This window comes from Carcharhinus amblyrhynchos, chromosome 1 (genome assembly GCF_965287045.1).
Source record: "Carcharhinus amblyrhynchos chromosome 1, sCarAmb.v2.hapA, whole genome shotgun sequence".
In the NCBI taxonomy this organism is placed as follows: domain Eukaryota; kingdom Metazoa; phylum Chordata; class Chondrichthyes; order Carcharhiniformes; family Carcharhinidae; genus Carcharhinus; species Carcharhinus amblyrhynchos.
This window is the reverse complement of record NC_137324.1, coordinates 99,825,408-100,402,123: the sequence shown is the minus strand read 5'-3', so window position 1 is coordinate 100,402,123 and position 576,716 is coordinate 99,825,408. Positions and strand designations below refer to the sequence as shown.

The 576,716-nt window shown below is 41.5% G+C and overlaps 1 protein-coding gene across 5 annotated transcripts; it reads left to right on the top strand.

Moving 5' to 3' along the window:
• Positions 1-149,614: 149,614 nt before the first annotated feature.
• On the top strand, positions 149,615-558,390 carry slit2 (slit homolog 2 (Drosophila)). 5 transcript variants are annotated; one of them, XM_080189565.1, is made up of 40 exons: positions 149,615-150,717; positions 152,515-152,586; positions 153,788-153,859; positions 171,243-171,314; positions 396,309-396,380; positions 408,914-408,985; positions 411,451-411,522; positions 412,954-413,117; positions 415,636-415,780; positions 431,654-431,725; positions 435,439-435,510; positions 442,016-442,087; positions 453,687-453,830; positions 456,800-456,963; positions 457,303-457,326; positions 462,120-462,137; positions 463,492-463,642; positions 466,511-466,585; positions 471,657-471,800; positions 475,945-476,088; positions 478,994-479,160; positions 485,308-485,440; positions 488,493-488,561; positions 490,519-490,590; positions 490,790-490,861; positions 493,067-493,138; positions 495,796-495,959; positions 496,274-496,306; positions 497,121-497,245; positions 502,255-502,352; positions 509,799-509,938; positions 516,934-516,960; positions 524,958-525,051; positions 527,820-527,957; positions 531,617-531,857; positions 532,494-532,624; positions 541,060-541,214; positions 542,013-542,301; positions 549,986-550,197; positions 556,613-558,390. In XM_080189565.1, exons 1-40 carry the CDS (start codon positions 150,533-150,535, stop codon positions 556,852-556,854), a joined length of 4,680 nt encoding a protein of 1,559 aa, XP_080045691.1. In that variant the 5' UTR covers positions 149,615-150,532; the 3' UTR covers positions 556,855-558,390. The 5 variants fall into 5 exon arrangements, with proteins under 5 accessions (XP_080045691.1, XP_080045696.1, XP_080045697.1 ...); XM_080189570.1 differs by lacking the exon at positions 496,274-496,306; XM_080189571.1 differs by lacking the exons at positions 496,274-496,306; positions 516,934-516,960.
• Positions 558,391-576,716: the final 18,326 nt, after the last annotated feature.

The window sequence follows — 576,716 nt, the reverse complement described above, 5'->3', positions numbered from 1 at the left end:
ATTGCAGAGATTCTGAGGACTTTTAAAAATGGCAAATGAAACCCTGATCAGGAGGTTCCTCTCCAGCTTCTGACAGAATCAATTTTTGCCGAAAGGAAAAATGATGGGGTATGACTCATGCAAGCAGGAAACCCAAACTCAGGAGAGCCATTTGAACTCAATGCTGATTTCAAATAGATCCCATTTTCACTCTTACAAAGGCCTTAACTCACTGTGTGGTGGTTGCAAAATTATGGAAAAGCAATTCTCACGAAGCACAGATAAGGCATGTAGAACTGTCAAGCTGTGAAGTTAATTAAATTCCCAACCACTGAAAAAAAATTTAAAACTGCCTGCCTGAATCAGTGAAAGTTGAAAAATACTCAGGACCATAAGACACCATAAGACATAGGAGCACAATTAGGCCACTCGGCCCATTGAGCCTGCTTCACCTATTTAAGCTGTAAAGTTAGTTAAATCCTCAGCCCATTAAAAATGTAAAACAAAAACTTGCCTGTATCAGTGAAAGTTGAAAAAAAAATGTTTTATCAATTACAATAGCTGTTTATTGAAATTATCCCAAGGGTTATCATGTCATTACTTTGCTTTCAACAATCTACAGTTATCAAAGTGAGGTTCACATTTTTATTGATAGCTCAAAGAAGTTTTGATAGATAAGCTGTTTTATGAACATACATATAAACATACAAAATAAGAGCAAAATACTCCCTTTGAACCTGCCTTACCATTCAATAAGATCATGGCTGTTTGTACTTCAATAATCTGGTAACCTTGGATTCCCTTGTCCAGCAAGAATCTTATCTATCTCTGCCTTAAAAACATTCAATGACCCCCACCCACCTCCACTGCCTTCTGAGGCAGACAATCCCAGAGTCAGATAGCCCTCTGTGAGAAAAGAATTTTCCTCATCATTGTCCTAAAACAGTGACCCCAAATTTTAAAACAGTGCCCCCTAGCTCTGGACTCATCCACAAGAGAAAACATCTTTTCCACATCCAACTTGTCAATAGCATTCAGAATCTTATGTACTTCAATCGAGTAATTCCTCATTCTTCTTAGCTCCAGTGGAAACAAGTCCAGTCTGTCCAACCTTTCCTCATGAGACAATCCACTCAATCCAGCTAAGAATCTAGTCAATCTCTTTTGAACTATCTCCAAAGCATTTGTATCCTTCCTTAAATAAGGAGGACAAAAAATGCACACAATATTCAAGATGTGGTCTCACCGATCCCCTGTTAATTGATACATAATATCTTTACTTTTATGTTAATTTCCTCACTTAATGAAGGATAACAGATTGGAAGAGGTTGGAGAGGCATTGAACCATTATTTCTCTTCGGTGTTCACACAGGACGATATGAATGTAGCTGAGGAGGTCACTGGGGTGAAGGGGTGTAAAATAGAAAGTATTGTAGTTGATACAGAGGATGTGTTGGATATTCTAGAAGGGTTGAAAATAGATAAGTCCCCTGGTCCTGACGGGATTTACCCTAGGATTCTATGGGAGGCAAGAGAGGTGATTGCAGAGCCACTGGCTCTGATCTTCAGGTCGTCGTTGGTCTCTGGTATAGTACCGGATGATTGGAGGACAGCGAATGTTGTCCCATTGTTTAAGAAGGGGAGCAGAGACTTCCCTGGGAATTATAGACCAGTGAGTCTTACTTCTGTAGTGGGCAAGGTTTTAGAAAGAATTATTAGGGATAGGATTTATAGTTATTTGGAGAGTAATGAATTGATTAGAGATAGTCAGCATGGTTTTGTAGCGGGAAGGTCGTGCCTTACTAACCTTATTGAGTTCTTTGAGAAGGTGACCAAAGAGGTGGATAGGGGTAAGGCAGTAGATGTGGTATATATGGATTTTAGTAAGGCGTTTGATAAGGTTCACCATGGTATGCTTCTGCAGAAAATGCAGATGTATGGGATTGGTGGTAATTTAGGTACTTGGATCAGGAATTGGTTAGCAGATAGGAGACAGAGGGTGGTGGTTGATGGTAATTATTCATCATGGAGTTCGGTTACGAGTGGTGTGCCTCAGGGATCTGTTTTGGGGCCACTGCTGTTCGTAATCTTTATTAATGATCTGGATGAGGGTATAGTTGGGTGGATTAGTAAGTTTGCTGATGACACCAAAGTCGGAGGTGTGGTAGATTGTGAGGAAGGGTGTCGAAGTTTGCAGGGTGACTTGGACAGGTTGCAGAGCTGGGCCGCGAGGTGGCGGATGGAGTTTAATGCGGAGAAGTGTGAGGTAATCCATTTCGGTAGGAATAACAGATGTGTTGAGTATAGGGCTAACGGGAGGACTTTGAATAGAGTGGAGGAGCAGAGGGATCTAGGTGTATGTGTACATAGATCCCTGAAAGTTGGGAATCAAGTAGATAAGGTTGTTAAGAAGGCATACGGTGTCTTGGCGTTTATTGGTAGGGGGATTGAATTTAGGAGTCGCAGCGTCATGTTGCAACTGTACACAACTCTGGTGCGGCCGCACTTGGAGTACTGTGTGCAGTTTTGGTCCCCACATTACAGGAAGGATGTGGAGGCTTTGGAGAGGGTGCAGAGGAGGTTTACCAGGATGTTGCCTGGTATGCAGGGGAGGTCCTATGAGGAGAGACTGAGGGATTTGGGGTTGTTTTCACTGGAAAGAAGGCGGCTAAGAGGGGATCTTATAGAAACATATAAGATGATTAGAGGTTTAGATAGGGTGGATGGTGATAGCCTGTTTCCTCGGATGGAGAAATCTAGCACGAGGGGGCATGGCTTTAAATTAAGGGGGGGTAGTTATAGGACGGATGTCAGGGGCAGGTTCTTTACCCAGAGGGTGGTGAGGGACTGGAATGCCCTGCCTGCTGCAGTTGTAAATGCGCCTAGTTTGGGGGCGTTTAAGAGATTGGTGGATAGGTTTATGGACGAAAAAGGAGTGGTTTAGATTAGTGGGTCAATGTTTTTTTTTAAAAATAAGACTGGTCGGCGCAACATTGTGGGCCGAAGGGCCTGTTCCGCGCTGTAATGTTCTATGTTCTATGTTCTAACATTCCATTCACCTTCTTAACTACTTGCTGCAGCTGCATACTAACATTTTGTCACTCATGCAGTAAAACACCTAGATCCCTCTGCACCTTGGAATTCTGCCATGTTTCTCCTTTTAAATATCTGTTTTTTATTCTTCTTGTCAAAGTAAACAACTTTACATCTGCCCACATTATACTCCATTTGACATATTGTTACCCACTCACTCAAACAATTTATATCCGTTTGCAACCTTCTTACGACATCTGCATGTCAGCAAAATACCTAATTTTTCGTCAAATATAAATTTATCAACTATGCTTTTGTTCCCCTCATTTAAGTCATTGATATAAATTATAAAAGGCTGAGGCCCCAACTCAGATCTCTGCGGGACTCCACTCATCATATTAGGCAGACAAAGACCCATTTACGCATACTCTGTTGTCAGCCAACCAATTTTCTATATCTGCTAATATGTTGTAGCCTAAGCCATGAGCTTTTATTTTCCATAATACTATTCATTGTGGCACCTTATCAAATGCATTCTGGAAATTCAAGTACAATGCATGTGTAGGCTTGCCTTTATCTACAGAGCATGTCACTTGTTGATGTGGGCTTACAAATACAAGTCTATTTTGTGGCATGGTGGCATAGTGGCTAGCACTGCTGCCTTATTGCACCAGGGACCCAGACTCAATTTCTGGCTTTGGTCACTGTCTGTGCAGAGTCTGCATGTCCTCTGTGCATCTGTGTGGGTTTCCTCCCACAGTTTGAAAAACATGCTGTTTAGATGCATTGGCCATGCTAAATTCTCCATCAGTGTACCCAAACAGCCATCAGAGTGTGGCTACCAGAGAATTTTCACAGTAACTTAATTGTAGTGCTAATGTAAGCCTGCTTGTGATGAATAAATAAACATAAAAACTTCTAAAAACTTATTTGTTTTGATAAAGGATTAAATACTTGTGGGGCAGCTAAAGGTTTGATTGGGCTTTCATAAGTTAGAATGATTTTTTATTACAGTGAAAGCTGTTATCTCGAGTAGGCTCCTGAAATCTGCCCATGGTGGATATTGGGTGAGCTGATCTGACAGGTGTAAGGATTAAACCTGTTGAGTAAAGAGCATGGGTTTTGTTAAGTTGATATGTTGGCATGGAAATTATAAGGGGCCATAGGGACTGGCTGGGAATTATGAATTGGCAAGGATAGGGCATGGGGAATGATTGGGATTGTGAGTGGATGTAAGAGCTAGAGGGCCCAAAAGTTACCAAAATAACCGAGACCAAATCACCGAGAATCAAGACTTCTAAAGACCAGCTTCAGCACTGGGAAGCCCCAGTGGCCACCTTGAATTTGTTCTGGAGAAGAAACAGACCTACGTCCATCCCACACCTATCCTGTCAGAGTGAAATTCATCAACCTGAGATATTGTAACAAATAATTGTGCTCACCATTCTTCCAGTTAACCCAGGGCTTCCCAAACTGGGGTCCACGGAACCCGGGGGATCATGGCAAGATACGCACATTTGAAAATTAGGAAAATGCAACAGAACTGCTTGTTCAATTAAAGACTGGCTTCTCCAGAATTGGATGATTGGATGAGCATGGACAGCAGAGTGATGGGAAGAGAGAGTCTCAGAGCAGGTGCTGGAGCATGGGTGGGTGTCCAGGTTAAGCATTGGAGTGGAGGGATGACTAGCAAAAGCTTCAGAGTGGGGGGACGGAGGTGCCTAGCATTGCCCTCAGATGGAGGATAGTGCAGCATGGGCCTCAGAACGAGTGGGGCCTGTGGATCTCAGAACAAAAGCAAGAGGGAGTGAATGTGTGTGAGCGTGAGTGAGTGTGTGTGAGAGAGGGAGTGAGTGTGTGTGAAAGAGGAGTAGAGCATGTGAGAGGGGATGAGTGTGTGGGAATTGGGAAGAGTGGCTGTGAGAGTGTGGGTTGAATATGTGAGAGAAGTGAGTGTGTGGGGAGGTGGGAGGGTGGAGTGTTGTGAGAGAGGAAGTAAGTGTGTGTGAGAGAAGGAGATGTGTGTGGCCTATATGAGTATCAACTTTCCAGCATCACTCCTCCCATTAAAAAAGTCAAAAGGCAAGGTTTAATTATTTTTTAAGAAGAGAATGCTTTTGAATCACCCACTCCTAATGTGAGCACTACCTTTAGGTGTTTGTATTAAGGACTATGGGAAGGTAACTTGGTGAGGACTTAATGTGAGGTGATAATGAAGCTGGTGATTGTATTTGTGATTGCATACCACTTCCCAATTCCTAATAAATGAATAGATAAGAGTTGGAAAATTCTTAGAATTATAGAATCTGACAGTGCAGAAAGGGTTTTGTTCAGCCCATCGAGTCTGCACCAACTCCCTGAAAGAGCATTCCACACAGGATCTCCCCTCTTCCCTACCCCAGATACTCACACATTTACCACGGCCAATCCACCTAACCCGCACATCTTTGGACTGTGGGAGGAAATCTGAGCACCTGGAGGAAACCCATGTAGACACAGGGAGAATGTGTAAATACTACACAGACAGTCACACAAGGCTGGAATTGTACCAGGGCCCCTGGCACTGTGAGGCAGCAATGGTAACCACTGTGCCACTGTGACTTATTTACTTTTGATTTCTGCATTTGCACCTATACTATGGCAAAAAAGGGGTGCCGACATGGTGAAACTACTTGGGTTTCCCTGATGCATTTGGGAGGCCACAAAGGGGTTCCACAGCTGGAAAAGTTTGGGAAACCCTGAGTTAACAAATTCCAACATCTCAACCAACCTTCACATGCCATCTCTCTCATGCCATCCCTATCTTGCTTTTGTCATCCCCTCCTTCCCATCAATCCCATGTCATCCTTCACCATAACGATCTTTCCAGCCAGGATTGTTTTTGGGCTCCTCCTACCTTTCAATATTTCTTTTCTCCACCAAACCCCTCGCCCACTGTCACCAACCATTGACAGCTGCATCAGTCACGGTTTCCAGTTCTCCATGTGCCCCATATGCCTCTGAGTGTGTCAGGCACCATCCATCAAATAATCCCACCAGCAGACGCACCTCTTAAAATGACCAGTCAATACAGTTTGGACAGACAAAAACTGAGTATTGTTACGAATAAAAATATTTAGTTAAGTTCCTAATTCACATCTCCTCGATATACTTGTATTGTGAAGTCATTTTCCTGCACAGGTTCAGTGGATAGGGTGAAGTTACCCTTTGAGTTCTCTAAAAAATTGAAAAGGCCAGTTGAATGTTTTCCTTGGGGTAGGGGGAGTGGGTCACCTAACATTTCCTATCAAAGGTTAAAGTTTAATGTCTATAAATGCCCAGTTACCTCCTCATGTTGAAAATACGTGTCTGTTCCAGAAAGTCCTACCATGATTAGCGGATCGTAAAAGGAGACGATTCATTAATTTACTGTAGGATCGAGCTGAAGCTGGATGCAGCGTGGCAGGCACAAATGTTCAGGAAACTCAATTTCCCAATGTTTTCCTGTAGTTTTCAGCACCATTCCTCATCATCTGGATTCAATGAAAAGCCAGCTTTAAGTACAGTGACAGACGTTCCCGAGTTAACAAACACAGCACGACAGCACAGTTAACATTTCGCTGGTACATTTATCACAATTTTAAGACAATGTGATAAGCCGTTCCATTCATGTTTTGTGTTCATGAAAATTCCTGAGCTTTTTCTATACATCACATAGCTTTGAAACAATTCTTTGAAGCTCTCATCCCACTATAGCTAAAATCATTTAGTATTTGGAAGTTTATTGTTACCTGGCAACTATTACCAGCTCGTCATATGTAACAAGGCCCTCCCACAAATATAAGAATTAGGATTTTCTCCCATGTAAAAACTTAAGACTGCCAATTAAAGTAGATTACTGCTTGTTTGTGTTTTCAGGATGTAATTGTTGTTAATTTATAAAATTGATGCAGATGCGGAGAATTGTTGTTTGTTAAATAGGCTTAAATTTGTATTGCACAAATCTGGCTTTACTGATGTGTTTGCACATTTACTCCTCAATAAACTGGAATATCTTTAATTGGATATTGTTGTAAGCTTTTCAAAGCAAACATTTTGCCCACTGTCTATGCACACTTACTGCAATGATGCTGAATGTGTCAGAAAACATTCTGTTGCCAAAACATTGTGAGACTAATTCTTCCATTTCTGGACTTGTTTCCAGTAACACAATTAATGAAGTAAATAATTAAAAGTTGTTCCCAATCCAAAATCAACTCAAGGTTCTACTGGATAATAATGCCTTTGGCCTGCTTTCAGGATAGAAATGGGTACCACACGCAGAACACAATACCCAAATGACTTTCCCAAAATTGATCTTTAGGATTTGTTAATAATATTTAAACAAGTGGCCTGATTATGAAATGGGAGAACAGAAGGTAAGGGAACAATCGCCCAAACCAGCCCTAGCCTTCGGCAGTGTGATGGGTTGAGAAGCAGCCTCCTGGCTCCACATCAAATACTAAAAACTAACTTGGACTTTTCATGCTCCTATTGCCCGGAAACCTGAACAGAGCAGTCCCTATTTTGCACCACTCAGATCAGCCAAGTTTCCCTGAGGTGCTCTCAAAAGTTTGCTTGCTTTTTAGCATATGCAAGGGGCCTGACACTGAATTTAGTTCACCACTCCAGATGTCTGAATAATGGTGACATCTTTTATAGACATGTTCAAGATCGTGTCTCAGCACTTCTTACAAGCTGCCCCCAGCATACCCTCGAATTCTATCTTTAACTCTCATTCTATGCTTTTAAAACTCTACTCTTCTAAACTACACTATATTTTGTAATATCCTTCCCCTCTATATATTCTATGAATGGTATGTTTTGTCTGTATAGCATGCAAGCTACGTTTCACTGTAACCCAATACATTTGCATGGCAGTTACATGGGTAAGATTGGTATAGAAGGATATAGGCCAAATGTGGCCAACTGGGACTAGCTTAATGGTAAAAACTGGATGGCATGGACAAGTTGGGCTAAAGGACCAGTTTCCATGCTATAAACCTCTATGACTCTATGACATGTGACAATAATAAATCAAATCAAATCAACTGTCATTGAGGCCCCTAAAATCGAAGCAACTAGATGCAATTTGTACTTCTTTATCTCCTTACATTAGTCAAGTTAACAGCAGAATAAAAACGGACTATGGAGGAATCTAATTGGTACCAACTAAGTTCTTAGCACCTCTTAATCATTGTGCCGAAAGCAGTCATAGCCTTTGAGAGGAGGCAATGGCCTAGTGCTATTATCACTAGAGTATTACTGCAGAAACTCAGCTAATGTTCTGGGGACCCGGGTTCAAAACCTGCCATGGCAAATGGTGGAATTTAAATTCAGTAAAAATATCTGGAATTAAGAATCGACTGATGACCATAAAACCATTAGAAAAAAACCATCTGATTCACTAATGTTCCTTAGGGAAAGAAATCTGCTGTCCTTACCTGGTCTGGCCTACACGTGATTCCAGACCACAGCAATGTGGTTGACTCTCAACAAGGGCAATAGGGGATGGGCAATAAATGCTGACCAGCCAGCGACACCCATGTCCCACAAACAAATAAAAAAAAGACAACAGTGGAGAGAAGAGGATTTCATTGTTACAAACGGAAAGAAAATGCAATGTCCTGACTGCATGGTCTTAGCACTTGTGGGTGAACTGCTGGTTCACCAGTGACAAATATTCAGGTCTAAAACCTGCCAGCTTTGTTCATGAGCAAAGGAGTAGCGCCAGAAGGAACAGGATCTATAGAAGAAGTTCAGTGGCATCAAAGGGAGGCATTTATTTTACAAACACAGGATTATAATTTCAAATTTGGGAGAGATTGAGGAAATTCAGGCAATAATGTTCCCATAAAATTGTGTTCAATCTGTGGAACATATTAAGCATGTACATACATTTAGGGGCAAATTTTCTTGTTCTGCCTGCCACAGGAATCATAACAAGCAAGAAGCGAGCCATGGAAAGATCCATTAACCTCGGGCAAGATTTTCTGGTTTCGGGGCGTACAAGCACAGCCGGAAGATTCTACTCAGATATTGTATGTTGGGATTTAGGGTGAAGACTCCCCGTTTATGAGTGCGGGTCAGGTGACCCCCGAGCTGTTAGCTGCACAAAGCGTGGAAAACGTTGGGCAGTTTTAGACCTGACTGAATGTGTGCACACCTTCAACAAACAGCTCCTGGTATTGAAGTATTCAAGACGCACTCTTGATTCTTTATGCCGCTTAATCCACAGAGGCATACATCATAGAATAGGCTATCGGCAAAGACGGTGGAACTAAAAACCTATGACCATCTTCAAAATAGAACAAAAAAGCTCCTGATAGCAAATAGAAAGCAGGGTTATTCCATTTTGAAATGCATCAAAGAAATCTTGACAGGAATTTGGCGGGCAGGTTCACTGATCTACTGAGAGCAAAAAAATAAAGTTACTGTGGCGGGGAGGCAAGGTTGTGGAATTACAATGGAAACTGTATCCCAGACTAAACAGCACCAGGTTTTGTTCTGCCAATTGGGCTAGAAGAATTTTACTTGCTACAGTCACAGATAATAAACTGAATAATCTTTAAAAAAGGCAATAAAAAGCAACAAATTCAGCATTTAAGATTAAATCAGCTGATGAGTTCTTGGGATTAGCACTTGGTGTACACATGAGAAGATAAACTCATAATAAAATTGGTGAAACCAGAGTATTTTTTTTCTTATTGCAAGCAGCAAAAAGGGATGCTACAAGCAGCTGCAGAGCAGTTAGGGAAGTGACATATACTAAATATGGACAATGCATAATCGGTGCACCATAATATGTATGATAGTGACCTTACTGTCATTCTACTTCTTGCAGGCCAACATTGTGGGATTGTGAGAAGTAACGTGGGGACTGATCAATTCTGAAACATCTACACCCTGGGAAGCGTGTATGGGTGATTTATTTGGGTCAGTGTAGTTGGCTTCCCTGAGGTGGGGGAGTCCGCATCTACGAAGTGGCATGTTTGTATGGCAGTAATACCTGACAAGGGGTTAGTGGATCTATTCAGCCTTTAGAATCAATGCCCTTCTAAATCAATGCTCTTGCTGTGCCTGCAGACATTTAGGGCCCGATTTTACCAGTTGGAGGCTAAGGGCCGGATCCGGGCGTAAAACGGATCTGAGCCTGAAATCCTCGTTCCAGCGCACCCAAATGCTATGTGCCGGCTCCAATCCGGACCGCACTGTGGGCGGGGCTTAGCTCTGCCGGAACGATCAGAGCTCTGAACTGCGCATGCACAGTTTGAAAAAAATCTGAAACAGCACGCCCGAGCGCAAAAGACAAAGTAAAAAGTCTCATGACACCAGGTTAAAGTCCAACAAGTTTACTATAAATAAATTTGTTGGACTTTAAACTGGTGTTGTGAGACCTCTTACTGTGTTTACCCCACTCCAATGCCGGCATCTCCACATCGTGAAAGGTGAAAACAGCGGAGTGGGGGAGTGGGGGTGGGTGCAGAGATGTGCCGCAATCGGACACCCCTGGGAGGCAGACCCCCTGCAATCAGACCCCCCCCCCGGGAAAGGGAGACAGCTCCCCCCGCGATCAGATCCCCCAGGAGGCAGCCCCACCCCCAATCAGACCCACCCTGGGAGGCAGCCACCCCCCACCCCGATCAGACCCCCTACGGGAGGCAGGCCCCACCAGCAGACACCCCCTACCCCGATCAGACCCTCCCTGGGACGCACAGTCCCCCTAGCAGAGCCCCTCCCCAATCAGACTCCCCTGGGAGGCAGCTCTCCCCCAATCAGGCAACCCCCCCACCCCCCGGTCAGAACCCCCTGGGAGGCAGCCCACCACCCCGTGATCGGACCCCCCTGGGAGGCAGGGCTCCCAAGCAGAGCACACCCCCAACCTACCTCAATCACTGCTTTCCCTCCACCATCCTTCTGACCTGCACTCATTGGAGAGCCTGCAGCACCTTCCCGGCCTTCCGCTGGAGATTCTCCCGTCCATCCTCCCACCCACCCCCATCCTCCACCCCCCCGCCCCCAACCAGACATTCATCTGAGCCCGCCCCCCCTCCTCTGGCAGATGCCAGCGGAAGGCCAGGAAGGTGCTGCAGGCTCTCCAATGAGTGCAGGTCAGAAGGATGGTGGAGGGAAAGCAGTGATTGAGGTAGGTTGGGGGTGTGCTCTGCAGCAGGAGGCCTGCATCCCAGTGGGGTCCAATCGCGGGGAGGTGGGCTGCCTCCCGGGGGGTCCAATCACTGGGGAGGGGCTGACTCCTTCGGGGGGGGGGGCTGACCAGGGTGGGGGGGTGTGCTCTGCCGAGGGGCCCTGCTTCCCGGGGGGGTCCGATCCGGGGGATGTCTACCAGGGGGCTTGCCTCCCAGGGGGGTCGGATCACCGGTGGGGGGGGGGGGGGGGGGGGGGGCAGGTCTGACGGGGTGTTTAGCAGGGGGTCTGCAAAGGATGTTCGAGGAGGATGGGCTTCGGAGGTTCCCCTGCAGAATAGGAATTTTTATTCTTCAGGCTGGTAACAGCGCGGATCTGGAACAGACTCAAAGACAGTAAAGTGGGATTTGGTGGTAGAATTGGGAGCGTGATTCATTAAATCAGGCCACCTAACTGGGGCGCGGACCGGATCCACGCCCAAATTGGGTGTAGGTAAAGGGGTGATCTGCTCGGATTCAGGTACAGATCACGTTACAGGCCCGACGCCCAAATTTACCGCGATTTCGCGCAGTTTTTGGTAAAATCGGGCTCTTAGTGTCATGCATGTTAGAACTAATGTGTGCTTTCTCGATAGATGAAGTCAGCGTCCAGTGGCACAGAAGTGATTAGATGGGCATGACCACGCACTTGCCATCACTTCCTAGAGCCAGAGGAGGTCCAACGCTCCCTTCAAGGGTTCCTGGTGAATGATGCAAAGCACAAGGTGACTAAGCCTCAGGGAATCTATAGAGACAGTAACAGGGTTGTGTGCAAAGTTTCATGTCATTTACTGCCACTTGAATATCGCCTGTGGGTCAAATCTTCTGTACAGATCCAATAGCTCAGGGAATTCTTCCAGATATTGTGGTTGGTACAAAAATTGAATTCAGTCTGGGCGAGCTCCCAATCACGCCAATTTCTTTTCTCAATAAATGGGAATGGGCGCGAAAATGAGCGGCATTCCCACTAGTTGCATCATGCCCAATTTTACGACATTTTCCCACTGCACAGTTGGCACAATGAAGTCATAAAATTCCACCCTTTGTGTCTTTATTCCAGATTTACAGCACCTACAGCATTTTTCTGTTGTATTGCAGAGTACAGAAAATTGAGCCACCACAAAGCTTCCCACTGAAATACATCCAAGTCCTGATCCCCCAATTTGCAGAGCACTGTTCAAATACAGAATGTTACACTTGGTACTCCTGTGATATGTCTTCTCCGCACACACAGAGTCCGAGCAACTGTTTGGTTTTCACAACAACAAGAGGAACCACAGCATGAAAGAAATTCTCACGAAAGGCCAAAGAAAGCTGTCAAGTATCTTTATTATTTGTACACAGAAACACAAAGCAATTTACATATGATACCATTAAGCTGCAAAAAATAACTGTAAAAACACCCTCGAGCTGGGCAGTGCTTATTGACAGTTATTCACCTGGAAAGACAGCCATAAGAAATAATAGCTAACAGAGCAGGGTGGCATGGTGGCATAGTGGTTAGTTAGCACTGCTGCCTCACAGCTCCAGGGACCTGGGTTCAATTCCCAGCTTGGGTCACTGTCCGTGAGGACCTTATACATTCTCCCTGTGGCTGCGTGGGCTTGCTCCAGTTTCCTCCCACACTCCAAAGATGTGTGGGTGAAGTTGATTGGCCATGGTAAATTGCCCCTTAATGTCTCAGGATGCATAGGTTAGAGGGATTAGTGGGGTAAATATATGGGATTACAGGGATAGAGCCTGGATGGTGCAGGCTTGATGGGCTGAATGGCCTCCTTCTGCTCTGTAAGGATTCTATGAAAGCAGGTGAAAACATGGTTATCCTTTATATTTCAGGTATTCCACCTTATAGCTTATATTTAAAGCGCATCTTTAACAGTGTAACATGTCCCAAGGTGCTTCGCATCAGTCTTGTCAAAAGAAAATTGGCTCCAAACTATATAAGGAGATATTAGATTTTCTAAAGCTTGATCAAAGTGAAAAGTTATTTAAATGGAAGGACAAATACAAGAATTTGGAAGGTACAGTGACCAATCTCTCTGAGGTCTGTTGTCTGACATCAAGCGTCTGGGGTCCCATGTGTTATAAAGATTCTTCTGTGTGATGTAATGACTGCCTCTGCCATGGTGCTATGCAAACCATTTGCAGTAATATTCAACAATGATGATGATGAAAGCTTTGCCTTTAATTCCATTATCAGGTGCTGCCATGGCCTCGAAAGAAAAGTGGAGAGTAGGAGTGGTTCAATTTCATTTTAATGTTTCACTTGCATTACACACATAAGACAACTTGTGATGATCTGTTCACTGGACTGACTGCCGGATTCTTGCTCAGCATCTCACTATTTCCAAATGTTAATGTCATCGTTGATCTTAAATGCACGGATATTCCAAATTCCAGAAAGGAAACTTGGAATGCTGCCACCACTGCATTTTACAATTAGGTATAACATGAAGAAAGATGTGAAGACCAGTGAACAACGTCCCAGAATTATTTGTCAAATTTTAAACAAAATAAATGTTTATTAAACAGTAAAACACACAAGAAAGTCAACTGATGTACTTAACTACATTAATGGCTATACACAGTATCTTTAAATTTATTCAGTTCCAAATCCTTCTATTTTCCTAATCTCAAAGCTGAACAATATCCTATAGGTTTTAAATCTATAAGCAAAATCCAATAATATTTACCACAACAGGTACCTATAACCACAAGAAAAAATGCTGGAAAATCTTAGCGGGTCTGGCAGCATCTGTCAGGAGAGAAAAGAGCTGATGTTTCAAATCTAAATGACCCTTTGCCAAGACTTTGTCAGCTTTGTCACCTGGACTCAAAACATAGGCTCTTTTCTCTCCTTACAGATACTGCCAGATCTGCTGAAATTTTCCAGCATTTACTCTTTTGGTTTCAGATTCCAGCATGCACAGTAATTTGCTTTTATATAGGTACCTATAATCTTTGGGGTTGCTCCTGATTTAGGATTGAGACAACTGGCTTCTCAAAAAGCTTTCTCCAGAGACAGCTTTTTGGGAGTGGGCACAGCCTGCTGCTGTGCTCCCTTTCATAGGGCGGACTTGTCTCTGATTTACTGTTTTTTCTTTTTATCTTTCTTTACCTGGACTAAGCACCTCAGAAGTCATTGTTAATTGTGTGAGGTCACCTTTTAGAATATAAATGTGAAATTCGTCTTTCTTTTGACCTTTTACCATCTTTACTTTAACTTACGGCACTCTACTCTCCACCGTTACCAAATTGCCTTAGGTAGACAGGTTGCTAGCCTAATCAGTATATCAAAACCCTACTTCAAATAACTCAGTCAACCTATCTTTACTACCATTTACATTTTAAAATGGTTTGTTTTCCTTTAAACATATAACCATTAGACCACATTCTTAATTATTCGATTTCTTGTTGTTTTTACTTTATCATGATTTCTGAATGCCAAGTGACTTTGATGTATTTTCTGCAGAATGTCAAGTAAAAGTGTTGAGGGAATGACTAGTCTGTCATTAACAATCTCGCTCTAGACTGCTTTAAGATTGGTGAGGGACGTTTCTCAGTGTAAAGAGACATATAAGTTTAGTATCTGCCCTCAGGATTAGATGATATTCTGTTTTCAGCTTTCCTGAATCTTAAAATAAGGATGGGAATTTATTGCTGATTATGTCACTGAAATGCTCATCAGCTATTTCATCACCTTTGTATAAGAGGCTCAGTTGCAATCATATGTTTTTGCTCAATAATGATGACTTCTGGTTATTATCTGTCCATAGCCTGCATGCACCATGCCTGAAGAAAAAGAAGTACAAGCTTCCAAGAAGGGCACCAAGAAAGCCCAGAAGAAACCACCAAGAAAGAGTGGCAAGTGGCAGGAAGTCTGGAGTCATGCTTGTGGATGGAGCAAAGATGTCCCACAAAGCAGACACCCAGTCCGCATCTAATATCCCCCAAAGAACCGGAGATTACATTGGGAGCAATGAATGTAGGAAGCCAATTGAAGAAGATGGAAGGGAAATGGTGCTTCACCTGAAAGGAGTGTTTGGGCCTTGGACAGTGAAGAGGGACAGGTGTTACACCTTCTGTGATTGCATGGGAAGGTGCCTTGGGAAGGGGATGAGCAATTGGAGGTGATGGGAGAGTGGGCCAGGGTGTCACGGAGGGAATTGTCCCTGTCGAATGCTGACAGGGGATGGTGAAGGGAAGATGTGTTTAGGGATGCCATCATGCTGGAGTTGGTGAAAATGGTGGAGGATGATCCTTTGAATGCGGAAGTTGATGGTATAAAAATTGAGGACAAGTGGGATTTTGTCATGATTTTGGAAGGGAGCTTTTGGTTGTTCAGTTTCCTTAGTTTGCACTGACACAACCCTAGCCCTCCCTGACATAGCCACTTGTCCCTTGCTGCTCAGTTTTGTCCCACTGACATTTGTTTTCCTATGAATACGTTCTGCTATCTTACCCTTGTGACATAATTAGCACACCTTCAGTCCTTAATGGCACCTTTAACATTTTTTTGAACCCAAATCCATGACATCTTTGTCAATCTCTCTTTAACTCCAACCTATCCCAGACCTCCCAGTTTGCTCCCCCAACATATAGTTCATTACATTTCTATCGCTCTTCATTTCTTTAGAAGAGTCATATAGACGCAAAACATTAAATTGGTTTCTCTCTCCACCAGTGCTGTTGCTGTCAGATCTGCTGAGTTGATTCAACATTTTCTGTTTCTTTGTCTATCCACCTCATCTGAATGATTTTAGTGCTAGTTTTAATGTGGGGACTTTCAGGGAAGTCTCAGAGCAGTTTTCTAGGGTATGACCCACCTGAAATCAAAGCTTTTGAGTCAATGTATTTAATAGACACCAAGAACTTTAATTTATTTAATCTCAGCATAACTTGAAGTCTGCCCCTGGTGGGTGCTGGATGAGTTGGCATGATAGATGTAAGGGCAAAGGATGGTGGGTGGGGGGCAGCGGTTGGTACTAAGTTGGCACTAATTTGACATTGACATTAGAAAAGGGCATGGTAGGTGGGCAGAGAAACATAGTTTGACATGAAGGGTATGCCAGGTGGAGGGACAGAGTTTGGCATGGAGCGTATGGGCAGTCGTATAGGTTTTCAAGGACAGTATGAGGGATCATGTGGCTGGATAGGGTGGCGCAGGGTTGCATGGGGGCTATGAGGGGCCATGGTAGTTAGGTCAACGGCATGAGGTGGCATGGATGGAACACAGAGAGCGTGTGGGGTTCTGAGAGGGTGTGGGGTGAGGGCTGGAGGGATAATTTTTATATTAAAAGGCTTTTTAAAAAAATCTTTGACAAAATGCTGGGCACTGAGGAAGGCCTTTCACCCAACCGGCCTAACACCCAGCAGCCTCTGCACTCAACCCGAGGTCACCTGGAATTCCATCAACCCAGAACAAAAATCTTAACTTCAGATGCGGTTCCTCATGGGAGGTGGTGGGGTGGGAGGTAGTCTCAGAGCCAGACAATGCCTTGACTTTGCCCTCCTGAGCTGGAAGCAGTAACCCAGGCTTTTGTATTTCTTTTTCAGGTTTAGTACCTATGGCACTGGGTAGTAAGTTTGAAACACAGAAAAGAATCTCGGATTAGTTGTACACAATTGCATCGCTGCAGCTTTTATCCTGATGCCTTTTGTAACTTTGGTGCGAGGTGGATTTAGAAACAGCATAAATGGCTGACAGAAGGAGGCACAATTAGGACAACCACCCCCCTGGAAATTCAAAGCCAATAATTCTGGTGAACCTGATGCCTGGCTGTTTTACATTCCTTCTCTCCAGCACAGCTTACAGCAATCTTATTAAATGCATCTGGAAATTAAGCTGCGCACCGTTACTACACAAATACTTAATGAATTCTTATCAAATTCCCCAGTGTATTATTTAAACACAGGTGTTAACCTGATTTCTTTCCAAGAAAGTTAATGCCTCTATTAAAATAATGGACACAGGAATTTGATACTAACTTGTTAATCATTCATACACTAATATTGCACAGTGTAATTTTAAAGCTCTACTTTCCTCTCAGGTAACATTTCATTAATGCAGAGTGTCCTCGGGCACCGTGTCACTGAAATAAATTTGATTCAGTCATTGGTGAATGAATATTTAACGGTTAATTTAAATAGATTTCTGCTGGCCTTTCATTGTCACAACCTTGACAGGAGAGGGATAGCTGTGAGTGTCATCAAGTGTTACAGCAATCATTCATTCCATCCCCACACCTCTGTCTCACAATAAAATGTTATTAGGAATTGCAATGTTGGAGGTAGTACATCCATATTTTTGCCCCTTTTCTGTTATTATTGTGCCACTAACATGCTGGTGAAATTAATGGACAGAAAACACTGTAAGGTCGGCTGACCTTTCCTCTCCCACCCCTCCCCCACCCAAATTGCTTTCCCGACATACTAAGAGCACAAATTCATAAAACCTGCTCTTATTTGTGATGCTTCACATGTCACATTAATGAGAATTTGACCATTTCAGCCTCTTCCATCAGAATGGATGGCAGGAGTTCTGCAGCAATGGAATTCATAGCGTTAGGTTGACAAATCATTAAGTAATGTTAATGGTTTAGAATAACAATTCTAATGCTCTGTGATAAGTGTCTTCCTTGTCCTGAACATTTAAAGGTTTGCAGTATGACTACCTTTATTATTGCAATTCAGGTACTCTGCTTGTTTGACAACCGCTGTTACTCCCTGAAAAATAAACCCAGCACTGCAATGTACTCTGACAGCTGCGGGTCACTCCGCGGGTGGGGCATCTTATTGCTCTGCAATTTCTTACTGCGAGGCAAAGGAAAAGGCGATGTAGGCTATTTCTCCTGGCAGTAAGCTCTCTCCCTGCTGATCTCAGGGAAGTGTTGTATGGATCACCAGCCAGCTTTTCATGACTGTAGGAGGCTGCATGCAGAGAAAAGACCATAAAAAGGACAGAAAAAAAATAAAATCTGGACACTCAGAAAAAGAAACATTAACTGGATTGCAAAAGATCTCATATTACTTCATCAACCATCTGAGTTACGGAACTATCCATTTCTTATGAACACTGCATATATTAGGATACATGATCAATACCACATGCATCTCTGTGAGTTGTTTTTGGAGCTGATGTATTGGTTGCAAAGACACATAATCTACTAAATGAATCAAGACAGAGGTGGCTGTTCTGCATAGTCATTGGATCAACAAGATAATACTAGGAACATATTTCGGGAAATAAAATCTGAGTATAAATCAATGAATCTGAATGAGTTCCATTGATAGGCTCTTTCATACATTTCATTCATTCTTGTTCTTGCTTCTTCCACTGACTTTTACCTCTTTTAGTTTGGCCAATGCACCGAACAAGCACACCTTTCGGACCGAGGAAACTAGAACACCCGGAGGAAAGCCATGCAGACACGGAGAGAATGTGCTAACTCTTCACAGACAATAACCCAAGCCGGGAATCAGACCCAGGTCCCTGGCACTGGGAGACAGCAGTGCTAACCACTGTGCCACCACTTCTTTGGTTTTAACCTTCTTCCTCAGCTGTCTTTTTCTTCCCCAGATTACCCCTTTATACAAAGTACCATGAGATATGTCTCACACCGAACACTCTGACCAAAAGTCCACAGCTGGTACTGTGGAATTCTGCTGTAACTTTCAGCGGATTGGCTGTAATGATTGAGGCAGGTCCTAACCTTGCCCCAATGATGATCATCAATGGAACTCAGCGTATGATTGATGAAAGCATGCCCGGTGAGGCCAAGTATCATTTGCCAACAATGGAAGAACTTGCACCCACCAGAAGTCCAGGCAGGATCAGAGCCAGTATCTCAAAAAGATCTCTGATTTTTAATCTTAGAATAGTTAACCCTGCCAAAAGGGATACAGAGGACAACATGAAATTGTTTCCAGAGTGATGGATATAATGGGATGTGCCCAATCTTACATGGGTTGCTATATCATTGCTGTTATTACGAGTGTTGAATTTTTTGCTGGTATAGGTTTCCACAGATGCTGTTGCTCTATTGTACCTAACTCACCTGGCATTAGGTAAAAATTGTCAGTAAACTGTTGAACAACAGAGGGCATCACAGATAACCCAGATCTTTTCCTTACTTGACATCTGTAAGTGCACATTGGTGGTGGTAAACTGTACAAGAGTTAGAAAAAGGAACCTGGGCTAAATTTATCCTCCTTGGCTCAAATGTTCAACACAGTGTGTAGATTCGACCAGGAATCTTCCATAGAAATAAATAACAGGGAGGGAAAGGGGAAGCTGCCCTGTCCTAGTATGTAATTCACACACGCCAACACCTCAATATCCAGAAGCCATGTTGAAAAAAATCCAGTCTATTTCAAGAAGATCAAACAGTGCATCTCTGATTACGCTGTATAGCAACTTGTCCATAATGACAATAAAATGAATCATTTTATCATTTTAACTTGTTGCATTTTTCAAATATTGATACCACATGAATTTCATTCCAGTCCATTTGAGGTATAAAAGTCAAAGTGAAGAATATTTACAAACTCCATGTAGTGAATTTCCAGCAGGCTTTATTTTTATTTATTCATTCGTAGGACACTGACATCACTGGCTGGGCCAGCATTTATTGTCCATCCCGACTTGCTTTTGGAGGGCACTGGGGAGTCAATCACATTGCTGTGGCTCTGGAGTCACATGTAGGTCAGACCAGGTAAGGATGACAGATTTCATCCCTAAAGGACATTAGTGAGCCAGATGGGTTTTTTCCAACAATTGGCAATGGTTTTATGCTCATCAGTAGATTCTTAATTCCAGACATTTTTTATTGAATTCAGATTCTACCTGCCCACCTGCTGAGGTGGGATTCGAACCCGGGTCCCCAGAACATTAGCTGAGTTTCCAGATTAATAGTCTAGCGATAATACCACTAGGCCATTGCATCCCCCTTCCAGTCTGGTTACGGCATTATAATGCAACATAAATAGACTCTGTTCAAAACCGTGTGATGTCATATAGCAATCGCCTATTGTATGAAAATAACATTAAATGCAAATTCTGAGATCAATCAATTTGCAGGAACTATTGTTGTGCCAAACCTTTGAAAGAGCTCAGTAATTGAGTTAGAATCATAGAATCCCTACAGTGCAGAAGGAGGCCATTCAGTCCATCGAGTCTGCACCAACCATAATCTCACCCAGGCCTTGTTTCCGTAACCCCACATATTTACCCCTCTAATCCCCTTGACACAAGGGGCAATTTAGTATGGCCAGTCAACCTAATCTGCACATCTTTGGAGTATGAGAGGAAACCAGAACACCCGGAGGAAGCCCATGCAGACACAGGGAGAATGTACAAACCCCACACAGTGACCAGAGACCAGAACTGAACCTGGGTTCCTGGCGCTGTGAGGCAACAATGGTAACCACTGTGCCATCGGGCTGCCAGTAGAAGGGCAACTAAAGAGTTGTGTCTTTAGTTGGTGATCTTATTGTCGCATGAGGAATAAAATATCTGCAATAAATAAGCACTGAATTTCATAAGAATTGTGAACATCTAAAGCACAACCATCTCTCAAAATGGAAAGCCCTATCAGGCATTAGCATAACAAGATAAGTAGGTTAAACAACAGTCTGAGAAGGTTATAATGCATTCAAGTTGTAGGGTTACTTAATGCAGCTGGGAAAGGTGTATCATGCTTGTGAAAACATTATGAACTGTTTATCATTATGTTAAATTGTAACATCATTTCTATTATGTATGGCATCATTCAGATGAAATGGTGCTCACTGCTACAGTTCCCTCCTTAAAACTGAAAGGGATTTGACAGGTAACTGGAATAATGACAACAATGCAGTGGACTGCTGAACTGATAAAAATGGGAAGCAATCAAACTACCAGCAAAGTCACAATAAGAAGCATAGTTTGTGGATCGCAATCAGGTACACTGCAAACCAATGAAGAATACCTTGACCAATTGATATTCAGCAGTGATACTGTTGCAGTTTAAGTAAGTTTTCTCTTCATTTCAATTTCAGCTACAAGTTAGCAGGACCAGCCTTCTGTGAATCACAGAATTGCTACAGTGCAGAAAGAGGTCATTTGCCTCATTATGTCTGCACCGGCTCTCTAAATGAGCATCATGACTTCGTGCCATTCCCCTGCCTTTTTCCCATACCACTGCACGTTGTTTCTACTCAAATACATTAATAATGACAACACAGAAGCTGGCTCAGAGACTATTCTTATCTTCTAGCTGTGGGAGGAAGCTGGCACTGGTTGGCAGTGTAGCATTTGGGGTTAATAGTTATGACAATAAGATCATGATGTTATTAATGATATAAGCATGACAATAGAGTCACATGACAAAGAGGCTCCAAGAAAGCAAGCTGCAGAATAGAAACAAAATCAGAAAATCTCAGCAGGTCTGACAGCACCATTGGCGAAAGAATAGAGTTAATGTTTCAAGCGTGGATGACCCTTTGTCAGAGTAGTCAGTGTCCTGAGGCCTTTCTAAATAGCTCTTAATAAATAGTTTCAAGAAAAACTGTATATTGACTATATTAAATCTATCTTAGAATAAGCAAAGCCTCATCAAGTTATGATAAGATAATAAGTTAAGGTAACAATAAAACCTCATCAAAATATTGTGGTAGCATAAGAGGCCATAGTTAAAGAAACAGAGGCCACTGACTGGTAACCCATGTGTGAAAATCTTAGAATAGATTGACTTGGCAACAAGAAAGATCAAAACTGAAAATACCACAGTGAAGGGACAGAGAGACAGGGACAATGTTGATAGCTACTAAACAGCCGTTACCTCATTCATATCATTGACAACACATCAAGGTTCCATAGCAAGGACAATGATGGGAATTCTGGAACAGACTGTTGCAAAGGAACTGAATGGCTTTAGATTTACAAAGGAAAACTCAGAAACATCAGGTCTGTACACTTTTACATGCAGCTGGGACCATAGTTGTTGATGTTCTGACATGACAAGACATTGAGGAGACCTCAGCATTAAACAATGAGATTATGGAGGCCTTTAATAAATACTTCAGCCTGAGGAAGAATCTATTAGTACAAAGAGGAAAATTCAACAAGGGAAACCAAAAGCTTGTTGAATCTGTTGATTCCTTTAATAATGATTTATATTGATTTGCCGTTATTTGTGGTTATAGAGCCTTAAAACACGAATTTGTTTGCAATTGCATTGTTGTTTGTGTGCACAACAACTCACTGAAGTTGGTTAGATGATTGACATGTTTTGAAACAACAGAAGCACTTGAGGTTCCCACATTATGCAGCAAGTTGCTCTTTATTGTAGACAACAGCATTCACTGAAACAGACAAAGAGGTTACAGATCTCTCACTTCCTTTTGCAGACAAGCTAGACAGTGCAGAAATAAAAGAACTGAAAAAGATGGTGGCCATTCTCCAGATAAGCTTCTAGACTTTGGTAGGCTCTTTCTTGAAAGAATTAGTAAGAATGTAATGGCAGGTGATTCATTGGAAGTTGAAGTCCTTGATCTTTGACCCTACTGCCAATGACGTTAACATTTCTGTTGTCTTTTTTAACGAGTTTCACAATTGTTGAAGAAGGTATTGCAGAGCTAAACTTGCCTATTTGTCTCACTGATCCACCAATGATATGCATCAACAATTGCTGACTGATAGCAGCAAACTATCCAGAGGGAAAGAGGTGCTTGATTTCAAGTTGGATAAAACCAATATGCGAAGTTTAAAGCTTATTAATTTGTTTGAATGTAAGCTACAACTCACATTGCATGTCATGGATCCATTCAAATCATCTTTCACTAACAAAACAAGGCAGAGACTTAAACTGCAGAGCATCTGCAGCTGAAGAGAACTTTGCAGTAATTTAATCAAATCCAGGCCTGGAGGTTTATTCAGTAAGATAAAGGCAAAATGCTATGGATGCTGAAATCTAAAACAAAAACAGAGAATGCTGGAAAAGCTCAGCATGTCTGACAGCCTTCATGGAGAGAGAATAGAGTCCATGTTTTGTGTCTGGATGACCCTTTGTAATATAGTAGTTAGCACTGCTGCCTCACAGTGACAGGGACCAGGTTTGATTTCTGATTTGGGTCACTGCCTGTGCAAAGTCTGCACGTTCTCCCCATGTCTGCATGGGTTTTCTCTGGGTGCTCCAGTTTCCTCCCACAAGTCCAAAAGACGTGTTGGTTAGGTGCACTGGCCATGCTCAATTCTCCCTCGGTGTACTCAGACAGGTGCCGGAGTATGACGACTAGGGGATTTTCACAGTAACTTCATTGCAGTGTAAATGTAAGCATACTTGTAAGACACTAATAAATAAACTAAAAAAAACCCTTTGTCAGAAATTTCTCCTCCACCCTCATCCTATGTCCTATCCAAAGAGTAGTAGGGAGGTCAGCTTCACTACCAGATTCATTGCAATCTAAGATATTGAATCCTTTTTTCATCATCGGTGTAGCAGTGAATTATACAGCTCTGAAATTCTTCATGAAAGTTTTTTTATTTTTCCATGCCAGAAATCTCGTTCTCCATCTCATCTTCCAAACCCCCCCTCCGCTCCACTGCCACATTCCTCAGATTGTCCTTTGATAATATGCACCTTTGTTCTGCCATTCACACATTGCCATCTCTTAATCTCATTCCAATCTCCCAGTCCAACTCTAGCATCTCCATATCATCTCTTAATGGACGCTCTTTGCACCTTTCTCAGCCTTTATCATCAGCATTTATATTCCCTTTTACAGCCCTCCCCAAACCTCCCCCACCCTCATTGTATAAATCTTGTCTGATTTTCTTTGTCTTCAGCTCTGATGAAGGGTCATCCTGACCCAAAATATTGATTCTATTCTCTCTCCACAGATGTTGCCAGTCTTGCTGAGTTTCTCCAGTATTTTTTGTATTTGTTGCTGGAGGTTAACTCCATTGTTGAAGATGATACAGCCCTACCTTCTCATTCTGACATCCCATTGCCTACAGCAGCACAGTCTCACACTGAAATAAGGTGGCAGTGATACCAATACCTACAGAACATGTAGATCCTATCCAAAGAGTAGTAGGGAGGTCAGCTTCACTACCAGATTCATTGCAGTCTAAGATATTGAATCCTTTTTTCATCATCGCTGTAGCAGTGAATTGTACAGCTCTGAAATTCTTCATGAAAGTTGAAAATGATTCATATTCTCAGGCCTTTCCCCAATGTGCAAAGCAGAAGCAGGAGATTACAGAGAGAATGTCAGTTTGTTCTCTTACTTTTCAAAGGGTTTGATGGTCGATGTCTTGAAGGTTTTTCTCTTGAATCAGATTTTCATTGATTGGGTTTCACAACCTTTGCAGCTAGGTCATGATAAGGGCCACAGCCTAAAAGAAAAGAAAAGCTGTTCAGGCTAGTATTCTTATTTCCCCAGTTTTTACTGGTGTTCCAATTTAAGGTATACAAGACCAGTTTGGACCAGTATTTTTATTTCCCCACTTTTACTTCAGCTCTCCCAATATGTTTGCCTTCCAAGGAGAAGATAGGGGAATGCATACTCCCAACATGATCTCCAAGAGTTTAGGACACTGTTGGAAATTGAAGCCTTTGGTGACAGTGACTTGGCGGGGTAGGGGGAAAGGGTAGGAGTTGGATAAATACTATAAACTGTACAGGAGGTTTACCGGCATTGGAAACTTAATGTAAATAGATTAGCACAAGAATGTAATAGTTTGAGATTATACTTGGGGGAGATGTAGACCTTGATGTTACCAATTATGTAAGCGTGACATCAAGAGATAGATGACCAAGAGGTCCCAAGACATGGAATAGCTTGTATCCTCTGCTTATCCCAAGGTCTTTGTAAATAGTTTTTAATAAGTAGTTTAGAAAAACCATATGCTGATTAGCTCAAGCCTATCTTAGGCAAAGCCTCATTAAAGTATGGTAACACAATAATAGTTACTGTAAGCCTCATCAAACAGGCAGCAGTTGCTATTTAATTGCTGGAAGTTGTCATTTTAAATATAATTGAAGATATTGAGGTAAAAGAAAACTATTACCGTCTCTTCTATGCCTTGGCTAATAAAGGAAAGTATCAGAAGAAAAGGAGCATAAAATATAAAAGCAGGAAGGTTATGATAAAATTATATATAAACTAGTTAGGCAACAGCTAAAGCACTGCATACCATTCTGATGACCACGTTAGAGGATAGATGTGACTGCACTATATAGAGAATGCAAAAAAGACTTACGTGAATGCTGCAAGGAAGAGAACATTTTTAGCTATAAGGAAAGATTGAATTTTGTGGAGTTGTCTCCTTCTGAAAAAAGTGGAGATTTGGCTGAGGTATACAAAATGATTAGGGGTCTGGATACAACGGATGGGAAAGATCCTTAGCAGAGAGGTCACTAGCCAGATGACACAGATTTAAAGTAATTGGCAGAAGGACTAGACAGAGGTTAAGGAGAATGTTTTACACCCAGGGTCACTGGGGTCTCTAAATCTCTGACTAAAGTGTAGAAGCAGAAACACTCATCATTGTTAAAAAATAGTTAGATACGCGCATGGAGTGTTGCAAGCTACAGGACTATAAGCTGAAAAGAGGCATTAGATTGGATTGTTCTTTTCCATCAGTATAAACATGATGAACGGAATTTTGTCTTTCTGGGCTTCAAATTTTCCATGTTTCTATGTTGTTATATTTTGACTTGTAACCTTATTTGAAAACAGTGTGAAGATTTTGTCACATCCTTTCCCTCATTTGCACCTGATCTTTTTGTTTGGTTCTTGGACTGTTTGCCACATTAACTCCTTGGCTACATTTAACAATCTTTGACAAAATATTTCCAACCATTCAATTCCCCATGGACCATAAGTCCATACCACAAATATTCGCTTAGTTTAACAGACTGAGCTCTGAGATACATGGGCTGCAAGTGAGGCGAATGGAAAGACCATCTGCTATAAGTAATCAGTTTCAACCCAGAGCTGATCCTAAAATGTTACGAAATAAAGGGCATCTGGCATTCCTGCTGAGTTATCTAAACTAGGAAAAAGAAATTCTCAGAGTTGTACTGCCAATTATTCTGTAAGTGCTGAAAATGTTTAAAAAGTCTGGTTTTACCCATTAACTTACAGGCATTGGACCTGGAACACTTAATTCTTTCAAGTATCCTGAACAAGAAAGTAAACTCCCAGGCTGAAATTCTCACAACAAAGGCTGTCACTGTTAGATTCTGTAGTACATCCGTCACATATTACATAATTTGTGCCACTTGCAGTGCTCATGTTGGTTTAATGCAGTAACGATAGCAGCTTGTATCTCCACGTATCCCTGTGAAAATACTGTGTAACTTTGTTCACACATTTCCCTCAGCTTAACACTGGCAAGATTGAAGCCATGCTGAGTGGATCCTGCCAAAATCTGCACATCCCAGACTTCGAATCCATTCCCATGTCCAGCTGCTCATGTCAAACCTGTCGATGCATGTTGTTCTGAGTTTCAAACCTCAAATTCTATCCATTACAATGACTGCCAATTTCCCTTTCTGTAACCCTTCGCTACATTTCCCATTGCACCCCCATTGAATCTCACAAGCCTTTGTCATCTGCAGGTTCAACATTTTCAGTGATCCTCATTGGGCTCTGATCTTGATGCAAGAAAATTCCAACATATTAAATATCACGTACTTGTATCCTTTAACCATACAAAAAACTTCTCGTCTATTACCCAAATTCACATTAAACCCCATTGGTTTCACTTTTCTCAACACATTGATCTAAGAATTCACCCACTCATTAGTATATCCTTTCACAGCCTCTTTCATTAAATAAAAAATTCTTTGCATATGGGTGCTGCTGGCTGGGCTTGCATTTGTTAACCATCCCTTATCACACTTTAGAAGATGGTGGAGAGCCACGTTCTTGAACCACTACAACCCATATAGTGTAGGTACACTAACACGTGTTGTTAGAAAGGGATTTTGACACATTCAAGGGACAATGATATAGTTCCAAGTCAGAAGCTTAGAAGGGAATTTGCAGGTGTATTGTCTCTGTAAGTATATTTTGCACCTACTTTCAAATCAAGTCTAATGTCCCTCTTTCTTTCCATCACTTCATCATCAAGAATAAAGGCCTTCAAATATTATACCCACTTTCCGTATTTTCTCCCTAAATAGCTTATAAAATAGTTTACCAAACTAAATTTATTTCTATCATCAAAAGCCTCCTTCAAAATCTACACCCACCTTCAGCTATTGCTTCTAACAGTGCTCCTAGTCCTTGCTTGGTTCCTGCTCTCTTCCTTTTGTTGTGAATTTTCAGATATTGTACAAAGTTAAAAGTCTCTAATGAATATTGTAAATGGTTTTCCCTCCAGGAGTACTGCCTCACTTCCTTCAAAACTGCGAACATCACCCTCCTCCACAAAAAGACCACCATGAATGTGTTCCACTCTTATCTATCTAATCATACCCACAGGATCTCCATGGGCTGATTGTCTTCCAGCCCCTACACCATTAACTCCAGAGTCAAGAATTTAAACTTGGTCCCCTTCTCTTCCCTATTAACATGCTGTCTCTTGGCAATACCACTTGCAGAATGTATGCCACCTTTCTTATTATTTCCTTTGGGTCAGTGTCCATTTATTTCTGATTATGTCTCTGTAAAATGCCTTGCAACATTTTGTTTCAACAACAAAAGCACAATCTATCTGCAAGTTATTACTGCTATTGTAGTAGAAACACAGGTTGGTATTTATTGCAATCCATGATTTTAATGTGTGGCAGCTCCATGTTTATTAGATAGTATTATGTTATGGGTGGCACAGTAATTAGCACTGCTGCCTCACAGTGCCAGGGACCCAGGTTCAATTCCAGTCTCAGGTGACTGACAGTCTGAGTGGAGTTTGCACATTCTCCCTGTGTCTGCGTGGGTTTCCACTGGGGGCTCTGGGTTAGGTTGATTGGCCATGTAAAATTGCCCCTTAGTGTCAGAGAGATCAGTAGGATAAATACGTGGGGTTATGGGGATAGGCCTGAGTGGAATTGTTGTTGGTGCAGGTTGGATAGGCCAAATGGCCTCTTTCTGCACTGTAGGCATTCTATACCATACCATTGTGCTACACAGAATCCTACAACCCGTCATACATTTAAGATGGTCTATGGACCTCCAAGATACCAAAAGAATGTTAACCAGAGGTATGAAGGAATATGGGGCAAGGGTGGATATATGGAATGAGCTTGGGGATCAGCCATAATCTCACTCAATGGCAAGAACAGGTTCGGGAAGCCAAATGGCCTGTTCGTGTTCCAATGGTCCTCTGTTCCAATGTATGAACTTTAAACATCTGTTTAACATGAGCATTTAATCAAACTTTGCTTCTTTCCAGAAGAACTGAAATCATGGACTTTGGATCAAAGAAAAACTAAGTAATTCTTCCTTTTTGTCTCTAACATGTTTCTTATCCCAGAATTTATCTTGGAATTCATTTTTCTTGTGAGCTATATTGATCCTTCAAAAAAAATGCTTTCGTGGATAAGTTGTTCATAAAGAAAAGCAGGCCACACTTTTTATTTGCTGTATAAGAGAAAATATAAAAAATTACTCAGGAGCCAGTGCAGGGTTCAATCAAAATTGGCGAAGCATGGTCACTGTGGAAAGTAAATCTGAGCTTAAATTTCCAGAAAGCTTAGGTTGAAGTGGCATTGACAAGTGGTCAGATGTCTCACAAGGCAGTTTACCAGATTATTAAACAGAGCAAAGTAAAACAGTATGATTGATGAAGTGACCACAACATGGAGCTTTTTTTTTGAAACTCAGCATTAAAAAATCCTACTGCATAAATTTGTGGTGCAACAAATGCTATGGTGTAAGGAAGGAATTTAATCCTAGAGTTCTACTGATGTTTGAAAACCACTATGCTTTCGATCTCACTGCCCAATATTCAAAAGCCATATTTCCATACTATTACCAAAGTTGTTAGTCACTCATACCTGGAAATACTCTTGTTGGCATCAGTAAAATTTAGCATCTTGCAATGTTTTGTTTTAGTTTTCTAAATTACAACAGTGACTACACTTCACATGTACCCTTATGGCTGTCAAGAATTTTCAGAGGGAGGCGATGGCCTCATGGTATTATCACTAGACTACTTAATCCAGAAATGCACCTAATATTCAGGGGACCTGAGTTTGAATCCTGCAGATAATGGAATTTGAATTCAATTTAAAAAATGGAATTAATAATCCACTGAGGACCACAAAATGATTGTCAGAAAAACCCATTTGGTTCACTAATGCCCTTTAGGGAAGGAAATCTGCTGACCTTACCTGGTCTGGCCTACTTGTGACCCCAGAGCCACAGCAATGTGGCTGACTCTCAACTGCACTTGGGCAACTAGGGATGGACGATAAAGATCCAGTGGTCTCACTAAAATTGTTATAAAAATGCTAGTCTTTCTTTATCTTTTTATGTTAGAGGCAAGTTGGTGGTGATATCATTTTTCCAAAGGTCATTGCCCAGAAATGATGGATTTTAGTAACAGTAAAAAAGCCTAAGGCTCAGTTAATGTTTATACATTTCTGTTTCCATTGACTTTGGGAGACGATGATAATAAAAGATGACTACACACACCTTAGCAGCAAGATTTCTAATGCGCTGCATCAAGGAATGGTTGGCTGTGAGCATCAATACATGATTCTTGTTCTTGATCTCATCCTGTACCTTGACAGGGCGCTTATGAATGAAAGCGCTGACATTTCCTCACGACGAGAGTAAATTAATGATCTATCCTTTAAGTTTCTGTCAAGCATAGGAAGAGACTCGGTATAAGGCTAGGCCTATTCCTTTCAACTGGGTTCGTGGCTAGCGTGAGCACAAGGATGATGGGTGAATGGAACTTGCTGTGAATTAAGATACTGGTGGCAGGTTTCTGGGTGTTCTCGGTTGTGTAGAGGGTAAAAGGAGGTAGCCAGCCAGAACAGCATTGGAGTAGTTGAGGTAACAAAAACATGGATAAGATGCCATGCAGTAAATTGCTTTATTTTACAGGCAGCAATTGAACATATAGAGCAACAGATTTTTAAACAATCAATAGAACTTGTTTTCATGTAATATTACAAAATAATCAAATATTTCCCCATACCTGTTGATCATCTTATTTTCATTTAAACAAAATAACGTCTAACTATTCTCCTGCACCCTAAAAATGATAGTCTGGGTTCAAACTTTCTGCTGTAGTTCTGAGTTCAAATGTCTGACTGACAAGGCAGTATTTTCCCATCTCACCCGTCATAGGAATCGTAGCAGGTGGGACACGGACCTTGCGAAGATCCATTGACCTCAGGCGGGATTTTCCAGCCTTGGGGAGAGCGTGGCTGGAAATTCCACCCACCGTGTTTCTAGCCACATTTTTGTTATTTTTATTCACTTACAGGATATAGGCGTTACTCACTGGGCCAACATTTACTACCCATCTCTAACTGCCCTTGAGAAGGTGATGATCATATGCTTTCTTGAACAACTGCAGTTCAAGGGATGGGCAATAGATGGGACAATAAATGCTGGCCCTAGACAGCAATGCCGATATCCCAATAAAGAAGTGGGATAAAAATAAAACAGCTGGACTATTTCCCAGGATAATAAACAAAGGTATAATTTATATATATACCATGTTACAACATTCCTTATCTAAATTGTGCTACTTGTTCTGCAACACCTTTTTCCAATATACAATCCCAAAATGTTAAAATCATACGCAAGTACATATAACTGTTAAATGGACAACATCCTGCAATAAAAACAATTAAATATTGCTGCTTGTCAAAAGTGAGAGCCAAGATCGAGACAATCATTTGTACTTAGAGAGAATGGATGAGACAATTAATTGTTGACCACTGATGAGTTATTTTGCATATACAACACAATATACTTTTCAGATTGAAGTATAGAACATAGAACATAGAACATCACAGCGCAGAACAGGCCCTTCGGCCCACGATGTTGCGCCAACCAGTTAAAAAACAATGACCCTCTAACCTAAACCAAACCCTTTCCATCCATAAACCTATCCACGGATCTCTTAAACGCCCCCAAACTAGGCGCATCCACAACTGCAGCAGGCAGGGCATTCCAATCCCTCACCACCCTCTGGGTAAAGAACCTACCCCTGACATCTGTCCTATAACTACCACCCCTTAATTTGAAGCTATGCCCCCTCGTGCTAGCTTTCTCCATCCGAGGAAAAAGGCTATCACTGTCCACCCTATCCAAACCTCTGATCATCTTATATGTTTCAATAAGGTCCCCTCGCAGCCGCCTTCTTTCTAATGAAAACAACCTCAAATCCCTCAGTCTCTCCTCATAGGACCTCCCCTCCATACCAGGCAACATCCTGGTAAACCTCCTCTGCACCCTCTCCAAAGCCTCCACATCCTTCCTATAATGTGGGGACCAGAACTGCACACAATACTCCAAGTGCGGACGCACCAGAGTTTTGTACAGTTGCAACATGACGCTGCGGCTCTTAAATTCAATCCCCCTACCAATAAACGCCAAGACACCGTATGCCTTCCTAACAACCCTATCTACTTGATTCCCAACTTTCAGGGATCTATGTACACATACACCTAGATCCCTCTGTTCATCCACACTATTCAGAGTCCTACCGTTAGCCCTATACTCTACACATCCATTATTCCTGCCAAAGTGAATTACCTCACACTTTTCCGCATTAAACTCCATCCTCCACCTCTCGGCCCAGCTCTGCAACTTGACCAAGTCTCCCTGTAGACTAAGACGCCCTTTCTCACTATCTACCATCATCTGTAAGCTACCTGTTAATTAATGAAAGTTAGTAATCAATGTCCAAATGTCATTTCAATTCAAATAAAGAGAAGTTTCAGTTTTGCAATTTGATTGATGTGGAGGTATACTTGTGATTCATAACTTTCTTTGTAAAATCTTCCCCATGCATTGTTTGACACAAGTCAAAATTTGGGTGCATTCACCCAGTTCCTAATGTAATTTCATTTGCATCAAATTGTTAATAAACTCAATTTATCCTTAAGCATTCATTTAAATATTTAGACACCTTTCTACCCCCTTTATTATGGGACACAGCTTGGGAGTGGGTGGGGAGGATATGAACTGGGTGCTGACCTAATTCTTCTTGTCACCTCACTAGAAACGAGACAGATGGAGGTCAGGTGGGGAGGGAGAATTAAAACTCAGCCTGTTAACTCTGTGGCCGGAATTTTCCAACTGCTCATGCCAGCAGAATTTTCCCATCCAGGTGCAGGGAACAGAGATTTGTATTGTCATCAAATTCTCCACCTTTGCTACAGTGGGTGGGAGCTTGCAGTGAGCAGATGGTAAGATTGTGCCTGTTTCTCTCTCTACAAATGCTGCCTGACCAGCTGAGTTTCTTCAGCATTTTATGTCTTTATCTAGATTTCAGGTTTGTTATTTTTATGAGATTACTGTCAGTTGCCTCATTATGTATGTATATTATATGCAAAAGCATGTTTTTAAAATTTTGCATTATCAATTTATAAATATTGATTTCTGCCACAAGCAGAAGTATTGAACAATGTAGGCACAATTCAGAAAAAAAATTCAACTTGAAGCTAATCTCATATTACAGAAACTTTCAGGAATTGAAAAGATTTTCCTTTCTATCCTGATGAATTGAAAATGATCAAACAAAATGTGAGCTACACTGCACCAGGGTGCTCTAAGTTTTGTAGTAAATTGCTGGTGGATTGCATCAAAAATATTCAAATACAGAACTCCTGTTGCTGCAGCAGTAGCAATGCTGTGGTCCATCAGTAGAAATTATTGCAAGCAGAGGAGGCTTTCAGGTTTAATGCACATCAAAGGATCTGATGTGCGTAAAACCTGAAAGCCTCTTCATTTCTTTTCCTTTAGGATGCCTGTTTTGAGAACTTTTAGGGCAAAAATATCTTTGAAGTCGACTGCTGGCTGCAAAGTTTGCAGCTAAATTAATATTTATCAAGGTAAACAAGGAAAAGCTGCACTTTTTAAATCAAAATCTCGAGAAAGGGAAAACATTCTAGGATTCACAAATGATTTGTGCTTTTCAGTGGAGAGATATTTGAACACTCAAATATTCCCAGCAGTTAAAATACCATGGGAGCTGAATTTTAAAGTCAGTGTCATCCTTGATAAAATTACAGTAGGCTCCTAAAGGATGCAAACAAACAGCATAGATTGCCAGCCCTTCATAGAATACATGATGCTGTAGATATCGATGGATATCACTCACAGTCTTTAACAATTGATCTCTGTAAGAGAGGCTGCAAATAATTCTCATAATTCCACACTTGCTTTCCTCTCACCAAAGCTGATGTGAGATTTTGCTTTCAGTGTTATGCAAAATAATGAATATCTCATTAACAAATGGTTTTGCATAAAAAACTCATAAGCTGCATACTGCTTATGAAAGTGCTTCTCCTGTCGACTTTTATTCATCTGAAGGTTTTGTCAAAATTTCATAGAATCATAGAATCCTGCAATGCAGAAGGAGGCCATTTGGCCCATCGAGTCTGCACTGACCAATATCCCACCTAGGCCTTATCCCCATAACCCCATGCATTTTCCCTAGCTAGTCTCCCTGATACAAAGGGGTAATTTAGCATGGCCAATCCACCTAACCCGCACACATTTGGACTTTGGTGGAACCCCACTTAGACACAAGGAGAATGTGCAAGCTCCATACAGAGGGTGATCCAAGCCGAGAATTAAACCTGGGTCCCTGGCATTGTGATGCAGCAGATACCAAACTATCTTTCACATAAAGACCTTCAGTGTCTTAAAACAACAGCTAGACTATCTGATTTGAATCCCGGGACCTGTGTCTGAGGGTCTAACAAGGAATGGTAAATTCCTTGGAAATTATGTAAATATCAAGTATAAAAAAGAGCCAGTTGCCCAGAGGGTGATGTAAGGGTGTGGCCCTTGGGCACAGCACCAATCTGAAACTCACTTTCAAGTAGTTTTTTTTAGTTCAGAGACAGGTGTTAATAAAGACATTTCAGTTCCTTGGGGAGACAAGAGAAGCTGTGAATGTTCTTCTTAGGGCAAAAAAGATCTGGAGGAGATTTAATAGTGGTTTTAAAAATTATAAAATGTTTTGATAAGAGTCAAAGGGAAAGAAATGGGGGTGATTCTCCCAGCCCAGCCAGGAGACTCAACCATTTAGTGCACTTCTTGCTGGGTGCCACTACCTCCGACAACCGGATTTCTGGCTCCACGTCAGAAATGGGCACAGAGCTGCACAAATTATTTAAACAAGTATTTAAATACAATTTAAATATCAATAGTGGGTCTGGGACTGAAATCTCCAGGCCTACTAGTCTCTACCCACCCTACCTCCCCCCCACAGAACACCCCCCACCCCACCCTCCACCCCACTCCAGTGGGGTTTATAATTGCTCCCCACTAACAGGGAGTTGCCGGCCCGACCCTGCTGGAGTGAAGGGTTGGACATCAAGGACGACCAGAGGGTCAGGGCCTGGGACATTGCCACCTGGATGTACCAGCCTGGCTCCCTGGTACTGCTCAACAGGCAAAGTGCCAAAGCCCAGAAGTCATCTTGGCACTGCCCACTGCGCATCTGACAGTGCCAAGGGGGTGGGGCCCAATTGGGCAGGGCCTAATTGAACGAGTCTTCTGGGGATGGTTGGGGGGGGGGGGGTTCCCCTGCCACTCTGTCTGCACTTGGGATCATGTGCAAAGGGAAGGAGGCCAGCGATCGGGGCTGGGCATTAGGGTGGCAGGGATGATCGGGACAATGGGGGGGACTCGTGATGCCTTGGAGGGATGGGGCTGCAAGTTGGGGTGGGAGGGTTTGTGAGATAAGGCATGCTAGAGATGTGGGGAGACTGAGGCAGATTGGGTGCGGGGTGCGGGGATTGGGGGGTGGGGGTTGAGGCTGGCCCGGACATGCATTGTGGCCCAGTCAGCGCCACGCTGCCAGCCTCCCCAGTGGGAATAGGTCCAGCCCACTGATGCTTCACAAGATTTATGCTAGTGCATTCTGCAGTGCATAGATGTGAGAGATTTATTTCGAAAGTCCTGCTGAAAAAAACCAGCGTGATTTATTCCAGTTCGTACATGAATTTGACACTTAGAAATTTTTGGCAAAATCACCCCCCCATAGAACACTAAGAAGGCGATAGTTTGGGAGAGAGACAGCTAAAATCAGGACTGCAGCAAGATGCAGCAATATTCTCCCCAGAGAAGCAGCCATTTTTCATATTTTCTGAACCGGAAGACTCTTTCCCAGGCCACCTCAAATCTGGTTGTGGTAATTATTTTGCAGGATTTAGCTCATAGAGTTATTTCACTTTGGAAATTGTTTGGGAAAAGGGGTGTCTCAGAGTTCAGATAAATGCAGGCAGTTTTGGGGACCAAGGAAAAGTCACATGTACAATTACATGTGTATAGCCATCGGTATCCTTAAGTGTCATAGAGTATTATAAGTTCTTCTTGTCATATGTGTTTTTCTTTTACTTTTTATTTTAATAAATATTCTTTATTAATTTTTCACACAGCTGGACTGCTTCCTCACTGGGTTGTACATCGTTCCTCACATAGTACAGAAAAGATGCAATACAACACTATAATTCAATGCATCCGTCAAGATGGCATTGGAGTGTGGCGACTTCTTGCAAGCTGCCTCCAGCATGCCTTCTTATGCCATCTTTTACTCTTGTTCTATGCTCTTAAAACTGGACTCTAACTCCTTTAAACTTTCTCCCTGCTAGCATCAGACTTTTGAATGGCCCTATTATATATTAAGCTAATATTTTTCTCCACCCCTATCGGTAACTGCAATACATGTGACAATAATAAATCAATCAATCAATTAAATCAATCAATCCTATTTACCTTCTGGGTTTTGGAATACCCTTGCATTTAACAGTAGCATGATAAACAATGAGGTTTCGCCTGGGAACACTGAATACTTTGGAGTTTGAGCAATGCATTTATAAGTGTCAATGAGAAGTTGTTTGTTGGGTTAAGTTTTATAATTTAATAATTTCAGCATGGAATTTTGTACAATGGGAAACGGATTAAAACTTCAGACATGACAATCAGCACATTCAATTTGCAAATATTTCTGACAAAGGAAATTAAATGTTTGCACCCGTTATTCATTTCTATGCCTTGTATCATGCAAACTCAAAGCTCTGCACAAAATATTAAATTGCAACAGAAACTTATATTCAACAATAGTAAATTGGTTGTAAAGAGCTTTGGGAAATCTGCAGGATGTGAAGGATGCTATATACAGATTCAAGTGCCCCTTAGGATTGGGGCTTGGGACACTTTGAAGTAAAGCACCCTTTGGAAGAGGTAAGCAGTCTTTGAAATTGTTATAAATAAACATGATTATGCATAAAAATTACATTACCTCATTGGAACTGTCAAACTGCCAAACAATTGTCAAGCTGTCAAGTAGCTGTCAATCTGTCAGGGGAATGTCAAAGTTGTGTGATTTGATTTATCATTGTCACATATATTGGGAGACAGTGAAAAGCATTGTTTCATGCACGCTATACAGATAAAACATACCACTCATAGAGTACATAGGGGAGAGGGAAAGGAGGGTACAGACTGCACTGTGTTACAGTCACAGCTAGGGTGTGGAGAAAGATCAGCTTAATATATGGTATATCCATTCAAAAGTCTGATGGCAGCAGGGAAGAAGCTGTTCTTGAGTCAGTTAGTATGTAACATCCTTTCCACGTCCAACTTGTGAATACCATTCAGATCCTGTATACTGCAATCAAGTCACCCCTCACTTTTCTAAACACTACTAGAAACAAGCCCAGCCTTTTCATCTATCATTATAAGGCAACCCACTTCAGCGAGGCATCAGTGTAATAAACCTCATCTGAACCATCTTCAATGCAATGACATCCTTCCTTAAACAAGGAGATCAAAGTTGCAAACAATACTTGAGGTGTGGGCTGGAATTTTCCAGCCATTCGCACCAGTGGGATACTCTTATCCTGCTGCAGTCCACAGAGAATTGGCTGAGTGCCAAATTCTCCACTTGCAGCAGTAACAGGGCATGAATGACCAAAAAATTTCAGCCATGATCCCACCAATACCCTTTAGAGATGAACCATAACATGCTTACTTTTATGTTTAATTCCTCAGAATGAAGGAGAGCATACCATTAGCTTTCTTAATTACTTGCTGTACTTGTATACGAACTTCTTGTTGCTCATGCACCTAGATCCTTCTGCACCTCAACATTCCGCAGCCATTTTCTATTTAAATAATTTTTTTTTATTCTTCCTGCCATAGTGAATAACTTCACATTTTCCAAAATTACACTCTATCTGCCAGGTTTTTGCCCACTCACTCAACTTATCTATATACCTCTGCATAGTCTTCATGCTCTCTTCACAACATACTTTCCATCTATGTCTGTGTTATTTGCACATTTAACTTCCATACCTTCACTCATCTAAGTCATTAATGTAAATTGTAAAAAGTTGAAGCCCCAGCACCAACCCCTGCTACTTGTCATATCGTGCCTATCTGAAAAAGGCCCATTTATGCATATTCTCTGTTTTCAGTCAGCCAGCCAATCTTCTATTCAGGCTAATATGTTAGCTCCTACCCCATGATCATTTGTTTTCTATAATAACCGATGATGCGGAATCTTTTCAAATGCCTTCTAGAAGCAAAGTGCAGCATATCTACAGACTCCCCTTTATGGACAGCACACATTACTGCTTCAAGGAAGAAGACAGGATGATTAGTGGGTGGGTGGGAGTGTAGGGTAATGGGTCAATCCGTGCAGGGGTAAGGTGGCAGGTGGGTGGGTGTGGAGGGGTGGTAAGATGACAAATAAGTAGGTGAGGTGGTAGCGTGGAAAGTGGCCGGGTGAGGGCGTAGGGTAGCAAGCAAGTAGGTGGGGGGGGTAAGGTGGCAGGTAAGTGGCTGAGGTGGTAGGGTGATAAGTGGGTAAGGTGGCAAGACATTGGGGATATCAGGCATGGAGGAGAAGGCAAGTGGGTAAGAGGGTATGGTGGGTCGCGATATAGTCATGTGGTCAGGACAGTGTGAGTCAAGGTGTCCAGTGGGGAAGTTGAGGGCCAGTAGCATTGTTACCTTGGAGTTAGAACTGGTTTTAATCGCTTTCACATTTCCTGCGTAGCTATTCAGATAAGTGAATCAAAATTATCCAAAGTTTCCGACTTTCAGAATTTCAGACAGCTCCACATGAAAAGGCATTGCTCATCAGAGTCCAAACTTCGCAGGCAATTCCAGCATGGTCAGTGCATTGGTTTCTGAGGGATCTGTGAACGTATTCTCTAGGGTATCTTCAGGATAGAAGCATCTAGAGATCAAAATTCAAGGGCCATTGTCTGAGGATTTGTTTAAGTTTTGCCAACAAATGTTATAAGTATGTTGGAAAAAACATTCAATATACTTGGTATTTACTTTATTGATTCAATATAACTTGCAGAAAAATAATGCATCATGGCATCTCAGTATGTGGCATGGTGTCAAGTGGTTAGCACTGCTGCCTCACAGTGCCAGGGACCTTGGTTCAATTCCTGACTTAGGTCACTATCTGTGCAGGGTCTGCATGTTCTCCCCATGTCTGCCTGGGTTTCCTCCAGACGCTCCAGTTTCCTCCCACAGTTGGAAAGATGTTATTGTTAAGTGCATTGGCCATGCTAAATTCTCCCACAGTGTACCTGAACAGGTGCTGGAGTGTGGCAACCAGGGGATTTTCACAATAACTTAATTGCACTGTTAATGTAAGCCTACTTGTGACAATAATAAATAAATTTAAAACTTTATGGGACGTAGATTTCTGCCTACTTTGTCGCTTGAACTAACTGCCACAAGTGGAGGATCAGGCGGTGGAGGGATGAATTCCATTGCATTGATGTCCATTGTACACAGTCATTTGATTTGATTTGATTTGATTTATTATTATCACATATATAAACATAGTGAAAAATATTGTTTCTTGCATGCTATACAGACAAAGCATACTGTTCATAGAGAAGGAAAGGAGAGAGTGCAGAATGTAGTGTAACAGTCATAGCCAGGGTGTAGAGAATGATCAACTTAAGACAAGGCAAGTCCATTCAAAAGTCTGATGGCATCAGGGAAGAAGCTGTCCTTGAGTCAGTTGGTACGTTACCTCAGACTTTTTTATCTTTTACCCAAAGGAAGAAGGTGGAAGAGAAAATGTCTGGGGTGTGTGGGATCCTTAATTACACTGGCTGTTTTGCTGAGGCGGCAGGAAGTGGAGACAGAGTCAATGGATGGAAGTCTGGTTGGCGTGATGGATTGGGCTATATACATGACCTTTTGTAGTTCCTTGCGGTCTTGGGCACAGCAGAAGCCAAACAACTAGAAAGAATGCTTTCTATGGTGCAGCTGTAAATGTGGGTGAGAGTCATAGCTGACATGCCAAATGTAGAGGCATTGGTGGGCTTTCTTAACTATAGTGTTGGCATGGGGGGGACCAGGACAGATTGTTGGTGATCTGAACACCTAAAAACTTGAAGCTCTCGACCCTTTCTACTTCGTCCCCACTGATGTAGGCAGGAGCATGTTCTCCTTTACGCTTCCTGAAGTTGATGATAATCTTCATCATTTTGTTGACATTCAAATGGAGATTAGTGTTGTCGTGCCAGTTCACCAGATTCTCTATCTCATTCCTGTACTCTGTCTCGTCATTGTTTGAGATCCAACCCACTGTGATGGTGTCATCAGCAAATTTAAAAATTGAATTGGAAGGGAATTTGGCCATGCAATCATGAGTGTATAAGGAGTTTAGCGGGGGTTGAGAACACAGCCTTGTGGGGCACCGGTGTTGAGGATAATTGTGGAGGAGGTGTTATTGCCTATCCTTACTGACTGTGGCCTGTGAGTTAGGAAGTTCAGGATCCAGTCGCAGAGGGAGGTGCTGAGACCCAGGCCACAGAGTTTGGAGATGTGCTTCATGGGAATATTGGTGTTGAAAGCTGAACTATAGTCAATAAATAGGAGTCCGGCAGAGGTGCCCTTGTTATCTAGGTGTTCCAGGGTTGAGTGCAGGGCCAGGGACATGGCGTCTGCTGTGGACCTGTTGCAGCAATAGGCAAACTGTGGTGGATCCAGGTAGTCTAGGAGACTGGAATTGATTTGTGTCAATGACTAGCCTTTCAAAGCACTTCATAATGATGGACGTCAGAGTCACCAGACAATAGCCATTAAGGCACGCTGCTTGATTTTTCTTAGACCTTTCATTCAAAACAGGCATAGAGTGCATTAAGCTCATCAGGGAGGGGTGCATTGGAGCTGGCAATTTTACATGCTTTCATCATGTAGCTTGTAATGTCCTGCAGACCTTGCCATAATTGGCGGGGGGCGGTGTTGCTAACCTGCGACTCTAGCTTGGTCTGGTACTGTCTTTTGGCATCTTTGATGGATCTCTTTAGATTGTATCTGGTTTTCTTGAATAGGTCAGGTTCACCTGACTTGAATGCCTCAGACCTGGACTTCAGCAAGCAGTGGAGATCCCTGTTCATCCATGGTTTCTGGTTGGGAAGCATGCAGATTTTCTTCTTTGGCACACAGTCTTTTGCACACTTACTAATGAAGTCAGTTACTGTAGTGGTGTACTCATTCAGGTTAGTTGCAGAGTTTTTAAATGCTGACCAGTCCACTGACTCCAAGCAGTCCTGTAGGAGATCCAATTCCTTAGACCAACATTGCATGACTTTCTTTGACTGATTCTCCCGTTTCAGTTTTTGCTTGTAAGTCAGGAGCAGGAGTACAGCCTCGTGGTCTGATTTGTCAAAGTGTGGGCGGGCAATAGAATGGTAGGTATGTTTGATATTTGTGTAGCAGTGGTCTAGGATGTTGGGCTCTGATGAAACAGGAGACATGTTGGTGGTAATTTGGTAGTACATTCTTGAGCTTGGCCTGATTGAAGTCCCTGGCCATGATGAACAAGACCTTGGGATGTTTCCTTTCAAATCTCTTTCAGCCAGCACGATCTTCACGCCCGCATGAGGTGAAATGTAAGCTGCCGTCAGGATAATGGAGGTGAACTCCCGCCGAAGGTAGTAGGGGGCGGCATTTTAGCATCAGGTATTCTAGGTCTCAGGAGCAGAAAGTTGCCAGTGTTGCTCTGTCTAGGCATGATGTGGAGAAGCACAGACAGTTTACAGATTACTGATTAGAATGCGAATCTTTACACCTAACCTGCTGTTCAAGTCCTAAAGTGGCTGACAATGTGAGTGGAAGGAGCACCGATCACAGTTTACAGAGATGTGTATTGTCTCCAGACAGTACAGTAAGTGAGGTTTTGCAAACCCAGGCAAGTCACGGGGGTTACAGATAGTGCGACATGAACCCAAGATCCCTGTTGAGACCGTCCTCATGTGTGCGGAACTTGGCTATCAGTCTCTGCTCAGCGACTCTGCGCTGTCGTGTGTCGTGAAGGCCGCCTTGGAGAATGCTTACCCGAAGGTCAGAGGCTGAATGCCCATGACCACTGAAGTGTTCGCCAACAGGAAGGGAACAGTCCTGCCTGGTGATTGTCGAGCGATGTTCATTCATCCGTTGTTGTAGCGTCTGCATGGTCTCCCCAATGTACCATGCTTCGGGACATCCTTTCTTGCAACATATCAGGTAGACAACGTTGGTCGAGTTGCAACAGTATTTACCATGTACCTGGTGGATGGTATTCTCACTATCAAATAAATCGGTTGGACTTAAACCTGGTGTTGTCAGATGTTTTACTGTGTTTACCCCAGTCCAACACCGGCATATCCACATCATGGCTCCTGTGCATAGCAGAATGTCTAAAATAGTTTTGTCCTTGTTGGAATTTTTACTGTTTAACTTTAGATTACAGAAATTAATGACATCCAGAACTATGTATTTCAATTAAATTAGTTAACCTATTGATTAAGGTGGCAGGCTGCACATTCTAAGTGTGATACAGCTTTCCAAATAATAGCATAAGCGAATATATACCAATTCAGTCCAATTATCATTACTGGTGATTAGAAATAAGATAATCAAATATTCCAAGCTACTTTAACCAGCAGAAAATAATGCCTAACATGAGATGTGATTCTGCAATTGGGCAGGACTTTTTGAACAATCTTGAGTGTGCTTTGAATTACATTAACAACTAATTTATGATTGTCAGTAGGTTTACAATGGAACTCATTTACACATGCTAGAAGCTGTAGGCAAAAGGAATATATCTAGAATTTGCATCTTTCTTAAATAAACAAAATCATGGGGGAATAACAGCTCCCTGGTACATCCATTACAGCAATGTCTCAGCCAATCAGAGCTGAATTTCCAAGCAATCAGCATCCCTTTTCTCATGCAGTATAAACTGTTGTTCCCTTTGAAATTTTGCATTCTTGTGTCTGTCCTGGTGAGTGCAAGATGAAATTCAACAGCATGTATCTTTTTCCAACAATCCTCAAAATCATTGACTGTCTTGCACTATGATCCAACGAGGAAATTGAAAATAAATTGTCAATAATGACAATGCCAGTTCCCAGATAAAGGTATCAGGCAAAGATTATTTTAGATACTGAAACAGAAGCATTGGAAGGAGTCCATGGAGAACAAAGAAAAAAGGCAAAAGTGTAAAAGCTTTTCCATTATTTAATGATATCTGGACACTAATTTTGATGTTGATTAGTGAAGACAACATTTTCGGATGGTGCCTTTTATACATTAAAGGACAATCCAGGTAGGAAGGCAAAAGTAATAGAATTTATGATGGTGATGTTTTCTTAATCATTTTCAGATGAGTGTCACTGAAAGAATGGGTACTTCTTCAATGTATCCTGAAACTGAATAGAATTCAGGCTGGATTGCTTTTCCATCAGAACCCTGCCAAGCTTTAGCCAGTTAGAAATTCCTGACTCCACACATGTATAATTGTCAATTTATGCCATCTCCGATTCAGGAACTTTGGACCAAATAGACCTATATGGAGCGTTCTGTGCTGTTATCCTTGGTCTATGCAGAGTCTGCTTGTCTCAGCTAAACTGGCAGTGTTAATTTCAGTGTTCCTCGACCAGGGACAGAAAGTAAAATCAACCAAATAGCCCTGCCACTGATTTATTTCTCGTGAAATTTGAAAGCAAATAATTTGGCAATGTTTTCAGGTTTATTTGAAAGGAGTTCAGTAGACAGGATAAAAAATAAAAATAGATGTTACAATTTTTTTAATTTGCAAACATTTGCTAAGTAACTAAATTAGCTGATTTGTGAATAATATTAACTCATGCATTGATATTGCTGTGAAAGGGGAACAATTGAATGGCACTGCATTTGGTTAGAAGTAAAAAACAGAAAGCCATACCACCAGAAAAAAACAAATTAAAATCATCCAATTATACTCGTTCATCTAGAGTGAGTAAAATACATAATTTTTATTACATTTCTGTCATTGTGCCATAATAAATAAATAAAGCTAATTCAGTAGTAGAATCTAACCATGAGGAAAATTACATGTCACAAATCTGACTAAATATGGCAGTTTGGCACATCTTGAGTTATGTAAATTGGTTGACTTTATGCTCAACCTCAGCATTCCAGTTCAGCATCGTCTGAAGGTTGGTGGAGTTAATTGCAGCATACTGAATGATTTGTTTCCAATCTATGACCCATTAACACTTAAGGCAACACTGTTTTGGATGTATGCCATTCCTCTAATATCTCCTTTAAAAATAACTTAATGCCGCCCTTTTATCTCCTTCCCAACAATCCAGGTGGCTGTGGGTGGGAAGATCAGAGAAAAATGTTCTCAATGTGCATTTAGTGAATTGAAAACTGAATGTATTAAATTAATATATTAAATTAAATAAACTTCTAAAGATTAGACAGCACTTCAAATGACTTAACATTTTCTTACCATGGTGGATTTTCGGGTGCATCTAAAAATGCTCTGAGATTTCAATATTCCCTGTTAGAAATTAAATAACGCAAAGTTACTTGCAAAGTTACACTCAGACACTATTCGAATCATCGAACTTGATAACTTAATAATAATTTAATATTGATATGAATTTCTAACTCTGCTGCCTTAAAATTGCTTTAAGCACCCTTGGCTTATCGAAAATTAAGAAGGTGATTATTTCCAAGGAAGCGATATATTTTTCCAGCTAAAGGAATGAATAATGAAAATTCATGGATAAAATGAGATAGTATAAATTAATTCTCGGCTTGGGTATGTACCTTCCTAAATTTGCCTGCCATGAGGTGAAATTACAGACCCACTACACACTTAGGGTAGAGGATTAGCGTGAAAATGTTCAAAATAGGAAACTCTTAAGAATAATGCCAACTAATTTGTTTATACTACTTGGTTTTTTTGGAAAGCTTTCTCCTTCCTTAGCCTTTATTTCTTTTTTCAGAACACAGATTATCTGCTGCTCCCTGATATGTTTGACATGTTGGCAGGCCGCTGTTAAACATTCAAATAAAGATTCAAAGACATTGCATCAGATGAATCTTTAATGCAAAGTGGTGTTATTAAAATTAGCTTTGAGACATGAGCGCTAAGATAATAAATGTATTTAAATTGTTGAGGTGAGAAGGCCATTAGCTGAAGACTCAAGATGCTTACTTCATGTTCTTCTGGCCCCGGATAGCAGTGCTTAGGTAGGTGACACCTCAACCAGCCATAGTTCATATGTTCATAAGACATAGGAGCAGAATTAGGCCATTCAGCCCATTGGGTTGATCATGGCTAATATGCTCCTCATCCCCATTTTCCTGCCCTCCCCCCATAACCCTTCAACCCATTACCAATTAAAAATCTGTCTAACTCCTCCTTAAATTTACTCACTGTCCCAGCATCCATCGCATTTTGGGGTAGCAAATTCCACAGATTCACAACCCTTTCGGAGAAGTAGTTTCTCCTCAACTCTGTTTTAAATTTGCTACTCCTAAGCCCCTGGCCTCTCATCCTAGAATGCCCCACAAGAGGAAGCATCCACTCCAAGTCTACTTTATCCATACCTTTTATCATCCTGTATTCATCAATTTGATCTCCCCTCATTCTTTTAAATTTCAAATAGTATTGACGTAAACCGTTCAATCTGTCTTCATATGACAAACCCCTCACCTCTGAAATCAACCTAGTGAACCTCCTCTGAACAGCCTCCAATGCCATTACTTCTTTCCTCAAACACAGGGATCAAAACTGTGCACAATACTCCAGGTGCAGCTTCGCCAATGCCTTGTATAGTTGCAACAATACTTCCTTAGCTTTATATTATGTTTATTCAGCTATAAATCCAACATTCCATTTGCTCTCTTTACTATCTGCTCTACCTGCATGCTAGTTTTGACAACCTTCAGTCCCATTAATTTCTCCACCACAATGTTCTTACTAATTCAAATTTTCTTCATTTCCTCATTGTCCCCATTTCCTTGGATCTCTAATTCTGAGAGATTTCCTGCATGTTCCTCAGTGAAGAAAGACATAAAATAATCATGGAAATGGTGACCAAATTCATACAGCACTTGCAGAGCCACAGCACTGCACGGATAAAAGCTATCCACATCTCAGTGCTGCAATGGAAGCTCAGGTTGAGGTCTTGTGACAATATTTGCTGAAATGCTGATCACATGCAGACTCTCACAGCAGCCCAGCTGCCTTTACCCCACCCAGTGAGCAGGGTTGGTGTCCTGCAGGTGACAGCAGTGATCTAATTGAAGAAGAACTCCTTGTCCTCCAACTTGATGACAGCATTCATGCTTCCACCACTGCCACTTTACCAGTGCCCTTGCTGTTGCCTCTCAGCCAACCAGCCAAGCTTCTTGTTGCTCATGTCAAAATGGTGCAGTGTGATGCCAGGTTTCCAAGGCCCAAGGAGCTCAAGATTGTCCTGAAAAGCCACCTGCAGTCCAGAAAGTTGGAAGTCAGCAACCTTCTACTATCCTGCATCCACTGGGGTAGCAGTATATAAGGGCACTAAGGCCTGCAAATTCACATGCCAGACAGGCACTAAGGGAATGTATAAGTGAATGATTCACTTTTGTTTGTATCATTAAATGTGTTGTTAGATAATGATTTTCAATGATAAAGGTCTTTGTTGGTGTCATTAACAGCAGAGTTTTGCCTAAAAGCACACTGTGAAGGGATGTTGCAGATGAATAGGAATTGGGATGTAGTGATGCAATGATGCTGAAGGGATGCCATCATAAGTTAATTGGAATTTAATTGGTGCTCAGAGGCAGCCCATCTGGAGCAAAGGCATGTTCCAAAGATTCTCCTTGCCTCTTCTTCTCTCTCCTCCTCCTTCCTCCACACAAAACACTCCCTCTCTGCAGCCTCTGCTCCATCCTCCTGTTATGTTACCTCTCACTACTGAGCCTCTCACTACTGAGCACCTCACACAACTGAGCTTCACTCACTACTGAGCTTCACTCACTACTGAGCTTCACTCACTACTGAGTTTCACTCACTACTGAGCTTCACTCACTACTGAGCTTCATTCACTGCTGATGCCTCTCATTACTTAGCGTCCCTCACTCCTGGCCACTTGCTCAATGAAACAACAAAACCGTCCACTGTTTGTTAACTACTCTATTCCCGTTGTCCCTCGCTGCCTGAGAATACATTTACATCTGGAGAAACATTATGTGAAACACTGTGAAACAGGGCTGGCCTTCAGAGGCAGCACTCGAATTGTTCTCAAAAGTCTCTCAGGTAATCTGGTGACACCAAGGATGCTAACCAAAGAACTTAGTTCTGTTCAGCTGGCAGTTGGCAGTTTTTGCAAAACTGTCATTGTGCATGAATGACAGACAACACTAATTGGCTGCCAAAGAAGCTTTGAAATATGCAATATTAGCAAAAGCTGTCTGGAAGCTGTTTTCCAGGCTCTACAGAAAATGTGTTGGTCTTGATTACTAACAGTTTTAAACATCAAGCCTATTTTCAAAAGATTGTGCATTTGCTTTATTACAGCACATAGTTTATATCATGTGGCAAATATAATGTCCTGATCACCACAAGTTTGACAAAATTGAAATCCTATTGGATAGTATTGATCTAAATCACTTTATCTGGGAGTTGGTTGGCTGGCCCTTTAGATATGCCAGTGAGAGTCCAGCTGGGACAGCTGCTTGATATCACAATCTGGTGAATTTGGACGCTTCCAATGCACACAAGTCATGCTTGGGATACTATCCTTGTCAGCATAGGACACTGACCATGTCAGAAAAACCCAGAAGTGCTACCGTAATCTTTCTGAGGGTCACTGGTTTCCATTGAGCCAATTCCAGTAGTACTATTGAGCCTAATTTCTATCTCAAACTGTCAATCAATTTTGAAATAAAACCCTGGCTATCAGGAGGGATTAGTCAGGATACTTTTAGCAACATTTCATGAGTTTGCCTAGGACGCCTCAAAATCAGCGGAAAAGATAATCAGGTAGTTAAAACTGGCTACCGATTCACTATTGTCCATGCTGTGCTATTGTCCAAAATGAGTTGCCCTGCGATGATATCCAGTGGTCGCGATCATTGATTCCTTATACTATTAAAATAATTATTAAAGTTCTACTCTGCATTACGCTTTGATCAATTAGGCTATCTTGAGTGACAACTAGCCCACTGAGAGACTTGTTTTTAAAGCACTACCACATCCTTAAATATTGATATTCTTTGAATGGTTGAAGAAATGATAACGCGGAAGAGTACTCTAGACTGTAATTGAAGCAAGCAGTCTGATTGTTCGACTCAGCCAGTTTTGTCCTCCAATGAAACTGTCTGCCTTCAATTCTAACCTGCACTCCGACACAGCCAGGATTGCTCATTCTGTTAAATGAGGAGACAGAGGGGATAAGATTCATCTTGTAATAGAACTAAGTATAAAGTTGGATGGGAACAAATCAGGATTCCAAGTGGGGATGGCATATTCATCTCGGCGGAACAAAGTGGAAAAGTTATTGCGGGACTTTCTAACATCATCTTTTTGCAGATGAAAGATTAGCAGAGTCAATGAAGCCATTGGCACTAAGAACAAAGTGCACTGGACATCAAACTGAAAACCAGACATGTGATTCTGATCTGTCTTTTTAATTACAGTGGCATGCATGATACTATTTTAACTATATGAAAACTAACAAAATGCAATTTGATCACAGCCAATTTAACAAAGATTAGAATGTGATTTCTATGCTGTCATTTAATGTGGCATGAATAATATTTGAAGGGTAATGGCCCTATAAACAGAATAATGCAACTATAATTTAGCAAGTGGCAAGAAATCAATCACTTGTTTGGTGCCCTACCAGATGTTGATCCCTAATTGAATAAAAATGTGTTACCACTGACAACGAGTGTCTTTAAATAGCCGGGAAAACTGTTCACACGTATTCTCACATTTGCAAACAAGGGGCACATGCGCAAGAAGCATACTTCAAAGTGATAATGGATCAGGAGGCACTCAAGTGACCACAGCAAATGCAAAACTCCCGGTGGGGATTAAAAAGAAAGGGTTGCGTGGAATTCAACTTCAAAGTGATGCCAAGGACAAAAAAAGGAAAATGAACTTCCATGCCAGCTATCTTAGCATCAAGTTCTCTGAAGTTAGAAGAGGGAAATTTCAGACAAGTTAAGCGACTGTGGCAGGAATAAAAGAAAAGTAAACATAAAGAGTAGCCAAAGATCACATGTGTGCAAGTACACTGCAGCAGTCTTGCAGAAGCAGATTTGTGTTGGCATATTTAGGCTGCATGGAAGCACAGATGATTATATTGGGAATTTTTAGTGAAGTATGAGAAAATTGCTATAACTACCTTGCTGACATGTTTTAAAACTGTCAGCTAAGTAAGGCTGCTTAGGATAGAGCCTAATTTGGTCACTGCTGTTATAACACTTATCAGCAATGGGTGGAACGCCTTACCTCCTGTTCTGTTTATGAGTTATGCTTCACTGTTTTATTAACAAAGTACACCCTGATACAACTAATCGAGCAATGAAAGGATAGGAGACACTGGGCTGAGTTCTGCTTTCAAACAAACTTAACGGTTTTAGTTACAACACAAAAAGATCCAGAAATCCCCAGACATTAAATATATGGCTGAATAAACAAAATCAGATTTTCCTTCCAGCATTCAATTCCAGTCACTTAGCCCATAACAACTACCTAATTAATATAATACCTGCTGCTCCCCAAGCACTGCCTGATTCAGCCTGTGACTGCCTCTTACACACTGTACAAGCATTAATTCAAATGAATTGGCTGATAAACGTAAATGGAAATTCCTACAAACAAAAATGTGCAGACCAGGTGAAACAACTGCAAAAAAACTAGCAGACCTCAAGGTTTGAATGACATAATTTTATGTTTTCATATTGTTTCAGTACCTTACTTACTTTGCTTCTTACAGGAAAAACATGCCCACAAAAATCTCATATTTCTTCTTATCCATTTACAAGGTGGCTAGACTGTAGCTCTGTTATGGATATGCTGTTATTCAGAAGTCTTATTTTTGATTTGGTATCTTTATTATCTTTATTGTTGTGGCATGATGGGATGGCTGGATGAGAGAGGAGGGTGGGCCTGGGTTGAATGCTCTTTGGAGGGTCAGTGCAGACTTGATGGGCCAAATGGCCTCCTTCTGCACTGTAGGGATTCTATGATTCGAGAAGGCAACAGAGACAAACCAGGTCATTACAGACCAGTTATTCTTATGTCAAGTGTAGGGAAAAAAATCCCACGAGACAGGACTAATGAACACCTGGAAAAACAGGGATTGATCAGGGATAGTCAGCATGGATTTGTTGGTAAGAGGTCCTGTCTAACTAATTTAATTGAGTTTTTTGAAAAGGTAACTAAATATATTGATGAGGGTAGCACACTTGATGTCGTTTACATGGACTTCAGTAAGACCATTTCCAATGTCCACGTGGAAGGCTGGTTCAAAAGGTTATATGGAATCCAAGGTAAATTGGCAAATTGGATCCAAAGTTGACTTGTCAATCGGAGGCAAAGTGTAATGGTGGAGGACTGTTTTTGTGATTGGAAGGCTATGACCAGTGGTGTACCATAGTGATTAGTGCTGGGACCTTGCTGTTTGTTATATACTATATATATTTTTAATGACTTGGATATGAATGTAGAATGTATAACTTGTAAGATTGCAAATGACACACAAATTTAAGATGTTGTTGATAGTCGGGAGGATAGTCTTAGGTTACAGAATGATATTGATCAGTTGGTAAGTTGGGCAGAGCAATGGCAGATAGAATATAATCCTAATAAGTGTGAGGTGATACATTTTGGGAGGTCTAATAAGGATAGGATATACACAATGAACAGTAGATCCATAGGGAGTATTGAGGAACAAAGGAATCTTGATGTAGAAGTCCATAAATCCCTGAAGGTGACAGCACAGGTAGATCGAGTGGTGGAGAAGGCACACAGGATACTTGGCTTCATCAGCTGGGGCATAGAATATAGGAGCAGGAAGGTCTTGGTACAACTTTATTAAAAAATTGTTAGGCCGCAGATGGAGTTTTGTGTGTAGTTCTGGTCGCCACACTATGGAAAGGACATGATTTTACTGAAGAAGGTGCAGAGGAGATTCATTGGGATGTTGCCTGGGATTGAAGGCTTCAGCTATGAGAAACTGGATAGGCTGGGTTTGTTTTCCCTGGAGTGGAGGAGGCTGAGGGAGTACCTGATAGAGGTGTACAAAATTATGAGATATAGATAGGGTCACAAGAATTTTTTTCCCATGGCAGAGGTTTCTAAGACCAGAGGGCATGGTTTTAAGGTGAACATTAAATGGTTTAGAGGGGATCAGAGGAATATTTTTTCCCTCAGAGCATGGCGGAAATATCAAATACGCTGCCTGAGAGGGTGGTGAAGGCAGGTACGCTCTCAACATTTAAGAAGCAGCTGGAAAAACATTTAAATTGCAAAGACACGGTAGCCTCTTGTCCAAGTGCTGGTACATGGGATCAATGTAGATTGGTATTTGATGGTTAGCATAGACATGATGGGTCAAAGGGCTGTTTCTTTGCTGTCTGACCCTCTGAATCTATAAAGTCCGGCTTGTTAAGGAAACTAGAGAAATAAAGAGAAGTTTCAAGAAGCCTGGAATTAACGGAAGAGAGGAAACTGAAACCCAGAACAGATGAATTTTCAGTAAAATCACAGAGAGTTGAAACGGCATTGGATCATGAGAGGCCAGAAAGACACCTTCAGTAGTTTAAATTTTGAGAGACATTACTACAATTTGAGGCATTATTTAAAATAATTGTGGAACCGGGGCATTGGAACTTGGAGTTGGTATAAAAACCTTTAAGACAAAAGAAACCTTAAGGAAGAAGTGCAAACCCTGAAAGTGAAACCTTGATGGAAGCTGCGGAGGAAAGGTATAATTTAAAAGAAGATTTGAAAGTGTGATTTTGAAAATTGAGATGCCAGGCAACTATTGCCTGTGCAGTTTTATCCGAATTCTTCCTGGCATGGCTTACAAGTTTTATAGTCAGTCCTCCATCCATTTAGCATCCAGTATTAAACCAACGTAGTTTTCTAATGAACAAATTCATTTTTTTTCCAAACCACACAGCTTCACTTATTTGAACTTGTTTAAACCTACCTCAATACAGTAAAAAATCTTCCTTTGCTCATGAAGATTCGTTATCAGCGGAATCCAGTACACTCTGCAAAACTGTTTTTCCCCAATACTTTGCCCTTTTTTTCAGTTCCAAACCCAGTATTTGTTCATAGAATCCTACAGGGGTCATCAAGTCTGCACCGACTCGCTGACAGAGTATTTTACCCAGGCACTATCCCTACCTTATCCCCACAAACCCCTACATTTACCATGGTTACTCCATCTAACCTACACATCTGGGACACTAGGAGGCAATTTACCATGAACAATCTACCTAATTTGCACATCTTTGGATTGTGGGAGAAAACCGGAGCACCTGGAGGAAACCCACACAGACACGGGGAGAACGTGCAAACTCCACACCCATGGCCAGAATCGAACCAGGGTTCCTGGCAATGTGAGGCATCAGTGCTAACCACTGTGCCACCATGCTGCCCCATTTGATGTTTCCTGATGTGAGGGTTTCCATTCTTGCTGCTTTTGCTCCTCTTTCTCAAATGCACGGAGGTTATTTGCTTTTATTCACTGTTGATATGTGGGTAATGCTGGGAAAATTACCTACCACGGTTGTTCTGAGATGATGATGGTGGGCCACCTTTTTCCACACTGTGGCATTTTGATACAACTGAGTACCTCACTGTGCCACTTCAGAGGGCACTTAAGAGTCATGCATTTTAGTGTGAATGGAACAGGAAAAGATACTAGGTTTCCTTAAAAAAATACATTAGTGAGCCAGTTGGCTGTTTATAAACATTTGACATGTCATTGTACCAGCTCCAGTAATTACATGGAACCCTTGAAATTCCTTAAGAAAAGAGCCTCCCTCCATTAACAAGATGCATCTTTAGTCACTGTTTAAAAAGATAATTTATCTTCATAAAATGTAGCTGTTTTCATAATTAAAAAATAAATAAATACCCAAACATACTCATCATAGAATTGTTTTGGTGAATTAATAATCCCCAATGCCATTATTCAGGATTCATTGCTGCCTTACATGTAAAGTTCATTATTTCTTATATGATACCTTTACAGGAGAATTAATCAGTGCACCATTATTTATTTTTCACCTTATCTGCAATGCACCTAGAGACCAGTGTGTCACTGTTCTTCTCCTGCATTATGTCGGCACCATATTTGACAGGGTCAAACATTATTTCTGATTGATGGTCTGAACCTGAAGTAATGACCTGGACAGAATGCATTGCTTACTCCATGAATCTGGATCCCATCGACCAGCATTTAATTTTATGCACAGTTGATCATGAAAGAAATACATTATCATGACATTACCATGCCTTGGGACCAGTGTAGTGCATTGTAAAACTGATTTCTGAATAATCAAGAAAAGAGATGTAAAGATATGTGCTGAGTACACTGTTGCAACGATGAGAAAACGAGGGCAGTCAGTAAAATGTGCCCCATGGGTTTGAAAAGGCACAACTCGAGTTCAAATGACTTAATTTAGTAATCCATAGAATTATATCATATTTTTGAAAATAACAATTATCTCTGACAGTCGCCGAGATACCAATGAGACACACTGTCTGGTTGAAAAGTAGCAGAAAAGACCTGTGAAATGAAGAAGGCAGCCTTGTGGCCTGCTTCCCACAAGAATCAGGGTAGTCACCATTTAGTTACTCAGTGCTGTTAACGGGCTGAAGGACCTACTGGAAATGAGTAGGAACCTCAAAAATTAATGCAAATGAGGGTTTAACTAAATCAATGGGACCCAAATTGCATTTTAGAACAACAAAGAACAAACAAAGAACAACCCAGCACGGGAAACAGGCCCTTCGGCCCAATGAGCCCACTCCGCCGCATCCTCCCACACCTACCCTGCCCTGCGTGTAACCCAGAATAAGCAGGAAAATGCTCCAGCTTCCTGGTCAGGTGAAGGTAATTTCCTGTTGAGATGATGCAAATACTCTCCAGTGGAAAATAATTTTTCTGTGGAATCAGACAGAGCAGGACGGTTCCCCCAGGGTGGTTGGTCCTTCCCCTGCCGTGAACTAACTCTCCTTTTTGCTCCCACAAGACCCACAGAAACAATGACCCCCCTCTCCATGAATTACCTGCTTGTCACAAGCTTTAATTTAGTGTCCGACAATCCAATCTTCTGCTCATGATGTTGGTTAACTGACACTTACTTATCTTTTCAGATAGGTATCTCACTGGCAGCATGTAGCTAAGTGCCCAAGAGTTAAAATTCAAGCCTGAATACTCTTTCCTCAACTTTGCCAGCCCAAAATCCACTGGAGTTAAAATCAATCCCAAATGTATTCTGTATTTTGTTGATGTGGAGTTGCTGGCGTTGGACTGGGGTAGGCATTGTAAGTCGTCTCACGGCACTAAGGTAAAGACCAACAGGTTTATTTGGTAGCACGAGCTTTTGGAGTCTTGCCCCTTCATCAGGTGAGGGGCAATGCAACCTCCTTACCTGATGGGGAAGTGCCGGAAGATTGGAAAACGGCTAATGTTACACCGCTGTTTAAGAAGGGTGGCAGGCAAAAGGCAGGGAATTATAGGCCGGTTAGTTTAACGTCTGTTGTAGGTAAAATGTTAGAATCCGTCATCAAGGAGGAAATAGCGAGGCATCTTGAGGGGAATTGCTTGATAGAGCAGACGCAGCATGGTTTCGTTAAGGGGAAGTCGTGTCTGACAAATTTATTGGAGTTCTATGAGGATGTGTCTAGGGCGGTGGATAGAGGAGAGCCGGTGGATATGGTCTTTCTTGATTTTCAGAAGGCGTTTGACAAGGTACCTTACAAGAGGTTATTGCAGAAGGTAACGGGGCATGGAGTTGGGGGTAGGGTGTTAGCGTGGATAGAGGATTGGTTGTCAAATAGGAGGCAGAGAGTGGGGGTTAATGGATGCTATTTGGATTGGCGGTTGGTGACTAGTGGAGTGCCCCAGGGGTCGGTGCTGGGACCTCAGCTATTTACCATTTATATAGATGATCTGGAGGAGGGAACCAAGCGTATGGTGTCGAAATTTGCTGATGACACCAAGATTGGTGGAACGGCAAATTGCGCGGAGGGTGTGGAGAGTCTGCAGAAGGATCTAGATAGGCTGGGAGAATGGGCCAGGAACTGGCAAATGGAATTTAATGTTGGCAAGTGCGAGGTGGTCCACTTTGGTAGGAATAATGGTAGGAAGGACTATTACTTTTCGTGGCGAAAAACTGCAGCAGGCGACGGTGCAGAGGGACCTCGGGGTCCTTGTGCATGAGTCGCAAAAACCCAGCCTGCAGGTGCAGCAGATGGTCAGGAAGGCGAATGGGATGCTGGCCTTCATAGCGAGGGGGATTGAATATAAAAGTAGGGAGGTCTTGCTGCAGCTGTGTAGGGCATTGGTGAGGCCGCAGCTGGAGTACTGTGTGCAGTTTTGGTTGCCGCACTTACGCAAGGATATTTTGGCCTTGGAGGGAGTGCAGAGGAGGTTTACTAGGCTGATACCGGAGTTGAGGGGGTTGAGCTATGAGGAGAGGCTGAATAAACTAGGCTTGTACTCGTTAGAGTTTAGAAGAATGAGGGGAGATCTCATTGAGACGTATAAGATGATGAATGGGATGGATAGGATAGAGGTGGAGAGACTCTTCCCGCTCAGAAAGGACAGTAGGACTAGGGGGCACAGCCTCAAGATAAAGGGGGGTGCGGTTTAGAACGGAGTTGAGGAGGAACTTCTTCACTCAAAGGGTGGTGAATCTCTGGAATTCTCTGCCCATTGAAGTGGTGGAGGCTGCCTCGCTAAATATTTTTAAGACGCGGGTTGATGGGTTTTTGATAGGAGAGGGGATTAAGGGTTATGGGGAGAGGGAGGGAATGTGGAACTGAGCCATGACAGATCAGCCATGATCTTATTGAATGGCGGAGCAGGCGCGAAGGGCTAGATGGCCTACTCCTGCTCCTATTTCTTATGTTCTTATGTTCTTATGAACGGGCAACACTCCGAAAGCTCGTGCTACCAAATAAACCTGTTGGATTTTAATTTGGTGCTGTGAAACTACTTATTGTATTTTATTGTATTTTGTTTCCATTGTCACAATTGTGCCTTACAAACCTATGAGCTAAATTCTAACTTATTAGGAGAAACTCAAAGTGGACATCTTTCTGTCTCTCAAAATGGAGTTGAGAGGTCAGGTAACCTTTATTCTGCCCACACACAAAAAACTGCAAGGACCCTGAGTTATTCTCCATGTCTATCTTGATGAAATCATTAAACTTAAAATGACCTTTGGGTACATAAGTTTGAGAAGTCATCAAAATGCAAACAATCCTTCCCGTAGTTATTGAATACAGTTTTCAAACTAATTAGAAGATCGGTTTTATAATACTATTTGCAGACTCTTCAATTCCAAATGTGAAATCCAGAAAATGGGTGTGAAAAACTTTATCTAATCAAGACAGTATATGAGTGATTCTCAAACTACATTATCTGGCAATAGTCCGACCATCGGAAACTATGGGCGGAATTTTACCGCCACACCTGCCCTGGAATTGGGGCGGGCGGGGCTCACAGGACAGAATTCTCTGTTGGCCTCAGGTGGGTTTTTTTTACGAGCCACGCCCAAGCGAGGACGTAAAATCCCAGTCTATTTATGCACTCAATGGAAAGAGGTGTTCTGGTCACATAACAGAAACTAGGTGGGGGTGGGGCGATTCTTCAATCATGACCCACAAATTTTCTGGACGGTCAAATCAGGAGATGCACGTGTCGGCCATTTTGTGAGATTCGCATATGCGTTCCTGACGCATGTATGCCGCCCAGAGCCAGGCAACAGGTACAGTCGGGACCATGCTAGAAATTGGAGAGAAGACAGGTAAGTGATTTTAATCTGTTTTTAATGTCAATATCAGGCCCGGCATGGAACTTGCCGGGCCCAATAGTGTTTTGCACCCCACCAGGAGTATTTCACTCCGGCGGGCATTAGAGTAGCTCCCTGTGTTCAGGGAACTAGCAGGAGACCCCACTGGAGTAAAGTGGAGGAGCAATTGGGGCCTTATGGGGGTCAGGTGGCGGGGGGGGCGGTGGTACCCCCAGCAGTGCCAGCCTGTGCCTCCAGGACTGCCCAAGGAGCAAAGTGCCTATGCCCAGGGGGCAGCTCGGCAATGCCCTGCAGGCATCAGACAGTGTCAAGCAGCCTAATGTTGGTGGAGCCTAGGGACAATCTGTGGGGGGTAGGGAGCCCTACTGCCACTCTGCATTGGGATTTGGTCTGGGCTGGAGGGAGGCCAACGAAGTGGGCGGCCTGGGGGGGTGTGTTCTATTAAGGGGGATCTGCCTCTGGGGAGGGTTGGGCACCAGGGAGGTCAGTGGGGATGAGGTCTGCTGTGGTGGGGGGTTGAGGGGGGAAATAGCCATTGTTGGAGGGGTGGCTTAGATATCAGAGGGTTCTGGGGTGGGGAGGTTGGGCCTGGCCGGGGAATTGTCAAAGAGGCCACGATTGGACTGTGGTGATGTCAGGAGGGATTAAGCAATCAAGCTGGCCAGCAAATGGGGAGACTGACACACTGGGGCCACTGCGCATACGCAGAGTGCCGGAGCTGTCAGACTCCAGCATGAATAGGCCCCATCCCCCCCCCCCCCCCCAGGGTTTTTAGTGATATTCACAACTCGGATCTCTGCCTTGCACAGAGTGCAGAGATTTGGGTCTGGAGTTGCACTGAAAAAGCATTCGTGATCTAGACCAGTTTTCTTGCCAATTCAGCACTTTTGGGAGAATCATTCTCTAGTTTCTTTTGGGCAGCACGGTGGTACAGTGGTTAGCACTGCCGCCTCACAGTGCCAGGGACCCAAGTTCAATTCCAGCCTCGGGTCACTGTCTGTGTGAAGTTTGCACATTCTCCCCGTGTCTGCGTGGGTTTCCTTCGGGTGCTCTGGTTTCCTCCCACAGTCCAAAGATGTACAGGTTAGCTTGATTGGCCATGCTAAGTTAGTCCAAGTATCTTGGGGGGAGTGGGGGTGGGTGTGGGGGGGGAGGTTTGCAGGCTAAATGTGTGAGGTTATGGGGATAGGGCCTGGGTGGGATTATGGTCGGTACGACTGGCCTCCTTCTCCACTGTAGGAATTCTATGATACGAAGATATAATAAGGTATATTCTTCTCAGAGAGAAACAGAAACTTGTAGACCAGTGAAGGAAAAAGACCCTGTTTAAGAAAAACCAGTAAGCAGAGACTCAAGGTTGACCTTGATCTCTCTACCTAAGAAACCATACCAGCACTTCACTGCTGCTCTTTGACTGAAGTGGTACAAGAGAAATCTGCTGATCTGAACATCAGACAACACCAAATCCATCTTCCTGAACCATCAGACTTTTTGACCAACAAAAAAGTTATTAGAAGCTTGCATTGTTTCAAAGCTTCACCCCACGGGAAAACAAGATACAGAAAATTCTTGAAATCCAAAGACCTAAATGTATGCTACTTCTGTAACCAAAATCTTTTCTTCAGTGTGTTTGTGTCTGTATATGTGTGATTTTGGATGTAGTGGCATATATATTTGAGTGTTAGATAATAAATATTTGTTTTTCTTTGAAAACTTGCAAGAATGGCCTCCTTCTGTACTGTAGGGATTCTATAATTCTATAAAAACCTGTCATTTGTCTGTTCATGACAGTAGCAAAAGTCAGGGATTAAAACATTATTTTAAAAAAATCACACTGCCTTTAGTTAGTTGAGAGATGGAGGAAAGGGGAATCTTCCGTATCATCTTGCCCCTGTAGATAGCACTATCATTTCATTTTACTAACAGCTGAACACAACAATATACATCATTAAATAGCCCTGTTTTAGTCAGGTTTAAATATTTCCCATAATAAAGCAATGTCAAAAGTCAGTTTTCATGACATAAATACTACATTCATGCTTGTCTTGACACAATGTCATTGATAATACACAATTTGAGCATTCCTGAAAAAAGACTCATCTTGTCGAAGCTTTCCAGCTTGCACTCATCAGGCCAATCACAAGAATACCAGGAGAAATAATAACTTCCTACCATATGAGAAGAGGGTGCTAATTGGTTGGCAAGTGGACTCTGATTGTCAGTTACCATTAACTGGTGCATTCTTCATAGTAACATCTCTACCAATCAGAGTACATGTGCCAACCAATTATCACCTCAACTTTCCCTCAACTCCTTGACGCACCCCCCCCAACCTTCCTCTCCCTGAATGCTGCCCTGATCTGATCCAACCTTACTACCCCCTACCCAGTCTGACTACCCCACAACCCTCCAACCCAATCTAACTCATTTCCAACCTGACAACACCTCCCACGCTGATCTGATTACCTCTTCACTCAACCACCCAGTTACCCACTATTGAACTCATACATCTCAGCCACCTTCCACCCTACCCATCTTCCAACCTACTCACATGCCCACCCTGCCACTTACTTCTCCTACCTACCCATCCTACTCCTTCATCACTAACATTCATATGGACATTTAAACTTACAAGACAGGAGCCAGTGCCCTAACAATGTGGTATGCCATGCTAATTCTCTTTACTGCTCCCTATATGGATTCCTGCACTGAGGGAGTTCTCCTGCATCGTGACTTGGAAGTCTGAACTTTTTTTTTTACGTATCCAGATATGTGGGTCTGAACAGCATCCAGTGAAGTCCCACATTAATGGGAATATTTGAGCCCTTGACTTTTTTACTCATTTGGACATTATGTGAGTAATTTTGTCTGACCTTCAATTCCTGACTGTATGCAGGTAAATAAGATAGACTATAATCCGCAATCGCTCATAAACAAGGTCAATTAGATAAAATTATACAGAAATTTCAGCAAAGCAATCTGCCTTTCAGCCAAGCTAGCCTACGATGATGTTTACACTCCAAAGATGCCTCTCCCATTATTCTTAATGTAACACTGTCAGCATACTCTTCAACTCATTTCTCCCTCATGTATATATCTAGCTTCCCCTTAAGTGCATCCATGCTATTTGCCTTAATATTCCTTTGGTAGCAAGTTTCACATTCTAACCACTCTCTGAGTCAAATGTTTCTCCCGAATTCCTTCTCAGATTTGTTCATGACCATCTTATATTTATGACTCTTTATTTTGGACTCTTGCACAAGTGGAAACACAGTTTGTTTAGCTATTCTACATAGTATGAGCTGTTGTTGCTCTTAAGCAAGATAAGTAGGAGATAATACGATCTGATATTGTTCATAAACAAATTATGTCATTGAAGTGCTGTATAATTGTATGTTTAAACGATAGCACCAATGAGCTGTAATACCTATCCCCTTTACCTCAGATCTTTTTCTTCCTGTCACAGCGAACTCTCTGCGGACATGTTCACTGTCCCTTCAGAATGAAGGTTCACATTTTTGTAAAGTCTTTTTCCAGCTGTGAATTGCTTTTCTTGCTGACGGTGCTGTCTGCTGCCTTTTAGGCCTGATGCCAATATGAGGGATTTGTACCATTTATGTTTTTGTTGATATAATCAGAATTCCCACAGCAGGAATAATCCTTCCATAAAGAATACTTTGTCACTAGACTTTGCTGTTCCACTAAGAACCTATCGCACAACTACCTTTTATCAAGCCCTACAGAGGCAATGTAAGTAATCATTTTGGAAAATATATTAATCCTGTACATTAAATGTAATAGTTTAGAGAGCCTTCCTGTCTGACAATTGACAAAAAGATGGGCTATGAATGATTCAGGAGGTAACACAGAGAATATTAAAGCTGTATGCACTAAATTTAGTTCACCTCTTCTCCTGCAATTGTATTACTTGTCTACAAATTGCAATGTACACTGCACTTTTATGTTAACTTAAAACAGTCAAAAGTTATTTCACTATGAGCTATTCATTATGGTTTGCCATATCATGAACCGATTGTGCCAACGTTATTCCAATGGAATCTGATATTCGTAATGTTACAAATCACAAACACAAACCCAAATATTAATTGTCTCTCTCAAATCTTTGAAAAAAGAGATGCATAGTGACTAAGCACAAGCATCAATGCGAGGGAGGGATAGCATTGAGAGGTGAAAATAATCTAATCCAACCTGATTAGATTAATTTGGTATGATCGAATTCACTCCATTTATATGGTTTCTATGATCTAAAATGGAGCGGGGGTATTGTCACACATGGGAATCAAAATTATTTCGAGCCATTCTGTAGCTAGGGGAGGATGGAGATTGCCTCCAGCCTTTCCAAAAGATTAAAGGCTGAGACTGACTAACAAAAATTAATAGTGAAGCAATTAGAATGTGTAGGTAAGTGACGGAGTGATGCAGCACCCCTTGTTTGAAGGCTAAGGTTATGGTCAAGGTCTAACTGCACCTCTCAGTGAGAGGAATAAGGCCTGAAATTAAGATAAGTCTGAAATGCAAATTCTGGTTCTTGTCTGAAGCACTTCCAGCAGTCACAGAACTCAGAAGTGCCATACTAAAACTGACGGCGAAGCTGAATTCTTCAAGCCCACCCTAACAAACTGCCTAACAAAAGAAAACCGGAAACACACTTGGCCTGAAACACACTCAGCAGCAAGCATTTTATAGCTCGCATTATGTATTATTCCAGTCAGTTGCCTGATTAATGAGCTTAGATACCCCCATTAATGGTATTTGAATAATGCCAATGCATTCCTGATTTTTTAGCCCCACCAGCCGGTCATATTATCCAGAACTGGTGTGATGATGTCCAGAGGAACATCAGGGCCAGAGCAGCATTTCAAGTCACATGAGGGCCATCAGAGTGTGGTTATGAGGGAGATGAGTGAAGCCCTGATAATGAGGGTTTCAGCGAATTGTTTTGAGACCTCTCCCAACCAACTTTACGGAGATACTATCTAATGCTTGGCCAACTCTATTAAAGAAACGCTTGCGACCTCTGAAAGCCAAGAATCAACACACTCCATCAATGAAAGAAACCACACATCCAATAGACAGGGGAGATAGCAGCACTTGTAGCATGGATGGACTCCTCCACTGTCCTTACTAGGGTATGAATACTCTCGGAAAGCTCCGCCAGATCTTTACACACCTCCATTTGGACATCCAACATTGGCTGCCTCTCAGGCAGTGCCAGAAACTTATCATCTGACTGCAGTTCAGCATCAAGTTGAGTTCCCACCCTTCTTTGTGTGTCAAAATCCCGGACTACTCCAGCCTCCTGGTCCAGTGATTGCGCAATGCTCAAGCCATTGGGTGTTATGGAGTCAGCTGATGCATATATCTCCACAGGTGCTGGTATCTGAGCTAGTGCTAGCTATGGAAAAAGAATGAGAACCCTCAGAGTTCCCCTCTTTTTCCTCAGATGTTACATCAGATCCTGGCTGATGGCCTCTGCTGGGGCTGATGCCTGACCTACTCGGATATACATGGATAGATTTAATTCAACAATGAGGAGGAAGATTGAGTAAAAATACCTGCAGCTCAAACAGGAACCTGCAACATATCATGGAGATCACAGAAATGATCACCTCCACCCATTGTAACACATAGACTCAGCCAATCCCCCCATGCCTGCCACACTCTCTCACCCCAGTGCTGAGAGAGGATGCCAGGAAATTCAACAGCCCCACCACTACCTCTAACCTTTCCTCTGATTTGACCCCATGATAACTGGTCAGAAACTGGACCTCCATCTTCCATCTTCGTAAACATTGTCAAATTCAGTACTTCCTCACCAATCATTGACTTTTGACTGACACTGTGGACCCTCTTCTCCTGTGAAGGCAATTGGAGAATTATGGGTTAATATCTAGATGGATTAACACCTCAGGTAGGTATGGAGACTCTCTGCTTCTTCTGTGTTGCAATTCGCAGCACTGCTCCCTTGTAGGTAAGCTTCCCAGCCACAGATCCTTGCCCATGAAAACCTTGAAAGATTTCAAGACTCCTTCAGTCAGCAATGTGGCCATCCAGACACCAGTCATACGCATCCATGGCAGAAACCTCCCACACTCGCCACATACACAGCCTCCACAATTGCACAGATACATTGACAGATTGAGTCCTCGCTCATCCTTGCAGAATGTAGAAGTTTGTAGCCAGGTCCTGTTTTCTTTGTCAGAAGAGGAGGTCACTTCTTGCTATCCCATGGGAGGAGACTGCCTGGAGGTGAGCACACAGGGAATCATCAATAAACTGTGGGGATGTCCATACTACATGGCTGCTAGTGGTTGGATGGTGTAGTATAAATGGTTAACAGATGGGATAGCTAATGTATGAAGTAGATGATGATGTATCACTGACATTATTCAGTCATGTGTTGGACTCCTAGACAAGTTGGAATCTTGCCTGAGGGCTATGTGTCTACTCTATAACCTGTTTAGAAGTAGTACTAATAAACAAGTATTCAGCAGATATCAGAATATGTCTACAATTTGTCTAAGAACCAAGTTCCACATCTGGAGGCCAAGACTGAAGGACCTAATATCAGAATAGATGATCTTTCTCCAGGTCATTTGTGAGAATTTGTCCTCAATGATCGGTGATTTTAAATGTTCCAGGAAGTCCAAAGCTGACAGGATCACCTTAGCCCATGTACCTGCAGCTGAATATCAATGCTTGCCCATGAATTGCTCTTGCTCTTCTCCGCAAGGCCGTGCCTTGTGCTGCACACATTTGTCGGCATTGAGGGAAAGATTATTGTCACCAAGTTCTCTATCCCCTTCCTGCATCCATCTTATCATTGTTTGAGAACCCACCCATTACAATGGTGTCATCAGCAAACTTGAAAATTGAGTTGGAGGGGAATTTGGCCACACAGTCATAGGTGTATAATGAGTATACGCGCTTCTGGTTGAGTTCAAGTCACCCACTCCCACAATGTAAAGGAATTTAAAAAATTAAGACACAAGCACCTATGGGAAGGCAAAGGAAGAGGGATAGCATTCCAAAAGCTAGTGGCATTTACTACCAAATAGACCTGTTGGACTTTAAGCTGGTGTTGTGAGACTTCTTATTGGATAAAGTGAGGCCAGGGTTCAAGGCACAGAAAAGGTTACGGAGTTGGAGAAGCTTACCAAGAATGGAGGATTAAGGCCAGGACAGGATTTGAACATGTTGGTAAGTATTTAAATTGATGTGAGGTGGATCAAGAACCATTGTAGCAACCATTCGTATTTATATAACGTATAATCACAGGAGATTGTAGAACTGCTTAAGTTAATATTAGGACAGATGGTCAAAAGATATGGTCAAAGAGGTTGGTTCTCTAGAGTGTCCTAAAGGAGGAAAGGGACTCATAGAGGCACAGAGGTTAGTGCAGCAACTCCAGTGTTTAAGCTCTTCATAATTGAAGGCATGGCCACCAATGGTGAAGCAATTAAAAACTGGGGATGCTAAAAAGGCCAAAATTAGATGAGCACAGATATCTCAGAGGGTGGTAGGGCTGGATGAGAACAAGGACAATGGAAAGACAATGAATTTATGAAAGTTAGGAGAGAGTAGCAGAGTTTTACTTTGCCCTCAATTATGGACAGTGGAAGATGGGAAACCAGCCAGAGTGTACTAGAATAACCAAGCCTTTAGACAACAAAAGCACACTTGAGGGTTTCAGCCAGAGACAGGCTAAGGTAGGACTGGAGTACAAGGAAAGAGAGATTTGTACTTATGTAATACTTTTTATGACCACAAGACATCTCCAGATGCTTCACAGCCAATGAAGTACTTTTGAAATGTAATCATTCTTGGAGTGCAGAAAACACAGACTGGCAATATTCTACAGTTAGAAATTTGCAGTCTTTACAATGAAGAGGAAATGATATTTGAAACACACCATAGAGTTAAATAGGACACTGCATTTCAAACATTCCATTCAGCTGACACGGTGCCCAGGACGATGAATGAAATCAAGGAGTAGGCAGTGGGATTTGGGGGTAAATGACATTGGCTTTACACTTCCCAATGTTTGTATGAAGAGAATTGTGACTCATTCCACAGTGGATGTTGAACAAACGGTCCAACTGCAAAGGGGCAATGGAGTGAATCAAGAGAGGTAGTTGATGAAATGGAGCCTGGTGGGAGCAGGAAGAGAAGTATTTTTAGGAAAAATTACTTCTCAGGCAGCATGGTGGCACAGTGGTTAGCACTGCTGCCTCACACACCTAGGGACCCAGGTTCGATTCCCAACTTGGGTCGCTGTCTATGTGGAGTTTGCATATTCTCCCCATGTCTGCATGGGTTTCCTTCGGGTGCTCCAGTTTCCTTCCATAGTTCAAAAACATGCACATCAGGTTGATTGGCAATGCTAAGTTGCTCCTTAGTGTTAGAGAGATGTCGGGGGATTAGTCGAGTAAATATGTGGGGTTGTGGGGATAGGGCCTGGGTAAGAATGTTGTCATTGCAAGCCCGATGGGCCAAACAGCCTCCTTCTGCACTGTAAGGATTCTATTCTAGGGCTAGGTGAGATTTTCCAATCGCACTCACCCCAAAGTCAGAAAATCCCACCTGAGGTCAACAGACCTCTGCATGGTCTGCCCCCTGCCCACTATGATTCCTGTGACGGGGGGACAGGAAAACTCCCCCCTTGGATAAGTAAAAGTTACACACTGAAAGCAGGTGACAAACTTTGCATCAGGTGTGGAAAAGTGAGCAAAAACATTATGAGCCTCATTGAAGTTGGTAGAACTTGCCCCCATCTTTGAAATTAAGCAGTGAAGAAGTGTCCAACTAAATAGTCTTGAAGATTCACTTGTTAGCCAAATGGTGATGCACATGAGTGTCAGTAGATCTGATGATTTGAAAATGTATTATTATAAGCTTATATAAGTTAACAACAAAAATCCTTATTTAATCTTATTTAGACTTGTGTCCTGAAGGAGAAATAAATATCGAAGCATGTGTGCCATGGAGCATCAAGGTGATTGGAAAATCAGTGTGAGCTGCGATATACTTCGCAGCTTGCAGCAGTCTGAGGGTTAAATTGAAATTGGGAAATATCAGACAATGAGGAATTATCATGTAACTTTCATGGGAACTGCAAGGGTCATGATCTCCCTAAAATTAAAAATAAAATCAATGTTTCCAATCCATTTACCCTCAGGATAGGAATCAAATTATCACTCCCACCCCTCAGGAAACCTGAATTACGAGTCGCCCGACCATCAAGAAATGTCTGTGCCAAATGCATTATTTTACTTCCATTTTGAAATCTTTGCAAATGATGATATTAAATTTTAAGTGTCCAGTATGTAAAGAATAATACAGAATTATGAAACAAAAATCCAATCAATGATTCAGGTGACATTATAAAAGTAACTTTATGTTCAACATTTGAACCCACAGATTGGATTACAGCCTTTTAATTCAATTGTAATATATATTACAGCTTCTAAATGGTCTGCAACTTCACTTTACCATTCTTCTCATCATTTCAGTTCTGTATTGTCACTATCTTTTTCAATTAAAGATACCCCATGAAAGCAACCTATATGTCTGATGTAAGCCCTGAACAAATATTACATTTTGTGGCATAGGACCGAAGTGTGGACTGAATTTATAAGGCAGGATTAGGTGGAATGTTGAATTTGTGATAAGGATTTGGAGATATTATCTTGGTATGTTGACACAGTGGTAAGCACTGCTATCTCTCAGTGCCAGGGACCTGGGTTTGATTTCCAGCTCCCTGGCACTGAGAGTCTGTGCGGAGTTTGTACATTCTCCCCATGCCTGCGTGAGTTTCTTCCAGGTGCTCCAGTTTCCTCCCACAGTCCGAAAGATGTGCTGTAAGGGCATTGGCCATGTTAAATTCTCCCTTGGTGTACCCAAACAGGCACCAGAGTTTGCCAACAAGGGGATTTTCACAGTAACTTCATTGCAGTGTTAATGTAAGTCTACTTGTGACAAATAATTTCTTTTTTTAAGGTGTCATGATTTTTTTCCTATAGATTCACAATGTTTTATATTTTAAACTTGTAGCTCATTGTTAACAACAGTTTTACATGTTCCTGCAATACTTAATGTATATTTCACATTCAATATGAAACTCAGAACTAGAAATTGTTAAGCATACTAGCAAATGATTAAATTAAGCACATAGACAGGTTAGTATTCCTGTTAAAATACTCAAGGAATGTTATACAAGCATGCAACAACAAATAACATAAAACTATATGTAATTATATAGCACCTTAAACATCATAAAACATTCCTAAACATTCACATGAGTAAGGTGAAGTAAAATCAGCCATCAATCCACATTAGGCATTATTACTGCAGATTGACAAAATTTTTGTCAAAGGGATTGGTTTTAAGTGATGTCTCAAAGGAAGACCAGAGGTAGAGAGTCAAAGTTGGGACCTAAGCTTGCAGCAACTCTAATTTCTAGTTTAAATGTTATTTGACTGTGTTTTGAATTCACACATGTGAAAATGAAGGACATATATTTACCAAGAAAGTACATAAAAAAAACAGCCAAAACTTTCCATTGGCTAAACACACCTTTTTTATTTATTATTCTTAAGTTTCCAGCTCAGGTACCATTTTTCTGCAGTCTAACCAGTCCAAAGGTATGCAGGTTAGGTTGATTGGCCATGCTAAATTGCCCCTTAGTATTCCAAGATCTGTGGGTTAGGCGGATTAGTGAGGTAAATATGTGGAGTTACGGGGATAGGGCAGTGGGTGGGTTTGGGTAGGATGCTCTGTTGGAGAGTCAGTGCAGACTCAATGGGCTGAATGACCTCTTTTAGACTGTAGGGATTCTATGATTCTATGTGGATCTGCTCACTGGTTTATTTTGCAGACTTCATCAGCTCCTAGTATATAGGGAGGGAGTCCCAAAAAGGCATGTGGAAAGTTAAGAAAGAAGATAAAAATAGGAATATCTTATTGGTAATAGAAGAGGAAATGCATTTATGACTTCAACATGCTGGCAATGGATGCTATAATGACTCTCAATATTAAATTTACTTATCACTTGAATAACATTACCTGTTTTTAATATACTAACGGATATGAGATTTTTATGTGGCTCAGAATCACAAGATAAGCCTGAGATAATAGCATCATATGTCAAAGGGACCGCTGGAAGCCACAAATTAAACAGCCTATGAAATTTGGCGTTTCTATTTTTCTGGGCCCAATTTAAGCAGAACTGCTTAACCCAAATTTTCACAATGACAGAAGGCTGCATTCCTCAGTCAAAATGGTGCCAAAGCCCAAATTCCAGAGGTCCTGCCCCAAACCCAGCAGCTGCCTTCAAACAGATACACTTTTTGGGATGTCCAAAACATAACTCGTGCGCTTAAGTACCCTTAATAACATTAGCCGTTAGGTGATGTAATGTGTTACTGGATTTTTAACCTAAGCGACGAGTCCAGGCAATGAGGATTTAAGTCTCACAATAGTTTTTGGTTAACAAATCTGAAAATAAATATCAGTGACCATGAAAACTGTTGTCAAAACCCATTTGGTTCATTTAACCTTCTTTAGGAAAGGAAGATTGATATTCTCATCCAATGTGACACCCACTAAAATAGCCAGTGATACCCATGTACTGAGTATAACAGTAACAATGTAATTCTCATAGGAAGATCCATTCCTACGTTGCAGTTTTTAAAAGTTTTGGGTTTTTTTCTATCAAGTTGTCCCTATTGTGTCACTGACTATCTCAGTAATCTTGTAACTTCACACTGTGAAGTTATCTAGCAGGATATGCTATCTGAATTATACAGAACCCTATTTCCAAAAATATCATATAGAACATAGAACATAGAACACTACAGCGCAGAACAGGCCCTTCGACCCGCGATGTTGCGCCGACCAGTTAAAAAACAATGACCCACTAACCTAAACCAATCCCTTTTCATCCATAAACCTATCCACGGATCTCTTAAACGCCCCCAAACTAGGCGCATTTACAACTGCAGCAGGCAGGGCATTCCAATCCCTCACCACCCTCTGGGTAAAGAACCTACCCCTGACATCCGTCCTATAACTACCTCCCCTTAATTTAAAGCCATGCCCCCTCGTGCTAGCTTTCTCCATCCGAGGAAAAAGGCTATCACTATCCACCCTATCTAAACCTCTAATCATCTTATATGTTTCAATAAGATCCCCTCTTAGCTGCCTTCTTTCTAGCGAAAACAACCCCAAATCCCTCAGTCTCTCCTCATAGGACCTCCCCTCCATACCAGGCAACATCCTGGTAAACCTCCTCTGCACCCTCTCCAAAGCCTCCACATCCTTCCTGTAATGTGGGGACCAGAACTGCACACAATACTCCAAGTGCGGCCGCACCAGAGTTGTGTACAGTTGCAACATGACGCTGCGACTCCTAAATTCAATCCCCCTACCAATAAACGCCAAGACACCATATGCCTTCTTAACAACCGTATCTACTTGATTCCCAACTTTCAGGGATCTATGTACACATACACCTAGATCCCTCTGTTCATCCACACTATTCAAAGTCCTCCCATTAGCCCTATACTCGACACATCTGTTATTCCTACCAAAGTGAATTACCTCACACTTCTCCGCATTAAACTCCATCCGCCACCTCTCGGCCCAGCTCTGCAACCTATCTAAGTCTCCCTGCAAACTATGACACTCTTCCTCACAATCTACCACACCTCCGACTTTGGTGTCATCAGCAAATTTACTAATCCACCCAACTATACCCTCATCCAGATCATTAATAAAAATTACAAACAGCAGTGGCCCCAAAACAGATCCCTGAGGCACACCACTCGTAACCGAACTCCATGACGAATATTTACCATCAACCACCACCCTCTGTCTCCTATCTGCTAGCCAATTCCTGATCCAATTTCCTAGACTACCCTCAATCCCATACATCTGCATTTTCTGCAGAAGCCTACCATGGTGAACCTTATCAAACGCCTTACTAAAATCCATATATACCACGTCAACTGCCTTACCCCCATCCACCTCTTTGGTCACTTTCTCAAAAAACTCAATAAGGTTAGTAAGGCACGACCTACCCGCTACAAAACCATGCTGACTATCTCCAATCAATTCATTACTCTCCAAATAACTATAAATCATATCCCTAATAATTTTTTCTAAAACCTTGCCCACAACAGAAGTAAGACTCACCGGTCTATAATTCCCGGGGAAGTCTCTGTTCCCCTTCTTAAACAATGGGACAACGTTTGCTATCCTCCAATCTTCTGGTACTATACCAGAGACCAACGACGACCTGAAGATCAGAGCCAGAGGCTCTGCAATCACCTCTCTTGCCTCCCAGAGAATCCTAGGGTAAATCCCATCCGGACCAGGGGACTTATCTATTTTCAAACCCTCAAGAATATCCGGCACATCCCCCTTATCAACTGCAATACTGTCTATTTTACACCCCTGTAACCCAGTGTCCTCCTCAGCTATATTCATGTCCCCCTGCGTGAAATCCGAAGAGAAATATTGGTTCAATGCCTCTCCAATCTCTTCCGGTTCCACACACAACTTCCCTCTGCTGTCTGTCACTGGCCCTAATCTTGCCCTAACCAACCTTCTGTTCTTGACATACCTATAGAACGCCTTAGGATTCTCCTTAATCCTATCAGCCAAAGTCTTCTCATGTCCTCTTTTAGCCCTTCTTAACTCACTCTTCAACTCCCTCCTAGCCAATCTAAAGCTTTCTAGTGCACTACCTGAGCCCTCAAGTCTCATCCGAACATAAGCCTCCTTTTTCTTTTTAACCAACGAATCAACTTTTTTAGTGCACCACGGTTCCCTAGCCCTACCAATTCCTCCTTGCCTGACAGGGACATACCTATCACGGACTCGCAGTAGCTGCTCCTTGAAAAAACTCCACATTTCGGACGTTCCCAGTCCCTGTAATCTCCTAGTCCAACCTATATGGTAATCATGTTCGTCTGCCTATATTCTAATACCTACATGCCCTCCCTGATTTAGACTTTTTAATTTCCAGTGTTTCCTTAGCAGAGATAACCACATTTGCTTGCTCATAGCGGGGATGAAGCAGAAATGGTTGAAAACTTCATGTTTTTAGGGGTCCAGATCATCAACATCTGGTCCTGGTCTCTCCATGCCAACGCTATAGTTAGGAAAGCCCACCAATGCCTCTATTTTCTCAAAAGGCTAAGGAAATTTGGCATGTCCATTATGGCTCTCAACAACTTTTACAGGTGTACCATTGAGAGCATCCTTTGTGTCGCAGCTTGGTATGGCTCCTGCTCTGCCCAACACTGCAAGAAACTACAAAGGATCGTGAACAAAGCTCAGTCCATCATGCAAACCAGCTTCCCATCCATTGACTCCATCAATATTTCCGGCTGCCTTGGAAAAGCAGCCAGCATAATCAAGGAGCACATCACGCCAGACATACTCCCTTCCACCTTCTTCCATCAGGAAAAAGGTACAGAAGTATGAGGACGTGTACCAACCAACTCAAGAATAGCTTCTTCCCTGCTGCCATCAGATTTTTGAATGCATCTACCTCACATTAAATTGATCTTTCTCTGCACCCTAGCCATGACTGTTACACTACATTCTGCACCCTCTCCTTTCCTTCTCTATGTGTGCTATGTTTTGTTTGTATAACATGCAGGAAACAATACTTTTCACTGTACACCAATACATGTGACAATAATAAATCAAATCAAACCAATTCCTCATCAGAGATAATCGCACTGGCTGGTTCATAGTGATCACAGCTCTAACAGCTCTTGGTACTTGCGCCTCCACTCCACACATCTATCTCTTGAATGTTGGCAACTGGACCTCCCTGCTCACATTCTTACCACTTGGCATTACCACTTAGATCAATATTTCCAATTCATTAGCTCACAAATATATCATGAAAATCCATTCATATTTTAAGACATTAACACCACTTTAATTATGCTCTCCAGGGAAACTCGATGTAACATAAATGATCCACGTTCAAAGTGCAATAAAAGGAGATGGTATTGATTATGAATAGGCATTTAATATTTCTGTGTCATGTTTTCTCACTTGCAAATGAAGAGAAAGATAACCAAGATGTGATGGTACCATGTTGAGAACCAATAATCTCATTTTGTCTTCCACAATTGTCCATCATAGTTTCCTATATTACAAGAGTGACACTTCAAAATTATTTCAATGGTGGTGAAGGAATTTGGGACGTCAGGTGGTCATAAAGGGCTCCTTCTACCAGCATATTTGCAATGATAACCCTGCTGGAAAAGTGCCGAAAGTTTGGTAACTCTGGATTTGGCTTTTGCATAGTTGGTTCTGAGTTAGAATGCTGTGGGTTCAAGTTTTCTTGAGCACAAAATTCTGAGGTGCAATACTGAGACAGCGTTGCACTGTTGAAGATGCTGTTGTTTGGATGAAATGTTGAACTGAGGTCTTGTCCACCCTCCTGAATGGATTTTGAAGAAGAGCAGGCAAGTCATTCCTGGTGTCCTGGCCAACATTTAGTCCTCAATCAATATCACACAAACAGATCATCCGGTCATTATCAGTGCTGTTTTTGGGAACTTGCAGAAATTGTCTGCAGTTCCTTCCTTACAGCAATGCAAGTGCTTTGTTGAAAAGCACTTTGAGATATCCAGTAGTTGTGAAAAGTGCTGTATAATCCATGCCTTTCTTTTTTTTTAATTTCACTTGTCTTTCTCCTGTAATAGATGTACCTTATTAAAAGTGAATGAGGAAACTGCTCTTACTTAGTTCTGACATTGATGTAAGGGTTGGAACCAGAGGAAATCATTGACCTTTTAGCTCTGAGGAAGAGTCATGCAGATTTAAAACATTAACTCCGTTCTTCTCTGCACTGACACTGCCAGATCAGCTTAGTTTTTCCGGCATTTCAGATTTCCAGCATGGGCAGTATTTTGCTTTTATGACAAATGAGTCAACAGCAGCATGAGGAAACATTTTTTTACTCAGCGAGTGATTAGGATCTGGAATGCACTACTTGAGAGTTGATGGAGGGAGATTCAATCCTAGCTTTCCAAATGGAATTGGATAAACACCCCAGACATTCTCTCTTCCATCTTCTTCTATCGAGAAAAAGATACAAAAATCTGAGGTCACGTACCAACCAACTCAAGAACAGCTTCTTCCCTGCTGCCATCAGACTTCTGATCAACTCGCACGAAACTGATCTTTCTCTACAACCCAGCTATGATTGTAACACTACATTCTGCACCCTCTTGTTTCCTTCTCTATGAACGGTATGCTTTGTCTGCACAGCACGCAAGAATCAATACTTTTCACTGTATACTAATACATGTGACAATAATAAATCAAATCAAATCAAAACCTAAAGAAAAAACATTTTGCAGCCTTACAGGGATAGATGGGGATGACACTTGGCAAATTGTTCTCGCACAGAGGTGGTATGGGTGTCACAGGCCATACAGCTTTGCTTCTGTAATAAAAATAAAAGCAAAATTCTGTGGATGCTGAAACCTGAAACAAAAGCAGAAAATGCTGGAAAATCTCAGCAGGTCTGACAGCATCTGGGGTAAGAGAATAAACCTAACATTTTGATGTTGGCTCCATTCTTTCCCCACAGATGCTGTCAGAACTGCTGAGATCTTCCAGCATTTTCAGCTTTTCTGCTGTGCGACAATTATTCCAGGATTCGATAATTCCATGATTTATTGAATGTGGAGAATTGGGGGCCAGCCAGAAAAGCATTGGAATATCCAAATCTGGAAGTAGCAATGGCATCAATGAGGGCTTCAGCAGTCGTGGGCTGAAGTGGGGTGGAGACAGCTGATATTACACAAAAGAAATGAATGGTCATTGTGATAGGTCAGTAACTCAGCTCAGGGTCAAATAGTAGGCAAGTATTATCTAACGCCTCCCCCCAGTCCACGCCCCCCTTCCCCCCATCCCCTCACCAGGAGTGGTTCACCCCAGCAGTTTTTACAACAGCCCTCCCAATAACAGAGAGCGGACAACAACGTGAGACCACTGCACATGCATCAATCTCAGCACTGACAGATTGGCGCATGCACAGTGGCCCACTCAGTGCTATGCTGCCACCCTCTCCAGCAGGAATAGACCCCACCCATTGATTTTCAATGTGAATCTTGCAAGCGCACTCTACAGTGCTCAGAGTGTTCATTTTGAAACTCCTGCTAAAAAAAAAATCAGTGGAAGTTACTCGCAAATTCAACACTTAGAATTTTTTTGGGAGAATTGCCCTCGTGGTTTCTGCCTTTGCATTCTGTGGGGCAAGTGTGGGTGGGATCAGGAGGGGCGTGAGGTCAGGAAGACCCAGAAATGACAATGGGCGCAGGCCTCCAGGAAGTGTGTTGTCACGATGTGGTATGTGTATGTGTAATATTAATCTTTATTTAATCGGCCAGTCAAATATACATTTAACTTCTTTAAAGATATTGACTTAAGGTGGCTGCCACAGATCACCTGAAATAACAAAGAACAAAGAACAAAGAACAACCCAGCACGGGAAACAGGCCCTTCGGCCCAACGAGCCCGCGCCGCCGCATCGCCCTACACCTATCCTACCCTGCATGTCTACGAATGGGACCCTACTCAGTCAGATTCAGGGAAGAAATAGTGTCAATTTGGTGGAAACCAATTAGCCTAAGAGCACATCTTTGGGGTGTGGGAGGAAACCGGAGCGCCCGGAGGAAACCCACGCAACCACAGGGAGAATGCGCAAACTCCCACAGACACAGGCCCAAATCCATGTATCTGCACAGCTAGCAGTGCTAGTCACTGAGCTGTTGTGGAGCCCGTCTATCGGTCCAGGATCAAGCACACACACCGACATGAAGTACTAGGCCACTCCTGGACTTCCAAGAGCAGCCCACGCACAACCCGCCGTGTGCATGCCCCTCGCTTGACACGAGGTGGACCTCCACCTGTGGAATAAAGACAAAACATATTAGTTATACAGCCTGCCCTTCCGGTGTCTCCCGAGGTTTACCCTATTTAATAGCCCCTACCATATCCCTCCATTCCCGTTTCACTCATGTGCCTATCTAACTGCATCTTAAACGAGTCCAACGTGCCTGCCTCCACCACCCTACTCGGTAGCGCATTCCAGACCCCCACAACTCTCTGTGTAAAGAACCTTCCTCTTACCTCCAAATTATACCTCCCCCCCCTCACCCTTAATTGATGACCTCTTGTGTTCGTACCCAGTCTAGGGAGCAGTCTCTCACTATTAACTCTATCTATTCCCTTCAGTATCTTATATACCTCTATCATGTCCCCTCTCAATCTCCTTCTTTCCAAGGAGAATAGCCCCAGTCTCTTCAGTCTCTCCTCGTAACCCAGTCCCCCCATGCCAGGCAACATCCTGGTAAACCTCCTCTGCACCCTTTCCAGAGACTCCACGTCCTTCCGGTAATAAGGTGACCAGAACTGGACGCAGTACTCCAAATGCGGTCTAACCAACGTTCTGTATAACTGAAGCATTAGACGGCAGCTTTTATACTCTAAGCCCCTTCCTATAAAGGCTAAGATCCCATAAGCCTTCCTAACAACGTTCTCCACTTGTGACACAACCTTCATGGATTTGTGGACCTGCACTCCCAGGTCTCTGTACATCTATACTCCTAATCGGCCTACCTTTTATCACATAACTCCTCTCTGCATTATTCCTTCCAAAATGCATCACCTCGCATTTGTCAGGATTAAATGCCATCTGCCACCTATCTGCCCACTGCACCAACCTATCTATATCCTGTTGTATCACCTGACAATCCAGTTCTGTACCCGCCAACCCTGCCATCTTGGTGTCATCAGCAAACTTGCTGATCACACCACCTACTCCCTCTTCTAAGTCATTTATGTAGACTACAAAGAGGAGAGGTCCCAGTACCGAGCCCTGCGGCACACCACTGGTCACTGGCCTCCAGCCCGACAAGGTACCCTCCACAACTACCCTCTGTCTCCTATTTCCCAACCAGTTTTCAATCCACCTAACTGCCTGGCCTCGTATCCCATGCGCCTTAACCTTTTCTACCAGCCTACCGTGAGGGACTTTGTCAAACGCCTTACTGAAATCCATGTAGATGACATCAACGGCTCTCCCATCGTCAACCGTTCTTGTCACCTCCTCAAAGAATTCCACCAGATTCGTAAGGCAAGACCTCCCTCTAACAAAGCCATGTTGCGTATCCCTAATCAGATCGCAACGCTCCAAATGCTCATACATCCTACCCCTAAGTATTTTTTCCATTAACTTCCCTACCACCGACGTCAAACTCACTGGCCTATAATTCCCAGGGTTATCCCTACTACCTTTTTTGAACAACGGGACCACATTTGCTACCCTCCAGTCTTCTGGGACCTCACCTGTGTCCAAAGAAGAGACAAAGATGTGCGCCAGAGGCCCAGCAATTTCATCTTTCGCCTCCCTAAGCAGCCTGGGATAAATACCATCAGGCCCCGGAGCTTTATCCGTCCTTACGCTACCTAAAAGCCCTAGCACTTCCTCTCTCGTAATAACTATATCCTGCAACTGAACCTCCGCTCCCTCCAAGAGACCGCACGATTCCGAACCCCTCTCCTTCGTGAATACCGACGCAAAGTATTCATTCAGGAGCTCCCCCATTCCCTCCGACTCAATACACAACTCTCCACTCTTGTCCCTAAGAGGACCAATTTTCCCTCTAACTACTCTCTTGCCTCTAATATAGGAATAAAATGCCTTAGGATTATCCTTAATCCTACCGGCCAAAGCCATCTCATGCCCTCTCTTCGCCCTTCTAATTCCCCTTTTTAGCTCCCTCCTACTCTCTCTATATTCCTCCAGCGCACACTCCGTACCCATTTGTTTTGACCTATCATACGCCTCCCTCTTCTTCCTAACCAAGTCTTCAATATCCCCCGTAATCCACGGCTCTCTAATCCTACCTTTCTCATCCTTTCGCTTAACCGGAACAAACCTCCCCTGCAACCATTTCATTTTGTCCCTAAAAGCCTCTCACTTGCCAACCGTGGACTTGCCAGCTAACAGTCCCTCCCAGTCAGTTTGCTGCAGCTCCCTCCTAATCCTGCCATAGCTCGCCTTTCCCCAGTTCAGCACACTCCCGCTTGGACGGCACTCGTCCCTTTCCATTTTTATCCTAAAGTAGACGGACTTGTGGTCACTGTTCGCCACATGTTCGCCTACCTCTACCTCACCCACCTGCCCTGGCTCGTTTCCCAACACTAAATCCAGTATAGCCCCTCCCCTAGTCGGGCAAGTTACATACTGTTCTAGCGACCCTTCCATAACACATTTCACAAACTCCTCTCCCTCTGTACCCCCAGCTCTAGGCCCCCTCCAATTCACTCCGGGAAAATTAAAATCACCCACTACAACCACTCTATTCTTTCTGCACCTGTCCAAAATGCCCCTGCAAATTCCCTCCTCCACTGACTTTGGGCTGTTGGGTGGCCTATAGTACACCCCTAGCAGTGTGATCTCTCCCTTTTTATTCCTCAACTCCACCCACAGCGACTCAATCCCTATCTCTTCCATATCGCCCTCCCTCTGCACTATTGTGATGTTTTCCTTGACTAACAGTGCCACCCCTCCACCTCTCTTCAACCCTCCTCTGTCACACCTAAAACACCTGTACCCAGGAACATTCAGCTGCCAGTCCTGCCCTTCCCGTAACCACGTCTCCGTTACAGCCACCACATCCAACTGCCTCACAAACATCAAGGCCCTAAGCTCATCCGTTTTCCCTGCCACACTCCTAGCATTGAAACAGACACAGTTCAACCCACAAATGTCCCTCGGAACCACCTTCTCCCTTATAATTTTCCTTTCACCCGTCTCTCTCCCAGCCACCTCCCCACCCCCCCTCCCTATTAGTTTAAATCATTCCTGAACACCCCAGCTAACCTCCCTGCTAAGACACTAGTCCCCCTCCCGTTCAAATCCTCCCCACCCCTCCTGTACAGTTGCCTTTCTCTCCTAAACACCTCCCAATGATCTACATAAGTAAACCCCTCTACCCTACACCAGTCCCTCAACCATGCATTCAACTGTATGATCTCGTCATTCTTAGCCCTGCTCATACTGGGCAGCAACCCAGACAGTGCCACCCTAGAGGTCCTGCCCTTTAGTTTGGCCCCCAACTCCCTAAATTGCCTACGGACCTCTCCCCTACTCCTCCTTCCTATATCCCCTTCCCCTACGTGTACTATGACCTCTGCCTGGGTCCCCTCCCCTTTCAAAATTCCCTCTACCCTTTCCATTATATCTTTTACCCCTGCTCCAGGGAGGCAGACCACCATCTTGGAGTCGCGCCCTTGCCCACAGAACCTCCTATCAATCCCTCGGACCCTCCCATCCCCTACCACTATCACCTTACCAGCCCCCTTCCGTCCCTCTAAATCAGTCTCCCCTTCCTTCCTATTTTTCTGTGCCCCTGCCGACGAACCTTGGGGGGCCTCCGGGGAGGCCGGGGTACCCTGACTACTCTTCTTCTTCCTCTTTCCCCTCCTAACAGTCGTCCATCCTCCCTTCTCTTCCGCCCTTGAGACCTCCTCCTGCTCATGTTTCCCAGCCATTATCTCCTCATTCTCCCTAACTAGAAACGCATCTTCCAGTCGCCCCTCGAGTTGCCTGATCCGGGCCCTCAATCGCTGCAGTTCTAAACATTTACTGCAGATGTGTACCTTGGGGACCCGTGACACCACCAGGAACTCCCACACGTGGCACCGGACGCAACTTACATTCCTCCCTATATTCCCTGCCATGTCCCAACCTCCTGTAAGTGCCCAAGGTAGGAATCTGTCACTCACCTTCTCCAAGCCTGCACTCGCCTAAGCCCAGCAAGCCAAAGCCCTTCTCACTCAGTTCCCACTCACTCCGCTGCCCGCTCCCGACGCTGCCCGCTCTATACTGCTACCCCTTTTTTATACCCCCCGCTCCCCCTTAACGACAATCCCCTGGCCTAACTTCCGGTACGGAAGTAAACTACACTCTAACAAGCCCCGAGAACCGGAAGTACAGGAAAAAAGCGGTTTTCACTTTAAATCAGCCACTCACCACAGCCACAGCCACCAGGTTCAATGCTCCAGAGAACAATGAGGTGGGTCCCCGGGTGAGTATCCGATTTATACCCCCCGCTCCCCCTTAACGACTATCCCCTGGCCTAACTTCCGGTACGGAAGTAAACTACACTCTAACAAGCCCCGAGAACCGGAAGTACAGGAAAAAAGCGGTTTTCACTTTAAATCAGCCACTCACCACAGCCACAGCCACCAGGTTCAATGCTCCAGAGAACAATGAGAAATGTCTGGTACCACAAGTTGGTCAGTTTCTGGAAGTATCCAATGTGAATTTTAATTAAGGCAGGCCAAGGCAACTTCCTTTGGAATCTCATACCTGCTGACATCAAGAATTATTTCAAAGATCAACTGCAACTTGTGTCTGGCTCTCACTATTTATATTTCTATCACAACATCTTTCAGGCAGTGACAGAAAGTCTATTTGGACAATGGCTGTATGGAAGGTATTGATGTGTCTGTCCTTCCTCTTTCATCAGAAGGAAGAATGGTACATACAGAAGGGATAGCTGAAACGTTAAATAAACCAATCACCTAGGCTTTTACCATAGCCAAGGTCTGACCAGACAAGAGTTAATCAATTACCCAAATAGTACAATACCCAACCTGCAATGGAGAAAGAGGTAATCAGGCCAGAATAACCATTTGATATCTTTTATTATAACACCCACACTGCTAAAAAAAAATAGAATTAATATCTCTCCCTTCTATCTCAAATTCAGATCATGGGTGGGATTTTATGCACCTCCACAGTGTGTTTTACAGCAGGATCATCCAGTCCCACCCCTGTCAATGGGGTTTCTCATTGTTCATACCAAACCAAAACAAAAGGTATATAATTGTGCAAAGACTTGTGGAAGGTCAGAAAATTGGACAGAACATAAGGAACAGCAAATAATGGCTAAAAGATATATAGGGAAATTAGAGTATGAGAGAAATTTAGTTAGGAATTTAAAAAATAAGTAATAGTTGTTATTTTTTTCTTTAAAAAGTAAAGTATGAACAAAATGAGCATTGATCATATAGGAAGTGTATCTAGAGAAATGATAATGGAAATCAAAGAAATGAAAGATGACTTGAACAGGTATTTTGTATCTTCACTAGGAGATACAAGTAACATCACAAAAGCATCTATAAATCTGGAAATGGAAGGGAGGGAGGAACTCAGAAAAATGACAGTCATTGGAGAAGTAATACTGAGTAAATTGTTAGAACTGTGGGCTGACAAGAGCTCAGATCCTGATGCGCTCCATCCTAGGGTCTTAAAATAAGTGGCTAGTGAAATTGTTGATATATTGGGTTGTAATTTTTCCTAGGTCCTGGGAAGAGTGAATGGGCGAGGATCTAGCAGATGGAGTATAACATTGGCAAATGTGAGGTTATCCACTTTGGAAGAAATAATAGTAAAATGGAATATTACTTAAATGGTGAAACATTACAACATGCTACTGTGCAGAGGGACCTGGGGGTCCTTGTGCACGAATCACAAAAACCCAGTCTGCAGGTGCAGCAGGTGATCAAGAAGACGAATGGAATGTTGGCCTTTATAGCGAGGGGGATAGAATATAAAACCAGGGAGGTCTTGCTGCAACTGTACAGGGTACTGGTGAGGCCGCAGCTAGAGTACTGTGTGCAATTTTCATCCCCTTATTTGCGAAAGGATATATTGGTCTTGGAGGGAGTACAGAGAAGGTTCACCAGGTTGATACCGGAGATGAGGGGGTTAGCTTATGAGGAGAGATTGAGTAGATTGGGCCAGTACTCATTGGAATTTAGAAGGCTGAGGGGGGATCTTATAGAGACATATAAGATAATGAAGGGGCTAGATCAGTTTAGAACAGAGTTGAGGAGAAACTTCTTCTCTCAGAGGGCAGTGAATCTCTGGTTTGAGGGGCCAGTTAGTTCAGTTAGCTAACCAGTTTGCATATAGATCAGATTAATACCAACAGCATACGGGTGGTTCGTTGTTCCAGCTGAAGTAGGCTTGGTGTCTCCTCTGCGCCCTACACACAGTAAAAATGGCAGCACTTTTCCATGTCTTAGCATAAAATTACTAAGTATCTGCCATCAAGCAGAGAACTCAAAAAGAAGATACAGCTGGATATAACTTGCGATTGACTGGTAGTGACTGAGCTGCAGGTTGAAATTGCTTTAATGCTTATGCAAATGAATCAGTAAGCTAAAGGGGATCTGAAATGCTTCCGAACTGCAAGGCAGGTATAAATGATTTAACAAAACCTGGAGTTTAATTGGAAAATGTTGTATGTGGGAAACAGTTCATTATAAATGAGATGAAAAAAATAACTCCTAACTTTGCCAACAGGATTTGCACATGTTCACAGAAATGTGAGGGATGACAATAGTGAAAATGTAATCAATCAACTAATGGTTTCCATTTGTTTCATCAAATATTCATTTCCTAAGGAAACATTGATCTATTTGCAAAGTTATATCCGTGGTGCAGTCATTTAAGTTACCAAATTCATTGGCAAAATGTTCAAAAACCTGTCCTGTATTTTAAATTAAATTTGGGTCGGTGATTTTGCCTAACGATTTTTGGCAGAAATCTTATACATTTGACCATGCACATTACATTCCCAAATTTAGGATATTAGAATCTCTTAAGTTATTTTACGTTAAATTGGTTACAGCAGCTTTCATAAGTCCATAGAGTGCATTATACTGCTATTAAATGTGCAGAGTGAAAATAGGATAAAAGGAAGATAGAGAATTATAAGTTAGAGAATGAATTCCTGTTTTAAACAAATGAAATCTAAGATTTAAATCAATTTGAACTTTTTATATCACCGCCTGCTTCTTCGAATCTATTTTGTAATGTGATGACTTTCCTCGTATCTTTACTAGTAAACAAATGGAGTAAAGTCCATTTGAACAGATAAATATAGATTGATGTACAATGTTAACATGCTGTAGATAGACCTGAAAAATTCTATCAGGCCTGCAAATGCTCAGGTTAGTGTCGAAGAGTGGTGCATGGGAACTGTTCAGGGAAGTGACAGGGTTGCCATTAGGAATGCTAAGGTCATTCGCAACTCCCCACATATTGAAGTAGACAACAAGACCTGGCCAACAATCAGGCTTGAGTTGATAAATGGCCTGGAATTCTCTCTCAAGACCACCTTTTCAAATAAATGCAGGCCTTGCCAGTAACCCTCACATTCTGGACTTATGTAGGGGAAATCATGCTTGACCAATCTAATGGAATTCTTTGAGGATTATAGCTAGTGGAGTTGACTAGGGAGACCTGGTGGATGTGGTTTATTTAGACTTTCAAAAGGCTTTTGACAAGATCTCAGACAGCAAATTACTATGTAAAGTTAAAACACGTAAGATTGTAGGCAATGACTTGAGCTGGATAGATAGAAAGCTGGTGAGCAGATAGGAAACAAAGAGTTGGAACTAATCGGTCTCTAGCAATTGGCAGGCAACGACTATTCAGATTTGTGCTAGGACCCCAACTGTTCACGTCATATATTAATGATTTGGACAAGGGAACTAAATATACTATCTCCAAATTTGCAGATGATATAAAGTTCGGTGGGAGAGTGAGCTGTGAGGAAAATGCTTCAATGTGATTTGGACGGGCTGAGTGAGTGGATATATGCCTGGTGGATCTAATATAATGTGACTAAATGTGAGATTATCCACTTTGGTACAAAAATAGGAAGGCAAATTTTTAGTTCAATGGGTGTAAATTGAGAGATGTGGATACTCAGTGAGACCTTGGTGGCCTCATGCATCAGCCGCTGAAAGTCATTGCAAAGGTCGAGCAGGCAGTAAAGAAGGCAAATGAAATGTTAGTCTTCATAGCGAGAGGATTTGAGTATAGGAATAGGGACGTTTTACTGCAATTATACAGAGCGTTGATGAGGCCATACCTGGAGTATGATGTGCAGTTTTGGTGTTCTTATCTGAGGAAGGGTGTTCTTGCTATAGACAGAGTGCAGCAAAGCTGATTTCTGGGATGGTAGGTCTGTCATATGAGGAGAGACTATGTCAGTTAGGATTATATTCACTGGAATTTAGAAGAGTGAGAGGAGATCTCAGAGAAACTTAAAAATTCTAACAGGATTAGACCAGGGTAGGTTCAGAAACAATGTTCCCAATGGTGGGAGTCCAGAACTAGGATTCATAGTTTGAGGATAAAGGGTAAACCTTCTAGAACTGAGGTGAGGAGAAATTTCTTCACTCAGAGAGTGCTGAATCTGTGGAATTCACTACCCCAGAAAGTAGTTGAGGCCAAAATGTTGTGTGATTTCAAAAAGGAATTAGATATAGCTTTTGGAGCTAAAGAGATCAAGAGACCAGGAAGGTAGGCGGGATCAGGGTATTGAATTTGTTGGTCAGCCATGATTGTAATGAATGGCAGAGCAGGCTCGAAGAGTGGAATGACCTACTTCTGCTTCTATTTTCTATACATATATATTTATATTCCAAGAACAAATAATAAAACAAAATCCCAATCAATACAGAATTAGGGCCAGTTTTTTGTACTGTAAGCATTATACCCATCTGAACTGTCTTATGCTACAACAAAGGAGGTTGTCATCCTGTTCATGCAAGGAGCCCAAATTCTAGGCCAGTGCTGCATCACAGAGTTTCTAAAGCCTGAAGCCTCTCACACAATGGAGTTGTTAATGAGTTTAAAGAAGGAATTATAGCTTACAAAGATAATTAGAGAAGAGGGATGCCATTAGTTCATTTGATGCTTACCACCATGGAAACCGTGGTCCTGCTATTCCAACAAAGAGTTTTTCCTGATCTAAGCTTTCATCTTGACTTTAACTTGTTTGTGCCCATTTCCTTTGTCTTCAAATAATTCTTCAGATCAACCTCTTCTATCTCACTGATAATCTTGTACATCTTCATACCTCTACAATAATTCCTCTTATTCAAGATAGAAGAATCCAAGTTTCCTAACGTTTTCTCATAATTCAGTTCTCTGGCACACAGTTCTGCTTGATAACTCTTCACAGCATTGCTGTAGAGCCGGGATGCTTTTCTTGTGCCTCAATGAGTAGAAGTGATTGCAATGCTATTACAGAACTTCAGTGATTATAATGCCTGTCTATAATGCCTGTCCTACATTGACCTGATAATACAGCTCAATATTTTGTTTACTGTGTTAAAAGCTACTCTACAATCTGTAGGGTACTCATTATACTCTACAGATTGTACTCTACAATTTAGCAGATTGAGTAACAACTGATTAGTTTACTGTTATTCAGAGGTCTGTTTCAGCCTCTAGCAAGCTCGATACCACTCATTTAGTAAATAACCTACACAACCAAAAATAGATGATTTGGTCATTCATTCTTATATGTTGGATCTTCTATGCACTACTTGGATATTGCATTTATCTACATTACAACAGCCTAGTGCTAACAGCTACCCCTAACCCCTAATCACCAACAACCACCCCATTCACGCCACCTCCATCCACTTTATCATGATCACAACATCTAACCAATTTTCATTATGTTTTGAATGCAGGTTGTTGATATGGATTAGAAACAATACTCAGGCAGGCCAGCATCAACAGAAAATCAGACTATTGTTGTACTTCTCCCCAGTCTGGTATCACTCTGCTGCTACTTCCTTTCTTTCAGCCAAATCTTTATCCATGCCCAAATTTTACTACCTTACTTACCCACTTTATTGTCTTAAGATGTTGTAACAAAACTGTTACATAAAACTTGACTAAAGTCCTCAGAAAATTCAGAAATTGTGCAGAATGAACTTTCACTTGTGGTATCATCTCCTAATTGTCCACACTCTTTCCTCTTTCCCTTAGAGTTGCCCCTTTTAAAGTTGTATAGCTGGGTCTTGTCAAACGTAATCATGTCATGGTCGCTGTCACCCAGGGATGTCACTGCTTCAATTTCCAGTGTGTTATCTGGGTCATTTATCATTGCACAGTTGGATATTAGTTACTTATTGTATTGTACCCAAAGTACGGGGTTGGAAAGCAGTCATACATTGCATTTTCCCACTTTGATTCTCAATCATCTAAATCAGAAAGCAACTTACTAAAGATTACCGACCAGCAATGAAACTGAGACTGCGACAAAGTAGTTAGACACAACTCAGAGTTAATTCAAACAGCTTCTATGAGCTATTTGGTGGGGATATTGAAAGCAGATTGAGTTTAAATAAACAAGTTTGTCCAATTTAAACAAACCAGAACATAATAAACCTCATGCCAGGTTTGATTTTTTTCAAATCTGCACTCACGTCAATACTTACATTACACTGTTTCAAAATTATAATACTTCCATTGCTTTTGTGTTTAATATAATGCTTACATGAATGGTGATACTATCTACCCAAGTATCAAAATAGATACATATCAGAATAGTAGAGTGAGATATTGACTCAGGCACTGGTAGTTTATAGAGGGAACAAGATAATAGGAGTGATTTTCATATATGATTGATAAATGAGCAGGCATTAGGCAGGGTAAACATGCCACTCATTAAAATCAACAGGGGATGAGTGTGATTTTCCCTCTCACCCATCATATAAATGTATTAGGTACATTTCCTGTGGACAATTCACTATTTAGGAGTAACACATTGCTTCAAATGGATTTGCTGCAGCAGCTTAAAGGGAAGTACATTTTTGGTGTGGCATAGATAGAATGAATGTGGAGTAAGATGCAACACGAGTTCAGCAGCAACTGCAAGTTCTTTCAAATTGAACACCCACAGGTTACAAGAAGTTTTTTTCAAAAGACACTAGACAGTTGTATCCGATAGCAACTGTGAATTCCTTGAAATAGCAATCTAAATGGCTGCTTCCAGATTTGTCCTGTGAGTGGCTGAGTAACTGCAGTAGTCAGATGATGAGGACAGAAATTATCATCAGGGTGTAAAGATATCATAAGAGCTCTATTCATGTGCATTGATAAAGTTCCTGAAGATCTGGCTACCAAGGTACATGCCTGTCTGAAAACCTGATCACAAATGAAAATAATAGAAAGTAGGTAGCATTAGCAGCTTGTTTATATCCAAATCATTAACACATAATATTTTGATTGTAAATATGGTAAGTCACTGGACTAGAAATCCAGATACCTTAGGGTGATGCTCTGAGGATCCGGGTTCAAATCTCACTACAGCAGATGGCAGAAACTGAATTCAATCAATAAAAATCTGGAACTAAAAGTCTACTGATGACCATGAAACAATTGTCAATTGTTGTAAAAACGTGTCTGGTTCACTAATGTCCTTTAAGGAAGGAAATCAGTCTTCCTTACCTGGTTTGGTCTACATGTGACTCCAGACCACAGCAATGTGGTTGACTTTTAAATGCTCTCTGAACTGGTCTAACAAGTCACTCAGTTGTCTCAAACTGCAAGAAAGTCAATAAGGCATGAAATCAGGCTGACCTTATGACACCACCACTACCATCCCTGGGTATGTCCTGTCCCACTGGCTGGACAGGCACAGCTGAGGTGGCAGTGGCACAATGTATATAATCAGGAGGCAATTACCCTGGGAGCCTTCAACATCCACTCCAGACCCCATGAAGTCTCATGGTACCAGGTCAAACATGGAAAAGGAATCTCCTGCTGATTATCATGTACCGTTCTCCCCCTCAGCTGATGAATCAGTACTCTACCATGTTGAACACCACTTAGAAGAAGCACTGAAGGGTACAAGGGTGCAGAATGTACTCTGGGCAGGGGACTTTAAAGGCCACCACCAAGGGTGGCTTGGTAATACAACTGCACACCAGGCTGGTTGGATGCAAGGGTCTATGGAAGGTGCTGAGGGAACAAACAAGAGGGAAAAACATACTTGACTTCATTCTCACTAACCTGCCTGCCATAGAGGCATCTATCCATGATAATGTCAGGAGGAGTGGCTACTGTATAGTCCTTGTAGAGACAAAGTCCCATCTTCACATTTAGGATACCATCCATTGTGTGGTGAGGCACTGCCACTAGATTTTGAACAACTCCATGAAGGAATGTGGGCCATCAGCAGCAGCAGAATTGTGTAGAACTACAATCTATAACCTCATGGTATATCCTCCACTCTATCATTACCACCAAGTCAGGGGATCGACCCTGGTTCAATGAACAGTGCTGGAAGGCATGGAAAGAGTAGCACTAGGCACACCTAAAACTAAAGTATGAACCTAGTGAACCTACAACAGAGGATTAGTTGACTACTTGCATGCCAAAAAGCATAAGCAGCAAGTGATCCACAGAGCTAAGCAATCCCACAACCAATGGATCAGATCTAAGCTCTGAATGTCCTTTCACAACCAACCATGAATGATGGGGGACAATTAAACAGTTTACTGGAGGAGGAGGCTCCATAAATATCCCCATCTTCAATGATGGAGGTGCCCAGAATATCAGTGCAAAAATAAAGGCTGAAGCATTGGCAAGAATCTTCAACCAGAAGTGCCAAGTGGATGATACATCTCATTCTTCTCTGGAGGTCCACAGCATCACAGATGTCAGTCTTCAGCCAATTTAGTTCACTCCACATCATATCAAGGAATGCTAAAGACACTGCATACTGCAAAGGCCTGACAATATTCTAGCAAAAGTACTGAAGACTTGTACTCCATAACTTGCCACACCTCAAGCCAAATTGTTCCAGTACAGCTACTACACTAGCATCAACCTGCCAGCATGAAAAAGTGTCCTGGTATGTCTCATACACATAGAGCAGGACAAATCCAACCTGGCCAATTACTGCCCTACCAATTTCCTCTTGGTCATCAGTGAAGAGATGGAAGGGAGGATCATCCTTCCAAGCAGCACTTGCTTTGCTATAACCTGCTCACTGATGTGGGGCCCCACCAGGAATGCTCAATTTCTGAGACCATTACAGCCTTGCTTTAAACATGGATAAAAGAGTCAAGCTGCAGCGTTGAGTAGAGGGTGACTGCCCTTGATATCAAGGCAGCATTTGACTCTGTGTGACATCAAGGAACTCTAACAAAACTGGAGTCGATGGGAATCGGGGGGAAACGTCTCCGCTGGTTGGAGTCGTACATGGCACAAAGGAAGATGGCTATGGTGATTGGAGGCCAATCATCTCAGCTCCAGGTCATCACTGCAGGAGTTTCTTAGGCCAGTGTCCTAGGCCCAACCATCTTCAGCAGTTTCATCAATGACTTCCTTCTGTCATAAGATCAGAAATGGGGATGTTTGCCAATGATTTCACAATGTTCAGCACCGTTCGCGACTCCTCAGATGTTGAAGCAGTCCACGTCCAACTGTTGGACAATATCCAGGCTTGGGCAGACATGTGGCAAGTAAAATTCACACCATACAAGTGCCAGACAATGAGCATCTACAGCAAGAGAGAATCTAACCATTCCCCTTTAATATACAATATCGTTGGGGTTATCATTCACCAGAAATTGAACTGGTTTAGCCATATAAATACACTGGCTAAAAAAGCAGATCAGAGGTTAGAAATCTTTGGACTCCCAAAAGCATCTACTAGGCATAATCCAGGAGTGTGATGGAATACCTTTCACTTGCCTGAATGAATGCAGCTCCAACAAGAAGCTTGACACCATCCAGGACAAAGCAGTCTGCTTGATTGACACCTCACCCCAAACATTCACTTCCTCCACCACTGATGCACAGTGACATCAGTGTATCCCATCAATAAGATGCGCTGCAGCAATTCACAAGCACAACCATCTAGAAGGCCAAGGGCAGCAGACACATATGATCACCACCACCTGAAATTTCCCCTCCAAGCCCCTCATCATCCTGACTTGGAAACATATCACTGTTCCAGTGGGCTGTGGACCACTGTGATTCAGAAGGCAGCTCAACACCACCTTTTCAAGGGCAATTAGGGATGGGCAATAAATGTTGACATTGCCAGCAGCACCCACATCCCATGGTTGAATAAACAAAATAAAAATTTCCATGGTAAAACCCAACCAGAGCATAACGTCTAACATTGATTTTTGTTAAAAGTTTGCTGCAAAATTCCAAGCAAAATTTATCTTTCTAATAGAACAAATATACATATCTTGAGATGCCTGGACAGCAGTTACATAAAGAAAAGAAAGTTTCAATGTACTATTATTAGGTAAGGTAATTAATTTCAATCATGCCATTATGTCCTGGGCAGCAGTTCTTCAAAATGTTAGGGACCTGGTTCGATTTCAGGTTTGGGTGACTGCCTGTGTGAAGTTTGCACATTTTCCCCATGCCTGCATGGGGTTCCTCTGGGTGCTGTGGTTTTCTCCCACAATCCAAAGATGTGTGGGTCAGGTGGATTCACAGGGTAAATGTGTGGAATTATTGGGATTGTTTGGACCGGGGGATGCGGGGTGGGCCTGGATGGGATGTACTTTTGGAAAGTTGGTGCAGGATCAATGGGCCGAATGGCCTCCTTCTGCACTGTAGAGATTCTATGATTTGCTTCAGAAAACAGAACCAGTATTAATATATAGCAAGTATACATTTAACTGTGTTGCTATCGAGATCATTCAATTGGTGGCTGGAAATTTTAACTGCATTGAAGAGACAGAAATGGATGTCATATCATTGTTTAGGTAACAAACTAACATCAGACTGAATGATGCTATGCTTGTGAAGGATAGCTGCAACTCTTCAAATCTATGTAGTGATGAACAAATCCAATGTCATTAAGGATCATTTTCATAGTTCAATTATTGAATTTCACGGTTGCGCATTGGTTAATCAGACAAATTAAAAATATTCTATTAAAAGAAATTATATTTGAGAGGCCAGTATTCCTTTCCCTTCTAAAATATATAGAGCTCAGAGTATTTCTGGCATCTCATGAGTGGATTTGAATATTATTATTCATCTGCTACTCAATAGTAGTTTAGTACTCTACCAGAAGGATGAGGCTTTGGAGAGGGTCCAGAAAAGATTTACCAGGATGTTGCCTGGTATAGAGACCATTAGCTATGAGGAAAAGCTGGAGAAACTTGGTTTACTCACACTGGAATGACAGACGTTGAGGGGCGACCTTATAAAAGTCGACAAGATTATGAGGGGCATGGACAGAATAGATAGTCAGAAGCTTTTTTCCAGGGTGGAAAAGTCAATTACTAGTGGGTGTCGGTTTAAGGTGCAAGGAGCAAGGTTTAGAGGAGATATACAAGGCAAGTTTTTTACACAGAGGGTGGCTGGTGCCTGGAACTTGCTGGCGGGGGAGCTTTGGAGGCAGATATGATAGAGACTTTTAAGGGGCGTCTTGACAAATACATGAATCAGATTGAAATAGAGGGATACGGTCCCCAGAAGGGACTACGAAAACATAAAGTTTTAGTTCAGGCAGACAGCATGGTGCGTGCAGGCTTGGAAGGCTGAGAGGCCTGTTCCTGTGCTGTAATTTTCTTTGTTCTTTGTTCTATTCCCATTGATTGTAAAACCTACATTATTAATTATATCACATTTAATATAGGCAAAATATTTCCACTTCTAAACAGCAAAGAATGTTAATTTCTCTAAAATTAAACTGGAGTTAATGCTAAACTTGTGAAAGGAAAGAACAAGCTTGTCTAATTGTTTTCCTTTGCTTAAAAACCTGCAGCTATTTTCACATTTATCTGGCTCTGTATAATTGGGCAATTTTGTGTGTGGCTGAGAAAGTAACATGGATCAAACATGTCCAGAAGCCAACTTCACTCTTTGCCTTGAATGATCTGAATAAGATGGAACACGGTTTTTGATGGCTGCGAGAAATTGAAATGCATCCACTTTTTGAACAGAAGTGGATATACAGGGTAGATTGTGGCATTGTGGTGAAATTACTGGATAAGTAATAGGTTCATCTCTCACCTTGGCAGCTCATAGAGTTTAAACCTGAAATTATAAAGTTAGTCTCTGTAATGGTGACCATGAAACTGTCATAGGATGTTATAAAATCTCATCTGTTTAACTAATGCCCCTTCAGGTAGGAAAATATGACATCCTTACCTGGTCCCAATCTTACCTACATGTGACTCTAGATTACAGCAACCTGATTGACTGTGAAAATGTACAAGGCACTCAGTTCAAGGGCAATTAGGGATGGGCAACAAATGCTGGCCTTGCCAGTGATGCCCACTTCCTAAAAAGACAGGATTATGCCAACAGCAAAATACTGCAGATGCAGGAAAAATGAAAGGAGAAATGTTAGAAATTCTCAGCAAACCTGGCAGCATCTGTGGAGAGACAAAAACACTGTTTCAGTTTCAAGTCAATTACCTTTTTTCCGAATTGGGAAAGGTTAAAGGTGTATCAGTTGTGAAAGAAGTACAAAGACGGGGATAGAGGAAAGATGATATGTGGAAGACAGGAGAGATTAAATGATATGAAGGATGGAAGCCAAAAGGGATAACAATGAACAAGAAAATAAACCAAAAGAAGAGTTGTAATTGGGAAGTACAGAGCCATTACCAGTGCCTGCTGTCTGGAAAATTGGAAGCAACGGTTGTGACATTAAAATTTTTGAACTCAATGTTTTGTCTCGAAGGGTATAATGTACTGATTGAAAGTTGAGGTGTTATCCTTTAGCTTCTATTAACTTTTGTCGAAACATATGAGGTAAGTCAGTGAGTGGGAGTAGGATGCAGACCAAGTACGGGTCTTCAGCAAAGTGATCACCTGATCTACGTATGGCCTCCTCAACATCGATAGGGCTGCATCGTGAGCAGAATACACAGCATACCTCATTGAAAGAAGTACAAGTTCATTGTTACATCAACTGTAAAGTGTGTTTGGATTCCTGGATGATGGGAAAAGATGAGGTGAAAAGGCAAATGTTCCACCATGCATGGGAAGTTGCAGTGAGTACGTTAGGGTCATGAGTTTGACGGCATCAAAAAGTTTTAAAACTCAATTGTTAATTACCGATTTACGTGCATCATAAAAATGCATTACAGCAGTCATGTGTGGCTCAGAATAAAGACTGGGACCTGTTAAGGAATATCACCAAGTCCAAGCACATTCCACGTTACTTAGAGCTGGAGTTAATGGTAAATCTAACTATAGAGGAAGTCACCAACACACCTGTATGAAAAGAATACAGAAATTTTCCAGTTTGCAACTGACACCCAACTACCCACCACCCCTCCCTCTCCCCACATCCCCACCCCATTTCCCTCCCCGCCCAACTTTAATAGTTGCATCCAGAAACTCAGCACTAAGGTATTCACATTTTAACCAGGTGGAATAATGGATTGAAACTGCTTGACATCCAACTTTACCTGAAATCAGGCAGTGAGTAAAGATCAAGTACTTGTTGAACTGCCTGAAATAATGCGCTTGGTACATTAAACATACTGTCACTATGGTTGAAGCCTCAGGTAAAAGCAAATGGTTAGTGCTGTTTGCCCCAGAAACTGTCATAGAGTTAACAATTTGTACAAGTCCCAAGTTACTTTCCTACACATTATTTGTTAACTACATGCCCGCAGTATTTTGTATTGTCAACCTAACACTATGCAAAATATTTATGTGTAGAATTTTTACACACAAAAAGATGTAAGGGGAATAGTCAAATGTAAAATCTGCTCCCAATGCCACATTTTTCAAGAAAACTGAAAAAGAGAACTGGAAGTAATACTCAACCATAATGACGGCTACTGGTTATCCACCCACAGAAAAGGTTTAATCAAAATCTTCATATAAATAGTAACAAAACTATATTTGTACTTCTGCTCTGCAATTTGTTCATGCATTTTCATTCTGTCAGGAAAGAGATGGCCAATCTGGCTTTGGCGGTCCTGGAAGAGGACAGGGCAGGGGTCGTAGTGACTGGAACATGGCACCTCCAGGTGGCATGCAGGAAATAACATCTACAATACCCGCTGATAAATGTGGCTTAGTTATTGGAAGAGGTATGATGATCTGACAGTGTGTAATTGCGATGAACTTCGGCAATTGCAAACTTCACGTCACACTTGTAATTACTATATAACAATAGAAAAAATACAACGTTGAATGAAAACCTGAAATGGTGTAGCAGAGGCTTTTAATGAGGATCATATTTTTAGTTGTGTAGTGTTGTTGTTTTAAAAAAAAGGCACAGGCCTCAAAGGTTTAACCAAGTGACGGGTTTTATTGAAAGTATGTTAATTCTGTTCTTACTGAAGTGATGGAGGTTGAGGGGAGACCTGATAGAAGTCTACAAGATTATGAGAGGTATGGAAAGAGTGGACAGCCAGAAGCTTTTTCCCAGGGTGGAAGAGTCAATTACTAGGGGGCATAGGTTTAAAGTGCAAGGGGCAAGGTTTAAAGGAGATGAACAAGGCAGGTTTTTTACACAGAGTGGTGGGTGCCTGGAACTCGTTGCAGGAGGAGGTAGTGTCTTTTAAGGGGCGACTTGACAAGTACATGAATGAGATGGGAATAGAGGGATGTGGTCCCTGAAAGGGTTGGGGGTTTTATTTAAGTCAGGCAGCATGGTCGGTACAGGCTTGGAGGGCCGAAGGTCCTGTTCCTGTGCTGTAATTTTCTTTGTTCTTTGTTCAGCAGAAGAGGCCATTAAGGAGAGCCTGCTTTGAGATGCTATGTCTGCCAAAAAGAACATTCCCAGTTCTATCTGGAAGATATCATTAATAGTATTTTCACCTTGAACGCATGTGGTGTAACCAATGACCCATAGTTATTAATCGTGCACAGCACTAAATGCTTTGTCACTAATCAAGTTTGAAATATTTGCATGATTTAAAGGATGGAAGTTACTCTGAATGATATTTTAATGAATTAGTTAACATTGTGGGTCAAAGTTCTCTGCTAGTTATTTCAGTAAACTCATTATGCATTTAAATAAATAAAAAGGACTAGAGAAGTGCCAAACTGGACTTCGGCTGTAATGTATTAAGCAATTTGTTAAACATGGTCCACAGGGGCATTCCCACCCTCAGAAAATATTAACTGATCAAAGTAAAATTTACATTCTGCCTGCAAGCTGGTGGTTGCAGCAAGATGAAACTTGTGGCCTATTATTGCATTTTTCTGATTAAATGTTCCTGTAGATAAGATCAGAACAGAAATTAAACATATGTTTTACTTATTAGACCTGGTTGTCCTGTACTGCTGGCAGTGTTCAATGCACCAGAATACCAGCAAGAGGACATTCAAATATTTTGCCCTAAAAACTATCACACACAGGTACAGGTGTAAAAAACATTGACCAAAATGTATATCCATCATGCCATTTTCTTCAATAGAACTTGTCTCACTCCTCTATGTTTTACTTAGATCTAATTTAGAGTCTTTCTAGTTACAGAGCATGTTACAGTCATTCCAGCACCAACCCCCCCCCCACCTCCCCCCCCCCCCCCCCCGCCCCCATCCCCATTCAGCTTAGCATTTGGACAGTTTTATTTCTGCTCATTTTAAATAAATGAATGTGGAGCTTGAGTGATTTTCTTTGATTTACCTGTAGGATCAAAATGTTATGACAGGCTACGATTAGAATAATGACGAACGCATATTGGAATGATGGACTGATTTTCTCTCAATTATCTGTACGGCCAAGGAAGGGGTGCAGAATCTTATTATCATGGACATCTTAACTTGGAATGAGAGAGCTTAAAGCACTGAATGCCTTTTTTCTAATCCATATTTCATTATGTGCTGACGCACTTTTAAAGGATCAATAGGAATCCTGACTAAGGATAGCATAAATTAATCAATTATGGGCCCTGGGATTAGTTCCTGCAAAGAGCATACCAACACCTAAATGTATTCCACAAAGGCAAGCTATGAGATAATAATAAAGTGCCTAAAGCAATACGTTCACAAACTCCTAACAAGAAAAGACGTGAAGTGTGGTTTTCCAACTTCAGATTCCTGTGGGGTGCCTTGCCTGCCAGCAGTACATATCCACTCAGGCATGCACTCGCAATCATTTCCATCTCTATTTTTAATCTGTTATAGATATAAAATAATGAGGAAAGCATGTCTAAATTCCCAATATTCACTTTTACTGGAAGAGGCTCTCTGCTCGGAGTGCACTTGTATGAAGTGAACGTTATAGTGGCTGGAAAGGAGCATCACACTTTGAGGTGTTGAAATTTTCCAGTTGTACTGTGTTAATCATTACAGCTCATAAAATTATTATTTGCCTAAATTATTTAGGCTGTATCCTGAACCAAAATGTATCTAAACGATCTATAAACAAAATACCAAACATGGGAAAATAATTGGTCACTTGAAAATGGAAAAAGGTTCTGACAGGGCCATGTAGCTCCTGACCTCAATACAGCCTTAGTTCAAATATGGAGCTGAATTCCAGAGGTGAGGTGAGAGTGACAGCCCTTGACATCAAGGCAGCATTTGACCAAGTAGGACATCGAGGAGTCTGAGCAAAACTGGAGTCAATGAGAATCGAGGGGTTGGGGCAGACTTAGTACAAGGAAGTTAGTTGTAGTGGTTGGAGGTCAATCAGCTCAATCCCAGGACATCATTGCGGGAGCTCATGGGGGTAGTGTCCTAAGCCCAACCATCTTCTGCTGCTTTATCAAAAGCCTCCCTTCCATCACAAGGTCAGAATTGGGATTGTTTTGCTGACTGTACAATGTTCATCACCATTCATGACTCCTCAGATATTGAAACAGTCTCTGCCCAAATGCAGCAAGACCTGGACCGCATTTAAGCTTGGACTGACAAGTGACCATTGACAAGAAACTGAACTGGAATAGTCATACAAATGTTGTGACTATAAGAGCAGGTCAGAGTTTAGAAATCATCTGGTCACTTACACACCTCCTGCCTCCCCACAGCCTGTCCACATCTACAAGGCACAAGCCAGGAGTGTGATGTAATACTCCCAACTTTCCTGGATAAGTGTAGTTCCAACAAAACTCAAAAAGCTCAATGTCATCCAGGACAAAGCAGCCACTTGATTGGAACCCCATATGCCACTTCCAACATCCACTCCCTCCACATCAATGCACAGTGGCAGCAATGTGTACCATCTATAAGATGCATTGCAGCAACTCACCAAAGCTTCTTCAATAGCACCTTCTAAAACCATGATCACTACCACCTGGAAGGATAAGGGTAGCAGATGTATGGAAACACCAGCACATGGAAATTCCCCTTCAAGTCATTCCCACCCTGACTTGGAAATATATCACCATTCCTTCACTGTTGCTGGATCAAAATCTGGGAACTCCCTCCCTAACAGCACTGTGGGTGTACCTACAACACATGGACTGCAGTTCAAGATATACCTTGCCAACACCTTCTCAAGGTCAATTAGGAATGAACAATAAAAATGTTGGTTTAATTATGCCCACATCCTGTGAAAGAAGATGTGAACTGAATCAAATTGGCTGAACACTGACAAGTTTCAGGCTTCAGGACTCTAAACATATCAGTGGTTAGCACTGCTGCCTCATAGCATCAGGGACTCAGGTTCAATTCTGATCTTGGGTCACTGTCTGTGCGGAGTTTGCATTTTCTCCCCATGTCTGCGTGGGTTTCCTCCGGGTGCTCCAGTTTCCTCCCACAGTCCAAAGATGTGCGGGTTAGGTTGATTGGCCATGCTAAATTGACCATACTGGCAGGGCATATAAGTGGGGTTACGGAAATAGGGTCTGGGTGTGATTGTGGTCGATTCAGACTCAGTGGGCCAAATGGCCTCCTTCTGCACCGTAGGGATTCTATGATTGTCACAGAGGATAATTGGTGGCAAACTCTGGATACTGATATAAACAAAACAAAATAAAAAAGCCACACTACACAAGGATTTTTAACAACAGCACAAGAAGCCTTCAAAGGTAGCAATCTTTAAAATTTTGGGGCCTTTCTAAAGATCATTCCATCTGCAGGTCTGCACAACATCTACTTTCTGCCAACTGATTTTCATGGGCATTTTGGGGACGTATGCCTGGAAGCCAGAAAATGGCATGGTTTTTTTTTCATAAAGGCTACTGAAGATTGAGTTAGGAGTTGCAATTGATATCCTTTTCTCCTAAAAAATAACTTTAGTGCCAATGCCTTATTTAATTTGTGGTATGTCATAACAGATGAGTTTTTTCTTCATTCTTTCATGAGATGTGTGTGCTGCTAGCAAGACCAACATTAGTTGCCCATCTAAAATTGCATTTAAGAATCAAACACATTGCTGTGGATCTGGACTCACATGTACAGATTTCTCTTCCTCATGGACATCAGTGAACCAGATGCGTTTTTGCAATAATTGATACTGATTTCACGGTCATCATTAGATGTTTAGTTCCAGATGTTTAAAATTAAATTCAAATTTCACATAGTGGGATTTGAATCCAGAACTCTAGAGCATTGTTGTGGGCCTCTGGAATATTAGTCCAGTGACAAAAATACGCCACCATAGTTAATGTGATACTAGCATTTTTCCTAAAGGATACAGAATTAGGATTTTAAACTAACAAAATTGTTTCAGGAGTTTTAAAATTAGGACTGAATATTGCTAAATGGTAGAAATTGAAAGTGCTACTTTTACTTTACTGAAGCTCTATTTAGGATGTCATAGACTTTTGCAGGTCGGATCTTCAAACTCCTATGCTAGCGTTAGGAAATAGGTATGGTTTTAAGCAAATTATATTTGTACTTATGTGTAATGGACATACCCAACTGCATTAAGATTAATTTGTATTTTTGTATTTTTGTGTTAAGAAATCACTTTAAACTTTGCCTGCATTGTAATGAAGTTTTACGACCCTAAAACTAACAGAGGGAATAAAAAAAACTGGTCTGTTGCCAGGCAACTGAGAGGCTACAGGAGAGCAGAAAGCAATTAGAATTCAGTTGGAACAAGGTAACCCAGAAGCAAACCGCTTTTCACAGAAACAACAGGAATGGGGATAAAGAGAGGCTGCAGGCCCCATACTAAAGAATAGAAAATACTAGAAACCAGGAAATGAGACAGAAGAGAGTTCTAGAAAGACAATGAAGTCAAGCAACAAGGATATGAGTCGAAAAGGCAAAACTGTAAAAAGCAGCTGGAAAGCAATGTGAGCTGATGAGAAGCCAGAGATCCAAGGAGACTCAATGTTTGGTGACTCCTTACTATAGTCTGTGAAGCAGTGGCTGTCTGTTGGCATGGCTGGGTATTTGAGAGAATGTGTGCAAGGTGAAACTTGAATGTTCCTGGTGTATGGAGGAGGGACATCACAAAGAACAGTTTGAAACCCTGAAGGGGGAAGACATCTGGGAGAAAGCTTGATTTGGGGGAAGATTCCATGGCATGTTCTTCAAGAGCAGAGATTGGAAACTCTTGTTGAAGGATAGAATTCCAGTGAGAGTGATTGGTCCTCAAGCCTCTGGGGGAACCAATCTTTAGTATATTGTAAAACATTGTTTTATGTAGCATCAGTCACTTGGTTTCAGACTGTGGTGTGTCTGACCACAGTTCACCATTGATTTACATGGACTGTACTTACTGAGAACATTAGAGTACAAGTTAAATTTTATAATGTCTGTTCTCCTTATGAATCTGTAAATATCTGCAAAGGTATAAGTGGGGGTGAAAGAATAGTGCATTATAGTTCACCCTTTCTTGCTTAATAAATGTTTTATTACTTTGTGAAATATTCATCAGCTGACTCCTCTGAATCTGTTCAGTAGCCATCATCCATGTATCTAAACAAAAATTAAAAGTTAGGATCTATCAAATCTGGTTCAACCCTGGAACCTGACTGGGCCAGTAGTAAAAAGTCTGACAACACCAGGTTTTAGTCCAACCGATTTATTTGATAGTAAACGCACAAGCTTTCGAGGTTTCCCTCTTAGTCAGGTGACGAAGAGGGAAACCTCGAAAGCTTGTGCATTTACTATCAAATAAATTGGTCGGACTAAAACCTGGTGTGGTCAGACTTTTTACTGTGTTTACCCCAGTCCAACGCCGGCACATCCACATCATGACTACAATGGGCCAGTAGTAACATATGCTGGGATTCTAACATTAGGAACATTAAGGTTCATTCCTGTAATTTTTTCCAAACTGCATGTTAGGTCCTAAACCGAGAACAGATGCTTTCTTTCAGGGAGAGAAGAAGGCTTCAAGGGTCAATATCCTTTGGCAATTCCAAAGCACTCTTTAATAGGTTGCCTGAGTGTGGCATTAAGATCAGGAAAGAAATGTGGAATGGATAAATGTCAGGCAATAATTAATATCAAACTTACATGTTTCTGTAAGTGAAAGTTGATCTTTTTGTGGACATTGGTTCTTTTACTCTTGCGTTACAGTATAATGCCTGTATTTTAAAAACTGTGATTTGGGCAGCAAAATAACAGAATTTGCTTGTTTTAAACAAATTCAAATAACTACTCCATTTTGACATGTTAACGGAGAATAGATTCAATAAACCGTTTTATTTTGGTAAATGCTATTGAAAGCAGCAAAGGTAACTGAAGGAACTCAGCTTTAGAGATGTTTACCATTTGATTAATCCAGGTGAGTTCAAATCATGCCAGGCTTTTCAACTGATTTAGGATCTGCTTTCATATCTGATTGAGATTCAGCATCTTGGCAAAAATGGTCCTGGCTGCTTTCCCTGGCAGATTGGTTGGTGTAGATCTGCATTTATTAATGAGGAATGTTTGCCCCGAAGGAAGTGACCCAACACAGCAAGTCATTAGATAAAATACACTAGATCAATGGATTTGCCTCAAGGCAGAGACAAAGATGGTGCCACTCTTATGAATTCTGAAATTCAGATGCTATTAGTAGATGAATTAATACAGCAAGAAGCTACCTGCAACCAAACAATCACTTCAATGCAAACCACAGCTCCTGAGAGTATAAATCTAGGAGCTGAAAATACATGAAAACAGATGGTAATAGGCAGGTTTTCTTATTACATTCTAATATAAGATTTGACTTGCACACAAATGTGGGGCTATAAGACTTTAAAGAGGTAGGATTGTAGCTTTGGATAAAGTTTTAGCAAAAGACAACATAAAGCAAATCTATACAAAATATAATGGAAGAGATAAATGGTTACAGACAGAAGAATTAGCTGTTGAAAGGCTTGCTTAGAGGAGAGTGTCACCCACCAATAAGCAGCACTACTAAAGTAACATAGGGAGAAGCAACAGAGCACAGAAAAGCTGGACTGAATTTTGATGTGGAAATGTGGAAACGTTCTGGGGGCGGGGACAGTGTTGAAACTGACAAAACAGATATTGCATGAGGAAGGCAATTCCAAATCGCCATCTTCAAACATGCATTTGACTCTAGTACATTCAGCTGCCTAAACAGAACTTTAAGTCAGAGGCAGCTTTGAACAAATGATAGGTTACTTTCTTCACTTTGGAGGTTTTCTGTAACAGACGAAGCATTGTATTATTCATATTGTCTTAGACTGGACCTTTAGTGAGATACACATCTCCTTAAAAGTCATTCATTGCACCCCGAACTTTCAATCTATCTTCCAGTTCACTTTAGTTAGCTCTGCTTTTATTCCTCTTGTTATTGCCTCAGGTTAAAACATGAACCTCACACTTTACCCCTTCAAACTGAACATGAAACTCTATCATTATATGATCACTAACACCTACAGGCTCCTTTACCAGAAGGTTATTGATTAAGCCTGTCACACATTACCAGATCTAGAATATACTGCTCCCTGGTTGTATCTAGAATATACTGTTCTAAGAAATGGTGCTGCATACACTCTATGAACTCATTTCCCAGGCTACCTTTGCCAATCAAATTTATCCAATCTACTAGTAGATTAAAGACCCCCATGATTATTACAGTACCTTTCTGACATGCCCTATTTATTTCTTCCTGTATACTTCAGTGCAACTTATGTTAAAGGACCTATAAAAGACTCCCACAAATGATCACTTACTTTTCCTATACCTAGCAAACCTATTCTATGTTTTGCTCTTTCAAGTAGGTATCTCTGTCCCAAAATTGGTGCCAATGTCCCAAGAATTTGATGTCCTCCCTCCTGCAAAATGTCATTGATCCTCCCCATCTTCGACTCTGGTTAGTGATTTGATATGATTTGAGTTTATTTATTATTTTCACATATACTGGGATACAGTGAAAAGTATTGTTTCTTAAGTGCTATACAGACAAAACATACCATTCATAGAGTACGTAGGAGAAAAGGAAAGGAGAAGATGCAGAATATAGTCTTACAGTTATAGCAAGGGTGTAAATAGAACATTATTGGAGAGTTTAAAATAGTTAGAGTACGGCTTTAAAAGCATAGAACAAGAGTAAAATATAAAATGAGAGTGTATGCTGGAGACAGCTTGCAAGAAGTCATCATGCTCCAGCACATCTTTTCTGAAGCCACTGTCAGGGATTACAAACTTTTAATTCCTCCCCAATACCTGAAAATAGACTGTTAGGCCTCAATACCTACTCTCTTTCATTTGCTGGTACCAACTTCTGGTGTCCCTTACCCTGGCATTAGGGAACACGCCAGGCATGACTCCAGATCACAGTTATAGAAATGCCTGTGTGTATCCATAACTATGAACTCTGCTCTACATTGTTTCCTCCAGTGCAGTTCATTGCCCATTAGTGCCGTGGTTTGAGTTGCATCTTTTCAAGATGTCTTCACTCCCAGCAATCGCCAGTGCTGAAAATCGATTTGAGAGTGATACACTCAAGACTCCTATGTGTCCTGTCTTTTTCTACATGTTTAGGTGGCCACCCATCTACTATCATTTACTTTGCCAAGGAGGTGACCACTTTTTGGCACATATGATCTAAGGAAACTCTCATCCTCTCCTGAATATTCACAATGACTCCAGCTGCGCTTTAAGTTCAGAAATCCTGGACAAAATTTTCTGATTTTCTTTTGTCAAAGTGTCAACTCAGGTGGAGAAAATGGAGGCTAGCCTGTCAATTGCATGGCATTGCTGGGTTTTCTTACCGTGTTTTTAAACTCACTGACAAAAGAAAGTGAAGAGGCAGTTCCCACGACACCATGATGACTGTGTGGGCTCAGAATGAGCTCGCTCTGCCAACAACTTAGATTTTGAAATGATTTCTTTTAAATTAAAATAGACACACCCCCTGCCCCAGAAAGCTCCCCCTCTCTGCACCACGTAACTCTCCCCTATAATGGAACAACCCAGGAACTGGTCCATAGGACTTCCCCATGTGCCAGGGGTCAAAGCCAAGGGGCAGTGCCAAGAACCAGTCCTCAGGCGTGACCTTCTAACCCAGAGACTGCACTTACAATGCACCTACAGTGTGTTTGTTTCTCAGGTGTACATCGTGGGGACCTATCATGATTCATGTCAGCATCTCCTTATGCCAACATGAATGACAATTTAACATGGGGGAACTATCAGTTGTTAAGGCCTAGTAATGATAACTAAATTCATGGAAATGGGGATCCCAAATTTTAAAGTCGGGATTCCCGTTATGTTATTGGCAGGGACTGGGGACAATCAGTCAGGAAAATTCTGCCACATAAAAGCCATGTGATTCTTTAACTCCTCTGCAATTCCCATCCCCAAAAATGGGAGCAGGTAGAACTAATAGAATCCCTACAGTGCAGAAGAAGGCTATTTTGCCCATGGAGCCTGCACTGGCAATAATCCCAAACAGGCCTTATTGCTCTAATCCTACATATTTACCTTGCCAATTCCCTCTGTCACCAAGGGGCAATTTAGCATGGCCAATCAACCTAACCCGCACATCTTTGGAGTGCGAGATGAACTCCACACACAGTCACCAAGACCAGAATTGAACCCGAGTCCCTGGTGCTGTGAGGCAGCAGTGCTAACCACTGTGCCACCGTGCTGCTACTTACTCTTAGAGGATTTAATTCTTCCCTGGGAGGCAGGTGTGGTGCCAGGAGAAACCACTTATTTGGGCAGGAATGTTTGAGATAAAGATCCCATTGCTTTCCAGACATTTCCCAATTAAGTCCAATTAAGCGGCTCAAATGGCTACTTAAGGATCTCATTCAGAATTCAACAAGCAGCAAGCAGAAACAACGTTATGGTGCAGCCCACGTGGTAAACCCAGTTGGCTGCACCTCCAGCTTGGTGGGCGGGACCCCTTCTGCTTGGTCAGTCATGGAGGCTTGAGATATTCATGGGTGAACATCCCACTTGTTCTTAAAACTAAATATCCTTCCAACCAATACCAGCCACCTGCTTATCAGGTCCTCCTTGATGAGCCCAGGGAGCCTGCTTTACCTACTTCTCCTCCAGTATTTCAGTGACAAACCTGCAGCCTGGGCCCCCTGAAGTACCAATGGCAGCTACCATCCGCAGGGCTGCTGCTGTTACTGGAAAGATGCTGCTCTCAGATTGATTGGCAGATCTTGGAGGTGGGGTATTTGTCCTGGCCATGGTGATGATCCAATGATTGGCACTAAATCAGGACAGGGGCATGGAATGATCCCAGTGGGGTTCTCTTTGGCCCTCCACTAGTGGACAGGTCCACCATTGGGGGCAGTAAATTCCATCCGGTGTTTCTGCTACTGTAAGTATGGAACTAGGCAAATCTAATGTGCAGCCTCAACTGTGGTCATCAGACAACACCCTACGCCAGCCATTCCTACACTAGCAAGTACAATCCCAGTTACACTCCATGCACAAAGATCAAGTCAGTTGCAGGAGGGAACATATGGTGAAGCATAAAGTACACATGAGAATAAGTTAGCACAGCAGTCAAAAACCTGCTGTTTGGACAAAGGTCTCAAGGCTTCTTCAACCACTGAGCAGCAATTGGACTTTGTGGAACCTGTCAAAAAATGTGCTCTGTTGTTCACCAGATGTTCATGGAATCATTTGCATTAAGGGAACCTACAACAATTAGAAGAAATACTTACCTGGACTTGGATCCCTGTTCACTTCCAGCTTGAGTCTGGGTAACAGTTGAGCTCTCAATTGAAATAGTAAGCTTCCCATTGATGGTGACCAGATATATATGTTAATTCCTCCAAGATGGGCTGTCTTCACAAGCCTGAAGTCAGGTCAATAAAAATGGTGGTGGTGAGACTGCAACATGATTTTTCCCCTGGCCAGCTTACCCATCCGTACTCATTTCACTTTGTCCCAGTGCGGAGGCAGCATGGTTTTAAAATCAGTTTTATTATGCCAATTGAAGAGCTAACTTATTGACAGAAAATAGAGGTAGGGCAGAATTTACTCCACATCCTGCTACGTGTTTTATGGTGGTGGGAGTCAGCCCACTGACTGAGTGGTAGTGGGATCTCCCAGTCCTGCCACTGTCAACAGAATTTCCCATTGAATGCACCCCTTCCCACTGTAAAAAACCTGTGGTGAGGGTGTGCCATCAGCAGGACCAGAAGATCCTGCCAGTGTGAACACCAGAATTATCTGGCCAGTTTCAACAATCCCACAGAAGCATGGAACACTACAGCATAGAAACAGGTCTTTTGGCCCTTCTTGTCTGTGCTGAACTATTTTTCTGCCTAGTCCCACTGGCCTGCGTCTGGACCATATCCCTCCACAACCCTCTCATCCATGTGCCTGTTCAAGATTTTCTTAAATGTTAAAAGTGAGCCCGGCTTTACCACTTCATCTGGCAGCTTATTTCACACTCCCACCACTCTCTGTGTGAAGAACCTCCCTCCTAATATTCCCTTTAAACTTTTACTCCTTCACCCTTAAGCCATGTCCTCTTGTTTTCTTCTCCCCTGGCCTCAGTGGAAAAAGTCTGTTTGCATTCATTCTATCTATACCCATCATAATTTTATACACCTCTACCAAATCAATCAGATTCATATTTATATTGGGGGTATTAGAAATAACGTATAAGTTTAAGATTAATTTGTGCTCTTTTATTTGTGTGCTAAGAAAGGGTTAAAACGTCAACTGGTTTCATATTAAACAATGGTGTCTGCATGTCCAAAGGTTTTAGTTTCACTCTAAACTTTGCCTGCATTAAAATTAAGTGTTTATGAAGTAAATGCAATTACAAAGGTAAAAAAAAACACTAAGCTGCTGCTTAGCAACCAGAGTCCCACACTGAAAAGTAGAAGTATTTGAGTTCAGTTAGAGCCAGGTAACTGAGAAGAAAGCAGCTCTCACTGAAACTGCCAGTACAGATCTATAGTAAAGTAAGGGAGCCAAGGCAAATCCCTAAAGCTAAGAACAGACAAGTCCTGAAACCAAGGGATGAAAAGAAAATCCCAGGAAGACTGGACAAAGAAAAGGAATCTGAACAAGGTATGGTTCATTTAAATTTTTGAAAATGGGCTGAGAGGTTCGCAGTTAAAGATGGAGCTGCAAGGTGCAGACCTGGACAAGAAGACTAGTAAGAAGCCAGCCATCCAAAGTAATCTTAAGGTTGGTGACTATTTAATACACCTGTGAAGCAGTGGTGAGCTGTTGGCATGGCTGGTACCTGAGAGTTTGTATGGAAGTTTGAATGCATGTGGTGTTCCAGAGCAGAGGAATATCGAAAGGAGGGGTGGAAATCCTGAATATGGATTCTTGGTGAAGGCATCCAAAAGAAAGTGGGAGAAAATTCCAAGTGTGTTCTTCAAGAACAGAGTTTGGAGACCCTTGTGTGAAAACTGGAGTTCCAGTGAGACCGGTTGGCTCCCAGCGTGATGAGCATCTGGGAGGGATTTGATGAGAACGCTACAAAAGTTGTTTGGGCCTCATTTGGTCATCTGTCACTTAGTCTCAGGGCCTGATTTTACCATCAAATTGTGCCCGTTTTCATGCACGAAAACTTGGTAATGTTGGGCGTGAGGTGAGTTGCACGATCTGTGCCCACCTCCATGCCCATTCCCCCTTTTAACAAGGCCCAAAAGTGGCCACGACTGGGACCATGCCCAAAACGGGTGCAATGGCCATTTTGGGCTGCATGCCCAATCTTAACCGGCACTTTCCCCTTTACCACTGCATTCACCCATCCAGAATCGGCACGAAACAGCCATGCTTCACAGAAGTTCGATTAGGGTATTCCAGTTAGTGAGGAGGTAAGTGTCGAGTGTCTGACGGCTCTCTGCTTGAGTTCAGTGTGGGGGGGAAAGGTAAGACGGCTTTCTGCTTGAGAGCGGTGAAGAAGGGGAGGGAACGGGTGGTCCATTGCCCCTCTGCCTGAGATCAGTGAGGGGCAAGGTGGGGTCTGCTGTCACACTGCCTGAGGTCAATGAGGGGTAAGAGGGAGGGGCTGCAATCTGTCTGGCTGGTGGGGTGGGGGAGGGGATGAGGGGGATAAGGGGTCAGTAATTTGGGGGGATGTGGGGCAATGTCTGTGAGGGCCAGCAGGATGCATTATACAGCCCAGGAGCGATGTGGCAGGGCAGCCACATTCTATCATTTTCTTTTTACACGTGCAGTTGAAGGTGCCGATCGGATGGTGCAGACTTGATGGGCCAAATGGCCTCCTTCCGCACTGTAGGGTTTCTACAATTTCTATGATTGTCCTGCAGTTTGGAGGATAAGTCAGTGACGGCCTCCCTTGAGAGTTATCATCCAGTGTTTGGACATCTGCAAACAGATGAGGCCTGGCTGTTATGCTCTCCTCCATGAATAAGCCTTTCTTTTTATGGCAGATCATTGTCACCCTCTTCTGCATAATTCTCTGAATTGCTCATTCATAAGCTGACAATCTTGATGCTCCCTGTTGCTGCTGTGGAGCTACTGGTGCTGGTCCATCCTCCCTCTGCACCAATCCTCCTCCTCACGGGGTCCAGAAAGACCAGATGGTTCAGCAACACCCACAGTGTTTTTGAACACTGCCCTTGCAGATCACCCAGAACCCAATGCAAACTTACTGCCCTCTTGCCCTCAGGCTGACAGTGGCATCTGCTCCACATTCCTGCCCATTGAGCCAAAAAATACTTTTATAAGGGCTGGTTTCCAGAGGCCTGGTATTGTTGCCACCAAAGTGAACTGGTTGGGGTTTTGATGGCCCATGATTCCCATGTAGCATTTGTTAAATGTAAAATGTCTGATAAAATTACATTCAGTTACAAGCAATTTTTTTTAAAATGCATTCACAGATATGAGCAGGCTGGGCCAGCATTCATTGCCCGTTACAAATTAGCCTCATTTCAGAGTCAACCACAGTGCTGTGGATCTAGAATTAAGGGTAGGTTAGACCAGGTAAGGGTGACAGATTTCCTTCCTAAAGGACATTATTGAACCACATGGTTTTTAATGACAATCAACAATGATTTCATGGTTATCAACAGACTTTTAATTCCTTTTTTTATATATTTCAAATTTCACCCTCTGCAATGGTGGGATTTGAACCTGGGTCACCAATCTTATGCTGGATCCTCACATTACTGGTTGACTGACAATACTACTACACTACCACCTCTGCTTTTAACAAGTTAAATTGACGTTCCACCAGGTCATAGCGGTAAGTTAAACTTTCATCTTACTTCTCACTCATAAAATACAAATCAGTGCCATGATGTCTGGGTTCTGGGTCAGTGGGCCCTCCCTGCCTCCCAGCCTGCTGGTTCAAGTCCTGTAAAGTTCAGCCCTTGAAATGCGTAGCATATATTGTCATGTGCATAATACAAATGCCGAACCGTCATTATTTCTGCCAGAAATCATCCCCCACAAAACAATCCATCATCCATATATAAATAAAGATTGGTTTTGCATAGAAGTAAAACATAGCAAGCTCCATTTACGTCCGCCAGTTTTGAAATGAAAGCTACAAATTACAACAGTAAAGTTGAAAGTCTGTTGAAAAGATGTGTTTGGGATAAATAGATTATTGAATGGCGTGTAACATTTGAAGTGAAGAACTGATCTGGCTCGCAGTTTTAAGACAAAAATGTCTGAAGTAATTCTTGGCTACCAGCTCTGTATAAAAATCTTGCACAAGCACCAACATTATTGTCCGCCAGGAATCAGCTGTTTGACTTAAACATCAAGGATGTCACTGGGGTTTCTCTCTACCTAGCTTTCTGCCTCTCTGACAGCTGGGTTCATCACTCTATGAGCCCAGTCTCCTGTAAAACCTTCAAATTCCCATTCCTGAGAGGATTGGCGTATGAACTGAGGTCAGAGTGTCTACTTGACAAAAAAAAACTGCTTTGTTCTTTCATACCGAGGTGGATTCAGATTTCCAACAAACGGGGAGCTACTACTCTTTGGAGCATGGACATTTACAACCAATGATTTTAATGCATTTCTTTGCGTTTCGATCTGTAAAAGGAAGTTCTTTTTGCAGATAACACTAACAAATAAACCTTCAAATTCAGACTTAAATTTCCCAGGTTATATGGAAATACATACAGCAATATTTAAGTTCACACTTTCCTTACCATTTGTTCCTTTTGTGAGAACCTTTTGTTGTTTTTCTACTCATAAGGGTAATACTGGGAAATGCAGTGCTTGAAAAATGCCAGTCTTTCATTATTCATTTCGATGGAAGTCTGGCCTGTTGTGGTATAAATCATTTCCAGTAACCAGCAAAATATCCTGGCACAAGAAAAGGCTTTAAATTATTGAATCCTGTGCTCAATGTATATTCGGAAAAAACAATGTGCAGCCTCCAAGTCAGCAACACATTCTCGTTGCTGCTGCTGGGAGGAGGTTTTGCACATTGAGCAAGGGGAGTGGGCGCTAGTAAATGACTCATTTCAACACAGATTAACGGGAATTTATGAGGATTCAAAAGGGAGTGGTGATAAAACTGCTCTGTACCAGTAGGACAAAGCATACACCAGCAAATAGGCAAAGCAAAATGCTGTGGATGCTGGAAATTGGAAATAAAAACAGAAAATGCTGGAAATACTCAGTGAACAGAGCAGCTGAGTTAATGAACTCATTTTCCACATCCCCACCAGGCATATTTTTGACAGGGAGAGCGGGGGGAGTACAAAATAGGGTATGCACCCACCTCACCACCTTCCTGTCCAGCCCCAAGTTCACTCCCATAATTTAGGGGTGGGTGCCAAAATCATTAGACTGCCTGCCATAATTAAATATTTTCTTGGGGGCTGCCCTTTGAGGCCCTTTGCAGATCAGGTAGAGGCCCTCTTTAGAAAGCATCATCCCCCAACCCACCCCCACCGCCCCACACCCCCTCCCCTGCCCTGGTTTCTACCTACCTGCCTGCTGCTTTCAACCACACTCCCATCCTCTCAAGCCTTCCCTGCCCAAGACCCTGGAATTGTCAGCTTCCAGGGATCCCTGGGCCTTCTTCTGCTCCCTGTTGTAGTCCTGATAATCTCCACTAATGTGGTATAGCACTGCCAGGACAGATGGAGCTGCTGGCCAAACAGATTGGCTGGCAGCTCCTGAAGGTGGGGCTTTCTTCCCAGTGAGGAGCTGAAATCACAAAGGCTGCCCATTTAGCTTTATGAATGCGGGATTGGCAGTGTGGATCAGGCCCAACTTCCTCTAGGCCCACCCCCCATAATGTTGTGCCCAATGTTTCAGGTCTATGACCTTTCATCAAAGACATTTTCAACATTTTCTGTTTCGACTCGTGAATAGCAGCCCATTTCAAACCACACCCAATTTATTTTCTCACCGAAGTCAGCGTGGATTGCAATTTTAATTCTGTGCATCAGAACATCACAACTGCATGGCGAAAGTTCCCAGGCAAGTTTCCAACAACTTCATCTTCCTGTTACATTCTGAAAGCACTCCTTGAAAGAGCTGGGACCTGATGGTCAAAACCACCCCTATCATCAAGTATAAATAGATGTGATTACTCTCTGGTCAAGAGTTTCCTGCTTCTCTTCTCTTAACTCCACCTGTACTGGCTAGCTTCTAGTTATCACTGCGTTATGTCTGCAATCTCACTTACTAATTATGCTAGGGTAAATGTGAGATTGAGTAACATGGTGACACTCATATTTGTTCCAACTCAGGGAATAGACACTATCCACAGACAAAGGAAGAACAAGAGTGCCAACAGACCATCATTGCATTATAGTGTCAAGCATCTTTGGCAAACTACTGGCACTGAGCTCTTGGTCAACAAGACAGATGAAATCTTTCAGCTTCTCTGTGGCCTCTTGGCCAAGTCCTGGGCTTGTAACTTCGGATTGCCAGTGGAAATGTATGGTCCGCCAAAAAGTTTCCTGAGAAGCTCTGCCGAAACTCTCAAAGGGTGCAACAGCCTCTGATCCTCAGTGCAGCCATTTCACCAGCATGATGCCAGCGAATCCTAACCATGGGCCCTTATGGCACATGGGAACATCCACTGAGGTCTATGTTCCAAAGGGCAGCTTTGTATTGGAAACTGAAGGATTTCCCTGATCTTATAACAGGTATGTATTTGTATTTCTTTTAAGTAGATAATGCTACCATTATTGGTTCACTCAACTGTAATTTTTAATTTTAATTATTGAACATGAGTATTATTTAATATGTATAAATAAACATATGTTTTATTTGTTTCAAATTTGCAAAAGTACTATTTACAATCAAAGAATGCCTAGAGTGCAGAAGGAGTTCATTCAGCCCATTAATTCCACCAATAACAATTCCACCAAGACCTTATCCCCATAATCCCATGTATTTACAATCCCTGACACTAAGGGGCAATTTAACATGGCCAATCAACCTAATCTGCACATTTTTGGACTGTGGGAGGCCACCGGAGCACCCAGGAGAAACGCACACAGATAAAGTAAAAGTTTATTTATTAGTCATAAGTGAGGCTTACATTAAGACCGCAATGAAGTTACTGTGAAATTCCCCTAGTCACCATACTCCGACACATATTCGGGTCAATGCACTCAACCAGCACATCTTTCAGACAGTAGGAGGAAACCGGAACACCCGGATAAAACTCACGCAGACACAAGGAGGACATGCAACTCCACACAGATCGTGACCCAAGCCAGGAATCAAACCCAGATCCCTGGCACTGTGAGGCAGCAGTGCTAACCACTGTGCCATCGTGAGAACATGCAAACTTCACAAAGAGAAGTCTTGAACTGAACCCAGGATTCTGGCGCTGTGAGCAGTAATGATAACCACCATGCCACCATGTTGCTAATACATCTTCCTTCAGAACATCTACCTCCTCCAGCCTATCAGCATATATCACACTCTCATCCTCAAAAACATGGCCCCCCTCCTTCGTGAACACTGAAGAAAAGTATTCATTCATTGCCTCTCCTATCTCTGACTCCATGCACAAGTTCCCACTACTATCCTTGACCTGCCCTAACTTCATCCTGGTCATTCTTTTATTTCTCACATAAGAGTAAAAAGCCTTGGGGCTTTCCTTTATCCGATCCACCAAGGACTTCTCATGCCCCCTCCTTGTTTTCCTAAGCCCTTTTTTCAGCTCATTCTTTGCTACCTTGTAACCCTCAAGCAACCCAACTGAACCTTGTTTTCTCATCCTTACATATGCTTCCTTTTTCCTCTTGACAAGACATTCAACTTCTTTTGTGAACCACTCGGCCATTTCCTCCCTGCTTGACAGGGACACACAATATTTGTTCTTTGAATAAGGTTCGCTTTTCATTTGTGCCTTTCCCTGACAGTTTCTGTTCCAATTTTATGCTCTCTAATTCTTGCCTAATCACATCATAATTACCCCTGCCCCAATTATAAACCTTGCCCTGTCGTGTGACCCTATCCCTCTCCATTGCAATAATGAAAGACACCGAATTGCAGTCACTATCCCCAAAGTGCTCTCCCGCAAACAAATCTAACACTTGGCCTGGTTCATTACCCAGTACCAAGTCCAATGTGGCCCCACCTCTTGTTGGCCTATCCACATATTGTGTCAGGAAACCCTCCCGCACACACTGTACAAAAATTGCCCCATCCGAACTATTCGACCTATAAAGGTTCCAATCAATATTTGGAAAGTTAAAGTCACCCACGACAACTATCCTGTGACCTCCACACTTATACATAATCTGCTTTGCAATTTCTTCCTCCACATCTCTATCACTATTTGGGGCCTATAGAAAACTCCTAACAATGTGACCGCACCTTTCCTATTTTTAACTTCAGTCCATATTGCCTCAGTAGGCAGATTTCCCTTGAACTGCCTTTCTGCAGCCTTCCGCACTTTTACTGAAACATCTATACCCGGAACTTCCAACAACCATTCCTGTCCATGTTCTAACCATGTCACCGTAATGGCCACAACATCATAATCCCAAGTACCAATCCATGCTCCAAGTTCACCTACCTTTTTCCAGATGCTCCTTGCATTGAAGTAGATACACTTCAATCCACCTTCCTGTCTGCCGGTACACTCCTGTGACCTTGATACCCTCCTCAGTAACGATAAAGATAATGTATGGTTTATTAACTGCTCTCAACTTGCCCAGCTATCTTCAATGATTTATATAAATATACACCTAGGTCCCTCTCTCCTTCACCCTTTTTAGAATCTTAGCCTTATTTTATGTTGTCTCCCCACGTTCTCCCAATAAAAATTGATAATTTCACACTTCTCCACATTAAATTTCATCTGCTTGTCTGCCCACACAATATTGTACAATTTATCTTTGTACTTTTGAAGTTCAACACTATATTCCTCACAGTTCACAACGCTTCCAAGTTTCAAATCATCTGCAAATTCAGAAATTGTGCCCTGTACAGTAAGGTCTAAGTCATTAATATATATCAGGAAGAGCAAGAGTCCAAAAACTGACCCCTGGGGAACTCCACAAGAAAACTTCCTCAAATCTGAAAAACATCCATTAACTACTTTCTCTCTGTCTCCTGGAATGCAGCCAATTTTGTATCCATGTTGCTACCATCCCTTTTATTCCATGAGTTAGAATTTTGTTCAGAAGTTTGCTGTGACATTGTGTCAAATTGTCTTTTGGACATCCATGTCAGCAGTATTACCCTCTTACCCTCAAAATTCCTCTCTAGTACCCCTACAACAAAATTTCGGCAAGTTAGTTAAACCTGATTTTCCCTTAACAAATTCATGCTGGCTTTTCTATATTAACCTGCATTTGTCCATGTGGCTATTAATTTTGTCCCGGTATATTATTTCTGGACATTTTCCCATAACTAAAGTTAAACTGTGAAAGGAGTTGGCAGGGGTGCGCCTTGTACAATCTTCTGGTGAGGGGGATGATGCTGGAAAAGGAAGTGCTCTGTGCTTTATAGTGAAGAACTATGGGAATTGGCTGCAGATACATTACAGGAATCGGCGAGGACAGAACATGGTAGAAGTTCGCCCAAGATCATTGCACCTGGCGTAATCAAATAAAAATTGGTGCAGCCTCCTTAGAAAGCTGGCATAGATCAGAGGCAGAGAGGAAATCCTGAGGCGGCAACTCATCCAAAACTCAACCGTCTGCAGAATCCTGTCCAATTTGCAGCAGAGATGTTTGGACACCAATCAGCCTTAGCATCACTTAAATTCCCACTGGAAACCCTGCCAAACACACCAGATAATGAACATTCTCATCTTCCTCTGGCAGGATGAACAAGAGCGAAGATGGGAAGAATAATTCATACCCTCATTCTCTTCATTGTAAATATTGTAAGTAGTATTGTACAAAACAAATGATCATGCACCGATACGCTAAAGTCTAACCCATGTATCTCTATTGGATGCTAGACCCATGAAGCATGATTAAACTACCAAATTATTATATTAAGAAAACTGCATTTTAAATGAAGTTTTGTAGTAGGTCATATTCTGCATACACTCCTCTCAAGTGCATGCTTGAAATAATTGTTATGCACTTAACAAGAGTGGATAATGCTGAGAGTGAAAAAGGCATTGAACAATCAGCGACATTTACAGAGCATTAATTTATCAGATTTGATCTGGTGTCCTTATTTTGAAATCTGCAACTGCTGAGCTGCATAAAGGTTACAAAACTCATGTGTCAGCATTTGTCACACCCAAACTCTATCAGGATAATTTTCAGCCATCCCACTGGATTTGAATGGGTGAAAAATCAACATTCCACCTGATCCCTTGGGATTTCTGCTTGGCAAGCTAAGTTAAAATTGCCCCCTGTGGGGTCAATGCCAGCATACACTTTTTGCCTTTCCCATTGCCCATAACATGAGGCCTCAATATAAATGTAAATCCATTTTTTCATTGGTTCACATATACGTCAAGTTCTCAATTCTTACAGATCTAGATGCCTTAATTTGGAATTTCTTGACCAATATAGGAAAAAAAAATTCAGAACCTCTAGGCCCACAACCTTCAAATCAAGAAAATCCACGTGTGGCAAATATAGCATGACAAACCGTAAATTGAAATGAGTTGGTAACATTTTGAGTGCTGGAACTTGGAAATGAATTTGTGATCCATGAACCATAGTTTGGACACTCCTGATTTATATAACACTTGTTCCTCTATTAGGGGAAGAATTTCTCTACGTTTGAAGTCTTTTCTTCAATTTTGCATTGATGTGAAGCGGAAACCACAAAAAACATGTGGCATGACTGCACTGTATAATATAAATGAAATTATTAATCTGATTAAAGTTGCTGATCTTATGTCTGCACGCACATTTTGCCCGCAGACGTAGTTATGTGTAAAATAATGGCCCTTAATTGCCACAGACTGTTTGCTAGTGCGCCATTCTAACTTCACAGTTAGTGTGTTGCAAACCCACTTATGCCATAAACAGATCCTTGCCATATTTCAAGTTACAATAGTCTGAGGGCCCATATCAACAGCGTTAGTTTCAGCAAAGGCATTTTCCATGAAGGTATTCTGTAATATAGTCCATATCAGATATCTGGTCCCATGAGTCATGAACTTACCCTTGCTCTAACTAAAATAAAGTTTTATACCTTCTCTTTTATCTTTCTTCATCTCCACCACACATCATTTTACTCTATTTTGAATTACGAGCATTTTAGTTTCAAAAGCAATAGGAAATGGTGAGAGTCGAGAATTTCAGTATATCTCTATAAACCTGTTTTGTTTATTTCAAGTATTTACTTCTCAATACAACATTTCTTGTGTCATGTACTCATGCACTAACTTGATAGAGAATACCCTATGGCTCATTCCGATGCTGTGTCAATGTTGCTTTTTAATTGTTGTCTTTGGCATGTTGTGTATGATTTGAGTCAACTTGCCCTTCCAATTTTCCTTCCTCCTTCAGACAGCTAACAGTTCAATGCATTAATCTCAGTGAACCATTGTAGTAATCCATTAATACTGACTGGTACACTTAATTGCCTAAAATTAGCCTCATATGTCATTTAGTAGGCCTATCACACACTACACTGCATGGAGTCAGATAGTTCAGTTGGCTGCAATGGCTGGTTAGTGATATAGAACGATGCCAAAAGTGTGGGTTCAAATCCTGTACTGACTGATGTTAATCATGGAAGCCCTGTCTTCTCAACTTTGCCCTTCACCTGAGGTGGTCTTCAGGCTAAATCACCACCAGTCATCTTTCCCCCTTCAAAGGGGAGAGCAACCTATGGTCATCTGGAACAATAGTGACTTTAACTTTTCACACTATATATTCTGATGGAAGTTCACATTCAGAATATTGACTGATTTTTCTCTTTCAGATGCTGACTGACATGCTTCACAATTCTAAGTATTTCTATTTTTTAATAGTTCACGATTCAAACTTTCACTATTTTTCTTTTTATAGAAATTAGCTGCAGCACATTGTAATTTTTACATCTTTTATTAATTGAAACTGCAGATAAAGGCAGCAAGACTGAATCAAAATAGGGAACAAACTGCCTCAAACTACAAGAGATTTAAATGTTATCCATTTTATTCCATCAGCCTATTAGAAGAAGTCCAGTGTGAACAATTCCTGTATCTATTTGACCGTTGTTATCAAAAGACATTCCGTGAAGGAACCAGTAACTGCTCATAAGATTAGGTCAAATGGTATCTTAGAGATGGATCACTAATTAACTAGGCTCTTTCAAGTTCTTTTTTTAAAATTTGGGTGCTCACAGTACCACAAGTTTCTTATTTCATGAATCACCCTCATATTCCAGGCAAGATGGGCATATCTTCCATGGCTGTTATAGCACCAGGGAAAAGGGTTATATTTTCAACTGGGTGTGCTAAAAAAAAAAGCAGATTGTAATGCTTTATTCCCAAAAGTAACTTTACCAGCAAGCTGGCATGGAAATAGCAGAAAGCATATCATGACCTTCAAATGGTCATTGCCCTCAGGTGTCATCTGCATATGATTGCAACTAGTGCAGAGGACATCACCCAATTAATTTACCACAAGTGTTTCAAGCAGATGATATACATTTTATTCAGGGAAGTCAACATTGTTATCTACTTTCTCAATGTCTAGCAACAGTAGTACGACAGAGTTGCCAAATTCCAAAAGTGTAAGGGGTAATTGATGGAATCTACATGACAAGTCAGGCTCTGATGTACAATAGCCTATGTGAGTGAGAAAAGATTCAGCTTTTTCACCATGAATGAAATCCCACAAAGTAGCATTTGCGCCAATCGCCTGTAGCAGATTTACTTGAAGATGCAACGTGAATGGAAGGAAGGTTCTTCAGAAATCAAGATGGCTAATATTTATGAGCAGAATCAATGCTCAGATGAAGAGTGCAGCTACATTGAGGCTCACCCAGCTACTAGAATCATTATTGAATCTATTGTTGGCAGTGTGAAGCAATGTTTCAGATGTTTGGACAGATCTGTGGTGCCTTTTGACAGTTCCATCCTGGACCTCCAATCAATATTGTCAGCTGCCGAACTTTGATATTAAATAAATGCTAAATATTTAATGTGACACTACTGTGCCTTTAAGGAATGCATTTTACTCCTGTTTCTCTGCTTTTTTTTGTATTGTTGCCATGATGTCTGTTGAAGGCATATAATGAGCTTTTTGGTTTATTTTTAATTTGGGCCTAATGTAATGTCCTAGAGTTTTATGAGTTACAACTCTTTTGAATTATTGGAGGCAAGGCTGATTGACAGGTAATGGTCAGGTGGTTCCTTCACAGAGAAATCCAAGGACTTTCTGTTTAGCTAGTTAGAAGCTGTTAGAACTGCAAGCAGTATTCCTGTGTCTCTCCCTGGCATTGGAAATCTAGTTCTTGATGGCTGCCTAGCTAGTAACTAGAGGCAAGGAGTCTGTCTCTTGAAGTGGTTTTCTGGCTAAAAGCTAGAGGCCAGCAATCACTCTAGGCCTGATTTTACCATCAAACTGCACCCATTTTTGGATGTGAAAACTTGGTAAAGTTGGGCATGAGGTGAGTAGCGTGATCCACAATCGCCTCTGAGCCCATTCCCCCTTTGCCAAGCACCTAAAATGGCCATGAGAGGGCATTTGCATGCATTTAAATTAAGTTAATGGGCTGGCCCATAAACTTACCGGCATTTCCCTCTTTACTATCACATTCGCCCATACAGGTTTGGTACGAAATAGACATGGTCCGCAAAAGTCCGACCTGGATGCTTCAGCTCCTGAGGAAGTAAGTTTAGAGCTTCTGACAGCTCTCTGACGCAGATTGGGGGGGGGGGGAGTGGATCAGATGGCTCTCTGGGTTGGGGGGAGAGGGAGATGTGTCAGATCGATTCCTGGTTAGGGGGAGAAAGGTGGTAGGTCAGATCACTCTCTGGTGGGGGGGAGGGAGACGAGTCAGATGGCTGTCTGGTGAGGGTGAGGGAAGCGGGTCAGATGTGTCTCTGGTGAGGGTAAGGGAGACGGTCAGATGGCTCTCTGGTGGGGGGGAGGAGGGACGTGGGTCAGGTGGCTCTCTGCTGTGGGGTGAGGGAGGCGGGTCAGATGGCTCTCTGGTGGGGGGGAGGAGGGACGTGGGTCAGATGGCTCTCTGGTGTGGGGGGGGTCTACTGCCAGTCTGTGTCTGATTGGTGGGGAGAAGGGGGCAGGGGTTGTAGGGGGGTAGTAGGGGGGTTAGTGGATAAGGGGGACAGTTATGTTGTGGGGGTAAGGTGGTGTCTGTGGGGCCAGGGGGAGGCTTTATTGGGCCTGAGAGAAATGTGGCAGAGGAGCACTTTTCTAATTTTTTTTACTGCGCATGCGCGGTTGAAATCTCGGATTGGAGCTGCAGTGTTTTGGGTGAGATAAGTTCAGCCCACAGCTTCTACAGCACAATTTGCTGCTTTTTTTTAGACAGAGTGCGTATGGGGGTGCCTGAGAAAGGTCTAAAAGTCGGATCTGAAACACTCCCAGATTTAGCACCTAGATCCAAAATGGTAAACTCAGGCTCTCTATCTGTACTTTGAGGCATGCTGGGAGCTACAGGATGGGGAAGTCAGAGTTTCAATTTTTCATCCAAGGGACTAATTCACAGAAGGTGTTGCAAAGCTGCAAGATCCAGCATCATGCGAGCATATTTATTTTTGGTGCTAATTTCGGGATGGGGTATGATTATGAAAGTTTGTTTGTTTGGAACAGTACATTAATTTTTAAGGAATACACAATATCAGGATATTTTTCTTGTTTGAAATTGGTAAAAGTTATTGCTAATTTTCTATGTGTTAATTGTGTGCTTAAATAAACTTTGTTTAATAAAAGCTCCCTAAGTGGTCATTCGAATCATACCTGGAATGAAACATCTTATTCGTATCCTTGCCAAACTTCTAAGTGCAAAATTTATGACCTAGGCTAACTCCTTGGAGTTTCTGTCCTGAATTATAACATGAAGGAAGTGACTAAATCAAAGTCATAACCAGAAGGATGGCTTAGTGGTTATGTTGTTGGACTAGTAATCCAGAGGCCAGGACTAATGACCTAGAAATGTTTGTTTTCAAATCCCATTGTAGGTGGGGAATTTTAAATTAAATTGATTGATTGCTGGACTTGTATTAAATGAGGCACTATGCGATATACATGACAAGGTCCAACATCATAGTTCATTGCATCTGCAAAAATATGGGCTGCCCAAGACACACAAAAGCAATATTCCTTTTTGCCCTATCTTATCTAAGACCAGTTCTGCATAGCATGAATTGTGCAAAGTGTCACAACCAGCATGGAGCAAGTTTTCCAGATACACAATGAAGGATTCTTTCATGTTTGCCGAAACAATATAAAACTCATATATTAATAGCAATGTTGTATCCATTGCTAGCATATTCACACCAATATCCCACTTAAAGAAGCCAAAGGTATTTGTGCTGCAGCACTATATCATGGCCATCTAGACATGCCACCATTATGGGAATCAATATTCGATACTCGACAACTCAGTTAAGTTCTATCGACACCATGCATGCCCAAATAGATGCTGCTGTCATGGAATCCATTCTAGGCCCAGCTCTCACAAACATCTTGGTTAAGATCCATAAGAAATGTATCTTTGACGAATGATGCCTAACCTCCCATCCCTTGTATATTTCTGATATGTGGAAGATATGGTTGCTTTATTTGAATCCATAATTGTATGTAATAATTTCCTTAAATGTATTAAAGGTTTCCATCCTGAGCTCAAATTCACTTTTGAAGTGGAACAGTCAAATGAGCTTCCTTTCCTTGATGTACTATTGAGAAAACTTCCAGGGGGTTCTCTACCCTAGTGTCCCTCAAGCCTACCTTCACTGGTCAATATATGCATTGGGATTCTCGCAGTTCCACACGCTATGAGATTGGTCTTATTAGCAACCTTGTAATTAGGGCCCAAGTGATGTGCTCACCATGCAAGCTCATTGCTGAAATTGAGCACATCAAAGATAAGGATAATGGTTGCCCTTGTCAGATCATTTCATGTTGCATATCACACAAGCTCATGAACAGGTCTGAGGTCATCATTTTTGACCCTGAAAAGTGCCTGGTGTACCTGAGATTACTCTGAATGGACAAAAAAACTTGAGCAACGGGTGAAGCCAACTGTTTCATGCTGCTACTATGCAGTAGTAACATGAGTGGTATTTGCCATTAACAGGATACTGATGTCAAGTCAAAAAACATCCCTCCTATCACACAATTGAGTAATGTGGTTTATGAATTTTAATACCAGTATAATGTTCAGTATATAGGTCATACGTCCCAAAGGCTGGTGGATCACATCATAAACAGCATGTCCCAGCCACTGTTCACAATGGTCAAGGTAAAGACCGTACCCAACCAGCCCTTGCTTGCAGAATTCAAAACTCAATGTCCAACATTAGGTGTGATTCTGCAACTGGACAACATTTGCTAAATAATCCTAAGTGTGCTAAGAATTACACTGACAACTATTTGAAGATTGTTTGTTGGGCTCACGGTGTAGTTCGATTGTACGTACTGAAAGCTACACATGAGACTCTCTTCTTTGCAGACAGAAAGAACAGGTACACACTTTGCATCTGTTTCAGCTAAACAAAATAGGTGACAGCCATTTGCTGATTCATTCCCCAGGGCAATGCCTTGAGCAACAATGCTTGGCAGATATCTGTACATATCTGCCAATATATCATATGAAGTCATGACTAAACAGTTTTGGCCTATATTCTCTGGGATTTAAAAGAATGAGACAAGATCAAATTGAGGAATATAAGATGCTAAAAGTTATGGATAAAATAAAAGTAGAGCAGATGCTTCCTGTTGTGGGCATGCTAGGATGAGAGGTCATAGTCTTAGGATAAGGAGTAGCAAATTTAAAACAGAGTTAAGGATAAACAACTCCCAAAGGGTTCTGAATCTGTGGAATTCACTACCCTGAAGTAAGGTGGATGCTGGGACAGTGAATAAACAAAAGGGGGAGTTAGACATATTTTTAATTGGTAATGGATTGAAGTGTTATGGGGAGAAGGCAGGAAAATGGTGATGAGGAGCATATCAGCCATAATCAAATGGTGGTGCAAACTTGATGGGCTGAGTGGCCTAATTCTGCTCCTAAGTCTTACGAACTTATGAACATCAACCAGAGCATTCCTCTTTGCAATTCCTCTACCAATCAGTGTCCACAAGCCAACCAATTATCATTCATTTCTCACACAGCATAAATTGTATTGATATTCTTGCAAAGTGTCATGATGAGTGCAAGATGAAAAGCTTCAATATGTCTCTTTCTTCAGCACTAAGTTTATTCAATAAATCTGGAATGCAAAGCTAGTATCATGCCACAAAACTACAAGGTTGTCAGAAAAATTCATCCAACTGGTATACAAATGTTCTTCAAGAAAGGAAATCTGCTCATGTCACACAGCAATGTAGTTAACCCTTAACTGTCCTCTGAAATGGCCTAGCAAGCTGTTTGGTTGTATTTAAGAAGGTGGCTCAGAACCAACTTTGCAAGGGCAATTATTGATGGGCAATAAATACTGCATTTTGCAACGACGCCCACTCATTCTGAATTAATAAAAAGGAGGGGGCAGAAAGACAGTGATCGAGTTGAATAGGCTTCTGCAATATCAACACAGCCAGAAGAATAAACTTCAGGCACTCATTCAGGATATATATATTATACAAATTGTATATGTATAACATATACAAGGTCTGCTTTTTGGAACCTGTCTGTAAACATGGTCAGAAATGGTTCAAGCAATTTCTGTGACATTCTCCTCGCCTTCTCCTCAGTAGTGCCATTATTTGCTGTGCTATATAGGTACAAACACAATCTCTGAACTAAAGTCAATTGAAGTTGAATCAATTTATTGTCCAACTTCATGTCATGTGTGAGTGATATCCCTCAGTGCTTTCCCTTGAGTTTTGTGTGCACTGTCTAACCCTAATCTATAATATAAATGACTCCCTTGTGAAAGGAGTAGTTATTCTAGCTGCTTGGTGGGTTTCAGTGGTGGTCAATTGGTATTCAGGTTGCCTTGTACTTTCTTATGGGGTTTCCTTAGATGACCTTGCAACGGATTCTGACACATCTGCTGCCCTTGTAGCTGACTGACTCCGCTCACTTTCTGACATCTCAATTGGTATTTGTACAATTTTGCTGAACGGGGCATATGTGATCTAATGCTTAGAGACAACAGCCAGAGACACACGCACGCCAGCAATGCCAATGCTGATGCAAATTCCTTCAATACATACAGTGACTGGCATGACAGCACACCTGAGGGCAGCATGTTGATAACTTAACAGACAATGTTGATGAGGATAATGTGGCTGATGTGGTGATATGAACTCCCAATAGTTGTTTGATAAACTGTCATCCAAGAGGCTTGTCAGCAAAATTGGCGCCCATGGAATAAAAGAGACAGTGAATTTCAAGGAATTTTATCCATGTTAATTAAGGGGGTGGGGGGGGGGTGCGAGGAGTTCCATAAAAACCCCAGATATTGCCTCTTTCTACCGGATGTGTTTGGGGCTCAAAAAAACTCCAGCTTCTGTCCCCTGCTAAAATGCCTCCTTCTGCACTGTTACAATTCTGTGAATATATTCCTTTTATTTATTATTAGTGCACTTACCTCATTGCTCATCTCATCATTCAACGTCATATTTACCTGTTAAGTGCCATAGTGAAATAATTACTTAATATTTCTGCCACTTTTCCATCATTAGCTGTATTATTATCCTGCTGCCTATGAATGGTCGTATTCTCAATACAGATGGTTTTTTTACTGATTGCCTGTAAAATATTTTACTATTGTGTTCTATGTTATTTGATAATTTAATTTCATAGTTCCCCTTTGCCTTCCTTTTCTCTATACTTCTGTCCTATTCACTTCATATTCTCTCTTATCAAGCACTCTGTCTATGTACTTAATATATGCCTCTGTCCTAACCCTCAGTTGTTCCCTTAGGTCCTAATTCATCCATGGAGTCTCGCTAGTGTTTAGTTTAGGATGTTTAGCCTAGTATTTAGGATGTAGAACAATGTAGTCAAAACAGTAAAATATAAATCAGAGGAAATAATCTTCAAACTGGATGGTGCTCTGATCAGACTACAACTTGAATGATGATTCCAGTTGTGGTCACTTAGCAACAAGTGAAAGTACTGCAGACGACAGTTCAGAGAAGGGCCACAAGGCTGCTGCCTACATTACAGTCTGAGTTATGAGGGAAGACTGGAGAAACTGCGAATATCCAACTCAGAAAGGAGATGTCGGGGAAGTGGTATTATGTGGGTATATAGAAATGTTAAAACATATGGAAAAAGTTAACCAGTAATATTATTTTAAATTATACTGGGGGAATATACTGGAGGTCCAAACGAGGAAATGGTAATTTTAGAACTGATATCAGGAAGGTGTCCTTCACAATAAGAGTGATCAATGTGTGGAATAGGCATCCAAACGGTGTATGAAGATAAAAATCCTGAAATAATTTAATGAGTAACATGACAATGCGGGGTGGAGGGTTAGGATTTATCCAGATAGACGGACTGAGCTGAGTTGAATAATTTTCTCACTTATACTTGTTTTGTTATTGTGGAAGGTTATCAACATTCTATGGGTGTGCATGTAGTTGAGAGATGGAATGTATATCATATGGATGATTTGTTTTCTAGTAGTGTGGGCATGATTCCCACATTTCTGATTTATTTCAGCAATACTAATACATTTGGGATATCTCACCACAGTGGGAATAGGGAATGGTTTGGGGGTGGTGTTGGTTAGCTTTGATGGCAGAATGTAATTCAAAATGATGCCAATGGTGGTAGTTCAATCCCAATACTGGCTGTGGTAGTTCATGCAGGCCTACCTTTCGCCACAATTGCAGAGTGGTGTTCCTCAAGCTATATATATTCTCCAGCAAGATTCAATTTAAGCTTTACCCATGACATTCAATTGCATAACCATCACTGAATTCCACTCACCCCTTCCCCCTACATAGCCCCACCCCTATCAACTTGTTGCTATTGACCAGAAACTGAACTGGATTAATCACTTAAATTCTGTGGCTACAAGAGCAAGTCAGAGGCTAGGAATACTGCAATGAGTAACTCTCCTCCTGACTTCCCAAAACCTATCCCCCATCTACAATGTGCAGGTCAGAAGTGTAATGGAATACTGTCCACTTGCCTGGATGAATGCAGCTAACAACACTCAAGAAGCTTGACACCATGCAGGACAAAGCAGCCCACTTGATTGGCACCCTATCCACAAACAGTCATTCCCTCCAACAAACAGTGGCAACAGTGTGTACCAGTGTGCAGGAACTCACCAAGGTTCCTTCGACAGCACCTTCAAAACACATGACTGCTTCCATCTAGAAATACAGAGACAATGGACACATGTGAACACCACCACCTGAAGCTCCCCTCCAAATCACTCCCCATCCCGACTTGGAAATATATCACAGTTCCTTCTTTGTCGCTGGGTCAAAATTTTCAAATTCCTTTTCTAACAGCACTGTAGGTGTACCTACATCACATAGACTGCAGGTATTCAAGAAGGCAGCTCACCCCACCTGCTCAAGGGCAAAAGGAATGGGCAATAAACGCTGGCCTGGTTAGCGATGCTCACATCCCAAGAATTAATTAAAAAAATACAGTTTGCCTCTGGAGAGAGATGTCTGTGGTCCTTTGTGCAGTCTGGTCAATTATCTTACCTTAATTTTCTTCACTAAATTGGATAGTAAACTAATAAAATGATGCATTGAGGAAATCTATTTTCAGCAAAATAATTGACATTAATATTTTGCTTTTCACTAAATTTTCTAGAACATAGAAACTATTGGTGCTCATAGTAGACAAACTCTCAATGCATCCAGATACTACCCATATATGTGATACAGATATTAAACTATTTATTTTAAGCAGTTTATTATCACTGGTAAAATTACAGACAGAGGAATGTACAATGAGTTCATCTCCTGACATTGCCAACAGTCACTTATAGCTTTAGTCTCTGATGAATCATTGATTGTAGTGCAATTCAAATAACTGGCTCTGTCGGGTACATTTTAACCTAAGCCACCCTTCAGAAAACTGACAGGATCAGACAAATTATTAGCTTTACATCCCATCTAATTATGCCCTCTATTGAAGTTACTGGGAATGTTTTAATGGGTGCGGTGTTAAAATGGTAGCCCACCCAATCCTGTGGGTTTCCCACCCAGTAAGTTCGGTTCACAGGAGTTGTCCTCATCCTGATCCCTTGCTGAAATTGTAACACTTGTCTGCAGAGGTGTGGGTAGGTGGATTTCATCAATTTCTCACTAAAGATCATAGCAGGACATTAGGACAACCCCTGCGGAAATTCAGGGGCAGTAGTTTTCGATTATGAATTAGACTTTGGCAGTAGCACATGATGGGTGGCATCTCATTGGTAGCCTGTTTTACACCCTGGCTGTTTTTTTGTCCTTAATGAAAGATAATTAGGTGGGGAGTTTAAAAGAATGAGCGGTAACCTTGTTCAAATGTATAGGATGTAATCTACCTAAAAGAATTATCAGGCTGCAATCTTAGATTTAACTGCCAAACCGGCAAGAAAACAGGAGAGAATAGCACCACTCAGTGCCAAAAGAGAGCCTGGTTGTGATTCTCACCAGTGGACAGGGAGGGGTAGAACCTAAGCTTGCCAGGAGGTTGGGGTGCCTGTGCAATGGTGCCCCAAGCGCTGAAACCAGCTGCAGAGCGCTTGGGACACCATTGCACAGGCACCCCAATCTCCTAGTGAAGTGGGAGATCTCTTGCCACCCCCTCCCAACCAACTCCATTCTCCCCCTCTCACCCCACAAGCACCACAGACATCCACCCCCTCCATCACCAATTCCTCCCTCACCAGCTCCTCCACCCACTTCTGCCAATCGCTGGTCTCTCCTCTTCCCTCCCCTCCCCACAATTCTGATTTATTTCAGCACTACTAATCCATTTGGGATATCACATCACTGAGTTTGGTCAGGCCCAGGAGAAGGTTCACAAGAAGGTTCTGCTCCTTCCTCTCCCCTCTCCATACCAGATGCCCATAGATCGGAAGCATGGGGTTGAAGTACAAACAGAACTGTAACCAGAGTTTTTTTATGTAACTAGCAAGGAGGTGCAGCCTAAGGCAACCTATGTACACATGATCCACAGCCTCCACAAGACTGCAAAAAGGGCAGATTTCTTGGGAGTCCGTGAACCAACGCATCCTACGATTGTATGGGGCTGCTGCATGCAACAGCCTCCACCTATGGTTCGCAATGTTAAAGACTCTTTTGCAGAGGAACCTCCATTGGGGACCACAGCTGCTGGACAGCAACAGGGTGCCCAGGCAATGGGCGAAGACAAGGAAGTGAAAAGTGTGCAGCAGCAGCCCATATAGGAAACTTCCCCATGCCGTATGGTAGGACATGGAGAGCATTTCTGTAAGGCAGCTTAGGCTGTGGGATTCTAGCTCCTGAGAGGGAATTTGGGGCTTGGAGCTAATGTGAAATTCGATCTGAGCTGGGGTGCACTCAGACATGAGTTCACCACAGATCTGTGCTGCCTCAAAAACGATGAGTGATGTTGAGTCCAAGCACAGCCATTTTGAGGTCATGGATGACATTAGTCATGACCTGGATACTCACCGCCATGTGATAGGTCAACTCATGGGATGCCATCCAACCCAAACCTCTGCCACCCAGCACATCCTGATCCTGGCCACCCCTTTATCCACCCTGTTTAACACATCCTCAAAGAATTCTAATAAATCGTTAAACACAGTTGCCCTTTCGCAAATCCATATTGACTCTGCCTGATTGTGTAATCATTTTCTAAATGTTCTGTAACCACCTCCTTCACAATGGATTCTGGCAGTTCCCAGTGACAGATTCCCTTCTCCCTAAAATGCTTTTCCAATTTCCCCCTAAGTGCACATATTATTCACTTCAACCACACTCTGTGATAGCAGATTCCACATTCGTACCACTTTTAGGTTAAAGAAGTTTTTTCTAAATTCCCTATTGGATTTCTTGTTTATTTTCTTATATTGATGCCCTCTAGTTATGCACTGCCCCGGAAGAGGAAACATTCTGCCTCTGTCTACTCTATCAGAACATATCATAATTTCAAAGATCTCAATTAGATCAGCCTGCTTTGTTTAGAAGAGAAAAGACCCAGCCGGTCAGTTCTTTTCTGAAGTGTATACCTCTGGATTTCTGCTATTATCCTTTTTTAATCTTCTCTGCGCCCTATTCAGTTCATTTTCCTTTTTACAATATGGTGACCAGAATGCACTCAGTACTCAAAGTGGTTTCAATTCAGGTTTCATATAACTTCCCTACTTTTCAATTCTATTGCTCTAGAAACAAAACCTAATGCTGGGTTTGCTTTTTTAATGGCCTTTCTAACTTGTGATGCAACTTTTAGTGATTGGTGCTTTATAACCTAAGATCGTTTTGTTCCTTTACCCCACCTGGATTTGTACCTTCCATGTAATGAATGAGCTTTCCTTTCTGACCAAAATATACTGCCACGCATTTATCTGTGTCAAATTTCTTTTGCCAATTATCTGCTTGTTCTGCCAGTTTATTAATGTCCTCTTGTAATTTCATGCAGTCCTCAATATTGACTACTCCACCAATTTGGTGTCAACATGAAGTTAGAAATCATGTTTTAGATTTTTTAGATCAAATTGTTAAAGTAAATTATGAACAGCAGATGTCCCAGTGCTAATTCTTATGAAACACCACTTCCCACCTTCTCCACTCTGAATAACTACCATTTATTCCCACTCTCTCCTTTATGCCTTTTCAGAATTGGGAAGAGTTAGAAAAGTAACGATCTTCCCTTTTGATCATTTTCCCACCCTCCCCTTTTTCACTTGCTTGAAACTCTACTCCGATTCTAATTTTTCCCTGTTTTGTTTAAAAGTCAGTGATCTGTAATATTGTTCAGAATTTTTCAATGGTGGCTGAAAATCTGCCACGAGGTTCAAAGGGAGCCAGGTCCATCCCCAAGAGCTGCCGGCCCAATCAGCAGCTCCAGTATTGTCACTGCCAATGGTGGGCATTGCTGAGGCTGCCTCACCAGGTAGAGGGCACTTCAATGTTGAGTCACACTCCATCATGCCAGTTGCCTTGAAGGAGCTGAAGTCAGGTTCACAGACTCCAGCAATCAGTAGTGGAGAACAGAAAGATGTTTGCTAGGGTAGTGGTGCTTGGGACATGGGAACTGCCATTGCTGCCAGAGACCTCTCTGCGTACTACAAAACACAGTACTGTGTTTACCCCAGTCCAACGCCGGCATCTCCACATCATTACTATAAAGCACTCATAATGGAGGAGTCCACCAGGAATCCACCAGGACTCAATTAGTGAGCAGTTTCACCACATGGCAGTAGGCCTTCCAAAGTGAGCAAAATACCCTTGAGGAGGGGAAGTGGTCCTTAATTGGGCCAATAAATGTCTCAAGGACAGCTAAGGTTCCTGTTGCTGGCATAACCTGCAAGAAGACATGAAGCTCCCTTTTTGTTGCCTTGACCCACCATATTGCCAGCTATATTAAGTGCTAGCTATCACCACTGGACCAGGAAAGTTCAGCCCATTTCTTCACAAACAGTGCCTGATCCATTGAGTATTTCCAGCATTTTCTGTTTTATTTCCAATTTCCAGCATTCACTGTATTTTGCATCTTTACTAGTTCCCTTCAAATGGCCTGATGAGTTTGAAACATCTGGGACATCCACCCTAACACCCCACTCCAAAATTTAAATAGGATTGATTCAACCGTAAGTGTGCAAAAGGGCAGGATGGGCCTTCCACTGAAACATGCATTTGCCTTTCATCTCTGTGCATTTTTCCAAAGTGATCCCATCTGCCAGCGCTTGGCCCATTGCTCTGAATGTTATGATATCCTAAGTGCTCATCCAGATACTTTTTAAAGGATGTGAGCAACTCATAAATATTGTTGGATAGGCTCTCAAAAAAACACCACCATTAACCAGACATTTGCAGTAAGTGACAAGGGATGGAAGGACAGATGGTAAATCCCAGATAGGCATCCAAAGACAAATGGATATAATAATATCAGAAGGTAGCAGAAGCCAATTGCAGCTTCCAAGAATGTAATTGCCACCATATTTGTCAGTTTCTTGCTACTAATTCCCTCAATGTTCCCAGGCTTCACTGGGAATTTATTTTGTCTCTCCCAGAAAAACAAATAATTTCTGAGGGAGAGAGGGTTGGGTCGAGGTTATGGTTAGTAAGTTTGCAGATGACACCAAAATTGGTGGTGTAGTGGACAATTAAGAAGGATATCTAATTCTGCAACAGGATCTTGAACAATTGGGCCAGTGGGCCGAGGAATGCCAGATGGAGTTAAATTCAAATAAATGCAAGGTATTGTATTTGGTAAGACAAACCAGGGCAAGACTTACACAGTTAATCATAAGCCCTGGGAAGTATTGTCAAACAGAGAGACCTGGGGGTGCAGGTACATAGTTCCTTGACAGTGAAGTCACAGGTAGGCAGGGTGGTGAAGAAGGCATTTGGCACACTTTTCTTCATTGATCAGAGCGTTGAGTTCAGAAGCCTTAGAGTCATAGAATCATACAATGCAGAAGAGACCCTTCGGCCCATCAGGTCCGTACTGGCACATTTGCAACACCCACCTAATCCCATTTGCCAGCACTTGGCCCATAGCCCTGAATGTTATGATGTCCTAAGTGCTCATCCAAATACTTTTTAAGGGATGTGAGGCAATCTGCCTCTACCACTCTCCCAGGCAGCTCATTCCAAACCATCACAACCCTCTGGGTAAAAAAGTTTTTCCTCATTTCCCACGTAAACCTCCTGCCTCTCACCTTGAATCCATGTCCCCTTGTGACTGATCCTCCAACTAGGGGAACAGCTGTTCCTTATGCACTCTATACATGTCTCTCATAATCTTGCATACCTCGACCAGTTCAACCCTCAGTCTTCTCTGCTCCAATGAAAAGAACCCAAGCCCGCACAACCTCTCATTATAACTTAAATGTTCCATTCCAGGCAGCATCCTAGTGAATCTCCTCTGCACCCCCTCCAGTGCAATCGCATCTTTCCAACAATGTGGTGAACAGAACTGCACACAGTACTCTAGCTGTGTCCTCACCAAAGTTCTATACAACTCCAACGTGACTTCCCTGCTTTTGTAATCTATGCCTCTATTGATAGGCCAAGTGTCCCATATAACTTTTTCACCACCCTACTAATATGCCATTTGACAAGGTACCTCACAAGAGGTTACTGCAGAAGGTAAGGGGGCATGGAGTTGGGGGTAGGGTGTTAGCGTGGATAGAGGATTGGTTGTCAAATAGGAGGCAGAGAGTGGGGGTTAATGGGTGCTATGCGGATTGGCGGTTGGTGACTAGTGGAGTGCCCCAGGGGTCGGTGCTGGGGCCTCAGCTATTTACTATTTATGTAGATGATCTGGAGGAGGGAACCGAGTGTATGGTGTCGAAATTTGCTGATGACACCAAGATTGGTGGAATGGCAAATTGCGCGGAGGGTGTGGAGAGTCTGCAGAAGGATCTAGATAGGCTGGGTGAATGGGCCAGGAGCTGGCAAATGGAATTTAATGTTGGCAAGTGCGAGGTGGTCCACTTTGGTAGGAATAATGGTAGGAAGGATTATTACTTTTTGTGGCGAAAAACTGCAGCAGGCGACGGTGCAGAGGGACCTCGGGGTCCTTGTGCATGAGTCGCAAAAACCCAGCCTGTAGGTGCAGCAGGTGGTCAGGAAGGCAAATGGGATGCTGGCCTTCATAGCGAGGGGGATTGAATATAAAAGTAGGGAGGTCTTGCTGCAGCTGTATAGGGCATTGGTGAGGACGCAGCTGGAGTACTGTGTGCAGTTTTGGTCGCCGCACTTACGCAAGGATATTTTGGCCTTGGAGCGAGTGCAGAGGAGGTTTACTAGGCTGATGCCAGAGTTGAGGGGGTTGAGCTATGAGGAGAGGCTGAATAAATTAGGCTTGTACTCGTTAGAGTTTAGAAGAATGAGGGGAGATCTCATTGAGACATATAAGATGATGAATGGGATGGATAGGATAGAGGTGGAGAGACTCTTCCCGCTCAGAAAGGACAGTAGGACTAGAGGGCACAGCCTCAAGATAAAGGGGGGACAGTTTAGAACAGAGTTGAGGAGGAACTTCTTCACTCAAAGGGTGGTGAATCTCTGGAATTCTCTGCCCGTTGAAGTGGTGGAGGCTGCCTCACTAAATATTTTTAAGACGCGGGTTGATGGGTTTTTGATAAGAGAGGGGATTAAGGGTTATGGGGAGAGGGCGGGAATGTGGAACTGAGCCACGACAGATCAGCCATGATCTTATTGAATGGCGGGGCAGGCTCGAAGGGCTAGATGGCCTACTCCTGCTCCTATTTCTTATGTTCTTATGTTCTTTCAGAGACCTGTGGACAAAGAAGCCAAGATCCCTTTGTCCACAGAACTTCCTAGCGTCCTACCATTCATTGAATACATTCTTGTCAAATTATTCCTTCCAAAGTTCACATTTTTCAAGGTAAATTCCATCTCCCGCTTATCTGCCCATCTGACTATTTCATCTATATCTACTTGTCATCCAAGACCCTCCGTCTCACTGTCCAATCTTTGTGTCATCCGCAAACTTACTAATCCTACCCCCCCCCAACATAGTCAACAATATCATTTATATGAATAATAGGCCCAAAAATCATCCCTCAGGTTCAACCCTGTGATTGTCATCAAACCTGCTGACAAAGAGGATGCTATTGTCATCTGGCGGGCTGACCCCTACCTTGCAGAGGCTGAGCGCCAACTCTCAGATACTTCCTCCTACCTCCCCCTGGACCATGAGCACACTACTAAACATCAAGCCATTATCTCCAACACGGTCATTGACCTCACTTCCTCTGGATGCCTTCTCCCCACAGCTTCTAATCTCATAGTCTCCCAACCCTGGACAGCCCGCCACTACCTATTTCCCAAAATCCGTAAAAAGGACTGTCCTGGTAGGCCTATTGTGTCAGCATGCTCCTGCCCCACTGAACTTATTTCCTTTATCTTGATTCCATTCTCACTCCCCGGTCCATTCCCTCCTCACCTACATCCGAGATCCCTCTGATGTCCTGCGTCATATTGACAGTTTCCAGTTCACAGGCCTGAACCACCTCCTATTCACCATGGATGTGCAATCTCTCTACGCCTCCATCCCACACCAGGACGGCCTGGAGAGCTCTTTGCTTCTTTCTTGAAAAGACGCCTGAACAATTCCCATCCACCACCACTCTCCTTTGCCTGGCTGAACTCGTTCTATCTCTCAACAACTTCTCCTTTAACTCATCCCACTTTCTTCAAATCAAAAGAGTAGCAATGGGTACCTGCATGGGTCCTATCCAGGTCCTTTCTCACAACTCCTTTACCGCTACATCGATGACTATTTTGGTGCCACTTCATGCTCTCATCCAGACCTCGAAAAGTTCATCAACTTTGCTTCCAGTTTCCACCCCTCCATCGTCTTCACCTGGTCCATCTCAGACACTTCCCTTCTCTTCCTTGATCTTTCTGTCTCCATTTCCAGCAATAGACTATCTACCAATATCCATTACAAGCCCACTGACTCCCACAGCTATCTGGGCTACAGCTCTTCACACCCCACATCTTGTAAGGAATCCATACCCTCCTCTCAGCTCTTTTGCCTCCATTGCATTGTTCTGATGATGTCACCTTCCAAAGTGGTGCTTCTAATATGTGCTCCTTTTTCCTCAGCTGTGGATTCCCATCTACAATTGTCAACAGGGCCCTCAACAACGTGTGATCCATCTCCCATGCTATTACCCTCAACCCCTCCCCATCCCCAGAACAACAGAGAATCCCCCTTGTTCTCACATTTCGACCCACCAGCCAGCATAATCCTCCACCATTTTCGCCAACTCCAGCGTGATACCACCACCAAACACATCTTCCCTTCAATCCATCTGTCAACTTTCCGCAGAGACCATTCCCTCTGGGATAACTTAGTCCACTACTCCACTACACCCAACACCTCTCTTGTCACTCATGGCACTTTCCCATGCAATCACAGAAGGTGTAACACCTATCCCTTTACCTCATCCGTGCTTACCACCCAAGGACCAAAACATTCATTCCAAATTAAGCAGTGTTTCACTTGCATCTTTTTCAATTTGGTGTATTGTATTCGCTGCTCCCAATGTGGTCTCCTCTATAACAGAGAAACTAAGCGTCGACTAGATGGTCGCTTTGCTGAGCACCTTCAGCCTATGTGCAATCAGGACTCTGACCTTCCCATTGCTTGCTGTTTTAACATACAATCCTGCTCCCATGCCCACATGTCTATCCTTGGCCTGCTGCAATGTTCCAGTGAAGGTCAACACAAACTGGAGGAACAGCATCTCAAGTTCCATCTAGGCGCTTTACAGCCTTCTGATCTCAACATCAAATTCAACAACCTCAGATGATTTGCTCCACCTCAACCCTTTTGTTTTCATCCTATTTTATTTAATTTTTTACTGTTCTCTACCTTTCGTTTCTGTATTGTTTTTCTTCATTTTTCTTCCTACCCTTTTCCCTACTTTATGCCCCTTCCCTTACCTCTTCTCCCCCTTTGCTTCTCTTTTCCTGAATCTTAACTCTGTCCCATTCATTTTCCTCTCCCCTCCTCCCCAACATCTTCATTTCAGCTGCTCTGCTGTTTGGCCATTCACATCCTTTATTCTCTCTATGGACTGCTATTAGCAGCCTTCTCTCCTGGTTTCTGTGGCTTTGACTCATCTTTCATTCCCTCACCCCACAGTATAAATATCTCCCACTTTCTATGTCTTTTAGTTTTGACAAAGGGTCGTCTGGACTTGAAACATCAGCCCTTCTCTCTCCTTACAGATACTGCCAGACCTGCTGAGATTTTCCAGCATTTTCTCTATGGTACACCACTGGACTCTGGTTTCCAGTCACTAAAGGGATGTTATGTTACAACGGTACAAGGCATTGGTAAGGCCACATTTGGAGTACTGCAAAAAGTACTGGTCACCCTGCTATAGGAAGCATGTTTTTAAACTGGAAAGGATGCAAAAATGATTTGGAAGGATGTCCAAAGATGTGTAGGGGCTAGGTGGATTGGCCATGCTAAATTGCCCTTAGAGTCAGGGGGATTAGCAGGATGACGTGGGTGAAGGGGATGGAGCCTGGTTGGGATTGTTGTTGATGCAGGCTCAAAGGGCCAAATGGATCCTTCTGCACTGTAGGGATTCTATGACTTTATGTTACCGGGACAGGAAGGTTTGAATTATAAGAGGCTAGATAAGCTGGGACTTTTTTCCATGGAGCATAGGAAGAGGAGGGGTGTCCTTATAGCAGTTTATAAAATTATGAAGGGCATAGATAAGGTCTATAGCATAGATAAGGTCTTTCCCCAGGGAAGGAGAATCCCAAATTAAAGTGCTTAGGTTTAAGGTGAGAGGAGAAAGATTTAAAAGGGACCTGAGGGACAACTTTGTCACACTAAGGGTGGTGTGTATATGGAATGAACTGCTAGAGGAGGTGGTGGAGGAAGGTACAATTACAACATTTAAAAGACATTTGGACTGATATATGGATGGGAAAAGTTTAGAGAACTATGGGCCAAATGCAGGCGAATGGGACTAGCTCAGATTAGGAAACCTGGTTGGCATGGACGAGATGGGCCAAAGGGCCTGTTTCCATGCTGTAATTTTCTATGACTCCAATGTGTTGATTGTGTCATTTTGGCATGAGATGGGCTTGGTGGTCTTTTCATTTTCTTCAAATGTTCATGTGCTTGAGAGTGCAAAAGTCAGCAAGAACTGACAGAATGAACGTTCAATCCAGTTTCTGCTACCATCCACTTAATAATCCCACTGAAACAGGTCATGTAGAAAAATATCCCACCAGTGGTCTTCAGGTTTAAAGGACCCACAGTAAAATACACAGTACTGCTATCTTGTTTATACCTGAGGCAACATTCAAAATGCAACTGCACTACCTTATAGCGAGTTCTTGTGTCAAATGTCTTTATGGTATCTAATGACAATTTGATGCATGGTTTTGCAGCATGCGGCAGGTCAGTCAAATGTTCAGTGAAATGTTTTATCAAGACGGCATTTCTCACAATGAAGTTCTATGAATGTTTTGTCTAGGTCAGTGTAAAATGATTATGACCTGTAGAGATTCCCTGGGTCCTTCAATCTTGCGGCTATGTTGGCTGATCCAGCCAGTATCCTGTCCAGGATGACTCTCCTTTGCTACTTCATTGGATCTCCAATAGTGTTTGATTTGGCAAACTCTAATTTTCACCCAAAAGGCATGAGAAGGGTTACATCCTATGCTGGATGAATATAGGCAAAAAGGAAAGAAATAATTCTTTCACAGCCAGTGGATAGAATGTTGTGCAGGAGGAAGGTTGGGTGAACCACACATAAGGCTGCAAACAACAATTTCAGGGGTTAATGGGCTGATAAGAAACCTGTCTTTAAACCATAATCACCAACAGTTAAGCACCGAATAGTGCATCAAGACCAATTCTCGAAACGTGCATTAAATAACCTCCATTAGACCATAAGGGATTGGATGCCCTCTACTGGACTACCAAGAAGTCAACACAGTAAAGTACCCAAATAACCAAAAGGAGGGGGGTGGGGGGGCGTGGTGGCAGGGTGCAGGAGGTGCACAGCATGGTGGGAACCCAGGTGTTACTATTTCCAATACAATAGCTCTGAAATGATGTGAGTGAATGAATATTTAAAGTGTTTGTCTAAAATCCCTGACCTACTATTTCAGCAAGCAAGTTCACATATCCATTTTAAACAAAATCATAGAATCATTTGAAAAGCATGCAGTGCAGAATGAGACCAGTCAACCTGTTGTGTCTGAGCCAGTACACTGCAAGAGATTCAGTTATCCCATTCCCCTATTTAAATAGCAGTGAAGTGAATTCCATGTGAATGCATTAGGCATTCATCCACTTAATGTTGTGGCATAATTCCAGGAGCAATAAATTTGCAGTGTCAAGCATACATCTTCACTGGGCGACAAGAATAAAATCACAAGATAAATCAGCTTGACCTGTTCAGTGCACTGTCTGGCTAACTGATAGAGAATCATTTTGTCTGGAGAAAAGATAAAGGCTATTCTATTTTTAAGCTACTATTCTAGCTAAATTTCTTGATCTCAAACCTAACCCTAGTCTGCCCTCATTTCCAATGATAAAACTATACCTTTTCCTATCCAATTTTGATCAGTTCTAGTGAGCTTGGGTATCAAACAGAAGAGCTCTATTCTTGTATTTCACTGCTGATTACATCATGTGCTCTTGTGTGATCTTCTCTGCTTTGGAAAACAGTAGAGTAACCCTTTCAATAGACAGCGGCTTAACTTCCAAATTCTACTCTACCTAACAAATGCGTGAACAGAAGTAATGACAGACTGCATATGTCCTGTCATTCAGGCTTATCCCTCCTTCCTTAAAAAATAGAAAAATAATGGACAATCAGCTCAACTGCATTTGAGGTCTTGGAAATTTGATACTTTGGAAGGAGTAACAAGACAAGGGAGTACTGATGAAATGACATGATAGTAGGAAGCTCAGAGGAGCGGAGTAAAGTAAAATGTAAAGTCTATTTATTACTGTCACAAGTAGGCTTACATTAACACTCCAATGAAGTGATTGTGAAATTCCCCTATCACCATACTCTGGCGCCTGTTCTGGTGCACTGAAGGAGAATTTAGCTTGACCAATGCACCTAGCAAGCACATCTTTTGGACTGCGGGAGCAAACTGGAGCATGCAGAGGAAACCCAGGCAGACACAGGGAGAACGTGCAGACTCTGCACAGTGACCCAAGCCGGGAGTCAAACCCGGGTCCCTGGTGCTGAGCGGCAGCAGTGCTAACCACTGTATACCATGCCCCCCCCCACTCCGCCGCCTCCCCTTGAAGTGCTTGTCCACAATAAGAACATAAGAACATGAGAAATAGGAGCAGGAGTAGGCCATCTAGCCCTTCGAGCCTGCCCCGCCATTCAATAAGATCATGGCTGATCTGAAGTGGATCAGTTCCACTTTCCCGCTCTCTCCCCGTAACCCTTAATTCCCTTGTCTGTCAAAAACCTATCTACCCTTGACTTAAATATATTTAGCGAGGTAGTCTCCACCACTTCAACGGGCAGAGAATTCCAGAGATTCACCACCCTCTGAGTGAAGAAGTTCCTCCTCAACTCCAATCTAAACTGACCCCCCCCTCATCTTGAGGCTGTGCCCTCTAGTCCTGCTGTCCTTTCTGAGCAGGAAGAATCTCTCTACCTCTATCCTATCCATCCCCTTCATTATCTTATACGTCTCTACAAGATCCCTCCCCTCATCCTTCTAAACTCCAACGAGTACAGACCCAGTCTATTTAGTCTCTCTTCATAGTCCAACCCCCTCATCTCCGGTATCAGCTTAGTGAACCTCCTCTGCACTCCCTCCAAGGCCAAAATATCCTTGCGCAAGTGCGGCGACCAAAACTGCACACAGTACTCCAGCTGCAGCCTCACCAGTGCCCTGTACAGTTGCAGCAAGACCTCCCTGCTTTTATATTCTATCCCCCTCACTATAAAGGCCAGCATTCCATTCGCCTTCTTGATCACCTGCTGCACTTGCAGACTGGGTTTTTGCGACTCATGCACAAGGATCCCCAGGTCCCTCTGCACCATAGCATGCTGCAGCTTTTTGCCCTTTAAATAGTGATCCCTCCTACTATTATTTCTGCCAAAGTGGATAACCTCACACTTGCTAACATTGTACTCCATCTGCCAGGTCCTCGCCTACTCGCTCAGCCTATCCAGATCCCTCTGCAGACTTTCCACACCCTCTGCACAATTTGCTTTTCCACTCATATTTGTGTCATCAGCAAATTTCGTCACCCGACACTCAGCCCCCTCCGCCAGATCATCTATATAAATGGTAAATAGCTGAGGCCCCAGCACCGATCCCTGCGGCACTCCACTAGTCACCAACCGCCAATTAAAATAGCACCCATTGATACCAACTCTCTGCCTCCTATTAGACAACCAATCCTCTATCCACACTAACACCTTACCCCCAACTCCATGCACCCTAACCTCCTGAAGCAACCTTTTGTGAGGCACCTTATCAAACGCCTTTTGAAAATCGAGAAACACCACATCCACCGGTTCCTCTCTGTCTACCGCACTAGTCACATCCTCATAGAAATCCAATAAGTTCATCAAACACAACTTCCACTTAACGAATCCGTGCTGCGTCTGCTCTATCAAACCATTCCTTTCCAGGTGCCTCACTATTTCTTCTTTGATGACGGATTCAAGCATTCACAAATCCCTGAAGGCGGCAGGACAGGTGAATAGGGTAGTTAAGAAGACATTTGGGACACTTGCCTTTATCAATCGTGACATAGGTTATAAGAGCAGGGAGGTTAAGTTGGAACTGTACAGAACTTTGGCTGGGCCAGAGCTGAAATACTTTCTACAGGAAGGACCTGACTGCACTGGAGGGGAGATTCACCAGGATGTATCCTGGGATGAAGTATTTGAACTATGAAGAGGGGCTGGATAGCTTGTGTTGTTTTCTTTAGAGCTGAGAAGTTTGAGGGAGGACCTGATTGAGGTGTATAAGATTATGAGGGGAATGGACAGGACAGATAGGAAGCAGTTGTTCCCCTTAGTTGAAGAGTCACTAACAATGGGGCATAATTTTAAGGTGAGGAGAGGAAGATGTAGAGAGGATTTGAGGAAAAACCTTTCCACTCAGACACTGGTGAGAGCCTGGAATGCACTGCCTGGGAGGGTAGCAGAGACAGGAAACTCACAAGCTTTAAAAAGCATGTGGATGAGCACTTGAAATGTCATAACATTCAAGGCTATAGGCCAAGTGCTGGAAAGTGAGATTAGTGTAGACTTGCTATAGTTCTGTTGATGCAGACTTTATGGGCTGAAGGGCCGCTTCTGTACTCTATCACTCTAAGTTGCTTAGCAGTGTGATTCCAGCAGTGGATCATGCCCAAGCTATTTGCCTCCAGCATACTAGCCAGAGAAGCACATCTAATCTACTCATGACTGGTGAGTACCTGGGTATTGGGGCCCCACAGGCAACAAGTTCCATTGCTTTCTGTCATCTGATAAAGTATGTGCCCGGATACCCCTGCTTTCCTTCTTCCCACAAAGGCCATTTTCTCATCCCATCACCCTCTCCCACTTTGTGTAAAAAGAAGATTCATTAAATGGAAAATATCTTCCCTTAGCTGTGAGACTCTATGGTACTCCCCTGGCCCAGAACCTATGTTTGCTTCAGGAAACCAGTTTTACTCAACTCATTCACATATCAGCCTCCAGAACTACACTGGCTGGCTCTCTCCTGGAAGCTGAAGAAGCTCAGATTCCCAGCATTAGTGGGAATGCTGGGAATTCCAGTGACCAGGGCTTTGTTTGCAGCAGGAGGTAGTCCTGCCCCAAACAGAGCCAATGGAAGCTTCAACGAGTATCCAGCTCCTAACAGAGTTTACAGCAATACAGGCAGAATCAGATTGTAGTTACAGTTAGAGTACACCAGAATGGCTGGAAAATCTCAAGCCAAAAGACTCTGATTACTGACTTTTACCTGGTGGTCTGTTGCTGACTTGCCACAAAGCCTATCCCTGGCATCTCTCTATGATGGAGTACACAGGCTGAACAAGTTAAAAAAACACTTTTCATGAAAGATTAGGTCAAGCAAATTTTCAACGTGTGTTTCTTATGTTCAAAAAACATTGGCAATAAAATATATCAGCAAATAGAATGCACAAAGACCTTGTATTTAAGATAAATAGCTTGACTCTTCCCTGCCTTGTCATAACAGAATAATAACAGAGTTTGTGCCATGCTATATAATGCATCATACCACAAATGTATGTTATGGCAGCTCTCCACAAGTCATACTGAGTGAGTTCTAAATCTATACCAAGTAGTCCAGAGAGGATGTTGAACGCAGTTGAAGTAATGTCCAGGCGGGCCCAAAGTAAACTGATGGTTAATAATCAATAGCAAATACTTCCAAACCCATATAACAGTGACTGACTGAACTATGCAGATTGGGATCCCTTGATACCATTGGGACCCAACTGTTATCTTAACTCTGAATTGAGCAGGGAAGCTGGTTCGGTGCCAGGTGATCTTAGGTCAGAAGAGAATATGGAGCAAAAGTGGACATTCTCACTTTCCTTTATAGGGCCAAGAGCTCCCCTCTAAGTTCCACAAGCAAAATTTAGGGCTTCCCACCGTGGACTCTTCTCCCATCGCCCTTCCCTTGAAACTGGTTTTGAAACCCTAGTTCCCATACGCAACTGATCAGTGGCAGGTAACTGAGGGATCCCCACATTGCTGGAGGGCAACAACAATTCAAAATCACTCCTGTCCCTTCTGGTGAGTAAAATCACATGACTAAATTCTGTCTCGGACACGTGGGAATCTTAGCAAAACCAAGATATTGCATCAGAAATCCATTAGCACTTAAAACTAACACGTACACCGACCACACTCCCTCCTTCACCAACCTTACTTTAATGGGATCAATAAAAATATGTCTGGCAGAGATTTTTTTGGCTACTCTTCCTCTTTCTATCTTTTAAAAAAAATCTATTGCATCTCCAAAAGCTGAAATTTCTGAGTTTGGTATTTGGCTTAGATTTGTTCACATTGAATTACTCTAGGAATATCTCCCAATAGCATCCTTACCCGTCAGAAACTTTCCTGCACCCACACCCAGCACTCCACCCCACACCCTGCTGAAGTCTGCTGAACAGATAATCAATAACTATACTAAACAAAACAATGTTCTAAGATTGAAATGACAAGTTGAAGTTGAACAAGACCTCCAAGAAGTCCATGCAACTCTGGGATGCATAGCCATCTGAAGCTGGCTAAAATAAGCTGCAGCTGAATAACTTCCTTCTGCCTTGGAGGAGGAGATACTCTTATCATTCTTTTTTTTTATATCCAATTCAATCCAATCAAAGTCCAATTCAATGTTTCCACAAGTGAGACATTCCAGATCCAAGCTGACAAGACAGGCTCACCACTTCCTGCCTTGGGCTGATCCAAGCTAACTGGAGGAGGCATTGCACCTTCTCCTCGGCTTGATCTCATTTGCATCTTAGCCAAAAGGCCTAGATGCCATTTTTAAAAAATTGCTTTGAATGAAGCCTTAATGTAACCTCATGACTTCAACCAAGTGCAGGATGCCAAAACTACACTTGATCTTAACCATCTAATGGACACATCAAAACACTGGTGCAATCACTTACTGAGTTCAACTACCAGTCAGACTAAGGCTCAAGTACATATTCTATAGTGCAGATTGAACCACTTACCTATTTGAAAATCTATATGAAAAGTGCAGATGTGTATTTCCTTTCTCATGAGCTGCCTGTAGTATGGTAAATGTCAGAGGCAGTGCAGCAAAAGCCAGTTATGGTATTGAATTATGCTGAAATTTGAAATCCTACAAAAAAGAAGAATATACTCTACAGGCATTCAAAACTGGCTTGTTTTGGTATTAGCTGCATGATGTTCAGCAAACCTGTTTGATTGAAGGATTCACCAGGTTGCACACAAGAATTGTATACAATAATATTCCTGTGCATATTGCTAGTGACTAAAATGGGAATGTTAGGTGCCAGGAAAATTGCAAAACTATTTGTTTAATGTAGGCTGTTTGCATCCACATTTGTATCCTTGCTCTATTCACAGGATAAGGAAAATAATGAAGTTAGTGCCTTTGGTAACTTAATCAACTACAAAACAACATCCGCATCTCAGTAAGCAACTAAATACTTAACAAGTACAACTCATACTATATTGATCTAACTATGTAGACTAAATAGTTACATAAAACTCCATAATGATCAATTTGAACACGTTCCATTTTGATTATTATATCTGACTGATGATTAAGTGTCAATTGCTGCATTTCTTTGCCCCAGAGAGCAGCACTAATGAAACCATGGAGGGAAACTGATTTTATGGTTTGTATTTGCAGAAAAACAACACTGTCATTCTAAAACCAACAAACAATGCAAATACATTTTTCATAAATAGTTAGCAGTATAGGAAGTGCCTGTGATTCTCGTCTATTGTTTAGTTAATTCCAAGGAACAGAAAGGCAAGGTAAGAGTTAATACATGTGCAAGTTAACACCATAAGTTGGTTCTTCCCACATTTTTACAATTGGTAAGCAACGTTTTCATTTTATAACTTTTCATAACAAGTGTTTTCTCACCACTTCTCATTGTATTTCGCATAAAAGCCCTGAAATTGATTTTTTTTAAAATCAGGAAATGGGAGTGGATCAAGGAATTTCACCTAAAAGTCATGATATCTAATTTGTGTGCTCATGATTTCCCAGCAATTGTCCTCCTCTCATGCAAGATTCTGTGTTGCAATGTTGGGGCTACCGCGTTCTCTGGTGTTATTGCATTCAGTTCAGTAAGGGATTCACAAAGCCTCTAGAGAAGCAATGTAAACGTTATTATCTCTAAAGCCGTGAATTTGCTGCAAATCTCAGTTTCCTTCATGTATGTTTGATTCAGTTACACTTCTACTAATGACAGTCCATCAAGAAGTGCAGAAATATGGTTTTCAGCAAGTGTTTGGTCATTTAGCATTTGCATGAGCTGTGAAATTCCTTCCTGACGATGAAATATTGAAAGAAAAGTAGTGCAAAATTGAACCTTATACAACTGGTTGACCATAACAACCAAGTACAAGTAGCTAGGGGTACTGGATACCAATTAGGCCACTCAGCCCCTTGAGCTTGTGTTGCATAGCAATTAGATCATGGCTGATTTACATAAATGTAAAATAATTTTGGAAAGTAAGATTTGATCAGCAACACTGACTGGTCACTATAAAGCAAGCAAATTCCACAACTGAGCTGTGGGTTGGGACTGCAAGCGAAACATGGAATTAGCTCAATATTCAATCATCTATTCCATAAACTAACCTCAACTCTGTAAATCAAAACATAAAAATGTTTTTATTCATAAATCAATATGTATCAGCTCCAAGCAGGACTTTGTTTAACACAATAATTGCATTCTTCATAAATCTGGTAACTTTATAATAAAACTGTACATTAGAAATTTAATTACTGGCATACTGTTCCATTAATGTATGGGAATGCACGGCATGAAAGCATTAAAGTGAAATGGTGATAGAAGAAAATTCAATATTAACCTTCAAAAGAGAATTAGAGGGTGTGGACGAGAGCAACTAATTGGATCACTCTTTCAAAGAGCAGGTAGAGGTTAGATGGAGAGAGTTGGCTTATTTTGGGATGTATCACTCTATAATTTTAGGACAACACTTGAACAGGTGTGATAAAATAAAAATATATGAAAGTGCTCAGATAATTTAATAAGGTTGAAAATGAGGCATGATGAATTTGTCAATGATAACTGAACGCAAAAGATTTTTTGCCCTTGAATTGTAATGTACCTTATCATCTTTGGAGTGGTGAACATATGGATTTTTGGGGGATGGGAGAGTAATTCTGTTCTAGATCAGTTTGTTTTTCTTAGTAGTGATTGCACAGCCAGTGAACAATTCCATTGATGGAATTGCATGATGTGAATTGAAGTGTTATTTCACCACATGACTTGACCTGCACTGATATTGAATTTTATTTACTGGATCTCACAGGAAAATTGGACACCTTGCATCAATTATAATCTGTTGGTGGAAGAATCCTATAATAGCTGATCTCTCCATAAAGTAATTGTGCTAGTCAGTATGACACTGAGCCATGCAGACCAGAAATGCCCTTAACCTGCTCCACAGAATATACTGTATTAACTAATCTCAGACATGGTGAATGTAGATCAACACAACTGACTTCTGCACTCAGGGATTCACTGACCATGTGCTCTGCTGCTTGTCATTATCTCGCAATTTTGAGACTGTGGATGCCAGGTAGAGACAAGCTAGAGTTTGATTGGCCTGAGGCTAGGGTGGAATAGTTTGCTGCTATCTAGTGTATAGGTCAACTTGTGAAGGTTAGCCACTTTCTCAGCATTACAGGAGGTGGCTGTGAACAATATTACAGCAAGAGTTGATGTCTCCAGGAGCTTGTGCTGCATAACAATTAGAAAATGGCTGATTTGCATATATGTAAAATCAGTTTGGAAAGTCAGATTTGATCAGTAATGCTGACTATTTATCGTCACTTTAGACAGCTCAAGAGAGTGTGCAGCTGAGATAAGTGAACTTATCAACAACTGACCATGGCAATGGACTGAAGCCTTGTACTTGGGATAAAGCTCTCCTGGAGCAGGCTAGTACTTTACCTATTTTCTTTGTGCTGATCATAAGGCTGAAGTTGTTGCATGCATTAGAGAACATTGGAGTCCATGTTAAGATGCATGTCCAGTTCTGAACTGGCCACTCATACACAGTCATCAGCGAACAGGAACTCACAAAGTGCGTTCTTGGAGATCTTACTTTTTGCCTGGAGTTGTCCATACCATAAAGCTTCCTGTCCATGCAATACTAAATATGAACCAGCATGACATCCATCGAAAACAAATGCATTACAGACAGAGAAAAAAATACAAGGGGAGAAAATTCCGAGCTGTCAACTCTGCCAAAATGCTGAGATATTCTGCCTGTGATATTCTGTTCTATTTACAGCAGAACCCATTTGGCCAAACACCTGCCAAACACACAAGAGGATGAACATAGTCACCTTCACCTCGAAGGATGAACAAGGAAGGAAGAATATAACCAGTTGAGAATTTATATTTGCACAGAATGTGATACACTGGATGTACAGACAGGATATTTAGATAAAATCACTCCTTGAAAGTTAAAAAAGTTGTCAATTCAGTAATTAATATTTACAATGCTGTTTCTTCCCTTTCCATGCCCTTGAACCAGTCATCATTCCTGTCCAAAAACTACTCCCATTTTTTAATCATCCCCCACCACATTTAAGAGATAGAACCCTCCACACCGGCCATCCCTACCATTATCACAGGCACAGCACAACTCCATCCCCAATATCTTCTTGTTTCTGCTACATTCTAATGGAGCTTCCATTGCCACTTTGTCTCTTACACATGAAGATACAGACACACATGCAAACACAGCCACACACGTCTATGTACAGGCACTCATCTACGGAGTCTATGCAGTAAGAGACACACAGTAAGAAGTCTCACAACACCAGGTTAAAGTCTAACAGGACTTTAACCTGCTGTTGTGTGATTTCTTACTGTGTTTATCCCAGTCCAACACTGGCATCTCCATGTAAGAGACACAGACAGGCATGCATGCAAGGAACACAAATGGGTGTGAATGTAAAAAAAAATGCAGACATATTCACATGCAGACATAAACACAAATTGTGCATTTATTATTAAAAATTTTCATCAAAATAATTATTTCTTAATCAATAACCTATAAATTCTTCCTTGGCATTCCTGAGTAGAAAATGTATGAAAAGAATTTTAAAATATTAGAAACCATTACTTTCTTTGAGTCATGATGTGCAAAGTTGGTGCAAACTTTAGATTGTCATACGCCTGCAGGCTTGTAATATCTTAAACTCTGATGGCTGTCCTTGAATCACATGAATTTCAAATGTAGATAATTGGAATTCCTTCATACGACAAGTGGGAAGCAGCAGAACTACCTATGCTGAGCTACTGCAAGATTTATGGACATTTTTTAGTGATTGCAAGAAAGTTTTTTTAAGTTATCGGGGTCAAAAAGGCTATTGGCACATATTAAATAACACACAATGGCTTACATTATAAAATCATCAAATCAAAAGTTAAATCAATACATGGCACTTGCAATAAAATACTGCAGTCATGTAAAAGGATAAAAATGCATCTCAACTAGATTTTTTTTGCTCACCTCAGTCAAAGCATTTTGTAGATTTATGGTACAACAGCAAAGCCAAGAATATATTTGGATATATCTGCTTGAACTGTAATATTACAATCCCACAAAATGTTGAGAACAAGCATTTAAACAAAATAGGTTTGATCAATCAATTTCCTTATACAATATAACTATTATCTTGTAATGGCACAGACCTGTGGCATTGTTAGAAAGCTTCCTTTGCATAAATTGGTTGGAAAATCTGCTAACCTGGCATGTTTTTCAAATAGTCCTTAGCTTTTCATCATATCTCAATAGATGTATGAAATTAATTCTACCACCGAACTTCTTGTTGCTGAAATTAATTTATGGTAATTCAGCAAGACTTTACAAACTATTTGTCTTCAAGAAGTATTGTATAGTTGTCATTTTAATATTGCTGGTATATACTCTGATGTCTGCTGTACACTCAAATGTGTGGCTCAAGTGAATTGCTTGGATTCCATTATACACATGTATGTACAGGCACTCATCTACAGAATCTATGCAATAAGAGACACAGACAGGCATACATGTAAGTAACACAAATGGGTGTGAATGTAAACAAAAACATGCAGACATACTCACATGCAGACATAAACATAAATTGTGCATTTATTATTAAAAATTGTCATCAAAATAATTACTTCTTAATCAATAACTTATAAATTCTTCCTTGGCATTCCTGAGTAGAAAATGTATGAAAAGAATTTTAAAATATTAGAAATCACTACTTTCTTTGGGTCATGATGTGCAAATTTGGTGCAAACTTTAGATTGTCACATGCCTGCAGGCTTGTAATATCTTAAACTCTGATGGCTGTCCTCAAATCACATGAATTTCAATAGTAGATAATTGAAATTCCTTCATACAACAAGTGGGATGCAGCAGAACTACCTATTATAAAATAGGATCTCCTTTCGCTGTGCTGCATTTATCTGTCACGCTGCCATGCTAGTGTCACCATCTCGCAGCTGGTAGAAACAGCTGGCAGCTACAAGATCAAAATTTGCCATGGTCAAACATATGAGGACACTGTTAAAAAAAGTAGGAACATTGGACAGCACTTAGTCCAACATTGAAAAAGGCTTGCTGTTGATGAGTGGCCACAGTGATTTAATGTTCGCTTCCTATATGGCAGACTTTATGTAAAGGAACTTTTCCATTATTACAATGTCACTGGCTGCTGGCATCTGGCTATCACACAATCACTGGTACTCCAGGTTACAAACTTATTGACCTACTTACAACAAGCAGCAACAAAGACCCAATTTTATATCTCTTTACATGGAGATATAAAAGACTCCATATCTTTTACTGGTATTGCTACTTTTCACACTTCTGCATACATAAAGACAGATGAGGGCAATTTGAATCATCTCTGTTCGTCCAAGCAGAAAAGCCCCACAGTCCCCCATTGTGTCATTTATTTTTCATGGTTTTTTGCTCCGTTACTCTGACCAGAAGTCTGTTTAATTTGTTAATCACTATGCAAAGGAGACTTTCTGAACGCAATATTAGTTCGAAGTTTGGTCTTCATTCGTTTGAGCCTGTGGTGTGCCCAGGATTTACTTCTGCTTCCTGTTTCTAATCATATATACCTCTTTTTGACCACCTCTGAGGTGCCTCTTTTCAAAGCTCAAAGGCCTAAGCATCTCAGTCTTCCTCCATAATTCAAACCTAACACTGGGTACAAGCTCCTGGTTGTCCTCCACACTGCCACATGTTCCAGAATATCTCCCTATGATTACCAGACGACGCACAGTAATCAGGATATGGTCTAACCACAATACTTATATAGTTTGAATATGATTTCCTCTGACTTATATTCTACTGTTTTGGAAAACTTAGTTCAACATTCTATTAACTGTTGATTTTTATTCTGCAGTAGTCAAAACTGTTGAGTGTGGAGTCTACTAAGATACTTAGGACTCTACACGTGTCTACGTTAAATTTAATCTACCATGTTTTGCTGAAACCTTTTTGTTGTTTTTAGAGCTATGTCATTTAAAGCTTGTAATTTGCATATGACGAATATGTACTGAGTTCTGAATCCAAGTAAACGAAAAACACTGAAGGTTCAAGATAATCCTGGGAAACTACGTCACCCTGACATTATTAACCTAACAACTATGTGTAAGTTTCCATTCTTCAACAAACTTTTTTGCCCATTCCTGGTCTTTCAATTAAATTCCTAGAACTTTGAGGCCAATTATTAGCTTTTTCATTTGGAACATTGTCAAAGATTTTTGGAAATCTAGCTCACATCATGTTTTTCAAATCTTTCCGCATTTCCCCTGGAGTGCCATTTCACCAGAAAGTCAAGAAGTTGAGGCCAGGCATGATTTCTCCAGCCAACCATCGGGACATTAATGGGCTGGATTTTTCGGTCGGGTCCAGACACCGGTATCAGACTCAGGACTTCTTTCTGAATCATGTTCCAACTTACCTGCTGTAACTGTCCAGGAGGCGGCCTCCCAACCGGCTACCTGCACGTACAGTCCCAGTAAGGACAGCAGATTCCGCGTGATGCAGGCTCACTGTCCCATTCGGAGGGGTGGATGCTTCTGAGGCGGGTAGGCGCGGCCGAAGGTGCCTCAATGTGTGGAGCTCAAGAAAGTTGGTCCGGCCTTTGGCTTGGAGGGGGAAGCTCTGTCCCCGGGTTTCTTAGACGGGGTTGCATCCTCGCGGCCCCACTATGAAGGAGCCTTCGGTGCCATGCACCCATCCCGGAGCAGTCTTCATCCCATAAATAACAAACAGAAAATACTGGAAATGCCAAACATCTATGGGAAGATCATTGACTTTGTTTTTCTCTCCAGCTGCTACCTGACCTGCTGAGTATTTCCAGCATTTCCCCCAATAAAAAGACAGAAAATAGCAGGTGAGGTAGCAACTGGAGAGAGAGACAAAGTCAGTGACCTTCCCATGGATGTTGGGCATTTCTAGTATTTTCTGTCTTATTTCAGATTCATAGAAAGCGCAATATTTCGCTTTGGACTCGCCTGTCTTATGTTTTACAAATCTCCTTTACACTGGACAGTCTTTGTCAAATTACTGCACAAGCGCAACCACGTTAGTGAGCTTCTGCCTTAGTGTGTTGATGTTGAATAGTGGTTTGTGGCTTCATGCTATTTTTTCCTTGTAAATGAATGCTTTTCAATACTCATCTACGTCTCTTTTAGGAGGCTGTGACCAATATGATCTTCAGCGAATGCGTTTCTCATCCTCACTTAAAACCAAACGCCAAGCTTCAAAGTGAGAAAGTTTTAGTCATTCTTAGTCAGATTAAATCAATAAAAGATTATATGAATCATTCGGACCACAAAGATACGAAACAACACTGATGCAATGAATTTGTTGGAAAGGAGGGAAGCTATTGTAGTCGGCAATGCTTTGGCAAATTAATCCACGGTATCTTAAGCATAGAAATTTAAGAAACTTCTTAGTTTCAGAGTATCACCCAATACTATCTCCATTTCCAAAGTAAATGGGTGGATGATTGTTTTAAATTTTTTTTGCTGATGTTCTTTCACAATTCTACGTTTTATACTATTGTTGACAGCCTTGTCAACGTATCGATAAAAATTGCCTTTATAAGAGGTCATTGCCAACTCCAATTCTGTTTGCAAACACGTCGAGGTTAATTATATGACAAGACATGATTCTGTCACCACCCTTGGAAAAAAACGACTCACGGGTTCTTATAGCTCCAAACAAAAGAATGCCTTCCACAATTCATTCATTTGTTTCAGGGAGTGACAACACCCCACTCAAGAATGCAACTTCACACCTAAAAAGGGATTGCTAATTTACGCGGGGGAGGATTTACCTGATGTAATCTCATGGAACTGTGCCCATGGAGTATCTATCAACCCAGGGAAAAATACTCCACAGATGGCTGCTAAAATTCAGTTATTGGAGGGGGGAGGGGGGAGGGCAGGGGGCTTCGCCTGTGAGTAGCGTTAGGAAGAGTGGAGGGGAGGGGGTGAACAGCAGAGAAGGAGACAAAACAGTTGATTAGAATTTGAGTGTTGAGCGGTGTTGGGGGCAATGACACTGGGAGCCTATTGAGGATGTGGGACTCTCCTCCGGTTCATTCATTCCATTGTTGGCCGCGCCGCGTCTCCGCCGTATGCTAATGAGCCGGCGTACGGGGTCCAATGAGAGGGGCGGGCGGGGTGAGGGGGCGGGGAAGGGGCGGGGCTTAGGGCCTGGCTACATTAGCGTGTGCCCCCAACGCGCTGGATTGTTGCAACGTGAGTGAGAGTGTGGAAGGCTGGCGGAGGGAGGAGTGCTTCCAGTGTTAAGAGCAGCAGCAGCAAGCAGCAGCAGCATGTGAGAGGGACACACAACCACACCGGGCTCCTGGCTACTTCCAATCCTCTCTTTTTTAGCACCCCCTCCTAAAAAAAAACCAAAGCAACCATCGCGACTGATGCAACTCCAGAGAGGTGCTGGAAATACAAGAATGCAAACATTTGTCTCACTGCCCACCTACCTTCTGGTCTTTGGGGCAAATCGAAGATTTTGAAAAAAAAGATCAGTCCTGGACGGACAGAGAAGGGGGAGAAAAAGAACTCCTTGTTTGATTACTTGGAATCTGGACTTAAAAGAACAAAAGGTTGTTCAGACTTTAAGCAATTACACGCCCATTTAATAGTCTTTTTTGCCCCTGGTGTGTTTGAATCGGGACGTGTCTGATCTCTTTCCCCCCACCTCCCCACATCCTCAGTGATTCTCATGACTGTCAATAATGACAGCCTGATGGATGCTTGAAAGGGAATCGATATCTGGCGTTGTATGCGGCGCTGTTCTGTTGAATCATCTGGGCTGCCGTGCTCGAACGATCCGAAGCGATCCGCTGACAAGATAATTCATTTGGTTTGGTCGCATTTTTGTTGCGAATCCGGAGCCTCTTCTGGTGGCGATAAAGAAGGCGCTGCGATACGTGTTATTGTCTGGGAGCTGGTGTGTGTGTGTGTGTGTGAATGAGTTCGCCGGGACTGGAGCGATCGCTGCTTGCTTCGAAAAATCTCTGCACACACACCCTGGCACTGGGACAGAGAAAATAAAGTTGGGAGATCCGATTTGAAAGCAGCATTTATTCACCTTTCGGTTAAAAAAGAAACGAAAGTTTACACCCCCCCCCCCCTTCCTCGCGCACACACACACACAAAAGCAGCGATGAGCGCGTTTGGATTGTGGAGGGGTTTCTGCTGCTTTCTCCTGGTAATCGGGACGAATACTTGGAGAGAAGTTGTTGGCCAAGTTTGCCCGAATCACTGTAGCTGTGCTGGGACGGCGGTGGATTGTCACGGACTGGGGCTGCGCTCAGTCCCCAAAAGCATCCCCAGGAACACCGAGAGACTGTGAGTACAAACCCATTCCTCACCTCCCGGATAGATTTAAACAGAACTGGCACACGACATTCTGCGGATTCCCCGTTTGAATGGAAAGCTCTGCAGACTCCGGTGAATTGTTTCTTGCTCATTCCCAGAGTGTGATGCAGGAACTCTGGCACATTTCACCGTGTGGGGAACTCACTACTGGGGCTCATGCCGGGATCCGCATTGCTCCTTCAAAGCCGGCAGGTTCCAAAACCTGCCTGCCGCACCTTGTCTTTTAAAACAAAACCCTGATCTTTGCGGGTATTTGAAATGCTGTCATTGCAGAGCTGACAGGTTTGAAGGGGGGGGGGGCTGCGGGAGAGCCAGCCACTTGGGAGGAGAGGGGGAGCTGGTTGTAGTAGAGAGCGGGGATGATAATGCACAGGTCTGAGCCAGTCTCAAACAGCTAGGTGAAGTGTAAGAACGGGAGTCAGATGCAATGCCAGAATCACTTTGAATGCACACACATGACTTGCTGACTGTCAGGCTCTGCAGAATAACACATTCAGCGGGGAAGCTTCTGATCATTTCGCCTTATTACGCACATTCGGCTGAAGGGTGTTCACCCTTTGCGGTATAATTTCAATTGCTAAACTCTGGGAGGACATGCATTGCTACCCAGTGGTCAACCAAAATACACTTCCTTAGGGGACCCAAGATTATTTCTTGGACATTCAAACATGTTCTAGGCTATTTTTTTAAGTGCGAGATCAGGGCAGATTTCACAACTGTTCACACAATGAAAGATCTTGTAGGGGTTCCAGAAGGAAGCTCAAGGCGCTTGTTCCTTGTTACAGCAGCTCCCCCCATTGCTGAGGGGATTTCGCTTTGAATATAAACTGGAACAGGGCAGTTTTTTTTAGCGGTTCGTTCTGTGCAAGTGCATGAAAGCTTGGAGTGGGTTTGAAAGGATTGTGCCCTCATTGAGCTTACTTGGCGAGTGTATAAGTGGTCTCAGATGCTTGATGGGATTAGATTTCAAGAGCTCACAGTGCTGTCAAAGTCTACATTTGCACGCAGCATGGAGAGGCGCACATTTTTCCATTAATACTTATTTATTTTTGAAATGTGCACGCCAGTGGAGTTTTCTGCATTCGGTGTGCCATACCCTTCACTTAAAAAAAACACAAGTAATGGTACGAAAAATTCCCAAGACAAAAGTTTTGATATTTCTTCTGGTTTCTCAGAAATGCACGAACTTCGACAAGCGGCAACATGTATGGTGGAGAACGGTAACAGTTTAGATCTTTTACCTGCTTCTTGAAGATTCAGAATCAGGTCCACAGATCCCCACCTTCCCCAGAAACTATTTTCTCCGGCCTCTGTCCCTAATCTCACCCTTTCTCCCTGGCCCCCAATTGCTGAGACAATTGTTGATCCCACTGTGAAGGAGCTTGCTTACAGCCGTGGTAAGGGCATAAACGCAGCTTTTCTTCGTATTGTTGAGAGAAGGATTAATACTTCTTCAGCCGTGTTCAATTTTCCTGTGGTCGTTAATAATTTATTGATTCATTTTTTAATGTACTCATAGAAGCAGTAGGACATGAATTACGGGGAGGGGTATTTAATTCCCACACATTCATCCCCTCCTCAACTTGGTGGGGGGGGGGCACCCTTTGCTTATAAAGATTCCAAATGGATTTAAAATTATTACTGAGTGAGATATCAGTAGCTGAGTGTAGATTTGACCACTTGGGCATGCTTCAGGAAATTATGGTGAGCCTGTCCCATTCCCTCCTTGTTGCACTGTCAAATACTTTTAACATTGTTTCCTTTCAGGGATTTGAATGGGAACAACATCACAAGAATCACCAAATCAGCTTTTTCAGGATTGAGACACATGCGAGTTCTGTAAGTCTAAATATTTTTGTCGCGCCATCTATCCATTTCTGCAGCTATTTGCTTCCAAATCTTCAGCTTGTCATTTAAAAAAAGGTGCAGTTTGATATCTCATGTTACCCTTTGTGAATGAAATGCAGGAATGAGGTGTTGTATGAATTAGCACAAGGCAGAGTTAGCAGTGACTATACATCACAGATCTAGACTATAACACTCTTAATGCTGCTTTCCCACTTGATTATTGGCATTCTATTTCCTGCAGGAAAATGTGATTCATTTTAGCAGTTGGAAACTGAGGCGCTGGGTATAACTGTAATGATGCCATGGGATACTTTATCCAGCGCCTATCCAGTGCTTCAAGCTGCTTGCTATTTTGACGTTTAATAACACAGTGTGACAGTACACTTGGCAAACTCTACTGAGCCTGTATTTAACAATTTTGTTTCACTTGCTGATTGTGAATGGATAATAGTATTCGCCAGTCTTTGAAAACTGGCACAACCAAATGTCACTCTTTGAGTAGCCACAGAGGCACAGCTAGTGTCAAGCACTTGGCATGTGAAAAATCTCAAAGATTGCAACAGGATTCTTGCAGAAAACGTAAGCACAATATTACTCATTCTTAACAAGTAATTCTATATTTGAACATTCATGTTTCTTCTTACAAATACTTTATAAAGTTCCCCAAGTGAAATATATTAAAAACATTATTAGAGAAAGCAATACTCACAATTTATATTCTTAACTGTTGGTTGATTTGTCATTCTGTAATGGTGTGGACACTTACAAGAAACGTTGCTCAGCCTGCTGCTGTTTTTTGGTTCTGACAAGGTGCTGCTCTGTTATTGATAAATTGTTTTTTCACATCTCTTTTGCTTTGCTATAGGCCTAGAAACTAAACTCTAAAGCACGTTTTCATGAATGGTGTTTTAAATATTTGAATGATGAAATGCCCTCTCTACCACACCCGCCTCCCCCATCCCTACTTCATTTCTGTGCTATACATGTAGCTGTTGGATTTCAGGTGTCAGTGTCAGGCAAAGCAAATTGGATGTGAAATCTCAAACTCCAGTATGAAATGCTTGAATAAAGATAAGCCAGCCAATGATCTGCTGTTGATGTTTGAAATTCAATCATTGGAGTTGTTAATGGTTGCCTGCTTACTCACTGCATTAAGATGCCATGGCTTCATTTTCTGTCATCTGCTTCACAGACAGCTCATGGAAAACCAAATAACCACCATTGAGAGGGGAGCCTTTCAGGATTTGAAGGAGCTGGAAAGACTGTAAGTATTGTCAGTGTCTGAACCTCACAAGACAACTTCCCAGTAAACTAAGAATTCAAATCTGGTCATTAGTGTAATCGAACCAAAAAAAAAGAACAGAGCATATTTCTCATTTTATAATCTTGTGGGATTGAGAGTTTGTTTTGCTGTAACTTGTCTCTTTGTTTTGTTCCTGGGTGCTTCCAGTATCTTGGGTGTTGCAATGTTCTATGATTTGAAGAGGATCACTCTAACAAAATGTGTCAATAAGTGCATGGTGGGACAGTGGTTAACACTGCTGCCTTACAGTGCCAGGGACCTGGGTTCAATTCCAGCCCCAGGTCGCTGTCTGTGTGGAGTTTGCACTTTCTTCCCACGTCTGCGTGGATTTCCTCTGGGTGCTCTGGTTTCCCCCGACAGTCCAAAGGTATGTAGGTTAGGCTGATTGGCCATCCTAATGTCAGGGGGATTAGCGGGGTAAATCTGTAGGGTTATGAGAATAGGGCTGGGTGGGATTGTGGTCGATACAGTCTGGATGTGCTGAATGCCCCCCTTCTGTACTTTAGGGATACTCTACTATAATTGTGACATCTTTTGTTTTAACTTCTTAATATATATTTTTCCCTGTTTCATTGTTTGGAGACACTTCAAACTTTTTTTTGTAATGAACTATTTGAGTAGCTGTTTGGTCGTGAAACTTTCAGTCACGTGGATATCACATGCAGAAAGTGCCAATTTCAGAAAATCGGCCCTCATTTATATTTAAGGAGTACTAAGCGTGGTGGCCTTCAGCTGCCCAAGCCCTATGCTCTGGAATTTCCTTCCTCAGTCTCCCTGCTTTCCTCTCCTTTTAAGATACTCCTTAAAACCTGTGACCAAGCTTCAGTTACATGCTGTAATATCCCCTAGCTTAATATCAATTTTCTTTGGTCTGCTATTCCTGTAAAGCACCTTGGAAAGTTTTACTATGTGTCATGTGCTATATATTAATGCAATTTATGAAGAGAAAAGTACAGATCTATACAATATTTCACGCTTTGAAATTTTACCTGATATGAAAGATACACGTGAAACCTTGTTGCAGCAGGGAGTTTCTCAACGGTAGAACTATAAGTGTGCGGGACTTCCGCTCAGAGATAAAATGGCTGGCTATGTACCTATCATGCGGCAGTCAGCCAATTTGCTCTGCACAGTTGAAAGGCTCAGCCAATGATTGGAGGGATGTGGGGATGCCTATCTGAGAGGCGGATTTTGAAATTGGACTGCTGCCACCTCTCCCCACTGCCATATTTGGACCCCTGGAGCTGCAAGCCATCATCTTTGACCATCCCTCACCATAAGCTTGCCTTCTGAGATCCTTAAGCTGCCCACCATCACTTTTGCTCCCCAATGCTCTGAGTCTGCCCCCTCCTCTTGTCCTATCAATTGTCATCCTTGACCATCCCTCTATAACCTTAGACCTATCCTGGGTACACTCAACTTTCCCAGCTTCACGATTGATCTACCCTCAGTCACCCTTGATCTCCTGAAGCCACTGTTGGCTTCATCTAGCACCCTCCCACTGTCCCCCATGACTATTCTTAGGGCTGCCATGCTACTGGAGCTCAATGCAAACTCAATCTCCTTTCCTCTGGTCCAACACAGTGCCCCAGACTATGAAGTAGCTGTTACACACTCCAAATCCACCAAGAAGACTACTTTGGCTTGTTGCACGCTATCTTTAAGCAGTTTTGAATGGAAAACACTTGTTCCTCTTTTGATGCCAACTTAATCACAAAGGCACAATTTAATCTGCTGACCATGAGTTTTAATAAGTATGCGTGGCATGCTAATGGATTAAAAATTGGTTTCTGCCTCTTGCTTTCAGGGACCACGATTTGTCTTTAATCTACCTGCATCTTACTTCTTGACTTTCAATGCACAATCAGGCAGTTGTCATTTCACAATTATCTGCTCTTGTCTGCCTTGTTTCCCGCTCCCAGGAACTTCACTAGATTCCACCCCTTGTTATACTCACAATTCAAAGGCTAACATTCTGAGTTACACTGTAAAATTGTATAGAGCAATGGTATAATTTCACCGCACTCCTTTCTTGAATCTATATTAAAAATCTAGACCTCTCAAGATATTGTGCAAGTTTCAGACATGATGTAAGTGTAGTGTTCTGTATTTATCTCATTTACTGAACTGGATTCGCTGCTTTAATTCACATGGGGTCCTATAGTTGGCTCTGAAATCATTTATTTATCTATTAATGAAACGGGACGGAATGACACCACTCAAGAGCAGACTGCTAGCCAGTGTAAGGGTTAAATTGGATTGATTCTATTGATATGTCTTATAGAGAGCCTTGTGCTTTCTGGACGGAGATGGCTTCACTGCTTCTATCTCTTTGCATATCTTCCTTTGTTGCTCTTTTGTGTCTCTGTTGTTTTCTGAATTTGTTTCTTATTGGGAATGGAATCTCAGGCATTTTGGGGTTGGAACTGAAAGAGGGTAAGGGCAGGATAGGCATCAGCAGGAAATTGTGGGAGGGAGTGAATGGGAAGATATGAAGTGGGTGCGATTCACAGCAACAGTTAGGGAGGGAGGCAAAAAATGAAGCTTTGTCTAACACCTTATTGTGAACCTTGGAAGCAAAGGCAAACACAGCGGACAGTATGTCCAACAAACAGCAATAGAATGATGGACCTATTGGCTCAATTTTTGTGATGACAGTTTAAGAAAATATTTTTCAGGGATTGGTGGGCACTTATCTAAACAACTGGAACAGATTGTCATGAGCTCTTGACATTATCCCAGAAGCCAATTGCACCTCAGCACTGTGCTGTAATGTCAGCCTTGACTACGTGTCCTGAATTGATACATGAACCCATAATATTGTGACCTGGAAGTGATAGTGATACCGGGTGAGTTGGGTTAAAAAGGTTTTCAGACGAGGCATGGGTGGTTCCTGTTGGCATTTGTGGTAGTGGGACTGACAGTGCTATCAAGAGCATATGTGGATTTGGCAGTGCTACTATGATTGTCTGCATAATCAAAACTATTGCTTTTGCCCAGGAGGGAGAGTTGGCAATTTGGTTATTTGTGATTTTCTGAATAATGTATGAATTATGTGACAATCATTATTTATAAATAGCAAGGGCAAATAACTCTTTTGCAACTGAAAGCAGGTTTGCAATTTTTCTCATTGATTGGTCCGCAGACACTCCAACCAGCTAGAAAGAAAGACTTACAATTCTATAGTGCCTTTTATTTGCTTCACAGTCAATTGAATATCGTGATAGATGTTGTAATGTTAGCAACATGATAGCTGGCTTGCGCACAATGAAGTTCGACAAACAACAATTAAATAATGGCCATTCAAGCTGTTTTTTATAGTGATGTTGGTTAAGGGATGAATATTGGCCAAGACAATGTTTGATGCTCACTGCAAACATATATTCTACATGTGTACATTGCTCCAGACACCCAGGAGAAGCTTTCAATGAGATTCTTGATCTCCCACCATTCATTGGGGGCCTTGAGAAATGAAATGAATGGCTTTTCCAGGTGTTATGCTGCTCTTATACTGGAGTTATGGCAGCAGATCAGGTAGAACCCCCACAGAAATTCATTCTAAAGTTTATTAATATAAATTATAGCTGTCGCCCGTGAAAGCAGATGATCCACTGTGTGTCCAGTTCACATAATGCATTTCCAAAGCTTTGCATCTGCTGATTTATATAACAGCATGTGGTTGCTAACTAACATTAACCTTGTTCAGGAACTATTCTTTTTCACGTCAAAAACACTGCTGCTCCAATACTTTACAAATGAGCTACAAAAGCAAACTTTAACAATACTATCAAAAAGTATGTTGTCTCTGCAAAAAAGGCCTGTACTTCCTGGTAGACTAGCTGTAGAGCCAAAAGATACAAAAGCCAAATTTTATTCTGCAACACAAGTATTTATGACATAAGAGGTCTAGCAGCAGAAAGAGTTAATCACTGGAATTTTCCCATCCTGTCCACCACAGAATCGGAATGGGTGAGGGGCAGACAACAGAAATGTCCATTGACCTCTGGTGGAAATTTACAGTTTTGCTCAAGTGAGGCTGTAAAATCCCACCTAATGTTTCAAATTGAATGTGCCTCTTCGTCAGAACTTATAAAGTGAATGTAGTAATCAACTGAACATTAACTCTGTTTCTGTCCTCACGTGCTGCCAGATCTGCTGAGTATTTCCAGCACTTTCTGTTTTTTTTATTTCAGATTTCCAGCATCCGCACTAATTTGTTTTTATATCAGCAATTATCACAATGCTGTGTAGGTGATTTCCTAGCTACCGTCATTGTTGTTCGGTTACTAACGAACGTAAAAGCACTGAATAATCAACACAACTGTTGCGTAAATACAGAATAAAGTCTTAAAAACAAAGAATTTGTTTTATTCCTCCCCCCAAACTAATTGCTGCTGACAAATCTGAGCACTGTAGTAATTATATTTACTCTTGTGGCCTTTGTTTATTGCTTTTCTAAGACTGCATAGAATAAAACCTGACATGCTACTTACTGTTGAAAAAATGTCACCTGAGCTTTGCTGTACAATATTGATGCAAACAAATTCAGAACAGATCAGGTTTGATGTATGCGTGTTCCTGCCAGAAAGGACGAGCCTTCATTCATATCACCTCAGGGAACTCCAGCATATTAATTGCCTCTCCTGAACCAGAACCCACCATCCAATGTGAATGCGCTGAACATTAGTCTTTGAAAATAATTGCAGTTAGTAGGGCTGGCATTTTCCAGTGGTGTTCTATGCAGCCCTCTTGCTTGCTTCAGGTTGGCTGCCTCAACTGTTGATCTATAGCTGGCAGGGCCTGACTGAATTGTAGGGGATTGAGTTGACTTTCAACTGTGCAACATGATTTAGCACAAAGCCCCCTCTACCTCTCGGCAGTCACAGCTGTCAGCCCCAGAGCAAATATTTCATATTTGTTCGGAATAAGCTGCGGAAATTCCCATTGTTAGTGGCTGTCAAGTCAACCTGATATGAAGAGGTTGTTATCTGACAAGCAATTTATCTCTAAGTGTCTGTGGAATCCACAAGAAGATTCTCTTGAAGTTTGTATTAATCTGCAATGAGTTTTCATCATATTTCCTCACCTTCACTGCAAGAAGGAAATAAATTGAATTGTGTATCTAAGCAATGTGTCTAAAAATCCCCTGAAGTTTGATTCTTGACTCTGGTGGTTGTTTTTCAGTGCTGTAACTCCTTGTTCACCTGCATAGTCTGGGTTTAACATAATAGAGATGTTCCCACGATTCCTTCACATTACAAGTTCCCTGACCTTGACCGGGACAATAAGGGGAAACAGAGTGGGGGCTAGATGCTTCCCCACAGGAGGGAAGGAATTTCAGCAGCAAATCACCTCCTATTATACCAATTGCCTCGAGTAGATTGAGGAGATTTTCTGCTTATTTTAGAAACAGACTTAGTGCCCAAACCAATAGTTTCAGCAGCATATGATATTCTGATCCTGTTTAGGAGAAAGGGAACATAAGCTGTGGGCAGTTTCTTTATGCTGTATCTCTCCTTCCTGTCATAAATGATTAGAAATCTGGCTCCATTCTCTATAGAGTTATATCAGCACCTGTCTGGCAGCATGTTACATTTCTTTATTCTCGGCTTGGAATACATTTTCATGCTGCTAAAATGAAAAGAGTTGAACATTTTAAACAAACAGGGAACAAAGACATAAGGACAATCGTTGTGAATAAACATTTTTTTCATCTTCAACATGTTTTTATCTTCTTTGTGGATTGCCATCTTTGCCCTGACTGAGAGACTTGAGCTTTTTGACTTTCTCCTGAGTAATGCCACTGGGAGCTTATTGCCACCCATGGCAGCAGGTGTTGAGCCAAAGTGCCATCCAAAATTCCTCAGTGGTGGAACAGACAAAGGAAGAATGTGTCTCGCCAGATGCATAGGCAGAAGAAGACTGCAATGGTGAAGTGGTTTCAATCGTTACAGTTTGACACATTACCAAAAACTGATCATCAACCCATCAATATTGTGGACCCAATGACAGTGTCCCAAGTTTCCCGCACATTAAACAAGGTCACGTGCAGGCATCTACCAGGGTTTGACAATGATTAGCTTTACAGATCAGAATGAAGCTGGAGCATCTGGCAAGTACATAAGGCCCTGGACTGCATTGGCTGGTAAACATGCCGAGCTGGAATTTTGTTGTTTCAGCCATTTCCATTTTTCACCACAGGGGAAGATTTCTTCTGTTTGAATAAAAATTATAACTGTTTCTTCCCCCCCACCAACTTCTGTATTACTCACCTCACTGCTCTGTATTATTAATTGAGGGCACCAAAAGGGAAAGTCATCTGAGACAACCTTGTTTATTTATAGCCAAGCCTCTTTTCTTAAATGTCAGCCTGGATGCAGTTGGTCTTTTGCATGCTGACAATATTGGCGGTGATTTAGAAAAATGTCTTTGTTTCACTTTGATTTTTCCCCCCTTACCCTCCCTTCTGAATGAAATGGCACATCCTGCAGTGCATTTCTATATTGCACTGGCAGAGCTTGGAACCCCAAACCAATGATTGTTCTTCATGTGTTGATCAGGATTGGTATACCATTCTCTCATTGCGAGCTACAGAGCCAAGCTTGTGTGTTCACTGTGCACATACATGCACTTAACAACTAACATCTCACATGTAAGGGATAGAAACCTTAAGTGGAGCAAGCTTGATGGGCCAAATGGCCTACTGTACTGCCGCTCCTTTTTTTATGTTCTTTTCTTAATAGCAGGGCTGTGAGTTTGAATCGTAGTCTCAAACATCATGAGTTTCTAACTGCCCTGGTTGGTTGAGGCATTAGGCCAGATGATGGCAGATCTGAACTCTGCCATCTTCCTGTGTCCACCAGAATTATGTTCAGTTATTATTGCTAGTTGAGAGCCTGACTGCACTCCAGTATTTGGGTAGTGCAATATAGAAAGTAACCTCCTGCCAGCTATTAGCAGTGCAAAACAAAACAATCAGTCGCACCTAAGATTGCCAGTATTCCTGAAGGTTTCACAATATGGCATGGAATTGCTGACATTGGACTGGGGTAAGCACAGTAAGAAGTCTCACAACACTAGGTTAAAGTCCAACAGATTTATTTGGTAAGTCAAGTTGTCGGAGTGTTGCACTCACCTGATGAAGGGGAAACGCTCCGAAAGCTCATGGTATCTAATAACCTGTTGGACTTTAACCTAGTGTTGTGAGACTACTTACTGTTTCACTATATGACCTTGGACCTCCATCTGCCCTACCCAGACAGTTTTTTCTTCCCATCTCTATTATTTTTCTCAATAAATTAAATAGTTCAATAAAATGAAAAAAATACACATTCGTTTTTGAAAACCCTGTGGTATTTCTCCTGGGCTTCGCACAGCAGTATCTGGAAGATTTGGGGACAAACCTGAAGGAGTGCGCCACACTTCAGGTCAGATGTAAAGACATTAGAGAGAGTGCAGAAAAGGTCACAAAAATGGTTCCAGCGATGAGGAACTTCAGTTATCTAGATGCATTGGAATAATGTGGACAATTCACCTTAGAACAGGGAAGGTTAAGAGGAGATCTGATAGGGGTATACACAATCGTGAGGAATCTGGACAGACTAGATAGGGAAAAATTGTTCCCATTGGTGGAAGGATCGAGAACAAGACAATAAGCAAAAGAAGCAATAACATCTTTTTCACACTGAGTGGTTGGGATCTGAAATGTACTGCCCAAGAGTATGGTGAAGGCAGGTTGAGTCAAGACATTTGAGAAGGAATTGGACTGTTATCTGAAAAGGAAGAATCTACAGGGTTATGTGGAGAAGGCTGGGAGTGGCACTTGGACATGATGGGCTGAATGGCCTCCCTTGCTGTAAGCATCCTGTGGTTCAGTGATGTGTTGCTCCTTTTCAATTGAAATAAGAAGCTTGGAAAGAAAACAGAGAACTGGGCACCACGAAAAGGAAAAAGGGGCGAGCGTGTAAATAAATAATATACTGTGTATGTCTTGAGAAACCAGAAATTAATTTGACCTGACATCGATTTAAAAAGCACTCAGTAGTGCTGCCTGCTAATCTGCTGCGTGTACTGCTTGTTTCTGGTTATAATGGACCTTGAATTATTTTCTTTCACTCCTTTAATGACTTTCTTTTATGTTGTTTAAAAGTGTCAGACAGTCAATGGCAGCGAAATAATCCAATTTTTTTAAACCAAGAATTCCAAACCACTGCCTGAATCCACAACAAGCACTGACGAGGAGATTAAACAAGACTTTATTCAATGGGGACAGCTAACTGAAAGTGACAAATAGAATATCTTTCGCAAAAAGAATAGAAAGTGCTCATTTGGTGATAATGTTTGTATTTGTATGCCGGTGTTTCAAATAAACAGATGAATAGCACTGCTCAGCATGAGTTTCAGCAGCAGAGCGGTGGAATGGGATGACTATTGTAGCGTACTTGGAGTTGCTTTCACTGGGATTTAGCACAGCTAATAACAATAACAGCAACAGCTTAAATTTGTCTAGCACTTTCAACATAATGAACAGAATCTTGTTGGGGGTGGGGGGGGGAGGGTGCGCGAGGAGTGATGGGGAGGTGGTTCTGCCGGTTGGACAGCTGGCAAGAGGCCTCTTTTAGGGAAGGCCCACTGAACCAAAAGCCAATCAGGCACTCGCGAGGCCAGCAGTGGGCCTTCCCCTGGAATCCCAGAGACAACATTCGGAAGCTGGCAGCTTTTGTGTTCAGCATGGCCACTGGATGAGCTGTGACTTGCTGCCAGAAGGAGAGGCAACGGAGTTTCTGGTTTGCTGGGTGATCCAGACTATAGGCGGGATGGGGATGGCAAGGAGATCAGTACAGCAGGGTTGCTAGCAATCAAAGAGCGTGTGTCTCAGAAGACTCCTCTCTTCCTAACGTCCAGTTTTTTGAACATGCACCGAGTGCCTTTGATTGAAGGATAGCTCCCAGGAGGTGGCATGCTGACTGCATGATTTTATAGGCCCTGCATGTTTCATGCCGACAGGCCTGTCACTGGATTAATACCAGCAGAAGCAATATAAAGCCCTGAAGTAGTCATTAATTGGTTACCCAAGGGCCTCAGTTGGTGTTGTGGCGGGTTGTAATTTTGATGAGAGCTGTTTAATAAGAGACGTCTGCATTATTTCTTCTTGAGGCAGGATTTCATTATGGGCTTCAAGATCCCAATTGCGGGACCACATGGGAATCCTGAGCCTGTGTCTTCTGGGAGCCAGACCAACACAGTGATACTCCTGGAAGTGAATTGACATCCACTGAACTCACTGTTCCATGACAGATAGTGGGTAGGATTTAGATGCTGCTTGCCTTATCAGAGGGCCAATACCTCTGAAGCCTCATCAGCCGCTGTGGGCACTGCTGAGGCATTGCTGACATCATGAGGGAGCCTCAACATGAGGCCAGTATATTTTTTAGAAATGAAGAGGAAAGACCTCCGGGCAGAGTGTTTGAGCTGTGGAAGCTGCCTTTCTTTCATGTGGTCTCTTTAATGGCCATTGAATCTCTGCCCCCAGTGGCTCTCTGAAACTTCTACACTTAGCTGGAGGCCATTTTATAATTCCAACATGGCCTCTGAATCACCGCTAAAACAAATCATGCAATCATTCTTCTCAGTTGCCAGCCTCCATTCAGCAGGTGACCATTTTGCAACTGCTTCTGCCACTCCCAGTGGCGAGACTATGTTAGCAAGATGCCCCGATATGGCTCTACTATTTTCCTGGTGCCCTCGCCGCTTTTCTTGCCAGCCAGAAAAATCCTGCCCATCTTTTCTGGCAGCATATGTTTAATTCAAATTCCAAAGGTCAGCTTTAGTGAGTGCTTTCTTCCACGTTGACATTTCTAAATCTGGCTCTTTCGGTCAGGCAGCTGAATTCTAGACCATGCTTTTTTGCCTTTAACCTGGGTTTTGCCATTAGGGTGCGAAATTGGCTCACAAATAACAGACTTAAGAATAAACTTTGATGGAATCCTTGATTGCAATTTAACAGAGATAAGGCCAACAGCCACAAAACACAAGGCAATAGTTAGAAGCATCATGAAAATGGGAGGTGGGGGTGGGGGTGGAGATCCAGTGGCTGTTAAAATTCCAAGGACTCGACTGAAATGTGGAAAGGTTACTTGAAGAGGGTTTGAAAACAAAAAAAACTCAGAAGTAATCTCTTCTCCATCTCTTTGTGCTGAGATAATGCTTTAAAACCCGATAAGAAGTGAAAAGTTCTGACATTGTATCCCCTCTCTGATAATGCTGAATGATGGGCAGAATTTTAGGCAATCTCAGGTTGAACATATTGTTCAATATGGGAAGCAGAGATGAAGCTCTGGAGGCATGAAGAACAGTTTGAAGAGAAATACTATGTTCAACACCACTTAATGAAGGGTGTGAACCACCACTGTTTTAGCAGAGTGATATTTAAAAAAAAGCATTTGAATCTGGGGTGGGGGCTGGGGATACATTTAGTTATGACAAAGATCACCCCCTCCTCACTTCAGAACTTTCTCTGGGTTCCTGAAATGAAGCCTTATTTTTTCCAAAAGCATTGCTGCCTGCTGCATTCAAAAAGGCGATACTGTATTCCAAAAGATTTAACCAAGAGGGAATCAACTATTTTGTGAAGCTCATTCACTATTTGTCACTCAAACCTTGCAGTAAAAATCCTCCGAGTCTTTTTATAAAGGCAGTGTGGGTGTGTTGCTGTAGAAACTCTTCAGAGGGAAGACTCTGGTGGGAGAAGAAACATTTCCTTTTATATATCTGAATCTATTAAACAAAGAAAGCACAATAGATGGTGATATTCTCCCAGGGAGAGCAATGTGATAGGCCATTCCCACCTGATACAAGCACAGAAACTACTTCTGAGATAGCAGTAGGACATTCCGTTTCCATACAGCTACAAGGATAGGCATGAGGTTGGCAATGGGCTTTCTTGGTGATGGTTAACACTTTTCTCTTTCATTACTGGCATAAAATAAATTTTGAGCTGTGCACCCTGAGGGTATTAGGCACAATGATTAGTGCTGCTGCCTCACAGCAGCAGAGACCCGGGTTCGATTCCCAGCTTGGGTCACTGTCTTGCAGAGTTTGCACATTTTCTCCATGTCTGCATGGGTTTCTTCTGGGTGCTCCAGTTTCTTTCCACAGTCCGAAAGTCGTGCTGGTTAGGTGCATTGGCCCTTAGTGTATCCGAACCGGTGCCGGAGGGTGGCGACGAGGGAATTTTCACAGTGACTTCATTGCAGTGTTAATGTAAGCCTACTTGTGACGTAAATAAACTTTTAAAAAACCTACTTTTATTATTACATAAAACGTAAAAGTGCAGTTTTGAAAATAGCTTTCCTTGAACTTTTAAAATCTGCTTTATGTTCTTAACATGAATTTTCCTTTTCTACACTGACTTGGGTTGGCATGCCAGTGACACAGCAATGAAAATAGGATTGATGTCCCTTCAGAACTGGATGAAGAAGAGCAGTTTGGAATGATTCATCTGCATTTGTTCCATCTGCCTTATCAAGTTTGGAGAAGAGCCTGGTTTCTTCATGTTGTTCTTGGAAGATGAATCAAATTGGCAATAGCTGTTTCTAGACTTTGCCTCAAAATTATTGCCACAAGATCATGGACAAAATTCTCCAGCCTCCCAGGTGCATGTTTCCCACGAGCGGGAGGTGGCGCATTGTTTGCTCATGTCAGGATTTCCCTGTCCTGTTGCTGTCAGTGGGAATTATGCAGGCAGGGTTGCACTGTCAGTAGGATCGGACAGTCCTGCTGGAAAGGCCAGGGATTTCCAACCATGTGTTTTTAAATGTCAGCTCAACGGAATAGGGACATTTCTCCTCAGTGTCCTGGCCAACATTCACACCTCAACCAACATTAAAACAGATGGGGGACTAAATTGGATAGCTACTGAAATGGACACAGGGATCATAGACTGCACTATACATTGGCTGGACACAACAGCAGGTTCCTCCAGAGTGCTACAGGCAGCAGAAGTTTTTTTTTGCATGTACGTGATCCGCTGTATCACATTTTGTGTGGCACCATGGCTGTCATTGAATGCGCGCTGCCCATGTGTGCATGGGCCACACAGTAGATTCACAGGCGATATCTCATTGAATAGAAGCTGTTACCCAGTAGCCCAGTCGCCTTTGTTTTCCTGTAGTGGCTCAAACGTTGTTGGCTCAACATGCTGCCACAGAATGAAGGCATGAGGATTGCTGCCAGAATACCAGGCATTGACCTGCATGGTGCACTGCTGTTCATCATACACCAGCTGGGTGTTGGTTCCCATATGAGACAGAGTTGATGTGTGGCATCCAAAAAGCAATGTGTGAGCTGCCAGTGTCATTCTGTGCCATGGGGGAAAGCTGCAATTCTTATGAAGCCACCCACTCACACTGCCTGCTGCTGACTGCAGACAGAATTAAACATGTTTAGCTGTCTTTGACTCGAAAGTCCCCTAGCACAACAGTAGATGGCATACTTTTGAGATGTTGCTAATACTTGTAGCTCCAGTCCAGAGGGTGTGAGGTACATGAAAGTTGTTGCTGTTCTTGCCCTGTTCTGAGTTTGCAGTTGTGGTTGTGACAGACTTCAATGAAGGTGCCACATACATTGATCATCAGGCTGGAGAATTTTTCCGTAAACATCCTGGGTAGATATGCTCTCTTATTAAGAGCCTTCCACCTGCTTCTTCTTCTCCCTCTTCCAGTAACTTGTCCTACTCCGAATTGCCTTTGCTTATTTCATAAGTAATGCTGTATTCCAAGGGAAATCCCTACTTAAGCACCTCGGCCTCATAGCGACTGTTTTTGCTTAAGGATTGGGTACAGCCTGTAGTCTTTCGCAATTTGTAACAATTATAGAAAATATCAAAATGTATGGTATCAAAACAATACCAGAAGAAATCAATCAAGAAATTAATCTTTAAGTAGTTAATAATCACTTGAAATAGTGCTGGTCCTTTATGCTATTAAACATGAGTTCCATTGTGTGAGGTTAAGATTTGGTGTTGAGCTTCAAAATGGCACTGCTGAATTTCACGCAGCAGTACATCAACAGAACTTCTAGTTTTGCCTTCTTCCAATGAACAATCATTGCATACGCCAAAGGCCACACCAACATCCAGGGCAAATGAGCCCACTTGATTGGCACCTCATCCACAAACATTCCTTCCTTTTACCAACAATGCACAGTGGCAGCCGTGTATATCATCTACAAGATGCACTGCAGGAACTCACCAGTGTTCCTTAGACAGCACATTCCAACCCCACTACCACCTAGAAGGACAATGACAGCAGATACACGTGAACACCATCACCTGCAAGTTCCCCTCCAAGCCACTCACCATTCTGATTTGGAATGATATTGCCACTTCTTCACTGTCATTGGGTCAAAATCCTGGAACTCCTTTCGTAACAGCACATTGGGTGTGCCTACATCTCCAGGACTGTAGCAGTTCAAGAAGGCAGCTCACCAGCACCTTCTCAAGGGCAATTAGGGATCAGCAATAAATGCTGGTCAAGCCACATCCTTTGAAAAAATAAAAAGAAAACATGGTCCCCATAGGTGTGTGTGTTGGCACTATGTATATAATTCTGGAGTTCGAAGGGCACTCCTAGTACCCAGAAGTGGCTGCTAAAGAACCCAATTTCTAATCATGACCTAGTCATTATCACATTGCAGTTTGTGGGACCTTGCTCTGCACAAAATAGCTGCCACATTTTGTACGTTACAATAGTGCCCACACTTCAAAAGAAATGCCGTAAAGTACTTTTGAGCATTTTGAAACCCTGAAAGGTGCTATATAAATGCAAACCTTTTTTCTTTAATATTCTATCATTGGTGGTACATGGCTGGCTTAAAATGCAAAGCTATGTTCTTCATCAAGACAGTGTGGTCGTAGTCAGCTTTGTGAATTATTTCAGGGAAAGAAAAGAAACAGAAAGAATGTTGTTAACGTTATGAGTGCCTTACACTTTATTCTCCTTGGAATCAGTTTCCTACTTACTGAGCACATCGGCATACTCAGGAACACCTGGCTTTAAGTATAATTGTCTGATGACAAGGCAAGATTGACCTTTGGTGATATCCAAGTTATTTGCATGCTGTGGCACTGTCTGTACAAACCTATATGGCACACAAGATTGTTTTCTCTTAATATTTGTCAGATTTAGCATGTTCTCCATTGGGACAGAATCATGTACGCAACCATTAACACTGAGTAAGTATGCTCATACAGTCCAAGTCCCTCTGCGCTGAGTACAACATATTTCCTATCACCACATGTTTTGTTACAGCAACTAAGGACAGTGTAACAGAGAGGACTGACTGCATCTTAAATAATTGCAACATTAATAAGATCTAAGGCAAGTTGTTGGAGCCATGTTCCACATTTGGAACAAGTGTTTCAGTGTGAAATGCATGAGTTCTAGCTTCTTGACTCATTTTGTTCTTAATGCTTAAATGTCAGAGTGAAAAGGCTTTTTTTTTCTCGTTGCTACCACAGTTTCTTCCTGCCCATGCAGAAACCACTACTATTGCGGAGTTCTCAGTGTCGCTCCTTTGCTCTGGGTTGGGTTTTGCCTGACCTTTTTATGGCTATTGATGTTGAAGTGAGGAATGGGGTTTGTTTGCATTGAGCAGGACCTTTTTACTAATTCACATGGCAAGCTGCTGTTTGTTTTTCCCACATCTGTTTTGCGCTGCTTCTTTGTGACAATGTTTGCTGGATGCTCGCCCTTCTACTTTCTCCTGAAATGAGAAGCCAGTTTGAACGGATGTTTCGAAATGTTAAAGACACACTCTGTTGCTTGCTTCCCCCCAACCCCCCCACCCCAAACTCCTCTGGCGCCACTTTTATTATTATCAGCCTACAATGCTTGGACTGTATTTCACAAAAACAGTAGCTGTCATCTGTCTGTAGTAGAAGACTGAAAGGCTCCACCGCTTTCAAACTGTGGCTTGAATGGATGCGCTTTGTTTAAAAAAAATCACAACACTGATTTAGTTTTCATAGTCTAATTTCAGATATTACCTCCCACCACTGCCCCAAATAATTTTCCCTTCATCTTTCCTGAAAATAGTGACATTAGCTCAGATACACTTCACCATCACTAAGAGTTCACAAGAATATTGCGTAACTGATTACCTAGGCTTGAACATGAAGGACAGTGAGTTTTGTCAAGCTGTTTGACTGAGGGAGGCATCATAACCAGGCCTGATCCTAACCTCAACTGGAGACCATGCAATCACACTTTTTCAATAGGGCTTATTGGATAGACGCCCTCAGAGGCACTGTAGCTGATTCTTTCCCACTGTAGTCTAGGGGGGTTCGGAGCGATTGAAAGTATTTTAAAACTTATTCGATGCACATCATGGAGCATATGTAGACATTGAGCTGCGATCAATCACTGTGATTCAGTAAAAATATGACTGCAAGTTCACACCTGAATTAATGGGTCATGATTAGAGAGGAACAAGAACAACTTTCATCCTGAAAGTGAGGTTTATTTAACTTAATGAGGGGAAGCGATGGCCTAGCGGTATTATCGTTAGACTATTCAAAACCCAAGCTAATGTTCAGGGTACACTGTTTCAAATCCTACCATGATAGATAGTGGAATTTGAATTCAGTAAAAAATGTCTGGAATTAAGAATCAAATGATGGCCATGAAATCATTGTCGATTGTTGGATAAACCTATCTGATTCACTTATGTCTTTTAGGGAAGGAAATCTGCTGTCCTTATCTGTCTGGCCTATATGTGATTTCAGAGCCATAGTGGTTGATTTTCAACTGGCCTTGAATAAGGGCAACTAGGGATGGGCAATAAATGATGGCCAGCCAGCGACATCCATGTCCCATGAATAAATTTTTTTTGAAAAGTTAAGGTGTTTTGAAACCACATTGTGGAAAATCATGTTTGCTCGTTTTTGAAATTTTGGCAGATTGTTCTATTCACTAAGAACAAACAGACAGCATTAAACCTATAGATTCTTCTAATACAATGATTTGAAAGTTAGCAATAACTGAAAGGTTGATGCAATTATTGGGCTTTCAATAAATATGTGAGAGTTATTGACCAGGTTAAAAACAGTAAAGTTCAATTCACTGGGGGACATAAGGAAAGAATTGTTCAGGTTTCACTTTCTCATTAGCCCCGCTTCTCATCGCCTCTCGCTGGGCTTTGCAGATTCCTGACTCACTCGCATGCCTACAGGGAACGTTTTAACATTCTGTAATGTCTTGGGTAAACGCTGCAGGACCACCTTGTGGAATTGACAAGCTGTTATCATATCCTGACCAAATATATAACACATTTTTCATTTGATGCATATGTAGCACCTGTGTCCATCAGAGTTTGGGCCTTTAATAAATACACAAAGCCAGCCTTTGACAGGCACCATATGAAGACGATTAAGAATAGACACAATGTTCTTATTATATGAAAATGAGACAGTGGAACTTGTGGCGTGCCTATGAGTATTCAACAAGAATGTTTAAAATGCAGTATCTTGCTCTTCAATTTGCTTGCAGTCCAGTTTGTGTGGAGCTCATTGATCTCAACGGAGCAGCAGTTAAGGTTCTATATCTGGCCTCAGCAAAGAAAATGCTAGTCAGGGCCTTCACTCCTGTTTATTGTCCTTTTGTGTCCTGCTTTCATGAGCACATGATGATTCAAGCAGTGACCTTTCCATGGTCCAACAGCCTGCTGACAACTCAGGTAAATCAACCAGCTCTTCATTCCTAGCAGTGAGCAACACTGGAAGGGAGTTACGATGGTGATGCGCTATTTCAGTTTGGTGTCCATTCCAGCACTGCTAATTCATAGAATCATTGAAACCCTACAGTGCAGAAGGAAGCCATTCAGCCCATCAAGCCTGCACCAACAACAATCCCACCCAGGCCCTATCCTTGTAACCCACTCATTTGCCCTGCTAGTCCCCCTGATACTAAGGGGCAAAATTAAGTATGGCTGATCAATCTAACTTGCACATCTTTGGACTATGGGAGGAAACCACAGCACCCGGAGGAAACCCACTCAGATACAAGGAGTATGTGCAGCCTCCACACAGACAGTGACCCAAGGCTGGAATTGAACGTGGCGCTGTGAGGCAGCAGTGCCCTTTACCGAGAGTGTGGGATTAGTAAGCTTTGTCATTATGCTCCAGGTTCAGGGATGAAGGATAGCAATTAGCTGAGATACTGGAGATTACACAGCATTTATTGAATGAACATAGTGAGAAGAGAAATTTTGAGTGTTTGAAGAGTGATTTTTTGCGGAAACAGATTTCTCACAACTATTTCTCGTTCCACTTTCTGCCTCTCTGCAGCCGCCTGAATAGAAACAATCTACAAGTCTTGCCAGAATTGCTTTTCCTGGGAACGCCGAAGCTCTACAGACTGTGAGTAATCCTTAAACCTGTCAAATTTGACAATGAGAAAGACACCTGGATGATTTCAGAGCCATGTGGCTACTCCTGAACCAATTGCACCACATCAGCACAGCTTGACTCTTGGTAACCTGCTCTACAATCTAACCTAACATTGCAAATGGCTATATAATTATAGATATTTTGTTATATGGCTGTCTGGAGAGGGAATTTATTTTTGACTAATTGTCACAATTTTTCTGAATCCCTTACAGCTATTTTTTTAAGAGAACCAGTAGGATAGAGTTGTAATTTGCTTTGTGCTTTCTTACAAATCATAAATCAAAGTTAGAGCTTAAACTCCGAGTTATCCTCAGGCACTTTGAAGCAGACAGATGCAGTCCTGGTGGTAATTTAGAAGGAAAACAGTTAATTCTAAAGCCATTGAGAAGTGAGCCATTTCAGAAAGGTACAGGATGAAGGTCATGTCTGGTATGGTTTCACATAGTTATGGTTAACTTGGAATTCTCTATGCCTAATGGAACAAATGTTCTGAAACTGCGATTTGATTCAGAACTAATCTGTGGTTCGTTTTACTTTCACTTTCTTAGCAGAAATCCTGATGTATTCGGTTTTTAGACCTTTATCATTTACTTAATGGGTGGATATTAGCAGAAAGTGTGAATTACGGCTGTTGTCATTGCAAGCTGTGGTGAAATGACAGTGGTTTATGTCTGAGGGGCCTCTTAATTTTAACTTGAGTAATTGCACTGAAAGTAACTGGAGTCCTCTGACGAAGAGGGACTGTGCGTGCAGAGTTTCACTTTATCAGGTGCTGCCACTCAAAAGTGAAACTCAAAGAACTGATCACCTTAGTGTCTATTTCTTCTTTTCTGTGGGGAGGAGCCGTCATGGTTCTTAGTGTTTCTTGAAGTAGAAATATAATAACATGCGCATTTTGTTGAAAGACTGTCATCCATCCCCTATTCTTATGAAAAATTTCAGTGAACATGATGTAGATTGTGATTCCTTCAAATACTTAGAAAATAATATAGATCAGTGTAACTATTAGATCAACACCAATGCAGCTTTTAACAGTTCGTCAATTTACTGAAAAGTCATTTGGAATGATGTTAAAGACATTTTGTTGTGGCATAAATAATTTGATTCTAATTGTAAACAGTACTGAGACTTCACTTTTTCTGCTCTGTTTTCTTCCCATTTTGACCCCATTTCTCTCCTAACGGTGTTGTCCCCTTGCCTGGGTATGAGGCCACTGGTGCTTGTCACTCTGAAACTCCTCACCTCATTCATCATGTGTGTTAGCCTGGACAGTCAAAATTGGCAGGCAGCTTAGTTGCAAGGTTGTCATTTGAGCTTGAACGTGTGCTCACCTGACCAAATGCTACTGTGAGTCGTAGTGGATGGATAGTTTCTGGATAGAAATTGAGAGTGCAAACCTTGTCTAGATTTGTGAGATAATTTATAGCTCAAGGAATAAAAGGGAGAGTCTCAAAGAAGATCCAACATTGGTTGAGTAACAGGAAACGGTGAATAATGGATACTTTTCAGGCTGAAGGAGGGTTTGTAGGGGACTTGCCCAGTGATCAGTACGGACCCTTGCTTTTCCTGATATATTTTAATGATCTCAATCTTGGTGTGCAGGGGGCAGTTACAAAGTTTGCGAATGATACAAACCTTGTAGTATTGCAAACTGAGGAGGACAGTGTTCTTCAGAAGTACAGAGACATAATAGTGAAATGGTGATGCATAGTGTGAGGTGATGCATTTTGGTAGGAAGAACATGGAAAGAGCTAAGCAAATAAGGGTTACAACTCTAAAGGAGTTACAACTGTGCAGGAGCAGAGAGACCTAAGAATATAAGTCATTAAAGGTTGCAGGACAGATGAGAGCAGTTAATAAAAGCATACAGTATCCCTGACTTTATTAATAGGGGTATAAAGTATAAGAACAAAGAGGTTACGCTGAACTTGTTTAAGACTCTATTTAGGCCTCAGCTAGAGTATTGTGTCCAGCTCTGGGCATCACACTTTAGGAAAGATATGAACATGTGGGAGAAAATACAGGAGAGGTTTACATGAATGATTCCAGGGATGAAAAACGACTGAAAATTGTGCAGAACCATCTCTGATGTATTTGCATCATTGCTTGAAACTCTTTGTCTGAACAAGATTTAATAAAACCATTTTGATTACAATTCCCAATTGCTCTTCAAATGTGACCACTGCAAATGGCAATCCTAAAATAGTGCACTGCTTGGCTGAGTGGAATAATTATACATTTTCAATTGATATTTTAAACTTTGAACTACTGAGTTCTGCAGCTGTATGTTTTATTCAGGCCAGCAACCCACTGTAAAAAATATCATTCTATCTACTTAAGCTATGGCTCTCTCTAAGGGAATTTCCATTAAGACAGCTTGCTGCTTAGTATGTTATATTTCAGTAAATGCTTGTATGAATCATTTTATTCCCAGTGGATATTAGTGTTTAGTGTACTGTTTTTTATTCTGACTGTATTTAATTTTCAAAGATATTGACAGTCTTAACTCAGAAAGAAAGAGGTCCATTCACAACCTTAGATCCTGCACAAGATGCAGCTATTTTGTGCCAAAATTGCTATTGCCGAATTATTCAATGCATCTTGTATATTTGTGCAGCATGGTAATGTACTGCTAGTGACAATGATTCTGTTAACAAGTCAGCATCTTGGATCCTGCTGTTCCTTTTTCAGTGCTGTGCTTAGAGCTTAATTGTATTGCAGCTGAATTAGTAATGAGCCTGAACACCGGGTAACCTGTAGGATTATTTGGATTCTGTGGAAGTAAAAATGATTTTTAAAAAGATGCTTGTGGTTTGTATTTGTCCAGAGCTCAATTTTCATTTTTGGCTCAGCTGATGTCAAAGGGCAATCTTCACAAGAAGAGGTCAGTTACATTTCCATACATCAGTGTGTAGTCAATTCTGTGGCTAGAAAATACGGTGTGAGCTTCTAGCTTATCAGCAGGTGGGGCCAGTAAGAAATCCACTTGGTTCAGATTGACAGAAACTGACTTAACTGTGGTTTCCTGCAACAAGAATTCACTGTGCAACATTCACTACCCGACCTGCTGGTTGGTGTTGGTGAACAGTTTTGCAGATGCCAGTCCGTGTTTGTTACCTTGTCAAAGTAGCGACTTTTCAGGCAAAAGTCTAGGTACTGAGTATTGATGAGTTATTTGACTGTGGGAGACACCATTGCCGATATTCTGTCCCGAATCAAAAGCCACACATGCACATTCTAGCTGCTGGATGACGATCAGGATCAAAAGCCATTGCCAGTTCTGTCTGCCTTAACAAAGAAAGAGCTCCAGCAGCACTACTGCTGCCAGCTTAACACAGATCAAGGATTGGGATTAGAGTCTTACCTTTTTGTGCAACCTGAGCTGAGCCATTGGAGGAGACTTCCTCTCTAGATTTGAACAAAAGAGAGAATATGCATAAAAGGGGATATTTAGTAAGGCTGCGCTCCAGAGCGAAGCCCGTATTGATGGGATTGCAGACTAGAGAAGTGTGGCTGCAATTGTTATTGTCCTATCACTTGTCCAATAAGGTTGCAATCCATTCTACAGCACTTTGCTGGGCCTGAGCAGATGGAGATTTGCTCACAGCTCATTATACACCCAACCCATTATACACCCCGCCCAATTATCAATGGAATTTACCAATCAGGAATGCGTATAGCGAGGAACCAATCTGTTAACATTAGCCCATGTGAACTTATGCTGTCAAAGATTTTGCTATTGTGAGGGAAATGGAAGATTTCAATGTGAGGAAGAGAAGAAAACTGAAATATTAGATTTCTGTTGCCCTGAGGTTATTGCTGAACAGAACGTGAAATCGAGAGTGTGCGTGTATGTGTGTGTGCGTGTGCATGTTTGTGTATGTGCATGTGTGTGCATGTGTGTGTGTGCGTGTGTGTGCGTGTGTGTGTGTATGTGTGTGTTTGTGCCTGTATGTGTGTGGGTGTGTTTGTGTGTGTATGTGTGTGTGCGTGTGCGTGTGTGTGTGTGTGCATGTGTGTGTGTGTGCATGGCGCTAATGTAAACCTTTACAAATAATGACTTTGCAGTGTTACCAAATCTGTATTTCATCTGTGGCACGCTCTACTCTTTAACTTTGTGCTAAATGGATTTTCATTCAACAGTTTAAGTGACATAGCAAATTATAATAATGCTGATAATCAGCAACTTGAATATCTACGATAGTGTGAAATGCTGCTCAAAATAAAACTCTTTCAGAATAACTGAACTGCTTTACAAGCTGCTTATACCAGTGCCAAAGGAAACTTAGATAACACAACACAAATTGTAATCTATTTTCTTTAAGGAAACACGTCTATCAAAGTCTCCAGAAATGTTTGCTCAGGTTGTACTCTGCATGCCAAGAATGATTAGCATTTTGTGGCACTCTGTTCTTGTCTCGAGTGAGTTATTTAATTTCTTTGTCAAAATATCTCTGATTTACAGATTGGGGATGATTGACAGCCTGATCCCTTTGTGCACGTGCAGTAGAAAGTGACTTGAAGTGGAGTGATATGTCTCCATATAACAGACTGTTCAATGCAATTCAAAGAAAAGTCTATAAGTTTCAGGTGGGTAGCTACCTCTGCGTCTGTTTGGCACAGATGAACAATATGAGTAACTGGACATGTGAAAAATGTGTGATTAGTTGCAGTTGGTCACTAACAGCAACCAAGGGAATTTTCGTCACTCTTACTATCTGCTGTGTGGCTTCTCTTAGAGAGCTATGCAAGCTGGAAGCATCACAGGCTTAGATCAAGGTATTTGTTCTGTAACAGTAGTATAGTCACAGCTGTGTTTGCAGGGCTAGGATGCCAGTTCAAATATCATTAGCACAATTTATACTACTCACCATTTGGCCATTTTGAAATCCCAGGTACCTGCTGAGCTATGACTAGTACTAACCTTGGTAAGTCTCCAAGGGCAGATTGTGCACTGTAATAATGGTGCAAGTGACTCCAAACAGACATGCGGAGAAAGTGTAAATTCCACACAAACGGTGACCCAAGGCCAGAATTGAACCCTAGTACTGTGAGGCAGCAGTGCTAACCACTGTGCACTCATTCATAAGTTCAAGTTGGGATGTATCTATATGTAGTATAGTCACAGCTGTGTTTGCAAGTATCTGTATGTATAGACCAATGTACAGACTTACCAGTGCACTCCTGCTGTAACTTTAAGCTGGGGCCTACGTTTCCACTAAGTTGCATGTATTTGCAGCACTGCAATAGCCTGGAAGACAGTGTGCAAGACTCATTCCATTTAAAAACTGCACAAAAGAAACTCAAATGCGCCATGCATCGAAAAAAAAATCTGGCTGCACATGAAAAGGAATTAGTAAAGGGATCAGTGACTGGGATCTGGTAAGCCTGGACCTTAATCTTTCACCAGAATTCCACTCAGTCTTCTTGGGAATCAAGCTTCCTCAAATGCCAAACAAGGCCAGTGGCATAAGAAGGGGTGGATCCAAGGATCCTACATTAAGAATTTCATGTGTTAGGCTTTCAAAGTGGTGTCGAGCTGGCAATGAGTATAGTAGTGATACTAGGTGTTCCATGCACTAAACAGCAGAAGCAAGCATAATCTTCCAAACCGAGACTGTGGCCTGGATGCCAAAGGAAAAATAAATCATTTTAACATGACCTTCAGAGCTATGATGGCTAATTGAGAAAACCCTGAAGGAGGGTCTTTGTGTCTGGGTTTAGACACGATACACAGATATTTATAATCATCCAACTGCAGAATGAATACAAAAGCCAATATTTTTAACAGTTATAACTACCATTGCAGTTGAAGGTACCTCATATATTTCTCTACTACTCATTCTGGCTCTCACCAAAAATTCCATTAACATTCTTCATTTAGGGCTCTGCATTCATATGTATCCACACGGTGCACCATTGTGCAATTGCTTTGAATACTCTGTTCGGCTGTGTGCAGTAGTCTGATGTACATTAAACCTGGTAACGAAAAACAAACTGACCCATGGTAAACATGTGTTGGTACTTGTAAAAATAATTCAACTCAGCCCTCCATTTTTAGAGGAAGAGAAGATGAAGGAACAGTGTTTCACAACACTGCTGACAACTTAGAACGCAGATGAAAATTCTGCACCATATGCCTTGTCCTCAGAGCTACTTAAAAAAGAAATGGGTAATGTAATAATAATCACCACAATGGAGAATACTCTGAAGACTTTGTGGATTAAAACATTGAATAATTGAAATAGTTTCTGAATTGTGACTTAGGAATGTAAGGAAAAAAGTAATTTGACTAAATGGATGTCTTTGTTATGTTTGTATTTGACCTGTTGGTAAGCTTGTTGATTTGTGGGCATTGGGAGTAGGTATTAATTTGCTTTATTGGTAAGTGATTTGTTCAGGCTGCAGTGGTGTTGAGTACTACCTCATTCACATTTACAATGTAGTACTGTAATGGAGTAAAAGGAAAGTAATTTTTCAGCGTGATTATTTGCCCCAGTGGTAATTTCTTTAATTTAATATTTCCAAATACTTCGAGCTGAACCACACAAGACCACAGGAGATTAAGTACTGATTTAAGTGAAATTGGAGAAGCTCTGGGGAAACATATTCATTTTCTTTTGATATTTGTTTGGAACAAGAGGTGTGTGTGTGTGTGTGTGTGTGTGTGTGTGTGTGTGTGTGTGTGTGTGTGTGTGTGTGTGTGTGTGTGTGTGTGTGTGTGTGTGTGTGTGTGTGTGTGTGTGTGTGTGTGTGTAAATCTATTTGTGTGTGTGTGAGTTTATGAGGGTTGTGGAGGAGGAAAACTACATTTTAAAGAGAAAAAGCTTCATATATTCTGTGTTTCATTTTGATTTTTTTGAAATATTTCTTGAATAATAAAAGTTGTGTTCTTTGTTTCGCTGCTGGGTCGCAGTTGCCCTGCTTAGAAAGTGGCTAATTAAAAAAAGATCAGAATTGAAGCCATTTCTTTCCTTGTTTAGTTTTGCTTCCATTTCTTTTTCACTTTGCTTTAGTAACAGCCCCTATTCATAAACATGCAACATTCTTCCACACAGCTGTTGGGCAGGTAACCTCCTTCAATGCTTTTCTCAATAGGATTAGCTTGTGTGCAATAGTATCACCCCACCACCCCTCCGTCCCCATCCTCGTTCTGAAATGCTTAGTCTCAGTATCCTCCTGTGTGGATACATTGTTCATTGACCACAGCACACCAGTGAGTGTATGAATGAGCTGTCCCACCACTTTTGTTTAACTAGCTACCTTAAGGCGCAACCCATGAGTGCAGCGAAGGTCGGCCATATTTATAGTGACTTGATTTTTCATTGACAGCAATGCTGTCCTGCCCAAAACTTGTACCTCTTGAGAAGCACATTGTTCACAGCCTGCTGGCTGCTCCTCTGAAGCAAATGGATTTTGACTGTTTAATTTGCCTTGTTGGATCACAGTTCAGTGATCGTTGTTTTCTGCTCAGCTGCGTTGCATTGCACCAAGTGTTTGACCTGATATGCTGGAAACTCTGCCTTTTGGGAATCTCGGCACTCTCATGGATGCATTCCTGTAGAACCAAGCACTTCTAGTAAGGGAGACAGGTGGGACAATTACAAACAGGCTGGGATTCAATGAAATAGACATGCCAAGTGCTTGCAAGAATGGACTTCTTCTAGAAATGTGTCAATTTATAATGCATCAGTGATGTACAAGAGTGAGACCCAAACACAGAAATGGGTTTGGCAGTTATCTGATTGGAACATACACTGATTGAATTGGAAGAAAAACAACATGCAGAGGCAACTGACCCTTTCAGCACCATCTTCCTTTCTTAATTCTAGGGCTAAGTACTGTCTGGGTAGTGGAATTCTCCGTGGCGGTTAGCAGTGCTGCTCAGGATGGATGGAGCTGGAGGTTCCCAGGCTAATGGAATAGATTTTCTTCTGCTGACTTTCTCACCCTGTGATGGAATGGTGCACTGAACCTAATATGTTCATCCCTGTACCATGCGCTGTCAGAAAAATTAGGTGCAGCTGATGAGTCCCTGCTTGGGCAGGAATCCAAAAATGACTGCGCAGTGACTGAGCAAGATCAACACTCTGCTTTTTATTGTTTTAGACTTTAAGAAGCAAAACACCATTTGTTTTTCTGTCCCACTAACGGCAGAGTTATTCCATCAGGCATGTTCATAACTAACAGAGCTGGGCCAGACCACTTCTTTCTCTGCCAGAAGGAATGAATCATTAGTCACCAGATTTCAAATTTAGATTTGGACTTCAATCTTGTAGAGTTTGTGCAAGAAGAGACTTTGAAGAGGGAGCACATTCAAAATACTATAAAGTTAGGTTAATGTAACAATTATTTATTTTGTTTGTCTTGTGCTATTCATTTCCTACATTAACAACATTGACTACAGTCTAAGACATACTTAATTGGCTGCAGTTCTCTGAGTATGCCGAGTTAGCCATGAAAAATGCTAAATAAAATGCAAGTCTTTTTCCTTTTTGGGTTTCGTAATCCTGGTTATACTGTAAACTCTGGAATTGGAAGTCTGGTTGCTTTCTTCACCCAAAGTGAACTTTTCAAAACTGATTGTTGCTCAGGCTGCAGTAGCTTCACTGTTGTTTTATTAGGGAGGGCAAAAATTAATCAGGGAGTGCAATTTTACAGAAAAATAACAAGTGCCATCTTGGGTAAGAAACGCAGTGCGATTCCACTCGGTCAGTCGGTGCGATTTCCCAATCATAATCCTCCCTCACTTAGTCATTATTTTCCAACGGGTGGTTTGTGCTATGATTGAGAGGGGCAGAGCCTAAAGGGGCAGCCCAATCTCAAAATGAGGTTAAAGCTTCACCCCCGCCTTCAATATCCAACATCGGGCTTCCCAACACTGCCATCAGCCCCCAGCCCCCGTTGGCAGTGCCAACCTGGCAGTCCCCGGCACCCTGCAGTGCCAGCCTGACAGGCACAGACAGCTTGGCTCTGCCCAGTCATGTTCCTGATCACCCAGGGGCTCCAATGGCCTCAGCCCCCAAGTGGGTCATTCCGGCTAGTCTCCATTTGTGGAGATCAATAGTGATTCCTGCCAGCTTCACATTGCACCGGTAGGGAAATGAATTCCAGGAGCTGGGTGAATTTGTGCTGTAGTTTTCTATGTTCTATGTTCTCTGAATCTGGTTTAAAACAGATTTTCATATTTAAATGAAGATTCAGATATGTTAATCTGGGTGTGAACCAGATTATGTTGCTGGCCAGGGGCAGGGAGAATCTTAAAATGAGTTCTCCCCGATGCAAATCATGTTATGGCCTCTCCATCTCTCTCCTTCCCTCTCCCCCCTCTCTCTCTCCATCCTTCTCTCACCCTGTCTTTCTCCCCCCCTTCCTCTTCTCCCCCTCTTTCTCCCTCTCTCTCCATCCCTCTTTCCCTTCCTCTCTCCTGCCTTCTCTCCCTCCCTCTGTCTCTCCCCCCTCTTACCCCCCTCCCTCCCTCCCTCTCTCTCTCTCCCTCTCTCTTTCTCCCTCTCTCTGTCTCTCTCTCTCACACATGCTTTCCCTACACTTTCCCACTCTTCCTCCCTCCTTCTCTCCCTCCCTCTCTCCCCTCCCCCCTCTTCCCCCTCTCGCTCCCTCTCTCTCTTCCTCTCTCTCTCCCACACTCCCTCTCTCCCTGCCTCCTTCTCTCTCCCTCTCTCTCTCTCCCTCTCTCTCCCTCCCTCTGTCTCACACACTTTCCATCACACTTTACCTCTCTCCCTCCCTCTCTCTCTCCCTCACTCTCTCTCTCCCTCCTGTTCCCCTTCTCCCCTTCTCTGTCTCCCCTCTCTTTCTCTCTCCCACGAGTCTCAAGCCACAATGGTATTTGCACACGCATGAGTGTGGCCGGAGTATTGCCCCAGGGTTCCTATTCCTGACTCTTACCAATGCCCCTCTATCCACAAAGACAGACATCAGGCAGAGACAGGATTTGACTTGATGGTGATGCTGTTGATGATTCAACAGTCTGCCAAAATTCATATTCCGCATGCAGATTTGAGGGATGATGATTTGGGCAAGTTGCCATAGAGTTGCCGTGGTCTGTGGAAGATTGTGCCGGCACAAGTCGCCATCTTTGGGAAGTAAAAGCTTTTAAAGAAATGCAAGCAAAAGCTTTTAAAGAAACACCAGCACAAATAATTTATTAATGTCCTTTTGTTTATGAAATTTTAATTACTTTTTCTTTTAATGCTGACATGACATGATCATGCAAGTGAAATAGATAAGTGATTTGTAAAAGGCCGAAGGCAAATGTTTCATTCTAACAGAGTGTTTTCTGAAATAGAAAATATTTCCTTTGAGTCTGGCAGTTGGCAGGATTGAGGGTTTTGCAGCCGATAACAAAAGCTGGAGCGACACGGGGAACCATCTCGAAAATCCTCCGGAATTAATTTCTCCCAGCTATGATTAAAGTGCAGGACACTAGATGTGTCAGATGCCATAGTTCTTTGCTTCATTTTCTTTCTGGCCTCTCTGGCCTCTGCTGCATTGAATCCAACAATGGCTGTGCAGGCTTCACAAGTTACTGTTGCTACGGTTACTGTCGCCTTGTCAAATCAAAACCATTACTCATCTTAGGAGCTGCCATGATAACTGTTGCTGGTTTCAACACTAGGAAGACTCCGATGATAATTTACGCAGACGCGAGGGAAGTTGCTTGGCTGTGTTCTGTGAGGTGGATTTTAATCTCTTGGCTCTGCTAGCATAAGCCAGCTGTTGAGCCCCTGTAAGTTTTCTCTGTCAACCTTGGCTCTTAATTGTCATGGAAACCTGAGAGCGCGATGACTTGGTAAACTTTGTAACACTAAACGTTTTTTTTGCAGTTCTAGTCAGGGATTATACCTCAGTGTTGATTCACCCTGACATTTTGGTTATAACATTATGACCTCTTTTAAAACTACTTGTATCTTTGAAGTAGTTGGGTTGGTAAAACCCCCGTGGTATGAATGGGAAAACGTTTTCCTCTTAGTCATCAAAGCTGCTGGCAGCTCATGGTGTCCTTCAGTGCCAGGCTGAAGAGCTTCAAAAGGGCAGACCGACTTTGTAACAGATTCTCTAAAGAAACCAATGACATTGTAAATAAGACATCAGACAATGTGAATGCATAAAGTGGCCTAATCCCTGTAGAGTAAAAGGGCTTGTACAGAGACAACCCACTATCTCAACCAATTGAGCACTTGACTCACAACCTAAAGGTCAAATTAAATTACCATTTGAGGGGTCAGCATTGACAAGTAGCTATGCCGAGGTCCACAGTTCTGCCCATTGCACCTTCCTGGAAGATGTGAGTAGTAAGAACCTGTAGGGACAAATCCTAGAACCCCCTACAGTACAGAAGGAAACCATTTGTCCCATCTAGTCTGTACCAACCACGATCCCACCCAGACCCTACTCACATAACCCTCATTTACCCTGCTAATCCCTCTGACACTAGGATGTTGGGTAGCGTTTATCCACAGCGCCTATTATTTCTTCAAAGAACTCCAACAAATTAGTTAGCATGATTTCTCTGTAACAAAGCCGTGTTGACTCTGCCTGATTAAATTACCTAAGCACCCTATTATAACATCTTTGATAATGGCTTCTAACATTTTCACTATAGCAGATTTTAAGCTAATTAAAATCCTATAGTTTCCTGCTTTCTAACACCCCTCCTTTTTTGAATAAAGGAATTACATTGGCTATTTTCCAATAAAGTGGAAACTTCCCAAAGCCGGTGAATATTAGAAAATTAAAACTAGTGCAACAACTGTCTATCTCATCACTTCTTTAAGATCCTAGGATGAAAGCCACCAGAACCTGGGGACTTGTCAAATTGCATTCCCTACAATTTGCTAAGTGCCACTTCCCTGGTGATTGTAATGCACTTGAATTCCTTCCAATCCAATTCCTGATTTACAGCCATTTCTCGGGTGTTACTTGTATCGTCTATAGTGAAGACTGATACAAAATACCAGTTGAATTCTTCTACCATCTCCTTATTTTACATTATGAACCCCCAGATTTACTTTTTCTATTAGATGAATGCACACTTTGTTACTCTTTTCTTTCTTTCTCTGTAGAAATTCCACAATCTGTCTTTATATTTCTTTGTGCAAAAATATGTTTTTCTTTACATTTCACCCACAGACGGTGGGTCCTCCTCTTGGACTACTTTCTCATTGGAACAGGTCTATTCTGAGCATTATAAAATATACTTTTACATGTTAACCACTGCTGCATCTCTATTGACCTATCCTTTTACCTAAATTGCCATTTCACTTTCAGCAGATCTGCTTTCATGCCCTCATAATTGCCTTTCTTTAAGTTTAAAATATTTGTCTTAGATCCACTCTTCTCTTCCTCACGCTGAATATAATATTCATCTGATCACTGCTACCTTGGAGTGCCTTCATAATTCGGTTATCAGTTAATCCTTTCTCCTTGCACAAAACCATACTCCAGCCCCATGAGCACAGAGGCAAATCCTATTATAGCCGGAGATTCTCGTGAGAGGGACCGTAATATGATTTGCACTGGGGAGAACTTCTTTTGATGTTCTCCCCAGTCCTATCCAGTGATGTGATTACGTTGTGTGTGAACCAGATTAACTGATTTCAATCTTCATTTAAATATGCAGGATCTGTTTTAAGCCAGGTTCACCCAACTCCTGGAATTCACCCACCACTGGTACAACTCCACAAATGGACACTAGACATGATGACCATGCCAGGGTCTGGAGCTCCAGATGGCCAGGGATAGGGGTGGGCCTTAAAGTGTTGGGGCCTGAATGGGAAGGTCCCTGGGAGGCCTCATAACGGGAACTCACTCATGTGAGGGGGAAGAGGGTGCTGATACCGGCATTCGGGAGGAATAGGGTTGGGAGGGTGGGGGGAACCTGATGCCAGACATTGAGAATGGGGCCCTGATGCCAGAGAGATCTCCCGCTGGAGATCAAACTTAAAAATTGTTTTGGGATAATTGTGCCCCTCATGTAGTCTGCTTCCTGGTTGGCTCCAGAAAGTGCTGATCTTGCAAATTATCCCAAAAACATTTGGTGAATTTGTTATCTAGGTTACCTTTGCCCTTCTGATTTTTACAGTCTATTTGCAGATTAAAGTTCCCCATGTTAATCATGATAACTTTTTGAAAAGTTCCCACTATTTCTTCTCTTTTGTGACCACTGTTAGGGGACTTGTTCCCCTAACCTCCACAGGTGATTTATTCCCTTTATCATTTCTCACATTTACCAAAACTGCTTCTGTATCCTGGTTTCTTGAACTTGGATTATCCCTCTGTTAATACACTAATGTCATCCCTCCACCTTTTCCTCACTTCCTATTGGTCACTCACCCTTCAAAATTCAGGTCCCAATCTGTACCATCCTACCACCATGTCTCTGCAATGGCCATGAGACTGCATTTATTAATCTCTATTTTCATTGGGCAGCACGGTAGCACAGTGGTCAGTACTGTTGCTTCACAGCTCCAGATACTGTCTGTGTGGAGTTTGCACATTCTCCTTGTGTCTGTGTGGGTTTCCTCCGGGTGCTCCAGTTTCCTCCCACAGTCCAAAGATATGCCCATTAGGTTGATTGGCCATGCTAAAAATTGCCCTCAGTGTCCTGAGATGTGTAGGTTAGAGGGATTAGTGGGTAAATATATAGGGATATGGGGGTGGAGTCTGGGTGGGATTGTGGTCAGTGCAGACTTGATGGGCTGAATGGCCTATTTCTGTACTGTAGGGATTCTATGATTCATCTGTTTTGTTTCGAATGCTGCATGCATTCAGATACAGAGCCTGAAATTTTGTCCCTATATTGTTTTTGTAAACTCTAGCCTTACCTGCAAGGGGAGGCGATGTCCTAGTGGCATTATTGCTAGACTATTCATCCAGAAATTTAGTTAATATTCTGGGGACCCGGTTCAAATCCCACCATGGCAGATGATGGAATTTGAATTCAATATAAAAAAATCAGGAATTAAGAATCTACTGATAACCATGAAACCATTGTTGATTGTCGGAAAAACCCAACTGCTTCAATAATGACCTTTACGGAAGGAAATCTGTCATCCTTACCTGGTCTGGCCTACATGTGAATCTAGAGCCACAGCAATGTGACTCTTAACTGCTCTTGGGCAACTAGGGATGGGCAATAAATGCTAACCAGCCAGTGACGCCCATGTCCCATGAATGAATAAAAAAATCTGTTGGTTTACTCTTAGATTTATACTCTGCGACAGCCTGTTTGTTGTTTCCCATATTAACACTGTACTACATCACCATAAAATAAGAGCAAATAGGATTCACTTGTGTGGATAAAAATGATTTCAAAACATCCAGTAATATATTGTGACAGTCAGGCAATGTGCACATTTAGCATTTGTCTCTCAGCCTAAAAGTGAGAACTTACATTTTTATTCAAATACCAATAAAATCAACATCACAACTGCCAGTAGCTGAGCAACTTTATCCAGCAACTTGGTGAGTTTTAAAGATCCATGAAAGATTCAGGTTACAATCCCCACTCACTGTTGACCGCAGCTATGGTAATTTTGAAGTGCTGCTTCTCAACTCCCACATTAGAAAGGGGAATCTCAGTCAGAGCTCCCGTTTCTGATTGTGGTGCCCCTGAGGGAAGTGGTGCAAAAAAAAAATGTGTGCGTGTATCAGGTTAAAATAGAATTGGATCCAGCTGTGATGCGCTCTCTAGTCAAATAGCCTACAACACTTTCATGGGGGTTCCCACGTCAATGATCACCATCTGGGCAAAGTACCAGTGGGTGATTGGCGCCATTAAAAGTTTGCCCTGAAAGGAGAGGAGGGGAGGAGGAGAATACCGCAGCTGTCCTCTTTTGAAGTATTATCAGTTTTTGTGGTAAAGATTTAATCACTCCAGCTAATTATCAGCAAACCACTGACTCAACATGCTCAGGAAATCTCAGTTCAATATCCACACAAAATAAAATAAAACACTGCATATATTGATAACTGCAGGAGAAGACAGGCACCCAAAGCAAGAACTGTGAACTTAGCCTTGACAAGTGTAGTATCTGTAGAAAGATTCAAAGGAAATGCTTTCTGAATGGTGTAAACAGCTAGAACGAGCTGTGCTGCTCTCTCCTTATTTGGTGTGAATAATAAAAGTCTGTATCCATGTGGTGCTCTTATGTTACGATGCAATGAAAACAGATGTGGCTGGAGTTACAGTATGTTTCACTTTCCTGAGCACTCCTTAACATACTGCCAACAAAAAAAACTTTCAGCATCAAAGCACTGAAAACTGCTCAAATTAAAATATCACCCTTCCTGTAACCATGTCACCAGCATGATGTGAATGGGATGGCAAGCATGTTAGACATTTAAAGTGGCGATAGGAAACATTGCCTCATTTAACTGAATCGCACTTTCATTAATTATAGACTACACTTGGTATATAATTACATACTGGGTGAAGTGTGTATAAACATTAGGCGTAGGGAAGAGCAGCCATGACAGGTTGATTCATTCCTTAGCACTTGGCTGCTGAAGGAGAGTGTTGCACACAGATTGAACATTTCAGGGTTTTTTTATTCATGTGTTCCATCATTCAGCACATACCAAAAAGGTTTTCTGTGAATGTTAAATATTGCATTGTATAAAGCAGCACAGACTAGTACAGACCATTGCTTTAACTATTGTCTAATTAGATTGAGATTATTAGAATGTTAGAACCATTGTCTTAGCCCCATTGAACCTATGCCCAGCCTCTCGTACACCGAGCAGACAGACCAGGATGATAAAAAGGAAAAAAATCTATTCAAAATGAAAATTTGAAACAAAAAGCAAAAAAAGACAGAAACATACAACAGGCCAATCGGCATCTGTGGCGGGAACAGATCAGCTAACATTTTGTCAGAACAGATCAAGTAAGTGTCTGTTCAGTCCTGAGAAGTGTCCTTAAGTTTAGTACTTGGTTTGTGCTGAATTATCCAAGTTCACAGTGAATGAGCTCCTATTCTCTCTGACTGTGCAGATAAATACTCTGGGTTCTAATGTTGATCAATATTCAGTGTTGTAACTGAAAAAAAAAGGTATGTAGAGCATAAATTTATAATTGACCTCCTGGCTGTTTTGAAAACTCATACAGCATCATTACTGCATGGATTATTGCAATGTAATTTTTATAGATTGCATTTATTTTATACGCTAAGCAGCCGATTTTTAGCAGTGAGATTTGTATGAAACATAATCTCTGCTGTTAAAGCAGGACTACAGTTCTTCATTAAAATTATTGCAATACATAATTGCTGTTTTTAATATGATAACAAATCCTTCGACTGGTGAACTAGCAACAAAGTGCATGTGTGTGAACATCAGGTGATGATAAGGTCAGGCTTGGCTGTCACACACAGCTGAGCAACTCTGCCAATACTCACTGTGCATACTCATAAACACCAAGATGCTACTTTGCATGAGGTATCTGATGGCTGTTAAGGTGACATATCCGTTGGTTACTAGGGCAAAGTGTCTGATGATTACTAGAAAAGGTATCAATTGGTTACTTGAGCAAGTGCCTAATGTTACCACAAGTTCTGCCCTCAACCGACCTCTTGCTGTTGTCACAGGGTTGGGGGGATGCAATCGTACATCTATGGTTCACAGAAACAACTGCCCATATAAAACAGCAGCTTGCTCCAGTCAGGTCTGATTAGACCAAGTAGAACAATGTGTTCCATTGTTACTAGAAAAAGATATCCAATCGTTATTAAGAAAATGTATCAATGGTTACGAGGATGTGGTGTTGGAAGTTTGCTGGGATGAGATGTGCCATTGTGATTAAAAGAGGTGTCTGTTTTTCCTAATTCTTTCACTGGATGTGGGCATCGATGGCTAGCCCAGCGTTTATTATACGTCACTAATTGACATTGAGAAGGTGGTGGTGAACTGTTGCAGTCCCTGTGTTTGATGGCCACCAGGACGAGGAGTCCAATGGTAAGGTGTCTTGCTACTAGGGTGAGGAGTCAGATGATTATTAGTAGAATGGTTATTTAGGCTATGCCTATGAAATCATGCTGCAACATAGATTGATATTTTCAGGAGAGCAGGGAGTTAATAGAGGCTGGAGTGGGGAGGGATTGAAAAATGCTCCACCTATGAAAGATGGCCTCATGATGGAATGGATAGTTAACCAACTTGGAAGACAAATAAAGATGATGAGCTACTTTCTACAGTGATTGCCTAATTTCCAGCTCCAAATTCCAGAAAAGCAGCATTAAGAGTTGAGCTCTTGCTGATGTTATGGTAGGAAATTGAGAGAACTGCCATAGAGTACTAATGGAGTAGAATAGCAGTTTGTTGAGGAAGATGAAGCTTTGGATGACTGAGCACAATGGTGCATAATAGTGACTTGAATTTTAGGTTTTGTCCATTTTCACGCCATTAGTTCCCAACTGCAGGTTTCGTGTAACCAGGAGCAACCCAAATGTTGTTGGTCATTTTTTTTAAGGTCAGCTGATGGGAAGATTTATGTTTACCCTGTTTGAATAGCAACCCCTATTCGTGAATCTAGTGATGTGGTGAATCTTACTGACAAGTTTTTTCCCAGGCTAGTGCTTTTTAACTTCCAGAGTAATCAGGATATTTTCTAATTCTTGTTCATATAGAAAGCAATTACAACTCATCATAGTATCATAGAATCATGGAATGGTTACAACACAGAAGAGGATCATCTGGCCCATTGTATCCATGCCTGTTCCCTGCATGAGCAACTCAGTTAGTCTTGCTTCCCTACTATTTCCCTACAGTCCTGCAATTACTTTGTATTTGGATGATTAAACAATTATCCTTTGAAAGCAAAAATTGCATCTGCTTTAGAAGACTCTCAGGCAGTGCATTCCAGATCGTTACCACTCACTGCATAAAAAGACTTTTCCTCTTGTCACCTTTGATTTAAGGTGAATAGCCAAAGAATTAATGTCTTTTGGTTCTTGACCATTCTGCTAATAGGAACAGTTTCTCCTTACCTATTCTTCCAGGCCACTCATCTTAAGCATTACAATATTCCCAGCTTTTGCAGTCTATCTACATAAATAAAGTCCCTCATTTTTGGAACCATTCTCCATAATGTTCTCATTTTAGTGAGGGGTTGGGGGAAAGAACTTGAATTGATATAGCATCTTTCGCAATACCAGGACATCCCCAGGTGCTTTACAGCAATGTCATCCCTGCTATGCTGTTGGATTGTAAGTTAAAGAGTAAGTTTCCACAAACAACACTGTGACATTGACCAGAGAATCTGTTTCTTGTGATATTGGTTGAAAGATGAATATTGGCCAGACATACCAGTTAAAACACCCCTCCCCTTTTTCAAAATAATGCCACGGGATCATTTTAAATTTTTTATTAGGGTCACGAGTAGCCTTACATTAACATTGCGATGAAAGTTACCATGAAAACTCCCTAATCGCTACATTCTGGCACCTGTTCAGGTACACTGAGGGAGAATTTAGCATAGCCAATGCACCTCACCTGCACATTTTTCATACTGTGGGAAGATACTGGAGGAAACCCAAGCAGACACAGGGAGAACATACAGACTCCGCACAGACAGTGACCCAAGCTGAGAATTGAACCTAGGTCTCTGGCGCTGTAAGGCTAAGTCCACCTGAGAGAACAGAGGGATTCTCAGTTTAACATGTATCCTAATGCCGACACCTTTAACACTCCCACTAAGCTGCATTCAGGAAACTAGACTGACTCTGTGAATGATTGGTGATTGGGTTCCAGTCAGCTATCTCCTGTAGGATGGCAATCTATCATGACTTGGTCTCATGACCTTCTCAATGTTTCTGACAGAGGAGGAAATTACAAGAAATCATTCATTGCTGCTGGTTGCTGCAGCTTTACGTATATGAGCACGTGGCAAAGGTGGGGTTTTAGACAGAAAGTGATTGGTCTGATTTTCTGATTGCAAATGAAAACTGCAGAGAGCAGTTTTTTTGTTAATGCTTAGATCAGATGTTTAGATTACCAAGTCATCTGTTTGGAAAACACTTACAGAACCTGCTACAGGTTTTGTAATGGTGTTTCCACAGAGCAAAGAGTCAGCTGTTTTTATATTGGAGGCATATTCCATGTGCAGTGACATAATGAATCGTGTAAAGAGACAGTTCTGTGTAAACAGCTGATAAAACACAATCCCTGACATTATATCACCATGACAATTCCATCATAGAAATATTAACAAATCCTCTTGGTTCTTTCGCCCTTTTAACAACCAGCTGAAGATTCCCAGAATCTGGTTGGAGTTGTCATTGAATTTCAACTTGGGTCCTGCACAGCATATGTCGGCTGAAAGTAATGTTAAATGTGGCAGTGCTGTTGCTCTGATCCTTTGTGCATTGTGTTCCATGTATATCTTCCTGTGAGATTTCAGAGTTTACAATTCAGCAGGTATTGGGCTGTATGTTCGAATGTCTGATGTATGAATATGTACAGTTGTTTCAGTAACCTTCTCTGACCTACCCACTCTCCACCTTGTTCCCTGATGTTTCTGTATTAGGAAGTGAATACAATGAAGTCATTTGGAAGCACTTGCTCTGTAAATATTGCTGAGTAAGCAGTTTCTGTTGGTTGATTTTAATTAATGTATCAATAAGTTTTCAATGTAGCTGGCATCATGTAAGTTCTACTCAATTGAGTGCAGTGTTGTGATTATTTCCCCTTGTTCGTTATATTGCAAATCCTATCACATTAGTTGATCTCTGAACTTGTAATGTCTCTTTGAAACATTAGCCTGGATTTTACTGTTGGAAGTAGCCTGGAATGTAGAAATGGAGCTGCCAAGGATAGCGGAGATTGCCTCAGCGCTCTCTTTTTTTGGAATGCCTTTAAATAACTGCTAGAAATAGTCTACATAAGAAATGCTTCTACTATTCAGTGGTTACCAGATACTACATGTCTACGAAGAAATTGTTGTGGTTCACTGATTTTATCCATTCACTCCACTGGTGACAGTAAGAATCTGTCACTAGGGGTCAGGGAGGGAAGTGAATTGGAATCTATTAGAAGAAAGAGGTACTGATGTCTGTTCTTTTTTCTGTGTGACAGAGTAGCTACTAGGAGAGTTGAAATAAGTTAAAGGCACAATGTGTCAGTTGCATCTCATGAGTAGCTGCCAGGGTCTGCACATCTAGAATCTACAGTTCACTCAGTCACATTCAATGGCAATTGGCAGAACTAAAACTGTAGACAAATAATTGGTAATTGGAAGCGGAAAAATGAAAATCATTTAATATTTAACTGAATTGCAGAGCATTTTATTCTGTAAATGGAGAATAACTATAAAACCGGTAAAGACGATACCAGACTGACAACAGGATTAAACTTGGTAGTACTAGCACTCTTGCTGGAACTTCCTCATGGGTTCTCCTGATTGGCTGTTGTAAAGTTATATTAACAAGTTATCTGCTGGAGATATAGTGGACCATCAGGAGAACTCACGAGGAAATTACCTAAGCACTGTTTTTTTAGCGGGCAATGGGACCAGTGTTGGTCGAATGAAATACGCTTAAGTAATGGAGGTTCAGGGAAGGAGGAGATAGACATGGAGAATAATAGGAGAGAAAAGTAATATTCAGGAAAAAAAATGAAGTACTTATGGATGTGAAGTTTTACACGATATCACCAACAAAAAACTTCTGTAGGAAAACATTTACATTCATATTGCGTTTTTCACATCTTCAAAGTGTTCTAAACAGCTTCATGGCCAGTGAAGTACTTTAGACACTGTTATAATGCAGGAAAACATGACACAGAATCTGCACACAATGATGCCCCACAAACATGATGAGTAACATGGGTTAATCGTTAGTTAGGACATGGGGTAGCTTTGGATAGTAAGGGACGCATAAGAAGACAGGAGACTAAGCCTGAGTGGGACAGAGACAGAGTGAGTAGCAAATGAGGTTCACGAGGGAATTCGGTGCATTGGAGAAATAAGAAAGATCCTTCAAGTAAGATTTATTGCAACTTGTAAACTATGTTAAATATTAGTCAAATATTTCAGTGCTAGTAAGGTTTATCAATAGTTGTAAGGTTTATTAACTTAAGTTTATTAACTCAAGTTTATTAACTTAACTTGAAGTTAATCTATTAAACCAAAGTGAAATAAAGTTAATATATGGCAGGACAGCTTGGTCATACGTGTCCTGTAGTATGTGGGAAGTCTTGGACACTGCCAGTTTCCTAGATGACACATGTGCAGGAAGGATTACCAGCTGCACAAAATTGTGCTTCCAGTTTCGTTAGTGATCACACCATAGGCCAGAATTCATTAGTTGGAGAAAGGCAGGCATTTCTGTGGTCCTAGATGTGATTACAGAATGGTATGTTGCCTGTCTGATGCCAGGGTCAAGGATGTCACAGAGTGGTTACAGGACATTATTTTGGGGTAAGGTGATCAGCCAGAGGTCATGGTCCACGTTGGTGTCAATGACATGGGTAAGAAAGGAGACAAGGTCCTGAAAGAAGATTTTTTGGAGCTCGGAAAGGGAGTGAAAAGCAGGGTATCTAAAGCAGTAACCTCAGGATTACTCCCAGTCCCACATGCTAATGAATATAGAAATGGGAGAAGTAAACAATTAAGCATGTGGCTGCAAGGGTGGAAAGCTAGGTTAAGAGGGAGAGATCAGATTTCCTAAGCATTGGGACCAGTTCTGGGGAAGGTGAGCCGGCTGGTCGACACCTGAACAGGACTGGGATGAATATCTTTGCTCGTGCTATTGATGAGGGTTTAAACTAGATTGGCAGGAATGGAGTGGGGAGGGGGTGTGGGGTCGAGGGGGGGTGAACCTGAGGGCAAATTCGAGAACTGGAAATAGAAAGTTGTGGGCATGATCTTACCTGCCATTCACACCATGCTCCTGCTGCAGCGGGCTTGGAGAGTTTGGCAGCCAATGAAATCTCCTCCATTCGCTGTGGCAGGATGGGGTGTGAACAGTGGTAAGATTGTGACCAGTGACTCTGAAATACAGAAGAAGCACAGGTTAAAAAGTGTTCACTGTAGGAATTTGGCAGTGTTAAAATATATATGTGTAAATATGAGGAGTATAGCAAACAAAATCAATGAGTTGAGGGCACAGATAGATACATGACAGCGAGATATCATCACTGTGATGGAAATGTGGCTTAAAGAGGATCAAAAATGGCAGCTCAACATCCCTGGATTCAGAGTTTTCAGGCAGGGTGAAGAGGAAGGTGAGTGTTTAGCATTACTGGTTAAAGAATCAATTACAACTGTAAGACGGAATGATATACTGAATGAAGCATCAAATGAAGCCACATAAGTTGAAGTTGGAAATAAAAAAGATGCAGCCACACATCTAGACATGTACTGTAGACCCTTGAATAGTGAGAAGGAGTTAACACAGCAAATATGTAAGCAAAAGCTATCAAGCAGTAATAGTTGGGAACTTCAACTTTCCTAATATAAATTGAGATATGAACAGTGTGAAGGGCACAGACGACACACGATTCTTGAACTGCATTGAAGAGAACTTTTTGAGCTAGCACATAAGCCAATGAGAGGGGGTGCAGTTCTAGGTTTAGTCTTAGAAAACAAAACTGAGTAAGTGGATGAAGTAACGGTAGGGGACTATTTTAGGGATCGTGGCCATAACACAGTTAAATTTAGCATAGTTGTGGAAAAGGACAAAGATTGAGCAGCTGAAATATTGTTCTAAGTTCTGGTCTACATTGCAGGAAGGACATAATTGCTCTGGAGAGAGTTGAGAGGAGGTTAACAAGAATGTTACCGGTGCTTGAAAATAGCAGCCAAGAGGACAGATTGGATAGGCAAGGATTGTTTTCCCTAAAACAGAAGAGGCTAAGGAGGTGACTTGACTAAGGGGTACAAAATTCTGAAGGCCTAGAAAGGATGGACAGGAAAGATGTTTCCCACTAGCTGAGGAGCCAGTTACTAGGGGGCATAGGTTTAAGGTGATTGTTGGAAGGATTAAAGAGGATGTGACAAAAAACTTTTTCACCCGGAGGGTGATGGGCATTTGGAATTCACTACCTGAATTGGTGGTTGCGGCAGGAATGCTGAACTGATTGAAAAGATACCTGGATCTCCATCTGAAGTGCTGTAAGCTGCAAGTTACAGAGAAGGTGCTAGAAAGTGGGATTAGAGTGAGCAGCTAGCTCCTCTCTTGTTTTGGCCAGTACAGACACAATGGGCTGAATGATCTCTTTCTGTGTTGTAACTTTTCTGTAGTTCGAACTCCCCTGCTCTCCTTCAGATAATGCTGGGGGAAATTCTACATCCACCAAATCTCAGGCAAAAAGTGTCTCATGTTTCCGTATGTGAGAGATGGTCGACGCTCCTTCATACCTGCTAAGATGATGTACCCACTGGAAGTTGACTGACATGCACGTCCACACTGGAAAGCCCCACTACCAGTGCACAGTGTAAATGGAGAATCATTTGCTCAGCAATGCAACAGCAAATACCTACACCAAATTGGATGCCTGATCTCAATGTAAATGAGATGTGCGACTCTCTGCACCATTGTACACTGTAACATTCGGTACTCCCTCCTCCACCTCATTCCCCTCCCCCTCCCACTTTCAGTGTAATGAATGCATCATTTCTGATGATAGCTATCTCCTCTTCTCTACATAGGAGACGTCTTAGAAGTGAACATCAGAGTAAAAAGTAGAGCTAAGCTTGTATTAGAGTATTATTCTTCTCCAGCCCCCAACAGGACAAAAGCTGGTTTGTCCTCATTGGGGCCTACTTCAAGTTTGTCATTAACTTTACTGATTGAATAATTTTTTTTCCACACAGCTCTGGTATCCGTGGCCAGACAGCAACTTTACCAGCATCCTCCTACATGTGAATGTAATATTTAACTGGCCTAGCCTGGCCATTTATGATTACCTTTCTCCTTCTCCTACTTTGGACAAATGTCCTGCTTGTAAATGAACACACAAGTTGCAAAGACAAATAGACTATGACAGAAAGTGACACCATTTTTTCCCCCTTTCTTTTTTCCTGCCCTCGGCTTTTTTTTAAATTAAAAAAAAAACAAAGAGTCCAGTCACAGAGTGCTGCTTGGTAAAGGAGAGCTTGCTTTAGGAATGCAGTGCCTTGTTTGCTGTTTTGTACCTTCCATTCTGCCTTTTATTTGTATCAGTCTATTACATCAGTGTGCACGAGTATGGGCAGTCAGTCAATGCCGGGAAGTGGTGCTGCTGTAGTGGAGATCTTGTTTTTGCTTCTAAAGGCAGTATATCCTCACAGCTTCTAAAGGTTTTAAGAATTCAAGCAACAAAAGTAGGATATGTAAGAACAAGAGATTTTAGCTTTGGCTTTTAAAGCCACATTCAAAGAAAAGTAAGAAATTATTTGTGAGAGGTTGAAGGGGGTCGGGGTGGGGGAAGGAACTGGCCACTTCTTATTTTCTGAGGATTTGAAATCACTTGCAGAGACTCCTTGAAAGAGTAACAATTACGAGGTACAAGAATTTTCTTTTCTTAGGGTCTTTAATACATCCATGAAAATTGGTTTTCGGTACTCCCTGCTGAATGTATTAACCTGCAAGCATTCAGGCGAGCCTTTTGTCCAGTTATGTTGAGGATCGGTGTGGTTAATAAGCAGTTGCATTACTAATCACCTGATCAATTGATCTGAAACTTCTTTCTCCCAAGAATTGCGTTGTGGTCAGAGAAAATGTGGATTAGCCAGTATCTTGATAAATCTAGATTAAAAATGTGACTGCAGGAAGGCAAAGGCTTAATTTAAATATTTCAGCAATGCCTGTTGGCCTCATTTTACTACTGTTACTTAGTGCCTATTTTTGGGGAATTGTTGTGTTGGTCTCACTCTGAGCCACATGCTTAAGATTCAGAAGCAGTTTAGATGATACATCATGGTTCATGCCAATATTGGACCATGCACCAGAAAATAGTCAAACTTCATTTGGTACCTCCATGTGATCAAGAACTCAATGGCATTTGGAACTGATTCTGGATTCTGATCAGTTAGCTGTGTTCTTAAGAGGTGACTGTTAAATATCATATTTGGCCTCTGTACCTTTAACAAGGAGGCCTGGTCTAATCCTGATCTCAGTTCAGAGAATCCTGATGCAAAGTGTGCATATATGGACATGGAGTCACAGTAGGATTGGGTCAGTCTGTGGTGCCCTACATTGTCAAACAGATGGTCAACATTTATCATCTCGATTCACACATAAAGAATGACCACATAGATCAGACATTCGATGGCAGCCACTGTCCATGGAACTGTGCCTGAACTTGCATCAGCAACTGTAGGAGAAACAAGGCAAAACATGGATGTGAGGGTTGCTGCATCATGTCACATTAAACTGCTCAATAGCATAAAACATTGGTGTTTTACCATGCTGAGTTATTATGCCATTTATTGATATTTTTTCCTGGGCAATTTGATTACAAATAGTGGAGGTATTGAGCAGCCTGCCCTTGGACCTATTGAAGCTCTTAAGTGGCCAATTAATGATCACTTCAGAGACTTATCCCACTCCAGCCACTTTTTTCCCATGGTGAAGGTAAACCCATACTGTGGGATAACCCAGCAGCTTTAGCGATGCAAATTGTCAGACAATGCGGGTGGGACTCCCTATATCCATCAGAGGTACCTTCCCCCACCATTCTGAGGACCACACTACCCCCTTTAGCCTCCCACTGGCCTCTCAAGCTGACCCCCCACCCCTTTCAACCTCCTCGCTGGGGCCTGTCACCCTGACCACTGCAAAATTCCTCCTATTTACCTTGGCATCCATTCCTGTGATGATCTCCACTGGGGACTACCTCTGCTTCCAGCAGTGGCCATCATGCCCGCCTAATGCTGCTGGCATTACAATATTAATGGCTAGCACTTCTCTGAGGAGTGACTTCTTATTCCTGGGTGGGGAGAGGGGGGGCACTAGATTGGGATATCCTACTCCAGTCCATTAGCCAGTGAAGCAAGGGGTGAATGCACGCAGCAACACCAGACGGTAGCTCTCCGTAGCATCCAACCCTGAGGTAATGGTTGGTATGTTAACCAGTTACACCATCAATGGTTAGTTGAGCAATTAACCTTGAAAGCCTTTATAAATAGTGATATAACACACCCGATTAGATGGCCCTGTGTTAGGGATAGAGCTCAATGCTGATGAAGGAAGTACTAAAGGCAAAGAGCCATGTCAAAGAAATACCAACATTCTGTCAAGCAAAGAAAATCCATGGAGAACCATGAAGGGAACATCTGTGAGTGACAAGAAAGTTCATTCAGCGGACTCTGAAATTGGGTGAAACCATCTTGATTAAAATCGAAAAGAAAAGAGGAATAAACAAGCTCAGGATAAAGGCCAGAAAGAAATAAATCTTTGCAGGACCACACAATGAAGCAACTTTTTCCCTTCTCCCAGAGAAAGATTAAACCTTGAAGTAACTGAATAGCAGAGAAAAGCAGGAAGAAAGGTTGATTGCTTCCCCTCCTACAGTTCAAATTGATGAAAAAAGGCTCAATTCAAGTTGTGTTTGTTCTGTGTCTTAGACCATCTGAATTTTTTCTGTGGAGTGGCAGAATACACTGCTAGGAAAGGAGCCAGGGTAAAAAGTCATTGCGGGCTAACAATTGCTTCTAATCCTCACAAAATGCTGAAGAAATTCAATTTATTCTGTATTGGTCAGAATGTAACCTAGGTCACTTGGTGATGGGAAAACTGAACTGGAAGTCGAGTTGGCTGCATCTTTGTCTTGTGCCTGGATGCTTAACCCAAGATGTAACAAAGCTTTCTGTAGAGGATGGTGGGAACTTTGCACAAAATGTTAGCATTAATTTTTTTTTCTTTGGATGCTGTTGTCTCCCAGATAGAAGCAGAGAGAATATGCAGATTTCAGGGTGAAAGCACTATAATTTCAGATTGAAATGATTATTTAATTAGCACTTAAGGATAACTGTGTGTGGAATAAGTAGGTCTTATTGTTGAGTTGGCCAGGAAGTTGAATGTCCTTCTTTACGTGACCGCCCCACTTGAAATGGAGCTTTCTTAGGTTGCATTCTGATGCATTATACAAACTTTATTTTACACAGTCTCTTGGCTTTAATTCTGCTGTTTGGAGACTGTTCAGATCTTTGGTTTATAACATGGGTACTTGTTTTTCTTTTCACTTATCAATGTTTATAATAAAACAAACTGCAATGAAGATCACTACAAAGCATGAACCTAAAATGATTTGCTATATGAATATGCCGCTCAGTCCGATATAGAGCAATGCCAACCCAAAGGGTTCCGGCTTCAGTCCTTGTCTTTGCCAAGCCAACTAATCTTTCCTTACGCTGGTATGATTTTAACCGTTAGACTACTCCTTTTGCACTCGGGATCGCCAGGTTCTCCTGATAGCTCAGTACATTTCTCCGATGCTCAGGGAGGCTTTGGCAAACTTAGCTGATTTCAATGGCAGCTGAATGGTTACAGTTGGTCTTAGTGTTCTTGGATCAGTGAGCGCAAAACACACTTAAGGCTCCTATACCTGATTGCAGTTCAATGATGTGTGCCTGATGTGCATCAGTTGTGAACATTGGGGAAGGAAGGGCAGCATCAGAATCCATCGAAATGCCATCTCCCTCTAAGCCAGCAGTCATAAGAGCTGCTAACAGTCATTGTCGTGGTTCAGCCATGAACAGCGGACACTTTGGGAAGGTTCTTGAGGCTGCTTAATATCTGTAGAACCTAGTTGAACATGACTTCTGGAGAAAAGCAAGGGAGAAAGGAGGAAAGGAAGAAACTGGCAAAGGGAAAAGAGAATTATGTTAAGTGGAAATTGGAGATGCGGGTGCAATGGCATGTGGCCCTTTAGCATCCACAGCACCAGTGACAATGGGAAACACTGTGCAAGCATACTTGTGAAAAAGACGTGGATCACAATTTTCTTTTCCGGCTCTGCATCTTCAAGTTAACAGTTGCATTGCTGACCTACACAAGATGGACTGAGCATTCAGGCTTCCAGTGAGCATTGCAATGGGAGATAATGGCAGGAATGGTTTTCAGTCACCTTGTGCGCACTGCTGCCTCTAGAGGGTCCTGGGGAAACAGTATGTTGAGGTGATTTGCGGCACTTCCAGTGGCCATATTCTACTTGTCCCCATGTTCTTGTTGACTCTTGCAGAGGTAGCTGTATTTATACTGCAACTTTGTCACTGATGTCAGGGAAGCACTCAGCAGCAGCACTGTGTTGACAAAAGAGCCATCATTTATTAGATAATGAGGCTATGTAGGTGGCTGATTCCTTTTGAAAGCAGTAAGTGTACATGGAATTGGATACATTTGGCTAGAGGATTTAAATACAGTCGATCTGATCTGTGACTGGATTCATTTCAGAAATCTACCATGGGGAGTAAAACAAAATCACAAGTTCTATGCTTGCAAATGTGCAAAATTTGATGCCAAATCTGGACCATGAGCTCAGTGCCAAATTTGCATTAATACAAAATGTGCATTACGCTTTCCACAATAGTGGCATAAATACCAAGTAAGGCTGTAATAGCAGCACTGTGGTGGAGGTGGTCTTAGGAGTCAGAGTTGTAGAAAATGATATAAGGGACTCAAGGGCAGTGGATCTCTGTATAATCTCCCAGCTGCTGACATTGGAAATACATTTCAGTAGCTTGACATGAAGCAATTAAGGGCTGGCTTATTGAATTGGCAAAGATGTGTCAAGGTACCATGCAAATGAATTGCCTGTTTGTTGAGGAAATGCCATTATACCTTGACTATAATGAAGAAATGCACGGAGACGATTAACCCGAGGAAAACCAATACTGTAGTTCCAAGGGAATTTGCATTCAGTGTGAAAATGAAAAATTCTCCTTCAGTGTCTGCTTCCAGTGGATGGTCAGGCAATCATGGGAAAGAATTGCTATTTATTCCAGCATCAAGGAAATTCATTTTTGAAATTGAATGAAAACTTTAAAATGCGGGAGGATATTTACTTGCCGCAGAGATGCTGTGATTCTTAATTCATAAAGTGGAGCTGTGGAGGAAATGTTTAGCCTTCCAAAGTAAAGGCAGTTGCTTCAATTTTGGGAGATAATTCTATTCGTTGTCTTGTGGCTGCCTGATCAGTTTTCCCTGTGTGAAATGTTGAAATGAAATCCAGAGGGCATTTCAAAATGGCAGCTTATTTGCATGGTAATTCAATCTAGCACGGTCAAGAGCCAGCAAGTAACTCAGACAGTAAGTGCTAAGCACCATGAAAGCTGTCCATTTGCAACTCAGGATTGGAAACTGAGAGACAGATTCCTATCTTTCCGGTCACCAGCTTTACTCTGGCAGCTACATATCTGAAATACTTTCTATTTATCCTTCAGAAAAGGAATAAGGATATACGTTTAACAAAATTGAACTGCAGGGATGGATGTGTGGCGGAAAAATCTGAGTTATCAAAAGTCATTTTTAAACAAAATAGTTTTTATTGTGTTAAGGCTGCAGGCGAGCAACAGATGTACAAATTAACACATTGTCAAGTGTGTCTGTGTTGCATGTGTCAAGTGATGTCATGTAGCATGATCTGCTTGCCGACAAGGCCAGGAGATGCCTGCACAAAACATTGTTGGTTGTTTTCGAAAACCTGAGACGTTGAATATGAGAAACTCTTCACATTTGTGCAATTCAAGTAATACAAAAATGCTAACCTGGAATTCTGAAATATGAACAAAATTCTGGAAATGCACAGCAAGCTTGTCAGCTGCTAGAGAAAAAGACATGTTAAGGATTAGGGTACAGACTCTTCAGCAGAGTTGACATTAAATTCACAACATTGAACTAGATACGATTTCCTCATTTTTAAGATTTGCTCCTTTTCATCTGTATTACATAATTCTGGTGCAGCACATTACGGTGCTTATGTTACTATCAATACAGCAGCAAAAAAAATCTAGACCTGATACTGATAGAGTTACATGGTGAGCCAGACATTGTTCAAATAACAAATGTTCAATTTCAATTTGGATTTTCCCCACGTGCCCGCTACAGGAATTGTTGCGGGCAGGGGCCAGACCAGAGAAAGCTACGCTGACCCTCGAGTAGGATTTTCTGGTTTCTAGACGAGCGTGGCTGGAAAATCTCACCTTTGGACTAATAGATATGTGAGATTTGAATTTGTGCTAAATGGTATTAGGAGCATGTACATAATTCATTAATTTCAAACTCCTCTATTATTTTAAGGAAGGGGTTGATTTGTTTAAAACTAACGCTGAATTGAAGTGCAGTGTTTTTGCTGAAATAGTTATTTGATACGTATGCATTAACATGCTTGCTATTACACCAGATCATTTTGGTTATGTTAAATTTATAAGTTTATTAGCCTGATATTGGTACATTAATGTTTGCATTTTCTCTTCACATATTCTACATTTACTAATTTGTTAGTAAATCTGTGTACAGTTGTGGGGGTTCTGTCCATTCCTGCCATCTTCTTGTACAGGATTGACCTGTGCTGTAGCAGCTTGTATTTTCAGTGTAAAACTGGTACATATCAACACAACAATACAAACAACTTGCATTTACTTCTGAAAGACTCTCCCTGCCAGTAGAATAAGAAAGTGAAAAATATTCGGTTAGGATTTGAAATTGCCCGGCTCAAAACAATCAATACCTTAATGCATTCATATGAAATTCCTCTATCTACCATGTTGATGAGGATGTTTATATTCTTACTAAAATAATGTCTCATTCCTGTTTGTGGGGGCAAGCTTTGTGCATATTGGCAGCCATGTTTCCGTATGTCACAGCAGTGTCAACACTTCAAAAGTACTTCATCAGCTGTGAAGCATTTTAAGACATAATAAGGTAGTGAAAGGGGCTATATAAATGCTGTTTTATTCTTCCTTTAAACTATCTCTTTCTTATAAAGATGTTATTGGATACCTCCCTAGTGTCATATTCCCTACTGGTGGAAAAGTTTTCCAAATCACTTGCTTATAACCCATTTTGAGGAAAATAATTTATGTAAGATGAATTTTAGGTGATACTTATTGTAGACATGAAAACCCTTAAACTATATTAATACACAAAATTCCTGACCCAGTTCATGCTTTGGATTGCTGAATAAAACCATGTTAAGTTTACAAAAAATCTGTCAATGTTAAATACCGATTGTTCACTGGCTGTGAGCAATTAACAGATAAACAGTTACAATTTGGACATTTGCTTTTGAAGGGGCTGCATTCTTCTAAGTTTCAATCTTCAGTCATTATTTTATCCCCTTGATTCTGTTTTAAAGGGATTTTCTCTTTATTTCAGAAACTTGCAGCCCCTTCCCCAAAAATGGCAAGCTGACTGATAATGTAGCTAATGTCAAACACACATCCCCTTTGTGAAAAGGTTGCCTCCTCCTGTGCAGGTTCTATCAATAAAAGATACCTGCATTTAGACAGCATCTTATCATGCCAAAACACCTCAGTTGAAAGTGTACTGCAATGCCAAATAATAGCATGCAACAACGTTTCATGAACAATGTTGTTAGCGTATCTTTATACCCCTACTGTAATTTTTACACTTTGGAAAATAGTGGGGAATATCCCCTTAAATGCCTGCCACAGCTTCGCTGCTTCCAGCGGCATGTCTTCCAGTGGCGGAGGCAGTTCTCTATTGGCCGGCAGCAGGATCTTTAGGTCCCGCCAATGTCAATAGTGTTTTCTGTTGTTTGTCGGTCACGCTGGCAGGGAATCCGCTACGGTGGTCGCCATCAGCAGATTGGGTAGATCCCGTCAGCGGGAAGGGCCAGAAAATTCAACCCATTGATCTGCCCCCTAGCCTAGAATCCCAGTTCACTTCTGCTAGCTCAACTTTCATGTCCGCATAGTTGCCTTTCAGTTTAAAATATAAGTTTCAAATCCACTCTCCTCCCTTTCAAATGGGATGTAAAACTCAGTCATATTGCAGTCGCTGCTACCTAGGGGTGCCATTGTTCTGAGGTCATTAATTAATCCTGTCACATTACACAATACCCAGTCTAATAAAAGCTGCTCCCTGGATGCATTGCTCAATGAAGCTATCTTGAAAGCATTCTGAGAACTCTTCATCCAGGCTGCTACTGCCAATCTGATTACTTAATTATTTACTTATTTATGGTGCTTTTTATATATTTTATTAACTTTACCACCAGTAATTAGTTAATATACTTCTATAAAGTTTTGTTGAGGGAAAACTCCTTGCCTTGCTTTGAATAGTGCCAGTGAGCTCTTCAGCAATCATCTGAAGCACTCAGGTAGTAGTTGGAGCCTTAGTTTGACATTCTAACCTAAAGGATGTAACTCTGACTCTCCAGCACACACACATGATACTACTGGGAGAATGTCCTAAGTCACGAGGTTCAAGGATGGATGAATCTCTAACTTGTGTGCCCATTAAGCCCTTTATTTGAAACTGTTTTGCACATGCAGTGCCAGGGACCCTGGTTCAATTCCTGCTTCAGGTGACTGCCTGTGTGAGTTTCCTCCGGGTGCTCTGGTTTCCTCCCACAGTCGAAAGATGTGTGGATTAGGTTGATTGGCCATGTTAAATTGACCATGGTGTCAGGAGGATTAGCAGAGTAAATAAGTGGGGTTACGGGAATCGGGCCTGGGTAGGATTGTGTTCAGTGCCGACCTGATGGGCCAAATGGCCTCCTTTTGCACTGTAGGGAGTCTATGATTCTTCATATATATCTAAACAGTAGACCAAATGCTGCCAAATGAATGTTGTTGTTAAATATTGGTTCATTTTTATTGACTAGAGTAATTTTGTGGTGGTCATTCTGCCAGGAATGTTGCCTTCTCCTCCTCAAGAAGAAACACATGTTCTTAATGCTCCTTTTCCAGTGAAAGCTGTTCCTCAGAAGTTACAAACTGCAGTGGCACAATTGAACAAAATCTCCTTGGTGAAACTGTGCCAGGGTCTTTCACTATTACAGGCAGCGTTGATGACAATTTGGCTTTGCCAATGATTAATTTCCATCAGAGGCACCCAATACAACTCACACTGAGCGAGACATTTAACAATTTCAGTGGCATGTGTGTTGGTTCATTTACATCACTGGGTTTACTCCAGTGTTAGTCTAACAACTAGAGGTTATCCTGACTATAAGTAAGTGCTTGCTTTTAGTTTTAACATAGAGACCTATAACAGTCTTGCTCCTTAGTTTGTCTGCACACACAAGAAACACTCTTAGCTTAAAGAACATGGATGAAATTGTCCTGAAAGTGACAGGGAGATTCCTGGACAATTTGGTCTATAACAATAAGCATAAGCATTGTGGTTCAGGAAGTACTAATCAGAGCTTGGCAAATGTCAGACAGTTCATGCAGATAACCAGCCATAATTTAACCGTAGGTTTTATCAGCTGGCCAAAGTAGCTAGTTCTGCCAAGAATCAGACATAATAGTCAAGAGTAGGTAAGTTTGCCAGTTTTTGCCTTTTGTGGAGAAAGGCGATTGATGTCTGTGCCATTGAAAAACCAAGAGAGTGAAGGAACACTCCGGATTCCTGGTGAGAAGCTGCATATTTTCCACCAACACTTCCTTCCCTGCCAGATTGTGGAAGGGAAATAAACACACTGTTATTCTGTTTATAAATGAATGTATTGGAGGAGTGAGCCAGAGGCACGGAGGAGAGTGCCAAGTGCCACAATCTGACGTGGAAAACATTGGCGGAGGTAGCAATTGCTAATGACTAAACAACGCATGCATTATCACTAATTGTAAATCGCTGCTTCAGCACCGAGTGCCAGCACCTGGGAGTTCGCTCGCCCAACTTGGAGCCCAGTGGCTGGATGTGTAGCGATCTGGCAGCTTTGAAGCCTGCATTAACACTTTGAGCCATGGCTGTTTAAGATAAGCTTTTTTCCAAGTGGAAACATTAACACTTCCAGTTAGCACCATATCAGATTCAGAATATAGCAGGCAACGTAGTCACGCAAATAATTTGAGGAGCAAGAAGGTGGTTTCAAAATATTTGAAAGGGTTTCTGAAATGGAATTGACAGTAGAAGATGCCAGAATGATAATTACAGTATTCTGAGAGACAGTGGCTAGCCACAGGGAGTGTTTGTCGAACCCTCTGAGGATTGACAGGTGATTGACAGGGTAAACAGTCCTACTGTGCTCTGATAATGCATGCTGTGAGCCTCAAAAGAAGCAGAATATCACACAAGCGTGAGGAAATAGCCAGAATCCAATTTTTATTAAAAGTTATTTGGATCAATGGGTGCAAACAGCAATTTAATTAGTGGATGAAAAGTGCCATAGTCTTTCAGTTCATTTGCAGATAGTGCAGTAGTTCTCTGATGGAAGCTGAAAGGGTCTGTAAAAAGAATTGTGCACTAAATGGAAATAGGATGGCAAAACAAACTGTGGGCATTCTCATTAAAAGGGACTTAAATGAGTCTCAACCGATCATTCTTACAGAAGATCATTTTTGAATGCTAATTGCAGCATGTTCCAAACTGTTCTGCAAATGCTGCTGAATGTGAAGTAATCTCTAGAATACACCTAATTATGATTTTGAACTGGTGGTTATTAGATTGTGTGAAAACTTCTACATATGCTGCCAATGTATTTTACTTTCATCCAAACAAGTGCAATATAGCGAGGCACAGTTTTTCTGCAGTTTATCCAAAGCCAATTTGTGCCCACAGTGTATAGAAAGCTCAGTGTCCTATTGTTTTATATTGCCATGTATTCTAATGACTGCAAATTGCGAAGATGTTCACTATTCTCTTCAGCTTTTATGTTTGTTTCAATGGGATTCTTCTTGTTGCAACTTAGGCAAGTTTACTTTGTACTTGCCATCACTTGTACAAGACCGGAGTGGTGGGATCTAGTGGCCCATGACCCCACTATGTCCACTATAAAAGCAATTAGAGTCTAACCAAACAGTTAGTATTTTTTCTGCAAAATGAGTTGTATTACAATAATGTGTTGTATTGACTCATCATTTAATAACTTTTTAATGCTTACAAAATGTTGAATTGCTTGTAACACACAGCAGCAGGATTGCACTATGCTATGCGATCTATAAGTTTGTTTCAAAGTGTCGTGAACAACACATTATTTCCACAAAGTTATTTTGAAATGTAGTTTTAATAATGTTAATGACTGTACAATTCTCTATGATTATAGCATTAGATGACAGATAAAGGGACTAAATTCCCCAATAGCAAACCCAGAGTGAATCAGCTTCAACCTGGAGACTTTTGGAGTATTCCCCCAGAATGCAAAAAAAAAATGCCTTCTGGAAGTTCAAAGCATTGTGGTTTCACATCCACAGAACTTGAGCTGAATAATTCATGATGCCTGTACATTTAATGTGCCTATAAGTTTTTGCATCTTTGCTGGAAAAGATCTGTTTAATTGCCCCAAATCTTCAGCAGGGTAATTGGGAATGCTGCCATAAGTTTTGGATTACAAATTCAGTGTTTTCTTTCATTATTGAAGACACATGAGGAGAAGACCAGATAAACAAATGTAACTCGAGAACAAACATTTTGTTGCATGATTTCATTTTCTATTTTGTGCTTGATTTTAAATTCTCTTATCCCATCTTGTTTTCCCATTAAATGTAACATAGTATGTAAAGAACATCCAATATCCGATTGTACATTCATTAGTTCAGATTCCCTACTTAACCAATGTCTGCAGATCTATTAAACCATTAGTTAATATCAGGAGTTCTTTTCAGCATTTGTCAGTTCAATGCTGGAAGTACAATGGTTAAATTATACAGTGCAGAGATGGTCAAATGACTTCATGGCATTTCTTTTTCTGAACACCCCTTCATTGCATCAAAATTCAGTCACACAGTTCAATGCCATGTCAAATCTTTGTTGACTGTACGGTATTGTCAATAAATTTAACGTAAACTAGACTTTTCTGGCTAAATCAACAGATTCTTGGAAAAACATCCAGAGATGCTGAATATTTACCACTTGGTTAGATCTCTATGGATCAGTCCTCCCATGAACTGCCCCTACCTTTCACAATGCTGTTAAACACTAGTTTCTGCTTTTTGTATTGCACAGCACAAGTGTTCTTCCTTTTCTGTGCCATTCTGTCGATCAGTTGAAAGACCTTTAATATAAATCAACAGGAAAGCTAACAGGAGTAAATACCGAACTACCTAATGCTGACGCGTCTCATTGGTGCTGTGGATGTATAGCACAGCCAGAGCCCTGGCCATGGGCGCCTGAGTCTCTGCTGATAGTTACATTGAAATTGAGCAAAGGGAGTCGTTAGAAGGAAAAAGGAGGTTTTATCTTTCATTAGTGCCAGTCGATTGAGAAAAGGAACTCTGATCTTTGGTCATTTATGAGAGATCACAGACAAACCAGGGTTGGCAATAAACGTGTTTTGTTGTTCTGTTTGAATGTGGCCTCTAAAGGAAGGATCAAAGGTCAGAGAAGAAGTGTCAGGAAATCTATAGGTCTGAATAATGAAAATGTCAGAGAGAAGAGGGGAGATGATGGTAAGGAGTTTTGAATAAGTCTGCCCTTTAAGTGATGACAAGTACAACTCATTACTGTTACCAAAGGACAAAGACAAAAAGGAGACAGGAGCTAAATTTGGACTGATGGCTACAGGCTGCTGTGATTTAAGATTTATTGACATGGACATTAGTTAGACTGCAGAAGTGGCTTAAGTTTTTTTTGTGCAATGAGCAATCTTCGATACTATTCTGATTCTTCAAATTTAAAATTTGGATGATTGACATACAAGTATGAAATGGTAATGTAAATTGCAAAATTTAATGCAGCATTTGAGCATGAACTGAAAGATATTGCTTCATTGGAATGCTATGCCTGATTATCAACTTTGGATGATATGATAATTTATATGAAGATTTGAGGGCATTGGCACAATGCAAGGGAAACCAGAAGTGGCATCGCTCAAGCTAACTCTTCCCAACATGATTGGTTTCAGATCTCTGCTGTTCCAAAAAAGGAAGGAAAAAAGTTATTATTGTCACAAATAGGCTTACATTAACGTTGCAATGAAGGTACTGTGAAAATCCCCGTGTCACCACACTCTGGTGCCTGTTCGGGTACACGGAGGGAGAATTTAGCGTGGCTAGTACACCTAATCAGCACATCTTTTGGACTGTGGGAGGAAACCAGAGCATCCAGAGGAAACCCATGCAGACACAGGGAAAACATGCAGACTCAGCACAGACAGTGACCCAAACTGGGAATCGAACGTGGGTCTTTGGTGCTGTGAGGCTGCAGTGCTAACCACTGTGCCACCCCAGCCAGGTATTTCCCTGGAGGTTAATAAGGGCAAATCAGTAAAGTAATTTAAGTTGCCTGCCTCTAAACCCATCTTGCCACTTGGTGTCAGAATGAGTGAACAAAGCTGTGGGAGCAGCCAGCCTGCTTGTCCTTTAAATCTAGGAAAGATGGAAGAAGCTGCAGAGGAAAGAAAATCATTTGGAAATTGGTACGAAGACCTGGGCAAGTTCAACATGCATTGATTTCAAGCTGATTAAGGTTTTGCCTCAACCAATATCTTAATATTTAAATAAAAGTGAAACAACACAGATGCTGGAGATCTGAAGTAAAAATAGAAAATGCTGGAAAAATACAGCAGGTCTGGCAGCATCTGCAGAGAGAGAGAGACATGTTTAACATTTTGAATCCAAAATGACTGTTATAAGTCATGTTGGACTTGAAACATTAACAGTGTTTCTTTCTCCACAGATGCTGCCAGATCTGCTGAGCTTTTCCAGCATTTTCTGTTTTTATTCTTGATAGTTGATTTAGTTTTGTTTCTTGTTTTTTTTAGGAAGCTAGCGAATGAACAGTTCTTGCTCTCATGTCCATTTTAAACATTAATGCTGCACTGACAAACATGGTAGGAGAACTTCACACTGCCAGTTTAGCATGGTGGTCTTTTGTTTTGCAGTAGCGGCAAAGTCCAGCCTGCTGGCCTCTGCACTGCCCTTCACACGCTCAGAATTTAACAGAGCTGTCAGTTTTGACAAATGCAGAAGACGCACTGGAAGTTCGAGGGCAGTAAGAACCCCTCGGGCAGGTAGTAAAAGAAATGGAAGCAGGGGGTGGCTGCTTCCATTCCACCCTGGAGTAAGCAAGCTATGTTCCAGAAGAAAGTTGATTGCTTCCCTCGGTAGGGTTTTCATGTAATGTCTTTCATTGAATGGAAGGCTGCCTGATGGAAGCTGATCAAGGCCTAATCCATTACTGAGCAGCAAGTGCTGAGCTCCCATGTTGACTGCACTACCACCCACTTCCGGCTCATGAACATCAGTGGCTGAATTACACTAATTCTTACCTTCCACTATAGAGGCCATCAGATCTCGTTCTGTGAAGACACCTAGCACTCTTTTTGGAGTTTGGATGACCAATTTGTTTCAAAGTCTAAAGTGAACTATTGGGTGTAATGCTAGCATTTCTTAGTATTTTTTAAGTTATGTTGTTTGCAGCTGGTTTGTTGAAGAAATGGCTTGAAAAAAAGTCTCACGTTCTGACCATTAGAGTTTGCATCCATAACGCCAACCTTGATTATCCATTAATGTTTGAGATGCAGAGAATGCAGTATTATGTTATATCATCATTTGTATCTCTGTCTAGCAAAGAACTTCAAGATTCATTTAATATGTCCACACGAGCTCATAAATAAAAAATCTTAAACAAAGCAGCAATATGCATTGCCATTCTGGCTGTGTATTTATCCTGGAACCAGGCAGACACAGATAGATAGCTGCTGTTCAGACTTTCCATCTGGTCTGAACTAGGAGCATGTTTGGGGATGGGGGAGGGGTCTCCTTGTCACTATTTTGTGCAACAGAAACTTGACATGACACAGAATCCCACAGTATGCCAGCAGGGGAAAAATCAGCTCCATGCCTTAGTTATAAATACATCTTTCCACTTGTCTATCTGTGGCTTTATAGTCAAATGACTTTGTAGCTTGAGAAAATAGCATGCAGATAAAACAAGCAAATTGAATAACTGGAGGCTGAATCAATGTGGCCTTAATTATGCAGAAACCTATTTGCTAACTCTATATTGTGCGTCCGTAAAAGAATTAACCTCTTTAACTATCAGTCTCTTTGTGCCTTTCACTTTATTAAATAAAAAAAAAGTCTGAACCACAGAGTGTTCTCATTCTGCTCTTCCCATTTGTGCGTCTGGTTTTTCTTAATTTACTGCCTGTCTAGCTGAGGGCAGTCTGGTCGTTTGTTATGCCCTAGTTATTTGAGAAAGACAATTGTATAAATATACACACAAATAAATATACACACAAATACACACTTTATCTCCTCACAATCCAATAGCACAGACCAAAGAAAGTTAAGAGATGATACTTTAAAGTCTTCTTCTTCTCTCTTTGCAAGAGAGCATGTGACTTCAATGCACTGCCCACATTGTGAATCATTGTTAACAATCCATGTAGCCTTTAAGGAACCTTGCACATTGCTCACAGCTGTGGTTTTATTTGATCAAGTCAGTTATGTTTTGAAGAAGAGGTGTTATTTTGAGGTTTGTGGACATTTACTAATCTTGACCTCTAAATAAACAGTTTTTTACCCCAGATGTGGTTTTATTTGTCAAAGAGCCCCAAGCCCAGTGCTAGCAAATAGCAGCCATTGGCTTTAGGCAATATTCGGTACATTATCATGAATTTCCTCGATGGAAAAATACAAAAACAAACACAGTTTCCTTTGACGTTGTTTTATGTTGTGCTGGGATCATTCTCTCTTGTTGCCATAACTACACTGGGATGTCACCTAAGAGATGGAGAAGACATATATATGGACAAGGCTGGACCAACTAACAGTAAACAAAAGGATGGGCAAAAAATAGACTGCACATTCTTTGTCATCTCAATGACTTTTGGTTGCTAATGGCTACCAACAGGATCATGAAAGGCTTTTCAAACTGGGATACTGTTTGTGTTGTAAAAACAAATATTAAAAACTCTTGATGTCAAGGTTAATTCTCAAGGAATGCAGCAAAACCTAGGGATCTCAATTATTTCTGAGATGAAAGAAAACTGTTTGAAATCAGTAAGATTGCGTTTCCTTAATTTTATTTTCTTTATCAGTAAAAATGAAATACTAACTGAATGATTGTGGTCTACCGAAGAGCAATAAAACTGGAGATGCACACGAGGAAAAGATGGAACTAACCATTGGCACAGTCACAATTCATTGTTAAACTGATCAGTATTTATCACACAAAGCCTGCTTTGTGTTTTATTTACAGAAAATAATGTTATTAATTGTTTAATTATACTGCAGTATGCCAAGTAACCACAAAAACGTGGTACAGTACGGAGTGCTGGCTGGGCATGCACTACATAATGCGAAAAACAATTCCAACAATGGCTATTTGGACCTGTAAATCATTGCTGGTATAACTGCATGTGTGGAATAAATTGTGTTGTGACAGCTTGCCCTCCGCTTTGTTTCTCTCAATTTAAATAATTGGCACTGAAAAGCCACATAGCTTGATTACTTGTGGTGAGGGGATGGATCCCAATGGCTGTTTGTGTCATTACCACTAAAAGAAATTCCACTGAGCTGCACCACAGAGGTTTCCAGCACAATGGAGAAGCACAACTCACAGGCTGCCCTAAGGTTTTGGTTTTTCAGTTTGCAGTATTGGATGTTTGCTTTGGAAGGTTGTGTGACTCAAATCTATATTAATGACTTGGATGAAGGGACAGAACGTATGTTGCTAAATTTGCTGATAATGCAAAGATAGGCAGGAGAATGAGTTGTGAAGAGAACATAAAGTTCAGATTCCAGGATTGCCAATCCCATTCTTGGGCTGTTTGATTTTCTGGAGTGTCTTAAAAAGGTGTGGGCTGATTCTTGTCAAAAAGCTTGCATCTGGCACTCCCAACATGACCTGCTGTATTGAGGGGATAAGCATTTCCTACTCCTTTGCAATTTTCATGGTATCAGGCCAGGTTTTTAAAGAGCCATAGTTCGTGACTCCTCAGAAGAGATGTGAACCCTAGTGTGCACGTGGGACCTTTTAAAAATTAAGTTCAAAAGTTTACCCTCATGCCCTTCCACTCACCACTTATTGTCCATCATGCCTCCTATGTCCATGCCTATTGACCCACTATGTGCTGTGTAGAACCAATGAACCCTATAGTGCATTTTGGCAAATGTAAAAAAAAGTAAAAATCAAACCCTTGAAACCCCTGTCTAAACAAATTGTGAAATTGACAGCAGAGTTCTGAGCTGTCAAACAAACAGTGTTTCTTGTGGGGAGCAGCTGGTTCAACAAACATATTTGTCTGGGCTTCACCAAGCATCATTATGTATGCTTGGCTGAGAACCCAGATAATCACTAGAGGAGTACAGCACCCACTCCCCAGAAAAAGATTGAGCCGGCCTATGGGCATGGAAGTGCCACAGCTTAACATAGGTGTATGATGTGGCATGGGTGTGAGTGAGGGACATGATGTGGCATGGATATGACACGAGTGTTGGAGGATGATGAGGTGAGATCAGTGAAGACTGGAGGGATTTTGTATTTTCATTTCAAATGGGACAAAGCTCTGGGGGGAGCCTATCCCGACCACGTGGCAATGAACATCCTTCACTCAGGCACTTTCTGGTGGGATGAGCTGAATTTTTCCCGACTCCCACTACCCACCTTGAGGACGAAAATTCAGGCCAAGAAGTCTGCAAAAGGGATATAAATAGTTTGAGGGAATGACCAAACAATTGACAATTGGAGTATAATGCAGGGAAATATGTACTTGTTCACTTTGGAAGGAAAAACAGAAAAGCAGTACTGGAGAGAGATTGCAGAATTCTGAGGTAACAGAGAAATTTACCTTGGTAAAATTAATCACCAAAAGCTAATATGCAGGTCTAGCAAGTGATTAGGAAGGCAAATGAAATGTTGTTTATTGCAAGGGGAATATAAAAGTAGGGAAGGTTTTCTGTAGTTGTACAGGACAGGGCGTTGATGTCTTGGAATACAGTGTGTAGTTCTAGTCTCTAGAAGGATCTAGATAGGCTGGGCGAATGGGCCAGGAACTGGCAAATGGAATTTAATGTTGGCAAGTGCGAGGTGGTCCACTTTGGTAGGAATAATGGTAGGAAGGACTATTACTTACGTGGCGAAAAACTGCAGCAGGCAACGGTGCAGAGGGACCTCGGGGTCCTTGTGCATGAGTCGCAAAAACCCAGCCTGCAGGTGCAGCAGGTGGTCAGGAAGGCTAATGGGATGCTGGCCTTCATAGCGAGGGGGATTGAATATAAAAGTAGGGAGGTCTTGCTGCGGCTATATAGGGCAAAGGTGAGGCCGCAGCTGGAGTACTGTGTGCAGTTTTGGGCGCCGTACTTACGCAAGGATATTTTGGCCTTGGAGGGAGTGCAGAGGAGGTTTACTAGGCTGATGCCGGAGTTGAGGGGGTTGAGCTATGAGGAGAGGCTGAATAAACTAGGCTTGTACTCGTTAGAGTTTAGAAGAATGAGGGGAGATCTCATTGAGACGTATAAGATGATGAATGGGATGGATAGGATAGAGTTGGAGAGACTCTTCCTGCTCAGAAAGGACAGTAGGACTAGGGGGCACAGCCTCAAGATAAAGGGGGGGGCGGTTTAGAACGGAGTTGAGGAGGAACTTCTTCACTCAAAGGGTGGTGAATCTCTGGAGTTCTCTGCCTGTTGAAGTGGTGGAGGCTGCCTCGCTAAATATTTTTAAGACACGGGTTGATGGGTTTTTGATAAGCGAGGGGATTAAGGGTTATGGGGAGAAGGCAGGAAAGTGGAACTGAGCCACGGCAGATCAGCCATGATCTTATTGAATGGCGGGGCAGGCTCGAAGGGCTAGATGGCCTACTCCTGCTCCTATTTCTTATGTTCTTATGTTATGTTCTTATGTTCTCTTAATTTAAGAAGGGATATAATTGCAATAGAAACAGTTAATTGAAGGTTCATGTGACTGATTTCTAGGATGAAGGAGCTATCTTATGTGGGAAGGTTGGATTAGTTGGACCTGTATCCATTGGAATTTAAAAGATTGAGAAATGGGCTTGTTGAAAGATCCTAAGGGGACCTGACAAGGTGGGTGCTAAGAGGATGTTTCCACTCATGGGATTGGAGAACTAACAGATGCAGTTTAAAAATGAGGGGTGTCCCATTAAGCATGGAGGTGAAGAGAAATATTTTCTCTCAGGTTAGTTGGTCTGTAGAATTCTCTCTCCAGAGAACAGTGACAGCAGGGGAAATTGAATATGTTTAAGGCTGCGTTACATAGATTTTTGATTGACATAGGAGTCAAAGTTTATAAGATTAGATAGGGAAGTAGGGTTGTGGTTACAATCAGATCTTACTAAACGGCAGAGCAGGTTTGTGGGTCCAAATAGCCTATTGCTGCTCCTATTTGTATGTTCACATGTTTGTATGACCACAAGGACCAGACTTGATAGCCATAATTGTTTTACCTTCTATTTTCAGATATTTGTATCATTTACATCAAAAGAATGGCAATTCCAAAACCTTCTGTCCATTGGAATTTTGTTGAATAGGCTCATTAGATCCACATAATCACAAGAAAATGCCTTAAACTCTCCACATCAGACAAGCAGAATTTTACAGTGCAAAAGGGAGTCATTTGGCCATTGCAGAGTGCAGTCTCTGAAGGAGTTAGTCACTTAGTCCTATTATTCTGCCTTTCCCCAAATCTTTGGTGCAATTCCTAGGGTAATTAAGTGTATTTATGATTTAATGCTAATCTGCTGCTCTAAAGCAACTCAGCTGCAAAACAATTAAGTTAAGGAGATTTTCGTAGAAGTATAATGCTGTGATGTGATGGACCAATAATAGAACAAATCTAAGGAAAGATGATGTTTGCAGATTAGACACAAAAACTATTATAATAATGGTGCAAAGAATGACATACTGTTGTTAACACTCCTCACAGGAGAGATCCCTGTCAGGCATGTCAGTTTAACTGAACCATAATTAATGCACTTGATAATAAAGCTCCATGTCAACTGCCCTTCAACAATTAATGTTAGCTACTTAAGATGTCTTGCAGAGGCTGACAGCTTTCTCACAGGCAGCCCTGCCTGCTAGTAAACCTTCTTTGCATACGTCGCCAATGGGAAAGCCCAATTTGCCGAGGTAACATGCTTGGATTGTACTCTTGATGATTGCAGGGCAGCTGCAGGTAATAAGCATGGGTGACTTCCTGCGGTACTGGCTGGGTGCATTGGACCTGTCACCTAGCAACAGAGCAGCGTCTAGCTTCTGCACTGCATGTGTCCTTGACCTAATGAAGTTAAATAATCCTATGACACTACAGTCAAATGTCTGCTCTGGGAGCACGACAGGAATTCCTCTTGAAGTGCCAGCTACAGAAGCAGTTAGAAAGCAGCTGGTCACCTCTTTATTATCCCTTTAGTATTTTGGTTGTTCCTAGAATCGGGGTGTCGGCATGTGCCACCATTTTGAGTGATAAGCTGTCTTTTTTGGAGTAGTTGAATAAACCTTTAACCAAAAACACCCCTGAATATGTTGTTCTCTGATTTGACTGCTGTTTCTGGCAGTCACAGTGTGTAAAATGAATAGTCTATTCTGGAGAAACACCAGCAAAAATGAACTAAACCCCAGATGGAAAACCAGGCAGCAAGCCTGAAACTGCTGCATGCTCTCAGAACTCTGTCTGATAGATGGTTATTTTACAATTCCTAGTCTGTCTTTATGTTACTGTTCCTTCTTTAATTATCTTTGGCATGCAGACACTTCGGCACAGAACTTCTCTTTACATAGAAATACCACAAATTTTAGATGGGATTGAAGTAAACATAAATTAAGAATCGGAGGATACTTAAAAGTTCAGACAGCGGTGTTAAATAAAATTGGCTTGTTTCCAAAAATTATTGATGGGAGAGGCTTTCTTTTTGTCTGGAACTCAGAAGTAGACTTTATTAAGAAAGTTTTGTCTTCATTGTCTTCACTGAATTTGGTAATCCTTGGATTTCTGAGGCCTTGGTATGGGAACATGGGACAGCATGAATCCAGACATTTGACAGAGGCTGAAGTGCAAGCAAGTCTGTGACACCTAACTTTTTTTAAGGACAGCCTTACATAATCTGTTAATGTTTGTGCCTTTAATGTGAAACCCAAGTTGTCATGGATATTAACTTAATGGGAACAGGACACATGTCCCCATTCCTTGGCTTTAAAAGGAAATGTTAATATTATGCTGGGAAGCAGTTTCAGCATGTGCTTTGTAGTTGTTCATCATCTAGAAAGGTAGTCTTCGAAATAATTTGGATCAGGTGAATCACAATATTTTTTTCACGTGGAAATTCTCTTCCTTGATGTTATTATAGAATTCCTACAGTGCAGAAAGAGGCCATTCGGCCCATCGTGTCCACACCTACAACAATCCCTCCCAGGCCCACTCCCACAACCCCAAGTATTTACCCTGACACTAAGGGGCAATTTAGCGTGGCCAATTAAATTAACCAGCACATCTTTGGAGTGTGGGAGGAAACTGGAGCACCTGGAGGAAACCCACGCAGACACAAGGAGAATGTGCAAACTTCACAAAGACAGTGACCCGAGGCCTGAATTGAACTTAGGTCCCTGGCACTGTGAGGTAGCAGTGTTCACAACTGTGCCACCATGCTGCCTTATGGTTAAATCAGTGTTGGGTAACCTGTTAGCAGCCATGAGTGCCAGTGCCAAAATGGTGACAGACTGTGAAGGCACTTGCAGCCTGCATAATAATTCAAAGCATGACCTGCAAACATTGTGCAGTGAAGTTCAGGTGGAATAGCATCTTTCTTTCACCACTGTACATTGCTTTTGTTATTCATAAACTAAAGTCAGTTTGCCGTAGTTTATTTCAGTATATGAGCTATGTTAAAATTCTCCAAGTTGGAATCATATATTTCAGTACTAAGTTTGCTGAGATGAGGTCATCATGGAGAAAAGTGAGCATCCCCCTGTTGGTAGATTCAGTGGTAGTTGGTGTGGGACATTGCAGGGACGCCCCTCAGCCTTTTCCCTGAAAATTTACAGCGAGGACACCCGCCATCGGAAGGTATAATCACATCATTGCTTTCTGACATTCACAGATTGAATGTAATGTTACATGCAATTCTACCTCTCGCCGACAGTCTTAGGCAAAAACGGAATGTTTTCCTAAATTTGAGTCAGTCTTTTGGAATGCAAAGATAATTCCTTTACATTGTAGCAATAAAAGTAATTGAAGTAACATAAACCTTTGGATCAGAAGTACGGACAAGAGTAGGCTGATAAGGTTTTTGTAAATTAAGAGCAGTCAATCTCCATTAAATTAAACCTTGGTATGTGTGGGTAGGCACATGTCATGTTATTTCCCCACACTGCATACTTTGAGGCTAAGTGGGAGAACTGTGGCATCACACAGTAGTGGTTTACTCACACCATGGTGGTAACTTGAGGTGAGCTGGATTTGAATGCCTCTTGGCCCGATTCCCTTTTTCTTCTCAGCAGCCACATATATTTTATTGAATCTTTATTGTTTTAGCAAAATTACTGTTTTGAATTAGGATGGTCTGCCTTGTACTTACTGAACAAAGTGAAGATTCCTGCTATATAAAAAACACTTCTGAACATTTCTTGACACCTTTCAAGTGGTTAGGCCAGAGACATTCCAGAGACTTTCTGGGGTCTATTGCTATGGAATTCTTTGCAAAGGAAATTCTTTGCCTAGATAGAGGAATTGTGCTGAAAGATTCTTAGCAGTGAGAAGTCAGGCCATTGTGCAGAACCTTCTCAACCTGGATTTCCAAAGAATAAAACCAAGAAATGATGCTGTATCAGAAGATAGCACATATTTAATTTCATAGAATCTCTACAGTGCAGAAGAAGCCATTCAACCCATTGAGTCTGCACCGACTCTCTGACAAAGTATTTTACCCTGGGCCTATCCCCAAACCCCACACATTTCCCATGGCCAATCTACCTAACCTGCACATCTTTGGATTTTATTGTCTTTCATTTGACAACAGATGGTGACAATATGCTCATTTTACTGCTTATTTTAGAGATTATTTAATTAAGTGAGACTCTATAGTATTTATTTAAAGAAAGCTGTTCATAACAGTGGAAATTAATTCTGATGAATTTATAACCATTAATAATTGGCAGCATTGTTGTATTTCATCCCACTTCCTTAATAAAGTTTACTGTATATATATCATATACATTGTTTGCTATATATGTAATATACGTTAATATGCCAGAACCAAAGATTATTTACAATAATCAAAACCAAGTGTCTCTAAACCCTGCATACTGCATTCAATATCAACTTGTGATATTCATTGTTGCAATTGTCTTTTTTTTCTTGAATTTGACTAGATGTCTTGGTTGTTGAAGCACTTAGTTTACAAACCATAAGCTTTGATTTGAGCTCCAGAATTGCCTTTCATTTTAATTAAGCCCTTTCTGATGGGATTGAGTGTTGCATAGAACAAAGCTGCTATGGGCCAGATTTTAATTTTTGAGATATGAGGGTTTGCAAGCTGGGCTCATCTCCTGATGTTATTTTCATGGTGGAGTGGCCAGGGATGAGGTATGGGGGCTTGGGTTAGTGCCACCACTTCTGAAACCACACCAGACATGGAAACAATAACTAGTAGATTCCAGTCCTCAATCCTGTATAAGTCTCTTATTTACCCCCCAACCCCCTCCACCACCATGTCCCCAATGTATCCTCATTCCATCCAACATGACCCCAGTTTCCTGGTACCAGCTGTTCGGCTAACTGGCTGTAACTCACTGAGTTCAATATCACCTGCAGAAGTCAGCTTGTAACATCAAAATTCCGGGGGATCTGAAATGCCCACCCTTGTAATGGAGCCAAGAAGGTTGGGAATGCTGTTTGTGGGCTCACTGCCTGCATCTTTATCCCACACCACTGAAAATTGTGGGTGACAGGAAAGGATGGGGGAATTCTGAAAGTGTGGGAGGTGAACGAAGTCGGGTCCTTCTGCTTTGACTCTTGGTTGATGGAAAGTAGCATTAACAGTAATTGCAGATTTGACAAGGAATGGTGCAGAGTATCTCAGGATGCAGCATAGGAATAAGGGGAGACCATCTTTCCCTGTGAGCCTGATCTTTCCTTCTGCGAACATGGCTGATCGCCACCTAACCCCGTATACCTGTCTTAATATGACTGGGGAAAAGCATTCCAATTTCAGATTTAAAATTAACAATTGACCTGTCATCAATTGTTGTTTATGGAAGAGAATTCCAAACTTCTACCACTCTGTGTGTAGAAATGGTTCCTAATTTTAACCTTGAAAGGTCTGACAGTAATATTTAAACAGTACTCCTTGTGCTGGTCCCCCCAACCAGTGGAAATAGTTTCTCTCTATCTGTTTCCCTTAATATCTTGAAAAGTTTGATCAAATTATTCCTCAACCCTCGAAATTCGAGGAGTACAACCCAGATTGTGTAATCTAGTTTTGCAGTTTATTTCTAGAAGCTCCAGCATCATTCTGGAAAATAACTTCTGACCTCTTCAAGATATAAGTCCAGCATTACATTTGTGGTGCTCTGTGCAAATAGACCTGTAAGTATCTCTGAATCACTGCCATTTTTAACTTCATCCCATTCAGGAAGTACTCTGTTTTATCTTATATAAATCCAAAATGGATGACCCTACATTTGCCTACATTGAAATCAGTTTGCTATAATTTTGTTCACAGATGTAGTCTACAATGCTTACATTTATTTATGTAGAAACATAGAAACTAGAAGCAAAAGTAGGCCATTCAGCCCTTTGAGCATGTCCTGCCATTCACCTTGATCATGGCTGATCACCAAATTCTATATCCTCATCCCCCACCCTTCCTCCCATAACCCTTGATCCCTTTAGCCCCAAGAGCTGTATCTAATTTCTTCATGAAATCAACTACATTCCGAGGTAGTTCTGAATCCCACACTCTGGATGAAGAAATTTCTCCTCACCTCAGTTCTAAGAAGTTTACCCTTTTTCCTCAAACTATGACCTCAGTTCTGAACTCACCCACCATTGGGAGAGTTCAATCTACTTTGGCTAACCCTGTTAAAATTTTATATGTTTCTGTGAGGCCCCTCTCGTTCTTCTAAACTCTAGTGAATATAATCCTAATCAACTTGGTCTCTCCTCATACGGCAGATCTGCCATCCCAGGAATCAACCCGATAAACCTTCGCTGTTCTCCCTCTATAGCAAGGACATCCTTCCTCAGATAAGGACACCAAAACTGCACACAGTTCTCCAGGTGTGGCCTCACCAATGCCCTACACAATTGCATCAAAACTTCCCTACCCCAATACTCAAATTCTCTTGCTATTAAGGCCAACATACCATTTGCCTTCTTTACTGCATGCTGCATCTGCGCGCGTACTTTCAGCGACTGTTGCATGAGGACTCCAAGGTCTTGTTGAGTATCCACCTCTCTCAATTTATACTCATTCAAGTAATAATCTATCTTCCTACTATTGCTACCAATGTGGATAACCTCTTATTTATCCACATTATGCTGCATCTGCTGTGCAGATACCCGGACACTTGGCCTGTCCAAATCACGCTGAAGCATCTCTGCATCCTCCTCACAGGTGACCCTGACACCCAACTTTGTATCGTCTGTAAATTTGGGGATAATACATTCAGTTCCCTCTTCCAAATCATTAATATAAAATGTGAACAGTTAGGGTCCTAGCACAGAAGCCTGTGGAACCCCATTTGTCACTTACTGCCAATCAAAGACCCATTTATGCCAACTCTTTGCTTCCTATCTGCTAACCGGCTTTCTATCCATCTCAAGACATTACCTGCAATTCCTGTGCTTTAACTTTACATAGTAGTCTGTTATGAGAGAACCTGTCAAAAGCCTTCTGAAAGTCTAGGTAAGCCACATCCACTGGTTCTCCTCAGTCAACTCCCCTAGTTACATCCTCAAAAAATTCCGATAGCTTCATCAAACATGACTTCCCTTTTGTAAATCAATGTTGAATTTGTCAGATTATACGATTTCAAATGCCGAGTTATGGACTCCTTGATAATAGACTCTAGCAACTTCCCCAGTACTATCATTAGCTCATTGGTCTATAATACCCTGTTTTCTCTCAACCTTCCTTTTTGAATAGCGGACTTAGATTAGCTACCCTCCAATCTGTAGGAACTATTCCAGAATCCAAAGAATTTTGAAAAATCACCCCCAATGAATCCACTATTTCCAGGGCCACTTCCTTAAGTAATCTGGGATGAAGATTATCAGGACCTAGGGATTTATCCACCTGCAATCCCATCAATTAGCCCCAAACCATTTCTCTACTAATGCTGATTCCCTTTAGCACCTCACAAAAACATGTTTCTCTCAGCACTTCTGGTATATTATTCATGTCTTCCTTTGTGAAGACTGAAGCAAAGTACAAATTTAATTCCTCAGCCATTTGTCTGTGTGATCCGCAAGTTATTACGGAGGACATTACGTGCATAGTGGACAATGGGGAACCTGTGGATGTGGTGTATCTGGGTTTCCAGAGGCATCTGACAAGGTGCTGCACCAAAAGCTGCTGCATAAGATAAAGGTGCACGCTGATATGGATAACATATTAGCATGGATAAAGGACTGGTTACCTATCAGAAAGCAAAGAGTGGAGGTAAATGGGTTTTTTTTCTGGTTGGTGATCAGTGACGAGTGATGCACCTCAGGGATCAGTGTTAGGACTGCAGTTGTTTACAATTTACATAGATGATTTGGGGACCAAGTATAGCATATCAAAATTCACAGATGACACTAAGATGAGTGGCAGAGCAAAGCATGCAGAGGATGCTGAAAGTCTGCAAAAGGATATAGATAGCCCAAGTGAGTGGGCGAGAGTCTGGCAGATGGAGTACAATGTTGGTAAATGTGAGGTCATCCATTTTGGTAGGAACAACAGCTAAATGAACCATGATTTAAATGGTAAAAAATTGCAGCATGCTGCTGTGCAGAGGGACCTGGGTGTCTTTGTGCATGAATCACAAAAAATTGGTTTGCAGGTGCAGTAGATAATTAAGAAGGCAAATGCAATTTTGTCCTTCATTGGATGGAGTTTAAAACCAGCAAGGTTATGTTGTAGCTTTATAAGGTGCTGGTGAGGCCATACCTGAAGTACTGTGTTCTGTTTTGGTTTCCTTACTTGAGAAAGGATATACCGGCACTGGAGGGGGTGCAGAAGAGATTCACTAGGTTGATTCCAGAGTTGAGAGTGTTGGCTTATGAGGAGAGACTGAGTAGACTGGGGCTATACTCATTGGAATTTAGAAGAATGAGGGGAAATCTTATAGAAACATATAAAATTATGAAGGAATAATAAGAAAGAAGCAGGAAAGTTGTTTCCAGTGGCAGGTGAAACTAGAACTAGGGGGCATTGCCTCAAAATAAGGGGGAGCAGGGTTAGAACTGAGTTGAGGAGGAATTTCTTCACCCAAAGGGTTGAGAATCTGTGGAATACCTTGTCCAGTGAAGCAGTCGAGGCTACCTCATTTTTAAGGCAAGGTTAGATAAATGTTTGGACAGTAAAGGAATTAAGAGTTATGTTGAGCGGGTGGGTAAGTGGAGCTGAGTCCATGAAAAACTCAGCCATGGTCTTATTGCATTATGAAGCAGGCTTGAGGGGCCAGATGGCCTAGTCTTGCTCCTAGTTCTTATGTTCTTATAATATGAATTTCTGTCCCATCAACTAAGTCATTCATAAATACCATGGCTAATTGAGGCCCCAGCACAGATACTTGTGAAATACTACTGCACATATCCTGCCAATTAGATGTCCTGCCCATTAGCCTGCTGCCTTCTCCCAGCACTCCAGCCAATTTTCTAAGTAGGTATATAAGCTGCCTTCAGTTCCATGAGCTTTCACTTTCACTATATTGTCTCTCATTAATACTTTACAAACTGCCTTCTGAAAAACCATATGAATCACATCCATAGGCGCTCCTCTGTCCACTATTTTATTCATTGTTCAAACAAATTCAGTCATGTTCATTAGGCATGACTTACCCTTTACAAATCCATGCTGGCTCTCTATATGATCAGCTGAAAATTTTCAAGGTGGTCAGTTGCTTGTTCCCCAATTATAGTCTAGTCCCTAACAAAAGATGTTGGATAACTGGTCTGCAGTTCACTGGTTTCAATTTCTGACCTTTTTAAATAGCTGAGTGACATGTGCAATTTTGTTGCCTACTTCCTTTAAAACCCTAGGATGGAAACCATTTAGTTCTAAGGATGTGACACTCTTTATTGCCTTCATTTTCTCAATTCCTGTTACTTTGCTTATGTTACTTTGGCAAGCGCCCAATTCAATTTTACTTTCCTTAGGATGTCCTTATGCTATCACCTGGTCTACTGTAAATACTAATGCAAAGTAATTATTCAATGTGCCTATCAGTTCCTTGTTATCATAGGCAATAATAGTATTATTAGTTTTCAAAGGCCCATATTGCATTTGTCCACGCTATTTTTCTTAATATAAGCATAAATCGTATTCCTATTGATTTCATTTGCTTCTTTTCTGTTCCCTTTTTTGTAGCACAGTCCAAATGTTTTGTCACTCTTTGCTTCTCTTTGTACCTTTTTCCATCACCAGGATATGTGCCTTTTTGTACTTTTGTATATTTTTCTGTATTCCCTCGTCATCCATGCTTTTTTTTGGTAAGCATAGCCCTTTGATATAAACTTGTTCTTAATCACATTTCAGCACCTCTCATTGATGTTCTGTTCTACCCAATAGCAGGTTTACTGCGGACACTTTGTGTCCAATTGTGTTAAAATCAACCTGACCTAAACCTGGAATCTTTGTAACTACATTTCTCTCCTTCAAACACTATTTGTATTCTCCTGATCTGACAGAAGTGACTTACTTTGGCATAGATCCATGGGTACTAAATACTTTGCCAAAGTGACCTTCCATATTTGCCAGTTTAAGACTGGGTCGAATTTCTGCAAGTATTCAGCATTGGGATCGTTCTGGTTTGCATATCAAAGTAGTACACCACACGGTGCATTTCCTCACCTTGCCATTCATTCGACATCTGAGTGATGAATCATCAATTGAAAATCCCAAGGAGAATATTGTGTTGCATATTTGATTCCATCATTTTTCCTGAAGCCCCACTTTTTTCCTGCCTAAAGACTTCACAGTATTTACTTGCTCTTTCTCGGCTATCTTGTTTGTCATGGTTCTCACAGTGGGGAAGAACAGATGAGACAGTTGTTGTGGGTTTTGGACATGGCAGTATCTTGGCAAGCCATGTTCATGAAGCTGCAAGATCCTTATCATGTCCGGCATTGCAGTCAGTACATGGTTTAAGACAATGGAGGGAGCTGCTTCATTACCTTCGGTAAATGTACGACGCAGTCACCAAGAGATGGCGTGTCCATGTGAGCGCAAATGTACTGTAGCTACTGACTTCTTAAGCTTTGCTGCTTATTTGTTGAAACTTAAAACATTCCGTGTTAAGGGCTTTGACTGGGATGAATCTGGGGCCGATATCCCTGGATGCCATCTGGCCCGCTGGGTCATTTGCGCCCTGTAAATCCAAGTTTGTATGAAAAGCATTTAGTGTTTGCCCTTGTTCTCACATCAGAAGAATTTTTTCTTTTGTGCAATTTATTCTTGTTTCCAAAGGCTTAAAAATGAAAGCTTTGTTTCTGAAATAATGGCTTAGTGTAGGCTTACATTGTTGATCCTCTCAGTAGATGCAATGTAATCCTCTTTGGTAATGTGAATTTTTAAACAATCTTCTCCCTTGGCATTAACCCTTGGATGCTAATACAGTGCATACAACTGGCCAAATTACAATGACCGCAAATGTGAGTTGTTGGTTGGCAGTGCATAATGGGGGCATATAGAATCTGTGTGGGTTTGCCTTCCATGAGCCTGACACATCTATATTCAGTGAACACGCTTTGTTGCTTCCTTTTCATTGAAATGCTACTCCTGGCTAAACGAATGTAAGTTGCCGAACAATACATTTTCACAGGAAAGGTTGCACAAAGTAATTCTTGGGAAGGGCGCAGTGGGATGAAAGGTTTCTAAGGCTTGTGTGATGGTCCAATTTTCTGATGTTCCTTTCATACTAGGAGAAGGAGAACTGGTGCTCAGATCTGTTTCCAGAGGCACCAGGTTTTTTATCATCTTTGTTGCAGGCTTTTATTGATTTTCTAACAAACAATTATTATGATAAATATACTATAGAACAACACAAACCCGCTGTGAAACTAGAAATGAGCCACCAATTGTGTATCAAATGTGTTTTTGTTTAGCAAAACGTGGTTGTACTGTAAAGAGCCAGATTATGAAGTCAGTTAATTGTACAATGTATGAAATTGATATTCTGCTGTTAAATCCATGTACTTCCAATTTCCCTGATAGCTCTTTGTTAATTTTCCATCATTCCAACTTCTTCTGAAGCCAGTGAATCAATGCTGGTCATGCGCTAGTATCTCGTCTAAATGAACATTATTTCAGTAGGGCCTTTGATAGTTTGTGTCAGTGGGTATTTGACTGGGGGTGGTGGTGGGGGTGTGGGGGGACAAGGAGAAACAAACCTGCTTTCACTAAACAACCACACTGGATGTGGGACTGCTGCATTATATTCAGAAACAGCAAACTTGGCAGTAAAGAGAGACTGGTTGTTATGTAGCACCTGGACATCCCAAAACATTTACAGCCAGTGAAGTGCTTTTGAAATATTGTCATTGTAATGCAGGAAACACAGCAACCAAATTACACACAAACTCTCACAAGCAGCAATGTAATAGTGGCCACAGAGCCTGCAGGCAAAAGCATCAGTTGTTGACTGCGATAAATGTTGTCCAGGATATCATGATATCTCCCCTGCTTGAAATAGTGCCCTGGGATCTTTTATATCCACCTGAGAGAGCAAACAGTATAATATCTCTTCCAAAAGGCAGCATCTTTGACAGTGCAATACTCTCTAACTACGGTACTGAGTGTTTGTCTAGATTTTTCTTACAAGTCCACGGGCAGAATTTTATGGCCTTGCTTGTCCCAAAACTGTAAAATCCCACCCGAGGTCAATGGACCTTTTCATGGTTCCCCCCTCACCCCGCTCTGATTCCCGTGGCGGGCGGGACGGTAAAATTCTGGCCCTTGAGTCAGACTTAAACTTTTGACTTAAGGGGTGAAAGTTCTACCAACTGAGCCACAGCTGATAGACGTACTCTCTTCCTCTTACTCATAAATAGTGAGACAGTTATAGCATACCTGCCTTCGTAAGTCAGAACAAATTAAGATTGAATCTAGGATTCTCCTATTCTGTATTCCTGGGCTATTTACTGGCAGAGCCACCAGGGGACTGCAGAAATAGCAGACCATGAACAGACATTGAACAGTTGACGTACTTGTAAAAGAACGGAAATGTAGACTTTGAGAATATTTGACAGTGAACAGGAGCAAAGGGTTTACTGTGTTCTTTGAAGAATGGGAGTGGGGGTGTGGGGGGTTATGTAGTAGTTGGGGGACTGGTTACTGTCTCTTTCTAATTCTGTATTGTCAAGGTTGAGAGAGCTAACAGCAGGAACTCCCGTTGATTGTTTGGGAAATAGCTGAAAGCCTTTTTAGAGTTATGTTAATAACACGCTCGGCTATTAGAAAGGGAGAAGAGGGAGTTGATAATAACATAGTTAATCCACCACAGCAGACATTCACAATTTTACTTCCTCCTCAGGTTATAAGAGAGAGAAAAATCTTTAATTGCTTAATTGAGGAAAATTGACGAAAAAAACGGCAGCTGTTCTTCCATGATTTGTCAGTACTTGGATTTGGGGAGTTTGACACTGATTAGCCGAGTAAAAAACTCCAGATATGGGAAAGGGTAGATTGTTTTGCATGTGAATTTTATGTACCTGTTTAATGAAGATGGTTCTTTAACCTGTGAAGTAGCAGTGCTTGGAATATCTAATATTCATTTCCATAATGGAGTTTAGATGTCACTGTAATCTACATGCTCAGCACCAAATACCTGTCCATTCTATGCTGTATTTAGCAGAGTGGTATTGTTGAATATCACTATTCTCAGGGGTGAGGTAAACTCTCGGGTTATATCTGCAGTCAGATACACAGTACAAAGTTAGAGTATATCTCATAACTTGAGAAGCTTGGTTTAAGCAGAGAGACAGATGTCAAGCAATTGGGTCACTCTGTTTGATCTGTGCTTTTCTCCTTCGGAAACCACTGACTCAATGTGCTAGTCAAATGTGAAAAGTGGAATGGCTTTTGCCATAGCCAAAACTGAACTGTAGGAGAAAAGGGCAAATAAAGCACTGGCTGTAAGTATGTTACAGCACAGTGGTAAGTAGCAGATCAGATGAAAACTGACTGTGCAGTGTTGAGGCATGTTGATGGATAAGCTTGGATAAAACCAGTAAAGCTGGCCCTGATTTGCTAAACAATCCAGGCACCTTCAATTTAATGCAGCTTAATAGTGCATTTAAAATCACTTAGGCAGAAACAACAGTAGCTATTAGGAAGTTTTATCTGTTTGACATGCTAATAGACCAAAACAAAATCAACTCAAGTCGTCATGTTACAGTGTTAATAAAGCCTTTTTACTGTAAAATGCTATTTTGGCTGTATTCAGCATTTGGATTTAAAGAAAGTAACATTTAGTGCAGAAACGTAATGAAACACGAGCAGAGCAGTTCTTAATTTGCAGGTTGTAACAGTCAGGAGTTATGTGGGAGAAAATTGAAAGCTAGACAAGGCATTTGTATATCAAATCAGCATCCTTTTTGTGAAAAGCTGCTTTGAATTGTTCTCATTTTTGTTCTTTTATTCTGTTGAGTGAGATGGGATGGCTTTTGACATTGCCTTCATTAGCTAGTGGCCCAGTGGAGGTAAGATTGTGAGTGTTCATTTTTGTCGATTCCTCGTCTCGATTGTCCTTCAATTTGACCTCTTTACAGCTCTGCAGGTGAGAAGTAGAGTGTGATAAAAGGAAGGTGGTCACTTGCTAGAATTACTGCTGCCTGCCTGTCTTGGTACTTTCTGATATTGTTTAGAGATGTCATGCACTTCATCATTGACACAAGAAAAATAACATGTACAGCGCAGTTCGGCAACATTATGCATGTTTTCAAAAAAATGGCACAGGTGCACGCTTAGGGTACAATGGCTGTTGTATAGGGTATAGAAAAGAGCTAAGTACTGAGCAAAAGAGGTACTCCAGCATCTAAGAACCAGAGGCCCTGACTAAACTAAAGATATCTGCAGGGTAGCTGTGTATACCTAATTACTGTTTCTTCTCATTATTTTCTAATACTCCATGTTGTTCAAAGCTCTTTTTACCCCCACCCTCAAAAGGTGAATTGCTTAAAATGCAGAATGAGAAAATAAATAATTTGTCTGGCTATTTTTGACACTGCTGTGTATTAAAGTAAGAACATTGTAGGATGTGAGAGCAAAGTGACCTTATGGCATGTTGTTGTATTGAACCATGCAGAACAGAAGAAACCCAGGTTTAAGCCAAAGATCCTTGACCTGGGTGACCTTAGCATCCCAACTCCACTTAATGAATCAAAACCAAAACGGAAGTGGCTGCAAGTTATTTGTTTAGCCGGCAGCACTGAAACATAATTCCATTAAGTGTGTACCAATGATTTCTTATAAATTTAGCAATTTTCTAGTAAGGACTGGAATCTGTAAATCTATTAACCTTCATCCAAGCTAAGCAATTGCCTCCGGGCTTTGGAATCTGCCCAGACCAGCTCTATTATTGCTATCATAAAGCAATATGGGCATCTAAATATACTTAGTATTTAGACACAGGCAGTAAAAGACTCCAAATATTAGCTGCACATGTTTGTTGTGTGTGTTGTATTCAGTGTTCCAGATCTGTTCCATTGGTTTATCCTGTGGATCTGGTATGGATGGGAATTGAGCTTGACAATTCATGTTTCTGCCCTTCTCTCTCCTTTCTCTGGAGATCAAACTAGTTGGTATGAAATATGTTATCCATATACAGGTGAGTGTGTGTGTGTAAGTAGCATTATGGTGGGGGAAACAGCTTCTCAGTAACTTTCTAACACTGGATTCAGGGACTGATTAGACCAGGTAACCTGCATTGTCTGTCAGCAGAATGGGCAAGGATGTTAGCAGCAAAATGTTTTCTTAAGTCAGGGCCTGTGCGCAGGTTCACAGAGTGCATCCATCTATAGGTCCAAGAAAAGGCTCTGAAATTTATTGGGTGGGAGAGAAAGGTGTAGCCTACACTGAGGCTATGGGAGGCACCTCAACATTACTGCATCAAAGCTTCACTCTCTTCCAGTGGTGCTAACTGAGAGCGAGTGAGTAAGTACCTTGAGACTGGGAGTGAGCCAGACGCATATGCTCTGACCTTCTTAGACGCTAATGGTCCTTTGATTAACTATTCTTTTTTGAAGATCAATTTATTGCTTTGACAGTGCTTCATTTTTGCTCAGTAAATTGCTTCTTCATAGTCAATTTTTTTTTAAATTCATGCATCTTTCCGAAAGCTGCTCACTTCAGTGAGAAAAATATTCCCCCCGTCCCAATTCAAAAAGGTTTGACAAGCCTTCCTATGCTGACCCAGCAGTTATGGCAACTCATACCCCCATGCCAAATTAGTGCCAACTCACGACAACCCATGTTAGGCTCACCTTTGCTTTTATTCCCTGCTGATTCAGCTGGTATTCTTGGACACTTCCTTGACAGCTTTGATACTGCCTTAGACAGTTCCAATGAGATTGTGTGAAAATCACATTAACTTTTAACAATCCCAAAGGGTGTCTTACCTTTCCTAAAGATGTCCTGTAACCATATCCAAAGGGGTGCCTTATCTCTACAAAAGGGTTACCTCGGCTATCCATAAGAATCCACCAAAATCAGACTAGATCTTACCTGTTCTAATTTGCACTGTCCGCGTTGCACAATCCTGGCCTACCAAAATCCCACTTCAGTGGAGGCAGCTGGTGATTAAATAGCCAGCTACCTCCATGAAACTTGCATATGCAAACCCTTGCCCCACTCCACTCCTGCCCCTACGTAGATTGGAAATGCTGGGTTCAGGTGCCGGGCTTAGAAATTTTGGCTATTTGTGGGATTTGTGCTGCGATGGCGAGGTTGTCCGCTCTGGTGAAAATCTGGGCCCAGAGCTTATGCAACACTCCCGCTGCAGGCTCACCAAGGTCCTACCTAGGTGCAATAAAACTTCTTCATGCTTATAATTCAAGTGCTTTGTAATAAAAACAAACACACCATGATGAAGAATAGACAACTTTACTGAACTCTGACTGCTTGGAGGGTTTTAAGGGGTTACCTGCATTTTGAAGAATTCCTCAAGAAATGAATCCCAGTGCTTGATTTGCATTGCTTATAGACTTGTTAACCTGCATTGCTCCTTTTGATGATTGGTGAATATGTAGCCCTCAATGCGCTTGCTCTTCTGTCCATTAAATTCTGATTTTTTAAGAGCTATGTGGTCTCATTATTTCTCCGACCAAACTGCGCAACTTTTCTATTGAATATTCTGAAGTTTATTTGTCATTTGCTCACTTGTCCTGCAAGTTTTGCAACTGCCATGGATGGATTATTAAACTTTCCGTCACTTGTACCTGTTAAGTGGCTATTGAGCTGCTTCAGGGGTGTGAATGTAGCTTGATTGCGTGCACATTGTGATTGGCAGGTTCTCTTTTGTTCTTGCTGATGAATTTGAATTTCACAAAAGCATTGGCAAGAAAGTTTTGCGTATGCATCATTTTGATTGGCGGTCGTTAAGCCCTCTAAAGAATGGAGTTATTAACTCTTTTTACCAAAATGATGGAATGTATGACCCAAGGAGAGCTCCATGCTGACCTGGGTAAGGGGAGGTGGGAGGGTTGTGCTGGCGAAGGTCGACCTTCGTCCTGTCAAGGAAATTTAACAAAAAGTTGCCATGGCTACAAAACAGAATTTGCCATTCTGTACTCATGCTGACATTTTCACTAAAGTTTTCAATGAAAGGAATTTTAGCCTCCCTTATTCTCGCCCTCTTTTCCTCTCTCCTCCCACCCCCCACCCCCTCCCCAACCCTTAGGGTGCCTGAGAAAGGCAGGTTTTATGTAATCTTAGCACAAAGTTATCTCAACTTGATGAGCACAAAGTTCAGCAAAACAATTATTTAAAAGAAACGGGGTGGGTGGTGGGGGTATGGGGGGTGGGGGTAGGAATCACAAATACCAGCATCCAAATAGTTAACGCGCTCATGTAAATTCCTTCATATACATAATGTTGCACAACATCATTTCATCCCACAGAAAATTCTTTCCTATGTGACCTGTGTGATTCAGCCAGAAGCATGCACCTCCTTGTGGATAATCGGCTCTGTGGAAGCTGGTAATTTTTGTAGCTAGTTTTTGAGCTATTGCTGTAAAATGTGCTTCACCAGGTCTGCCAGGGTTGCACGCCCAGATTGGTCTCTTTCCTTCTTTGCTTCAAACTAGCAGCCCTTGGGCACCTTGTGTGTTTGCTCCACCACCACCTCCCCCTCTACACGGGTGCATGTTCTACCAAAGCAGCACCAGTGCACAGAGGGGATAGATAATCACACGTGTTTAGCAAGTTGCACAAAAGCCTCGTCTGTTAACATCTCTTTAACCAGTCACTACAGAGATTGCTTTCTTTCAAACGCTTTCACGCACAGAGTCATCAACCAGATGCAAAGGGGACAGCAGAGTAAGTTGTTGAAATTCATGACTGCCAGTTCTCCGCCCCATGCTTTTCAACCTCCCTCCTCTCTCTCCCCCTCCACCCTGCCAAAGCAAAATGCCTGGGCTGTATACTAAAGGCCTCGGTGTTCCTTTTGTAATTGTATACTGCTAGAACAGGTTGCCTACTGGACCATGTTGACGACAAGTTTTTGTTCAGAGAAGGTTTTGCCTCTAATAGCTGACTTGTAAAAGGTGGCAGCAGAGTGAAAGGAAAATGATTCAGTTGTGGATCCCAAGTAGCTGTTATCTATCCCAATCCCAATCAAGCCTCTCAGGACAATTGCTATATAGGCAGCGCTAATTCACTCTCCTCCAACTATCTAAGGGGTCATTATTGAATGCTTTGTGACTGTTATTGACATGTCTGAACAGATGTCAATATAATCTTTGCCTGCTTTGATGTGTTCTTTGCTCAGTCTCTGGAGTGTGGAGTACTGCACCATCTGGACTGCAGTTAGTCCAGCTTGTGGTAGTAGGGCTTTCTGCTCAGAGTGCTGCAGAGTTTCGCAATGATCCTTCAACCTCAATACTTGCATTGTGCATGCTGATGACCTCTGTGCCTTTATCTCCTCTATATAACAACCGCAGAGCCAATTTATCAGAATTTCTGATGAGATCAGATTGTTATCAAAATCTCTTGTTTGTGAGTCAGGAATTTTAGTGTATATTTGTCTCTGTTCAGATCATCTTTTTTTTGATGAAATCAAGCAGACTTTAATTGCCCGGTCTGTTTGTGTTAAGCTGTGATGCTCTCTTCATTCCAGATTAAACACACAAGACTTTGAAAATAATTCCACAGTATTTTTCAGGATTTGCATTTTTCAAGGAGTGCCCAGTTTCTGGGGATGTTTCAAAGCTCCCAGGTTTTTGGATACGGGAACTCTGTCATATATGGGCATGGCTTAGTCATCATCAATCCAACTTCATTCTCTTTTAGCAGGTGATCCTGATTCTGAAGGAACAAATGGTTGGAGGTGGACAAAACATTTTGAACATCGATTAAGTGCAACCGTTAGCTACATAAATACTGGTGTTTATTGGAATTGCAAGCACAGAATTGTTTTTGCGGTGCAGAAGAAGGCAACTCATCCCATTTCAATGGCAATATTTTCATACTTTTAAATTGTATTTAGTTTTTTTGAAAGCCAGAGAAAAGAAATGCAGGGAAAGATGCTTAAAGCTACACTTTGGTAAAAGACGTGTAAAATTCCAGGAGGTCTGATGAATGCTACATTCTAAGTAGTAATCAACAGACACGCAGGTCATTCTGAGTTCCCAGTTCATTAAAATTCTGATGTGAATTTACATTCTGTTTCATACTTATTGCGGCATGGTTGTTTCTGTTTTTTAAAAAAAACCTCTATGCCCAAGGGCACTGATTTTCAAGAGATAATTTTGCAGCATAACCTTTCCTGGCAAGTCTGCAAAATCCTACTGTGCACAAACCTTGAGAATGTGCCCTGGAAAGTGAGTCCTTTCAGAAGTGAGATTCCACCCTTGCAACCCCTGTCTACAGTTCCACTGATGCTGTGGAAGGGGCATTCTGGCACATCGGCCAAGTATCTGTTTTTCAGGTGTAAGGCACAAATGTATGCATCAGCACGCCATGCTGCTTTCAAGGTCATCACTCTGAATGTACCAAACAAAACCCTGGCAATACCTACAACTAGAAAACAAAATGAAAACCCCAGCAATTGCTATCATAGTTTTCACAGGGATAAGAACCATCAGACCTAATGAAATCCTTCATGTGAAAGGGTGATCACTGTACTTCGGTATAATCAACATGGTTAGAACAAAATAAAAAGTGTAAACGTTTGACAGGAACATGCTGGCATTTCAGAACACTCATGCATTACTTCTGATCTAATTCACTTTGTTTAGAGCTCACTCTGATGGAGATCAGCTTATTCTGTGTGTTTCATGGACACCAAGAAGCAAGCAGTAATAATTGTTCTAATGAGGCTTTACTAAACAGAGAAATCAGCTTGCGCTTTAAGAGCGGCTGAGAAAGTGTTTAACTTGAGTTACTGTCTTTGTAGAAAGTGGTATATGTGGGTAGACAGTGATTACTGTTGAGCGGTGTGCCTCTGCTCAACTCCTGCGACAGGAGAGCCAAACTACCAGCACAAGATTAATGTCACAATTCCTAGGTAGAAAGCTGCTTCAGAGGAGAATGATTACAGGGTGCTGCAGATGCGCAGAAAGCATTCGGGAGAGCAGCCATCCCGACAGGGAAACAAATGGTGAACACCTGTAGGGTCAACGCAAAGGCAGCCCACAAGCTAAAAGTCATGGGTGACCCAGTTGCCGTGATGAATGCTGCACAGCAGGTTGCCCAGATTACCAGGCCTGCAAGCTTGTCAGCTACTTGTAAATTATGATTTTTTTTTATCACGGGAAGTGTCTCATTATTCATCACTTCAATCCCAAGTGGTCACTTGTTCAGTGACCTGACTGGCAGGTATGCTTTTAGCTATGCTGAAGTTAATAAAATGTTGGGAGCAAGAACCCCTAGTGGTGTTAAGTGCACTCTGGTATTTGCAGGTGGATAGTTCAAGTATTCCCATCTGCTGGAGTAGCAGAGCCGCTCTGCAATCTTCTCTCGGTTCACAATTAAAACAATCACTTTGCAGATGTAGTATACACCTTAGGGGCAAGCACACCTTGGGTCTTAAGTAACAATTAACATTTATTTGCTTTGTAGCTGATGGCTGTGGGGGACCACACAAATGCTGTATTCTTATCAAACCTAAATACATTGATTAAATTCATGTGCTCCAAAATTAAATCATTTCCTGGAGATGTCACAAAGGTTGAACAGAATTCATTTGGAAGAAAAAGCAGATTAATTTTTCCTTTTATGATTGGTATTTCCTTTCTCTTAATATGTTAATGGAACTTGGGGAATTGTGCTATCCATTCATCTAACTCTTGGAAGATGGTAATTTTAGTTAGTAGCAGGCAGAGTTTCAGTGTAGCTTATGCTGAGATGGGTGAAATATGCAGTGTTACAGGTTCCAGTGAATTTGTGTCAAAGATTTCTTGACAGATTACCTGTTGGATGGGAGCTAGGCATTTCTTAAACCAGCAAATGACTTTGGGGTATGACAGGTAACAGCCTGGGCTTCTTTTTGGCCCAAGGCACCCCTAATAGACCCAGTGAGACTGACACTGGCTGTGGACAATAATAGATTATGTCCTGAGCCTAAACAAAGCCCCATCAATGTAACAGCAAAAGTAATTGGTTTCTTTTTGAGGTAACCTTTCCATCCTTTGAGAGGATCAGACTTGATTTTTGTTGGCTATTCTTCATTGGCTTAGTTTGGGTTCATGTCTGCGCCTTTGAAATGGAAGCTTGTCACACTAACTTCCGCACTTTCAGTTTTCGTGTTCTTTTGAAACAAGAATTACACAAAGACAAGAATGTTGAGTTAATAATACCTTGTAACTGTCTGAATGTTTTTTAAAGGAACTTTGTTATTTGTACTCCACATTAAAATACATATCCTCTAGTTAGGACAATGTAAATGAAAGGAAGTCTCTAACAAGCATGGTAGATCAAAAAAAGTTGTCTCAATAGGAAAACGTATTTCTCCTCTCTAGAAAAAAGATAATCGTGACCTACTTCTACAATTTGGTTAATTGACTTTTTTTTTAAGTCTGTAAATGTTCAGTCCCCTCCTTTCAGATTATTATTTTTTTGTCTGAAGTAACCGTCAATGTTAGTCACTCTGAGTTTGGAGTGGTTGCCTCCTCTCTACCTATTATAAGGAACTCCATGTCTTGCACTGATGTGTCAGACGGCAACTGACTGGATTAGCATGGCTAAGTCTGTCTGCAGCTGGGCTCCACTAATGGCTGAGAACATTGCTGTCTTCCAAAAGAATAAAGGAAAAACTCTGGGAGTGAATGAAAACAACCTGAATGGAGTGTAACTCGCACAAACTTCGTCCCACTTTCAAAGCCTTCCTTTTTAATACTCGCTTTTCAAAACAAACCTCTGGTGTAGTTTCCCACCACTGTTGTAAACAGTGTGCTGCTGCAGAAGCTATAGTTGTGAAATTACATCATTTTAAGACCTTGTCGCTAATGGGTTACAAGAAAAATTGAGATTTTTTTTATTGTTTTAAAGTGTTGGTAATTTGGCAGTGAGGCCTCCTTCTTCTTCCCCCTCCCTCTGTTCTCACCAAACCTCAGCAATTAGGGGGGTTGTCAGAGGGGTGAGAGAGGGGGATTGTTGATGGTTGTCAGTGACAGGTGTTAAGTTTAAAGCCTTTTCCCTCTGGCAACAGAGTGTCAATTTTGGACTTACACGAGCCTGTAAACTTTATAGGTCTCTCGAAAGAAAGCGAGTGGCTGTGTTAGAGTGTTGATATATGAAGTAATTTCCAATTGGATCTCAGAGAGACTGGCAACGATAAGAAATTTCACACCCAAAATTCTAGCCAAGTGACATAATTTGTCAAAACACTATTTCTGTTCTAGTTGAAGCAAGACAGCAGGGAATTAATTTTGAGTTCCAGAGGAATGGATTGATGTGGGAGTTGAGAGAGCAAAGATTAATTGAACGTTTGGCTTCCATAAATAACTAAATATTTTACAATCGTGTAACTGTAAATTATGGATTGTTATAGATACATATATAAGTTGCAAATTCATTTTTTATATCATTTTAGAGAGACAATTATTTCAAACGTAAAATGTGCACTTCACGATAGCAATGCATAATTTAGTTATGCAATTGTATAACAAATTTTTTGCATGTTGCTATGGTATGAAACCCGCATGTAACCTCTTGCCCTGGCAATATGCATACATAAAATTAACAAAACTGGAATGTGAATTAGCCAAAGGATCCAGCATCTGATCTGTCGTTTACCAAAGTGTTGCCACGTGATTTCCGACATCTTTTTATCCAGTGTCAAAACGAAGCTGAAAAATCTTGACACCACACTTGCATTCCTGTTTTGATGATAAGTAGGTGCTGTCTGGTTAACAGTGTTTCGAATTTAGTTCACACAGTAAAACAATTTGGTTCCTACATCCACCCACCGCTGCCAAGTTAGGACCATTCATTTGCACCCAGAGAGAGCAGCTTTGGGAAAGTGTAATGGTAGAGGCTACGAAGGCTGAGTTGTCCCTGTTAAACAAATTCTTAAAGGATATTTTCCTGTACACCAGGATGGTGTCATGTTGGCTTTGTGAAATATTATGAAATGGGGGGCACAAATCAGCAACTGTTTTTATATCTCTTCCCATTTTATCTCCACTGAAGTCAAAAGGGAAGGTGTAAAAGCTGTTTAACTGAATTACATGCTCGGGTTTCCAGGAAGCCCTGGAACCATTGAGCAGTCATTCAATATGTGATGGCAGAGATTTTGACCAGTGGTTAATCAGTTGCCGCCCATTCAGTTCCAGTCCAAAAATTTTTGCACTTCGCTGTGTCAAGGCTGGCTTTTGCAAATGTTTTGCACTGCAGGGCTGTGCTGTTTTGGATTTGTTACTAATGAGGAAATGTTTTGGAGTGAATAGGTGGAATTTTAAATTGCCAATGTGCTGGAACATAGTGAAATGTGAGGATAGTGAAATGAAAGGGTTGCTGGTGTCATGGAAAGATTACGGTGAAATTTTCCCCCAAAAATTCGAAGTGTTGTAACAGCATGAAAACAGGGTCCTCCATGGCGGCACCACAATCTTACAGCACTTAAGCTTTGTGCCGGCAGGGAAGAGGTGAAGCCCAAGTGCACCAGGGAACACAGTTGCAGAGCACTTGAGCGCCATTGCACAGGGCGTCCCGATCTGACAGCGAACCACCCTCACAGACATCAGGTGCCCTCCCACTGCCCCCCTTCATTGGGGACATTGTCATGTTTGTCTTGCTGCCACACTTGCACAGTCCATCAGCACTGGGGCATCAGGACCTTCCCACTGTACCCCCCGACGGACCCCAGCATTCTTCCGCCCATTGCTCACACACTGGGCACAAATCTGAATTGTCCCCTTACACACTTACTTTCTGTCTCACCATGCTACTAGCCATCACGACAGAGCTGCTGGCCATCTGATTGGTGAACAGCTCTCCAAGGCAAGACCTCCTCTTCAGAAAGGGGCAGAAGTCGCACCTTTAAGCGATTGATGATGTTCCCAGAGTTAAATTGTTGTGGGACAGCCATCAGATTCTTGGCAGACTGTCCCTGACTTTTTAATTCGGGGCAGACGGTGGGTAGAGGGGGAATGCGGTGTCCTGTGAAATCCAGATCATAGAATGAGCTTGAATATAGCACAGAAATGGATCATTCAACCCAACTGGTGTTGATGCTCCACATAAGCCTCCTCCTATCCGACCTCACCGAACCCTATCACTGCACCCTTTTATCCCTTTCTCCCTCATGTATTTACCTGGCTTCCCTTTAAAGTACCCTTTGCTATTTGCCTCAACAGTCTGGAATAGTACCAAATTTCACATTGAGACCCCTCTGAGTAAAGAAGTTCTCCTGCATTTGCTATTGAACTCATTAGTAACTATTTTGTATTTATGTCCCCCAAGATTTGGACTTTCCTTCGTGAAACACCTTCCCCATATCTGCTCTATCATACCATTTCATAATGTTCAAGATTTCTCGACTTCAGAGAGAAAAGAATGTCCCCATTCTTCTCCTGACAGTTAAATCCTCTCAGCATTGGTATCAGTTAATGAATCTCAATGGCCAAGTGTATGCCAACTTTGTCTGATCACACAGTGGCACAGTCAACCAAAGGGAACACTTCCTTCTGGGGGGAAAAAAAAACATTACTCTGATGTATTGCAAGAATGATTTTATCAGCTCCCAGTGAGCACTAAATGCACATTTTAATCAAGTGCTCTCTACATTTATCTGGTATATGATAATGAAATATCCTTAAACAGCTGCAATGGCTCATTACATTTCTCAACATAATGTCGCTTTAGAAATAATTGGAAAATTGTAACTAATTTTGATATGGCGAGCTGGTTCTTTGGATGTAGCAGTGGTTTCTGTGGAGAAGGCTAATGAACGGAATCGCCTGTCATCAGGCGTATTTTGTAGCACACTCCTGTGACCTTCGAGCTACTAGGGCTAAAAATAAACCTGAAATTTCAGCTGGAATGCAGCACTCAGGCTGTAGTAACCATACTGAACACAGACTGATTGGTAATAGATTGTCGGGAGTTTGGGCACAAATGGTCCAAGTGAAGTGTACCTGTTTGAGACATCTTACGCTAGTCCTGTAATCAGAACGAGCTTTAGGCCTTTATTGGTTTGTTGAATCCTGTGACTTATGTGTGAATATTCATGTAATTAATTGCATAGGCACTGCTCATCTGGACTTTTTAATTTTAGCTCTGAGTAATGGATCCAGTGGATGCTGTCCCTTCCACGTTGGCCTTCTTTTCTGAAATGAAAAGCCATGAGAAACATAACACTTATTAAATCAGTTCATTTCAAGGTAGGACTGGCTCTTAACCCATTGAGCCACAGGATTTATTAATCAGTGGGATGTGTAGCACATTCAAAATATTATGCTTTGGTTCTTCCAATACCAAGATTTTGCTTGGAATAATATTCTCTGGATTAGCTAAACCAGAATGCTGACATGATGATATCCAAAGATCAAAGTTACCCGAACAGGTTAATTTTAGATTACAGGCAGTCCCACTGCGGTGAGGAGTAGAGGTTAGGGATCTCAGGGAGACTGGAATAAATGAAGTGGGGGCCTGGTTCAGGAGGCCAAGAACAAGAAATCAGGATTACCAATATCAAGACTGATTCAAAAGACTCTCTTTGTTAGTACTTTCACCCATAATGTTCTGGAGAGTTACCTTAAGGTTCTGTGCTTAATGAATAACATTGATAAGAAGGGCAGCATGGTGGCACAGTGGTTAGCACTGCTGCCTCACAGCTCCAGGGACCTGGGTTCGATTTCTGGCTTGGGTCACTATCTGTGTAGAGTTTTCACGTTCTCCTCATGTCTGCGTGGGTTTCTTACAGTCCAAAGATGTGCAGGCTAGATGCATTCGCCTTGCTAAATTGCCCCTTAGTGTCCTGGGATGGATTGATTAGAGGGATTAGTGAGGTAAATGTGAGGGGTTATGGCGATAGACCCTGGCTGGGATTGTTGTCAATGCAGACTCGAAGGGCTGAATGGCGTTCTTCTGCACTGTAAGGATTCTATGATCCTTTTCTCGCAAGGTTCTGGATGTTGGAATTGGTCTGGGCTAATTTTCAGGGTCTGATTTGGTGCTGCACAGAAATAAACCAAAACAGGAAACCTAAAAGACAGGTTGCATGAATTTAACAGTGGGCGCAACACCATTGGAGATTGACGGACTGGCTCATTGCTAAATTGATAAACTTTGTGGCAGTTTGATGACTGAGAAACAGGTGTACATTGCTTACCAGTTTCTACCCCTGTGGAACTGTGGAAATTAAGATGGGGGTGGGGCGCGGTGGTGATGTACAGGATTCCACCATATTCTAGGATTCAAATTGTGTTTTATTATATTTTCACTGTTACCCGAGGTAAACATACTCAATTAGCCTACCAATTTATAGTTATGATCATTCCTTTTCACCAGCTTGGACACTTTGAAGACATTGGTGGTGCAGAGGATGAAGCTGAGTTGTTTTCTTATTCATTCATAGGACATGGGCATTTACTGTCCATCGCTAACTGCCCTTGAGAAGGTGGTGATGAGCCACTTTACTGAATTGCTGCAGTCCACTTGCTGTGAGTTGATCCGCAATGCCATTAGGGAGAGAATTCCATGATTTTGACCCATTGGCTGCATATGAATGGTGATATATTTCCAAGTTAGGATGGTGAGTGTCTTGGAGGGAAATTTGCAGATGATGGTGTTCCCATGTATCTGCTGCCCTTGCCCTTCTAGATTGATATGGCTGTGGATTTAGAAGGTGCTGTCTAAGGACTTTGGGTGAATTGCTGATACAGTAACAAGGAATGTTCAGAATTTTGATCTTTGTATTTGAGCCAGAAGAACAGACAAGTGTGCTCAGCATGTAGCAAAGTAACTAGAACTGGCTAGACATTTTCCTCTTACTTTAGTTTGTCTCTTACGGTCGAAGTCTATGCCCTCAGCAATGGGTCATTTCATCAGTTTGGTTTGAACGTATCCTCATGATTACTGAGTGGGGCTTGATGCGCTTGATTTTTAATGTTTGATCAGTTGGGGATCACTTTTATCAATGGACTTCCTGGCTCTGATTTGTGGTAGTGCTGATCTTACATAATTTCATGACATAAACTAAACATGGCTTTTTAAACTTTAAAACACAGTCCAATTGGATCAGCTGGTAACTGGGATGCCAACTATTGTTGCTGCTGCAGTTTACACACATCTGGTTGAAAGTTGATGTGGAATCCCTATGCTAAAACATCAGAAGGAAAATACTCCTCCCTTGCCCAAGGCAAATAAACAAAAGACACAAACCTAACCGAAGGCCAGAGAAGGGTCAGCAAAAATTAGAGTCTGGGCTAGTAAAGAATTAATCATCATCCCTTCTTAAAGACCAAAAAACTCCCCCAACCCACCCAATAAAAACTGGGAGGAGGGATTTTCATTCCTCTGTTCCTGTCTCTCACTGACAGTCAATTCCTGACCCCCTGCCTAAATGGCTCAAATTCTTCATGTGGAGGTTTGGATCATTTGAGTTAACAAAATATTTATCTTGGAGGAACTTCACAGCTGATGTTGAGCTTGATTGCAACCAACATCCATAGACACGCTCTCACCAGTCCAGGTTAGTGTGTGGCCTCAAGATTAGATACTTTTGCTGATATGTCTCTGCCAACTCCAAAGCTAGACCATGGTCTTTCAGGCATGTGCAAATCATTAACATTGAAATAAAAGTAAAATATGGTGAATGCTGGAAATCTGAAAAACAGAGAAGCAGTTAATTTCGGTTAAAATTAGCTTGACAATAACGCACTGCATTGTACTCTGAGCTATTGGGTGAGGATAGCTGGGGACGATGGGGCTAATTACTGAATTGCTACCAATTGGAATGTTTCTGGCTGCATCCAAAGCAACAGCTTCTAAGCCATTTAATTTACACCAGTATTTTTACAAGCCTAGGAATATGCAAAACATAAAGGGAATGATGCTGAAGATCAGCAAGATTGTGCTGCAATGTTTACTGTATTCCTTGATTCCAAAAACAAGGGCAGAGATTTGACATTGATAATAAATTGACAGTGTTTTTGTCTGAGCAAGATTCATAGGGAAGGGTTTCCAAATGGCTTTGTGTCACAACCAAAACCATATTTCATTGTGAATTGTAGAATTGCAGATGACTTGTCTTGCACAGGACAGTTTTGTCATTTGTTATTTTGATGTGCTTTATTCCCTTTCACTTTTTTCTTTTAATTGATTGATCAACTGAATTTTCGTACTTATTACACCCAGACTCTGCAAGGTCAAAGAAAGTGTACATCTTTTTCTTCCTTTTTTTTCCTCCACTTCCCTCCTAAGTGCATTGGCTCCATTGTGGTTATGGCACCATGACTGTCAGTTACTCTATTGTCTAACCCAGCAAACATTATTGAGCATGTATCGGTAGTTTGACTACAGTTCTTATAATAGTCAAGCCCATGCCAGACCTCACCTGACATTCCCTAAACACACTTTCGAGGAAGGTTCTGTAGGAGTAACTGGCCACAAGAACCTGGCTGATTTTTTTTCTCTGTCACTCTTTCAACTAACTCAGCAAAATGGAGACTTTGACCCAAGTGACTCAGTTATCTGATGGACCACCGAGTCTGGCTTTAGAGGGCAGAGATTGCACAACTGTTGGAGAAGACCTTACATTAGCGACAGAAACTCAACAACAACAATGATTTGAAATAGAAATATTTCCGAATGTGCTTTAGAGATGTGTAATCAGATGAGTGTGGCCACTAAACTAAAGAGATTAGGAAGGGTCACTAAAATCTTGGTGAAAGAGCCAGTTTAAGCTCGAGCGTGGATGGTTACAAGGAGGGAACTAAGAAAATTTCCTCTCCTAAAATTCATCCTAAAGAAATAGAATGGGAAGTGCATAAAGGAGTTCTCTACAAGCCAGTTTTCCCTTTTTAAGACTGGATAGAATAAATAAGACTAGATAGCTTGTGTTTCAAAATGTACCACAGTATCTGTACCACAGTACTCTGACAGTATCTTTAAGCAAAGATGATATTGGGTTTGGAATCTTGATGTCAACTGATGTCAAGAATCTGGTTTTCTAGTTTCTTAGAAAGCTATTAAGAATCTTGATTACTTCATAAAAAGGACAGTTAATTTTAATTGATCATTTATAGTAGTTGTGTTGATGAAGCACTTTAGTATGCTCAACTAAGGAATATTCAGTGTCCTCAGTGGCTGAATTATTCATGATAGTATTGCACAAAACAGCACATTATGTAGATTGACGTTAACTAAATTGATCAAAAACAAAGTTGCAAATCTCCACAATCCCCCATGGCTCTGGACATTCGTGATCAATAATTCACTGGCTGTCACGTCTTTTCAAGGTTACCTGATGTACTGAATAAAGCTGATCTCACTTGGTGGGGGAAAAGATATTTGAAACAATTATCAAATACAGTGATCTGATTTTCTGAATGAATGCTACAGTATGAATTATTCAGCAAGTTGAGACAAACTGAGTAATTCTGACACATTTCATTAAATAAGTATGTTAAAAGGATCTTCATGATAACTGCTATCCAATAGGGTAGTGGCATCATATGGAAATAAGGTTATCACCACAATGAAGTTAAGTTTATGATTAAGTTTATGATTATTTTAATGCTGGAGCAGTGATCAATTATTTGGAAATTACCATTCTTTAAATAAATACAATATGTAGCATTATGAGATAATTAGGCCTATCCCAATCTGAAACATACCCATTGTATAAACTCTTTGACCTTATCTACAAAGTTTGCATGAAATCCATCACTGATTTATTACTGTGTTGACAGATTGAGATGGAAATAACAATGCTAAGACTATATCCCCCTTCACTCTTCCTTCCTTTGGAATAAAATAGCAGTTCACATCTCATATTCACTTTTTGAAAGCATTTCAGAAAGCTTAGCACCTCTCGATGATAGTAATGAAGGCATCTGTGGACTTCACAGTACTCTGATGTCCCTGTTAATGCTTCCATTTTACAGTGTATCATTGTTTACAGCACACTATAAGTGTAAGGTTGATAGTACCTTAAAAGTTGGAGCACGTTGCTTACCCTTCATTAAGGATAGTTTATTTCAACTAATCATTGCTGTTGAGTTCAGAGGTATCACATTGACACTAACAGCCATTGTGGGGAAACTGGGCACATTGTACACCTGTTCAGTGGGCAGCTTTCAGCACTTGAAGGGATGTTGAACTGTCGGGGAAAAACAAAGGACTAGCGGAATTTGTTTTAGGAAATGGTCTGAAAGAGTAAGCTCTATGTGAAATGGATCTTCATTTGAGTTTATAAATACTACATAATGGCAAATATAAATGCACTTTCTATTTCTGGCAAATTTTAGAACAGATTTGTTCGAATAGACATGGCTATATCTGTACTTAGGCTAAGGAGAAATTTTCTTTTCTAAAGCAGAACAAATATTTTTGAGAAAATGAGTGTTATTTTCTGAATATTCTCTCCTTCCTTGAAGGCAATGCTACATACTAGGGTACCGTCCCCATGGGTAAAGTAGTCCTGCCACATCCTATACAGGATTCGTATATGAGTCTTAGTGATTTATTGACCATGGGGGTCATCATAGTTGAGTCTAATTCTATACTCAGCCAGTGTCCAAGTTTCATGTTTTAACACTCGCGTTGAAATATTGTCTGAGTCCACTTCTCCACCACTCCGCCCTATTTAGCACAAAGATGCTGAAATCTTGTTGTATGGCACTGCTAATGACTAGGGTAAGATCCGGTAACTCGGCACAGATTAAGACTTGAATTTGGGACCTCCCTGGTTTGTTTAGCTTTATTTGACTGCTTTCACTGAGCAAGGACTGATTGGATTTTTTTCTGAGTTCTCAAAAATACAAATTAGAGAGGCATCACCAATCCACCACTTTGATAAAACAGCAATGATTCATGGATTCTGGTGAGTAGAAAGCTCTGAAAGAAATTAGATTTTGAGTAAAAAAATTGTAGCCAGGGACAAATACTCAATTTAAATGTAACAGTTTAAATTATTTTCATGGTCAATATAAATTTGGAAAAAATGTTTGGCTTCACATTGTCAATTTAGATTGAATTGCTGATGTGAAATACTTTTCCTTTTAGACTGTAGATCCCTTAAAGGCTTCAAAGTGAGGCTGTTTTGGCCTGAGAAGGAGCCATGTTACTGATCCTGTGAGGTTGCTTATGATATTAGAGAAAGCTGCAATTACTCATTATAAAGACAACTGCAGCCCATCTGACAAAGAGAACACTTGTAATGTAGAGCTTTCTAGCAGCACAAAATGGAATAACATTTGAAGCAGCAATGTTTAATCTGTCAGATTGTGCTTGTGATAAGTGTAGCCAGGTTGTCAAATTGTGACTTTGAATCGTTAGGTGCATTACACATTGCTGTGGACCTAGGAGGCCCTCTATGTTCGGCATAGCACTTCAGAACTAATTAGACACCACAGCAGTTACAGACTTGAATGTGTCATCTGCACAGTTTCAAATCACAGAATGTGCTCGGAGGGTATCCAATCTCTGGATGGTTTTCAGCTATGTCTGTTATGCTAGCTCTTCCTTCCTCCTGATATGCTTTTACTTAAGCATAAACAGATATGCATATGTGTGTACTCACACATGTGCATATATAAGTATAAAGGTGCCAGCCTTTGTTTAATGGCAGTATCCCTGCCTTTGAGTCATAAAGTTGAGTTGAGTTTCATTCCCAAGTCTATACACAATCTAGATTGATGCTTATTGAGAAAATATTGAATTAAAAGTGTACTTCCGTCTGCCCTCTCAAGTGGAGGTTAAAGGTCAATAATGCTGCTTTAACATTGGCAGAGGAGCTGTCCTGGCACCCTGGCGAATATTTGTATCTCAACCAACATTGCTAAAACAGATGAACTTACTACTAATCTCATTGCTGTTTGAGGGACTTTGCAGTGAGCAATTGGGTTGTTATAATTGCTCACATAACATTGACTCCCTGTTACAAAACAAAGCTAAGACATACCATATTGCAAAAGTCAGTGGCAGGCTGGAAGATAGGGAAACTTTTAAAAATCAACAAAGGGTTACTAAAAAAATAAAAAGAGCAAAGGTAGATTATGAAAGAAAACTAGCACAAAACATAAAAAGGATGGCAGAAGTTTTTATAAGTATGTAAAAGGGAAGAGAGTAGCTAAGGTGAATGTTGGACCCTTGGAGGATGAGACTGGGAAATTAATAGTGGGGAACACAGAAAAATTGGGAACACAAAATCAGTATTTTGCCTCAGTTTTCACGGTGGATGACTCTACCACCATCCGAATAGTAACAAGTAATGCAGAGGTAATGGAAAGGAAGGAATTTAGAATAATCATCATTAGGAAAAAGGTACTGAGTAAACTTATTGTGATTGAAAGCAGACAAGTCCCCAGGCCCTGTCGGCCTACATCTTAGGGTCTTAAAGGAAGTGGCAGTGGAGATAATGGATCCATTGGTTATAATATTCCAAATTCCCAGGATGTGGGAAAGGTTCCAGTGGATTGGAAAAATGCTAATGCCCTTATTCAAAAAAGGGAGGAGGCAGAAAGTAGAAAACTATAGACCAATTAGTGTGACATCTGTTGTTGGGAAATTGTTAGAATCCATTATTAAGGAAGAAATAACAGGACGTTTGGAAAATAAAAACACAACCTATCAGACTCGGCATAGTTTTGAGAAGGATAAATCATGTTTGACTAATTTGCTAGAGTTCTTCAAAGATGTAGCAAGCAAAGTGTATCATAGAATTCAATCAGTGCAAAAGGAGGCCATTCAGCCCATCAAGTCTTCACTGACTCTCTCTGACAGAGTACCCCCATCCTGTCCCCATAACCCTAGACATTTACCGTGGTTAATCCATCTAACCTACACATTTTGGGAGATTAAGGGCCAATTTATCATAACCAATCATAGCATAGCCAATAATTGGGATCCTGTAGGTGTTGTATATCTGGACTTCCAGAAGGCATATGATAAGGTGGCACATAAAAAGTTAATACCCAAGATAAGATCACTTAGGGATAATTTATTAGCTTGGATGGAGGACTGGCTAACCAACAGAAAGCAGAGGATTGGAATAAATGGACCTCTTCTGGTTGGCAAGATCTAACAAGTGGATGCCACAAGATTTAGTCCTCGGCTCCCAACCAGTTACAATCTGTATTAATGACTTGGATGCAGGAAAAAAAGGTACTATAATGGGAAGGGCGCAAGGCTGATTATAATATTTAAATCCATGGTCATATGGATTTAAATATAATTGGATCTGGGACACTATCATCCGGGCTCAGTTTCTTAATGGCTTTCTGGTGAAGGCCCTCACCAGCAAGGATCATGTATGGTCCCCATCAACAGCGACCAGATGTGATGCCTCACCAGTAGGACTGGAGGCCATTGAGGCTCTGCGAGGTGGTTGATGGGAGCGGCAATGCCCCTTGGGCAGTACTAGCCTGGCATGCTGGCACTGCCCACTGGACACCCTGGCACTGCCCATCAGGCACTGAACAGTGCCAAGGCAGTGATTGTTGTGGGGGCAGAGCCTAAGGGGAGAAGGCAGGGCCATTATGTGGCAGGGCCTAAGTGTAGGCGGATGATGAGGGGAGCTGCACACTCTGCAAGGAGGATTAGCAGGGTGAGGAAGCGGCGCGCTCCACAATGGCGATCGGCCAAGCTGGCAGTGGGGGGTTTGGGCAGCACTTGTTTGGGCCAGGAGTAGGGGATTTGCCCAGCACTTAGCTGGGCCATGTGTGGGGATTTGTGGGGCAATATGCAGGGAGATGTGTGGCTGTTCTGCCAGGAGGCCAGTCACCTCCACCCTCCAAGGGGGTGGAGGTGACAGACAGATCTCTCTGTTCTGTTGCATAGGATAGAGATCTGCGCCCTCTGTTGTGAGCAGCCGGCTTTTTGTGATCTTAGGCCCTGCCTCTCTCCTCCCCTCCCCTACTGGTGGGAAACAGATTATACATCATTTTTTGCACAAGATGGCATAAGATTACATTTTTAAACTCGTCCAAAAAAAATCTGAAAGTTTCCCATTTTTGCACTCATTCCGCACTTCGAATTTTTTTTTGAGTAAGATCGTCCCGTCATGTCTTTATAAGATCAATCTTCCTTGCAGGTTGACTCTTGCAAATAACTGCGTAAGGTCCAATTCCAGCTGTAAACATGAGGATGAGATTGAAAGCTAATGGCAGGATGATGAAGGTTAGGGTGTCACATAGGATAAAATGTAATGCTTAATGTAGAATTGCATCTTTGGTGAACATTGTTTAATTTAGCAAATAAACTGCACCTTTAAGACACCCAAGCCTCAAATTACATATCCATTCAAGGGGAAGGAAAATATCAGAATTCATTTCTTGATACGAATTCTTCTAATATGGTTTTTATTTTCATAAACTGTGAATAATGTTATGGAAGTAGAGCACCTAATGTCAAGTGCTAATCTAATTGAATTGGAATGTTTGAAGGACAATATTTAGGTGTCTATAAAAAGTTGGGATGACCGTCCATCCGAATTGAAAATGAAATGCTGTAAAATTGCAGACAGTGGAGCACTTGTGGCATTTATCTATGAGTAGATCATATTCTTTATGATATCCCCATCATCCTTCCAATTGTGTGCATGGAGAGAAAGAGACCTAAAGATGGAATAACAGATCAGTGGCAATGCAATTAGTACATTTTTCAGAATCATTTTGACTCAGAATTGTTGGGCATTTCTGTGTACATGCAAAAGCCAACAGAGAATTCAATCTGATCCTTAACACAGGGCAAGCTGGGTTGTCTCAGCAACTTGTATGCCATTCACCAAGTCCCATCTTCAGTATGTGGAGTGTGTTATTTGAAATAGATTCACTCATATTCTGTGTTGCGTGTCAGAAAATACAGGAACAAAAAGACGGATGTTATTTTAAGCTTGTGTGGTACTTTGTGTGCTCGTTGACAGTGCCTGCAGCTGATCCGTTACTCTGTGCACGGCACTGATCCTCATATATTAACTTTGATTCCTCCAGTCTTACAGGCTCAACACTCTGCTCTCACTATTGACGACCCCTGTTTGCTGTCAGTAACTGCCTTCTCACTCTTAGTCTCATTTCTGGGAATTGTAAACATTTGCCTGCTCCAGACATCAAGTCCAAGAATTCTGTAGCTGCTGGCAAAATGTCAGTGTATAATTCTTGAGGGCATGCCTCGCCTTTGCGAGAGGACTGAATGCTCACACAGCCATCCAGGGACAGTCTTGCATTGTAAAGGAACTTGCATCAAGTCAGATCACATATGCTGCAGTACGTCTACCGTACAGTACCAGATGAAAAGCGTCCATTACTTTGATCAGAACGTTACTGTCTCCTGCAGATCACTGCTCTTAGATTTGCACTAATCCAGAATGCAGTTTGAGTCCTTTTCTGTACATTAGCCATCAAAGTTGGCAAGATTTTCTCCCTTTCCTTTATCTTACAATAAGCCATTTGTCAGAGCTTCAGTACTTACACACTAATCCTATAATGGTTTCTGACATGCTCAAACTCCATTTAGATTCTGAAGCATTTATCTTGAATTGTGTGTGAGCAAATAGCTAAAGATGGCACACTGAGGGTGAAGGGTGCCAGCGATATTGCTTGGAAGCTTTGAATTTCTGTTCAGGACCACCAAAGCAATGTGGACTCGGAGATTTGCGCAGGGCAGGAATGAAGAAAAGTTAGGGATAATACAATAAGAGCAGGGATAGGAATGAAGGAAATATGACCCAGCAGAGCTCCAGCAGGGACAGGATGGATGCATTTTGACTGCACATGTGCAACATGGGAATGAGGGAAATCAGGAGCTGAAAGACAGAACTGAAATAAATTAGGAACAGTGGATTGGAAGGAATTAGAAATGGTGAGGAACATTGTGGTCAGGACAAGTCATCTCAGTATCAAAGTGAACACGATCATGACTAGTAAAATCCCGATAAAGATCAACAAAGTGAATGACACATACGGATGGATCTCCCATGCGTGCTCGCCCTCTCCGGAAAATCCCGCCTGAGGTCAACTGATCTTTGCATTGTCCGTGTCAATTCCAGTGGTGGGTGGGACGAGAAAATTCCACCCATGGATTCCAGGGCACGCTGAACATCAAAGGAAATGACCAGGACTGAAGTAAAATAAGATTGAAACTGGAAAACTGTAATAAATTGGGTGATACGGCAGAAGAGGGAGAAGGGAAAAAAAACAAGAGAAATTTTAACCTGATATGAAGAGGCCTATTTTTAAGCAGCAGTATTTTCCTGTAATTTAAGAGAGTAATGGTCTTATTGCACTTCTTAGCTGCTTTGTGAGATTCCATCTTACTGGTAAATTTATATCTTTGTAAATGAAATGAATTTAAAATCCTGCAGTTACAATTCCACAGTAATCAAGTTACTTCATAAGACTGAGCATTTTTGTTTTAAACAGATTTCTAAGTTCCAATACAATCTCAAATTGCGCCTTCACAGATGATAACATCAGTCACTGGTTAATGTCAGTGTTTTTTGTTAGCAAATTGAAGATGGCCTTGCTGTAATTTCACCACATGTTGCCTGACCTCTTTGCAAAGCTGCATTCCACAACACATGCTGGTATTAATCAGCACTCGAAATTTCCTGTCCCAGATGTGGTTAATTTTGGAACAGATTGTTACCTCACCGTTGCTTGTTGGATCTCAATTGGACATACCCGCCATGCCTACTTATTTCTTTCCTGATCCCATTGCTCAGTAACTGCTGTCAATGTTTATTTTTGTTTCAGGTGCCAGAAAAGATGCGATCAATGATTTTTGAATGCAATAGTGTTCATATATGGTGTTGCCAAGAGTTTCCCTGACCTAGCTGGCAAAGATACACAGGAAGCTAGAAGTACCAACATGATTTTTTTTTCCTATTTTATAGTTGGGAAATGTCCTCAAAAATATCTTTTTTCTTTTCTAATTGAGAGGCATTTTCTGTATGTTACCAGTCATCTTGCTTTTTTTCTTGAGAAAATGTGTTATCCTGGACCTCCCAGTTTCACATATGAAAGCACTGACTTGGCATCCTGACTTCCACCTTCTAAAGAAACAGCACAGCTAACAAGCTCTGCAGGGTGGCTAATAGCTGTTGTCAGGCAAGGGGAAAATGGTTCACTTTGAAACACCATCCCCCAGATGAAAGGCCAAAATGAACTGGTGATCAGAACCAGATATTAGAGGAGTGTCCCATGTGCCAAATGGAAGTTGTTAGGGCCTTGGAGTTTTCCTTTCATGTGTGTGAATAATTGGACCCAGTTTGCAAGAAAAACCCTTATGACTGTCTTTACCACATAGAGGATGCATTCCTGCAAGTAAAGACCACGTTTTAGGATCTACTGAGTTCTTCACACTGACAGGAAGTATCTCGGGGCCAACTAACCTTTAAAACAAAATCAGTCGCTTTCCAAGACTTCCGCTTCTGAGACAGCAGGTCACGGTTTCAAATCTTACTCCAGAACTCTTATCCATAATCAAGGTTGAAACTTCATACAGCGTGATTAGAGATGCGACCTTAATGAAATATTAAATCGATTCCTTGTCTGCCATGATATTATTCACGGAAGAGTGGAGGACTGTGCTCACATTCTGGTCCTGCTTTCGCCAACATTCCTCCCTCAACCAACAACACTAAAAACAAATTACTGGACATTCATCTCATGACAGTTTGTGGGACCTTACCAGGTGAAAATTGGCTGCTATCTTTTCCTACAAAACAACTATGTCCCCACTCTGAAAGTGACTGTGAAGTGGTTTGGGGATCCTAAGCACATGAAAGACGTATCAATACAAGTTCTTTATTTCCTTTTACCATCCTCTTGTGAAATTAAAGTAAACAGCATATGCTGTACTGAAAAGAGTAGAATTCTACTGTACTCCCTATAATATTCAATTGGAAATGTTTTGGAATGTACTTTTTATAAATCTTAAGAATATATTTTTGGAAAAATCTAAAGAAGGGGGCAAAGGAAGTTTGCCTTTATATAGTGCCATTCACAACCTCAGGGCATCCACTATAGCCCCCGGCATAACATTGTGATAGGATTCGATGAGTTACAGCAGCGCATGAATTGTTTTACAAATATGTGTCTTGACAGAGAAATTAGATCATGTTGGGTAGCAAAGTTGAAGCCTGGCTTCATCTGATGTTCACAGTTTTTTTCATTGCTATTCATGCTGTACCAGTAATGTCCTACAAGAATGGTAGCATGGGGTGGTAGTGGTGTGGTGGTATTGTTGCTGGAATAGTAATTCAGTGACCCAGGGTAAAGCTCTGTGGACCTAGTTTCCAATCCCACCATGACAAATGGTGAAATTTGAATTCAATAAAAATCTGGAATTAAATGTGTAATGATGACCATGAAATCATTGTTGAATGTTCTAAAAACTCATCTCGTTCACTAATGTCTTTCAGGGAAGGCAATCTGTCACCATTTCCTGGCCTGGCCTACATGTGACTACAGATCCACAGCAATGTGATTGACAGCTAAATTCTCTCAGGGATAGGAAATAAGTGCTGGCCCAGCCAGTGACACCCAGATCCCATGAACGATTGCATAACAAAAAATTCTCCCCTTCCTAGTTATCAAACCGGGGCTAATGTAACTTCTAATCACTGCTCCAAATCTAGCAACAGCGCAGACCAGTAAGCAAAACTTTCAAAGACCCTCCCAGACTATATGGATCATGGCACATCCAACCCTATCTTCCCCATCCCCAAAGTAACTTAAAACTTTAATTGTTAACTCTGTAGATTTTTGTTTTTAGGTGAAGAGATGAGAGAAAGAAAAGTGAGATGGCTATACTGGATTTAAAACACTAACTGTTAATTACTGTAGTTCGGCAGATATTCTGCAGTCATGTTCGTTTTCCCTGGGAGCAAATAAATTTAACAGAACCTTTCCTTAGGTAAAATAAATAAGTGGAGTAGACATGGCAGGAACAGGCTTGAAGTGGCAAGTGGCCAATCTCATTCCATACTCTCCGAATGATATTAAGATCTGCTTTGAATTGGCCTTAAGGTAACCCCAGAACTGGTTAAGACAGGTTGAGTGTTACCAACTTGACCTCAATTTACATTAAACACCCACAGGGACTTTAAATCTTGAGGATTGAGAAGCAGGCGGGCAGAGGCTATGTACTGCAAAGTATTAATGGGAAGCAAAACTCGCTACCCACAGGAAATGCTAAAGCTGATTCCAAGACCTCTTTTTCTTCAGTGGACTGTTGAAAGAAATGTCAGTTGTAACATCGTTTGATGTATTTGCTTTGTATAGCTACAGAGCTCATTTACATTACATTTAACACACTGTTCCAACTCAGGATGTTCTTTAACAAGGTTTTAGTTTACAAGCTAATAATCTGGCAGCTCAACTGCTTTTAATGAAGACCTATAGACGGTGAACAATTTCCAGCTGATGTCTCTTTATGTTCTATCATTCTCCTGTAAATTATGGTTTGAGTATTGCAGTTAGAGCTTAGTTGCTCCCTTGACACTGTGTGTAGGTATCTGTTTCCTTCAGCTAACACTATGATCATTGTCAGCAGACAGGTTCCGAGAGCTGCTGTGTGCTTGAAATGAAAGGAGCTTCTTGACAGTTTAGTTTTCTCGGGCAGCTCATTATTAGTTCCCAGATCCTTGAGGAAGCTTGCCAGTTTGATGCCTATATGAATACCTGAAGCCTATAACAACCATTTTTGTCTCTCAGGAAATGTGTGTTTTAATATATATGAGGCCTTTTTTTTCCCCCTTTGTGCTTGTGAGCATATAAAGGCTGGTGCTTATTACAAATTGTGCTGTCGATGGGATTTCAAATGTTTTATTTTGCACAAATACCCATTACAGCTATGAAAAATCCCCATCAATCCAGCTGTCCTACCAAACCCAAATTGTTGCTGAAGATGGTATTTTGATTTATGCAACAACAAGATGAAACATTGGTGGTTACAACTCTGTCACTGCAAGCAAAGAATTAAAGTCAACATATTAGAGGAGTCACTTTATGAATTTGCATTCCTAGAGGTGGAACTTCGCCGACTGAGATGCAAAATAGGAATCAAGATGTGCGCCACCCCTGCCTCCCCCTACCCCCACAACCCCTTAGTCTAGCCGATATCTCTTAAAGCTGGTTCATATTTAAGAATATTGACCTGAGCACTTTTATTTCCTCTGCTAATTTGGTACTGATAAGCCTGCTAAATCTAGCAACAAAACGGCTATAGCAAATGCAGGCTTGGGTCTGATAGTCTTATCTGCTTGCTATGGGGTTTCTCTGCATTTATGCTGGCAAGATTTTAGTAATGATCAGAAGCAGAAGGCAGCTAAAGTATGAACTCAGAATACCCTGAAAAGTAGAATAAGAAATAGTTGACAGATATCCAGTGTAACTAAGTGGCCAATGAATAAAGGGCCTGAATAAAGTTAGACATTGTGCCAATTAAAACATACTGAAGAAGCTTCTAAATATGTTCATAATTATACTGCCAGATGCATAAATAATGCAAGCCATGAGAGAATGCTTGCAATAACATTTATGGATCTTATTTATGACAATCCTGAAAGAATTCTGATTGTGCAGCGCAATATTTTCTGCGGAAATGTAAGATTGATTCATTTTTAGTTCATTTGTTATATTTTCATGTTATTGATGTTCAGTAAATCATGGCCCAATTAAGTACTCAGCAGGGGATAACTGGATAGGAGGGCGGGGGAGAAGCAGATGGAAGAAGAGGAGGTAAGGGTGGAAGGGAGGGTGACCATTGAGGAGAAGGGAGGGAAGGGGGGAGAAGAAGGGGAGAGAGGGAAAAGATAGAAGGCCAGAGTTGATGACATGAGGGAGGAGGATAATAGGATGGCAGGAGATGGAGAGAGCAATTTGGGATAGCAGGGAGTATGTGGCAGAGAAAGGTGGATGACAAATTAGGAGGAATGGATGGATTGTTGATACAGACACTAAGAAGTCTCACAACCTCGAGGTAAAGTCCAACGGGTTTATTTGGTAGCAAAAGCCACTAATTTTCAAGTGCTTGCTGCTCCTTCGTCAGGTGACTCAAGGAGCAGCAAGTACTCTGAAAACTAGTGGTTTTTGCTACCAAATAAACCTGTTGGGCTTTAACCTGGTGTTGTGAGACTTCTTACTGTGTCTACCCCAGTCCAACGCCGGCGTCTCCACATCCTGGTTTGTTGGTACCAGAGGAATAGGACGAACACCTGAAAGCACCACTGGGAGATTGTTGTGGGCTTGTGGGCTGTTGGAACATGGGATTTGAAAAAGTGTTGAAGGTGGGTGGGATGACTGAGGAATGGGCCACAGGAACATCAAAGATGGAATCAAGCGTTTGAGAGGGAGAGAGAGAGTTAAAGGATGTTCCAGGCAATGCCAAGATAGTGGGGATTTAGGCAGCTCGAGTTCAGAATGTGGGCTTGCAGTGAGGAGGAGTTGGGGGTCAGGATGTTTGAGTGATGGATACGTTCAGGTCTAGTTGGCCAGAATGGCCCAGATGTTTCATAACAGAACAGTTAAGTAATAGTGAATGCTCAAATATCATCTGGAAATGGAAAAGGATAGCTGAAAGCAAGTTAAGAAAATTATTGAGTAGAGGGAAGAGGTGGCAGTTAAAACAGGTAAAATGTATTAGGGGAGTAAGAAGGGTTTCTAGGATCTCTAAACAGCTGGGTTGAACTTTACGTGATCGCTGGATTTAGCTTCATTTCAAGCGAAGTTGAAAATTCCCAATTCATTCAAAGTTTGTTCCAGAACACTATTTTTAAAAAATTCTAGAACTGATACTCTATGGCCAGCAGCTAAAGAATTCTTGTAATAGTGCTTAATATCTTCAGAGAACAATTGTAAATTTCAAGGGTCAACAGACAGTACTGGTAATAGATTATACAATGATTGTACATCTTTCAACATTTAAAAGGCCTGTCACACTGCCATCTCCAGGCATGATTGGTATTGCATGCAAATATTGACTTGAAAATGGGTTGTGCCAGAGATGAAGCCTTATTTCAAAATGTTCTATGCATAAACTTTTGTTTCTGCAATAAAGGCAACATTGCTTATAATCAATAAAAAAAAATCCAGTGCTTTGAGCCACAATACTGTTTTCAATGGGTTCTGCAAGGTGGAAAATTGACATTGAAGAGACAAGAAATCTTGATTGTTTTTAAATTGTTCATTACTTTTTACTTGTTAATATTGCCAACAGATTCAATATATTAATCCAAGCAGCATTATTGAACCTAAAGCTGAATTTATCTGGGAATTAACTTGCTTAATCCTGCCATAGTATGGTCATGGCTGATTGAGCCCCATACATTTTATAGGTGGGTTTAGAATGTGTTAATTAAATGTCTTGGTGAAACATAAAATTAGTCAATAAAATAACATCAAATTATTGGAGTAATTTGAGACAGTGTTTCATTTGTCATGCTAAAGAGCTACGTCCTATTGAACTGACATTGTCCTCTTTATTTTGAGGATGCTGTAGTTGAGCTTGTATTTTGTTAGGTAATGCTCTCCATTTATCATTTCTGATATGAGCATTTTTATATATCCTTGTTTCTGTCATCACTACTTATCAGTTATCCAAGAGATCATATCTCAATGCAGGCACTCTCTGGTGGTGGGTCATTGCGACACCTGCCACTAAGCTGCACAGAAGAGGCAGAAGCTTTTCTTAATCTGCCTTTTTTTCTCTGTTTTAAGTATCTACTTTTAGAGGAGGTTTTAAGGAAACATTCTGCGAGTTGATGCTTTAAAAGGTTACTACTTGTAAATTCTTCATGAATTTAACCTTTTTTTAAGAATTGGAAAGACTACTAGGCCGAACAAGTCCATCCTATTAAAAAATACTGAAAGCTGAAACCTGACTAAAGTTGAGGAAGAAGTTGAGATTCTGTTTATATACATTGAACTTTGAAGAAATGTTTCCACTAAGGAGCGCTGATAGCATAATTGTTAACATCCATCAATCTACAATAGATGATGGACCCACAGCAGGCAAGTCATTTCAGGGCGTTCTTGGTAAAAGTTGGCAGGGTAGCATGCATTATTGCTACACAGTAACCAGCAGAGTTATCCTTATACTGTCTGTATCAGCTTTATGTGTTCATGGTGATACACCAATCATTGTCAAGATGTAAATTACGTTATACAGTTTGACTACACTGGAAACTCGGTTTTCAAGCAGTTTTTTTTTTCCTTTATCTCATGTTCTCTTCCAGACGGTTCCCCTCCTCTCCTTAAGTCCAAAGGCAAAGTTGCCTTCCTGTCCCTCCCCCAATGGGGGTCATTGTTCACATGTGAACCTTGGCTGTGACAGTCGAGGTATTGAAATATAGGAGGAGGGTGCAGTATTATTGATTCTCTCCACATATGTGCAATTACAAGCTGTTTAAATGGTTCTGTGGGTATAGGCACAGAATATGATCTGGAGCCTCAGGTTTGATTGTGAGCCAGTACCAGATTACCTGATCAAGCTAGGCTGGCAGTAGGCATGCTAGAATTGACCTCTCTGTTCCAAAACTAAGGAACAGAAACATCAGTCCAGGTCCTTCCTTCTGTTCATTATGGAGGCATCTGAGCTGGAAATGCTCAAATTTCCCTGGCTCTGCACTCCTGGTTCAGGAATGAAAATTCAGGGATTGATCATGGCAAGGGTGTAGAGAGAGGCTGCAATCAGCGGAGGGTAAGCAGAATCCTTTTTTTTGAGGGACCAAGTGGATTTCTTATTGTGTTCATTCTGGACTACAAGAGAGTGCTGTAAAGGTTACTTATCTTTTTAAATTGGCAAATCCTGTTTCCCTTTGGGCTTCCAAAGCCCTGTGAAACTTATACTGTTACTGTTATAGTTAAATCAGGCTTCACTTGGCACTGTGGGAATTGGATTCAAATATGTTAAAGCAGTGGCCATTCTCTCCACAGCTAGAGAAACGCTATAAAATAAAATCTGCTGCCACAAAATCGTTGATGGTTGTATTCGCAGTAGATTAAGGATGTATTGCTCATTTGTTAATTTTTAACCCCTTGGTCCTCTCCCACTCTCTCTGGGGGTTTAACATCAAGGTCACCATTTGCCAGAAAACCTGCCTGGCGCTGACAGAAGACTGCTGCTCCCTGTGAATTGTACAAGCTGAGGCCCTCATTAGAATGCAGAAATTGAAGGAAAAATGTAAAATGCTATTGCTTAATTTTCCTGTTCACCATGATACAATAAACAGATGGTGCCATTACAGTTCATGGTATACAATCATATAAAGCTTATTGAAACAAATCTACCCAATAAAGCTACTGAACTGCAACAATCTGCACCCTAAACACATTCATTACTTTGCACTTCCACTGTGTCATGGAGGCGGACAGACTGATTACAGGTGAGCTCCTGCTAATAAACAAACAATTTTTAAACAATGTTTAAACACCATTTTCCAATGCAGAAATGTCTGCTCAGCATAAATCAATGGAAGAGCAGTAAAAATATTGATTACGAGATGCACTTATTTGGTTCTTGACAAGCAAAGTGATCAAATATAAATTGGCTTTCTTGCCTGCAGTATACAGAGTTCACCTGTAATCAGTGTGTCCACTTCCATGGCACAGTGGAAGTACAATGTAATGAATGTATTCTGAGTGCAGATTGTTGCAGTTCAGTTGCTTAATTAGGTAGTTAGGTTTGTTGCAATAAGCATTATATTATTGTATACCCATGAACTGTAATGGCACCACCTGTTCATTGTATTCTGTTACTGGGGTGAGAGGAACAGTGTGTGTTGACCTGTTTCCTGCAATTCAAGGGAGGAGGAGTGATGTGGAGGATACATGAGAACATATGGGGGTAAATTTTATGATTCAACACTCCCAGTGCAGAACCTCACACATCAGGCATGCAGGAGGAAATGCTCTTCATGGAGATAAGTGCATTTGATTGATAGTTCCTCATGGGTAGAAAATCATGCAGGCCACAAAACAAGGCCGCGGCCATTTGCTCTTCTATTGCCTGGAGACCATAAACATCCAGTCCAGCTTGTGCCGAGTGTTGCCACGTAACTTTTCTGGAGGCTAGGCTAGCAATTAAACAGTGCCTTATACTTAATCTATATTGGCATATTTTCCACATGTCTACATGTATTTAGGTGTGCCTCAGTTACTGATTCTGTGCCCCTCCACACTCCCCCCACACCCACCTCATCAGTTAGGTTCAGGCCAGTGTTGTGGGTTACATGAGGGTTGTGGGTTACATGTTGCTTCTGTCCATTTTCTGGAAGAGAACAATTCTCATTAAATATTTGTTTGTTCCAGTCTTTTGTCCTCACTCCTTCTGATGAAGTAATTTATGGTCAGTGGGACCCAGCAGGAAGCCTGCTTTCCCGCAAGATAGTTCTGACATTTGAAAAAACCTTGCAGGATTAAAGGCACTCAGGCAAGAACTCACTGTAAACTTGCAGGCACAACCTGACAGGTCTAATCTGTGCACAGCGAGTGATTGAATGGCTCCGGGGCAGTGCAAGCTTGTAATACAGACAGGATCAAGCAGACTTTTAATCAGGGGCCAGGCTCAGATTTTTCAATTCGTCCACTAATGTTTTCAGTCTCTATGACCTTTCAATCCTCTTTATTCCGAATGAAACACATTCTCAATAAACTTCCATTTCACGTTTTTTTACCTCTCTTCTGAACGCGGCAACTGCTCACCATTTCTTTTTCTCTGGAACAATCCCCTCTGGCTGCCAGAGCACAGAATGGAGGAAACTGAGTGTATTAAAAAATCCCTAACGGATAACATGAAGAATGAAATCTCGGTATCAGTCTGCAACATTGTCTTTTCTCATTCTATTTTGCTTTAATTGGCTTATACCAAGTGACAGAGCTCAAGCCCAATCTGTCTTTCATTCACTGCATTTTGATCGGCGGAGGAGACCAGCTGATACCTTGAGCTGCACATAGTCATGGCAACAGGTCCGTGGCTATCAATTTAACACATATATCTTGCTCTACAATCCCATTTTCTCTGACGATGTCTCCAATCCCCGATATTCACACCTCTGCTGCTCACTGAAACTTGCTAATGCTGGGACTTTTTGTGCCCTATGAAATCATGCCACCTTCCTGAACTGCTGTTATTGAACAGAAATTGCCTTTTCTGTTTCTCCATTTCATAGAAATCATACGGTGCAGAAGGAGGCATTTGGCCCATTGAGTGTGCATTGACAACAATGGCACCTAGGCCTTATCCCTGTATATTTACCATGCTAATCTCTCAAACTTACACATCTTAGGACACTAAGGGGCAATTTAGCATGGTCAACGCACCTAACATGCACATCTATGGACTGTGGGAGGAAGTTGAAACAACTGGAGGAAACCCACAAAGATACAGGGAGAACATGCAAACTCCACACAGACAGTGACCCAAGCTGGGAATCAAACCCTGGTCCCTGAAGGTGTGAGGCAGCAGTGGTGCTTGCCACCGTGCTGCCCCTATACCGGTGAAAATTAGCAGAGAGGAAAAGTATGGGTCTCCGCAGTAGCTAGTTGTTCAACTCTCTCAGAACAGTTCCTGCCCTTTTGTTTGTATAGTTCTCTGTAGTTGCATTTTGGAGCAAAACTTTCAATCGGATGCATAGGCCAGGAAAACCATGGACAGATAACTGAGAGCAGTTGTAGCTGGCATCAGTTTGTAGAAGAACCATGTATTTATCAATATACTTTGAGGGTTAATTTTTGGCTTTGCCCCTTGAACAGTGACCTAGTGAATGGGATGAAAATTGAACAGGTTTAGCAAAAGTGATAGAGCTGACTTGACCACAAACCCTGATAGAATTCATCCAGTTTTCACTCCGGCTGCCAGCTGTTTACTGCCCAATCAGCAAAGTTGAAAGTTTTAAAGTTTTATTTATTAGTATCACAAGTAGGCTTACATTAACACTTCAATGAAGTTAGTGTGAAAATCCCCTAGTCGTCATACTCCGGCACCTGTTTGGGTACGCTGAGGGAGAATTTCGCATGGCCAATACACTTAACCAGCACATAGAGGCTTACAGTGTGGAAATAGGCCCTTCAGTCCAACTTGTCCATTCCGTCCAGTTTTTACCACTAAACTAGTTTGAATAGCCCATGCCTGGCCCATATCCCTCTAAACACACCTTACCCATGTAACTGTCTGAGTTCTTTTTAAAAGACAAAATGTACCTGCCTCTACTACTACATTTGGCAGCTTGTTCGAGATACTCACCATCCTTTGTGAAAAAATTTACCCTCTGGACCCTTATGTGTCTCTTCCCTCTCACTTTAAACCTATCCCCTCTAGTTTTAGACTCCCCTACCGATGGGAAATGATGTTGACTATCTATCCACTCTATGTTCCTCATTATTTTATAAGATCACCTCTAAGCTTCCTACGCTACAGGGAAAAAAGTTCCAGTCTGTCCAGCCTCTCAACATAACTTAAGCCATCAACTCCTGGTAGCATCCTCGTAAATCTTTTCGGCACTCTTTCTAGTTTAATAATATCTTTTCTGGAATAAGGTGACCAGAACTTTCAGACTGTGGGAGGCAACTGGAGCACCAGGGGAGAAGATGCAAACTCCACACCAGGCTGGGAATCAAACCCGGGTCCCTGGCACTGAGGCAGCAGCGCTAGCCACTGTGAAGATAACCCAGGTTGTGTTTTAGATGTTCTCATCATTTGTCTTTGCAATATAAAAATTGTGACCAAAATGAGAGGGGTGAATCAAAACAGGAAGTCTGATGTTTTTCCAACGAGTTTTTCCCAATATGCATACTTGGTCATTTGTACGTTTAACAGGTAAAATTATTAAATAATTTGACTAAATGAAGCTATGCTAATTAGCCTTCTCAAAGGCACAAAACTCAAAGAAATCTGACAAAACTTAAGAAAAATGCTAGCAACTTTAAACAAAATGATAGCAAGCCCGAATGCTTATGATCAAGGTCACTGCTTCAAAAAAACGGCATAAATTAAGATTTCTTTTATTGCATTGGATGTCAGAATCTTTATTAGCTTTTTGGGTTGATATTTCACAAATCAGTTTGTTTTTTATCAGTCAAACCTCACGGTATAACATATGACAGATGTAAAGATGTAATCACATGAGGAATATGATAGGACATGAACTCATCATGATTCAAACTGTAGCCCAGTATTACACACAGATAAAACTGCAAATTCTTTGTGCAGCCAAATGCAGCCCCCATTTGCGCCTTTCCCTCAAGGACTGGGCAAACAGCTGGTCAGGAGCTGGATGACTTTGTCCCCTAGTTCACTGCAAAAAGCACAAATATGGGTTGACAAAGATAAACAAACAATTGTCAGTTCTCTGATTTGAACTTTAGATGCAGAGATAGGAGAATCTTCCCAAACAGGTGATGGCGAATCATTGTAGAAGATGATGAAGGCGGTTCTCTTCATTGAGCACAAGGCGACACTGGCAGGAAAGGGATTACAATGATCAGTTTGCAACATTAGTGCAGTGCGAGCATGGTTAAATGCAATAGAATGCATCAGAGTGCGCTTAATTACGTATAAGAGCTGTATCTAAATAACTCCTTTTTGTGTCAGTCAGTGGCATTGAGTAAAGTCACCATGCCATACTGCAGAAGGAGATGTCATAGATATAGAAACATAAAAAATTACAGCTCAGACACAGGCCTTTTGGCCTTTCTTGTCTGTGCCGAACCATTTTTTGCCTAGTCCCACAGACCTGCACTTGGACCATATCCCTCCACACCCCTCTCATCCGTGAACCCATCCAAGTTTTTCTTAAATGTTAAAAGTGACCCCGCATTTACCACTTTATCTGGCAGCTCATTCCACACTCCCACCACTCCCTGCGTGAAGAATTCTCCCCGTCTCAATATTCCCTTTCAGCTTTTCTCCTTTCACCCTTAACCCATGCCCTCTGATTTTTTTTCTCTCTTAGCCTCAGTGGAAAAAGCCTGCTTGCATTCACTCTATCCATACCCACCAAAATCTTGTACACCTCTATCAAATCTCCCCTCATTCTTCTACGCTCCAGGGAATAAAGTCCGAACCTATTCAATCTCTCTCTGTAACTCAACTTCTCAAGTCCCGACAACATCCTTGTGAACCTTCTCTGCACTCTTTCAACTTTACTTACATCCTTCCTGTAACTAGGTGACCAAAACTGTACACAATACTCTAAATTCGGCTTACCAATGCCTTATACAACCTTACCATAACACTCCAACGTTTATACTCGATACTCTGATTTCTAAAGGCCATTGTACCAAAAGTACTCTTTACGACCCTATCCACCTGTGATGCTACTTTTAGGGAATTCTGCACCTGTATTCCCAGATCCCTCTGTTCAACTGCAGTCTTCAGAGTCCCACCGTTTATCCTGTATGTTCTACTTTGGTTTGTCCTTCCAAAGTGCAATACCTCACACTTGTCTGCATTAAGTTCCATTTGCCATTTTTCAGCCCATTTTTCTAGTTGGTCCAAATCCCTCTGCAACTTTGAAAACCTTCCTCACTGTCCACTACACCTCCAATCTTTGTATCATCAGCAAATTTGCTGATCCAATTTACCACATTATCATCCAGATCATTGATATAGATGACAAACAACAATGGACCCAACACCGATCCCTGTGGCACACCATTTGTCACAGGCCTCCATCCACAGATATCTGTGCATAGTTCCCCTGGGAGGAGGGAGGGAAGTCACAATAATGCTCTAGTGGGTGGGAACGTGGATCCCTGGGAGTCAGCTTATAGGGAACAGTCTTTAGATAATCAGCAGCAGATGTGTGGACGTCTGGTGGAGTTCCCTGATAATCCTGGACAGAACGGATTACTGCAAAGAAGTGTACTGACAACTAAACAATGAGGAACACTACAGACAGTTACCCACAGATCCGACTAAAGAACACACACGTCAACTCAACACTTTGATCAAGACCTTTGATCCGGACCTTCAGAGCACCCTCCGTGCTTTCATTCCACGTACTCCCCGCATTGGAGATCTCTACTACCTCCCAAAGATACACAAGGCAAACACACCCAGTTGTCCCATCGTATCGGGCAATGGGACCGTGTGTGAGAACCTTTTCAGCTACTTCGAGGACATCCTGAAATCTATTGTACAAAGAACTCCCAGCTTTTGTCACGACACTACGGATTTCCTACAGAAACTCAGCACACATGGAGCAGTTGAACCAGGGACACTCCTCGTCATAATGGATGTCTCTGCGATCTACACCAATATCCCCCATGACAATGACATTGCTGCAACTGCCTCAGTACTCAACGCCAACAACTGCCCGTTTCCAGATGCAATTTTACAACTCATCCGCTTCATCCTGGACCACAATGTCTTCACCTTCAACAACCAGTTTTTTATCCAGACTCACGGAACAGCCATGGGGCCCAAATTCGCCAATATGCCAACATCTTCATGCACAGACTTGAACAAGGCTTCTTCACCACATAGGACCTTCAACCAATGCTATACAGTAGATACATCAATGACATTTTCTTCCTTTGGACTCTTGGGGAACAATCACTGAAACAACTATATGATGACATCAACAAGTTCCATCCCACTGTCAGACTCACCACGGACTGTTCTCCGGGATCGGTGACATTCTTGGACACACACATCTCCATCAAGGATGATCACCTCAGCACCTCACTGTACCACAAGCCCACGATAACTTCATGATGCTCCACTCCTCTAGCGTCCACCCTAAACATATTAAAGAAGCCATCCCCTATGGACAAGCTCTCCGTGTACACAACTCGGCCAACGTTGTCTACCTGATACGCTGCAGGAAAAGATGTCCCAAAGCATGGTACATTGGGGAAATCATGCAGACGCTATGACAACAGATGAATGAACATTGCTCGAGAATCACCAGGCAAGACTGTTCCCTTCCTGTTGGCGAACACTTCAGCGGTCACAGGCATTTGGTCTCTGATCTTAGGGTAAGCGTTCTCTAAGGCAGCCTTCACGACACACGACAGCGCAGAGTCACTGAGCAGAGACTGATAGCCAAGTTCCACGCACATGAGGATGGCCTCAACCAGGATCTTGGGTTCATGTCGCACTATCTGTAACCCCCATGACTTGCCTGGGCTTGCAAAATCTCACTTACTGTCCTGTCTGGAGACAATACACCTCTTTAATCTATGCTAATGCTCTCTCCACTCACATTGTCTGCATCTTTAAGACTTGAATAGCAGGTTAGCTGTAAAGACTTGTACTCTAAACAGTATTCTGTAAACTGTGTGTGACTTTATATGTCCTTCTCTGATCAGAACTTCCCACACACCTGACGAAGGGACACCGTTTCCGAAAGCTTGTGAGATTACTATCAAATAAACTGGTTGGACTCTAACCTGGTGTGTGAGACTTCTTATTGTGTTTACCCCAGTCCAACGCCGGCATCTCTACTTCAGAAGTTTCCTGAGGCAGTGGGAATTCTTGAGGAGCCTGTTATTGTCATGAGCTCCTTAGCCGCATGAGCTCTGACCATGAAAGATCACAGTAAAAAGTCTGACAACACCAGGTTTTAGTCCAACCTATTTATTTCATAATATACTCACAAGCTTTCAGGGTTAGCCCCTTCGTCAGGTGAATGGAGAGTTCTGGCCTCAGACCCCGAAAGCTTGTGAGTATATTATGAAATAAATAGGTTGGACTAAAACCTGGTGTTGTCAGACTTTTTACTGTGTTTACGCCAGTCCAACGCCGGCATACCCACAACATGAGAGATCAGTCAGTTTCATGGGCAGACACATGCAACAACAACACTCAGACTGAACACAAGAGCAGACTCTTGGCTGGGAAAGAATGTGAGCCTCCCTCAGTGGCCTGGATCAGTCTGCTCAGAGTATTCACACTGATATCCATAGAATACATGAGGAGATGTGTATCCTTAAAAGGATTGTCACACTGTTGGCACAGCAGTGTACAAACAGCCAGCCCCATTAACACTATCCTTCTCACAAGTAAAACCTTGATGGTGCAGCGGATAGTTTTAAATTGTTCCAAAATGGAAGCTCCACGCTCAAACTCTGATTCTATTCAGTTAACCAAAATTCTCCATGCCAACCCTGAAACCCTACAACTGGCAGCAGTATCCAATCTGAGTGAGATAATCAATGATGGTTACTATCTTGGTAACCATTGCTGCAAGACATACACATAATGTGGCCATAAGGTGAAAGCTTGGACGTTATGCTCATATCAATAAGCCTGCCAGCAAACATTATCGAGGCACATATATAAAGAGTGATACCTTTGAGGAAGCCTAGAGTTACTGAACATTATCCAATTATGAGTTACTGCCTTCCAAAGAGAAGGACGAAACAACTGAACATTTGGGGAAAATGTCTCCATTTCAGGAACTCAGCATTTTGACTAACTTCAGAAAAGTATTGATCTTTCTCTCCATATAGCATCATGCCTGTTTATCCATCAGGATTTTCTAGCTGTAAGTGTAGGATAATTCAACTCAAATTAGATGTCAGATTTGGAGGCTTAAGACAAAAAATTTGTTTTAATAATAATCTTCCTAAAGTGAAGGCTGGTGGTTTGCGGTTGTGTTTGCTTTGCACACACTAGGCTGTGTTTCTTGAGGATTAGCTCTGAAGTACTTGTTGAACAGCACTTGTCATTTATACTGCTATCCTGGTATTTGCAGTGAAACTTGATAGAACAAGTCCTACAAATCTGCTAATCGGGGGAGAGATAGAGAGTCAAGTCCAGTCTGAACGCTGTTGCAAAGTGATGTCTTGGCCTCAGATGAAATCCCAATGATTTTCTGTTGAACTTTAGCCATATTGGATTAGAATTTCATGATAGCTTTGGTTGAAAACTTCCTAGAATCATAGGGCAGGATTTTCCAGTCCCACACACCAGTTGTTGATTTCAATTTACAATTTTAACACACAATGCAAAATAGTGGCACAGTGGTTAGCACTGCTGCCACTGCCTTGGGTGATTGTCTGTGTAGAATTTACGTGTTGTCCGCATGTCAGCGTGGGTTTCCTCCAGATGCTCTGGTTTCCTCCCACAGTTCAAACATATGCAGGTTAGGTTGATTGGCCATGCTAAATTGCCCCTTAGTGTCGCAAGATATATAGGTTTCAGGGATTACTGGGGTAAATGCATGTGGTTACTGGGTAAACCAGGTTAAAAGTCGGTGCAGACTTGATGGGCCAAATGGTCTCCTGCATAGTAGGTATTCTAAGTGGTGGTGAGTTGTCTTCCAGTCCATGTGGTGTAAGCACTCCAACAATGCTGTTAGTTGGCGAGAGTTCCAGGATTTTGACCGAGCAACAGGGAGGGAATAGCAATATAGTTCCACATCAGGATGGTATATCATTTGGAGGAAATAAGAACATAAGAACATATGAACATAAGAAATAGGAGCAGGAGTAGGCCATCTAGCCCTTCGAGCCTGCCCCGCCATTCAATAAGATCATGGCTGATCTGTCATGGCTCAGTTCCACATTCCCGCCCTCTCCCCATAACCCTTAATCCCCTCGCTTATCAAAAACCTATCAACCCGCGTCTTAAAAATATTTAGCGAGGCAGCCTCCACCACTTCAACGGGCAGAGAATTCCAGAGATTCACCACCCTTTGAGTGAAGAAGTTCCTCCTCAACTCCGTTCTAAACCGCCCCCCCTTTATCTTGAGGCTGTGCCCCCTAGTCCTACTGTCCTTTCTGAGCAGGAAGAGTCTCTCCACCTCTATCCTATCCATCCCATTCATCATCTTATATGTCTCAATGAGATCTCCCCTCATTCTTCTAAACTCTAACGAGTACAAGCCTAGTTTATTCAGCCTCTCCCCATAGCTCAACCCCCTCAACTCCGGTATCAGCCTAGTAAACCTCCTCTGCACTCCCTCCAAGGCCAAAATATCCTTGTGTAAGTGCGGCGACCAAAACTGCACACAGTACTCCAGCTGCGGCCTCACCAATGCCCTATACAGCCTCAGCAAGACCTCCCTACTTTTATATTCAATCCCCCTTGCTATGAAGGCCAGCATCCCATTCGCCTTCCTGACCACCTGCTGCACCTGCAGGCTGGGTTTTTGCAACTCATGCACAAGGACCCTGAGGTCCCTCTGCACCGTCGCTTGCTGCAGTTTTTCACCACGTAAGTAATAGTCCTTCCGACCAATATTCCTACCAAAGTGGACCACCTCGCACTTGCCAACATTAAATTCCATTTGCCAGTTCCTGGCCCATTCGCCCAGCCTATCTAGATCCTTCTGCAGACTCTCCACACCCTCCGCGCAATTTGCCGTTCCACCAATCTTGGTGTCATCAGCAAATTTCGACACCCTACACTCGGTTCCCTCCTCCAGATCATCTGTATAAATGGTAAATAGCTGAGGTCCCAGCACCGACCCCTGGGGCACTCCACTAGTCACCAACCGCCAATCCAAATAGCACCCATTGACCTCCACTCTCTGCCTCCTATTTGACAACCAATCCTCTATCCACGCTAACACCCTACCCCCAACTCCATGCCCCCTTACCTTCTGCAATAATCTCTTGTGAGGTCCAAGTTATATACTTGGATCCCCTGTCTTTGTGCTCTAAATGGGAAAGGGTGTGGGTTTGGAAGGTGCTGTTGAAGGAGTCTTAGTGAGTTACCAGTGCACCTTGTACCTCAGTGTTGGGCATCCTAGAGTAGTGAGTGGGCCGCATGAGTGGCCCTTCTTCATCTCATTGGGCAGCAAGATTGAAATCAGGCTTGTTCACTAATCATGACCCCATTAATAAGATTGAATGCATTTAATATGTGCCGAATATTTCATAATGAGTTATAGAATCTGCTTAATCATTTATAGATTAATAGAACTATCATCAACTTCAAATGATAAAAACAAAATAAAAATTTAAACTTGGATACAGAGGATATCCCGGCTCATACAGTCAACATTGTGAGCAATCAACATGCACCTCACCTCAGTTGCCCTTTACGTGGGTATCACTTCGGTCATACTAGTAGGAAAAAAACCTATGTGGACGGAAATCAGCAGAATGTGGCAATTCTGAACATGGACAACGGTCAGCAAAATAACTTGTGGGCCACACTCAGAATCTAGATGGGCCACATGTTGCCCACCACTGTTGTAGATGGTAAACACTTCTGCTACCGTTGCTGGAATTTTATCACCTCGCCCCAGAATCGGGTAGGCGAGGCTCACAGAACGATATTCTCCGTTGGCTTCGTCCAAGCGAGGTCATAAAATTGCGTCCTTTGTGTCAGAACAGGAACAAGTATATGTTTAAGCTGGTGAATGGGGTTCCAGTCAAGTGGGCTACTCTGTCGTGGGTGGTGTCAAGCTTATTGAATGTTGTTGGAGTTGTACTCAAGCTGAAATATTCCATCACACTTGTGCCTTGCAGTTGGTGGACAAGTTTGGGAGTTAAGGGGTGAGTTATTTCCTACAGAATTCCAGCCTCCTCCCTGCTCTTGTAGCTACAGTGTTTATCTGGCTAGTCCAGTTCAGTTTCTGATCAATTGTAACCACCACGGTGTTAATGTGGGGGATTCCACAATGGTAATGTAATTGAATATCATGGCAAGATGGTCAGGTTCTCTCCTTGTTGGAGATGCTCATTCCCTGGTATTTGTGCAGTACAATTGTTACTTGGCACCTATCAGCTCAAGGCTGCATATTGTCCAGGTCTTGTTGCATATCACAGACTTCTTCAGTACGTGAGGCATTGTGAACAGTGCTGAATATTGTGCAGTCACATCCTCTCTTTTGATCTTATGATGGAGGAAAAGTCATTGATGAAGCAGCTGAAGATGAGCCTAGGATACTAACCTGAAGAACTCCTGCAACAATACCTTGGGACTGAGATGATGGAGCTCCAACAACTACCACTGTCTTCCTTTGTGCTAGGTGTAGCTGCTACTAGTGAAGACATTTCCCCCGATTCCCATTGACTTTAGTTATACATTCTGTAAAACATTGCAAAATAGTGTTATGACTAAATTAATTCAAAAATTAACAGACATGAATTAACTGGGACAGATGTTTTCTCATATTGATTTGATTTGTGAAAGAGACATAAATAGACTGACCTAAATAGTAGTTTTCAGATTAGGAGGCGTTTGCTTCTAAATAGATAAATAAATACTTAGAAAGTATATAAAGAGTGGCATCAGTTATACCCTTTACCAGGTGGCTTTCTGGGCTGTAACGTTCCCTGTGTCCCCACTCCCATCTTGGTGTAGCAGACATATTGAATGAAAATCATTCTACCATAAAGGTGCAAACACTGGTGGAATGTGGTCACTGATTTCCTGTTCTCTCAAAACTAATGTGAAATATTTTACAGCACTATTAATGGCTGTTTGGTTTGGTGCTTCAGTTAACATAAATTTAAACAATGTCAATATCTTAGTTGACTTTTGTTTCTTTAGGAAATAGCCATTAGTGAACAGACTTTTGGAAAATCTTCCAGAAGGCCCCATCTACGTAGGCCAGATCTGACATGGTACTGATGCAGCAATGGTCAAATAGTCTGCTAAAACTCAGAGGTTTTGTTGACACATGAAAGTCTACTTGGGTAAAATACTGGGGATTCTGTTGGTCCCCAAGATGGGTGAATCTAGTGCCCTCCCTTACAGCAGATTTGGTGGCATGAGGAATGTAATCAGGTATGTGGCTGGCTGATGGGGACTTCCCCCACCCCTGTTCAAGACCCCACCCTGATTAACTCTTAGTGTGAAGGCTATTAATTGACACTTTGACACTTAAGGGCCTCATCTGCCACCACTGGTATTCATGTAGGTGGGGAGCTAGCCATGACAAGCAAATCTTGGTGAATCCCTTGTTCAAAGGCACTTAGGAGCCTGTCCTTGCTACTGAACTCCTCCCCCCGCCCTTCTTGTGATCACCTTCCTCTCCCATCACTCATCTGTGCTTGGATCCTTTCTCAATGAGACCTTGGAAGGATGTGGTACTGGCAGCAGTCACTGCTTTCCTGGTGGCACTGCTGAGTACAGAAAAGCTATCAACAATGGCAAAGGAGACTTTGGAAAGCCAGGCACTGCTAAGTGCCCAAGGAGCAGGCCTTCCCAAAAAAAAGTTGACTTGGGGTTTTCTCTGCACAAGATTCTGCTTGATATCATACTCTGATGTTGCTTCTAAGAATAAAACAAAATTGGAAAATAGGACAGTTGGGCGGCAAGGTGGCACAGTGATTAGCACTGCTGCCTCACAGCTCCAGGGATGCGGGTTCTGTTCAAGCCTCAGGTCATTGTCTGTATGGAATTTGCACATTCTCTCCAGGTGCTCATGTTTCCTCCCACCGTTCAAACATGGGTTAGGTTGATTGGCCATGTTAAATTGATGCTAGTGTCATTTGATTAGCAGGGTAAATATGTAGGGTTATGGGAATGGGACCTGGGTGGGATTATGGTTGGTGCAGACTCAATGGGCTGAATGATTTCCTTCTGCATTGTAGGGATTTTGTGATAAATGTAATACTGTGCCTAACTGTTGGAACTAACCAATACTGCTATCATAGTTGACAAGAAATGTTCTGTCTTTAAACTCTGAAAAAAAAGAAAACGCATCTAAAGATCACTTATAAAAAATACTTTTGCTCAATTTGGTTACAAATTCCTGATAAAATACATTTGTCCCAGAGTCAACACACAACCATGACCTTACCACAGGGATAGATGTAAGATGGGAAAGAATTTTTATGAAGACAAACATTGTCTGATTTTATGATTTTGAGACCCAAATTGCCATGTCAAACAGGCAGTTAGATTTCTCCCCTTCACCTTGAGGAATGTCAACACTGACACCACACAGCAGATTATGATTTCCTGTCAGCATGACCCATATGCAATAGTATCTCTGATTCCTTTAAATTTCAACACGTGCTTGTAGCCCAGTCATTTGGAGCTCACTTCCATTATTCTGCTTTGAGAAGATGACATGGCGTTCAGAGGTCAGAGGGAGATGTTGATAAGAGTGTTGCGGGAAGTTGCCTGCAGTGTAGGTTGCATTTGTACAGGGCCATTCTTCTGTCAACAGTCTTAATAAAGCTCCTCATTTATCTGTCTGCTGATGCTGGCCACAACAAGTAACAATGTGGCAGCTGGAATATCAACTGTCTGTCACACAGAATAAGCTTTAATTTATCTGTTTATTCTGTGGTCTATGCTAATTTTCTCTTTTCAATAGGAGATCTTTATGATGGTCAGCCTTTTGTTAACATATTTTGAATGAAAACTTCAGCTGTGTTAGTTCACCGCTTATTCCAAGGATGTTGAATGCAATGCCATTCTTACATTAGCAAGCTGCATAAAACATGAAGACAAATTCAGCAAGGCTGGACTGTGGAAGCGTACCTTCACAAGATAGGACTAAGGGCTGGAGAAGATGGACAATAGTGTCGTAGCCCCATTTATATCTGAAAAGTGCAGTCACTTAGTAGGGTATTCGAGGAATACTAATGATTATGAAATTGGAAAAGAAGCGAACTTCCTGAGAAGCTAACTTTCAGACCTAAAACTACTTTACAGCCAATGAGATTTTGAAGTGTGGTCACTTAGTGACTGTTGTAATGTAGGAAATGTGGCAGTCAATTTGCGCAATGCAAGATCCAACAAGTTGTGATGTGATAATGATCAGATTATCTGTTTTAGTGATGTTGGCTGAGACAAAACAGCTATTGTAAATATAAATAAAATACACTGGGGTGACCTCCACTACTCTTCGAAACATTGCCGTGTTATGTCCATATGCAAGGGATGATGAGATGTCATCATTCCAGTGGTGGCACAGTGACACAGTGGTTAGCACTGCTGCCTCACAGTTCCAGGGACCAGGGTTTGATTCCCAGCTTGGGTCATTGTCTGTGCAGAATCCGCATATTCTCCCCATCTCTGTGTGGATTTCCTCAGGGTGCGCCAGTTTCCTCCCACAGTCCAAAAGATGTGCTGGCCAGGTGCATTGGCCATGCTAAATTCTGTCTCAGTGTACCCGGACAGGCAACTAAGGGATTTTCACAGTAAGTTAGTTGCAGTGTTGATATAAGCCTACTTGTGACTGATAATAAATAAACTTTAAAAGCATAGGTCACACTATCAGAAAAAGGAAGTAAAATAGAAAAGAAAAAATTGAGTGCTGCAAGCCAATGCATTTAGTTTACTTTTAAATATTTTTAATGCTCCATGATAAGGAGAGAGGTGATATCTTTTACTGGAGTTAGTTTTACTTCACTTTGTTTATTCATTGTTGTGCAGGGAAAGACTTCTCCAGTTCAGTTACTACGCGACTTATTGGGCCAGAGTCTTTGAAGAGTGGCAGTGATAATGGGATTGACATTCTGCCCCTGTTTTCCCTGACCATAATCAGGAGCTGCACTTGCCTTGTCCAACATTCGATTTAGGCTTTTATTCCCCAAAACTATTCTTTGTTCATAAGAAATCTTCAAGAACATTACAAACATTCTAAAATTACACAAAAAGCAATAATATTCAGGTTCTTCATCAAGTAACATTCTGAGATGCTTCAATAGAGTAAAGGAAATGTTTCAGACATTTTGCAATAGTCTTACAACTGTTACAAAGTTATTTTAAAGGTTGTCTACACAGAACAAGTTGCACTCTGAGGTGCTTAAGTACAACTGAGATGCATGAAAATGTTTACTGTATGCATTCCGGACATTTTGAAAATCGTAATACAATCAAGCAGAGCCAACATGGTTTTATGAAAGGATGATCATGTTTGACAAATATATTGGGCTTCTTTGAGATTGCAATGTACAGGATAGGTAAAGGGGAACCAGCAGGCATTGTGTATTTAGATCTCCAAAAGGTATTCAATATTGTGTCATATCAAAGGCTTGAGATAGAGGTTCAGAATGTTGGGAATATCAACTGTCTGTCACACAGGTTGGAATAGATAGAGATTGATTAACACACAAGAGAGTCAAGATAAGTCATTTGGCAAATGGGTTTAATGCTGGTTCTTCAACTATCTATATTAATAACTTACATGAAGGGGCTGAATATACTGTAGTCATGCTTGCTGACAATAGAAAGACAAGTGGGAAAGCAAGTACTGAGGAGGACACAAAAGAGTCTGAAAAGGAATATAGTTAGTTAAGTGCATGAGCAAAAATCTAACATGGAGAAAAATGTGGGAAAATGTGAGGGTATCCACTTTAGTAGGGAGAATAGCAAAATATTTATTTAAATAGAGAGAGACTGAATGATTTCATTCTGCATTGTAGGGATTTTATGATAAATGTAATACTGTACCTAAGTATTGGAACTAGCCAATACTGTTATCATAGTTGACAAGAAATGTTCTGTTTTTAAACTCTGAAAAGAAAGAAAACACATTTAAAGATTACTTATAAAAAATACTTTTGCTCTGAGAGTCCTCAGATATGAAAGGAAAATGTTAGCTTGCAAATACAGTAAGTAATTTGGAAGGCAAATAGAATGTTGGTCTTTATAGCAAGGAGCAGGAGTATAAAATTGAGGAAGTCTTGCTGCAACTTTTCAGAGCGTTGATGAAATCATGTTTAAGGGCTGTGCGCAGTTTGCATCTCCTTATTTAAGATGGAAAATACATATTTTTGACGTCCATTAGTTTGATTCCAGGGATGAACAAGTTGTATGAGGAAAGGTTTGGCGTATACACATTGAAGTTTAGAAGAAAAAGAGACGTTCTTATTCTAATATAAGATTCCGAGGGGGCTTTTACAGGATAAAATGATGAAATTATGTTTTCTCTTGAGGAGGAATATAAACAAGGAGGCATAGTTTCACAACAAGGAACAACCTATTTAAGACAGAGATGAGGAGGAATTTCTTCTCTGAGTAGTGTAAATCATTGGGAGCTGTAGAGACTGAGCCATTGAATTCAGGCTGATAGACTGTTGAACAATAAAGGAGTCAATGTTTATGGGGAATAGACGGAAAAGAAAAGTTTGAGACTATGATCTTATTGAATGGTAGTGCAAGCTTACCCCCCCCTCCTTTTTTTTGTTTATTATGCCTGTGAAATATTGAGAACCACAAATCAGCTGGGACATGGTGGCTGATTATAGAGCTTGGGTGCAGTGCAGTGGGGAACTATTCTTTGTGTTATACCATTCTGAGATTTAGTGATCACACCTCAGTGATCATGCAATAAATTTAACTGGACTTGGGTTCCATAGCCATGGTTGCTCACTCAGTCATCTTTGGTCAGATGGTTCTGAATAATTTATTGATTTAAGAGGGACTGAATTGGGACGAAATCCCTCGACTAAAGTCATTAGAAGTAAACAGAGTGGATATTGATTTGGCTTCACATTTGAAACAAGTCATCACACAGTGCTGTCAGCTATTTTCCTGAGTTATAGTTACTGAAGCTGGACAGGGAAAGAGGAGTTTGGAGCAGCCTGTGCTTAGAAATGAAGATATTGAATAAAAGTCACAGCTGTAGTGAAAGCTGCGGTGCAGAACTAAATCACAAACGCCAGACTATCAGAAAGGAATTAAATTTTGAAGCTGATATTTCTTAGTGTTTGCACGTTAATGTTGCCAAAGGGGATGAGGTGATCAAGAAAATCACTATCTCTTTGCTGTTTCATGTTGAAGATTTATTTCTCTTCCACTTCCTTTAGTTTTATGTTAAGCTGCACATCAGAGTGACTTTAGGCCTTGCTGCAAGTCGTTCTGAGGTTTGTGTCTATAAGTGTCATTTTACTGCAGGCTCTTGGGTAGGTTTATGCGAGGGTTTGAAATGAAATGACTAAATTCACCTGAAGGAAGTGTTGCAGTGAAAGCAGTAGGCTTTTTATATGGAATGCTATATTTGGGAGCAGAAACAAGCAGTTCAGCCCAACCAGTCCATGCCAGTATTTATGCTTCAGTCAAACCTCCTCCCATTTTTCCTCATCTAAATCCACCATCATAAATATCTCTTCCCCTCACCCCCATTTTGCTTGTTAATTTTCTCCCAAAATACATCAATATTATTTTCTGCAAGCATACCTCTAATAACAAGATTCACATTCTCAACACACTTTGCTAAAGAAGCTACTTCTCAATTCCATACTGGATTTCTTGGTAACTGTCCTAAACTGGTGGCATCTAGTTATGCTCTTCTCCAAAAGAGAAAAGTCTTGTGGTATCCAACGTATCAAAACCTTTCATAATTTTACAGAGCTCTATTAGGTCGTTCCCCAGCCTTCGATATTCAAGAGAAAAGAGACCAAGGTTATTCATTCTTTTCCTGATGAACAGCTGGAAGTCAGCAAGAACTTGTAGAATTAAAGTGTAAAACAATGATTCTTGAATATTGCTGAAAAGAGAGACATGTTGCTGAAGGTTCTCACCTTTCAGTCATCAGGACAAATGCAAAAATGCCAAATTTCAAACAATCACAAAAAGTTATGCTACAGGAGAAAAGGCAGTGAACTGTTGGCAAGTTGTCTATGATTGAGGCATTACCATAGAGAAAGCAACTCGGGACTATAGGCTTCTGGAACTCCACGGTTATTCAAAAAAGGTGCAAGGTTTGTTTGTAGAGAGTGGGTTGCTATATGTGAATTTATGCCACTTTTAGCAAGTGTAAATGAACCATATTATGAGCTTGACTGATTTTCTTAAGTTGATTGTTAGTGTAGCTATTGGCACACTCAGGATTATTCAGCAGGGGCTGCCCAATTGCTGAATCATATCTAACCTTGTTTGAGGTTTGAAAAACCTCAAGTGGGGGCTGGTTGAATACGATCTGTATTCTGCCTATTTATGAACAACCAAAGGAACTTGCTATTTGGTTTGATCAGCCAACCGTTGGGATGTATAGCCTATGGAACTGGAATGACACCATTTGAAATTCAAACATGACATTGCTCAATTGCGTGGTAGGCAGAATGTCATTTTGCAATGACGATAGCCCTCTGTTAGTGGAAAATATCACTTGCGTTGCCACTGCATAGTAGTAGCAAGAAATGACTTACTTAACCCATTGTTCAAATTTTCTCATTTACGCTTGTTGTGATTGTTTGAAATTTGGTGCTCTTGCCTTTGTCCTGATGATTGAAATATGAGAAACTTTGGTAACATGTCTCTTTTCAGCAGAATTCAAGTTTTGGACTACCATCTAATTTAAAGTAAACGAAATGCTCCCCTGTTAGATGAAACTATTTTGAAAGCTGCTGAAAAATTAGAGATCAGAAAAAATTCCTCAATAGGCAGCTGGAAAGGAGATCAGCTAAATATCAAAAATGAAATTCACAATCAGTTGGAGATGTATGCTGTTAGTTTATAACAGTCTTGAATTAAAGGACCAGCAGCTTTTTCACAAAGGCCTGTCATAAACTGATTTATTTTTGAATAGATAGGATTTCTTTTGGAGTTTGGGGCCAGGTTTTCAAAGTAGGGTCAGGAACTTGATATTCGGGTGAATTAAGTCTCAACTGCACCACTGTCACAATGCTGTTTTTAAATTTGAATGACTCAATTGACCAAGAGTTGAGCTCGCTGCCCAATCAGAGAAGCCAGGTGCCTCCATGATGCCACTGACAATGGCAGGTGTCAGCCATATTAGGGGCTGTCATTGCCTTGCCAAAGAGAACAGGCAGCTCCTCAGCGGGCTAGCAGCATTGAAAAGTCTGTCAGGGGGTCATGAAGAAAAATGAAGATCTAATGTAATTAGGCCCCAAAAACAAACAGGAGGTAAAAACTGATGGTTGAGAAACTTTAATTGGCCCTCACAGCGAGTTCAACAGCTGTCTACTAACGTGCACTAGACTGTTTGGATCCACTGAAATAAAGTTTAAAAACTCACATCTGAATCAGACAGGCCCCTTTGCAAGCTCCTTCTTAGAATAGCTATCATAGAATCCCTACAGTACAGAAAGAGGTCATTCAGCCTATTAAGTCCGCACCGACCACAATCCCACCCAGGCCCTATCCCCATATCCCTACATATTTTACCCACTAATCCCTCTAACCTACACATCTCAGGACACTAAGAGGCATTTTTAGCATGGCCAATCAACCTAACCCACACATCTTTGGTGGACTGTGGGAGGAAACCCACGCAAACACGAGGAGAATGTGCAAACTCCACACAGACAGTGACCCAAGCCGGGAATCGAATCTAGATCCCTGGAGCTGTGTGAAGCAGCAGTGCTAACCATTTGTGCTACTGTGCTGCCCATACCATCCTTTGGGAGTTGATTGGCAGTAGGCAGGTTTTCTGTTCCCTGTCTCTGGCTAGCATTTGAAAATTGCAAAATGTCCCAGAGGTGTTGGCATCTTGACCTTTGCAGCCATAGTTTTCAAATCCTACCTGCACCATAGATCTCATGGCCTTTTGGAAAACTAGCCCTTATTGCCAATGCTTTCAACTGTGCCTTAGCTCTACAGCCCTTGTGATGTTTGTAGAAGACATTTGCATGTGGTCTTAGCTATGGCTGTGTTAGTAGAACTCTATCACAAAATTTCAGGTTAAAGTTTCACTCCAGAACTTGAGTACAAAAATTAAGGCTGGCACTCCTTTGCAGTACTAAGAGAGTGCTGCACTGTTGGAGGTGTCATCTTTTGGATGAAACATTAAATTGAATACCCACCTACCTGCTTGGCACTATTTTTAAGAAGAGCAGGGAATCATTTCCCGCCTGTCAATATTCATCCCTCAATCAACATCATAAAGCAAACAGATTTTCTGGTCACTCTCATTTTGCTGTTTGTGGGAGATGGCTTTGTGTAAATTGCCTGTCACATTTCTTACATTACAACAATGACTACAATTTAAAAGTACTTTATTGGCTTTAAAGTGCTTCAAGACATTTAGAGGCTATGAAAAGTGCCATATAAATGCGGATCTTTATTTCTTTTACTCGCATATCTGAGTATAGCGTAGACTTATTGTACCAACCCGCTGAGATATTTAATGGGAATGGACAAAATCTGCTCTGCATATGCTGACAAGTCTTTAAACACATATAAATCTTTTGGAAATTGCTCCTATTTCTTCGATAAACGTAGTTCACGGGTTCTGCAATTCAGCCGCTGAAAGATATGAGCTTACATTACTGCTGCTATGCTGTGAGCTGCAGTGTTCTTGTCTTATCTAGCTAAAGTAAACACAGAGATGAAAGTTATGGCTTTAAGTTTAGTCTGCAGCAGTGAACAAAACGGAAAGCACGTTGGGTCGTGAAAGGCTGTCACTATGGGAAAGGCTTGCTATTACTTGCTAACTTCAAAGTAAGAACGGGATGCGATGGGGAAAAAGAGTGCTCAGTGGAACACTGGATATCATAAGCTATCTTTTTATTTGATTGTCTTCTTGGATGATAGTTGCTGCTCTTTCTCCTTGCCTCTCTTAATTTAAAATGTTAGAAATAAACTAATTCCATATAATTTGTACCCTTGCTTCATGTACAAATAACATTTGGGCAATTGAATGGTCTGAAACATGGCTTTCCATCTGTGCATTACCTGATGATTTATGCGGATTAGAGCATATATAGTAATTATGGTTCACTGTTTCATGGTAATGTAGCATTTTCCTAATGCACCAATTGTCATTAGTGCCATACTTAAATTAAAGTGAAGGACGAGATTGGCTCAGTGTAGTGCTGTATAATATAGTCTTCTCTAATTTATAAATGGTTGAGATTATTGTGCAAACAGCAGTAATGATGAATAAATTTAGTCACTTCAGCAAACTATTACAAGGTCATTTTTATATTTAACTGCAATAAAAAAACTGTGTTTGTCATTTTAAATACCTCTAATCATTCCGTTTTCTTTTATCACAATCTTTTGAGGAAGTAAACTATTTGGAGAATTAAAGATACCTGCAAGGTGAAGTAGTCCATTACACAAAGCACTTAAAACAGCCTGACCCAAAATGAACAGAGTCACCAACCCAGTCATGGAAATTCTTTACAAAAATCAGATTTTTGAAATGTTCAAATCTCATGGGCATGAAGTTCATTCACACCTCAAACTAACTACCTTTTACACCTCCAAAGTTGTCTGATTTCAAGAAGAAATTAGATATAACTCCCGCGGCTAAAGAGATCAAGGGATATAGGGGACGGGGGATGGGGGTTGGGGAGGCGAACAGGATATTGAATTTGATGATCAGCCATGATCAAGAAGAAATGGTAGATCATCAGGCTCAAAGGGCCGAATGGCCTACTCCTACTTCTAGTTTCTATATTTCTAAACATGATTCTGATAACGTGCCAGAATGAAGAGGTGCTGGGCCTCAACAGTATAAATCAGGCAAACTGTGGGCATTAATCAGAAACAGCTTGCTCGTTTGGACCTAATGAATGCAGCCCTGACCTCAGGGTGTATGTGTAAGATGGGGTGATAAGTGACCAGGGGTGGCCGGGGAACAGTCATTAGCAGCTTGCAGATATTTTGTGAAGTCAAGTGGAGCATTTGTGCCCCTTGCAACTCCACGAGGTGCAAAGGATTTTTCATGTTGTTAGGCAGCCTACAAACAATCTCAGCTCATTCCTTTAAAGACTGCAGGTTACGCTACTTAAAATTCAGAAATGCCAGTTACAGCCTGGACATTGCAAGTGCCCAAGGCAAATAAATTTAGGAGGCTAGGTCTGAAATGAGCACAAGAATCTTATTACAATAAGGGGGGTTGGGAGGGGGGTCAATGGTTATTTCATGGAGCCATTAGGTGCAGGGGGCAGTCTCGCCTCAGAATCTCAAAGTTTCAGGTTCAAATCACACTCCAGCCAGGATTTGAGCACAAAAATCAAATACCCAGGGAGTACCTCACTGTCACCTTTTGTTTGAGACATTAGAGTAAGGCCCCATCTGCCAAGCTCAAGTGAATGTGCAAGATCCCAGGGGACTATTTCAAAGAAAAGCAGGAGAATTATCTCCAGTATCCTGGTCAATATTTATCCCTCGATCAACATTAGTATAAAACAGATTATCTGGTCAGTATCACATTGCTATTCAGTGGTATTGTCTCTGTGCAAATTTTACTGCTGTGTTTGCTACTTACAACAGTGACTACACTTCAAAAACGCTTCATTTGCATCTTGAGATGTCCAGTGGTCATAAAAGACTATATACAAAGGCAAAGCTTGTCTCTTCTTTAGAAAAGGCATGACCTGCTTATACAGCTTGCACTGCTGAATAGGTTACACAATGTCTCTTATCAATGCAAGATGGCCACCAATATCCATCTGCACACATGCTGGTCTGTCAGGCTGCCAGCTCAACAGACTCTGATTGCTGCTTGACCAGAAATACTCATGAAGCACTGGATTGGATCTCTTAGCTCATCGGGCATTATTGTTTATCCCAGCATCAGCAGTCCAGGCGAAAGCCTATTTCATGGATGTTGCACCTCAATTGTTTTTGGCCTCAACCCCCTTGACGCTTGAAGACTTCAAGAGTAATATTTGCATTAAGTGGTGGGAAAGACCGCACTGCTGTGGGCTTTATAAGCCGCTGAAGCAAAAACACTTCTACACTTGAAAAATTGAAATGACTTTAAACCTCCAAGATAAATAAAACAAAGTCGTTCCAATTATTATTCCATTTTCTAGGTGTTAAGGAAATATTTCTGCACCTAATTCACAGGTTGGATTTTTGTCCCTGGTTTGACAACATATAAAGTGATATATTGGTTCTGAGTAGTCTGTTATTCTAGATGGGTGTAATGTAGTTGAAATCCTCGACTTTATGATGTTCGTGTTCTGACGAACGGCGCACCATTTCTACACTTACACCCTGTTTGTGCATTACAATACCAGTTTTGACTTTATGATGCCATACCAGTGAACTGATCTTTACCAACGGTTATGTTCCGTCTTTCACAATCTCAGGAAGGACAAATTGCTTCTCAGATATGGAAGATCTCACAAATGTTAATGTGACAAAAGCCCCAGTTTAAAACTGGCTGACTAAGCAGGATCTAGTGAGCCGGATGCTTGTTTTGCAAAACGTTTGTGTTCACTTAACACTCACTTTAAACTGGTATTCTCTTCAAAACTACCAAACAATGAAAAAAGTGGATTCTTGGTATCAGGGCTACAGGTTGAATGGAAATAGAACTTTGTAATGAAAATAGGATTCAAGAATCAATCACTCATTTATAACATTGTCCCGATGGGAATATCTTGATAATTTTGATAGAAGTCTACAAGATTATGAGAGGCATGGACAGAGTGGATAGTCAGGGTGGAAAAGTCAATTACTAAGGGGCATAGGTTGAAGGTGCAGGGGGCAAGGTTTAAAGGAGATATACGAGGCAGGTTTTTTATACAGAGGGTGGCGGGTGCCTGGAACTCACTGCCAGGGGAGGTAATGGAAGCAGACACAATAGTGACTTTTAAGGGGCGTCTTGACAAGTATGTGAATAGAATGAGATGGACGGATATAGTCCCTGGAAGGGTCAGGGGTTTTAGTTCAGTCGGGCAGTGTGGTCAGTGCAGGCTTGGACGGCTGATGGGCCTGTTCCCGTGCTGTAATTTTCTTTGCTCTTTGATAAGGGGTAAAACTTTAGAACTGAGGTGAGGAGAAATGTCTTCACCTAGAGGGTTGCGAATGTGTGGAATTCACTGCACAGAAAGTAGTTGAGGCCAAAATGTTGGCTGATTCCAAGAAGAAATTCGATGCAGCTCTTGGGGCTAAAGGGATCAAGGGATATGGGAGCAGGAGGATCAGGAATTTGATGATCAGCACTGATCAAATCCCGTTACGGCCGCTCACTCTTCTGAGAGGACCATGACTTAATTTGTGATGGGGAGATCTCAGAATGTTGGTGACGTTGCAAGGTTTACGCCCAGCGAGGGCATGAATCTGATTTCCATGAAATTAAATAGATTTAAATATATCTAAATGGCATAATGCCGTATCTTGTGGATTCACCCTATGGTCCCCCTGCTGATGTGACATCATCACTTGTTTCCAAAAATGGGAAGCAGTCATGATGACTATGCTGGGGATAGGAGCTAACTGTTGTCTCCAGGTGGTGAAGGGCATGGCCTGGCATTGCCAGTTTGGTGTTGCCAAGTTGGCATTGCTGGGGTGGGGCCTCAAGGAAACCCCCATTGGGCTTCCCTAATTTTTGGGGGAGGGGATGACGATGATGGGGGGAACAGAGGTTCATTCTTGTCTTGCAATGGTGAGGGTGAAGTTAGCATTGACGGGGAGGAGCAGCTGCATGGATTGTGGGGAGGTGGGGCGAGGGGTGGGAAGTGGTGGCTCTAATGCCCTGATGCCAGGGGAGGGTGGTCTTTAAATTTAATTTGAGATTGGGTGCCCTTTTAAAAAACCTCTGTGTAGCAGGGCTCATCAGTGTCTTTAGGCTCTGGCCCTCAGGAATGATGGCCCAAAACATGCCTTTTTTTGACAGTGTCAGAAGATCTGGGGAGAAAAGCTGCCTGTCTCTCTGGGGAGAAACAAACTGGCTTTCAGACAGAACGTTGCCATTTTTTGGGAACATTTTGTCCATTGACTAATTGTGAAATTGGTGTTGTGGTGGTGGCATTGTTAATGTTTGCTGCCCATTTACTAAGCATCTTGCTTCTCCAACTGAAGCTTACTAGTTGAGGCATTTTAAGTTTGCATTCCGGTCAGGGCTTGGACTGAACTCAGACCTCACACCTAACAGTCTGATAATCTTCTGTTATACTTTTAGCATTTTCTTTTAAGGCATGCATAATGCTGATGACCTATTTGTGTGAAACTGCTTGCCTAGAAGTGGCCAAATCTGTGTAAATGTAACTACGACATTGGCATGAGAACCTTCAATGGAAATTATCTCGATCTCTCATGAACTAGCTATGTGTGGAATTGTACTTTTGGAGAACTAGATCAGTTATTTAAATTATTTTCCAGTTTTGGAGAATATATTTGATGCTGTGGCTCATTATAATTTTGAGTTGTGCGTGGAAATATTCTGCCACCCAATAGGAATCTTGGGCATTCCCACTTGCTGCACCCACTAACTGAAATACTCAGCAAGTCTACATACCTTACAATTATATTGATGATTTAGCCTTTTATAAGACCATCTTGAAGGTATTTTTAACCACAATAAATGGGCAGATTTAAGTCGCATGGGGGAATTAAATTCTTAAAAGTCAAAATCTCGATAGCAGCCCACCTCCAACCTGCCCACTTCCAATATTCCAGAGTTGGGAATGTGGGTGCTCAATCCACCTATTTAAAGGAGTTGGTTTGACACTTTAACTATTACAATAAGGCTATAAATAGAAATCAAAATGCTGGTCAAGCCTTGGGAACCTGAAAGTTATATTCTGATGAAAACTTAGTGGATTCAGAAGACGAGTGCCTTTACATCCACTTGCTGCTTGGGTGATCTCTTTGATTGGGATTCAGGGATAAGGAGAACGCCCAATGTGGTGCGCATTCAGCCTTACCTTAGCAGGCAGTTCCAAGGTGCAGTGATCACAGCTTTCCTGTTTGTTATTGAATAAAATGATGGTTCAAAATGAGTGTATGTGAGTGGTTTGATTGTAATCATACAGCAGTGTAATGTAAAGATGGGATAGAACATGAACTAGATTATAAATGCTGCTGTTTCTTCCTGAATGCTGGATGTGAACTGACATCCAATAGCACTTCAAACAGCCCTTCAGCAACTTCTCTTCAGGATGTCAAGATTCAGCCTCAGTGTAGACTTTTGCATACGTAACACGCCAAGTTTATGAGTGTTGTGTGGTTTGATTACTTGTGTTTCAACATTGACATGATTATCTGCTTCCCTGTACAAACATTTATTTTATATTTATTATAAATTTAGTCCAGTAACTGTTGTACATTTTAGAAAAATGTTACCCTAAAATTTACTTTTTTACTTAAATGTTTCCTAGGAACCTATTGTGATGAGCAAACTGAATTATTGAATTGTTCCGTCATAACACTCCCAGCTTTGAGTTAAAGGATTGTGGAATTATTGTTACACTACAGAAACATGTGCATCACGCTGCACTGTCGAAAGTCTCTCTCAGAGGGGATGTTAAACTGAGGCTCTGTCTGCTCTCTCAGATAAGCATAAAAGATCCCCTGGCATTAGTAGCGACAAGATTTGAGTATAAGAATTGGGATGTTTTGCTGCAGTTGTATAAGGTGTTGGTGAGGCCACATCTGGAGTATTGTATGCAGTTTTGGTGTCTTTATCTGAAGGAGTGCAGCGAAAGTTTTCCAGGCTGATTCCTGGGATGGCAGGACTGTCATATGAGGAGATAATATGTTGGGTTAGGATTATATTCATTGCTGTTTAGAAGAGGGGAGAGGGGATCTCATAGAAACTTATAAAATTCTAACATGGTTAGACATGGTAGATTCAGAAAGAATGCTCCCGATGGTGGGGGGAGTCCAGAACTAGGGCTTATTGTTTGAGGATAAGGAGTAAACATTTTAGGACTGAGTGGAGAGGAATTTCTTCACTCAGAGAATGGTGAAATTGTAGAATTTGTTACCATAGAATGTAGATGAGGCCCATTCATTGTATGATTTCAAGAATAAATTAGATTAGCTTTTGGGGCTAAAGAGATCAAGGAATATGGAGGGAAGACGGACAGAATATTGAATTTGACGATCAACCATGACCGTAATGAAAGGCGGAGCAAGCTCAAAGGGCCGAATGGCCTACTCCTGCTTTTAGTTTCTATGTCCTACCCAATATTTACCCCATCATTTTATTCTTTCATTGGGGCAGCATGATGGTACGGTGGTTGGCACTGCTGCCTCAGAGTGCCAGGTACCCGTGTTCCATTCCTGGCTTGGGTCTGTGCAGAGTCTGCATGTTCTCCTCATGCCTGCATGGGTTTCCTCCAGGCGCTCCAGTTTCCTCCCACATTCCTAAGGTGTGCAGGTTAGGTGCATTGGCCATGATAAATTGCCCTTTAGTGTCCCAGGATGCATAGTTAGAGGGATTAGCGGGGTGAATATGTGGGGTGATGGGGATAGTGACTACGTGGGATTGTTGTTGGTGCAGACTTGATGAGCAAAATGGCCTCCTTCTGCACTGTGGGGATGCAATGATTGTCAACATCCTAGTTTGTCAAAATTACCTCCCATTACCAAAAATATTCCCTGTCCTCTGGGAAAATAGAAGTCCCAAGGCTTCATTCTGCACCTGTTACAGTGTTGTCTTCGGTTAAAAAGAACTAAGAGGATCTTGTAAACATACACTGACAGGTAGTGGGATTAGAACTGAAATTCTTCTGATTGTTCAGCTCTTGTCTTACCCAACTTTAAGTAAGTGCAGTTTTAGAGACACCTATCTGCTCCAAATTGTCACAGAATTATTTTCGGTTTAATACCAGTATGACCGAAGCTGGGAGATAATTGAACAATAATGTTCAAAAAGGAAGAGAAGAAATTTGAAAAAATACAAATGAAAACAGTGGCTCAGCAGAATGTGTGATTGGATATCTTCTTCCATGACCCCTTTAATCATGTTTTCGTTTGATGATTTTAAGTTTCAATTGTGATTTGATTTTGTTTAAAGCAGTATCCCTTTAAGGGATTGGCTCTTTTAATTTGTTCTTCGGTTCATTTGATTTAGTTTAATGGGTTTTATACAAAACAGTGGTATCCAGCTTGCACCTAAATGGTCCTGAGGCATTTTGTCACTTCAGCCTGCTGAAACCAAAAGCTTGGTCTCAGTATGTCAGCATCTTCTGTTTGCAGATTTGGGAAGTGTTTGTATGGCCCTGTTTGTGTTCATATCAACTGTGTAACTGTTCATATCAACTGTGTAACTGTTCATATCTACTGCAGTAATCCGTTGTGTACATTGGAAAAATATGAAGGTATATGCTTAACAGAATCAAGCAAAGCAGCCCGTAAGTTACACTTGCAGACTCCTTCAGCATGAGCTATTTATGAGTATCTTTAAATCATGTTAATTGCATCATTTCAAATCTTGGTAAGTTGCCAGAACTGGACAAATATTTGAAAGCAGTTATTTCATTATTTTGTTTTTTCTTTCATGGAGAGCTTTAGATGAAGCTCAGGAAAAGTCCACTGGGCATTCACAACTGCAGGAATTCTGCTTCATATGCTAATTTTATAATAAATGGTATATAGAAACATGGAAAATAGGAACATCTGCTCAGAGCCTCCTTAGCACCTTTGCAACTGCAAACAAAATTTTCATATATGAAGTCCCTCAAAATCGAAAGAGACTTTTATCATTCTGAGGTGCTGAAACAATGATTAGCTTGTATTGGGATGTTTGAAAGAGGGGACTTGGAAAAGTGGAAATAATTGCCTTGAATGGTTTTGAAGACCCAGTTCCAGTGTGTTTAAATTCCCGGTGGAAAGTGACTTAACTCAGATCTGCCTCAAAATGGGAATTAATAGATGATTTTAGAGCCTACTTTCTCAATAAAAAGTACAGCAGCTGTCTATTTGATCATTAGCCTAGCCAATGTCTTATTGTTCAGATGCCTCTGGATTTCAGCACTTTCACTGCTTTCAGAACTTTAAATGCAAAATTGTGATGTGCGATAGCAAACTATGCAAGTTGCAGGGGGGGGTCAGTGAAATTTATGACATGTCTCACCATGGTAAATCTCTCACCATTTTAATGACTTGCGTAGGCTGAAGAATTCTGTGTTGCATAACACTCTCTTCCACAGAACATAAAGGTTCTTCAGAGTTCATGATGCTGCACCATCAACTTTAAATTAATAAATCAAAAGTAATATCAAAAATCTGTTTGAATATGCACAAGAGACTATTTCAAAAATGACCTTGCAGTCTGTAAGTTTAAATTCTGGAACAGATCGACGTGGTTTTATCTGGACTGTGATCAGAATATCGTGTATTGTTTTAGAGCTTTGAAATGTTATGAATAAATGTCACCTTGTCATTGAAAAATCCAGCAAGCTTTAATAATGTCGTAGATTTCTGTCATGCTTTTCAGTAAAACACAACTCACTTATTCCCAGTGGAGGATCTCTCTTCTGGGCACTGTCAATTTATCAAATCATATCAGACAGCTTGTACTCCTCGAGGAGTGATCTGACTTTAGAAATGTGTTGAGATTGGTTCTAATATTAATTATGATGATACTGTGCTATTTTGATATATTTTATGTGTAGGGTAGGGTAGCTTTAAGAGGTAGTGTTTTATTACAATTGTCAGTTTGTTTGAGAAACATGCAACAGATGCTAAGAATGCAGGCTAATAACTGATTTTAGCTAGGAATGTGTTACTTTGTATTGTTAAACGACCTTTGTACATTTAGATTTTCTTGGGATTTTAGACTCTGTATACAGAGTTATGTGAGTTTTGATTAGATTGATTGACGGGACAGGGTCATATGATTCATGGGAGGAGCTAAGCTTGCAGAAAAGACCAGTTTCATTTTCATTTTAAAATACAAGCAGTTGCTGGACCTGCTAGAGAAAGTAGTGTCTCTCTCTCTCTTTTTCTCTCTTATGCTCTCTCATGCCCTTGCTCACTGTCTCTCATGCTCTCTCTCGCGTGCTCGCTCTCCTGTGTGTTTGCTCACTCGCTTGCTCTCTCGCTCTCTCCATAGAGCATTTCTGAAAGCTCCAGGACTGTTAACCAAAATCACAAGCAAGTATACCTGTGTTTTGCTAACTAATTATAAAAAGTGATTTAAGCCTGTCAAGGAAATTTTGCTTCATTGGATCTTGTAATAATAAGTTCGCAGTGAAGAATTGTATCTTGTTATGTTTAAGCATTGCTCAATTGTTAAAAGTTAAACTAGTTCATCTATTATAGTTAATATGTGTTAAATAAAATTTGTCTTGATAAAAGCTCCCTGGTTTGTTATTAGAATGGTGCCTGGAGTGAAATATTTTATCCTCACACTAATGCCAAATTAGAAAAAAAATGTTGGGGCCTAGTCTATCTTAATATACCTTGGGTATCTGATCTGGTACCCTAATATAATCATGCAGTAATGCAGATTCCAAATCAATTCAGGCTCACTTTAGATTTTCTGGTTTGTTTTCACTGGTGAAAAGAAAATGTGATAAATACATGTACCTGCAAGAAGGCTTAATGGATGACTTGTTCTTACTAGCAAACCTGGTAGTTACTGCAAATGCAATTTACATACAATGATTGTACCCAAAGACCTGATGAGCACTGCACAATGAGTGCAATCCACCCTGATTAGATTCAAATGGAAACTCATGCAGTAAAATTAGAGAGCAGCAGAGCTGGGCTGAGAGATGGAGAAACACTGAACACTACGGAATATTGATTGAATGATGCTGTCATGCAATTTAAGTTGAGTATTTTATTTCATCATACAGAAAGTCTTGGCAAAGCTACATGTAGCCTCTTAAATAACAGATGATCAGTTTTCAGAGGCCTAATTTTGATTCTTTAAAAAGACTTCAGTTTTTTAAAAAATATCTGGATTGAATTGTTTGAAAAGATTATTCTGAGGGAGCTGCATCAAAATCTATTGTTATATTCAGTTGCATTGTCATTCAGTAGATTATGGACTAAATTGATTCTGGAAATGAGCCATGGTTTTAGTGTCTTAACTATGGCAGGGAGCTTTGAAAATGATTTCATTTGCCAAGGACCTATATTATGTTTTCTCTGAGTCATATCTTCTGCCAGAATTATGATAAAAGTGTTAAAAATGATGGCTGATTAAATTTACTAAATAGTAATACATACTGAATACTCAGATCTGTGCTGAGGTAGGTGAGGTGGCAATAGCGGTGGGGAGCAAGGAAGCATTGGTTATGGTCCTGCCTGTAATCACCATGAAAAGATAGCTGCTGCAAGTGTGTGTCTGGTTGAATATGGGATGAGAATTAATTTCAGGTGCTTTCCAGCCTCTCGCAGCCTCCCCTTGTTCCCTGGCCATCCATCCCACTCAGCTGGCCCAGTTAAAGTGGAAAAACCTGAGTAGCACTCACACATGATTACTGACCACTTGGAAGGAGCATTGCAGGGCAACCCATTTTTCTGGATCCACACAACCAGAGTCAGTGGCTGGAATTTTACTGTCCTGCCCACATGGGAATCAGGTCGGATGAGGAGTGGACCTTTGGAAAGGTCGGTTGACCTCGGGTGGGATGTTCCAGTTTCAGGACAAGCGAGGCCATAAAATCTCACCCATTGTCTTGAGAAGAAAGAGACTTGTGACTATTCATGGTCACTGATTGTCCAAAAGTGCTTTATAACGAATAAAGCTTTTTGAAATGTGGTTATTGGTGTAATACAAAATATGTGACAGCTAATGTGCTCACTGCAAACTCCCACAAACAACAATGTGATAATAACCGGATAATCTCCCTCTATGATATCGATTGAGGGATAACTATTGGCCAGGACATTAGGGCATATCATTCTCCAGCTTAGCTTCAAAAGGATACCATGGGATCTTTTACATCCACCAGAGAGGCCTCAGTTTAATGTCCATGTTGCACGCTCTCAGTATTGCACCAGATTGTCAGCCTTGAATGTTGTGCTCAAGTCAGTCATAGGACTTGAATCCACAGTCTTGCAATTCAGTGGCAAGGCCTCTACCAACTGAGTCCCAGTTAGCACAACAGGAAGCAGGAGGTGAAAAGATAAAGAAAAAAATAACATTTCCCCAGGTGATCTGTTGTTGAGAGCATTGCTCCAGTAGAAGGAACAAGGACAAGAAAAATTCCATTCTGAATGTCCTTGAAATTTAGAATAATGTCAAAAGTTGTCTGTTTAGTTAGTCGAGATTGTGGAAGTACCATGAGGGAGTTCCAGAGCTCTGAAGTTACAAGGTCTTGCTCTGGGCATGGAGTGTCACTGGGCAAGAGAAAGCATCAGAGAATCAGGTACTGCTCTCCAAGGGAATGTTTTTGACCCATGTCCACATCCAGTGAGACTTTTCACCAGGTGTGGAGTTTATACATTACAGGATACATGTATCAGTGATATTGATAAGAAAGGCTTGGGATCCCCCTTGACATATGTGTTTAAGGTTATGTTTCTTTCTTTCACCTTTAAATAAACTGAAGTCTAAGTAACTTAGTTCCCTTTCTTAATACGTCTGTTGATCCTTAGTTTTTTTTTTGATGATTAATTGTAGTTTATATTGTGATGAATATTATGAGGAAATCGGCACTAAAATATGCCTCAACTTACTGATATATTGTGCTAAAACCATTTGAGTTACACATTCTTGTAATAAATATATTGAAGATACTTTCAGGCTCTATTCTCTCGGGACAAAATGGGCAGATTTTTCCGATAATTTGACAGAGTGTCAGGCTTTGACTGAAAACCAATGTGTATCTCTCCAGATGCATAGCTGAGAAGTCAGACTGGGCTTTGAACCACACTGTCTAATTGGGGGTGGTGGAGGGTGGTTTACGCCATCAGTGTGATGGGGCGGGGTCTGATAGAGCCGGTGAGGCCAGCTCCAAAAGATCGAGGAGCCACCTTTCAAGGGTACCCTGATGAGAACTGAAATAAAACTCCCCACCTGCCCCACCTCTCACTGAGGACCACAAAGGGGGAGCTTGACTTGACCAACCCATTCCTCCCAATACAACTAACAGCCACTGAGGCATTACTGCTTGCACTTTTTCCTTGAAGCTCCTCCCTTCAAAGGCCTCAACACTTCCCCCACCACACACAATGGTAAGCCTGCCCGTTACATGTTTGCCCAGGCTGGCACTCCCAGGTTTGCAAATTGGCGATGTTTGAATATTCAATGAGGGGAATCATTTGATTTAATAATATACAGATTCATTAATATGTATTTAAATGAAAGGATAGGAATCTCGTTACATCACTGGTGAGGGCAGAGAAAATCGGGAAATTAGTTCTTGCTGGCAAGTGTCTCATTTCCTGAGTCTTGTGGTATTTTGCACCTGCATCATCATTCTCCCTGATGGCAAACATGGGTACCGAATCATCCCAAACTGTGTATTTAGCTTATTCATTTATTAGTGTCACAAGTAGGCTTAAATGTGAAAATCCCCTAGTCACCACACTCCAGCGCCTGTTCAGGTACACCAAGAAAGAATTTAACATGGCCAAAGCACCTAACCAGCATGACTTTTGCACTGTGGGAGGAAACTGGAGCACCCGGAGGAAATCCAAACAGGCATGGGGAGAATGTGCAAACTGCACCCAGACAGTGACCCAAGGCTGGAATTGAACCCAGGTCCTTGGCGCTGTGAGGCAGCAGTGCTAACCACTGCGCCACTATACCGCAGGAGTCTGAACTTGTTGGGAAGAACTCTGAATGTTTTCATCAAATGGTCATTAGTCTCCAAGACCAAGATTCAGAGTAAGTGCTCGACATGTGCCATTCTGCAATCTTATCCTCCTCAGACATCGTATCAATTGACCTGCAGCAATTTAGAATTATGTATCAAGTGAAATAAAGTGATCCTGCTTTGTTTTTATAACCTTAAGTAAACTCAAAGGAGTCAATTATTTTGGAGACTGGGTGTGAGCGGTTCCAGAGGAGATATTTGATATTGCGTGATTGTTGCCAATCCAGAACAAGAAACCAACCAACTCGAGGGCCAAAATAATTTTTGTCTTATTCTTCATCTCAGAGTTTGTATTTCAGGCTGCATTAGTTCTTCACTGTTGCCTCGAAAAACTGGCAAGAGCCTAATAAGTTAACAGGATAGCTTCTTTTGGTCACACAGGTGACAATATTTATTTATTTTATTGCCACAAATAAGTTGTGAGGTTACTGTGAAAATCCTCTGGTCGCCACACTCTGGCACCTGTTCAGGTATACAGAGGGAGAATTTAGCTTGGCTAATGCACTTAAAGAGCATGTCTTTCAGACTGTGGGAGGAAACCAGAGTACCCACAGGAAACCTGGGAGAATGTGCAGACTCTGCACAGATGGTAACCAGGACGGGAATTGAACCCGGGTCCCTGACACTGTGAGTCAGCATTGTTAATGACTGTGCCACTGTGCCACAATGAAGGTAACTGAATTAAACAGACTTTGATTAAATGAGGCTTATTTGAAATGTATTACCAATTTGTTCAGTTGTTGGAAGTGACTGTCCCATTTACTCAGTGTTGATTTGAGATGATGATGAAACTATATCTGACCAATAACAACAAAAAGGAAAGTTCCTTTCATTGAGCACATGGTTCTTTCTTTGCACTACACTTATTAAAATGAGTGTTAATTGCTAGCACAAATCAGAGGTATGATTATAGTTCCACTTCGTATTCATTATAATCCCTCATAACTTTGCCGAGGTAAAGATTTGTATAAAATTTAAACTATTGCTGAACATTGGTGTAACTCAGGGCTGAATTTGTCAGATGGCAGGGTCTCATTTGCTGTCATCCAAAGAGATCCCCCATAGCGGGTGTAAAGAGGCATTTGAGCCTTTGAAGGAAATGTTGGGCTCAGAAGGTCACTAGCTCTTGGCGGAGAAGGGGTCGTGCCTGCGGTCAGATTGAGACTTCTGATGCAGGCATGTCCTCCCATCTCCTATTCCCACCCAAGATCTGGGCCAGTTCTTTATCAGGCTTCCCCCAAGCCAGGTAAGGCTTGTATAGGGCATTGGTGAGGCCGCAGCTGGAGTACTGTGTGCAGTTTTGGGCGCCGCACCTGCGCAAGGATATTTTGGCCCTGGAGGGAGTGCAGAGGAGGTTTACTAGGCTGATGCCGGAGTTGAGGGGATTGAGCTATGAGGAGAGGCTGAATAAACTAGGCTTGTACTCGTTAGAGTTTAGAAGAATGAGGGGAGATCTCATTGAGACGTATAAGATGATGAATGGGATGGATAGGATAGAGGTGGAGAGACTCTTCCCGCTCAAAAAAGACAGTAGGACTAGGGGGCACAGCCTCAAGATAAAGGGGAGGCGGTTTAGAACGGAGTTGAGGAGGAACTTCTTCACTCAAAGGGTGGTGAATCTCTGGAATTCTCTGCCCGTTGAAGTGGTGGAGGCTACCTCGCTAAATATTTTTAAGAAGCGGGTTGATGGGTTTTTGATAAGCGAGGGGATTAAGGGTTATGGGGAGAAAGCGGGAAAGTGGAACTGAGCCACAACGGATCAGCCATGATCTTATTGAATGGCGGGGCAGGCTCGAAGGGCTAGATGGCCTACTCCTGCTCCTATTTCTTATGTTCTTATGTTCTTAAATCCTCCTGTCATCTTAAATTTGCGGTCCTTAAATTATTGGGACTCAATTGGAACAAGAAAGGGTTTCCGGTCCGAGGTTTTGCCCACCCCACTGTAAATTCTCAGCATGGTGGGAACAAGTGAGCCTGAAGGGACCCCCTTTCCTTCAATTTCATGTTCCCCACCCCCTCCCTCCTAAGAACTTGCCAACAGGGAGCATAACATTCTTACCTTAACATTTACAAAATTCATCTAGTAATGAACTTGTGACTTAATCCACCAGAGCCGATTACTTGGAGAATTATCAAAGAGTTAAAATATCCACATTAAATGGATACTTGCCACTCTGCCAGCTACCTGCTGTTTTTGGCAGCAGTGTCCTTAAAACAATGTGAGTAATCCAGCTTGCATTGTAAATTATTGTACCAAACAAACATTGCAGACAGTTGCTGCAGTGTTTCAGGCAGACACTAGGAGACCACCCATCAAGATGCTAAAGGATATCATAATTGTAACACAACAATTGTACCATCGTCTGAGCTGGATTCCTGCTCCAAAATATATTCTCAGAGGTATCCTTATCTCATGCGATTTGTAAAATAATATATGCACTTCGAGGGAAAACACACCACTGAAATCATTCATTGCACAGGGTTTTGGTGAGATTGCATCTACTCAGCACCAGCTGCAATTACTTCACCAAAGTCCTCCCTTCCAGGTAAATGTAGACACTTATTGAGTTTAACCCCAATGTTAGCCTGCATTTGGAAATAGAGGCTAACATTGCGAACTGTTGTTCTGGATTAAATCGGACTTCAACTCTCAGCATCTTGGAAATCTGGAATTTGCTGTCCAAGTTTACCATGCTCTTCTGTAAGCTTTACTACACTAGTGCCTCCCAGGAAATGTGGCATTGAAGCCCATTTAAGGGCATTAGTTGTAGCATGTAGTTAACCCACTAAAACACATCACAAAAGTTTAGGCTTGGGCATTGTCTTAATTACTGTCAAATATCCCCTCTGCCACTAAAAATGTAATTTTATGTTTGTGGAGTCTCAAGGACTGAGATTTTAAGTATCGTTGGTGGACGAAGGTAGAGCAGCTGATGTCATATACATTGATTTTAGTAAGGCAGTTGATAAGGTTCCCCATGGTAGCCTCATGAAGAAGATAAGGATGTGTGGGATAGAAGGAAATTTGGCCGATTGGATAAGTAACTGGCTATATCATAAAAAAGTCTGACAACACCAGGTTTTAGTCCAACCTATTTATTTGATAACATACTCACAAGCTTTCGGGGTTAGCCCCTTCGTCAGGTGAATGGAGAGTTCTGGCCTCAGACAGAGCATATAAAGCTTTATATGCTTTATATGCTCTGTCTGAGGCCAGAACTCTCCATTCACCTGACGAAGGGGCTAACCCCGAAAGCTTGTGAGTATGTTATCAAATAAATAGGTTGGACTAAAACCTGGTGTTGTCAGACTTTTCACTGTGTTTACGCCAGTCCAACGCCGGCATACCCACATTATATCATAGAAGACAGAGGATGGTGGTAGAAGGAAAATTTTCAGACTGGAGGCCAGTTACCAGCGGTGTACCACAGGGGTCAGTGCTGGGTCCTCTGCTATTTGTGATTTTTATCAATGACTTGGTGGAGTAGTGATCGGTGGAGGGCTCTTGCAGGCTGCAAAGAGACATTGATACGATGCAGAGCTGGGCCAAAAAGTGGCAGATGGAGTTTAACCCTGATAAGTGCGAGGTGATTCATTTTGGTAGAACAAATTTGAATGCAGATTACAGGGTCAACGTCAGGGTTGTAAGGAATTTGGAGGAACAGAGAAATCTTGGGATTCAGATCCACAGATCTCTGAAGGTTGCCACTCAAATGGATAGAGCTGTGAAGAAGGCTTACAGTGTGTTAGCATTTATTAACAGGGGGTTTGAGTTTACGAGCCATGGGGTTATGCCGCAACTATACCGGACTTTGGTGAGACCACATTTGGAGTATTGTGTTCAGTTCTGGTCACCTCACTATAAGAAGGATGTGGAAACATTGGAGAGGGTGCAGAGGAGATTTACCAGGATGCTGCCTGGTTTGGAGGGTAAGTCTTATGAGGAAAGATTGAAGGAGCTGAGGCTTTCCTCTTTGGAGTGGAGGAGGATGAGAGGCGACTTAATAGAGGTTTATAAGATGATGAGAGTGATTGATAGAGTGGACATGCAGAGACTATTTCCTCAGGTGGTTGTAGCTGTTATTAGGGGGCATAACTATAAGGTTCATGGTGGGAGATAAAGGAGGGATGTCTGAGGTAGATTCTTCACTCAGAGAGTGATTGGGGTGTGGAATAGACTGCCTACTGTGATAGTGGAGTTGGATATTTTAGGAACTTTCAAGCAGTTATTGGATAGGCACATGGAGCACACCAGAATTATGGGGAGTGGGATAGCTTGATCTTGGGATTGGACATAGCTCGGCACAACATTGACGGCCGAAGGGCCTGTACTGTGCTGTAATGTTCTATGTTTCTATGTTGTTTTTTACTGTTTCTTTCTGCCTCTTGCTGTCTTTCTCTTCAATCCATCCTTCTGCCCCTCTCTTTATTATGCTTTCTGCACTTGATTTTTGCGATGAATTAATTATTCTGATTGGCACTTTCAGGTTTAGACTCTGCATGCTCACTGAAAATTCATCAATCTGATTACTTAAGGAGAAACATTGTTGCTTGCCCTGTCTGGGATCCCCTAAAGCAGGCGCCACTCTGAATTCCTAATTACTCTAAGTTACTGAACAAAAGGACCTCCCCCGCCTCCTGTCCACTACCCCCAAAGTCTGTGGGCAAGTTTAAGCATAAGGAATGGCAAGTATTGTCTCATTGCTGCTGACTGCAAAACTCAGGGTTACAATCTCTATGATTTGATTAAAAAAAACTATTTAATGCTAGAAGAATTTATTTCCAAAACATTTCCCTGATTACAACTCCTTTTTATTTTGAAGGTACCTCATGCCTGGATATACTGTTGTGGACCCTTGTTGCCATGCCATAGAAATTGTATTTGTGCATTGAACTTAATATGCCTTGCTATAAACATTAATGCATCAAATGTACCAGTGGGAATCTGTCTGGGTCGCTCCCATGGCTGTAACCATGCTTTAAGTTATTTTCTTTTCCTGAACTTGGAGACACCAAAATAAAATGCAGTGTCACAATTGCTTCTTCATATCATATTAGGTAAGGGCTGAACTTCCTGATCTGTGTGTGTCAGTGCTACATCACTAGGTACTTTTACCCATCAAGCTATTGGGAGATCTTTAAAACTTTATTTTCTACTGCAAGATGGCAACTCCTGTCAAGCTTTTACGATAGTTTCTTCTAAAGTAACGGTTGACGTAATATAGTTTAATTTGGATGGTAATTCTCAAATTCTGCAGCAAAAGTTAATTTTAACATCAAATAACTTATTTAAGATTTCTAGATTCAGACTGAACAGTGAGTCAGCACACCCTGGGGCCAGGGTTTGAATCCAAGCCAAGAACCGGACATAGTGGATGTCAATCTCTCTTTCTCTCTCTCTTTCTTTATGGTTGTTTGGAATCTTAAATCTATATGTTTGGTTGTGTACATGTATATGTTAGCACCATGAAATTATTCACAATCCTGCATCAGCTAATTAGGAAATATAATCCAGACAGCAGAGCAACCAAGAAACATTCTCCTAACAAAGTAAAGAGAAACCTGGAAGAAAATTTAATTCTCATCATTTCTAGGACAACATTTGTTGGGTGCGTGGGAAGATTGCACTGTTGTCTCAGTTGAAGGCGAGTGTGATGAGGGAAGGTACCTCACAGGTGGAAAAAGTAGAAACTGTAGCAGGAAGGAATGTCTTTAAACCGCAATATCCACTGAGAGGGGTTAGAATACACATGATCCTTTTTAATTTCTGTATGCTGTAAAATACAAAATATGTGATGTGCCTGGGGCAACCATATAAAATTCTATTAGGGTTAGACAGGATAGATTCAGAAAGAATGTTCCCAATGGTGGGAGAATCCAGAATTAGGGGTCATAGTTTGAGGATAATAAAACTGAGGTGAGAAAGAATGCCTTCACCCAGAAGGTGGTGAATGTGTAGAATCCGCTACCACAGAATATAGTTGAGGCCAGAAGAAGATATTAGATATAGCTCTTGGGCTAAAGGGATCAAGGGATATGGGAGGAAGGGGGCAGTCAGGATATTGAACTTGATGATCAGCCATTATCAAAATGAGTGGTGGAGTAGGCTCAAAGGGCCGAATGGCCAATTGCTGCTTCTTGTTTCTATGTTAACCTTATAGCCTGGATTTTTAAGAAATTTCAACCAAGAACGTTTTTTTTAATAATAAGCAAGACATTTGTGTGCAGTGCACTGTTAAGCACTGATTTTTGGATGTAATTAAGTGAAACCTGTGTAAGGACCACATGCTTTCTACTGTAAGCAGTAATAATGGTTGTCCACTGTTTTGAATCTGTATTTGGGGACCAGCTAGTGTTTGGTCCCACAGGTGGTGTTATCGATACACATCTCGAACAGTAATCTGTGATATGGACTGAAAAGCTTGAAATGTCAATGTAACTGGTTAATCTTCAGCTGCACATTTCTGCTGTGAGAATGTATATCAGATACAATGGGATTGAGCCACATTGGCCACTGTTGAATTTGTTAGCTTGACCTTTGTGGGAACACAAGGGTTAAGGGAATGAACATATACTAAGGGAAACCTTGTCAATTTACTTCTATATGGAATGTCTAAAGGCTGGATATAGGCAATAAAAAGACCAAAAACCTGTAAATATAAAAGGTCAGGAAGCATGCCAATGGTACAAATACCTCTGATTATCAAGACTCTGCCAGGAAAACAATCTCATCAAGGAATCTTGAAACTTTTTCATGGGGTTATCTTTGAAAAGCAGTGACCTTGAAACAGAATGAAGATATACCTGGGTGACGCTTATCACCCTTGGGGAATGCTAAGTCTTTTTGGAGGGGTCTTGTAACTGTCAAAAGAGGCATTTTGAAACAACTCATCGGGACTCTGTCCATGAGGATGACATCACATTTGAACACTCATGGGACTGACCATGCAGGGGGGTAATCAATCACTGATTGCCATAGGTTTTGAACACACGTAATGAGGCTATACGACAGGCATGTCATCCCTTTGTCCTTCTATACAGCAGGACATTGGCCAACTTGTCCAAAGTCCTGTGTTTTCCCTGGGCATCTGATCAGTGATACAAGTAAACAGGGAATAGAAGGAAGCGGTTAGATTGAGTAAAAGGAAAGCTTGTGAGTATCATTCAGGGAACATTTAACCTTTAAGCCTCTTGGCTGAATTGAAGCAATGAGCTGAAGGGGAAGTGCCAATTTTCTGTGCTTAAGTTAAAGTCAGAAGGTCTGGGTGAAAGAGACCAGTTTTTTCCCGTGGCTTAGAGTAAAAGATTCAATCGCATCGCTGGGGATTGTGTGGAAGCTCCGCTTTAGTGGATATCATCCTGGCAATTGGATGTGTAAAACTTTAATCTCCTTGTTGAAAGAAGCTAGTTGTCCTGTAGTTTTAAAAGGTGTGAAACATGAACAGGAAGATTCAGCTTCTGTGGGCTATTTATAAAATGAGACAAAACTGAATTGAAAGAAATCAATTTGAAAGTTTTGCTTTTCATTGGGGTCTATATGATGTTACTCACTTGTCCATCAGCTGTCAGTGTGTGATTAATAATCCTTGTGAATTTGAACATGGTTCAATAAAGTTTGAGAATTTTATGATCCTATGTTTTTGACAGCACCATTATTTTGTCTATTCAAATGTGAACCCTTGTAACAGTTCAAGTGTTACAAATCAAAATATGAAATTCTCAGAACAACAAGGTAAATCTTTTTTGCTGGCTATTTTAAGCCTTAATTTGTTCTGATGCAGCTAAACTAGATCAATGTAATGTGCTATGAACAGTTTATAGACGGTAACAAAAGCATTGGCTGATAAGTGGCAAATAACATTCACGCCACATAAGTGCCAAACAATGACCATCTCCAACAAGATAGAATCTAGCCATCTCCTCTTGACATTCAATGGATCACTGAATTCCCCACTATCAATATTCTGGTGCTACCATTGAACAGAAACTGAACTGAACTAGCCATACAAATTCTGTGGTTTCCAGAGCAGATCAGAGGCTGGGAATCCTGCAGCACATAACTTGTCTCCTGACTCTCCACCATCTACAAGACACGAGTCAGGAGTGTGATGAATACTCTTCACTTACCTGGATGAGTGCAGCTCCAACAAGACTCAGGAAGCTTGACACCATCCAAGACAAAACAGCCTGCTTGACTGACACCCTATCCACCGCAATAAACATTTGCTTCCTCCACAGTGCACAGTGGCAGCAGTGTGTACCATCTATGCGACGCAGTACAACAAGCCTACTTTGACAGCACCTTCCAAATTTGTGACTTCTACCACCTAGGTCCTAGGAGGATAGAGCAGCAGACACGTGGGAACACCACCCCCTGGAAGTTCCCCTTTAAACCATTCACTATCCTGACTTGGAAATATGCCTCTGTTCCTTTACTGTTGTTTAGTCAAACCCTGGAACTTTCTAACAGCACTGTCGGTGTTTCTGCAACACATGGACAGAAGCGAGTCAAGAAAGTTCTGCTTGTCACCTTCTCAAGGGCAATCAGAGAATAGACAATATCCATGGAACATTTTGGCTGCAGATTATCAATGTGTTCAGAGAAAGAGGATGCAAAAATTGGTGGTGAGAAACATTTGCACAAAATTTAAAAGCTGCCCACAATCGAATCAGTGTAAAGTGAGACATCCAGCCTTAGGAAGTGATTCTACAATGTAAATAAGTCATTGAGAGAAATTTTGTTTTGGGCCAAAACAATAATTCTTAAGGCAAAAATCTGAAGAGCAATTTGAAAGCATTCCTAATTTGCTTTTACATGTTAATGAGCCATGAGAGCCAGTTGTCAAAGGATCCAATATCTTGACACTGTTTAGCAGCTATCATGCAAGCGGTTAGATCAGGGACCGGTGCTGCAATGACTCTCAATCCAAAATAACAAATTAACTGTGGCAGCTTATAAAATGTAATGTCCTTTGCCACACTTTTGAAACGCGTAATTGTCAGTCTAGTTAGGAACAACATGTTCGAATTGTCAAGATGACAGTCAGTTTTGGGAGTCGACCACTGTGTATGATTCATTGTATCTGAGTCATAGGCATAAAATCATAGTTCTATATTTAGAAAAATGGAGCAAAAATTATGAGTGTATGAGTACCAAAATGGGATCTTATGGCAGCATTACGTGGTGTAGTAATAACAACCATGAATGTTAGAAAAACTCAGCAGGTTTTGCAGGATCTGTGGAGAGAGAGAAACAGAGTTAACATTTTGATCTTGTATGACTTCTACAGAGTAATGTTCTCTTGTGGGATTTTATTTTAAATTGTATTTAGATGAAGTGCAGATCCCTCTGGTCTTGTTCCAGCAGTGCACTGGTATATCTGGTGATCTGCACAGGTATTAACAATGTGGTGTCACTACCTCCCTATAAACTCACTCCACTATCTCCCCATACCATCCCCCACTTCTGAGCTGATGTGAAACCTGGTTGCACATTGCGACAAGGCTGAGCATATGCTTTATCATGAGTGGAAAAGCTTATTGCTGGTATCATTCTTAGCAGAACTGATTAGAAGACTAGGAACAAGGCAGGAATTAGCCGCTAGAGGACTCAGCAGTATCTGTATGTTTGAAATCTCTTATAATTTACATGCTGACCTCCAATAACCCACTTGTACAGGCCAGAATGAATATAGTTCTGAAAGCCATGCAGAATGTAATTGTGAAATCATGTATATGAAAAATACTATGCCATGTTTGTAAAGTTCCATGTGGTCCTACCACCTTATATTGCAACCATTACAATACTTTGATTACAGCTACTCATCACTGAGACGATTCGCCAAGGGGGTGGTATGGGAAATGTATATTTAATGATGAGGCACGTCATGAACAATTAACATTTCCAAGACACTAATCTGAATTAAACTCCACACGAGTCTTATAGGTCTGCTTATCATGAGCTCATGTGATTGAGGAATTCATTCATTTTCCAAATGTCAGTCATTGAATCATAAAATTCCTACAGTACAGAAGGAGGTCATTCAGCCCATTGCGTCTGCACAGACTATCCAACAAAGCATCTTATCAGACCCACCTCCCTGACCTATTATCATAATGCTGTGCATTTACTTACCCTGCACATGTTTGGACTGTGGGAGAAAACTGGAGTACCCAGAGGAAACGCACGCATACCCAGGGAGAATGTGCAAACTCAACATAGACAGTCACCCAAGGCTGGAATTGAATCCAGGTCTCTGGTGCTGTGAGGCAGCAGTGCTAACCACTGTGGTACCCAGGTCTAGAATTTGGAGTGACAAGTTTGCATTCCAACAGGAGTTCCACATATACAGAAAAAGACTGCAACTAGATTGCATGTAGTTCAGTCAAAAACCCTTGAGAAGTACATTTTTTCCCACTTGGATGTGTGCTTTTGAAAATAGCTTTAATTACACTTGTATGCACATATACTAACATGTATATAAATATTATATAGTTATAATATATAGTTATATTTATCTGTGCTGTCCAGGTTCATGCTTCTATATATCTATCTCCCATTATCTCCTGGCGAATGGGCCAGGAAATGGCAAATGGAATTTAATGTTGGCAAGTGTGAGGTGGTCCACTTTGGTAGGAATAATGGTAGGAAGGATTATTACTTACGTAGTGAAAAACTGCAGCAGGTGACGGTGCAGAGGGACCTCGGGGTCCTTGTGCATGAGTCGCAAAAACCCAGCTTGCAGGTGCAGCAGGTGGTCAGGAAGGCGAATGGGATGCTGGCCTTCATAGCGAGGGGGATTGAATATAAAAGTAGGGAGGTCTTGCTGCAGCTGTATAGGGCATTGGTGAGGTCTCAGCTGGAGTACTGTGTGCAGTTTTGGGCGCCGCACCTGCGCAAAGATATTTTGGCCTTGGAGGGAGTGCAGAGGAGGTTTACTAGGCTGATACCGGAGTTGAGGGGGTTGAACTATGAGGAGAGGCTGAATAAACTAGGCTTGTACTCGTTAGAGTTTAGAAGAATGAGGGGAGATCTCATTGAGACGTATAAGATGATGAATGGGATGGATAGGATAGAGGTGGAGAGACTCTTCCCGCTCAGAAAGGACAGTAGGACTAGGGGGCACAGCCTCAAGATAAAGGGGGGGCGGTTTAGAACGGAGTTGAGGAGGAACTTCTTCACTCAAAGGGTGGTGAATCTCTGGAATTCTCTGCCCGTTGAAGTGGTGGAGGCTGCCTCGCTAAATATTTTTAAGACGCGGGTTGATGGGTTTTTGATAAGCGAGGGGATTAAGGGTTATGGGGAGAGGGCGGGAAAGTGGAACTGAGCCACGACAGATCAGCCATGATCTTATTAAATGACGGGGCAGGCTCGAAGGGCTAGATGGCCTACTCCTGCTCCTATTTCTTATGTTCTTATGTTCTTATGTTCATTATCTATATATTGTTTGAATAGATATTGCTATGTAGTCAGTGCTTCTCTATCAGTCTGTTCGCTTATGATCTGAAAACAAAATTCCAAATTTTTTGCAAATACTGCAAAAAAGGGAAAACAACTGCTTACGGCAATGGCACAAAAGTACCATTTCCGAAACATAACTGGCCTTGTCTTAATCTATTGGAGATCCGGGGATTGGGTAAAATAAGTGTTTCCTTCTCTGTCACCAGCAGGGGGCATGAACTGAGTTTCCCCAGACACTGTTGGCACTGCAGACAAACTATTCTGAAACTAAGAGTGAACTATTTAATTTGAAGTCTTGCCTCATTTCTGAAGTAAATCTAATTCGTGCGGAAATGCCTCCCTGGCTGAAAACGGATGCTTTTTCGTGAGTGATTCAAAGCATTTTGGTGTTTTTTTCTGACTCTGAAGAGAGAATCTATTATGGTTAAACAAAGCGCATCTGTGCCAGTCCCCAGTGACTGTCAGCATCCATCCAAATATTGCTGCCAGAGGGATTTTGTGAAAATAGCTTTCAAGACAATCTTGAAAAAGCATTGTGTACTCATTACGATGAACTCTCTCTCTTTTGTCAGTGGGGAGCTGTGTAAATAAAGCAGGCAACTCTAATATGACAGTAACTGATGGTACAATAGTAACGCAGCAAATGTTTGATTCTACATTATTCACATATCTCACACCAAAAATATTTATATATTTATGATCTGCATATGTGTATACATGCACACGTGAATACATACACACACACATGTGCACAGATACACCTTGGGAGATTATTTGCCCCATTAATGCTCATGCTTTCACTGTTGCTATTTTTAAAGGGACTTTTCCATCAATGGTCAGAAGTCGCACCTATTTCAGGTAGTTCCTCAGTGCTATGCAGCCTCGGGTGCTATACGCTAATCGGAACTCCAGATTGTAATTATGAAGCACACCTGGACAAAGCAAGAGCTACATGATTTACTGCTTGTCCTGTTTCCCCTGCAATTGAATGGGCTAAGAAGCTGCCCTCAAAGGGACCCACAGCTGGCAGTACTAAAATCGTTATGCAAGTTACAATTTTATTTGGCATGCTTCACCTTACTGCACAAGAGTATTGCCAATCACTGCTGATCAGCTCAAACATCCCTCTGTCAGGCTTGCTTGGTGAGCAAATGGCTCGGGCCCTACTTCTGAGGTTGCTAGTAAGACCAATCTTAGTGCATGGAACTGTAAGATTAAGATTATCAGCCAGGCCCACAGAGCCTTTTTCTTGAAAGATGGCTGTCCATCTGGTGCAGGCACACCCACCACGTTGTTAGGGTGGAAGTTATGCAAAAAATTATGATGTAAGTATGGAATAAAAATCAGACAAATGCAGTCCGTAAACCTCTTTTGGAAATGGAGCAGGGATTGCTCGATAAGACGAATACATATTGAAATATTTGATTCACCCACTTTCAAAGTGTAATGTTTAAACTAAATGCACTCTATAAACCCACATCCTAGTCCAGGCAATATAATATTTCAGAAGTGAATTCTAAGCTAAATTGAATTTGTTGGCTGTTTCCTTCAAGCAGAAAAATTAGTAATAACTATAAGATGACAATTTTCCATGTTGTAATGCCAATTGGAATTATATATGAATCATAGCTGGATTTAAAAAGGTGTTATACTTAATAACAAAAAAAATTGCAGCATTATTCATAAGTTGGATATATGCAACATTGAAACAAGAGCCCATGTTGGTTGATAGACAAGTACAGTAAAAGGCTTATGGTCATTCATTTCTGCCAAAGCAAAGTGCAGTTTTGGGCCAAGAATGAAAGGCAACTTCCCTTCAGAGTTTTGAGAGTATTGGTTCTGCCAGTTATAGAGTTTCTATAAGATTGCCTCACTCACTTGAGCATGTTCCAGCTGAAAGTTGTTCCTGTCTGCAGAATAGTTATCATTTGCCAGCAGGCTGTGAGACTCTCTATTGTGCATTGTTGTAAATGTAGTGGTGGCTTCCGGATTGAATTTCCTTTAAGCCCAACCAGCCCAGTTGACTTGTTGGGACTCCCTGTGGGAACTCGTCTGTACTTGTATCATCAAGGGGACAACTTATTGGTTCATTTCCTTTCTGTTCACTTCTGTCATTCCATCCAGGAGTGGGATCGTGCATGGATTGCTGCCAGGTGCATGTCTTTCCAAGGAACAGGAATTCCTCCTTTTGCTTGATATTCTTCAAAGCGAATTATCAACAGTGACTTTTTGACCCATTTTATTTCTTTGTTGAAATTTGTCCTCTTGTCGCTGGGGTTGTCAAACAAAACAGAGAGGTGCAACCAAAAGGCGGGGTTTGCTAGGTCAATTGCAGAACGTAACTTAAAATTATTGAAGAGAATGACTGACTCTTCCCATGATTAAAGTATTTTTTTGTAATGTTCAGTTGGGCATGGAACACCAATTGCTGTTGACCTTTACACAATAATTGTTATAGCCTTTCGAGCAAGTACAGGAAAACTATAATTTCAGCTGTATTTTTTATCGACTGCATCAAGTACAAACCTGTAAAGAATTTTGTTTGTCGGCACACAAACATAACTGATGATTTTTTAAAAAATCTTGGCAGGCCTGACACACTGGCATGCTCTGTTATCGAGTGATACAATGTAGGTTCGCCACTTTGACATGGTTTTTGGAGGCTCAGGAAGTTTAAAGTTTATTTATTAGTGTCACAAGTATGCTTACATTAACACTATAATGAAGTTACTGTGAAAATCCCCTACTCATCACACTCCGGTGCCTGTTCAGGTACACTGAGGGAGAATTTAGCATGGCCAATGCACCTAACTAGCACATTATCTGGACTGTGGGAGTAAACTGGAGCACCTGGAGGAAACCCATGTAGACATGGGGAGAACATGCAGACTCCACAGAGACAGTGACATAAGCTGGAAATCAAACCCGGGTCGCTGGCACTGTGAAGCAGCAGTGCTAGCCATGTGCCACTCCTCTGAGCTTTGAGCCAGAGGGTGACTCACTTCTTGGTCTCCTCAAGGACCTCCTGCCTCACACCCATTGGTTGAAGGTGACTTGAAAGTGTACTGTTGGAATTTTTATCCCAGCAAGTGAGAAATGTATATTAAATCATACTTGGAAAAGAAAATATTTGCAGGGTAATGGGAAAAAAGAAAGGAATGGCACTAATTGAATATCCCACCCAGCACAGACATGACGAGTTAAATGATTTCCTTCTGTGCTATTTAGTTCTATGATCAAGGGAGTGTCTTGAAAGAAAAAAGGAGGTGAAATTACAGAACAGTTTACTCTTGTTCATTCCAAAGCAAGTCTTTATAATGATTGCCCTTTTATTTTGGTAGATGTTCCCATGAAAATGCTTGCGACTTGGCAATTCAGAATTTCATAAAAGCAAACAAGAGTCCTACCCAAAATTAAAATTTCTTTTTAAAATTTGTGTGAAGAAGAGGTGAGAGAATAGAAGAGTCTAATGAAGTGGTGAGGCACAGGGTTGGCACTGCTTAACAAAGTACCACAGTGTTATTTCGACAAAGTATTTTTCTTTATACTTTAAAGTTGAACAGCTAATTTATGCAGGAAATGAATCTCTCCATTGCTGGGATTCAGCCCAAATAAAATTATTTCTATATTTTTTGTAACTGTTTTGAGTGTCTTTGCAGCCTTGTTGTATCTTTCCCATTTTGTGCATAGTGTATGGATTAGCTTAAAAGCAGATGAAACATTTAAAAGCATAATTGAGAATGATAATTTTGACATATGTAAAGTCTGTTAGGGTACATTTTTTAGAAATATGAGGCAGCAGGTAATACAAACAGATGAGTAAGCTTCAGGCATTGTTTTTCTACAACTACGATCCAATGAAAAGTAAAGTTGGAATAGGACTGGTTGTCTCAATGTCTTGTCTCTGAGGAGAACCTGTTGATGGCACATGACTAATTTGTCCCCTTGGAAAACAGCATATACATATCACACACAAACCTAAGAACAACAGAAGGACATTTTGCAATCTCTCTGCACTTACAGAATATTGATGTGTATAAAGAAACTATAGTTTTGGGGCAACTGTTGAGACTTGTAGCCGACAGAAGACTCCGTTTCCTTGTTCTTCACTTGCTTTAATTCACTTTCGCAGTATGAAGATTTTTCACTTTGTAATAGTTAAATTTACTGATGTGTAACATCAGAGAGTGTTTAAAGTTGCTTCAGTCCACTCGAGACTCAGAGGACAGACCAAAGCAGTCTTCTGCATGATTTTTCAAGCAACACTGCCCGACTGTAGGGGAAAAGTTCATCATGAAAACAGAAGTAAAATGATACAAAGCTGAGAGCCAGCTATTCTGGTTTTTGTTATGAAGAAAATAAGGGAGGGGGTCAGCGGCAAGGGAAATGTTTGTGAAGTGTTTCTGTGAGGATATTTCCATGCCATCATGATGGATCATATGAACTGCTGCACTGATACAGTGACTGAAGGATTTTGGCTCTTCTTCAGAGAATTTGATCTCTTTTATCTGTCTTTCAACAACTTGTGCAATATATAGTTTTCATATTTTCTATTCCATTCCATATAGTGTTTATTGCTTCAGCGTCAAGCTGCCTAGATGCTTTGCCACATTGTAAAGCAGAACCTTATAAATGGATTCTTGCCTTCCTTTCATCTGGAGGCAAGGGTTCCTCTGTAGTTAGTCATCTGTCTGCTGTAGTGACAGAAGTGACATTCAATGGTAGAAAGGCAACCTTGACTGAGCAGCACTTTGCTAAATGATTAGAAACTTTTCCTTAAATCAAAATATCCCTTGTGGCAAGACGTTGACTCTGTAGTTTTTAGAGGGGAAATAAACTGGCATCTGCTCTCGCCAAATGATTTTCCTGAGTGCAATGAAATGAAATTGGAAGATTTATTTGTGGTTTTGTGAGAACGGATTTCTATTTCTCTGGACAGGCCTGGGTTCTGTTTTAGTATTTGTTTTGGCTCAAGCCGTGTGACTGGTGCTCAGACCTCCCACCTAAACAACCGTAACATAAATGTGTTCCTCCTGCCTCAGACTCACTGCTGTTTAATTGATGAGAAAATCCCACGTGAATGATGAGAACAGACCTCCAAGCTTAATGTGTGTGTTTCCTTTAATCCAGTTTTCAAAAACCTTCCAAAAGTCAATATCAACCAGTTAACCATATGTGGCCCTGTTGCATAGTATCTTGTATTAAATTTACTCTTGGGATGTGCATGTCACTGGCAAGGCCAGCATTTATTGTCCAGTTTTAGCTGCCATGACTAAATATTTTACTGGGCACCATGTTGGTATGAGACTGGAGTCACACATAGATCAGACCAAGATGGGATTTTAGGTTTCCTTCCCTAAAGGACATCCGTGAACCTGTTGAGTGTTTTTCTGACAACTCCAACTTGGACAGTTAGAAGCTTTTTTCCCAGGATGGAAGAGTCAATTACTAGGGGCATAGGTTTAAGGTGCGAAGAGCAAGGTTTAAAGGAGATGTATGAGGCAGATTTTTTACACAGAGAGTAGTGGGTGCCTGGAACTTGTTTCAGGGGAGATAGTGGAAGCGGATACGTTAGTGATTTTAAAGGGCATCTTGACAAGTACACGAATAGGATGGGAATAGGGGGATATGATTCCCAGAAGGGTAGGGGGCTTTAGTTAAGTCAGGCAGCATAGTCGGTGCAGGCTTGGAGGGCCGAAGGACCTTTTCCTATGCTGTAATTTTCTTTGTTCTTTGTTCCATAGTCATTTTAGCTGATTTAAAAAAACGTGAACTTTTCTCAAATCACCATGATGGGATTTGAATTTACAGGTTTTGAATTAGGAACCCAGGCCTCTGAATTACTAATCCAGCAGGTAATCAGTTTACACTTCCAGACTGAAGTGCTAATTTGTGATTTAATAATCAGGATGCTGATTTCAAGAAAAGGTACCGTGTGTGCCCTTCTGTAGATGCACTGGGAACCACAATGACTTGTCTGGTGTGGAGCCAGACAGGCTTGATAGTTGTTCTGTTGGTCTTCTCTTGTGGAGCAACAGGGAACCTATAATTAAACTCAGTGACTGGGATTTTGCGACCTTGCTCAGGCGAGGGCTTGTAAAATCCCACCCAAGGCCAACAGAGAATTCTGTTCTGCCAGCCTTGCCCGCCCCGATTCTGTGCCAGTAAAATTAAAGAGGCTAATGCCTCTTAGTTAAGGAATACACAAATTAGCCAGGGGTGGCACAGTGGTTAGCATTGCTGTCTCACAGCACCAGGACCTGGTTTCAATTCCGGCCTTGGGAAACTGTCGCAAGTTTGCACGTTCTGCATGGGTTTCCTCCAGGTACTCCAAGATCCTCCCACTGTCCAAAGATGTGCAGGTTAGGTGGACTGAGCATGCTAAATTGTCCTTAGTGTCCAAAGATGTGTAGGTTGGATGAATTAGCCATGGTTAGTGCTGAATTCCACAGTTGAGGTGAGAGTGACAGCCCTTGACAGTAAGGCCACATTCGACCACGTGTGGCATCAAGAAGCCCTAGAAAAACTGGAATCAATGGATATCAGGGGGCAAACTCTCCATTGGTTGGAGTCGTACCTGGTACATAGGAAGATGGCTGCAGTTATCATCTCAGTTCCTGGACATCTGTGCAGGAGTCTCTCAGGGTGGTGACCTAGGCCCAAAAATCTTCAGCTGCTTTATCAATGATCTTCCCTCCATCATAAGGTCAGAAGTGGAGATGTTGGCCGATGATTGTACAATGTTTAGCACCATTCATGAGTCAGACACTGAACAGTCCATTTTCAAATGCAGCAAGATCTGACAATATCCAGGCTTGGGCTGACAAGTGGCAAGCAACATTTGTGCCACTCTAATGACAGGCAATGACTTTCACCAATAAGAGACACTTTAACCACTGCCCCTTGACATTCAGTCGTGTTATCATCACTGAATCCCTCACTGTCAACATCCTTGGGGTTACCATTGACCAGAAACTCAACTGGACTTGCCACATACACACTGGCTACAAGAGCAGGTTAGAGGCTAGGAATACTGCGCCGAGTAACTCACCTCCTGATTCCCCAAAGCCTATCCACCATCTACAACACACATTGGGTTGGGTAGAGTGAATATGTGGGGCTTTTGGGGGGCTGAAGACTAGTTTTTGCTTTACTGTTAAAGCATAGAGGCATGCATTCTATCCTACGCCCACCTCTGCACCCAGAATGCCTGCAATCATATTCTGGGATGATGAACCTGACTCCCAGAGAGTCCCAAAACCTTGGAATGAAAATCACAACTTCTGGGGCACTTGTATTTTTCTTTATTTTTTCATAGGATGTGGGCATGATGGTGAGGTCAGGATTTGTTGCCCATGCCATTTTGCTCTTGAGGCCATTTAGAGAGTATCATCTTCTACAGAAGTTAAAAAAACAGTAAAACAGGGAAATGGGAATATTGATCGGAACTGTCTGGAGTCACATGGAAGCCAGATCAAGTAAGGATGGCAGATTTCCCTCCCTAAAGGACGCTAGTGAGCCAGATGGGTTTTTACAACAATCAGTGATGGTTTCATGGGTCATCCTTTGATAATTTTAAAATTTCACCATCTGCTGTGGTGGGATTTGAGCAAGGATCCCCAAGGATTACTCTGGGCCTCGATTACTAGTCCAGTAACAATACTACTGCACCACCATCTCCCTTTTTGGCAAATCGGGTTTACAGATGTGGGAAATGTTCCAACTCTGTGCTCCCGACTGTGAAAATGCAGATTTGTGAGTTTGACCATGTCCGTGAGTATTGGTACAATGGGATAAATGAGTACAAGTGGGACCGTGGATATGCTTTCAGAAAGGAAGGAACATAGCTTTTATGGATATTCATCAATGTTTGTCATGTTAATCTGAAAAGGAGAAGGACCAGAGTTTAGAGGAAGCTTTGTTATTTGAGGCTTTTTTGGGTCAAGTTTTTTTTTAATCAGTTTTTATTGTTACTGAGGCCGTTTTCAGCAATATCTTAGTCGTTTATAGTCTATGTTCATCTCATAAAATAGAAGACTGGAGAAATCTGGGCTATCTGAGGAAGAAGTGTTACAAAGATAAAAGCAGTCTTATGTAATCAATCTATTCTGGAGGAGTGAATAATTCTCTGTGCTGGTGGGTTACAATGGATTCTTGGTGATGGCCAACAAACATTAGGACCAAAGAGGATGAAGGTAATGCTTGGAGATGTGTTGTAAGCAACTCAAGCAAGATGCTTGGCTGCATGCTGCTGAGAAAGTTTATCACAGCTTCCAACCTGACCCTTTTCCTCCCAGAAAAATAATTTAATGCCAATGTAAACTCTGTGGTGTTTTTGCTGGCATTATGGTCTGGGAACGAAGCTAGTGTACATTCTCTGACTGTACCAATGCCACAACTGCTGTACATTTCAGCAGTACCACAAACTGTTCCTCAGATTTTCAGTGGAATTAAAGTGCTTTTCTCTATGTCTTTACCAATGTCAGGAAACAAAGCAGTGAGTAAAGAGGTAAAACCTCAGTATTTTGTATTGATTTCCACTTTTGTACTAAAATGAGCAAAGAGAGGGCAATCAGCTCCCAAGTGTCTGCATGGATTATCCCTGTTTGAGGCTTTGAGGTAGTTTCATCTGCAGTCCCCACAAGTGTTCAAAACTCTTCACTAAGTACAGGACCATCTTTTCCCCTCTCTTGCTATAATATGTACAATATATATACATATATTAGGGGACGGTGCAGTAGAACATTGCTTGATAAACAGAACATTGCTTGATAAACACCATTTGCATGCAAAAATAGTTGAGCTAAGTGATTTTTTTATTGCCAGTATCATGACAGGAAAATCAGGCAGGGTTATTGTCTGCATTGATCTGTTACCATCTGTTATCCACCCAGTGATAGAAGTTAAAATAAGAACAATGTAAGAAAATATTTTTTGACATTATTGTATCAAAATAAATAAAACCACGCACACTTATGTGAGGAAAGGATGAATTTTGAATATGTTATTATGAACCCCGAGAAAAAGTTTGTAGCAATTGTTATTCATTTATAAGATGTGCCTCCCCATACTGTAAACCTACCTGTCATTCACCCCATAAAACAGCAAGGAAAGAGAGCTGGCTTATGAGGAGAACATGGCAAGAGTGAATTAACTCTGAATAATTAGCCAATAATCTTCATTTATAAAGTACCTTCAAGGAAGGCAAATGTTGTGTGTGTGCATTTATGCATGTAATCTCTGGTTCTGGGCTTTCCCGCCATTGGGAACATCTAGTCTGCATCTACCCTGCCTAATCGTTTTGATCACTGTAGGTTTATATGAGATTCTTCTCATTCTTCCAAACTCCAGCAAGTATAATCTAAACCCACTCAATCTCTTCCCAAATGTTCTGCCATCCCGGGAATCAGTCTGGTAAACCTTCGTTGCACTTCCTATATAACAGGAACATCCTCGCTCAGGTAAGATGACCAAAACTGCACACAATATTCCCAGTGTGGCCTCATTAATTTCCTGCATGATTACAGCAAGATATCCCTGCTCCTGTACTTATCCTCTCACTCTGAAGACCAATATGCCATTTGTCTACTTTATGCCTCTAATGCCGACTACGTCATATCCTTTTACATCTACTTGTACGATTAATTCAGGCTAATACTAAATTCTCATAGGCTGTAACTGAATTCTCATAGACTGTCACCAAATTCCCCAGGCACTGCCACCAAACTCCCCATTAACTGTCTCCAGGTCCACCCTTCATTTACTATTTACTTATGGCGGCATGGTGGCACAGTGGTTAGCACTGCAGCTTTACAGTGCCAGGGGCCCAGGTTCAGGGTCACTGTCTGTATAGAGTTTGCACGTTCTCCCCATGTTTGCATTGGTTTCCTCCAGGTGCTCCGGTTTTCTCCCGCACTCCAAAGATGGGTTGGGGGGGTTGGCCAAGCTAAATTGCCCTTAGTGTTGGGGAATTAGGAGGGTAAATACATGGGGTTATGGGAAAAGGGCCTGGGTGGGATTGTTGTCGGGGCAGGCTCGATGGACTGAATACCCTCATGCACTGCAGGGGTTCTATTATTCAAGAAGATTCCGTTAAGAAGTGTCACTCACACACACAATCAAAAAATGAGGCGAGTTTCAGTCATGGAAGTCCTATCAGATAGAATTTTCAATAGTTGTGAAATCTGCCTTATTTAAATCCAACAAAGGGAACCTTCTGGTTTAAATGTTACACATTGACAATGCATCTAATTTGCTGTCAGTTTACATGGCATAAATTGTGTAAGACATGAAGTTAATGCACTTATCCATTTTCTGCTCAGATTCAACACAGTCTGTGATGGACACTGTAGATAAATGGTTACATGTTTCTTTTGCAATTTGTGAAAGATGTCTGTGAGCTGACAAAAGGCCTGCAAAATATAGCTATTATTTTTACCTAACATATTGAACCAATCATTCAAAACACTTCCCGAGGCTAATTAGAGTGATGACATTGGTAAAAGCCAGAACAGATGTAAATAATAAATTAGAAAATGAGATTGTCCATTTGTGATCATCAGTAGTAAAGAATGAAGAAGAATGAAGTTGTTTACAAAAATCAGAAAGTTGTTTTAAAAGTATAATGACAGGTTTAAGGGTTAAAGCAACTCACATGGAGAATGGCATTCAGCGGGGAATTAGAAGATTATTGGCATTCACTGATACAAATCCATTAGCAATTCCAGTTAATTAAATAGAATAGTGGTGCAGCATATAAGTTAGAGCAGATATCAACAGGGCTCTCATGCTAATTTAAAGGCGCCTTTCTCTGGTAGTTTAAAAGATTCATTTTATCATTTTACTAAGTTGAAACATCTCACGTAGTTGAGGTCTTTTTAACTCTGGGTGATAGCTTGGAACAGGAATGTTAATTGGGCTGTTTGTTATCCACGTCTTTTTTGCTCTTCATATCTTCTACAAGTATGTGAAGAGCAAAAGGATGAGATGTGAAGGAATTGGACCTATAAAATGTGACGGTGGGAAAGTTTGCATAGAATAGGTAGAAATAGCAGAGGTGCTCAATGAATACTTTACTTCAGTATTCACGGTGGAAAATGATCTTGGTGGTTGTCATGCAGGCTTGCGGCGGACTGAAAAGCTTGAGTATGTGGACAATAAGAAAGAGAATGTGTTGGAGCTTTTGAAAAGCATCAAGTTGGATAAGTGCTGGGACCGGATGGGATGTACCCCAGGTTACTGTGGGAGGCGAGGGAAGAGATTGCAGAACCTCATGAATGCTCTTTGCGTCATTGATGGAGACGGGAGAGGTTCCGGAGGATTGAAGGATTGCGGATGTGGTTCCTATATTCAAGAAAGGGAGTAGCGATAGCCCAGGAAATTATCGACCGGTGAGTTTAACCTCAGTGGTTGGTAAGTTGATGGAGAAGATCCTGAGAGACAGGATTTATGAACATTTCGAGAAGTATAGTATGATCAAAAATAGTCAGCATGGCTTTATCAAAGGCAGATCATGCCTTACGCGCCTGGTTGAGTTTTTTGAAGATGTGACTAAACAGATTCACGAAGGTAGAGCGGTAGATGTAGTTTATATGGACTTCAGCAAGACATTTGATAAGGTCCCCCATGTAAGACTTATTGAGAAAGTGAGGGGGCATGGGATCCAAGGGGGCGTTGCTTTGGGGATCCAGATCTGGCTTTGTCAGAAGACAAAGAGTGGTTGTAGATGGGTCTTTTTCTGCATGGAGGTTGGTTACCAGCAGAGTGCCCCAGGGATCTCTTCTGGGATGCTTGCTGTTCGTGATTTTTATAAATGACCTGGACGAGGAAGTGGAGGGATGGGTTGGTAAGTTTGCCGATGACACAAATTTTGGAGGTGTTGTGGATAGTTTGGAGGGATGTCAGAAGTTGCAGCGAGACACTGATAGGATGCAAGACTGGGCATAGAAGTGGCAGTTGGACTTCAACCCCGATAAATGTGTAGTGGTTCATTTTGGCAGGTCAAATGGGATGAAGGAGTATAATGTCAAGAGTAAGAGTCTTAGCAGTGTAGAGGATCAGAATGACCTTGGGGTCCAGGTCCATAGGACTCTTAAATCGGTTTCGCAGTAGAGGATGTGGTTAAGAAGGCGTATGGTGTACTGGCCTTCATCGATCAAGGGATTGAGTTTAGGAGTCGGGAGATAATGCTGCAGCTTTATAAGATCCTGGTCAGCCCCCACTTGGAGTACTGCGTGTAGTTCTGGTTGTCTCATTACAGGAGGAATGTGGAAGCTATTGAAAGGGTGCAGAGGAGATTTACAAGGATGTTGCCAAGATTGGGTGGCATGCCTTATGAGGATAGGTTGAGGGAGCTCAGTCTTCTCATTGGAGAGACGAAGGATGAGATGAGAACTGATAGAGGTGTATAAGATGTTGAGAGGTATTGATCGGGTGGATTCTCAGAGGCTTTTTCCCAGGGCTGAAATAGCTGCCACAAGGGGACACAGGTTTAGGGTGCTTGGGAGTAGGTACAGAGAAAATGTCAGGGGTAAGTTTTTCACTCAGAGGGTGGTGGGTGCGTGGAATCGGCTGCTGGCCATGGTGGTGGAGGCGGATTCGATAGGGTCTTTTAAGAGACTCCTGGATGAGTACATGGGACTTAGTAAGATAGAGGGTTATAGATAAGCCTAGTATGTAGGGATATGTTCGGTGCAACTTGTGGGCCGAAGGGCCTGTTTGTGCTGTAGTTTTTCTATGTTCTATCTCACAACAATGGAAGCGAAAATCAGAGAACTAGTGTAATAGACAGTGGAATCAATATAGATTCATGCAGCTCAGAAGGGGGACATCTGGCCTATGTTGCTGTGTTGACTGCCTGAAAACTGTTACGTTCACCCTGCTACTGCTCTTTTCCCAGTACCAGGTTTATGTTATCAGGCAAAATCAAAATTTCCTCACTTAATCCCTTAGTAACTTGTATCATCAACTCGCTTGATAAACAATCATTACAAAAGTGTATACCTTAAGTCTAAAAAGATTTGCTAAAAATAAAATTTACATAATTTACTTAAACCTCAAAGCATGTTTCAGTAAGTTGTGCAGATCTTAATTTAGGAAGTCACGTACAAACATAACACAGAATGTGTGTTTCAAAGTTTCAATCTTCACTGTAATCCAGCAGGATCATTTCTATCATGGGCCTCTGATCTGATGTGGAGATGCCGGCGTTGGACTGTAAACCTTGTAAATCTCCTCCTCCTGTGATCTGATCCATTGTTTTACTAATCAAGTGGTGAAGGTGAAAATTACACCCATCACTTCTCAGGGTACTTCATCCAAAGAACTACTTTAAAATACAATGCTGTTGTTGTGTAGGCAAATGCAAGCATCCATTATCACACACAGTCCCACGATAGCAATGAGACAATTCACCGGTTTGATCTGCCCCACAGAAAAATGTTGATCAGATTCCTGCAGAATTTCCATCTCAATCACTGGGACAGAAAGGTATTGATTTAACATCTCATCTGAGGAATGCCAGCCCCTGTTTCTGCTGCAGTGGCAACGCGGTTCTGGAGCCAAGATTGATCTTGCAACGTTCTGTCCCAGAGGAGCAATATAACCTGACAGCTTCCACTGTAGAAGATGTGATGATGTAATTTGTAAAAACTGCCATTTGTTGTTCACCTGCTTCTCTCTTCTGAAAATACTGAGTCACACTCAGGTATGGTTCTGGCAAGTGCCCGGCTTGAATCACCATTCATGGTTTTGTATATGTGTGTTGGAATATAGTCTGAGTTATTTATCCATCAGTGAGCAAACATGACGGAGCCAATTTGCACATAGCAACCAGCCATGAACAGCAATGAGATGCATTGATAAGTTTTCTATTTTTGGTGATGTTAGTTGAGAGACAGCAAAGCCTGAATATTTCATAGCCCAGAGAGCTTGGCAACGCTTGGATGGAGTGCTCTGACTGCCATCGTGAGCTAATCCAACGTGAGGTCACATTTGAACTCTTCCCGAGCTGTATACAAACACACACCACCCGGCACATTTATCTACTTTCCTGCTTGAGGAGCATACAGATAGATAGTCAGAATATTGAGTTTGCTCTGCAGCAGATGCAAACCTTCATTAATTGACCATTAATTGGCTATTTAAGTGCTTCATTAGGCCCAAGGAGAGGCAGATCACCTGACGCTTCCCTCACTGAATTTCAGACAGGTCAGTGGTGGGCACATATACAGCAGGAAGGCCACCTGTTGCATTTTAAATGTTCCACCCCTCCACATCTAAACCCCGGGGCGGGGCAAGGCGGGGTGGGGTGGCATAAAATCTAGCCCTTCATTTTGTTACAAATGTCTTTTTTAACTGTTGTACTACTTAAATAATCTTTTAATCTTGTAATAGAAAGATTGTGCCCACTCACTGAAGCACATTAGCACTACCTGAGACACAGCTCAGGAGACAGCAACGCTGCAATCATTGTTAAGCAGAGAGTGATTGCTAAGTTCCGACCTTGCTACAGTGGCTACAATTCAAAAATACTCAACTGGCCATGAAATATTTTGTGATATTATTAGGTTGTGAAAGGTGCTATATAAAGGCAAATTCTTCCTTTGTGTTTTCGAAGCGTTTGCGTCGCTCTTCCAGTGCTGTTTTTTTAAGGCTTAGCCTGCATTCCTGTGCGTAATCCATTTTAAAGCTTGATTTCTCAAATCCAACTTCAGTGCAGCTGCTACTGTTAAGTTTCTGTTTGGTCATCACTAATAAGCTTGTAAAAGGTTCTGATGGTACAGTGTATGTCAGTTATGAAGGACATAACTCTAGTGAGGAGGTTGCTGAGACACAATCAGGTGCAAATGTTGTTTAGCACTGTATTCCCTCTGAATTAGGTTTGGTTGGAAACCTAATTCTCAGATGAGGTCATGTAATGCTGTGACAAATAGCACTGGAGAATTCAGAGTCCATATGTGATGTGAAAGGGCAGGTTAATGGAACCAGCAGCACATGTTCTGATTGAAATTAGCATCCAATATGGATGTGGTTTTGAGGATAAAAATAAATAGATGATGACTTGTGAAGTGGGGAGCACAGCATCTGAAATAATAATTGCAACTGATCATTGCAGATCCAAAAGTTTAGTTCCAAATGAGTTACCAAAGTTGGACAAAGTCAGCAACTGTTGTGTGCTTAATAAGCCACAGGATGTTAATTAGTCTACATAATCATAAACCTACTCAACACTTAGTAAAGAATGAAAGTGTGATGTACTTCAAGGTAAAGAAAATTAATCATGTTTAAACTAAAATAGGCTGGAAGGCTAATGTGTGCAGTGTATTTTTAATGGTGATATAAAGTTAATTCACATCAATAATTTTCTAGGTTTTTGAGTATGATGGGCCTGTTGGAAGTTCCTTGTAGAGGAAATTACAAATAATTTCAACCAATAGTATAAGAACATAAGAACTAGGAGCAGGAGTAGGCCATCTGGCCCTTTGAGCCTGCTCAACCATTCAATAAGATCATGGCTGATCTTCTTGTGGACTCAGCTCCATTTACCCACCACATCCACAGGTTTTCCATTGTCCACTGCACATGTAATGTTCTCAGAATTCCACCAAGTTCATCAAACATGACTGCCCTTCGTGAATCCATATCATGAACAGTAGTTATCAGTAACATGAATTCATGCTTTCCCAATTGCATAAGACATACATAGTGTTTATTTTTTAAGTTGATTTATTAGTGTCACAAGTAGGCTTACATTAACACTGCAATGAAGTTACTGTAAAAATTCCCTAGTTGCCACATTCCAGTGCCTGTTCAGGTACACAGAGGAAGAATTTAACATGGCCACTGCTCCTAACCAGCATGTCATTTGGATTATGGGAGGAAACCAGAGCACCCGGCGGAAACTCATGCAGACACGGGGAGAACAGTGACCCAAGCTGGGAATTTGAACCTGGCTCCCTGGGACTGTGAAGCAGCAGTGCTAACCACTGTGCCACTGTGCTGCCCATAGTGTCATTACTGATCGAGAAAGATTCCAGGTTCAGGCATTAGTCTTAACTGAATCAGCTGATCTGATTTGTGGGGGCTGCTCGTGTTGTTCAATACTTTAATATTTTTCCTGGTGTACGGAGGGGGAAAATCAAACCTGAGATCCTATTCCTAATCAGTATCCAATGATCACAATCCAATACTATTAACGGCTGCTGACGGTTACTGCCCAGACTCATCAATGTTGAAAGGTGAAATACACGATGATTGCTAGCTCCTGTGGAATAATATCTTTACGAGGAAGTACCATCTTCAGAAGGGCTGGTGCACAAATATGAAAGAAGAAGTAAGTGACTGAAACATTTTTAAGAAAAGCAATGTGTTCTCCAAATCTCCAGAATTGTTTGTGAAATAATAGGACACTGGTTAAGTTTGGTGCAGATCTGATCTGGGTCACGTCACTTTACAGAGACATCTGAGGGGATTATTGGCAAGTGAACTTGGTGGAGTATCCTTCCATTCAGTGGATATGTAAATGAGCTGAAGCGACATATTCAAAACTGAGAAGGTAGCACAAAGCTGTTCTCTATACGCTTGCTTGTGTTCAAAAGGTTAGGGTGGGCAGTTGGGGATAGATTTTTTTTAAAATCTAATGTACCTTTAGCCTTCAATTAGTTTGAGCTTGTTTTGTGGTTTCTTTGTTTTTTTTGTTTTCTGTGTTCCTTTAGTGTACAACTCAATACTAACTTGACAAGAATTCTTTGATTATTGTGAATGCTTTAACTTGTAGAAATAACCGATCTCAAGTGTCAGGGCATTAATCCTCCATTTGGGATACATAACATTCCCTCAGAGAACCTGGAAATTATTGCAGAGCCAATTATATTTTAGTGGTTTTCATTTAAAAGGGCTGTGACAGGCATCGTTGTTTGTGAGAAGACGGATTTGTTTTCACAGATTTTGCCCCATCAGAGGCAGACCATACAAGGGGTATATATTTACAATCTGTGATATTAAGGCTTGACTAAATTAGGATGAAATCTGATCTGCCTGTCATTACCTATCGAAAAGATGTGATTGCTTCAATTAGGGCTGAGTGACTGTGTGCCAATTATTTGGGGCTTTGTTGAAGTGCTTGTGTATTGTGTGTGTTGTCTGTGTCCCTGTTATAAAGGAGAAGTTAAACGTTCATCCTTTTGGTAGAAATCTTAATGTTAGATGATCACTTTCATTTAAACCTTCATGCATCGAGGCCTGCTCTGAAAAATGTTGATGTAATTATGCAGCCACTAATGGATTGGAGCCCAGGCCAGTTTGTGTAGTAAGTGAATGGCAAAATATCGTTTTATTGAATGTTGGCTTGAATGCATTTGCAATTCCATTAAAAGCTATTACAGTGCTGAACATTCATAAGATGTGGGGAGCTGAGAGCATCATTCTTTCACATCGAACAGTCTAACATTTAATTTATTTTAGTAAAACAGCAATCTCAATCAAAATACATTAATTTCTATGATGTCAATTACTGCTAATGCACTTTCTCCTTCTAGACAAAATGTTACCAAGGTAACAATATTCCAGACACATGCTTGTAGGGTATGGCCATATTAAGAACCTAGAACAGTTTTATTTTGAGCCTCTGCACAAGAAGCTGCGGGAAACTAGAGAGCTGCAATGCTTCCATTTCGTTCCTTAGTGTCAGTTTATCTGGCAGTGGCCATTTGTTATTTTAGAATGTGTTAATGTCAGGAATTTCTGGCTTACAAATCAAAATTTATTTGATACAAGCAGCAAGCAACTTGACAAGTATGCAATGTGTCGCCCGATATTCAAGTCCACCACCGGTTGTACACATAGCTGAATACGTCATGAAAAACATTTCCTTGTAGACCACACTGTTTTCTTTATAAATGACGTTTCTGTAAAAAACAGTGGTAGACTGTATTATTTGTTCTCATCTTTGGTTCTCCAAAAGAAACTAAATCAAGTGTATTTATGAATTTGGTAAAACAATTAATTCCATTACTTCCATTTTAAGAGTTTTTTTTGTTTGCTTTACCTTGAGACAATGCAGTGGCTCTACAACACTCATGCTATGCCCCCATTTTCATTTGGGAAACTTAGTTTCTAAATACTAGTGTAAGATCAGCTGATAGCATCTTGAGCATGACTCTTGAGAAGCTGGGCGAGGACTTTAGCACCATGTACTGAATGTGGATGGCAGATGGGAACAGACATATGGAGGGTTCACAAGTGCTTGTGACACAAGTCCTCACAAGGCGAGAGAGTAAGCCTGGAGGAAACGCTGAATATTATTGAGGTGTTTAAAAATGGAATGTTTAAGTTCACCTCCAGCTGCCAAGATGAATTTCAAGTTAGCAAGGAGGAGGAGGGAGGGGTAGACATCTTAAAATATTATGTTTCTAAGAATAAAATAACACCCTTGTAGAACAGTTAAATTACTTTATTGTTATGGAGATACTTGAAATGATAGGATGGGAAGTGATGTGTTAAGCCCACAGAGAAGGGCGCTGGAGCCTTGGACTATCTATAAGTTCCTTCAATAGTTTGGATTGTGGGAAAATAACCCACTCTCTGTTTATTTTGGTCAACTTGACCCTTTCATCTGTTTGCTTAAACTCTGGATTCATGGAGAGTGAACATATCCTTCCCTCACAATCTAAACCTCAGAACCACCAAAGGTAAAAATAACTAATGCTTTACAAATGACCCAGTGACGTATCTGAACTGGTCAGAAATATAGAACAGCAGACATTGATGGCGTGTTGTGTCCGTGCCAGCTATTTCCCAGCATAATCCAAAACTAATCCCATTATCCTGCGCTTTCTTCATTGTTCCTTCTGCTTTACATATTTATTCAATTGTTGCTGAATGGATGTAACAGTCTCTCTGCAGAAAGAAACATTTTCTGTTCTCTTTTCTCTGCATTCTGTCAGCCACAGTTTTAAATTGATAATTTCTCATCACTATCTCCCCAAGCAGGAAAAGTAGCCTTTTACTAATGGCTATCAAAACCTTAAAACAATGTAAGGTCATAAATAGAGGCAGCAATAATCCAAAGGCTAAGTGGAGCCCGCTTCATCATTTGATAAGATTGTGACCTCTTCCACTACCTCAATTTCTCTTTCTGATCCCCATCTCTATATATCTTGAATCCCTCAGTTTCAAAAAATATCTTCACAGTTTAAAAAAAGTCAATTAAATCTCCTGACAGCCTTCTGTGCCACAGTGGAAATAATGCGGTATTTCATCTTTTTTAATAATAATATTAGTCTGGTTTCCCATCCCTGGTATCAGCTCAGTGAACTCTGCTGTATGCTTGTTATATGTTTAACATCCTTTTTGGATTTGGGCACCTAAAACTGTGCCCAGCATTGAACTAGTACGATGAATCACTGCAACTCCCCAGCATGTGGCAGTAAAGAACCTTTAACTTATTCAGCCTCATTTACTGCACCTTGCTCAGAGTTACTCTGCATGGTTAGAATAATGAATTCATGTGAAATCTCCCAGGGAGATGGGGAGTGATTTTTCACATTTGGTGTGGGTAGGAAGCTGCTGATTGGTCACCCATTAATATATCCAATTCCATTGGCGTGGAAACGAAACCTGGGCCAACGTATCATGGGCAGCTGCTCTGCAGTTGCCATCTTACCCAACCACACTGAATGTAAAAATAGGCCCTCAGAATGATCAGATGTTGCCTGTAATCATTAAAGAATTATTTTTTTTTTAAAGTGAGGTAAATAAGAAGTCCTGTACACTTTGGAATGCAACTATTATTATGGTTGTGGTAATAAACAGGAATGGTTTAACAGCCAGAATGTATGTAAAAGGCTGGTACATCTCCCTATTTAATGTGCTTCCAAGTAATGGCTGACATCCAAAAAACTTTTACTTGTTATGTTATAACTAGTTGAAAGAAGGGTACTGTTTTAATGAAAATCACCCTTGATAATTTACCGAGTATTGTGTTTCTTAGTGCAGTAAATAAAGGTCCCAGATTTGATCGGTCAGGAGGTATGGTCACAAGTGGCAGTGGGGATATTAGGACTGCAATTGATGTCCCTCAGCTAGGGAAGTGAAACATCTCCTTCCCGGTAGTCAGTGTATAATTTAATGACCAACACTTAATGTTGCTGCATCAATTTTCACATCCAGGAAGCGAGGCATATCTGTTTCCACAAGAGATCATGTGCCCCTACAACTGGGGTTTGGCCTAGGCAGGCACCCTGGAGCTGAAATGTTTTTTTTCACCCAGGATGGTTGGCCTCTGTGTTCAGGGGGCCGACACATCTCTTATGGAATTGCGAAGTGGGGAAACAAACTTATTAATTATGGAAAGAACAATCGGGAGGCCTGAGGTTTGGGATTGTCTTAGAAAAAGATCAAAGGGTGACCAAATTATTGGCAAACAAGAAAAAAATAGGATTTGAGAATAAGCTAGCCAGTAAAGTGGTTTACAAGTGTTATAAAAGTAGCTAAAGTAATATTGGTCCCTTAGAGACAGGAGAAAATGACTTTTTAATAAGGAAATGGCAGAGTCATTGAAAAAATATGCTGTACCTGCCTTCACAGTAGAAGGAAGACACAAATTACATAGAGGGTAACATAGGGCTCATATGAGTGAGGAACTTAAGATGGTTAATAGCAGCAAAGAAAAAACACTTGAGAAACTTAAGGGACTAAAATCCTATAAATCCCAGGACCTGATGGTCTACATCCTTAGGTTCTAAAAGAGGTAGCTGCGGAGATAATGCATGTGCTGAATCATAGAATCATTGAATCCACAGCATGGAGACTGGTCCTTCACCTCAAATTGGTCCATGCCAATCAAAATGTCCATCTAAGCTAATCCCGTTTGCCTGCATTTAGCCCATAACCCTCTAAATCTTTCCTACCCATGCATCTGTCCAAATACCTTTAAATGTTGGCAATGTCCCTGCCTCAAACATTCCTCTGGCAGCTCATGCCACATATGGACCAGCCTCTGGGTAAAAAAAGTTGCTTCTTAGGTTTCCATTAATTCTTTCTCCTCTTAACTTAAACCTATGCCCGCTGAATGACTGAGTGCATTCACCCTATCCATGTCTCACATGAACTTATACACTTCTATAAGATCATCCCTCCATCTTCTACATGCCAAAGAAAATATTCCTAGCCTGTCCAATCTCTCCCTTTAATTCAATCCCTTGAGTCCTGGCAACATCCTTGTAAATCTCTTTTGCACTCTCTCCAGTTTAATAACATCTTTCCTATAACAAAGCGACCAACATAGGTGCAGCTTCACCAACAAGCTGCACAACTGCAACATAATTTTTCCAACTTCTACACTCAATGCTGTGACTGATGAAGGCCAGCATGCCAAAACCATCCCTAATTGCCCTTGAAAAGGCAGTCATGAGCTGCCTTCTTGATCCATTGCAGCCCATCCTATCTACCTTCTCCTCTTTAAAGGCAACCCATTGCTCTGCTAGTTTTGTCTGCCAATCTCTGATTCCAATTTACCTGGGCCAGAGCTGTTCCCATGCCACTGAAGTAGGCTCTTCCCTAGTAAAGTAATTTTACTCTAGTTTGCTCCTTCACCTTTTTCCATGGCCAGTCTATACTTTATCACGCCACTATCACCGTTTCCAAAATGATTCCCTCCTGATCAACTTGATGGGCCTCATTCCCTACTACTACTTCATAATCACTATGCTAAAAGTAGGAAATTTAGTCTCATTGACTAGGCATCCTTACTTTCATGATCTTAGGACATCTTAACATGCTTTGCAGCCAATTAATTTTAGGTACAGCAATTGTTTTATGTAGGTAAATATAGCAAGGTACTCCAAATATTGCTGAGATAAAAAAATCAGATAATCTATTTTAGCTGGTGTTGACCAAGAGATAAATGTTGGTCTTGGCAGTAGGAACATTCCCTTGCTCTCCTACAGGTAGCAAGATGGGATCTTCCATGTCCATCTGAACTGGCAGAATGGGCCTCAGTTGACATGTCGTCTGAAAGACAGCTATGCAATATTCCCTCAATGCTAGTAATGAAATGTCTGCCTAGATTATGTGCTCAAATTTGAGAAAAGGGTTTGAACTCATGAGTGATGTCATTGAACCAAACTGGGGAAAATCTTTGATAAATGTTATAAATCTTTTATAATTCCAAACTGCGGTATATATACAGAAATTGTTGAGAAAGTGGTTAAAAAGGTCTACCAGATTCTGGACTTCATAAATTAAGGCATGGAATACGAAAGCAAGGACATTAGGATGAACCTTTATTAAAATCTGGTTTGGCCTTAACTGCAGTATTGGTACTGCACCTTTGGAAGGATGGGAAAGCTTTATAGGAAGAATTTAAGAGATGCTTCCTAGGATGAGGGACTTCAGTTATGTGGACAGATTGGAAAAGCTGGGCTAGTTTTCCTTAGAGAAGAGCAGGTTGAGATGAGATTTAGGTTTTCAATGAAAAAGATTACAAGGGAGCTGAGTGTTTCCATCTTTCTGGATTTATTTTTATTGTTTGACAATCATAGAAGGTTTACAGCATACAAAGAGGCCACTTGGCCCATTGTGTCCGTGTAGGCCGGAAAACAAGCCACTCGGTCTGATCCCACTTTGCAGCATTTAGTCCGTAACCCTGCAGGCTACAGCACTTGATGTGCAGACACCTTTTAAATGAGCTGAGCCTTTCTGCCTGTTCTACACTGTTCATGCAGCAAGTTCCAGACCTCCGCAATTCTCTGGGTGAAAAATGTTTTCCTTATCTCCCCTTGCATTTTTCTACCCATCACTTTAAATCTATGTCCCCTAGTCACTGAGATCTCTACTAGGCCCTTCCCATCCACTCTATGCAGTATTTGTCCAGCACACACCAACAACAGGACCATTTTATCTCAATTATTTTCATGGGTGTGGGGTAACACGAGGAGCTTGTTTGGGAGCATCTTTTTGAGTCTAATTATTACTTTGAAAACCACAATCTTTGTATGAAAGGAATGAACAGACAGAAGTTGACAGTACTGAGTCACCCAAATGGCAAGAGCATACAATGATGCTAGCGGCCTTATATAAAGTCAGCATGTTACAGGTGCTTGAACTTGAGCCAAAGGGAATGTAGGTAGATCTGTCTGTGGATTGACTTTATTCAATAGTGATTTGGTGATATTAATGTTCGACCGATGGCTGATCTCAAATTGGATGCTTCTAGCCCTAGATATATTGGCTACAGGTGATAGAAATGTTTTCATTTAAATCTTCTTAATGGCCATTACTTTCTACAATGCACAGGCAACCTGATCCAAGTACTTATAGAAAATAGGCATGGGCTTGTCCATACTTTCTACCTGTGAATTATCCACTGTCTAGCGGATCATAAAACAAACTGTTTTATTTAGCGCTGTGCAGTGAGCTGGAACATCGTTACGGCTCATTGAACTTGGTTTATTCTTCCACTATTCTCTGTCAAACTATGAAGCCAAAGTCTGGGTGGACAAAAATAAACTTGAAAAGCCCTATTTGTTTCACACACTAACTGGGTTATTTGGCACCCCTTATCCCCTGAAAGTTGAAGATTAACCACCAGCTAGTGCGCGTCACACTTTTATGTTTTTTCCTTCACCGTTTTAACCTGAAGCTTTATTTGACCTGGGTTGCGGAGAATGTCTTTCCAGCAGAAGAAGTTTCCAAAAGTGTTGGTACTTCTGTAGACACCTGAGGCTTTATTATGTCATTTTAAAATAATACGCATGTCAGTAAACCAAGCAATTAGAGTATGCGGGACATTCCTTCTGAGCAGTGATCCAGTTACTTAGGCAGTGACAGCAGTGTCAAAATAAATGCAGGATAGACGGCTGAGGATCAGCTGGCGACTGAATAATGAGCAGAGTGGTGTCATGTTAAAAATCCAAGAGCGCCACAGGAGCAGGTGGCAAATTGCGTCTAGCAGCTTGCGTTTTAGCAGCAAAACATCAATCCTCAGTCATGTGTGTACAGTTCAGAACCCGTATGAAACAGAGGAGAGTTTGTAATTTGGCGTGCTAATGTTTATAAAGCAAGAGGAAAGGATCACGTCTTGTAAAATTTTCATTTTTCTCTGATTCACGTGTGCAACATCATGGCAGCATAGTGATTAGCACTGCTGCCTCACAGCACCAGGGACCCGGGTTTGATTCCTGGCTTGGGTCATTGTCTATGCGGAGTCTGCATGTTCTCCCCGTGTCTGCATGGGTTTCCTCCCACCGTCCGAAAGACGTGCTGGTTTGGTGCATTGGCTATGCTAAAGATGCCAGAGTGACTAGGGCATTTTCACAGTAATTTCATTGCAGTGTTAATGTAAACCTACATGTGACACTCATAAATAAACTTTAGACGTGGTACTAATCTCACCAGTTTGTGCAGAGTAGGGCACTAAGAGGCACCTATGGTCAGCATTGTTAGACACTTGTATTGACAGAAAGCATCTGCATTTGGAACCTAGGACAAAAGGAACCTTTGGGACTCAAGATGCAAAGTATAAGATTAACATGGAGGTTCATGATTCTGACCTACTCTCAGGTCTTGGTACCTGAGGAAAGAGATCACTTGCAATTGTTGAGAAAACAAGTACTTCAATTAGAAATTAAATTCAAACATTTTGGAAGGGTTCTGCAGCATCTCTGTAAATAACCAACATAAAGTTGTAATGATTGCCCTGAAAAAGTGTTGTACAGACATAAAGAGATTTGATAAAATGATACAATTTCTTTTCTACACATGGTGCCAGACCTGCTGAGTTTTTCCAGCAGTTTCTGTTTTTATTTCAATTTCCAACTTCTGCTGTATTCATAATGAGTCACAATGTTGAGGGCAGTCTGCTTCAAGATTTGTGTAGTTGTCAGAAAGTATTCCTGCATTTCACATTTGAAAAACCAATATACAAATATCTTGGGTTGCTGATCATGGGGGGAGGGGTTCCTCCAGCAGGCACACTGGAGGAGGATATGAAGGCACTCGCTTCCTGAATCCGCCTAGCTCTTCTTACCTGCTCGCAGGGCTGGTTCCCCAATGCTCAGCAAACCTGACCAATAACAGTTAAAAGCTGTAAAGCAGAATGACAATGTGGCTGGTGTTTAAAGTACCAATCTGCCTTGTTGGAGTGGATTAGCAGCCCCTTCGCCTTACCACCTCAGTTAAAACAAGAAATGGAAGGGTCAATATCAGGTTGGCATTGGGAATCTGATTTATCAAACTTTACATAAGAACATGAGAAATAGGAGCAGGAGTAGGCCATCTAGCCCTTCGAGCCTGCCCCGCCATTCAACAAGATCATGGCTGATCTGTCGTGGCTCAGTTCCACATTCCTGCCCTCTCCCCATAACCCTTAATCCCCTCGCCTATCAAAAACCTATCAACTCGCGTCTTAAAAATATTTAGCGAGGCAGCCTCCACCACTTCAACGGGCAGAGAATTCCAGAGATTCACCACCCTTTGAGTGAAGAAGTTCCTCCTCAACTCCGTTCTAAACTGCCCCCCCTTTATCCTGAGGCTGTGCCCTCTAGTCCTACTGTCCTTTCTGAGCGGGAAGAGCCTCTCCGCCTCTATCCTATCCATCCCATTCAACATCTTATACTTCTCAATGAGATCTCCCCTCATTCTTCTAAACTCTAACGAGTACAAGCCTAGTTTATTCAGCCTCTCCTCATAGTTCAACCCCCTCAACTCCGGCATCAGCCTAGTAAACCTCCTCTGCACTCCCTCCAAGGCCAAAATACCCTTGCGTAAGTGCGGCAACCAAAACTGCACACAGTACTCCAGCTGCGGCCTCACCAGTGCCCTATACAGCTATACAGCAAGACCTCCCTACTTTTATATTCAATCCCCCTCGCTATGAAGGCCAGCATCCCATTTGCCTTCCTGACCACCTGCAGGCTAGGTTTTTGCAACTCATGCACAAGGACCACGAGGTCCCTCTGCACTGTCGCATGCTGCAGTTTTTCGCCGCGTAAGTAATAGTCCTTCCTACCATTATTCCTACCAAAGTGGACAACCTCACATTTGCCAACATTAAATTCCATTTGCCAGTTCCTGGCCCATTCGCCCAGCCTATCTAGATCCTTCTGCAGACTCTCCACACCCTCCGTGCAATTTGCCGTTCCACCAATCTTGGTGTCATCAGCAAATTTCGACACCATACACTCGGTTCCCTCCTCCAGATCATCTATATAAATGGTGAATAGCTGAGGCCCCAGCACCGACCCCTGGGGCACTCCACTAGTCACCAACCGCCAATCCGAATAGCACCCATTGACCCCCACTCTCTGCCTCCTATTTGACAGCCACTCAATCAGCCACTTTAATCAGTGCCCACTCAATCATTTGACCTGAACCTGGCCATTTGCTTAGGTTGAAATTTCCCCACAAAACTCTAATGTAGTTGAAGAAAATGATACCCCCTGTCCTGCAGCCAATTCAAAGTTGCAGAGACTCCAGTAAAGTGAATGATCAGCTAATTTACAAAATAACAGCTTAATTGCTACTGCAGTTAATTCAAATGTTCTCCTGATTGATCATGTTGTTTTAAATCAAGAAAATTAGATCAACATCTGACACACTGCAGTTTCCCTAATTATCTGATATTTTTTAGATGGCAACTTCTACTGAACAGTCAGAATACACAGGGATTGTAATATCAAATCTCTGCACACATTTATTTATTCATACATCAGTAAAAACATACAGCCTTTGTTTTGTGCATTCCAGTCAAACATACTTAATATTTAATTGTCCTGAAGTTGATGACCAACACCCACCCAGATCTGGAACAGTATTGAAGGTAAAAATGACAACAAAAGCAGACGGAGAGTAAACCAAACGGACATTATGAAGAGTAATCAGATACATCTTCACAAGTGCAGCTGGGCTTTGAGAAAATACTCATAGGAACATATGGAACTTCAAAGGGGTGCGCAATGGTCAGAGTTCTGAATGAAGAGGTCTGCAGGGAGAAGGCCCAAACCACAGCCAGATGTGGCCTGCAGTGAGACTTTGAACAGAAGAAGGTGTGAAGCACTGAACAAGAAACCTCCGATGACATACTGGCACTCTTATGCCAGCATGGAGTTCAACCCTGCTGAACCCAACAGGACAAAAGGGATAATCATGCCTTTGAGTGACAATAAATCATGGCTCTTTAGAACTTCACAGATGTGCAGTAATTTAAGTCCTATGGCTTATTCAGTGGCATGTTCTTCTTGTTTCTGAATACCACCTTAGAACCATGTTCCAGTTTAAATCTGTTATTTTTCTGCCAGGGTTTTCTATGACTGAAGTCAGTCTACATGGTAGCTATGTACATTATTGCACAGCATTGTATAGAAAATATGTGTTGACTACATGATGCTTTATGGGGCATAGCTGTTTGTTTGCAATTCGGTAAATGTAGGTCATATTTTAAAGCAATCGATTCTGTGGTCTTGTTTTTGGGCCTGCAAAAGGGCAGGTCGGCAGTGTGTGTTCATTATGAGCCCATAGCATGTTGGCAAAGGCCAAAATGGTGATTGGACTGGTTTGTCTTGTGGCAGCCCCAGGCATGTTTTTGGATGCAATCCTACTTCAGAATCATTCTGCAGCCTTTTTATTAATGATATGCAAAATGCATATTGTACAACCTCTGCAGCAGAGTTATTCTGCCTCTTAGTCACATTCTCTTTGGGTTTTGTAATTTGCAACAGTTAATCCTATTACCATTCACTAGGATTTAATCTTCTCCTTAAAGTATCCCTTGGCGCTGTCGCACATTTTATGATTGTTGGCTTACTGAAATAAAACCCAACCAATAATGTAATCCCTTGAAGTATAGTGTGATATTTCTCTTTCATAAGGTATAGAGGTTCTTCCTCCTTAGTTTTTTTGCTGCTGAAAAAAGTGAGTCTGGATGGGACTTGCTTGATCTTTGCTATGCAGCTTTGTCAAAGTCAAAGGAGCAGTCAACAGCAGGAAGGTAGCTAAGTTCATTGAATGACTAGAAAATCTCATCCTTTTCTAACATTGCTGAATGGAGTGTTCTAAGTAGACTTTATGCAAATAAGTAGCATCAATACAGATAAATACTTTCACAAATTGGCCTGATGTTTGCTACTGAGGCATGTAACTGAGGTCGGAAAATTTTCAGACTCAGTAGACCTGCCTTAGAGAAAAGGTCACCGAGTGTCTGTTTTTTTGCTCCAGGTCAGAGGGTATGTTGGAAGTGAGAGTGAGAGAGAGAGAAGGGAGATCAGGAGGTTGGTTGGGGGGTAGAGTTGGGGGGAAGGAGTGGGGTGGTGTGGAATGGAACAACAGTTATGTGACAGAAAAGAGCCCAAGAAGAGCGTAGGTGGCCACGGGAAGTGTTGGGATAGGGCTGGCTAGAAGACCCACCTCAGTTACAGTTATGCCGTAAGATTTTAGCCCTCTAGCTCTCATCCTTTACACTCCTACCTAACTCGGTGGTTCCTTATACCCTCCATGCCAACTCATCCTCATAAGAACATAAGAAATAGGAGCAGGAGTAGACCATCTAGCCCTTCGAGCCTGCCCCGCCATTCAATAAGATCATGGCTGATCTGTCGTGGCTCAGTTCCACATTCCCGCCCTCTCCCCATAACCCTTAATCCCCTCGCTTATCAAAAACCCATCAACCTGCGTCTTAAAAATATTTAGCGAGGCAGCCTCCACCACTTCAACGGGCAGAGAATTCCAGAGATTCACCACCCTTTGAGTGAAGAAGTTCCTCTTCAACTCCGTTCTAAACCGCCCCCCCTTTATCCTGAGGCTGTGCCCCCTAGTCCTACTGTCCTTTCTGAACATAGAACATAGAACACTACAGCACAAACAGGCCCTTCGGCCCACGAGTTGTGCCGATCACATCAACACCTACCAACCTACAGACCTATCTATAACCCTCAATCTCATTAAACCCCATATACTCATCCAGAAGTCTTTTAAAAGACCCCAGCGAGTTCGCCTCCACCACCACTGACGGCAGCCGATTCCATTCACTCACCACCCTCTGAGTGAAAAACTTACCCCTAACATCACTTCTGAACCTCCCTCCCCGCACCTTAAATCTGTGTCCTCTCGTAGCAACCATTTCAACCTGGGGAAATAGCCTCTGAGAGTCCACCCTATCTATTCCTCTCAACATTTTGTAAACTTCTATCAGGTCGCCTCTCAACCTTCGTCTCTCCAGGGAAAAGAGTCCCAGCTCCCTCAACCTAACTTCATAAGGCATGCCTCCCAGTCCAGGCAACATCCTTGTAAATCTCCTCTGTACCCTCTCAATAGCTTCTACATCTTTCCTATAGTGAGGCGACCAGAACTGCGCACAATACTCTAAATGAGGCCTGACAAGGGTCTTATAAAGTTGCAGCATTACCTCCCGACTTCTGAGCGGGAAGAGTCTCTCCACCTCTATCCTATCCATCCCATTCATCATCTTATACATCTCAATGAGATCTCCCCTCATTCTTCTAAACTCTTAACGAGTACAAGCCTAGTTTATTCAGCCTCTCATAGCTCAATCCCCTCAACTCCGGTATCAGCCTAGTAAACCTCCTCTGCACTCATCCTCCCCTTCCACCTCGTTTACATGCCACCTTATGCCAACTTACCCAGTATCCACCCTGAGCAGTCATATGGAAATAAAACTAAAAGAACTACAAAAGGTTGTGATGTAGCCCAGTCCATCACGCAAACCAGCCTCCCATCCATTGACTCTGTCTACACTTCCCACTGCCTTGGAAAAGCAGCCAGCATAATTAAGGACCCCACGCAATCCGGATATTCTCTCTTCCACTTTCTTCCATCGAGAAAAAGATACAAAAGTCTGAGGTCACGTACCAACTGATTCAAGAACAGTTGCTTCCCTGCTGCTATCAACATTTTGATTGGACTTACCTTGCATTAAGTTGATCTTTCTCTACACCCTAGCTATGATTGTAACACTACGTTCTGCACTCTCTCGTTTCCTTCTCTATGAACAGTATGCTTTGTGTGTATAACACACAAGAAACAATACTTTTCACTGTATTAATACATGTGACAATAATAGATCAAATCAAATCAAAAAAAAATGTTGGTTTCAGGGATGGGGTCTGTATGGGGTTGTTGTCGGTGCAGAATCAGTGGGCCGAATGGCCCTCATTCTGCACTGCAGGGTTTCTATGATTCTATGAAAACTGGCACATAACAGAATAATGTGCTTCTATTGATTATTAGAAAATCAGGCACGACAGAATCCAGTGATGCATGGTTCATTGAGAAGGAAAATGCCCAGAGCATTAGAGTATCAGATCTACATTTTGATTCTGGAGCATGTAGGGGCAAGAGTTCATTATACAACACTAAATGATCAAAAAGGAAGTCTGTAAAAGATTTGAAAGGAATGATTGTTGAATTTGCTTTAATTGCCTATTATCAGTAATTGTCTGCTGGAGCAAAAGAGCTGGTAAGTGACAGCTTAGATTTGTCAAGATGGACTGCTGAAATTCCATTAGACAACTCGTCCAAGCAATACAATGTGATTTTCCTTTATCAATTTCATCTTTTTCTGCCCTCACAATGAAATAGAAGGCTTTGGTTTATGGAATCAATTTCAGGGAGCCTATCACCAATTTGATTGGTAGCTTTAGAGTGACAGCAAAAACATTATGCGTACAGCAAGGTGTGATGCAGTAAAAAACTCACCATCCAGTCAGATATATTTTCATATTTTTGATCATTTTAAATTCTTAATTTGTCATGGGATGGGAGAATAGAATTGTGCACAAATATGCAGTGGGATGGGAAAGTTAGTTCCTACAGAGCTCTGAATGATTCAAAAGGAGCAGATCTCAAGATTGTTGGGCTGAAATAGAGGTTGTCATACACTTGTATTCTTGATCACTTCAAATATTAAACCAATTTCCATTGGAAAGATGAAATGGCCTCTGCCTCAATCACTCCCAGCGACAAGCAATGTATACTCCAACATGCCTTGTCATAAAAGAAATGTTTGCAACTGCTTACCTCACTTTCTTCTCAATTTTAAACTGATGACCCTCCTCATCAATGGTTCTTCAGCCAGAGCAAATAGCAATTTCCTATTCAATCCACTAAAAAAAACTATTATTTTAAAATAAGCCACTGTTAAGTCTTCTGTTAATCTTAAATCTGTTTTTGTAGGATCAGCCAATAACTCTCTTGATCACTATCATTTTACATCGTCCTGGCAAATCCACACTTGGCCCTCTCAATGGTCTATGGTCTGAATTTTTGTACAGTGGGGAGGCTCTCTGTTTTAGTAAAACAGGCACTGGAGACCCACCTGGAATCCAGATGTCCTGGCCTCCTTAAATTTCTCCTTTCTGAAAGCTACAAAGCCAGCATGTAAAGTGTTCAGGGCAAGTCTTTAATCCATCTCCTTGCTTGCCCCAAAAATCAATTCAAATTAAATCCAATTCATGGCCCCCACAAGAGAGAGACATACAAGACCCAAGTTGACAAGAGAATCATGTGATCTTGGGCTTGTGATCTTAGCTAGAAGGCCAAGAAGTTATTTTTATGTGTACCTTTTAATACTTTTATTTCAGTAAAAAAACTCAATTCAAATTCAATCCAATTCATGGTCACCATGTGAGGAACAATCAAAATCCAAGCTGACAAGATTTGATTTTATATCATTTATTATTGTCACATCTATTAGTATGCAATAAAAGTGTTGCTTCTTTGTGTGCTATAGAAACATACTGTTCATAGAGAAGGAAATGAGAGAGTGCAGAATGTAGTGTTACACTCATAGCTAGGGTATAGAGAAAGATCAACTTAATGCAAGATAAGTCCATTCAAAAGTCTGACAGCAGCAGGGAAGAAGCTGTTCTTGAGTCGGTTGGTACACAACCTCAGACTTTTGTTTCTTTTTCCCGCTGGAAGAACGTGGAAGGGGGAATGTCTAGGGTGCATGGGGCCCTTGAGCAATGAGGCGTTGCACCCCATCTAGGCTTCATCTTAGCCAAAAGGATGAGAAGTTTTGCAGGGGGCTGGGGGGATGCAGTTGTAGAAATAGGGCCTTTGTATATCTATGGTTTATGGAGACAGCTGTACATGTCAGCTGTTTTCAGCCAGATCTAATTCCAATTTTGGCTAGTGGGCTGTCCGAAGCACAACTTGTGCATTTCAGACATATCAGGACAAAGCCTAAAGTTGCTGGAGTTTGTTGGAAGAGTAGGATAGCCTTTGGAAATGTAGTGGTGGATTCTGGGTAAGGAGAATTGGTTCGCATGGAAGATATGAGGCGCCATGGGGCATGGGTGGAGGGGCATAAAGTGAGATGAGTTGGCATGGATAGGCTTGGGATATTGAAGGCAGAGGGATGCTTTTCGTATTATTGTTTTTTGTTTGCAGCTGGGACAAAGTACCGGCGCACTAAGACCGGCCTTTCCGACAGCCTGCCCACCTTTGCAGGTTGCAGACCTGTGCAGTCTCCAAACTTTCGATTGGGGCAGCACCTGCATGATTCCCATTACCCCCAGGAAGGAAAACCAGAAATTCTAGCAGTTTTTCAGGAGTTAGGTCCACAGAATCGTGAATGCTGCTGGCCCATGAGCAAAAATTCAGACTTTTCTTTAATGGGTGCCAAAATTCCAGTTTTATTCTGATTGTGCTCTCACCAATGTTTTGTATAATTTTATCAACTTAACCCCTGCGCCATATGCTATTATTTATAAAATCCAAAAATCTATTTGTCACTTTCAAGTCTTTGACTCCCTGCAGTTTTAAGAAATTACATTGTTTGTACATTGTTATCCCTTTCACTTACTTATCACATGAACTTGTGACCTACGCAGTGTTTCTTTTTCAGTTATCAGTAAATTACATCTATTGTTCTGGATAGAGCTATTTTCCTCTATAGATCAATAATTTTCTGTACAATTTATGCTTTAGTACCAGATTTTGTTTCAGCTTCAACTTCCAGCAGTGCCCATGTCTCTCTCTCTCATTCCTATCTGTCTTTCTTTCTCTCTCCTGTTTTACTGCTACATGGGTAATGTCAGTTCCCTGTCCTTTCTGTGTGGATTTTTAGTTACAGGAGTGCAATACTGGAAATCACAAGATTGTAGCCCCGATATCCATCCATTAAATGTAATGGACTGAGAATTATGAACTATGTAGCATGTTGCGTTGCCCACATGCATGGTTCCCCAATGGGAGTACAAGCACTTGGAATTAGCCCTAAGATAACTTCTCAGATATTCCATCCTACAATGGTAGGATGGTAGTAATCAGCAGGCCATCTCCTTGTCCATATTTGACCTGATGCTTTTGAAACCTCATGGGGCACAGAGTCAATGTGGAGGATCCCAGGGCCACTCCCTCCTGATGATATACCACTGTGCTGCCACCTCTGGTTGCTCTATCTGATGCGACAGGACATACTGGCGATGGTGGTGTCTGGGACATTGTCTGTAAGGTATTATTCAGTGACTATGACTTTTGTCAAACTGTAGCTTGGCTAGTCTGTGGGACAGCTCTCCACAAGACCCCAGATGCTTGTAAAGAGGGCCTTGCAGAGCTGGATATGCCATCATCATTTCTGATGCTGTTAACTTTTCTGTAGTGTAGCAGTTTGATACAACTGAGTGACTTACCTAGGCCAGACCAAGTAAGGATGGCAGATTTCCTTCTCTCAACGCTGTTTATGATAATCAACAGTAGTTTCATGGCCACTATTACCGGGACTGGCTTCTTTTGAATTCCAGATTTATTAAATAATCAAATTGACAGCTGCTATGGTGGGATTTGAACTCATGTCCCCAAAAGCCTCTGAATCACTAAGCAAGTAATATTACCACTATGTCACCACCTCCCTTTGCTTCCCTTTATTGACGGAATGAACTGTTATCATGCCTGCTCCTTATTTGCAGCTGAATTGGCTGTGCTGAAGTCCACTACTGTGAAATATCGCAAGACAAGAACTTGCAGGTTTTAAAGGCAAACTGCTGTTACCTTATCACTGTTTAAAAATGAAGACAGAAAAGGGCACTTAGAGCTGTACAACTGAAATACTTATCAGCAAAATATACCTCAGAGCTATCTTAGACATAGGACAGGAGGCATTAAGCAGCTTATAGGCCCCCAATGGAATCTCTTGCTGTTTTTCGACAATTCTTAGTTGTGCCCTGAATAGGTAATGTTGTTGATCATTTGTTTTGCCTCCAAGTTAATCAGTGCTGGTTCAGATAAGAGCTGGGCATGATTTATCAACGTCCCACAGGAATTATCTCCTAGTCTCTAATGGGTTCGTTTGGAGATAGGATTCCAGTGGCAGTAGAGATTATGATAAGTGCATTAATTTGCCATAGACTATAACTTTTTGGTTAACAACTCATATTGCATTATTAGGCCCAATGAAAAAGAAGACATTTTTAGATGGGAATGCTAAGTTTAAGAAAAAAAAATGCATTTCTTAAATAGTCTTTCAATAAGTTGTGGTTTACATTAACCGTACCTTAACCATCTTATTTAGAAAATATATGTTAATATTATACTATGTAAGAATGCGGTGCAAAATACATTGGTATAGAGAGAATATGACATTTGGTTCTGTTTATTTTTCTCTTGACATGCTTCACCCTGCATTTCAAATGTTGCCAGTTTTGTTAAATATTGATTTTATATATGATTCATTGCCATGAGTTATGCCTTATTTAAACAAAAGTGCTTTACACCAAATTTTTTTTTTTTAACAACACAACTCTTGGAGTGCTCTAGCTTTTCTAGTGTGTCCTTGCTGCATTAGAGAGAGTCTTTGGTTAGCTTTGCTTTAAAATCTAGGGAGAGTACATAATAATCTCTTAGGGTGCAGTTTGTATTGCTTTAAGATGTTGTGTTTACCACAACATATCTTATGGGGTTCTTTTTCATTTGTTTAGATTGGTGTCTCTTGTTCAACCCTGTTGACTTGCCTCTCAGCCAAGAAGCTGGGCTATCATTTATTTTCATATATTGAGTAGTGTAAGCAGGTAGCTGGCAACACTTATTGGCTCAGGATTAATTTTCCCCAAATAAAAGAGTAAATTTATCCAGCCATTTAAATTGAAGAGTTTAATTAGAACAGTTAGGGAGCATGGTTAGTAAGTTTGCAGATGACACCACGATTAGTGACAGTGAGGAAGGTTATCTCCAATTGCAGCAGGATCTTGATCAATTGGACCAGTGGGCTGACAGATGGCAGATGGAATTTCATTTAGACAAATGCGAGGTAATGCATTTTGGTAGACTGAACCAGGGCAGGACTTTAGGGCATTGGGGAGAGTTACAGAACAAAGAGATCTAAGGGTACATGTTCATAGCTCCTTGAAAGTGGAGTCACAGGTGGACAGAGTGGTGAAGAAGACATTCGGCATGCTTGGTTTCATCGGACAGAACTTGAATACAGGAGTTGGGACATTTTGTTGAAGTTGTACAAGACATTGGTAAGGCCACATTTGGAATACTCTGTGCAATTCTGGTCACCCTATTATGGAAAGGATATTATTAGACTAGAAAGAGTGCAGAAAAGATTTACTAGGATGCCACCAGGACTTGATGGATTGGGTTATAAGAAAAGGCTGAATAGACTGGGACTTCTTTCTCTGGATTATCAGAGCTGAGGGGTGACCTTATAGAGATCTACAGATTAATGAGGGGCATAGACAAGGTAGATAGTCAATATCTTTTCCTTAAGGTAGGGGAGAGTAAAACTAAAGGGCATAGGTTTAAGGTGAGAGGGAAGAGATACAAAAGTGTCCAGAGAGGCAATTTTTTTTAGAGGGTGGTGAGTGTCTGGAACAAGCTGTCAAAGGTAGTAGTAGAGGCGGGTACAATTTTATCTTTTAGAAAGCATTTAGATAGTTACATGGGTACAATGGGTATAGAGAGATAAGGGCCTAATGTGGGCAATTGGGATTAGTTTAGGGGTTTTAAAACAAAAAGGTGGCATGGACAAGTTGGGCCAAAGGGCCTGTTTCCATGCTGTAAACCTCTATGACTCTGTGAGTTCAAAGTAAACTTTGAATGATGAAGGGTGGACTGAAAAAAAATTTCTTGATTGTTACTTTAAATTATGACAAATAGCCTGTGCATGACAGTGGAAGGGACAAGCTTGTTGGCTTGAACAATATTTGCTCATTCTAGTGACAAGTCAGTTTCCCTTGATACAATATTGTTCCAAAATGATGACCTGATTCCTGCCTTGTTCAAGTGCTGCTCTTCAGTCACGAACAGGTGCATTTATGGGGCCAAATATTCATGGAGTCAGTGCTCTGCGGATCTTTAAAATTGATGTTGGTGGATCCCAGATTTAGATGTCCTGTTCCCTTTTCCAACAGAAACAATTTTTGCCAGCGGAGGAAAGGAGGTCAGGCATGGCTCTTACACGAGGGTAACCCAAACTCGACAGGGCCTTCTAAATTCAGTCAAACAGATCCAATGGGTGGAACTGTCCCAGCCAGAAGAAAATTGCATACCAGGGGCATGAAATTGGGACCTCTGCACCCAGACGCAGATCAGAGGAGTGTTTGTGTAAGAGATGTAAATGTTCCTGAAGGATTTGTGTAGGAGATATAAATGCCCCTGAAGGATTTGTGTAGGAGATGTAAATGCCTCTGAAAGGTTGATAGGGTCTGTAGAACTATTAAGCTGTAAAGTTATTAAATGCTCATCACTTTTTGAATAGTAATAAAACAGCCCACCTATATCAGTGTTAAATGAAACAACATTGTCTAGTATTTAGAATAGTTTTTTTTGGAACTTTGCCCCATGCAGTATTATTATATCATTATACATGCTCAGCTGCTTTCATGTGTTCATAGTTTGATTGACAGCTCAAAATAATTTGTAAAGGATTAGGTGTCTATGACGTGGGGTTATGAAGTTAATTCTGTTTGTTTATATAAGGGATTAATTACTTGTTTTTTAAAATATTTCAAATGTGCTTTTGTAAATGGAAGGGATTTTTAACCATAATAAAGACAGTAATAGATGCTTACACTTTTATATTTTATTTCATCTTAATATGCCCCTGAAGTCTGTCCATTATGTATGGAGTGTGTAAGGTCGCTGGATAGGAGCATAGGTTAACAAGAGTTGGCGTTAAATTGGCATGCAGGCTATGGCCGTAAACATGAGTGGGGAACATGAGTTTGAATTAAGCTGGCACAGGAGCTGAAAGGTTCATTGGTGGTGGATGGTGGCATGGATTGGCATGAGCTGGCATGGATGGGACATGAATGGATGGCAGGTGTGAGGGCTGGATGGCCTAATATTTGACAAAACAACTGTGGTGAAGACTAAGAGAACAAGATGAGCCTTTAAAACAACCCATCTTGGCACCGACACTTCTCTGATTTGCGTCTGGGAGCAGAGGTCCCAATTTCATCCCACACCTTTCTTCCCCTCTGGAATGAGAATTGCATCTGATGGGCCTTTTTTTTCCCGAGGTAGCTGCAGCAAGCGGGAAATTTCCTCACTCATGCTGTCTACCTTTTGAATGAAAATCCTGCCCCATGATTGCCAACTTTGGTCAGATGATGGCACCTCTTGCCCATTCAAACAGCATTTTTCTCCACATCCAATTTTGTTGGAATAAGTAAAAGTAAATGAAAAAGAATCCACAATTTTTGTTATTTTTTCTATGACTTTTCTCCTGATCTGCTCACAGGAATATCCAAGGGATTAATCTTAAAATTTATGGAAAAATCAGGACATTCTGAAGGAATTGAAACCAGAGATGCACATGGGTAGCTAAAATTAGCACTCCATCAATGCAGCCCTTATAAAGGAACACTAAATGCCGTGCCACTCCCTTTAATTGTACCATGGCTGGTCATGCAGATAATGCTGTGTTCTCTGTTCACGAAGAATACCAGACAATGCACCTTTGCTGTAGCTTTCTTGGCAACCAGATAGAGGTTTATAAAAAGATTGCCTATCCATGAGATGAATAATCTACAGCTAAATAATAATTAATTCTTACACAACAAGAATAATGTTGATTTAAGTGTCAACTGTTCATATCTGCTGCATTCTTTAAAAGTTTAGCCTGAGTGAGGCGAACCAAGTTGGTCAGATAGTAATGAGTTTGGGATCATGTACTAAGGTGTTTGACAGCTTCAGATTGTTTGATTAATTTTAATTTCCGATACTAGAGTATTGAGTACAATTCAAAAATATTTCAATGTTGTAAAGAGCATTGAGATATCCAGTCATTGTAAAAAGTGTTACATAAATACACATCTTTCTATTTCCTTTTTATTAGAATTAATCAACTTGCTGGTAAATAGGAGAGGCCTGCACGATGTGTCAATACGGGATATCTTACTATGTTTTGCCACATTACATAGAAACATAGAAAATGGAAGCAGGAATAGGCCATTCAGCCCTTCGAGCCCATTCTGCCATTCATTATGATCATAGCTGATCATGAAACTCAAGGGCCGAGTTCCACCTCCCCCCATATCCTTTGATCACCTTCACTCCAAGAGTTATATCTAACTCCTTCTTGAAAACATACAGGGGGCGATTCTCTCAGCCTGTTGAACTGTTTGGGCTGGGGAACATCAGAGGAAGCCATTTCATGGGCTTCCTGCTGGGCAGTATGGCCCCTGTACATCTCCCAGCCAAAGATTTCCAGAGTAGTCTGCTCTGTTTGGAAATTGAGGCGGAGCTGATTAGCATATGGAAATTTGGATTTCCATTTCCTTAGTGGATCCAGGACTGAAGTCTGCCCCGCGCTCCCCCCCCCCCCACCCCACCCCCTCCACTACCTCCCTCTATGTGGTTCACTCCAGCAGGGTTTACAACTGCTCCCCACTAACGGGTAACAGGTAACCAACTCAGCTGGAGAGATCAGAGGAAATTGAGGCCCCCCCCTGCCAGTGGGTCGAGGTAAGGGGGTTGCCCCTTGTGCAGTGCCAGCCTGGGCAAACATTCACTGCCCACCAGGCATCGGGCAGTGCCAAGGCAGTGGGCCTTTTGGGGGCAGGGGTGATTGGTGGGGGTGGGGGTGAGGGTTTCCGGCTTCCACTCTTCATTCAGCATGATTGTGGGCAGAGGAAGGGAGGATGGTGATCAGGGCTGGCCGTGCCAGTGATATTGGGGGGCTGCGGAGGTCAGGACTTCTCGGTGGCGAGGGGTTGTGGGTGCTGGGGGGAGGGATCACGAGATTGGGGCTGGCTGGATGGGGGTGGTCAAGGAGATCGGGGGTGGCGGAGGGGGCACAGGAACACATGTGGGAGGGGGGAGACTTGGGGCTTCCACAGGAAGGTCTGGGGGCTCTGGGAGGCCAGCAGTGGGGGGCCACTACGTATGCACTGATTCTGGAGCTGACAGATCAGCACATATGCAGTGGCCCGCTCAATACTATGCTGCCAGCCTCTCCAGCGAGAATAGGCCCTGCCCACTGCTTCTCAGTGAATCCCACTAAGGCACTCTGTCCCCTAAGTCCCCAATTTGCATGAAAACGGGAGTAACTCGTGCCAATTTTCTTAGTGTGATTTTCAGATTGATTCTCTGACACTCTGTGATGCAGAGAATGAATCTGAAAATTATACTAAAAAAATTGGCACAAGTTACTCCCGTTTTCATGCAAACTGGGGACTTAGAATTTCTTTCGGAGAATCCTGGCCACACTATTTTGTCCTCAACTACTTTCTGTGGAAATGAATTCCACAGGTTCACCACACACGAATGAAAAAATTTCTCAATCCTAAAAGGTTTATTCTTTATTGTTAGACTGTGACCCCTGGTCGTAGACTCCCCACAATCACAAACATCCTTCCTGCATCTACCATGTCTAGTCCTGTTAGAATTTTATAGGTTTCTGGAAGATTTCACCGAATTTCTCTCAACTTCAGCAAATACTATCCTAATTGATTCTGTCCCTCCTCACACATCAGTCCAGCCATCCCAGGAATCAGCCTGTTATACTTTTCTATGCACTCCTTCTATAGCAAGAGAGACCAGCCACCTGAACCCCAGCCCAGGGAAGACCTCTGAGGTGAACCCCCTCCTCCCCTGGGTCCTTTGAGGGATTCCCCCCTGCGGCCTTGCAGTGACTGCATAGCCCATGGATATCATGGCTGTAAGTTAAAACTAGAACTTACCTTTTGAGTCCATGGCATCTGGTCCCTGCTTTTTCGGACCAGTAGTGATTGCTGGCCTTGTGACCTCCAGCTGTGGGGGATGTGGAGGTGGGAGAGGGCAACACGGGAGACCACAGCATTCCACTTTAGTCTCACTAAAGAGATTGAAATGGATGCTAATGGTGAGAACCTGACCTAGCCAGATAGAGCGGGCCAGGAGACTCACAACGGGTTCGATGCCCAGCGAATTCAACGTTCCCTTGGGAATCTCGGCTGGAGCTAATGGCCCTGGACAATCTCCCCCTCAGATTTCACATGAATAGCTGTTTGGTGAAATCGCTGAAGGATTAACTGCGGAATTTTACCCCAAATGAGCCAGAAGGGTGGCACCATTGGGCAAAGTAGTTGGGAGCAAAATTGACAACTAATTTGAGGTGAGCACATTTATTATCTGGTCAGCTGATCATGGGGTGCTCTTGCTATGGAGTTACTTGGAGGTAGAAGTGAAGAAGAGGTATCGCATTGTCAATTACTGGGGAAAAGGTCAAGCTATAGTTATAATTAGAACCACCCATCAATAGTAACGAATCATCAGTGTTAAATGCTTGATCGTACTTGTGCAATCATTAAATGACATTGCACTCTCAGCCTGGCAGATATGACAATGGGCACAACAGGGGTTTTATTATTTTGTAACAGAGCGCACACACAGCAATTTTCAAATTCTTGTGAGAACTATGGTATGTCTGAGTGAAGGAAATTCCCACCATTCAGTTGATAAGTTTTGCTGCCATGTGAATGCCCGGAGTACAAGAGTCTTGTAGATTGTTTTTAATTCCTTGTGAATTTTTAGTTTCTCTCTAATACTGTCTTCTGTCTTCAACTGTTATTGGGTGGCTTGGAAGCCATAATCAGTAATTGTTATAGAGTCAGCTGCAAAGGAAATGGAAACTTTTTCAATGTTGGGTTGCTTGAGGTCAAACATCTATTCAGTGTGCAATATTTGGAGGCAAGCTTGAGGAAAAAAAAAGCAAAGTACAATGAAAGCAGTCATTTATTGTCAGTGAAGATTTCTCAATTGGAATTTCCTTATGTTCCTGTCAATTCACAAAACTGTCGTGAGTTTGGAAGGTAGTCTAGCTTTGGTAATCATGATGCCAGGGTTTAGGCTCCCTTTCAAGCCTCCTGAGTGTCTGTGGGAATATACATAGCAAAGTATGACTGAAGGGGAGAACCACCAGCCTGAAACTGGCAAGTAAAAAATTGGAAGCATGTGTTAGCAATTTATACCCTCTGTAAAGGAGGTGCTTGTCAATGGAAATCCATGGAGCCAAATCTGGTTAATAACAGCTGCAGGCAACAGTTCATTTGAAAGCTAATGCAAAGTTCCAAGATTACCAGAGCCTTTGAACAAGTGAAGTTGGCCACAGGGGGAAAGCAGCAGGTCTGGAGTTTGCTTGTTAAATAAGGTTAGCCTGGGCTAAAGCGCATAAAAATATTCAAAGGCAGAGTTTTTTCCCCTTTTTTTAGATTTCCTTAGCCTTTTCTTAAAAAAAAGTGAAGGAAAATGATGGCGGCATACTGAAGCAAGGATTGCAGCCACTGGGGTTTAGCGCAAGAGGTTGTGGATTAGGCATTGCAGTAATGAGGATTCAGAAAAGGCACAGCTGTTTGGCACCTCACCGTCCAACTGTTAGGATTTCAAATAGTGCATTAAGTAGCCACAACAAAACTAGCACCACATGCAATTAAAGCGGCAAATGGAAAGGGTCTTGCTAATGGAGATAATAAACACAGAATATACGATACTGCACTAATGTAATTAGGCAGTGTGTGTAACATGAGGAGCTTTTTTTGCACTCAGCTAGCAGTTCTGTCCAAGCCCTGGGAGTCTCAAAAATCACCTACTCTTCACAGTTAGTTACACGCTGCTGTTACTTTAAGAAACTAGTCAACATGGTTATCTAAAATTACTTGCTTATTTTTTTCTTCATTACACATCAATTAATAACTGTTGTATCCCCCTGAAATGCTTTTTTAAAGTTGTGGCTGTGACAGCCTCAATTGCTTAACAAGTTTATTCACTGAGGAGCTGAGCCACACACAGCAAGAAAATCTCAGGTTTGATCCCTAATCTGTGATGTATTATCTCATTCAGAATTGGAGCAGTGGTGGGGATTACAGTTGACCTCGAGGCCCTGGGAAGGGAAATTCAGCCAAGGTTCCTGTTCCTGATCACTATCTAATTGAGGATAGATTCAGGCGTGGCTGTGATTCTCCCTGTGATTGATTAGCCTGCTTAATCTCAGCATTGAGACAGCCAAGTGTCTCTTGGACCAGGTCCTAAAGGTGTGATCCATCCCTGAGAATGAAAAGAAGAAAACCTTGATTGTAGTTTTTAATCATTGAGAAGGATGCCATGGCCAAATGAGTCAACATGTTCAGTTAATGAACACATATCTGGTTACTCAGTTAATCTTCATTGCCATTCTGTTGCTCATAATAATGTTATAGTGGATTTAGAATTGGAGTATAAGATTGAAGATCAGTTAACACCGAATAGCCCAACCATTTGCAATTCAGTTGTGTTTCCTTCTTCAAGATGAAAAGAAAAGGCTGAGTTTTCAAAATTCTACATGAGCTTGGACATGCCAAAACTATGTGAGGTGCTCCAACAACAACTTACTGGCTGGCTCCACAATAGTTCACTTACAAGGCATTTGATTGCCTCTGGGTGGTCAAATGGAGAAGTGCAGGGACTGACTGCAACTTAATCTGTTGACATTCTGTTTGATCGGGCATAGTGGGAGGGAGCTCTACATTCTCAAAAAAAAGATTACTGCCCCATGGGTGCTGTTTGTTTGGTGAGTTCAAGTAGTGTAGAGACATGTATGTTGTTAATTTTGAATATTGACACAGGAAATGGACAGCATAGGCTGTCGTGTCACTTGTTTATGAAACTATTTTACTCTCATCATTAGTGTTGTCAAAGTGAATCAAAGATTAGATTGGATATGGAATAGCAGAAGGACAGTGGAAAATAAATGTTAACATTCAGACTGTCAGGGAACAACTGCTACAAGGAGATGAAATCTTCAAATGTTGAACCCATTTAGCAGTCTATTTTAACTTTTAGCAAACTGTTCACAGAAAGGGTATTATAAAAAAGATCAGTTGGTCTGCATGTGCTTGTTGGGATTTATAATGGCTAAATGACTTTCTTTTCAATCATAGCCCTCCAATAATGGTAAATTGCCCTGTAATTTCATAGCATTTTTCTTCTGATTTTTTTCATAGCATTTTTTTGCTAATTTCTGGTAAAGATGAAAGACATGGGAAACATCATTGTGCTTGTTCGATTATTTTAAATGTGGTTCATTTTTCTTGAAATGTTGTTCAATCGTACGTGCCGATGATTTTAGACTCATTTCCTCAAGGTTTAAATAATTTGCAAAAACAAACATAATTTTTGAATAAGATTAAGGTCCAGATAACATTGAATCCTCGCTGATGGTTCAGTGGTTAACCTGCTATTAACGGTATTTCTCATCCAGACACACGCTAATTTGAGGTATAACATTTTGAAAAGCGCAGCTTTTTACCTTGGCAACCAATTAAAGCCAGATTTTTGTGAAGTCAGGAAGACTCGGCACTTTTAAAAATGATAGACAGGATCCGGATGCAGATGTCTCACCCCCATTTTCAACAGATCCAATTCTGGGTATAGCAGAATGGAGGTGGGGTGTGAATTAGCCAGAAGGGAAATCAGGACTCAGTGGGCCATTTGAACTTTGTACTGAATTCAGACAGGCCTCATTTTGGCTGACCTAAGGGTCTTGATACAAAGTGTTGGAGTCACAAACTGATGGAGTAGACTTAAATGGTTGTGAATGATATCTGTCTAACTATTTTAATCAGAAGTTTTCCAAATGTCCTGCTCTTTAAACTTTAAAAAAACTGTGAGTTTTAAAAAGCCCTATGCTGGACTAATTTGATTGACAGATTAACAAAAATAACTTCTGGTCATGTGTTTTCAGTAGCACTCTAACTGACATTACTCCAAGGGATATCATGAATACATGACTTAGTTTCAAAAGCTACAATTATGTCTGTAGGGGGTTCTGAGTTCACAGTTTAATTTATGGTTTGATTTATTGAAGTATTAGTTGTCTCTGATGTGGGGTCTGAATGGAAGTTCATTTGTTTTCATACATTAACCACTTGAAACTTAAAAGCTTTGAACAAATTTTATGAATGTAATTGTTTTTCATAACTAAGTGTATAGAAGTGAGAGCTGTATTAGATTACTGGAAATTATTTTACATCTCCACATGGCTGCTGTGGTCTGACAAATATGTATACTGAATGATTGGCTATGGAGATTGGATGAAGGGGCCATGGGGTTGTGTGAGGAGTAAAGAGGTGCAAAGGGTGAGTGCTAGATGGCCGAATCTTTTTTTAAACTGGCACCAAGTCCCAGAGAACTGAGGTGGGCTTCCAGTCCAGCCCACCTGATCACTGTCCCATTCCCATGCCTGTCAACACTCTGCTTCTGGGGTCAACAGACCTTCCTGTATCCCTGTAAACCCCCCCACCAAAATCCAGCTTCATATCTCAATAGGATTACATTTTCTAAAATTCAAACTAAATCTTTTGCCAAGACAATAAATATATTGCATATTGTGCTTTTACAATTTTTAATCACTTCACTAATTAAGGAGGGCATGGTAAGAAGTCTCACAACAACAGGTTAAAGTCCAACAAGTTTTTTTGGAACCGTGAGCTACTCCCTCATCACTCACCTGAGCCCACCCCAGTCCAACGCCAGCATCTCCACATCATAATTAAGAGGGGCTGTAATTTGTGATTTCTTTTTCTTTACTCCAGTATACTTTCTACCTCAGTTGCAAAATATTTTTCTAGCCTTCTTTAGTTTTGTACCCTAGCCACAATCATCTAACCACCCCCGGCCACATGTCGTAAATTGTTCCCGAGCCAACAGTGTTAGCATAGAACCTGTACTCGAACTCCTGTCACTGTCTCTTGGTAGCTAGCCATCTGCAGTACACAGATGATAGGGCCAAGGCTTAGTAAAAAGGTCATAGTCACAGACCAAGCAGCATGAAATTCACCAGCTATGTGGAAAAGATGGTCCTTGTCACTCACCTTCTGCAATTATTCATGTTTTTGAAATGATTCTTTTCTGTCAGAAACATATTTTAAAACAACTTTATTTCTTCTACTCCTTAGTTTCTTGTCTAATTCCTCTCTCTACACTGTATATTGTACACTGAAATGGTAGAATGGATTTATAGCTTCTGGCCTCTGCAACCAAATGATTTACTTGAGGTGATGGGCTATCCCTTCAGCTTTCTTTTCCCTTCTTGTTGGAAAGTATCCGGTTTCCACTTTACTTTCCCTTTTAAAAATTATTAACTCATTGGGGGCTGGAGTTATCCGGTCCCGCTGTCGTGAGCAGAGATTTGATTGAGCACCAAATTCACCATTCTCACTGGTCGCGGACCGTATGACATTGGAGAATTCTGGCCCATGACTAACAATTGAAAGCTTGCTATCAAGGGAAATATAGACACAAACCTGGAGTCTGCCACCATGTGGATATAAAAAGGGCCGCCAAGTGTAGAAATCAAAAATGCAAACCAGAAAATGATTGGCAATGCACAGCAGGCCCGTGAGTGTCTGAAAAGCAAAAAGACAAATAAATATTTCCAGTGCTGCTCTGATCTGAGTCTTGACTGAAACCTGATTATTTTCTTTGCCGGGATATAAACAGACCAGTTGAATTTTTCCAGTATTTTCTCATTTGTTTTCATCCTATTACTCTGAAGCAGGCTGACACTTTATGGGGAGGTTCTTCAGCTTTATCCTTGAGAATAGTCAGAAAATCATAGACTGAAATGTGCCTGAATTTCCTATAGTGTCCTCCCAGCAAACAAGATTCGCCACCAGGAATGTAGGCAGAAAATAATCCTTTTTATTGCCAGACTGCCACCATGTGTGCATGTTCTTATATTAATTCCAGCATTTTTGTCAAATATGCTACAAAGGGTACTAATTAAATCTATGGAAGTACTGTTCGGAAAGTGTTTCCACGGAAACCACTGCAAAATATACATCTCTTACAACAGCTTAGAGTTGGAGACTTTTCACCTTGAAGTGAAACAATTGTGTCTAAAAATAACACACGAAGCATCTATTGAATGGGCATCAGGCGCTTGCCTCTCTACTTCTTAACCAGGGAAGCGCTGGCTAGCTCTGGAATGGGGGAGGATTGGAAGTTCCCAGGCAGCATTATCTGCCTCAAACCAAAGCAAATATTTGTTCTTGGATAAGAATAATGCAGCCCCCAAAACTGTCAGCACGACAAAGTTTGGAATAGGAGGGGACGGACTCATCGTTTATGGAAGTCAGATGGATTTCACGCTCTTTAGTGTCTACCGTGACTATGGGCTTTTCATGGAGCACTGCCTCTAACTTTTATGTGTTGGGGGGGGGGGGGGGGAGCGGAGAAGGAAAAGTGATTAAAGTTCACGCAGTTGTGGGCAGCAGGAGGGAGCCACCACTTTATCTTCAAGAGAGCAAGAGGGAACCTTAATCAAGGACCTGTGAAGAAAAGAAATGGGATTCAAAGGATCCAGAGAGGCTGTGGCTAACAGTTATTCATTTCCTGTGCTTTAACACATTGTAATACTTTTACCCTCTTCATTACAACGTTCATTATAGAAAGGAAAGAGAAAAGCTCAGTTTAGCTGTGAAGTGAGGTCAAAGGTTGGGGGGGCCTATTTAAAGTAGAGTTGTGAACTATTTGTGATGGTGCTTGTAACACTTGAGTAGATGTAAATGACTGCAGGAAACTGTCACTGAAGATACAGTGCTGTCTTTCTCTTTCACGTTTGTGAGCCTTTTTTTTCTTGTTCTTCGAAACAAGTAACCTTGGGTGTCCACTCAAGTCCCTGTCAAATGAATCAACTGAAGTATACTCCTGGATCGTGCCGGCCTGATATATTCTGATGCACAATTGCTATTCACACATTCTTACAGCTAATAGGATTAGGGGCGTTACAAAGGGATTTGAACAAGATAATTAGTTTACTGCTTAGTTTGCAATAAAATGGGCAAAATCCCTCTGAGAAAAGGCATACAAAAGGGGTCAGAAAATGTGTGGGAAATTAAGTGAAGGCTTTCAGCTGGGGCCTTGATCAACATTGAACTTGAAGAAAGCTCTCACAGTATTAATTCTACCACTGCCTTGTTCTCCTTCATTCTCTCTGCTGTTCGCTCCCCCCCCACCCACCTCCTCTTCTCTCTCTGCTTTCTGCGAAGTCACCAGAGGTGCAAAGGAAATAGGGACTGAGACTAAAGTTAGGGAAGCTGGGGGGTGGGGAATGGGGTGTAAGGGTAGGGATGGAGGCCTGTAACACACCAAATTTTCCATTTATTTAATTGAAGAACACGTTTCTCCTGAAGTGCGCAGAAAACTTGAAAAGTGGCGTTACTGCTGGAAATGTCCTTGAATACAATACGATGCAATTCAAATGTGGCAATAATAGCCAGCACAAATCGAAAGATGTTAGAATTAACTGTGACCCATTTCTTCTCTTTGTCTATTGAATGGTGCTGCTGAATGAACTGGAAAAGAGGAGATTTCTAAAGGCTATAATATGTTGTGGGATTGTGTGTGGTATGCTTTAGTAATGCAGACAGCCAGCTGGGAGTGCTTCTTAGTTTCTGCCCGTATTTTTGTCTCTGTATCTTGCATGAGCCATCAGCCTGATCAAAGCTGCCAGAAATTGTTATTGAACAGGTCTGACTTGGGCAGCATGGTGACTGCACTCCTTCAGACTTGGCAGAAGACGCAGCAGGAACCTCTGTACTGTACTACCCAGCATCTCCATAGGAAGTGCACCCTTTTGTTTTCATGATGGTATTGAGATATTGTGGGTGGGGAAGAGGATGGTTGAGGGTGAGATCCATTTATGAACTGAGGGAGGGAAAAACATCTGGTTCAAAAAAAATCTGCTCCTGGATTGGAACGAAAGTTTGAAAATACTCAACCCTCTCAGTAGACATCTTGTTCTGTGAGAAGCTGCTGGATGTTGTCTCAACTGGGAATTCTTTTCTCGGCTTTTGACTCATTTATGCGTCATAGAATTTTATTGTTGCCTACAACAGAAAAACAGATGAATTAGCCCAACTGGTGCGTGTTCATCCTCCACACAAGGCTGTTTGCTTTACTCTTCATCTAACTTGATCTGCATAACCCTTTCTACTCCTTTCTCCCTCGTACGTCTACCTGTTTTCCCTTTAACACCAATTCATCTTAGTTACTCCTGGTAGTGGCAAGTTCCACAGTCTAACCGTTCTCTGGGTGAAGACATTTCTCCGAAGCACTCTATTAGATACCGGCTGCACGCAAGTTCATGCATTGTGAGAATAATTGGAAAATTGTATTTGGACTAAAAGGAAGAATCATCAGTGTGGGCGTCGGGTGGGATCGTGCGAAACTTGGGCAGACATGTTGGTAAAATTCCACCCTCAGAGTATTAGACTGTTATCTGAAAAGGAAGAAAATGCAGGATTACAGGGAAAAGGCAAACAAATGGTACTAGGTGAGCTGCTCATCAGTGGGGGGTGGGGTGGTTGCCAAGATCAACCAGCCAGTTGGAAGCTGGCAGCCCTTAATTGCTCAGCAGCACCAGCAGGGAGGAAGTGGCTGTTGACGGTATGGCATCCGCCCAAAGCCCAGGAACACCAAGGGACCTAGATAGCACACAAGTGATGGTCCGAGGAGGTGATGGTGTCGGGATCATGTCGGAGGGTTGTGAGGTGGGTCAGCAGCCAGGGTGGAAGAGTGGCTCCTGACAAGCCTCCTCCCTTCGTGATGCCAGATACTTCAATCAGGTACTGAGTGCCTTTGAAAGTGGGACCCACTGGTGAAAGCCATAAGCAACCAATGATTTGGGTTTCACGTTTCCCACATAGTGAATCCCCTGGTTGAATACTAGCAGCAACAGGATGAGGCTTTTAAATGGGTATGAATTGTCTCCCTCACTTTTTGAATAAAGGATTGACATTTGCAATATTCCAATCTAATGGAACTTGCCCCAAATCAAGGGAATTTTAGAAAACTAAAACCAATGCATCAGCTATCTCAATAGCTACTTTTAATACCCAAGGATAAACTCCATCAGGACCTAGGGACTTGTCATTCTGCAACTCTAACAATTTTCTTGGTCTTTGATTGTGCCTGGCAGAGTGCTACAGTGCTTTGCTGTTGCCTTCTGCAGTTTGGCTGACCAGGGAACTCCTGCTCTCTTACCACCTGTCAACAGGTATATTGGAAGGATGTAAAGGTTGATGATTAACCTATTTGGCCATGTTATAAACACTCAGTGATTCTATGAACCTGAATTTGTAGAGGAGACCCCAATATTGAAATAACAGCAAATTTATATCAGTGAGTAATTAGCCATAAGGGCCATGGGCACTTTATGATAACAAAACATCTTAAGCCACATGAGAAGGTATTGGGGCAGATGACCAAATGCTAGTCACTCAGAGAGGTAGATTTTAAAGAACAAATTAAAGAAGGAAAGTGAGAAACAGAGGAATGAGAAGCTTAGGGAAGAAATTCTGGAGCTTAGCATATCAGTAGCTATTTAATTGTTTACAGGTTGTCAGAATAACTGATAACGTCAGTATTATTGACCATATTGATAGAGCAGACGCAGCACGGTTTCGTTAAGGGGAAGTCGTGTCTGATGAACTTATTGGAGTTCTATGAGGATGTGTCTAGGGCGGTGGATGTGGTCTTTCTTGATTTTCAGAAGGCGTTTGACAAGATACTTCACAAGAGGTTATTGCAGAAGGTCAGGGGACATGGAGTTGGGGGTAGGATGTTAGCGTGGATAGAGGACTAGTTGTCAAATAGGAGGCAGAGAGTGGGGGTCAATGGGTGCTATTCGGATTGACGGTTGGTGACTAGTGGAGTGCCTCGGGGTCGGTGCTGGGGCCTCAGCTATTTACCATTTATATAGATGATCTGGAGGAGGGAACCGAGTGTATGGTGTCGAAATTTGCTGATGACACCAAGATTGGTGGAACGGCAAATTGCGCGGAGGGTGTGGAGAGTCTACAGAAGGATCTAGATAGGCTGGGCGAATGGGCCAGGAACTGGCAAATGGAATTTAATGTTGGCAAGTGCGAGGTGGTCCACTTTGGTAGGAATAATGGTAGGAAGGATTATTACTTACGTGGAGAAAAACTGCAGCAGGCGACGGTGCAGAGGGACCTCGGGGTCCTTGTGCATGAGTCGCAAAAACCCAGCTTGCAGGTGCAGCAGGTGGTCAGGAAGGCAAATGGGATGCTGGCCTTCATAGCGAGGGGGATTGAATATAAAAGTAGGGAGGTCTTGCTGCGGCTATATAGGGCATTAGTGAGGCCGCAGCTGGAGTACTGTGTGCAGTTTTGGGCGCCGTACTTACGCAAGGATATTTTGGCCTTGGAGGGGGCGCAGAGGAGGTTTACTAGGCTGATACCGGAGTTGAGGGGGTTGAGCTATGAGGAGAGGCTGAATAAACTAGGCTTGTACTCGTTAGAGTTTAGAAGAATGAGGGGAGATCTTATTGAGACGTATAAGATGTTGAATGGGATGGATAGGATAGTGGTGGAGAGACTCTTCCCGCTCAGAAAGGACAGTAGGACTAGGGGGCATAGCCTCAAGATAAAGGGGGGGCGGTTTAGAACGGAGTTGAGGAGGAACTTCTTCACTCAAAGGGTGGTGAATCTCTGGAATTCTCTGCCCGTTGAAGTGGTGGAGGCTGCCTCGCTAAATATTTTTAAGACGCGCGTTGATGGGTTTTTGATAAGAGAGGGGATTAAGGGTTATGGGGAGAGGGCGGGAATGTGGAACTGAGCCACGACAGATCAGCCATGATCTTATTGAATGGCGGGGCAGGCTCGAAGGGCCAGATGGCCTACTCCTGCTCCTATTTCTTATGTTCTTATGTTCTTATTACCTTTGAGAAGATGGAGAGTTGCCCTCTTGAACCACTATAGCTCATTTGGTGTATGTTCATTCACAGAAATGTGAGGAAGGGGGTCCCATAGAACCATAGAATCCCTACAGTGCAGAAAGAGGCCATTTGGCTCATTGAGTCTGCACTGACCACAATCCCGCCCAGGCCCTATCCCCATATCCCTACATATTTACCCGCTAATCCCTCTAACCTACGCATCTCAGGACTCTAAAGAGCAATTTTAGCACAGCCAATCAACCTAACCCGCATTTCTTTGGGAGGAAACCAGAGCACCCGGAGGGAACCCACGCAAACACGAGGAGAATGTGCAAGCTCACACAGACAGTGACCCAAGCCAGGAATCGAACCCAGGTCCCTGGAGCTCTGAAGCAGCAGCAGTGCTAACCACTGTGCCAGAAAGTGGGGACCAAGTGTAGTGTGTCAAAATTCACAATGGCCCTAGGATGAGTGACAGAGCAAAATGTGCAGAGGACGCTGAAAGTCTGCAAAGAGGTATAAATGATCTAAGCGTCTAAGTGAGTGGGCAAGGGTCTGGCAGATGGAGTGCATGGTTGTAAATGTGAGATCATCCATTTTGATGGAAATAACAGCAAAATGGACTATTATTTCAATGGTAAAAAATTACAGCATGCAGCTGTGCAGAGGGACCTGGGTGTCCTTATGCAAGAATCACAAAAAGTTTGTTTGCAGGTAAAGCAGATAATTAAGAAGGCAAATGGAATTTTGTCCTTCATTGCTAGAGGGATGGAGTTTAAAAACAGCGAGTTTATGTTGCAGCTGTATTAGGTGCTGGTGAGGCCACATCTGGAATACTATGCACAGTTTTGGTATTCTTACTTGAGAAAGGATGTACTGGCACTAGAGGGGGTACAGAGGAGATTCCCTAGTTTGATTCCAGAGTTGAGAAGGTTGGCTTATGAGGAGAGACTGAGTAGAGTGGGGTTACACTTTTTGGAATTCAGAAGAATGAGGGGATATCTTATAGAAACATATAAGATTATTAAGATAATAGACAAGATAGAAGCAGGGAAGTTGTTCCCACTGGTAAGCAAACTAGGAGGCATAGCCTCAAAATAAAAGGGAGAAAGTTTAAGGCTGAGTTAAAGAGGAATTTCTTCACTCAAAGGCTGTGAATCTGTGGAATTCTCTGCCCAGTGAAGCAGTTGAGTCTACCTCATTGAATGTTTTTAAGGCAAGGATAGATACATTTTTGAACAGTAAAAGAATTATGGGTTATGAGTAAGTGGAGCTGAGTCCACAGAAAGATCAGCCATGATCTTACTGAATGGCAGAGCAGGCTCGAAGGGCCAGATGGCCTACTCCTGCTCCTAATTCTTGTGTTCTTATCTTATGTACATATGGGAACTGCTGTGTTTTCAGATGATATAGAAAAGAAATAGGAAGAGACCAAAGGTGGATCCTTGGGGGACACCAGAGGTAACTGTGGGAGCAGGAAAAAAAATTTGGTGAGATAGTCTAGATTAGGTTCACTGTGAGCATTATAAATGACGATCATCATAGTAGGAGTCTTTGAGGCCCTGGATTACAGTGCAGATTGAGGTAAATGGACAGGCCTTGTTTCATCTGGGTTTCATGGAAGAACCAAACCTTTGAAGGCAGAACAGAAAGGAAGTATGATTATGGGATCGTTGAGGAGGTGGCAGAAATGGAAAATTACTACCACTGATAAAACAATCTAGCAACAGAGCACGTTTCCCCTCACCTTTCAAAAGATGCTGGAGTGAAGATCTAGTAGTTCAAATCTTCCTTTAGGACTTCACCCAAGTGCAGGTTGTCCATTCTGCAAAACTTGACTAAATGTCTGCTAACTGTAAAATCATGGAGTGAAGGGATAGGAAACCCGTTGATATCTTCTGTTACGCAATCGCCCAGCAAAGTCACTGGGTATCCACTGGGACTTAGGTTCATAAACATGAAGGCTATTGTAGCCACCCCTGCTCCAACCTATTCATGACGTTCTGATCATTAAAATCGTGAGCAAAAATGTTCTTCATAAATATTCAATATTCTCTGCCAGTGGGTATGGCACCTTCTTAACCCTAGCAGGCCTCATTTTAAAATGAATCCTTTCAAGTATTTTGGTGCAAACCCAGTTAATGGGTTTGCAAGTTCTACCATTTAGTTTTAATTAGTGCTGCAAATTAGGTACATATCTGATTCTTTGACATGAGCATCCAGTGCACAGAGTTCTGCATTAGGAGTGTGGAAGGTGAAACAGAGGCCATTGTTGTAGGAAGATAGGATTGATGGTGGATTCCTGACATTCTGCTGAAAATCATACATAAAGATTAACATGTCACTACTGAATGTTGTAGTTTTCAACTCGTGTCAGATTTGTTGTAATTGAAGATTGCTTTCACAAGATCAAGCCACAGTGTTAGAACATAGAATTTACATTGTTGAAATCAACTGGTACAGACCTGTGTTTATGCTCCACACAATCTCTTACTACCCTCATTCCTTTCTCCTTCAAATACTTAGCTGGCTTCCCCTCAACACTACTGGCACATTGCATCATTTGTTACCTTTGTACTGAGATTGGATTTACTATCATTAGTTACTAAGTTGTTCAGCTTTTGCAGCCAGCTCCTGAAAGTCACAGGTTTTCAGTGTTTTACGTGCTTTTCATGGTACTTAAGTGCAAGGTATTCTTCTAAGCATAACTATCAGATTTTTCCACAACATTTTCTTAATTTAGTGCTCCTTCTGATTTTTATGTGCTCAAAATAAGACAAAATTAAGAACTTTCTATTGCCTTTCCAATAAATCTCAAGCTGTAACACTGACTATTGCCATTATAATGTGCCTGTATCCAGATTAAATGTCACTCTGTCCTGACCCAACAATGGGCCAAAATTCCACAGGCCATAATCCTGCATTTGCACAGGGATCTTACTCATAGATGCCCTCCGGATATTTGGAATCAGGAGAATAATGAGTCCAGCAATTATGGACCTTACCCGAGAAATTGCAAAATGGGCAATATTAGCTAGGTTAAGGTTTGAAGGAGTGGGTTGGGGTTGACACGGGGTCAAAAGATTTTTCTTTTCTGCAATGCAACACTGTGCTTCCCTTGATTTCTTCCCAATAAAACCTTTTATCTTCAGGGTGATACTTTTACGTCCATTATAGTCTTGATTGGTTGGCAAATGCAAAACCGTTTTCTACTATGGTTCCACAATTGGAACTGAGCTGTAACTCCCAGTTTCATTCCCTTTGTTTAAAGTAGGACTTCTCGGTTTTGGTGTGGAATTCAAAGCTGAAGACCAGCAGTAAAATGGTTATGCTAACCCACTGCAATAAGCAATCTCTCCCCCCTCACTCCCCTACTCCTGACCCTCCACACCCAGGCTACTTCTCTTTTGTAACAATAGCAATTTTGCATGTGATTTTACATTAAAAAAGAACAGTTTTATACTGCAATGCGGTACCTTTAGCCCCTGAGATATGAGTCTGATATATTCCATGGCATTCCTAACACAGTAAAAAGTCTGACAACACCAGGTTTTAGTCCAACCTATTTATTTGATAATATACTCGCAAGCTTTCGGGTTAGCCCCTTCGTCAGGTGAATGGAGAGTTCTGGCCTCAGACAGAGCATATAAAGCACAGACAGTTTAGAGATTACTGATTAGTAATTAGTAATTCTAATCAGTAATCTCTAAACTGTCTGTGCTTTATATGCTCTGTCTGAGGCCAGAACTCTCCATTCACCTGACGAAGGGGCTAACCCGAAAGCTTGCGAGTATATTATCAAATAAATAGGTTGGACTAAAACCTGGTGTTGTCAGACTTTTTACTGTGTTTACGCCAGTCCAACGCCGGCATACCCACATCATTCCTAACACATGCATCCCAAATTGTTAAAGGCTGACTGCCTGGTGCCCAGCCTCAAAAGACCCCGACAGTAGTCCTTCGGTGGTTCTCAGCTACATATGGAGATACAAATGACACCGACACTGCAGCAGTGCAGTATAAACGTTTCTGATGAGTGCAGCCGGTGGCGGAACCCTGCATTACATCCTCAAAGATTCCCTCAACCCGATGGAATCATTGAATTGTAGATTTTTTTCGGATACTCCCAGCTGGGCAATGGAACTGGGGTAACAGTGCACTAACTGGGAATCGACCTCATCTGTTTACTTTCTATTGAACTCCATGTAAAAGCAGAGCCCAGCCAGTACAACTCCCCACTGTCAGTGTGAAAGTAAGGGTCGGTTTCGCTCTCCTAAAAAGTAACGCAGGGTGACTGCGAAGATTATAGCATCTTATGAAGTGAAAATGATATTTTGATGAACACATTGCAGATTCTGCCTCTTGAAATCTTTATCCTACTTTCCTTTTGCCACCTGAGTTGTTATATTGATACAAATCGCAGTGAAGAAAAATCACCAAACTGAGTGAATGCATCCAGTGACAGCCATGTTTTGAACAGGATGCATTTTATCTTCCCCTCTAGTCATTTAGTATAATTTGGAGACACTTTCTGATCAACAATATTTGCACACTGCAAGGAACAACAACAGTTCTGTAAAATAAACAAGATACATTTTCAACGCGCTGCAGGGCAAATAAAACCGCTGCTTTTTCTAATGGGTGACATGTTCTTTTCCTCAGATTTGTAAAATTTGCATCACAAATTGAAATTTATATTCTTGTGAAAACAGAGGGTAGTTCACATTAAGAATGATGTGCTCGAGAGGGCAACAAGGAGCTGTGATGTTTAGAATGTCTTTCACTATGCAGCAGTGAAAGAATAGGCAAAAAGCAATGTTGAACAAGACGGGCGCTTGATTAAACTACTTAATGACAGCAAAGTTGAAGGCTTAAAAAATAATGAAACAAAATAAAATGCCCCAAAACTTTTCAACCCCTAGTCCTTTTTAATATGTCTCTCTCTGCAACTCCATAACTCTGCTGCTGTCAGTATACAGTGCAGAAATAGTGTTAGCAAGTAGAAAGGAGCTGAATTCAGGGAAATGGATTTGGATGAGAAATAACTTATGCTGATTGTTGAGAAATTGCTGAAAGGCTATGATCTCTGGAGCACTCAGCTTATAAAAGCATCTGGCTTTCATTTCTTTAAGTGGTCATGGTGTACTTCTATCTTCCATCTCTCTTATATCACAGGGTTACATCTCACTAATAGGCGTTTATTCCCAATTTCAGAAATATTCCACCAGTGTCTGAAATATGACAAGCTGAGACTCATTCTAGCCCTTTTGGTCAGGGAGCAGAGGGACTGACATGGCCACATCGGGAAGCACTTTGTAACAGCAGAATGATTCAATAAAATGATTTCTTGTTCTTTGCAGAGTGTGACATCTGAAAAGGAACGTGTGCAGTGGTAAACTGCAACGTGGAGCTCACTTGGGATTTATCATGTTTTCACATCCCTTGGCTGTTAGGTTGTAAAGAATAACTTTAGCTTTTGAATAATTCTAGAGGCGGGGTTAGGGTACTGTGGTCTAGAACTTTGCAGCACTCTGCAGGGCGCATGCCCGACTTGAACATATGTAAAATTGCATGAGATCCCATCAAGTGGGAGTTGGAGCTGACAATTAAAGAATCAATTAAAACCATTAGAAAGCTTATTGACCACGATTTTAAGTTACCCATGAGATTTTACGTTCATTGCACAGGCAAAAGGGGCAGGCGGGTGGTATATTTTTATCAATTTTATCAACCAAGAGCAGATTAAAAGGCTCCGGGAGCACAAACTTTCTCATTTTATTTGTGATTTTGCTGCTGCCACATTTCCTAATATTGGCAAATTTCCTTTTGATTGCCTCAGGTTTTGAAGTTGATTCACCAACAAACCTGTGCCAAAAGTTCCAACAAAATGGATCAGCCTGTACAAACCATGGAGAATATTGATATTTTCAAAAGCTATTAGACTTAAAAAATCCATGGCCATTTGGCATATTGGCACTGTAATTATATGGGGAAGGGGTTGGTTTGAGCTGAGGGTAGGTGCTGTCTGAGCACCAAATTCATTATGGCCCAGCAGACAGATACTGCAGGTTTGTCATTGGAGGTGTCTTGACTGACCCAGCAGTAGATGTAGAATATGACCAAATCCCAATATCGTTAAAAATTTTTTTTTAGTAAGAATTCACCAACAAACGGGAATAACTGCACTCATTTGCAACCCCCAGTAGTGCCTCCTCAGTTCCTCCCTCTCCACCATTGCCACAAGTCTTAGCTGCACTCTTAGCCAGGCAGTGCCGAGCTGCTGCAATAGCAGGCAGACCAGATGCACCCTCGATGGTGTATGTGTCTACCATTTTGGAGCATTCAGTTCTCTGGAGTTCACTAGCTTATGGATTTGAGTCCCATTCCTGAGCGCTGAGCACATGGATTTACAGTCCCACTGCAGTCCTGAGAGAGTGCTGCACTGTGTGTGGTGCCAGTGTTCAGGAGAGATGTTAACCTCAGACCACGTCTATCCTCTCAGATGGATGTAACAGATCCAACGTTGCTGTCTATTGGAGTTTGCCGTGCACAAAGTGGCTGACCAGCACACTTAGCACATTATCTTACTTTAAAAAACAGTGAGGCACTCTGGGAGATGTTGAAAGCTGCTGGAGAAATGCTTATTCATGATTTTTTTTCTTTCTTCACTGACGTAAGTAGATGAAGAGAACTCCCCTCCTCCTGCCATACACAACTCCCCAACTCTTTCCCTCTCCCCCACTCACAGCTTTCTCACTGCTGCCACGTAGTTTATTTGGATAAGGGACAAATGCTGGGCAGGAGCTGTAAATTTTCAAGGCTTATTTCAGAGTTAATATATACAAAGACTTTGAGATCAATGAAGGATTTAGTCAGGAGCAGTTTATTACTGAAAAACCATAATATTAACACTAAATTCATTTCCATGTTGTGGGACCTGTCTGTTTTTCCACTGGAAATTTAACTGGGGTTATCAAAATCACTGGGGAATACAATTGGACCCAGCACCAGACTCTGTTCCGCCTCAGTCCGTGCTGTCAGCCCAATCAGAAGACACACATTAAACTGAACAGGCCTTAATTGGCCATCCAGCGTGAAATGGTGTTGAAAATCTGATCTCGCCCAGGGGCAAATTCTACATCCACTTGTGGACCTGCCAACTTCATGCAGATGCCAAGTGTGAAATTCAGGCCATGTTTTAATACACTTTTCTCAGGCGTTATATGTATCATTTTACCCCTTCCTCTTCTGTCCTGAAGAAGCATTGTCCCATGGGTACTTGTTCAAATTACCATGATTTATGTATGTGTCTTGGCAGGCAAATCATCTCTGTAAGGAGGAGGAGACACCAAAGCAAGCTCAACTCAATGCTTACCATATGTGTATATCTCCAGTATAGGACTGGATAACAGTGAGGCTAAGGTTCTCCAACTGATATCATACTCTCTGATCGGGCAACACAAAAACAAATTTCACTTGCTTACTAGCAGCCTGACTGAGCTTATCTAGTTCAGCATGGGATAGGAAATGATAACAGGATCTTATGATTAAAGTAGTGTCTGAATAACTTGTTGAATCGCCAGCAGGTTAGCGGAAAAAGATCAACTAAATATTTTGCCATTCTGTTTGCAGACTGGAAAATGAATGTGCTGAAATTTAGGACAGCTGCAAGTCAGGTGCTTTGACCTCCATAGACAATAGTCCAATCTGTGCTATCATCAAATTTGTGGTGGGAGTGGAGGACGTAAATATTTACCTCACTGAATCTGTAGATCAGAATGTTTTGTGATAAGCATTTGCTTGTAAATTACTCTAGTACTTTGCAACACTTTGTTTTAATTAAGCCTTCGCAAATGAAATAGATTCAGTCTCTTTCTTTGGAGCTAGCTTTCTGTGCCAAATGGATGGATTCCATAAGACAGTTTCACAGAATTCTTCAGTCACCCATAACATCACTTTCACTGTTTCTTTTTGTCCAATGAAATACGGGGTGCGTTATCACTGGTCAAACCCCTGCAATTCCTGATCTAACATCGTTGGGGGAGAAGCATCAGCACCAAGAATTGCAATCATTCAAGAAGGAGGTCCATCACCACCTACTGAAGGCAATTAGGGATGGGCAATATATAGTATCTTACCAGCACCATTCATACCCCAGGCTGTCTTTATCTTCAATTTGAACATGTCTAAATACATGGAGCAGTTAATCATTTATTACACATGATACACACTTGTTAAGTCACCTTTTCTTTTACATTATTTTTACTGAATAATCTACATAACAAATTTGCACACAGACATTCTTTTCTCCAGATTTTCTGAGTACACTGGGTCCTGTAAACTCTTGCCATAAAAATGTGTTCATGTGAGGTTGTCTCTCCCAGGTGGGGATCAAAGAAGATCCAGATATCTTGAGGAGAGAGGGAATGGGGGAAGTTGGCAGATGAAAACAGGCATGAAGTTACTGATTAAGTGTAAGATTTTGGAGAAATAATTCACAGAATAATATAACGGAAAAGAATAGTGTGATAAGCCTTGAGATTAATGAACTATGTCATTTTCTAATATCTGTCGCTTCTTGAGTGGCATTTCTGTCTTTCCTGTGTTTGACTGGTACAATAATTAAACAAATGTGGAATTACCAAGTTAAACAACAATGTCATTCAATGTCATGAGAGTTAATAAAATTGTACCTGACTGACGGAAGTACCAACTGCATGCATTGCAGAACGTAGAGCAGCAATATAAATTGACAACTTAAGAGTTGGGTAGAGGATTTGGACTGATCACATTAAACATTGTGCTACCTGCATTTATATTGTAGTAAAGCCACACAATTCATTTGACATTGATTGATAGATGAAAACCCCATACATTAAAGTGCAGTTCGAGCATGTTAGATAAGCAACCGCCTTCATGCAGACTCAGTGATGAAATCACTGCTTAGTCATTGACAGAACAGCAGGACTATTTTCCAGTCAGGAACCCAATTAGCTAATGGGCTGGCTTTGCCAAAGCTTTTTAACTCAGCCACAGCATTCACATCCTACCACCAGCTTCTCTGAACAATCAGGGAGAGCAGCCAAGATGAGACATCCTTTCTGCCAAAGGAAGGATTTCTGCTTAAAGGGACAGTGATATGGATCAAAGCAGTTCACCAGCACTTAGATCACTTAGAGAGAGAGAGAGAGAGGAGGAGCAGGAGAATGCCCACAGTTGATAGGTGTTAATGGTGTGTTTATTGTATTATCAATGTTAAGGATACTTGGGTGAATAGGGTTTGATTGCACAAATATACAGAAACAATGCTGGGACACATGGGAGGAGGCAGATCTCTGTAGCGATGCATCCTGTAAATAAAACTAGTGGTAAGTAAAAAAGGCTGGGTTCAGGTTTCCTACTTCAATATCTGAATTCAGAATGAATTAGCAATGGGCACTTTGGCAGCCAGTGTTAATGCAGTGCCCACCTGGTCCTCTGTGAAGGAGGGGCAAGAGGCTGCAGATGTCAGTAGCAACCTGCTGTGAGAACCTGAGTTCCTGAGGCATTGGTGCTCAGGCACGTCAAGAGAGCTGATTCACTGGCCGTAGACCCTGTGTTGGAGGGGGCCCGCCTCCCTCCAGCTGGAATTTGGTGCCCTTCACATCTGCCCTGTGTAGCTGAGGAGAAGACAGACGGTGTTACTGGTGTTGTTCTTCCTGCTGTTGGATGGTAACATGGCCTTTGATTATGGCCTTCAGCAACAGGCAAGGTGGAGTAGTATAATCTGCTTCCTTGTTGTACTGAAGACTGGCTGCAAGGAAGTGCAACTAAAGCTAAATTAAAATCATGAATATGTGAAATGACCTCCAGGAAATTGGTAATCACCCATCAAAAAGTGATAATACTCACAGAGAAAATTTGCTTTCAACAGCGCACCTCAGTGGCTATGGCTGGAGCTCTATAGTATCAATTCTTGCCACTGTGACTCTGGGCAATCCAGAAATGAACATTAAATCAGATGTTAATCGGTTAGTTAATTACATTAATAAATTCCCTGATAGTCTACTTACCTTTTTTCTGAACTCTCCATTCACCTGACGAAGGGGCAAACCCTGAAAGCGTGCGAGTTTACTATCAAATAAATCGGTTGGGCATTAACCTGGTGTTGTCAGGCTTCTTACTGTGTTTACCCTAGTCCAATGCCGGCATCTCCACATCATACCTTATTTCTGCTCCAGAGAAACCCATAAGGAAACATGGATCCTGAGCCAGGGTTTAAATGCCTGCATAGTTGCAAACCTACCTTCTCTTTCTCGGAAAATTCCCCCCAGTGATTATCCAATGTATGGGCAGAATATTTCCAGCCATACAGAGGAGGTTTTAGATGTGGGTGATCAAGAAGATTGTATGAAACTACTTCAGACTAGATCCTTGACAAGCTCCCGTCTCCACACTTTTTCTGGGACTGGGTACACAGTACTGATTGCAATCCAGCCCACAGTGGTGGGAATGCAATTAAGATAGTTTCAAAGCCACTCAACAGTGATTACTACAGCTACTATTCCAGCATCGCATGAGTCCCCCATTGTGGCAGCACCCCAGCAAGTGAAAGGTGGTATCTGCATAACACAAGATCGAGACATCATTATGGCTGAGAAAGACTGACATGCTTCTGGCAGAAAATGGCAAGATTGCATTCTTCCCATGCCAGAGCTTTATCACAGAATGTGGAATTACTGACGATGGATGTCTATGCTCATCCTGGACTCAATGAAGTCTCAGCCGCCTCCCTGTTCACTGATGGTACCTCGAGGATTTCCTGCTGCCTAGGCCTCAGATATGCTCCCATTGGTCACACAGTGAAAGATGGTGGCCTCCCTTGTAGTGGGTCACAGTGTCTGCAGCTTCTGCCTGCGTAGCCTGCCTGCTGTTCCTAACTGGAAGTAAACAAGGAGGTAACTTGCTGATTTGACTGCCTCCATGTAAAATTCAGCTGGAAGGAATGCTGCTGCCTTGAACAGATTGGCACCCAGGAAATGGCCCCAGTGTAAGGTTACCAACGCTCATGGCAAAATTCAGCCCTATGTGATGCACAAACACTGAAGCAAAAGAATTAATGTTCCTTTATAAATCTAATCCATAATAGTGTCTGCAAATAAAATTATATCCTGTTGCTTGTCACTATAATGACAACCTTTTATCAAGATTTTAATTTTAGGAAAGTTTATTTTTCCTTATTTTTATCCCACAGCAGCATCCAGCAAGATGTTGAGGTTTTTATTGTGGAATTGCATTGTAATATATTGTCTCAAGTGGACCTTGAAGGTTACTCTTATTTTGTTCTCTGGAGTTCAGTCTCATTTGCCAGTCAGCAAGACTATAACTGAATTTGATGACCTCGGTGGCTCAGATAAGCCTGCTTTTACTTTCAGTGCATTCACCAAGACGTTTAAATACCCACATGGAGCATGTGACCATCTTGGTGCTGATGTCCTCTCTGAAATGGACTGCGCAAGATATTACACAAAAATATCTTAACCCTGGCCTGATTCTTTTCCTTTCATTGACAGTTTATTTTCCATTAGAATGGGCTTCTTAGTGGAAGAACAATTGTTTGTCCCTTTCAGACAATATTCACACTATGATCAATTTTGCAAAGAAGTACAAGGTGATGTGTTTTGGAAGAAAGTATGAGGAGAGGCAATATAAACTAGATAGTATGATTACTGAGTGAACATGATGTGGAGATGCCAGCATTGGACTGGAGTTGGACTGAGTGAACACACAGACTTGGGGATTCACATATACAAATCTTTGAAAGTGGTAGGGTTATATCATAAGTCTGTGATTTTGAGTTTTATTACAAAAATATAGAGAATAGGAACAGGAATAAGCCATTTGGCCCTTCAAGGCTGGACTGTCATTCATTATGATCATTGCTAATCATCCATTGGAGCAACTTGTTCCCACTCCCCCCCACCCACTCCCATATCGTTTGATCCCTTTAGCCCCAAGAACTATATCTACCTTCTTCATGAAAGCATACAAATTTTTGGCTTCAATTGTTTTGTATGATAGATAATTCCACAGGCTCACCACACTCTGGGTGAAGAAATATCTCCTCATCTCAGTCCTAAATGGTTTACTTCTTATTCTTAAGCATTCTGTCTCTCTGTCTCTCCCTCCAGTTCCAAGACACTTATGATTTTTGTTACAAACTCTCTGCACCCATCCTTGATTATCAGCAAATATGAGGAACCCTCAGTGTCAGGAAGAACCCGCTCCCTCGGCGTGATGAGGTACCCGTCCCTCGGCGTGATGAGGTACCCGTCCCTCGGCGTGATGAGGTACCCGTCCCTCGGCGTGATGAGGTACCCGTCCCTCGGCGTGATGAGGTACCCGTCCCTCGGCGTGATGAGGTACCCGTCCCTCGGCGTGATGAGGTACCCGTCCCTCGGCGTGATGAGGTACCCGTCCCTCGGCGTGATGAGGTACCCGTCCCTCGGCGTGGTGAGGTACCCGTCCCTCGGCGTGATGAGGTACCCGTCCCTCGGCGTGATGAGGTACCCACTCCCTCGGCGTGATGAGGTACCCGTCCCGCGGCGTGATGAGGTACCCACTCCCTCGGCGTGATGAGGTACCCGTCCCGCGGCGTGATGAGGTACCCGTCCCTCGGCGTGATGAGGTACCCGTCCCTCGGCGTGATGAGGTACCCACTCCCTCGGCGTGATGAGGTACCCACTCCCTCGGCGTGATGAGGTACCCGTCCCTCGGCGTGATGAGGTACCCACTCCCTCAGTACTGTGAGGAACCCACCCCTTGCTGTGAAAAGGAGCTCAACCCCTCTGAAAAGGCACTGATGGGCTCCCTCCTTTCCTTTACTGTGACAACTTTTCTGCATTGAAATACTGCAGTGACTAACACAGTTGTCACTACTAAAACCTTCAGCATGAAAAATGCATGGTAATATTCTAAATGATGTTTACAGATTTGAAATGTCCTCTGGTTTGAGAGTTGGTTACCAAGCCAGCGTACAGTCAGTTTACTATCATAATGCCATAGGAAATTTCCTTCTGCCCCGTCACCAGTAAAAATCAACAATAGTACCTTGCTTTATAAATAATTTATTTCTTTGGTTTATTTAGATTCAAGTGTGTTTTATCTATTAACTTCAGGTAAAATTCTTATTTGTGTTCCCTAGTGATAGTGTTTCCTAGTGATATTATCGCTAGACTATTAATCCAGAAACTCAGCTCGTGTCCTGGGGATCTGGGTTTGAATCCTGCCTCAGCAGGTGGAGGAATTTGAATTTAATAAAAAAAATCTGGAATTGAGAATCTACTGATGACCATGAAACCATTGCCGACTGTTGGAAAAACACATCTGGTTTACAAATGTCCTTTAGGGAAGGAAATCTGCCATCCTTGCCTGGTCTGGCCTATTTGCAACTCCAGAGCCACAGCAATGTGGTTGACTCCCCACTGCTCTTGGGCAACTAGGGATGGGCATTAAATGCTGCCCAGCCAGGAATGCCCATGCCCCATAAATGAATTCTAAAAATTATTGGGTGTCCTTATACCCAATTCAAGCATTCCTATAATTGTGTTGTCCATTTGATGGTTAAGAAAGCAACCCATTAGGAATGGTGACTGCATCTGTGGCCTAGTGGGAATGTGTTATATGCTGCACATATGGGGACCACGTGTTACACTTACAGCCAAGATATATAGTTCTGTTTGGACCTGAAATAGACAGACTGATTAATATGATGCCAATCTTGCATGTGTTGCATGCTTTAAGTCTTTTCATTGGACAGAGTTGTCATACAGATCACAGCGACTTCTGTACTATAAAACAGTTTGGCATGATGTGTAAAATTGTGCTTCTTTGGAAGCCTGAGATCATAAATATGTTGTTCAGCGAAGGGCCGATACTTGAGGTCATGGGTGATTTTATTCGTTGATTTACCTAACTTTTGTTTTAAATCATTCCCTACCCAATTTGTTCCAAACATGGAACCTGGACAACACTAAATTCGGAGGGACTGTAAGTGGTGCATATGGTAGCAGGAAGCTTAAAAAGAGACAGGGATTAAACGAGTTGGCAAAACTGTGGCAAATGTGAATTCATCCACTTTGGACCTAAGAAAGATAAATCAGAGCATTTTCTGAATGGTGAGAACCTAGGGACTGTCGAGGAGCAATGAGATTGTGGAGACCAAGTACACAAAACATAAAACCCGTAGACAGGCCCAGGTTTCTGGCTGGTTGTCCCCTTTCCTAATTCAGAAGTACAAATACTGACTTCCAGTCATCATCCTTAATAATTTAAAACTGATTGGAGATCAAACTTGGAAACATCTTAGTCTGAACAGCTTCATTACTCCTTGTACAAAGGTTTATTTGTTATGGGCACAGACCATGAATTTGGGCTCACATTTTCTTTCGCTCCTCTGTTTCCATCCATTAAAATAAATACAGAAATAGAATGCCTACAGGGTAAGAGGAGGCCATTCAGCCTATCGAGTCTGCACTGACTCTTACCCAGGCTTACCCCGTAACCCCACATATTTACTCCCCTAACCTATTACCAAGGCCGATCAACCATTTTTGGAATAGTTGGAAATCAAGATAAGGGGAGCGACATCTATGTCCAAGCTCCTGATCTGTGCACCCAGCACGCATGCGTGCGCTACCAGTGCACCCAGCGTGCACTGCCTTGCACCTGGCTCGCGCTGCCTTGCACCCAACATGCAATGGAAGAACATTTACTCCTTAGTTTCTAACTGAGCAGCATATTTGTGAACTGAAATTTTGTGGATTACCCTTAGGTAGCCATTTTGACACAAATGTTCTGGAAGGTGCTGATGTTTATTTTAGGCAAGAGGCATGATTTAATTTTTAATGCAAATAGTAAGAACTGTTGATTGTCGTGTGTTGACATCCATATCTATGTTTGAAAGATTTTGTTAATTGAGCTCAGTGAGAATCTTTTAACGATCCTCACTCTTTGAAGAGCTTTACTCTAAGTCCGTTGTTGGAACAAAGAGAATCAAATGACTAAATAGTAAGATGTTCTCTTGTTCTAAATGGGGAATTATTAAATCCCTGTGTTGAGTGGATCAGTATCAGTCTTGCACACCGGCCAGCAACAGCAGAACTGTGAAGCTTAGCTTTAGTGAAAATTTACATTACTGTTACTTTCAGCACCTTGATGTTGAGTCTGGAACTCCAGCATTCCGTGGTGTAAATGAACAGATAATGATACAAATGTCACAGCTTATTCCCACTGACTCCAAGGAGAGCAGCATTGGCTGACAAGTTATTGACAACTTCATGTTGAAAGTTTTGGAATGGGGTCACCCAGGGGGAGGTCTCTGAGCAAAATTGGCAGCATTCAGTGTTTGGAAAAGCAAAGCAGTTCTCAGTTTATGACCAGTTTGAGTATTTTTGTGACGAGATAATAATATATTTGAGTTACAATGTGCTGTGATGAAAGTAAATAGCACTATTCTGCTCTCAGCTTTGTTTGTTGGAGCAGATCAAGTGCTCTGCAGTGGTGAAACTAGCATTAGTATTCATCCAGGCATCAGTAGTATAGCTTGTTGCTGAGAACACTAAACATGAAATTTTATTTTGTTATTTTTGAACAGTGTTCTTTTTGTCCTGTTTAATTTCAGAGATGAACTTACCTCCATGTCTTTATTCTGCCATAAGAATATATTTGCTCTGAAAATGAAAGCGGCCATTTGACCTTTACATTTTAAAAATTACTGGCAATATGTTTGACATGCTACATCTGTAACTGTATACTGCAATGGTGAAATCTGAATGTGTCAGTTTGGCATTGTTTGCAGTGTACTTATCTCTTGGGTCAAAAAATAGTGCATTCAAGCCCTATTCGAAGATTTAACCATGTAACCTAGTCAATAATAAGGGAAAGCTACATTATGAGATGAAACATTTGAAACATTTTGGTAAATCCTCCTACTTATTCCAATAATTCAGATAGATTAATCCTAAAGATGTCGTGGTGCTATTAGGATAACAGAAAATTGAACCTCGTTTCCTGGTCAATTTTTATATCTCAACCAATATAATTAAAGAGCAGATTAATCAATCAGTCCTCTTTACGGGATCTTACACTGGGTCATGGCTTCATGTACTACTTCAGCACGTAATCCAGGCTGATACCTCAGTGCATTACTGAGAGAATGCTGCACTGTTGGATAAAACTTTAACTCACTGGATGATCTGTCCTCCGATAGAACTGATAATACTATTCAGTAGAGTGCAGCGAGAGGTTTTCCCCTTGTCCTGCCAATCTTTATCCCTCAACCAACAGCAACACAGAAAAACAGATTATTTGATCATCATCTCATTGTTATTTGTGGGATTAAGCTTTGCATTGCATGTTTCTGAGAGTTGTGACATAAGAAACCCTGGAAATCCAGGACAATTCAAGACTGAATAAAAAAGAAGAGAAAAGCTTTTAGCAAGTCCAAAGTCCAAAGCAGTCCTAGAGGAACAAGAGAAAACTTTAGAAAGCAATTAGAAGAGCAAAAGGAGAGCATGTAAAAGGATTTACAAACAAGATTAGGCAAAATGCTAAGATATTCTATAAATAGATTAAGGGGAAGAGGTTAACCAGGGAAAGAATACGACCTATTAGAGACCAAGGAAGTGATCTGTGAATGAAGCCACAGAATATTTGAAGGATGTCAAGTTAATACTTCTCATTGGTTTTCACTCAAGAAAAAGCGAACATAGGTAAGAAATCAGGAAAAGGGACTGTGAGGAACTTGCACAGTTTGACATAGGTATTGGAGGCTCTGATGGGCTTAAAAATGGACAGGTCCCCAGGCCCAGATTAATTGCATCCCAGGCTGTTGTGGGAGGGAAGGCAGGAAATTGCAGAGGCTCTGATTCAAAATTTTAATTCCTCTCTGGCCACAGACTAGAGAGGCTAATTTGGTTCCACTTTTCAAGAAGGGCGGTAGAGATGAACCAGGAAATTCAAACCGGTGAGTCTCACGTTGGTGGTGGGGAAACAATTGGAGAACATTCTGAAGGAGAGAATTAATCTTCACTTGAAAAGGCATGCGTTAATTGGAGATAGTCAACATGGCTTAGTCAGAGGGCGGCCATGGCTAACAAATGTGATAGATGTTTTTGAAAATATGATTGAGTATGTTGATGAGGGAAGTGCAATTGATGTTGCTTATATGAATTTTAGCAACGCCTTTGACACGGTCCTACATGGGAAACTGATTGAGAAGATTGAAGGTTCAGGAAAAGCTGGCGAGATTGATCCGAAACTGGTTTAGTGATAGGATACAAATGTGATGGTAGAAGGCCGAATGACTGGTAAAAATTGGGTGGCATAGATACGTTGGGCTGAAGGGCCTGTTTCCATGCTGTGAACCTCTATGATTCTACTGCCGAAATTTTACCAGCATGCTGGCCCTGGAATTGGGACAGGCCAGGGTCGCAGAACAGCATTCTCTGTTGGCCTCGGGTGGGATCTTAAGAGCTTTGGGTGGGTGAGACGGTAAAATTCCAGCATATGACTCTGTCATTGGCTCTACTGCTGTAATATAAAGGGACCAGAAAGGTTTGGATGAATCTTAATATCAGTGCTATTGTTTGATGAGTAATTTTGGATCAATCCACTTGTTATACATTTTGCCTAATTTTCAATGCTGTCAATAGAATTGAAAATCAGGAGCAAACTATAATGAGACAGCCAATCCGATATCACCGACTAAACTCAGGTGGAGATAATTTTCCCCTCCAACTCTGAATATTGTTGTGTGAACTGTAGCAACCCACTACAAAATCAAATTTACCTTCAAACTCCCAACTACTTTTCAGCTAATTTGTACTACTCCAGTAATCAGTGGACTAAGGCAAATGTTGGCAATGTGTTGTTAGCCGTTGAAGCGTCTTTATGTTTGACTAGAGTATGGGGCAGCTGACCTGGAAATATTGCTTTGGTCGAGGAAGCTTTGTAAGTTGAGACAGAATGCAAAATGTCAGAAACTGTATGGGGAAGGGAAAAAGGGAAAAGGTCAGCAGCCATTAATAATTCACAAACAGTGAAAAGAGAAGAATTGCAGTGTTTGTCTAGGTTTCCTTTCATTAGTGTTTGTGGTGAAGTTATTTAATTTTGATTTTACTTTTGCAGATTGTTGAACAGTGTCACTTTCCAACAAAAGGCATTTGATTCGTTAAAGGAAATCGTGGACACGCTGACAATGAGTTGGATTTTTTTTTATCCCATTTGTGTGGTCTGTGCATCAGTGGTCGACCACTGGTGGCCCACTTCCCATTCGGAAGTGGTTTTTGAGATGCTGAGTGACCTTGGATACCACAAGCCATTACCACCCTTTTCCCTTTATTCATTGCTGATGTTTCTGCTGCCAAAGCACCCTGACCCATGACATTAAGCAGGTAAACAAATCCAGAATGGTGCTTCACACTTAGATGATGACTTTCTGAAAAACCCAACCCACCCTCCCCATTAAATCAACTACAAAGACAATTCATACCTACAATGTGGGTTTCTTTTCAAACTGACAAAAATGATATTTTTAGAGGCCTTGTATCATCATCATGTTTTTAGGAAAAAAAACATAGTTGGTGCATATTAGGAAAAATTGTCAAGATTAAAAGTTGAACTGTCAGCACACACTAGGAAAATTAAAAGAAAAAATGTGTATTTATACGGGGCCTATCTTGGCTTCAGGATGTCCCAAAATGTTTTGCAGCCAATCAAGTATTTTTGAAGGATAGTTACTGTTGTAATAGTGAAAACAGCCTAATTTGTGCACAACAAGCTTCCACAGACAGCAATATGATAATCTGATAATCTGTTTTGGCGATGTTCACTCAGGGCTGACTGACCAATATGTATGGTGTAAGCTCTTACAGCATCACATCTTGTAGCAGATAGAGCCTGAGGTGGAGAAAACCTTGAGAACAGAACAAACGGCCTTTTAGCGAGTGTGAAACACACGTGGTCCTTGCCTTAACCACCTTCAAAAGAGTAAAAAAAAGTTTATTTATTAGTCACAAGTAAAGCTTACATTAACATTGCAATGAAGTTACTGTGAAATTCCCCTAATTGCCACACTCCACCACTTGTTTGGGTCAAGGCACCTGACATCTTTCAGACTGTGGGAGGAAACCGGAGCACCCAGAGGAAACCCACACAGACATGGGTAGAACATGCAGACTCCACTCAGAGTGTGACCCAAACCGGGAATCGAACCTGGGTCCCTGGTGCTATGAGGCAGCAGTGCTAACCACTGTGCAAGCGTGCCATTAAAAATGGCTTTGAAATAACTTAAAAACAGACTCTGTGTTTCTTGATCACACTGCAGCACACAACACTGGCTGGCGCACTGGCCTCTTGGTCAAATTCTCTGCATGGGTTACTGAAATATTGAACTATTTATTACTCTAAATAGATGGTTCAGGGTGTTCATGGGTGATGAGAAAAGCACCTGGTGGCGACATCCAACAGGCATCCCCGGGGATCTGCTCTTGTTCCTTTTCAATCTATCAATGATCTTCCTCTAAGCTTGTCTCAGAAATTCATGTATGCTGATGATACCTGTTGTGCCTCTCAGGCTCAGATGTTTTCTGCAGAGTTGCTGGCCTCTGATTGTCTGGCAGCGTCATTAAATGGGGGCCTCCTTCTGAAGATGGAAGGAAATCCTGCATCATGCTAATGAAAGTGTTGTCAGCTGAAGAGGCAAAACCGAGCAACTGGCAAAACTGAGACAGGCTGGCTTCCAAAATTTACACTGGGGTGCAGCAAGTTCTCCCTTGGCTCATATTTCAGCCCAGGTCTCTGGAGGGAGCTCGTGAACAAACGACCTCTGAATCAGAAACAAGAGCACTACCTCATTGATATCAATGGCCCAATATGCATTGCTGGTGCACATTTCAGGGAGACTAATGCCTCAGCCAAGACTTGCCTTGTTTCAATGTCAGCCACATCCCTTCCTCTAAAGGTATGTCCGTGGTGCTGCTGAGTTCCTGTTGATGGCCAGGCATCATCCACACTGTGAAAGTGGACAGTAGCCTTCTCCACAGGTCAAGTTGATTGGACCTGCGAATGCAGGAACCCAGTCACTGTCTGTAATTGGATGGGGCTACCAGATTTCTTTTTAATCCATTCCAGGAAGATTGTGGTCAACATCCTGCCACTCACTATTCCAGGTTCCCAACTCAGAATTTTCCCTGTCTCAGCATCATAATGCTCAGAACAAAATCTGTCTAATTAGTTTGGATGCATTAGCTGAAATTTTATATCCACGTCATTGAGTAAGTTCCTCACTGCCAGCACAGACTTAGAGAATTGATGCAATTAAATATGAGAATGACGCACTGAAAAGTTTATTGCAAACTACAGAATGTAATAATTACTGGATGAAAAAGGCCAAGTTCCGCCTAATTTGCCTTTTATCACCTTGGTGGTCCAACGTTACGGAAGTTGTTGATTAATGAGATTATTTGACTAAGCTAGAAGTATTTAACTGTGACCACACTGCCACAAACTTGGCACTCAAACACTAAACCAAACTTTAGGCTTTCTTAAAGTTACAGACACAATCCCAGTTGATACTAGCCAGCTCTTGTTTATTTTTATGTTAGCCCAAGAACATCACAATTAACTACAACTTTAACAAAAGTCCATAATCATTCTTATCTTAATTGTGTAGCCTGCATGTTACATTCCAGAACAAGTTTCAAATTGCCCCATTCATCTCTTTTTATTCATTCATGAGATGCTGGCAAAACCAACATTTATTGCCCATTCCTCATTGCCTTTGAGAAGGTGATGGTGAGCTACTTACTAGAACTTCTTCCATCCATTGGGGCACATATACCCATGGTGCTGTTAAGGAGAGAGTTTAAGAATTTTTAATCCAGTTGCAGTGAATGCATGCTAGTAAATGTCCAAGTAAAGTTGTATCTTAGAGGGGAATTTGTGGTGATGCTCCTATGAGCCTGCTGACCTTGTTCATCTGGGCAGTAGCAGATACAAGTGTGGAAGCTGCTAACAAAAAAGCCTTGTTGAGTTGTGCACCTTGCAGATGGCACACACCACTACAAAGGTGCAGTAGTGGTAAAGGGAGTGAATATTTCAGGTGCTGTATCAATCAAACAGACCACTTAGGCCTTGGCAAGTGAAAAGTATTCCATCCCACTGCTAACCTGTTAACCAGGCTGAGAAGGGGACAGGGGGGATGTTAAAAATGGAGCTTCCTGTCACAAAATATCCAGACTCTGACTTGCTCTTTGATGTGGCTGATATCGTTTGTATTTCTGGTCAGTGGTGACCTTCCAGGATATTGATCATTGAGCAATTCGTAGATGGTTCTTTGAATAAACAGGACACAATTATGAATTCTGTACTAACAATATAAACTGTGACTGCTGCAATTAGTCCTGTAGCACACCGTCCTCATTAAAGCATCTTTCACTTAGTGGAGTAGATTTTGGGCCCGATTTTACGACCACGTTGCGTCCATTTTCAGGCACGAAAACATGGTAAAATCGGGCATGAGATGAGTAGTGCAATCCATGTCCACATCCACGTCAGTTCCCTTTTACCAAGGCCCAAAAATGGCCACAATTGGGACCAGGCCCAAAATGGGTGCAATAGCCATTTAAATACATTTGCATACATTTAAATTGACTTATTGGGCTGCACACACAGCTCTACCGCCACAAAAGTCATCCCCCTTTACCCGTCGCCCATCCAGAATCAGTGCAAAACAAACATGCTCCATGTAAGTCCAACTCGGGTGCTCTAGTTAGTGAGAAGGGAGATGCCTAACATCCGCTGGCTCTCTACTTGAGATCAGTGGAGGGAAAGGAGGATCCATTCCCACTCTGCCTGGAATCAGTGGGGCAGGTGGGGGGGATGGGGGGGCAGGGGGGCGGGGGGGCAGGGTGGTCAGTCTGGGTGGTGGGGTAGTTGGGGGATAAGGGGGTCAATAATGTTGTGGGGGTGGATCAATGTCTGTGGGGGGGGAGGGGGGCAGTGGGAGATGTTATCAGGCCTGGGAGGGATGTGGTGGGGAGCAGCATTCTATCTTTTTTTTCCTGTCCAGTTGGAGGTGCCGATCGGAGCTGCAGGATTTTGGGAGTGTTAAGCCCCGCCCACAGGCTTCTGCAGCATGATTCGGAATCATTCATATTTTTGCAGGATGATTGCGTATGAGAGCGCCTGAAAATGGGTCTAAAAGTCGGATCTGAAACACTCCCAGTTTCAAGTCCACCCAGCACTTAGAATCAAAATGATAGAATAGGCCCATTGTGTCTCCAACACAAGATTGTGTGCATTGGAAACACATGTCAGGAATTCAGGTGCTGTCATTGATGGGCTCCAAAGCCTGCAGCTCCCGCTAACCTTTGTACTCAAATTCAAATGTATGCTCCTACCATACATACTAGGAGCACAACGATGTAGACCTCTGTGTTGTATTCTGTGCCAAAAACAAATAAAATCATATTTGCCTATTTCTGTGATGGAAGAGATGTGTGTATTTTAGAAAATTTTGCAGATACATTATATAATTCCATGTTAAACACCTACCACTACCAATAAGGTTCACTGAAAATTTCAGCATTGTTCAGTGTGGCATATTTATCTGCTGATCTGTTTTTGTATTTACCTAAGCTGTTCTAACTGAGGAAGTACTCTGGTTAAATGCACTGGCCTTGGGCAAAAGTGTTTTGACAGAAGTTATTTTGACAAGAGAGGGAATGGAGAGCTCAGATTATTTTTGACAAGATAATTTGACAAGATGATTTTCAGAAGGCGTTTGACAAGGTACCTCACAAGAGGTTATTGCAGAAGGTAAGGGGGCATGGAGTTGGGGGTAGGGTGTTAGCGTGGATAGAGGATTGGCTGTCAAATAGGAGGCAGAGAGTGGAGGTTAATGGGTGCTATTCGGATTGGCGGTTGGTGACTAGTGGAGTGCCCCAGGGGTTGGTGCTGGGGCCTCAGCTATTTACCATTTATATAGATGATCTGGAGGAGGGAACCGAGTGTATGGTGTCGAAATTTGCTGATGACACCAAGATTGGTGGAACGGCAAATTGCACGGAGGGTGTGGAAAGTCTGCAGAAGGATCTAGATAGGCTGGGCGAATGGGCCAGGAACTGGCAAATGGAATTTAATGTTGGCAAGTGCGAGGTGGTCCACTTTGGTAGGAATAATGGTAGGAAGGACTATTACTTAAATGACGAAAAACTGCAGCAGGCGACGGTGCAGAGGGACCTCGGGGTCCATGTGCATGAGTCGCAAAAACCCAGCCTGCAGGTGCAGCAGGTGGTCAGGAAGGCTAATGGGATGCTGGCCTTCATAGCGAGGGGGATTGAATATAAAAGTAGGGAGGTCTTGCTGAAGCTGTATAGGGCACTGGTGAGGCCGCAGCTGGAGTACTGTGTGCAGTCTTGGTCGCCGCACTTATGCAAGGATATTTTGGCCTTGGAGGGAGTGCAGAGGAGGTTTACTAGGCTGATACCGGAGTTGAGGGGGTTGAGCTATGAGGAGAGGCTGAATAAACTAGGCTTGTACTCGTTAAGAGTTTAGAAGAATGAGGAGAGATCTCATTGAGACATATAAGATGATGAATGGGATGAATAGGATAGAGGTGGAGAGACTCATCCCGCTCAGAAAGGACAGTAGGACTAGGGGGCACAGCCTCAAGATAAAGGGGGGGCGGTTTAGAACGGAGTTGAGGAGGAACTTCTTCACTCAAAGGGTGGTGAATCTCTGGAATTCTCTGCCCGTTGAAGTGGTGGAGGCTGCCTCGCTAAATATTTTTAAGACGTGGGTTGATGGGTTTTTGATAAGCGAGGGGATTAAGGGTTATGGGGAGAGGGCGGGAATGTGGAACTGAGCCACAAGAGATCAGCCATGATCTTATTGAATGGCGGGGCAGGCTCGAGGGGCTAGATGGCCTACTCCTGCTCCTATTTCTTATGTTCTTATAAAATCAAATGCAAATAATATAATGTATATTTCAAAGTCATGCAAGCTTTCCCATCATGTATTTGTAAACAAACTGGAAAGATATGGCAAATATCTTTTCATAGGGCAACAGACACTGTCTGTACTTTGCATTTTAATCTTTTTTGTAAATGTTACTTTGTTAACCTGGAAAACTAAAAGCTCCAATACATTTCAGTTAAGGTGACTCAACAAAATGAAGTAAGTAGCAGCGATAGGAAAGTAAAGGACTAAAAGCACATATGAAAGCAAGAAATCATGGGCAAAGTACAGGTTAACTATTGATGAATTATCATGCGGACATGGTTTTATTGAACAAGCTGTTCTGGGAGAATTGGAATCAGGGAGAATGTTTTCCAATCTGTTTGGATGCCTTCGCCAGAATTCTACCGCCCCATCCACCACAGGAATCAGTGTGGGTCAGGGGCGGACAATGGGAAGGTCCATTGACCTTGGGTGGGATTTTCCAGTCTCGGGGCGAGTGAGGCTGTAAAATTCCATCCCCTTATTTTCAGAAATGACAATGGAAGGAAAAGTATGTATATTTAGTTCTGAAAAGAGTCGTATTGGACTCAAAACATTTAACCTTGTTTCTCTCTCTACACATGCTGCGAGGCCTACTGAATTTTTCCAGCATTTTCTGTTTTTAATTTTGCATATTTGATTTAATGTTGTGACACAGCCGTCCTGGATGCTGTCAGGATTTATCGAAATGTTTTAGGTCAGAACCACAGATAAACGTCTCCTGTTTCTAATGCTGAAATATTGGAAAGGGTGCTTTTCGCTATTGATTGACATCCAAGGTCTTGCAGCTAATGTCAGTTAAAAGATCTGCAAACTAAATATGGTCAGGGATTGTAAATCTCTGTTACTATCTAATAGCTTTTTGACTGTTTTCCGCTTGTCAATTTTAAGACAGATTATACCATCATATATTTTCCATGAGTTTTGTTTAATTAGGCAGAGCTGTGGCTGTCATAATATCTGTCTTCTTTTCAGTAAGATTGCATAAGAGGCAGCGAACCCACATTCTAGCACATCCTACCTGATCTAAAAGCAAACACTGCTCATTTTCCATTGTTTTCCCTCGACAGATTAATGGTACATTTGAAAAGTCGCTTTTACAACCTGGGACAGCAGCAGCAGCATAAAAATGAGGTTCCTTTGTGGTCATATTTCCTATTATTTTTAATTTAAAATTCTTACAGCAAATTGGCAGTGCTTTGCAAGACAATAGATATGGTTTAGTCAGTATGTGGCAATGCATGGATGAGATTATCTACAGTGTACATGGCAGGGAATGGCAGCAGTAATGAAACCCAGAGTTATAGCCAAAGACAGGTCTATCTTTAAGACTGAGAGAGACTTTGAATCAGTTGGGGAATCAATAGTTATGAGGAAAAGGTGGGAAAGTCAGAAAAACCATGGTCTCATTGAATGGCAGAGCAGACCTGATGGGCTGAATGGCCTACTTCTGTTCCTACATCTAATGATGTAGGAACAGGTCTTATAGTTATAGGTCTTATAATTCTCACTCAGGTGGAGGTGTGGTATCCATTATAGCAAAAGTGGTTTCAGATGCCTGAATCCAGGAGTCCTGCCCCTAAAGCATAGAAACATAGAAGGTAGGAGGTAAGAGGAGGCCATTCAGCCATTCGTGCCTGCTCTGCCATTCATCATGATCATGGCTGATTATCCAACTCAATAGCCTAATCCTGCTTTTTCCCCATAACCTTTGATTCTACTCAGCCCAATAGAAACATTGAAGACCAGGCCCTCATCATTTCGACAGAGGGTGGAATGGAAGCAAATCAAACCTTTTCACCTCTGTGATTCACAAATACCCAGTTGGAGAGTTTTTTTGTGCATGAGTCGCAAAAACCCAGCTTGCAGGTGCAGCAGGTGGTCAGGAAGGCTAATGGGATGCTGGCCTTCATAGCGAGGGGGATTGAATATAAAAGTAGGGAGGTCTTGCTGCGGCTGTATAGAGCATTGGTGAGGCTGCAGCTGGAGTACTGTGTGCGGTTTTGGGCGCTGTACCTACGCAAGGATATTTTGGCCTTGGAGGGAGTGCAGAGGAGGTTTACTAGGCTGATGCCGGAGTTGAGGGGGTTGAGCTATGAGGAGAGGCTGAATAAACTAGGCTTGTACTCGTTAGAGTTTAGAAGAATGAGGGGAGATCTCATTGAGACGTATAAGATGATGAATGGGATGGATAGGATAGAGGTGGAGAGACTCTTCCCGCTCAGAAAGGACAGTACGACTAGGGGGCACAGCCTCAAGATAAAGGGGGGGCGGTTTAGAACGGAGTTGAGGAGGAACTTCTTCACTCAAAGGGTGGTGAATCTCTGGAATTCTCTGCCCGTTGAAGTGGTGGAGGCTACCTCGCTAAATATTTTTAAGACGCGGGTTGATGGGTTTTTGATAAGAGAGGGGATTAAAGGTTATGGGGAGAGGGCGGGAATGTGGAACTGAGCCACGACAGATCAGCCATGATCTTATTGAATGGCGGGGCAGGCTCGAAGGGCTAGATGGCCTACTCCTGCTCCTATTTCTTATGTTCTTATGAGAGGCAAGGTGCCCAGTCGGAGAAGTAATGTTCCCTTATGGATGGGCCATCTTTGGGCGAGGTCAGGTACTCTTTGGAATTGCTGAAAATAGACAAGCTCGTGCATTAAAAAAGTTGATAAACTCATTGAAACAGTCAAGGAAGCTGTCAAAGGGAGTTATCAGGCTGCAAGGAATTGAAATCTCCTGCCCGTTAAATATTTGAAACAAAAACTCTCCAGTGTTGAAAAATTAACTAGCACTTGCTTCTTCCCTCTTCCTGTTGACATAAGTCTGAGGATTCCCATTGCAGTATTAGTTCTGCATGACTGATTTCACAACCTATCATTATCACAATGGAATACTTGTCAGTTCACAGTTTGATCGACAGCTCCATGTGCTTATAAAGTCATTAAAGTGGAACTAGTAATGCAAATGCTTATTCTTATAAGGATTACTGGAACTTAAATGTAGTAAATGTTTTTTTTTATATAGAGTGAATTCATTAATAGACATTTAAGAACTTTATTTAATCTCAGCATGGATTGTAAGGCTTGCCCATAATAGATACTACGTGCTGACATAGAGGGTGTAAGGGCAAAGAATTGTGCATGGGGGTCACGGGGTAGAATGAATTGGACTAAGTTAGCATAGAACTATAAAGGACCGTGTGGAAGGGTGTGCAACTTAAGTTAGCATAAGGGGTCGTATGTGCATACGAAGTATAGGGGCTATAAGGGGCTGGAGGTGAGTGGAAAGGCATAGATTGGCATGGAAAGTCTGATGGGGGTGGGGAGATGAAGTGGAATGCGTTGGCACACACACTCACGTGCGTGCGCGCAGGCACACACGTTCCTTTGGGCTCGGTTAAAATCAGTTTCTGCTTTTTATTCGTCTGTTTGGGCTTAATTCCATTTCATTCAGCTTCTTATATCTTTTCTCAAGGACAAGTAAGGAGGAGCAACAAATGCTGACCTTGACAGCTATGCTCACATCTCATGAAGGATTAAAAAAATTTAAATTATGCGCTTTTGCCATTGGACCCCTCAGCTGTGGACACCAAAAGCTCAATGTGTAAACAAAGCCAGCTTTAATAGAAAGGAAAGGGCAATTTTATGAAGGATATGAGACTCCCTTTCTAAAGATCTGTGTAAGTAAAAATGAGTCCAGAACAACAGACCATTGGTGTTAAACAATTATTGAACTGTGAATATTAATAAACCCATTTTTAGCTGTTCTGTTTTTCTTTTGTTTTAAAATCAAAAGAGCTTACTGACAAAAGATGAATAAAAGTATATAAGATGATAGCAATGTGACTAATCTATCAATGCGTGAGAAAAAGCTTTATGTCTGGATGGGAAATAAATGCGTGAGGAACAGCGGACCTGGAGACTGGAAGATCTGGACTACGACGAATTTCAGTGTATCTGTTCCTTCAGGCTCTTGAGCATAGTGAGGTAGATCTTCCATGTTTGCTAATTCTAATCACAAACACTAGATGTGGATGTCAGGCATTGTTCCCTGAGTAGACAAAAATAATCTAATAGGTCAAAAATAAGACAGTGCATTTGAAAATAGCTAAAGTACAGTGGAACATGCTTTCTTCTACTGTTTTCCTATGCTCCTGGCCTGGTCTCAGAATTGAACATTTGGGCCACCCAGGTCTGCAGTCATGCAGTAGAGTTCTATGTTTTATGAAGAAGTAGAAATCAGAGCAGCATCTTACTGTTTCAATAGGTCAATTAGCCTTTTGTATTTTTTTTAAAAGGCTATTTGACCTAGCCAATCTGCACTGACTCTCTGCCAGAGCATCCCACCCAGGCTCTATCCCTGTATTTACTCCACTAAGTATTTATCCCACTAACCCTCCTAACTGCATGTCTTTGGAGTGTGGGAGGAAAACAGAGCAGCGGGAGAAAATGTAATTTGTTCTTATAGATGTTGAAAAGCCAGAATTAGGCAGCCAAATAAGAATTTCACTGAACTTGCCATGAAGATTCTGGGCTTTTTCATAACCTTCAGTGATGCATTATTGGAGAACCACACAATCCAGCCTCTTAAGCCACACTGAATTCAATGCCCAGGTACTTTGTCCATTAAATTACATTTTTTTCAAAGGCCATTGGAGTGACGTACTGCTGTATGATGAACTTCAGCCCTGTAAGAATTAAAGCCTTCAATCAAGAAGGAGAATGAGGAGGAAAGTGAAAAGGAATATTTGGAGAAGAGAGAAGAAGATATTCAGATTTTTTTTGAATAAAATGCAAATTGATTAGGGAACAAATTAAATATTCCATAGGAAGTGTCCCATCATGTAGAAATAAACTCAGTGGTATGTTTCCCGCAGCCTTCTAATTCCTTTGTTAGCACTGCTATTTCTCATAGTCTACTTCATTATACACTTCTTAACTGTGAAGTAAAGAATAATTAAGCTGCCTATTCATAAGGTTCTTGGTGATATATCAAAGCTAGTTCGCTCTTCAACAGTTCTATTGCAGATTTTCTTTCAAAAAGAAATCTACCTGCAATCATTTGTGGATTTTTATGGGAAATATAGCTTCCTTAAACCCGCTAGTAGTTTCCCTATTTGTGTTGTACATTTGACAGTGAGAAAGTTGGAATTTCGCAGTAAAATCTCTTGCTGCAGCATATAGAGAATGACCTGAAGAAATGGTGGAAATAGCTAAAAATTGCAGTTTATGCTTTTCCTCCAAAATTTTCACCCTTCTTGCGCTGAAAGCTATGACAGGAGATCAGGAGAACGCCCAGGGGAATTGTAATCCACTTTATTAAGACAGTGTTGGATGGGCTATAGAAACAATGCTGTTTGTACTACATTGGGCAGTAACATTTTTGTTGCAGCCAGTTGTCAACGGCTTTTATTGCCACACTGAATATTTGTATTAATTGATATTTGAAATTAGAGTAGTCAGTGCGTGAAGAGATTAAATTAGAAAGTTGTTTCCTGAAGTATTAATTGGGTTTAGTCTATTGTTGCAAAGACAGGGAAATGATCCATTTCATGCTTACTTTCCCTTTGAAATGACATTTTGGTGCTGCAGAAACAGATCCTGAATTTAAAAAGCCGAAGAAGAAATTTAAGAATTTTTATTCCTGAGCTGGTTGTAATTCTTTATCATTGAGATCATGTGAACTGTTAAAGAGTTAATATTCCAAGTCCTTACCTTTTTTGAAAATATAAATTTGCTTATTTACTGACTGTAGTTAATGGATATTTTATAGGGTATGGCTTGTGGTTGGTTTAATAATTCAGCATTTGTCAATGTAAGGTAATACTTGAGAGTATGATAGTGACCACTAATGCTGTAAATTTAGCACTGCTTTCAGTGATACCTTGACTTGGATAGAAGTGCTAAAGTGTTAAGTACAGAGTTGATGCTTGTGCAGACCAGTTTATCTGGAAATACAAAGTTTCTGAAAGACAAAACAATGGTTTATATTTCATATGTAGACTCTGACAAAAGTTTTTACAAAATGTCTACAGCCAAATGATTTTCCTAATCCTCATGCTTATACCTCAAGATGGTTTCCATCAGCAGATCTCTACTTCCTGTGATCTCACAATGCTTTTGCATTGTTGTAAAAGGGCTGGTTTGCAAAAAGTTTGATAATTAGATTTCTATTGAGTGAATTAACATAGTTCAAATGCCCTCATACTTTTTCTCAGTTGGAAGAAATGCACCACGCTGTTCAAAAATATTCTCCAGACCATGTGCTTTCCTGTGTCATGGGGAAATGAAATGTAGTAAGAAGTCTGACAACACCAGGTTTAAGTCCGAAATGAAATGTCACAGAGGAGCATGTTAATGTGTGACCAATGTGCACTCCTTAAGATAGAAATTGATTGGCACCCAGAACCATTGCCAAAATTAAAATTGACTCTTTTCTATCACTCAGACATGATACTAAAAGACAAAAATGAATTGTGCTGTCATAAGTTTTATTAAACATCTTTGGCACCAAAATCCAATTAGAAAAAGAACATTTGAAGTAATGCGTTTTAATGTATGGCCAATGCACCAATAGTTCCTTACTTTCGGCTTCTCTCTGTAGTCCCATGTTTCAGAATGGAACTGTAACCAGACGTGTCATTTGATGCTGCTGGATCTGCTGTATTTTTGCAGCAATTTGACTGAAATTTCCACAGGCTCTCTACAGTGAAAGATTTGAAAAAACACCAAGGGAACGACACAAATTTTTGCCACACGTCATTGAGCTCTGCCTATCAGCCACCAAAGCTACAGCAACAGACCAGCAGGATGCCCTTGAGAAATTCTAGACTTCTGCATCTTACCATCAGTGATATAACTGGACTTATTGGCTGTTTTTCTTTCAGTTTAAGTAGATATGGCATACAAATTTCAGCATGACCATTAATAAGCTTTATTGAAATCCTAGTTATGGTACAGATTGAGCTCCCCCGTCCAACTCATTGATTGGAATTTAATTCTGTCCCCCTCTCCCCTACCCACCACATCTCACAGCTAGGCTATGAGGCAATGGACGGGTTTTAATCGGGTGGAGAACTGCTGGATGGAGACTCCCATCATCTTCCTGACCACCACCCACTACTCTGTGATTAAATCTGGTACATCATGCACCACCCACCCCCCCATCCCCCAGCTTTTAGCAGAGATGGGGGTGGAATGTTCATGCCATGTGAGCGATGCACCAGTTAACCCCTGCTGGGTATGCATTTGGCTTATTGGGGACGCATGCCCAACAAAGAGGCCTGCCAGAGGTATGAGCCTCTGCCTTATCTACCTTCAGTCCAGCTTCTCGTGGCAGTCCTGCAGTCTAAGCTTACTGCAGTTCTGGCAGTTGCCAGTGCTCCTGGTGGCACTGCTGTTGATGGAGAACTGCTGGGCTCTGATTGGTCATCAGCTCTTAGAGTTGGGATATCCGCCTTGAGCATGACAAGGATCCAGGCTGATTACCTGATTGGCTCTGGGTCAGGTTGGTGGGAGGTTGTGGAGGGGGTTGTGAAGAGCCACAGGGTTGACACTGGCTCTGAAGCCAGTGTACAGGCCCACTGCTGCAAACAGTAAATTCCATCCACTGTATCACTCAGATCAGGAGATTCAGCACCTGCTCAATCTAATTTGGTTGGCTTCAAATGGTATAACAGGGCGACACTACCGCAGGCCTCAGCATCCTGGGGAAAACAAAAATTAGTTTTGGATCCTACTTCTGATTGCTAACCATCTCCAGGAATGTACACATAGATACCAGACAAGGATGGGATTGAGCTTACCTATTATTGAATAGTTGCCAGAACTTATTGTTTTGGCTCATGCATTCGTAATAATCACAATGCACTGAAAATGTGCTAGCATCTATTGAGAAAATGGCGGACAATTATCTTTATATTTGGCTTTAACTATACATACCCCATTATGTGAAAGACAAATTGTGAGGGAATAACTGAAAACATATTTGATCCATTTAGAATGGTTTATTTTTTATTAATATTCTTTAGCAAGACTGAGACAAAGCAGTATTACTGTGAAGCATGTAACTGACACATTGTAAGTTTTCCAGGACTTTTTGTGAATGATCAGTCACAGAAGTGCACGTTGGAAAAAAGCAGCTCCAATCATATTGATGAGAAATCTATGAAGGAGGATTTTGAAGAATCACTGAATATAGGTTGAAAAATATTTTCAATCGGACTAAACAAAACCATTTTGTTGTAGTGTTGATTTGTGGTGCCAAGTATGAAGAGTGAGATCAACTGCAGCATCTATAGCAAGTTACACAAACAGAAAATGCTGGAAAATCTCAGCAGGTCTGATAGCACCTGGGGGGAGAGAATAGAGCCAACGTTTTGAGCCTAGATGACCCTTCATCTGCTCTGACCAAGGGTATTTTAGACTCAAAACGTTAGCTCTATTCTCTCCTCACAAATGCTATCAGAACTGCTGAGATTTTCCAGCATTTTTGTTTTTGTTTCAGATTCCAGCATCTGAAACAAGTTACTTGTCAGTTGGCTGTTGGTGTATGATGATTGAAAACAGGACTGTTTATATTGCGAATTCCATTCCACCATCCACATGTGCCGACCATTGTATATGCTGTCTTTCAGCACTGCCCAGATCTGACAGGATCTTAACAAGATGAAAAGATGGTGGGATTAAAAGCATAACATTGATTTCTAATGCTACGTTTATGTTGCTACTGATGGCAATGGAAAACTGGCAATGTAAATGGGCATAAAAAACTGGCACCAACTCTGCTCCTGACAACAACACAAACCAAGAAAAACATGTTGCTACTGGAGGTGGGTTTCTTTCTTTTGGCAACCAGTGATTTCACTGGGTAACATAACTCACATTCAAGCTGCAAAGGCATCAGAACAGTTTGGAGATTTGGGCAAACTTTCCCCAGCCATTGGCCAGCGTGCCAGAAACAGTTGCATTAAGCAACATTAGCAGCCGCACATGCACACAACTATTGTACAATGTGTGTATGATATAAACCACCACAAATTTCTAGTTTAATCTTGTAGTAATGTGAGTGGAATCTAGTAACTTGTGGGGTGTGGCTTTATAAATATAGGCACCAGTTCCGCTAGCTATGCAGTGAACACGCCGTGGTGCTGCATTTAGCTTTAGTTGTCCCTCGCACCCCCACTCCTACTCACTAACTAACTGCCTTTCTGGAAGTGTAAGTTGCAGCTAATAAGTGACTTCTTTTATAATTCAGGCCAAGTCATCCAAAGAGCTCCTTCTCATGGGGTGGTAGAGCCATGGAACTGCAGGTGACTAATACGTTACATTTGTGTCGTGATTAAATATATAGCTCATCTCAGCATATTTTTAATGTCCTAGTAATCAATGGGGAAATAATTAGGTTAACATAAGCTGATTGGAGTAAGGCAATGAGGAACCATTGTCATAAATAGGAAGTAAAGCTAATTTGTAATTTGCTATGGAGAGATGTCCTTATCCCATTTAATTTATCTTGTCTTGTCAAAGAAGTGCGAGCGTTGTGCGAAGATACTTTCACTCCAACACCTGTTTGAAATTGGAACTTTTTTTCAATTGATTGTTTAGTGTTTGGCAAAGTATCATCTTTGTCACTATTCCCATTTTGTGCATCACATGTTGGGCTTTTACTGTCCGGTTTAAGTTGCTTTTACAATTTGTCACAAAAAACTTAGCTGATTAAAGGTATTTATGAAAGCACTTCATAGAGGTGGAAAATGATGCTTGCATTGTTGTGAGTCCTGGGACATGCCTTGGACGAAAATAAAATTACCAGTAATTAAATTTATGGGCAGATTACGATCTACAGGAGATTTATCGCAGCAAAGTTCAAAGGACAGTGAAGCTGTGTTAGTAAAAATACCTTCCCATTGATAACATGATATAAGCATTGAGAGTTTCTCCTCACGGAGGGTTAAACTGACAAAACCACAGTAAGATTCATGTAGGAAGTCTATAATTTCTGAGATTGCTTTCCTATTGTGTCCATTCTAGATAGATATTAAATAGCCACAAGGGTAACTCTGCACATTTCCATTACTCCTCTTAAATGGCAGCATTTGCCCTTCACTGTTTCTCTGTCTAATAATCCACATCTTCTGCTCTGGCTCATTGTTTATGGTGTCTTCTCTAGTTTATATTCTTTTCTGACAACATGCTTTTTTTTACTGTATATTGGACACTGTGTTAGAGAGGCCTCAAAGAATTTAAAAATTCTGCACAGCAATAAAATGCAATAAACTGCAATAAACTGACAATTTCTTATAACCTGATAATTCAATGAAATGTTAATTTAAAAGGACTTGGATTGAGAACAGGTCCTTAGTATTAGGAATAAAAGGAACTGTTCTACTGGATACAAATTGGTTGAAATATAGGAGACAGAGAATTATGGCCAACAGATAATTTTCAAGCCAGAAAAAAGGTTTGTACTCGAGTTTGCCAGGGGTCGGTATTGATGTCCTGTTGTATATCAATGAGTAAAAAGTCTGAAAAAGGGGATTCCCATTGTCTCGGTGGACGCTCAACCGTGGGGTAAGCGCACATCGCCCGGTCGTTATCGGGACAACATGTTGGTCCTTCACCGAGACTGAAATGGGCTCCCCAGTCGTTGGAAGGATGAAGGCACAGTCCTGATGGTAAATATACGTAACTGTTCTTCTGTAAACTGCATCATGTATATCAATGATGCAGAGCTTGGTGTGCAGAGGACAGCTTCAAAGTTTGCGGATGACGTGAAACCTGGATGCATTGTAAAATTTGAGTAGGATACTGTGGAGCTCAAGTAGACATGTTGGTTGGAGTGAGCAGATTGGTGGCAGATGTAGTTCAATGTGGAGATGTGAGGTGATGTATTTTGGTCAGAAGAACATGGAGAGACAATATAAAATAAGGGGTACAATTATTAAGAGAGTGCAGGAGCAGGGGAATCATTGAAGGTAGTAGGACAGGCAGAGAATGCTGTTAATAAAAGATACAGTATCCTGGACTTTGTTAATAGAAGCATAGAGTACAAGAGCAAGGAGGTTATGCTGAACATAAACAAGACACCAATTACACAGTAACTGAAATAGTGTGTACAGTTCTGAGTGCCAAGCCATAAGAAGGACTTGAACACATTGGAGAGAGTGCAGAAGACACAGTGCCACAGTGGTTAGTACTGCTGCCTCACAGCGTTAGGGACCTGGGTTTGATTCCTGGCTTGGGTCACTGTCTGTGCGGAGTCTGCATGTTCTACCTGTGTTTGCGTGGGTTTCCTTCAGACGCTCCGGTTTCCTCCCACAGTACGAAAGACATGCTGGTTAGGTGCATTGGTCATGCTAAATTCCCCCTCGGTGTACCCAAACAGGTGCTGGAGCATGGCGACTAGGGGAGTTTCATAGTAACTTCATTGCACTGTTAATGTAAGCCTACTTGTGACGCAATAAGGAAACTTAAAAAAAAAGAGGTTTATAAGAATAACTCCAAGAATGGGAAGCTTTAGTTACGAGGATAGATTGAAGATAGTTCTCCTTCGAGAGAAGAAGGCTAAGAGGAGATTTGAAAGAGGTGTTCAAAATCGTGAGGGGGCTGGAGAGAGTAAATAGAAAGAAAATGCTACAGCTTGTAAAAGGGTTAAGAATGAGAGGGCACAGATTAAAGTGATTTGCCAAAGAAGCAAATGTGATGTGAGAAAAAGCTTTTTCACACAGTGACTTGTTCAGGTCTGGAATGTATGGCCTCCAAGTGTAGTGGAAGCAGGTTCAATTGAGGCATACAAGAGAACATTAGATTAAATTATTTCAATGGGCAGGGAACAAGGAAAGGCAAGGAAAAGGCACTAAGTCATAATGCTTGTTTGGAGATCTGGTGCAGAGGTGATGAGCCAAATGGCCTCCTACTGCTCTGTAGGACATCTGTGCTTCTGTCATTGTATATGTAAGTTTAGATGTGGTGTTCTTATTTGAATACAGTTTTAGTGTTTCTAATAATTGGCTGTTCCAATGCATCTACACATGATAATAAAATGCAGAAGCTCTAAAGCATGTGTATTTAGCATTCTAGGAGAGAATACCATGAATGACTACAGCAGTTGCAAAGATCCTCACTACAAACACACATTAATAAGTCAGATATTGAAGTGTTTGATTGAGGGGTTCTTTGTGTATCAGAATTTAATCTTAGTGGTGTCCTGAATTTGGGAGCTAGCTGTGAATCGCAATACGAAAGCTCGACTCTGCATGATGTTTTGCAAGTGATGTAAACTCAATTTTGAATCGAAGCAAAAGAGGACAGTTGAGAGATTGTTAAAATGTTAGAACTTAGCTATCAGGTTGTCTTTTTCTTTTTCTTTGGCATTTACTTAACTTTGATCCAGAAAGTCCTCTGAGCTCCTCAGATGTATATTCCAACTTGAATGCAGTATGCAAAGATGAAATGGTCCTGGGGCTTCATTGGAAAATGTTCTGGTATGTAATATGAATAATGTTCCAACAGTGATATCTTGCTAACCATCTAAGTATCTAATTAGATACTTCTTAAGACTTTCAGCCTTTTCCCCTTTTTTTGATGCCCATTTGATTAAATGAACTTTGTTGTTAAATTAATGAGGCAACAAAAAAAGAAAATGCTTCAAACACAATTGATCAGTGCTTGAAAGAAAGCTCTAACAAAGGGTTACATGAAGAAGTGACTATGGCTTTTTGATCTCTGCATTTTCCACACTTTCAGTTTGCATTTTGGATTTCCAGCCTTCATGGTCAGTCTTTTTGTCTAGTTTAATAATGCAGCATTTCATGACTCTAACTGAAGTGATCTTCCTCAAAGGAAAGGCAGGCCTAGCACTAGCTAATGTTTTTTTCTGGTATGAAGTAGCAATCATTTGCTTTACTGAATGTAAGTGTATCTTATTCTAACTTGTCTGAAGCTGTCATGCACTAATTGTATTTTACACTTTTGTATCACACTGAATGAAAAGGTACATTGTTGCAGTAAACAATGAAACAACAGTTATGTTTACTGGCACCAAAATGGCATTCATTCAGGATATTAGATAATAATAACTGTAGTGTTTGCATAATGAATAGAAAATTATATGCATGGAACAGAAGACAGTTCATTTTTTCATCTGACGTTCACTTGGCATCCAGTAATCTAACATTTTGAGAGTGAGCCAGAGATCAAACCCTCCTGGATTCCTCTCTGTTTGAATAAGAAAACAATAGACAGTGTCAGAATAACCAGAGACTTCCCTCTCCAAATACCCTTGAGTTAACGGTCAGGAGGTATTGTCTGAAAGGTCAATGCAATTGAAAATGCGTGGCACAGTGAACAGTACAGTGAAATTCATGCTGAGTGGAGGTGGGATTGGGCTGCTGTTATTCTGCTAGGGCTGTTATTCATGAGGATACTGGTTCTAATATCTGAATTCCAACAGGAAAGCTCCACCCTGTGATGGAGTCACACTCGCAGTACTCTGGAGAATTGCTAGCCATTCGCACCTTTTGAGGGCAAATTTGAAGTGCTGTTAGAATCCTTGGTGTCCTGTTATACAACCCATTGTGAAAAATCATATATTTAAAGATTATAAATAAAAACTACAAATAAACATGCTCTGTACTCACAAATGCATTGTTGATGTATTTTTGACTAGACAATTGAAGGTAGTCCACTCCAATCCGTTTTGGATGTTTTATTCTATTGTTATAGATGTGAGGGCGAAGTGAATTAAATTATTATTCGTGAGCTGGTCTTCTGCCCATGACAACAATTGTTTTTAATTTCTCATTTAATTTGTTTCCCCTAGTTTCTGTTCCCTTGTTGAAGTGGACTGTGGTGTGTTTGCCAGAACTCTGTTTTATGAGGTCCAATGTATAAAAATCCCCCGCAGCAAATTCTTTCAAGTGAAATAAAACTAGGGTTGGGATTCTCCTGGCCACCCTGCTGGCAAGATCATCCGGTTTCACTGAAGTTAACGGGGATTTGAATGGATCGCTGTATCCACCGTAGGAAAACCTGCCATGGCAGACAGGAGAGTCCTGACGTAGGATTTATTTACACATTCAAACCAAGAGATAGATCATGACACAAATTCATGAGCATACAAGGTAGAAAGATATAATGGGAAAGAAATTACAAATTGCAAGTTACTTAAAAACTATATGAACAAGGCATTAATTTATGCGGGTAGAACCAATAGGTCAATGCCCAGTGAAGCTTCCTTCAGGTGACTTTGTCAGGCAGAATTACTGTTTTTTGTCTTCAGAACTCAGTTGCAAGTCAATGATGTAGCAGTTTGTTGTATTCTGAGTTGGTTCATCTGCAGACAGAATACAGGATTCTTTCTGTAGATCTGATTTTGGGAGAGATGGAGGTCAGAGGCACACTGCTAACCACTTGTCTCTCCTGAGTCATTCAGTTAGTGATATATTTCAAGGAGCCCTTGTCAAAACCCATTGTACTTTCAGCAGGCAAATGTAGAACTATTAGCACAGTACTGGAGATGAGGGCCAGAATTTTACCAGCACGCCTGCCCCAATTCCGGAGGCGTGCGAGGCTTGGAGAACGGCATTCTCTGTTGGCCTTGGGTGGGATCATAGGAAACTTGGGCAGATGTGCCATTAAAATTCCACCTGAGAAGTCACAAGAGGTCTACCTTTAAGCAGGGATAGCTGGTGCAGATATATCATCTACTTGTTCTTAGTGTTGGCTTAGCTGGAATATTGATACAATGCAAAGGGCATATTGCATTCCAGGGGGATGATGAGTTAGTGTATATCCATTAGAACAGCTTAGAATCACCCAGAACTACACACTTGTGATCAGGTGTGGCCTTTTTATGAGGCCAGTAATTATCCATTCTTTTGTAAAATAATTTAAACAAGAGAAGTTACAAAATGATTTTTTAAGTTTGTTTTTCTTCAAACCTTCTCTGCATGACATGGTACTCCTATAGCAAGGTCAGGACTGGTGTAAAAAGAAGCTGGCATCATTACCCACTTGCACAATATTTTGGTTGGCAGGCGCAGGAAACATTCGGAAGTGCAAATGCCAACAATCAAGCAGGGAATTTAGCCCATTAAGGGGTCAGATGAGTGCAATTTTATGTGTCCTATCTGCTATTATGTTTGGTGGGCAGGCCGATTGGCCAGACAACTTTCATATTTTAGCTTCAACCTCCACTTAGGGCAGGATGAACTGTCAGGGCTGAAATAAAATTTAAAGGTGATGTCTGGGGACTGAAGTTTTTATTTGAATATGCTGCCTGGATACTCTTTGCATGATATTTCCACCTCAATTTAATTTTTAAAGATTAGCATTTTCCTGAAACATCTCCGCAGCAGCTGTCTCCCCCTGAGGGAGTCTATTAGAAGTGCCAGCCGGCATTCTCCCTTTTCTCAGCGCCTGGTCTCCCAGCAACATTCAGCCTTTCACAGAGCGTGTTTCATGTAGCCGCCTATTGGCCGCCCAGTGTGAAATTTTGTTGTGGGGTTGACTGTGACTGGGGACCCATTTCACAACAAATTACTGCCCCACCGAGTGTTCAAACCCAACAGGTGAAACATCCAAACCAAGTTTAGTATTTGCCTTAACCGTACTGAAACCCTGAAGTTGCCACACTCCATACATTGGCGGTCTTGCTAAGTCGAATTGTCAGCAACAGAGATCCTGTGTTTATGTCGCTGCAAACATCCATTCAATCTAGTGGCTGGAAATTTGGAAGGACTGATCAGTTGTAACCTCTGTCACATAGAACTTCATAGTGGGAGTGCTAATATATTGAAGCTTAAGAGATTTATTTAGCATTGCTACCTGAGGTTCGAAGTCTTAATGGCCAATGAAAGAGGGTGGATCCAAGGTTAATGCTGACATGCATGGAGTTAACTGACCTCTGTCAGGGCAGCACCAAGTATTCTCTGCCTAATGTGGGCAGGCAAGGAGGTCATGTCAGCCAAACATCCTGTTTCTGACTGATGTCTGGTTGCCTCTTCCAGAAGTGTTTGTTCTGTAGTTAGGTGAGACCAGGATCAGATTCAAATCTAATTGTTCCTACTGCCTGCCAGCATTCCATATCCATGCTCAAACATGATGAAGGATTACCTAGACAAAGTATTGAATGACTACCGGCAGTGACTAGATACGGTATTTATGATTCAACGTTAACATGAATAGATAGAAAATTTTCCAATGTAACCTCAGAGGATGCAGTAATGGGATATCACATTGACATAATAAGATATTCCTCAGGCATTTCTTTAAGTAGTTTTGATTGAATGCATTACTCTTGCAGGCGCATTAGAAATAAGAATAAATTAAGGTGCTTTAAAGCTTAAAATTGTGTTTTAGATTGGAAAGGGTTAACTTTTTTACCTTGAGCTTTCGTAACAATGACTCGGTTTTGTTTCATTTGAAGGTGTACGATTTGTTGTCAGGACTTCTGCAGTCATGTTGCATTTCGCAGATTACTTAAAGTGCTTTGAAAATTGAATCAGAGCAAACCAGCTCCCATCTTTTTCTGCACATTCATCACGCCAAAAATGCACAAGCAACCTGGATTTTATTATCTCACTCCATTTATTGCAGCTGTTTCATTTTCCCAAAGAAATGGGGAACACAACCATCCAAAATAAAAGGCTGATAAATTCAGACTGCTTTCTGAAACAAAGCTTGATACTACAATGTCCCTCTCACTTTTTTTTGACAGTCTGATCTATTTTTTGTGCATATTAATTTTATGCATTATAATGTGAGTCAGACTGTGTGGATGTTTGATAAAAACAAACAAGGAGGCATGCAGGTGATGATGTGGTGTGAATGAAAGTGTCGGGGAAAATGGCAAAAAAGCTTTGTATCCAGTGTAGCTTAATGCTATGTATGCAATCTTCCTTTTCTAACTGAGCATCCACTGTGTCCCATGTTAATTCTGTCCCCCTTGTTATTTTATTACAGTGATCTGAGCGAAAATCATATTCATGCTATTCCGAGGAAGGCTTTCCGAGGAGCCGTTGACATCAAGAATTTGTGAGTTGATTTGTGACTTGGGGGCCTGTCGGTACTCCTGAATGTGATTGATTGTTCCACAGTCTTGATGTACTAGGTATATCCGATAAAATTTGAAAGTATGTATTCAAGCATCTTTCATTGTTGTACTGCCTGGACATAAATGAAAGCTTTTTTCAATTGACGGGAACAGTCGTGACCACTTGTTGGCAGCAGGGCTGGCTCAGCAATTTTACTGGAGACAGCCTCCTTGTTGGCTGTCCATGTTTGCCATCACAGTAGGCAGGGCATAGATTCTGCCAATTCCATTGGGAGGCCCTGCAGCTCTGAAGCTCAGCAGCACCAAGAGAGATGACTTCACTAAGGTCGGTTGGAGCTTGAGAGGTGCCTCCATTTTAAGTATCTTTGGACAGGTATGCAAGGCCTAAATTTTCCAGCCCCACCCACCTTGGGAATCATTGGGCGGGATAGAAATGTCGACTTGCTAGCAAAAGGTCTGGCTTCAGGTGGGAATTTCCAGTCTTTCAGTGAATGGGACTGGAATAACTCACCCTTAGAAGTTACAAATTAGAGGGTCCAGAGCAAGCAAGCTTCTCCATATGGCCCACTGGGGCCTTGGGGGAAGACTTCCCCTCCTGTGGCTCCCTCTGTGAGACATAGTGGCTCCTGCTCCAAAGGCACTCCCTGCAGTTACCTCCTACATGGCAGGGCAGCTGCTGGCAAAACGCTGGTAGCCTGGGAAAATTTCCCGTAAGATGGCCTTTAATTATTTAAAATTATTGCCCATCTCAGTTAGGCCTGCCACCTGGTCTTGCCACTGAGAAACTTCCCCAGTGTCAAGATAGCATCGAGGAGCCATCCTGCTGCAGTTACCCACTAATTTCCCTGGTCTTCTCCAATCCCAACATGCCACTGCTTGTGGTCAAGAGAGAAAAGGGATTCCTCCCCTCAATCCCCAAGCTACTTCCCTTCAGATACCCATCATACAGAACTTCCTGGATTAGGGATTGGAACCATCCCCTCTGGATCAAACAATTGCAACTCCCTCTCCTCCCCTCCCTGATCCCAGGCTGAGCATTGTGTAGTAATATAAAAAAAAGCATTCAGAGAAACCAGAGGCTGGATTATGTGCTAAGGGTGGGCCTCTCCAATCCAAGTGTAAATTTTGGGGGCAGCCTGTCTCCTTTTTGCCAGCCCATCCTCAAAATTTTTCCAGGCAAAACTCTTTAATTAATATGAGACAGGACCTCATCCATCTCCAGGAGAATGACCAATTTAATAGAGCTGCTAGCCAATCAAAGGCCACCAGCTCTGCACACTGACAGTGGTGTAACAGCGAGGGAGGAGGTGGCTAGCGATAGACCCAGACATTTAGCTAAGGCTGGTGGTGCCAGCTGGGTGGTGTTGGAGGCATCTTGGATAGGGTGAATGTGCAGCGGTGTTTCTGAGACCCTCTGGTCATTAGAAGCTCAGGAAAGAGGTACTCCCACTCTTGACTAACCCCTTTCACTGATCAGCAGCCCCATAGGTTTAAACCTGATGGGCTACACATTGGGCACAGGCTTTTCCAGCCAGCCATTATATTGGAAGGTTAATGGGATTAGGCCCTTAATTGGACATTAATTGCCAATTGATGAGCCACTGGCACGTGGCCCCGTTGATGCCTCTCCAGCCAACTCTTTCATTTTGGCAGGGCAGCGTCATGTGAACCAGCAGCAAGTACACCACCAAAGATATGGTGCCCAAATTTACTGGTCCACTCACCTGTTTTCCTCCCTATAAAAATCCAGCCTCTGAACTGTTGGGTTTCCTCTCTGAAACTCTGTCTCTTGCCTAATATCCATGATGATGTTTATGTGAGGAAGTGCAATGACAATTAACACGTTATCCTTCCTCCATTCTCATGTCAGTGCTGTTGCTAAAATATAACATTGGTTATATACAACAATTTCCAGCACTCTAAAGAGCTACTTGCAATTACAAAGAACAATGTTCACTTGTCCCCCTTTTCGCCAAAACATATGTAAGGAGATACGGATTGAGACACAACAGTGAAAGCTCATAGTTCTAAACAGAGAGGAAAATTTTAAAGATTAATTTGGAAAACTTCCTTTGGCCGATAGCTTGGAGCTAGTGAAAATATATTTTGCAAGAAAGAGAATGATGATAGCGTAGCATATGCCCTCTTGCTAATTCAGATGCAGACTGTGGCAAATATTGCATTTCCCATCGCAGTGATACCTTTCAGACACTTGTTTCACTATCAGTGTATGTATCCTTTGTGCCTCGTTTTGTGTTTAATCCATGATCAAACCAATGTTTTATTGAAAGTACAGTTATTGAATATGACAAGTGTTGATGGATGTGCTACAATTCCTGATGGAATGACTTAGTTTAATTCATTCTTCCTCAAGTTTTTTGTATCTCCTTGCCATATTTCCTCTGCTGTGGAGAATGCAATGGTACTTCCTTGTTAAAGATGTATGTGGCCTAAGGCACTCGAATTCCCAGCTCATCCCCTTGTCTGAGGATCCTTGAAAGAGGATGAAAAATCCCCTTGTTGTCAATAACTTGCTTCCATGTTTGCCCTGGAGATTTTCTGATTGCGTTCAGTTTGAATCTTAGATGAATGAAGAAGAATGGAGGGTATGACATTTTTGTCACTGAAACCGTTTCCCTTTCAACTAAACAAATATGCCTCTTTCAGCACCACCTTACTGCCGAGTTCATGTTTAAAGTTTTTCGAGCCCCATGAAGGCGACTACATTGTCAGCACCTGATCTTAACCTCCCGCATTTCACATCCCATCTGGTCTGCACAATTCAACAAGAGCACATTCTTTTAATTGATGAGGCAATTGTTAAACTGACAAGTTTGCTTACCTTACAATCTGGACATCCTTTATTTTCCCATTTGGCAATTGGGTCGTATCATTTGTATTTTTACCGCCATTTGTTTTATCAGTTGTTATTGAAACTCAGTGGAGGAAATGAGGGCTTCTGTTCACAGTTAGAAATGAAGCAAGTCAGTATTAAGCTGCAGCAGGACACAAGTTTGAGCAATACTCAGAGAGCCTCTTTATTTTTAACTGCACAGGTTTAAAAGAATGCACATGAATGTCAGAAAACTCCCTCACCCTCACCTCTTGGATAGTGATACTAACATTTCCATCTCCACTTTTCCATCATTAGCCGTAAATCATTTTCATTTGAGGGTGGACGTGCTTCATTGATATCTTGGTGAGAGATACTGGAATAAGACCTGTAAAGAAATGTATAATTAAACGTTGCAGAAAAAAGATGAAGGTAACCTGCAGAAGAGGAGCTCCTTTTTAACAAACCAATTTGAGAAGTACATTGTTAGCTATCTCCCCTTCTAGCTGCCACCTTTAGTACCTGGATAGCAGTGATGATTTAAGAGGGGGGCGGGAGCTTTGCCAGCACTGATTTATACAATGACATCTCAGGAAAATGAGATATAGACCAACATGCAATTCACCCTTCTCCAAATGAACCCGCAGACCGCATTAAGCAAATTTGATGGTATTATGAGATTTTCTAATTTGTCAAGCAACAATTTCTCTTTTGTGCTGAGTCAGGAGTCTGGTTTGTGCCATTGTAGTCATATAAATTGCTTTGATAAATGAAGCTTAGGTTAAAGAATAATGTTATAGATAAATCTTATAAAAACTAAAAAAAGCTATTAGCTGAATGATTATTAAAATCACCTCTTAACAAAAATCAAGCTTTTTAAAATTAGGTAACTATCTCTAGCCTTGGCGAAAAGGCAGGGTATTAAGGGATGCCTCGGAGAATGATGGGACAGTCTAACCAAGTGTAACGCTGGTTTTTGGCCAGTGATTAGAATGTGTTTCAAGGTTATTGGGAATAAGCTAGCTGGCAGCCGAAGAGCGGAGGCGGCATAGAACCTGCCTGACAGACAGATGGTTGGAAACCATCAGGAAACTATTGGCAACTTTATCTTTGTCTCGCTCTTTCACGTTTGCTCTTCCTCTTGTCCTCTCTCCTTTACATACTGTCTCTCACTTTTGCTTTTTCAATCCCCCGACCTCTTATTTTGCTTCTTTCATTGAAGTTAATGAAAGAAAATCTGGTCATGTATGTAAGAGGAATTTCATGCTAGATAAAGGCATGGCATTTTCAGGACTTTTAAAATATAAGATGGAGTCTTCTGCATCTGACTTTTCTTTTCAAAATGGATGTTGATGGGCTGCAAAGGATGGTTGCTGAGGGTCACCTGCTTCTGGGTCAATGGATTCAAAAAAAACCTATTCCACTGTCTCAAAAGAAGAAATTCCAGATTGAGAAGTGTCAATCACCATAAACAGAGATGATCCAAATTGCATTTCTGATTTGTGTGGCTCATGCTGAAATGAAGATGGTGTTCTTCCGAACACCCAAGGTGAATGTCTGCAACAAATTGCCCAGGTTGTGGTTAATCATCTCAAGGCAACACCATATTTGGAAAAAGGGATTGTGAGAAACCACAAGATAACACTGTTAGCCTCCCTTTTTTATCTTTAAGTGCTGTCTACACAACTGCAGAACCAGTGGCAGCAGAAAGGGTCACAACATTTGTGCCTTAAAAGTTAGAGTTTGTAACATCATAAAGTTTCCAAACCTGTTCTCCTTCAAATACACCAATGCAGAAAAGCGACATAAGAACATAAGAAATGGGAGCAGGAGTAGGCCATCTAGCCCTTTGAGCCTGCCCCCCCATTCAATAAGATCATGGCTGATCTGTCGTGGCTCAGTTCCACATTCCCGCCCTCTCCCCATAACCCTTAATCCCCTCGCTTATCAAAAACCCACCAACCCGCGTCTTAAAAATATTTAGCAAGGCAGCCTCCACCACTTCAACGGGCAGAGAATTCCAGAGATTCACCACCCTTTGAGTGAAGAAGTTCCTCCTCAACTCCATTCTAAACCGCCCCCCCTTTATCTTGAGGCTGTGCCCCCTTGTCCTACTGTCCTTTCTGAGCGGGAAGAGTCTCTCCACCTCTATCCTATCCATCCCATTCATCATCTTATACGTCTCAATGAGATCTCCCCTCATTCTTCTAAACTCTAACGAGTACAAGCCTAGTTTATTCAGCCTCTCCTCATAGCTCAACCCCCTCAACTCCGGTATCAGCCTAGTAAACCTCCTCTGCACTCCCTCCAAGGGCAAAATATCCTTGTGTAAGTGCGGCAACCAAAACTGCACACAGTACTCCAGCTGCGGCCTCACCAGTGCCCTATACAGCTGCAGCAAGACCTCCCTACTTTTATATTCAATCCCCCTCGCTATGAAGGCCAGCATCCCATTAGCCTTCCTGACCACCTGCTGCACCTGCGCCTTCAAGAAACTAAATTAATGACCTCCAGAAAGTCACGTCTTGAAAAATCCTGCAACAACACTGAAATATGACTTTGGCTGTTGGATTACCAAACTACACTTCAGGAGTGAAAAGATATCTTTGTCACCAGGCCTGCACATGTGTTTTCTAAGATGAGCCAATCACATCAATTATGAATGATTCATTTATTTGTAACTTGTAAAAGTGCACTATTCCCTTTAACAGTATTTTCCCCAAGAGTGTGCTGTGTGTGATTGGATGAATGAATATTGTAGTGTTAGTTTTTTGGGATGAACATGTAAATAAATAATTGTCTTTATTTAAACCCACAAATAATTTGCTGCTGGTTACTCGAATTGCCCATCCACCTGGGGCTAAGAAATCCACACCTCTTCATTTTGAAAAAAAAACATTGATTATAGACAGTAAGGAAATGAGGGTTTCAGTTCTGTCTCATTCCCTGTCCATGCCAGGAATGAATGTCTTCCCAACAAATTTTCCTTGATTTGATTTGATTTGATTTATTATTGTCACATATATTAACATACAGTGAAAAGTCTTGTTTCTTGCGCGCTATACATACCATTCATAGAGCAGGAAACAAGAGAGTGCAGAATGTTGTGTTACAGTCTTTGGTAGGGTGCAGAGAAAGATCAACTTAATGCAAGATAAGTCCATTCAAAAGATTGATAGCAGCAGGGAAGAAACTGTTCTTGAGTCGGTTGGTATGTGACCTCAGACTTTTGTATCATTTTCCCGACGGAAGAAGGTGGACGAGAGAATGTCCGGGTGCGTGGAGTCCTTAATTATGCTGACTACTTTGCCAAGGCAGCGGGAAGTGTAGACAGAGTCAATGGATGGAAGGCTGTTTGCATGATGGATTGGGCTACATTCATGACCTTTTGTGGTTCCTTGCGGTCTGACGCAGAGCAGGAGCCATGCCAAGCTGTGATACAAACAGAAAGAATGCTTTCTATGGTGCATCTGTAAGCGTTGTGAGAGTTGTAGCTGACATGCCAAATTTCCTTAGTCTTTCGGGAAAGTGTGGTGGGCTTTCTTGAGTATTGGCATGGGGGGGATCAGGACAGGTTGTTGGTGATTGGAGACCTAAAAATTTGAAGGTCTCGACCCTTTTTATTTCATCCCCATTGATGTAGACCAGGGAATGTTCTTCTTTACTCTTCCTGAAGTCAATGACAATCTCCTTCGTTTTGTTGACATTGAGGGAGAGATTCCTGTTCACCAGATTCTCTATCTGCTTCCTGTACCCTGCCTTGTCATTGTTTGAGATCCGACCCACTACGGTGGTGTCATCAGCAAACTTGAAAATCAATTTGGAGGGGAAATTGGCCACGCAGTCATAAGTGTATAAGGAGTATGGTAGGAGGTTGAGAACACAGCCTTGTGGGGCACTGGTGTTGAGGATGATCGTGGAGGAAGTGTTGTTGCCTATCCCTTACTGATTGTGCTCTGTGAGTTAGGAAGTTCAGGATCCAGTCGCAGAGGGAGGTGCCAAGGCCCAGGCCACGGGGTTTGGAGATGAGTTTCATGGGAATAACGGTGCTGAAGGCTGAGCCAAAGTCAGTAAATAGGAGCCTGACATAGGTGTTCTTGTTATCTGGATATTCCATGGTTGAGTGTAAGGCCAGGGAGATGGCGTCTGCTTGGACCTTTTGCAGTGATAGGCAAACTGTAATGGATCCAGGTAGTCTGGGAGGCTGGAATTGATTTGTGCCATGACTAACCTTTTGAAGCACTTCATAATGGTGGATGTCAGAGCCACCGGCCAATAGTCATTAAGGCACGCTGCTTGGTTTTTCTTAGGCATTGGGATGATAGTCATCTTCTTGAAGCAGATAGAGAGCTCAGATTGTTGTAAAGAGAGGTTGAAGATATCCATGAATATCTCTGCCGGCTGATCGATGCAGGATCTGTGCGCTCGTCCGGGTACCCCATCCGGGCTTGTTGCTTTCCATAGGCTGACCTTCAAGAAAGCTGCTCTGACATCTGCAATGGTGATCCCAGATACAGGTTCTTCCAGGGTGAAGGGCATGCTCTCACTGAACTCTTGCTGAAAACGGGTGTAGAACGCATTGAACTCATCAGGGAGGAGTGCGTTGGGGCCGGCGATTTTACATGCCTTCATCTTGTAGCCTGTTGTGTCTTGCAACCTTGCCATAGTTGGCAGGGGTCAGCGTGGCTAGCCTGGGACTCTAGCTTGGTCCAGTATTGTCTTTTGGCATCTTTGATGGATCTTCTTAGATCGTATCTGGCTTTCTTGTATAGGTCAGTGTCGCCTGACTTGAACGCCTCAGACTTGGACTTCAGCAAGCAGTGGATATCCCTGTTCATCCATGATTTCTGGTTGGGGAACACATGGATTTGCTTCTTTGGCACACAGTCTTCTGCACACTTACTAATAAAGTCAGTTACTGAGTGACGTACTTGTTGAGGCTGGTCATATTACATTAAGGGTAAAAGTAAAACTCTACTCCGATCTGATTTAGAACATTGCCCTCTTTTGTAGCTTTTCACTATATGTGGAAAGGAAGAAGTACCCCAAGCAGACTCATTTGTGAAACAAAATAAATGCTGGAAGCAACTGTGGAGAGAGAAACAGTCAACGGTTCGATCCATATGATGACACTTTATCCATTTGAGCTCTAAGGAATAGCCTGACTCTGTTTCTGTCTCTACAGAAGCTGCCAGAACTGCTGAGTCTGTTCAGCATTTTCCGCTTTTATTTCAGATTTCAAGCATCCATAGTATTTTGCTTTAAAATTCATTTGTGAAACCTGGCTTACATACACCAGATGAGGATAAATAGCAGCACCTCAAAGCTAAGTCATTCAACTCTCCAAAGTAGCGAGTTACTCATCAACAAACATTGCTGAGTAGCTCAGAATGCTTACTGCAAATAAAATGCCTCCATTTAAATGACTTAAAAGCAAAATTTAGCAAAGACATCAGGAAAGATGTATTGATCTCGGAAGAGGTGCCATGCAGATTCATAGAAATAATACCAGGCCTTAAAGGTTAAAAAAAGCAGACAAGTTGCATAACCTTGGCTTGTATTCATTTATATTATGTTATGGTGCAAATTATTCGAGGTGTTTAAAACAATAAACAGATAAAAGGAGCAAGGGAGTATAACATAAAAATTAGAGGTAGGTTATTTTGGAAACCAGGATTCAATTTCACACCAAGTGCAGGAAGAGTTGGAACTCACTCATTTAAAAGCATCTGGAGGCTACATTACTGAGTTGCAGAGAGACTTGCGGGTGAGAAACTACTATAGGCAATAGCTTTAAAAATGGGAGCTACATCTATGATTCAGAATGCTCTTCAGTGAAGAGATCTGTAGGTCATAACAAAGATAATGACCAATTATGTTAATATATTTCAGTCTTCATAGAATTTGGTGATGTGATTTTCTTTCAAGGGTCAGGTAAACCAGCCACCATCTCATTACTGTCCATCATGTGCAATTGGCAAAGTTAAATTTTACCCCAAAACTTACATTTAGAAAACCCTGTCCTCATTTATATTGCAGGAGCATTTCATGCAGTATTACGACATTGAATTTATTATGATGACAATAGTTGACTTTCACTGAACCCTGTGGCATCATTTTCTGAAATTGGTAACAGAATTTGGCGGGGCTGAAATCAAGACATCAGTTGTTTGTTGAAGCAATGTCTGTTCTCAATGCAGTAACCTAGTGATTCCAAGCTAGCAAGTCATAAATTCCTATAAATGAAATGAAGTCAATTTAGAATATGAAAAGCTGATTTAAGGACTAACATGACTTTTTTTTAATGTAGCACTTTTTTTCTAAACTGTTTCAAAGACGTGGGGCAGATTTTTCTCAAAAATGACTGGTCGTAACAACGAGCAAACCTGAACAATCCGTGCCGGCCTGTTCAGCATGGACCGGACTTCAATTGTCCCAACAGGTGGGCATTGCCAGATGGACACTGCTTAAGCAGTGTCCCTGAGCAACTGGGAACTTGAGTGACCTCTGAGCCCCCCCCATGTGGCCATCACGCTTGGTCTCCGCTAGTGGAGACCAGTACTGATTTGTGCCCAAGGGTCAGAAGATCCCGGGAGCTGAGAGAAGGTGGCATCAAGCAGGCTCTGCCTATTTAAATGCTACTTTAATTATGCTGATCTGCCTAATGCCCAGAAAGGGCCTGATCTGATTTATGCCAGTAGGAAGGGACCAGGACGATTGTAAACCATTTGGCTGATGCCAGGCATAAAACCAATTTTTAGGTCTGCACACCATTTTCAGGGATCAGCGCGATCTGCACCAGATGTCGTGAGGCCAGAAAATTGCCCCAGTGATCCTCTTGTAAAGTTTATCTTTGAATAGTCTCATTAGAAACTCATAAATAGATCATTGCACAGTACCTTTGCAATTAAATGCATTGCAGGATGCAGCACTAAGCCTCACTGACCTGGCAATGTGTTGAGTTAGCTGATCCCAGATGGGATGGGAATAGGGCAATTCTGATTTATCCCAGCCCTGGATTAGATTGGGTGAAATTAGCCAAACTTGCTGTTGCTTATAGCTGTTCAGCAATCACTGTGAAAAGGTGGAAAGACTCTTCCCGCTCAAAAAAGACAGTAGGACTAGGGGGCACAGCCTCAAGATAAAAGGGGGGCGGTTTAGAACGGAGTTGAGGAGGAACTTCTTCACTCAAAGGGTGGTGAATCTCTGGAATTCTTTGCCCGTTGAAGTGGTGGAGGCTGCCTCGCTAAATATTTTTAAGACGCGGGTTGATGGGTTTTTGATAGGAGAGGGGATTAAGGGTTATGGGGAGAGGGCGGGAAAGTGGAACTGAGCAGCGACAGATCAGCCATGATCTTATTGAATGGCGGGGCAGGCTCGAAGGGCTGGATGGCCTACTCCTGCTCCTATTTCTTATGTTCTTATGTACACAGTGATGGACATAGCTGCAATGTCCTCTCATATTTAGCCTGCCGATACACCTTTGATTAATGAATGAAGAGTGGTTGTTCATGGAAGTAACAAAGAATTTATGGTGAATCTGTATAAAACACTGGTGTAGCTTCAGCTGGAATATTTAATGGTGCCGAAAATATGGTTCCAGGAATGAGGAATTTCAATCATGTAGATTGATTGGAGAAGTTGACACCATTCTCCTGGGAGAAGAGAAGGATGAGAGTAAGATACAATAGAGCTATTCAAAATCAGGAGTTGGGGGGGGTGGATCTGGACAGAGTAGGTGGAGACAAACATAGAACATAGAAAAACTACAGCACAAACAGGCCTTTCAGCCCACAAGTTGCACCAAACATATCCCTACCTACTAGGCTTACATATAACCCTCTATCTTACTAAGTCCCATGTACTCATCCAAGAGTCTCTTAAAAGGCCCTATCGATCACCACCACCGCTGGCAGCCGATTCCACCCACCCACCGCCCTGTGAGTGAAAAACTTACCCCTGACATCTCCTCTGTACTTACTCCCCAGCACCGTAAACCTGTGTCAGCTTCTAGAAATAAAGTTATGAAACTTCCACTAAACTTCCCATTGGTAGAAGGCTTGGGAATCATAGAGAGCAAACTTTAAAGTGTTTGGAAAAGAAGCAAAGCAACATTCGGGGAAACCTGTTCACACGGTGAGTAGTTAGGTCTGGAATGCAAGCCTGAGAGTGTGGTGGAGGCAGATTCAATCAAGACATTCAGCAGAGAATTGATTACTCTCTGAAAAGGGAGAATGTGCAGGACTTTGAGGCGAAGGCAGGGGAGTGGCACTAAGTGCCACTCCATAATTCCTTCAGAGAGTCAGCACAAATATGTTTGGCTGAATGGCTTCCTTAGGTACTATAACAATTGTTTGATTATACAATATTCTTGAGGAAAAAATAAACATGGATGAATTGCAAAAAATAGCCCAGAAAAGGTCAAATGTATGAAAACTTTAGAGGATTCTGCAGCTGTTCCTTGAATTTCTAGTATGCAAGGAAAAAGGGGAAGAAAAGCAAAGTGTTTTTCAGCTCAGCTAGATTGTGATGCCATTTATATATTTTTTTGAAGTCCTCACAAACCAGTTTTCATTCCCCACAATGCCCAATTTCAAGCTACCATAATTCAATTCCCTTAAGATTGACAAGTTCAATCTGTTACTGTGGATTTGAATCACCAAAGGTTGCAGTCTTTGACAATTGAAGGACAGTTTTAATTGTGGAATGAATCCTACTTCCTCCTACATATTTATTTATATTGACTCACGTATGAAGGAAGAAAGCAGTAAAGGTGAATCTTCCAAAACACTTGAAGCTCATCGACTTTGTCACTTAGCATAAAATTCATAACTTTATTTCTAGAAGCTGTTAAACTACTGCTCGTGCCTTCAATAAGTTCACACCACCACAGAACATGGAAACACTTGCTACCAAGAGGTTGATTACCTCCGTTGCTTTCATATAGATGAAGCATATTGTCCTGCTTTTCTTTTCCAAGAAAGTCTTGTTCGTTAAAAAGGGTTGCTTTTTCTTCCAACGCTGAATTTGACTATGAATTTAACTGCAGTGAAAATTGGATGTTATCTGCTTCTTTGCTTTGTTGACTTTTGATGCTGTCTGGTACTTTTAGAGACTAATACGCAAGCTGCGCTCTGAATGAGAGAAGTCTTTGGTGTTTGCTGAGGTTAGTGGAATTAGCATGCAGCCGGGTTCCTCTGATAAATGGATTCAGTTAGGTCACCGAGGGGAACAGTGTGACATTAAGTGATTTACAGTCCTTTTCCTTTAATGAAATTGTTTCAGTGAGATGATGCTGAAAGCTTTTAATGGATAGCTTTTCTTGATGTAATGAAATTGTATTCTGTCGGCATTTAATATAAGGTGCAGTTATTATTTACTGGAGCTTTCCTGAAATGCAGTTGCTTGCACCTAGTCCGAGGAAAGACAATTTCAGATGGTTAATGCAGAGAGATGAATAAATATCAAAGGCCAAAGTATTTTCAGAGCGGATGGGTTTGAGTGTGTGTGTCAATGGATATGTGTGAGTGAGAAAAAGAGAGAAAAAAGATTGATATAGCACCTGTAAGCGCATTTCATGCGACAGGCCTAGTTACAGAAAAGCCTTAAGGGAGGCTTTGTGGTAAATAACACTGCTAATATTCTGCTTCTCTAAGTTTATCCTTCTAATCTATTTAACAGGCAACTGGATTACAACCAGATCAGCTGCATTGAGGATGGAGCATTCAGGGCTCTGCGTGACCTGGAAGTGCTGTGAGTACTGCTTAAATTTGTCTCTAAAGGGCAGCCCTTTGCTCAAGGATTATATATGTATTAGTTTGAAGGTTGGACTTTCCACAGTAAAAGTATGTCCAGGGTTAGCCTGAGAGCAAGTAAACACTTCTTGCTGGATGTTAGATCATTTTTTCTTCCATACGTAAGGATTTGCAAAAGATATTTTAATTTATTTCTTCTTCAATGGACCACCTGTCTCTCAGTGAATGTGCATGTGGGATTATATTATTTTAGATTAAATGGCAGGTTAGCTACCTGATGTCTACAACTCATCAAGTAAAGTTGTTTTTAGTTAAGTCTATGAACTGACAAACTGGATTGCTCAAAAAGACTTCCATCACATCTATAGGTGTAATGGAAAGCTTAACACCGATCCTAGCAATTCTAAAATAAGTGTGACATACTGCAGCAGTGCCTGAAACCAGAGATAGTTTACAACAGACTGCCAAGGACGTACCCAGAGAAACTCGACCATAAAGATTTGACCTTTTAATGTACTAGTGAAGTCTGGTCAAACGAAAAGCAAAGCTTAGGAGAATTTGAAGCACTTAGCACATTCTTGACATGTTTGGCCTTGAGACTCTAGGTTTCACATTCTTCAGATATTTCTAGGTATGTGAGGAAGCCAAGAATATGTTCCACTTTTTGCAAATGTTTTGATCGTCAGATGTTCAAAACAAAGACTGGCTCCTCTACTCCATCAAAAGGGAGGGTTTCACGCCCTGACGAGCTGCTTAGATTTTTGGATCAACTTACTTGATTCTCAGCATAGTTTATTTGGAAAGACTGAAGGTCATTGCTTGGTTTCAGTAGCTGTTAAAGATCCAGTCGATTAATGCTAAAGCTCTTGCTATACACTAGAAAGAGCCTTTCAGGAAATTGGACGTATTAACTAACCCCAACCCATTTGGTTTTCAAGCAGCTGATTTACAGCCATGTAGTTAAAAATGTCTGCTTCTTCTGCTGGAAGAAGGGTGGTTTGCATTCACTGTGGTTGGTAAAAGTCTGGGATTGCTTTTCAACAGGCAAGTTCTACTATGGTTTATAAGCATTACTGTCATAGAAGCAACATTCAAAAGTGCTTACTAACTACATTTAGTACGATTGTATGTATTGTCTTCTTTAAACTGCAGCTGAGATATCTCTGTGAGAAACTGTTGGTTTCCGTGATAACCAGTCAATCAGTCTTCAATCTTTTATATCAGAAAAGTAACTATAAACTGACATTTCAGTGTTGTCCTTGAAGATTACAGTCCATCTAGCTAAACTAACGAGGAGCTATAAACTGCAGTACTTAAGAAATTAATCTTTCTTTTCACTTTATATGTTTTATGTCAATCATAATCTACTCTGGACTTCTAATAATTGTACGCATTCTGCAAGAGGGCTCTCTGTAAACAATTGTTAGCGGGAAGAGCACATCAGTTGACATCGCTGAGAGAGAAGGAAAAGGCAATTAAAGTGCGGTTGAATTATTTCTGACCTTTTATGCCCGTTTCCATCTGTGGGTACATCTTCCTAAAGAAGCTAGAAATAAAATTGCTTCAGCTCAAGTGTTGTTTATTGATTCGTGTTTGAAGTTCTAATTTACCATCTTAACTTGGTTTGAACAGATAATGTTCATACGGTGAGCAGATATCCGATTTATCTGATTAAAATAAACCACCAGGGTTGCTCATTCTCCATTTGGATGTCGCAATGAATAAGCCATCTGAATCCAATAATGAAGGGATGACACTTTATTAGTAACTATATTTATCAAAAGGATATACATGGTAGACTTGCGGCGGGATCTCCCTGCCCCGCTTCCAGTTGGGATCATTCTGAAAGTCAATGGACTTTAGGCCAAGCCAGGCCATTGAGTCTCCTACAGTAGGTTCCTGCCACAATGGGGCTGGAAAATTCCAGCCATTGTCAAAAATAATATTTAGGAAAAATCGCACTGGTTCTACAATTTTATCACACATAGTTTGTGTTTTTCTCTTAATATTACTATAGGCCATGGGAAAAAATGGGTGAAGCCCTCATAAAGTAACATTCAATCTTACCTGAACCGTAGTTGCACTATTCAGCCAAGTTAGCAAGCATTGATTAGAAGAAAAGAGCTGCTATCAGCATTTCAAAGTGACATATAGTGGAATACACAACAGTTGTCAGTGTCAGTGGCTCCCCTCTTCCTCATTTTCAAAGCGCACATTTCCATTCTGTTATGAAGCACACAGTTGTGAATAATGATCTTACATCAAATACTCGGACTTCTCACAGAAGTGGTCTGTTTATAGCTCTTTGAACTTGCAATGAAAAGAGAATACATTTATTCCCTCACGTCATTAGTCAGAGGCTTACAGCTACATCAACAGCGAAAAAAAACAATTAAAATGAATAACAAATGTGAGTAGTTTGATAATCTTGTAAAATTTATATCTTACCTTTTTGTTTTATAGTACCCTTAACAATAACAACATTTCCCGACTCTCAGTGGCAAGCTTCAACCACATGCCCAGGCTGAGAACCTTGTGAGTAAAAACGAAACATGATATTACTACAAAATATAATTTTTGTCGTATTCAAGTAGAAACACTATCCAAATTGGTGATAACTACATAAAGAAAAATGGTTTAATAGTGACAAGATTCCAAACCTGCATCAAAATGCATAGTGTGATAGTCTTTCCTCGTCTACATTTCTATGTAATTGCTTCTTAAAAATATCTATGATAGTAGATGTAAGGACATTGGCTGGAGGTTAATTCAAGCTTGTGGCAGGTATTTGTTTACCAGGTTTCTTTCTCATTTTATTTTTATAAACAAATTATGTTGCAGTGCTACTTTGAGAGGCATGTATACGAAAATATATTGCAAAATGTATTCCAAACTACAGGACTTAATTAAAAGTAGCTGTCTATCCAGTAATTTCCTAAATGGAAAATTAGCATGCAGGATGGCATTCTGCGTTTCAATATCCATTAGGGTATATTTTGTTAGGATTGAATGCATTGACTAAAAGGTTCTGATGAAATGACATTACACAGTCAATGCAGGATTCCAGACAGCAGCTTGATTTATAGCTTTTGTCATCCTTTATTTTACTTTGAGGAACATGAAAGCCAGTCCGAAGCAATTTGCCTAATTTAGAGAATACATTTGTCTGATATTTTATTAATGGCAAGGTGCTTTTTGCCTGTTGGATGGGAGCCATGTTCTTGTGAAGGTCCTGTCAGGGAAAACAGCTCACTTAATTCCCCTGCTCACTGCCATTTGCGTCTTTTAATTTCAGAGATTGCATTGAGCACAGCTCCCAAGGGGCCAAAATCTGTTAATCCTTTTTCTGTGATTAAACAAGAAATGAGGAAACCAGAAAAAAAATTGATATGAAAGGCGTATTTTATATTGAGTTACTTTCAGCCTTGTTCAGCGGAAAATGAATGTCATCTGCTAAAAGGATTTTGAAGGCAGTTTTTATAGAGACTAATAATGGCAAGACTTATTGGTATTTTTAATTGGGAGCCAAAGCTTCTATTAGCATTATTTTTCTTGCTGACAGTACGGTATGCTACCACTGTGGTGCAATTTGCCTTTTTTGTCATTTGGTTGGACTTCAGCTTCTGAATTCCATAATTGGGTTTCTGGCTCTTAGGTGTTTGCTGAGCTCGTAATCCAGTCAAGGGGGGATGCTTTGAATTGATTTTGTGACAACTGAGCCAACTTTTATTAATTAATTAATCTCTAGCTAAAAGGCTGCTGTCACACAAATGTTGGTTGAGAAAAAAAGGGTGGAAGGATTGGAAATGGTCCTGTCAGGGAGCCTTAAATTTACAGATGAGATTAAAGGATTGATTCCTCATTTGCTGTCCTTATTACATAAACCGTGGATCTCTGAAATCGTGTTGCTCACTCTCCTTTGTTCATCTAAATGTAATAACTTTGTTCCTCGCTTTCTTATTCCAGCCGGCTCCATTCAAACAACCTGTACTGCGACTGCCATTTAGCATGGCTTGCCGATTGGTTGCGGCAGCGTCCTCGGGTTGGGCTTTACACGCAATGCACAGGGCCTGGGCACCTGAGGGGCCATAATGTTGCAGAAGTACAAAAGAAGGAGTTTATTTGCTCTGGTAAGTGGAGAAAAAGGACGTATTGAAAAAGAAGATTGGTCAAAACGTGTGTCTGTAAATTGTGAAAAACTGGTCTGCTATTGCTTTTTTTATGTAGTCATGAGGTACACACTACCTGCAGAAATATTCAAAGGATTATGATTTTAATTATTTAACTGCTCAATAATATGCTAAGTTATTTGGATTTTTACAACAATTTAGATTTTGATATCATTAAATGTATTTATTTAAAATGGATGTGTTTGCTCTTATTGTTACTGTACTTAGAAAATGGCAAATTAATTGAATATAATATGATATATAGTTCCAGTAGGTTCACTAATACATCCATTATTATAGCATAATATCCTGCAGTGAGCTGAGATGTTGCGCAATATTTTAATAGCAGTTGTCTTCACCTGTTTGTAATTGTTTTTCTTTATACATGTTTTCTTGAAATAGTAATGCTAGAGATTTGGGTAACGATTATAGCAGTGTCTCTCAGTGTGAAGTCTTGTTGCTTTTTATTGCTTAGATCTTTGGATGTATTGTAGCTCCAGAGGTTGGGAATGTAAGAGAAAGATAGTCTCAATTATTGTTAGATCCCTTTTTTATCTTATTAAAAAAAACTAACATTCCTGATGATGGTATAACTGTTTTGAAAGTGTGTTATGTGGAGACTTTGTCATTAAGCAATTAGGCATGAAATATTGCTCCGACCTTGCTTGCAGAGTATGGCACTCACACGAGCAACTACCCTGGGTTCCACACACCTTTCCTTTTATTTTTTATTAAGGCAAAGATGCTTTTTTTATATAGCTTCTAAATTCCGCTGTCACGCTCTAGGCTTCTGAAAAAGCTGCTAATTGTAATGGGGTGTGTTAGCTTTGCCAATCACTAGTGGTTTTGTTAGAAGGACTAACACAAGGTATTAATCGTGATGTATTTTTTATCATTTTTTTCCTCCTGCTTTCCAGATGAGAATAAAGGCAAGTTTATTTCTCTTTTCATATTCTACACATTATTAGATGTTGGTCGGATTGTTATCTGATGGGAATTGTATTCTGATCTCCAAAATTCTGCCCTGATGTACAAAGCATTTCTGTCTAAACAATCTCCTTGAATGTTTTTAAGCATGCACATGTAATCTAGGTGCTAAATGATTAGGTTTATTTTTCTCATTTGTCTAAGTCTAGGATTTTTAGCTTATAACATTGCAGAGTAAAATAATAGGGGTTCAGTTTAGTGAATTAAATGCATATTATCCAATGGTCCACGTCCCATACCATGAAAGTAAAGTTAATCATCTGAATCTGAGAGTTGGATTTTTCCTTCTACTTCACTGAGAGCTGATGTTAATATTTGCAATGCATAAGAGAGTGCATTTGCTTCATAATTCCAATGCGTTTACATTTTGCATTTTTGTTACCATTTTAAAAATGTTGTATTGCATAGCAACAAATGATGTTCTTGAATTAGAGTTAAGCTACCTTGAACTAAATATTTAGCCCCTGCATTGGCACCAGATATTTGCATTGTCTTCCACCTGGTCTAGATTTCCCAGGTGTAGCCCCAGTTGTGCTCCACCTAACCAAATACACTGCTATAGACACATGCCTTGGAAGGAACTGATGTAAAAGTACTGAGGATGAACTCTTGGTTGAACAATTCTATTCAGGTGACTCTCACTGTTATACATCAGAGGTTTCTTTTGAAGTTAGCATGCATTTTCAGTTACCCATTAGTTTCATGCACAGTTCCTACTGCATTCACTGGCTATTAAGGGTGGAATTCTCAGGACTTGATATTGGGCTTTATGCTCACTGGACTTGTAAGTTTTGAGTAATGAATCCTGTTACAGTTGGCATTCATATAGAAATATAACCTGGTAAGTAATAGATGCATCCATTTAACCTGACTGTATTTATTAATCAATACGAAGTAATATACTGGCAGAGGTAAATCTGTCTCACTGATATTGTTGCATGCATTGCAATATCAGTTGTTGACCTGGGTGCTCTGGAATTCTGATTATGTTTTATCCTTCTGTCCATCAGTAATATAAATACAAGGTAAATATTGTAAACGTGGCCAACTTTATCAATGAATTTGTTTGTTGAGGTCACATCTAAAGCACCCACAGACTTTCTTTTACTTGAATTCTGACTGGACAATGGTGATAAAGTAGCATTGCCTCATACTGCTAATTTGATTTTAAAGAGTAGTCTGTCATTCAATCTCCTTTGAATGTTTTGCAGTCACTTATGGTTTAGTTCTTTGCACTTGTTGAGGCACTGAAATTATATAACTCATTTCAAACTTGTCAGATGAATTATTTAATAAAGTGACTGGAATTTTTCAGTCTGACATGCCCTGCCACCACTCAGCCAAATTTCTGTTCACTGCAGCGTGACCAGAGAATCCCAGCTTTGGATGCGGTCAGAGAATTCCGGCCAGTGTAGCGCACTTTTAAGAGGGAAGAAATTCATAATGATTCTAGTTTTCAGTGGTGTCATTGTTTTTCTCTTCACCCCTGTAGGGCACCAGAGTTTAACAACACAATCCTGCAGTGTCCATTCAAAGTCATGTCCAGCGGTCTGTACATGTAGCAACAGTATTGTGGATTGTCGTGGTAAGGGCCTCACTGAGATATCCAGCAAGCTTCCCGAAAGCATCACTGAAATGTAAGCTCCTCATTTTTTTACTCATCCGATGTGCGATCCTTGCAGTGTAATTGCCTCTGTAAATAATCTGACTGCTCAGTTAAGGGCATTAACTGCTGTCATTTGCATCGCTATGCAAAGCTGAGGAATTCAGATATATTCCCTTGCGCAGAAAAGTAGAAAAGTTAACTTGATAATTGATATTCAATTATACCCGGGAGGTATATAGTTACTCGAAAGCTGAATTGCACACGACCATGGAAATAGTTTTAACTTGTTAGCTAATAATTAATGATATATCTGTTATTTAAAAAATGTGGTATAAGCAGTTTCATTTAATAAGTTATTGGGGTAATTTTTGATCTTCACTGCCTGGGCTGTATATCTGGAAAAGTGGATTCAAATCAATGAAATAAAGAATTGGACAGGTTATGTAACTGGCAGGATACTTCTCACAACATTTCCACCAAGGCAGCGAAGACAACAAACTCCCCCATTGTAGAGTATTCAGTACCTGTCGCTCCTTTGGTTGTCCAATTATTGACGTTTTCAGTGTTATATGTTCAGTGGGAGCGACACAATAGCTGCTACTTTAAAACAGCCTGAGATTACAGAATCCATCTGTGATCTCTTAAAATGTAATCCAAAATCATTTTCAGCTAACTTTTTTCACTCAATAATTGCCAATACTTAAGTTAAAGATTTTAAAAATCACATTATATCATAATGTATGCTCCCTGACACTAGTTTAAAGTTTACTTACTAGTGTTACAACATTAACACTGCAATGAAGTTACTGTGAAAATCTTACTGCTTGGACCAAGTGTAACCCAAAAAGGTTATTGACACTGATACAAGAGCATGCTGAGAAAGCTTACGACATTGCCTGCATATTTTTAAATTCCCTACCCTGCAACAGCAACTCAGCAGCTCCCATTGATGAGGGATCACTGGCTGGAAATAGGTCTGACTCAGTCCACTGGCTGGGGACTAGACTTTTGAAAAAGAGCATCTCCGTTCCAGCGCAGCCGAGAGTTGAATTGCCCCACGATTGATGATTATGCTTTCAGCTGCCGCCTGCTTAAACTCTGGAATTACCACATCCACCCAGCAAAGCTCTTTTCCACTCTGTCTCTCTTTCCTTCTTTAAGAACTTCCTGAAAACCTACCTCTTTCACCAAAGCTTTGATTATAGAACATAGAACATTACAGTGCAGAACAGGCCCTTCGGCCACGATGTTGCGCCGACCAGTTAAAAAACAATGACCCTCTAACCTAAACCAATCCCTTTTCATCCATAAACCTATCCACGGATCTCTTAAACGCCCCCAAACTAGGCACATTTACAACTGCAGCAGGCAGGGCATTCCAATCCCTCACCACCCTCTGAGTAAAGAACCTACCCCTGACATCCGTCCTATAACTACCCCCCCTTAATTTAAAGCCATCCCCCCTCGTGCTAGCTTTCTCCATCCGAGGAAAAAGGCTATCACTATCCACCCTATCTAAACCTCTAATCATCTTATATGTTTCAATAAGATCCCCTCTTAGCCGCCTTCTTTCTCGCGAAAACAACCCCAAATCCCTCAGTCTCTCCTCATAGGACCTCCCCTCCATACCAGGCAACATCCTGGTAAACCTCCTCTGCACCCTCTCCAAAGCCTCCACATCCTTCCTGTAATGTGGGGACCAGAACTGCACACAATTCTCCAAGTGCGGGCGCACCAGAGTTGTGTACAGTTGCATCATGACGCTGCGACTCCTAAATTCAATCCCCCTACCAATAAACGCCAAGACACCGTATGCCTTCTTAACAACCTTATCTACTTGATTCCCTACTTTCAGGGATCTATGTACACATACACCTAGATCCCTCTGTTCATCCACACTATTCAGAGTCCTCCCGTTAGCCCTATACTCGACACATCTGTTATTCCTACCAAAGTGAATTACCTCACACTTCTCCGCATTAAACTCCATCCGCCACCTCTCGGCCCAGCTCTGCAACCTGTCTAAGTCACCCTGCAAACTATGACACCCTTCCTCACTATCTACCACACCTCCGACTTTGGTGTCATCAGCAAATTTACTAATCCACCCAAATATACCCTCATCCAGATCATTTATAAAAATTACAAACAGCAGTGGCCCCAAAACAGATCCCTGAAGCACACCACTCGTAACTGAACTCCATGACGAATATTTACCATCAACCACCACCCTCTGTCTCCTATCTGCTAGCCAATTCCTGATCCAATTTCCTAGATTACCCTCAATCCCATACATCCGCATTTTCTGCAGAAGCCTACCATGGTGAACCTGATCAAACGCCTTACTAAAATCCATATATACCACGTCAACTGCCTTTCCCCCATCCACCTCTTTGGTCACTTTCTCAAAAAACTCAATAAGGTTAGTAAGGCACGACCTACCCGCTACAAAACCATGCTGACTATCTCCAATCAATTCATTACTCTCCAAATAACTATAAATCCTATCCCTAATAATTTTTTCTAAAACCTTGCCCACAACAGAAGTAAGACTCACCGGTCTATAATTCCCGGGGAAGTCTCTGTTCCCCTTCTTAAACAACAGGACAACATTCGCTATCCTCCAATCTTCCGGTACTATACCTGAGACCAACGACGACCTGAAGATCAGAGCCAGAGGCTCTGCAATCACCTCTCTTGCCTCCCAGAGAATCCTAGGGTAAATCCCGTCCGGACCAGGGGACTTATCTATTTTCAAACCCTCAAGAGTATCCAGCACATCCCCCTTATCAACTGCAATACTGTGTAGTTTACACCCCTGCAACCCAGTGTTCTCCTCAGCTACATTCATGTCCCCCTGCGTGAACACCGAAGAGAAATATTGGTTCAATGCCTCACCAATCTCTTCCGGTTCCACACACAACTTCCCTCTGCTGTCTGTAACTGGCCCTAATCTTGCCCTAACCAACCTTCTGTTCTTAACATACCTATAGAACGCCTTAGGATTCTCCTTAATCCTATCAGCCAAAGTCTTCTCATGTCCTCTTTTAGCCCTTCTTAATTCACTCTTCAACTCCCTCCTAGCCAATCTAAAGCTTTTCTTTATCTGCCCTAATATCTCCTGATGTGGCTAGGTTTTCTCACTCATGCTTTCTGTCTCCTTCAGTTGCCTTGGATGCATCTCATCCTGACCTGGTGCCTTATCAACTTTAAGTACAGACAGCGTATCCAACACTTCCTCCTTTTCATTTTAAACCCTGCTGTGTCTGAATTGCATCCTCTTTTGCCACGTCCTGAATGACATCATCTTCCTTGGTAAAGACAAATGCAAATATATTCATTTAATCCCTCAGCTAAAACCTCTGCCTCTATGTATTAATCCCTTAAAAGCCTATTGGAAGACTTTGGGATTCCCTTTTATGTTAGCTGCCGGTCTCTTTTCATACTCCTTCTTTGCTTCTTCACCACCTCTCTGAACCCCTCTATGTAGCCGGGTTTCTCCATTTTATTTTCCACCTGACACCTGTCATCAGCACATTTTTACCTCTTTATCTATCTCCTTTGTCATGCTGGATTTGTTTATCCTGCATTTCCCTTTCCAAGAAATATACTTCAACTGTGCCTGAATAACACTTCTTTGAAAGTAGCCTATTATTCAGCTAGTGTTTTTCCTGTCAATCTTTGACTCTAATTAATTTGGCCCAGATCCATTCTTTTTGCCGGTTAATTATTCTTAGACAAAAATCTTACGATTTTTGTCATATTCCATTGTCAGCCTAAACTTTATTATAAATAATCATCGTCCCCTGAATGTTCTTCACTGACCTGTCATCCTGTTCTTCCACCTCATGCATGTACAGAAACCTTTTATTTGGACGTTAATATTTTCTCTCTTACTCTGACCCCACCTATTAACTGCTATTCATAATTCTAATGCTATCTATTTGTTCCAGTATTCTGATATTCTCTGATACAATCCCCTGGTTACCACATCCCTGCCAAGTTAGTTTAAACTGTCTCCAATAGTGCTAGCAAGGAACTCAGTCGTGACTCTATTTAGGTGAAACCCATTGCTCCTAGATCCTGTCCAGTTGTTCCAGCCATGCACTCATCTTTATGCTCCTATTTCTGTACTCAGTTGAATATGGCACTGAGAATAATCCAGAGGTTAGTATTTCTGAGATCCTGCCTCCCAATTTACTATCTAGCTCCCAAAAGTCTGATCATAGTACCATTTCTCTCTTTCTGCCTATATTGTTTGTACCTGTGTTGTACCATGAGTGATGGCTGTTCACCCTCCCCCCTCTCAAGGTGCTCTGCAACTGCTCCGTGACATCTTGACCTTGACACCAAGGAGTTAACGTACCATAAGAGAAAACGCTGGAAAATCTCAGCAGATCTGGCAGCATCTGTAAGGCGAGAAAAGAGCTGACATTTTGAGTCCAGATAACCCTTTGTCAAAGCTAAAAGGCAAAGAAAGTGGGAGATATTTATACTGCAGAGTGAGGGAATGAAAGATGAGTGATAGCCATAGAAACCCGGGGAAAAGGCTGCTAATAGCTGTCCACAGAGAGAATAAAGGGAGTGAACAGCCAAACAGCAGCGAAATTGTAAGCTGTGACGGATGAAGATGTTGGGGAGGAGGGAGAACAGGGGGAAAGATGGGACAGAGGTTGAATGTAGAAAAGGGGAAGTGAGGGGAGAAAAGATAAGGGAAGGATGATAAAGTAGGGGGAAAGAGGTGGGGGGGAAAAATTGAAGAAAGACAATAAAGAAATAAAAGTTAGAGAACAGTACCTATAGAAGATGAGAACAGAAAATGAGATGCTGTTCCTCCAGTTTGCATTTAGCATCTCATCTTCCGGCTAGGCACTATACAGCACGCCAGTCTCAACGTTGAATTCAACAACTTCAGATGATGATCACAACCTCAGCTTTCTTTGTTTTCATTCTATTTTGTTTAATTTTTTTACTGTTCTCTACTTTTACTTTTTATTGTCTTCCTTCATTTTTCTTCCCGCTACTTTATTTCCCTTCCCTTACCCCTCCCCCCCACCGTTTCCCCTTTTTTACATTCTAATTCTATCCCATCTCTCTTTCCCTCCCCTCCCCCCCCCAACATCTTCATCCGTCACAGCTTCCAGCTTCTCTGCTGTTTGGCTGTTCATACCCTTTACTTTATCTGTGGACAGCTATTAGCAGCCTTTTCCCCACTTTCTATGCCTTTTATCTTTGACATCTGGACTCGAAACATCAGCTCTTTTCTCTCCTTACAGATGCTGCCAGACCTGCTGAGATTTTCCAGTGTTTTCTCACCATCCTGAATTTACTTCTGTAGCAGCAGAAATGCCTATCTATTCCCTTAACTACTGAACCACTTATCACTTTTGGTCTTCCATTCTTCCTAGTAACCTCTGGTTCTGTGAGGCAGCCGTACTAACCACTGTGCCATAATGTCGCCACCTATAAATATGTTGTCCAGAAAACCCTTAAAACTCATGGATGTACCATAGTGATGCCAGCTCATGCTCAAGCTCTAAAACCTGGAACTTAAGCTGCACCAAATGCTACACAAGTGGCTAGGTGGGACATGGGAATTGTCCTGGAGTTCTTACATAGCACAATATGCGTACTCTGGAGGCCAGAACCGTCCTGCCATTTCCCTCATGGTTAACAACTTTGCTACTCCTAGTAAATCTTACTACTGTGAACAAATAGAACATAGAACATTACAGCGCAGAACAGGCCCTTCGGCCCACGATGTTGCGCCGACCAGTTACAAAACAATGACCCACTAACCTAAACCAATCCCTTTTCGTCCATAAACCTATCCACGGATCTCTTAAACGCCCCCAAACTAGGCGCATTTACAACTGCAGCAGGCAGGGCATTCCAATCCCTCACCACCCTCTGGGTAAAGAACCTACCCCTGACATCCGTCCTATAACTACCCCCCCTTAATTTAATAAATCTCGAGTAATATTTATAAACCTTAAAACTTAAAATTGAACTTACTAATACCGATAAATCCTACCACTTCTTAGTACACTTTTTTCATTGTAATATCCTTAATTTAAGAAAAGATAAGGCTAACCAGTCTGTACCATGGTTTAGATAAGCTAAATCAGAAACGCTCATCAACCAGTCACTTACCTGCTTCCCCGCACCTACCTATCACACTTTGATTTTTTCATTGCAATTGGAATATGCAAATACATTTAGCAAATCAACTAATTTTAATCCAGTGACAATAATTGTTGTCCTCTAATACTCATATCACTTTTTACCTGTGGATATGGCTAACTTTTATATTGGGAGCAGAGTTCCAGCCTCAGGTGTAAAAGTTGGTTGCTAACCAGCCCCAGATTGGCATGGTGCCCAATCATATTTCTGGCCTACCATTCTGCTCCCGGTGGACCATAAAATTCAAGCAACATTCCAGCTTCAGCAGAGGAGGGAAATCTTTCTTTAGTGCTTAAATTGCCAGAAATTCTCTTTGTATTTGGAACTTGGGGGCAGATGCCTTGAGGGCTGCATGAATAATGGTGACACAAAGACTGATATTCCCACAAGCTCAAGATTTTATGGTATGAACCAGTGTCATCTTTTTATCTATCAGGTATGTGGTGTTCTATATTTTGCACACATTGCAGTATGCGATCTTGCGATGTGATCTTGCGTCACTCTGATTTACTACGTGCGCTATTCCAATTTATAACATTCACAACCACATTAAGTTACCCTGGTGATTTATGTTTGTGAGCTGAGAAAACATGAGGATGAACAGTTAGAAGAGGTCAAGTAAGTTAACTTCAATAGTTATATAGAGACAGAAAAGAGGCTGGTAAATATATCTAGTCGCCAAGACTAGCTGAAGCTCTGAGAATTTTCCTCAAGGAATTCAAGATGAAAAATAAGATGATTCTGAAAATGCATGCATTCATTTGTTATTGATGTCCCTCTCTGATAGAGCAGAGTCTAGAACAAACAATTTGACAGAAAAATGAAAGGGATAATTCGATTTCCTTTCACTTAAGCTGAGAGAATTCCCTTCCCTGGTAATGGTAAATAATGTGCAAAGGATGACTGGTCATGGGTGAAATTCGTCTCAGATGTTCAGCTAACTGAGCTTGTTACTATTAAGAAAACAGATGGATAGTGTCTATAAATCCATACATACACTTTAAAAAGTAAAGAAGACCCCTGGATTCTCCCTGTCATTCAACTTTTCTTGCTTTGATGTCTCTTTAACCATGCATCTCCCAGTCGTAAAGCTTAATCAGGGCAAGAACATATAACTTAAAGTTGTTATTCATTTATCCATGAATGTAATTCTAATGTTAAGTAGGGCCATTAAAAAGATGGATGTAAACATTGAAATTATTTATTCTGATGCACAAAGGGTTGTCCAGCATGACTCCCAGTAGGGAGGATCTTTACATGCATCTGTAATATTCTAGTTTTGAATGGCTTCCCATGACAAAGTTTGGAATCCACATTAGTAATGTTTGAGCGATTCTCAATGGTATGTATTAAATAAATAGAGAGAGGCCTTTCAGCCAATGTAACAACTCCATCCATACTCAGCCAACAACGTCTCTTGAATGACTCTAGAGCTTTTATTTCCGCTGCCCAACCTGGAAGATCACACCGAGTGATTAAAATCTTGAGTCAAAAAGTTCTTTCTTAACATCAGGTTTGATGTTCTCTTTTACTGGTTCTCTCTTTTGTTCCTCATTTTGCAGTGATAACTTAACTTGATATGGTGCTCGGGATTAACTTTTCTACTTCACTTGGTATCCTATACCTTGATAAGGTCCCGTCTACCCTCTGATTTGCTTAATTTCAAGATGAAGAGACTACGTTTTTCTGATCCTTCCTCATAACTCAAGTCTCTGGAATTGTCTTTTATGCTTTGTCTGGGGTGTCTTGGTGACAGAATTGAAGCTGTATCCAAGGGGTAGGTTGCCCAGAGCACTATATAGCTTCGGTACAATGTCTTCGGCCTCATTAGGATATAATTTACAAATTCCTGCTCTCAGCATGGAGTGCTTATTAGAAATTTGGGTGAAGAGGTCAACTGGCTCACAGAATTTTCCATCCATTAAAACCTGCTGGTTTTTGCAGCTGAATTCGTAATGTGTTCATAATACAAAATGCTCAATGTTGGGAATGTAACTGCAAAATCTTCCCTATACTTTACTCATCATTAATATAGCTCTTTGTAAAGCTTCTTTACAATGACTGGAGAGCATCACTGTTAAGCCTCACTTTCAGATCACTTTTAGTGTCTTCCCTGGCTAGTTTAGTCCCTCATAGCAGAGAGAGGAGAATGTTGATAATGTTATACTGCCTGAACCAATGCTCAGAAGGTAAAAGTACTTTCTTGAGCAGCCTGGTGCTTACGTTGTTAAGTTTCGGGGTCAAACTAACCTGTTAGCTTGGTTTTGGTAATGAGCATTCTGGTGGTCTGAGGTTGGTCATATGACGTGCAGTAATGACAATTACAAAATGTTGTTTGCTGTTCAGATGTTTCATTTGACCTAATTGTTATTGTTCATTTGGACTGGATTTTCAGGGATTCCATGCAGAAATAAAAATGGTGACTGAATCAAGATTCTGACATTCCCGAACACACTCCTGGGATTTCTGATTTTCAGGCGTGCTCTTTAAACGTGTGGGCTGGTTTGGCATTTTGCATTCCCTACTTGGCTAGCTCTATTGCGGGATGGGTATACCCTAATCCTCTGCAATTTCATGGAGTTGAGCCAACTTTTAAAGGACTTGTGGTTCGCGACACTGCTGAGGTGTCATGAATCATAGTCAGCATAGAACTATTTGAAAGTTAAGTTCAAAGGCCCTTCTCATCTTTCCATGCCAAGGTATAACTCCCACCCATCTATTATGGCCCTTCATGCGCCCTATGCCAAGCTATGGCATGTTCATACCTATTCACAGCACATACCTATTTATACAGCACATAGAAACAATTAACCTTATAGTGACATTAGGATATGTAAAAAAAACTTCTCAGTAAAGTCATTCATTGATAACTTCTCACTTTCTTAAAAAAAACTCTCTTTTACTGTAGCCTATAAAAATGTAAATATTTTAGACCCTTTAAAATAACAATAGCAGAAACTGCAAGCATTTGAAACCTCTTCATCTTGTGTTCATAAACATTGTGCAGTTAACAAAGGAGATCAGAAAGTCAAAGCTGTCAAGGAAGCAATGTTTTCCTCTGCACAGCTGTTTCAATACTCTAATGGATGTTTGGATTCTCAGCCAAGAATGCATAATGAGGCTTGGTTGAGGGCCCAGACGTTCATTAGAGTATAAAACACCCGAGTCCCAGGGAAAACATTGCTTTATTGACAGTTCCAGCTTTCTCATCTCTTCTGTCAATTGTACAATGTTTATTTGCTCAAAATAGAGGTTTCAAATATTTGTAACGTTTACTGTCGATACTTTAAGCGGCCTGGACAATTGACACCTTTATTAGACTGTAGTAAAAAGGAGGGTTTTTTTTAAATAAAGTGGAAATAATCAATGAATGACTGTATTTTGTTAAAGCTTTTGTTTTTGCACATCTTATTGTCACAATAGGGTTTATTGGTTCTATCCAGTGCATTGTAGGTGAATGGCATGGAATTGGAACAGCGGTCATGATTGCCCATGGGGGGATATGATGTGACATGGATGGGGGAAAGGGGAGTGAATTAGGGGTGAGGGAATGTAAAATAGGTAAGGACTGGAGTGTCTTTCTGATTATATTATAACTGGGATGAAATCCTAAAGCACCAAGGTAGTTCTTTTAAACAGCCTGCTTCAGTACCCAGTAGCCTCAGTGACTGCCTCCAAATGTTGTCCCAGGTTGGATGGCCCCAATTGCATCCAGCACTTGTCCCTGTGGAACGAACATCCCATCTTTCCTAGCACTTTCCCCAGAGGTGGATGGGCTGAACCAGGAATTTCCAGCCTTCCGTTACTCACCTTGAGGATAAAATCTAATCCTATATGTCTGTACCTTTTTCCTCATCCTTGTGTACTCATTATAATTACTTTCATCTGGGTAAGACATACATTTTTATCTTTACCACCCAGGTGCCACCTGACATACTAAATTACTCACGCATTTTAGAACCTACTTGATTCATATTTCATTGAAATCAATGGAGTGAAAATCAACCACTCTCTACACAGGTGTACAGTCTTCACGTGAGATTATTGTTCATGTGGTAAAGACAAAGATTTGTCCCAATTTATCCTTGGCTCCAGCATGTTCAATTAAGTTACATCTCAAGATCTGGAAGTGCCCAGTATCAAGCATTAGTTTCCTTGTATATCCTTCTCACTTTATCACAATTACGTCGGTTGTTCCTACCGAGGAAGATTGCACCTGCGTTTCAGCAATCTGTCATATGTTCAGCACAGAAGCTGTAATAAATCCCCACTGCCATTTAATAGTCAGCCTCCAGTTTGCTCGTACATGCTTTTCCCATTTACTCCACAGAACAGCTGGCAAAATGCAAACAAGATGATAGTTTGCAGCATAAAATGTACAGACGTTGGTCATACATGCTTCTAAAGCTGATATTGTGTTTAATCTCTATGGGACTCTTACGTTTAAAGCCTGGAAAGCTAAAATGGGAGATATGGCATAATTTCTAAGATCTACCAAAATGATAGAAAAATCTTCATCAGATAGAAAAATCTGTAAGAGTTTATGGAAGATAAAATTCCTGCATTTTTCTGCATATGCATTGAATAGTGAACCTTACTGTTGAGTGTTTTACTGTACCAAACTGTTAACCACAAACTCCGCTCTTCTTTCTGCTGTTAAGTTCAATGCTGACCTCGTAAGAAAAATTTATTTTTGGAGGGGCCTGAGCTTGTCTGAAAATCCGTCTGAACGCGAGTTTCAAAGTCACACCCTGTCCTGTCAGGAGTTTTCTTCATTCAGATTGACTGAATATTTTTGTTACAAGTACATGTGTTTAGCTGATGTGCCAACATCACAGCAGAAGTGTGTAGTATTGCCTCTGATTCCTCAGGCTAAAATATCTTCATCTGGCAATGAAACTTTTCCCTCCATACATTTATTTACTTATTAAAAGCTTTGAAATGATATAGGAATTCACATTTTATCCTGCTCACAAAGAAGCTTTTATTCTAATACCAAAATTCCAGGACATCCCTGAATGATAACTCATTAACCTGAGGCCCAGTTTATGGTGCATGTTCTTCAAAAAAAAAATGTCAGCATAGATTCTGCATCAACCATCTTCCCAGCTCTCTGACATTGAAGCATTTCTAGGCTGAACCAATATTCCCATCTGCTCAACCATTGCGACTCTGCCCTGTCTCCACTTGTGCTATACCTGTGTCACTCCATTTATCCTCTTCTGTAACATTCTTTGTAGAATCTTAGACTAATAGAAGGCATTCAGTTCATTGAGCCTTTGTTGGGCCTTTAAAGAGTTATCCAGTCAATCCTACATGTCTGGCCTTCCCCCATAGCCCTGCAAATTTTTGTTTTCAAATATCTACTGAATTTCTTTTTGAAAAATATTCTTGAATCTGCTTCTACCACCTCCCATCCACTGCATTCTAGATCTTAACAGCTTGCTACATTACAAAAATTATCCCCAATTACCGTTGCAGAGAATTAAGAAGGTGGGGTTGCAGATAAAATCCTTCATCAGCAATGGAAAAAGAGCTACAGATGAAACATACTATACGGAAACATAATAATACCACCCCCCCACTCCCTTGTTCCTGCCACGCACACATGTGCATGCACATACATGCAGTTAACACATGTGCTCACCTATGCCAAACCATACACATACATAAACTTACACACACACTAAACATGAAGTAACCTGTAAAGTTATCCGCAATCAACACAGCAGGACTAGAAGAAACTGCTTGTGTTAGGGACTTTACGTTCACTAAATAAATAAATACTTGTAACGCACTTGAAAGGAAAACCGGAGTGCATGAAATAGTCATACGATAACATAAGATGATGGCCAGAAACATAATAGATTGAATTGATTTTCAATAACCCTTTCTGTCCTGTTACCTATCTTTGTCAACTTTACACTAAAAGTTTTGGCATAGCAATTTATGGAAATTGTGTCCCACTCTGATCATTTGTATCATGTATTGAACTTCTTCAGGCATATTTAATATTTTGGTATTAGTATGTTTTTAAATCAACATTGAAAGCAATGTATTTTAATATTACACAATTATGCCTTTTACGTGATATGGCATTGTTGTATTTTATGAAAAATTAAATGCCTGTAGCACATTTTAACTGAACTCAATACAAGGATGGGATAGCAAACTGAAACAAAAGAAAAACTTGTACTTGTAAAACACCTTTTATCACTCCTGGATATCCCAAAGCACTTAACAGCCAATGAAGTGCTTTTGAAGTGTGCTCATTGTTGTAATACAGGAAACACAGCAGCCAATTTGCCCACAGCAAGCTTGCACATGCAACAATGGATAATGACCAGTTAATCTGTTTTTGCAATGTTAATTGAGAGATAAATACTGATTAGAATCCATGGATAGCCAACATCCTGCCACACCCCATTGTTCAATTTAACCTCTCATCCAAAGGAGTCAATCTCCAACAGTGCACCACCCCTTTACTGAAGCATCAAACTAGATTTTTACTCAAGTTCAACAATGGGACTTGAACCTATAGCTCGCAAGTGGAATTTTCAATTCACTACACGACCTTTGGCCCTATACATGCACTCAGAGCTAAAGTAAGTTATTCCAAGTAGAAAGTCCAAGGATGATGAGCAGAATTACCTGCGCATACCTCACATCCCCAAGGAGAGAGAGCCTGGTGAGTTATCCTGCCCAGGCCAACTAATCGTTTCCGTTCCATAATCTGTCCCATACTGTCATTCAGTCTGTAAATAGCAGAATGTGTTTGGGACAGACTCAATGCATCTTAAACAATTGATTGCTGAAATAATACCCAATAAAATAGCCTGCGTTTAAAAGCAAACTTGGAAAACAAATTTGGCAGCAGAACACAATCTGCACATTTCGCTGTCAATATTTCTTTCTTGATATGTCTGACAATTAAATCAATTATGTGGCAAATTAATGAACCTGTTTACAGCAATTCAGTGGACTGTAGGAAACTAATACCACTTGGAACTGACATTTCCCAGATGTTCTACGCACAGTCACACAAATCAAGTTAAAAACTAATTCATAAAAAAGTACATGCAGGAACACATAATTATGGTATTGGCAAGTAGAAGCAAAATCTACAGAGTTTGAAAAGTCTTGGTACAGACTGATCCTTTTCATTTGCATTCATCAGTGGAATTCAGACTCTCTGCTTGACCCTCATTCAGTTTCCAAGCTCTGAAATTGTACTGAGCTATGTTTACAGCTGAAACTGTCTTCAGGTTGTTGAAACCTCATGTAAATTCCAATCACATCCTGGTACCAGTTAAAGCAGCTTTAAGCGAGACCAGCTGTGAATAGGAGCTAAGCATTTGTGTTGGAGGTTTCACACCATTGTAGAAATGTTCTTGTGTGTGTGTGTGTATATGGTACACACATTTAAAAAAATCAATTGAAGAAATAATTAAATAAAAACGTTCACCTCTCTGTGAAAACACTTAAAATGGATTTCAGCTCCACTCATGGGCAGAGAGTTCTGTATGTGTGGAAATTTGCTTTATACTGTTGTTGGGCCCAAAATTAACAGGAGTATGCAGTGTGTGTGGTGGAAACCAAAAATTATCTGAAATTTGGCCTCTGGCTTCATCGGTATATTATCAGAGTTCAGTGAGTGCAAATTGAGTGACCAGAGGTAGCTCATTGAGGTAACTCAACAACAACAAAATTGGCTTGACTCAAGAATAGACAAGGGACCAGTGAAAGAGCGCTGGCATCGAAGGTGATTTTTCAGCTAGAAGGGGGCTACAGAGTTAAGGAGGAGCAAGCCCGTGGAGGGATTTCAAAACAAGGATGAGAATTTTTGAAGTGAAATATTGCCAGACCAGGAACCAATATAGGTCAGTGAGCAAAGGAATGATAGGGAATGGGATGTGGTAAAATAATTTTGTCCCTGACAAATGAATGATAGCACCCATCGCCGTTACAGCTAAGAATTCTCAGGGTGAATAGGGCATAGTGCAGCTGATAATTACGATTGGACTGTTCCTGTTGCCCAGTTTGTAAGGCCAAAGTAAATTATTTGATGTTTAGCATGTAAAGGGTTTTATCAGGAAGGGAGAGGAAGAGCATTTCTTCCCATGCATTTTGGTTAATATTATGCAAATTCCTATCCATGTGTTGGTATTTGAGAACATGTATAATTATATTATTTGCAGATAGATAAATGTGAGGCTGGACTTAATGCAGGGGAATGGTGACTGAGCCTACTTAAACATGGGAAAAGCCTCCCTGAGGCAGCAAAACCTCCCCAGTTAGGTCACAGGTCGAAAGGGGGTGACATGGGATTCCCGGTGGGTGGTGGCAGGATATCAATTAGACTAATTAATGAGCTAGTTGACACCCATTTATCCTGAGCCCATCATAACTTAATGGTGACTTGAGGATTAAATAGGGGCTGCACAAATCTCCCATGGCTTCTGAAGCCACCCAACAAATCCTGTCAGCCTAACTGATCCCTCACTAACATGCACTCTGTACTTGATCAAAGGACCCAGCATTCGGAAAGTGGGGAACGCTGAAAGCTACCCCCTGCCCTTACCTTCTACCTCCCTCCCCTCACCTTCTACCTCCCTCCCCTCTCTTCATCCTGAGCCCTCCTTCTTATACTCACTCACCCCTGGCCTGGATCCCTCGCTAATCCTGGGCTTCTGGTGTGAGTGCGTTGTCGGCGGGTACAACCTCTACCCCTGGCACCACTGGGGGAATGAGAGCTGCTAGCCTCTGATGACTGACAGGTGAACCTGGTCCTTACACCCTCATCTTGTCCCATCTCCACCATGATCATTGCTCCTGGTGATGCTGCCAATAGTTCAAACTCCTCGTCACTGGTTGGTTTAGCAGCTCTATGAGGTGGGACCTCCTCTTGGAGAAGTGTAGAAGTCTCGCTTCATAATAATTAAATCTGAAATTTAATTTGAAAAATCTGAAAAATTAAAACAGGGTGATCCAACTACAGCTGGCATGTCCCTAACATTTAGACAGGGGTGCTGGGAGTCCATCCTCTACTTAAAATCCATCCCACACAGCAACTATTGCAGTATTATTGCAGACAGCACAATGAAACAATGAATCTGGTTTCATAAAATAACAGGCTACAGAGCCTGCCTACAACATATTTAATATGAACCATCATTATACTGCTTACAGCAGTCTCAAGTGGAATCCTTATAAGACCATAATTCTGTGTTATTCCACTCTTGAGACTGTACAGAAGGATGTTTAATGTAAAAATCACCTTGGGTATAATATGTCCACTGCCAACTTGACAATGCTAAACTAGTAGCCCCTGTAGCAGTAACACTGTCATGACATCAATTTTAATAAGTTGTTTTCTTACAAGCCATCAACGTATATCACTTAGTTATGTGAAAGTGGCAAAAAAAGGCTACCTTTCTCATCAGGAAAGAAACAACTTGGTCATCTTTTATTTTACAGCAAAGGAAATTATATTTCCTATACAGCATAGTATTTAATGTGTGCAACTCTAAGAGATAAATCTCACCTTGACAAAGAGAGAAGGTCATCAGCATTTGGCTATTCATGTTAATAGGAGCCCAAATAATGTGGTCTGAGAGTAAACATGAATGTTAACAGGAGGCTGAGTGTGGATCACCACTGCTGTGTGCTTTACTTTAGGAATGTACTTTTAATAGTAAATTATGTTTTCTCCCACCCCCAGACGTCTGGAGCAAAACTCAATCAAAACCATCCCCCCTGGAGCCTTCTCTCCCTACAAGAGGTTGCGAAGAATGTGAGTAGAAGAAAAAGTATTCCAAATCTTTAGAAGATTATTCAGTGTTTGTTCCATGAGGAAAGCTCAAGTGTTCAACAATCTTGAAGTGGTAATGGCTGACTGATCCAAACTGATTTACAGCTCAGACCTTTGAATGTGTTTTTCAATTTGTAAAGCTTTGTCTTTGCGTCCTTCATGAAAATTGATGGAAATTATTTCACCATCTTGTATCTCCCTGTCTTCCCAGTTCATGTGCTGATATGGTTCCATAGCTGCTCGTAGCATTCAGTCCCTTGCTGCAGTGCTTTTCTTCACCTGGGCCTACACAGGATGGGCATGGCTTCAAATTTCAAAACCTGGAAATGCGATTCCCAAAGCACCTCCAACTTCTGATTTTTATGGTTTAATGGAGGGGGAGGGGGTGGCAGGGGCCCAGGCAAGTCTTGCTATTGAGGTCATTTCAATATGGTGATAAAACTCGTGCCTCAAATTTTACCTTTTTATATTTAACTACAACAAGCTACATTTACCAGGGCTTGGAAAACACAAAAAGAGCTGAAACTAAAGAAGAGGCTTTTGAAATCAGCATAAGATTGCCTGTTAGCATGTCTGCCTTTGAATAATAATCTCGTGAGATATTACCACCCACAGAATAACACCACTGCTTACAGAATGGAACAACCTGTCCTCAATTATAAATGCAGCATTTTGTAGTTCAGAAACCAGAGAAAAGTTACAGCACAGAAGGAGGCCATTCAGCCCAACTTGCCCAGGCCAACCTGAGGACACTCAGGTGCCCTTTGTAATATCACTTCCCACACAGAGCACAACTGGGAAATTTAGAGATGACACACAGATTGGTCATGTAGTGGATAATGTACAGGACAGCTATAATTTCCAAAACAATATAGATGGATTGGTGGAGTGGGCCATAAAGGGGCAAATGCATTTTAACACAGAGAAGTGTGAGATAATGCATTTAGGGAGGACAGACAGTTATAGGAATGCTCAATAAATGGGAATATAATATGAAGGGTATTTGAAGTGAGAGATCGTGATGTGCAAGTACCCTGTAACCCTGTAGCTTACAGCACTTAAGGTGTAGATCTTTTTAAAAGTGTTTAGTGTCTCTGCATCCTCCACCTACTCAGGCAGCAAATTCCAGGCACCACCACCCTCTGCACAAAAAAGCTCAACCTCATGTCCCTTCTCACCTTCTGCCACTTGTATTGAACTTACGTCCTCTGGTTCTAGTCTTCTCCAACAAGGGAAACAATTTTATCCTGTCCACTCTATCTTTTCCCCTCATCATTTAGTATAACTCAATCAAGTCACCTCTCAGCCTTCTTTGTTCCAAGGAAAATAACTCCAATCTATCCAATCTCTCCTCATAGCTACACTTTTCTAGCCCTGGCAACATTCTTGTAAACATCTTCTACACTCTGCAGAGTAATCACATCCTTCCAGTAATATCGTAACCAGAACTGCACACAATATTCCAGTTGTGGCCTCGCTAGTGTTTTATACAACTCCAAAATTATATTGTTACTTTTATATTCTATACCTCTACTAATGAAGGAGAACATTCCTTGTGCCTTCTTTACCATCTTGTCCACTTGAACTGCTACCTTTAGAAACTTGTGTACTTGCACATCACGATCTCTCACTTCAAATACCCTTCATATTATATTCCCATTTATTGAGCATTCCTATAACTGTCTGTCCTCCCTAAATGCATTATCTCACACTTCTCTGTGTTAAAATGCATTTGCCCCTTTATGGCCCACTCCACCAATCCATCTGTATTATTTTGGAAATTATAGCTGTCCTGTACATTATCCACTACATGACCAATCTGTGTGTCATCTTTAAATTTCCCAGTTGTGCTCCCCCATGTTCATGTACAAGTCGTTAATATATAACACAAGCAATAATGGTCCCGGTACCAAGCCCTGTAGAAGACAACTTGAAAGAACTTTACATACGCAGGGGCATCATTGACCCTTTGTTTCCAGTTACCAAGCCTGCTTTTTATCCATTTTGCCATATTACCCTGTATCCCATGGGCTTTTGCTTTTTTGATCAATCTGCAATGTGGAACCTTGACAAATGCCTTGCTAAAATCCAAGTACACAACGTCCATTGCACTACCTTCACCAACTGTTCTCGTCACTTCCTCAAAGAATTCAATCAAATTCATGAGGCAAGACTTTCCTTTAACAAATCCATGCTGACCATCCCTGACTAGTCCATACCTTTCTACAGAAGAGTTAATCCTATCTCTCATTCTAATTACTGATGTGAGATTAATTGGCCTATACTTGTTTGGCATTTCCTTCAATCTCTTTTTAAACAATGGAACTACATTTGAGGACATAGGAGTTATTTTGAGTAGGAATTACTATGTAGGAGTAATTTACATGCTTCACCTGCTGGAAGGGGATGTCAGAAATATGTCATTTCCTGTCATTTAAAATACCGGTGGAAAATTTGTGCATGCAAATTCCATTTTTGTTTTGCAGTCTTGATAGGTAAGATGCATGATGGGAAAGGGAAAAAATGGTTTGCAGCTTATACCAGGCAGCCCACTGCCCAATGAGACAATTGGTTCCTGTAAAATGTTTTAAGATGAAACGTCATAGGGCGGAACTGATATCCTGAAAGGAACAATATTAAAAATGGGGGATTGGTTCCATCAGCAGGGCAAGGCAGCGTCTTTACTGGCAAAATGCAACCTCATTTTCTACAAGTTGATTTTGATCCTGATTCATTCAGATGTCTGCCAACAGGCCGCAGCAGCCCTTTTCTGTAGCTGGCCGAGCCAAAGGCTTCGCACTGCAGGTGTGAAAGATCCTATTGTAGAAGATGGGAGATCAGCCAGCAGAGTGAGCCAGTACTTTTATCGATATACTGCAGCCTCATTTTGCACTTTTCAATCACAGTTTTCCGGTTTCTGGCTTGGCCAGGCAGTGCAATGCCTGCAGGCCACAACCACCATCCCCCATAGCGACCTTCTGGCTCAGAGTTATAGCCTGGTGAGTGAGGGGTGCTGGGGGCCTGATGTTTCAGCAGGAGGCTTCACAACTTTCCCAAGCTCATTAAAAGCCCATCAAATTTATGAGTCGTTATTATTAAAATAGAAAAGCTGAGCTGGTGTGGCATCATAAAGTCAAACCCAATGCCATAAATTTGAAATAGGGTGTTAATTTTTTAATGTCATAACTGCCATTCACTGTAACCCAAACATCATAAATCATAGAACCATTACAGTGCAGAAAGAGGCCATTCTGCACATCAAGTTTGCATCAACGCCCCAAAAGACCTTCTCACCCCAAAGAATCCTACCTCCTATAGTGCAGGAATAGGCCATTCTGTCCATGAAGTTTGCATTAGTCCTCCAAAACAGCATCTCACCCAAGCCAAGGCACCTCTGCCAGGTGATCGTGGTTTCCCCCTGGCCAAGTATTACTAATATAATGCATTGACTATGAATCTCAGTCACCTATGCAGGTTTTATTGTGGTGGGAGATTAACACACAAGGGAAAAGAAGTCAAAACAATGAGAAGTAGATGTAAGTTATTAAAAATGCCAAAATAGAAAACAGTGTTGAACACTTGCAAGCCAATTGTGAGCATTTGAATATAATGAGCAGGTCAGTTAGCCCACGACAGCTTTTTGAGATGGCAGTCAATATTTAATTAACCTTCTAAGGCGCTGTTCTTCTTTCCAGAGACCTGAGCAACAACCACATCTCTGAAATCGCACCAGATGCTTTCCAGGGACTGAGGTCACTTAACTCCCTGTAAGTTTCTTGGAAATTTTTTGGATTGCCTGGGATTGTCTGTTTCTAGAGTAACTCATCCTCTTCAATACGTGTTGAACTCAAAGACTTGTTTGCCACTTGTGCATTTCTAAATACCTTGGTAACATAAAATTTGTGCTAATTACATATAAAAACCAGACTCTTAAATTGCATATGGGCTTAACAAGTAATTACACTAAAATGGCTGTTTTAATTTTAAATGCCATGTTTTCGTTCTCCATTTAGCCTTCCCTAAACTTTTTTGACACGCAGTTTTGATTACAGTGCATAAATAGACCTGCAAAAATCAAAGACAGAGTGGAAGTTTGGATTAGCGGATATGTGGGAGGACAGGCAGCCCCAGATTTTATTGCGCACTTTCATGTTTCAAGCGGACATGAGAGAAGCTTTGCCTGTCACATGTTTGGGTAAACCAAAAGGAATTTTCCAGCAGAGGCTCAAAACTTCCAGAAATAACTTCAGCAATGTTGTAGCTGTGCAGTCTAAATGAAGCTGGTGCCTGAGGTTTGGGCAAACTTTACACACACAAACATGAAAAGAAACTGGTGGCAGCCCACGTTAGCGTGTGTTTTATTTTTGTACCGTAGTTTTCATTTTTCTCTTTCCCTTTCTTGCTCCTCTTCTTTTTCTGGTTATGGTTCATTAACTTTTCCCCTCGACTCTGCTGATTCTGAGTCATAGAATTCCGACAGTGCAGAAGGCAGCCATTTGGCCCATTGGGGTTGCACCGACTCTCTGACACAGCATCCTACCAGGCCCTATTCCCATGACCCCAGTCTTTACAAATCTCCCAACCTACACATCTTTGGACTGCAGGAGCAAACCAGAGCACGTGGAGGAAACCCACACAGGCACGGGGGGAACGTGCAAACTCCACATCATCAGTGACCCAAGGCTGGAATCGAACCCAGGACCTTAGGGCTGTGAAGCAGCAATGCTAACCACTGTGCCACTATGTCACCCTCTCTCACTGTTGAAAATGCCAAATAGACTGTGCCCATTATGATTAGCAGATTCCTAATTTTTGTGATAAAATATGATATTCGGGTTATTTTTTATATTGATGTATACAGAGGGGTTTGCTAGCCATTGCGTTCCTGAGCTTCCTGAAGCAAAGGAAAATCAATCATCTCAGATTGGACTGGGTACATGATACTTTCAATTTTAACATTGACAGACTGATGACTTCCCTAATGTCTTACTGAGCTGTGCTGAAAGAGGTCTGTCCCATAGCCCCTTGGCAAAACATGTTGCAAGGAGACAAAGGAAAGCAGCATGCATTGGGAGGATTTAGAAGGATGTGGTAATGGAAAGGGACATAGATGCAAAAACAAGGATATATTGAAAAAGCAATAGAAGAGATCTGGAAATTAAATGGACAGAGACATATCATCTGATAGCAAATTAGCCAAGCAAGAATGAGCAGGCTGAACTGATGGTAGTGACTGATCTGCCTTCACATGTACAGTATGACTGGTTCTGTTTCGTAATGTTTGTGGTCTATTGTCCATGTGTATTGCACTGGTTAATTGCACCTGCAGAAAAATTGTCATTTAACTTTCCTGCCAAGTTTTCCTTCCTCCACTTCCCATGAGTGACTGCCTGGCCCCTTCCTTGAGTGTAAACATTTTAAATTAAAAACTTACTGTTTGAGGCGTTCCTGGCACAATCCCACACCAGGCCCGCCTGGATGCCAATCCTCAGTCTTTACTGAAGGCCAGCAAGTTTATTTCAATACCTACATTTTGAAGTTCTTTTTTAAAAAACTGTTAAACACTTAATAATTGGTCATTCATTTATCCACAGGTGAAAATTTTTGAGCTGAGAAGCCATTTACAAAAATGACTATAACTGCAGCAGGTTCCTCAGAAACAGTTCTCACGTACATGCAATTATAGAAATGCACCACAATTTATAAAACAGCTTGTTGATTAAAACCTGTTCAACTTGTAAGTGCTGCTAAAAACAGGTTTTAAAAAGAAATTAACTCCCCCTGCCCTTTGTTGTAAGTGAAATTGAGCATGCCAAAATCAAAAGCAATTAGAGACTGTAACCAGACAAAGTAATGATTATGACAGATAGGGGCTCCCTGTGTATTGCCTACAATACACAATGCTGCATTGCTTTCTTTTCACTACAGTAGCTGGAAAATTTCCAGAAAGGCAGAAAGTTTGAATGCTTCCCTGACCAGCACTGTTCTACAGATGAGTTACTAGACTGGCAGCACCAAGAATGCACATCTCCCATAGACCATGGCAAGCCTTGGTTCAATTTCTAATGGGGTTTAAATAGTGGAAGCTGAACAATAAGCAAAAATACATTGATTCAAACAACATATGGTTTTGTTTTTTTTAAGAAAGGCACAAAATGTTTAGTTACCACATTGTTACATTGCATAAAGGCTTCATTGTGAGCAATTGGAAATTACTTTTATAGACATTACTGATGAAATTACATTAATGAGGCAAGGCTGAGGCAGATATGATTTGCAAGCTGACATTTCCTTCAGCAAAAGTCTCACAGGGACTGCAGAAGGCACTTTGATGTTCTGTGAAAGTTAATGTCATTGACACACGCAAAATACAAAATGCAAACAACCCTGGAGACCTAGTGCTGCCCTTAATATTTGTTTTTGTTCATTATCCGTTTCCTGTAATCTGTAGTCATATTCCCAACCCATAGATGACAAGCTCTGCAAATTACTGTTTGTTTATCAAAATAAAGGGCCAATATTTGCTGCTGTGTTTAATGGCCCCTCATCTCTAAAGTGACAACTTGCTGCCTGATCTTAATTAATGATCTCCTTTTTTACAAATTACTGATAATATCGCAAATCTAATCTATTGTGACACTCCCAACCACTTTGGGATGCTTCTCATTAAAGGACAAGATTCTTTTCATTGATCTGTCAGTTTTCTTTTGAAAGTTTACTTGGCATGTTTCTGATTAGCTGCTATGAAATAGCATTGTCTGGATTGTACTGAGTGAGGCATTCCTTTATAAAGGACACTTCTATTTTCAGGTATCTCATTGATTGCTCACTCCTATTTTCATCAATGCTGACAGGTTCTGCGCTATGGAGCGAGTGTGGTCATTAGGATTATGTTACTTCCGCTCAAGCGTCAATGTGATGAAGTTCTAAATTGGGATGGCCAAAGTAAATTGGACAGTTGTATTGTGTGAAATTGCTGTTTAGGTTGCATAGGAGACTCATAAAACACTAGCATTCAGGCCAGAACTTTTGTTTTTGTAGATGTGTAGAAAGGAAAGCTCTGGAGGCTACGCATAAAGTTAAATCCATGTTCCGTTTAATTTGTCTCTGTTCGTGTGAGAAGATAATGGTATTTGAATTTAGGATTGTCTACTGATCAAGTAGTTAATAAAAACATCTTTCCAAACCACAAAGTTCAAGCGTCAAGCATAATATCATTACATGTAGACAATAAAGCATGATGCCATCACATGTACTCTTCAAGGCACAAATATTTAAATTGCATCTGAAAATCTAGCTGGAAATACAGAACCACAACAAAGAAGCTGTTTTAAACTTCCAAACAAAGCCACAGTTAGGGACGATAACCAGACAATGCAATCATTATTGTAAACAGGGGCTCCCTGTGCATCAGATTCAATACGAAACTTTACACTGGTTTCTTTTCAGTACAATACCTGGAACACTTACAGAAAGTCGACAAGTTTCAGTGCTACCCATTGCTATCCCACACTCCTTTGAACCCTTTTCTGCGTGACTGGTGCTTGGTTCAGTAATGGCCCACTATTACAAACTTGTGAAGAACAAACAAATAGGAAATTTGTGGACAATTGAGAATGCCTTGTCTGTCAAATCACAATGTTCAGTTTTTAAAGAGAGTCTGTCAGTTAAAACTGCAATTTGGGCTATGTGAGAGATACTTTATAGTTACAGCCTGTTTTAAAGTTTGCCGTCCAGTTCACATTTATACAAAGATCACTCTTCAAACTTGACCCATTTCTTTGATTCAGTGCAGTAACTATGACCACACCATCACTGGTTACAGTAGTTAGTAGTTATGTTACTTAAATAATAATCCAAATGTCTAGTCTAATAATCCAGAAATCATGAGCATAGATCCCACTATGACAATTTTTAAAATTTGAACTGATCAGCTTTTCTTTGTAAAAATTGGTTTTCTCTATCATGGACTCATTGAATCCCTACGATGCAGAAGAAGCCATTTGGTCCATCGAGCCAGCATCACCAACAATTCCACCCAGGTCCTTTCCCTGTAACCCTACGCATTTACCCTGCTAATCCCCCTGACACAAATGGGCAATTTAGCGTGGCCAATCAACCTAACCTGTACATCTTTAGACTATGGGAGGAAACTGGAGCATTTGGAGGAAACCCATGCAGACACGAGGAGAATGTGCAAACTCCACACAGACTGTCACCCGAGGCCAGAATTGAACCTGGGTCCCTGGTGTTGTGAGGCTGCAGTGCTAACCACAGTGCCACTGTGCCACCCTGAACCTGCTATTTTTACCCGATCTGACTCACAAGCAGGATCTTCATCAATGTTAGTTGCCCAACAGCTATTTAACCTGTAGCTAGAGACAGGACTTCTGTCTCCAACTCAGGAGGAAGTTTAGCTTCTGAGAGATGCTGGCTGATCTGGTTCACCAGCAGGTCTGAAGTCTCAGAGTGTCACAAGGAAAAGTGGTCACTGCTTGATTACACCTGGCCTCATAAGTGGAGAGAGCCCCTGGACACAGGTAAACGCTAGGGTTTTGAGACAGGGACGGTGGAGGAGGCGGGATGGTGGGTACGGTGGAAGTTGAAAGGAGTGAGTTGGTTTGGAAAGGCTAGAGGGCAGGGAACACCTGGATCTGCAGACCTTTAGTAGTGGGGGCCCGCTCCACCTTTTCCCACTGGACACCCAACCCAACTAACCTGCTGGGCATCCATTCATTCTTTACTTTCTCTTGCTGGCCTCAAAATTGTGGCCAGGCAGGAAACAACCCTCAATTTCCCACTTAAGGGCCTCAATGGTGTTAGATTCAATTTGATTTATTATTATGTATTAACATACAGTGAAGGTATTGTTCTTTTGCACACTATACAGACAAAGAATACTATACATAGAAAAGGAAAGAAGGGAATGCAGAATGTAGTGTTATAGTCATTGCTACAGAGTAGAGAAAGATCAACTTACTACGAGGTAAATCCATTCAAAAGTCTGATGGCAGCAGGGAAGAAGCCATTCTTGAATCAATTGGTACTTGTCCTCAGACTTTTGTATTTTTTTCCCAGTGAAAGAAGGTGGAAGAGAGAATGTCTGGGATGCGTGGAGTCCTAGATTATGCTGGCTGCTTTTCTGAGACAATGGCAAGTGTAGACAGTGTCAAAGGGTGGTATGCTAATTTGAGTGATGTAGTGAGCTTCATTCACAACCCTTTGTAGATTGGGCAGAGCAGAAGCCATATCAAGCTATGACACATCTAGAAAGAATGCTTTCTATGGTGCATCTTTAAAAGTTGATTAGAGTTGTGGCGGACATGCCAAATTTCCTTAGTCTTCTGAGAAAGTAGAGGCATTGGTGGGCTTTCTCAACTATAGTGTTGACATGGAGGGACCAGGGCAGGTTTTTGGTAATCTGGACACCTAGAAACTTGAAGCTCTCGAGTGGGTCGGCACAGGTCTCACCAGCCCCCTGAAAAATTTCAGACTAGTTTGGGGGCTGACAGATAGATGACAGGAAGGCAATTCAGTGAATTTTAAACAGCCCCCTGTCTTCAAAATAATCAGTAGCCACCCATGTCTATCCATGTCAGTCTCAAACTAGCCTAATATAGTTGCATCATACCAGCTACAAAGAATACAGACTGCAGTGGTTCAAGAAGGAAGTTCACCACCACTTTTCAGGGCAACTTGTGATGGATGATAAATACCAACCTTGCCTTCAGCAGTGAAGGCTACTTTGTGAGAATAGATTATTTTTAAACATACAGTAAATTAATTTAAAAGAGGGTATGATGGTTTCCTGGTTCAGGATGATATCTATCACCATCATTACCTTAAAGAGAATGAAAGGGTACTCAAGGGCGGCACGGTAGGACAGTGGTTAGCACTGCTGCTTCACAGCTCCAGGATCCTGGGTTCGATTCCCGGCTTGGGTCACTGTCTGTGTGGAGTTTGCACATTCTCCTCGTGTCTGTGTGGGTTTCCTCCAGGTACTCCAGTTTCCTCCCACAGTCCAACTACGTGCGGGTTCGGTTAATTGGTCGTGCTAAGAAATTGCCCCTTAGTGTCCAGGGATGTGTAGGTTAGAGGGATGTGGAGGTAGGGCCTGGGTGGGATTGTGTTCGGTGCAAACTCAATGGGCCGAAGGCCTCTTTCTGCACTGTAGGGTTCTATGATTCCATGTTGTAAAACTTAAGATGAGAGTGTCGAGCATTGTTTCTTTCTAGGTTTTTACTGACAGTTTTCTACTTCTTTCCCACACAGTGTGTTGTATGGAAATAAAATCACAGAGCTACCTAAAGGCCTATTTGAAGGTCTCTTCTCTCTGCAGTTACTGTAAGTATATTTAACCAGTTACTATAAAAAACAATAAAAGCAAAATACTGCAGATGCTGGAATCTGATGCAAAAACAGAAAATGCTGTAAAATCTCAGCCAGTCTGACAACATCTGTGTAGAGAGAACACAACTAATGTTTCAAGTCTTGGTGACCCTTCATCAGAGACTCAAGACATTAGCTCAGTACTGTCTCCACCGATGCTGTCAGACCTGCTGAGGTTTTCCTATAAAAACAGATTGGGGAAAAAAAGAACCTGAGGCATTTGATGATTTGTTACATTTTTACAACTCTTGAAACTATTAATGGGCTCAATTTTAACATCTCTGCCTGACAGGTTTATCTACATTAGAAAGATTCATTAGTAGGAGGTAGGATCATTGGTATTAGTAAAGTTTTATTAGTATTTGTAAGGTTTATTACCGGCAGTCAGATTTCTTAGCAGTAACAAGGTTATTAGTTAACAGTGTAATGGCAGGGCTGATCCAACATCAAGAGTGCACATCCTGTGCTGTGTTGGACCTCCAGTATACTCCCCATATTCTGGATAACCATTTGTGCAGGAAATATTGTCAATTGCAGCAGCTTAAACCCCTGAAGTTGAGCAGCATCTGATGTCACTGCGGTGTATCCATGAAGTTGAGACCTTCATAGGTTATGTATGTGGTCACCTTTCAGCTTCAGAATATGCAGGGAGAGAGGAAATGGCTCCCCAACAGACTCTCAAAAAGGAACAGGTAAAAGTACAAGAGTTCTCGGAGTGCATCCCACTTTCCAGTTTCAAATACTGATGAAGTAATAGTTCACTTGGGGAATACAGCCAAACCTCCTTCTACTAACTTTGACCTTGATATAAGGGGCACAATTTCAGAATTTGCAGATATGAACTGTGAGCAGGATTGTGTAGAACTTCAAAATGGCATGGACCCGTTGGTGGAATGGCCGGACAGGAGGCAGACAAAGTTCAATATGGAGAAATGTGAAGTGATTTGGGGCTGAGGATAGATTGGAGAAGTTAGCTCTGTTTTCCTTGGAGAAAAGAAGGCTGAGATGACATTTGAATGAGATATTCAAAATCGTGAGTGGTCTGGACAGAGTAGATGGGGAAAAATTGTTCCCACACATGAAATGATTAAAAACAGGAAGGCATAGATTTAAAATAATTTGCAAAGATGCAAAGGTGACGTGAAAAATAGGTTTTATTCAGCAAATGGTTAAGGTATGAAATGTACTGCCTGAGAGGGTGGCAGAGGCAGGCTCAATGGAAGCATTCAATAGGGAATTAGACTTTTCAGAATAGGAAGAATGTGCAGGGTTACGAGGGGAAGGTGAGAGAACAGCATTGAGTCATTATGTGAAGAGCTGGTGTTGACACAATGGGCTGAATGGCCTCCTTCTGCAATGTAAATTCTGTGATTCTGAGATTGCAATTATTAAAAACGTAATTTTTTCTTACAGTTGCTGATTATGAAACTAGGTGAAACTAGTCTTGTAGGAAATGAATTCCTGCCATCTCCAAATTCTAAATGGCTGAGTTTTACCACCAAGGCATGAAGCTGCAGTTAGGATTGTTTATGTGTTAGGTGCATCTTCACTGTGACCTGACAAAGAGATAGACAAAACCCAAAGCAAAAGCTCCAATTTTAACCCCTCTTGCTTGACAAAAATTGCATTAGCAGGTGGTGGTGTTGGTGGGAAGTAAAGTCTGGGCTGTCCGCTTATCCTACACTCCTGCCTGCTGACAGTATCATTCCTGGATTTTGAGAGGTAGCAAAACTGCTTAGCTACAGGCGAGTAAGGGCAGCAACTATGCAAAGGTCAGGGTCCTATGAAATGCTTAGAATAGTAACACTATTTAACTCAGGATTACATGAGTTATGCTGGCACCAAGCTAGAGTAGGTTTGGAAAAAGCCCAGAAATGTTTATGAAAATATTTTGCCCTTTACTTATTTCCTTCTGGGGTAAGTTGAGCAGTATTTCTCCTCCAGTTCCCCCACACAGTGGCACCTCCGCTGCAATGGGCCGCCCTTCCCTTCAACCACCCAGGATGGCATCCAGATCCCCTCTGATAAATACCAGACATTATTCCATCCTATTGCACCAAATCTTATTCCCACCTAAAACCAGGTAACTGATTCCTCTGGGCTCATGCAGGAGTCTGGCTTGAAACATTGGAATGACAATCGAAAGTTAAAATGGCATTTTGCAGCCACATGGGCCATGTACATTACATTTGCTGAGTTAAAATTGTATTCCCTTTGCTTGTTCCTTCAAGGTACAAATCTGTTGAAGTTTTCACTTTGGCCTCTCATCGATCTAATTTTTAGAAACAGTGGGTGGAATTTTATGGCCCAATGGTGGTGGGGCCAGGGAAATGTCATGAGCCATTCAAAAATCCTTGACTTCAGCAGGGTTGGAAAATCACGCCGGTTGAAGGGGCAATAAAATTTCACCCTGTAGTTCGTGTAAACGTTATGTTTAAGTGATGTTTCATTAGAAATCGAGGAATTTTGATCAGGCCTGTTAGCTGCCGAGTAAGTAAAATAAAGATCAAACACAAGGGGGAAATTCAGGCTTGGAAATTGGATTACTGGAAATGCAATCCTTAACCCAAAGGACTGGAAAGGTTTGCTCCAGATTGTTGCGAAATAATGGATGATTCATGCAGAGAATGTTGGTTCGGGGTCAGAGCACTTTTATTTCCAGTGAGTTTGTACAGTACACACAAAGCAAGCGTGAAGAATTTGTGGAATCTAGTTTCTCAATCTCCGCCGGTGATTCTTTTGTGGGAGCTGTCATACTTGTTGACCCCAGCAGCACTGGATGTCTTAGTTTTGGCTCCACAATGTGTGAAAGAACTTGATATGTTTATCACGCACTGTCAAAGCAAGCAGCAAGAATGAGATGCAACAGTGCCAGAGCCAGCTGATGAAAAAACATATGAATTTTTGCTACTTGAAAAAGTAGCAGCATTCTTATGTAATATTGTTTGAGAATCGCTGGACACTCAGCTTGCAAAGGGTGTTGAGTTCAGAAAATACTGTTCATCCGGTTGGTTAAAAAGGGATAATGTTAGCATCTTGATTTGATGGTATATAGTGTGTGAGTATGGAAAGTCATGATTGCGATGGTATTGCCTGTTCAGAGCTGTTTTTTTCCCTTTCAGTTTCATTCATATATTACCATCTCCAGCAGGGAAGTTGGATCATTTCAAGTCATGGTTGACACTATGAGTGCAGTGATTAGCCAGTAGTATGCGGGGCTTGTAACAGGGTGGGCTGATGACCATACCACACTGAGGTGGAATGCTTTTGTGTATTCTGCCGCACAATCTAGCAGCACAGCTAAGAATCTTCAACTCAATTAATACTTTACTTGGAAGTTGGCCAAGACCTCAGGCAAATGCTGCTGGACTCAATTTGCGGAGCTACATTGTATGAACTAGAACCAGCCCTTGACCCATCCAAAGTGGGGAGCATCTTGATTAAAAAGAGGACTCCGAAAAGAGGTGACCCAATCTCCTGCAGATACACTGGGTGGGATTTTTCTGGCTGCACTCACCCCAAGGTCAGAAAATCCAGCCCGTGGTCAATAGAACTTTGCAATGTCCATGTCCTGCCTGCTACGATTCCTGTGGCGGGCAGGAAGGGAAAACCCCAATGTCAGTTAAAAATGAAAGGTATTGATGACAATAAGGGAGCAGTAGTGCAGCATAAGTTGTTTCTTTTACCTTGTGAAGGAGATCTCGTAGAAATGGCTTGGCAATGGGAAGGATGTTGGAGGTAGAAAATAGTTGGGAAATGTTGAGTATGAAATGTTCTGAAAGATCTGCTTATTGAAAGTAGCTTCAGAATGAATATAGTGAACTTAATGATTAAATTTGATTGATGCATTTTGGACCCAGATTGTGGGCTAACAAAAGTGACTTGTGCTATCTAGGTTGAAGTTTTAATGTATTCAAAACCTAACCACTTTGCATTAATATGGGATGTGAAGAACAGAATTTTCATTAACAGCTCAGGAATACTTAATCTAGCTCCACAAATCCAACCCGGGTGAAAGTGCCCAGAAGTTAGGAGTTTCATTCCAGGGTGACTGGGTTCACTGGGAGTCAGGACAGGTGACCCTGGAATGAATGAGAACAAAGTAAAGCAAAGTTTATTTATTAGTCACAAGTACGTCTTATTTTAACACTGCAATGAAGTTACTGTGAAATTCCCCTAGAATACTGCCAGGTGTGGAGGCAGACTGCTCAGAAAGTCCGCTCATTGTACCAACAATTTGTGAAAGCTTTTCAAAACATTAAAAGAAAAAGCAGCCCCCCTTCTCTCACTTCTTACATCCCCTCATGTCCCACAGTCTCCTGCCCCATCCATGCCAACTAATTTTCTCTATCCACCCCCAAGGCCTCTCATTACTTCCATGCCAATATATGCTTTCCACCCAATTTATAACCAATTCTTGCCAAGCTATGCCCCCACCCATCATTCTTTGCTCTTACACCTACCATGCCAACTCTTCCAATATTCATCATGGGTAGTCCTCAGGAGCCTTGCTGAAATACAATAAAGTAGTTCCAATGTCTATTGCAGACTTGATTTAAAAAAAACACTCATTTATAAAAATCCATTCACATTCCTTCAGCTACATGATCCCTTATAATGGAAAACATTTCATTCAAGTCCTTAATCCTGTAGAAAAGCAAGCATTGAGAATCAGTCCTCTTTTAAGATTTTATAACCATTTGGAGCTGCAACTCAAACTGAAATGGAAGGCACCCCAATGTTATAATGAAAGGCTGTGAGATCAGTTATGCAGTATAAATCCGATAATGGCATCCCTCAAGCTTATCTCAACAGAGTGAATAACAAGCAGTGATTATTATTAATGCTCCTCACAGTTTTTCCAAAGATTTAAAGGGCAGGTTTTTTTTTAAATGACTTGTCAGCTTGAAAGTTGCTTTAGACACTTTAAGTAGTTTGGCTTGATAGATCTTGTGATTTTTCCCATGCATTTATCTACTTTTGTTACAAATGCTCACATCCACTTTTAACAATCCCAAAGGTTAATGTACCTCTCCCGAAGGTCATTTTACTTCTCCAAAAAGGCAGCTTTCCTCTCCTAAAAATGTCCTGGTACCATATCCAAAGGGCAACCCGACCTCTCCAAATGGGTACTCCACCTCGGCCAAATTCAGACCTGCTTCTAACATATCTAAGTCACAAAATTCAGAATGAGCGGAGACAGCTTCTGATTTTTATGTGCAGTTGCCTCTGTAAAATGCACATGCATTAAACACAACCCACTCCCATTCCTGCCTGCAGAAATGATAAATGTCATGCTTGGGGGTGAGATTTCAGACATTGATCTCTTCTGCCAATTTTACAATGACTGTGAGGCTCCCTAGCATTGCAAAAATCCAGGTTTTAATGTCTAAAAATACTATAAAACCAAGGCTTGACTTTTTTAAAGAGTTGGGGAGACTCCATGCCTTAATGGAGTCTTATCTTACATCACAAAGTCCCACACCCATTTCTGATGGATCCTATTTTTATCAGTAGTGTGAAGTGAGTGGGATATCATTCACACACATGAGAAACCCAAACCCAACAAGGCAGTTTGAACTCAGTGCAGAATTCAAATGGACCTTACTTTTGTTGCGGCAAGATCTGTTTGATTTTGTATGACTTAAAAAAAAATGTTAAGAGTAGACATGAATGTGCACGAAAGGGTGGATAAAGTGTGTGGAACTGTCAAGTTGCTAAGTTATTTAAATCACCTGCTCTATAAATTTTGAACAAGAAACTGGCATTCTATGTCTCTGAACTGAAAAACAAATGGTTCTTGCCATTTTAATAGGAGTTTATATTCACCTGAGGGCCATCATTATGATATTAATTCTGCTTGTTTGCTTCCACAACCTATTATTATCACAGTGGGGGCTATAAATTCACAGTTTAATTAATAACTCCAAGCGATTGTCAGTGATTAGATGCCTGTGGGGCTTTGAATACAAACATTGGGGGCCAGATCCTCCTACCTCACCTGCAGTAGGAATTCTCTGGTTCTCCTGCAGTGGATGGAGAGTTGGATGAGCGCCACATTTTCTGTTCTCCCTGGCAATGGCAGCAAGGCGTGAACAGCCAGAGAATTGCAGCCTTGATTTTCTAAGGGATTAAGCATTCGAAGGTATTTAAATGTGTGAATGAGCTTTTATCAATGAGTGTTTTTTAATATAATTAAATCTGTAATAGATACTGAGAACTTTGTTCCATCTCAGCATGGCTCCTAATTTCTGCTCATGGTGAATACTGGGGAAGTTGGCAAGGAGGATGTAAGGGCAAAGGGTAGGTTGATGGGGGTGTTTTGGCATAAATTGGCACTTTGTGGGCATTGGGATTATTAAAGGGCCGAGAGGTTGGGTAGAGGAATGTAGATTAGAATGAAAGATAGGCAGAAGGGCATATGTTGGCAGGAAGGGTGAAGGGGTCATGGGAAAGTGTATAAAGGGCAAATTATTGGCAAAGAGGGTATGAGGTGCCATGGGTGGGTAAAGGACCATGAATTGGTATGGATGGGGCATGGGAAATGGGTGAGAGCCAGATGACCTAACTACTTTTATTACAACTGGGACAGAGCACTGAGACAGGTTGTTTAACAGCTGGCACTGTTTTTAGGGGCAGCAGGCCTGCCTCCAGCACACAGTCGTTCTCCCTAAAATGAAAATCCAGCCATTTGGGACTGTTTCTCTATAGGCTGATGCGCCAAGCCAAGAATTTTCACAACTTTGCCTGTTCACCATATGAGTGAAATTTAGGGCCCAATGGACTGTCACACCGACAAAACACCTCTCAAACAATGCAGCACTTGAGCTGATCATTGTAATTGCCTCAGGAGTTGTGTACCAAGGATTTGTTGTGAAGAAATTTATGTGGTGTTGTTGTTATGCTAGTAGGATCTTTACCTTCGAAGACGTGCTGAACAAACCTTCCCGCCACAGAAGAATGTGTCAGCCTTGAGTTGACTGGTCTTGCAAGCAGATTCTGCTGTTTTGTTTTTGTTTCTGAGGTAGAGCCTGAGCACACTCAATATCATAAGAACATAAGAACATAAGAAATAGGAGCAGGAGTAGGCCATCTAGCCCTTCGAGCCTGCCCCGCCATTCAATAAGATCATGGCTGATCTGTCGTGGCTCAGTTCCACGTTCCCACCCTCTCCCCATAACCCTTAATCCCCTCTCTTATCAAAAACCCATCAACCCGCGTCTTAAAAATATTTAGCGAGGTAGCCTCCACCACTTCAACGGGCAGAGAATTCCAGAGATTCACCACCCTTTGAGTGAAGAAGTTCCTCCTCAACTCCGTTCTAAACCGCCCCCCCTTTATCTTGAGGCTGTGCCCCCTAGTCCTACTATCCTTTCTGAGCGGGAAGAGTCTCTCCACCTCTATCCTATCCATCCCATTCATCACCTTATACGTCTCAATGAGATCTCCCCTCATTCTTCTAAACTCTAAAAAGTACAAGCCTAGTTTATTCAGCCTCTCCTCATAGCTCAACCCCCTCAACTCCGGTATCAGCCTAGTAAACCTCCTCTGCACTCCCTCCAAGGCCAAAATATCCTTGCGTAAGTACGGCGCCCAAAACTGCACACAGTACTCCAGCTGCGGCTTCACCAATGCCCTATACAGCCACAGCAAGACCTCCCTACTTTTATATTCAATCCCCCTCGCTATGAAGGCCAGCATCCCATTCGTCTTCCTGACCACCTGCTGCACCTGCAAGCTGGGTTTTTGCGACTCATGCACAAGGACCCCGAGGTCCCTCTGCACCGTCACCTGCTGCAGTATTTCGCCACGTAATAGTCCTTCCTACCATTATTCCTACCAAAGTGGACCACCTCGCACTTGCCAACATTAAATTCCATTTGCCATTTCCTGGCCCATTCGCCCAGCCTATCTAGATCCTTCTGTAGACTCTCCACACCCTCCGCGCAATTTGCCGTTCCACCAATCTTGGTGTCATCAGCAAATTTCGACACCATACACTCGGTTCCCTTCTCCAGATCATCTATATAAATGGTAAATAGCTGAGGCCCCAGCACCGACCCCTGGGGCACTCCACTCGTCACCATCCGCCAATCCGAATAGCACCCATTGACCCCCACTCTCTGCCTCCTATTTGACAACCAATCCTCTATCCACACTAACACCCTACCCCCAACTCCATGTCCCCTGACCTTCTGCAAAAACCTCTTGTGAGGTACCTTGTCAAACGCCTTCTGAAAATCAAGAAAGACCACATCCACCGGCTCTCCTCTATCCACTGCCCTAGACACATCCTCATAGAACTCCAGTAAATTTGTCAGACACGACTTCCCTTTAACGAAACCGTGCTGCGTCTGCTCTATCAAGCAATTCCTCTCAAGGTGCCTCGCTATTTCCTCCTTGATGACGGATTCTAACATTTTACCTACAACAGACGTTAAACTAATCGGCCTATAATTCCCTGCCTTTTGCCTGGCACCCTTCTTAAACAACGGCGTAACATTAGCCGTTTTCCAATCTTCCGGCACTTCCCCGGAATCCAGCGACGTCTGGAAAATAACCACCAAGGCATCCACTATCACCTCTGCCATTTCTTTCAGAACCCTCGGATGCATTCCATCCGGTCCTGGCGACTTGTCCACAATCAGCCCCTCCAGTCTGTCGAGCACCGCCTCTCTCGTAACAGTAATGTCATTAAGACCCTCCAGTCCTACCACCTTTCCATCTCTAACACCCGGCAAATTATTCACGTCCTCCTCCGTGAAGACAGAAACAAAAACGGACATCTGTCCAAAATCATTGTCGTGGAATGTGTTGTGCGCAGTGAGACATTTGTGGTTTGGCTACTGTTTGGCACTGGCATTCCAACTACTGAAAGTTCTATCACAGGTAAGAATGTGGAATTAGATTAAGCAAAAATTTCTGGTGACAGTACATTCATCAGACATCATCTGTGATGAACTTGGGTTCGCTGAAGATTATGAGTAACAGCCCAATCCATCAGAAAGTACGACCGAAAAGAGACTTCAGGTCAGTCGTTTGAAAGTGAATTCATGTACTGAAATATTTCTAATGTGGAAATGTTGGCATTGGACTGGGGTGGTCACAGCAAGAAGTCTCACAACAGCAGGTTAAAGTCCAACAGGTTTATCTGGTATCACGAGCTTTCGGAGTGCTGTTCCTTGATCAGGAGCCACCTGATGAAACAGCAGCACTCTGAACGCTCATGATACCAAATAAACCTGTTGGACTTTAACCTGGTGTTGTGAGACTTCTTACGAAAGTTTTTCATCTGCATTCTGTGGATAGCAATCTTAGTTCTCACGCAGAATGGGGCAAAAATGAAGCAAATTAGACTCCCACCGACATGTGTTAGGAAATATCTGATTTCCAAATCTTTCTGGATACAGTATGTTTTCAAAGATGGTGGGTTGGATATTCATTCCCAGGTCCTAAACATGCTGTCTGGATGAAATGTGAGCCAGGAATCTACAGTTTGGAGACCCAAAGGGAGAGATTGGAGGAGGTGGCCAAAAAAGTGTCGCTTCAGGTGCCCTCGTCATTTATTCAGGACAGCGGCTGGGCTCCTAAGTCAGGAGGATTAATATGAAGCTGTCAGCCCTGGAAGATCAGCAGCCCCAACATCAGAAGTGGTCCCTGCTGATGAAGGTTGAGGAACAAGAGAGCACCTCAAGCTGGGGGTGCCCTCTGAAGACATTTGTAATATTTAAAAATTAACAATGACCATAGTTGCCAGATCGTCATTATGAAGGGGAGATCCCTCTACAGGATGGCTCATGGTCTCAGCTCTGCCCCTCTCTCATTCATAGTTGGGGGATGGAGGGAAGTAGGTGAATGGGTTGGATTTAACAGAGAATTCGCTGGACCACCAGCCTAGAGAACCACCTCCATCCATCGGCCAGGATTCAGCCTTACTGAGGAGGGCCCACCTACCATCTGGAAAATTCTAGACAGCATCCAGAGAGTGACTTTAATAGGCATCATTGGTTACCCACCTCTGGTGATCAGTTAGATGTCACCACTCCCTGTAGCAGCCTCATTCAAAAAACACCAGAGGTGGGAACAGCAAAATATACCCAGTCCTTTGCATAGAATCTTTTGGTGATCAATTGGAATTTTGCACTGAGATTTTGTGCGCTAGAATTCTGAAATAACTGTCAGCCTTGGAATATTATAGGAAGAAGCAATATGTGAATAAATAGAATTTATGTCATTGGTAATTTGCATGCTTTAGTCTTGTATTAACCTTTACATGTTGCATTAATTAAACTTTGATTATTGAAAATATTGTTTGGGATTAGCCTAAGAATGAATGAATGTTGAGCTTTAATTGGTTTTATCTGCGTAAGCAGCTTAGGGGCTCCTATACAACGTGAAAGAATAAAAGAGGAAGCAGAATATTGCCACGATTTATGTCAGTGTGAAAAATCAGAGGAGTTTATCTGCACCTTTTACTTTTATGCTTCAGATTCTCCCTTGAAATCTCCAATGGACTTATTTTTAAAAATAACTGTTCAAGAGTCACAGCTCTCTGTATAAGTTGTATTGTTCCTGAGTCTATAATGATATATTTGCTTTTGTACGATTTGGATCAGGAGACTGGAAAAGTGCCAGGAAGGACCATCGAAGCTAGCCCCAAAACAGCAACATAGGTTGAAACACTGGACCTGACACTTGCTTTTCCTTGATAAAGTTTGCATGGTTTTTGAAAGGTGCTTAGAGTAGGTTTTGATTGTGCTTTTCTGTGTGAGAACATGAACCATAATCTGTTGGCCAGGCATAAAGCTACAGTGTCAATGATCATAGAGAAGGAATCAATTCAGATCAAGTCTTTTGTTGCAAAGGCCCATCAGGAAGCTGATGAGGTTGGATACAATGCCAGTCTTGCATCCGATCTGACCTTACTATCTATTGAAGTCAGTGGAAACCAGCAATCCATTTGTTCTTGTCAGTTTCCTGATGTCGGATTAGTTTGAAGTTAACTCAAAGTGTTATTTATTTTAATGTGACACACTCTAGAAAGTGAACACTTGTTGAAGGTCAATTTGACTTTATTCGAAAGTGTTAGAAGGGTGATAACAAGTTGACAGACGGTTTCTTATTTCCATTGAATCAACAGGAAAGATATACTATAGGCAGCTGATTCACTATCTTGTGACTTTTGCTATTGCATGGTTGAAATCCACCCTTGAGTGATTAATGAGTTTGTTATCCGACCACCTTTTACTGATCCTAAATATCACCCATAACAGTTCATTGATGCTGACAGCTTACATGTAAAGACATTAAAAAAAATTAAGGTGGAACAAAGTCAGGGTTTAAGAATGCAAACATTAAGACATCGAAATAACAGGAAATAAAAGTTAAATTGTATCATAAAACACTTACACATGTGAAAGAATGACTTTCCCTTCCAGCTGTTTGAAATCTGTTGGAAACAGGTGTTGTGAATGTTGTTCTGATTCGAATTGTTCACATTTTATGCAGAAGGTGTTTATGTATTTTATGCAATGTTCATTTTTTTGTTTGACAGGTTGCTGAATGCCAATAAGATTAACTGCCTGCGAGTGGATGCTTTTCAGGACCTCCATAATTTAAACCTTCTCTCTCTTTATGACAACAAGCTACAGACCATTGCCAAAGGCACTTTTGCTCCTCTGCGTGCCATCCAGACTTTGTATGTATTCCGACTGAATGGGAAGCTTCTATCTTGTGGGAATGTAAAAATAATGCATGAAATAAATTACAATACTTTTACAGTTTAAAAAAAGTACATGATTTTCTCCCCTGTTTCTTGGTTTTGTCTGAGATATGCACTGTGTCCTGGTGGGAATTTTAATTGTTTGAACATTGGCATGTTTTCAATTGCCTTGGTCCTGTGAACTATTTTTCTCCTGTCTGTCTGTACTTGAAGCTGGTAAGGCATCAAGACCAGATGAGACTCATCCAAGAATACTGAGGGAAGTGAGAGTGGAAATTATGAAGGCACTGGCCATAATACTTCAGTCTTCCATAGCTTCATGGGTGATGCTAGAGGGCTGAGGAATTGCAAATGTTACACCCTTGTTCAAAAAAATGGTGAAAAGATAAGCCCAATGACTATCAAGCCAGTCAGTTTACTTTTGGAGGTGGGGAAACTTCTAGAAACAGTAACTCAGGGCAAAATTAATTGATATATGGACAAATGTAGGTTAATTAAGGATAGGCAGAGTGGATTTCTTAAGGGAAAATCATGTTTAATTCACTGGAGTTTTTTTGCAGAGGTATTAGGGAGGATTGATTGAGGCAATGCTGTTGATGTGGTGTACATGGACTTCCAAAATGCATTTGATACAGTGCTTCAAGTAGGCTTGTGAATAAAATTAGAATGAAACATGGAATAAAAAAGACAGCAGCAATATGAGTATCAAATTGGCTGAGTGACCAAGCGAAGAATAGTTGTCAATGGTTGTATTTTGATCTGGAGGATGGTTTGTAGTGAAGTTCCCCAGGTGTTGTGACCCTTGATTTTCCTGATATATTGATGATCTAGATCTTGGGGTACAGGGCTCGACTGAGGGTGATGTGAAATTGCGGGTGATATGAAACTTGTAAGATTGTGAATTGTGAGGAGGATAGTGTAGGACTTCAAAAGGATATAGACAAGGGAGTGGAATGGGCAGGCAGATACAGATGACATTCAAAGCAGCAAAATATGAAAATCATGAAGAGACAATATAACATAAAGGGTACAATTATGATGGGGATGTAGGAGCAGAGGAACCTGGGTGTATATTTGCATTAATCATTGAGGATGCCAGGACATGTTAAGAGAGCAGTTGATAAAGTATACCGTAACCTAAGCTTTATTGATAGGAGCATTGTGTACAAAATCAATTATGTTACGTTATAATTGTATCAGGCACTAGTTCAGCCTCAGCTAAAATATTGTGATTAGTAGCACCACACCTTAGGAATAATGTGAAGTCATTGGAGAGAGTGCAGAAAAGATTCATGAGAATGGTTCCAGGGATGAGGAACTTCAGTTAAGAAAGCAGACTGGCAAAGTTGGAACTGTTTCCCTTAGAGACAAGAATCCTGAGGTAATTTCTGATAGCGGTGATGACAATCATAAGGGATCTAGGCAGAGTAGACAGGAAGAAGCTGTTCTTATTCGTGAAAGGATCAAGAATGAGGGAGCACAGATTTGACATAATTTGCAAAAATCAAAAGTGATATGATGGTACTTTTTCATGCAATGAGTGGTTCAGACTTGAAATGCACCCCCAGAGAGTGTGGTGCAGGCAGGTTCAATCAAGGCATGCAAAAAGGAATTGGATTGTTATCTGGAAAGGAAAATGTGCACGGTTACAGGGAAAAAGCAGGAGAATGGCTCATTCAGTGTAGACACAATAGGCTGAATAGCCTTATATGGCTCACTGTTTCTTATTAGTATTGTTCTCGTTCAGCCCTTTGGCACACTTTATTTAAGTTGTTGTATTGTTATTGTGGTTGTTAAATCTGTTATTTCAATATTTAGAACCTCAACATTTCCCTACATTTCAGTCCAAAGATGTGCAAGTTAGTTGGATTGGCCATGCTAAATTGTCTCTTAGTATCCAAGATATGTAGGTTAGGTGGATTATATTAGCCATGATAAATGTACGGGAATTAGGAGGGCTGGGAGAGGCTGGGTAAGTTGCTTTTTTGAGACAGTCACTGGCTTAGATCATCCCTGAGTTCTCCATTTGACGTCTCTGAGAACATAGTTTAGGTGAAGCTTGTCCCATTTGTACAGCTTGCCTCTGCAATGAGATTTGACATCAAAGTCTCAGAAATGTTCATCCCTCCCTTTTACACCAACTGTTATGTCTTTATGTTTTAATCTGATCAAATTCATGCTTTAATCATTTTATTATTATATTTAACATACTGCCTGTTAAAACATCCCCTAACCTCTTTAGCTCTCTTTGCAAATCTCCATCCTGCCATTGCCTATGCCAATGGTTCCTACTTGAACTGGAACTTTTCGCTGGTCACACTGTCTTTCCAGAACCTTTTGCACCTACATTTTGATGTCCTTTCCCTAGCACAAAGGAGGCAGTCTGGATCCCTCAATGCAACTACAGAAAAGCCTATCTATTTTACTAGTCACATAAACCTCAATAGCTATTTGTTTGTGTTTTCTCCACTTCATAATTTTAAACTACCCTTCCCCAGGTAACCACTTGCTTCATAATGTTGCTTATAATTTCTATTTTCAAAAATTATTTCCATAGTTAATAATACAAGTTATACATGAATAATGCAGCTATTACATCTCTGGTAATGAAAGCAATGTACGCCTTCACAGCTCCAGTCTGCCTTAAATAATTCAGTAGGAAGCATTGCAGCTCTACCATATCTCATCCACTCAGGTAATAAGCAGTTTTGAATTTGATGCAGGGCTAGCAGTCACTGTATTGAATGCTAAGTCACACATTGTAAATTCTTAATGTATCAGGGTCCCAGTAAATGCATTACAGCTGCAACTAACAATTGGAACCATTAGCTACTCTACCTCTTCCTTTGAAGAGCTCTTTGCGCTTCTGGATATTCTTCTGACAGAATCAATACTTTTTTTGTTTAATTTTTTTTTCCTTTTTTTGTTGTTAATCTTCATAAAAGGCATTTGGCGCAGAACCCATTTATTTGTGATTGCCATCTGAAATGGCTTGCGGATTATCTCCATGCAAACCCCATTGAAACCAGCGGCGCCCGCTGCACTAGTCCTCGTCGGCTTGCAAACAAGAGGATCGGACAGATCAAGAGCAAGAAGTTCCGCTGCTCAGGTAATTGGATTATTGGAATTTTACTGTTTATTTATAAATATATATATATAGTAATATTAATTACACTCTCTTGGCTGGGAGCTACTTTCTTATGGATTCTGAAAATTCATCTGTTGTGCTGTGAATTATTAAAGCTCTTGGAAGCTTTTAACTTTTATTTCTGATTTGGTGATAACTGCAGCAGTCTTGTGCTGTTTGCTTTTGCCTTTTTTTACTGTTGACAAGTTGCAACCTGTGGATTTAAAATGAAATAAACTGTTTCTTTTTCCTTCAGCTGCTAACATTCAGGTGCATCTCTTCTGTCTTTTCTCTCTCTCTCTCTCTTTTTTATGTTTATAGCGAAAGAACAATATTTCATTCCAGGTAGGTTTGTCTTGCAGCAGAACTGACCAGCTGTGGATTTCCCTTAGGATCTAGTGGAGTGTTGCATGCAGTAGTGATCCGGATGAATCTCACAATAGACAGCAATGTAGTTCTCTTCCTCCTCTTCCAGTAGTTGAATCTGCCCCTACTAAGAGCTTTGCATGAAACCTTTTAATCCAAGTAGCTGAATCATTAAGCCCATGTTTCCTTGTGTCAGCTATGCAGTTGCCATGCATCAGAGTTCTTTTTATTGTTCTTCGGTTTAACTCTCACTTCTGGTCTAAGGTCACCATTTATTGAGGGTAATAGCACATGATTAATTCCAGTTCTAGTGGAGTTAAACATTTGTTGCTGCATTTCATACATTATTGCTTCAACAAAATTATTTTTGTTCATATTACCTGGAAAGGGAATAGAGCAAATGCCTAAAGCTAGGTGAGAAATACTGATCGCAACATCATCTGACCTTCACTGTTGCAGTTCGCTTGGTGAAGGAAGTGAGGTTTATTTCATCTGGCACTTTGGAAGCTATCACTATCACTTATACCAGAAGAAAATAATCTTGTGTGCTCTAATCATAAACTAATCCACTGAATGCTGAGATGAATAAAATTAAGGCTGTGTCCCAAAGGCAGGAAAATACTTTGGGTAGCAACAAAACCATGCGTCGTTTGTTGTTTGAGAAACTGCGTGAATTATCTGCTCCCAGATTACTTTGTTTTGTCAGAATCTTGAAGGTGCCTGCGAAGGGAACTGTTTTGGAATAGTTGCAATACCTTGCATTTGTATAGTGCTCCAAGTGTAGATAAACTGCCCAAGGCATTTCACATAGCGGTGCAGTCAACAGAGAGGCAAAGGAAATATCAGAAAGGGTGATCAAAGCTTGGCCATGGAGATAGATTTTAAGCATGATCTTGAAGGATACGAGCAGCATGGAGAGAAATAAAGGTTTGAGAAAACTTTCCTGAATATGGTGCCGGGATGGTTGAGGGAAAAAAGTTGCCAATGGTGATGTAAAAGGTGAGGTGGGAGGTGGTGGTTGAAAGCTTTTGGTCTTCGCAATGGTTATTCAATATGGAATGTTGGAACCTGGGCTGGAATTCTCCTATGTCATACACCATTGCTGCCGGCAAGAAAGAGAATTTGAAGAAAAACCAGAAAATGCTGGAAAATCTCAGCAGGTCTGACAGCATCTGTGGGGAGAGAATAGAGGCTCTATTCTCTTCCCACAGATGCTGTCAGACCTGCTGGGATTTTCCAACATTTTCTGTTTTTATTTCAGATTCCAGCATCCGCAGAGTTTTGTGAAAGAGAATTTGGTGTTTAGCCAACTCTCCATTCACAGCAGCAGGACCAGAGAATTCCAGCAGCGGATGAGGTTGGAGAATCCCAGCCCTGATCTGAGCTTCTATCCAGCCTCCTTACAAAACAGTCTATTCCCAGTTCAGTAACATCACTTATCTTCATCACTACCTCAACCCAATAGATGCTGAAACCTCCATCGATGCCTTTGACATCTCCAGACTTTAAGGGCAGGATTTTACGGTTGTGAGACCGAAAATTCCTGCCCGAGGTCAATAGACATTTCTGTTTACCACCCCTCACCTGCCCCGATTCTGTAACATGCAGGGCGGTAGAATTCTGTCAAAAAATGCTGATACCTGCTTCCCTCCTCACCCCTCACTGTTCTCACTGGTCTACATTAGCTTCTGATACCCCAACATCTCAATTTTAAAATTTTCATAGTTTCATGTGAATCCTTTTAAGGTGCCACAGCCTGACCTCTCCATTCATCTGACTCAAGTCTCTAGTGCAGCTCCTGCACCCCCTACACTCTCCCCACCACCCAGCTCATCCCTATCACTGAGGCCATTCATTCATGGGCTTTAGTCCATGGTCTGGAAATCTTTCCTTCTTTCTTTAAATCATGCTTTAAAAACCCTCTTAAAATGCATTTTTGACCATGTTTTCACTTACTTTTTTTTAAATATCTCTCTTTTTTGGCTCACCATCCCTTTTTCATTACACCTCTGAAGTGTCTTGGGACATTCTACTACATTAGCAGTGCTGTACAAGTGTGAGGGATGTTGAATTGACAGAAGCTCCGCTGTTAGACCTCTTTTCTAAGCCCTTTTAAAGTGAAGAATCACAATATATTTTTAACCCCTTTGGGGAAGGATTTTTCATCTAAGTTCAGGCTCCTTTTTATTAGAGAGTTCCTTCTTGGGTATTCATTTCATTTTAGCTGGGCAGTTTGCTGGGATTTCAAAGTTTACTTTGTGAGAGGGGTGGAAAATGCTTCAGTAGCACTTTGCCTTTTCATTTTCCAAAGGTGTATTTTCATTCTTCATCAAAATCTGTCATCCATAAGGTGTGTAGAAGAAATCCTCAGTCTGCTTCCGGACAGCTCCTTTCCACAGTTATATGGACAATTGCTACAATCAGTTTAACTATTCATATATGTGATCTTGATGTGAAATTTCTTCAGGAGGTTGACTGACAACAAAACGTCTGCTGATACATTGACAATTCTCCCATGAGCTGTTGCAACAAAAGGAATACATTTTGCATTTATATAGCACCCATAACAACCTTAGGACATCCCAAAGCACTTTTCAGGCAATTAAGTACTTTTACTAACATATAGTTACTGTTGGATTGTTGGAATTTGCACACAGTAGTTCATTCCCACAAACACCAGTGAGATAATGTCCATGTAATCTGTTTTTTTCCTAATGTTGGCTGAGGGATAATATTGACCAGGACACTGGGGTAACTCCCCTTCTCTTCCTCGTCTTCTACACCTCATCTGAGAGACGGCACTCTGACAGTGCAACACACCCTCAGTACTGCACTGGGGTGTCAGTCTCCATTAAGTGATAGCCTCAACTCAATCTTTGGACTCAGAGATGAGATTTCTACCAGCTGAGCCATGGCTAATGCTGAATATTTCATATAGACAAGCAGCAGCGTGGCAAGTGAAGGTCATACAGCATCCCCACTGGGACAGTATCCATAAAGTTTGCTGTAGTAGGCATTAGAGGGGATTCAACTCTTCACATTTTCAACCACTCTTGTGAAAGCATAGATACACTGAGCAGAAAGTGGGGTAGATTCTGAGGTCTGATACTCCAAGTGACGAGTAGCACTTGAGAGGAATGTTGTCTTGGGAAATTGCAGACTGTCTGCTTACCACTTCCTCAGAAGGTTACCTGTCAACTAGGCTTCCCGCTCAGAGTGCTGGATTGCAGAATCACCCTTCATCACGTTTTCATACCTTTGGCAACTGTGTAGCTGTGTTTTTTGTTGCTATAATTAATGAAGATTAGATTGTTCCCAAACACACTTTCATTGACTCTTTCAGCTGTTTCCTCTCCTAACCTATATGTCAGTTGATAAACTGTGATATGTATGTTTGAATGTAATGTCGTGCGAGTAGGTTCATTTGCCAGCTTGAAGCCTATATACGTGTTTCAACCAGTCCCAACAGCAACTGCTGAATAATAAATGCTCATGCAATAGCTGAGACTCAGAATAGGAACTGCTTTCATTAAATACATTATTATTGAGGTGTAAGGAATGGATTCTAAATGGACAGTATTTGTTAAATATCTGTATCCAATAAATTAAATGGAATAATTACATGCTGTAGGCACACATCATAGCCTTGGGTAAATTCAAATATTTTTCACAAATTTCCTTATAGTTCCCTTCATTATCTAAACACTTAGTTTTATTTTGAACATCATCATTGAGGCAGATTTAACGGAGCCAACAGAGTGGATAGGTGGATGGCTCTCATAACTGTGGGATAGGCCACACATCTCATTCCTGCCAGCAGGAAAACTGATGTCCATTAATTTAGTGGTGAGGAGGGGGCTGATCTTGGGAACCTGACCGCTGGCTAGTTAAGCCTATTAACGAGCCACTTAAAGACCATTATCTCTCATTCTGCCAAGACTTTGTAGTGGCTCAGTGGTTCACCTTTATTAGTATTCACCTCCTGAAGATCGCCCAGCAAACCCCCCTGTTGGATTGCCAGCAGCCCCCCAGGGAGTCCCTCTTTCAAAACCTTTATACCACAATCGAAGAACGCATCATTGGTAAAGGGAGTGTCCACTGACTCCTTGCTCATGAATCCAAACCTTTCCTGCCCCTCCCCCCACACGCTCTTTACCAGGATCTCCCTTCTGTGACCTCCAACCTGCCTCGCTCACCTGTGGTCTGGGTCCCTCAGTGATCCTAGACCTCTCTGGTGGGTACATTACTGACAGCAGCCACTCCCAGTGGTGTTGGCGGGCTATGGAAAGCTGCCTGCCTCTAATTGATTGGCAGTTCTCAGTGGCTGGACATCCATCACCAAGATCCTAACTGCCAGTGAAGGACTGACACTTAAATTTGGTCATGCCCCACCCTCCCCACAGGTTTCCCATTGGGTTTCCAACCAGTAGGTTGGAGAACCAATCCTATCAAGAAGACAAAATCAAGCCTATAGTTCAATGTGTTCAGCATATTGATTGAATAATTAAAAGGGGGTTTAGTACAATGACAATGTGTAATTCTTCCTGGGGAGTTAGGTTTGTTGTCTGCTGAATCTCCAAAGCATTGTGCGCTATTTGGGTACAATCTGATAGTCGAGATTATCCCATAAACAACTTAGTTTATTTAACCTAATTAAAAGCTAATGCTCTGCCGTCTTAGCACAAGTGGATTGGCTGCTTTCTTTGCTTTCCTGAATATAAATGCAATCGCTCTGTCTCTCTTTTCCTTCTGTGCTTCTTTACTTTTTGCAGGAATTCACCATTTTGGCTGTAAGTACAAATTTGTGTGCTACCTGATACTTAACCTCTGCCCACGTTCACTTGCCCCTCTTTCAGATCTGGTCCAACACACTCTACCCTTCTCTCCCACCCCTCCCAAACCACACCCCCACGACTATTATTTTCCTTTATCCTGATACATTTAATGCCTCACACTCAACCTGTTGGCAGCCTGTAAGAAGCCATCCAACGTTCAATCCCAAATTTCTCCTCCCCACCCTTCTCCATACCTTCGTGTGCCCCAACATATCAGGTTTTCAGTAATGCCTAGTTGGCTAGTGACGTCAGATACTGAATTTGAGCAATATCCGATTGAGAAAGAGCTATTCTTTCATGTAGGCATGTGTATTGCTTGTGTTCAGCATATCATTCACAGTAGTCGTTCTGTTGTACATTAACTGTTTGTGAAAACAATGTTACCCTTGTTTATACTAATGCTGTTGTATCCCAGCTCCCCACTACTACATTCTCTACCTCTTCCAGTAGAATGCTTTGCCTTCTTTCCTCTACTATCTTCCCTCACACCTTTACCTGGCCTAGCTGATGCGGTTCTGAAACTGAGCGGGATTTTCCGTTGTGCTTGATCTAACCATGTGGTTGCAAGGTACGAATAAAACATGGTTCTGTCAAGCACCATGGAGCGTCACGTATGCCTTCTACAGCATGCCAAGTGAGAGACAATAGAACTATCTTAGACAGAGGCAGTATATCCTTATTCTCTGATTGAAGACCAACAAAGCTCAGGATGGTAGTTCTGCAGACAGAGGCTTTCAGAGCTAGAAACCAATCTTATGACATTTGTATTGAGGCCATGGCTGATTGAATTTTCTCATAAAGAAAAGTGGATAAAAAGACAAGCAAAGATTGATGTAGGAAAAAGCAAGTGAAAGAACAAATGTAATGACTGTACCAGATGTGTTCCAATTGGCCTGGAAGTATTCAGTCTTTTTGAATTCCACTCACTATTTCAAACAAATGGCTCAGGTGGGAGCACTAAATTGAATTAGATAAAGCTTAGCAACATTATGAGCTAGCTACAGGAGTGTGAGAAGGCAGTTAGCTTTGTAGTAGAAATTGCAACAGAAGGAGCCTGCATTAAAAGGTCAGCTTGTAAATGTTACCTGTACTCTTTTGGGACTTATCTTTACTGTGATCTAGTTCAAGATCTAGGTACAGTATTATAATTTCTTGAAATTTTGCTTTCAGTATGGTCTTAAAAATCAACCTTTTTTTTCTTGCGTGTTAATTGACTCTCTTTACATAGTATTACTTTTCCTGTTAAAATACCTGTTTTTCTGTTTGCCGACTTGAGTAATCTGCATATTTTGACTCAAATAATCTGCAGGCACAGAGGATTACAGATCCAAACTCAGTGGAGACTGCTTCCTGGACCTTGCTTGCCCTGAAAAATGTCGATGCGAGGGAACCACTGTGGACTGCTCCAATCAAAGGCTTACGAAAATTCCTGATCATATCCCTCAGTACACTGCAGAGTTGTAAGTTGGCACAGCAAGCCCACTACTGCACACATACAGACTTAGTCTTTCTCATCTACACTTTGGCAGTGAAACAAAGAACTGTAGAATACATTTAGAAAATAGCTTCAGGCAGTAGGCCCACGTCTCTTGAGCTGGAAGAAAGAAGGTACACTCATGGGAGAAGGGTTGTTGGTTGCACATGAACATTAGAAAAAAGGAAAGGGGAAAAAGTCATTTGGCTGTCTGTTGGCAAGTGTTAATAACTGTGCCAGTATTGGCTCTAGCCTGCAGATCAGATAGAAATTAGACACCAGTGGCCAAATTGTTTGAAACAGCATTTGATTTTCAAATATTGCATTACAGAGTGACTTTGTTACCCGTAAATGATTGTATTCCATTGATGCCATGTGTCTGAGATGCCAACTCATTAATACTGAATAAAGTTTGTTTTGTGTCTAGGTATTTGAGAGACATTAATAATATGGAGGTCACTGTTCAGTTTGGTGCTCTCTGCTGTATTCTTCCATCTATGGGTCTCAGTGGCTAACGCACCCAGTGTAAACCCACAGGGATAATACATCCAGTGTAAACCCACAGAGATAAAGCACTCAGTGCAAATCCACAGGGATAACATAGCCAGTAAAAAACTACAGGGATAACACACTCAGTGTAAGTCCACAGGGATAACACACCTAGTATAAACCCACAGGGATAACGCACCCAGTGTAAACCCACAGGGATAAAGCACTCAGTGTAAACCCACAGGGATAAAGCACTCAGTGTAAACCCACAGGATTAAAACACTCAGTGTAAACCCACAGGGATAACACACCCAGTGTAAACCCACAGGAATGATGAACGCAGTGTAAACCCACAGCGATAATGCATCCAATATGAACCCACAGGGATAATACACCCAGTGTAAGCCCACAGGGATAACGCACCCAGTGTAAACCCACAGAGATACCACACCCAGTGTAAACCCACATGAATAACACACCCAGTGTAAACCCACAGGGATTACACATTCAATGTAAACCCACAGGATATAACACTCAGTGTAAACCCGCAGGGATAATGCACCCAGTGTAAACCTGCAGGGATAATGCACCCAGTGTAAACCGACAGGGATAACACACCCAGTGTAAATACATAGGGATAACACAGAGAGTGTAAACCCCAGGGAAAACACACTCAGTGTAAACCCACAAGGATAACACACACAGTGTAAACCCAAGGGATAACATGCTCAGTGTAAACCCAGAGGGATAACACGCTCAGTGTAAACCCAGAGGGATAACACGCTCAGTGTAAACCCAGAGGGATAACACGCTCAGTGTAAACCCAGAGGGATAACACGCTCAGTGTAAACCCAGAGGGATAACACGCTCAGTGTAAACCCACAGGGATAACACACTCAGTGTAAACCCACAGGGATAACACACTCAGTGTAACGCGCCCGTGGACCGGGCTCGTTGGGCCAAAGGGCCTGTTTTCCCGGGCTGTTTTTGTTCTTTTTTGTTCTTTAAATCCACAGGGATAACACACCCCATGTATAAGCTGGAGAGATAGGATGCAAATTTTATAACTTAAATAGGATAACACATCCAGTGTATAATTCAGAGGGGAACACCCAATTATCGAGCATAGCAAGAGCTTGTCCAATTTATAACCCAACACAATATCGTGCCCAATATATAAATCACAAGAGATGATGCACACACAAAGTCTAATTCACAGGGGAACATTGCACCCAGTTTATAACCACAAGGATGGGAGGATAAAGACCTCAAGCTCAGACTGAAAATTTTCACAGTTGTGAATCAGTTCTGCTGAACCCAAACCCAATTTCTGTGATGCAAATGTCTGTGCTGGAATTGCTAAACTGGAACACACAGCCCATATCATATATTCTAGACATAGGAGCTCTTCTGTTGCTAAAGCAGTAATTCCCTTTTGCAAAATTAAATTCAATGGCTTAATTTTAATTGTTTTGACATTATAAGCCCACAATTGTCATTTGATAAGACATTGCCAAAAATGGATCAGAGCTATGAAATAGAGGTTAGTCAATCTCAGCTAGATTATCCATTAGATTTTATAGTTGCCCTCAGTGTGATATAGGAAGTTAAATTCTCAGCCTGGGTTTCCCATCCTGATTGCGTTCCAATGAGTCCTGTTGGAAAATGCGCTTTTGTAGAAATTGAGGGAAGAATCATTGCTATTGCCACCCTGTCAAATAGTTGACCAGTACTCCCGCAAGGTGCACATTTTCAAAATGGCATGAGACTGTGGCCTGATGAACTTCAGCATAGGTCAGCACCTTTAGAAGAGGGAGCAATATTGCAGTGAAGGAGGTTTGAATTCTAGCATTTCTGTTTTGTTTAATCTTTGCTCAAGGGTAAAGGTGACTCGACCAAGACTTTCACTCCCAAGTCAAGATTCTGTAGCTACTGTCGTGTGGTCCATAGTCATAGTGGTGCATTTCATTCCCACGTACATAATAGCAGTGGGGCAAATCAATTTCATTGTCCTAAATAAAGGTTTACTCAGTTGCACATGATCCTCATGTCACTTTCGTGTTCTTGAAGGAAGGTAACATCGTTCAGTTTGAAAATGAAAGTGACACAGTATTCAGATCCTTATCTAGTTAAACACTAGTATAAAGCTTTGCGAACTCGGGAGGGAAAAAACACTCCCAACTTCAATTGAGAACATTTAGTAGTAAATTCTTCAACTTCAAATTGACAAAAGCTACCTCAAAGGAATCATCAGGTTCATGTTGGGGAAAGAAACGCACAGGTTTGATGTGTGAAAAGTTTAGGTTAAAAACATTCTTGCGATGAAATTTTGCTAATTGATTTATTTTCCACTTGAACATTTTAGGCGTCTTAACAACAATGAATTTACAGTATTGGAAGCCACTGGCATCTTCAAGAAGCTCCCACAGCTCCGCAAAATGTGAGTTGAACTTGAACCTTAGGGCAATTTTCCCAAATGCAGCTTCCACCTCTATGGGCTCTGTTTCGTGAAAGACATTATTTAAGACAGTCACACAAGTGACCTGTAATGTGTTGTTAGCATGGTTAGTGAGGCAGATTGGAGTTGGCAGGTTGCTCCTGTGTGCTAAGCTACTGCCAAAAGCAACTTTTCTTGATTCAAGCACTGGCATCTCCCACTTCATGTTCAGCCAGCTGACCTCTTGTGCTGGAACAGCAGGCAATGCCAGCTCTTGCAAGCCGGAAGCACGATCCGCAATCTCCTGTAACTTCCCTGGCAGTACTTGCTTACTGTCTCCTTTAAGTATATATAACGCAGATCTCTGATTTTTCAAATCAATGGCATATTTACTGACAGAGAACAAAGGACTATTTTACGTATTTGATTGCCAGTAATTACTCTTTAAGTACCGGTAGCCATGTTTAAGGGGTTTAACTAGAATGGCATTAGGATCTGAAAGTGTTGGTTCGTTTCCTGATCAGGTAACAATAGAACATTTGCATTTTCTTGTCATATTTGAATGCACCGGAACCAGACCAGTGGTAGTAATTAGGTAATTAACTTTGAATACTGGATTGTAATTCAGCAGGGTGTAACAGTAAATCGATACAAAGGAAGTGCCCATTTAACCACAGTTTCCAGAAATAGATTAGTATGAAGATATTGGGAGTTGACTATCATTCTGCTGCAGTCTGACCATATTGTCTGGCAGGAATCCACTTGAAAAGATACTTTTTAAGATCATGTGCTGGATGTACTGGCTCCCGGCCTTCCTTATCAGCTTGTGTGTCAGCCCTAGCTCAGTTGGTAACACTCTTGTCTCTGAATCATGATGTTTTGGGTTCAAGTCCCACACGAGGGCTTAAGTTGAGAAATGAAGGCTCACAGTACAGTACAGAGGGAGCACTGAATTCTTTTGGAGGAAACTTTGAACAGAAGCCTCACCTGCCTGTTCAGGTGAAGGTAAAAGACATTTAAGGAGATTTTCATAACTCTCAACATGGATCTATTCCATTGAGAAAGAAAGATTCTATGAGAAGGATACACCATCCATGGCTAACTAAGCAAGTTAAGAATATCAAGTTCGAGAAAATTTGAACAATGCTCTGGAGATTAGTAGTAGGCTAGAACATTTAGGAAAATGTTAGAAAATATCGAAGGATAAGTAAAAGAATCAAAGAGGGAGAAGTTGAGTATGAGAGAAAACTAGCAAGGAACATAAAAACAGACAGTAAAATATTCTACAAGAGAAAAGCATAGTTAATGTCAGCACTGGTGCCTTAGAGGATGAGACTTCGGAGTTAATGGAAAAAAAGGTGATGGCAGAAGCTCTAAACAAGTATTTTCTATCTATCTGCACAAGGAAATGAGGGGAAAAAAGCATCTCAAGAATAGTAGTGAAATAAGGGAAAAAGGGAGAGAGGAACTGAAAATAATCACTATTGTCAGAGAAAGTACTAGAAAAATTAACGGGACCAAAGACTGACAAGCACTCTGCATCCTAGGGTCTCAAATGAAGTGGCTGCAGAAATGGTTGTCATCTTCAAAAATTCCATAAATTCTGGAAACTCCCGATGGATTGAAAAATCATCAATTTATATATAACCTTTATCCAAGAAAAAAGAAAGACAGAGTGCAGTAGACCAGTTAACCTAACATCTTTCATTAGAAAAAAGCCCGAATCTAATTAAGAAGGTAGCAGCAGGGCATTTAGAAAACCATAATAAATTCAGGTAGAATCAATGTGGCACGGTGGCACAGTGGTTAGCACTGTTGCCTCACAGCACCGGGGGCCAGAGTTCGATTCCCAGCTTCAGGTTACTGTCTGTGTGGCGTTTGCATGTTCTCAATGTGCCTGCATGGGTTTCCTCCAGGCACTCCAGTTTCCTCCCACAATCCAAAGGTGTGCGGGTTAGGCTGATTGGCCATGCTAAATTGTGTCAGGAGATTAGCTGGCCCTTTAAGGTTGCTGCTCAGCCATTTGTGCTGGACCTCTAGGTACTCTGTACTGTATATTCTTGATCGCTGTGCACTCGTGCAGCTGAGAGGAAGTACTAATTGGGACTAGCTAAATTCCTGTTTCAGAGAGCTGGCACAGGTTCGACAGGCCTGTGCAGTAACTATTCTAACACATATCACTTAAACAGCATAACTAAAACAAATTATCTGGTTAGTTATTTCATTGCTCTTTGTGGCACTATGCTGTGTACAGATTGCTGCTATATTCCTACAACAGTGACTACTTGTGGTTAAGAAAAGTGCTATATAAATGCAAGTACTTTCTTTCTGAAAGTTTTAGTTAATACCTCTGTGGGATTCTACAGATAACAAGTGGGTCTTCTTTATCCATGAGCTGAAATGGATGGTTGACTGTATGGACAGCACAACCATGCCCAACTCTGCCTTCATTCAACAGCTAATTTTCATAGGTTGATAGTGCTGATGTAATACTGTCACATCCAGTCACTCAAGGGAAGCCTTTTGCAAAGCATGGCCTCGCCTCAGCGTTGCAATTGGTGTCATTCCTCCGCCAAGCCCCAAATTCGAGCCTCCCGTTGAATTCTGATCCTTAGCCCTGACCTTCCCCTCCAGTTACTGAGCTCTTTACTCTCCGAACAGCTCCATTGCCCCCTGCTTGCTCCATTCCTCCGTTGCCCCACATTTCAATCCTGAGTCCTTGTCACTCTTATTTAAATTTAAACAGCACTGATGCCTCCTTTCATCACCTATCTGGGAACAGTAAGGCGTTTTGATTTTTTTCCTTGTTTATCAGCAGTGGAGTATTTCCCAGTTTTAGCATAATCAAATTTTCTATTAACAATCCCACAGCAAACTCAAAATAAGATGAACTCAAAGGGTTAGTTTAATTGCACACAGTCAAAACACAGGAAGAAGGTCAGAATGTCACCTCTACATTCAGATATTAAAGAAAGAGACAGGAAAAATAAGGATTTATAGTGCAGAGACCACAGAGAAAATAAATGTAGGCTCATGTGTATTCCAGAGTCCAGAATCAAATTCAAATGAGGTATTCCTTCACTGAGGTCATTGGATTGAAAACCAATGCTGTATAATTCATTTTTTCAATGGTGTTGACTTCACACAATGAGATAGGCATACAGAGATGAGTTGATCTAATAGGCAATGGCACAGAACTTCCATTAGAGGCAAGGTAGATGGCACTCAGTGTCCAACTTGGGCCAGAGCTCCTTCAGTGTGGCCTGCTAGTCAGATGTTAAACAGCAGACTGAACAGTTTATCAAGGGAGTATTACTTGTTGCACATGCCAGAGGCTCATTTCACATGACTCCCACCTCTCCATCATCTTTGACAATGGATGTATATCCATCGTTTGGATTTTCACCATTAGGAGTTGAAAAGAAGGTTGAGGTGCCTATGTCTTAGTAGATAATCCATCTTCTTCTGGCTCGCCTGGACTATTAAATGCAGATGGCCTTTATATAACCCTTTTTAAAGTTGGGCTATACACAGGGACTGTTAGTGTTTCCTGAGAGATAATGAGGTGTGGATTATCCTAAAAATGCAAAGTGGCTTCTTTTGTTCAGGAGTCACAGACAGGCACAGTTTCAACCATTTTAAAGGTCTTCGTTCAGATTTTAAAAATTTATGAACAACGATGACTTATCTATATATAATTTAGAAAAATGTACAATGTGCGGTCTTACCCCCTCACACTCTCGATTGACAGGGATTGTACCCAAGTGTCCCTGACTGCAGCCTCCTGCTTTCTCACCAGGCAACCAGCCCACCAGTTTGGCTGTTTGGGAACTGGGAAAAAGAAAATAAAATGCCTGTAAGATTTCCATGTTTCCTTCCCTTCCCCCATCACACTCTCTCTTGCCTCCCAGTAAATATCGATGCCATTACTTACTTTTGCAAAAATCCAACATTAAGACCATATTCCTGGTCCATATGGCTTGGTATCACTTTCAGAAGGCACTAATTTTTCATTTATTAATCAATAAGAGCTTACATCTTGTTACAATTAAGTGGACAGGACAATCAGAAAATGTAACAGTTCAAGAAGAACTCCAACTACCACTTTCTCAAGAGCAGCTAGGGATGGGGAATAAATTTTGTCTTGCCAGTGATATCCACATCCTGAGAATGAATAATACAGAACTGTTTTCAGATGATGTGTGAAATCAAAACCTTGCCTACAGCACATTGGGTCAGTATCACACAGCATCGAGCACATTTTGGTTTGAATGCCGAAGTGTAAAAATAAAAACTTGAATTTGCTCTTTTGCTAGCAAGAATGTCATGAGGTGGAAATTCTACTTACTGTTTTTAATCTGGGCATGTCCTCATCCAAATCCAAAGAGCAGAATCATTTAAGTAGTAGGAGTGGATATGCAGCAGAGACCCTTTCCCAGTGGAGACAGAGTAATCTCAGAGCAGCAGCCTGCATCCTGAGACAACATGGATGAGGTTGCTCAGGCCAAAAGGGTAGGTCGGCTAAGCTCACTGTCCTTGCTGCAATGGTGGTCAATGCTATTGCATTCAGTCTTAACTTTGCAGCCTACGTCAGGCCTGGAATAGAACCTATCACCACCCTCAATTGATATAGGTTCCAATGGGCCCCTTAGGTTTACATCTGATTTCTAGGATTCCTGTCATTTGAGGCAGCCGGCAGAAGCACTGCCCTTAGCACAATTTTACGTTCAACTTAAAGGGAGCAAGGTGTAGATTCTGTTCCAAATGTTAATCATTTGTGTCACAAGCGTCCCAGAATTGTGTTCTGTTGGAGGGCGTAAATACCTTCCTTGCATTTATTGGGGAGAGACAATTTGCTTTGCTGTCTGATTGTATTGATAGAATTTAATTGGCCTGACCTTTAACACCTCCATCAGATTGCGAACTGAGGAAAATGCCTACTGTTCAATATTTATTTCCTATATTCATATAAGGCAGTGCTCACTTGATGAAACCTGACATCTAAGCCCAGCTCTGGTAATACTTTCAATTAAGCCTGTAAGTTTCTGAATTCCTTCCATGCTTTGTCTTTTAGAAATTTGAGCAATAATAAGATTACAGATATTGAGGAGGGCGTATTCGAGGGAGCTACTGGTGTAAATGAAGTCCTGCTGACGGGTAACCGCCTGGAAATTGTGCATCGCAAAATGTTCAAAGGCCTGGATAGTCTTAAAACACTGTAAGTGAAACAATTTTGCCGTTAGTTTTCCATTTTGCGCAACAGGACGAGTTAGCTTGCAACAACTGTCTCCCGAGTTTTTCTTAGTCTATTGATTCAATGAAAACAATCTCATTATAGATAATGTCATTATCTCCTCAGATGCTTTGCTCAGTTTTTTTCCCATGGGTTTAGATTATGCACACACAGACTGAAATGCAGCATTCAATCTGGAGAAAAGAGTTGGACATGTTTACATTTAATCAAGAAATCAGCATTTCTAATTTTTGATCAATATATTCAAAGCACACTGACCTTTTATTTTTACCTTAAGTATAATGATGTAAGTTACCCGAACACTAAATCAAATGGAGATAGGCCTTACAGACATGATGCTGCAGGTATTAAGTGCACTATTACATTTCTGTTCAGATTTTACAAGAAGAACACACAAGGTTAAAACCTGTTTTAATCACAGCAGCATGCTACTTATGACTGTAGGCTCATCTGACATTCCAATGGGAAAGTGCTTTTCTGCATTCTGCCCTATGCTTACATTACCCAGGAGAATGTGTCACCGTCAAACCATTAGGATTATAGAAACTAGATTACTTAAATGCACGGTGTGCGGTACTCTGCAAATGTAAGAGTGTTTTATGTCAAATCAGTTAATGATGGGGAGTATTTATTGGTATAATCCTGGATCACTTGGTTGCACCATTACCTCTGAATCATAAAGTTGAGCATTTAAGCTCAGCTATGCTCATATTTCAGTGCAGTTATGAGGGAAAGCTGCACTTCAAGGTATTATTAAACTTGGAACCTTGTGTGGTTGTTTAGGTTGGTGAAAAAAATCCAAATGCAAAAGATATTTAAATGCAAGTGGTGACTATACCTAATGTTCCAGCTAACATTGCTTACTTCATCAATACAGATTAATTGGCCTCCTATCCTTTTCTACTTAAGGTACCTTGCTGTGCGCAGAGATAGTTGCCTGCATAACAGCACTTCAGAAATAACCAAGATATTGTAATCCTGGGGACATGGTGAGAGACTGCATAAATGCAAGTTCTCTCTTTCTAAAGGAATAAGTCTTCGCGAATTTTTATGTTGTTTTGCAAAAAAACTGATGACATTTTTATTGCGAGAGGGGAGAGAAGAGCCATGTATAATTTTAATCCCAGTGAGATCAGATGTATTTTTGAGTGGTGCATTTTTGACAGGATTCACATAATTGAACAGAAATTAACATGGGCAGCAGGGTTCCCAACCTCCAAAGTCAAAACCGGTGGCACCTCTGCCAACCCCATCTCCAGGAATCCCAACAGAATAAAGTGCCTAATTGGTAGCAGGAACCCTGTCTATGAGGCTTGCAGTTCCTCTGGGGACATTAAATCATCATAACCACCTAGCGTGGACGTGAATATTCCATACCCGTGAGCTACCACCAATCAGTGCTAGCTCTCTAATTGGCAGTACAGCACTGGGGCCTACATCATGGATCATCAATCGAGCCCTAATAGAGAGACAAATGAAGTAGGATAGTGATCGCAGGACGGGAGACACCACAGGTGATGAAAATAGAAATTGAAAACAGTAAAAAGTCTCACAACACCAGGTTAAAGTCCAACAGGTTTATTTTGTAGTAAACATCACTAGCTTTCAGAGCACTGCTTCTTCATCAGGTAAGTGGTGAGTTCTGATCACAAACAGGGCATATAAAGGCACACACAGTTTACAGAATACTGATTAGAATGTGAGTCTTTACACCTAATCAAGTCTTAAAGGTGTAGATAATGTGAGTAGAGATAGCATTAAGCACAGGTTAAAGAGATGTGTATTGTCTCCAGACAGACAATAAGTGAGATGTTGCAAGACCAGGCAACTCATGGGGGTTACAGATAGTGTGACATGAACCCAAGATGTTCACAGTGACCGCAACACCACACAACCCTGCCACAGCAACCTGTGCAAGACATGCCGGATCATCGACATGGATGCCATCATCTCATGTGAGAACACCATCCCCCAAGTGCATACTCTTGCAGTGGCCAATGTTGTCTACCTGATACACTGCAGGAAAGGATATCCCAAAGCATGGTACACTGGGGAGACCATGCAGGCGCTACGACAACAGATGAATGAACACCACTCGACAATCACCAGGCAAGACTGTTCCCTTCCTTTGCGAACGCTTCAGTGGTCATGGGCATTCAGCCTTTGATCTTCAGGTGAACGTTCTCCAAGGCAGCCTTCACGACACACGACAGTGCAGAGTCGCTGAGCGAGACTGATAACCAAGTTCCGCACACATGAGGCTGGCCTCAACTGGGATCTTGGGTTCATGTCACATTATCTGTAACCCCCATGACTTGCCTGGGTTTGCAAAACCTCACTAACTGTCCTGTCTGGAGACCATACACATCTTTTTAACCTATGCTTAATGCTATCTCCACTCGCATTGTCTGCACCTTTAAGACTTGATTAGGTGTAAAAACTCGCATTCTAAACAGTATTCTGTAAACTGTGTGTGCCTTTATATGCCCTGTTTGTGATCAGAGCTCCCCACTGACGAAGGAGGAGTGCTGTGAAAGCTAGTGGCATTTACTACCAAATAAACCTGTTGGACTTTAACCCGGTGTTGTGAGACTTCTTACTGTGTTTACCCCAATCCAACGCCGGCATCTCCACATCATCTTCAATGGAAAAGGCAGGGGCTGACTTCCAATAAAACTATAAGCCCATAAGATATGGGAGCAGAAGAAGGCCATTCGGTTCTTCGAGCCTGCTCTACCATTCAATGAGATCATGACTGATCTGATATGATAATCCTCAACTCCACTTTCTTGCCTTATCACCATAACCCTTGATTCCCTTACTGATTAAATATCTTGTCTGTCTCAGCCTTGAACATTCTTAATGACCCAACCTCTACAACCCTCTGTGGTGAAGAATTCACTACCCTCTGAAAGAAGAAATTCCTCTTCATCTCTGTATGGGTGACCCCTAACTCTGAGAATATGACACCTGTCTTAGATTTTCCGACAAGAGCCTAAGGCAGTGAAGGATGGCTGTACACCTCCAAGTCAGTGTGGTATGTGACCTAGAGGGGAATTTGGAGGCAATGGAGTCCCCATCCACCTGATGCCCTTGGCTTTCTTGGTGGTAGATGTCATAGTTTTTGTAAACAGTTATCATCGGAGGGATGACAATCTGTATTTTCTTCATTGGAGAAGAATAGAGAAAACTGGAGGCGAAATGATCAGTTAAGAATTCTTCTGTCATCAGGACTGAACAAAGTTATGCCAAGTTATGTATTGTGATATGAAGGCATGGATAGACATGGATAGTTTGCTGAACAATTTTTGCTTCTGCTGTACCAAAGGATGAGTTTTTCAACATATCTAATCTGTAAAAATGAATACTGGATTTACAAATGTCATGGCCATTAATCTGTTATCCTTCCAGCCAGAAAGATACCTCTGGTTGAGCCCAGAGATAGCAAGCTAAAGGTCAGAGTATGTATAAAAAGCTTTGGGACCTACATGCTGATGAAGGACCAGACTTTCGCAATGAGAGCTGTTTGAATTATTATTACATCTGCAGAATAGGAAGGGATCAGCATTAAGAAACGCAGTTGCCATATTGAAGCATCACTTGTTTTGTTTAATTTAAGTATTTAAGTATAAAAGTGTGTTTCTGTCTCAAATGGGCCAAAAGTGCTTTAGGATATGAGTCAATTCCAAAGCACAAGCTTTTTTTTTAATCCACAGATAATGCCATGAAGTTACTTCGCTCTTATAATCTAGCACGCTCAGCTGCTCCTGAATGTTTCAGATATTTATAAGATCCTGTGGTCTATTCATTTCCATCGAAAGTAAAGTGCTTTCAGTCTATGTGGCAATTTATCTTAGTACAATGTCATCGGTATAATTAGAGTGATGGAGGCTCCTCCCTCTATTTCTAAGTACCCATAGACATTTTGTAACCAATTTTAAATGGTCAAATCTTAAAGCGGTGCTTTTCTTTAAACAGTATTTACTTTCTGACTATGAAAAATTACAATTTTAGACAAGAGTTTGTCTCTGTGTGTCAACTGGATGGATTATGGATGGCCCATCTCACAAAGCTACCCCTGACCATGTTTCTGTTTTCTACCCTGTAGGATGCTGAGGAGCAATAAGATTAGTTGCGTCAGCAATAACACATTCACAGGCCTCAGTTCTGTTCGTCTGCTCTCACTCTACGACAATCAGATAACTACCATTTCTCCAGGAGCTTTTGACACTCTCCATTCTCTATCCACGCTGTAAGTTGTTAAGAGATAGATGAAGAGCCTACAAATGGATAGTTCAGCAAACTGGGATTTCAATTTTAGTATTGATGGCTTGTGTTCTTTGCATGTAGGCCAAAGCATTTTAACCTGTCATCTAATTTTACACAAGAATACAAGCACTCTTTATGTTTATTCATGCCTATAGATTTTCTGGCTGAGGGTTGATTGGTTATCGAGGGCAAAGGAACTCTCAGTAGGAAATTCATTTTTTGTAAGTGACATGTAATCAGTATAATCAGTGCAGCTGTCAGCTCCAAAGGGAAACCTATTTGTTTGTGCAAGTAAGTGATGGGGGTCTGAAATTGGCCTGTTAATGAAATGGCCTTCGTAAAGTCAAGATCCAATCTGAGAGTAAGTTGCTGCAGCTTCCCCTTTTCATCTTTGGATTGAATTACCTATTTATTAGTTCAGCACAGTTTGACCATGTGCTAAAAGCTCATTGACAATTTAAATTACAGCTAAGTGAGCTGCAACCAATAATGCATTTTGTTCTGGATTGCATGGTTTCTTTCAAACCCAGAACATGTCAGAGAAGCACAATAAGTGTTTGGGACTATAAAGAACATTCATCCCAGCAAAGCTCACCTTGGCAGCTGTTGCTGTGTGATTCCACGATTGCATAATGATCAGTACAATGCTCAGCTCAAAGCTTTTCCTTCAAATGTTTTCCTTCAAAAGCCTCCAAGCTTTTCTCATGCCAAAGTGTTTTGCTTTTTGTCTTAATTAAGATGAGTGAATGAAGCAATTTTCCATATTGGGCAACTAGCACCAGCACTGAGCACCTTGATCAGGTATACAGCATGCTGCCTGCTGCTATATGATGCACCTTCACCCCAATCACAGAAAAAGATTTCCTCTCAACTCTTTCCATTTATCGCAGCAGCTTCTGAGGAGCAGTTTTGAGTTGTATGAGCCCATACCCATCAGATGTTGGGTTGATAACATTCAAACTCATTCCTGAAAACTAAAAGGTTAGGACAGTATATTTCCTAAATGGTGAAAAGTGAGAAACAATAGAATTTAAAAGAAACATGAGAGCCCACAAATATTAATAATTAAAGGAGCATTTAGATGAGCACTTGAAATGCCATAGCCTACACATCTATATACCAAGTGCTGGAAAATGGTATTATAATACGTGCTTGATGGTGGTCACAGACAAGATGGGCCAAAGGCCTCTTTCTGTGCTTTAAAGCTCTATGATTCTATAAAACATCATGGACAGGTTACAGAAAATAATTCATGAAATGTTGGTCTTTATAACTAGAGAATTGGAATACAAGGTGGTTAAAGTTATGTTGCCACTGTGCAAAGCCATGGTTAGACTGCATTGAGATACTTGAACAGTTCTGGGAACCACACTTTAGGAAGTATATATTATCCTTAATGCGAGTGCAGTGTAAATTTACCAGAATGATATCTGGATTTAAAGCATTAAATTACAAGATGAGATTGCATGACGTGGACTGTATTCTCTGAAATTTAGATGGCTAAGGGGTGATTTAATTGAAGTTTTGGGGGACAGATCAGATAGGTAAAGAGAAACTACTTCTGCCCATTGGTAAGTTCAGGACAAGAGGGCAGAGTCTAAAAATTTGATTCAGCCTTTCAGGAGTGAAATAATAACAGACAATGCTGGAAATACTCAGCAGATCTGGCAGCATTTGTAGCGAGAGAAACAGGGTTAACATTTTGAGTCCTAATGACTCTTCTTTAGAGTTCTTTGAGGAGGGAAGTTAGGAAACTCTCCTGCACGATGTGGGTGGTAAAAACTTGGAAAAAGTAGCAACTGACACTAGATAAATCATTAATGTAAAATCTGAAATTGCTAATATTTTGTTAACCAAATGTATTAAGGGATATGGGACAAAAGCAGGTAAATGGAGTTAGATCAAATGTCAGTCATGATTCCACTGAATGACAGAAACAAATGACAATTTAGCTCCTTAAACCTGTTCTGTGTCCCTATGTGCTATAAAGCCCAAGCCCATCTGAGTCTTTAATATTGGTTCTTCATCTGGGAGACATTTCTAGCACTTTTCACATTCCAGGACATCTGAACAAAACTCATCATCTGAATGCAAATCCTTCTCTTGGCTCTAAACTCCAATTTCTGTCAGACCTTTTACCTTTACAGTTTTCAAATCTTGATCCACTTTCCATTTAACTGGTTCGTTCATTCCTGGACCATAAAAATTGGAAATCCTTCCCTCAATAATTTCCCTTCCTCCTGCAATCTGCAAGCCTCTAAACTTCAGAGTAACCGTGTCACTTAATCACTGTTTCCTGAGTGGCCTTGACTTTTCGTCAACTGTTTTCATCCTCTGCAGTTTATTTTGTACTCAGTCTGTTATGCACTTTGGCCATATCCAAGGTTTGTTGTAATGCAAAATAAAAGGAAAAGTAGAGACCTCAATGGTAATGCTAGTACTTCAATTCATTGTGATCAACCCTGATGCAGACTTCAGTGTCGCCTGCATTTATTTATGCTAGACCTTATTCTATAAACCATGGGCTGTGTCAGATTACAAGATGCCAACAATATGGTCATACTGGAAAACAAGAAAAATATTGAGAATTAAATCGTTTTGGTCATTTCCAACCTGATTTCATTTATTGCTCACTACACCATTAATAGTTAACTCCATATAGGGCGGGTTAACTAAATGTCAACAGTGCTTTTGTGTCATTTGTATAGTAATTGAAATAAAATTTAGTGCACATTTGTTGCTGTAAACTAAGCAAGATTTTAGGCAAAGCTATACCAAAAGCCACACTTCTAGATAAGTATTGTTTCTTATTATGTGTTGACTTGTAATGGGTTACACTGAAACTAAGGTCATTTTCGCTGTGATTAATCCTTTCCTGGTCTCTTCAGAAATCTGCTGGCCAATCCCTTTAACTGCAATTGTCATCTGGCCTGGTTGGGTGAGTGGTTGAGAAAGAAACGCATAGTCACTGGAAACCCTCGCTGTCAGAAGCCCTATTTCTTGAAGGAAATTCCGATCCAGGATGTAGCAATCCAGGACTTCACATGTGATGATGGTGAGCCCTGCTCTTTTCCTATGACTGCATTTAGCCTAACACGAGATTTGACTATGTGTGAAGTGGGAGATGATTGGTTATATCAGTCCTGCTAGTTATGCAAGAAGTTCATCACAAGGCATACAATTCAATGTAATTTGGAACTTGGGCCTATAATAATGAGTTAATTTGAGGCAGCAGCAGTGATCTCATCTTTAATTTTTAAAATGTTGTGGTTATATTGTACGGGAAGTTTATTTACTGGGAGGCTAAACTTTCAGAATGCAACAGCTTTTTACAGAGCAGTTTCTAACCTAAGTCTATTGCACTTAACAACATATTGCATATGCCTCTAAACTGTTTTTAGAAATACAGTTACATTTTGTAGTCTGCAAAGTACAGCACTTAAATGATAAATATGAATGCTGATTCATTATGTGATAGGCAGAGTGCAACTGCTGTAATTAATCATTGACCAGAAAAAGGATTCTATCCAAATAAACACTGTATGGAAATAACACCAAAGTATTTCACTGTGAATTGGGAGTTTTGTATTTATGTGGGTAACTTGTTTATAATGCATAACGTGTGTCTCATGTGGAGCGCGATGTCCGTGAGCAATCTGCAGAGCTGTGTAACTGTTTATTCATGCCTGTGTTTCCTGTCACACACTGCTCATGCATGTCGATGTGTGTATTTAGTGTTGTGATTTCCTGGAAAGCTTATCTTGGGCATCGACCTGCATTAATTCAGTGCCATGAATAAAACATTGGATGCAGTTTGCGACTGTGCTTTGACACTGTGCCACAGCTTTCCCTCCAGGATAACATGATAATAGTATTTGCTCCAAGGGCCATGGAGAATCGATTTGTAGAAAATACATGTATGCAAAACACATCTGGAGTGTGGATGACTAATTCAAAGTGCAATTTTCCATTACTGGGCATCTGTTTTGTGGGAGTAATGCTGTGAGATGGGCAGAAACACATGGTTTCATACCGGGTGGTCAGAGACTCAAAGAATTTGGACCATCTGTTTCTCCCACTTTGACAGTAGTCACTGTTTAATTAAGAAGTACTTTAGCTGTTGTTTCTCTTCACAACGAAACCAATTGTAAATCTACCCCCTTGTGCCTGGAGGTTTGCATTGCATCAGTTGGCACAAGGCATGATGCAAGCTGAGGAGTTCACCTCAGCCAGTTTGCCCTCTTTTCCACCATTCCTTCCTTTGACAGACCAATCTTTGCTCTGTGCAGTATTCCACCCATCGAGGCCACCAGAGCTTACCCAACCAACGAGGAACCCCCATACTGGCAGGAATCTCTTCATCCATCTGACGACTATTGGCTTCAAAATCAAAAGGCCGTTGCTTAAAGCAATTGAGATGTCCAACTATATAAATTCTGTACGTGCTTACGTATCCTGAAATGTAACACTGCTTTTAACACTTTCCTATTAAGCCTTCAATTCTGTTGAAAATCCCTTTTTTAATCATATTTCTTCCCACGTCATTCTCCCCCAAGCGACTTCTACCGTGAGTTATTGAAAAGGGGCGTAACTCTACTTCTACCTGAGCCTGGTGGTTTTCCACTAATTGGTCAGGTTAACACCGCTCCCCATTTCCCCCACTCCCTCCCCACCCCTCCACCTCCAGTGTGTCACCAAGAGCACCTTCTTTCATTTCTACCCCTATGTTTCACCCTCTGCTGCCATCCCATGGTGGCATTGTTCTATTGCTGGCCTTTCCATTTCTACTTTTTCTGCTGCATCCCTACTCCTTGTAACCACCCCAAACCCTTGCCCTCAATCTCTAGCTTCCCACAGTCACTGAGTTTCAAGAATCCGCAAAATGCACAAACTCTTTCTGAGGTGACTGCTGCTGCTATAGAATGCACTGAAAATTACTCAGCGTTGTGACAGATGGTACAGCACAATTGTGTGTGTCTCATTCACTGTGTTTTGATCCTGAATTCATTGACACAATCCTATATTCATTTTGCCAACTTTCTGTTGATGTTAATAATGATATCACAAGCTAACCATTTAGGAAAAAAGAGTTGGCTCTCTTCTGAGGTTTCCTGCAGTTATTTCCCCCTCCTGAATTGTGAAAGTCTCTGAGATATTAATGGTTATTGCATCAACACTGGCATAAGAAGTCCAGAAAAAAATAAAGGAAATACGAGGTGTAAGCAATGCTCCTTTACTGTAGTGGCACTTTCATCATGTAAATAACCTGCATGTAGAAATAGTTCAGATTATAAGGAGGTTTCATGGTGCAGTGTGTAGCATACTGGTTCTGGGTTAGAAACTCCAGGCATGAACCCCACCACAGGACATGATGGCCAAGGAAGGAATGTCCGTAACAAAGCCAAAGAGGTTGATTATAAGTCTGCATAGCTTTCCAACACATGTCAATGGCAGGTGGCAAGAGTGGGGGAGGTCCATCTATCGGATGAAAAGGATGTTGGAGCCTTTACTACTGCTATACATAGTTCCAGACTGCAACATGCATGTGAAAGTTCATTTTTCCACAGCAACCCTGGCTTTCTGAGAGAACTACCACACCAGCACCAATTATATGCTAGGGATGGAAACAAATTAAAATCCAAATATTCAACTGGGGAAGATGAGTTTTTTTTAACTTAAAAAAATTACTAGGTTGTGGAACACTGCCTGAAAGAATGGTGGAATTAGATTCAGTAGTAACTTTCTAAAGAGACCTTAATGTACACTTGAAAAAGAGAAAAAAACACAGGGTAATTGAGAGAGTGCATGTGAATGGGACTAAATCTGATAGCTCTTTCAAAAAGTCAACACAGATATGATGGCCTTCTCCATTGCTGTATATCTGTCAACTTCCAAAAGGATGAAAGATGGGTAAGCAAGGGTTGACTTCTCAATTTGACATATCTAATAGGGATCGATTTTTGTAAAAGCCTCAAGTTAGAAACACAGGCCCACCCTGCTTGAATTTCCATCTTTGTGATCCTGAGAATGGCAAGATGACCTGATTGAAGAATACATTCTTGTGAGAGCTCTACTGTTTTGACCTTAAGTCTCGGCCCAAAGAATGAATTTGTAATTTATATTTCAAGATGCTAATTGGACTTGTTGTAAAGACCCAGCATTTCCTGTTTTTGCCATATTTTCTGCATATGAATTATAGAATCCTGACAGTGCAGAAGAAGGCCATTTTGCCCATCAAGCTTGCACCATCAAAAACCTCACCCATGCTCTTTCCCCATAACCACACGTATTTACCCTGCTAATCCCCCTGACGCTAAGGAGCAATTTAATATGGCCAATCAACCTAACCCACATATCTTTGGAGTGTTAGAGGAAACTGGAACTTCAGAAAGAAACCCACAGAGACATTGGGCGAACGTGCAAGCTCCACATAGTCAGTCATCTGAAGCCTGATTTGAACCCAGGTCCTGGGTGCTGTGAGGTAGCAGTGCTAACCAATGTGCCATTGTGTAGCCCTGATTGAGTAACTTCCTGGCTTTGCATTCCTGTTATGATGCCTATAGGAAACTTGAGCATGCATTGCTTTTAATTGTGGTTCAAACTTAAAGTTTTGAGCAATATCATAAGTCTCACATTCCTGTCTTGTGCCAGAGTTATCTTGCTTTGTCGAAACAAAAGTGTTTTTAAATGTTTTTGCATTCTAGTTGTCAGCTGCAACAGCAAGAGTTTCTCTTCTCAATGACAAATGTTTGAAAACACATTTTTTTCTCCCTCCGAGAACAGTGAAGTTTCTGTCAGGGAACAGTTTTCAAGCTGTCAGTCCTTATGCTCTATTTGTATTACTTCCTAATGCAGCTGAACCTGAGCCAATTCCAGTCTAATCTGCAGAGTGAATCTCATAGACCTACATTCAGTGATGGACTGTAGAAATCATTGCAGGTGCAGCTGGAATACCTGTTCCAGGAAGAAATACATTGAGCATTTGGATTGAAAGCTTGCTAATCACTTCCTGACACAAATTGTAACTCAACAGGCAATTGATTTTCAAGCATGCATCGCTGTTCATATTGGGGACTGTACTCCAAAACGTCAATGTTATTTAATCCTCCCCCCGCCCCCCCATGCTTCAGTTAATGTCAGTGAAGTTGTTGTCAAGCTGATGAAATGAAAGCTGGTGCAATACTAACTATCACTGTGCTATGAAAATCTTGGTCAGTTTTCTATTTTCTACTGCTGGCACAGTTTGTTTCAGAACATTAATTGGCATGGTTCAAATTGTTTGGAATGGAAATGTGTTTTCTCCAATTTTATGTGGTCGGGTCATCAGCAGAACCACAACTGCAGTTTCAGTCTAGTTTTGGGAGCACACTTAGCAGATCGTGACTTTGTGTGACCATATTGTTGTGAGGGTGGTTGCCCTATGCACTGATCCCTGGCACCAAACACATCTGTCTGCATTATAGCATGCCTGCAATGAATTAAGTTTCAGAATTTATTTGGATGTGCTAACCTCATTTTGTACAGTATCTGCAGGTAAATTTGCAGCAGATAATGGAACTCTATACTTGCTGAATACAGTTCCCTGTAACCATTCTTAGGTAGGCATGCCATGATCTTCAGAAATGCATGGTAGTGCACCATCTTGCAAGGCGTGCCTTGTTAGATAAGCTTGACATTTGGTAACCCTTGAATTGCTTCCTTCCATTGTCACTGAAATTTGGGCACACTGTGCTTGGGGTGCTGCTGAAGGAGCATCCAGCATTAAAATTGATTGGGCATTCCCATAGTTCATGACATCATCAGCAGAATTAGTAAAACACTAAACATCTGTCAGAACACGGTCTGGCTACCATTCTCTGCAGGTATGGATATGATTATGTATTTATTTATTCGTCACAAGTAGGCTAACATTAACACTGCAATGAAGTTACTGTGAAAATCCCCTAGTCGCCACACTCCAGCACCTGTTTGGGTAAACTGAGCAAGAATTTAGCATGGCCAATGCACCCAACCAGGACTATGAGAGGAAACCGGAGTACCTGGAGGAAACCATGCAGACACTGAGACAATGTGCAAAGTCCACTCAAACCAAACCAGGATTCGAACTTGGGTCCCTGGCGCTGTGAAGCAGCAGTGCTAACCACTGTGCCACCATTCACTGTGCCAAAGTTTGCAATGTGTAAAATATCTCTAAGAGAGTCTGTTCTGGCAACCATTGGGTGTGTGCATCTTCCAAACATGTTAGATTTCCATTGGAAAACTCAGCGGTGCCAGTGATATTCTTGTTGTAAATTAGTAATTTACAACAAAAACAGATGTAATAAGCTTACCTTAAATGTACCATGTCCTTTTAATGGTGCTGAGTGCACATGTCACTGCAAGATTAATTATTGACATTTTACGTACCAGAGCAGGGGAAAGGACAGGTTGACCATGACAGGAAATGGCCATTCCTTTGTTTCGATAAAATTGAGGATCTTACTTCAATTTCTGAGGGATTTTACTGAAGGCGCCCTTTACCTCAATGATTTTTTTTAATGTGGTTTCTCCCCACCACCAATGTATATTATTCCAGAGGGTGAACAATGAGTAATGTTGAAATGGGAGGCTCAGTATTTTCATATAAATGCATTAAGTGGTTGTGTATCATATGAATGTATTTTGCAATTTGTATTATTTAAACTTAGACAAAACTTTAATCAAGATGTTTGAGTAATGTGATACATTCATAGAGGTTCAAGCAAGGCACAACCATGAACTTAAAACTGGAGACTGGTGGACTTGCATGGGAATAAGACAGTAATCTTATCCTTGGTGCCAGGTGCTGATTATTTCATTTCACCGCAGCTTCACTATTAAAGTTTCCTTATGTCATCTGAACGATTTGACTAGATTACTACCTTGCAATTACTGCTAGCCAGTCCATATGTACTAAAAAAACATCTGAACAACTCAATTAAATTACTGATGGTGAATCACTGCCAGATATCCATTATTCCCTTTTTAAGATTTTTAATCTTGGTGCACTTTTCATTTCAGTACAACAATGCTACTGTACCCCAACATGAATTAATGTGAACAGCTTGAATCTATTACCTCAAACAAGGGCCCTTGTCTTGCTATCCTTTTGAACTGTCCTTCAAATTGAAGGAAATAACTTGTTTAGTTTGCCTCACAGTTATCTCTTCTGTCCACAATCCAGGAAATGATGACAACAGCTGTTCGCCCCTTGCTCGCTGCCCTGCTGAATGCACTTGTCTGGATTCCGTGGTCCGCTGCAGTAACAAGGGACTGAAGGCCTTACCCAAGGGCCTTCCCAAAGATGTGACAGAACTGTGAGACTCACTTTTTAACTCTTACCTTTGACAGCTTATATTCAAAGTAATTATGGAGGGAGTTTCAGTGATGAAGCATAGTCCAAAGAGTGCTAATCAAACATGGCAATCTGGAGTCAAAAGACACTTATCAGATGGCAGCTGTGAGCCCTGTGGAGGAAATTGTAATTTCTTGTAACCAGAAAAATGTGAAGATTAGCTACATAGCACTAACATGCACACATCTTCTGAAGCAACGCCCAGCTTGTATTGAATTTAATATAGTTTTATCTTTCATTTCCTTGTTTGAATTGTGCAATTATGTTGGCATTCTGCAGAGTTACAGGGTAGACATTTTACATTTCCATCTCTGTCCATGGCATAGTTTGATTAAAGTTCCAAACTTTGTGTCTTCCATTCAATGAGAATGTTAGGGGCTTTTCTGCTGCATAGTGATTATTGGAAATGTGTGTGTGCTCTGGACATCATTTTCTGATCATTTAAATTTATTGTTGAGAGATAATACGCACTGGACTCATGGATTACTGTTATGCTCTACCTTATAAGTCAAGGAAATGATGATGTTAATGAAAATTGATAGATGTAATATGGAAATTGTTTGTGGCCCTTATCTGGGAGAGTCCAGTCCAATGGGTCCACTAGCATGCTCGTTAGCTGAAAGCTGGAGTGGTTTTCATTGAGGGCGGAGTAAAGGCTTCAAGAAAATTAATTTTGATCGAAACAATTCCCACCTGCTCAATTAGATGCAAGAGAAAATTTAACTTCCATTTTCCTTTGGCCTTTCCTGGTTCTGAGTCCTCCGAGTACTTCAACATGCACTAGCAGAATGAGCGTATGTCTCTAAACAAGTACAACACAAGACACCTACCCCCATTATGGTAATGATGTGAGATGATTGGTGTCGATATTTGGAATCCTAAACCACTCTGTTTCTACTGGCTGAGCAATATCCTCAAAATGTTAGGCTCATTCTCCAGATGTTGTTCTCAGTCACTCATTGAATTTTAATTAAGGTTGTTACTTCCATACGCCATCTTTTCAGATGGTTCAATCAGTAGCTGTCAGGGAATAATTACCATTCCATGTAAGAAATTTTATACATTTCTGAACAATGTCATCCAAATAATCCAACATTTCTCTGGCCTAATAAAGAAATGATCATTGTACATTTCCACTAAGTAACTTCAAGCTGCACATCTCACACATCCCAATTCTAATACATCATTACCGCTATTTTCGACACATCATGACCACTATCTATCACAGCTTCACCGCGGCGCCTGTCGCACCTTCACCGCGGCGCCTGTCGCACCTTCACCGCGGCGCCTGTCGCACCTTCACCGCGGCGCCTGTCGCACCTTCACCGCGGCGCCTATCACATCAGCACCGTGATCCATAACACACCAGCACCGCGTTCTGTAATATACCAGTGCCGTGGTGCATAACACACCGGCACCGTGGTCCATAACACACATTTCATAACACACCAGCGCTGCGATTCATAACACACCGGCGTCACAGTCTTTAACACACCAGCACCACCGAGCTGTTTGTTCAGCTGGTAGACGCAGGTATAATGTATATATTTTTCGTCCTCCCAGCCAGTCTAATGAAGCTTTGCCCTGTCAATGCCATACTTACATTTTCCCCCAGGATGCATTTTTCCAAATGAATTCCCAGGTCTTACTAGTGTAGAAACTAGAATCACAGCTAATAATTGGTTCAGGAATTATCCTTTTCTTCAGGGAGATGAATATCGTGGCCTTATGATTACCAAACCACTGTCTATCTTGTTACAGCACACTGAATCATCAGTCATGCTGTAGTCATTGTTGTTTAAAACCACCTCCACTTACTCAGGTTTTGTTATTGATGTTTCTGTTGTTATTTCATCAATCTAACATTCATAAAGCAAAAGGCTTGAGTTGATTGCAGGGCCTTTTTAAAATAATTAATTTGGAGGGGACCACTACAATGATTAATATTTAAAGCAGTCAATTGTAGACCAGTCTTGTTCATACTCCAGACCATACATAGAGTGCCGAGGAACAGTTGTACACTGTTATTAATATTTAAAACAACGAGTTACCCTTCACAGAGGCACAGTATTAATTTTTAATTCGGCAAAGTCTATGACCAGCCTTCCATAATCAACAGTAATGAATATTTTACAGAAACAATAACAATTAACGGTTTCCCAAGGGCAACAGTGATTAGAACTTTAAAAACCAAATAAGAGTCTTCCTTTACAGTTGATAGAGGGAGGCGGGGTTGTGGGTGGAAGGAGTGAAGTGAGAAGAGAGGAAACAACAGGGCTTTCAAAATTTTGTGTTAGCTGCTTTTCAATCATAAATGATGTAATGTAAATATGTAGCTTTTTGGTATATGCCTCTAGAACATAGTTGAAGAAATCTATAGGGATTCTACATGATATATTGACTCATGGTGCTCTAATCTGAGCTCTAGTACAAGTGCTCAGTTCTTAAACATAGAGAAAGGATGAGGAATACCAGCAAATATTGGCATGAGGCCAATGTCTGGTATTCTTTACCCTCTCCTCCAGTTGAATAATTTGAGAAGATAGGCAATAATCCAAGACAAGCCATGAAAGTAAATTCATTCTTGCAGTTCTCTCCCATCAATCTATGGGCTAGAAGGCATGTTGGTCAATGTATCTGGACACCTGCTAGGAGGTTCCACTCTGGCAGCCAGTCTCAATGCAGAGGGGACAAGAAAATGGGTTTTAAATTTTGCTCCTTATCAGGACAGTAAAAGCGTGAACCCCTCCATTAGGTATACTTGCCTCCTGACATCCACCAAGCTTGCTGGCACCGAATCACCACATCTGGATTGACCTCTTTCCTCATTTCTCCTGTTGTTGGTGTATTGTTGCACTATGGGCCCTGGCACTTCAATGGGTTGGTCAACTTTGAAAGCTTTTACTTTGTTAATTGGTGCATTTTGTTTAAAAATTGGAAGATAGCGGGTTGAGCACAAACTAATTCATCACTACTGCTTGATGTTATATCTCATGCAATGTTTTGTGTTCCAGATATCTAGATGGAAATCAATTTGTGATGGTGCCAAAGGAACTCACCACCTTCAAGCATTTATTGCTTATGTAGGTACTCTCAACATTGCACTCCTAAGTACTGAAATTTAAAAACCTATAGGATTCAGGATAGGCCATTCAGCTCCTCGAACCATTCACTGAGATCATAGCTGACCTGTATCCTAATTCTATCCGCTCACCTTGGCTTTATATCCCCTTATTCACTTGGCTAGCAAAATAAATCCTTTTGCATGATGAAGTGCTTCCTAACTTCTCTGCTGAATAGCCTGGCCCTGGCCCTTGTTCTAGATTCCTCAGCAGTGACTAAAAGTTTCCTTTTATCTCTTCTATCAAGTCCCTTCAGAATTTTATCTCTGACTAATTTTAATGTTCAGTTTGACAGTCTTCATTCTACACAGGAGGTTGGTCACTAACAAGTGAATATGTAACTCCGAATCAAGTCTTGCTTTTGTGGCGGTGTATTCCAACACTGTTGTTGGATAATGGATATCAGTGCTGACTACATGCTGTACATGTTTATTGCTAAGGACATTAAAGACCATGGAAACAGATGGTACCAGGCAGTGCTGGGTATCCTGTAAGGATGGCACAGTGGTTAGCACTGCTGCCTCACAACACCAGGGACCTGGATTTGATTCTAGCCATGGGTGATGTCTGTGTTGAGCTTGCATGTTCTCCCCATCACTGCATAGGTTTCCTCTGGGTGCTCCGATTCCATTCCACAGTCTAAAGATATGCAGGTTAGGTGGACTGGCCATACTAAATTGTCCCTTGGTGTCCAAAGATGTGTAGGCTAGCTGGATTAGCCATGGTAAATGCAGAGGGTAATGGAGATAGGGGAAGGGAGTGGGCCTGGATAAGATGCCCTTTAAGAGAGTTGGTGCAGACTCAGTGGGCTGGATGGCCACTTCCTGCACAGTAGGTATTCTATGGTAAATTATGTACAAGTGTCAAACCTTGTGAATGCCTTGGTAGTTCTGGGTTCATGTATGTTGTCCCATAATTTAATTGGGTGTCTGGGGCCATGAGGGTATGTTGGGCCAGGACCTTGAGCAGTTGGAACCCTTCATAACAATGCTTGCAAAGCAGAATGGATGTTCCCAACATCATCCCTCATCTTCCTGCTGAATCACGAGCTGGGAACCCTGGGGAACAGCCCACTCATCCTTCCAGTGACCATTTTCATTTGGGAGTCAGAGCAGAAAGTGTCGATGGTATACCTGATCTGTGTAGTTCAGTAATCATTGCACTATCAGAACTCCCAGAATGAATCTGTTGTACATCGCAGACACAATGTAAATCTTGAGAAGTAAATTCAGTGAGTCAAGTGATTTTCAAGCAACGTGTCTGGGTGTGCCAGAGCAGAACTGGTGATCAACGCTGTGAAATTGAACACCATTCATGCAAAAGCTTCATTTTAAAGTTACACTGAATAATATAATATGGCAACAGTGCAGGGTGATTCTGTGACTTGCTCACTGTGCAGTCAGATCTCCCCCCAAAAAATGAGCAGAAAGGCATATTCTGGGGTGCCTGGAAGTCCTTGCTGAAAGAGGGACCAGCCATATTTTTTATAAATAAATTTTGGGCTTGTAAGGGCTCACATCTGTGTTTGTATTCTTTGGAGGTTTGCTTTTATTTTGGAGGTATTTTGCCTCCAAGCTGGCAGCAAGGTATTTGATTGCCACAACCTGAATTCTGGATCTGCAAATGGCTATGCATCACGCCAGTATCTGCCGAAGAAAGAGACACCCAAAGACAGGAGCTTTGTTTAGGTTTGATGGTTAGACAGTGAGAACACTTTCTAATTTGCACAATTGATTGCAGCGTAAAAAAAACGTGTGCAATTTGCTTGGCAAGTTTTAAATTCCAAACCCTGATTCATCGTGCTATGCCTTAGACATCTTATAGCCTCAAATCTTGTGATATTTGGAGCTACAATGGACATAGATCACATAGATACCCTTCTCTACCAACTGTTCTAATTATACTCTCTGTTTTCCAGTGATTTAAGTAACAACAGGATCAGTACATTGTACAATCAGAGCTTCAGCAACATGACAGAGCTCCTGACTTTGTAAGTATAATATCTATTTGGCATTAAACCAGGATACCTCTTGGTTGTAGAAAAACAAAACTGATTAAACTAGCCATATCCAAACTCAACTGCAGGTTTGCAAAGTAGAGGAATATTTGGCCCTGTCCCCAGCATGGGATTATTTGCTCCTGTTACAAACTGCCATATTTCATCTAACATGATGTTTTTATCTTCACAGAATTCTTAGTTATAACCGGCTCAGGTGTATCCCAGTTCGAACGTTCGACGGTTTAAAGTCCCTGCGTTTGTTGTAAGTACGAGAGTAGATCAGATGGCTCCCATTGCCAACATTTTTAAATGCTGCAGCACTGTTTACCAGCATTTATATAAGCTTAGGTGAAGCTTTGGGGTTTCCCAGCCACTTTCCTCATTCCAATCAATGCTAGAATTTTGGTCATCTTGTTATTGGATAAGTGCCTGCGTACTCCTTCCTCAAATCCGCATGCCATGACAGAATGCCTAGAAGATCTGAGTCAGAAATTTCCTTGGAGTTATTCCAACGTTGTCATCATCACTTTGTTTGTAGACATGCACTTTGTGCATAAACATTTTCTTACAATACCAGCATTTATGGCAGCAGAGCAAGAGCAACTCTGAGGGAATTGCTGACCCTGATATCTGAATCAGCCAGGTTGACATGGTCAGAACCAGCAGCTACAGGAGATCAGTGTACAAACAGACACAGCATACCATCAGTATAAAGGCAGTATTCTCCATCTCCAACTGACTTTCAAATGGACTTGTGTGTAAAATTCCATTGTAAGGCCTCCTACGTGAGTAGGCCACAGCTGATCGCAAATTATGGGGAATGTGGGGTCAGATGAGTAATTAGAAACAAACAGATCATATTGCAGAGAATAAAGTTGGGTGGGGTGCAAGCTTAACATACCACTTGACTCTGAGGATTTCCAACTTGGCGAGTTAGGTTGTCCCCAGTAAATGAATGGACAGAATTTCAGGAGATCCAGAAAAGGCCTGAGTAAAGTACATGATAAATCCGGAGGATTTGAAATAAAATCAGAAAATGCTGGAATTACACAGCTGCTTTGGCAGCATCTGGGTAGAGAGAAGCAGAGTTAACTGTTTCAACAGGTTAACATTGTTTCTCTCTCCACGGATGCTGTCAGGCCTGTTGTGTATTTCCAGCATTTTCTCTTTTTATTTCAGATTTCCAATGTCTGCAGTATTTTGCTTTTGGATCAATGGATTTGAAAGTTGAATTTTGTGACCGTGGATTTGGAAATCTCACAGTATAGAAATACCATTAGCTCATGGCTGACAACTCACAAAAACTCTGTTTACTTTTTATTTGCACTCCTGTGGGTCTGGTGACAAATCAGAACCACAAACATTTGCTCACACTGTCAGAACTTAGTGCTGCGGAGATGCCAGCGTTGGCCTGGGGTGGGCACAGTAAGAAGCCTTACAACACCAGGTTAAAGTCCAACAGGTTTATTTGGTATCATCAAGTAAACCTGTTGGACTTTAACCTGGTGTTGTAAGACTTCTTACAGAACTTAGGTCTGTAATGCAGATTTTATTTTACTCTAGTTGAGTTGAGGAGAAATGCTGATTCATGCAAAGACACTTTCATAGCAGCACTTTTTTACTCTGCAACTTGGGAAACCATTACCCAACTGCAGGCTTTCTATGTTTATACTCCAAGATCAGTTCCCCTTTCCCTGTGGACAGAATTACCAGCAACAGATGTAGTACACTGGGATGATTTTAACCCAGCATGCTTGTTGGAAACTGCTGAGATTGGGTGCTGGTTTTACAAATCATAACATTTTGAATTGACATTGAAGTCAATGGCAAGTCCTATTGGGCAGAATGGAAAGCCAGAGAATGGGATTTTCAGGCCCCATCTGCCAGCAACAGCTTCTGATCCCAACGAAGTCAAATGTGCATTTTGCAGGGCTTGCCATATCCACCTTGGAAGAATCTGCCACAATGGAGCTGGAAAATTCCAGCCTGAGTTACAGCCAATGCTGTAGTTTTCCATGCTGCAAATTAGGTTTAAATTAGCTGAATGATTCTGTGATTGATATGGAAAAGACAGATTTAGAAGTGTAACCATTGTACAAGCGATGGTCTGCCACAACCCAAACAAATAATGCCAATTGTTAAATGTTTGGCAAAACTTAAACTGGAAACACATCAGATGGGAGTCTCTGGCCATTTGCTGGTAAGGGGATCCTCCCATCCCACCGGCAGCACATCCCCGCCCACAGCTTTCCTGGCGGAATGGAATGGCTTCAGTGGGAAACCCAACTGACTGCAGTGGGACAGAGACACCCATCGCCAGTGAATGCCATACCACCTCCCACCACCGAGAGATTCATGGATGGGAGGCTGGAGAATCCGCCCACTAATTGTTGTTGAAGAAGCGGAGTAGAATTTGTGCAAGTCCTTAGCATATTGCATTCATTGTATGTCACAAACTATTTTCCAGGTCTTTGCATGGAAATGACATCTCAGCTATCCCTGAAGGAGCGTTTAACGACCTATCATCGCTGTCACATTTGTAAGTTGAAATGTCAATAGGATACAGTTATTAATTTTTTCTGGTCTGGACTTGAAGCAGACAGAATTCCCCTTCTGTTTTAATTAGAGCATCTTCAATCAAGCTACTCTGTCTATAACAAAAAGTTGACAAAACTCAAACCTGATATTAGAACACTTAGGAAGGAAAAATGATTCTGGCAGTTTTACAAGTTAATGGATTATTTCCTTCACAGAAAGTTTTAAAGTTGAGATCTACATTGCTGAACCAAATTACCCATATAACACTTTGCATGAAATGAATTGATTTCTTGGTCTATTATGGATTTGTTTTGACTGGACCATAGAGAAATGAGATGCAATGATGCAGGATCTTGAAATCATTGTTTGCTATTTCATCATTCAGGATAATATAGGCAGTGATTCTCCGACCTTGTCTGCCGCTGGGATGCAGCAGTCCTGCTGCTGTGAATGGAGATTTGGCTGAGCACCTAATTCTCTATTCTCTCTGGCAAGGGTACAACATTGGAGAATTCCAACCATAGAGGTGGAATTGGTCATTGATGATTGCATCAAGCAGGTAATAGTGAACCAGCAGCCTGCTTTATACCCAGCTTGATTTTTGATCCAATGACCCAACTTTGAGGTTGTTTCCTCTAACTGAGGAATCTAGAACAGAGGGCAGCATTTCAGTATAAGAAGCTGCCCATTTAGGACTGAGATGAAAAGAAATTTTTTCACTTAAGGGTTTATGGATCATTGGATTTTTCTATGTGCAGAAAAATATGGATTGAATACAGTGAATGTATCATTGAGTATTTTTAAGGCTGAGGCAGACAGATCTTTGGGGGCTCAGGGAATCAGAGTAAGAGGGGAGTGGATGGGAAACAAGAGTTTAAGCAGAAGATCAGTCATGATCGTATTGACCAACAGAGCAGGACCAAGGGGCCATACGGCCTAATCCTGCTCCTACTATTTATTTTCTTTCGTTCTGTAGGGAAAATAAGGTCCTTAAAACAGGATGCTGATTTGCTGTCCACAGTTTTGCACCACCTGAAAAACCGATCTCACTCCTTACGTGAAATTATTTCACACACAAAGAAAAGTTAAGGGTGTTTAAATGTGTAACAAAAATACATTGCAGAGTGTCTCTTAATATGGTAGCAGCTATAGAAGAAATGCTCTCGAGAGACCACGCAGTCATAAAATTGGGTGATTGTTGCCAGATCAGCAGTTTAACATCAGAGCCAGTCGTGCTTAATCTGTGCAATATATTGACTGGGTCACATCTTGAGTCTAAACTATAGAAATCTGGGGATCTGCAGCTTTAAAAGGAGGCAAATGTGGAAGGGCATTATGACGATAGCTGAGGAGAGTAGCTTTTACATGAAATGCTAATCTGGGCATAGCTTCAAGAAGGCAGTACTACCATTGGACAAGGAATATCAACTGACGTTATGAAAAGGAACCACTTCTTTGGGCGGCACAGTGGTTAGCATTGCTGCCTGACAGGTCCAGGGACCCAGTTTCAATTCCCAGCTTGGGTCGCTATCTGTACAGAGTCTGCGTGGGTTTCCTCCCAGTGCTCTGGTTTCCTCCCACAGTCCAAAGATGTAGGGGCTAAGCGGATTGGCTGTGCTAAATTATCCCTTAGTGTCAGGGGGTCGAGCTAGAGTAAATGCATAGGGATGTGAAGGTGGAGCTTGGGTGGGATCGTGCTCGGTGCAGACTCAATGGGCCGAATGGCCTCCTTCTGTACTGTAGGAATCTATGACCCTACGGTTCTATGATTCTTCATTGTATGAACAGTTAATACCGTTTCTTCCACGGAGGTGGTAGAAGCCAATACACTGAAACCCTTTTTGTGGCATTTGGATGTAGCAGTGGGGGAGCTGGGAGACATTGGTTTCAATGGAAGGATGAGTTACATGGGACAAGTAGCTTTATTTGTACTTATTTTTCTGATTGTTTAATGGGCTGAATGTTTCGATCAGCAGTGAAGCTATGGCACTTGTCACTGACTTCAAAGAAAGCTGACCACAAGGATTTACCATCCCGCCCATCATGGGAATCAGAACGGGTGAGGAGTGGACCACGGAAAGGTCCGTTGACCTGGGGCAGAATTTTACAGTTTAGAGACGAGCGAGGCTGTAAAATCCCACCCATAGTGATCTCCATGGTACAGGCTCTTCCTTTCAAGTCAAAGGGGTTTCCAGATATCCAGCAACTGTGATGTTATGAGGAGTTAATCACACTGCATGTTCTCACAGACGGCTAACCAGCAAGTTAACAACCAGTGAACAATGTGGAATTTATCATAATGGGGAAATCTGACAGTCAACAAATATAAAATGGGGCTGTTTAGCAGTAATTATGAGCTTACTACTCCATTAAAAACCCAGTTGCACCATATTCAACTAGGTCAACCTTTTCAGAGGTTTTTACAGAAAGACTTAGAGCATAAAGAACAAGTTCTTGTAATTTCAATGATACTTAATTGATTACCTCCTGGAGGACATCAACAGCTCACCTTGGGAAAAGAATCAAATTACATATTTAATTGCGCGGGTGCAGAATTCAGATGCTGCCGTCAGTTCTGGCATCACAATAATTGTAAACGTTGGAACAATGTTCTTGTGGGTAGAAAAGCAATTGAGCAATTTTGTTTTATCTTTCCAGAGCTCTTGGTGCAAACCCCCTGTATTGCGACTGTAACATGCAGTGGTTATCTGACTGGGTGAAGTCGGGCTATAAAGAGCCAGGCATAGCTCGCTGTGCTGGACCTGGTGAAATGACAGATAAGCTACTGCTCACCACTCCTTCTAAGAAATTTGAATGTCAAGGTAATGCCAATAATATTAGTTTTACTATGGGGTTGAGTAGACATCAGAAAATGTCTCTGTGTATTGGAGTGGAGATTAAGTCAGAATTCGCAAATGTAGATTATCTATCAGATTGACTCCTGTGTTCTGATTGACAAGTAACTATTTGGTTGTGGTTGACTGGTTATACTTATAATGCGGAGCCTTGGTTTTAACTTTCTGATTAAACTTTTATGTAATTTTTAATTGGCCTTTGACTTTCCTTGGTTGCATACAATTTAACACTTCTTAAATTTTTCACTTGTGACCTTTGACATCCTATGCCCTGCCTATAGAGATTCCAGGGCCTTGCAGTTTTCTGGTACCAGGTAAGAGAACTGAGCCGCCCCTGGTAATATTGGATGGTGTTGAACTCAGACCTTCTGCCTTTCCTTAAATGTGATCCCAAGAAAGCACGTAATCCCTCAAAACAGACTTGTTTCCTTAATAACCAATATCCATTTGGTGTGAATATACAATTTCTGCATTGTCAGTCCAACTTCTGACCTTAAATATATAATGCATGAGTTTGAGCCTAAATTGAAAGATGAGTGTGAAATAAATGTTCGTCTTCTTTGAATGTTGAATTGTCATTATTGTATTTTTAAATAGTACTGTTGATAAATTGTATATTTTACATTTAGTATATTATTCTCTCCTTACTATAAAAATCTTAATGTGGTGTGTGATGATGTACCTTTGTCAATGCTACGTTAAATGCATCTTTGGAGTTGAAACAGAAATGTTTTCTGCAGCAAACTTGCATGCCAAATAAGAAGGGTTTTGTTAAAATACCATTAAAATAAGATTAATTTTTGTTTACTTCATTTAGAACTGGAATCCTGATCATTGTGTACCATTGCTGATTACTGAAATCTGTTGATTTCCAAAGTGCAGTCAGTTATTTGCAGTTTATTTCTGCCCAGTATTAGTTATCAAACATTCAAGGATTTCAGATCATTTGAAATTATAACTGTTAGCATTTTTGTCATATTGCAATATTCTTTTTCCAAAAGTGCTGTAAAACAGACAAATGATGAGGAACAGATTGTCTCTTGAGATTTTTGTAAATGTAAAGTCCTCGCGTTTTGTTGTCACCCCCCCAGGTATTGCTTGACTTACGTGGGTATTTTACTTTTCAAGGTCCCATTGACATCAACATTCTAGCCAAGTGTAACCCTTGTCTTTCTAACCCGTGTAAAAATGATGGCACCTGCAACAATGACCCAGTGGATTTCTATAGATGCACCTGTCCTTATGGATTCAAGGTATGCTCAGAACATGCTCAGAATAATAAGAATTCAGTTCTGATATATCACAAGTAGGTCATCATGTCCATGTGTGTTAGGAAGAGTTACTGTCACTGGAGGGAAATTCTCTGGCCTCCCCGCGGTGGGAGGCTGTGCACTGGTGATGGGATCTTCTGGTCCCACCACTGTCAATGGGATTTCCTATGGATTGCATGCCATGGCAAGATGGTGCGCAGTCAGCTGGCAAAAATATCTGGAGGATTCTGGCCATTGTGTTCCATGTGTGATTTAACTTGCAAACACTTAAACTACACAAACGATAGATTCAGGCTTTGTTGACTCATGATCTTGTGTGCTGCCTATGAACTAATGGATGATGAATGACTAATATTTGTGTTTCTGACTTGTCACTCATATGCATGCATGTCCTAGAACAAGCAGTGACTTCACATACATTTGTTATTTTAGTGAGAGAAAAAAAATGATGCCATCAAATCTGAGCATACCACAGACTTTTTGATCTGTTGTATCACTTCTCTAGCCTACTTAATCTCTTGTAGGTTTCAAGAAGAAGAAATTCATTAAATTTCTCCCTGAAGATTGCAGAGCAAAAGATCCAGATATTGGTTCAACATTATACATATTACATTATTCATTTCTGGTTCTACAGATGATGTTCCCTTGGTTGCAGGAGCTGAAACAATTAAATTCCACAGAGGATTTATTCTGTGATAACCTTCAATCCCATTCTTTGCCAGATATTTATCCAGCTGTTTCTGCTTTAAACCCGAGGAACATCTACAACGCAATAGGGACAAATAATTCCTCACGATCAAAAGTCTCATTGCAAGCTTGTTAATTTTGTACTTGTCATTTGTCCTGGGAATATGTGATTTAAATTAAAGGGAATATTTGAATTCATGTTAACCATAGCTTACGAATATTAAAGACACGGATCATGTCTCTTTGTTCCTCCAGTGGGAATTAATTTCAATGTTTGGGAACTCACAGACTGCAGGCCTACAACCTGCAATCTTTTCTGGGAAAGGTTGATCACAGAATCAGCCATGTGTTTTTACAATGAAGTGGGGGATATTATTGTGGGTGAATAAACTGTATTGTTGAATCAGGATGAGGAAATTACATTGGCAAAAAGACAAAGAAAGGCAACAATGCCACAGTTTCCAAGAAAATAATAGAATCATAGAATCCCTACAGTGCAGAAGGAGGCCATTTGGCCCATCGAGTCTGCACTGACAACAATCCCATCCAGGCCTACCCCCACTTAGTTGCCCTGCTAATCCCTCTAACCTATCATATCCTGGGACACTAAGGATTAATTTAGCATGTCCAAACAACCAAAATCACACATCTTTGGACTGTGAGAAGAAACCGGAGTATCTGGAGGAAAGCCACGCAAACATGGGGAGAATGTGCAAACTCCACACAGACAGTGACCCAAGTCAGGAATTGAACCCAGATCCCTAGAGCTGTGAGGTAGTAGTGCTAACCACTGTGCCCCAATGTTATAATCTTCAGAAAGTTAGAATTCTGGGAGCATTCTGCCAGTTTGACTTTCATGAGACACCACGGTAACATCCTGCAAAATGGCATCTTCAAATTGTTGGATCTTGCTCTCTGCTGCCAGTGGATTGGAAGGTAGGTGCTTAGAAATTCCAGCAGACAGCCTGCTCACCCCACCTACCCCCTTGCTCGCAGCCTGTCCAAGAAATTACAGAGGTGAGGAAGCTGTCAGCCATCTCTCCCATTTTTCGATCTGTTGAAACTTTTAAGTGGCCAATTAATGGTTACTTAAGGCCTCATCCCAAGAGTGCTGGTGTTTTACCTACAGCAACAGAGGCTGATGCTGTGTAGGATGCCCAGCAACTTTAACCCTATGGGCTGTTGATGGATAAGTGAGGGGGGGTAGGGGTGGTCACCTTTGGGGAGCAGGGGCCCTGTGTGCATCCGCAGTATTCCATAAGACCATTGGGTGTAGGAACAGAAGTAGGCCGTTCAGCCCATCAAGTCTGCTCCACCATTCAATGAGATCATGGCTGATCTGAAATAATCTTCAACTCCACTTTCCTGCCTTATCCCCCAACCCCTGATTCCTTTACTGTCTGTATTAGCCTTGAACATACTTAATGACCCAACCTCTACAGCTCTATATGGTAAAGAATTCACAGATTCACTACCCTCACAACATATACCTGGCTGGTCTCTCACACACACACACGCACCCACACACACACACACACACATGCACGCACACACACACGCATATACAGACACCCAAACACCATTCTCTTCCCACACACCCTTTAACCTCTCTGATCTCTCAGAGACAGCTTCTCCACCTTCCTAACCTTCCTACTCAAACCCTGACCTCGGTCATGTCTGGGTTCCTCAGCATGGTGCAACTGCCCGTAACTTCATCAGAGTCTGCAGAGCTGCCTGCCATCAGATTGGCTGGCAGCTTCCTGTGCTAGGACTCCGACCCGTGAAAGATGTGGAAATCTCACCTTCAAAGAATTTATGCTGTTTCCAGTGTTAAATGGCTGTGGGGTGGCTGTCAGGATTGTAGGTGATCTCCCCACCAAGTTCCAGGTGGGTGGGAATCACAGTGTCCCACTAAATCCAGCCCTAGACCTTCACCATTTCTGCAAGCTTCCCCTTTGCTTTGCAAAGGGTCGAATTCCATCCACCCCTTTCAAGTCGATTGTTGGTTGGAAACTGAAACAAGCCATGGATCCTTGAAAGCTGAAGTTCCCACCCTGGGCTTTGGAAAGGCAGCTGGTGTAGTAGCCATGAACAATATGTTGAGTGAGGCCTATGCTTGCTCCACTAGTGGAGCCCAAGCCAAGCATGAAGGATGACTAGACACCTGAAGGAATGAAAACTTAAAACTGCTGCAGAGGGCTACAAGACCACGACAAAGGTTTAGTTAGAGGCTTGGCAATTCCCATTGACATGGGCAGCCATTGGGCTTTCTAGCATTGAAGGGCAAGGAGGTTCCAGAGATAGACCCAAAATGGTAATTGCACCCATTTGACCCACAATCTTGCACTGATCCTGTAAGTTCCAGTAGGAATACTCCAGCTCTCTGCTGTACGTGATCCTTTCTTGAACCTAAAATTTCACCCAAGGAATTTCGTGCCCATGTATCTGCGGTGTAGTGTATACACCAGGACGTAATTTTCAATCATATCATGGCTGACAGGGAAATAAACTGGCTAGTGTTGGTGCTGTATAGCAGCTTGTTGCTGGAGAAAAGCATGAGTGTGTATTGTCAAGTAGACAGCTCTGGACATCAGTTAATTACTGTTCAATGTTGTCACAGAGATGCTATCATCCCCTGATATCTCATTTGTTCTGCCAGGTCAAGTAAGCCTGCTGGATTGACCTGACAATTCTTGGCAGCGAACAGCTGTCTATTCTCTGGATTGAATATGAAATAATATACTGTTAGAGCTGCAGTTGACAGTGATTTTAAAACGTAAGAATGATGGTAATTTTAAGATGGAAGTGTGACAATTAAGAGATGGGAATGGGAAATGTGCAGTGAGACCCGGGTGTCCTCTTACACCAGTCACTGAAGGTAAGCATGCAGGGTGCAGCAAACGGAAAGAAGGCAGATGATACGTTGACCTTCATAGCGAGAGGATTTGAGTAGCGTGTCTGGGTATAGTGATACAGGGTCTTGGCGAGGCTACACCTAGAATGTTGTGTGTAGTTTTTTTTCCTTATCTGAGGAAGGATGCTCTTGCTATAGAGGGAGCATGGCGAAGCTATAACTGACTAATTCCTGGAATGGTGGGACTGATGTATGAGGAGAGATTGAGTCAGTTAGGATAATGCTCGCTGGAGTTCAGAATAACGATGGGAATGATCACATAGAAATCTATAAAATTGTAACATTAGTAGACAGAATAGATGCAGGAAGGATGGTCCTGATGATAGGAGGGGGGTGGGGTCCAGAACCAGCATTCATAGTCTTAGGATAGGGGTAAACATTTTAGGACTAAGATGAGGAGAAATTTCTTCATCCAGAGAACGGTAAGCCTGTGGCATTCACTACCACAGAAAACAGTTGAGGCTAAAAGAGTATGTATTTAGGAAGAAGTTACATATAGCACTAGGAACAAAGGGGATCAAAGGATATGGGGGGAAATCGGGATCAGGCTATTGAGTTGGATGTGTTATGGTTCAGGTCAGAAATGCCACAGTGTTTTATGAAGCCCACCTGGATCATAGGTTTTGCACCCTGAATTTGACTCAGATAAGCATGATATGTTTCACTTCAGGTATGATTCAAATGACCCACTAAGGAGCTTTTATCAAACAAAGTTTATTTAAGAATATATTTAACATGTATAATAAGAATATTAGCAATAACATCAATTACAAACAAAACAAAACAACCACAATAATGTATAACCCTTAGCAAATATAACTAAGATGTTCCAATCAAACAAAAACTGCTTTTAGACAAAATCCTTCTATAGGTTTAGCACAGCAAAGACCAATGTTCACATGATACTGGAATTGAGTCCTTTGATTGAATGCTGCAGTTTTCTTGAAACACTCAGAACAGTTCGGAGTTAAAACAAACCCAGGTCCCTGGCGCTGTGAGGCAGCAGGACTAACTGCTGTGCCACCATAGAGTTAATCATCATGGCACAAGCTATCATCTTACGAGATGACCAGCGCAGTTTTAATTTTTTTTGCAATCAAAACATATTTTGAAGATATCAATGCAGCAGATAGAACTGTGTGTTCACTTGGAAATCTGGTGGCACAACTGAAATAGATTGCAGCTCCCTGTCTGTCATACCCAATCCTTTAATGACTGTTTATGTTGAACTGTTGTTCCTGATCTGTCATATCTACTAATGTAATGACTATTTAAGTTAGAACCTTGGCTCCATTCCTGTAGTAACTATTGGACTGTTGTTCTTCAGTTTTATAGACCCGGTCTTACAAAGACAGTATAATTAACCGCTCTGTATTCTGTGACTCCACAGGGGCAAGATTGTGATGTTCCCATTCATGCCTGTGTTAATAGCCCATGCAAGAATAGTGGAACCTGTCACCTTAAAGAAGGGGAAAAGGATGGTTTCTGGTTTGTATATTTTGATTTTTTTTTAAATTTATTCAAATGCTGATGAACACGTTATAAAAATCCATCATTTAGCGATCAACAATTAACAAACTCAAACTTACCTCAACTGAGGAATCTGGTGACTCTCTGAAGGAAAGGTAAACCTTAAACATGAATAAAATATTTGTGTAGAGCTATAAAAGGGGTAGAATGTTTTTACATCTTCACAAACTTTAGTTTAATAGTAACACCAAATGTATGTATATCCATATTTCTCTTGAAATTGTTGAAGAAGCAAACTAAAAAGAAATTCTACACAGGTAGAATTTAAGTACTGAGCAACTTAAAACCATAAAAGTCAGCCTCATTTTATTAATCCGCAAAAGAGATGTGAAACCAAACCGGGGACTGATGAGGTATTACTGCGGTGAAAGAGAATATTAAGGAGTTATTTTCAGACCACATCTCTAACTTGATAATCATATTCGTGACTTCATTGTTTTTCAATGTTTCCTAAAGCTTTGGTCCAATTAGAACAATAAAATTTCAGACTTTTCGGCAAATAAAATAAATTGGATCTCAGCAGGAATTCCCTTGTCTCCCACACCCTGGTGTAGCCACTAGCTTGATTGGAGAATTTGATGCTGAATCTCCATGTGCTGCAGTGCGACTGGAGAATCCCAGCTGCAAACAAGAATGGAGAATTTGGCGCTACAAAAAATCAAATTTAGAATCATTCTTGCATTTTTGGAAGCATTTAACTGTTTGACCATTACCAGGTGGTGTGTGTACCATTGATCAGTTGAAGATTCAGACTTTTGTTGTACCAGTAGCAATTCATTTTAATTGACAATAAAAAACAGGACCAAGAGGACTTTTTGGTTCTTAACTAATTAATAATTATAGAATAGATTGCATGCACATGGGTTTATTTTCCATGGAGTTATAGCTGGACGCTGTGTGGGCTGCAAAATGCTTCAGAACTTGCTTCACTGACTTTACTTTGCTCCTGCCAGCTTCACTGCTTCATGAGGGGCAATGGTTCACTCACCAGACCTCTGCCCATAGATAGGTGGGCATGTTAAAATGATAAGAAAATGTACAAAATTCAGGCCCATGGATGCACATTTAAAATTAAACTGCCAAGCAATTGTGTAGGTAGTAAACTTGAAAAAAAAATGGAACAGTTGTGTTCAAGTTGATAAGAAAGGAGCTGCCAGCAGCACTTCTCCATTATTTTTGGAAGCCGGGAAGCCTAGCAAAAATACTGAAATAACTCTGAGGCTGGGAAATACATCACTGTTATTAAGTGGAAGTCCACCTCACTAAAAGTGAATTCCAAGTTCCCCTAAAGTGGAATATCTGCGCAATGCACGTGGTGGTCACTGCTTAGCCTCTGTGCAGCCACAATTCAGTCAAATTGTGGGCAACACAGTGGCACAGTGGTTAGCACTGCTGCCTCACAGCGCCAGGGACCTGGGTTCAATTCCCGGCTTGGGTCACTGTCTGTGTGGAGTTTGTACGTTCCCTCCATGTCTGCATGGGTTTCCTCCGAATGCTCCAGTTTCCTGCCACAATCCAAAGATGTGCATTGGCATGCTAAATTCTCCTTCAGTAAAGCCAAACAGGCACCGGAGTGTGGTGAATAGGGGATTTTCACATTCATTGCAGTGTGAATGTAAGCCTACTTGTGACTAATAAATTAACTTTAATTTGAATATTCAATGGTTTAAATCATGTGTTTACCAGATGGCTCTGCATAGGGTGTGTGCTCACTGCTGAAGAGTGCAGTGACCTGCAATATTCTTTAACAAATGTGTTCTGCTACGGTTGGTTGCGAATTAATAGAATGTTATTGCAATGAAACAGAAAATGAGAAAGTCGTTCTCAAACTGCTGCACCAGAGCAGATAAACATCCTCTCAGCTTCACTGATAAATAAAAGTCGAAACTGAGTGCGGCTGCATGCTCATAAATTATGAAGCTGGGCTCTCTATTAGCGTAGTTTAATAATTTCACATGAGAATGCCAATTAATTCATCAAGTTGTTAAGTATACGTGCAGCTTCATACTTGCATGCATCATTAAGATAATAAAGATCTTTTTTATTTGTGTGGAAAGATTAACCAGCTACAGTTTTTGCAGCTATGTAGCTATTGATTTGTGCAGAGTTATTCCATTACCCATACTGAATGTGTCAAAATATGTCATGAGATGTTCTGCTAGAAAGAGTGAAAATTTACATGAAGATGTATTTTCAATTAAAGGCTTGTCCTACTGAGGAATAGGTTTGCCTTATCTTCTGTAATGCTAAATGATGCTTGCAGGGAAGATTTACAACAATCCTATTTATTTGATTCCACCAAAACAGTAAGGTAGGTTTTTCAGTGGGTTATGTTTGAATAGTGAGCACAACTGATCAGAAGAATAGGGAGAAATCTATTCAAACACAGATGGTATGATCACCTCATTTGCATGGGTTTATACCATCTCATAAACAGAAAATCTCAGCAGGTCTCACAGCATCTGGAGGGAGAGAATAGAGCCAATGCTTCGAGTCTAGATGACTCTTCGTCAGAGCTGAGATCAAAGAGAATCAGCAGAGATTTAGACAAATAGGGTGGGGGGGAGGGTCAAATGGGACAAAGGGAATGTAAATGAGGATACAGACGGAGAACAGGGTGGTGTGTTGAAGTGGCAAGCGACAAGGAGATCTGGTCCTGCTTGCAGATAGACTGAAATCCTCCTTTCTCACCTCCATTTTTCCACTTCTCCACTCCAATTGTTCTTCTTGCCCCCTCCCCCCAACTTCACAGCCACTGCCATATTCCTCAGGTAGTCCTTTAACAGTCTGTGTCCCTGTTCTGCCATTTATGCATTCTGATCGCTTAATGGACACTTCTTGCACCTTCTCAGCCTTTTGTATCCTCGTTTACATTCCCTTTGTCCCATCTCCCCCACACCACCACCAACGACCCTCATAGTACAAATCTTTGCTGATTCTCTTTGTTCTCAGCTCTGACTAAGAGTCACCTGGACTTGAAACATTGGCTCTATTCTCTCCCCACAGATGGTTATTTTTGGAACATATTTCCCAGTAAAGGTAAGAAGCTATTCTTTCAGTTGCTTTGGACTGGACTGGAATTTCCTCTAAAATTGGGCAGAATGGGGAGGAAAATGGGAGAGGGAATCATGTCTGAGTTCTCCCCCCACCCCAACTAAATGTACTCACTCACCTTCTCCCTCCCCCCCCCCTCCCCCACACCACCATGCCCAATTGCACATTACACAATCCTTGATCATCCTGCCACATGTAAATGATGGTGAGTAGATGTTGCCTTGTTTATCCTTTCACATCTGCCACCACTTACCCAAGAGCCATGGAGGTTGTGGTAGACCCTGTAGAGATAGGGGAGGACTTGCCAAATCCTCCGTAGGAGGGTGAGGATTTACGATCTGGTGTCAAGCACCTCTCTGTTGCATCTTGCGTTGAAATCAAGTTATGAGAAGTCTTTACTGAATTGAAAGTAGAAACATAGAACGTTATATCACAGTACAGGCCCTTCGGCCCTCAGTGTTGTGCTGAGCTATGTCCAATCCCAAGGTCAAGCTATCCCCTCCCTATAATTCTGGTGTGCTCCATGTGCCTATCCAATAACCCCTTGAAAGTTCCTAAAGTGTCTGACTCCACTATCACAGTAGGCCGTCTATTCCACACCCCAACCACTCTATGAGTAAAGAATCTACCTCGGACATCCCTCCTATATCTCCCACCATGAACCTTATAGTTATGCCCCCTAATAACAGCTACAACCACCTGAGGAAATAGTCTCTGCTCATCCACTCTATCAATCCCTTTCATCATCTTATAAACCTCTATTAAGTCACCTCTCATCCTCCTCTGCTCTAAAGATCCCTCAACCTTTCCTCATAAGACCTACCCTCCAAACCAGGCAGCGTTCTGGTAAATCCCCACTGCACTCTCTTCAATGCTTCCACATCCTTCTTATAGCAAAGTGACCAGAACTGAACGCAATATTCCAAATGTGATCTTACCGACGTTCAGTATAGTTGCAGCATAACCCCACGGCTCTTAAAGTCAAACCCCCTGTTAATAAATGCCAACACACTATAAGCCTTCTTCACGGCTCTATCCACTTGTGTGGCAACCTTCAGAGATCTGTGGATATGAACCCCAAGGTCTCTCTATTCTTCCACATTCCTTAGAACCCTGCCGTTGACCCTGTAATCTGCATTCAAGTTTATCCTACCAAAATGAATCACCTCACACTTATCAGGGTTAAACTCCATCTGCCACTTTTTGACCCAGCTCTGCATCCTATCAATGTCTTTTTGTAGCCTGCAAGAGCTCTCCACCTCATCCACTACTCCACCAATCTTGGTGTCGTCAGCAAATTTACTAACCTACCCTTCAGCCCCCTCTTCCAAGTCATTGATAAAAATCACAAATAGCAGAGGACCCAGCACTGATCCCTGTGGTACACCGCTGGTAACTGGCCTCCAGTCTGAAAATTTTCCCTCCACCACCACCCTCTGTCTTCTATGATACAGCCAGTTACTTATCCAATTGGCCAAATTTCCTTCTATCCCACACTTCCTTATCTTCTGCATGAGCCTACCATGGGGAACCTTATCAAACGCCTTACTAAAATCCATGTATATGACATCAACTGCTCTACCTTCGTCCACATACTTAGTCACCTCCTCAAAGAATTCAATCAAATTTGTGAGGCAGGACTTACCCCTCGTGAAACCGTGCTGACTATTCCGGATTAAACTGAATCTTTCCAAATAGTCATAAATCCTATCTCTCAGGACCCTTTCCATTAACTTACCGACCACCGAAGTAAGACTAAGCAGCTATAATTACCAGGGTCATTCCTATTTCCTTCCTTGAAGAGAGGAACAACTTTTGCCACTCTCCAGTCCTCTGGCACTATCCCCGTGGACAGTGAGGACCCAAAGATCAAAGCTAAAGGCTCCGCAATCTCATCCCTTGCCTTCCAAAGTATCCTAGGATGGCCAGGGGGCCAGGGGACTTATCCACGTCAGGTTTTTCAAAATTGCCAGTACATCTTCCCTCAGAACATCTACCTCCTCCATCCTATCAGCTTGTATCATGCACTCCTCCTCAAAAACATGGCCCCTCTCCTTAGTTAACACTGAAGAAAGATATTCATTCAACGCCTCATCTATCTCTTTTGACTCTAGTCACAAGTTCCCACTACTATCCTTGACTGGCCCTAACCTCACACTGGTCGTTCTTTTATTCCTCACATAAGAGCCTTGGGGTTTTCTTTTATCCGACCTGCCAAGAACTTTTCATGTCCCTTCCGAGCTCTCCTAAGCTCTTTCTTTAACTCATTCCTAGCTACCTTGTAACACTCAAGCGACCCAACTGAACCTTGTTTTTTCATCCTTACATACACTTCCTTTTTCCTCTTGACAAGACATTTAACCTCCTTTGTGAACCATAGTTCCCTCACTTGGCCATTTCCTCCCTGCCTGCCAGGGACATAGCTATCAAGGACACACACCATTTGTTCCTTGAAAAAGCCCCACTTTTCATTTGTGCCCATACCTGACAGTTTCTGTTCCCATCTTATGCTCCCTAATTATTGCCTAATCGCATCATAATTACCCCTGCCCCAATTATAAACCTTGCCCTGTCGTGTGACCCTATCCCTCTCCATTGCAATAATGAAGGACATTGTGGTCATTATCTCCAAAGTGCTCTCCCACAAACAAATCTAACACTTGGCCTGGTTCATTACCTAGTACCAAGTCCAATGTGGCCCCACCTCTTGTTGGCTTATCCACTTATTGTGTCAGGAAACCCTCCCGCACACACTGTACAAAAAGTGCCCCATCCAAACTATTCGACCTATAAAGGTTCCAATCAATATTTGGAAAATTAACGTCGCCCATGATAACTACCCTGTGACCTCCACACCTATCAATAATCTGCTTTGCCATTTCCTCCTCCGCATCTCTATTACTATTTGGGGGCCTATAGAAAACTCCTAACAACGTGACCAATCCTTTCCTATTTCTAACTTCAGCCCATATTACCTCAGTAGGCAGATCGCCCTCAAAATGCCTTTCAGCAGCCATTAAACTATACTTGATTAACAAAGCTACTCCTCCAGCTCTTTTATCGCCTTCCCTACTCTTACTGAAACATCTATACCCCGGAACTGCCAACAACCATTCTTGTCCCTGTTCTAACCATTTCTCCGTAATGGCCACAATATCATAGTCCCAAGTACCAATCCACGCTCCAAGTTCACCTACCTTATTCCTGATGCTCCTTGCATTGAAGTAGATACACTTCAATCCACCATCCTGTCTGCCTGTACACTCCTGCGATCTTGGTACCTTCCTCAGTACCTCGCGATACTCAACACTGGCTTTTGGACTACACCTCATTTTCCCAAATATAAATTATCTCTGGTGATGTTGAAGTGGTAGAGCTCCCTCTTTGGCGGTGAAACTGTCTCCAAGGTGAACTCAAACTTTCAGCTTGTCTTGGCCAGGTTCCTGCTGTAAAAGCAGTTGCCCTGAAAGTGGGTGACATAAACTCACGTCTGTGGGGAAGTGATTGACCTTTACTTGGTTCTTCTCCAAAGTTGCAAGGGGCATGGATACAAGTCGATTTCTCACCATTTTGTGGCAGTGCTTTGAAATGGCAGCATACTACATCACCACACATTTTGGAACAGCTTTATATATGTAATAAAACTGATTACATTATTGGAGATACTAGTTTGGACAGATTGCTGATCCTAGCAATGCAAGGGGATGCACTAATATACATTAGGTAAGGAAATAAGATCTCTGAGGCACTGTGGATAATCCACTGTATCTGTACCTTACTCCCTCAATCAGTAACTCCTCCTCACGTATGATATTAGCAGTGTTCATTCTTTAAAATATGATAACAAAAATATCAGTGGAAAGACTTTTAAGTATTATAACAGTTTACAAATTTTTGTCAAGGCCTCCACGTCAAATAAAATCTCCAAAGCTGATTAAATGGGACCATTATGGGAAAACCACATGGAGTGCCAAAGTTTAGGTGATGATTTTCTTGTGCAGGGAGACCTGAAACAAAAAGGGACTGAGGATAGAGGGGAGAACAAAATGGGAAATTGTGAGATCTTATAATCTCAGCCTCGTGGCAGACTGGTTGACTGTTGGTTAGACACTGTTTTAAAAGGTCATGGCAAGGATTGACACAATCTTGCAGTGAAGTCACTCACCTGTGTCTGCATTAACTGGATGACCACTAATCCTGAAGATTTATTTTTGTAGTAAAGTGTGTGAACAGAAATGACTAATATGCAGGAAGCCCGTCTGTTTAATTAAAATGGTTTTGAAGTGTCTTGCACTTACTCTCCATTTAGTACTTTCTCATATTTGAATGCCAATTATCCTTTTCTGTCAGGTGCTCATGTGCTGATGGTTTCGAAGGTGAGCTCTGCGCAGTAAACATTGATGACTGTGAGGACAACGATTGTGAGAATAATTCCACCTGCATTGATGGGATAAACAATTACACTTGCCTCTGTCCACCTGAATTTACAGGTAAGGGAAAAAGGAGGTGGTGGCAATCCCATTAATCCAAAACTAAGATAGATGCATATTAAAGGGTAAGATTAGCTGCTTCCTTCAATGAGAAAAGTGCAATGAAAAACTTGCCAAAGGTTACAGTGTCTCTTTTACTTTTCCAAAACAAATTATATTAAAATGAACCAGCACTTTCCCTTTTTCAGATGTGGACTGTTTTCCTTTGTTTAAATGTGAATTGCTTACTTTTTTACATCACTTCTCATGTTTTTGCAATCTGATTTTCTCCCCGTACGTATCCTTTCCTGAAGTCAGTGACTCATGCCAGGATATGGTTCCACAAACTGTGGCAACCCTTCAGTAACTCAACCGCTGAATATTCTTCATGTGAGGCCAGTTGTAGCAGCTCTGTCTATCACCACCCCAGCTGACGTTAGCTATTTTAACCTAGACCAGATATTTAACCTAGAACATTCCAAGACTGTTTACCACACTTAAAATGCAGAATGGAACATATGTGTATGTCAGAAAACTATGCATTAGTTCATAAACTAACATGTTACATCTAAAATTATTATTTGCAATGCTAACAAGTGACTGTAAAGCATTCCTTTTCGGATAATAGGTGAAGTGTTCTGCCACTGATACTGCAAACGGTAATTTCTAGATTTTAAATTCCTAAGTGCTGAAGTATTTGACAGATGATTAAACCTGAAGGTAGTAATTTTGCATTGTTTGGAAGTTTCTTTTGAATGTACTTTGAAACCTAATGTGAGCTGTGTTCTAGTTGCTTATTCCATTTGTATTCTGCCTGCTTTGTTGTTTGAATAGGAACTTATTAAAATTGGCCTCTGTCTAACAAACATTAGTTAGGGAAAGAAATGTCATAATTTAGTCCTTGGTTTACTGGCAGAAAGTAAGTTCTTTTTTTAAAAAAATATGACTTCATAGAGCCAGAGCCATCTGGAGAGTTGAGAGGCAGATGGCTGGATGGCTTCTACCATTGAAGATGCAGAGTTTGAAATAATTCAATAGAGTAAAGGATGATGCCAACAAACTACTTTGAGATAGTTGTGCCACATGCATTAACCACAAACAAAAACAGAGGAACAAAGACTTCAGTGTCGGAACTCTACTTTATCTCTGTGTATTTTCTTTGGAATGCCATGATCCAGTTTCTTATAAGCACAAGAAACATATCACAGATTTATGGTGGATTGAAAAGGAATAGAGCTGAAGGCACGCATAATATGGAATGCTGCCTGCTTTGTTTCGTAGTTTGGCATTCCCAAATGTGTGCTTAGTGATGGAAATTTTCAGATTTGCCCTGATTTCAGGTGTTTGAAGTCAGGATTTCAGTTTTGACCTCTATACTGGAATTATCAAAATGTTTTACTTACAATGCACCAAGTAAAAAGTTTAGAAGTTTTAAAAGTTATATTTTATTAGTGTCAAAAGTAGGCTTACATTAACGCTGCAATGAAGTTACTGTGAAAATCCCCTAGTCGCCACACTCCAGTGCCTGTTCAGGTATGCTGAGGGAGAACTTAGCATGGCCAATGCACCTAACTAGCACGTCTTTCGGACTGTGGGAGGAAACTTGAGCGCTCAGAGGAAACCCACGCGGACACGGGGAGAATGTGCAGACTCCACACAGACAGTGACCCAAGCCAGGAATTGAACCCAGCTCTCTGGCACTGTGAGACAGCAGTGCTAACCACTGTGCAGTATAACAGCAAATTGGAACTGAGTAATGTGGAGATACATTGTGAAAACAACTTTTTTTTACAATAGCAGTTATGTTACTTCCAGATTTATCTTAAGTATTCATTTGTGCAGAAATATTGCAACTATTGTAAATTATGCTGAAAAGAGTCACATTGCCAAAGATTTCTGTCTTTCACTCATTAGGACAGATGCAAGAATGCCAAATCTCAAATGATCACAACTGTTTTTCCCAGAGGAGAAAAAGATGCTAATGGGTTGATAAGTCAACTCTGGGTGATGTGTTGCCATGAAGAAAACAATTGCAATCTATAGACTCCCTCAGCTTCTGAGTAATTTAAGAAAGGCATGAGGTGTGACCATATTCTTTTTGTTTGCAGAGGAAAGTCCCTGTCTATGATTTTCTTTAGCATGCATAAATGAGCCATATTACAAATGAGTTTTGTAAATTGGTTGTTTGTGTAACTATCAGCATACTGAGGGTAATTCAGCAAACGCTGTTCAAACATTGAACCATATCTAGCAGTAGATGTTTTCTTTTAGATTTTATAAGCATGGGCTTATGGTCTATATGCTGCCTTTACAAAAACAACTGAAGGAACATGCTGTTTGAAGCATTTTCCTTCAATTGTTCATAAGAGGCAGAATGCAGACTGTACTCAACTAGCCCACATTAGCAAAACCCGAAACAAACCATCATTAGATATGATTCCACAATTGGGCAGCATTTGTTGAGCAATCCTGAGTGTGTCAACAGCCACAGTAGCATCTAATTTAAGATAGTCAATCAAATGTAGTTAATTTATGTTTGATAGAAGTGACACACATTCATGTACAGGGGCCTGGTCTCTTCACTCAAAAGGAATATTTTCAAGCCTTGTGCCTTCTTTGAATTGCCCGGGAGGTTGGAAAGCCTGTCATTCTCCATTGCTTTCTCCATGGCAATGCCTCAGCCAATCAAAGTCAAAGTCTAAATTGTTGTGATCATTTGAAATTTGGCATCCTTACCTTTGTCTTAATGAGTGGAAGACAAAAATCTTTGACAGCATGTCTCTCTTCAACAGTTATTCAATTTTGTATTACCAAGTAAGTTATTATAATTCTTCCATGCAAATACATTCAATTATGATAAAACTCAAAGTTTTCATATTAATGCTATATTAAAAGGCAGAATCGACCAGTGGATCCTCCTGAGATTGCAGTTATCCGTGACACCCTTCACACTGGTCCCAGGCTGTGAGAGCAAAAATCCAGGGCACTCTTGGGACATTTCTGCCACAGGACCAGAAAAATCAGAAATAGGTCATGATGTAAAGTTACAGGATCCTCAATTTCGTCTGAGTCTTGTATAGGGCAAAACCTGTTGCAACTCCAAAGAAAAGCACTTAACTTAGAGAGAGCGTAGTCAGGAAGGAAAATTCCAGGGCCCTCTGTTTCAGTGTCTTTGACTTGAGTGAACTTGGGCTCTAGGCCAAGCAAGGGGTGACATACCACCCTACAGACAAATGTCTAGAGGCCTTTCTGGATCATGGCCAGGGCCCTCAAAAATTGAGCAATGTTTAACATTTACACAATAAGGTACTGAGGACATTTTCCTGGATGAATTGGGATTCCCCCTCCCACATGAGGCACCCAAAATGTGCACTAGTACCTAAACTATGTAAAGGAGATAATCTTCCCCAACTGCACACTTTGGAGCAGTTGATGTCAAAGGTCACCAGGAGGCGTATCCCATAAATTAGCTTCCATCTAATATGGCAAGATCACTTTGAATAAAATAGAAGAAAAAATGGCTACTCAGTATCCCATTTTCCACTTGCAGTCTCCCACACTATGCAAGAAACTCATATTATCAGACAACTGATAGCCCTTTATTGATGCGCCTTGATATTCTATCCCTGGCACTTTCAGGATGTCATGTGTAACCGTACAACAGAAAATGAAGTGGCTTAGCTGACTTCAAGTAGTCCAGTGAGGACACTTCAGTTATAGCATCTGAGGAACACAGGTATGCACCTAAAGGTGCATGTTGAAATGTTGATATAACTTTATTTTCAGTTGAGAAGGATCATGTGCATGTGATGCAGTGAAGTGTGTCAGAATATTTACGTTATTCTGTAGCTGTCAACAAGGGAAATACTTTTGCTAAACAACTCTTTGTGAAGGTCAGACCCTTTAAGGAGGCCACATTTCAAAATGTGATATACACAGCTTGTCGTTTGTTGTTGAGTTATATCAGCCATCTTCCTATTAAATGGTTGAACAGGCTCAAAGGGCTGAATGGTGTATTTCAACCGCTACTTATGTTTTTATGTTCCTCCACTTGGTGGGGCTAATGTAAAATGGACAATATTGATTCAGCTGACTGTAAAACATCTTGCCCAATTTTAAATTCAAATTTCAGTTACGCTGTCGGTCAAAGTCAGAATTTATTATTTAATGTCACTAAATGTTCTAATCCAATCTGATGCTACAAGTTCCATTACCTAACCATCTAACATTATATTATCTGTAACCCCCATGACTTGCCTGGGCTTGCAAAATCTCACTAACCGTCCCGGCTGGAGACAATACACGTCTCTTTAACCTGTGCTTAACCCTCTCTCCACTCACATTGTATGTACCTTTAAGACTTGATTACCTGCAAAGACTCGCATCCCAACCATTATTTTGTAAATTGAGTTTGTGTCTTTATATGCCCTGTTTGTGAACAGAACTTCCACTCACCTGATGAAAGACTAGCACTCTGAAAGCTAGTGGCTTGTGCTACCAAATAAATCTGTTGGACTTTAATCTGGTGTTGTGAGACTTCTTACTGTGCTTAGCCCAGTCCAACGCCGGCATCTCCATACCATAGCTAATATCTAAGGCTGATTTGCGCTGTTAGCAGCCTCAGCATCATATCTGACACTGTGCTAAACATCTGACCTCATATCCTTCCCCAAACAAATGTAGCCTACTTACATCTCTTATAATATTGTCCATTTCCTCAGTGCTTCATCTTAGCCTGCTGCTAACTTTTGTTAACTTCGGACATGACTAGTTCAGTGCTCTCCTGGCTGACTTCCACCGACCTTCCCACCCCACCCCCACAGCTACCATAAACCTGAACTCACCCAACACTCAGCTGTTTGTATTTTAGCTCACGCCAAATCCTGTTCACCCATCACTCTGTACTTGCTGACTTATATTAGCTCCTTGTCTGACAGCATTTCAACTTAAAAGTTCTTATCCTTGTGTCAAATCCCTCTATGGCCTTACCATTCACTGCCTCAGTATCCTTTCTTGTGATCTCTGCATTTTTCAACCCCAACACCTTGAACATCCTCGATTTTAATCACTCCACCATTGGTAGAAGTGCTTTTTTTCTGCAGATGTTCTAAGATGTGCAATTCCCTGCTTAACCCTCTCAAACACTGCCACTCTCTTCTCCTTTGGATTGCTCCTTAAAACCTAGCTGTTTGGCTAAGCTTTTGGTTACCTGTCTAAATATCTTTCTATGTAAGGCTTGTGATAAATATTGTCTGCTGCAACTCTCATGAAACACTTTAAGAGATTTTTTTATTACGTCAAAGCAGGTTTGTTGTTCAACCCAAAGGAGTTGCAGCTATGTTAATTGTTGATCTCTTAATAAAAATGTTGCTGTGCAGTGGGACTTCCACATTGCTGTGTAAAGGGGGAGAGTAACAAACTAATACTGATTATTGTTCGACATCCATTAACATGCGGTTCAAGAACATTGCCAGTAGTGTCAGTGTTACTGAGTCAATGGGGAGTAGCTTGAACCTGTTCTGTATGTTTCGTCAACTAATTTTTGCAACACAAGGGATTTTGTCAACAGATGAAGAAATGGCAACTAATTGTAGAATTTCTCGACATCTGGTGAACATACGAAACTAGAGAGAACCAAATGACCAATGCCTGCCACTAATTAAGCCAGTTAATTTTGTTTACTGGCCTGTGCCATAATTGGCTAGCACTGCTTAAACACAATTGCTAAGAACTCTGAATGACTTGGTTTATTAAAGGCGAGCTTTTGGAGTTTGTCAACACTATTTCTACAACTTTTGATTTGATTTATTATTGTCACATGGATTGGGATACAGTGAAAAGTATTGTTTCTTGTTCGTTGTACAGACAAAACATACCATACGCAGAGAAGGAAAGGAGAGGGTGCAGAATGTAATGTTGTAGTTACAGGTAAGGTGAAGAGAAAGATCAGCTTAATATATGATAGGACCATTCAAAAGTCTGATGACAGCAATGAAGAAGCTTGGTCAAGTGAGGAATGATTAGACTGCTTCCTACAGTTGTGCCTCATAAACCAGTCATTAAAATGAGGAAAGTTGGCTCTTCTAATAGCTTAGTGGGAAGATGCACACTCTAGTGTGTTACTGACTAAATACTGGTCAGAAAAGTCTTAATTTGGATTCATGGTCTGTGCTAGTTATCCACATTCATCCAAATGACAGTTGTGCTTTTGCAGTTCACCTCAATTCCACCAAACAAGGAAGAGGAAAAATCAGCTAATGCTCCTGATTCTAGATTCAGAGAAACCTTGCTGAAAAGCTCAGGCATGCAGATATTAGTGATGAGGTGGAGATGCTGGTGTTGGACTGGGGTACGCACAGTAGGAAGTCTCACAACACCAGGTTAAGGTCCAACCGATTTATTTGGAGTCATGAGCTTTCAGAGCACTGCTCCTTCATCAGGTGAGTGAGGGTCAGTGAGACTCACTTGATGAAGGAGCAATGCTCCGAAAGCTCATGATCCAAAATAAACTTGTTGGACTTTAACCTGGTGTTGTGAGACTTCTTACAGTGGATATTAGGGGAATAACAGGATCAGGCTCAAATGTGATGGCCTCCACGGTCAGATATCTACTGATACTCATTGCTCAGACACTTGGCTGGAGTACTGTAGGGTAATCAGTTCCACGGAACCATATCCAAGCAACAATCAGTGCTATGAGGAAAAAAAAGGGGAGAAAATTGGGGGCGAGAAATGGATTTAAAATGATGAAAAGCAAAACAGTTAATGAATTACACCATGACAATTCCTCATAAGGGATAGAGCCACTGACCCTGACACAAGGTGCAACTCTGATTTTAAAAAAAAGTGTTTTAAAAAAAGGCAGGCAAGTCAAACAGGACAGTAGAAATATAGAGGGATGAATGAAAGCCTTCGATAGTTACTGAGCTGCTATTTTTTTCTGCTGCATTATATTGTATTTAAAAAAGAATAAACTCAGAAAATCTCTTGTTTCTTCTATCTCTTGTCACTGCAAGCTGCTAATCTGAATGAGGTGGAAAAAGGTCAGTCGCAGTCTGTTTCTCCCCTTTTCTCTTTCCCACGAGCTGTTAGACTTGGATCATTTTTTTCTTCTTCCTGTCACCTGCTTGTTCCTTGGAAATGAGGTGCATGATTTCCAACTCCCTCCCCCACCCTCTCACCTCCCGACACTACTGTCATTTCCCCCTCTTATTTTGAAATCATCATGGTGAGGTAGGTAATATCAAGCCAAGCAGCTCTTCTTTAGCAAGTCTTCAGTTTTGAAAGGTGACTGGATCTCATCCTTTTGATGTGCCAAAAATCATCTACTGTTTAAAAATTGCATTCCTATTACCTTGCACAGAAGCGTAATTGTGCTTTATCATAGTTGAACTGTCCCCAATTCAACTAGCTCTTTCCTATATGCTGTCCACATGATTCAATTATGATCTATCTGCTGCATTGACATGTGGTATTAGCCAGTTTTGTCCCATTTGCCATACTTATTGGGAGTGCTGCTGCTTAATGGAGCCTGTTTGTGCCCAATCCTATGACGCTTACTGATCGTTTGATACAGATTATCACACCTCACCTCTGGCAAAACAAACTGTAACCAAGTGTGATAAATAATGCAATTATGGGACGTTCACCAGGAACTAGACAGGAGTAGAATGTATAACACATTAGCCGTCCGGACTAAAATAAAAGAACAAACAAGATGAATGACATAATTACAGAATCAGCAGCAGAAATGATGTAAAATGGCAATAAACAGCACACAATGTGTCTTGAGGGTAAGCAGCTAAAATATACATGATATCCCTAATGTTCATTATTAGAGAGCTGAATCCTAATCCATCAATAAGCATCTTTGCAGTTTATGTGACACCATGCTATTGTAGTGCCCATAATCTGTGCATTAATCTAGGCGAGAGCAGAATTGGGTTTAATCCTTTGCATATATCCTAAAAAATAAACAGAGCAAGTAGCTGAAAGAACAATTTGTCCTCTCACACAGGTAGAGTGGGATCATGGGCTTCTATTTATGCCCACATTTGCTCAGAACATGCTGACCCTACCCTCAAATTACTCAGTTGTTCCATTTGCAGTTAAACCTTAATACATCTGGTCAGAGCAGCGCTCCTTATGTTCTGCACATGGCCTGTCTTTAATATGATGTACTAAAATAGGGATGCACAGAGGTCAGATTCTGTTTCAAAGGCAGTTTTCACTAACTGCATACGGATTAATTTTAAAGTATGATGTACCCTAAATGCCAAGACCAGGAAGTATTTAAATAAATTGTTTTTTTCAGTATATGGTTCCAATTATATTCAATATTTAATGAACTGTAATTTTACATTGCATGATGCCGTTTGAACACTACAATAATCTGCACCTGATGGATTGTTGTCACCTGCATGACTCTTGCTGTTATTTTCCTTAGCTGCATGCAACAATGTTTCCCCACATGCAGAAAATTTGAGCTGGAGATAAACATTCGGCATCATTTCTTCTGATTGCACTATCTTCTCCAACTCCTTTTGACTGATCAATTCATAATTTTTTGAGTAATGTTTTTCTGCCAGTTAAGAGTATAAGGGTTATCAGTGCTTGGAAATGAAGCCCAGAGTGAGCATCAGAGCTTCCTCAACCCTTCTGCAAAAGCTGCCTTAACCCCAATCTTAGAAGAAGATCCTCTGCTACACCAGAGTGAATCTCACTACTTTGCACCTGGATCATCTATTGAGTGAGACTGCTGGATTGTGGGCAGTTTAGGAGATGGATGAGAATTCTCCAACTCTTTCCACTTGGGATCCTTCTAGTCATCAGACAGAGAGAGAGAGAGGTGGAGGAACTCAAAACTTGATTTTTTGCATGATGTGGGTGGTCTGGTTTCATCAACTTAAATAAAAACTGCACGTAGAATAATCGGCCACAAAAACTATTGTTCGGAATAAAAGGACATCATCATTGATTGTGGAATAGAGAATTTGCTTGTAATGTCACTACCTGCATAAAACCTTCTGCATTGGTAACAGCAAGTGAAATGATCACAGTGGATTGGGTTAAAATTAGTGTAATTTGACGGTGACTAGCGCCTAAAGGGAAACGTTTTGGGGTGATTTTACTTCAAATGGTGTGTACAAAATGGATTTCCTGTTTGTGCACGTGCTGACTTTCTTCCTCAAATTCTCACCAAGAGAAATTTCACTCTCTTACTCTCCACCTTTAAAGCAGATCTGATGACAGAGCTTAATAATGTGCAGAATACAAGTGAAGCACATTTTTAACTTTAGATCATTTTCTCGTTATATTTAATCATAGAAAAAAGACAATTTTAAATTATGTAGAAGCAGCATATTAGATGTATCTTACTGGTTATATGAAAAATACATCAATTTGTGTCATTCATGAACCATCAGCATTGGTAGGTATGGATTTGAAATTCTTCAAATGCCGGTGTTTCATTTGTGAGTTATTTCCCACACCTCACTGGTAAGATTAAGAGTGTAACAGATGTTGGGACAATGTGAATTGCATGAAGGAAGAAATATGCATTCCAGGAGCCTGATAGTGCCTCTCGCAGGAATAAGATCTCTTTGAAATCTGGAAGAAAGATCAGGACCCAAACAATCTGTAGTCCAGTGGTCTCAGAAAGTACACCAGGAGCATGCCCCATTGGATTATATGAGGTTGGGGGAGGTCATCTACTTTGAATATTCAGGCAGCTGCTTTCATCACTGGAAGCAGGTCTAAAGCTCCTGCGTTGTTCAAAGGACTGCAAATTGTGATGTTGGAATCTAGGATCTGGCTAGGAGGGATGGAAGTGTCTTCTTCCTCTTCAATATTTCCTGATTTTGCTACAGTGCTCCCTGAGGAAGGTAGCAATTGCTCTGAAAGCAATTATTGAATGCATCAATTTGATGCTGGCCTGCACACCCCAGATGAGCCCACTTCCTCCATAGAGGTGGCTGGTGTCCAATGGGTATCGTTGCACTTTACTGGACCCCATTTGAGGGCTGAGGTCAGAGGAATACCTGATATAGATAACCTCTTGCTTTTGTACATTTATACCACTGACTTTGTAAGGGACAGGTTTTGGCATCACCTTTACAAGACTCATTGTAACTGCAGTTTATGCCAGGACCTGGTGTTTTCCTGTCTTCTGACACATCCTTGCAGAATTATGGTGACAGCACACAGGAATGAGAATTGATATTTGGTCTCTAGCTCTTTCCTGTGCTCATAAAGATGGTGATCAGTCCTGATGAATACTAATTTTTCCCCACTATCTAAATACAGAATTTGTTTCAAATCCACTCCGGTTTAGATTCACTGGATGCAGAGTGAAGATCCTTCTAATTTAGCTAAAAATATCTTAACACGCACATTACAAATTCAGCTCGCACTGCACGAATACGCAGCTTCCAATCCCACAGAAGCATACCTATGTCTTCTCTAAGTGAGACCTACCTGATGAAGGAGCAGTGCTCCGAAAGCTCATGATACCAAATAAACCTGTTGGACTTTAACCTGTTGTGGTGAGACTTCTTACTAAGTGAGGCTGACATGTCGTGCAATGAGTGCTAAATTATCACAAGTTTTGAGTATAAACTATTGCCAAGTAAAGGTTATATTCACAAATACATCTAGCTTCAGAATCTTAGAATGGTTGCAAAGTGACTCATTCTATCAGTCTGGCTTGGGCAGGGTAACTATTCCCAAAGGTGATTGGTAATGTTCTCACTCACTGCATGCCCAACTTGCAAAATTGAATATTTTTTTAATACAATGCTCTAGCTATAGAGCAGAATTCTCCCACTCTCGCCCGCATTGGATTTGGTGGCAGGTGAGAGTGGTGAATCCAGTGGGAGCCAAAAAGTCAGAAACCATCAGCATAAAAACAGTTTGTAATTCTTCCAGTGGTGGATTGGTTCAGTTGTTGCCTGGTCACATGATTACCATGTGCATTAATTTGCATCTCATGAATGCTTATCGAAATGGCTGATAGGCAAAACCTTACCAGAACTTCCAATCTAACATCATACCAGCGGGGAATATGTCAGCATCAAACCCATTTGAAAAAAGAGTGATGTGCACAAGGCAGGTCTCAGTTCATTTGAGACTTCAAAGTGAGTGCAGCATGGTCTATCTGCCATAGCACTGCACCATTCCAGTTACACTGAATGCCATTCTTCTGGGGCAGGCCACTTTGTGCCTTCCAGTTCCATGGCTCGCTGGTCTTTCTGGACAGCATTCTACTGTAGGATTCATGGACCCTTCACTCCAAGAATCTGAAGTTTGACCAGGGATACAGTGTGAGATGAGAGCCGTGGTTGCTGACAAAGACATGGGGGCAATGTGGCAAGAGCACTCAGTCTGAAAAAAAAATCGCAAGTCTGAATTGCGCTGTGGATGGGCTTAGCGTGCCTGAAACGATCAGAGCTCTGAGCTGCGCACGTGCAGTTAGAAAAGAAATTGAAAATCATGCCGCTGTCACATTGCCCCAGGCCACAAAAAGTGATCCCTATAAACATCATTCCCACCCCATAACATAACTTTCCCACTTATCCACTCCCCCCCCGCCACTACCCTGACCTATTGCGATCCTCTGCCCCCTTTTTCCCCCATCGATCACCTGCCCCCTTCCCCGCCCCCCCCCCCACCGGAGATCCATCTGGCCTCCCCCCAAGTATATTTCACATACAGCTGAGTACTTTGTCAGTTTCACTAATTTAGTGCATGTGCATTATTACACTGTGGAATCCCTTCTCTCTGCTGCCGGTACTTGCAAAATCCACCCAGGTACATACCCAGGCCTTTATTGAAGTTGTGTAATGAAACATATATGTGTATGTACAAATAACCATTGCTCGATTCAACAACCTTTGTAATTGTGTTTAGCAACAGTCAACTTGCAGTAAATTCTAAGAGCTGCATTTCCAAGTTTAGAAGATAATTTGGGAAATGGTTATAAGATAATTTCTACTTCTTCTGAACTTGCTGGTGTTGGGGAAATAAAATGGCATTCATGACAAATGAAATATAATCTAAGTAGCATTTATAACAGGAGTGATCAGAATTAGAAAAGTGATTCCCCACTAGAGAATGATCGGGCCTCCCCCCGCGCCCCCCCCAACAAAATAATCAGGCATCCCCCATACCACCACCACCACCCCCCCCCCCCCCCCCCCCCCCCCCCCCCACCGCCTCCCCTCCCAGAGAATGATTGGGCCTCCCCCCCCCCCGCCACCAGATAACGATTTGGCCTCCTTCACCCCCATCCATTCGAGAGTGATCTGATCTGCCTTCCCCCATTAGACAATGATCTGACCCACCTCCTCCTCTGTCCCCACCACCAGATGACAATCTGGCCTCCCTCTGTTCCCCCTCCCACCAGAAAGCGATGTGTCTTCCATCCCCCCCACCAGAAAATGATCGGGCCTCCCTTCTCCCACCACCACCCCCCCACCTCGCCCCAGAGAATGGTCTGCCCCCTGCCCTCGCCCCCCACCTCCATTGATCTGAGTCAGAGAGCTGTTGAAAGTGCTGAATTTACCTCTTCAGGAGCTGGAGTGCCCGGAACAGATCTTTGCCGAGCACATTGGTTTTGCACCAAATCTGGAAGCACGAACACGATGGGAAAGGGGGAAATGCTGATAAAGTTGAGCGGGCAGTTCATTAATTCATGCAAATACATTTAAATCGCCGTTGTGCCCATTTTGGGCACGAATTGGATCGCGACCATTCCCAAGGCTTCAGTAAAGTAGCCATCTGTGCGGGCATAGATCGCGTTAATGGCCTCACGCCCGACCTTATCATGTTTTCACACCTGAAAACAGGTGCGACGCAATGGTAAAATCGGGCTCCTAGTCTCAAAAATTGAGTATTCTGTCCATAGTATGTGATTGAATTTTTCTCTAAATATCAGACTTTGCACATGTGAAGGGCTGGTTGGGAACTTCTCAGTCTGTTATGTTGTACCAGCAAGTTTTTAGTTCATAGAAGTTACTAGAGAAGAGAAGTGCTTAATAATGGCATAAATGAAACAATCGCTCTTAACATTGCTTTAATTGTGATCTTCATAGAGCATCTCAACATGACTTGACTGAATAGAACGTGGATTTAACATGCAACATTGAATAAAGTGCTGTTAGATAAAGTTGGAAGCATTTAGTAAGTCAGTTCAGTAGCATAAGCACATAGCTGGTGTCAAGGGGAGAGCTAAATGCCTGTGTGTGTGTGTGTGTGTGTGTGTGTGTGTGTGTTGAATTAATTGAATCAATAGTGTGACGGACAGGAGAGTAATTGTTCAAATTGCACTGATTTCCTCTTACCAGCTGTCCATAAGCAGAAAGTGTTTTGAATCAATATTTTTAAGAGAATAAGCGGTGGCGTGTGTTCTCAATTTCTTGTTTTTTTGGGATCCAATTGTATTAACAATACACAGCAAACTTGAGTTAGGATTAACTCCGAAGGTTGGTTTGTTTTACACATTCAGGTAAAAGGAGTGTCTGTCCCTTCCCAATCTGCACATTCGCATAGTAAAATGGGGTAGAGAAAATAATTTTACAGTATAAAGATTGCAGAAAAATGAAAATTAGTTCACGTGAGTTCCAGGGTCTGAAGATAGAGTCCAGAGCGTTTCCTTGTGTTGGGGTTCCATTCCAATGAGTTTCTGGTTGGTTAAACAGCATGAAAATCCTTGAAATAAATGATGCTCCTTCCCGGTGGGCTTTTCTATGTTTTAACAACTTGCCAAACATTGATCGGAGCCTTTTAAAAATCAAACAGGGTGTAGGAAGTTGAGACTGTTTACCCAGTCTAGCTGCTGGAGTTCTGTCCAGTTGATATTAAAGCAGCAGCGTTACTTTAAAGGTCAAAGATGTAATATTGAACTGTCTAACGGTAAGGGTCATGTGACTTTTTTCCCCACAATGTCTTCAAAAGTGATGGTTATCCAGCATCTGGAATTGGCTTTGTTTTCAGGACTGATAATGTCTCAGTCATTAGTTGTTGAAAGGGGTGCTATCTGCATTGAGGGTTTGGCATTTGGGGAGACTCAGCAGACTCACTGACTCCACTAACAAAGTAAAAAGTCTGACAACACCAGGTTTTAGTCTACTAAAACCTGGTGTTGTCAGACTTTTTACTGTGTTTACGCCAGTCCAACGCCGGCATACCCACATCATGTCCACTAACAAAGTCAGCTTATCAAATGCAAATGACACTTCCGCAGCTCCCTTTGAAATTGGTCTGAATAGCCCCAGGTGGGATGTGAGTCTTTTGGTGTAACAATGTGTGACATTCCAGAAACTGAGAAAATAATTGTTTTTGTCCTCGAAACTTCTGAGGACAGCTCCCAGGCAAAAGGGCAACCCTGTGATCAGGTGACTTGTAACAGCCATCTTAATTTTCTTTGTTCAACAGAAAAAGATCAGTTTTCAAAAGAAATAGCAATGAGGATAACATTTTTAAATATATAGTGGTGGGTTTCTTTCCATATCCTAAAAACCCAACAGTAGCTCATAAATATATCTATTTGCAATGAAAATCAGGAAGATGGTTTAACACTTAAAAAAACAGAAACTTGTATGATGAAATATTGTGTTTACCAACTAGTCAGATTTAAAGATGCAAAGAAATTGGTGTGTAGTAGTTAGTGTACATACTTACCAGCTGAAATGTATTTTTTGCCACAGTCCCATCATTCAAGAGTATGGGCATTTTCTGGTTGTGATGCAATCTATCCTTTCCACAGTTGAATAATACACTGCTTTCAGGAAACACCTAGGGAAGATCAACAAAGAAAAACATTCACTATTTAGCTCTGTGTAATGAAACCATTCATCATGTTAGCTCCGTCAGCAGCTTTTAAGAATGATGGAGAATGCCTCAGCATTATTTTCTCTTAAGATTTAGAACTCATAGTTTCCAAGCAATAATTCAGATCCCTCTTCTATTATTTCATCGTTTAGTTCACGTCTCATTGCTGCAACTGGGGATAAACCTGTAGCCCTTTCTTATTCTGTCATAGGTGAGCTATGCGAAGAGAAACTGGACTTCTGTGCCCCGGAGCTGAATGCCTGTCAACACGACTCCAAATGTATCATGACTGTCAAGGGATTCAAGTATGTGAAGTGATCATTTGCTGGAAGATTAATCTGTCATTTTTTGGTCACCGTGTAATTCTTCTGTTAACTCATGCATAAATGAAGAATCTAGCAATTGTACAGTTACATACCTGATTCTGAGAGAGAGAGATACCTTGGGGTGGAAATTGGCCAGACCTGTTTTCATTAACAAGTGTGAGAGTTGCTATATAATCCTGAGTGGAGTTGATTAGTTGCTCTAGTTCTGCTCATTCCAAAATGGTTTTGGGAAGGGAATCTAAGGCAGGCATCAGGTGCTTTTTTTTTACACACGTGAAAGGCTTTTGGGCATTCCTAAAATAATCACCCTGATGAGTTTAACAGTGGTTCTCGGAGTGAATCTTTTAACTTCATGGAAGTCTCCTGGGATTTTCTTGCTGCAGCTTGTGTTATTGGCTGTGTGCACCCGCCCACTCGCTTCTGCCTCTCCACCGCCCCCCCCATTTCCCCCAATCCTCACCTTACAGGGGCAACCAAGAGTGGGGTCTGTGTTCCCATGAATCATGCCTGCACATAAAGGCATTGCTCTTTGCTGAGCCTCATGCGTGCCATGTGCAAGAAGTCTCCTGTTCACATCATTCCCCTTTCTCCGCTGCCCTTTAAATCCTAGAGAGAGAGACTTGTCAGGGAAGATTATCAAGGTTTTCCTTCAGTTGTCCAGTTGAGCTGACCTTCTGCCCAATCACCTTCCTCCCAGCTAGAAGATTTGCCGTTGGACATCAAAGTTTGGAACTGCCTGTGGCATAGGATGGTGCGAGTTACCTTCCAAATAGTGTCCCAACATCTGCAACCCTTCTTCTGCATCCCACCATACCCCATATCACCATCCACCACCCCCTGTCTTCACCCTTCATCCTTAAACCTCCCCTAATATCCGAGAATCTATCTCTGTCACCTTCCAAATGCCTTCCCTTTTCAATGACTGCCCATGCCCACCCTAACTGTAACCGCAACAATATATACTACATTGTCTGTTTTCCTTCTACCTTATGTAGTCTATGAACAGTATGTTTCATCTGTATAGAAACAACATTTTTCACCATACGCCAATATATGTGACAATAATAAATTAAATCAGCATTGACAGCACTGAACCCTCTCTCTGGACAAATCTACTCTTCGCCCACCCCCTTTAAGCAGCCTGCACGATGGTTGGGACACCAAGTTCCCGTCACTGGCAGAAGAGTCAATTTTGTCCATTATTATAAGTTATAGTTATCTGCTCAGGAAATGTCTGTTCATGAATATTATATATTCACTATGGCTCGAAGGAAAAATAGTTGGGGGGGAGATTTGGAATTTGCTCATGTAGCCTCACTCTAAATAGCATTACACAGGCCACATTGATTCCCCAGGAGGGCAGAATAACCATTGATCACTACCTTGGCAGCCCTCATGGTTTTCTTCAATTATCTCAATGAGAAAATCCATGAAGGCCGCAAAGTTAGTGGCACACAGTGCTGTCTGTACCAGGGGAGGTGATATAGGTCTACATAGTTTCCCTTGAAACAAGGCTACCCAAACAATTCTCTCCTGAGGGCATCTTTACTTGTGAGAGGGCTAATTATAAAAAAAAAGCAAGAAGGAATCTTCGTGGGTAGTTGGCAACTGTACCTTAACAAACAGGGAGGTCTCACATTTCAGTCCCTAAGCTGTATAGAATTGTCTGACCTATCCAGAAGCAGCAATGATGAGTTATCATCCCTGGGGATATAAGAGTAAAATAATCCGATACTGACTGCTGTGTGCTGACCGCGACAGGAAAATACCCATAAATGTTGGTAAAGACAGACTTGGGTTCGGCTGTGATGCCCTCTGTAAGTGAATTAGTCTGTTGTCGCTGAATAGGTTTAGACATGTGGGCAGCTGCTAACTGTGCAATATGATATTCAGTGTTTTCAAGAGAGATGGGAATAATATTGTACTAAAAATTATACTTTTATCAATGTGTTTCAAAATGGAAGCCTATGTGAAAAGTAAGAGTTTGCTGAAGTTTTACTTGAACTTTTGATCAGGGTTGGTGTCTCTCTAGGAAACCCCAGTGCTACTTTTGCTATGCTTATAAAATGTGCTATGATTAAATAGGTTTCATATCTTCTCCACTGTCTTCATAATTATAGAAAACAACCATTGTAATTTGGAAATTATCCAGCTCTAAGCAGGTGCTGCTGTAGCACTTCCTTTCTGCCTACAGGTACATAATATTTCTTGCACGCCTACGCATGAAATCCTTTTGTGCCAGTGTACATACTGTGTACTCTGCCAGCAGCATTGTGTGTGCTCCTAAAGCTGTCTGGGCCGATCTGAATATTGAGCAGACACTGTTAGCCTTCCAGTGAAGGAAACTTACATTTCAGCAAGCATCTACCGATTTTATGATGATACTGCATTCACAGAGTATATAACACGTGTTAATGAGATCCCAGCACCTAAAACACAAGATCTCAACAGAACCTGAATCCTTTTAAAAATTTAATTGTCAATAATATTTTCCCTCAAACTGATAGCTTGAGGAGAGACTCCTTTTACTCACTGGCGCTGAAGTGTAAGTAATAACAAATGGCATTGACAGTATCAAGTGCAGTGAGTCACATTTTATGTAACCTACAGACACATAGAAAGCAACCAAAATCTATCTGATACCATGCAAGAAGAATCAATTCAGGGACATATCTTTTGCAAATTTTTGAAGTACTTCACCGATGAGTATTTTATCTGACTCTTGGAGATTACTCTCTGTTTTACAGATGTGAGTGCACACCTGGGTATGTTGGTGAACACTGTGACATTGACTATGATGACTGCCAGGAGAATAAGTGTAAAAACAGTGCGCAGTGTATTGACGCAGTGAATGGGTATACATGCATCTGCCCAGAAGGATACAGGTAGGTCTGTATGAAGGAGACACTGGGAGAATAAGGGATTTTGGCGAAGTACAGCACTCGAGGGAACACACTAATCTGTGACTTTCTGTTGATGTAATTTCTCGTGAACTGGTTCCACTTGTGACAACAAACAATCTCAGCCTTTCCGTATACTTGCAGAATGGAGGTAAAGTCAGTGGCTGACTTGCTTGTATCAGCTGTAAAAGTGCGCAAAGGACTGTGTGACGGCAGAGGAAGCAAGATTGTTATCTGTTAAAACTGAATAGTCACCACCTGCAAATGGTTATTATTGGTCCATCCTCCAGTATTTAACCATCCTCCATAGGAGATATAATGTATATCTGAGTGCAAGTCACAAGACTTGCCAGATGTTATGCCAGAATGTTCAGCAGAACTATAATATTACCAGTTGAATCCCTGTGTTTTGTACATGGTAAATGGGAGAATACAGTCACTGTCTTAACTTATCCTTGTCATCTTGGCATTGCCTCTCCTCTCCAGGCAATTCCTTACCTGTTCTTTCACTTGGTCATTGTAACGTCAGAAGTCAACTGATGTGAACCCAAAGCAGACCAATAAGCTTAGGTTCTGCTGATCTTACATTGATGTTGCAGCCCTTAGAGTTTAGGATGGCACGATCTTAGCCCCCACCAGTTGAAGAGTTGGCGGGGAACACATCTCTGCCAACTCCAGCAGCCCTGGTATCATCTGATACTCTAACGAGCATTGGTTGGCATAAGGTGGGACCTCCATCCCGCACTTGGGAGGAAATCCCACCTTGGAGAGCTGCCAGCTAATCAGATTGGCTAGCAGTTTTTCACTTCCTCCAGGCACAGCACTGCAGTGGCTGGAAGAAGCACTGAAGGGGTACAAAGTCCCAGGACCTGGAGGACTGGTAAGTGACAGTGGTCCCATGGTAGGGAAGGTAGGGAATGCTTGGGAGGTGGTGAGGGGGTGGAGGGAGCAACTGGGGTTTTGGGGGATACATCAAAGGTGGGGGCAGGACGTCTGGAAGTCACTGGATCTTAAGGGGAGGGCATCCCCAGTCGGAAAGGGCCTTTTGATGGAGCGCTCCACCTCCGAGCCACTTCCTACCCATGATCAAACTTTGCTTTTTTTCGGCCTCCCCCACCAACTGTGATTATTTTAGCTTCATTTCATTCCTTCTCCATTCCATTCTCCAAACATTTATAGTTTCCCCATTCCTTTGCTGTGATCACTTTCAAACCCATCAGCTGAGGCAGGTAGACAAGTCAATCATTGACATGGCAGAAGTGATCTTGCCTGTGCATAATTAAATAATTAATCAATTGTGCACAGAATCTGATGTAGGATTCTGACCCATGGGAAAGACATCACCAGAGTTGCCTGTCACTGCACATAGTCTCAAAATGGGAGAACTCCTTCCCCCCCCCCCCCCCCCCCCCGTCTCTGCCTCTGCCTCTGCCTCTGCCTCAGGGGATGAAATTTGTCTTTTATATTAATGTAAATGATATACATTCTCATTTTCAGTCCATCTTTTATATAATCCTTAACAACAACTTTTGTGCAATTCCACAGGGAGTTTGCCTGGGCATGTCCCAATTGTAATCCCCATTGAAAATTTCCAGAAATGTGATAAATTTGTACCTGTAGACATGTCAGGTGACCTGTGGCAGCCATCTTACTTTAGTGTCTGTTTTAACAGTTGAAAGTACTTTTTAAAAAAGTTCCATCTGTCAGTCCAGCAGGTGGAATTGAAATTTAATATTTGACACCTCTAATACTGTAACCAACACAATGATAGGTTTCTTTGAGGTTTTAAAAAGGAGTGAGGACAGTATTAATTGTGCTTAACCACTCTCAGTAAAATATTACAAATGCTTCTAAATTTCAAGCACACAGTCCCTCAAAGTTCACACACCAATATGTTGTCAAGTAAGGATGGATTAAAAAGGCTTTTTGAATCTGATACAAGTTAGAGTTAAACAGGCCTTGTAGATCAATGACGTGGATCGGTAATCCCTTAGAATTCGACATCTAGGCAGTTTAAAGATGTTCCAGAAATGGCAGCTGCTGGGTTGATGCTTTAAAAATCTCTACCTGTGGCACATGGTTAATCAAACTGCAGAACTTGCAAGATGGCTGGAGAGAGAGGGTGTCCGTTTGGGATCTTCTGTTCTCTGACTCCTCTGTGCTTTTTCTTTATTCCTTCATGGGATATAGGCATCACTGGCAACATTAACATTTGTTTCCCTTCTCTGATTGCCTATGTACTGAGTGGCTTCCTTGACCATTTCAGTAGACAGTCAATCACATTGCTATGGGTCTGGAGTCACATGTAGGCCAGACCAGGCAGGGACTTCCTGTCTAAACCAGATAGGTTTTTGCAATAATCAACAATGATTTCACAGGTGCCATTAGTTTTTCAATTCCGGATTTATATATTGAATTCAAATTATATCAGCTGCCGTGATGGCATTTGGACCTAAAATTCTAGAGAATTCACCTGGGCCTCTGCATTACTAGTGCAGTGACATTACCACTATGCCAACATCCCCTTGCCCTGAGTTTTGTCTTCCAGGCTTGAGAAGTTGTTATCTGAAGTCTGGTTTGATCATGTGACATCTATTGTCCACAAACTGATACAAATTTAGAAGGCATTGCTACACAGTGGAGAATGCATGGTGGCTATTCACACCCGCTTATGATAAAACTGGTTTCTCTGTACTGTATTTGTTAAGTATAAAGTTTGGAGACAGTAAGTCTGGGAATCCATGGATGTTGAGTTTTGGTAAATACACAGCCAGCAGGAGGTGTAAAGTTCACAGACAGTTTTGTCTCCACCATGCCAGTCAAGGGAAGGAACCCCACCCATGCTCTTTTCATTTAGAGTTTTCTGGAGACTTGAGATAATTCTGAGTCTGTGCAGAAATGACAAAAAGTCACCTGACTCTCTGCAGCTGTCTTAGCAGCTGCTGCTTTAGGCTTTTGAAACTCAGTCGTTTTCAGCCTGAGAATAAATAACATCACTTTTCATTTAAGCACATAAAAGTGCTTGAACCTTAAGAAGAATATCCCATCAGCTGACTGAACTGGTGCCGCCTGCAAATCCAAATGTTCTTCTGCCATCCTTCATCAAGTCCTGTTGCGAACCTGGGTCCAAGAACTCAGAACATCCCTGTCCCCCCACCTTTGCTGATGTTTACGACTGGCAAAGGTCTCATTCCTATCATGAAAGCTACAAGTTCAGGGACATACCATGGATTTTTTCAGTTGTTTCTGGTGTACTGCACACAAATCCTGGCTTTCTGATCAAGTATTTTAATGACTGCTGTACCATATCATTTATTAACATGAGCATTCTTTGTCCACAGCTGCCATCTAAAGTGTGTACAGTTTTCTCCAATCTGTATTAACTGATTAAATTTCTCTAATCTATTCTGTACATTAGATCATACTTGCTAATGTAGTTCCAGTCTAATACATACATTTCAGTTCTTGGGCATTTTGTCCAATGCAAAGACCTCTAGTTTTCCCTATTTTCTAAATGTGAGGATGCCTTCATTGGTGAAGGTATAATCGGAGACAGTTTAATAGGCAGAGTATTTGTGCAGGCTTTATTAATGTCATTTTCCAAAAGCACTAAAATGGATTGTCTTACTAACTGTCTTTTTCAGTGGTCTGTTTTGTGAGCTGACCCCACCAATGGTTTTACCTCGTACCAGTCCCTGTGATCATTTTGAATGTCAGAATGGAGCCCAGTGCATAGAGATTGGAAATGAGCCTGTTTGCCAGTGTCTGGCTGGTTACGAGGGTGACAAGTGCGAAAAATTAGTTAGTGTGAACTTCGTGAACAGAGACTCCTACCTACAAATTCCCTCACCAAACATACAACTTCAGCCCAACATCTCTCTCCAGGTAAGGAAAATGGATAGGCTTCCAGTCACTTTCAATGCAGCCCACACTGAAGTGCAATAGTGCAGACTTCCTATGCTTGTGCCATATGCATACAGAGCGGCAGATTGGGACATCAGATAGTTAATTTTAGTATTCTACCTTTATCAAAGATTCTTACGTCAATTCAATCATCAAAAAGTCACTGTTCTTTGAGAAGTCCAATCAAAATACATTTTCAGACCTCTAGTCATTTTAAATTCTGATAAAACATGAGTACAACTTAAAATGAGTACAACTCCAGTCTCAACGACAAAATGATAATCAGGGATATTTGTCATTCTCATGGACGATAACAGCTTCCTTACTTCAATAGAAACGATGCCTTGGACATTTGGGAATTACCATTGAGAGATTTACTAAAGCATTTCCAGTAATTGTCAATAATAACCCAGTCAAGCTTTGTTCAGATGTAGAGATCTTGATTTCCTTAACTTTTGTTCGCAAGTAATGGCTGCAGTTAAACTGAATGCCAAACATTGCGTATAATGGGGGGCTGATCTGATGTCGTCCATTTTGTGCTACTGCCTGAGATAAATTTCTACTCCAACATCTCCACGAAGATCTGATTAGCTGACTTTTACACTTGATATTCCTCAGGTGGCTACTGATGAAGACAATGGGATTTTGCTGTACAAAGGAGACAGTGATCACATTGCTGTGGAGCTTTATCGTGGACGTGTACGTGTCAGCTATGACACAGGTACCTATCCAGCATCAGCTATCTACAGGTAAGTAATATGTGGATTCTGTTTCCCATTGTAAAAGTGTGACCCCATGCAAATAGTGACTGCAAATGAAGTTTATGTACGTGATGAGTAAAAGGGATGTGTTTAATAGAAAGTTGATTTTTCTTGTACAACCTTTGACATAATAAAGATGGGAGGCATTCATACTAGGAAGTTGGAATTTTAGCGCCATTGATTTTGGCACTACTCCTGTAGATGGCTTGATGGATTAAAAATGGCAATGGATAGGCTTCCAGTCACTTTCAATGCAGCCCACACTGAAGTGCAATAGTGCAGACTTCCTGTGCATGTGCCATATGCATACAGAGCAGCAGATTGGAACATCAGTCAGTGTCTAACTCTGATATAGCACCAGACCTTGCAAAGCCTGTTAGCAGCCTCTGTTAAACATGCAGTTGACTGCTTGTTCAGTCGCATGAGAGATTCGCCATCCTTGCTATTTGAAGACATCAGTGTGGGACTTGCAAGTGAGATGATTCTGACTTCCATTTTCAGCTGCAAAGCAATCTTCCCTCTAAGCTACACAAGTTGTCCACTGTAAGTTAATGCCTGTGTGCACTGATGCAAAAATATTTAAAGGATTCGCACAATGAAGGGAATGGACTGCGAAAAGGAAGATAAAACATGTCTGAAGATTGCTGCATTTGGTGGAAGTCAATGGAGTTTGAAGGCTAGCAGAAAATCTGCTCTCGTTCTTTAATTGGAAAGAAGATTGCCATTGTGGTCGTGTTGACCCCTCACTCAGTCTTGGGATTTCCATTGGTTCTCAAAATCTGGATTTACCTCATGGTGGCAAAATTGTTGCCCACTTCTCCGCTCTCCACCTCAGCTAAGAGCAGTGTTTGTGCTAGCTGCACTTCCCCAAGGAGCTGGTCACATCACCAAGATTCTCAGCTCACAGTGCATCACTGTATTAGAGAAGTCACCAACTCCCTGGAAAAAGAAGAGCTGGGGAGGGCTTCACTGCCTTCTCTCTATGCACCGTGAGGCTGGAGGAACGAGGTTCCAGATGACACAGGGAATACACAAGTGTGCCTCAATGGGCAGACATACTGGTGGCACATCTCAGAGGGGAGAGGTATTGGAACCACATCTCAGTGGGGAGATGTACCTGAACCATATCTCAGTGGGGAGATGTACTGGAACCACATCTCAGTGGGGAGATGTACTGGAACCACATCTCAGTGGGGAGATGTACTAAACTGCATCTCAATGGGGAGAGGTATTGGAACCGCATCTCAGTGGGAAGAGGTACTGAACTGCATCTCAGTGAGGAGAGGTTCTGGAACCACAAAGCATTCCACTCCCCGTATGAGTAGTTAGTGTGTGATTTTGCACAGAGCATCACCTTGGTGATTACCTGTTATTCTGACAACAGCTGTTGTCCTCTGCTGAAACAACAGCAAAAGCTCCAGCAGAGTGGGAGTGTGAATATTTTCATCCTGACAGAGGGCAGCAGGTTCGTGCTCCTGCCACTCCCATGGAGCAGTTCCTCAGCAATTCTACTGAACTGCTGGAAGGACACATTGCTAGAAAGCTTAGAGAGCCTGCATGCCTCTTTGAGCATTGTGATCTGCAGTTATGGCAACAGCAGTCTTGAATTTGCATGGCAGCAAGCATGGATCTTGTGATCTCTGTCTGAGCTGCTACTAAGACCTTTTGTGCCTTCTGCTGTGCTACAGTGGAAGCTGAGACACCAATAATCAGACACTGCATCGTGGCGGGGTCCACAAGTGCTATCACTTTCACAGACATCAAGTTCTGCATGAAGCTTTGTGCCAAGTTGGAGCCGGACTCCCCCATGTTTCTTGATGATGATGTCATGTAAAGGGTTAATAGATGGGATATGCCTATACATGAAATAGATGATGTACTACTGACACTAGTCAGTCAGTCACATATTAGACTTTGACAAGAGAGTTAGGTATTGTGGCTAAGTGGCCCACAGCCTGAACAGCTAGGCCAGAGACAGAATTGGACACTAAACTAAACAGCAGCCAAGCCTGATGGGAATTTGCACAGGCCAAGTTTAATACACACATGCACACACACACGTGTATGCATACACAAAAGTATGTCATAGGTGAGAAATGGCAAATCTGGACTTGTCCTGGAAGCTAAAAGCAAAAGTGCTCACCCCTGACCAAATAAGGACAGTATTTGTATATTCCCCAGTTTCAGCCAGATTTTCTGGCGCCTCAGATTCCTACCGTTACCTTACATGGAAAAGGGCTATGTGTACTCCACGCATCTGAGGATGGACATTGGGTGCTGCGACCTTGCCCAGTAACCTCATTGGCTGGAAGCCACAGAACCTTCCAGAAGGGTCTGAAGTGGGGTGAGGGTGATTAAAAAGAAAATACTGGGAGACCACTCTGAGCGGACTCAGTTTCAGAAGCAGAGACACACAAGGATCCAGCGGAGAACTGGCAAGGACCCAAGACCAACTTCTGCAAAATGAAAAACCCTGGGGGTGATTTTCCAGCCTCACCACACCTGGTGCAGATGACGCCGATCCAAGAAAATAGCTTGCAGGCCTAAACACCAATTTCATTCATGCCTGGCACCAAACTGTTTTCATTGTCCTGGTCACTATCTACTGGCGCAAACCGTAACATGCCTAGAAAGGTGGATTCTCCCAGCTCCCAGGACCATCTGACCCTTGGGAGTGGCACGAGTCCGGCAAGAATCACTACTGCTCTTCACTAGCAGAGACCAGCCGTGATGGCCACACAGGGCAGCTCAGAGCCCCCAGTTGCTTGGGGAACATAGCTGGGCAGTGTCTACCTGGCACACTGGCAAAGCCATTTGAAGTAGATATTTGAGAAGGTGCTTTAGACAGGAATCTACCAACATGTCTCACAATACCATCAGCACTCACTGGCCTGTTCTACCTGATCAGCAATGACCACCTCAGAAGTAATTAATTGGATGTGAAGGAATTTGGGGATTTGTTGAAGCAGTGGTAAGATGTCCTATAAATTACAGTTCTTCTTCCCAAGAGAAATAATAGCAGAAAAAAATGAAAGGAAAGGTGATCCTGACATATTTTTGAAAAGCATTTTAGTATTGGAGATGGTATTTTCTTTTACTTGTCTGGTGAAAATCTCATTACAACTTTATCCTTCCAAGTTTGTGAATGGAAAATGCGTTTTGAGATATGCAACCTTCAGATAAAGTACCAAAAGTTGAAGGTCTGTCACTAGTGAATCCATTTAAAAGTAGCCATGCAAGGAGCACATTGCACAACGAAAAAACATTCGTTTACGTGGGAAAGAAAAGGAAATGTGAAATGTATTCTAATCAACACTCCCCAAATTTCTAGAAGAAAATAATAACACCCTCAAAAGGATTTAATATAATGTTTCAGTAATTTTTTTGTATCGACCTGAATTTGACTGAGTTCAAACCGACTGCCAGGATAGCACAGAGGTGTTGCTAAAGGGATATTTGAAAGCCAGAGCCAGTCAAACCCCAGGTACACATAAAGCCATGATACTTGGAAGGAAATCTGCAGCACTGCCTGTAGCATGTCTATTGTGTGAGTGACTTATGTTTGAATCCAAAAAGCACATGCATTTGTGCATGAAGCAGATCTTTTGTCTACAATTACCACTGCACTTCTACCACTCCGTTCAAGCTGTCAAAGTCTCAGCATGCAAGCTGCTTCAATTTTTCTGAAAACAGAAATTCATTGATGCAGTTCCTGCAAATCAGTTGGTGAAAGCAATTCTACAATTGTGAATTGTAAACAAAAAGCGAATCTACAATTCGTGATATTAAATTTTGTTTGCAATGTGTTGAATAATTCAAAAAAGTAATTCAAAATTCTTGTATTCGTTTTGCAGTGACATTGAGTAGGTTTCCCAGTGCGTCCGTGCACGTGTGTGCATATGGTTTGTTATGTCCTGTAACTCTGTGGCACCAGTGGCCCCAAGGCTCATGAAAAGACTTTTGGTATTTGATGAAAGGAAGTCATTTCAGGCGGTTTACTTCCCCCTTGTTTTCTCCTCTTTCTTCCTCTCCTGAAAGATGGCTTAAAGGATTTGTTTCCATGGTCAGCAGCAATGCTCCACTGTCCTGCCCAAGTATTTTATCTCCATCCATGTGCTTAGTAAGCTTTCAACTATCAAAGGGGACTGGTGGCAGCATGGTTGAATCTGACTCCAGGTTCACTTGATTTTCACACAAACATTCTTCTCCAGCAAAAGGATCAATTGAAAGTCATGCTCAGACCAGTTGGAACTAATATTGCAATCAATAATGATAGACACCTCCTCCATGATTATCCTCAACACTGGTGCCCCGCAAACCTCAGCCCTTTACTATATTCCTTTTACACTTATGATTATGGCCAAGTTCCATTCCAACTCCAGTTTTAAATTTGCTGATTTGTAGTGGGTTGAATCTCAAACAATGATGAGACGGAATGCAGGAAACAGATAGAGAATCTGGTGAAATGGTGTGACGACAATAATCTCTCCCTCAATGTCAACAAAACAAAGGAGATAGTCACTGACTTCAGCAAGCATAGTGAGGACATGTCCAATCCTGCATCAATGAGGATGAAGTGAAAATGGTCGAGAATTTCAAGTTCCTAGGTGTCCAGATCACCAACAACCTATCCTGGTCCCTTCATGCTGATGCTATAGTTAAGAAAGCCCACCAATGTCTCTACTTTCTCAGGAAGCAAAGGAAATTCAGCATGTCTGCTATGATTCCAATCAATTTTTACAGATGCACTATAGAAAGCATACTTTCTGAATGTATCACAGCTTAGTATGGCTCCTGCTGTGACCAAGAGTGCAAGAAACTACAAAGGGTTGTGTACGTAGCCCAGTCTATCATGCAAAACAGCTTCCCATCCATTGACTCTATCTACACATCCCACTGCTTTGAAAAAGCAGCCAGCATAATCAAGGACCCCATGCATCCCCGACATATTCTCTTCCAACTTCTTCTGTCAGGAATACGATACAAAAGTCTGAGATCACTTACCAGCTGAATTAAGAACAGCTTCTTCCCTGCTGCCACCAGACTTTTGAATGGACTTACCAAATACTCTGCTAATCTTCTTCCAGACCCTAGCTATGATTCCAACACTATATTCTGCATCCTCTCCTTTCCTTCTCCTCTATGTACTCTATGGAACGTATGTTTTGTATATATAGCATACAAGAAACAATACTTTTCACTGTATCCCAATGCAAGCTACAGTAATAAATCAATTCAATTTTATTCAATTCAATTCAAAATTGCTCACAGAATAGTTAGAAACCTTCATTAGACCCAGGGAATGGGGAAAAAAACAGAGGATCACTCCCCAATTGCAAAACTGAAAAAGTATCAATATTTTAATACTGTTTTAAGAAGAAAAACTCATTTTGATAATTCATTGTGAAATTAATCTTCAACAATGTTCTTTCTAAAAGAATAGGCTGCGAGCAAAATGCTTGAAACTAGCTGATTCCCTGTGATTCATCCAAACTCATCCAACCAAATAAGACTGGTAATGTCAGAATTAATTGCAGAGTCACAAAAGAGGGGAAAAGAGAAATGTTGTGCTATAAGGCATTAATTAGACAATTTTTCACTCATATATGGAATAGTGACAGGTCCTTCTGGCAATATATGGTCTTACATAACACACAGATACTGCTAATAATTAACTCAACTCAATTAGAATGCCTTGACAAGCCTGCAATTCTTTACATTTATCATTTATTACGACAACTTTGGTGAATGGAGACATTATGGTGGGTTTTAATACAGCTGTCACACAGCGGTAGTGTGGTATAACACTCATATGGGTAATTATGGATAAGTACTTACACATGCATGATGGATCTGGTTTGATTAAAATAAATAGCAAGATACTGAACGTGCTGGACATTTGAAAGAAAAACCAAATGCTAAAAACACACAGTGGATTGGGCAGCATCTGTGGACAGAGTAGACATGTTAAAGGTCTATTTCTGACAAATGGTCCAGACCAAATGTTAATGTTTCCCTGTACCTGCCACAACTGTTGTTTGACGTAATGATCATTTCCAGAATTTTCAAATTTGTTTTTATCATTCTTGAATATTTTTCCAAGAACTACAAATCAGTCCTTTTGTCATCAGCCCTGGAAAATTCAGCCTTAAAAATGATGACATCTTTAAAAGACATGCTAAGACTTTAATCTCACAAATGAAGCTGTCCTCGTGCTAATAGAAATGACACATCACAATGCCGTGCCTCTAATCAGTAAAGTCAGAACAAGGTTGACACTGAGGTACTGGGTTAGCACTTTGCATTGTGCTTGTCAGTCATATGAGAATTGTTTCTGTGACAAATGGTCTTCCATTAAGTCTGAGTGAGATTGAAAACATCCATCTCTCGAGGTACTGCCATATAATTAAGCACACCATTCTAATGCTTTTCACACTTCCACTGATCAGCAGCTGGCAAAGGCAATCCAAATATGTTTGTACGTCATCTCTAAAAGAGGCTAATATTCTTCTGCATACATCAGACAGCCGGTCATTTATTCATCTACTCAACAGCTTACTTTTCTCAGAAAAGCAGACACGAAACCCATTTTTTGCTATATAAGCACATCTTTAATAAATGAGTTTTCTCGCACAAATTTAGTTCCTCACTGCCCACATTTACAATGTGACATTAGTTACCATCACCTGAACCTACTCTACACAGAAATCCTGGAAAACATTTATGGAAGTATCAATTCAAAGAACAGGAGTCCCTCTGGTCTATTATATCATTCTATTACATGATTGCTGATCTGTGCCTCAGCTCCAGTTGCTCATATTCCTCGACAATGTCATTAAACAAATGTTTATTAGTCTCTGTCTGGAATATTTCAGCTGTTCTAGTGTTCATAACCTTTTGAGTTCCAGATTTCAACATCCAATCAATGTGAATCATCCCTAAAGGCACTAACTCTGATTTTAAAATTCTGTCCCATTTTAGGTATTCGCCTACCAGAGGAAATAGTTTTTTGTGTCTACACTATTACATTTTAAACTTTTATACACCTTAATTAGATAATCCCACAACCTTCTAACCGCAAGAAAATGGAAGCCAAGATTATACGATTAGTTGTCATAACCTAACTAAGTATCATTCTAGTGAGTCTGCATTAGTTATCTTCATTTTGAATTCTCTGCTCAAGGCCACATCCAACACAGTGTCACAATCTGTACCTGCCACAACTGTTGTTTGACATAATGATCATTTCCAGAATTTTCAAATCTGTTTTTATCATTCTTGAATATTTTTCACACAGGTAGAGGCAAGGAGACAGATCCCAAATCCACCCCAGCTAGAATGGGGATCAAACCGCATTCAGTTAGCACCTACCTGATCCACTCACTCCATCCATCTATCCAGCTGAGCCAATCACATATTCTCTTCCACCTTCTTCTGTCAGGAATATGATACAAAAGTCTGAGATCACTCACCAGCTGACTTAAGAACAGCTTCTTCCCTGCTGCTACCAGACTTTTGAATGGACTTACCAAATACTCTGCTAATCTTCCTCTACACCCTAGCTATGATCCTAACACTATATTCTGCATCCTCTCCTCCTCTATGTACTCTATGGAACCCCCCCACCCTGCCCTCCTGAGTCGGAGTTGCTGTGACAACATACCATGTTCAAACATACGTTGTAGCCTAGAGTTATGGATCGCCTGGTAGAGGTTCCAATTTTTTCCATCACATCACTACCTGAAACTTTTGATATTTTCACATTTTGTGTGACCAATGATCACTTGACATCCAACATTCTAATTTGGAACAAGATTGATCATAGTCAGTGGGATTTTGCCATCTTTGACATCAATTGGCAAAAGATGCTTAAAGCTGTCTAGTATGCTCATCAACCTGCACTGAAAAATACAAGGAAATTAATTACTTCTCTGAATTTACTTAGTTTTTTTACCTAGGCCAAAACAATTGTTTCAGTGCATGCTTGAGAGCACCCATCAGATATCCATCAGTTCTTAATTTGTTTTAGCTTCAGGATTTACACGTTTCATCTCCCTTTCCCTCATCCCATCCAACCCCCACAGGTCTCTGAGTCTAAATTTTCTGTAAATCCCTCCCACCACTGTCTCTTTTGTGGAGCCCACCAATTTGAATTGTTTTTTAGAACAAGCAAGAAGATGGATTAAGGGTTTGTATCAGGAAGAAAGGACTACTTTTTTAAAATCAGAGGAATAATTCTTCTGAATTGAACACATCTTTTGTATTTGGCGATATCTCATCTTTAGGAAAATAAGCACTCGATATGTGATTAAGTGCAACTTTATGTTATGTTCTATTTAGCCATTTATATAAATCGTTCTGATTTTAACACGCTGTAAAATATCTGTTAGCTAGTTAATTTACTGTCCTTGTTCTTTCTGCAGTGTGGAAACAATCAACGATGGTAACTTTCACAGTCTGGAGCTGGTAGCAGCTGATCAAATGTTGAGCTTGGTGATAGATGGAGGAAATCCAAAGAGCATCAACAACTTAGCCAGACAATCCACACTCAGCATTGACTCCCCTCTCTATGTTGGAGGTATAGTGGAGTTCCAGTAAATTACTTGCATTTACACCAATGAGGAAATTCCTTCCGGTGACTGTTTAGTGTAATCCTTCATGATTCCAGCTAAAGAGCAAAACTAGCAAAATACACAATAGGCAATATCCTGTTAGATATCAGAGTAATTCAACCCATTTTATTAAACTCAAAAATATGTTTATAATAAAACATCAATTAAAGTGTTGTAAATTGGTGATTGTAGAGATGTGTTAAATTAATAAAGCAGGATCTTTTGCATGATTTTCTTGATAATTTTGCTAAAGGCAAATAGTGATGGATTAACAGATTTACATGCAGAGGCAACATTTACAAAGCAATTGCACAAAAATAGCACTGCATTACCTAGAGCACTAATTTAGTGATTGCAGTTGTCTCCTTTATAGATATGTTTGCAGTTTAAGTGATACTCCCAAGGGCTATACTCCAGAACACCTACACACTGCCTTGGAGTGGTGTGATTCAAGCTTCGGCCTGTGATTCTCTAATTTAAAATGTTTTTATCATAATGGATACTACTCACCTGTAGTCTTGACTACATGGGTTAGGTTTACAGGTTATTGCTGATGGAGATCTAAGATAGAAAATTATTGGAAGTGCAAGTTTACAGAGTAGAAAAGGATTGTTTTAATAAATAATAATTTTGGGATATGAACAGTGAGAGGCATGTTCACTTCGATTTGAAAATGCTTGATTATCGTGACATGATTTTTTGTAATAACTCAAAAGTACATTTGCTGCCTCAGATTATTCACTCTGTGTTTGCTTCTTATTTAGGAATGCCCACCAAGACAAACTTTGCAGCTTTGCGTCAGGGACCAGGCCAGAATGGCACCAGTTTCCATGGCTGCATTCGTAACTTGTATATTAATAATGAACTGCAGGACTTCAAGAAGGTTCCCATGCAGATTGGCATTCTGCCAGGCTGTGAACCTTGCCAGAAGAAGATGTGTCAGCATGGCACCTGTCATGCCATTGGCCAGTCCAGCTTCACCTGTGAGTGTGAAGGAGGTTGGACAGGGACACTTTGTGACCAGCAAACCAATGACCCGTGTCAGGGCAATAAGTAAGTACTTGAGGAGCTTGCTATTTATCTTTTTATGTTGGATATATTCTCATTTTTTGCACTTAGAAAAATGAAAAGTACGCGGGAAGAAAATATTTTCCCAATTCTGGACTCTAGTAGAAAGTGCTTCCAGGCCAGGAAAAGGCCAAGACCTTTGTTGAGAAAAATTCCCTTTAATCTGCCACACCAGTATATTTTCAATCTTTGAACAGCTGCTTTTACTGTGGCCATATGACTGCATCAAAAATATTGACTTAGAGAATAGGAGAGTGCTTCTTCCTAAATTCAGTACTGCTGCCTCACAGCTCCAGGGACCTGGTTTACTCTTGGTAGTAAATTACCTGCATTTACACCAATGAGGAAATTCCTTCTGGTGGCTATAAGACCATAAGACATAGGAGCAGAATTAGACCACTTGGCCCATTGAGTCTGCTCCGCATTCAATCATCACTGATAATTTTCTCATCCCTATTCTCCTGTCTTTTCACCATAACCGTAGATCCCCTTATTAATCAAGGACCCATATATCTCTGAATTAAAGATACTCAATGATCTGGTCTCCACAGTCTTCTGCGGCAAAGAGTTTCACAGATTCACCACTTTCTGGCTGAAGAAATTCCTCTTCAACTCTGTTTTAAAGGATCGTCCCTTTAGCCTGAGGTTGCGTCCTCTGGTTCTAGTTTTTCCTATTAGTGGAAACATCCTGTCCATGTCCACTCTATCCAGGCCTTGCAGTATCTTATAAGTTTCAATAAGATCCTCCCTTGTCCTTCTAAACTCCAATGAGTGCAGACCCAGAGTCCTCAAGCGTTCCTTGTAAAAAACTCTTCATCCCAGGGATCATTCTTGTGAACTCCCTCTGGACCCTGTCCAAGGCCAGCACACCCTTCTTTAGATATGGGGCCCAAAACTGCTCACAATACTCCAAATGGGGTCTCACCAGAGCCTTATACAGCCTCAGAATTACATCCCTGCTATTCTAGCCCTCTCAACATGAATGCTAACATTGCATTTGCCTCCCTAACTGTCCTTCTGCAGCTCCCTGTTTCCTCAATACTAGCTGTCCCTCTACATATCTTTGTATCATCACTGAGCAACAGTGCTTTCAGTTCCTTCCTCCAAATCATTAATGTGCATTGTGAAAAGGTATGGTCCCAGCACTGACCCTGAGGCACACCACTAGTCACTGGCTGCCGTCCTGAAAAATACCCCTTATCCCCATTCTCTGCCTCCTGCCAATCAGTCAGTCTTTATCCATGCCAGGATCTTACTATTAACACTTATGGGCACTTATTCAAGAGTCTCCTATATGTCACCTTGCCAAAAGCCTTCTGGAAATCTAAATAAATCATGTCCACTTGTTCTTCTTTATCTAACTTCCTTGTTACCTCCTCAAAGAACTCTTAACAGATTTGTCAGACATGATGTTCCCTTGACTGTGCTGGCTCAGTCCTATTTTATCATGCACTTCCAAATACCCTGCAACCTCATCGTCAGTAATGGACTCTAAAATCTTGATGTGGGTATGCCGGCGTTGGACTGGCGTAAACACAGTAAAAAGTCTGACAACAGGTGTTGTCAGACTTTTTACTCTAAAATCTTGCCAATGACCAAAGTCCGGCTAACTGACCTATAATTTCCCGTATGCTGCCTCCCTCCCTTCTTAAACAACGGTGTTTCATTAGCTACTTTCCAGTCTTCTGGGACCTTCCCTGCCTCCAGTGATCCCTGAAAGATCACCACCAATTCCCTAATCAAGTCTGCCTCGTTACACATCAACAAATCCTGTTCCCTAGTTGGCTCTCTCCCAAAAACCCATCTCTTGGACATTCCACAAATTCCTTTTCTTGGGATCCACTACCTACCTGATTTTCCTAGTCCGCCTGTATATTGAAGTCTTTTTTATATGCCTTTTCTATCCCCTGATTTATTTTCTGTCCCACAACCTGACTACTCCGAGGAGGCCTGTACATAACTCCCATCAGGATCTTTTTACCTTTGTGATTCGTCAATTCTACCTACAGAAATTCTATGCCTATGACTGTTTTGTGTAAACCTTCATAGTTCCAGCCAAAGAACAAAACTGGCAAGATATACAATAGATAACATCCTGTTAGGTATCAGGGTATCTCAACCTATTTTGTTAAACTCAAAAATATGTTTGGAATAAAACATCAATTGAAGTGTTGTAAATTGGTGATTGAAGAGATGTGTGGAGTTTGCATATTCTCCCCATGTCTTTGCGGGTTTCCTCCAGGTGCTCTGGTTTCCTCCCACAGTCCAAAGACGTGCTGCTTAGGTGGATTGGCCATTCTAAATTGCACCTTACTATCTCAATGTTAGGGGGATTAGCTATGGTAAATATGTGGGTTAGAGGGATAGTGCGAGGGATAGGGCCTGGGTCAGATCAGAGAGTCTTTGACCACCCCTCACCGACACCGATTTCCGTGGTGGGCGGGTGGTAAAATTCCGGCCATCATCAAATAACTGGAGAGGTTCTGTAGGTTTTCACTGACCTAGATTTGAGATTTTCACACCCTTGCCTTGATTGCTTTTGATGTTGAATGTACATGAGATTGTCCTGTGTCTATTTATGCATCATTAATGACTTTAGTTCTGAAGGGTTTCACTGAATCTTAAGCAAATCTCATAAGTGATTTGATGTATGGAGACATTATGGGCAGTGCTCACTGACCTACATTTGGTGACAGCTCTCTAAAATTTCCATTTTGAAATTCTGAGTTGGAGTGAAGGTTCCTCTATGACCTGTCCCCTTGCTCCATCTCTGTAACCTCCTGCAACCCCACAACCCTTTGGGGATACTTCACTCTTCTAATTCTGGCCTCATTTGATTCCCCACCTACTTAATCTCACTATTCGCAGCCATACCTTTAGCTGCCAGGCTTTGAATCTCCGTCTGAAATCTCTCTGCCTTTCTCTCCATTCTCCTATAAGATGCTCCTTAAAAATTTGCTCTTTAGCCAACTTTTGGTCAACTGTCTGAATATCACTTTTTTTGGATCAATGTTAGTTTTTTCCAGTTACATTCCTGTGAAGCTCCTAGGATGTTTTATGACATTAAAGGAATGAACATTGGTGCCCTTAACTTCCTTTCATTTACAATGCAGTCATTAAAATATTCCCATATGTTTGTAATCCCTTTGTTTTAGGCATATTAGCAAATAATTAAAGATTAAGCAAAATTATATGCGTTCTTGATAATTGCTAACAATAATAAATTGAGAAATTTAAACCCACAGATTTTTATAACTTTGTCCAGGCATTATTTAAAACATTTTAGTTTTGCACATCTAATATTTCCAAATGCTATTGGTAGGACTTCACACATAGAAGTCATGTTTAACAGACCTTGTGGAAAATTATGTAAAGACATTTTCATACAGTTTTGGAAATGGAATATATTGGGTCGGCTTTATCATTTTCATTCTAAGTGCTGAATCTGGGCGCAATTCAGATCCGACTTGGAAATCTGCTTTCAGGCGCCCCCATTAGCACATAGCTTGAAAAAATTGCAAGTCTAAATCATGCTGTGGGCAGGGCTTAGCACACCCGAAACAATCAGAGCTTTGAACTGCGCACGTGCAGTTAGAAAAAAATTTTTCAAAGCACGCCCATGCCAGACCGCTCCCTGGTTACTTTCTCCGCTTTCTGTGGCCCGGGAATGAAAAGCGGGAATGATGGCCCCCAAAGACATCACTGACTCCTTATCCACCCAACTCCCTGCTATCCAGACTGACCGCGGCCCCCTGCCCCCTTCCCCCCACCAGTGAGCAATCGGGCCTCCCCCACCCTCCCATCAGAGATACATCTTACGTGCCTCTCTCCTCGCCCCCCCCCCCCGCCCCCCCCAGACCAAAGAACGATCTGGCCTCACAACATCCCCCCCACCACCCCGAGAATGATCTAGTCTCCCTCGCCTCCTCCTCCTACCCCTCAAAGGTACAGCTGACCCACTTCCTCCTTCTTTCCCACCCCCTCACCATTGATTGGGCCTCCCTCACTCCCGCAGCAGAAAATGATTTGGCCTCCCTGACACCCCCCCCCCCTCCCCCACCACCACCACCACCACCACCAATCTGAGTCAGAGAGCCATTGGAAGCTCTGAACTTACCTCTTCAGCAGCTGGAGCACCCGAAACAGACTTTATTCAGCATGTCCATTTCGGCATGATTCCGGATTGGCGAACGCAGTGGTAAAGGGGGAAATGCTGATAAAGTTGGGCGGGCAGTTCATTAATTCAATTTATTACTTGCAAATGCATTTAAATCGCCGTTGCACCCATTTCAGTTGTGAATACGATCGCAGCCATTCCTGGGCCTCGGTAAAGTGGTCATCTGTGCAGACACAGGCACGGATCGTGTTAATGGCATTACACCTGACTTTACCGCGTTTTCGTGCCTGTTTTCGGACATGATGCAGTGGTAAAATTGGGCCTATTGAGCTTAAAATAGTAAGCACCCAGCAGCATCCAAATTGGAGTTGGGGGTAGGGTGTTAGCATGGATAGAGGATTGGTTGTCAAATAGGAGGCAGAGAGTGGGGGTCAACGGGTGCTATTCGGATTGGCGGATGGTGACTAGTGGAGTGCCTCAGGGGTCGGTGCTGGGGCCTCAGCTTTTTACCATTTATGTAGATGATCTGGAGGAGGGAACCGAGTGTAGGGTGTCGAAATTTGCTGATGACACCAAGATTGGGGGAATGGCAAATTGTGCGGAGGGTGGGGAGAGTCTGCAGAAGGATCTAGATAGGCTGGGCGAATGGGCCAGGAAATGGCAAATGGAATTTAATGTTGGCAAGTGTGAGGTGGTCCACTTTGGTAGGAAGAATGGTAGGAAGGACTATTACTTACGGGGCAGCAGGCGACGGTGCAGAGGGACCTCGGGGTCCTTGTGCATGAGTCGCAAAAACCCAGCTTGCAGGTGCAGCAGGTGGTCAGGAAGGCGAATGGGATGCTGGCCTTCATAGCGAGGGGGATTGAATATAAAAGTAGGGAGGTCTTGCTGCAGCTGTATAGGGCATTGGTGAGGCTGCAGCTGGAGTACTGTGTGCAGTTTTGGGCGCCGCACCTGCGCGAAGATATTTTGGCCTTGGAGGGAGTGCAGAGGAGGTTTACTAGGCTGATACCGGAGTTGAGGGGGTTGAGCTATGAGGAGAGGCTGAATAAACTGGGCTTGTACTCATTAGAGTTTAGAAGAATGAGGGGAGATCTCATTGAGACGTATAAGATGATGAATGGGATGGATAGGATAGAGGTGGAGAGACTCTTCCCGCTCAAAAAGGACAGTAGGACTAGGGGGCACAGCCTCAAGATAAAGGGGGAGCGGTTTAGAACGGAGTTGAGGAGGAACTTCTTCACTCAAAGGGTGGTGAATCTCTGGAATTCTCTGCCCGTTGAAGTGGTGGAGGCTGCCTCGCTAAATATTTTTAAGACGCGGGTTGATGGGTTTTTGATAAGAGAGGGGATTAAGGGTTATGGGGAGAGGGCGGGAAAGTGGAACTGAGCAGCGACAGATCAGCCATGATCTTATTGAATGGCGGGGCAGGCTCGAAGGGTTAGATGGCCTACTCCTGCTCCTATTTCTTATGTTTCTTATGTTTCTTATTCTAGAGGTCAGCTTCTAATCCTACCTCTTCCTCACCACCCTCAACATCCCCCTTTACAGCACTTCCTTGAGATTCTTGGGTTACTTATAAGAAACATATCTTACTTCATATTTTCTATTTCTGTACACGAGCAGAAAAATCCACGTTTCCTTTATGCTACTTTGAAAGTAGAAATTAAATATAATTATACACTGGATTTAACTATGTAATAATGAAGAAGAAGGACTGTAAGTAAAATGCAGAGACTTTGAGAAGACTAGAAAGCAAGGCTAATTAGCAGTAATTAATCATCATTATAGTTCATTATTGCTTCTATGGAATTCCCTGAAAAACTGAAACCCAATATTCAAGCCTATAGTGAATTCTCTAAAGTTAATCATGTTCACAGAATGTAAGTATGGGACTAAATGCATTTACAAATGATCAGGAAATAGGTAATAAACCTTAGCTTTTCACAAAGTTTATTATTAAGATGATTTGGCGTGGACTCACAGAAGCATTTCTCCAATGTTTTACTGCAGCTTGATCATCAAGGATAACTGGTGCTAATTGTTCCTTTGAGGCATATTGGAAACATAATCAAGTAATCCAAACAAATGATTTACCTGATTAGTACACTCTAATAGGAGAAATTTGTAACACTTCAAGCAGGAAGTTTGGAATTGTCATGCCTCAATTTTGCTCTACTCGCATATGTACTACTAATAACTGGTAGTAAAATGACAATATTTTAGTTTTGAATTGCAACCAGGTGCAATAAAGCTACCATGCTACCTGTACAATGTTTGGCTGTTCCTCGAAAGCACATTTTTACTCGTTTTTTCTGAATGCACCCAATCTTAGAATTAATATTTTTAAATGGTTTTCTGTATGAATTAAGCAACTTTCAGTGCAAAAATAAACTGTTAAACTTCAACACAGTTATTTTAGTCGGAACATTATCGCAGACACATAAATAGTGTTACTGTAATTTGGAGATTTTGAAAGCGTTGATCCAGAGTGAAGCTAAACTTGTTTGAATGAAGCAGTTGGTTTTGGCTGGAAAGATCCGTGTAGGTGCTACTATGTAAAGACTCCTTAATTACATGCAATTCGTGTTAATGATGTCACTACATTTCAGTTTGAAGAAGAATTATTTTCCCATTCCTAACAATCATCTAATGAATAAAGAGTAAGATATAATTTTACAGCACTCAGGACTTGGTAATGAGAATTTTCATTGGGGGGAAAAGTCCTCACAGTAAAATTCCTACCCAACTGATGCTATTCGGTGGGCATTGGAGCCTTTGCTGTTGTCTTGTTAGTCATCATGAACAGGTATATAGGAGGGAGATTTTGATTTATGTGGAAAAGTACCTCACCTGAAGGTTTAATTTCCTTTTACAATGCACTACTTCATGCATTTTGCAAAACTACTCTATAATTCAAATGGAACAATGACGGTGCTAAAATAGGGCGTAAAAGCATTAAATGTTGTCTAATGCAAGGAAATTAACTCCCTGGGGGCTTTTAACAAATGGCCTGACTGCTGTTGAGAACTTGGTATTGCCAAGCTGTGGGTGGGGATTTCTATTGTACTATGGCACAGCATTCCTCTTTTTTAGATCATTCCAATCAAGTGAGCAAGTATAAAGGAATTTATGAAAATGTGACCTGAACTTCCTTGACTCCCACCCTGAGAGCTTTTAGTTCAAGTCAATTGCCCAGAATTTACCACCTCAGTTGTGTTCCTTCACAATCCACAACAGAATGGATTACCATATGGGAGTGAGACTTTCTGTCTGGGATTTACAACCTCAGTCGGGTGAGATCAGAAATGCCCTGAATTCACTGAAAACAGAGATTTCAGTGTTGTGCCCTCACCCATCCCAATTCCGTGGGGAAGGTGGTAGAGTTCTGTCCTCTATGTAGGCAACTTGCATTGCTTGCCGACTCTTTGAGCAGCGGAAAGCTAGATTGTGGAACGTGGCAGGAAGGAGAGAAAATAAGGTAGACACAGTAAGAGAAGAATCTTTGGTTCCATTTGTTGATTATTTAATTGCATTTTAATCTATTTTCAGGTGTGTGCATGGTGTTTGTGTACCCATCAATGCCTTCTCATACAGCTGTAAATGTCAGACGGGTTTCAGGAATGTACTGTGTGATGAGGAAGAGGAACTATTTAACCCCTGTCAGAACATCAGATGTAAACATGGAAAATGTAGACTTTCACCTGTCAACAGGCCCTACTGTGAATGTAATAGTGGATACACTGGAGAGAACTGTGATAAAGGTAGGGGAAGTTCGCTTTCAGTAACTTCTTGAATATAGGTTTGATTGTTTGCCTGCTTGTTTAACCATAGCACATTTTCTGAAATGGTGTGATTTAAATTCACAATTAATTTTGGAATACTCCACCATTTGCTCTCCTTACATAAAAGCATTTCCAAGATTGTGAAAGCAGCCAGTGAAGAAATGAATTACTTGCTTTGCTTTTGAATTTTTGTACCTGATTTAATTCCTCTGTCCAGAAAAAAATGCCTACATTGTATATTACACAAAATAAACAATTTGAGGAACATCAGTACCGAATAATATACTTTTCAGAATGAATTACAAGCCTGTGATATAAATGTTTATCATCATTCACTGTGTTTCACCCTCCACAAGTTGAAGTTTGATGGTTTGTTCGGAACTAGTTATTCTTTGCTCTGTGGGAGACAGTGTCTGCAAACTGTATTTTCTTCCCTCCTTTTTGAAGGTTGAGACACTCTGCATACCTTCTAACTGAATTGTACTGAATGCTGGCAATGGCATGATTGTATCCTACATTACACTTTCAAATACTAATGTTTGTGTTAATGTATGCCTCAGTTTAATTCCATGTTCGTATTGTGAGCTTTAATTAAATGAATTCAAAAGCCCTTCATTTAAATAGGTTTCATTTATCAGCTTTAACCTCACTGCTGTTTATCTCACTTTAACATTTCTATATCTTCCTGGACTGAGCAGCCAAATCCAATGATTCCGCATTTAACCCTAGTACAAACTCTACCTCTGACCTCTCAGCTTCAACTGACCAAACACAGCACCTCTTGCAGGTGAGACGAATGGGAAAAGGGGTGAATCGGTTCTTTTTCTCTCTCTCTTCCGGCTGGTTACCCTTTCTGAAAACCCTTCTCCTTTCTTATTCACGTGTTTTACTTCAATAAAATCTATTTACCTCCATGATCCTGGCTCAGAGCTTTTCCTTGCCCTTTTACCTTATAAAATATGATTGTCTTATTCTGTTGTTGTAAGTGTTAAAGCATGCAGTCAATGATAGTTATTTCCTTGTCTTGTTGGTTCATGTTTCCGTACTAAATGACTGAAGACATAGTCAATAATTAAATGTGTAATGTGTTCCAAAAATCAATCCTTTTGTATCCATAACAGCTTATGGAAAAATTGAAGTGCTGAGGGAGCTTGTGATTGTCATTCATGATGTACCTATGAAGTGACAATATTTTACTGCAAAGCATAATGTTTGCAGGCTCTGGCTAGAATAGCATTTACTACCATTAAGGTCCATTCAAAGTATTTTTTTTAACAGAACTGCAATATTAGATCTTTAAAGATCATTCTTCAAGAAACAACAATCACTACCCAGTTTTATTCTTCAATGAGAAAGAGTTTAAAAGTCACAATGTTAGGAAGCTTTTCCTCACACATGGAACAATTTGTATATAACCTCGTTCTCAATGGCTGTTTGGCTTCTATAATTAAGTGTGATGGTAAATTTGTTTCCTATCTTATAGTATTCTTGAGAATTATTTCAAGTACAGATGCTATGTTAATGCTTCCAATTATATGACGGACCACTAAAAGAACGATTCTTGAAGCACTGAAATCTTGAACTTCTTGGGTATTTCAAATTCCAAAGTTTATTTATTTATTGTCAGGAATCAGTCATGGAATTTATATGAATAATCGATTTCCTCATTCTGTGGGTTTTCTTTATTCCTTTGTGGGATGTGAGCAGCTCTGGCAAGACCAATAGTTTTGTCCATTCCTTATTATCTTTGAGAAAGTGGTGATGAGCTGTCATTTGGAACCACACCTCCCTTTGTGCTAGGTTTGACTCCAGCCAATAGAGAGATTTTCCCCAATTCCCATTGACTTCGATTTTGTGAGAGTACTTTGCTACTACATTCAGTCAAATGCTGCCTTGATGTTAAGAGCAGTCATTCCATCTCACTCCTGGAATTTAGCTCTTTCGTCCATATTCGGACTAAGGCTAAAATGTTGGAATCCAAGTTGAACTTTGATGAGCAGGTTCTTGCTGTATAAATGCTGCTTTTTTTTAAACGTTTATTTATTAGTATTACAAATAGGCTTACTTATCAGTGCAATGAAATTACTGTGAAAATCCCTTAATTGCCACTCCGGTGCCTGTTTGGGTACACGGAGAGAGAATTTACCATGAACAATTGGGAGGAAACTGGAACACCCAGAGGAAACCCATGGGGAGAACATGCAAACTCCGTACGGTCAATGACCCGAGCCAGGAATTGAACCTGGGTCCCTGGTGTTGTGAGGCAGCAGTGCTAACCACTGTGCCACCCTGGTGGATACCTTCTATCACTTTGCTGATCATCTGCCAGATTGGATTTGTCCTGCTTTTTGTGGAGAGGACATACTGGGACAATTTTCCACATCGTCAGGTAGATGCCAGTATTGCAGTTTTACTGGAGCAGCCTAGGTTAGGACACAGCTAGTTTTGGAACTTCGGCACCACAGCCACAAGGTTGTCAGAACCCATAACCTTTGCTTTGTCAAGTGTGCTTAATCTTTGTTTGATATCGCATGGAGTGAATTGAATTGTCTAGAATCTGATGTCTGTGTTGCTAGGAACCTTAGGGGGAGATTGCAATGGATCATCCACCCAGCACTTTGAGCTGAAGATGCAAATGTCTTGTCTTTTGCACTGATGTTCTAACCTCTCCATCATTGAGGATGGGATATTTAAGGAGCCTCTTCTTCTGGTTTTTAAGTGTTCAGCATTATTCATGACTGGATGCGGCAATAATGCAGAGCTTTAATCTGATTTACAGATTGTGAGATTATTTAGCTCTATCTTTAGCATGGTGCTTTCTATGTTTTAGGTATGCATCATGCTTCTTGCATGCTCTCCTACATTCCTCATTGAATAAAGATTGGTCCTTTGGCTTGATAAGAATGGTAGTGTGAGGGGTATGCTGGCTCATGAGGCTACAGATTATGATTGAAAACAATTCTGTGGCTGCTGATAGCCCATAATGCCTCATGGATGTCCAGTTTTGAGTTGCTGGATCTATTCTGAATCTATTCCAATTGGCACAGTAATAATCCCACACAACATCATGGATGATATCCTTGGTGTGAAGAGGGGATTCCACCTCCACAAGGACTGTGCAGTGGTTGATCTTACCAATACTGTCATGGGCAGCTCCATCTATGACAGGTAGATTTGTGACGGTGAGGTGACATAGATTTTTCGGTCTTGTAGGTTGCCTCATCATTTACTACAGGCAAGTCTTGCTAGTCAGCAGGAAGGTCAGCAGATTCCCTTCCTTAAAGTGAGCCTGATTTTTTACAGCTTCGTGGTCAGCATTGCTAAGACTTCCTTTCAATTCCAGATGTTTTTATTCATTGAATTTAAATTCCACCATCAGCAATGGTGGCATTTGGATCAATGTCCCCAGAAAATTAATCTAGCCCTCTGAATTACTAGTCCAATAACAATACCACTCTGCCACTGTCCCAATAAATGATGTTGAAGGAAACTGTCCTCATTCTCCACGCAATTATAAATCTTCCACTTCAGCCATACAGCTGCCAAATGCAGCAGACTTGAGTGAAAGAGAAGATCTAATATTGCATCCTAGAGAGGATGCAATATTTGATCTCCTGTTAGGAAATGAATTAGGACAAGTGACGGAAGTGTGTGTAGGGGAACACTTTGGTTCCAGTGATCATAATGCCATTAGTTTCAAATTGATCATGGATAAAGATAGACCTGGTCCTTGGGTTGAGGTTCTGAACTGGTAAAAGGCCAAATTTGAAGAAATGAGAAAGGATCTAAAAAGGGTGGATTGGGGCAGGCTGTTCTCTGGCAAGAATGTGATTGATAAGTGGGAAGCCTTCAAAGGAAAAATTTTGAGAGTGCAGAGTTTGTATGTTCCTGTCAGGATTAAAGGCAAAGTGAACAAGAATAAGGAATGTTGGTTCTTGAGGGATGTTGGAAATCTGATAAAGAAGAAGAGAGAGATGTATGACATATATAGGCAACAGGGAGCAAATAAGATGCTTGAGGAGTATAAAAAGTGCAAGAAACTACTTAAGAAAGAAATCAGGAGGGCTAAAAGAAGACATGAGGTTGCTTTGGCATTCAAGGTGAAGGATTATCCTAAGAGCTTCTACAGGTATATTAAGAGCAAAAGAATAGTAAAGAATAAAATTGGTCTTCTTGAAGATCAGAGTGGTTGGCTATGTATGGAACCAAAAGAAATGGGGAAAATATTAAATGGGTTTTTTGCATCCGTATTTACTAAGGAAACTGGCATGGAGTCTGTGGAAATAAGGCAAACAAGTAGGGAGGTCATGGAATCTGTACAGATTAAAGGGGAGAAGGTGCTTGCTGTCTTAAGGCAAATCAGAGTGGATAAATTCCCAGGACTGGACAGGGTATTCCCTTGGACCTTGAAGGAGACTAGTGTTGAAATTGCAGAGGCCCTTGCAGATATATTTAAAATGTCAGTATCCACAGGTGAGGTGCCGAATGATTAGAGGATAGCTCATGTTGTTCAGTTGTTTAAAAAAGGCTTAAAAAGTAATCTGGGAAATTATAGACCAGTAAGTTTGACATCAGTAGCAGGTAAATTATTGGAAGGAGTACTAAGAGATAGGATCAACAAATATTTGGATAGATAGGGATTTATTGGGGAGAGTCAACATGGCTTTTTACATGGTAGGTCATGTTTAACCAATCTAAGAGTTTTTCACGGAGGTTACTAGGAAAGTGGATGAAGGGACAGCAGTGGATGTTGTCTACATGGACTTCAGTAAGGCCTTTGACAAGGTCCCACATGGGAGGTTAGTTAGGAAGGTTCAGTCGCTAGGTATACATGGAAGGTAGTAAATTGGATTAGACATTGGCTCAATAGAAGAAGCCAGAGAGTGGTAGTGGAGGATTGCTTCTCTGAGTGGAGGCCTGTGACTAGTGGTGTCCTACAGGGATCAGTGCTGGGTCCATTGTTGTTTGTCATCTATATCAATGATCTGGATGATAATGTGGTAAATTGGATCAGCAAATTTGCTGATGATACAAAGATTGGAGGTGTAGTGGACAGTGAGAAAGGTTTTCAAAGCTTGCAGAGGGATTTGGACCAGCTAGAAAAATAGGCTGAAAAATGGCAGATGGAGTTTAGACAAGTGTGGCAGACAAGTGTGAGGTATTGCACTTTGGAAGGACAAACCAATGTAGAAAGTACAAGGTAAATGGTAGGACACTGAAGAGTGCAGTAGAACAGAGGGATCTAGGAATAGAGATACATAATTCCTTAAAAGTGGTAGATAGGATCATAAAGAGTGCTTGTGGTACATTGGCCTTTATAAATCAAAGTATTGAGTGTAAGAGTTCGAATGTTATGGTGAGGTTGTGTAAGACATTGGTGAAGCTGAATTTAGAGTATTGTGTGCAGTTTTGGTCGCCTAATTACAAGAAGGATATTAATAAAGTTGAAAGAGTGCAGAGAAGGTTTACAGGGATGTTGCCGGGACTTGAGAAACTGAGTTACAGAGAAAGGTTGAATAGGTTAGGACTTTATTCCCTGGAGCGTAGAAGAATGAGGGGAGATTTGATAGAGGTATATAAAATGATGATGGTTATAGATAGAGTGAATGCAAGCAGGCTTTTTCCACTGAGGCTAGGAGAGAAAAAAACTAGAGGACATGGGGTAAGGGTGAAGGGGGAAAAGTTTAAAGGTAATATTAGGGGGGGGCTTCTTCACACAGAGAGTGGTGGGAATGTGGAATGAGCTGCCAGCTGAAGTGGTAAATGTGAGCTCACTTTTAACATTTAAGAAAAACTTGGACAGGTTCATGGATGAGAGGGGTGTGGAGGGATATGGTCCAGGTGCAGGTCAGTGGGACTAGGCAGAAAAATGGTTTGGCACAGACAAGAAGGGCCAAAAGGCCTGTTTCTGTGCTGTAGTGTTCTATGGTTCTAAGGAACTTTTTATTCCCAAGATGTAGTCAATGCTTGCAAAGCCATTTTATCACCGGTGCTGATAACTGGTATGATTGCTAGGGCATTTAGAACAATCTTACAAATCACCAGATGAATTGAATTTGATTTCCCAATTTTCCCACACTGGGAACTCGTATCTTTCCGTTTGCCAGTCTAGTATGTACACATTCTGTATGATAACACAGGGGCACATGCAGACTTCCATAAGTAATGGCTGGTGCTGGATCATTCCTTCCATAGCTAATGACAGCCTAGATAGGGAAATTTCTATTTTCCATTCAAAATATTCAAATATTTCATTTCCTGTTTTGGCATGTGATATTTGCACATTAGACAGAAGTTAAGATTTAAGACCATGCACAGTCCAAGAAGCTAAATAAGTTACTGGGATGGTGCCATCAATAAAAGCAAATAATGGTTCTTTCATTCTCACTTATAGAAATCTCCTGTCGAGGGGAACGAATCCGAGATAACTACCAGAAGCAGCAAGGCTACGCCGCTTGCCAGACAACTAAAAAGGTCTCGCGGTTAGAGTGCCGAGGTGGATGTGACAACGGACAGTGCTGTGGACCTCTGAGAAGCAAGCGACGGAAATACAGTTTTGAATGCACTGACGGCTCTTCATTTGTGGAGGAGGTGGAAAAAGTCGTGAAATGCGGCTGCTCCCGATGTTCTTTGTAAAAGCTTCAAACGCTCGCCCTTTTTCAAAACTATGTGCACCTGGTGACTGTGTGGGACGTATTTTGCTTCCGTGGTGGAGATATTTGAATTATATTGTAAAATACAGAACAGACTTATTTTTATTATCAGAAAATGACTATTTTCTTCATTTACAAAAATGTTTCGAGTCCTTTTAACTGAAAGTTGTTGCAAAACGCATACAAGTGTCTGTCAGATGCCAAACCGTTTGGGACTGGATTTCAACTTTTCCTGACTTGGCAAAAGGAAGCTCTTCATATTGTAACATCCAGTGGGAAGGAAAAGTGAAATGGAAAGGAGGACTGTGCCACTGAAAGTGGGTGATGTCCGCTTGAAGAAGATGACAAGCTGTCAGTCATGTCAGTTCATCTTTGAAACAGGGATACAGATTTAACTGTGCCATAAAGGAATGAAACCAAGAGTGTGCATTGATGAAGAAGCCTGGAACTTCCGCTGTCATTTCATATCTTGATTATGTGAACAGTCATTTTCTTTTCCCCAGTATAATGTGTACATTAGCATATTCGAGCTTACAAAGTGTTTTAGCAAGCCTTGTTTCCAGTATTAATTCTTTGTAATATAATGATAAATGGGGGACTATACAACCAATAGAGAATTGATGTATGGATTACTTAGTTGGATAAAGTTTTGTGGTTTTCTTTTGAAATGAGTTTACGCAGTATTCAAGATATCATTACGAAGTATTTATTGTATCAAAAAAAACTTGTACCTAACTTTGCTAGATCTTCTCTTTCACTCCATTTTGAATCTTTAATATATATTAATTTATATTTCGTCCTCATATTTTTGTATGTTAAAAACATTAAAAAAAAGATTGCAGTTTTTTTATTTTTTTGGGGGGGAATAGAGTAACTAACAACCTAGCATGTCCTCTCGGGGTGAATTGTCTTGTTATCTTTTTGATCAGTTGTGTCTCCTGTACTTTATGACCAATGACATTGCTTTGGTTTACAAAGCCTGAGAAGTAACCTCAGCCTAACAATGTCAGATGTAACAAAACCAGTGTATATTGTGTGAATTCTGCTGAATTTGAACCTACCTGGACAAACTAGACTTTTTCTTATACAAGTGATTTTATTTTCAACCACCCACCCCCACCTCCTCCCCATTTCCCTGAACTTCAGTGAAGGTGAAAATTAAAACACATGCCATTTTTCTGAAAGATGGGCAAGTTTTTGCATATCAGGATATTGTTTGGAGTTCCTCAGCTTCCTGACTGACTGTAAAGTTCAGAATTGTCTCCTTTTCTTGACTATTGAAACTACATGTCAGCCCTTTGTTCTCCTCCAGTAACTTGTTGCTGCTAAACCACAGATTTAGAGTTGATAAATTTAAGTAGTTGGGCTGTGCTCTTTACAAATTAAAGTCTGGGAACGCCTGTGTAAATACAACTTGGTTTCCTTTGATTTCTTTCTTTTTACAACTGGTTAGATGTACATGTTGACTGATATCGGTAATGTTACTGATGTTTGTAAATTAAATCAGATATTAACTTCAGTTGGATTGACCCTTGCATTTATTGACTGGTCATGTAGTACCTTGCTTGTTGGTTAAAAAGTAAAGGCTAACCCTACTTTTTGACTCACTACATCCTTTTGTTGACTAGATTATTAACAGCTTTATAGGAGAAGCACATGTGAGAAATTCCATTTAGTTCACCCATCTTTTGAGCATAAATCAGCAGGAAGAACATGAATTTCAGTTTGCAGTCTACTTGGGGAAGCATAGTGATTAGCACTGCAGCCTCACAGTGCCAGGAAGCTGAGTTTGATTCCTGGCTTGGGTCACTGTCTGTACGGAGTTTGCACATTCTCCCCGTGTCTGTGTGGGTTTCCTCCAAATGCTCCAGTTTCCTCCTACAGTCTGAAAAACCTGCTGGTTAGGTGCATTAGCCCGAAGAGGCACTGGACTGTGGTGACTAAGGGAATTTCACAGTACCTTCATTGCACTGTTAATGTAAGCCTTACTTGTGACTGATAATAAACTTTAACTTTATGCCCGATCTCCCTGGAAGAGTTGTGACCGCATTTAGTTTGAACAAGTTTGAATCGTTTTGGATAGCTGCCAGAAAGCAGTATTCTCATTAAATCACTAAAATTAGGGCCCTACACCAGTTAAAAATTGAATTTTTGCCATGTGGAATGCACTAATTCTTTATACCCCAAAAGTTCTTGTCACCAATAAAATAGCTTAGTAAACTGCACCAGTGCTATTTAAAGGAACCTTTGTCTCCATTCAATTCTTGCTAAGCTTCCAAGGCTGCTACTGGACTTAGGCCTTTTATTTGTGTTGGCTCCTATAGCTCTTGGGGGAAAAAATTGGGAAGTGACTTTTTGGAGGAACAGGATTAATTCTGTGCAGAAACTTCACCACAACCTGTGAAATTGCAGGGGTGCTGCCAAGTCTACCATTGAGAGTGGAGAAACAAGAGGGAGAGCAGAAGCCCAAAGCTGTTGACAGAAGAGGATGAAAGAGAGGAGGGTATGTGAGGCTATTATCACAGGCTTTCACAGTTAAACATCCTACCCCAACTTAACTGAAAATCTGTGCTTCTAACAGCTGTGCTTCACCAGAGAGGCTGTGATTGAGTTATGTCACCTTTCGCACCACTAATTGCAGTCCAATGCGAAGGTAAATGCATTACTGCCAGGGGCTGTAGAGTTAACTGCAGCCCGCAATTGCTACAACAGTTATTCCTGGTTGCAACAGATGGCATCAACAGCATTAATCTATTTACTGTCATAATTGCTGTCCTCGTTAAGCAGCACAAATTTTGCAGGCTGCCCACAAATGCAAGGACAAATAACTGTACCCACATCACTTTTGCATAATACATACAAAGAACCCATTATTTTCATCGACAGGAATATACAATAATTGTAGAACTATAGGCAGTTCATCATGCTTAAGTGTGCCCAGTTTCTTTGCAGCAGTCAAGATGCATTTATTCTTTGTCAATGTGCAGTCCATCTTCTCTTCTGCCCAGATTGAGATATCAGGTTGGCTACTTGAGGAGAAGGGGTACAATCCCCTGAATGCACAGATCATGGGACTTCTCAGGTACCTGAGTACGGAAGCCAAGGAGCAATAGAATCAGTCACACTCTATTAATGTTCTAATTGAACGGAAAATTTGAAGTAAAGGTTAAGAACATAAGAAATAGGAGCAGGAGTAGGCCATCTGGCCCTTCGAGCCTGCCCCGCCATTCAATAAGATCATGGCTGATCTGTCGTGGCTCAGTTCCACTTTCCCGCCCTCTCCCCATAACCTTTAATCCCCTCTCTTATCAAAAACCCATCAACCCGCTTCTTAAAAATATTTAGCGAGGCAGCCTCCACCACTTCAACAGGCAGAGAATTCCAGAGACTCACCGCCCTTTGAGTGAAGAAGTTCTTCCTCAACTCCGTTCTAAACCACCTCCCCTTTATCTTGAGGATAAAGGTTCCATTGCCTGGATAGGTCTGGAATCATCCTTCTGTCTGACAGTCTCCAGATTCAGGTAAGCTATTTGCAACATAATTTCAAACTTTTAAAGGGAACAACCATGGAATTGAACAAGGCAGATGTGGAGGTGCAACCGCATGAGGAATACAAGGAAGCTGAGAATGAAGAGCTAATTATGACAATAACTTCCAGAGTTCTAAGAAAGAACAAAGAATAGACAATTTTTTTATTGAATCGTGGGCATCTCTCCATTGCGATGATTATATCTGTGCTGGTGCTTGAAGCGGGGGAAACATATGACCCTCTGAAACTCTGGTTCTCAGAGAAGATGTGAGAATATTCACTGGTCGATTCTTCATGGTACACTGATGTGATTTGGAAGGGAGACACAGGATGTGGATCCCATGACGGTGAAGGAACAGTGATATTATTTCTAGTCAAGATGGTGCGTGATTCAGAAAGGAGGTTTTTCATGTGTTGGTGTTCCTAAGCAGCGGCTGTCTTTATCCTTCTTTGTGGTGGAGATCTCGAGTTTGGACAGTGTTGTCAGAGGAGACTTGATGAGTTGCTGAGAGTCAAAAATGCAAATGGAAGTTTAGAAATGGTTTTTGTTCTTTTTTTAAACCTCCTCTAGATGGTGTTTTTTTTAAAGTCTGAAGTTGACTTCTGTTAAGATAGTAATGATCCAATAGAGTGTTGGATGTGCATCTCATTCCTGTGAAAAACACAACCTGTTCCAAGCAGGAACTCAGAATGCTTCTTATGTCCTGGACAATTAAATATGCAGGAAGTATCATCAGTTGAAGGAGCTGCAGCTTTCCATGCTTGAGCAGTGCTGGCATCACTGTGGTGCATCCATGAGAGTGAGAGCTACCTGGATAGCATTGTCTCTGAAGACTGTTATCCTGCAAATTAACATGTGACTCACTAACTACAGATATTCAGTTCCCAGTACTACTGAAAGCGATGATTCTCCTGGGGAATCCATGGCACCACAGTTGGGTCAGCTATACAACAGGGAGGAGGAAAGTTGAGAAATAATGAAGGGGGGAATTCAAAAATCAGGGCGAGCCGACAGGGGACAGCAAAAGTGATTCCAAGATGGTACGTCCTCCCACTTCCACCCACCCCCCCCACCCCAGTGCCAGGCCTTTTGGCATATTTCAGTGAGCTAACAAATAGGACTTCGACGGTTGTAGTCTTCAGGGTTACTTCTGGTTCCAGGAGCTGGTGAGTATAGAAATAGGAGGATAGAACACACAAATGCATGTCTAGGGCATGAGGAGGGAAGATTTTCTATTCCGGTCACTTTGGGGTTGGTTCTGGAGGAGGTGGAATCTGTACAGTCCAGGTGGATTGTACCTCAAATGGATAAATATCTCATTGGGCAGTTTGTTAGTGCTGTTGGAGAGACTTTGGACTAATTTAGCAGGATGTGAGAACCAGGATGTAATATTAGAGAGGAGAAACAAGGTGTACAAAAGATTGGCAGAGGCAGACAGCAACAGATTGCAAGGTGTGTCAAAGATTTGACAACAGGTGAAGCTAGCTGTTTCAAGCTGCTACTATGGAGTAGCAACACAAATGGTATTTGCCACTAACAGGATGCTGTCATCAAGCCAAAGAGACATTTTGCCTATCACACAAATGAGTAATGTGATACATGAATTTCAGTGCCAGTGTGATATTAGGTACGCAGGCTGTACATCCCAAAGACTTGCAGATAGCATCAGGCAGCATGTCCCATCCGCTGTTCATAATGGGTGAGGTACAGACCATTCCCAACCAGTCTATTCTTTTAAAGCTCAAAGCATAAGTTTCTAACATTAGATATGATTCAATAATTGGAAAGTGTTTGCTAAATCATCCTCAGCATGATAAGAATTATACTGACAACCAATATAAAATTGTCAAGACAGGTTCTCAGTGTGGCATATTTGTGTGTCCTAGGAGCTATATATATTAATACACAAAGCCCTGTTCTTTGCAAACAAATTGAACAATGGGCAGGATTCTACGGCCTTGTTCATCCTGAAACCATAAAATCCCACCTAAGGTCAATCGACCATTCCATGGTCCACTCTTCACGTGCTCCGATTCCCAAGGCAGGTGGGATGGTAAGATTCCAGCCATAAAGTCTGTTTCTGATACTTTGGCAGCCATTTGCTGACTCATTCTTCAAGATGAAGACTTGACCAATCAGGGTCAAACTGTCGGTTTGAATTTCAAACAATGCTTGGCAGTTGACTCAATCATCTGGTGCATCCTCCATGGCAACATCTCTACAATCAAAATATAATACCAACCAATCAGTACTTTCTCCTTGTGCAATATAAATTGTTGTTTTCCCCAATGTCAGTAATTTTGTGGTGTCTTGATGATTGCAAAATGAAAATCTTCAACAAGTCTCTTTTTTCAGCAATAGGTAGGATAATGAATGAAGTTCCTTTTACAACCCCTGTAGAGATCAATAACTTTTAAAGCTATTCCCATTGACTAACAAGGAATCACACCACAGTGCTTTCGTGAATCAACTTGGGCCCGCTATCCCCATGGTAACAAAGGCTTGTTGTCAGGCAGAATTTGGGAGAGATCAAATGCCTTGACTTCCCCATTTTATTTTGCACTCAAGGTACAATTCCAAAACACGATCATCCTATAAAACCTCACATTCTTAACATTCTGCTGAGGGAGTATGAGAGGCTCTGGTCCAAATTAATAAACAGAACTCAAAAGTAATAATCTCTTGCTGTATGAAGCTAATGGGTAAGGCAGACTGTTGCAGGATGAAGGCACTGTGGCTGCTATCAGGATGGCATGTGTTCACTGAAGTGAACTGCTTGGTGCAGTCACATATCACCTGCACATTAATCTAGTCGTAGTTATTGTGATTTCTGTGACTCTCCTCCTTGACATGAATGGCCTGTAGAGCCACACTTGGTGACATCCCGCACCACCTGAAATCCTGCCATCCTGATGAAGCTATTTGACTTCTCATCCTGCTCTTACTTCCTGGTAGAGAAGAAGATGAGTTTGTATCAGCTTGTATGCAACGGACATAGTCACCACATTTCCCACTATTTCTTTGAAGGATTTTCACAGTCACTGGGAGGGTACGGATTTAGCAGAGGGAGGTAGAACTGTCACCATCACCACCTTGGAAAATCTGAATCACCACAGAAATTACACCTAGCTCCTGTGAATATAGGACTATTGCTCCCCAAAGGCCAATGATGAGAAGGGTCATTAATGCTGAACCCTCCTTCTACTCCCTCCTCACAGAGATTCCCCTCTCTGCCTTCTCTGTTGCAAATGTTGGGTATGTTTATGGGATCAAGAGAAACCAGAGTGGCATGTTATAAATCAAGAGTTACTGCAATAGTTCCTGAGTCCAGTATCCCCCTCTCCTTTTTTTGCATCTATCACCAGCAGTCACAAAACAACTCCAAGAACACCTCACTGTGTTTCCAACAACTCTGCCTGAGCACATGTAAGTGAAAAAATACCCAACCTGCAACTTGTCGAATGGCCCTTTATAAAGCTGAAGTTCAGGACTCGTTTTGCCATTCTGCAGTTGTTTTAATGATTAATGTACACAGACAATATCTGCATGGTCCAAATTTGCAATCCTATCAATGAATTATCCTGTGTGATGTCAGGATATAATCCATTCAGAACTTTCCAGCACGGACAGCAGACACACAGACATTCAAGTGTCCTTCTTCTGCACAAATGCCACGAATAGGGCGAATGAATGTCCAACACTGACTATATTTGGCAACTGGCACAAAGCCTCTGTGGAACTACCAGAAGCAGCATTATGCCAATTAATCTTTTAAAGCGTTCGAAGAGCCCAGTAGTAATAGTGCGTCAGTGAACAAAGTGAATTCATAAAAAGATGGCAAAAGAGTAAAATTAAAGTTGCTTCATCTGAATGCACGGTACATAGATAAATTAATGGCACAAACAGAGATAATAGAGTTTGAACTTATAACCAGCAGAGTGAAATAGTTGCATAGTGACAAGGATTGAGAACTAAATATTCCATGATATTGATGTTCCGAAAAGACAGAAACAATGGCGGAGATTAAGGATGGTATTGGGCTAAAAGAAGAAGATAATAATATTGCCAATAAATATAGTAAGTGTGGGAATTGAACGTTTTTTTGATGCCTGCAAATTATACATTAAAAAATTGATGAAGGAGTAGAAAACAGGATAAGGGGCAGAATTTTCCAGTCCATCAACAGCAGGTTTGAAGGCAAGGGCTTGTAAAATGCAGCACATGGCCTAACCTCTACCTACTTTCTGACTCTGATCTGTCTCCTATTTTACAGGTGACTGTAATTGAATCGGCCCAGTTGCTACCTTTGGACCTATTCAAGTCCCTAAGTGGCTTAATTAATGTCCACTAGAAAATAGTGATGAATAAAAAATAGAAAGGAACATAGAGATCAGGAGCAGGAGTGGGCAATTCAACCCTTCCAGCCTGCTTGGCCATTTAATATGATCCTGGGGCAGCACAATGGCACAGTGCTTAGCACTGCTCCTCACACTTCTAGGGACCCTGCCTGCATCCGCCATGTATTTGCCCAGTCATCAACAATTAAGAGTCTCATCTCATCCCTGTTTTACCCGTGCAGGGGAGGTCCACACCCAGCAAGTAGACCAACAGCTTTAACTGTGTGGACTGGTGCTGGGCAAGGTGAAGAAGCTATCTTCTTTGGAGGTCCTCAATGCTCATCAAAGAACCCCTCCCTCCCCCCCACACAAACATTCACAAGAACATACCTCTCTTTAATCCTTGCCCATTGAGTCTGGCTGGCAGCTATATAAGGCAGAAGTTCCTACCCGGGGGCATTGGAATTTTTGCCCATGGACAATCAATGCTCCACCAAGACTATGTATTGTTAAATAAGGGAGATTGGGGATAGTGAGAATGTCTGCAGGGAATGTCTCCTCCTTCAGAGTCATTGAGCTGGAGAGCAGGTTAGAGACACTTTGGCCAGCATTCTCTGACCTTATCCACAGCCGGTTAATAACAGTCGTTATTAAAAAAACCTCCTGATTTACTAATGTAATTTAGGGAAAGAAATCTGCCTTCCTTACCTAGTCTGACCAATATGTGACAGAAGAACCGCAGCAACATAATTGACTCTTAACTGCCTTCTGAACTAACCTTGCAAACCACTCAGTTGTATCAAGCTGCTACAGAAAAGTCAAAGGAAAATAAATTTGAATGAACCACCCAGCATCAACTTTTGGACTGAATACAGCAAAGACGTGACCTTCTCAGTCAAACCTGCAAAAGCCCTCCTTACTAACATCTTGTGCTAAAATTGGAAGAGGTGTCCCACAGACTACTCAACCAACAGCCTGACTGAAATATACTCATAAAAATCATAACTTCCTGCCAATGTTCCAGGATCATCCATCACCATCCCTAGGTAAATCTAGTCCCATTGACAGGACAGCCCCACTAATGACAGCAGCATAATGGTGTAGATTTGGGACAGAGTTGCCCAGGGATCCCCAACATTGACTTTGAATTCAAGAAGCCTCATGGCATCAGGTCACACATGGACAAGGAAAACTCCTGTTGGTTACTACCAACCGTCACCAACCATGCCCCCCCCTGCCCCCGTTCCCTTTTGTTATGGAGGCTGGGATTCTCTGGTCTCATGCACCTTGCCACAGATGCCAGCGAGAACAGAGAATTTGGCACTCAGCCAAATCTCCATTCACAGCAGTGGCACTGGAGAATCCCAGCTGTGGACAAAGTCAGAGAATCTTGGCCGAAGTGTCTCTAACCCACTCTCCAGTTCAATGACTCTGAAGGAGGAGACATTCCCTGCAGAGATTCTCACTATATCCAAGCTCCCTCATTTTACAATACATAGTCAGCCCAGTTATCTCTAGTAAGTAGCTTGTGCTGCCAAATAAACCTGTTGGACTTTAACCTGGTGTTGTGAGACTTCTTACTGTGCTTACCCCTGCCCAATACTGGCATCTTCACATCACAGTTATCACTAGTCAGTTTTATTTATTTGTTTATTGATAGCTTGAACTAAAATTTGGTAGACTGCTTTTGCTATAAAATCAAATCACGTACTATTTACTCACACAGGAACAAAAAGGAGTATTAGTCACCAACTCACCAGCCTGCTGTTTTGTGACATTACTGCTCCTGAAGTTGTTTACCCAGCAGAATGGGCATTGCTGGAAAACCTCACATTTATTGAAACCCATTTTAAGCGTTTTAGTTCTTATCTTTGGTTCTTACCTTTTATCAGCCTACATTTATTGATAGATAATTATCTTTTAGTCTTGATTAAAGCTTCGTTTTTTGTTTGCTCTCTCCTTTACACACTAACTTACACCAAATGCAAAAACACTGAACATTTTAGACACTACACCAAATTTACACAAACTGCTGCAAATATTAACAACTAAAAGAAACACCTTCTTTCACCTCTGCACAGAATTTCCACTTACACCAAATTCTGAATTATTCATTTTATTCATGGTCCACTTAGTTCACAATATGGCCTGTGACTATGCTCATTAAGGTATAATGCAAAGTTGGACCTTGGAACATGCTCCTATAATCCTAGTAGGGTAAAACCTGTTTTATAATCTTCCAGCAATACATTTTAACCTCAGCCACAGATGTGTGTCCACCCAACCAATATTACCATTTCCCAATCTAACTACCCAGGTGAGTTGGCCAGCTTACTACCATTTAATCCTGAATCTTGGCTCTGTTGTGAGTCCACACTGAATGTGAACTGTGTTGATATTGATAAAAGATTGTTACAGACAAGAAAAGGAGACATAAATTCCATCAGTGTGGATGGTGCTCAAGTCTGGTTCAGGAGTGTAGAATATGAAGTAGTGCAACACTGATTTACCCACATGTTGGGATTATATTGCAGAAAGATACACGTAAGCTTTTGGTGATCAATTGAACAGCTTTTGTAACATTATACTCAGTGTCAAGTGTAATCAAGGTGCACATTAAATTTCTTTGTTAGAGCAAATAACAAAACACTGGGGCACGCTAAGCATAAGATGCAGACGCATTATGAACTGGGTGGAGGCAATTGGTTGGTAAGAAGATACATATCATCACAGCTTGGGAGAGGTGGAAACAATACCCATTTGTATGAACTTGGCAAGAAGAAAAGTTTCAATTACATCTACATGAATCAGAGAAAGTAAAAAGAAGAATTGCTTTTTAATTCTTCTTGAGCCTGCATGCATAAAACAACAGCAGAAGGCATAGCAAATTTATCATCATCATCATCAAATTGATCAGGTGTTACATTTAGACAAGCCATCCCATCCATTAATTAGTATGAAAATACATAATTCACAAAGCACTCACCATAGTATTGAGGAGTTTTGTAAAAATGCATCGAGATGTAGTTTACTTTATTTAAAGTCACTTGTTTTCATCTCTTTTTGACAGGCAATTTGCCCGAACTGAACTGCTGTTATAGCCTGACTGTGTTTATTAAGAAATAAAGATAATTTGTCAGTTACATGAGAGGCTGGTTGCGAGAAGAAAAATATCTTTCACTGTTAAGTCATCAAGGCTTATTTTACCCACATTAACAAATAAGCCATTCTCTTTTCCATCCATAAGGCGTGCCAAAAGCATGATGCGCGATAGTGTGAATAAGGATGATTCACTTGGGCCAAATTACAATACTCTGTGGAAACAAAGACCAAATTCATCTTCTGCAGAAGACATGTTTCTGACCAATCTGAACTAGTTAATTGTTACCTGTAGATTATTAATTAGCAACACAGTTCATCAATTCTAAATATTAGTGCAGTTAATAAAAATTCTAACAGTCAAAAACCTGTTTCATCACATTAGTTGCATTATGTCCAAAATTCCTGGAAAAATAATGGAGATCCAGAATGCTCATTACTACCAGTTCATTAGGAAATCCAACTGTTAGTGATGAAGAATAGGTATGCCATGAGTTTTGTCAGCCCACAGATTGCTAGACAGTTTGAGTTTTTCTACTGTTAGCTTCAACTAAACTGAAAAAATGACAACCTCATTATGTACCACCCATTAAAGTTCATAGCATGTGATGAAATTGCTGGATTTATGTTATGAATGAGAACAGATCTTGCTTCTGTCATTTAACATTTGACTCCCTTGTCAACAAAAATGTGTCCAATTCCTCTTGAATATGTTCAAGAAGGGGAGTAGAGACCATCCTGGGAATTATAGACCAGTGAGCCTTACTTCTGTTGTGGGCAAAGTTTTGGAAAGAATTATTAGGGATAGGATTTATATTCATCTAGAGGGAAATAAATTGATTAGGGATAGTCAACACGGTTTTGTGAAGGGTAGGTCGTGCCTCACAAACCTTATTGAGTTTTTTGAAAAGGTGACCAAAGAGGTGGATAAGGGTAAGGCAGTTGATGTGGTGTATATGGATTTTAGCAAAGCGTTTGATAAGGTTCCCCATGGTAGGCTATTGCAGAAAATGCAGATGCATGGGATTGAGGGTGATTTAGCAGTTTGGATCAGGCATTGGCTGGCTGATAGAAGACAGAGGCTAGTGGTTGATGGGAAATATTCAACCTGGAGTTCAGTTATAAGTGGTGTACCTCAAGGATCTATTTTGGGGCCACTGCTGTTTGTCATTTTTATAAATGACCCAGATGAGGGTGTAGAAGGATAGGTTAGTAAATTTGCTGACAACACCAAAGTCAGAGGAGTTGTAGACAGTGAGGATGGATGTTACAGTTTGCAGAGGAACATAGATAAGCTGCAGAGCTGGGCTGAGAGATGGCAAATGGAGTTTGATGCGGAGAAGTGTGAGGTGATTCACTTTGGCAAGAGTAACAGGAGTGCAGAATATAGGGCTAATGGAAGGACTCTTGGTAGTGTCAACGAGCAGAGAGACCTCGCTGTACATGTGCATGGATCCCTGAAAGTTGGCACCCAGGTTGAGGAGGTTGTTAAGAAGGCATACGGTGTGTTAGCTTTTATTGGTAAAGGGATTGAATTTCAGAGCCGTGAGACCATGTTGCAACTGTACAAAACTCTGGTGCGGCTGCACTTGGGGTATTGCATACAGTTCTGGTCGCCACATTATAAGAAGCATGTGGAGGCATTGGAAAGGGTGCAGAGGAGGTTTTCCAGGATGTTGCCTGGTATGGTGGGAAAGTCTTATGAGAAAAGGCTGAGGGACTTGAGGTTATTTCTGTTAGAAAGAAGACGGTTAAGAGGTGACCTAATTGAGGCATACAAGATGATCAGAGGGTTAGATAGGGTGGACAGTGAGAGCCTTTTTCCTCAGATGGTGATGGCTAACACGAGGGGATATAGCTTTAAATTAAGGGGTGATAATTGTAGGACGGATGTCAGAGGTGGGTTCTTTAGTCAGAGGGTAGTAAGGGCGTGGAATGCCCTGCCTGCAGCAGTTGTGGACTCGCCAACTTTAGTATTTCAAGCGGGCGTTCAAATGGTCAATGGATAGGCATATGGATAATATTGGAATAGCTTAGGTTAGAGGGTCATTAGATTGGTTCCGCTGGTCGGCGCAACATCGAGGGCTGAAGGGCCTGTACTGTGCTGTAATGTTCTATGTTCTGTGTACATTGACCCAACCTTGTTCCATTGCTCATTGTGGAAAAGAATTCCAAATACTAATGACCCTTTGGGAGAAGAAACTCCTTCTCATCTCATTGTCTTAAATGTCACCTAGTTCTGAAATAAAATACATTTCATCCTTCTAATCTCCAATGAGTGTAGGCCCAACCTGCTCAATCTTTCCTCATAAGACCATCCCAGGAATCAGTCCAGTGAATAACTGCCTCCAAGGCAAGTGTATCCCATCTTAAGTGAGAGAACCAAAACTGTATACAATACTTTAGATATGGCCTCACAATTCCCTGTGTAGTTGTAACAAGGTAGCCCTACTTTTATACTTCATCCCCTTGCAATAAACGCCCACATTCCAATTGCTTTCTTAATTACTTGCTGTTCCTGCAATTTTTGAGATTCATGTTAAAGGTCATCCAAATCTCTCTGCACAACAAAATTCTGTTTTCTCTATCTATTGAAATAATATTTTGCTTTTTGATTCTTTCTGTCAAAGTAGACAACCCCACATGATATCCCATCTGCCAATTTTTTGTCCATTCACTTAACCTATCTATATCTCTTTGCAAACTCTTTGAATCCTCCTCACAACTTGCTTTTTATCCATCTTCATTTTATTATGGTAAGGGGAGGAGAGATAAACTAAGAGTCCCCAGTTTCCATCCCCTCCAGCTAAAGAAGAACCAATGTTGTAGTGTGTGTAGGTTTTCAGAAAGTTTTGATAAGATCCCATACAGGAGGTTAGTAAACAAAAGTAGAGCACGTGGGTTCAAAAATAATATACTGGTATGGATTCAGAATGGTCTTACAGACAAATAAGCCATTCTCTTTTCCATCCATAAGGCAAAAAACAGAGAGTAGGGATAAATGGGTTGTTCTCAGGCAGGCACATTGTTACCACTGGGTTGCGTAAGGATCTAAGCTGGATTAGCTTTCACAATCTTCACCCCCTCCACCCCCACCGCCCTACCCTGCCCCACACCAATCGCAATGGAGATTGGCAGCGGGGCCCCTTCTTGCCCAATACCACCAATCTCCTGCAGAGTCATGGTGGGCTCCCCCAACCCCCCCATGACCTGATCAGCCTGCCCCGGTCTGGCCCCATTCCCTGGGGGTCCCTGCCCCAATAGGCCTTGCCTCCTCAGGCCCCACCCCTCAAGCTCCACCCCCGGCACTGCCAAATTTTACTAACTCGCCCCACCGATACACAGGGTGAGCCAATAAAGTCGCCCCCCATTATCTCAGGAAGGATATATTTCCCATGGAGAGAGTGCAATGAATGTTCACCAAACTAATCCTTGGGATGGTGGAGTTGTTTTATGAGGTGAAATTGAGGAATTTGAGCCTGTATTCTCTAAGGTTTCGAAGAATGAGAAGTCATCTCATTGAAACTTACAAAATTCTTACAGGGCATCACAGGGTAGGTAAGGATAGCATGTTTCCTCTGGCTGGTGAGTCCAGGATACACAGTCTCAGAATATGGGGTAGGCTATTTAATACTGAGATAAGGAGGAATCTCTTCACTCAGAGAGTGGTGAGTCTTTGCAATTGTCTATCCCAAAGAATTGTAGAAACTTAATCATTGATATATCAGAATGGAGCAGTAGTATGATGGTAATGTCATTGGACTAATAATACGGATTCCCAGGGTAATGTTCTGGGTACATGAGTTCAAATCCCACCATGGCAGTTAGTTGAATTTAAATTCAATTAATAAAATCTGCAATTAAAAGTTAGTTTTGTGTGCGTTTCTGGTTTCTGGTTTTGGGTGTTCAAAGATGTTAGGTGGATTGGCCATGCTAAATTGCCTCTTAATGTTGCAAGATGCATTCCTGAGAATGACCCATTTAACCCTACACTCTGCTTTTTGTCTGTTAGACCATTCTCAATCCATGCCAGTATATTATCAATTTTTGTTTACTAATCTCCTATATGGGATCTTATCAAAACCTTCTGAAAATCTACATACACCACATTAGTGGGGAAATGCATGGGATTACAAGGATAGGATAGAGGGGAGGGTCTGGATAATTTGCTCTGTCGGAGAGTCAGTACAGACCCAATAGGCTGAATGGCCTTCTTCTGCACTGTAGGGATTTGATGATTCTATGACATTGTAGTCAGAAATTGATAGATTTCTGGATACTAATGCTATCAAGGGATATGGTCTTGGCATAGGAAAGTTATATCGTGGTAAATGACTAGCTTTGTTCTATTTGAAATGCAAAGCAGGGTCAATGAGCTAAATGGCCCACTCCTGCTTCTGTGTTCCTATATTTTGTCTATAATTAGTGTGGTTTATTTTTGGAAAGATAGATATGTGTGTTTTTAAACGTCTGTTAGTGCGTGGTCACATTAAAAGTACCTACTCTTAATTTGACCAGACACTAACAGGGGTTTAAAAACACGCATATCTACCTGAAAGGCGAGGCCTATGGGGGCAGGGCCTGAACGGAGTTGAATTATCCTCTTTGTTTAAAACTTTGTGGGTTTAAACAAAGAGGATAATTAATTTACACAAATCACTCAAAAAGATCGACTCAATCAGTCACACACCACACATTCAGAAAGATACAATTAAAGAAGATAGTGCACCAAATAAATAGATAATAGTTCACACGTCATTGCAAGTGCAGTGAAGAAGGAAGCTTTTCCCACTCTTGAATAGTTCAAGTAAGCTCAGATGCTGGGGGGCAGATGTCAGGATTATGACAAAGCAAAGAATGTTCAGCATGTTTTGAAGTCTGGCACTTGTGGTTATCATATCAGGAGGTCCAATTTTTTTGCAGCTAATCTTAGATCTTTAGTATTAAGCTGGGAGGATTTGTGAAAAGACCTTTAAACCTCTCAGTTCTTAAATGGCAGAGGTAGCAGGGCCTTTCTCACTGATGTTATTCTACAGGGTGTCCCAGCTCTCTTCTGGGTTTTGGATGACACAATATCAGTATCAGAGAGCAGTTTTAGTCACATGGTCCATGGGCATTGAAGTAGAATAGAAGATAGGTGATCATTCACACTTACCTTGTGAACAACCGGTCTCATCAGCATTCCTTTGTTACATTGAAAACCTGAAGAAATGGTGCCCAATTTTACCATCAAGTTGCGCTTGTTTTCGGGTGTGAAAACTTGGTAAAGTCGGGCATGAGGCGAGTAGTGTGATCCACACCCACCTCTGCGCCCGTTCTCCCTTTACCAATTGCCAAAAATGGCCATTGTCTGGATCGCATCCGAAACGGGCACAACATTAATTTAAGTGTATTTGCATGCATTTAAATTGATTTAATGGGCTGCACACCCAAACTTACCACTATCTCCCCCATTGCCACCGTGTTCACCCGCCCAGATTCAGCACAAAACAGATATGGTCCACAAAGGTCCGATTTGGGCACTCCAACTTCTGAGGAGGTAAGCTCAGAGCTTCTGGCAGCTCTCTGACTCGAATCAGTGGTGAAGGAGGAAGGGGTGGGGGTGGGTGGGGGTGGGTGGAGGGGATGAGGTGGGTCAGATGGCTCTCCAGTGTGTCAGATGGCTCTCCAGTGTGTCAGATGGCTCTCCAGTGGGTCAGGTGGCTCTCCGGTGGGTCAGATGGTTCTCTTTTTTTTACTGCACATGTGTAGTTAAAAGCGCTGATCAGAGCTGCAGTGTTTCAGGAGCGATAAGCCCCACTCCCAGGCCTCTGCAACACGATTCAGAATTGCTGATATTTTTTGAGGCAGAGTGTTTATGAGGGTGCCTGAGAACAGATCTAAAAGCCAGATCTCAAACACTCCCAGTTTCAAATCCGCCCAGTACTTAGAATTAAAATAGTAAAATAGGGCCCATTGAGTCAAGGGGCTAGATTTTCCAGCCACACTCACCCCATGGCTGGGAAAATCCCTCCCAAGGTCAGTGGACCTTTGCATAGTCCATGTCCCACCTGCTACAATTCCCATGGCAGGCAGGAGGGGAAAATTTTGATCAAGAAGGCCATTGACTCTGTTCTTGTGTAAGCTTTGACCAGTGGCAGACATGAATTCCATGAAGGATTGCTGTCCAGTTGTATCCATTCAAGGAGAGACCCCACCCAATATTATTCAATTCAGAACTTTCTGGAAGCTTGATAGTCTTGGTTGATATTATAAAAGACTTCTGACCCCCTTGGCAGCCAACTTAACAGTTGATCTTTGTTCATTTTTAAATAAATAAAGGCAGTTCCAGAAGCTTCTGTATGAGCACAGTCCATATTTGAAGTTTTGAAAATGACAAGCATTTTACAGTATTGATAACAAGTTTGATTACAATACAGTCGATTGCGTCATCCAAGTCATTAAATCAAATTATAAATATTTGAGGCCCCAGCACTGACTCCTGTTCACACTCAACTACTTATAGTTTGCCAAACTGAAAATGTCCCATTTATCCTGGCTCTGTTTCCTGTCAGTTAGCCAGTCCCCTATCCATGTTATTATGTTGCCCCCAAGAGCATATGATCTTATCTAGTATAATAACCTTTGTGTGGTCGTTTATCAAATACCTTTCGATCATTCAAATAGACTACTTGGGGCCATGCATGCCCCAAGACCGCAAATTCCCACCCAAGTTCAATAGACCTTTGAATGGTCCACCAATCTTTTTGTCCCACCCTTTACAATTCCCACGGTGGGCGGGACGGGAAAATTCTGCCCTACATTTACTGATCCCCCTTTCTCCACACTGCTTGTTACCTCTTCAAAGAACTCTAAGAAGTTTGTCAAACACAATTTCCCTTTCACAAAACCATGTTTTCTTTGCCTGATTTTATTATGATTTTCTAAATATCCTGCTACATCCTTAAAATAGTTTCTAGCATTTTACCAATTAGGCTAACTGGTCTATAGTCTCCTGCTTTTTGTTTCCCTTCTTTCTTGAACAGAGGTGTTACATTTGTGGTTTGCCAATCAACTGGACAAACCTACCTACATTTTCTTGCATTTTCTGTTTTTATTTCAGATTTCCAGTGTCCACAGTATTCTGCTTTTGTTGCAAAATATCAGTTAACCATTCTGCCATTTCCTTATTTGCTGTTTTTCATTCCCCAGACTCATTTTCTAGAAGGCCAAAGCTCATATTAGTTATTCTATTCCTTTTTAAATCTTTGTAGAAACACTTTATATTGCTGGCAAACTTTATCCCTCATATTTTTAGTCTTTCTTTATTGGTTTTTAAATTCTGCATTAATTCCTAACCTTAATTCTAACCCAAACTTCCGTTTTACCACTTTCTTGCAGAGTGCATGCTTTGTCTTTCAATTTGATACTTTCCTTATCTTTCTTAGTTAGACACAATAAGAAGTCTCACAGCACCAGGTTAAAGTGATGAAGGCATCACTTGACGAAGGGGCAGTGCTCTGAAACCTCGTGCTACTAAATAAACCTGTTGGACTTTATGATTTTCCTTTCATAAATCAATGCTGACTCTGTCTGATTCTGCCACTATTTTGCAAGTGTTTTGCTATAAAATCTTTGATAATGGAATCTAGAATTTTCTCCACTACCGACCTCAGACTTACTGATCTATAATTCCCTGTTTTCTCTCTACCTCCTTTTCTAAATAAGTGGGTTACATTAGCTACCCTCCAATCTCTAGAAACGTTCCAGAGTTATAGAATCTTGGAAGATGACCACCAATATATCACTATATACAACCCCTACGAATTACTATGCTTACCCTATTCCAACACCGGCATCTCCACATCTTAGTTAGACAGAAGAGGTGTATCCTTCTCCTACAAGGAGCAAACTTACCTGAGCTTGGTAAAGTGTCAGGGTCTGACAGTCAGTTTTCTCTCCAGATCTTCTGACACTTTGTCAAAAAAAAATTTGGGGAGTATGTTTCACGCTGTAATAACTAAGGGCTGGGGCCTAAACATGATGTTAAATCCAGCTTCGTGAGATCAAGGTGCTGTTTTCAAAGTCACTGCCTGCCATTTGGAAAAAGACCCATTTATTTCTATTCTTTGTTTTCTATCTGCCAACCCGTTTTCTATCCATCTCAATACACTACCACTAATTCCATGTGCTTTAATTTCACACGCTAATCTCTTACATGAGACTTTGTTGAATGCCTTCTAAATATCCAAATAAACCGCATCCACTGGCTGCTCCTCATAAACTCTATTGGTTATATCCTCAAAAATTCCAGTAAATTTGTCAAGCATGATTTCCCTTTCTTAAATCAATGCTGACTCTGTCCGACTCTGCCACTATTTTGCAAGTGTTTTGCTATATAATCTTTAATAATGGAATCTAGAATTTTCCCCACTACCGACCTCAGACCTACTGATCTATAATTCCCTGTTTTCTCTCTACCTCCTTTTTTAAATAAGTGGGGTTACACTAGCTACCCTCCAATCTCTAGAAACTGTTCCAGAGTCAATAGAATCTTGGAAGATGACCACCAATTTACCACTATATACAACCCCTACGAGTGTTTTTTGCCCATTGATGTTTCTTAGCTCTATCCATATAGATGCCATACAGTGGGAACTAATATCCTTCTTCAGTAAGGTGCTAATTGCCTCTTTAACTAGCAGTGCAACTCCATCACCTTTTTCTTTTTATCTGTCCTTCTTAAATACAGTAAATACAGTAAGAAATCTCACAACACAGGTTGAAGTCCAACAGGTTTATTTGGTAGCAAATGCTACTAGCTTTTGGAGCGCTGCTCCTTAAATAATAAATACCCATGGATGAGTTGCAAGTGGAGAACTTTCCATCATACTCCTAAC

Excerpts from the sequence above, each read along its gene's own strand:
- slit2 (XM_080189565.1), top strand. The coding sequence starts at position 150,533 with ATGAGCGCGTTTGGATTGTGGAGGGGTTTCTGCTGCTTTCTCCTGGTA. Across the intron at positions 431,726-435,438 it reads TACAAGAGGTTGCGAAGAAT|AGACCTGAGCAACAACCACA; the intron begins GTGAGTAGAAGA and ends TCTTCTTTCCAG. Across the intron at positions 442,088-453,686 it reads CTCTTCTCTCTGCAGTTACT|GTTGCTGAATGCCAATAAGA; the intron begins GTAAGTATATTT and ends TTTGTTTGACAG.